The sequence below is a fragment of the Scyliorhinus torazame genome, chromosome 16, assembly GCF_047496885.1.
Source record: "Scyliorhinus torazame isolate Kashiwa2021f chromosome 16, sScyTor2.1, whole genome shotgun sequence".
In the NCBI taxonomy this organism is placed as follows: Eukaryota; Metazoa; Chordata; class Chondrichthyes; order Carcharhiniformes; family Scyliorhinidae; genus Scyliorhinus; species Scyliorhinus torazame.
In genome coordinates this window covers 15,286,640-15,791,395 of record NC_092722.1, presented here as the reverse complement: position 1 = coordinate 15,791,395, position 504,756 = coordinate 15,286,640, and the positions used below count along the sequence as shown (strand labels likewise).

Sequence of the window (504,756 nt, the reverse complement as noted above, 5' to 3'; positions counted from 1 at the left end):
TCTCTAAGGAACTGAAAGGTATAATTGATATGAATTCTGATCTACGTCGCTTGGAAACACATCACAGAGTAAAACAGTCCATCTGCGCATAGATCAACAACTGCAGCCAAGAAACAAAGTATTGATCCAGAGTAGGCATTAATAGCAGAATTAAGCTCACTGGTGACTCAAACAAAAACATGAAAACAAGATACAGACTGGCTGGTGGGAGAGAAAATAAGTTCAAAATGGAGGATAGAGTTCAATGTTGAGTCCAGAAGCTGTAAAATGCTTAATTAAAAGATGTGGTGCTGTTCCCCCGCCATGTGTTGGGCTTCACTGGAACATTGTAGCGGACCAGGAACAGAAATGTGAGCATGAGAGTAAGATGGTGAACTGAAATGGCAAACAACTGGAAATCAGCAACCATGACCCCGACCTTCCTATCCCTGATCTTTTCCTCCACCAGACTCTCTCTTTTTTCAACAGCGTAAAGCCCATTTCAATCACTCTCCTGTTCCAAAGAAGACTTATATTGGACTCAAACTGTCCGCTCTGTTTCTCTCTCCATAGATGATGCCAGATCTGTTGAGTTTTTCCAACACTTTCTGATCTTATTATCCTCCCAATCATGCCACCTTACTTTCTCCTGAATGAATCTAAATCCCTTGCCTCTCAGTCCCTATCCTGCCCAGACTATTGAAATGCAGATTCATCTTTGCCTCATGATATCAGCTGTGCCTCAGAGGGTAGCAATCCTGCCTCGCAGTCAGAAAGTCATCGATCGAAGTCCCATTCCAACGACGATCACAAAACCTGGCTGTCACACCAGTGCTGCATTGAGAAAGTGCTGTGCACTCAGAGGTGTTGGTGCGATTTAACGGGGGAAAAAAAATCAGAGTCCACTTTTGGACACGTCTAGTTTCACGGTGGCTGCAGTGCCAAGAACACTCCGCCATTAAACGGCTCTTTGCCGTTTCTTTTGGCCTCGGTGGTGAATGCCCCGTCGTGGCTGCACTTACATCCTTTCCTGCACTGATGAGTCTAGTGAGGGCGAGATCCGGATCGCGAGAGGTCTCTCGCGAGATTCAATGACCTCGCTGTGACACCAAGTGTGGCGCGGCGAGGCCGATAAATCCGCCCTTTGACTTTCAGATAAAATGTCAAACCAAAGGTTTATTTATTCCCTTAAATGGATTTGAACAAATCCCTGCACAATTTTGAAGAAGAGTGAGGCAGTTGTCTCTGCTGTCTTGACCAAAATGTGCTTTCAATCGACATTACTAAAGCAGTAAATCTGGTCCCTGTTACATTGCTGCTCATGGAATCTTTCCATGTGTCAATTGACCATCGTATTTCCTACATTCCAACAGTGACCACACTTTAAAAATACTTCATTGGCTGTAAGACGCTTTGGAACATCCACAAAATCTATGTCAAATGGAAAGTTGAGTACAATAACAGAAGAAGTATTTTGTCACTGGTATTTAGTTTCTTCTTTTAGCAGAAATTGTCCTTTTGAGTTTAGTTAAACAATTTCTTTTTTAGCTCAAGGTTCTAGTCACATTCCATTGCTGACTCATTTCAGATGAGTTACTGCATCTTGTTGGCTGACAGGTAATTGCTAAATGGACCATGTATCATATTATGGTCGGTAATAGACATTGGATGTTCAAAGGCATTATGTGACTTCCCAGCAGTGGGTGAAAAGGGTCGGATTATCTGTAATTTACGCACTTGAGAATTTACCCTTTCGAGCCATTATACAGGGTCAGCACAAATAGACAATGAAGCTGCTCCTAACCCTGATAACCGACATTATAGTAATTAGCTAGAATCATACCTCCTCAGGGAGACACCACTGCACCATCCCCATTGTTTAAAAGGGCAGTCTGTGTCTGATATTGTGCACACTCCTGTATTCCAAGGGGCCATGTTGCCTGAAAACTGTTGGAAAACATGTAATTTTTACAAAAAACGTACTTCTGAGGGGAGAAAAGATGTCATTGCTGGAAAGTAGAACATATTGTGATATCAGACATCCAGTGCCAAGAGCAAACACCCCCATGCCGAGGGATGGCACAGTCAGCTGCAGAGTGAAGATGGAAAAGCTGGAGTCATACAGACAGTCAGTCAGCATCTGCAAAGAGAAAAGATAGAGCATAGCGTTTCAGGTTTGCTTCATCAGAACATTTACACTCCTTCATTCCAGAGTTCCACCTTTTATTTTGCAGATTAATGTTCCAATTTACCAAAATAACATGGCCGATTAATTTGGCTGCAACGCACTGCTTTCTAGGGTGCTTACCAGCCTGCCCACTCACGTGCTGGGAAAGACCCTCTCCCCTTCACCCCACCTCCACAAATGTCTACCCCGTGTCTCAGCTCCTTATTATAAACGAGGGTCTGAGCAAGATTGTCAACTAAGGAGCTGAATTAAGAAAACGCAAACTCATTACACAGAGAAATCTCACAGTCAGGAAACAGCAGACAATATCACATTATTTTGCATGGATTTAAATACATGTTTCTGCGGTGAAAAGTCAGCATCTAATCTGCCACCCAGTCTTTCTATAAAATTCATTTTACCATATGGAACCTTTTGTAAAACAAAGGCTTGCAAATCTATTTTTGAATAGAACTGATGTTGTTAGTTCAAAGGACATGTATATTTGGAGAAAAACATGGACAATGAATAGACTCTTTGCTGTCTCCTAGAAAATGCAGAGGGAGTTAGCCAGCGAACACATATTATGTAAAACAGAGGGATTTCAAAATGTCTTATGTGGGGAACAATCCCCAGATCTCTTGCAAAGTCCCAGGGACTCTCTGTGAACAATAAAATACTCCCAGGAACTGCATGTACTATCATGATCCTGTGCAGCTTCTGTACACATTAACACATTCCTGGGGAGCTCTTGGATATACCAACAGATTCCCAGGACCTCTTTTGTACACAGGTACACTGCTAGGGACGTCTTACACATGCCAATACACCTCTGAGGATTTCCTTCTGGGAAACAATTCTCTTCAAAAATAAATCATTTTTGACAAAGCACCTTGAGATATTTTGACATTGTGATAAGGTGTTAGGTAGAAACACCAGCCTCGTTTTCCTGTATTTCAGTGAGAATATAGCAGAAAGAAAAGTTTCCAAAATAGAAACAAAATCTGCCAAATGCTTATTTGCCATCCTCACGTGTTGTAGCTTCAGTATTTATGTACCTATTTTAGATTTCCAGAATTAATTTTCTTTAAACTTTAAAATGTGTTGATACTAGAAATTCCGTCTTCTGTTCTTTCAGCAGTACAAAGAACAAAGAAAATTACAGCACAGGAACAGGCCCTTCGTCCCTCCCAGCCTGCGCCGATCCACATCCTTTATCTAAACCTGTCGCCTATTTTCCAAGGATCTACCTCCCTCTGTTCCCCGCCCGTCATATATCTGTCTAGATGCATCTTAAATGATGCTACCGTGCCCGCCTCTACCACCTCCACTGGCAAAGCGTTCCAGGCACCCACCACCCTCTGCGTAAAATACTTTCCACGCACATCTCCCTTAAACTTTCCCCCTCTCACCTTGAAATCGTGACCCCTTGTAATTGACACCCCCACTCTTGGAAAAAGCTTGTTGCTATCCACCCTGTCCATACCTCTCATAATTTTGTAGACCTCAATCAGGTCCCCCCTCAACCTCCTTCGTTCCAATGAAAACAATCCTAATCTACTCAACCTTTCTTCATAGCTAGCACCCTCCATACCAGGCAACATCCTGGTGAATCTCCTCTGCACCATCTTTAAAGTGTCCACATCCTTCTGGTAATGTGGCGACCAGAACTGCACGCAGTATTCCAAATGTGGCCTAACCAAAGTCCTATACAACTATAACATGACCTGCCGACTCTTTTACTCAATACCCCATCCGATGAAGGCAAGCATGCTGTATGCCTTCTTGACCACTCAATCGACCTGCGTTGCCACCTTCAGGGTACAATGGACCTGAACTCATAACAATCCTGAGATTATTACCTTTGAGGTCCTACTTTGTAATTTATCTCCTAACTCCCTAAATTCTGATTGTAGGACCTCATGCCGTTTTTACCTATATCGTTGGTGCCTATATGCACCACGCCAATTGGCTGTTCACCCTCCCCCTTCAGTATGTCCTGCAGCCGATCTAAGACATCCCTGACCCGTGCACCCGGGAGGCAACATACCATCCGGGAGTCTCGTTTTCAACCACAGAAACGCCTGTCTACTCCCCTTACGATTGAATCCCCTATGACTATAGCCCTGCCAGTCTTTTTCCAGCCCTTCTGTGCAGCAGAGCCAGCCACGGTGCCATGAGCCTGGCTACTACTGCCTTCCCCTGGTGAGTCATCTCCCCCAACAGTATCCAAAACGGTATACCTGTTTTGGAGGGAGATGACCACAGGGGACACTGCTCTTTCTCTGCCTTTTGGTCACCCATTCCCTGCCTCTCTCACCAATCATAATCTGCGGTGTGACCAATTCACTGAACGTGCTATCCACGACCTCCTCAGCATCGCGGATGCTCCAAAGTGATTCCATCCAGAGCCGTCATGCGGTCTAACAGGAACTGCAGCTGGACACACTTCCCGCACATGAAGGAGTCAGGGGCATCGGCCGCGTCCCTGAACTCCCACATTGAGCACGAGGAGCATAGCATGGGTCTGGGATCTCCTGCCATCTTTACACTTTACCTGAACTGATTACAAATATAATATCAAATAATGAATAAGTGAAAGGAATAAAAATTTTACTTACCAATCACAATACTTACCAACACAGGAAGAGTTAAATTTCTCCCAGCTACTGCTAATCGGAGCACTTTCCTGACCAGCCAATCAGGTCACTGCTTTGCTGTGATGTCACTCTTCAAATGTATCCCCAAAGACCGTGTGGCCGCTGTTTAAGCAGCTAGTTTAAATACTCACTGCTCGACTCTGTAGCTCCGCCCACTCCAACAGTAGTTTCACAAAAATTCAGGGTGCTTGTGAGCGAGTGGGAATGGACAACTTTGAAGTGAGCTCGACAATGATGTAGCTCTGGGCTACTTGCCAGAACAGTTCCTTATGGTAGCGAGTTCCATGCACACTCTTCGGGTAAAGAGATTTCTCCTGACTTATTGATTACTGTCTCAATATTTATGATCTCCAGTTTTGAGCACCAATCCTTCCTTTCAGTGTAGCACATCATCAGTCACCATAGTCACCTCGACTGGCTCAGTGTAAAATGGTAGCATATCAAAATTGATGTGGCGGAGAACAAAAGTAAGGAAAGTGGCTGAAAGTGGACCTTGGGCATTGCGTCCAATTTCCAATTAGTAGTAAACAGCATATCTTTTCTGAACATTGCTACTACAGATCACACATTGCTATCACACATACATATGGTCACTGAGTGTCTTCGAGACAGAGTTGGATAGGTTCTTGATTCTTAAGGGGATCAGGGGTTATGGGGAGAAGGCAGGAGAATGGGGATGAGGAACATATCAGCCATGATTGAATGGCGGAGCAGACTCGATGGGCCGAATGGCCTAATTCTGCTCCTCTGTCTTATGGTCTTACATACGTGTGCGCATGAGTGTACAGATACTTGTAAATACATCATGGTAAAGTTATCATTCAATCATGAAGCACAGAATGAGGTCATGCAGCCCGTCATGTTTGTGCTAGCTTTCTGATAGACCTACCAATTAGTTCCACTCCCCAGCCCTATCCCCATCACCCTGTATGAACATTTTTCCTTTTTAGGTATATATCCAATCCTTTTTTGAATGCTACTACTGAATCTGTTACCACCACTCATTGCATTCGTTCCACATTATCATAACTTGCTGCATCAAAAAGTAATTTTCACCTTCCTCTAAATGTTATACCAATTATTTTAAATCTTTGTCCAGCATTTTTCCAATGACAGATTCTAGGCTAACTGGCGTACCGTTTCCTGTCTTCTGTCTCCCTCCTTTCTTGAATAAGGGTCCAGTTTTGGTTTTCCAATCCGCTGGAAACATTCCAGAATCTAGGGAATTTTGGAAGACGAAAACAAATGCATCCACGATCTCTGCAACCATTTCTTTTGAGACCTTAGGGTGCAGGCCGTCAGGTGGAGGGGGATTGCCCTGATACTTTGTCCCTAGTGATAGATCGATACATTTCTGCATACGGAAGGAACTAAGAGGTCTGGACATAGTGGTGGATGGTGGAATTGAGTTGGAAGATTAGCCATAGTCATACAGAATGGCAGAGCAAACCCAATGGGCTGATGGGCTGACTCCTGCTCCTATTATGTTATTATGTTCCCAGAGTGTCGGGAGCACATGGTGCTTGGTTAGGTATGACCTCTGTGGTAAATTTATCATTCACGAAAATCAATAGAATGCTAACTTATTAATGTAATTAAATTTAGCCAATGATTAATACTGCTATTGTTCATATTATAATTATATGAAAGCCCCATTGGGATTGCATTGACTTGATTCTTTAAAGCTGTCTGGTCTGATCAAACCTGAAACCTCATACTAGCTTTATTTATATGCCTGATGTTACGCAGATTGTCTTCCAACCCCTGGGTGTTTAGTAATTGGCAGGTTCTGTCCTATAGCCTGGAGAGATTATGCGACCACAAGATGAAATGTAAATGAAATGAAAATCGCTTATTGTCACAAGTAGGCTTCAATGAAGTTACTGTGAAAAGCCCCTAGTCGGCACATTCCAGCGCCTGTTCGGGGAGGCTGGTACGGGAATCGAACCGTGCTGCTGGCCTGCCTTGGTCTGCTTTCAAAGCCAGCAATTTAGCCCAGTGTGCTAAACCAGCCCCTCCAGATATGCATGGATGGGGGAGTTATTACTTAGTCCCTCTCAGCTCATTTTTTCTTCTTCATAAAGCACTTCCCAATCCCACGCCATCCACAACCTTGAAGGGTAAGGACATCAAATGAACACCCCCACCTGCTTGTTTCCCTCCAAGTCATGGACCATCCTGATTTGGAATCATTGCCATTTTGTCATCATCGCTGGGTCAAAATCCTGGAAATCCTTACCCAACAGCACTGTGGAAGCCCATTCACCAAATGCGCTACAGTATGTCAAGAATAAGGCCCATCAGCCCTTCAAAAGGACAACTATGGATGGGCAATAAATGCCAATCTTGCTAGAGATGCCATACCCCAAGAATGACGTTTTGAAAATCACATGTGAATACATAAAAACATTCACGTCTGTCTCCTGACCAATCCAGTCTAAGATGTTTGCCTCCAAAACCTTTCCAAAAAAATTCAAATAATTCACTCTGATTGCTGTCCTAAATTACCCTTTAAACAGTTTTGATGCCCCCTTTTTCACATCTGGAAGATTGTGGGTGTAATCTTATGCTCCCACTGTAACTTTGGCAGATTTTCCAGGGGCTGTTTAGCATAGGGCTAAATCGCTGGCTTTGAAAGCAGACCAAGGCAGGCCAGCAGCACGGTTCGATTCCCGTAACAGCCTCCCCGAACAGGCGCTGGAATGTGGCGACTAGGGGCTTTTCACAGTAACTTAATTTGAAGCCTACTTGTGACAATAAGCGATTTTCATTTCATTTTCATTTCATTTCATTCATTTCATTTCATTCATTTTATCTGCAGCTGGACTAATATGGAACTTTTACCCTCTGGTGTCTTTACTTATCTTGAAGTAGTACTCCAGATCTTAAATAAAAAATGCCGTTGAGTATATTTTATAGTTCTAAAAGGTCCTCTCTCAGTCAACTCCTTTCAAGACCCATAAGTTCAGGTTCTTCAGTTGCCTTATAATTTTTCATGGCAAGAACCAACCTTTTGACCCCTCTCTGCATCATCTCCATTGTTCCAATGTTTCCCGAATGCTTCAGTGAACAGAACTGAATGCAGTTCTCAGGATATGATTTGGAGTCAATGAAACTTCTGGGAATGGACAATGAGGAGGGAGGGAATACTTAAATATGCAGGAGATGAGATGACAGCTTCCCAGCAATGGGAATGGAAGTTGGGAAGTAAGTTGGAGGAGGATTAAAGGTGGATTGTGATTCATGACAGCAAGAGACGAGAGCCTATATTTCTTTTACAATTAAGGGGCAATTTAGCGTGGCCAATCCACCTACTCTGCACATCTTTCGGCTGTGGTAGTGAGACCCACACATTCACGGGGAGAATGTGCAAACTCCACATGGACACGGACAGTGACCCGGGGCCGGGATCGAACCCGGGTCCTCGGCGATGTGAGGCAGCAGCGCTAACCACTGTGCCACCCGGGAATCTTTTTTTTTTAATAAACAATTTTAATGAGGTATTTTTGGCATTACAAACAGCAACAGTATAAAAACAATGTACAGAGAATAATAAACACAGCGCAACCACCAACTTCCATCCCACCAAAGCCCACCTAATTGACCCCCTATTCTACATTATCCTAAACCCCCCCCGCTGATGGTTAATTCTCCGCAAAGAAGTCGATGAATGGTTGCCACCTCCGTGCGAACCCTAACAGTGACCCTCTCAAGGTGAACTTAATCTTCTCTAGGCCGAGAAAGCTCGCCATATCAGTTAGCCAGGTCTCCAACTTCTGAGGCTTTGAGTCCCTCCAAGCCAGCAGTATCCGTCTCCGGACTATCAGGGAAGCAAAGGCCAACACATCTGCCTCTTTCTCTTCCTGGATTCCGGGTCTTCCGACACCCCGAAAATCGCCACCTCTGGACTCATCGCCACCCTTGTTTTCAATACTCTGGACATGACGTCCGCAAACCCCTGCCAATATCCCCTCAGTTTTGGACACGCCCAGAACATGTGGACATGGCTCGCTGGTCCTCCCGCACATTGTACACAACTGTCCTCCACCCCAAAGAATCTACTCATCCGGGCCACTGTCATGTGGGCCCGGTGGACCACCTTGAATAGGATCAAGCTGAGCATGGCGCATGTTGCGGTCGCGTTGACTCGACTCTGCTCAACACGTCCGCCCATAAGCCATCCTCCATCTCACCATCACTCCTTCCACTTACGCCTCAACTCCTCGGTCTGCGTCTCCTCCGCCCCCATGAGTTCTTTGTAGATGTCCGAAACGCTCCCCTCTCCCACCCATCCCCTAGATACTACCCTATCCTGGATCCCCCTTAGTGGCAGGAGTGGGAAGGATGATACCTGCCTGTGCAGAAAGTCCTGCACCTGTAAATATCTAAATTTGTTCTCCTTTGCCAACCCAAACTTCTCCTCCAGTGCCCTCAAGCTAGGGAAGCTCCCCTCCAAAAACAGGTCCCCATCCTCTCAATTCCCGCCCTTCGCCATACTTGGAACCCCCCCATCCAAGCTCCCCGGGGCAAACCGGTGATTGTCACATATTGGGGACCAGACCAATGCTCCCACTGCGCCCACATACCTCCTCCACTGACCCCAGGTTCTCAAGGCCACCACCACCACGGGGCTGGTGGAGTACCTCGCCGGCGGGAACGGCAGAGGTGCCGTTATCAACGCCCCCAAACTGGTGCCCCTACATGCAGCTGCCTCCATCCGCTCCCAAACCGCCCCCGCCCCCACCACCCACTTCCTTATCATGGCTATGTTAGCCGCCCAGTAGTAATGACTGAAATTTGACAGCGCAAGCCGCCCCTTCCCCCCCGATTCCGCTCAACCATCACCTTCTTCACTCGCAGGGACTTACCCGCCCACACAAAGCACAGGATGATTTTATTAACCTTCTTAAAAAAGGACCGCACAGGGCAGCACGGTAGCCGAGCGATTAGCACAGCTGCCTCACGACGCTGGGGTCCCAGGTTCGATCCCGGCTCTGGGTCACTATCCGTGTGGAGTTTGCACATTCTCCCCGTATCTGCGTGGGATTCGCCCCCACAACCCAAAAATGTGCAGAGTTGGTAGATTGGCCGCGCTAAATTGCTCCTTAATTGGAAAAAATAATTCGGTCATCTAAATTTTTTTTAAAAAGGACCGCAGGGTGAAAATTTGGAGACACTGGAATACGAATAAAAATCTCAGTAGGACTGTCATTTTGACCGTCTGCACTCCCCCAGCCAACGATAGCGGGAGCGCATCCCACCTCCGAAACTCACCCCTCATCTGTTCAACCAACCGGGACAAGTTCAACTTGGGTAACCGGCCCGAATCGCGTGCCACTTGTATCCCTAAGTACCTGAAACTGCCCCCGACTAACCTAAACGGCAGCTCCCTCAGCCAACCCTCGCCTGGACTACAAACATCTCACTCTTTGTCATATTCAATTTATACCCCGAAAACCGGCCAAATTCCCCCGAAATCACCATACTTTCGCCCATCCCTGCCCCTGGATCTGATACAGAAAAGAGCAGGTCGTCCGCGTACAGCGAGACCCTATGTTCCAACCCCCCCCCTCCCCCCAGCCCCCCCCCCCCCCCCCCCACACCCCCCCCCCCCCCCCACCCGAACCAGCCCCTTCCCACCCCTTGAAGCTCTCAGAGCAATTGCCAGCAGCTCTATAGCTAACGCAAACAGCAGTGGGAGAGGGGGCACCCCTGTCTTGTCCCCCGGTACAGTCTAAAATAGTCCGAGGTTGTCCTATCCATCCTTACACTAGCCTCCGGGGCCTGGTACAACAGCCTGACCCAGTTGATAAAGCCCCTACTGAACCCAAATCGTCCCAGCACCTCCCATAGATCGTCCCACTCCACCCGGTCGAACGCCTTTTCCACATCCATTGCCACAACTACCTCAACCTCCCTACTTTCCGGGGGCATCATAATCACGTTGAGCAGCCTTCTCATATTGGCCACCAACTGCCTGCCCTTGACAAACCCGGTTTGATCTTCCATAATCATGTCCGGCACACAATCTTCAATCCTGGAGGCCAAAATCTTGGCCAGCAACTTAGCGTCCACATTAAGCAGTGAGATCGGCCTATATGACCTGCATAGCTCCGGGTTCTTGTCCCACTTCAGTATCAACGAAATAGTGGCCTGTGACATCGTCGGGGGCAGCACCCCTCTGTCCCTTGCCTCATTGAAAACCTTGACCAGCAATGGCCCTAAAATCCCCGAGAACTTCTTATAGAACTCCACCGGGTACCCGTCCGGCCCCGGGGCGTTACCCGACTGCATTGCCTTCAAGCCCTCACCTATTTCTTCGGCCCAAATCGGGGCCCCCAGCCCATCTACCAGCTCCCTACCCACCCTTGGGAAGGCCAGTCTGTCCAAAAAGCATCGCATCTCCTCCGGCCCCGTGGGGGGTTCCGAGCAATAGAGCCTCCTGTAAAAGTCCCTGAATGCCCTGTTAGCCCTGCCGAGTCCCTTACCAAGTTCCCATTCCCAACAATCACCCTCTCTATTTCCCTGGCAGCCTCCCTCTTCCTAAGCTGCAGTGCCAGCATTCTGCTGGCCTTCTCCCCTGTTCGTAAAACGCACCCCTCGCCTTCCTAAGCTGCTCCACTGCCTTACCTGTGGACAGCACCCCGAATTCAGCGTGCAGCCTCCGACGTTCCCTTAAGAGTTCCACCCCCAGGGTCACCGCATGTCTCCTGCCTATCTGTAGGGTCTCCTTAACCAGTCGGTCCGTTTCTGCCCTTTCTGTCCTGTCCCTATAAGCCCGGATCAAAATCAGCTCCCCTCTCACCACTGCCTTCAGCGCCTCCCAGACCACCGCTGCTGAGACTTCCCCCGTGTCATTAACCTGCAGGTAATTCTGCATGCACTTCCTCAGCCTCTCGCACACTGCCTCGTCCGCCAACAACCCCACATCCAACCTCCAATGCGGACGCTGGAAGCTCGGGAATCTATTTTTAATGTATTAGCATCTCAAACACACTCATGGTCGCCAAATTAAATTGTACCTTTGTGATTAAATCGCTTGTAGACGAGGAACACATGCTTTAGGATTCATGATTTGTTAAAGGTGGAGTACAGTTGCTAAGATAGCCCTCCTGGTGGATTTGGAGTGAGGAGGGGCTGCTTTTCCTTTGTGGGAGTGTTGCTGGACCAGGGGAGCGAGGAGGATGAGCTATTGTATTGAGCTCAGGTGGCAGTTGTTCAGGGAGGTTGGAGAGGGCTAACAGTCAAAGGGTGGATCGCTGCTGTCCAAAGGAGGAAGGTCAGGATGTGACGTCTAAAGAAGGATCATGAGGGACAGAGGGAAGGAGCTGGACAAGCTCTGCCAAAGAGCATGATAGAGGGATGATCAAGGGTGACTGAAGGTAAGTCGATGGTGAGACTGGAAGAGCTCAGGGTAACCAAGGGCAAGTTCAAGGTGATAGAGGGAGGGGCAAAGATGATGGTTGGTTGGACCATGGTGCAGAGTTGGAGGGGGGGGGGCGGAGTTCAGCGGTGATGGAGAGCCAGTCCTATGTTGACATATGGTCAAGTGCGATGGTGGGTGGTTTGAGGGTGGTTTGAGGGTCACGGAAGGCAGGGCTGGGCGATGGAGGGAGGGTTGAGGATGATGGAGGGAAGGGCAAATGTGACTGAGGGAGGGTGCAGGGTGATGGCTTGCAGCTCCAGAGTTCCAGACGTGTCAGATGGGGAGGGGATGGAAGCACAATCATCCTCTCAGACAGGCAGAATGATGCTGCTGACTTGCAGGGTGTGAATCAATGGGTGGAAAATCAAAGGCGATGGGACCGTGATTACTCATGTGTTGTGTGCAAATTATTTCACCACACGCAGGAACTTTGGAAATCTACTCTTAAATAAATGAAAGGTGAAGATTGAGTCAAAAGAATTTGTGATTGGCTGAATTCACTCTACCCCTTCTTTTCCCTCAGTTTATTTAGCACTATCTCAAGGGTTTCTCCTTCATTTGTGAGGTTCGACAGTAAGCTCTTCATTGTGGGAGGGCAATCCGAGGTCAATGGCCACAAGTAGACCTTCCTGCAGAGATCACTGGATAGCAATCGGTAATATAAACCCCTCGAGCAAAAATACAATCATGCAGATGCCGAGAATCCAAAACAAGTACAGAGAATACTGGAAATCCTGAGCAAGTCAGGCAGCATCTGAGGAGAAAAGATCAAGGTCATTTCAGGTCAATGACCTGTTGTCAGAAGCAGGAATTCTGTCTGACTCATTTTCTCACCTTAACCCAGAGATAGCAAAACCCGGAAGAGCGCAGTCTATTTCTGGAGTGACTTTTGAAAGGTCAGGGCAATGTCAAATGAACATTTTATGGTAAGAGTAACTTCTAGGTTTGATTCTTGCCACTTGACAACAACAGGAGACATGTATTTCAGTTCTAAATATGTTTTACGGATGAACAGATAATGCTCAGATAGGATAATGACGCAAAAAAGCACTTCACTAAACTCACCGTGATATCATTTCACAAATCTAATTTCCACTTCTGCCTGGGATGGGAATATTTCCAAGACGACCATTTGTCAGAAATTTGTGGGTTTAAATCCCGCTCCAGGATTCGAGCATTAAAAAAAAATCAAGGCTGACACTCCGATGAAATACTGAGGGAATGCTGCACTGTCAGAGGTACGAATGTTTGGATGAGACTTAAATGGTCTGCCCTCTTACATGTAGTTAATACGTCCGGTGGCACTATTTTGAAGAGGGATTGTTATCCCTGGTATCCTACTCAACTTGTCCCTCAATCGATGTCACAAAAACAAATGATTTGAACACAATTGTACAAACCCATCTGATTCGCTAATGTGCCCCCGAAGGAAGGGAAATCTGCCATCTTTGCCTGGCCTGGCCTGCACGTGACTCCAGACCCACAGCCTGTTGGTTGACTCTTAACTGCCCTCTGCAGTGGCTGAGTAAGCCAGTCTGTTCCTGGGCAATTAGGGATGGGCAATAAATGCTGTCCCTGCCAATGATGCCCACATTCCATGAAATATTAAATTAGAAGAATGGGGTACAAATTGAGAAGTAGCTCGGTAGATGGAAAAGGAGATTCAGAGACAAATAAGTAGAACATTGGTCAATAAATTAATACATACATTGATATGGAGAAATTAAGAGATAAATGATGATGTATGAAAGGGATTTTAAAAATTGCTCATATTGGCAATAATCTGAATAATCTAATTGTTACAGTTAAACACTCCTCAGGAAATTCTTTCAATTGTCTGATGTCATTCCAGCCACGGATCAACAGCTTGGGGACATCCTGGGATCCGGAGACTCCACGGGGAATAAATGGCAGAATCCAGCATTTCATTTTGAGGAAATCCAATATCAGCGATTTATTCAAGAGACTTCCTGAACCATCCTTTTCAAGCAATGACCTTTACTCAAGGATGGCATCAATATTGGTTAGTTTGAAATGTTTTGTTCGTGTCGAAAATGAAACGAGCTCTCTCCTCAGTGTTCCCCCGGCATCTGCAAATAGCTGTGTAAGGAGCAACGAAGACAGCTGGATCAGAAATAATGGTCCACCTATGTTTGCTGTGTTATATCGATATTATATTTGATATTTTTAAAATTCTATAGGATTGAAATCTATAATGCAGTTTTTATTTACTATCAGTTCAACAAGACTGAAGCACCTGAAAGATTCCCCCCTCTCTGCAAACAGACAGAAATACCACTCTTGTCACTTTGCCTTCATAGAATCATAGAATTTACAGTGCAGAAGGAGGCCATTCAGCCCATCGAGTCTGCACCGGCCCTTGGAAAGAGCACCCCACTTAAGCCCACTGCGCCACCCTATCCCCGTAACCCAGTAACCCCACCAAATCTTTTTTGGACACCAAGGGCAATTTATCATGGCCAATCCGACGAACCTGCACATCTTTGGACTGTGGGAGGAAGACGGAGCACCCGGAGGAAACCCGCGCAGACACGGGGAGAACGTGCAGACTCCGCACAGACAGTGACCCAAGCTGGGAAACGAACCTGGGACCCTGGAGCTGTGGAGCAACTGTGCTAACCACTGTGCTACCATGCTGCGCACTAAAGCTTTTTCCATCACCAAGTGAAAATGAAATCTATGGGGCGGGATTCTCTGATCCTGGGGCTAAGTATTGATGCCGTCGTAAACGCCGGAGCGTTTTACGACGGTATCAACAGGCCCCAACGATCAGCAACCCTGCGCCGCACAGGCGGCCAGCATGGCACTGGAGAGCCTCACGCTGCTCCAGCTACCGATACGGGCGTCAGAATGGGCGCCGTGGGTCCGCGCATGCGCGCTACGGCCAGCGCGGGTTTGCGCATACGCGTGGGTTGCCTTCTCTCCGCCGGCCCCGACACAACATGGCAGAGAGCTAGAGGGGCCCGGCGCGGAGGAACATAGGCCCCCACCAGGATAAGCCCGCCCACTGGTCGGTATGCCCCGATCGCAGGCCAGGCCACCGTGGAGGCCCCCCACCCGGGGGTTGGATCTCCCCCCACCCCCCCACCAGGCTGCCCCCCGCAACATGAACGCCGAGGTCCCGCCGGGTAGGACCATGCGAGAATGGCGCCGGCGGGACTTGGCCTAACTCGACGGGCACTCGGCCCATCGCACGGGGAGAATCGCCGGGGGGCAACTTTCAACGGCCCCTGACTGGCGCCGCGCAGACCGATTCTCTGATGACCGGAGAATTGGCGGAGTGGCATCGGAGCGGCGTTGCGTGAATCGCACCCCCCTCCCCCCCCTCCTCCGCCATCTCCCGGCTATTCTCCGACCCGGCGCGGGGTCGGACAATCCGGCCCTTGGAATTCCACTGCATCGGTAGAACAAATGGACCATTAACGTGTCAAATTTGGCATGAATTCTTCCAGTTAAATTCATGACAACTCAAAATAGCCCATCATTCCCTCACATTAACAATTTGAGACGTGGAACGTTGTTGCAGACTGTTGGGCGAATTTGATTTATTCAAACAATATTTAAAATTGTTTTGATCTGATTGATGCTCAGGGAATGGTTCCCTAGGCAACAGCTGCTCCACAGAAAACTCATCCAACTGGCCTGTTTTCATCATAGTTGGAGACTTGGATTAAACATCGCCAGAGCAGCACCATAGAATGCAGGCGCAGGCTGGCCTGTCTTCGATGAGCGGGCCTGTCAGCCTTAGCCTGAATTTAGTTACACTTTGAAAAAGCCTTGCTTAACTTGATAACGTTTAATTCTTAAATAATAACAGATACATGGAATTTACATCACAGTAACAGCCAATCAGACCAGTGTCTATCCTCCACTCTGCTTATTTACTCATTCCACATATTCTTCTAGTCCATTCTCCTTGATGCACTTACCTAGCTTCCTCTGAAATACAACATCCAAAGGAACTTTACAGGAGATTAATAAATGGGCAGAAAGTGAGGGTGAAGGTGTGTGTATTGGTTCAACATATGGTCCAGGAGTGACTTCCGATGCTGGTTATGCGGTGAGCGGCCACACACACGGAGGCTCCCGCCAGGGTACTTGGTTTTTGGACCTTTCTGTACAGTTTGTAGGCAATTTCCTGGACAAAATTGGCATTGTTTGATGGAATAAGACCCCCTCATTTGGGTAATGTCTGGTAAAAAATTTCACAAAACAGAAGTCAGGCAAGGGGTCGTCGTCAGACTCCAAAGTTTCCCGAGCCTCAGCAGAGGGAGCATGGCGGTGGCTTCTGCTGAGTCGGTGGCCCCTCTGTGGACAACTGAGAAGTTGGTTAGCTTCTTCTTTGGCCCCAATTCTGGTGGCCATGGACAAGACGGATCAGCGGATAGAGGTACAAGAAGCGTTGATACAGAAGATAGAGGTGGCGTTCTCTGACCATAATGACCGATTGCCTCCCTGGGGGCAGAGATAGCGTTGCTGGCTGAGGAGCGGAGAGTGCCAAAGGCTAAGGTTGACGATCTGGAGAACCATTCCAGACGTCAGAATTTAAGGAAGGCCTGGAGGGCTCCAACTCCATGGACTACAAGTCCAAGATGTTTGGAAAATTGGTGAGGGAGTGGGTCTTTCCAACCCCTCCTAAGTTGGAAAGGCCCATAGGTCGCTGAGACCGAAGCCCAGATTGGGGGAGCCAACTTGGGCGATCATAGTCAGGTTTCGTCGATACCTGTATAAAGACCGGTTCCTGAGGTGGGTGAAGGATGCTCGAGACTGCAGTTTGGAGGGCCACGCCATCAGAATATATCAAGATTTTGGGGCAGAGTTGGCAAGAAGATGTGCAACATTTAATAAGTCCAAGGCTACATTGTACAAGATTTGGTGTGATGTACCCCATTGTCTTCAGGTAACTTTCAAGGGCAGAGACTATTATTTTGATGCGCTGGAGGATGCAAATGAGTTTGTGAAGAAGCACATACTGGGGGTGAACTAAAGTGCTTGAGGACCATGGAGTTTGTTAAGTTCATCTGTTTGTGTATATTTTGGAGGATTTTAGTAATATTGTGGAGGGCTTGGAATTGTGCCTGGGCGTGTTGGAGGGTGTTCGTTTTGGGAATTGTTGAGTTCGTATTGCACGGTTAGGTTTTATTTTTGCGGGAGGGGGTTGGGAGTTGATTTTCCTCTGGTGTTCTGTTTTAAAGTTTGGTCGGGGTGGGGGATTGATCGTTGATATACTGTTTTGTCGACTTTGTGAAGGCGTCATCCTGCTGGAAGCATTGCTAGTTATTGGCAGCGGAGAAGGAGAATGTCTGCAGCTGGTTACCATGGGGGGTGTTTCTGTAAGGTAATGAGCTTTTTGGTTCTGTTTTGTTTGAACTTGGGGACAGGGAGGGGGGAGGGAAGCGTGTGTTCTCCTGTCAGTTGTTTGTTTGTCAGGATGGGGGTGGAGTTGGGAGGGGGAGGGGGTGGACTGATGACGGTGATGATTCCTATGTTTTTGGACTGGCTTTGTGGGGGATGTGGAACAGTTTTATGAAACTGATAGCGTGTGGACAGTGGAACTCTGCATGAGTTAAGCTGATGTAAGGTGAAATTAGGGATACTGACAAGGAGAGCTTTGTAAAATGTTGAGAAGATTTCGGTACGGTAGGGAAAGACATCAGCTAGGATTTTACAGAGCTTGACCGTGCACCTACCTGACCCAAACCCATGTGAAAAGGTGTAAGCCGCATGTCCCAACATCATGGCCTCTGATTTGAAAGGGAAATTAACCCCATTAAGCCTGCAATTTTTCCTAATTTTATGTGGCACGTGCACTTTTATGCTTGGCATACGGGCTAAGTGACCAGGTGGTGCTCCCGTTTTCTCACCGTTCCCGATTCAGGGTGGGATAAAATATCTGGGATGAAACAAAAACAAACTAATGCGTATGAGGGTTGAGATCTTATGTATTACGGCAGCATAGTGGTTAGCACTATGGCTTCACAGCTCCAGGTTCGATTCCTGGCTTGGGTCACTGTCTGTGCGGAGTCTGCACATTCTCCCCGTGTTTGCGTGGGTTTCCTCCGGGCGCTCCGGTTTCCTACCACAAGTCCCGAGAGACGTGCTGTTAGGTGAATTAGACATTCTGAATTCACCCTCCGTGTACCCGAACAGGTGCCGGAATGTGGCGACTAGGGGATTTTCACAGTAACTTCATTGGGGCTGGTTTAGCACGGGGCTAAATCGCTGGCTTTGAAGGCAGCACGGTTCAATACCCGTACCAGCCTCCCCGAACAGGCACCGGAATCTGGGGGCTTTTCACAGTAACTTCATTTGAAGCCTACTTGTGACAATAAGCAATTTTCATTTCATTTCATTTTTCATTGCAGTGTTAATGTAAGTCTACTTGTGACAATAAAAGATTATTATTATTATGCTGCCAGTTGCTTGATTGTGTATGATCGAGAGTTCGCAGCATTGTTTTGGTCATTGGACCAATTCTGCAGCTCCCTGAGGCAGCTGTCAACATTCAGGGTGCTTGTTGGAAAAGCCCACCTGCACCGTCACTTCTCTCAGCTCCCGGCCTCTTCCTGCCTTCCCGGCAGCGCTCAGCCTTTCAGAGCGCGCGCTTCTCGCTGGACGGCTGACTAATTGGCCAGCTTGAAATCGCGCTCTGGGACCAATGCAGCTGGAAACGTGTTTCACTCCCCTTCTGCCCCGCTGAGTGTGCGCGCGCCTGCAGGTGAAAAAAAGCAGGCCCTCTAAACGTACGGGCAAAAGAGAAAAGAGCATCAGAACCAGCAATTTTCACTGTATAAAAGTAAAGCAAGAAAAGTGTGATAGAGAGGAGGTTAGAAGTGAGAAACATTAATCCTTGGGATAAAGAGGGATCATTTTTATTTCCAAAGGAAGCATGTGAGGTCAGTCCTTATTTAAGTGCGGCATAAACACGAGAGAAAGCTGTTTTAATTTTCGCTTTGTTTCACTCAGAATTTGACTGATTGGAATGCTTTTTATTGTGGTGACATCTGTGTTGTGTCACTGAAGCAGGAGACAATCAAAGGACTAAGAGTGGATGAAAGGGGAAGAATCTCCCATATTCCCCTGGCAATTCCAGCTGCCAGTCACTTCGAACTTGAAGAGGCTGCAGAATCAGGAGGACATTCTGGAATATGCAAGCTGGAAGTAACGTTTTACAAAACAGCTTAAACCCTCCACATCATCAACAGGGTCACATGGGGATCAATTGGTTTTGGAACTGGAAAGTAAGAAGAGAGTTTCAGAATTATAAATCATTTCGAGCATACCGCCCCATTCACAGCGCACAGAGTCCTCCCTCTCAGTGAGGAGTTCTGGGCCCGCGCATTCTTTTAATTTCCCTGAGTGACTCCACTCCATCGTTCAGAATGAAAGCAGACAGATCCCATCGCCACGGTAACAGCAACAGGAGTGAGGCATTTTAGAGCTCTTCCCCTTGCACAGTGCTTTCATTAAGAGGTGAAGTTATACACAAGCTAGTAGATATCACAGTCTTGAACTTAATAAGCGGAATCTTTGGAAGGCAAAATAATTCAGTGGCGGGCCTTCCTCTGGGGTCAAGGACCACCGGGTTCAGAAGTGCAGCTCTGTCCAGAAATGCAAAGAGCTGCTCGACAGTCAGAATTGGTCGCTCTTCAGCAGCGCCTCCAGGGAGGCAGTGGCTGCTGCGATACTACACCCACCTGAGGCCTTGGATCAAGCAGGTACCAGGTAGGGTGGCAAGGGGCCCATAGGTTTGGTGTTGCTTGGGAGGGGATGGGAGATCAGCAGCAAGCACAGGGATGGGCTCCCCCCTTTCCAATGTCAGGTCCTTGGATCAGGCACTGAGTGTCTTTGAATGACGGATCTCCCTCAGTTGCCTGCAAGCAAACACGGCAAGATTTGATTTTTACGATTCCCACATGGTGAACCCCACCCCCTCTCCGCCCCTCCCCACCTTGCCCCCACTGATGGATTAATACCAGTGGCAGTGGGATGAGGCCCTTCAGAGGGCATTAACGGCCTCAAGTGGCAGCTGGATGGGCAAGGCATCTGACAGGCCTTCTCGGCAGGGACTTAATGGGCATGGAGGTGGGAGGTGGTGAGGTCCCCATCGATTCTGCCCAATGTGTGAGGGATGCAAGATTTTGTTGTTGATCCCAGATAGGTTCATGTTTGGGAGGATCCAAATTGAGTTCACACAGCCATCTAATCACTACTGTGTGGTCTTACGGTATGATCATTGTTCCTGGAGTTTAGGCTCTATTTCATGTCCTGTATGTAAGATTTAGATCAGGAACAATCTTGTCACTGGGGTAATGCAAGGCTTAACCATATTACATTCCCTTGTTGCATCTTCCTGATCACCCTTTTCATTGGACAATCAGCATCTGTTCTTTTGGGGAATTGGTTTTGATTCCAATTTTCTCTCTCCTCCCCGTCCAGCCAACATGACGAGTCTGAGATTGCCGTGGCAACATGCCCTTTGCAATACATGTTGTAGTCTGGAGCTGTGGACAGTGATGGTAGAGGCCTCAATTTTCATACCATCACAGAGCTGACCAGGAATCACGTCTGCTGTTTCCGCCTGTCACTGGTATTTGTTGGAAGTATTTACATATTATGAACGCACCTTCCTTGGTCACCAAGTCCTGGAGTGACTTGAACAGAGGCAGGAATGCTACACACCGCTCCACAAGATCTCCTCTGTTCCCATCATATTAATCATAGAATCCCTACAGTGCAGAAAGAGGCCAATCAGCCCATCGTGTCTGCACTGACCCTTCGAATGAGCACTCTACCCATGCCCAATCCCCCCGATCCCCATAACCTGATCTGCTCATCCCTAGAAACCAGGATGCAATTTATCATGGTCAATCCACCTAACCTGCACATCTTTGGACTGTGGGAAGAAACCTGAGCACCCGGAGGAAACCCACGCACACACGGGGAGAACATGCAAACTGCACACAGTCACCCGAAACCAGAATTGAAGCTGGGTCCCTGGTGCTGAGAGGCAGCAGTGCTAACCAGATGAGTGGAATTGAAATTCCATCCAGCTTAACTCCTTTGTACTCACAGAGCTGCCTGAGTGTGGGGTTCTATAATAATAATCTTTATTAGTGTCACAAGTAGGCTTCCATTAACACTGCAATGAAGTTACTGTGAAAACCCCCTAGTCACACTGCTCATACGGCAGTCATGCTTCCCCAAGTGAGAGGCAGGGATGTAACCCCTTGCAGTATTTGTCTCTCATGGAACCCCACCAAAGAACCTCACTATCCCCCTAGTGCTGACCCACAGTCTTCACCTCTGGCCACCCATTTTCCAGCTTCCACCAAGGACGGGCACTCCCTCAACGGCGATTTGAGCTCAAGCCCAGCAAGGAGGACACAGGATGTGATGCCTGCATGCCAGACTCCAGACCCCCTTAAAGCAAGGGTGGCCCGAAATGAAAGGAAGGTAAGGTCTGTGAGCCATCCCTCCCCCAGAGCGTGAGAGACTGAATCCCAGCCCCGCCCTGACTTGAACTTCCCTGTGTCCCCCACGCCTTCTCTGGTGCACCGTGAGCGTTGAAGACCCTGGAGATTCATAGCTGCCTGGCCGCTCACCCCCAATATCCCCCTCGGTGGTGAGGCTGCCAGGTTCACGTTTAAGCAAACCTGCTGTAAATGGCGCCGGCGTAACATCCCGCTGGCACCCGGCGAATATTTTGTGAGGGGGAAGGCCCAGAGTGGTATTCTAATGTATTAAAATGGGGTTCCCAGGTTCCTGTGACATGATTTGTAATCCTCCACCGGAGAGGAGGTGAGGGGGATGAAAATCGCAAATCCCAATCACACCAGAGAATCGTGTTTTGATTCCCTCTTGATTGAATTTTGAGACCCCGCCACTTTTTCACTGGCGGCTAGTACGGGCTCAAAATCATCCCGTTTAAAGGCAAAAATGAACCTCTGACAGGTTTCAATTAGCAAGCAAAATTGTTAATTAGATGAAGTAAATACCAGCAATAGCACAAGGTGCACTTTACTCATTGTTAAACCTGGCCAGCTCTTCAAGTAGGTGAAAATATTTTGCGACTGCTGCATTAAGCCTTGATATAATTAATATTCTGATAACGAACATCTTTTCTATTTCTCACCATCTATGGAAGCTATCAAGCTTGACTTTCTATCGCTCTGCACAAAAGCTTCAGGCAGATTTTTTAATTTAGCCAGGCAGGTTGATAAATACCTTTAGCAACATAATTGGGACAACGAAAATTTAAATAATGGTTGAATGCAAGAAATGATGCTGATCAAACACATGAGAATAAATCACGTAAGATGTTTCTGTTTTCAGACAGGGGTCACTGATAGTGATCAAATGCAAGTCTTTTCCACTCCCTAACCCCCGCGTGCTGAGGCCAGTTCTAATACCCCAACTGCTGAAACATTTTGACTTCAGACAAGATTGGGAAACTAACCAGGGACATTCTATCTGTCCGACTTGGTGCAACATTGGGCACTCAAGGAAACTACGTCAGAGTTATTTAGCAAGCGTTAATGTTTCTGGGCAGAATCTATCATCAACTATTCTTTTTAATGGTTGGTTAGAGCACAACTGAAGTATTCAGATACTTTAGGTCACAACTATCAACATCATGTGGGTTACCATTGACCAGAAACTGAACTGGCCTAATCATATAAATACTGTGGCTACAAAAGCAGGTTAGGGGCTAGGAATCCTGTTGAAAGTAAATCAACTCCTGACTCCCCAAAGCCTGTCCTATAAGGCACAAGTCAGGAGTGTGATGGAATACTCTCCACTTGCCTGGATGAGTGCAGCACCGACAACACTCAAAAAGCTTGTTACCATCAAATAATAATAATAATTGCTTATTGTCACAAGTAGGCTTCAATGAAGTTACTGTGAAAAGACAAAGCTGCCTGTTTGATTGGTAACCCTTCCACAAACTTTCACTCTCGATGAACAGTGGCAGCTGTGTGTACCGTCTGCAAGATACACTGCAGCACCTTCAAAACTCACGACCACTACCATCTAGAGGTACAAGAGCAGCAGATACATGGAGACACCACCACCTAGAAATTCCCCTCCAAGCCGTTCACTACCTGACTTGGAAATATATCACCATTCCTTCACTGTCACTGTGTCAAAGTCCTGGATACTCCCTCCCTAACAGCACTGTGGGTGTACCTACACCACATGACCGCGGTGGTTCAAGAAGGCTGTGCATCACCACCTTCTCAAGGGCAATATGGGATAGACAATAAATGCTGGCCTGGCCAGCGACACCCACATCTGCAAATGAATTTTTGAAACACAAAATAAGAAATCTTTCGAGGCAGAAGAGACTGAAGTTGGAGGTTGAATTCTGAAGAACAATTTGAGGAGCTAAAGCGCTTCAGTTTTGAAAATTGTATCTTAAGGGGACCCTGCAGAGGTATGTAAGATATTTAATTGGATAGAGAAAGTAAACCTAGAACAATAAATATAATTTCCATTGGGAGGAGGGTCAATAGCCAAAGGGTACAGATTTAGTAACATAATTAACAAAATAATTTAGGGGAGATGAGGATTTTATTTTTTCACAGCGAGATGTTATGAACTGGAATGTGCCACCTGAACAGGTGATACAAGGAGATTTAATGGTAACTTCCAAATGGGAGCTGGATAAATAGAAGTGGAAGGTATTGCGTGCATATGGGAAAGAACACAGGATGAGGACTAATTGGACAGCTTTTTCAAAGAGCTGTAATGGACATGATCGGCTGAATAACCTCATTTTGTGCTGTACAAACCTATGATTCGAATACAAAAGAACATAAGAACTAGGAGCAGGAGTAGGCCATCTGGCCCCTCGAGCCTGCTCCGCCATTCAATGAGATCATGGCTGATCTTTTGTGGACTCAGCTCCACTTTCTGACCCGAACACCATAACCCTTAATCCCTTTATTCTTCAAAAAACTATCTATCTTTATCTTAAAAACATTTAATGAAGGAGCCTCTGTTGCTTCACTGGGCAAGGAATTCCATAGATTCACAACCCTTTGGCTGAAGAAGTTCCTCCTAAACTCAGTCCTAAATCTATTTACCCTTATTTTGAAGCTATGCCCCCTAGTTCTGCTTTCGCCCTCCAGTGGAAATAACCTGCCCGCATCTATCCTATCTATTCTCTTCATAATTTTATATGTTTCTACAAGATCCCCCCTCATCCTTCTAAATTCCAACAAGTACAGCCCCAGTCTACTCAACCTCTCCATGTAATCCAACCCCTTCAGCTCTGGGATTAACCTAGTGAATCTCCTCTGCACACCCTCCAGTGCCAGTACGTCCTTTCTCAAGTAAGGAGACCAAAACTGAACACAATACTCCAGGTGTGGCCTCACTAACACCTTATACAATTGCAGCATAACCTCCCTAGTCTTAAACTCCATCCCTCTAGCAATGAAGGACAAAATTCCATTTGCCTTCTTAATCACCTGTTGCAACTGTAAGCCAACTTTTTGTGACTCATGCACTAGCACACCCAGGTCTCTCTGCACAGCAGCCTGTTTTAATATTTTATCATTTAAATAATAATCCCTTTTGCTGTTTTCCTACAAAAATGGATAACCTCACATTTGTCAACATTGTATTCCATCTGCCAGACCCTAGTCCAAATCCCTCTGCAGACTTCTAGTATCCTCTGCACATTTTGCTTTACCACTCATCTTAGTGTCGTCTGCAAACTTGGACACATTGCCCTTGGTCCCCAACTCCAAACCATCCATGTAAATTGTGAACAATTGTGGGCCCAACACTGATCCCTGAGGGACACCACTAGCTACTGATTGTCAACCAGAGAAACACCCATTAATCCCCACTCTTTGCTTTCTATTAACTAACCAATCCTCTATCCATGCTACTACTTTCCCCTTAATGCCATGCATCTTTATCTTATGCAGCAACCTTTTGTGTGGCACCTTGTCAAAGGCTTTCTGGATACGCCATTATACATCTTCGGACAGGAAAGGGAAGAATTGTGAAATACATTTTTTTAGGCCAGATGTCAGGAATTATTTTTTCACAGAGATGTTGCTAAGAAGGATGGCTGACATCTGGGTACTGAACTCAAGTGCGGAAAATAGACAGATGCTGCACTGGCCAGATGGTAGGGTTGGTATTCTTGAGAAATGAGATCAAATAGGCTGTGGGGCCTTGTTCATCTGAGCCTATCTTGTGATCATGAGAAAGTGTCACTGGGAACTTTAGTGCTTATTAAAAGTCAAATTTATCACACTGTTTAAAGTTTAATGAGCTGTAATTAAATGTTATTTATACTATCATACAACACAGATCAGCGAATTAGATATTTGAACAGATTTTTTTAAAAAAATGAATAAACAGAATATATAATATGGGGCATCAATCACACTTCATCTCTGTAATTATGTTCAAATTAGATTGCTCCTCTAGAATATTCCATCAAACATGTTAATCCATTTAAAGCCATATTTCACATCAAAGAAACAAGTGTTTGTTATGAATTTTACATCAAATACATCATGTTGAACATTAACCCATTTGCAACCATATGCAGACAAGGGGAGAAAGCTTGAGATTTTTAAACCTGTACTTTCAAAGCATGACTTTTTTTTGGCATCGTGCTCTGAAATACCAGGATGTTCCAAGATCTTGAAAGTACTCAACTGTGATGCTGGGCCGAATGATGGAAGGGGTTCACACCTTAGCTAAAATGGCACCGTAGCCCGATTCTGGAATCTGGCGCCCACTATTTTCATCAGTACAGGTTGTAATTTGTACATGTGTGGTTCATGGAGGCAACTGCGCAGGTCCAATTTTCATTAAGAGGCTTTCCAAAACACAGCTAGTCGGCATCACAAATTTGAGGAAGAGATCTAAAGATGTTGGATTTATTTAGAGAGGTCAGGAGCCCCTTTTGGAGAAGTCATTGCTTGTTAAGAGCAGACGTGAATATGTGTAAAAAGTGGATATGCTCTGTGAAAACGACAGTCCCTTAAAAGTTTTGAAAACAAAACAAGCTGCAGTTGTAAAACACTTCAGTGCTTGTAATTTCACTATTTGTTGACATAGGATTTGTGCTTCTGTTGCTTGGCTGCTTTCATAACCTATCATTATCACAATGTGGGGTCTGTAAATTCATCTTTGATTGATTGCTCCATCTGGTTTTAAAATGATTTCCTCTCTTTGATGTGGAGCTATGCCTACAAGTGAATGTTGTCCTAAGGGATTAAGAAAATAAAGGAAATATTTGTTTTGTATAAGAGATTAAGTACTTGAAAGGAGTGCTTGTTTTATAGGGGATTAAGTACTTGAAGGGATTATATTGTTGACAATTAGAATGTCTTTTTTAAATATAATGAAGCCTGTAATAGACACATTATTTTATTTCATTTCACCATGGCTCTACCTTTGGTAGATACTGGGTGAGTTGGCATGGAGGGTTTAAGGGCAAAAGATGATTATATGGGCTATATGGGTTAGCATGGGTTGGCACTAAGTTGGCATAGAAGTTATAAAGGGTCAGAGGGAAACATGGGATGTCATGTGTTGGTATGAGTTGGCATTATATCAGCATAAGGGCTAATGGATAGTGGGATGTAGGTTGGCATGGAGGGTTTGAGACGCCAAGGCGAGAGGGTAGAGGGGAACAGGTTGGCATGGAGGCTTTGAGGGGCCATGGGGGATGGATGGGGGGATGGCGTGTCATGGGTTGGCATGGGTGGATGTGCGTGAGGGGTGAGGCTAGAGGTCCATTTTGTGTTTTGTTGTTTTATTGTAACTGGGATGAAGCCGCAGAGCACCGAGGCAGGCCTTATATACAGGCCACCTTGGCACCCAGCAGCCCTTGTGGTTGCCTCCAAACTATTTCTGGAGTCGACATACCCGACTCGGTTTAGCATTCACCCCTACTCGAAAGACAAATTCAAAGATTCAAGGCACTTTGTCCTGAGCCAGGTTTGCGGAGTCAGACATTTTCCCGATTTTGCCCTCCTGACTTCTCCTTCCTACATTTCTCCTGGTGCCATCTCCAAACCAGGATATCAAACCTGAAATTGCCTCTTCCTTCTACAATCGCTAGGCATTCAAAGCCCACGATTAATCGAGTGAAAAGGCAAAGGCTTGCATTTCTAGCTGCCTTTTACAACCTCAGGATGATTAGTGGAATTTTAGAGCCAGTACTGTGAAAGTGTGGTCACTGTTGTAATGTAGGGAATGTGGTGCTGAATTTGTTGACGAACTGCGATCCCACAAATAGCAATGAGGTAAATGTTTGGGTGATCTGTTTTTAATTTAGTCATGTTGACTTGGAGGGCGATCATTGGCCAATACACTGGGGAGAGCGCAGCCACACTTCTTCAAATAGGGCCACGGGATCTTTTATGTTCACCTGAGAGGGCAATAAGGGATTGACTAAGCTTTGCATTTAGTTCAGCAATTTTCCTGCTTTGCCATCTCTCCAACTCTTTTCAAACTTACTTCTGTCCCCTGCCATGTGTTTTAACCCTTCCCTGCATGCTCCCCAGCGATATAAAAATGTGAAGCCTACCAGACTGATGATAAGCTACACAAAAATGGGAGCAGAATACATTTGAATCGAAAAGATGTTCTTTGTACTGTGCTTTTAATAAATCAGCACTCTTCAATAAAGTGTTATGGGCTGAATTTATCTTGAAGGAGTTTGCTGTTCGATCAATTAAAGCAATTCTAAAGCCACTTAAATCCTCTCAGCAACTGACAATAGAGGAGACCATTGCCAAGCTTAGTTCAGGAACAGCTTTCTGCGTATCAGCAACCACATGACAGCACTACACACTTATTCAATCAGTGTTAGATTGGACTTTCCACCATCTCAACACTCTTCATTTTGTATCAAACACCTCTTTCCTGGAGTATTAACAACCCATTGCAGAGGATTGGACGACATACAATGATACAATGACTACACTCTGCTCACAAGTACAGCATTGCATAAATACTGATGGAATCTCACTTGAGTTGAATGCAGTCTTTCAGCAAACTACGAGCAGTAATTACGAGTTGGTACCTTATCAACATTTAAGAGCTGTAGTTATATGTACAACCTACAGGAGGTGACACAGCAACTCAAGAGTACTTCAGCTGCATCTCCTTCTGCGGCGACGTGCACCACTGAGATTGAAAGCAGCAACTTACCTGTGTGAAAGCCATCAACTCCAAGTTTGTCTCTAGGTTATAGACCGTATTGTGCTGGTTCTATATTGCTGTTCATTGTGACTGGATCAGCGACCTGGAATTCATTCAAAGGAGAAGGCCCAGCACCAATCATTCATGGTGGATAATAAATACGGCCGCATCCGTTTTATTCTTACCGTGATAACGAGTAACAATCCCTGGAACAGTGTTCCCTAGAATCATACTGACCTATGATACTGCTGGACAAGATGGTCAGAGATGGGTGTCTGAAATGAAGGGAATTACAATAACCAAATCCTTTTATACTTGAAGTGAGACACAAGTTCCTTTGCATGTCAGTTTGTTGACTTTGAAGAGTGCGTTTGATTCAAAGGTTAGGGACAAGAGAACCCCATTGGATGTCTGGGGCTGCATTCTCCGTTTCAGGGACTATATCCCCACGCCATTGTGAAAACTGTGGCCTTTTACGCAGGAACACTGGTGTCAAAAGGCCACAGATTCACAGCCCTGCAGGGGGCTAGCAGGGAGCCGTCATGAAGCTCGCAGCTCCAGCTGCCAATGTGGTCGCCCGCACGTCCGGGTCAGCGGCTGCACCGTGCTGCATGGCAGACTCCGACCGTGGAGTTGGACCGCGGAAATAGAGCCCCCGATCGGCCGCACGCCTGACCTGGACCGTCCGCTCAAAAATACTCCGGTCCCATATGAGGCCACCCCCTGCCCTCCGATCGGCCTGTCCCTGACCATCCCGAACGACAGGACCATGAGTAGTCCACGCTGTCGGGAGTTCGGCCAATCGGAGGCGGAGAATAGTGGGACGGGCCTCTGGAAATGGCCGCAGGTGGGGGATACGTGGTGCGGTGTACTCCCCGAGTATGCTGCTTTTCGAGGGCTGGAGGATCGAGGAACTGGTGCCGGTCTCAATTCCATGCATGAAACTGGATTCTCTGCCCCGGCGCCGATCGTGATTACAGCGTCGGGATGCGGAGAATCCAGCCCCTGATCTTTTTTGAAAAAAAATTAAGAATACCAAATTCATTTTTTCCAATTAAGGGGCAATTTAGCGATTCCCATACAGCACAGAAGCCAGGTGAAACAAATTCTAACTATTCACCTAAGTGCAAATTAAAATGGACGACTATATTGTTTTGAATATTTAATGCGCTGCTAAATGTACTGCACAAAAATAATGCACTTCAGTTTAGCATGCAGAAGAACATATATTTATATTGTGGTTTCCAACTCATTTGGACACCTCAAACCACTTCAACAATGGTAGAATTCTTTTGCGTTTTTTTTTGTTATTGAAGTATGCACATTGCTGACATAGATTTGCAAAGTCAGCAATTATAATGATGAGTTCCCAGTAATATGACAGTATTTTGAAATTCATTAACTATGTATTGCTTTTCCAACTGCATACAATCTGTGCAAATCACACAGACCACACATGAAGTACAACCCACAACGTAAGGTTTAATAGCTGTGACTATGTCACTAGCATCATGAAACCTCTCTTATTTGCAGTATTATTCAAATTCATCTTTGATAATGTTACTGAACTTAAGCATGGATTAATCTACAGACATGTAGGTTTATATATCACTGTTGCTAAGTTTGCAGATGAATCAAAGATCTGTAGAGGGACAGGTAGTATTGAGGAAGCAAGGGGCTGCAGAAGGATTTGGACAAGCTGGGAGAGTGGGTAATGAAGTGGCAAATGAAATACAATGTGGAAAAGTGTGAGGTTATGCAGTTTGGAAGGAGGAATCTAGGCATAGACTATTTTCTAAATGGGGAAATGCTTCGGAAAGCAGAAGCACAAAGGGACTTGGGAGTTGTTGTTCACGATTCTCTGAAGGTTAATGTGCAGGTTCAGTCAGTAGTTAAGAAGGCAAATGCAATGTTAGCATTAAAGACAAGAAGGCTAGAATACAAGACCCGGAATGTACTTCTGAGGCTGTATAAGGCTCTGGTCAGACCCCATTTGGAATATTGTGAGCAGTTTTGGGCCCCATATCTAAGGAAGGATGTGCTGGCCTTGGAAAGGGTCCAGAGGAGGTTCACAAGAATGATCCCTGGAATGAAGAATTTGTTGTATGAGGAACGTTTGAGGACTCTGGGTCTGTACTCGTTGGAACTTAGAAGGATGAGGGGGGATCTTATTGAAACGTACAGGATACTGCAAGGCCTGGATAGAGCGGACGTGGAGAGGATGTTTCCACTTGTAGGAAAAACTAGAACCAGAGGACACAATCTCAGACTAAAGGGATGATCCTTTAAAACAGAGATGAGGAGGAATTTCTTCAGTCAGAGGGTGATGAATCTGTGGAACTCTTTGCCGCAGAAGGCTGTGGAGGCCAATTCACTGAGTGTCTTTAAGAGAGATAGATAGATAGGTTCTTGATCAATAAGGGGATCAGGGGTTTTGGGGAGAAGGCAGGGGAATGGGGATGAGAAAATATCAACCATGACTGAATGGCGGAGCAGACTCGATGGGCCGAGTGGCCTAATTCTGCTCCTGTGTCTTATGGTCTTATATACAGAATGTAGGTTCACCTACGGAAGTGCAGTTCATCCTCAGAAGTTGATTTGTGAGGGGCAGCACGGTGGCGCAGTGGGTTAGCCCTGCTGCCTCACGGCCCCGAGGTCCCAGGTTCGATCCCGGCTCTGGGTCACTGTCCGCGTGGAGTTTCCACATTCTCCCCGTGCCTGCGTGGGTTTCGCCCCCACAACCCAAAGATGTGCAGGCTAGGTGGATTGGCCACGCTAAATTGCCCCTTGATTGGAAAAATGAATTGGGTACTCTAAATTTTAAAAAAAAGTTGATTTGTGCTTGGGGCATGAGTAAAGATTATTGAAAGAGGACATGAATATTAACAACAACCTTGATATTTTTCCCCATCTGTTCTTCCTGCTTCGTCTTACTGAGGTGCGTTCTTCAGCATTTCAACCTATCATCCATTCCTCTTGTGTGTCTTAGAGAGTGTATGTGGACGGGCTACATGTGTGTGCAAATTGCTGTGCCCACCCTCATGCCATACCCACATTCAGTCACAACAATGGTAGAAATAGAGATCAGAAGTGATTGGAAGCTGCCCTCTCTCTAGGCCCAGGACACCAATAGCAATGCCAGTGGTCCATCTTGGGTCCCACAAAATGTATAGACAAGAGTTTCACCTTTATTTATTCCTGGTATGTAGGTGTCGCTGGCAAGGTCATCATTTCTTATCCATCCCTAATTGCCCCAGTCCAATTTACAGGGCAGCTAGGAGCCAGCCACTTTAGTGTGGGACTATAATTACATATAAGTTGGATGACATGAGGACAGCAAATTTCCTTCCCTAAAGGACATTAGTGAAGCTGTTGAATTCCATGTTCACTGTCATTGATACCAGCTTTTTATTTCCAGATTATCTTAATGGAATTCGTCAAATTCTCAAACTGGGATTTGAACTCATATCCTGATGCATTATTAGTGTAAGTATCTGAATTGCCTTTCCAGTGATATAACCATTACATTGCAGTCTCGGAGCCTTCGTAGCCAGTATGATTCAATACCACATCAGGTGATTTATTTACCAAACCGTCAGAGGAGCTTACCTCATCCTTTCATGAAACATTCCATTTAAAAGGTCCTTCAATTAAGACAGCATCCTCTCTGTTTTCTTTTCTCTCAGCAAGGTCCACCCCCTCCTTCACTTCACTTCTTCATCCTCAGACAATATGATGACACCTACTTCAAAAGGATTCAGACATGGTGTGGGATGCAGATGAATCATCAAAGAAGATTGGAAAGTATAATTTATGAAAATATTACTTTGAAGTTAGCATCATCTGAGGAAATTCTTCCCTGAAGATTGCTGCAAAGAAATTAAAGGATATATTTTTTCTCAACAAACTTTGTAGAGTTCAGCTGGAAACAGATAACATGTAATGTCATATTGACATCCATAACATTCTAGCCTACAACACAAAATTGGCACATTTATACATCATATGATTTATATATCTCACGTTTATAGAATTAAGTAATGTAGAAATTACTGTTCACAATTTTAACTTTCAGATACTTAACACATTTATATTTTATTCCGTTTCCTCTATTTAAAGTTGATATTAACCCAGCAATTTGGTTCATTGGGTAACGCTTATTTGCATTAGAAGGTGGTAGGTTCCGAGTAGAATGTGGGCCGTATAGGCCAATTTCATTATTCAAAGTGGATGCCAACATTTTAGCAAAGATGTTGGCGGTTAGGTTGGAGGGGTGACTCTCCAAGGTGATTGGAGGAGGAGCAGGCGGGGTTTGTGAAGGGAGGACGGTTGGCACCTATTGAATGTGGTACTCTCTGGCGGAAGGGAAGGAGGTGGTGGTGGCGCTGGATTCGAAGAAGGCATTTGACCCGTGTTTATGGTATTGGAGAGGTTTGGGATTGGGCCTACGTTTGTGGTGTGGATGAGGTTGTTGTACAAGGGCCTGAGGGCGAGTGTGTGTACAAACAAGATGAACTCAGGGTACTTTCCTTTGCATAGGGAAGGAGGCAGGAGTGCCCAATGTCTCCCCTTCTGATGGTGCTGCCAATAGAAAAATGAAATGAAATGAAAAATGAAATGAAATGAAAATCGCTTATTGTCACAAGTCGGCTTCAAATGAAGTTACTGTGAAAAGCCCCTAGTCGCCACATTCCGGCACCTGTTCGGGGAGGCTGGTACGGGAATTGGCCTGCCTTGGTCTGCTTTCAAAGCCAGCGATTTCGCCCTGAGCCCTTGGCTATAGTGCCGGGGTGCCCGTAAAAATGGAAGAGGATAAAGAAGGGGGTGATGGAACATAGGGTGACCCTGTATCAGATGATTGTCTGCTTTTATTTCCAATTGGGTGCTTCAGTAGGGGATATAATGGGGTTGTTTAAGGGATTTGGGGCTTTTTCAGGTCACAAGCTAAATTTGGGGAAAAGTGAGTGTTTTGTAGTGTCTCCTCCGGCGGGGGTGCGGAGGGGGGGGGGGGTGGCGGCGGGTGGAGCAGGTGGGGGTGCCATTTTGTGTGTCGCCAATCCACTTTAGTATTTGGGAGTGCAGGTAGCACGGGGTTTGTGACCTTGGAGGAGCTGGAGATTAAGTATGGGGTCCCCCAGGGGGAGGGTTTCAGGTATATGCAGTTGGCCAACCTTCTCGGTGGCACTCTCTCCCGGTTGTCGGAGGTGGTGTTGTCGGTGGGGGTGGGGGTGCTTTGGCGATCTATGGGAGGATATTAGAGCAGCATAGTGTGTCTCTGGAGGGGGTTAAAGCCAAGTAGGAGGAAGAGTTGGGGATGGAGCTGGAGGAGGGATTGTGGTATGAGGTGCTGCGGAGGGTGAATGCCTTAACTTCGTGTGCACAGCTGGGGCTGGTTCAGTTAAAAGTGATACATAGGTTGCTCATGACCAACTCAAGAATGAGCCGGTTGTTTGAAGGGGTGGAGAATGTGTGTGAGGGGTGTGTGAGGGGCCCAGCCAATCAAGTGCATATGTTCTGATCCTGCCCGAAGTTGGAGAGGTTTTGGCGGTCGTTCTTCAGCACTATGTCGACAGTCTTACACATGAGCTGGGGAGCCCAATCCCCTGGGGCCATATTCAGGATGTCCGACTTGCCGGATGTGGAGACGGGTACGGGGGGCAGATGTCTTAGTCGTCGCTTCGCTGATCGCTCGCGAACAGATCCTATTGGGGTGGAGGTCAGCTTCTCCATCCTCTGCCTCGATGTGGATGAAGGATTTAATGGAGTTCCTGTGTTTGGAAAAGATGAAATTCGCCTTGAGGGGGTTAAGTGAGGGGTTCCACAAGAGATGGGTCTGTTTATCTTTCATTTTGGAGAGCTAGTTGTCACTAATAGGTCGGGAGATGGGTGGGGGTTGCTTCAGGATTATTTCAGTTGTAAATGTTGTGTTGTGTGATTGTTAAAGTGGTAAAATTTGAATAAAAATAAGTGAGCACTGTAGAAGGTAGGAATATACATTCGTTCTTTGAAAGAAATGTTTTTATTCAAAGGCTGCTAAAAATTTTGAACAATCTAATTGGTTAAAGAAAAGTTGTCAATGGGGAGTCCCTGATGCCATTGGATGAGTTGGAGTATCAGAGGAACCTGGTTAATGTTTTCATCCTTTACGTTTGCCTCTCTCCTTACACCTCATGCCTCTATTCCCCTTTGTTATTGCATTGTATAGAATTCGAGGTGCAAAACCTTTGTTGGGATACAATATAGCCATCCTTAAAGAGTTAAATATTTGTTTCCATGCTGTAGGGATGCAATGTGACGATTATGATTATTATATTGTAGAATTCAGCCCCAAACAAGACATTGGAAGACCATCTCGAGAATGACAGAAATGGAGAACAGAAACTGGCCCTTCAGCCCTCCTGACTAATCATCACCTGAGCTGCGTGGGGTCAAAATCCTGGAACATCCTAACTAACAGAACCTTGTGTCTACCTACACGCGCAACTGGTATAGTTCAAGATGTTGGCTCATCATCTTCTTCAGAGCAATTAGGGATGGGCAATACATGTGGGGTGGCAGGGAGGCACAGTGGTTAGCATTGCTGCCTCACAGCAGCAGGGACCTTGGATTACTGTCCATGTGGACTCAGTGCATTCTCCCCGTGTCTGCGTGGGTTTCCTCCGGGTGCTCCGGTTTCCTCCCACAGTCCAAAGATGTACGGGTAGATGGGTTGGCCATGCTAAATTGCCCCTTAGTGTCCAGGGATGTGCAGGTTAGGTTATGGGGTTAGGGAAGGAGTGAGGGGTGGGTGAGTGGTTATGGGCAGAGTGCTTGTTCGAAGGGTTGGTGCAGACTCGATGGGCCGAATGGCCTCCTCCTACACTGCACGTATTCCATATTTCAGGCCCTTGGCAGCATTTTAAAAAATAAATTTAGAGTATCCGATTCATTTTTTCCAATTAAGGGGGCAATTTAGCGTGGTCAATCCACCGACCCTGCACATCTTTGGGTTGTGGGGGCGAAACCCCCGCAGACACGGGGAGAATGTGCAAACTCCACACGGACAGTGACCCAGAGCCAGGATCGAACCTGGGACCTCGGCGCCATGAGGCAGCAGTGCTAACCACTGTGCCACCCGGGGCTGTTGGTAGCATTGCCCACATCCCATGAAGGAATAAATAATAGAAATTAAATTCATTCTCAGGACGTGGGCACTGCTGGCAAGATCACGATGTTCACTTCCGCACATTTTGATCCCAGTTCCTTTGAGACAAAGGTCAACATTCCACCCAACCCCATACCATTTATTTTGTTTCGTTTCTAGTTTGATGGAGCTCCCTGTCAGTTTAGTTCAGAAGGCTATCTGGTAGAGGCAGCCACGGGAATTGGTGTCTGCAGTATCATCTGGCTAGAAAGCATACAGCAAAACAATAGTGTCAGAGGAAAATTATCCAAGCCTTGTTAAGATGACAATGAATTAATCCTCCAGCAAACAGCCAGGCAAGCTGTCCCTTCTCCCAGAGTAATAGGGAAATGAGGATTAAAATTGCAATTAACGGATCATGACAGGATTCTTGAAAACTAGCAGCTGTGTGGGTGAGAACGCTGGGCGCATTGCATATCAACAGCACACCAGCAAACCACCACCCACTTTCCAATTGTGGACAAGGGTTACATTCTGGAAATACACAAAGCTGTGATCTAACCCGCTCATGATCCCCATAAGTCAGCAACGGTATAAAACTGCATCTGTGCCTTCTGTTGCTATAACCCTGTGTCAGAAATGAGACACTACTGCCAATCACCCCAAAGCAAAGCAGCTGTTAACTGACTGCAACCATTAGCCCCACGCTTGTTAGAAGATCCACTTCTGTCTTCATAAAAGTGTATGAATGTTTTTAGGAACAGGTCCATCATGTTCCTCCCCATCTACCTTGCTCCAAAACCCCCATTTCTTCCTTTGCTCCCCCTTTCCCACCCATGAGACACTCACCAATTCATGTTCCTTCTTCCTATTGGATAGCCAATGTGGTGACTTTATTCAAGAAGGGAGGAAGGGATAAGCCAGTCAGTCTAACCTCAGCAGTGGGGAAACGATTGGATGCGATTCTGAGGGACAGAATTCATCTGTGTTTGGAGAGGCAGGGATTAATCAGGAACAGTCAGCATAGTTTTGTTAAGGGGAGGTCATGTCTGACCAACTTGATTGAATTTTTCGAAGAGGTGACCAGGCGTGTAGATGAGGGACATGCATTTGATGTCGTCTACTTGGACTTCAGCAAGGCTTTTGATAAGGTCCCACATGGGCGAAGGCAAAAGCCATCGGATCCAAGGAAATTTGGCAAATTGGATGCAGAATTGGCTGAGTGTTAGGAAGCAGACGGTGATGGTCGAGGGGTGTTTTTCAGACTGGAAACCTGCGTCCAGTGAGGTCCCACAGGGATCGGTGTTGGGGCCCTTTCTGTTGGTGGTTTATATAAATGATTTAGATATGAATGTAGGAGGGTTGACCAGTAAGTTCGTGGGTGATACGAAAATTGGTGGGGTGGTAGATAACGAGGGCAATAGCCTACAGAGTGATATGGACAGGCTGGTCAGATGGGCTGATCAGTGGCAAATGGAATTCAATCCGGATAAGTGTGAGGTGATGCACTTGGGCAGGATAAACAAGGCAAGGGAATACATGATAAACAGCAGGACCCTGGGAAACACCGAGGATCAGAGGGGTCTTGGTGTGCACGTACACTGGTCCCTTGAGGTAACAAGGCAGGGGGATGCAGTGATTAAGAAGGCATATGGTATACTTGCCTTTATTAGCCAAGGGATAGAGTTTAAGAGCAGGAAGGTTATGCTGGAACTGTATAAAACGTTGGTTAGGCCACAGCTTCAGTATTGTGTACAGTTCTGGAATTCACATTATAGGAGCGATGTGATAGCACTGGAAAAGGTGCAGAGGAGATTTACCAGGATGTTGCCCGGGCTGGAGAGCTTTAGTTGTGAAGAGAGATTGGATCGACTGGGGTTGTTTTCCTTGGAGCAGAGGAGACTGAGGGGGGGACATGATTGAGATGTAGGAAATTAAATGGGGCAAAGATAGAGTAGACAGAAAGAAATTTTCCTCTTGGTGGAGGGATCAGTGACCAGGGGACTTATGATGTGGAGATGCCGGCGTTGGACTGGGGTGAGCACAGTACGAAGTCTTACAACACCAGGTTAAAGTCCAACAGGTTTGTTTCGATGTCACTAGCTTTCGGAGCGCTGCTCCTTCCTCAGGTGAATGAAGAGGTCTGTTCCAGAAACACATATATAGACAAATTCAAAGATGCCAAACAATGCTAGGAATGCGAGCATTAGCAGGTGATTAAATCTTTACAGATCCAGAGATGGGGTAACCCCAGGTTAAAGAGGTGTGAATTGTCATAAGCCAGGACAGTTGGTAGGATTTCGCAGGCCAGATGGTGGGGGATGAATGTAATGTGACATGAATCCCAGGTCCCGGTTGAGGCCGCACTCATGTGTGCGGAACTTGGCTATAAGTTTCTGCTCGGCGATTCTGCGTTGTCGCGGGTCCTGGAGGCCGCCTTGGAGAACGCCTACCCGGAGATCAGAGGCTGAATGCCCTTGACTGCTGAAGTGTTCCCCGACTGGAAGGGAACATTCCTGCCTGGTGATTGTTGCGTGATGTCCGTTCATTCGTTGTCGCAGCGTCTGCATGGTCTCGCCAATGTACCACGCTTCGGGACATCCTTTCCTGCAGCGTATGAGGTAGACAACAGGGGACTTAGAGTTAAGATAAGGGGAAGAGGTTGCGAGGGGATGTGAGGAAACAAATTTCACCAAGAGGGTGGTGGGAGCCTGGAACTCGCTGCCTGAGAGGTTGGTGGAGGCAGAGACCCTCAACATTTAAGAAGTAATCAGAAGTGCATTTGCGATGCCAAGGCATACAAGGCTTTGGGCCAAGTGCTGAAAATGGGGGTAGAATAGTTAGGTGGTTGTTTTTGACCGGCGCAGACACAAGGGCTGAAGGGCCTTTTCTGTTCTGTAGAATCTATGACTGTCTTTCAGCTCCCCTCACTAACCTGGTTGTAAGGGTCAACCACCCACTGCCTCTCTGCCCACCCATCTTACAGTCCTCTCCTTGTAAAAACTCTCATTGCTTCCCTGGCAATCCCAGTCATTGAAATCCTCCTCCACTTATTTATACTGTTCCATTCCATCTCTTTCAAACACCCAGCGATGTCTTCCCACACCCTAATCTAAATGACAAACCCTATCCCACATGAAAGCTTAGATACTTTCTTCACCAGTATTATGTGCTGGAACATAGATTTGGCATGGAACTAAAACAAGATCTTAAAACACATCACCTCGTGACGACATGTTCCAGAGACAGATCAGCACAGAATGATCCATTTGAGACATCAGATGATATGGTCTTCTGGCCAGAAACTGTTACGTGTCTGAAGGAAAGCCATAAGATTTCTTTAAGAAGCCTTACAACACCAGGTTAAAGTCCAACAGGTTCGTTTCAAACACTAGCTTTCGGAGCACTGCTCCTTCCTCAGGTGAAGGAGGGTTGACCAGTAAGTTTGTGGATGATACACATCGGAGCAGTGCTCCGAAAGCTAGTGTTTGAAACAAACCTGTTGGACTTTAACCTGATGTTGTAAGACTTCTTACTGTGCTCACCTCAGTCCAACGCCGGCATCTCCACATCATAAGATTTCTTCGCAACAGATGAACAAGTTTATAAAATTCGAACATCTCAAGTACAAAATCCAGGACAAAAACAGAAAATACTGGATAATCTCAGCAGGTCTGACAGCATCTGTGGAGAGAGAAGGGAGCTAACATTTCGAGTCTGGATGACTCTTTGTCAAAGCTGGAGAGAACTGGAAATGGGGTCAGATTTTACACCGTAGTGGGGGGGGGGGGGGGGGGGGGGGCGGTGGAATGCGTGGAGTGGTGGGGCTGGATAAGGGGCCAGCGATAGTTGAAGATTGACAAAGATGTCGAGGACAGAAGACAAAAGGAATGTAAACGAGGGTGATTAAGGCTAAGAAGGGTGCTGATATGGCACATAAAATGATTAGAATGTGTAAATGGCAGATCAAAGGTGAACAAAGGGCAATTAGGAATACTTGGCCCAAGTGGAGTGGGGAGGGGGAACAATGGTGAGGGAAAAACAGATCAATGGAAGAGTAAAAGCTACACGCACAACCAATTTACTATAATCAGTCAAGCTCATAACATGGCTCATTTACCCCTTCTAAAAATGATACACATACCTACTCAGGTAAACAAAAGGCACCTTTTTTACCCATGAGCTTAAGTTTTCGTTCCCTTTGCTTTCAACATGGACACATCTCAACCAACCAGAGTTGACCTGCCAACCAATCAGCAACCTTTTTCCTGTAGTATAAATTGTTGCGATCGTTTGAGATTTTGGCATTGTTGCATTTGTCCTGATGAATGCAAGACAGAAAACTTCAACAGGTCTCTCTTTTCAGCAACATTAAAATTGGTTTATGAAGACAAAGAACAATACAGCACAGGAACAGGCCTGTATCGACCATGGTATCTGCCTAAACTAAAACCGTAGCACTTACGGTGTCCAAATCCTTCCATTACCACCCTATTCATATACTTGTCTAGATTGCCCTTAAATGCTGCTATCGTACCTGCTTCCACCACTTCCCCAGGAAGCACGTTCCATATATTTACCACCCTCTGTGTAAAAAACTTGCCTCGCACATCTGTTCTAAACTTTTCCCATGTTGCCCAGTGCACTTTTGAGGCTGCTGCACTTAAACCTCAAGCATTGCGTGAAAGAGTAGTTTATTAACCTTTCTGATGTCTTGTTTTGTTTGTGAATTACAAAAGAGACTTGGCTGGATTGCTCATCTGGTAATTGGCCAGCCAAGTGTGGAACTGGGGTGCCGAGGAGCTAATCACAACCGGCCAGAATTCGGGATGCTAACATTGGCCTCAGTACCATTGAACTGGGATTGGGAGAAATCAGCTCCAACTCTTCATCATAATTCAGTTCAGGCAAGGCGGAGTTTGGTCTCCGCTTTAATACCATCCCATGGTCAAATAACCTACTGTCTGCTCCACACTTTATAAGGACAGGCAATTGAGTGAGGTGGCAGTAGGAAACTGCTGCTGTTTGCTGGCATGAGGTAAAACCCTCAGGAGAGGAGGAGGGTGCGAGGAGGAAGAAAGAGTTAAAAATTCGTGAAAGAAATCCATACAGACTTTTATTGATTTTGTTTTGATGTACCCGGGTCAAGCCAGCCCAGTTGGTCTTGCGGAACAATCAACACATATCCGACCATTACTGGCATGCTGCCTGCGATCTTCTGATACTTGCTAATCTTTAGGCTCGGCCCTGTCAGGAGGGAAGGGCCTTCAGGCAGCATTCCTCAAAGAGGGCTCTGCAAAGGAGCGTTAAAGGTGGTGAAGCCTTGATAATAACTGAGACATCGGCAGCATAATGCCATTCCTTTTTCAAATACTGGGGGAAAAGAAACAGCACGGTGCTGGTGCCATGAGAATGATGTCATTCATCTGTTTCCATAGAAACAGACATTTTTTTTTAAACCCAGAAGAATGCAGGCCTTTCTCGCTAATGAGGAAAACAGGCATCTTCTCTCAGGCACCCTTAGGCGTGTGCAACCATAGGAAAGCCATAGTTTCACACACAGGGAGTCCTCCAATTGGACAATGTTTCAGGGTAGAGAGAAGCAAAAAAACACGATTTTAAATCAGCAATGCATCCTATTTGCGCTATTCAAATGGGATGTTAACCTATTAAAAATACAAATTATTTTCAAATATCAGACACTCAAGCAATTATTTTCAGTGTTTCACTGCAGCGTGCATCAAACACTAATTAAGACAGTAATATGCACTAGCTTATAGCGTTGTTTTAGTGTCACTGACTAACTGCGACAGATGCCTGCAGTATGAGTTGCATGGATTTTAACGATAAATTACGCAGGAGAGACAATCAATTTAGATACATTTGGAGGCCGATTTCCTCCGGTCAGTGATGAGTTAATGACTTTATAAACATAACAGGAGGCTTTTAGATTCATTATTTGTCAGCATGGCTGAATTGGTAGCATTCCAATAGCGTGAGCCTGATCTACAGCTGGCAGCACAGGAGCAGTGCTAGATGATGGCTGTTTAGTAAAGGTGTTCAACTGAGGGCCCCGTCTGTCTGTTCAGGCTGTGATCCTACATGAAGCTGCCTCCTGATGTCCTGGCAAATGCTTCTTTCTGAGCTCATTCCGGTTCTTACTTTGTTCGCTAGGAAAATTGGCTGACTGGAGAAAAATCTTCCCGCCGTTGAGAGTCGGTTCCCGCCAGCAACCAGAGGAAATGTTCGCAATGTTCCAGTGTGAAAGGCTATGATTGGCCCAGCAATGTTAATTTAATTTGGGATGACTCCTGGTGTATTCACATTTCAAGATTAATGATGCGAAGTTATCTGGACTTCATGTCCCAGTGAATTTGTGCTATGTAATTTAGATACTAATGCTTGGACTGAACCTGAAGCAGAGTGAGGCTGCCTTCACTGGGAATTCATACACCTTCTTTGGTATGGTGCCAGCTCAGATACTGGCTTGGGACCAAGGCTCCATTTGTACCAAGGCAGTATTGGTCTGAAGTCAGAGCACAACAGTTATCGTGTAAATGCACATTTTAGATCAGAAACTCACATTAGATTTCAAACTCACAGGAGAGGTGATTATGCCAATGTGCCTTGTACAGCAACTTCTGCGTCCTGAACTACTGACCATTGAGCAATGCTGTAAATGGTTCTTCTTTACAGCAATGCCTTGCAGCATAGCTGCGGAGACTGAGAACAATCTGATTCTGGGTGGAAGCAGTGTGAGATCCCTTGGAAGAAACAAACGCCAAAATTCCTTGGCTTGAGAATTCCTGGCGTAAGTGTGGTCGCCAGAGCTTCATATTGGGTGTAGTTTCCACACTCGCCTGCCTGTCGGGGTAGGGGATGGACGTTAGAATTGTACAGAACATCTCCCCATCAGCACCCCCAACCAAAGTCCAGTCATGGTCTCATGACCTTTGGTCTTTGGGTACCTTTGGCCTCGATCTTACCAGTGGCACCTATGCCTACCCTTGTGGAGGCCGTTCCACCTCCAATCACTCAGCATACCAGCTTTGCTAAGAGATGACAAGTGCCAAAGGAATCTGAGGAGCAGGCATGTAAGAAATTCCCGTTGCTTGCTTCTGCCCTAGAGAGATTAAAGAGACAAGTTAAGTTTTCACTTGCAACACACAATACCCCAAGATGTAGTTCCAGTGGATGGGAATGTACCATAGTCACCCAAGTGGAAAATGTCCCCTTTAACTTTTAATCTCTTTGAGAGGAGCTCTGTGCTTCTGTGTAAAGGAATAACTTTCATTTACAAAGCACATCTTCAGGATGTTCCAAAATATTTCACAATCAATGAATTACTTATGAAATGCAATTATCTTGTGTTCTTGACAAATGCATCAACAAAAATGTGCCGAGGTCCCTCTGGGCAGGGAAATTGCAGTTTGAGCAACACCATATAAATAAGCTATTGTCTGGCTAGATCTGCTGCTGCGGATACTGGTCTCAGGGAGGTGGGGATCCTAGTGTCCATTTGTTAGGGTGTCAGCCGTGCCTCAATGATTCAGAGTCAAAAGCTGTTGATTCAAGTCCCCTCCAGATACTCAAGCATGTGGGCAGCACGGTAGCACTGTGGATAGCACAATTGCTTCACAACTACAGGGTCCCAAGTTCGATTCCCGGCTTGGGTCACTGTCTGTGCAGAGTCTGCACATTCTCCCCGTGTGTGCGTGGGTTTCCTCCGGGTGCTCCGGTTTCCTCCCACAGTCCAAAGATGTGCAGTTTAGGTGGATTGGCCATGCTAAATTGCGCTTTGTGTCCAAAATTGCCCTTAGTGTTGGGTGGGGTTACTGGGTTGCGGGGATAGGGTGGAGATGAGGACCTTGGGTGGGGTGCTCTTTCCAGGAGCCGGTGCAGACTTGATGGGTCGAATGGTCTCCTTCTGCACTGTAAATTTTATGAATTTAATCCAGGCTAATGATCCAGTGCCAGAATGAAGGAAATGTAGCAATGTTCAAAGTATCATCTTTTGGGTGAGTTGTTAAGCGGTGACTCAATTAGAGGTTGCCGGCCTCCACAGAAGTGCTTTTAAAACACATAAATCAGTAGCCCAATCCCGAATGGGACACCTCGTGTCCATGGACCTGGGACCAAGTTGCTTCTGCCCCCGGCCCGGGCAGTTCCCCCCCCCCCCCCCCCCAGCAAGCCTGACAATTTGTGAGGCTTTTTCAGACTTGTTTTGCCCCCTCCCCCCCCCCCCCCCACCCCCCTCCCCCCACCCCACCTCTGCAGCATGGTGCCCAGTCCCTGTTATATTACTTGTTTGTAATATGTCGTTACTCTTTGATTTACTTCCAGAATGATCTGATGGTTAGATTACACAGAAACTACTAATCTTCAATTCAAAGCAAAATGGGTTTAATGAATAACAAATTAAATATTAATGAGTTTGTCCGCTCTCACAGAACTATCACTGGTGATGAAGTAAATCAGAATAAGTATTAATTGTATTTAACTATAAGAATTAACTGAGCTATATCTCTCTCTAACTGCTGTCTAGTCACTCCTGGTTCGAAGATACCAAGATCCTCTGAGTTCACATATTTAGACATCAATCTAGTGCTGCCATCTAGTGGTTGTATTCCACTATGATGTAGTTGTTAACTCTTTATATACCAGCATGTATACATATCACTGCAGTCCCCGCTTGCAAATCCTGTCTGTCTGTGAGGGGCAGAGCAGTAGGGGGAGGTGAGCCATCTATCTGTGAGGGGGTGGAGCAGCAGAGGGGGAGGTGGAGCATGAAGTGTTCAAGCCTCTAATGGTATTAAAATCCATGCCCATTGCAGTTTAGCATGGATCTGCCGGAGGGGGGCACAAACTTCGATACCACCGCTGGCGAGGGACTGGAGCATGGCATCCGAATCAGTGCCGGGCACAAAATGGATTTTTCCCATGATGTGAAAATGCTGGAAACGCTCAGCAAGTCTGGCAGCACCTCTGGAGAGAGGAACAAAAAAACCTCCGATAGGAATTTACATTCAGCACATTTTATCCATGGGTCTCAAACTTACATCTTTTCACACTTGCTTTCAATCCAATTTGGGAGCTAATTAGCTCTTAATAATGTAATGATTCATCCCATTCACAGTACACCTCTCTTCCCCATCTTCCCACACACACATACGCACATATGTAATTAACTCTCACCTCTGCCATTTCTAAATATGTATAATCTAGAAATATTCAGGGGAAGTGCTTTTGGGGGAACTTTCTAAACATTAAAGATTTGCAATTGTAATTTAATTCTCTTTTGTTTTAAAGAATTTGGGCATGTCCAAATGTAGGATTTCAGAGTATTAACATTCTGGGCTCTGAGATGAAACATTGTGTGTTCTAGAAGCTTGAGCATGCTATCCAGGCTGAAACCCCAGTGCAGTACTGAGGGAGTGCTGCACTGTCAGAGGTGTCCTCCAGGTGAGATGTTAAGCCAAAGATCTGTCGCCCTCAGATGGGTGTGAAAGATCCTGTGCACTATTTTAAGAGCAGGGAAACTCTCCCCAGCGCCAATGTTTATCGAGTACTGCTGAAAAAAAGACATGCTGTCAAAGCTTTTCATCTTGCACTCATCAGGACAAACACCTGAATGCCAAATTTCAAAGGAAGCAGCAATGTGTACAGCATGAGAAAAGGCTGCTCATTGGTTGGTCAGTCAGCTCTGATTTGTTGAGGAATTGCCATGGAGAATGCACCAGACAACTATTGTTCTCCATTTTTAAATTTAATTTTAAAAAGGCACAATGCCTGGACATACACTTTCTGCCCTCTGTATGTTTATATAATAATCTTTATTGTCACCAGGCTTACATAGGCTTACATTAACACTGCAATGACGTTTCTGTGAAAAGCCCCTAGTCGCCACATTCCGGCGCCTGTTCGGGTACACAGAGGGAGAATTCAGAATGTCCAAATTACCTAACAGCACATCTTTCGGGACGTGTGGGAGGAAACCGGAGCACCCGGAGGAAACCCACACAGCCACGGGGAGAACGTGCAGACTCCGCACAGACAGTGATCCATGCCGGGAATCAAACCTGGGACCCTGGAGCTGTGAAGCAACAGTGCTAACCACTGTGTCTAGCAAGTGTAAGTGAGCTACATCACAAGACTGACAGATCATCTGAAATTGCTTGTCGGTGCAATTCAGAGCACGCTCAGGATTGATTATATTTATCCCTCAACCAACATCATTAAAACGGGTTAACTAGTCATTGCTGTTTGTAGGATCTTGCTGTTTGAAAATTGGCAGCTGCATTTCTTATATTACAACATTGACTCCACTTCACAAAGTACATTGACTGTAAATCATTTTGAGATGTCTGGCGATTTATGCCCCTACTGAAATGAAAATGAAATGAAATGAAAATCGCTTATTGTCACAAGTCGGCTTCAAATGAAGTTACTGTGAAAAGCCCCTAGTCGCCACATTCCGGCGCCTGTTCGGGGAGGCTGTTACGGGAATCGAACCGTGCTGCTGGCCTGCCTTGGTCTGCTTTCAAAGCCAGCGCTTTAGCCCTGTGCTAAACAGCCCCTTACTGGGGTCCAACCCTTTCCTGTGAATGGCCTTGAGACATTGATGTAACATTAAATATATGTGAGCAGTTGTTTGATTTCTGCCCACTCCCATCATCAATGCTCTCTAGAGTTAACCTTCCTTTATATCTGGTTTAGTCCCTTGGGTCACAAAGGGACAAGAGGTCAGAACTCGCTTTGTTACCATGGTGAATACCACTGAACGCGTGTTTCACCAGAGCCTTTCCAATTCCAAGATCCCTTTCTGATGCTTTTGTGCCTTCTTCCAAATAACCCTTTATTATCCAGAAATTATTTAAAATAGTGATTAAATAAAGAAAAGCATTCAGAAATAACTACGCCAACATTTCAAAGCTAAGCGATTCCACAACCAACGGACCAGATCTAAGATCTGCAGTCCTGTCACATCCAGCCGTGAATAGTGGTGGCCAATTAACCAACTCACTGGAGGAGGAGGCTCCACAAATATCTCTATCCTCAATGATGGAGGAGCCCAGCACATCAATGGAACCACCTTCTGCCAGAAGTGCTGAGTGGATGTCCACCTCGGCCTCCTCCAGAGGTCCCCAGCTTCACAGATGTTGGTTTTTAATCAATTTGATTCACTCCATGTGATATCAAGAAACGGCTGAAGGCTTTGAATATTGCAAAGACTGTGGCCCCTGACAATATTCCGGCAATGGTATTGAAGAATTGTGCTCCAGAATTGCCAAGCCCCTAGCCAATCTATTCAAGTACAGCTACCAAACTGGCATCTACCTGGCAATCTGGAAAATTGCCCAGTATGCCTGTACACAAAACAAAGCAGGACAAATCCAACTTGGCTAATTACCGCTCCATCAGTTTACTATGGATCATCGGTAAAGTGGTACAAAGGGTCATCAACAGTGCTATCAACTGGCATTTGCTTCGTAATAACCTGGTCACTGACGTTCAGTTTGGGTTCTGCCAGGGTCACTCATTACAGCCTTGGTTCAAACAAGAAAAAAGCGCTGAACTCCAGAGGTGAGGTGAGAGTGACTGCCATTGACATCAAGGCAGCATTTGACCGAGTATGGCATCAAGGAGCCCCAGCTGAACTGGAGTCAGTGGGAATCAGGGGAGAACTCTCCACTGATTTGAGTCGTAACTGATGATCGAGAGTGAACAGATAAGGCGTTAATTGGTAGGGTTGGATTTGCCCTGCTTTTTTTTTTGTGTACAGGACATACCTGAGCTGCTTTGTCCTGGATGGTGACAAGCCTGTTGAATGGTGTTGAAACTGAACTCATCCAGGCAAGTGGAGAGTATTCCATCATACTTCTGTCCTATGAGTCAGGAGGTGAGTTACTTACTGCAGGACTCTTAACCTCTGAACTGCTCTTGTAGTAACAGTATTTATATGTCCAGTCCAGTTCAGTTTCTGGGCAACCCTAGGATGTTGAAGGATTCAATTATGGTAATGCTGTTGAATGTGAAGAGGCTTTGGTCAGATTTTCTCTTGTTGGAGATGGTCATTGCCTGACACTTGTGGAGTGTGAATGTTACTTGCCATTTGTCAGCCCAAGCCTGGGTATTGTCCAGATCTTGCTGCATTTGGACATGGACTGCTTCAGTGTCTGCGGAACTGCACCCGTACCAGCCTCCCCGAACAGGCGCCGGAATGTGGCGACTAGGGGCTTTTCAAAGTAACTTCATTTGAAGCCTACTTGTGACAATAAGCGATTTTCATTTCATTTTTTTCACCTCTAAAATACCTGTACAGTCTGGTTGGTAAAATGGCTAAGTGTGGAATTTAGCAATCTTTGCATCCTGAAAAGTTTTGAACTACAGGTGGTATTAAATGCTGTCTTAAAAAATTAGTGGCGGACATAATATATCAATATTGTATTAAAAGTATAGCATATAGTTTCGACCTCCTGGATTCCACTGTTCCATCACAGTATGACAGGACTGAATTTGATGATCGGCCTGATCCCGAGGGTCTCGTGGAGGTTACAACAATGCATCTCAGCTGGTTAGCAGTGACAGCAGGAGGTGATGTTCCTTACTTCAAAGTAGCATGTACTTCTCATGTAAATAGTGGAAATAATCACATTTACACTCTGAGCTTGGTCAGAATAAATAAATCCTGCACAGGGTCGATAAGAACATAATCACAATAACTATCACTCAAAAGTAAAATGAGAAAGATTTCCATTTATCTGACATCTTATCACATTTTTTAGAATCCTCCAAAGTGCTTCACACGAATTACCCAGAAGTCACGGTTGTTCTGCCAGTGAGGATGATAGCACACAGCATCTTGCCGAAAATTCGCAATGAACAAATCAGCTTATCTGCTTTTGACAATATTGGTTGAGCTGGAGATCCTAATAACCACAAATGCTAAATATCGCTGGATGCTGTAAATCTGAAATACAAACAGAAAATGTCAGAGACATTCAGCAGATCTATGGAGAGAGAAACAGAAGACAGTATTTAATGGCGGTGAGGTTTCACAAGCCGGCAAGAAAGTTGTCCTCTTTCAGGAAGACCCGCTGAATTAAGTGCAAACCAGGCACTTAACTGGGCAGCTGCCAGGGTCAAGGTCCCCAGGGGCGGAGATCCCAGCCCCAGGAGCTGCTGGCCAATCAGAGGCTGGCAGCTATGCATTTCCTGGCAGCATCAGCAGGGACGATGGCCGCAGGCGCTTATGCAGCCACCTGAAGCCCAGATTCACTGGGAGACCCTGGCCACAGGTTGGTAATAGGATCATGAGGGGGGGAATCAGCAGCAGGGGCAGGGGAGTGACTCCCACCAGGCCCCCCCATTCCTAAAGCCGCATCTTTCAATAAGGCACTGTGTTCCTTTGAACAAAGGGCAATCTCCCTCCACCCTCCCCTTCCCACCCCCACCCATCCCTTCACTAGGGAGCCCACAAAAAATCCTAACAGGGTTTGCTTTTCAGGGTTCCCACAAGGCCGTCCACAGGATTTGCCAGCCCGGATCTAATCAAGGGAGAGAAGGGGAGGCAATGGGTATAGTATAAAGGGAATAATCAGAGACTTGGTGGGAGATGTAGTATAAGGGGTTAATTCAAACTGTATGACATATTAATGAGACACAGTGTATAGTATCACAAGAAATGATGCAACATCTCATGATTTTGCTCCCTCTTGTTCAACTTCATGGCCAAGATGAAGCCACAGTAAGTTGTTTCTTAATAATGTTAGTGCTTTGCTTGCTTCAGCAGATTCTGTAAATATTCTGCGTGAGCACAAGGCCAATATTACATGGTGGCTGCGAGTGAAGAAACAAGCATGGAAATGTTTCTGCCATTACCAGAATGCTTCAAGCAGGTCTCAATCGTGCATAAACTGAATTAGAGCCAAAGATTTGCCAGATATTACAGCACATTAGGCCTTGCTGCGAAGGAGAGCAGTAAGCAGGTCATCACGTGATTATATGTGATCGTTGGCAGTGCAGATGATATCCTAGTCAGGCAAGGGGTCAATTAAGTAAATATTATGTTTTATGAAGTAATAAAAGCACTTGCTGCCTACTTCAACATGCGAAAGAGTATCATTATTGATCGGGCAAAATTTAACAAGCGTATATCATATATCAATGATCCGGATAGACATGCAGAGGACTAGGAAGATGGCAGTTAAAAGATGAACTAATCAGGGACAGAATCATTGTTGGAGTCTTGGATGAAGCATTGTCTGCCCACTTGCAGTCAAGAGCTGATTTAACCTTAACAAAGGCAACTCAACTGAGCAGACAAGCTGAGGTCAGGAAGCGAGATTGATCAGTACTTCGGACAGTTACCATATCCCATAAATGTCTGGCTCAGTCGGGAATGTTAAACTTAGAGGTGGCTACAAAAGCAAAGGGGAGGCAGGAAGAGCATCCAGCAACTGCCGAGCTAACTGTAATCAGTATGGTGGGAAAAAACACAGGCGTGACCCTAACCCTAACCCTCTCATCAAACAGGCTGTCTGCCATTTTTGCAGAAAGAAGCGTCACTTTCAAGTTACGTGCCACAGCACGAAGCCTGAACAGAATAGGAAAAATGTAAAGCCTTTGGAATGTGGCTAGGCCCATGAAGCCAAAGATATCAATGATATTGAGGTGCCTTTCCTTGGAGAGATTCAGGAATCAAGTAGAACCTACTGCAGTGCTGATATCCCAGCAGAGGAAAACAGCACGTCCTTCAAGTTAGACACTGGTGCAGCAGTTTCAGTTCTTTCTGATACTGTACCGTGGTTGGAGAAAGGTTATCTTCAGCCATCATTCAAAAAAACTACATGGGCCAGGAGGTAAAGAATTCATGTCATGGGGCAACTGAATGTAACTCTTCAATATGGAGAGAGAAAAATCACTGAAACCTTCTGTGTGATCCTGAACAAGAGCTGCTCATTCTTAATGATGCACAAGTGAGTCCCCCTCTGACTCTCCTGGCCGGGCGGTCGCTGATTTGTCCAGCCACCCTCAGCCACCGGGTTTGAAGGTCCTGGCGCCATGTTTAAATACCAGTCCAGCTCATTCACATCACTCTCTCTCCAACCCACTTGTCTTCACCACACTGTGCAGGATGTCAGCAACCCTGAAGGAAAAGGCTAGCAACCTCAAGGTTCATTTTTCCCTTTTTTAGCCCAGATGTGCTGAAACCAAATGTAGCGCGACTAGACTTTTTCCCCTTTAGCTGAAATCAGAATTCAAACAACATTCGGATCTTCCTACCCTGTGTACCTTAGAACAATATTGCGAACCATATAAAACTCTGAGGCATCAAAGACATCTACAATGCAGCATCTAAATGCAGAATTAAGAAACAATTAAATTTACACATGCCAAAGAGCAAGCACTGATTAAAGAATTCATTATACAATGTCAACATATCAAATGTTCGGCCTTGAGAATGTCTGGAAGTTTTTGGTTCAATAATAGCCGAATTCTCCGGCCGTTTGATTCACTTTCCTGCCAGCAGGGCACTCCTGCCATGGTTTTCATGGCAGTGTGGGGCAGTTACAATAGAAATCCCTGAAAGTTGCCACCCAGGTTGATAGGGTGGTGAAGAAGGCCTATGGAGTGTTGGCCTTTATTGGTAGAGGGATTGAGTTCCGGAGTCAGGAGGTCATGTTGCAGCTGTACAGAACTCTGGTACGGCCGCATTTGGAGTATTGCGTACAGTTCTGGTCACCGCATTATAGGAAGGACGTGGAGGCTTTGGAACGGGTGCAGAGGAGATTTACCAGGATGTTGCCTGGTATGGAGGGAAAATCTTATGAGGAAAGGCTGATGGACTTGAGGTTGTTTTCGTTAGAGAGAAGAAGGTTAAGAGGAGACTTAATAGAGGCATACAAAATGATCAGAGGGATAGATAGGGTGGACAGTGAGAGCCTTCTCCCGTGGATGGAAATGGCTAGCACGAGGGGACATAGCCTTAAACTGAGGGGTAATAGATATAGGACAGAGGTCAGGGGTAGGTTCTTTACGCAAAGAGTAGTGAGGCCGTGGAATGCCCTACCTGCTACAGTAGTGAACTCGCCAACATTGAGGGCATTTAAAAGTTTATTGGATAAACATATGGATGATAATGGTACAGTGTAGGTTAGATGGCTTTTGTTTCGGTGCAACATCATGGGCCGAAGGGCCTGTACTGCGCTGTATTGTTCTATGTTCTATGTTCTATAAATCCCATTGACAAGTAGCAGGAGTAGAGAATACCGCCACCAGCGAATGGCGCCCCACTGAGAAACAGGCGCTGGGGGACCGGAGAATGCAGCCCCATATCTATAGTTAACGGTGAAGATATCAATAACTTATATAAATTAGATATCAATCACTACGGTGATCAATTTCCGAAGACAGCTACACACTTTAAAAGTTGAGGAAACTACTTTAGTCTTCAGTAACTCAAGGTTGGTATGATTGGAGCACACATCACCACTCAGTACGGACTGCACTTAGACCATCATTTTTCTTAGTTTTGAAGGAATTATGTGAAATGGCCCCCAAACCATTGGCAAAAATTCTGCAGTTAGATTTAATATAAAAATTATATTAACCCAAGAATGGCAGATGCCACAGTGCCAACAAATTTCATTAGCTGGTATTCCTTGTGAATAAAAAAACAGGATCTTGTTCATTCAAGCACAAACTTTCATTAATTTTGATCTTTAGACTTGTTTTCCAAACCTAGTAAATGATGTCATCACATATTAAACGGCTTGCCACTTCATCTGAAGTATTTCGAGGCAAATCGGTAAATGGGTTTACATAGGCCAGTTAAACACGATGTATAGGATTCTTGTCTCATACCTTATTTAGTACAGTTAGACAAATCAAGTACTTTAAAAAAAATTATTCCAATTAAGGGGCAATGTAGCGTGGCCAATCCATCTAACCTGCCCGCCTTTGTGTTGTGGGGCGAGTGGCAAACACGGGAAGAGTGTGCAAACCCCGCACGGACACTGACCCAGGGTCGCGATCGAACCCGGGTCCTCACAGCAGTGCTAACCACTGCACCACCATGCCACCTTCAAATCAACCACTTAAAGAAAATTTGAGCCTTACCAGGGAAATGATTCAGCTATTTATGTCACTTTTTTACATTAATTACTGATGCTAAAATTTACCTCATTTTTTCTTGCCCTTTTCATTCTTACTGGTGCCCTGTGCTATTGGATTTGGTCTGTCATAGAGTCTTCTCTGTATAATAAAAATAAAGTTCCCTGCTACTTTCAAATCTGTTATACTCTTTGCATTTCTTGGTCACCTGGGTTAGCGTGACATGTTAAGCAATGTCATTCTGCATTCACTGCTCACGATGCTCTCTACTCTACCTTGGCGAGACCAAATGCAGATTGGGCGATTGTTTTTGGGAACACCTCTGTTCAGGCCACAAGCCTGACTCTCAGCTTCTGGTTGCCTGTCATTTTAATTGCCCACCAAACTTTCATCCTGACCTCAGCGTCCTATGCTGTTCAAATGAAGCTCAACATAAGCTGGAGCAACAGCACCTCATCTTTTAATTAGGCAATTTGCAGTAGTGAAACTTAGTTCATTTTCAGTCATTTTAATTATTTAAGAGTGGCTTCTGGACCCATCACTGAACTCAACAAACTCGTATCGTAAACCTTTGTAAAAAATAAATTTAGAGTACCCAATTCATTTTTTTCCAATTAAGGGGCAATTTAGCATGGCCAATCCACCTAGCCTGCACATTTTTGGGTTGTGGGGGCGAAACCCATGCAAACACGGGGAGAATGTGCAAACTCTACATGGACAGTGACCCAGAGCCAGGATCAAACCTGGGACCTCGGCGCCGTGAGGCAGCAGGGCTAACCCACTCCGCCACCGTGCTGCCCTCGTATCGTAAACCTGACCCCAATCTCTTTGTAACACCCTGCATCATAATTTACCTTATATTATAGTTTTCCACATGTGACTGATTCACAACCCAAATCTCATTAAACCTTCATGTGGGCCTTTATGCTTTTGACATTCCCAAGTAAAGAGCGGACAATCAGCCAGAGTTATTGCTCCTGATTGTATTCCACTTGGAAAGTCTATGTTTGGACATAGCATCCAACTTGCCGCTGATATCTAACTGTCCAATAGCCTGCTAATCTCGGTCCATGACTGAAGAATGTCAACTTGGGAGAGCTGAGTAGAAAGCAGTCATGACCTGTCAACCTATATCCCAGAAAGGTTTGACACCTTCAGCAGACAAAGGGAGAAAGATGCAGGGGAAAATAAAACTGAGAAAAAGGCAGTATTTGTCATTTGAAATTTTGCTGGAGTGTTTTGTTTTAAGTTTAAGTCAAATCAGAAATTCACTTCAAAATTAAACACGAATGTTCCCAAAGCGATGTGCTGTTGTAAACTCGTTTTTAATTATTTAGCCGCTTGGAGGCTCAACAATTTGTAGTAGTGAAACTTTGTTCATTTTCAGCCATTTTAATTACTTAAGAGTGGCTCAATATATTTTCAAATAAATTAAGATGAATCATTTTGTACTTAGATTCTAAACACTTTTTGTGAATAAAGTTATGTTTAATAAGGACACGGGGAGTCCACACCGAATAAACAAATAAAGTTTTATTCACACCTGGTAGATCCCTACCAGGGTCCAGCTGTCTGTGCTTTACTGGCTGACCTTAAAGACATGGATTAATTGAGATACCCCACCCCTAATCGGGGAGCTCGTACTCCGCCAGGAGCAGGGGGAAGACGAGCAATCCCACCCCGTAGGTCCTGTGCGGGATATTATATTATGGATATTTATCGATCTTTTGCAGTCAAGAATTGGCACATTGGGAGTCAAGAATCTTGTCACACATGACTCAAGATTCTATGTTTTATTTCAGTAAATGCCTGATCAGCTAATGCCCTATTAATACCTGCTGGACCCCCTTTGCAATAGGCCTCGCTGTTGCTGTGGAGATAGACCCCTGTTGCAACAGTGCTCTCTGTTGCCATGGACACCAAGAATTCTTGCTGTGCAAGAAGCAGGTTTCCCACAATGCACCGAAGATTTAAGCCTAGCGAAGGGATTCATTAAATGGATCAATTGTGCAATAAGAGTCCCTGGAATAAACCTGACAATTTGCAAAATAGCACAATTATTATTTGACAGGCTTGCACAATCATACGTCGATTGTTTATTTTTTTCCCCAGCAGTTTCACATTATTGTTGAATCTCTGTCACCTCATATAATTGAACTTTTCTGTCACTGAATACAGACTTTGAGAAGGCATCTTTTCAGTATAAATCATTCAAACCTCATTTAACATCACCACACTGAGCAAGCACCTCTTCACTAATTCCACATACTAAAGGGTACGTTATTCAAACTTCATTTAACAGCACCACAAAGAGGAGAAATTATCTTTTCTATAATCCAATAGGCTGCATGTTATGTTTTATTCATAATACACCAGTATGGTCTGATCATGACAAGCTCACTTGAGCTCCTGTAGGCAGTGTGTTTATAACAAAACTCATGCCATTGATCAAAACCTATTCGAACCTGAACTTCAAAGTCATTTCAAATTCAAATAAGAACATCTTTTGAATTCAAAATCTTTACCGCGGGCTCCTATGCTAACTCAATGTTTTTAGAGTCTCAAATACTTATTTTTTATAAATAAATTTAGTATACCCAATTCATTTTTTCCAAGTAAGGGGCAATTTAGCGTGGCCAATCCACCTAGCCTGCACATCTTTGGGTTGTGGGGGCGAAACCCACGCAAACACGGGGAGAATGTGCAAACTCCACACGGACAGTGACCCAGAGTCAGGATTGAACCTGGGACCTCGGGGCCGTGAGGCAGCAGTGCTACCCACTGCGCCACCGTGCTGCCCCTTTAGGGTCCAAATATATTTAGAAATCTGTCTCCTTCCATCATCTTCCCTTCCTCCGACAAGAAATTGGATTAGATTATTTAGTACAGAACTCGGTTCATAGAATTATAGAATGGTTGCGGAACAGAAGGAGGCCATTCAGCCCGTAGTGTCTGTGCTCGCTCTCTGCAAGAACAATTCAGCTAGTCCCACTCCCATGCTCTTTTCCTGCAAGTGCTTTCTCTTCAGGTGCTAATCCTGAAAACCCCATCTGAATCTGCCTCCACCACACTCTCAGACAGTGGATTCTGGATCTTAACCACCCACTACAGTAGCACAGTGGTTAGCAATGTTGCTTCACAGTGCCAGGGTTCCAGGTTCGATTCTGGCTTGGGTCACTGTCTGTGAGGAGTCTGCGCGTTCTCCCCGTGTCTGCGTGGGTTTCCTACGGGTGCTCCGGTTTCCTCCCACAAGTCCCGAAAGACGTGCTTGTTAGGTGAATTGGACAGACTGAATTCTCCCTCCGTGTACCCGAACAGACGCCGGGGTGTGGCGACTAGGGGATTTTCACAGTAACTTCATTTGCAGTGTTAATGTAAGCCTACTTGTGACACTAATAAAGATTATTATTACACAAATTTATTTTTCCTCATGTTACCATTGGGTGTTTTGCCACTCATCTTTAACCTGCGATCTCTGGTTGTTGAGGCTTCCGTCAATGGGAAAAGTTTCTCCATGCCTCCTCATGTCTAGATCCCTCATTAGGCCCCAGAACCGGATGGGTTCCCGGTAGAGTTCTATAACGTTGGGGCAGACCTGGAGCCACTGCTGGTGAGGACGTATAATGAAGCAAGGGAGAGGGGGGAACTCCACCCTACATTGTGGCAGGTTTCCACCTCCCTGATTTTAAAGAACGATAAGGATCCAGAGCAGTGCTGGTCGTACTGCCCGATATCATTATTTAACGTGGACGTTAAGATTGTCATGTGAGAGTACCTTTAAGAAATGGATGTTTAAGCAATGTACCTTTAAGAAATGGAGCTGATCATATTACTGAAGTGATGTCAGACGGTGGGGGGGAGCTGAACTCACTTCTGCTTTTTTGAGTTTCAGTTTGAGAACGCAGCTGGGAGTGTCTGTGTGTTTTGCTGTGAGCTGCAGGAAGAAACACAGACCTGGTCTGTTGATTTCTGCAATCCAAAGACTATAAATATATTGAATGTAACCTAATGTGCTCCTATTTTTGAAGGTTTGAAGTCTTTTGGATGTTTCAAGGAACAGTTTGAAGGATTATTTAGTGTTGTAGTCTTTTGGGGTTATCTTTGAAGTAATGGGTGTTCAGATATTCAATGTTTGTTTTAAAAAGGTTAACTTGAGTTGATAGAATAAACATTGTTTTGTTTTAAAAACCCACACCACAATCTATTAAAAGTTGTGAGTCGGTTGAACTCCATGAAACACTTTGGGGTCTGTAAACCCGGACCCATAACAATTGGGGGCTCGAGGGGGATAAAAGATTGGATTGGCTTAACGAACTGAAAGACAGTGAGGGGTGAGCACATTGTGGTTGCTTTTCAGGTGTGGTATTTTAGTTTAAGTGGGGAGTGTGTTGTGGACAATGGCTGTTTCAGAGGCTCGGGAGTTTTTGGGGGTGGACACGCTAACACGCAATACCTTACGGACAGAGACTAAAAGCAGACTGTTAGATTTGGCAAAAGCATTGCAGTTAACATTGCCTGGCAAAATGCGAAAAGATGAGGTTACTTACCACGGTAGCTGAGCATTTAAATTTGCCTGAGATACATTCTGACTCATTAGAAATGGAAAGCTCCAGTTGCAGATTAAGCAATTTGAACATGAAAAAGAATTAAAGCAGCTTGAATATGCAATGAGCGAAAAAGAAAAGGAGAGAGAAGAAAGAAACAAAGAAAGAGATAGAGATAGAGAGGAAAAATAAAAGGAGAGAGAAGAAAGAAACAAAGAAAGAGATAGAGAGGAAAGGGAAAAAGTGAGAGAGTTTGAACTTCGTAAAATGGCTATGAAACATGAAAATCAGTTAAAATTGGCAGACGCAAAGGGAAACATACAGTTGGATGAGATTGATGAGGACAGTGAGACAGAGCGTCATAGTCGAAGATGTGGTGGGGATCTATTTAAATATGTCCAAACATTGCCAAGGTTTGACGAGAAGGAGGTAGAAGCCTTTTTCATTTCATTTGAGAAGGTAGCTGAACAAATGAAATGGCCACAGGCCATGTGGGTATTACTGATTCAAACAAAGCTGGTAGGTAGAGCTAGTGACATGTTTGCATCACTACCGGAGGAGGTATCTGGAACGTATGAGGAGGTGAAAAACCCATCTTAGGTGCATATGAGCTAGTGCCTGAAGCTTACAGACAAAGGTTTAGAAATTTAAGGAAAGAATTTGGTCAAACATACATGGAGTTTGAAAGGTTCAAGCAGAGTAATTTTGATAGGTGGATAATAGCTTTGAAAATAGACCAAACGTATGAAGCTCTCAGAGAAATTATACTTTTGGAGGAGTTTAAAAATTCAATTCCTGATGTAGCGAGAACTCATGTGGAAGAGCAGAGGGTTAAAACTGTGAGATTAGCAGCAGAAATGGCAGATGATTATGAATTAGTTCATAAACCAATTTCAATTTCAGCCGGTGAGGGATAGAAACTGGGGTCATGAGAAATACTCAAGTGGAAAATGTAAAGGTGATCTGATGGGAGATAAAAAAGAGAGTGTACCTCAGATTAAAAAATAAATCCAGGATGGTGGAAGAGAAATGAAAAGTTTCAAATGTTTTCACTGTAATAAACTCGGCCATGTAAAGTCACAGTGTTGGTAGTTGAAGAAAAGCACTGGGAAGGCTGATCTGGTAAAACAGGATAAGACAGTGGGGTTTGTTAGAATGGTAAAGGAAAGCCCAAGTGAAGCGAAGGAGGTGCAAAAGATTGTACAGCCTGTTCAAGAGGTGATTGATCAGAAGGTGCCAGATGTCTTTAAATAATTTACTTGTGTGGGTAAAGTTTACTCATGTGTATCAGGAGGAGCAGGTAAAGAAGTCACAATTTTAAGAGATACGGGAGCTAGTCAATCTTTAATGGTAAGAGATGAGGTGTTATGTAGTTTGGGAAGAATGTTGCCAGAAAAGGTGGTAAAATGTGGAATTCAGGGTGAGAGGAGCAGCGTTCCATTATATAAGGTAAGGTTGGAAAGTCAAGTGAAGAGTGGTGAAGTGGTAGTAGGAGTAATAGAGAAACTATCTTGTCCAGGAATACAGTTTCTCTTGGGTAATGATATAGCTGGATCGCAGATGGGAGTGATGCCTACTGTGGTTGATAAGCCAGTGGAAAATCAGACAACTGAAGTGTTGAAGGACGAATATCCTGCGATTTTTCCGGATTCTGTAATAACAAGGTCACAAAGTCACAGGTTAAGACAAGAGGAGAAATCAAAGAGTGAAGATGAAGTTGAAGTGCATTTATCAGAAATGATTTTTGATCAGATGGTTGAAAAAGAACAAGAACAGGTGGAGGATGAGGTGGACATTTTTAGTTCAGGAAAATTGGCGGAGTTACAACAGAAAGTTGCAGAAAAAAAAGGATATACCAGAAAGCATATACAGAAGAGGAATCTGACAGTATACCAGAGTGTTATTGCCGTAAAAGTGATGTTTTGATGAGAAAATGGAGACCTGTACATATGCAGGCGGATGAAAAGTGGGCAGAAGTTCATCAAGTAGTATTGCCGGTAAGGTATAGAAAGGAGGTTTTGTGAGTTGCGCATGAGGTACCAGTGGGAGGTCATTTGGGAATAAGGAAAACTCAAGCTAAAATCCAGAAACATTTTTATTGGCCTGGACTACATAAAGATGTAGTTAAATTTTGTCAATCATGTCACACATGTCAAGTGATAGGGAAACCTCAAGCAGTGATAAAACCAGCGCCCTTAATACCCATTACAGCATCTGAGGAACCTTTCACAAGGGTCCTAATTGTACCTTTTACCGCTTCCTACAACAAAAAGTGGGAATCAATATCTTTTGACTATAATGGATGTGTCTACTAGGTTTCCAGAGGCCATTCCAGTATGTAATATTACAGCTAAAAAGATTGTGGAGGAGTTACTTAAATTCTTTACTACATATGGACTACCCACAGAAATTCAATCGGATCAAGGATCAAATTCTACCTCAAAGTTATTCGGAGAAGTTATGGATAGCTTGGGAATAAAATAATTTAAATCAACTTCGCACCATCCAGAATCACAGGGAGCGTTAGAAAGTGGCATCAAACATTAAAGACAATGTTGAGGGCTTATTGTCAAGATTATACAGAGGATTGGGATAAAGGAATTCCATTCGTACTGTTTGCAATTAGGGATGCACCTAATGAGTCAACCAAATTTAGTCCTTTTGAATTAATTTTTGGTCATGCGGTAAGAGGACCACTTAAATTGATTAAAGAAAAGTTGATGGGTGAGAAATCGGAAATTACACTATTGGATTACGTGTCAGATTTTAGGGAACGATTAAATAGAGCCGGTGAATTGGCTAGACAACATTTGAAAGTTGCACAAAATGTGATGAAACAGGTAGCGGACAAGAAATCCAAAGTTCGTAGTTTTGCCAGTGGAGATAACGTTTTAGTGTTGTTACCAGTGGTAGGGGAGCCTTTAAAAGCTAGGTTTTGTGGACCGTATCAGATTGGAAGGAAATTAAGTGAGGTGAATTATGTGGTAAAAACACCAGATAGAAGGAAGACTCACCGAGTGTGTCATGTGAATATGCTTAAAAGGTACTTTAAAAGGGAAGGAGAGAAAAAGGAGGTTTTAATGATTCTAACTCAAAGTTACGAACCAAATCCAGATGACTGTGAATTTGAAATACCTCAAATTAAATTGGAAAATGAGGATGTTCTTAAAAATTGGGATGAATTAAGTTACCTTCAAGAGGAAAAACGAACTGACCTGAAAGAGTTATTGATATCACATGGGCAAGTTTGGAGAGATAAATTGGGAAGGACTAAAATGGCTATACATGATGTAGATGTGGGAAATGCTGTTCCTATCAAACAACATCCATATAGACTTAATCCATTAAAATTGACACAGGTTAACAAAGAGATTGAAAGTATGCTTAAAAATGGCATAATTGAAGTGGGTTGCAGCCAATGGAGCTCACCCATAGTGATGGTACCTAAACCAGGCGGTACCCAACGGTTGTGTGTGGACTATAGAAAGGTGAATGCAGTTACAAGAACGGACTCTTACCTTGTCCCACGTTTGGAGGATTGCATTGAGAAAGTGGGACAATCCGCTTTTATTTCCAAATTGGATTTACTTAAAGGTTACTGGCAGGTACCTTTACCCGAAAGGGCGAAGAAGATTTCAGCTTTTGTGACTCCAGATGGTATATACCAATTCAAAGTTATGCCATTTGGCATGAAAAACGCCCCAGCCATATTTCAACTGTTAACTAATACAGTCGTTTCAGGATTACCCAATTGTGCGGTATACATCGACGATCTGATAGTTTTCAGCCAGACATGGAAAGAACATTTAAAATATCTTATGGAGTTATTCGATCAACTTCAGGATGCGGGTTTGGTGATAAACCGAGCCAAAAGTGAATTTGGAAATGCCCAAGTCACTTTCCTTGGCCATACAATCGGACAGGTTCGATTGGTCCCACGGGATGTGAAAACGAAAGTTATTGGGGAGTTTCCGATACCCTCGACACGACGGGAAATAATGCGATTTCTTGGTATGACTGGATTTTACCGGAAATTTGTATCAAATTTTAGCAGTGTGGTCGCTCCACTAACGGACTTGCTCAAGAAGCGTAACAAATTCCAGTGGACAGCGTAGTGTCAACAGGCATTTGATGGCCTGAAGGCTGTGTTAACCACTGCTCCTGTGTTAGTCATCCCAAATCATACCAAACCATTCAAAGTGGCTGTTGGTGCGAGTGATGTGGGTGCAGGTGCAGTGCTTCTGCAAGATAACGACGAAGGGCTAGAATGGCCTGTTGGTTATTTTTCAAAGAAATTGAATTCTCACCAGAAAACGTATTCAACGATTGAGAAGGAGACTTTGAGTTTGGTGCTGACTTTGCAACATTTTCACATTTATGTGACCAGCAATCCGTCTCACACCGTCTCATAATCCGTTGATATTTTTGGAGCGATTCCGGAATAACAATGCGAGGCTGTTTCGCTGGAGTTTATTGTTACAGCCATTTCATTTAAAAATAGTACATGTGGCAGGATGGGAAAATGTGATAGCCGATGCTTTGTCACGAATGTGGTGAACGGAAGGATTTCGGTTGGAGGAAGAAGAACGAAAAAAAAAAATGGACTATATTATTATACCTGTTTGCGTGTGTTGTTTTTTTTTAACCGGTAAAGTATATTTACTGTGTGCATTTCTTAATTGATGGTGCAAAGGTGAAAAATGAAACCATCTTGAAGTTGATGGTTTATTTTTTTTTCTTGGGGGGAGGTGTTATGTGAGAGTACCTTTAAGAAATGGAGCTGATCATATTACTGAAGTGATGTCAGAGGGTGGGGGAGAGCTGAGCTCGTTTCTGCTTCTTTGAGTTTCAGTTTGAGAACGCAGCTGGGAGTGTCTGGGTGTTTTGCTGAGAGCTGCATGAAGAAACACAGAGCTGGTCTGTTGATTTCTGCAATCCAAAGACTCTAAATATATTGAATGTAACCTAATGTGCTCCTATTTTTGAAGGTTTGAAGTCTTTTGGATGTTTAAAGGAACAATTTGAAGGATTATTTAGTGTTGTAGTCTTTTGGGGTTATCTTTGAAGTAATGGGTGTTAAGATATTCAATGTTTGTTTTAAAATGGTTAACTTGAGTTCATAGAATAAACATTGTTTTGTTTTAAAAACCACTTGTCCATTTCTGCTGCATCACACTTGGAGAGCACGCCGTGTGCTTCCCACAACACAATATATTAAAAGTTGTGGGTCGGTTGAACTCCATGAAACACTTTGGGGTTCTGTAAACCCGGATCCACAACAAGATGTTGGGACAGGTTTTAGCTTTGTGAATCGAGGACTGTGCCTCGATGGTGGTAGGCGAAGATCAAACGGGTTTTGTAAAGAGGAGGTAGTGTTGATGAACCAAGTGAGTTTGGGGTATTTCGGGCTGCATCGTGTGATGGGGCAGGGGTGCCCTCTCTCCCCATTGCTCTTCGTCTTGAAGATAGAGCCCCTGGCAATGGCGCATAGGGCGTCAAGGGGCTGGAGAGGGATTGAGCCGGAGGGGGGGGGGATGTCGAGCGCAGGGTCTCATTGGATGCGGATGACCTGCTGGTGCATATTTCGGACCCGGTGGGTAGTAACGGAGGCATTATGGGGATCCTGGGGAGTTTTGCCGGTTCTCGGCATATAAGTTGAATATATGGGGAAAAGTGAGGTGTTCCCGATTGAGTCTAGAGGGCAGGAAAGGAGGCAAGGGAAGTTGTCATTTAGGGTGGTGGGGGCGAGTTTTGGGTATCCAGGTGGTGCGGAGTTGGGTGCAGTTTGCACAGGCCGAACCTGGCTCGGTTGGTGAAGCAGATGAAGAGGAAGAGGGACTTGACGAGGTGGGATGTGCTGCCGCTGTCGCTGGCGGAACGGGTACAGATAGTGAAAATGACGATGCTGCCAAAGTTTCTCTTTGTGTTTCAGAACCTCCCAATCTTCGTCCCCAAGTACTTTTTTAAGAAGGTCAATGCGCTGGTCTCTGTATTTGTGTGGGCGGGGAAGACCCCGTGGGTTAGGAGGGGTGTGGGAGTTGACTCTGCTGAATATGAGGAAGCACTACTAGGCGGCGAATATCGCTATGCTTAGGAGGTGGGCTGTGCGGGAGGGGTCAGTATGGGGATGGATGGAGGCGGCATCATGTAGGGGTACATGTTTAAGGACTTTGTTGTTGGCGCCTCTATGGTTGTCGCCAGGTACTCCGTCGGCCCTAAGGGTCTGGGGCAGTGGAGACAGCATTTGGGGCTGGAGGGTGCCTCGGTGTGGGCACCGATCTGTGATAACCATAGGTTTGCGCCGGTGTGGCTGGATGTGAGGCTTTGGAGGTGGTGGCAGGCAAGGATTGAGCGATTTGGTGATCTGTTTATAGGTGGCAAATTTGCAAAATCAGAGGGCCTGGAGGAATTGTATGAGATGCCCAGGGGGAATGGCTTTCTGTACCTGCAAGTTTGAGGCTTTGTAAGGAGGGAGATGCGTCCTTTCCTGGGCTTCCGCCGCTGGGGATGCAGGACAAGGTGCTGTAGAGGGACAAAATATGGGAGGGGAAGGTGTCGGATGTCTATAAGGAGTTGATGGAGTGGGAGGGAGCCATGGTGGGTGACATCAAGCGCAAGTAGGAGGAGGATAATTGCGCCCAATGTTTCCAATCTTCGTATCATTTGCAAAATTTGAAATCATGTCCTGGCCACCAGTCTAAGTCATTAACATATATCAGGAAGAGCAAGGGTCCCAATGCTGACCCCTGGTGAATTCCACGACAAACCTTCCTCCAATCTGAAAAACAACTATTTGTCACTACTCTCTGCTTCCTGTCACTCAGCCAATTCCTTATCCAAGTGCCTACTTCCCCTTTTATTCCATGAACTAGAATTTTGCTCGCAAATCTGTTGTGTGGCATTGTATCAAATATCTTTTGAAACTCCATATACACCACATCAACCGTGTTGCCCTTGTCAACCTTCTCTGTTACCTCCTCAAAAAACTCCAAGTTGGTTAACCATGATTTTCCTTAATGATTCCATTCTGGATTTCCTTAATTATCCTGCACTTGTCTAAGTGACCTGATTTTGTCTCGAAGTATAGTTTCCAGAAGTTTCCCTACCACTGAAATCGAACTGACTGGTCTGATGTTGTCAGTATTTTCCTTGCATCCTTTTTTGAGCAAGGGTGTAACATTCGCAATTCTCCAGTCCTCCGGGTTACATGGCTGGAGAAGGTTACAGAGGTAGAGAAGGATGAGACCAGAGAAGGATTTGAGAAGAAGGTTGAGAATTTTAAAACTGAGACATTGCTTAACTGGGAGGCAAAGTAGTTCAACCAGCACGCGGGCGATGAGTGAATGGGACTCAGTGTGAGAGAAGTCATGAAAACAAAAGTTTTAGATGGCCTCAAGCTTGTGAAGGGCAGAAGATGGGAGGCGTCCCAAGGAATGAGCTGAGGCAGGATAGAGTTGGATGATATTATGAGGTGGAAATAGCCAGTTTTAGTGACGGTGTCAATTTGTGGTCGGAAGCTCATCTCAGGTCAAATATGACACCATTGTTATACAGCATGGTGCTGTTTTTTTGCCTTGGGCCCTGGAACTTCATCTGTTTTTACCAAAGAAAGTAAGGAAGATTACAGGATACATTTCCCAGTCAGCAATATATTGGCACAACTGCTTTATGTGAATACACCAAATTCCAGTCTCTATGATTTTATTGGTTGGCTTGTTCATTTTAGTTAACTCCAAGGTCTCACGCTCTCTGCCTGTAATCTTCTCTAACTTTACAATCCTCGGACATACCTGTTTACACATTACATAAAAATACATTAAAACACGTGGTGGAGATCAGTTGTGATAACTTTTTTGGAAAGGATATTTCCTGAGGTTCAACTTCTGTGACATGTTGTTTACATGTAGTGGCATCAATTCAATTGAAGCAAAGAAACGTGGCCTACCTTACACTCCTCCATTCCTCAAACAGTACACAGGCTGCTGCCATAGGCTTATCCATGGCATATTCATTCCTTTTTAAAAAATAAATTTGAAGAGTACCCAATTATTTTTTTTTCAATTAAGGGGCAATTTAGCATGGCCAATCCACCTAGCCAGCACTTCTTTGGGTTGTGGGGGTGAAACCCACACAGACACGAGGAGAATGTGCAAACTCCACACGGACAGTGACACAGGCCGGGATTGAACCTGGGACCTCAGCGTCGTGGGGCAGTAGTGCTAACCATTGCGCCACCGTGCCACCCTTTTGTGCACCTTACTGAGATGAAATAAAGTTCGCTTTAGATTTGCTGCCTATCTGCTCAACGGAACCTACTAGATTTCCAGGAACCAGTGACCCAGAGACCAACTTGTGTTGCATTCACACCATTTCCACTGGAATGGATTCAAAAGTCAACTACATATATTTTGCCGTGCTTTTGTATATTTTAATTTTTCAACTACACGTTGTCTGTGCTTGTTGGGCTTACAATGAGACTCAATTGGTCGCAATGCCTGGACTTCTGAAACTAACTGATGGTGAATCATGAACAAGGAGACCGGTCACCACAGGCCTAATAAAACTGGTTTCACAGCAGAACCTATAGTTGCCATCAACTCTTTGGCAACTTTCCCAACTCAAGTGATTCCTCCAGGAAACCCTAGGGGGCAGGAGACGAAATCCGGTTCAATTTTGCATTGAAGACGACAGGTTTTATTCTTCCTGTTGCTGACGACCCCACACCAGACCACGAAGATTGTTCATCTAAATTTCTTTGCCAAAGTGGGGGCCATTCCAGAGAAATCAATGGGTTTGATTCCTCGTGCTGTTATTTCAAACCGTTATCCCCGCCCCAGTTCCCCATGCACTGTCAGTTAAAATAGTTCATCTCTTCTCAAAGAAAATTAACTTTATAAACATTTGGAACAAATCGCCCCTGTGGTGATCGACCTTCTTGTTGTTCCTGATCCACAGCCATCGGTTATTTTTGTACCGACGGAGACTGAAGCTGAACAATGTTTTGATCAAGATAGCAATATCTGAATGTACTAGAACTCCTTTAGCAAGATTTAGAGAACACCTCACCACAGGACATCTGGAAATATTTGATGGTAGCTGGTTGGAACAGAACGAATTTTAGAATGCAATGTGACTGCTGGTGTTTTGCACATAGCCAGGTCTCACTAACAGCAATGTAATAATGGTCAAATCTTCCGGTTTCCTCCCGCTGGGAAACAGATATTGGTAAGGATGCGGGCGTTGGGAAGAGCTCCCTTACTTTTCAAATCGTGCCAGAAGATATTTTAAATCCCCCCGATAAGTCATAAGAGGCCTCGGTTTAATGTCTCACCTGAAAGGCAGAGGGCCTTTGGCAGTGTGGCACCTCCTCAGTAGGAGTGTCAGCCGAGGTTTGGAGCTCAAGCCTCTGGGGCAGGATTTGAATCCGCAACCTGCTGACTTTGCGACACACTTGGCTGCCATAAAGTGGATTGGAATATAAAGTGCCCAGCCTGATACTGCTCAAATAAGTGTACAATTCTCCAGGCCTGTCCTCTCACTGTGTGCTGGCTTATCTTCCTGTTCACGATAAAGCCAGACAAATAAACAAACCAAAATTCCTCCTGTTCCAGCCGGTGTCATGTGAGAGTACCTTTGAGAAATGGGTGTTTATAAATGGGCGTGTATATAAATATCTGTAGTGAGAGTGTCTTAGAAAAGGGTGTTTACTGCTGCAGTGATGTCAGAGAGTGGGTGGAGCTGGGCTGTCTCAGCTTTTTACTTTCATTTTTTAGCAGGCTGCAGGGTGTGTTTTAGTTTTGTTTTCAGTGTTGGAGCTGAAGCCAGACCAAGCAGGTGTACTGCTGTTCTCTCTGCCATCAAAAGACTATCTCTTGATCATTTGGTGAATTAAAAGAATTATAAGTGTTCTCAGGAGTGAAGTTAAGCCTGATGTCTTTCTGTTTTGATGTTAAAAGGACGGCTTCATCATTACTTAGTGATGTATTCTTTGGGGGTTGTATTTGAATTGATGGTTGCTAAGATGTTCACTGTATGTTTCAAAAAAGGTTAACTTGAGTTCACAGAATAAACATTGTTTTGCTTTTAAAAAATACTTTTTCATTTCTGTTGTACCTCACCTGTAGAGTGGGTCGTGTGCTCCCCACACCACAATCTATTAAAAGTTGTGGGTCAGGTGAACTCCATGATACACTTTGGGGTTCTCTAAACCCTGGCCCATAACAGACTGAGGGGCAACACACTGATTAACAGGATTAATAATTTAGATCTTAGTGTGCTGACAGGTACTAATGGAAGCTGTTGGCATCAAAATGCAGCTGATGGTGGGTAGTGTAACAGCACTGACCATTTAATACAACTACTGCCATCAGCACGGTAGCACAAGTGGTTAGCACTGTGGCTTCCCCCGGGAGGTAATCCGATTTCCTGCCACAGTCCAAAGACGTGCAGGTTAAGTGGATTGGCCATGATAAAATTGCCCTTAGTGTCCAAAAAGGTAAGGAGGGGTTATTGGGTTACGGGGATAGGGTGGAAATAAGGGCTTAAGTGGGTTGGTGCAGACTCAATGGGCCGAATGGCCTCCTTCTGCATGTATGTTCTATGTTCTAAAGCAGGCATATAAGGAAGGCTGTCGGTTATGTCGAACAGTTCATTTCTAGTCAGTGGCTTTTGAGCAAACTCTCTGTGATGTTTAACTAAGCAAAATACTGGAATTTGAAACGAGAGCAGAGGATGCTGGAAAAAACTCAGCAGGTCTGGCGGCATCTGTGGAGAAAGAAACCGAGTTAACATTTCGAGTCCTTTTGGCTCTTCATCAGAACTGAACGGATGGCGAATGTGTTCGATATTAAAGTGTAGCTGTGAGAGATTGCAACAAAAAGCAGCAACTTTAAGAGCAAAACATGGCCTTGTGTAGGGGAGGAGATTTGCATTGAGGCAATACATGAGTGGGACATTTTTAAAAAAGGGAGTTTAAGATGGAGGAGAAAGGTCACAATCTAAAGCTGCCACGCTCAATGTTGAGACAAAGAACAGAGAAAAGTACAGCACAGGAACCAAGCCCTTCGGACCTCCAAGCCTGCGCCGACCATTCTGCCCGTCTAAACTAAAATCTTCTACGCTTCCGGGGTCCGTATCCCTCTATTCCCATCCCATTAATATATTTGTCAAGATGCCCCTTTAATGTCACTATCGTCCCTGCTTCCACCACTCCTCCGGCAGTGAGTTCCAGGCACCCACTACCCTCTGTGTAAAAAAACTTGCCTCGTACATCTCCTCTAAACCTTGCCCCTCACACCTTAAACCTATGCCCCCTAGTAATTGACCCCTCTACCCCGGGGAAAAGCCTCTGACTATCCACTCTGACGCTGCTCCTCATAATTTTGTAGACCTCTATCAGTTCGCCCATCAAGCTCCTTCGTTCCAGGGAGAACAAACCAAGTTTATTCAACCTCTCCTCATAGCTAATGCCCTCCACACCAGGCAACATCCTGGTAAATGCCGAGGACTGCAATGTGCCCAAGCGGAAGATCAGGTGCAGCTCCTCCAGCTCGCGCTGGGCATCACTGGAGCAATGCACCAGGCCAAGGACGGACACGTGTATGAGAGCAAGGCACTGAGTTAAAATAGCATGCAACAGGAGCGTTCTGCCCAGCCTGTGTTTAGCCACTGCTCCCCCCCCCCTCCCCCCCCCCCTCGCCCCCCCCCCCCCCCCCCCCCCCCCCCCGCCGAGATGTGTGCTCACTGCACGCTGCCCACTGAACATTACCTTATATACGGCTCCCTGGGGGGGCGGAGTCCCCCAGGGTTCCAAGCCCGGTCTTAAAGGGATCATTACGTTAAGGGTACAGTTATCATTCATCACAAAGGATGAATGTCGTAGGAAGGTAATGGGGAGTCAAGCATGTCGGAGGAGTGGCCCAGGGTTTCATGGAGGGTGCGATCTCTGCGGAATGCTGACTGGGGGGGGGGGATGTGATTCTTGATAGCATTGTGCTGGAGCTGCCAGAAATGGCAGAGGATGAACCTTTGAATGTAGATGCTAGTGGTGTGAAAATTGAAGACAAGGGGGATGCTATCATGGATCTGGGAGGTAGGTGAAGGGGTGAGGTGAGGGCAGAGGTGTGGGAAGTTAGTCAAACGCGGTAGAATGCCCAGCTCGCCATAGGTGGGGGTGGGGGTGGGGGCTCTGTTAAGCGAAAAGCACCATTTTCGCAGTGACTTCATCAGATGTGATGGAGGCAGAGAAACTGGGGGAATGGGACAAGTTCAGCCAGGCGGAGGAGAGTGGTGGTGGTTGCGGATTGTTCGGATCTCTGCTCAAGAAAGAAGCAGACAGCCCTTAGTGCATCCTGGAGGGGGCATGAAGGTGTCGAGGGATTGGACATCCACAGTGAACAGGGGGCGGTTGAGGCCAGGGAACTAGAAATTGTTGGTGTAACCTAAGGGCATCAGATAAATCGGGAATGTAGGTGGGAAGAGACTGGCCCAGGGGAGAGAGGATGGAGTCAAGATAGGAAGAAATGGGTTCCGTGAGGTCTGTTCGAGAGTGTCCCAGTAGACAAACATTGCCTTGCAGCTGTTTTGCTTTTGCTTCTGGTTCATCCTTGATCACCCCTCATATTAACCATTTTGTTTTGAATTTGGTTGCTGTTTTTTTCAGCCTTTTCCACTGCTAACCCCCCCCCCATGAATCCAAGCTGAGGGCCAGTGCCAATAATCAAATTTCTCCATTACGTTAGAAAAACGTTTCAGCCTGAATTCTCTGTTTCCCGACGCTGGCAGTGAGAATTGCGATTAGGCGTGGAATAGCGTGCAAAGGAAAAATCGCAACTCACGCCCGGTACCGACTCTGTCGCTATGCTCTGCTCCATCGCTGACGGCGTTATTGAAGTTTACGCCCTGTCCCGGGGGGGGGGGGGGGGGGGGGGGTCAAAGCAAAACCATCATTTGCATTGATTTAAATCTCAGTCGCGGGTTGAACACTTCATGCTCCACCCCTTCACAATGCTCCGCCCCTCTTAGGAGGAGGTCACATGGGTGCAAATTGATCCAAGCAGTTACAAGCTGGACCTGGGCGCCTTGACTGTTCAGGGGGAGTGGGAGGCTAAAAAAACATTTTCAACTCTTAAATATTGTTGGGCTTGCTGGGGGTGGCTTCCTGGGCTGGGGGGAATAGCGGGGAATGACTTGGTGCCAAGTCCGTGAACCTGAGGTGTCCCCTCGGGATTAGGATGGCCTGTCTCAGACTGCCATTGCTGTAGTATGTTATTGAAACACATCCCTTTGGTGCTACTTACATTGGCCCTTGGCTGCCCACACTGTTGACTGCTCACTGTGTCCTGTATATATTCAGAGAGCCTCTGGTGATGTGCGAGCCCACCTAGGCCGCCCATCTGAAAGCCCTCATACCCCAGCAGTATTGTCAACAGGATGGGCGTGGCCATGCTTAATTAATGGCCCACCAGGGGTTGGCACTCCTCAGAAGCACTGCCCCACTGCAGAGCTCAACCCAATCAGGGGGCACCTGCATCGCGGCCTTTGGAACCTCTCTGCTAACCTGCCCCTCTCAGGGAGAGGCCTCACCAGTGACCCCCACTCCTCAGGATCACGAGCAGTCTTCTCCTGGTGAGACTGGCAGCACTGGCTGCATCTGCCACCAGCTACCAGGCACTATGCAGGAGGGCGGGCTTGAGTCTGCGGCCTACCCTGGGGAATAGGGTGTCCTTCCTCCCCTCACTGGCATCGAGCAGTGGGTCCACCTCGGACCCCCGCTATCAGGGGGTGGGTCTTCTCTGAGCCGTCTTAGTTGCTGCAATGTGTGTGGTGAGTGGAGTACTTAAAAACCGCTTCAGCCGTCAGGCTCTTTGGCGCTAATTTTGGCCCCGGCAGTTACACCACCCGCTGGGTTAAAAATTGCTTCCAATTCTTGCCAGCAGTGTGCTGAATCGGGGAATCAATAGGAACCTCAACGGAAACGCAAATTGCGCATTATTCAGTCACTGGCCTCCCAAATGGAGAATCCAGCCCTTCATGTTTCTTTTAAATTCAATTTTTATTTTAAAGCTCACTTGTGATATTTTCAGCTTTTACCTAACCCCATATCTATGTTCCAATAATTTATTTTGTTTACTCTAATTAAACTAAAAGTGAAGGATATACAGTACACTTTACTTCCTGGTTTGCAATCTGTGAGAATACCACAATGTGATTGGCTGCTTATCTAGCTTGATGCCATATCTGTTTCTGGACACCTGAAGGTCCTTCATGACTTGGCCACAGGTTAAAAATAATGTCTGGAAAGAGGATATCCACACCACTAGGATCACTTTGTGACAACTTTCTTCAAGGTCCATGGCAAGTACCGTCACTTTAATGCTGATCATGAGATCCGAACCATATTATTCACTTAGGTTGAGATTTTAGTCATACAGAATAGAAAGAGGCCGTTTCTATTGTTGGCCCGTTGAGAGAGTTCTCCCATCAGTCTTACTCCCTCCTAACCGTACAGAGTTTTTACATTTTAAGTAAATACTCAATTCCTTTTTGAAAGCTACTTTTGAATCTCCTTCCAACTGTGTGATCTATTCTAGATTATAACAGCTCGCTACATAAAAACATGAATCTTCCCCTCCAACCCCGCTTCCCCAACAACTCCCCCCTGCTCCCCCCCTCCAGTTCCTTTGGCAATTATCTTAAATCTATGTTCTCTGGTTGCAAACGCTCCTGCCAGTGTTATAGGTGCTGAAAGAAAGCAAAGGCTATTAAGTCAAATGAATCCATTCAACAATTTTAGTTGACTCATCAAAGTTCACCTCTCTCGTACTTTAATTATTCTACCTTAGCATTCAACTGCATTAATCAGCTCAGTTGGCTGAACAGCTGGTTCAGACCAGCAGGACGGGTTCAATTCCCGCACGGGCTGAGGTTATTCATGAAGGCCTCGCCTTCTCAACCCTATCCCTCGCCTGAGGTGTGGTGATCCTCAGGCTAAATCACCACCAGTCAGCTCCCCCTCAAAGGGGGAAGCAGCCTGTGGTCATCTGGGACTATGGGGACTTTACATTATTAATTCAGAGCTGACACCCACCATTATTTTACAATCTGCAGTCAATCCATCTACCTTGCTACAATTCGTCCCATCTTCAGGTCTCCTAAAAATCTATCTCGTTAACCATCCCTTCAATCCCCTCTATTAATTATTTTCCTAACTCCTGTTCATCTATTTCTCGCACCATGGCCTGTTATGTCATAGTAAATATATCATCTAATACTTCATGTACCCTGACAATTAACTTCTTCCTATAGATTCTGTCGTGTTAGGTACACTGGTCTAACTGCAACTGTATGCAGCTTAGATCAGAAAGATACTCCAGCCCGCCTGTTTCGTCGTACAACAGAACCATCAGCAAGACGCACAACATACGAGTGTAGGGAAGCCTGTCGAACAATAACAGCTGGAGCTGACCAGCCTCATTCAAGGATCTTGACCCGAACAGCGTCTGACAGGGATAACACGGGAAAATCGGTGGCATGAGCATCATAGCCCTGTTTTGCCGGTCTTGCAGTTGCTGCACCGTCTGCAGCACCGGGAGGTGATCCAGGTTGGGCAGGTGTATGGCTGGAAGTGTCGTTCGCAGGTCCCTGTTCATCAGGAGTTGAGCCGGCGACATGCCAGTGGACAGTGGGAACGCCCTGTACGCAAGCAGCGCAAGGTGAATGTCAGACGCTGAATCCGCGGCCGTGCAGGTGAGCTGCTTCACTATGTGCACCCCTTTCTCAACTTTTCTGTTTGACTGCGGATCGTGTGGGCTGGAAGTGACGTGTTTGAACTGATACGACTGGGCAAACAGAGACCATTCATGTCTGCTGAAGCACGGGCCATTGTCATTCATGACAGTGAGTGGGATACCATGCCTGGAGAACGTCTTCTTACAGGCCTTGATGACAGCCCGAGATATGAGGTCTGAGAGCTTCACGACTACAGGGTAATTGGAAAAGTAATCAATGATTAACACATAATCACGACCATTTGCATGAAAGAGGTCGATGCCAATCTTGGACCGCGGAGAGGTTTCGATTTCATGCTGCTGGAGCGTCTCCTTGCTCTGCGCTGGCTGGAAGCGTTGACAGGTCACACAGTTAAGGATCATGTTCGCGATGTCCTGGCTGATCCCGGGCCAGTAGACAGCCTGCCTGGCTCTGCGTCTGCACTTCTCCACACCCAGGTGGCCCTCATGGATTTGACGGAACACCAAGCTCTGGAGACTGTGTGGAATTACAATCCGATCGAGTTTGAGGAGGATACCATCAACCACCGTCAGGTCGTCCTTTACATTGAAAAATTGAGGGCACTGCCCTTTTTGCCAGCCATTGGCTAGGTGTTGCATAACACGCTGCAAGAGGGGGTCTTTGGCTGTCTTCTCACGGATACAAACCACCTTCTCATCAGATGCCGGGAGGGTGCTAGCACACAGCTGCACCCGTGACTCAACCTGTGACTCAATTTGCCAGATGACGTTCAGTGGTTCACTAGGCACGGTGATGGAGCAGGACAGTGTATCGGCAATGATGAGCTCCTTGCCAGGCATGTAGACCAGGTCAAAGTTGTACCTTCTGAGTTTGAGGAGGATGCGCTGCAACCGAGGCGTCATGTCATTAAGGTCCTTGTGGATAATGTGGACCGGGGCCTGTGATCCGTCTCAACTGTGAATGTCGGAAGGCCGTAGACATAGTCGTGAAACTTGAGAATGCCAGTGAGAAGGCCCAGGCATTCCTTCTCGATTTGTGCATACCTTTGTTCAGTTGGCATCATTGCCCTTGATGCTTGGCAACCGATGAAGTTTCATCGCATTGCAGCAGGACCGCACCGATGCCATCCTGGCTCGCATCTGTCGAGATTTGCGTTTCCCTGTCTGGGTCTAAAAATGCCAATACGGGTGCAGTGGTGAGCTTGGCTTTCAGCTCCAACCTCTCTGCCTGATTGGCCGCCTTCCACTCGAAGGCAGTGGACATCTTCACTAGGTTTCACCGGGCCGTGATGTGTGAGGCCATGGTTGGGATGAAGTTGCCCAGAAAATTGACCATGCCCACGAAGCGCAATACCGCCTTCTTGTCTTCCGGGACCTTCATGGCTGCGATGGCCTTGACCTTGTCTGTGTCTGGGCGCACGCCCTGCTGAGAGATCTGGTCTCCTAGGAACTTGAGTGTCGACATGCCAAAGCAACATTTGGCCCTGTTCAGCTTCAGGCCATTGGCTTGGACATGGCGGAATACCTGCTGGAGACAGGAAACATGCTCCTCAGGGGTCGTGGACCATATGATGACATCGTCCACGTACACACGGATCCCTTCGATGCCCTCCATCGTCTGCTCCATGATGCGATGAAATATCTCCGATGCCGAGACGATGCCGAACGGCATAGTGTTATAGCAGTCCCTGCCAAACGGTGTGTTGAAGGTACAGAGCCTTCTGCTGGACTCATCCAGCTGGATTTGCCAGAATCCATGTGACGCATCTAACGTCATGAAAAACCTTGCATGTACCATCTCACTGGTGAGTTCCTCCCGCTTCGGGATGGGGTAGTGTTCACACTTTATATTCTGGTTGAGATCCTTGGGATCAATGCAGATGTGCAGGTCTCCAGAGGGGTTTTTTAACCACCACCATTGAGCTGACCCAGCCAGTCGGTTCGGTTACTCTGGAAATGATCCCCTGCTGCTGCAGCTCCTTGAGCTGTTCCTTCAGGCGCCCCTTCAGCAGAGCCGGGACCCGGCGTGGTGTATGGACCACTGGCTTGGCATCAGGTCGCAGTAGGATCTTGTACTGATATGGCAAAGTGCCCATCCCGTCAAACACATCTGGATACTGAGCGAGGATGTCGTCAATGACAGCTTGAAGATCCACGTTGGATGATGTCGTTGAATAAACCCGCTGCACCAGGTTTAGCTTTTTGCAGGCATGCGCGGCCAGTTGGGATGCCCTGTCCGGCTTGACAATTTCAAACCTTAGCCGTGCATGGGTACTCCGGTTGGAGATGAGTAGATGGCAGGACCCCAGTGCCGTGATGTCGTTATAGTCCAGGAGCTGGAAGGCTGCTGGAAGGACCTTAGGAGGCTTCTTGATGCGTTTGAAGTCTGCCTGTGAGAGGAGGTTGGCAGAAGCACCTGTGTCCAGCTATAACTGGATGGAGCAGCGGTTGACCTGCATCACCGCACGCCATTCGTCCTCCGAATCCACAGCGAGAATGGACTGAATGCGAGATGAGTTAGGTGTGGCATGTTCACGTGTGGCAATGATGTCCCCTCGGTAGGTGGACTCCAGGCACTCGTCCTCTGGATCCGTTGTACTGCCAGGATCAGAATCCTGTAATCGTCGTTGCACATTCTGGATGCGCCGCCGTCGGAATTGGGAGCGCTGGCCCCTGACTGGTGGTGCAGACCTGCACAAGGCTGCATAGTGTCCAGGCTTCCCGCAGTTTAAACACTGCAGGGCAGTGTCCCTTTCAGTTGCCACAGTTCAGGCACGTCATGACGTCAGAATCGTGACACAGTGTACGTTGTCGCACATGCGCAGTGCGGTCGGCAGACGTCTGCAACTGCGCAGTGTGGGTGTTGGCCGCTTCGTTATCCCGTTCGCATCGCGCTTGCGTGGAACTCCGGGAAAAGCGCGCAAGGTGGCCGCTGTCTTCAATGCTGAGGCGCTGCATCTGTGAGATAGCCTGCATACTCGCTGCCTCGTGGGAGACAAGTTTCTCATTTTCAGCCGATTTGTATTGGGAATACCGATTTATTGCGTGCTCATGCACTGTACATGTTTCAATCGCGACTGGCAGGGTCATATGCTTGATTTTTAAGAGCTGCTCTCTCAGAGGATCAGAGGGAACTCCAAACACGATTTGGTCTCTGATCATGGAGTCAGCAATATCACCAAAGTTGCAGAACAGCGCTAGCAGGCGGAGGCTGGTTAAGAAGGCATTGAAAGATTCATCTTTACCTTGAAGACATTGTTTGAATATGTAGTGCTCGAAGATTTCATTGGTGTCCACTTCACAGTGACTATCGAACTTGTCCAGGATGGTCTGAAACTTTGTCTTGTCCTGGCCTTCGGTGAAGTTACTCGAGTTGAAGAGTTTGATGGCTTGATCACCCGCTGTTGAGAGGAGAAGCGCGATCTTTCTTGCATCAGATGCACCCTCGAGGTCTGAAGCTTCGATGTACAGCAGAAACTTTTGCTTGAATATCCGCCAGTTGCCACTGAGATTGCCGGAGGTCCTGAGCTGGTGAGGAGCCTGAATCTTCTCCATAGTGCCGGGATACGTTTGCTGGTCGTCACGGAACGGACTGAGGTAAACCACCTTAAATTAGTAGTCTCCTGGTATCATCTCGTATTAGGTACACTGGGCTAACACTGGCTGCAACTGGATGCAGCTTAGATCAGAAAGATACTCCAGACCTTGAAGTTAGTTCAATCAGGTTTATTGAACTAATAGCACAGTTAGCACAGTTCTCTGTGAGTTCGACTCTCTGCTAACTTAAGTCTGGTTACTCTGTCTGACTGAACCAGACTAGCTCATGGCCACGTGGTGGAGGTGTGAGATTGTAACACCACCCTTGACTGACTCTCTGGATGTTCATCAGTGGAACGAGGCGGAGTGTGAGTGCCTCATGTCTTTTATAGTCAGATCCCACCCCTGAGTGTCCTGCCTGCTTATTGGTCATGTCCTGTTCTCTGTGTCCATTAGCTGCTTGTCTGTATATCATTATGTGTGTGTCTGCATATCATGACAGATTCCTTCCTTACAGTTGCTTAACAACCCCCTCCAGCCATCCACCTCCTGAGGATAAAACATTGGGGGAAATAGTGTTTCCAGGAATCTCTACCTGATGGACAACCCATTGGACAAGAACTCGCGATGCACTTTGTTCGTCCTCGCTGACGTTTGGGCTGAACAAACCTGAACCATTCTGTTCCATAATAATCTTCCCAAAAGGTAACAAAGTTCCCTAGTGAGCCCGTTTAGCCGTGCCTTTCCCAGCACTCGCAATGCCGATAAACACGTGGCTATTCAACGCTACTCGTTTTGAATAAGGGGCCTAAACGGTAACATGCGTCCGAAGCCGCACATCGTCCCATTTTTTACAACGGGAGCTTTGCCCGTTATCGCGAGAGATTGGGGCACCATTTTTAAATGGCATCAAAATCTCCGATTCCCACAACCTCCCCCCTCAACCTCTCCCCAGCTGAAACGCAACATAGGAGGAGCAACCCCCTCACATCCCCAACACCCACGGTGGGCAACCCCAGCCTGATCGCGCGCACGCAGAAAATGCCTGCCAAACCGGCATCGCATTATTGAAAATTAAATTTAAAAGAAACATGAAGGGCTGGATTCTCCGTTTGGGAGACCAGTGACTGGTAATTCTGGCACTGCCAGAGTGCCCAGGTGGCACCAGCAGTACCAGGACACCACCCTGCCCATGCAGCTGGATTCCCCTTGCAACTTAATCTCGGGCGGCATTGCGAGCCGGGTGGATCCCGGGAGCGGGGTCTCCTGGCTTGCGCCGGCCATGTTGCACCGCAGCGAGACGCGTTTCCAGCGCAGCATGGCCGGAGGCTCGTGCCCTTTAACTGATCATTGGTGCTCCTATTGATACATCGGAGCAGTGCTGAGGGAGCGTTGCATTGTTGGAGGTGCCGTCTTTTAGATGAGATGATAAACTGAGGCCCCATCTAGTAGACATAAAAGATCCTACGGCACTATTTGAAATGAAATGAAATGAAAATCGCTTATTGTCACAAGTAGGCTTCAATGAAGTTACTGTGAAAAGCCCCTCGTCGCCACATTCCGGCGCCTGTTCGGGGAGGCTGTTACGGGAATTGAACCGTGCTGCTGGCCTGCTTGGTCTGCTTTAAAAGCCAGCGATTTAGCCCAGTGTGCTAAACCAGCCCCTGCAACTGGCAACTGCAACTGGTCACCCCTTTGAAGGTGAGTAGGAATGTTCTCCCCAGTGTCCTGTTTGGAATGTATCAACTGACATCAACAGACAGAAATAATCTGGTCATTATTACATTGCTGTTTGTGGGGACATTTCCACAGGTAGTATTGAGGAAGCAGGCGGGCTGCAGAAGGACCTGGACAGGCTAGGAGAGTGGGCAAAGAACTGGCAGATGGAATACAATATGGAAAAGTGTGAGGTTATGCATAGGCTATTTTCTAAATGGGAAAAGGCTTCGGAAATCAGAAGCAGAAAGGGACTTAGGAGTCCGTGTTCAGGATTCTCTTAAGGTTAGCCTGCAGGTTCAGTTGGCAGTTAGGAAGGCAAATGCAATGTTCGCATTCATGTCAAGAGGGCCAGAATACAAGAGTAGCGATGTACTGCTGAGGCTGCATAAGGCTCCGGTCAGATCCCTTTGAAATATTGTGAGCAGCTTTGGACCCCGTATCTAAGGAAGGATGTGCTGGCCTCAGACTTTTGTATCTCCTGCCTGATGGAAGAAGTTGGAAGAGTGAGTAAGCCGGGTGGGAGGGGTCTTTGATTATACTGCCCGCTTTCCCCAGACAGCGGGAGGTGTAGATGGAGTCAATGGATGGGAGGCAGGTTCGTGTGATGGACTGGGCTGTGGTCACGACTCTCTGAAGTTTCCTGCGGTCTTGTGCCGAGCGGTTGCCGTACCAGGCTGTGATGCAGCCCGATAGGATGCTTTCTATGGTGCATCTGTAAAAGTTGGTAACAGTTAATGTGGACATTCCGTGGAAAAATGTAAGTCTTTGTTTATTTTCTTTATCTATCCTTTCCATTATATCTTTGCAATCATCAAATGAATAACCATCAAACGTGGTTGAAAAAACCTTAATGGTCATTGATGTGTTGGGTGTTCTGGATCACATACAGGTCACCAACACTTGAAATAGTGCAACACGATTTTATTGAATCATTAACTGTTTAACATACTCAGACTGTGGGTTTACACAATACTAGCTTTAACTAAAGACCTTTGCCTTGTCCTAACCAGTCAATGCACTCAGCACATGATGAATGTCTGTGTTACAGGCTGTGAGCTCTGTCCTCCTAGCAAGCTGCTACTCGAATGAGCGGGAACTCTGATGCCCCCTGTCTTTATAGTGCGTGTGCTCTAACTGGTGATTGGCTGCGGTGTTGTGTATGGTGATTGGTCCCACTGTGTGTCCATCAGTGTGTGTCTGCACCATGATATACTGGTGTATAATATACAGTCATTGAATTTGCTGCTTTTGATAGGTGCCCAGGGCAATGCCTGTCACTCTGTAACTGAGTGATACATTTTCTTGCTAGGCTTATATATGTGTTCTATCTATTTTTGTAAAGGTTGGATTAAAATAGGGGCTGGTTTAGCACACTGGGCTAAATAGATGGCTTTTAAAGCAGACCAAGGCAGGCCAGCAGCACGGTTCAATTCCCGTAACAGCCTCCCCGAACAGGTGCCGGAATGTGGCGACTAGGGGCTTTTCACAGTAACTTCATTTGAAGCCTACTTGTGACAATAAGCGATTTTCATTCATTTCATTCAAAATGGAGATGTTCCTTTCTAAAATGGATGATCACATTTGATAATAAAGGAAGATTCTGTTCATCGAGGACTGATCAAGATAAAAGCCTTCTATGATCATGCACTGTCTGGGGACTGTGTCCTTAACATTCAAATGAAAATTGCACTTCAAAAATGTTCTGATCATCCAAATGCTGCACCTCAGCAGTGCCCCACAGATATTAAGCTACACTGTGTATTTTTAAAGTCCATTTCAGCTTTCTATTACGGTTCCTGTAATATTTTAATGCTAGAAAAATTATAAATGTGTGTTTTATATGTGTCAAAACAGTGCAGGCATTTTGATATTTGATTTAATGAAGATTGATTGCCAAGACTAACTTTGAAGCAGGAGCATTCTTAAAACATAGCAGTGCCTGAAGTTCATTTATCAATTTTAGCACTTTAAACATAAGCCAGTATTACAAATTCCCATGAGGGGAGATCTCAAAAGACCTAAAGACATTGCGGCACTAGATTTTATTGAGCTGCTCCTGCTGTGATGAGCAGAAGGCTTGTTATGCAGGAGAAGCTGAGAGATCGAGTGAACATTACAAGGGCTGTCCAAAAGGGCATCTCCATGTCTTGTCCAGAAGACAATAATTGTGCTTTTAATGGGAGATTTTCCTGGGTCTGTGCACTGCACATTCTGAGTGCAGCAGGCAGCAGAGAATCGGACACGCTGGTGCACAAACTGGTAAAGGTGCCACCTGATTCTCCTCCATCAACACAGAGCACAATTGGGTGGCTACCTTTACAGGTGTGCTATCCTGCGGCTCATTTTCTACTCTTCACTGCATACGGAAGATAAAATATTTCCAGCTATACACCCAAGAAAATCCCCCCAATATAATCGCTCAGTTCCTGACATCTCTAAATACCATTTATTGGAAAATAAATAATAGTGTTAGCCTTTCCCCTCACGACAGTGTTACCACCAACAAAAGCAAACTGTCGATAATTCATTCATCTTTTGTTCGTGGGAGCTTGCTGTGCACAAATTGGTTGCTCCATTTAATTATAATTATATGACTTCCAGTGGCAGAGTGCGTGGGGAGGTCACACACGAGGTAGCCCCCTCCAGGATCTGCGTTTTTAATGCCTTTTTGCCTGTTTTTTCAGGAGATTTTTGCATGAAAGCATTCTGGGTCGCTAACACAGGGTTCTCGCACAGAGCACATGGCAAGACGTGTCATGATATGCAGACATGCAGATAATGAGATACAGACAGGCACAGACAGGCAGCTAATGAACACAGAGAACAGGACATGACCAATGAACAGGCAGGATACTCAGGGGTGGTATCTCACTATAAAAGGCACGAGGCACTCACACTCCGCCTCTTTCCACTGATGAACATCTACTGAGTCAGGGTGTATGTACAGTATCACACCTCCAGCACGTGGCTAAGAGCCAGTTTGGTTCAGTCAGACAGAGTAACCACACTTTTTTTTCATAGAATTTACAGTGCAGAAGGAGGCCATTCGGCCCATCGAGTCTGCACAGGCTGTTAGAAAGAGCACCCTACCCAAGCCCACACCTCCACCCCATCCCCATAACCCAGCAACCCCACCCAATACTAAGGGCAATTTTGGACACTAAGGGCAATTTAGCATGGCCAATCCACCTAAACTGCACATCTTTGGACTGTGGGAGGAAACCGGAGCACCCGGAGGAAACCCACGCACACACGGGGAGAACGTGCAGACTCCGCACAGACAGTGTCCCAAGCCGGGAATCGAACCTGGGACCCTGGAGCTGTGAAGCAATTGTGCTAACCACAATGCTACCGTGCTGCCCGTTTAGGTTAGCAGAGAGTTGAACTCATAGAGAACTGTGCTAACTGTGCTATTGGTTCAATAAATCAAAGTCTGGAGTATCTTTTGGTTAAAGCTGCATCCAGTTGCAGCCTGTGTTATCCCAGAGTACATAACATGACAACATTGTGAAACAGCTCATCTGCAAGGCTGCGGATTCTGCTTCGGACATCTCCTTTTTGCCCGTTTTTCAGAAGATTTTTGCATGAAAGCATTCTGGGTTGATAACACAGGGTTCCCGCACAGGACACATGGCAAGAAGAAAAGGGAGCAAAAAATCCACAGAAGATAATTTTTCGGCAGACTCAGAGGCTTCGTGCAGAGAAAATGGCGGCGGCAGTGTTGTCGACGACCGATAACAGCGGACATGCTGTCGGAGGTGCTCGCGAGGGAGCTTGAAAAACACTTTGACAAGCAAGGGAGGTTGGTGTCAGAGACCCTGCGAAAATCAATTGAGGCGGCGTTGGGCCCTGTCCGGGTGAAACCTGATGAGACCGCTGAGGCAGTAAAGAAGGATAGTGAGGTGCTCGAGGGTATGGAGAGGGCATTGACGAGGCAAGGTGAGCAGCTTGTGTTGTCGGATGCCAAGATGCCGGTGGATGAGAATAAGACATTAAAATCCACGGTCGATGATCTCTCAAATCGGTCAAGGAGGCAGAACCTCAGAATGTTGGGATAGCCGGAAAGGGGGGGGGGGGGGAATGCCTGAATATTAACCATGGATGTTTGGGATGATGATGGGCGAGGATGGTCTTGTGTCCCCTCGGAGCTGGACAGGGCTCATCGGACACTTTGACAGAAGCCCTGGCCGAACGAGCCACCTCGAGCGAGCATTATTCACTTCCGCAGCTTCAGGGAAAAGGAGAGGTTCCTGAAGCGAACCAAAGAACACCGTGGCTCAAAGTGGGAAGAAAACCTTGTGAGGATTTACCAGGACGTGGGGGCTGAGCTGGCGAGTTAGCGGGCGACCTTTAATAAGGTTAACGGTGTGCTGTATAAGGAGTTTAGTTTGGGGTGGTGTACCTTGCAAGGTTGTGGGTCACATATGAGTCAAAGCACTATTACTCTGAGGAACTGGAGGAAGCGGACACCTTCATTAAAATGCATGGACTTGGGTCGAATTGAATGTGTTGTATAATATCTTTGATGTATGTGGGTTGGGAAGGGTGTTGGGGTATCCTGCTTATAGTTGTTGATATTTGTTGATAAACTTTGTTTTTCTGTTTAAGGGGTCAATTTTTATGATGGGGTCTTTATTATGAGGATTATTTTATTCCTGAGGCTGGAAATGTCATTGTCTTTTTCTTTGTCGTGGTTGTGGGGCGGGGGGGGGGGGGGGGGGCGGCAGGAGGCTTTCTGTTTAGTTTATTAAAGCCTCAGTTACGTTCACCACTCGTCGTGTGTTCATTGATGGCATATCAGTGACCCCCAATTCAGTTGGTCACTCGGAAAGTAAGGGGGTTGGGCGGCCCAGTGAAGAGTTTGAGAGTTTTTGCTCAGCTAAGGAATTTAAATGCTGATCTGATGTCCACGGGGAAGTCAGTGGGCCAGCCGCGAAACTCGAGGGGGTTGGTTTATGCGTGAGGGAGAAGGCAGGCCGTCCTTTGGCTCACCAGTTGAAGCAGGAGAGTGTACAGATAAGGAACTCGAGTGGCAGTATGGTCTCCGCTCTGAGGGAGGTCAATGCGATGTTTGAGGTTTTTAACAGGGATCTCTACAGTTCAGAGTCACTGGGGAGTGGAGTGGACATGTCGGAGTTCCTCGATGGGTTGTCCTTCCTGGTGGTGAAGAGAGAGAGAAAAGGGAGGAGTTGGAGGCCCCGGTAAGCCCCGAGGATGTACTGAAGGGCTCTGGGCTGGTGCAGGCAGTGAAGGCCCCTGGCCCTGAAGAGTTTCCAGTCAAATGTTATATGCCATTGATAGTAGATATGTTCAATGATTCTTTAGCTCGTGGTTTATTGCCCGACACACTTTTGCTATTGTCGCTGCTCTTATTTGTGCTAGTGATAGAACATTTGAAATGAAAATCGCTTAATGTCACAAGTAGGCTCCAAATGAAGTTACTGTGAAAAGCCCCTAGTCGCCACATTCCGGCGCCTGTCCGGGGAGGCTGGTACGGGAATTGAACCGTGTTGCTGGCCTGCCTTAAAAGCCAGCTATTTAGCCCAGTGTGCTAAACCAGCCCCTTATTTGGCCAAAGCGCTGATGTTTTTCAGTGAATGGAGGTGGATAAGGCGAGGGGACGGGAGCATTCTCTAAGCTGATGACCTGCTCTTGTATGTTATGGATCCAGTCTCCACTATGGACGAAATAATAAAGCTACTGAGGAGCTTTGGGGTATAAATTGAATCTGGAGACGAGTGTATATTTTCCCATTAATTCCCCCAGGAAGGGGAGCCAATTTGGGGTATTGCTTCACTGCCTTGCCAGAGGTAGTTTCCATAATCTGGGTATCCGGCAGGCTCATGATTGGCCTATGCTTCATAGGTTAAACTATACAAGACTGGTGAGTAGGGTGAGGGCCGATTCACAGAAGTGGGATAACCCTCAGCTGTCCTTGGCGGGAAGACTCCAGACTGTTAGGATGAGCATTCTCCCAAGGCTTTTACTTTTGTTTCAATGTCTTCCTGTTTTCCTTGCTAAGTCTTTTTTTGCCAAGGTTAACAAGTTAATCACCTGTATTTTTGGACGGGGTAAGTCACCGAGAAGTCGTAGGGATATTCCTTCAGAGGAACTGGCAGTCGGGGGCGGGGGGGGGGGGGGGGGTGGGGCTGGCGTTACCCAATTTGCTTCATTATTACTGGTCGGTCAATTTTGACAAGGTGCTGGGGTTGTTTGGCGGGGGGGGGGGGGAGTCAGATTCTGTACGGGGAGATGGAGGCGAGTTTGTGTAGGGGTCCAAGATCATGGGCTTTGGTAACGGCTTTGCTCCCATTCTCTCCAGCAAGGTATTCATTGAACCTGGTGGTGATATCTATTTTAAGGATATGGAAGCAGTTTAGGCAGAATTACTCGCTGAACATCATGTTGTTGTTGGCCCCTGTCCGTGGCAATTGTTTGTTTGTGCTGTCGGGTTTGGGTGCGACGTTTAAGTCAGCAACAGGATCACAATCCATTTTTCCAAAGTAAATGGACAGACAGTAAATGCACACGCTTCTTTGGATTGTAACCTCTTTGGATCAATGTAAATGTGTGATGTGGCAGTTCCAAGCAGAGTTGTAGATTTATTGTAACTGAATTTTATTACACTGCTTTCAGCACTGTTCAGTCAGCTGTCTCCATAAATAGGCGCCTGGCATCTTTTATGTCCACCTGGGAAAGTAGGCAGGTCTTCGGTTTAACCTCCGATCCAAAATTTGGCACCTCTGATATTGTAGCATTCCCTCAGTGCTGCAGTGAAGTGTCAGCCTGGATCACGGGCATGGGGCTTGGGCCCACCACCTCTGACGCACAGGCAACAGTGTTTTGCACTTCGCCATGGCTGTAAAATGGACACAACGAGATTCAATTGCTACCCCCGGATCTGTGAGTACTGCACTGAGTTCAACCCTGGGCCATCAGACTGATGAATGGAAGCAATTCTCTCAGCCTTAGTTGAATCTCCTGATATTCAATACTCCGCTAAATGCCAGATAGATGGCCGGCCATGTGCAGTGCATCATAAACTGGAGGCCTTTTCTCCAAGCTATCAGTATGTTGAAGGGGCGGAGGCACATTTCCTGGGATTAATTTGCTATCTTTTCAGTGCATCAGAGCATCTTTATACAAAACAGAAAATGTTGTCATCTCAAAGTCGCCAATACACTGTGTGAATATGTGCAACACACTGTGTACATTCAGCAATAGTCAATCTCACATCAAAGTTGACTTTTGGCCCCAAAAATTTTTCAAATACCTTGTGTAGAATTTGCTGCCTGACTTCGCAAGGGCACACCAGTATGGCTCAGCTCACAGCTCCAGCCTGCGTTCAGAGCAACACACCAGAGACCAGGGTTTGAAGCTGGGATTTTCTGAACTTTTTGCATTGGTGCGAGATAACAAAGAAAAATTTGTCCACTGAGATATCAGAGAACTATAGCAAAAGTTTAATTTCTCATTGAAATGACAGAAATAAGTTTGCAACGAACTGCAGAGTCAGTGTACACCAGCCCGTGGTATCTGTGTGGAGTAACCAATCCGCGCGGTATCTGTGTGTACACCAGCCCACGGTATCTGTGTGTACACCAGCTCGTGGTATCTGTGTGGAGTAACCAGCCCGCAGTATCTGTGTGTACACCAGCCCGCGGTATCTGTGTGGAGTAACCAGCCCGCAGTATCTGTGTGTACACCAGCCCGTGGTATCTGTGTGTACACCAGCTCGTGGTATCTCTGTGTACACCAGCCCGTGGTATCTGTGTGGAGTAACCAGCCCGCGGTATCTGTGTGTACACCAGCCCGCGGTATCTGTGTGGAGTAACCAGCCCGCGGTATCTGTGTGGAGTAAGCAGCCCGCGGTATCTGTGTGGAGTAACCAGCTCGCGGTATCTGTGTGTACACCAGCCCGTGGTATCTGTGTGTACACCAGCCCGCAGTATCTGTGTGTACACCAGCCCACGGTATCTGTGTGTACACCAGCCCGTGGTATCTGTGTGGAGTAACCAGCCCGTGGTATCTGTGTGTACACCAGCCCGCAGTATCTGTGTGTACACCAGCCCACGGTATCTGTGTGTACACCAGCCCGTGGTATCTGTGTGGAGTAACCAGCCCGTGGTATCTGTGTGTACACCAGCCCGCAGTATCTGTGTGGAGTAACCAGCTCGCGGTATCTGTGTGTACAACAGCCCGCAGTATCTGTGTGTACACCAGCCCGTGGTATCTGTGTGGAGTAACCAGCCCGCAGTATCTGTGTGTACAACAGCCCGTGGTATCTGTGTGTACACCAGCCCGCAGTATCTGTGTGGAGTAACCAGCTCGCGGTATCTGTGTGTACAACAGCCCGCAGTATCTGTGTGTACACCAGCCCGTGGTATCTGTGTGGAGTAACCAGCCCGCGGTATCTGTGTGTACACCAGCCCGCAGTATCTGTGTGTACACCAGCCCGCAGTATCTGTGTGTACATCAGCCCGTGGTATCTGTGTGTACACCAGCCCGTGGTATCTGTGTGTACACCAGCCCGCAGTATCTGTGTGGAGTAACCAGCTCGCGGTATCTGTGTGTACAACAGCCCGCAGTATCTGTGTGTACACCAGCCCGTGGTATCTGTGTGGAGTAACCAGCCCGCGGTATCTGTGTGTACACCAGCCCGCAGTATCTGTGTGTACACCAGCCCGCAGTATCTGTGTGTACATCAGCCCGTGGTATCTGTGTGTACACCAGCCCGTGGTATCTGTGTGTACACCAGCCCGTGGTATCTGTGTGTACACCAGCCCGCGGTATCTGTGTGGAGTAACCAGCCCGCAGTATCTGTGTGGAGTAACCAGCCCGCGGTATCTGTGTGGAGTAACCAGCTCGCAGTATCTGTGTGTACACCAGCCCGTGGTATCTGTGTGTACATCAGCCCGTGGTATCTGTGTGTACACCAGCCCGCAGTATCTGTGTGTATACCAGCCCGTGGTATCTGTGTGGAGCAACCAGCCCGCGGTATCTGTGTGTACACCAGCCCACAGTATCTGTGTGGAGTAACCAGCCTGCAGTATCTGTCTGGAGTAACCAGCCCGCAGTATCTGTGTGTACACCAGCCCGTGGTATCTGTGTGTACACCAGCCCGCGGTATCTGTGTGGAGTAACCAGCCCGCAGTATCGGTGTGTACACAAGCCCGTGGTATCTGTGTGTACACCAGCCCGCAGTATCCGTGTGTACACCAGCCCGCGGTATCTGTGTGTACACCAGCCCGTGGTATCTGTGCGTACACCAGCCCGCGGTATCTGTGTGTACACGAGCCCGTGGTATCTGTGTGTACACCAGCCCGCGGTATCTGTGTGTACACCAGTCCGTGGTATCTGTGTGTACACAAGCCCGTGGTATCTGTGTGGAGTAACCAGCCCGCGGTATCTGTGCGTACACCAGTCCGTGGTATCTGTGTGTACACCAGCCCGCAGTATCTGTGTGTCCACCAGCCCGCGGTATCTGTGTGTACACCAGCCCGTGGTATCTGTGTGTACACCAGCCCATGGTATCTGTGTGGAGTAACCAGCCCACGGTATCTGTGTGTACACCAGCCCGTGGTATCTGTGTGGAGTAACCAGCCCGCAGTATCTGTGTGTACACCAGCCTGTGGTATCTGTGTGGAGTAACCAGCCCATGGTATCTGTGTGGAGTAACCAGCCCACGGTATGTGTGTACACCAGCCCGTGGTATCTGTGTGTATACCAGCCCGTGGTATCTGTGTGTACACCAGCCCGCGGTATCGGTGTGGAGTAACCAGCCCGCAGTATCTGTGTGTACACCAGCCCGCAGTACCTGTGTGTACACCAGCCCGTGGTATCTGTGTGTACACCAGCCCGTGGTATCTGTGTGTACACCAGCCCGCGGTATCTGTGTGCACACCAGCCCGCAGTATCTGTGTGTACACAAGCCCGCAGTATCTGTGTGTACACCAGCCCGTGGTATCTGTGTGTACACCAGCCCGTGGTATCTGTGTGTACACCAGCCCGAGGTATCTGTGTGTACACCAGCCCGCGGTATCTGTGTGGAGTAACCAGCCCGCGGTATCTGTGTGGAGCAACCAGTCCGTGGTATCTGTGTGTACACCAGCCCGCAGTATCTGTGTGTACACCAGCCCGCGGTATCTGTGTGGAGTAACCAGCCCGTGGTATCTATGTGTACACCAGCCCGTGGTGTCTGTGTGTACACCAGCCCGTGGTATCTGTGTGTACACCAGCCCGCAGTATCTGTGTGCACACCAGCCCGCGGTATCTGTGTGTACACCAGCCCGCGGTATCTGTATGGAGTAACCAGCCCGCGGTATCTGTGTGGAGTAACCAGCCCGCAGTATCTGTGTGTACACCAGCCCGCAGTATCTGTGTGTACACCAGCCCGCGGTATCTGTGTGGAGTAACCAGCCCGCAGTATCTGTGTGGAGTAACCAGCCCGCAGTATCTGTGTGTACACCAGCCCGTGGTATCTGTGTGGAGTAACCAGCCCGCAGTATCTGTGTGTACACCAGCCCGCAGTATCTGTGTGTACACCAGCCCGTGGTATCTGTGTGTACACCAGTCCGCAGTATCTGTGTGGAGTAACCAGCCCGCAGTATCTGTGTGTACACCAGCCCGTGGTATCTGTGTGTACACCAGTCCGCAGTATCTGTGTGGAGTAACCAGCCCGCAGTATCTGTGTGTACACCGGCCCGCAGTATCTGTGTGTACACCAGCCCGTGGTATCTGTGTGGAGTAACCAGCCCGTGGTATCTGTGTGTACACCAGCCCGCAGTATCTGTGTGTACACCAGCCCATGGTATCTGTGTAGAGTAACCAGCCCTCGGTATCTGTGTGGAGTAACCAGCCCGCAGTATCTGTGTGTACACCAGCTCGCGGTATCTGTGTGGAGTAACCAGCCCTGGTATCTGTGTGTACACCAGCCCGTGGTATCTGTGTGGAGTAACCAGCCCGCAGTATCTGTGTGTACACCAGCCCGTGGTATCTGTGTGTACACCAGCCCATGGTATCTGTGTGGAGTAACCAGCCCACGGTATCTGTGTGTACACCAGCCCGCGGTATCTGTGTGGAGTAACCAGCCCGTGGTATCTGTGTGTACAACAGCCCGTGGTATCTGTGTGGAGTAACCAGCCCGCAGTATCTGTGTGTACACCAGCCCGCGGTATCTGTGTGGAGTAACCAGCCCGCAGTATCTGTGTGTACACCAGCCCGCAGTATCTGTGTGTACACCAGCCCGCGGTATCTGTGTGTACACCAGCCCGTGGTATCTGTGTGGAGTAACCAGCCCGCGGTATCTGTGTGTACACCAGCCCGTGGTATCTGTGTGTATACCAGCCCGTGGTATCTGTGTGTACACCAGCCCGCAGTATCTGTGTGTACACCAGCCCGCAGTATCTGTGTGTACACCAGCCCGTGGTATCTGTGTGTACACCAGCCCGTGGTATCTGTGTGTACACCAGCCCGCGGTATCTGTGTGCACACCAGCCCGCAGTATCTGTGTGTACACCAGCCCGCAGTATCTGTGTGTACACCAGCCCGTGGTATCTGTGTGTACACCAGCCCGTGGTATCTGTGTGTACACCAGCCCGCTACCAGAAGGATGTGGAAGCTTTAGAGAGGGTGCAAAAGAGATTTACCAGGATTTTGCCTGGTATGTAGGGCATTAGCTATGAAGCGAGGTTGAATAAACTTGGTTTGTTCTCACTGGAACAACGGAAGTTGAGGGGCAACCTGATCGAGATCTACAAAATTATGAGGGGCATAGACAGAGTGGATAGTCAGAGACTTTTTCCAGGGTCAATTACTAGGGGGCATAGGCTTAAGGTGCAAGGGGCAAGGTTTAGAGGAGAAGTACGAGGTAAATGTTTTACACAGAGGGTAGTGGGCGCCTGGAACTCACTGCCGGAGGAGGTGGTGGAAGCAGCGACGATAGTGACTTTTAAGGGGCATCTTGACAAATACATGAATAGGATGGGAATTGAGGGATACGGACCCCGGAAGTGTAGAAGATTTTAGTTTAGACGGGCAGCATGGTCGGCACAGGCTTGTAGGGCCGAAGGGCCTGTTCCTGTGCTGTACTTTTCTTTGTTCTTTGTTTGTTCTTAACCTTGTGCCTAAAAATGTGTCTCAGGAATTTGACTTTTACATGTGTATACATGAAAATAAATATCAGCACTTAGTAACTGGGATGGTTTAGTAAATATGTCCGTTTTTTAAACATGTCTTAATCCATGCCCACGATGGAGGCTTCCTCTGTCTCCGCAGCAACAGGATGGACCACTACCAGCCGTCACACCCTCCCCTGAGTGCCTCCTCAGGACCTACGTGAGGGTTGCTTCTCGTTTCATAGGGAAGATTCCTCACTTCTCCAGTGTGCCGCCTGGGAAAGTGCAGCAGGCATCTGACACTCACCAGTCTAATTGAAACAAGGCCCAAGATCCAAGGCTGTTTGGGCCTCGGGTTTACTTGTTCTGGCCCAGGGATCACTCCCTTTACCCAGTCCATGCTGACCCCTATTTCCCAGCCAGAAGTCACCGTTGTCAGCAGGTGTGGGAAGTGGAAATAGTGTCAGAGTGAAAAGAGGAAATAAACACAATAAATACCACGTCTTCTCATAAGCCAAAGCCTGGCAGCATTTATTTTGATAATGATATATTTTAATATAATACCTGCAAACACAAATGTTTCAATGGAATGCATAGTTTTGCTTCAGTAGAATACTATTTAGGTTTTAAATAGTACACAATAGTGCTTTGGTTAACATTTAAGACTTAAACATTTTTCAAGTAATACAATGCTGAATGCTAATTACTTCCCATTAGCTGCCTTGGGCCACTCCTGGGATGGGTGTCATTGACCCTTCTGTACTTGAGCCGTCCTTTTTGCTTTAGTATTTAAGTATCTATTTTTTCCTTCTTCAAACCGTCTCTTTTCATCTTCTGTTTCAGTCTGTAAATAAAAAAGAACAACTGGTGATGTTGGTTGATTGAGTCAGGCATGAGGGAGGAGTCAGGCTTGACCTGTGGCAAATGCTAAAACGTGTTTCTTTTTTAAAAAATAAACATTTTATTGAGGTATTTTTGGTATTGTAACAACAAAATAAACAATGCATATGAAACTATAAACATAGTGCAAAAGCTGTCTCCCTTCCTGACAGGTCCCACCTTTATTAACCCCCTACTCTAAGCTAAACTAACCCCCCCCCCCCCTTTTGCTGATGATTAATTTTCCGCGAAGAAGTCGACGAACGGTTGCCACCTCCGGGCGAACCCTAACAGTGACCCTCTCATGGCGAACTTGATTTTCTCCAAACAGAGAAAGCTAGCCATGTCCGATAGCCAGGTCTCCGACTTCGGGGGCTTTGAGTCCCTCCAAGCTAATAGTATCCTTCTCCGGGCTACCAGGGAAGCAAAGGCCAGAACGTCTGCCTCTTTCTCCTCCTGGATTCCCGGGTCTTCCGACACCCTGAAAATGGCCACCTCTGGACTCAGTGCCACCCTTGTTTTTAACACCGTGGACATGACATCTGCAAACCCCTGCCAAAATCCCCTAAGCTTTGGACATGCCCAGAACATGTGGACATGGTTCGCTGGTCCTCCCGCACATTTTGCACAACTGTCTTCCACCCCAAAGAATCTGCTCATCCGGGCCACTGTCATGTGAGCCCGGTGAACGACCTTGAATTGTATCAGGCTGAGCCTGGCACATGTTGCGGACGCGTTGACTCTACTCAATGCGTCCGCCCACAGACCATCCTCTATGTCTCCTCCCAGCTCCTCCTCCCACTTGCGCTTCAGCTCCAGGGTCTGCGTCTCCTCTGACCCCATAAGTTCCTTGTAAATGTCAGAGACGCTCCCTTTTCCTACCAACCCTCTGGAAACTACCCTGTCCTGAATCCCCCTTAGCGGTAGGAGCGGGAAGGTTGACACCTGTTTACGTAGGAAGACCCGCACCTGCAGATACCTGAATTTGTTTCCCCTCGCCAACCCAAACTTCGCCTCCAGCGCCCTCATACTCGGAAAGCTCCCCTCTATAAACATGTCCCCCATCCTCTCAATCCCTGCTCTCCGACATATCCGGAACCCCCCATCCATACTTCCCGGGGCAAACCGGTGATTATTACAGATTGGGGCCCAGACCGATTCTCCCTCTGCTCCCACATGTCTCCTCCATTGCCCCCAGACTTTCAGGGCCGCCACCACCACGGGACTGGTGGAGTACCGTGCCGGCGGGAATGGCAGAGGCATAGTTACCAACGCCCCCAGACTGGTGCCCTTGCATGAAGCTGCATCCATACGCTCCCATGCTGCCCCCTCCCCCACCACCCACTTCCTGATCATAGCCGCCCAGTAATAGTTACTAAAATTTGGCAGCGCCAGCCCGCCCTCTCCCCGACTCCGCTCAAGCATTACCTTCCTTACTCGCAGGGACTTGCCCGTCCAAACAAAGCCAGTGATCACTTTGTTGACCCGTTTAAAAAAGGACCGCGGATAAAGATGGGGAGACACTGAAATTCAAACATGAATCTCGGGAGGACCGTCATCTTCACCGTCTGCACCCTCCCAGCCAGTGACAACGGAAGCGCGTCCCATCTCCGAAAATCGTCCTTCATTTGGTCTACTAGCCGGGCCAGATTTAATTTATTCAGCCGGTCCCAATCCCGTGCCACTTGAATGCCTAGGTACCTAAAGCTTCCCCCTACTAATCTAAACGGCAGCTCCCCCGATCGCCTCTCCTGTCCCCTCGCCTGGACCGCAAACATCTCACTTTTCCCCATATTTAGCTTATACCCCGAAAACCGGCCAAATTCCCGAGAATCCTCATGATTTTTCCATCCCCTCTATTGGGTCCGATACATACAGAAGCAGGTCGTCTGCATAGAGCGAGACTCTGTGCTCCACCTCCCCCCCGCGCACCCCGCACCCCCCACCGCCAGCCCCTTCCAGCCCCCTGAGGCTCTCAGAGCAATTGCCTCTATAGCTAGCGCGAACAACATTGGGGGAGAGGGGGCATCCCTGTCTCGTCCCCCGGTGCAGTCTAAAATAGCCTGATGTTGTCCTATTCGTCCGTACGCTTGACACAGGAGCCTGACACAGCAACCTGACCCAGTCAATAAAGCCCCGCCCAAATCCGAACCATCCCAGTACCTCCTACAAATAATCCCATTTTACTCGATCAAAAGCCTTTTCTGCATCCATTGCGATCATTACCTCCACCTCCCTACCTTCCGGGGTGATCACCATCATGATCACGTTTAACAACCTTCTTACATTGGCTACCAACTGCCTACCCTTAACAAACCCCGTCTGGTCCTCACGAATAACGTCCGGAACACAATCCTCAATCCTGGAGGACAAAATTTTGGTCAGCAATTTGGCGTCCACATTCAACAGGGTTATCGGCCTGTAGGCACCACACAGGGTTCTTGTCCCGCTTCAGAAACAGCGAAATCGTAGCCTGTGACATCGTTGGGGGCAGCTCCCCTCTTTCCCTTGTCTCATTGAACATCCTCATTAACACCAGGACCAATATCCCAGAAAACCTTTTCTCAAACTCCACTGGGTATCCGTCCGGCCCCGGGGCTTTACCCGACTGCATGGCCTTCAGACCCTCCACTATCTCTTCCAACCCGATCGGGACCCCCAGCCCTTCTACCAGCTCCCCGTCCACCTTTGGGAAATTCAGCCCCTCCAAGAAGTGCCTCATCCTCTCCGGCCACGTAGGGGGTTCCGACCTGTCCAGCCCACTGTATAAATCTCCACCCTGCTGAATCTCCATCCAGGTTCCCATCTCCGTCATTTACTTTCCCTATCTCCCTGGCTGCCTCCCTCTTTCTAAGCTGCTGTACAAGCATTCTGCTGGCCTTCTCTCCATACTCATAGATCGCCCCCTTGCTTTTCTCAGCTGCTCCACCACCCGCCCTGTGGCTAACAAGCCGAACTCCGCCTGTAGCCTCCGCCGTTCCCTTAAAAGCCCTGCCTAGGGGTCTCCGCATACCTCCTATCGATCTGTAGTATCTCCTTAACCAGTCGGTCCATCTCTGCCCTGTTCACCTTCTACCTGTGGGCCCATATCGAAAGCAGCTCCCCTCTGACCACCGCCTTCAGTGCCTCCCAGTCCACCGTTGCTGAAATTTCCCCACATGTCGTTGACCTGCAGGTAGTTCTGAATACATTTCCTCAGCCGCTCGCACACCCCTTCGTCGGCCAAAAGTCCCACATCCAACCTCCAGTGCGGGCGCTGTTACTGTCTTTACTAACCTGCAGGTCAACCCAGTGTGGAGCATGGTCTGAGATTGTGATAGCCGAGTACCCTGTGCCCACCACCCCAGCCAGTAAGGCCCTGCACAAAATAAAGAAATCAATCCGGGAGTATACTTTATGCACGTGTGAGTAGAAGGAGAACTCCTTCACCCTCAGCTTCCCAAATCTCCATGGATCCACCCCCCCAATCTGCTCCATTAACCCTTTTAGTTCCATTGCCATTGCTGCCACCCTGCCTGTTTTCGAGCTTGACCGGTCCAAGCCAGGGTCAATAACTGTGTTGAAGTCCCCTCCCATGACCAACCTCTGCGAGTCCAGGTCCGGTATCTTCCCCAGCATCCTCTTTATAAACTCCACATCATCCCAATTTGGCGCAGACACATTTACCACCTGCACCCCATCCAGTTTCCCACTAACCATAATGTACCGACCTCCCACATCCGAGACTATTGTACCCGCCTCAAACACCACCCACTTATTGATCAGGATCACGACCCCGCTAGTCTTTGAATCTAGTCCCGAGTGAAAGACCTGACTGACCAGGGGAATAGATAGAGTAGACAGTCAGAGACTTTTTCCCCAGGTGGAACACACCATTACAAGGGGACATAAATTTAAGGTGAAAGGTGGAAGATATAGGAGGGATATCAGAGGTAGGTTCTTTACCCAGAGAGTAGTGGGGGCATGGAATGCACTGCCTGTGGAAGTAGTTGAGTCGGAAACATTAGTGACCTTCAAGCAGCTGTTGGATAGGTACATGGATTACGGGAAAATGATATAGTGTAGATTTATTTGTTCTTAAGGGCAGCACGGTAGCATTGTGAATAGCACAATTGCTTCACAGATCCATGGTCCCAGGTTCGATTCCGGCTTGGGTCATTGTCTGTGCGGAGTCTGCACGTCCTCCCCGTGTCTGCGTGGGTTTCCTCCGGGTGCTCCGGTTTCCTCCCACAGTCCAAAGATGTGCGGGTTAGGTGAATTGGCCAATGATAAATTGCCCTTAATGTCCAAATTGCCCTTGGTGTTGGGTGGAGGTGTTGAGTTTGGGTAGGGTGCTCTTTCCAAGAGCTGGTGCAGACTCAGGGGGCCGAATGGCCTCCTTCTGCACTGTAGATTCAATGATAATCTATGATTAATCTAGGACAAAGGTTCGGCACAACATCGTGGGCCGAAGGGCCTGTTCTGTGCTGTATTTTCTATGTTCTATGTTCTATGACCCTGCCTTTCCTCAATCTAATCTGGTCAGTTACTCTAAGTTGCGGCTCCTGCAACATTACGTCTGCCTTCAGCCCCCTAAGACGCGCGAACACACACACCTCTTGACCAGCCCATTTAACCTTTGAACAATCCAGGTGATCAACCTAGTTGGGGGGCTCAGTGCCCCCCCCCCCCTTCGCCGATCAGCCATCCGCTTTTTTGGGCCCGCCTCATGGCCATGCTCCGTGCCACCACCAGTCCACCCCCAGGCAGCCTCCACCCCCAACCTCCTCTCTGTCCCTTAGCCCAAGTCCCGCCCTCGTCAGCAGAACATTTACCCCCCTCCCCCTCACCAGGAGCAACCCTCTGTAACTCAACCCCTTTAATAAACCGAACATATGCACCCCCCCCACTGTGCTTCCGTGAGCTAGCCCGCCCAGCTAGCTTGGTGGCCCCCATCCCTGGCGCCGGATAGTCTCCCACCTACTGACCCCCCCGCGCCCCCCCCCCCCCCCCCCCCCCCGCTCATACAAACATACTCCAATATCAAACAATTCACACACAATTGCCCGACAGAAAAACAACAAGATCTAAACACGCACACCTCCATCCCCAACAGTGCAAATGAAAACCTTAACTCATTCAGCTCTACCGCTGGTCCCAAATCAATGCAAAAGGCATTACAAATAGCTTTCACAAAACGAAAAGCGAGAAACCTTTTTTTAAAAAAAAAGAACAGAAAAACAAAAAAGAAAAACAGAACAAGAACATTGCAGCAAAGTTCAAAAGTTCTCAGTCCACCACCAGTCCTTTCCTTTTCGCGGAGTCCAGCGTGTCCTCAGGCGACTCAAAATAAAAGCGCTGTTCCTTGTGTGTGACCCAGAGACAGGCCGGATATAACCGTCCGAACTTCACCTTTTTCTTAAAAAGGATCGAGCTAATCTGGTTGAAGCCTGCTCTTCTCCTGGCCACCTCCACACTCAGGTCTTGGTAAATCCGCAGGATACTTTTGTCCCACTTAAGCTCCGTGTCTGCTTGGCCCACAGTAGAATGTGCTCCTTATCCAAGTACCTGTGGAATCTCACCACCATTGCCCTCGGGGGGTCTGCGGTTCGCGGCTTACTCGCGAGCGCTCTGTGAGCCCTGTCCACCTCCAAGGGTCGGGAGAATGTCCCCTCCCCAGCAGCTTCTCAAACATACTCGCTATGTATGCCCCAGCGTCCACTCCTTCGGACCCCTCCGGGAGCCCAACGATTCTCAAGTTCTGCTGGCAGGACCTATTCTCTAGGTCCTCCACCTTCTCCAGGAGCCTTGTCTGCTGGTCTCTCAGCATCCCCACCTCCAACTCCACCGCAGTTTGATGTTCCTTCTTCTCAGCCAGCGCCTTCTCTACTTTCTGGATCGCCCGATCTTTGCGTCCAATCTATGCTCCTGCCGCTCAATTGACTCTTTTATCGGGTCCAAGCAGTCAAGTTTCTGCTTAGCAAAGCATTCCTGAATAACTTGCATCAGCTGCTCCGTTGACCGCTGGGTCGACAAACCAGAAGTCCGGTCCTCCGCCATGCTGTCTCCCGCTGCAGCAGCCTTCTCTGTCGTTCTGTTTCTGCCTTTACGAGCGCTTCTATTCCGTCTCTCCATGCACCAATGTGGGAATTCAGTACACAATTGCCTCTGTCATCAGTTTTACAATTCAAGTCCGGTAGAAAATCGGGGGAAAAGGTCCAAAAATCCGACCAGAGCGGGAGCCACCAAATGTGCGACTTACTCCTTCATAGCCGCCACCGGAAGTCTAAAACTTGTTTCAATAGGGGCTGAGGAGGCAGCGATAATCAGATAGGATCAAAGTGCAGATTTGTTCCTCTCGAATTGTGAAACATTCTGTGCATGGTTAGCATCCTTTTGCATAGGTAATGAGCCTAGTAACACAACATGTTGCTGAAAGTGCCTTGGGATAGAAAACAATGTCAATTAGCACCATCGTACCTGATGTGTTAGGCAGGTAGGTTCGATGTGGACTGCACTTGATGCAGGGAAGCTAGAAACAGACGTCTAACACTGGAGAAGATCCAACACTGTTTTATTCAACGATAGAACTGATATACATATTCAGCTATAAGTCGACACTATACTGAACTGACTGGAGACCTTGTAGTAGCCTGACCAGACTTACTAGCTACCGCATGGTGTTTGCACTTGCTGGCTCGTGGACTCTGACTGTCTCAGTGGCTGGGTCCCGAGAGAGCGGGAAACCTAGTGCCCTCTGGCTTGATAGTGGTAGTGTCCTGTCTGGTGATTGGCTGCACTGTGTTGTGTGCTTACTGGACATCCTGTGTGTCAATCACTGCCTGTCTGCATCTCATTATATACATGAGTGGATATTATGACAGTACCATACAACTGATTGTTCATATAAAGTAGCTGGTCACTCAATTTACCACTAGCAATGCCACAGGAGGTCTGCATGGGTGCGCACTGTCGGGTTGGTCACAGCCCAATGTTCAGCTAATACTGTTAGTCTGGCAAAATGTCAACTTGGCTTTCTTGAAGGATACTCTGATTGCTGAGCCAGAACGTTATGCTTTCAAACCCAAGTTTAAGATTGTACAATTCAAGTTCAAATTTCAGTGCAGCGCCAGGGGAGCGCTGCATTGTTGGAGCTGCTGTCTTTGGAATGAGCTGTTAAACTACAGTAATCACTGTTTGTTAGGGTAGATATTAGAGATCTTACAAGCCCTTTGAATTGAATCCGAGAATTTGTTCCACTGTTTTGTGCAGTGTTCTTTCTTCAACCAATGTTATAAAAGCCACATTGTGGATTATGCAATGCGAGAGCCACTGGGTTGTTAACAACTTTGATCTGACAGCAGACATGATTAATTGAGGTACTATTGCATGCTGCTGCTCCTGGCATCATTGCAATTTAGAGCTATCAAAAAGTTCCTTCAAAGAAAAAAATGTGCTGTATTGAACATTTATCTTTAATTCTAATCCAATTGTAATAATTAGTTTGTAATTGAACCGTGGGTTGTAAGTAAGGGCACTGATTAAAAGACTCAAGATGTGTTCTGTTTCTGTCTGTAATTCCCAGACCTTTCCTGTGTCTATTTGTTCTTTAATTCTAATTATGATTTGTTATTCTCGAGTATGACTTGACCCACAATTTTGCCCTTCAATTGAGCCGACTGGCCCTCAATCTAAATCCCGCGTGGACCTACACATCTATTATTGGTCAATTCTCTTGTGAAGTTGAGAGCAGGAGTCTCTCTGATGGTTACGTGAGTGAGTGTGAGTTTTGAACAATTAATTGACAGGCCGGCTCCATGAGGCCCCATGAAGAACACTGCAGACCTAGAGAAGTGGCTACTGCATCTCTCCCAGGTACACAGTGCCATTAATAAACTTTGCAGCCTGCCATTTGCACGATTCATGTTCGTCAAGCCAAAGAAATCCAGGTTTGAATCCAGCATGCCCCACGGGATGACATCGATAATACAGCTTAGCAGAGGTGAGAAACAGGACCTCTTTCCCTCATTGTGCGCCAAAGATGCTTTCCAAAGAGACGATATCTCGCAATCGTGATCAAAGGCTGTAACCATGGTTGATTTTGGTAGGAAGAATAAGGAGGCCACATACTGCTTGACAAATAAAGTTTCATTGGGGTGGAGCTGCAAAAGGATCTCGGGGTGCAGGTACAAAAATTGTTAAAAGTAGGGAGGCAGGCTGATAAAGCCAGAGAGAAAACAAAGAAAGCACTGAGGTTCATTTCAATGGATCAGAAGTGAAAAGCAGCTGGAGAGGTAATGTTAAGCTTATACAGAACCTTTTAGTTAGACAACATCAAAAGCACAATGCACAGTTTGGTATCCATTTTATAAAAAGACAACAGAGGCACCAGAGAAAGTGGAAAATAGATGGACAGCAATGATACCAGAACTAAGAGGTTATGTCAGGAAAGATTCAACTATCCTTAGTGAGAAGGTGGCTGAAGACTGAGCTGGTAGAGGTCTTTGATGATTATGTAATTATTTGATTGGACCCACCACCTCTGACTCAGAGGCAACTGTGTTATCCACTGAGGATCTGTGTTCAGTATTGCACTGCTAGTGAGTTCAACGCTGGGCCATCAAATTGATGAATGGAAGCAATTTTCTCAGCCTTAGTTGAATCTCCTGATCTTCAACACTCTGGTAAATTCCAGATAGATTTGTGGCAGTATACAATGCATTAATAAACTAGAGGCTTTTCTCCAAGCTAGCAGGATGTTGAAGATGTGCAGGCGCATTTCCTGGGATTAATTTGCTACCTTTTCAATGCATCAGAGCATCTTCATACGAAGCAGAAAATGTTTTTTTTTGAGTCAAACAGAAAGTAACAAGGCAGTAAATGTTGTCATCTTAAGGCAGAACAAGTCATTAGCACTGCGGCTTCACAGCACCAGGGTCCCAGGTTCGATTCCCTGCTGGGACACTGTCTGTGGAGTCTGCACGTTCTCCCCGTGTGTGCGTGGGTTTCCTCCGGGTGCTCCGGTTTCCTCCCACTGTCCAAAGACGTGTAGGTTAGGTGGATTGGCCATGATAAATTGCCCTCAGTGACGAAAAAAGGTTAGGAGGGGTTATTGGGTTACGGGGATAGGGCTTAAGTGGGTCGGTGCAGACTCGATGGGCCGAATGACCTCCTTCTGCACTGTATGTTCTATGTTCTAATACACTGCATCAATATGAGCGACTGGGCGCGATTCTCCAGAAAATTCTTGGAGTGGGAATTGTCGCGAGCTTCCCGGTGCTCGGTCCAGTGAGGCTGGTAATGCAATTCAACTATAATTGGTCCACATAACGAGGCCTCACGGGCTTCTTACCGCAAATGAAGGCTCGCCAGTTCATTCACCGGCACCGCGCTCGCCAGCCCCCCCGCTAACAAGATCGAGCAGCACTTGAGCTGCACTTGCTCAGCCAACACCAGCCAGCTCGCAACAATGGCACCGAGGGGACCGGCCCCAAGATTCGGGGACGCTGAACTGGGGAGGTTGCTAGATGCCGTGGTGGCCAGGAGGGATGTCCTGTTCCCCAGAGGGTCCCCGAGAGTCAGCCACAAGGCAGCCAGTGCCGCCTGGGGTGAGGTGGCGGCAGCTGTGAGCTCGGTGATTGTGACCAGGAGGACTGGCCTGGGGTGAGGTGGCAGCAGCTGTCAGCTCGGGGAGTGAGATCAGGAGGACTGGCCTGGGGTGAGGTGGCAGCAGCTGTCAGCTCAGTGATTGTGAGCAGAAAGACTGGCTGGGGTGAGGTGGCAGCAGCTGTCAGCTCGGGGAGTGAGATCAGGAGGACTGGCCTGGGGTGAGGTGGCAGCAGCTGTCAGCTCAGTGATTGTGAGCAGAAAGACTGGCTGGGGTGAGGTGGCAGCAGCTGTCAGCTCGGGGAGTGTGATCAGGAGGATTGGCTTGGGGTGAGGTGGTAGCAGTTGTTAGCTCGGGGAGTGTGACCAGGAGGACTGGCCTGGGGTGAGGTGGCAGCAGCTGTTAGTTCGGTGATTGTGACCAGGAGGACTGGCCTGGGGTGAGGTGGCAGCAGCTGTCAGCTCGGTGATTGTGACCAGGAGGATTGGCCTCCAGTGCGGGAAGAAGGTCAATGACCTACACAGGGCAGCACGAGTGAGTAGATACCAACGGCTCCCCACCCACCCCTCCAGGGGGCACCCCCAGCAACTCCCCATGTGACCCACAGCCCTCCCTCCACCCCCCCCCCCCCCGCCTCTTCAACCCCTCCCAACCCTACCTTCACATGCCCTCTCTCCCACAACTGTGAACCACGCGTTTGGCTAATGATGCCCTCTCTGTGTCTCCTCACGAAAAGCTCTCCCGTAATTGTCAGGAGAGGGCCCAGACTGCTGGAGGGGTGCAGGACTTAAGAATCCTCATCTCTTTTGGGGAGCATGGCCTGGAGGTGACTGGGGGGACTGAGGACAGACCACGCAGAGCATGGCGGATGCCTCAGAGATGAGGAACCACCGGGCTCCTCCAAGGGGACCTGTCAAACTCGAGTAGTTATTGCCTCAGTGACTGACCCATCCCTCCCATTGACCACATGTCCATTCTCCCGCAGGTCCTCCAGCCGACGGCGCTAGCCCATCCCAGGCGGCCCCCTCTCCTGACTCCCAGGAGATCACCTCGGACGAGAGCTTTGAGGATGCAACTGTTATCACCGTGTCACAGCTGTCATCCTCACTCTCCAGCAGCACAGAGACACACACCTCGATCGGACATGTTAGTGGACAGGCTTCGGGGGCACAATCTGGTGAGCACCACACTGCTGCTGCTATACATCAGGTGGAGGCAGGAGCCCCCAGGTGAGACAGCAGTCGGAGAGCTGATGGATTCCATGACCCAGCTGGATCCCAGCCTGATGCTGACTGAGCCTGTGGTACAGAGGTACCCGGAGCTGTTGGGAGACGATAGGGAGCAGCTAGGACATCCAGGGGGAGATGTCAGCATCACTCCAGCAGCAGCAGATCCATAGTCATTGGAGGAGTCCCAGAGTCTAGGGGCGCAGGAAATGGCACCGGCAAAGCGTGGCACCGAGGCCAACAATGCTCGGGTGATGACACCGCAGTGGGGAGCCTCGAGCACGACATCGGCACCATTAGTGAAGGTGTCCAAGGCGTTGTGCAGTCAGTGACGGCCATGGCTGAGGGTCTCGGCAGATTGTCCGACTCGCTGGGGGATGTCACCCATTACCAGGCCGATCTTGATGAGGTTCTGCGGGACACGTCCCCTCTCAGAAATGGAATGGCCATGGGCAGCACGTGGCACAGTGGGTAGCACTGTAGCCTACGGCGCTGAGGACCTGGGTTCGAATCCCGGTCGTGGGGAGTGTGGAGTTTGCACATTCTCCCCGTGTCTGCGTGGGTTTCACCCCCACAACCCAAAGATGTGCAGGTTAGGTGGATTGGACACGCTAAATTGACCCTTAATTGGAAAAAAATAATTGGGTAATCTAAAATTTTAATTTAAAAAAAAAGAAATGGAATGGCCGGGGCACCTGGGAGCTTGCCCCAGTCTCAGGTGGGCATTGCTGAGGCGGCACAAAGCATGTCGCAGTCATGGAAGAGCATCGCCGAGGGCGTTGACACAATGGTGCGGACCATGGGGAACCACCAGATGATGCAGGCGCAGCCGGGGCTCGAACCAGCTGCCTCTCCATCCCAAAGTGAACCCCAGGGCCCTATGGGTTTCGGCTGGGGAGGAGGGGGCGCTGGGTGCCAACCCGGACCACTCGCATGGAGTGGCGACGGTGGCCACCAGCTCCACCGAGTTCCACCCCTCTGATGAGGCCGCGTCTTGAAGTCAGCACACAGGGCAGCACGGCTGTGCATGTGCCGGCGACAAGTGCGCCGGGGCCTTTTGGCTCAGGGCACCCAGAGGACACCCGCCAGGGGCATCGAAGGCCACGGGACGAGGTAGGCAACTGGCTGCCTCCACCTCAGATGTGCATCCTGGGGACAGGACACACCTAGACGTAGTGGTAGAGTTTGGAGGGCAAAGCATGTTGAGGATCACGGAGGGCACCCAGGAGGGGTTGGGGGGGGGGTGGATTGCACCATCGGGCGAGTGGGGAATTGTAAAACACATTCAACACCTTTATGCACAACCATCATGATGCCTCTGTCACTTTCTGCCGCAATGTGCATCGGTCCATGCACCCCCCTCCCTGTGGACTTATCCCCGGAGCTGTGTCCCATGCACTGGCTGTTCGGATGTTGGCTGCTGCGTGTGTGGTATTGCCTCCCACAGTGTTCAGGCACAGTGTCCAGGCATCAAGGAGTTATTGGGATTCTAGGCAGTGAGTCCTGCATGGCCCACCCACCCACAGGAATCCACTCGGGTTGTGTGAAATGCTCAATTAACCACGGTTGTCAATTCCCTATTAGCGATAGCCTTCAGCCACATGGCCAGAGGCCTCGGCATTCAGTGGGGGTTATGGATGGTCAGTGGGGCAGACGGGCAGGGACAGGGGTTGCCGCCGGAATGGGTAAACAATCCAGGATTTGGCATGGTTGTGCTACGTGTAGTTGCCTGCCTGTTGCTCCCCAACCCTCCTATGACGGCTCACCCGTGCAGAGGATCCCCCCCACCCCATGCTGAGCACTGGGATGGCAATCCCAGCACTCCTGGGCTCTTTGCCTCTGAGCAAAGATGGCTACTCACTTCCTTGGTTCCCCACAGAAGCCCTTCCGCCAGGTTCATGTTTTTCTTTCAGCGAGAGCACTTGCTGGGCAGGCCATTGAATGATGGGAGGCCATTGGATATGGGGTGGTTACCGTTAATTGTAAAGAAATGGGGCTTAAGTGGTGATAAATGGTTTCTCGCCTCGCTATGACAAGATCCCGGTTTCGCCTAAGGGAGTGGGCCGGTTGCATTGCAAATTGATTGGCGCCCGGCGGGGATCTCGTTTTAGCCTCTTCCGCTATTCACCGGCCTCGTTACGCTTGAGCAGGAGCGAAACAAGGCCAGAGTATACCCACTGGGTATACTTGAACTGTATATACATGAGCTGGTTAAGCACATGAAGGAGAAAGGAATAGAAAGGCTATCCTCATCGGGCCAGATGAAGAATGGTAGGAAGAGGCTTGTGTGGAGCATAAACCCTGGTGTGGACCCGTTGGTTCACATGGCCTACTTTTACGCTGTACATTCTCTGTAATATTTCCCTCTCTAGCCTAAGGACATTGATTTCAACTGTAGTAACCCTACTGCCATCCCAGAAGAGCTGAGCTAGTAATTGGGGGTGGGGAGGGGGAGGAGGATAGTCAGAGGGAGAGGGAAGTCTGGGGGTCGAGAAGTAGTTAGCATGTAAGGAAGGTAGTCAGAGGGATGCGGGATTAGTTGAGGTAGTCAGTGGGTTGGGTGGGTAGTTGGGAGGGGAGGGGGGGGTGATCAAGGGGGTGACGTCCAGTTGGTGATTTGGAAGGGTGTTGATGTTTAGTCAGGGGTCCAGTGGGAGGTTGAAGGAGTGGCAGTCAGTATCATGACTACTAGAAGTGGTTTTAACCATTCTAACTCTGCCTGGGTAACTATTCTAAGAGAGTTGGCACCATTCCAATTGTCTGATTTAAATCAGAGTATTGGATAGATCCAGATGCAGAGTAAACCTTCTCTGGGGTATAAACCCTGCTGGAGAACAGAACGGGCCTCAGTCTATATGACTCAGTGCTACACCGGGCAGCACATGTACCTATTAATTGGGGGAAGCTAAACTATAGCGAATAGCATAATGAAAGGATTACCTATAACCATAAGAATGGCACTAGCAGTACAAGGAATTGTAAAAGGCACTTTAACAATGTATTGGATGTGTTAATGACACTCCAATTTATTGCTTTAAAAACTGACTGTAAAATAGATACACATCCTCGTTCTCTGCAATTCTCCCTTAATGTCAGTCAACGTGTCCTACACTTGACAATTTTTTGCTTGCATAATGGAATGAATTTCGAGTGTCATTCCACCAGCATTACTCACCCATGTATTTGTCACTGAACATAATGGAGGTATAGTTGGTGTCAAGGTCAAGAGACTCTTAACCACACAATCACAGAATCAATTGGTGCAGTGACAGAAAGAACTATTAAACACTATTAGTAATTTCCACTGAGCCATGAGTTAAACAACTAAGGCTAGCACCTGCCTAATACTTAAATAACTAGCACAGCAAAGGGGCCACTTGAGCAGTTACTGGTTTAGAATTACCATAGCAATGTTGGAAACTCTGACATTTACCCAGTCAAGCCACCTGTTATTTCTCCCCTCACTGCGTGCTCCAACCCATCGCTGCTTCCCCGCCTTCCGACTTGAATCCCTTTTGGAAATATCCACTCTTCTAGCCTATTAAAAGGCCTATTAAAGCATCTGTCACTCCCTCTGTATGAGCAGCAGTCCAAACCCACCCCACTGTCCTCTCTCTACATAACGCCCCCTCCTGCACACCCACTGGGTCTACTACTGCCAACTCTTAACAAAGCCCCACCATTGCCCCAAGATTATTTTCTTCACTGCAAACTGTCTCCTTAACCCTGTTGCCTTTGCCATCAACAAGTGCAAGGAGTTCATGAATCTCTTTTGTCACTAAAATTGACTCTACCCATTCAGCTTGCTTGTCTCTTCCCCTCAATTCCTAACACTCCCAAAGCAAAATCTCCTTTAGGTGTTATCTTAGCTGTTTTTTTCTCAACTTTATTTCCTAACATTTGTCTCATGCCCTCTCCAAGAAAGTTTCGTTCACAAGACCATCTCCTATTGCGTTCACCGGTTAAACTGCTGACCACCCAACTTCTCTAGCCGCCCCACTATACCTGACATTATTCCCTTCATTAAGTATAACACTGCTCCTTTCATGTCTACTGTCAATATCACCCTCCTCGAAAGCCAACTCTCGACTCTTCTGTCCTTGCAACTGCAACCCCATCTGCAACCTCTATTTCCTGTCCAAAGTATGTTGGGGCCTCCCAAACCCATGCCCTTTTTCCCCAGAACTCGCGATTTGAATCTCTCCAATAAGAAATTGCACCTCTTGCCACAGTAATGAAGCAGCCTGAATCAAAGTCACTAACAACATCCTGTGTGTGCGTGACCATAATATACCATCTCTTCTCAGGTCGTTCTACAGCGTTTGACATGGTTGATTTACATTGTCCTCCTCAAACCTGTATTCACCCCTATTCTTGGGGGCCATACCATCAATCACCCATGGCCTTGCTCAGGAATTTCCTCCCTACTTAAAAGCTACTTCTTTGACTAAGTTTTTAAACCAGCTCTCTTAATATGCTTTGGCTTGGAGTCCATTTATATTGATCACAGTACTGTGATCCACCTTTTATCTCTGCTAATAGCAGAATATTTTTCTCATCAGTTTCTATTGAATGTTTGTCTCTGTCTATTTCTTTTAAAAGTCCTACGCAGCATGCTTTACACCATTTGAGGCCAGTGTGCCACACAGTAAGGTTCCAAGAGAATTGCAAAATGACTTTGAATCATTCTGTGAAATGAAAAATGAAATGAAAATCGCTTATTGTCACAAGTAGGCTTCAATGAAGTTACTGTGAAAAGCCCCTAGTCGCCACATTCCGGCGCCTGTTCGGGGAGGCTGGTACGGGAATTGAACCCACGCTGCTGGCCTGTCTTGGTCTGCTTAAAAAGCCAGCTATTTAGCCCTGTGCTAAACCAGCCCCTACAACTGGTGCAAGATCTTTCCGTGCATTTGCATTTTGTTGGAGCACTTTGAATTTTTTTTTCTTTTTAAAAATAATTTTTGATTACCCAATTATTTTTTCCAATTAAGGGACGATTTAGTGTGGCCAATCCACCTACTCTGCACATTTTTGGGTTGTGGGGGCGAAACCCACGCAGACACGGGGAGAATGTGCAAACTCCACACGGACAGTAACCCAGAGCCGGGATCGAACTTGGGACCTCAGCGCCGTGAGGCAGCTGTGCTAACCACTAGGCCACCGTGCTGCCCACTTTGAAATTTAATCAGTTTGCTGTGTTGAACCTCAGGAATGAAAAGCTAATTATTCAGAGGTGCTATGGATAAAATAAAAACAGATGCCTAATCAACAAGGAGCAAGTTACCAGAAACTAATTATGTGTAGCTGTCACGTTTTTCAAACACCTTCAGGTAGAATCGTGACAGTGCATCTGCCCAGGTATTTGTACTTGACATATCTTATATATTTATGCAACAATCACTATGTCACAGAACTGTATGAAAATGCAAATTGTATCACACAATTGCTGCATGAGAATTTGCAGAATAGTAGAAACTACAGTATAGGCAGAGGACAATCAGATTTTTGTGCTATGCTAAGGCTGGTTCACCATTGGACTGTTTGCTGTCATCCCATTTCCCTGTATCCTTTTCTATTCTTTTCAAATATGTATCAAAGTCCTCTTTAAATAATGTTATAGTCTGTATCTCCAAAACCACTTGCCCTGAAGCACTCCGTGTACTAATAACCCTGCATGAAAGAAAAATGCTTCTAATTTACACCTTCTTCTGATATTAATGATGATGAATTTAACTACTGCCTGCCAACTCCAAACCCTTAAGTTATTTGGAAGTCTCTATATGACCCACCTCCCCCCAACAATCTTTCAAGTCCCGAAAGAGGTGCTTGTCAGGCGAAGTGGACATTCTGAATTCTCCCTTTGCCTACCCAAACAGGCACCGGAATGTGGCGACTAGGGGATTTTAACAGTAACTTCATTGCTAATGTAAGCCTACTTGTGACACTAATAAAGTTTATTATTATTTTTTCACAGAATATTGGCTCAAGTTTCGGAAGCTTTTCTTCACAATTGCGCGATACCATTCTAGTGAATTTAGATCCGTGTTAATAGCTAATACCAAGAGGCAGCCTGAATACAGGACATGGAATCAGCATGATTCATATCAGATGAGTCAATGTCCTGCCAACTTGTAAGTAATAAAGTCAAAAGTGACATATGGCTTTGTGTCATGTTTTCAGTTTCCACAGCATCAGAGAAATCCTCAACGGAAAAAGGACACTGTTTATGACAAAATGTTTGGCAAACTGTTTTGTGTTGGGAGGAGGAAGAATTAATTGCTGTTATCACCATGGTGATGTCATGTGCATATATGTGTTTGGACTGTCTTTGTGGCAGCATGGGGGAAGAAGAATCACTTTCCAATCAGTGGCACAATGACACTACACATCACTCAGAAAGATTCCTTCTGGTTTGTTTACAAATATCAACAGGGAAAATCTTGCTGTAGTTCATTTACATTCCCGCCACACGTATAGATAACACAGCAGTTTGACACAAGCTTTGTGTTTGCAACAAACATGGAAAAAGGCTCTCCAAGACATGAAAACCGTGACACTTGATTAATGGGAGACAGAATGACAAAGTATCTTATCTGAGAAAGGGGACTGTTCTGCTTTGGTCTAAAACTGAAATCCGTACCAAATGCTCAAATGTAAGTCCAGAATAAAAAATTAAGTCAAAAACTGAGACTCCACCATGCATAGCATCCCCTGTCCTTTGTTTCACAGATGGCTTCTTCCGTCTCTTCTTTTTCCGTGAAATGCGAGGGAAATTCTGTTGCTTAACCGACAATGATTAATTACATTAATCTTCTTAATTGCGGTGTACAAGATTACAAGGGGCCAAGAGAGCATAGACAGGAAAGACCTGTTTCAATTAGCAGGGAGCTCAGATTTAAGGTGACTGATGGAAGGATTAGAGGGGACAGGAAGAAAAACATCTTCACTCGGAGAGTATGGGTGATAAAATTTAATTGCCTGGTTTTTGGTGGTGGAGGCACAAAACTCATTTAAAGGGTAAATGGATCAGCATCTGAACCGCTGTAACCTGCAAGGTTACGGACCAGGTGTCAGAAGGTGGGATCTGAATGGGCAGCTAGTTTATTTTTCGGGACAGAAGAATCTGGGGAGATGCTAAAAAGCAGAGCTGAGGAATCAGGGGCGAGATTCTCCGACCCCCCGCCGGGATGGAGAATCGCCGGGGGCTGGTGTGAATCCCGCCCCCGCCGGTTGCTGAATTCTCCGGCACCGGATATTCGGCGGGGGCGGGAATCGCACCGCGCCGGTTGGCTGGCCCCCCCCCCCCCGCGATTCTCCGGCCCGGATGGGCCGAAGTCCCGCTGCTAAAATGCCTGTCCCGCCGGCGTAGATTAAACCACCTACCTTACCGGCGGGAGACGGCGGCGCGGGCGGGCTCCGGGGTCCTGGCCGGGGGGGGGGGGGGGGGGCGCGGGGCGATCTTGCCCTGGGGGGTGTCCCCACGGTGGTCTGGCCCGCGATCGGGGCCCACCGATCCGGGGGCGGGCCTGTGCCGTGGGGGCACTCTTTTCCTTCCGCCTTCGCCACGGGATCCATCATGGCGGAGGCGGAAGAGACTCCCTCCACTGCGCATGCGCGGGAATGCCGTGAGCGGCCGCTAACGCTCCCGCGCATGCGCCGCACGGAGATGTCATTTCCGCGCCAGCTGGCGGGGCACCAAAGGCCTTTTCCGCCAGCTGGCGGGGCGGAAATTCGTCCGGCGTGGGCCTAGCCCCTTAAGGTTGGGGCTCGGCCCCCCCGGGATGCGGAGCATTCCGCACCTTTGGGGCGGCGCAATGCCCGACTAATTTGCGCCGTTTTGGGAGCCAGTCGGCGGACATCGCGCCGATACCAGAGAATTTCGTCCCTGGTGTCAGAAGGTGGGATCTGAATAGGCAGCTAGTTTATTTTTCGGGACAGAAGAATCTGGGGAGATGCTAAAAAGCAGAGCTGAGGAATCAGATCTGAGGAGGCTATTGAAAGTGGAAAGAGATGGAGTGGCAGTCCAGGGAGGTTCTGAAGAAAAAGTTAGGAAGAACTCAGAAGGTCTCCAGAGTTGATGGTGAAACAGGTGGGAGTTACACCCAGAGGGCCAAGGTCAGAAGGACTGAGGTACTGTGCTATGATGAAGGGTGAGGAGTCAAAGAACAAAGAACAAAGAAAAGTACAGCACAGGAACAGGCCCTTCAGCCCTCCAAGCCTGCGCCGACCATGCTGCCCGTCTAAACTAAAATCTTCTACACTTCCGGGGTCCGTATCCCTCTATTCCCATCCTACTCATGTATTTGTCAAGGTGCCCCTTAAACGTCACTATCGTCCCTGCTTCCACCACCTCCTCCGGTAGCGAGTTCCAGGCACCCACTACCATTTGTGTAAAAAACTTGCCTCGTACATCTCCTCAAAACCTTGCCCTCTCGCACCTTAAACCTATGCCCCCTAGTAATAGACCCCGCTACCCTGGGAAAAAGCCTTTGACCATCCACTCTGTCTATGCCCCTCATAATTTTGTAGATCTCTATCCAGTCGCCCCTCAACCTCTGACGTTCCAGTGAGAACAAGCCAAGTTTATTCAACCTCTCATAGCTAATGCCCCCCATACCAGGCGACAACTTGGTAAATCTCTTCTGCACCCCCTCCAAAGCCTCCACATCCTTCTGGTAGTGTGGCGACCAGAATTGAACACTACACTCCAAATGTGGCCTAACTAAGGTTCTATACAGCTGCAACATGATTTGCCAATTTTTTTACTCAATGCCCCGGCCAATGAAGGTAAGCATGCCGTATGCCTTCTTGACGACCTTCTCCAACTGTGTTGCCCCTTTTAGTGACCTGTGGACATTTACACCTAGATCGCTCTGACTTTCAATACTCTTGAGGGTTCTGCCATTCACTGTATATTCCCTACCTGTATTAGACCTTCCAAAATATATTACCTCACATTTGTCCGGATTAAACTCCACCTGCCATCTCTCTGCCCAAGTCAACAAACGATTTAAATCCTGCTGTATCCTCTGACAGTCCTCATCGCTATCCGCAATTCCACCAACCTTTGTGTCGTCCGCAAACTTACTAATCAGACCAGTCACATTTTCCTCCAAATCATTTATATATATGATGAATAGATGGAGAATCCTGCCCATGGAATTTGAATTCAGTGCTTTAGGTGCAGAGAGCCAGTGCAGATTGGGAAGGACAGGTTGAAATGTGAGTGAGACATAGTGCAGGAGATATTAATAAATGTGCAGTTTTTTTTCAATGAGCTACGAGTGTACACAGTGTGAAGCTGGTGTTGAAGCAATTGAAGGAAGGTAAAGCATGGATAATGAAGATGGCATCATGGAATACAATGATAGTAGCAGGAGTAGGCCATTCGGCCCTTCATACTTGCTCGTCCCCTTGATAAAGTCTTGGCTGATCTGTTTATGGCCTCAATTCTACTTTTCTACACACTTGATAACTTCCCTTGTAAATCAATAATTCATCAACTCAGCCTTAAATATATTCAATGACCCAGTCTCCTCTGCTCTCTGGGGAAGAGAATTCCACAGACTAACAATAAATAAATAATCTTTATTGTCACAAGTAGGCTTACATTAACACTGCAATGAAGTTACTGTGAAAATCCCATAGTTGTCACACCCCGGCGCCTGTTCGGGTACACGGAGGGAGGATTCAGAATGGCCAAATTACCCAAGAGCACATCTTTCAGGACTTGTGGGAGGAAACCGTAGCGCTCGGAGGAAAGCCACGCAGACACGCGGAGAACGTGCAGACCCCGCACAGACAGTGACCCAAGCCGGGAATCGAACCTGGGACCCTGGCGCTGTGAAGCAACAGTGGTACCATGCCACCCAATCCTCTGGGAGAAAGAAATTATCCTCAACTCAGTCTCAAATGGGAGACCCCTTATTCTTAAACTGCGCCCCCTAGATCTATGTATTATTAGAGTCTCCAGAAGGGGAAAATCTATTTTGGTATCAGGAGTGAACATTCTCGAAACTGCTTCTTATGCAGTTATATCCTTTCTAAAGTTAGGAGACCAAAACTGTACAGAATACTCCAGATGTCGTCTCATCAGAAGTGGAATAAGCAGTCTTGCAGCGGGTATTATAGGATAGGATTTGGAACTCAGGGTGGAATAGAACACCAAGGTCATGCATGTTGGGCCAGGCTGAAGACGGGTAGAGTCAGAGGGTAAAGTTATGGACGATGGTATCAACTCCAGGGCAGGACGGTAGCACAGTGGTTAGCACGGTTGTTTCACAGCTCCCGGGTCCCAAGTTCAATTCCCGGCTTGGGTCACTGTCTATGTGGAGTCTGCACGTTCTCCCCGTGCGTGGATTTGCTCCGGGTGCTCCGGTTTCCTCCCACAGTCCAAAGATGTGCAGATTAGGTGGTTTGGCCATTATAAATTGCCCTTAGTGTCCAAAAAGGTTAGGTGGGGTTACTGGGTTACACAGGTAAAGGGGATAGGGTGGAGGTGTGGGCCTGGGTAGGGTGCTCTTTGCAAGGGCCGGTGCCCACTCAGTGGGCTGAATGGCCTCCTTCTGCACTGTAGATTCTATGTCAACTAAAGGAGCAGTATATGCCTGGCGCAGGCATTGCAGCAGAAAGACTGCAGCTTTTTTGAGAGGATGAAAATGAGAAGCGCTTGCTTTGTGCTGAAATCTCTTTTACATATTTTCATGGTTTTCAACTACAAAGGCAAGTGAAAAGGAGCAATGGACTATTTTAAAGCCACGGCAGATGGGGCACACACTTCAGAGGAATCAAGCTGCACTCCAGAATAAAAATAAAACATTTGATCTATTTTTCTCATGGCACCGGTGTTTAAAATGAAAGGGAAAAATGCAGCAAATGACTTCTCCTAATTGTGTAACTAGATTCTATTAATATGTATGCCAAATTGTTTCTGTCACCTGTGTTATCTTCAATGACTGCACCGAGATAATAAATTCAGTTCCATTTCTCCATCGTCTATTGGAAAGGTGTCGGTTTGTGTCGGACAACAGTTCCATGGCTGTTAGGTGCTGCCTGTAGCTTGGCCATTCTTGCTGAATGAGCCACCACAGCAATATGATGCCGCAGTGTTAGCGCAATCCAGATAGTCTGTTGTGTGTTCATGGGCATTGTTCATTAGAAGCCATCAGATCCTGAACAGGAGCAGGAACATTGACGATTTTTCCCTTCTTTGTTTTAGGAATGCAGAGACCAATATTGAAGTCTACAGAGCTACAACAGATGAGATCAAATAAATCTGCACACAGTCAGTGAACGAAGCTGGGTCCTTCTGGTATGTACACCATAGTAAATCACCAGGTATTCACATCTTTTTTGTTTCCAATGCTAGTCCAAAGAACCTCATTTATGTAGCCTCGCTGGTTAGAGGACAGCAGTACAAGACCAAGCTCCCTATATCATGCTTCCTGTTACATTTCCACTTTGGAGACAGGTATACGTCAGTGAAAACTGACAGAAGATGAAGTAGGAGTGACAACAAATCTATTACCCCTGTCCTCACCATGGTGATATTTACTGCACCACCCTCCACTTAATCTTACAGAGATTTGACATGTGCAGAAATGGCATCAACTGCTATTACACTGGCAAGGTCTCCATGTGACATCAACAGATTAAAATAATCATAGCCACAACTCACTTCAGGACTTCAGGCAAGTAAGCTTGTGCAATATATAATTTCTTACATCCTGTTAAACTTGTAATATGAAACACTCAGCTATCTTATATCACTTTTTGTTAGCAGTTTCTGTAACATATTAAAAATCTAACCCTGCTAGAATTCAATTATTGTCATATCCATATTTTTAAGCAGATGAGTCTTAATACCTGCACTCAAGGCTACAAGTGACATTCACATGCTCTGTGCTCCACATGAACCATCCTTCTTCATCTAACCCTATTAGTGTAATACTCTATTCCTTTCTCTCTCGTGTTTATTTATCTTCCCCTTAAATGCATCTACGCTATTCACCTCAACTACTCCTTGTGATAATAAGTAGCTTTCAACCAGCGTACTACAGTAATCTTACATAAACTTCAATATTCTGTACTTTGTTCCAGACAATATCTCTTTACAATGGCCCATAACATCCTGGTTTCCTAGCTTTGCATTTAGGGGGTCCCCCAACGACGCGCCGGGGAATCTCTCAAGGAAGTTCCCGCGTTTGGGTTTACCTTGCAATTGCCCAGAAGTGTTCATTTCCTCTGGACAGATGCGCTGGGCTGGGAACCATCCGACAGAAGCTAACTTTGGATGGTTCTGCCAGTTTACCCTGATAGTTAATAATAATAATCTTCTATTGTCACAAGTATGAAGTTACTGTGAAAAGCCCCTAGTCGCCACATTGCGGTGCCTGTTCGGGGAGGCCGGTACAGGAATTTAACCCGTGCTGCTGGCCTTGTTCTGCATTACAAACCAGCTGTCCAGCACACTGAGCTAAACCTAGTTACGCGTTAGAGGAAAACAAAAATCACTTCTAACTCCAGAGTAACTATTTATAAAACCCAGACCCAGCCTTGCATGGGAAACCCCCTACGCACACGATGCCCGCAGGGGACCCACCACACCACCCCATCCTGACCTGACCACCAGCTCCCCTCTCCCCACCCCGACCTCTCCAAACCGCCTCCCAGTGCGACCTGGTCTGACACCTCCACTGCTGCTCCCCGCCTCGACTCCCCTGCCCCAGGTCTGACGATGAACCTCCTTCCCTCTGCCCTGTCAGACCCCCCACCGCACCCCCACCCCCGGTTGTCTGAACCACTTACCTTTGAAACTTACCCTCTCCCTTCAAATTCTTCCTTTAAATACTACCTTTACGGTGGCGAGTGCCATAAAAAGGGGGTAAATCTAAGCATCGCACAGCCCCTTGACAGCAAATGAATGGATGAATGATCTGATAATCTGTTTTTAGCTGTGATTGAGTGAGAAGTATTGACTGGAACATAAGAAGAAATCACCACTAGTCTTTAAATAATGCCATTACACAACCAGATGGTATAATGTCAGATCTGAAAGTCTGATCCCATCATCTAGCACAGTGCCAAACTGGATTATGTGCTTAAATCCATACTGGTTTGTGAATTTACAATGTCCTGTTTAACAAGGAAGAAGGTTATCAACGAAGTCAAGTTGAATTTGAGCCAACAGACTAGCATGCTTGCCCCCTCTTCTAGCGATGGTCCTTGTTTCCAGCAACCTTTCTTTCGTTCTCCCCTAGGTTCATTTAGACTAGTCAGAGGCGGATAGATAAAAAGAAACTAGTTTTGTTACAAAGTGATAATATGTACAATACTCTTGCGATCCCAGCCGGGTCTGAGGTGTCAGTTCTAAGTCTGGACGACTTTTATATCAAAGTCGATTACCCTGTCCATGGGATCCCGGCCCTCAGGGGAACTCCTACTCAACGAGGGCGATGGGGAGACAAATTGCTCAAACCCTGTAGGTCTCGTACGGGTTATAACAGTTCAGTTAAATTGTCCTTCACTCTTTTCCTGCACCCTGTATCCTAAATTGATTAAAATCAAAACTCTGCTTTGCAATTCTACTCATCGATTCGAAGGTCTTCAAAGGTACAGAATATATGAATTTCCTTCGTCTCTCCTGCCTTCTGCAATCTTCTAGATTTAAAAATTCAAGATTAGTGTGTTCGAATCACTGTTCCAGTTAACCAAAATGCTCTTCACTGCCTTGGTGCTAGAGAGTCAGAGAGTGTTTTCTGGAAGGAAAGAGGACGTTCGGCCCATTGTGTCTGTGCTGGCCATCAAGCATCCATCTACTCTAATCCCATTTTCCAGCACTTGGCCCATGGCATTGTATGCGATGGCATTTCAAGTGTTCATCGAAATACTAAAATGTTGTGAGGGTTCCCGCCTCTACCACCCTTTCAGGCAGTGAGTTCCAGATTCCAACCACCCTCTGTTACATCCTCTCTAAATCTCCTGCCCCTTACCTTAAATCTATGCCCCCGGCAACTGACCTCTCTATTAAGGGGAAAAGTTCCTTCCGATCAATCCATGCTGCTCATAATTTTATACAGCAAAAATTAAAGTTTAATACTCCTCAATGAGGTCATCCCACACCCTTCTCTACTCCAAGGGAAACAATCCCTGCACTCGGCAGTTATCCATGTTATCTTGCACTCTTCATCTAGTGTGGCCATCTAAAATGGCTTCCCACAAAGAACGCTGGGAAATTTGGCCAAGCCTGAAGACAGACAGGCTGCAGCCTGCAAATATACAAAGTGCGTAGCTCAGACTTATGCAGAAACTAACACAGGAACTAGGCATGGCCACTGAGTGCCCACCCCAAAATCAATGTGGCAGCTCCCTGATTGGACTAGATCGATCAGGGTGATGGAGCCCTGATCAATTGATTGACAATGACCCAGAGACTGGCCACAAAAGTTAGGCCACACTTGGAGTATAGTGTTCAATTCTGGTCGCCACACTACCAGAAGGATGTGGAGGCTTTAGAGAGGGTGCAGAACAGATTTACCAGGATGTTGCCTGGTATGGAGAGCATTAGCTATGAGGAGCGGTTGAATAAACTTGGTTTGTTCTCACTGGAACGACGGAGGTTGAGGAGCGACCTGATAGAGGTCTACAGAATTATGAGGGGCATAGACAGAGTGGATACTCAGAGGCTTTTCCCCAGGGTAGTGGGGTCAATTACTAGGGGGCATAGATTTAAGGTGCGAAGGGCAAGGTTTAGAGGAGATGTACGAGGCAAGTTTTTTTACAGAGGGTAGTGGGTGCCTGGAACTCGTTGCCGGAGGAGGTGGTGGAAGCAGGGACGATAGTGACATTTAAGGGGCATCTGGACAAGTACATGAATAGGATGGGAATAGAGGGTTACGGACCCAGAAAGTGTAGAAGGTTTTAGTTTGGACGGGCAGCATGGTCGGCATGGGCTTGGAGGGCCGAAGGGCCTGTTCCTATGCTGTACTTTTCTTTGTTCTTTGTTCAAAAGGGGCAGGGAAATCCAAGCCGGTTAAAAGGTACTACGAGGGCCACCACTCTCTCTCTCTCGACCACAGCATCGACAGCCACCAACAACGGTGAATCCAGCACCAGCCAAGAAGAGCCCATGCCATCCACAGAGCAACCAGAACAGAGGGCACTGACTGCCTACAGGAACTTCAGCACTGTCAGACTACTGGAAATCAGATAAGGCCTTATCTGTATTTGCCGGTCACCTGGAAGTTAAGTTAAGGTCATTTAAGTGTATTAGTTTATAGTCCAATGTGCGTGAACGTGTGATTGATGAAGTAAATAACCTTGTGTATGTTAATAAACTATTATTGTACGAAACAACTTGTGTGATCATTTGTCCACCGTATACGGGTGAAACACACATTGGTTAGATAAGGAATGGAGCAACACTGGGTTTCACAGTTAAAATGAAAATTACTCAAGGAGGAGAGAATGTAGAATGCAGGGCCAAGCTTGCACATTGAGCGCAAAGTCTGAAGCCAAGACTCACTGATCCCCTCAACTTTGTGATAGAGTCTGAAGCCAAATTGCCTGACCTTAAAGCAGGAGCACATTTCACTGATGTCGGGAGTATTTCTGAAGAAGGGAGGGCAATATAACTTTGAAGAATCAATACGATGAACGAGTGTTGAATAAAATTCAGGAAGAACAGAGAGCAAGTGTAATTTTACATGTTAATACCTAATGTTGAGTCTGAATCTGTGCTACAAGCACTTTCAACTGCAATGATTCATGAGGAGCCTCCAGAATTCTTCTTATTCTCTATGCCTGAGAGGCACATCATGAATTTTTCATGAGTAACAACACTCAAGTGCTATTCCACATGCCTCAAAATAGCTTCAGAGATGTTATTTATATCGTGTTATTATTTGTACAGGGAAAAAAAGCACCCACAGATTTATGCCAGGATATCCATATTGCTCAGACAACAGAAAATCAATACAGTGATTGCTCCTCAGAGTGAGTTGCATGGCAACAGTTTGCCATCTAACCAGCTGGATATTAAGAAATTACTTTCTGCTCCTTGCATTTATTTTTCCCCCAGTTTATAGCCAATACTTCAAATCTGTTGACATATTCACAAAATTGAGCAGATACACAGGGACAGCCAACAGGAAAAACAGTACAGATTAAAATGGTCTTTTGAGGGGCAATCATTGCAGTACAAAGATGTACTCTACAAAATGTTCACCATGAGGGGACAGACCGACTCACCCAAACAGCACACACCCACTCACCCAAACAGGACACACCCACTCACCCAAACAGCACTCACCCACTCACACAAACAGCACACACCCACTCACCCAAACAGCACTCACCCACTCACCCAAACAGCACACACCCACTCACCCAAACAGGACACACCCACTCACCCAAACAGCACACACCCACTCACCCAAACAGGACTCACTCACTCACACAAACAGCACTCACCCACTCACCCAAACAGGACACACCCACTCACCCAAACAGGACACACCCACTCACCCAAACAGGACACCCACTCACCCAAACAGGACACACCCACTCACCCAAACAGGACACACCCACTCACACAAACAGGACACCCACTCACCCAAACAGGACACACCCACTCACCCAAACAGCAGATACCCACTCACCCAAACAGGACTCACCCACTCACACAAACAGCACTCACCCACTCACCCAAACAGCACTCACCCACTCACCCAAACAGCACACACCCACTCACCCAAACAGCACTCACCCACTCACCCAAACAGCACACACCCACTCACCCAAACAGGACTCACCCACTCACCCAAACAGCACATACCCACTCACCCAAACAGGACACCCACTCACCCAAACAGCACATACCCACTCACCCAAACAGCACATACCCACTCACCCAAACAGCACACACCCACTCACGCAAACAGCACATACCCACTCACCCAAACAGGACTCACCCACTCACACAAACAGCACTCACCCACTCAGGACACACCCACTCACCCAAACAGGACACACCCACTCACCCAAACAGCACATACCCACTCACCCAAACAGGACTCACCCACTCACACAAACAGCACTCACCCAAACAGCACTCACCCACTCACCCAATCAGGACACACCCACTCACCAAAACAGCACTCACCCACTCACCCAAACAGGACACACCCACTCACCCAAACAGCACATACCCACTCACCCAAACAGGACTCACCCACTCACACAAACAGCACTCACCCAAACAGCACTCACCCACTCACCCAAACAGCACACACCCACTCACCCAAACAGCACTCACCCACTCACCCAAACAGCACACACCCACTCACCCAAACAGCACACACCCACTCACCCAAACAGCACACACCCACTCACCCAAACAGCACACACCCACTCACCCAAACAAGACACACCCACTCACCCAAACAGCACACACCCACTCATCCAAACAGCACTCACCCACTCACCCAAACAGCACACACCCACTCACCCAAACAGCACACACCCACTCACCCAAACAGGACACACCCACTCACCCAAACAGCACTCACCCACTCACCCAAACAGCACTCACCCACTCACCCAAACAGGACACACCCAGTCACCCAAACAGCACACACCCACTCACCCAAAAAGAACACCCACTCACCCAAACAGCACCCACCCACTCACCCAAACAGGACACACCCACTCACCCAAACAGCACACACCCACTCACCCAAACAGGACACACCCACTCACCCAAACAGCACACACTCACTCACCCAAACAGCACACACCCACTCACCCAAACAGGACACACCCACTCACCCAAACAGCACACACTCACTCACCCAAACAGCACACACCCACTCACCCAAACAGGACACACCCACTCACCCAAACAGGACACACCCACTCACCCAAACAGGACACCCACTCACCCAAACAGGACACACCCACTCACCCAAACAGGTCACCCACTCACCCAAACAGGACACACCCACTCACCCAAACAGCACCCACCCACTCACCCAAACAGGACACACCCACTCACCCAAACAGGACACACCCACTCACACAAACAGGACTCACCCACTCACCCAAACAGGACACACCCACTCACCCAAACAGGACACACCCACTCACCCAAACAGCACCCACCCACTCACCCAAACAGCACACACCCACTCACCCAAACAGCACACACCCACTCACCCAAACAGGACACACCCACTCACCCAAACAGCACAAACCCACTCACCCAAACAGGACACCCACTCACCCAAACAGGACACACCCTCTCACCCAAACACGACACCCACTCACCCAAACAGGACACACCCACTCACCCAAAGAGGACATACCCACTTACCCAACCAGGACACCCACTCACCCAAACAGGACGCACCCACTCCCCCAAACAGGACACACCCACTCACCCAAACAGGACACTGACTCACCCAAACAGGACACACCCACTCACCCAAATAGGACACCCACTCACCCAAACAGGACACATCCACTCACCCAAACAGGACACTGACTCACCCAAACAGGACACACCCACTCACCCAAATAGGACACCCACTCACCCAAACAGGACACACCCACACACCCAAACAGGACACACCCACTCACCCAAACAGAACACACCCACTCACCCAAACAGCACACACCCACTCACCCAAACAGCACACACCCACTCACCCAAACAGCACACACCCACTCACCCAAACAGGACACACCCACTCACCCAAACAGCACACACCCACACACCCAAACAGGACACACACACTCACCCAAACAGGACACCCACTCACCCAAACAGCACACACCCACTCACCCAAACAGGACACACCCACTCACCCAAACAGCACACACCCACACACCCAAACAGGACACACACACTCACCCAAACAGCACAACCCACTCACCCTAACAGCACACACCCACTCACCCAAACAGCACACACCCACTCACCCAAACAGCACACACCCACTCACCCAAACAGCACACACCCACTCACCCAAACAGCACACTCCCACTCACCCAAACAGGACGCACCCTCTCACCCAAACAGGACACCCACTCACCCAAACAGGACACACCCTCTCACCCAAACACGACACCCACTCATCCAAACAGGAGACACCCACTCACCCAAAGAGGACACCCACTCACCCAAACTGAACACACCTACTCACACAAACAGCACACACCCACTCACCCAAACAGCACACACCCACTCACCCAAACAGCACTCACCCACTCACCTGAACAGCACACACCCACTCACCCAAAAAGCACACACCCACTCACCCAAACAGGACACACCCACTCACCCAAACAGCACTCACCCAAACAGGACAGACCCAGTCACCCAAACAGCACACACCCACTCACCCAAACAGCACACACCCACTCACCCAAACAGGACACACCCACTCACCCAAACAGCACACACCCACTCACCCAAACAGGACACACCCACTCACCCAAACAGCACCCACACTCTCACCCAAACAGGACACACACACTCACCCAAACAGGACACACCCACTCACACAAACAGCACACACACACTCACCCAAACAGCACTCACCCACTCACGCAAACAGCACACACCCACTCACCCAAACAGGACACACCCACTCACCCAAACAGGACACACCCACTCGCCCAAACAGCACACACCCACTCACCCAAACAGGACACACCCACACACCCAAACAGCACACACCCAAACAGGACACACCCACTCACCCAAACAGCACAACCCACTCACCCAAACAACACACACCCACTCACCCAAACAGCACACACCCACTCACCCAAACAGCACCCACCCACTCACCCAAACAGCACACACCCACTCACCCAAACAGCACACACCCACTCACCCAAACAGGACGCACCCTCTCACCCAAACACGACACCCACTCACCCAAACAGGACACACCCACTCACCCAAAGAGGACACCCACTCACCCAAACAGGACACACCCGCTCGCCCAAACAGGACACACCCACTCACCCAAACAGGACACACCCACACACCCAAACAGGACACATCCACTCACCCAAACAGAACACACCCACTCACCCAAACAGCACACACCCACTCACCCAAACAGCACACACCCACTCACCCAAACAGGACACACCCACTCACCCAAACAGCACACACCCACTCACCCAAACAGCACAAATCCACTCACCCAAACAGGACACCCACTCACCCAAACAGGACACCCACTCACTGAAACAGGACACACCCACTCACCCAAACAGGGCACCCACTCACCCAAACAGGACACCCACTCACTGAAACAGGACCGACCGACTCACAAAAACAGGACACACCCACTCACTCAAACAGGACACACCCACTCACCAAAACAGGATACACCCACTCACCCAAACAGGACACCCACTCACCCAAACAGGACACACCCACTCACCCAAACAGGACACCCACTCACCCAAACAGCACACACCCACTCACCCAAACAGGACACACCCACTCACCCAAACAGGATACACCCACTCACCCAAACAGGACACCCACTCACCCAAACAGGACACCCACTCACCCAAACAGGACACACCCACTCACCCAAACAGGACACCCACTCACCCAAACAGGACACCCACTCACCCAAACAGGACAGACCGACTCACCCAAACAGGACACCCACTCACCAAAACAGGATACACCCACTCACCCAAACAGGACACACCCACTCACCCAAACAGGACACCCACTCACCCAAACAGGACACACCTTCTCACCCAAACAGGACGCACCCACTCCCCCAAACAGGACACATCCACTCACCCAAACAGGACACTGACTCACCCAGACGGGACACACCCACTCACCCAAACAGAACACCCACTCACCCAGACAGGACACCCACTCCCCCAAACAGGACAGACCGACTCACCCAAACAGGACACACCCTCTCACCCAAACAGCACACACCCACTCACCCAAACAGCACACATCCACTCACCCAAACAGCACACACCCACTCACCCAAACAGGACACCCACTCACCCAAACAGGACACCCACTCACCCAAACAGCACACACCCACTCACCCAAACAGGACACACCCACTCACCCAAACAGCACTCACCACTCACCCAAACAGCACACACCCACTCACCCAAACAGGACACACCCACTCACCCAAACAGCACACACCCACACACCCAAACAGGACACACCCAAACAGCACACACCCACTCACCCAAACAGCACACACCCACTCACCCAAACAGCACACACCCACTCACCCGAACAGCACTCACCCAAACAGCACTCACCCAAACAGGCCAGACCGACTCACCCAAACAGAACACCCACTCACCCAAACAGGACACCCACTCACCCAAACAGGACACACCCACTCACCCAAACAGCACACACCCACTCACCCAAACAGCACACACCCACTCACCCAAACAGCACACACCCACTCACCCAAACAGGACACACCCACTCACCCAAACAGCACACACCCACTCAACCAAACAGCACAAACCCACTCACCCAAACAGGACACCCACTCACCCAAACAGGACACACCCTCTCACCCAAACACGACACCCACTCACCCAAACAGGACACACCCACTCACCCAAAGAGGACATACCCACTTACCCAACCAGGACACCCACTCACCCAAACAGGACGCACCCACTCCCCCAAACAGGACACACCCACTCACCCAAACAGGACACTGACTCACCCAAACAGGACACACCCACTCACCCAAATAGGACACCCACTCACTCAAACAGGACACATCCACTCACCCAAACAGGACACTGACTCACCCAAACAGGACACACCCACTCACCCAAATAGGACACCCACTCACCCAAACAGGACACACCCACACACCCAAACAGGACACACCCACTCACCCAAACAGAACACACCCACTCACCCAAACAGCACACACCCACTCACCCAAACAGCACACACCCACTCACCCAAACAGGACACACCCACTCACCCAAACAGCACACACCCACACACCCAAACAGGACACACACACTCACCCAAACAGGACACCCACTCACCCAAACAGCACACACCCACTCACTCAAACAGGACACACCCACTCACCCAAACAGCACACACCCACACACCCAAACAGGACACACACACTCACCCAAACAGCACAACCCACTCACCCAAACAGCACACACCCACTCACCCAAACAGCACACACCCACTCACCCAAACAGCACACACCCACTCACCCAAACAGCACACACCCACTCACCCAAACAGCACACACCCACTCACCCAAACAGGACGCACCCTCTCACCCAAACAGGACACCCACTCACCCAAACAGGACACACCCTCTCACCCAAACAGGACACCCACTCATCCAAACAGGAGACACCCACTCACCCAAAGAGGACACCCACTCACCCAAACAGGACACACCTACTCACACAAACAGAACACACACCCACTCACCCAAACAGCACACACCCACTCACCCAAACAGCACTCACCCACTCACCTGAACAGCACACACCCACTCACCCAAACAGGACACACCCACTCACCCAAACAGGACACACCCACTCACCCAAACAGGACACACCCACTCACCCAAACAGCACCCACACACTCACCCAAACAGGACACACACTCACCCAAACAGGACACACCCACTCACACAAACAGCACACACCCACTCACCCAAACAGCACTCACCCAAACAGCACACACCCACTCACCCAAACAGGACACACCCACTCACCCAAACAGGACACACCCACTCACCCAAACAGCACACACCCACTCACCCAAACAGGACACACCCACACAACCAAACAGCACACACCCACTCACCCAAACAGGACACACCCACTCACCCAAACAGGACACCCACTCACCCAAACAGCACACACCCACTCACCCAAACAGGACACACCCACACACCCAAACAGCACATACCCACTCACCCAAACAGCACAACCCACTCACCCAAACAACACACACCCACTCACCCAAACAGCACACACCCACTCACCCAAACAGCACACACCCACTCACCCAAACAGGACGCACCCTCTCACCCAAACACGACACCCACTCACCCAAACAGGACACACCCACTCACCCAAACAGGACACCCACTCACCCAAACAGGACACACCCGCTCACCCAAACAGGACACACCCACTCACCCAAACAGGACACACCCACACACCCAAACAGGACGCACCCTCTCACCCAAACACGACACCCACTCACCCAAACAGGACACACCCACTCACCCAAACAGGACACCCACTCACCCAAACAGGACACACCCGCTCACCCAAACAGCACAACCCACTCACCCAAACAACACACACCCACTCACCCAAACAGCACACACCCACTCACCCAAACAGCACACACCCACTCACCCAAACAGGACGCACCCTCTCACCCAAACACGACACCCACTCACCCAAACAGGACACACCCACTCACCCAAACACGACACCCACTCACCCAAACAGGACACACCCGCTCACCCAAACAGGACACACCCACTCACCCAAACAGGACACACCCACACACCCAAACAGGACACACCCACTCACCCAAACAGAACACACCCACTCACCCAAACAGGACACACCCACTCACCCAAACAGGGCACCCACTCAGCCAAACAGGACACCCACTCACCCAAACAGCACACACCCACTCACCCAAACAGCACCCACACACTCACCCAAACAGGACACACCCACTCACCCAAACAGGACACACCCACTCACCCAAACAGGACATACCCACTCACCCTAACAGGACACATCCACTCACCCAAACAGGACACCCACTCACCCAAACAGGACAGACCGACTCACCCAAACAGGACACCCACTCACCAAAACAGGATACACCCACTCACCCAAACAGGACACACCCACTCACCCAAACAGGACACACCCACTCACCCAAACAGGACAGACCGACTCACCCAAACAGGACACCCACTCACCAAAACAGGATACACCCACTCACCCAAACAGGACACACCCACTCACCCTAACAGGACACACCCACTCACCCAAACAGGACATCCTCTCACCCAAACAGGACACCCACTCACCCAAACAGGACACCCACTCACCCAAACAGGACACACCCTCTCACCCAAACAGGACGTACCCACTCCCCCAAACAGGACACACCCACTCACCCAAACAGGACACTGACTCACCCAAACGGGACACACCCACTCACCCAAACAGAACACCCACTCACCCAGACAGGACACCCACTCCCTCAAACAGGACAGACCGACTCACCCAAACAGGACACACCCTCTCACCCAAACAGCACTCGCCCACTAACCCAAACAGCACACACCCACTCACCCAAACAGGACACACCCACTCACCCAAACAGGACACACCCACTCACCCAAACAGCACTCACCCACTCACCCAAACAGGACACACCCACTCACCCAAACAGGCCTGACCGACTCACCCAAACAGAACACCCACTCACCCAAACAGGACACACCCACTCACCCAAACAGGACACACCCACTCACCCAAACAGGACACCCACTCACCCAAACAGGCCAGACCGACTCACCCAAACAGCACACACCCACTCACCCAAACAGGACACCCACTCACCCAAACAGGACACACCCACTCACCCAAACAGGACACCCACTCACCCAAACAGCACACACCCACTCACCCAAACAGCACACACCCACTCACCCAAACAGGACACACCCTCTCACCCAACAGGACACACCCACTCACCCAAAGAGCACACACCCACTCACCCAAACAGGACACCCACTCACCCAAACAGGACACACCCACTCACCCAAACAGGACACACCTATTCACCCAAACAGGACACACGCACTCACTCAAACAGGACACACGCACTCACCCAAACAGGACACACCCACTCACCCAAACAGCACACACCCACTCACCCAAACAGCACACACCCACTCACCCAAACAGCACACACCCACTCACCCAAACAGCACACACCCACTCACCCAAACAGCACACACCCACTCACCCAAACAGCACACACCCACTCACCCAAACAGCACACACCCACTCACCCAAACAGCACACACCCACTCACCCAAACAGGACACACCCACTCACCCAAACAGGACACACCCACTCACCCAAACAGGACACACCCACTCACCCAAACAGGACACCCACTCACCCAAACAGGTCACCCACTCACCCAAACAGGTCACCCACTCTCCCAAACAGGACACCCACTCACCCAAACAGGACACACCCACTCACCCAAACAGGACGCACCCACTCACCCAAACAGGACACCCACTCACCCAAACAGGACACCCACTCACCCAAACAGGTCACCCACTCTCCCAAACAGGACACCCACTCTCCCAAACAGGACACCCCCACTCACCCAAACAGGACACCCACTCACCCAAACAGGACACACCCACTCACCTAAACAGGACACACCCACTCACCCAATCAGGACACACCCACTCAGCCATACAGGACACACCCACTCACCCAAACAGGACACACCCACTCACCCAAACAGGACACACCCACTCACCCAAACAGGACACACCCACTCACCCAAACAGGACACACCCACTCACCCAAACAGGACACCCACTCACCCAAACAGGACACACCCACTCACCCAAACAGGACACACCCACTCACCCAAACAGGACACACCCACTCACCCAAACAGGACACCCACTCACCCAAACAGGACACACCTACTCACACAAACAGGACACCCACTCACCCAAACAGGGCATACCCACTCACCCAAACAGGACACACCCACTCATAAGCCCAATCTCTTGCCCTCGACCCCTAACCTGACCTGCACATCCTTGGACACTAAAGGGTAATTTAGCATGGCCAATCTACCTAATCTGCACATCTTTGGATTGTGGGGGTAAACCGGAGCACCCGGTGGAAACCGGCACAGTCACGGGGAGAACGTGCAAATCCACTCAGACAGTGACCCGAGGCCGGACCTGAACCCGAGACTGAGCCGCTGTGAGGCAGCAGTGCTAACCAGTAATGATTGGTAGAGGCTGTAGTCCACTTCCCTTTGCCTTGACATTCGGCAAAGGGAATCCAATTACTGCTTTAATTCAGATCAACTAAGTCTTCACAGCCTGTGGACAGACTTGAGGTGTGGCTGAATTATCCACCAAGTCATCAAGAGCGTTACCATGAACGTTTCTGCTATTAACTAATAACAGATTAATCAATTATTGCGCAGTTAATTGACTCTAGTTGATGACTCTTCTCATGGATCGAACTCCCATATTTTTATAGATCACAGGGACCAATTGTCTGATCACAATGATTTAAAAATTTCAATTAACCTGATGTTTCAGATACAATTAAATTGACAAAGACACAATGGCAGGCCGGCAGCTGAGTTCCGCTCTTTCAGGCAATAATAACATTCTGATAAACATTCTATGCACAATGCTCAGCCACTAAATGCCTTGGATTACCTATTAGAGTAACTTTAGTTTGGACTGTCATACTCTGGTGTGCATTCTGGCAGGTACTATCTGCTCGTACAACAATATTTGATATATTAGGATTTTATCAGCACAATTGGATTACAAGGATGTGTTAGGATTTCAGCTATGCAGCTGCTTTGACATAAAACAAGATTGTGTCAGATTGACGTTTCTTGTTGGGAGTTTCTTGCAGGTCCATGAGGGTATAGCCCGTTGAAAAATACAACACATGCACAACAGGTTGAATGGCCTCTGACTGTGCTGCCTGAGTCTCTGAACGTCAGGTTTCTGTATTAACAAAACCAGGAGAGGTATATCATTGAAGGCCCAGCTTGGAGGTGTACTCCATCATCTCAAAGAGCCGTTCAATTTAAGGTGATACAACTGGTCCCAGTAATCCCAGAATTAAAACAGTCAGACAAGATTTCTGTTCAAATCACATCCCATGCATTCTACCAGGTAGTGGATATATATGGACATTGGATGAAGAGTTACTTGAGCTCAGGTGTGATGCCGCTAGTGTCTACCACTGGAGGAGGCGCTGGAGCAATATCTCAATGATTTAGTACCTTTGGAATAAATTATGGGAATTAGAGAGAAAACTTGGAAACTGTCTCCCGCAGGGAAAACAAATATTTTAGCATAGCACTTATCCCATTGTACAGGGTGGAGGTAGGGCAGGGGATTCCAGAATTCTATACTGGGGATTCTGATGTCTGACCTGAAGGAAACAGTGCCCCTGCTCCTCCTAGCCCACAAGTGGTGCTGTAAAAACAGTTCCCCTTCTTCCCAAATCTGTCCTCACCTCTCTTGAGCTTCCGGACTTCTTAGGCATGGGAAACAAGGCTGCTCGCTGTCAAACCTGCAAAAAGCCGGTTAAATCAGAGGCTGCCAACTTCATTGACATATTCAAAATGCCAACCAAACCGCTGGGTGCTATTTGACTGCCTGGCGGCTTTTGCGTCTTCCCTGTCAAATGCGGAAGTCAGCAGGTTGGATCCGGCTTCCTGGTTGCCTTGGAAGTTTTCATGATTTTAGGTGTGTCCAACCCCAGGCCCTCACTCATTTTAAAACACCCCTCGTAGTGTTGGCGACTCTCCAAGATTGGCCTGGAGGCTACAGGAATTGAATGTCGCTATTTCAAGCAACGCCGGTGAAAGATCCTTGTGACATTTTCAAAAAATGCTGTGTTTTACTTTTATCTTCGTTGAGCACCTTTCCTTTTCCGATTAAACTATTGGAGATACCAGGATAAAGGCTGTTTGACTGACAGGCAAGAATTAACCAATTGTATAAGGACAAGTCTGTTGCTTTCCAATCAGAGTGAGAAGGTGGGGCATCATGAGGGTGGATGTGTTGGGCAACTAATAGCATGAGCAGGGCAGTGCAACTCGACTGAGATCACATGGTGGGCAGAATTTACTGGCTGTTCACGCCGGAAGAATATTCCGGTCCCACCGACGGTGCACAGGTTTCCCGGTGACGAGGGGTGCGGTAAAGGGAAATTCCGTTGATACGGGACCAGAAAATCCCGCTGGCGGGCTGCCTCTGCTGCTGAAAAACATGCGGCGGGTTGGTTGCTCAGTACAACCCGATAACTCTCAAAGGTCTGACCAGTTTCTGATTGTGATAGACTGAGATCGCAGGATCAAAATACACACAGTGAAAAGCAGAGATATTCAGATTTATATGAATGATATGATGGAGTGCTCACCTCTTCAGGATGTATAACCAAAACTATGGGCGCGACTCTCCGGCCTTGTTACGCTCTCGCTCGGGCGTAATGAAGCTGGTGAATAGTGGAGAGGCCAAAAACAAGATCCGCGCTGGGCGCCAAACAGTTTGCGATGCAACCAGCCTGCTCCCCTAGGCGAAATCGGGATCTCGCCGTAGCGAGGCGAGAAACTAATTATCACCAGTTAAGCCCAATTTCCATACAATCAACGAGAGCCCCCCCATATCCAATGGCCTCCCGTCATTTAGCGGCCTCCCCAGCAAGCGGCCATGCTGACGCCTATTAGTACTCCTTTTCAAAAAGGTGAACCTGGCAGAATGGCTTCTGTGGGGAGCCGAGGAAGTGAGTCGCCATTTTTGCCCACAGGCAAAGAGCCCGGGGTCGCTGGGCGTGTTAGACGTTTAGCTGCTGTTGTATAAAGAGTCAATGGTACTGTTCCTTTTTACTAACACCTATATTTCACTTTCACAGACTCTGTACAAAACCCTATCTTCACATCACCTGACACAAAGGCCACCTGAAGCCGCTTTACATATCAGTGTCAATTATTGGATACTTAACATAAATGAGACAGCTAATTGGAATGTCTCTTAACCCATTACTTAACAGTCTCCCCTTCCTTGGAGAAAAAAAATAATTAGGTGAAAACAAAATTACAAGAAACTCAAAAACACGCACGCAATTTCCCCCCTTCTCTTTTTTTTCATTTTTTCACAGAAACAGGTGCCCTTCATTAACAATATCCAAATGTTTCTGTGAACTAGCGCCTCTTTTTGTAAAACAGTCCGAGAATTGATAGCTACTGTCGACCCATTTCATTTTTGATATCTCCCCTCTGCCCAACATCTGCTTCAAACTTGCGATGTCTATCCTTAACCTTTTTTCATTGACACTTTTTGTAGGGTGCACATTTTCCCACAGGGATTTATTGTCAATGTGACAGTCAATAGGTATATTACCCAAATCCCCTGATCCCAAAATTTCTGTCAATATCTGAGATATATAAAAGGCCATATCCACCGCCTCGACAAGGCTTAACGTCTCAGCAGCCAAAGTGCTTTTGACCACTCTCCTTATTTTCTTTGTTTCCCACATAAGAGGGCAACATTTACCATTGTTCCCCAAAAGGAAAATTATAAACCTCCAGCGCTTGAAACCCCATCACATAAATTTGTGTAGGACGCATCACTATAAACTCTGAGTTTCAAGTGCTGAGGTCACCTAAAACCAGGAACCTCAAAACACACTCCTGCATTTTTAGTTTGACCAACGTTTTATTTGCTCTTATTATGTCTTCCACTTTGGGATCATTCACTTTTGTACTCAACTCTAAGACATCAAAACTCAAGTCCGGTCTAGTCTGTCTACCTAACCAATTCAGTTGCCCAATTAAACTTCGCAGTTGCTCTTTTTCTATCTTTGAAACCATTGCGTCTTTTTGTGAAACCCGGCCACGACTAATTGCTATAGGGCTAATGCTTTCTAAATAAGATTGCTGACGAAAAGTTGCCCCTAACTTAGTCTGCCCGATTTCCAGTCCAATATATTTAAATGCACTGGAAGCCTGACTTCCAACCCTTAATTCATTCCTCAAACCAAAGATTACAATGGCTTCGAAATCACTCATCCCACCCCACAAAGAATCATCGACATGCATCATAAAGATGCCAGAAAGATTTCCTTCATAGTGCCAGTAAAACATTGCCAGATCTGCTTTCAACTGGCAATAGCCTAACTTTAACAAAACTGACTTTACCGAAAAATACCAGACTCTAGACATATCATTTAATCCATATACACATTTGTTCAACTTCCAGAGTACCCCTTCTGTGTTAGCTGCCTCTTTAGGAGGATGGAGAAAAATGTCTCGCTGGAGCTGATGCCCCTGCAAGAAGGCAGCTTTTATATCTATAGATTTGCATTCCCGTGCCTTTGTGGCTAATAGAGCCAAGAGGATCTTTAAAATCACCTTTCCTGCCGTAGGTGAATCTACCCTTAAATCCTGATCTTCTAAGTTTTCTTCAAATCCCCTTGCCACAAGCCTGACCTTTGCCTTTTTAGTTCCATCCAGAAGAACCTTTCCCGTGCAAACCCATCTATGGGATAGAGCTCTTTGTCCCCTATCCGGTACTTCCGTGTATACCCCAAATTCACTCCAACTATGCAGTTCTTGCTGTTCGGCATCTTTGATAACTTTTTCATCTAATTTATTGGAAGCCACCAAAATCTCACATGCATGTGGGCTTCTACTCCTATTAGTATTTGTAGTCTTACTCATGTTCCGAGATCTTGATAAACTATGCCCCCTCTCCCGCCTGGTATCTCGTTCTGTACTGCTACTGCTTGATCTTTCCCTTCTGCAGTGGGATGTCCTTTCAATAGTTCTCGACCTTTTCCTGCAGACCTGTTCACTATCCGATGTACTATCTGAACTGGCACTATGTTTCTGTGCCCTCCAATTTTGAACTTCCTATTCCCAATCCATTGTCTTAACTCCTTCCCCTGAATGCTGTACATTCAACCAATGTTTATACTTTACAGTGGCCTTCCCTGCTCTACTAATAACAGTTGCATCCTTCCATTGACTAGACCCTTCAGGCATGTATGTCACTTTTGTACCAACTTTTGGCAGTTGTCCTTTCGGAAAAATTGCCTGTTCTAATTCATCAGAAGTGTTGTGTTCCTCTACAGAAACCCTGTCTATATCAGTTAACTGGTCCTCATGGTTCTGTAACACTTGCATACCAGATGACTCTGGTTCTTCGTCATGTCTGTCTGCTCTGTCTAAATTTGAAAATTTGTACCCATTATTCTTTATGAATGTACCCGAACAGTTTGATTGCCATGTTGCAAAATAATTGTTTTGCCTCTATGCCTATGATCTTCCCTGGGCCTTTCCATTCATTAAAATTGTCTCTCTCATAGTACACTATGTCTCCTGCTGAAAAACGGCTTTTGATAGCCGTACATTATGTCTTATAGCTCTGCAAATTCTTTCAGAGACTTCTGCTTTCAAAAAAGCTTTTCTACTGCTATGTAATGCATTTAAATGCTCAGCAAAGGCAGAGCTAATTCCCAAGCTGGAGGCTGTCATCTAAAATGGACAGAATTTTAGGATTTCTACCAAACACTAATTGATAGGGACTATAGCCCCCAACCATCTGCAATGAATTCTTTGCATGTACTTTGTAAGTCCACCACCTTTCCAAAAACTGTTGCCTTATCCTGTTCCATATCCAGTTTCATGTGTGCTTTCTTCAGCGACGGTCTGCTCAGAAGCAAAGGTATCTCACTTGATACAACATCCGTGCTAATGAAATGATTCATTCAGGCGATATTGCAAGGGATCACCACTCTTTTCAGCGACTTCAGAGTATTATCATCCCCAAACCTGAAACTTGTGCAACTTTCAAATTCTTTAACCTTGTTACGATTTTCAGCATTTAAGGAGTCCAGGTAACATTTTAATCAGTCAATTCCACACACAGTAGATGTGCAGCCACTGTCCAATACAGCACAACTGAAGGATTCTGCAACCAACACCCTCATTACCGGCGTAAAACTACTTGTTGATAGGACAATACCTTCTTTCTGGTCACTATCTTTTTCCTCTTCTAACTCTTCCGTGTCATGTGTCGCTTCAAACACTCTATTATAACGTGTTGGACAATTGAAAGCATAATGGTATTGAGAGTCACATCGAAAACATTGATTTATCATACCCCGGGCATTTCTGGGGATCATCTTCCTATTGTAGGTTCTAGCTGGGTTTCTGTCTTCATAATTTTCGGGTCCTGATCTCCTTCTATGGTCTTGGAACCTGTTTGTAGCCGTGCGATTTCGCCACCCTGTTAGTAGTGTATTTTCCACATTCTGCTTTATTGCAGACTGACCTATTTGGGTCATCAGAGCCATCGGAATCGAATGTTTCCCCAGAAACCTTTCTAAAGCTTCTGTCATCTGATCGAATAAGGTATCCTTATCCGCAAACTGAACTCCTGTCAAAACCAGGAGCCTATCCGTGTTGCTCACTCTAGCACAGTCAAGTAATTTAAAGGCCGACTGTGCTAGACTGTGGAAATTCCAGGTTGTGTTTCTGCAGCCTTTTATATAGTCTGCCAAATTCCATTATATAGTCTTCCATGGAGAAATCCTCTATTTTCTGGAACCTATCAAAATCTGACTGTGCTTCACAAGTCATCCTTTTTATAAATCTTATCCATATAACGTAGTAGAGTCTCCAAGTCTCCTTCTGAGTCTAACTCTTCCAATTCCAGCTCAGAAAACACTTTGCTTCGGATTTTACTGTCATAAGGTAGAGAAAGAGCCAATGCCATACCTTGTTTTCTCTTTCCCAACGCAGTTACCTTAGTCCACATAACTACTGCACTTCTCCATTGGTCGTACGATCCCCTTTCAGAAAATAAGGGGGGGGGGGGGTAGTCATATCCGGCAATCTTCATCCTAGGTTCAGCCATATATCTTCTTTTTTTTTCTTCTCACTCACTCCTTGATTTGGTCTGGAAAAGTTGTATCTTTCAACCCTTCACATTTGCACAGCAACCATCCTCTGCTACAATTTGTTAGACGCTTAGCTGCTGTTGTATAAAGAGTCATAGGTACTGCTCCTTTTTACAAACACCTTTATTTCACTTTCACAGTCTGCACAAAACCCTATCTTCACATCACCTGACACAAAGGCCACCTGAAGCCTCTTTACATATCAGTGTCAATTGTTGGATGCTTAACATAAATGAGACAACTAATTGGAATGTCTCTTAACCAGTTACTTAACAGGCTTGCCACCCCAGTGCTCGGTGGGTGGGGGGGGGGAGGACCCTCTGCAAGGGGGGTTGCCATGGGAGGATGGGGGGGGGGCGCTGGGGGGCCAGCCGGGGGCCAATGGCACATGGCACCACCATGCCAATCCCTGGATCGCGTGTACCTGTTCCTGGGGCAAGCCTTGTCCCTGACTATCTGCCCCACTGACCACCTATAACCCCCACTGACAGTTGAGGCCTCTGGCTGTGTGGCTGAAGTCTAATAAAATTTGGACCAACAACCCTCCGAGTAACACCAGCACCCTTCGGGTAAAGTCCCAGGAGAGCGGTGGATCTAGCGTTTAGGGTTTGGGAGGGGGTGGAGTTAGGGGAACGATCACGTTGACTGTGGAGTCAGGTATAGGGGAACCCTCTTATTCTCCTGGTTCCTCAATATGGTTTCGATTTGAAAGAACCTTCCTTCAGCTGGCGGTCTCTGAGACCGCTGTAGAAATTTGAGTTGGTCTTGACACTTATTCAATTCATTTTACACTTATTTCAGCAAACAGTCCTTGAGGCCACTCATTTATACGACCAAGGCTTGTTAAACACAGCTGCCCACTACACAGACTTGTACAGATATTTAGGAGCAGTACACATCCTGTACAGGTGTTTGGTCGCGTCCAGGATGCATTAGCAGAAGTACAGATGATCACTAATGTCCATTTCACATTATACGATATCACCATACAATCCTTCAACAGATCTTTAAACAACAATAAACAATGTCAAAAGGAGAACTGGAGTATTGGGTTGTACTGTTAAAGATTGAGGCCAGTGGCATTAAATCAGTTAGTTGAAGAATGTCTCATTTCCTGGCAATCCTTCTCTTTGTGATGTTCCAGTCAGGAATTAATTACACTGCTTGATTGTGCTGATTCAAGGGAGATTTTACATTTGGAGTTATGCTAATGAGTTTATATGAGAACTTGATTATTACTTCATCTTCATAAAACCGGCAGAGAAAACTGCATGTTCTGGGTGCATTTTGGCAACTGTGGCCAAAACACCAGCATGCTTATGATACGATCAGGAAGCTTTTCAATTTATGTGATTTATACTGATGGCACAGGCGATCAAAGAGACGGAAAATGCAGTGCGAGGTCCCAATGAGAATAAATGTAATTTTCCCTCAAACGATATTCAGATTGCAGAGTACAAATGGCCATGAAAATTACACTGAAACATAATAACATCAGAACGTTTAATATGTTTGTATGAAACTCCTTTGTCAACTCTTTTATGGGAGACATTAAGCTGTTTAAAATAAATGGATTAACCTCTGTAAAATGTCAAATATGCACTATTGTCCCACATTGTAATTTCCCGGGGCAAGGAGGAGCTGCTGGTAACTTTTAACTGCAACTCACAATGTTTTGCTAACTATGTAAAAAGGACTAACTGTAGCCCTTCATTCATTATCAGTGAACGCCACATTGATGCGCATGCTGTATTGATTTTACAACAGACAGGAAATATTACAAGGCAAGAGCAAAGCTCAGCTGATTTCCTGAAGGAATGATTTGCAAAATATTTTAATGCAAATTTAGGCAAAAGCAGCAGACTCAAATACCAACATTTTTTCTAAAACTTGGTTTTGAAATTAAAGGGTGACAGTATTTATTCTGTGTTTTATTTGTGAAGGTGACCGACAACAAGGCTGTGGAATGAAATGGTTGCTTAGTTTGCCATTTGCGATAGTTTCAAGCAGGGCATCACGCAGAAAGCAAACTCAATATGGCCTCGCCCTCAGAGCACTGCCCACCAATGCAATAGTTTGGCACCTCTATTTCTCACAGCTGCTTCCTTTGTGTTGCTGGACTGTTCAATTCGTGTCAACAAGAAATCCTCAATTTTAAATCTGGAAAAACTATGATGAGACTACCTAACTCTATTTAGCTCTTTTGCTGCCATCACAAGAAGTCTCGCTGGTGCACCTTCAATGCTGCTGCCATATCTCAGAGGGCACAGTGTCATTGGACCGGACCCCACTTCCCCAAATCGTAATCTACCTCCCGACTGGCAAATGAAAGAGGTGTTTTCAGACAATCTGAGAAAAAAGTTAATGATGTAGAACTCGCTCCATGGCGGATCGGAAGGAATATAGGAAAACAAAATGTTTCTCCAAACCAAGAAGATATAAGGAAAGGTGCAAAAGATTACAATATAAATCAGAAAAGTGATATTGTAACAGTTAAAAAGTGAAAGAGGAAGGAGATGATAAACAGGAATAAAGTAGTAATCATTTCAGAACTACTTTAATTAAAATATTTTAACACAATAATGCTACCATAAATGTAGGCATTATTGACATATAGCAGTATCAATTCTGTAGGATACTTGCCATGATTAAGGGCAGCACGGTAGCATTGTGGATAGCACAATTGCTTCACAGCTCCAGGGTCCCAGGTTCGATTCCGGCTTGGGTCACTGTCTGTGCGGAGTCTGCACATCCTTCCCGTGTGTGCGTGGGTTTCCTCCGGGTGCTCCGGTTTCCTCCCACAGTCCAAAGATGTGCAAGTTAGGTGGATTGGCCATGATAAATTGCCCTTAGTGTCCAAAATTGTCCTTAGTGTTGGGTGGGGTTACTGGGTTATGGGGATAGGGTGTAGGTGTTGACCTTGGGTAGGGTGCTCTTTCCAAGAGCCGGTGCAGACTCGATGGGCCGAATGGCCTCCTTTGCACTGTAAATTCTATGATAATTCTATGATGTGAGCAGATAATATTCAAGTGGCCATCTCACTGGATACAACACGTCATGGGGCTCCTAACAATCTCAGGGTTAAAGGGCCAAAAACACAATACATTTTATCCAGTCTCAATGTATTGGATTTGAATTCTGTTCTTGCTGCTGACTTTGGTTGTTGATTTCTTCAGCTTCAGATGGATCTTGCCTAACATAGGGTGATGATCAGATCCTACATCAGCCCCTCAACACCTCCAGGGATATCCTCCATTTGCTGCTGCTGCATATCATAGAACATAGAACATAGAAAAATACAGCACAGAACAGGCCCTTCGGCCCACGATGTTGTGCCGAACCTTTGTCCTAGATTAATCATAGATTATCATAGAATTTACAGTGCAGAAGGAGGGCATTCGGTCCATTGAGTCTGCACCAGCTCTTGGAAAGAGCACCCTACCCAAGGTCAACACCTCCACCCTATCCCCATAACCCAGTAACCCCACCTAACACTAAGGGCAATTTTGGACACTAAGGGCAATTTATCATGGCCAATCCACCTAACCTGCACATCTTTGGACTGTGGGACAATCTTGTTCAGGGTGTTACCACCTGGGGACCTGCATGTCTTTTTGTAGATGTCCTTGTGTTTGAAGGAGGTTTTCCCAATGTTGAGCCCATTGCTGTCGCAGAAGGCCAGTAGACACTCACCATCTCCATTCAACATGCTTGCTGACCCATGGGGCCCAATCCTAATGTTCAGACTTCTTGTCATTGATCTTAACATTGAGGTCACTGATCAGGAACCTAATCATAGCTGGGTTCCTCATCCAGCATGCCGTTCAATGATGGTAGGATTAATCTTGCCCCCCCCTGTACCCTTCTCCGTTGGTGTATAAACTTAGAGAGTCACCAAAACTTTGCAGTCAGAAGGAGGCCATTCAGCCCATCAAGTCTGAACTGGGTATTCTACCTAATCCCACTTCCCTGCAACAACCCCGTAACTTTGCACATTCCTTCTTTTCAGATATATATAATTTTTATCTAAGCCCATTCACCTGACCTTTATCCCTATTTAGTCTCTTTATGTGCTCTTCACAATTTACCTTCCTACCTAACTGTATCATCAGAAAATTTAGCAACTATACCTTAACAAAGGCACGAGGAGTCCAAGGCGAGTTGTAGACACAACGTTATATACATGAGGCCCGACTATAGCGTACTGGGTCCTCTCTCCTTTCTAGTCAGCCTCACACTGGCTGACCTTTTATCCTCGTGCTAGTAAGCTACTCTGATGAACACATGTAAACAATCATCCTCAACTAGACGTGGCATGTGCAGTTTATTACACCCCTCGCCCCCAAAGTCTGAAAACCCATGAACGACAATGACGAGGAGTCGACAAAATCAAAAAGTTGAAGGAAAGAAACGGAGGACGAAATCGGCATAGCATCTGCAGCGGTTGGAGGACATGGAAGAAGAAAAAAAAAACAAAAGCGTCCCAGTTCCAGCAGGACAGACAGGATGGGGTATATCCAGCCAGACATTATGTCTGGCTGTTTAGCCACTTTTGTCTACCCTGGCTCCTCTTCTCTGCAACACAGGGGGAAGGCTCCATCATGGCTGAAGTCTTCCTTTGCCACTCATGCTCTGCAGGCAGCTCCCACCTCTTGGTAAGGCTCGGCGCCATTAACGCCAAGTTTTCCTCCTGCCCAATTAGGGCATTTATATTTGAAGGTTGTTCTGTGTGAGCAAGGCAGATGCAGCTGATGTTCCTGATCCCAAATTGAAAATCAAGCCCTGCCTGTGCCTGACCCTAGAGAGCAGGCATGGCTCCAATTTCTGATACTCAATGAGTCCCATTAGAAAGTGTCATGTTGCATGAGAATGCAATTCTGTTCATTTCTCACAATCTCTGGAACAAACATCGTTGCATTTTAGAATTTCGGCATTTAGCAGCACTTGGGGAATACGTCAGAGATTCTGTCTGCCAGCTGCTAATCCTGATTTTCAATAAATAATTTATTCTTTTTAAATTATTAAAAAATCTTCTGCTCTCTGGTTTTCATTGTGGATGTTGTTCAAATGAAATGTAAACTTTGGTTTAAATTTCAGTCCTTCCAAGGCATCCACTGGGCAGTTGTGAAATAACGGCTGGGCTTCCCATTTTTCCCGAAACTATGATTGCTTATATTTTTGGAGTGCGCAAAAGGAATGTAATTACTTCCATCTCATTCTCACTAGGTTATGCAAGTAGTTTATTAAAAGCAGTGGTAAGACAGCTCAATCTACTCTAGATCATTCAGGAAACCTGTGGCCTGAATGAGGTAATGGATGATCTTCAAGAAGGAATTGTTTTATTAAATGCAACATCAAAAAAATGGAATTAGGTAACAGCAGAAGAATATGGCTAACAGCATATTAACTGATGGTAAAAGATCAATACAAAATGTAGTTAGCTGTAGATGTCTGTCAGCTTAGCTCAACTGGTAGCAGTCCTACTTCTACACACAAAGTCCTGGATTCAAGCCCACCCCAAATCATAATCTAATCTGACATGCCGTTGATTTGAGAGAGTGCTGCATTGTCAGAAGCGATGTCTTCTAGATGGCACATTGAATCAAAGTCCTGTCTGCCTGTTCTGGTGGACACAAAAAATCTGCAAACGTAAAGGAGTTCTTCCAGTGTCTCTATTAATATTTACTCCTCAGCCAACACCACCAAAACAGATTGGTTGGTCTTTCATCCCATTTGGTGTTTCAAGACCTTGTTGTAAGTGAATAAATAAACTACCTGTGTCGACCGACTGGGGAAGCATTGGTGCAGTGATAATGTAACCCAGAGATACTGAGATCAGAGTACTTCTCTGGAAACCCCGCTTTGCAACCCGCCACAGCAGATGGTGGAATTTGAATTCAATTTTAAAAATCTGGAATTATAAACCTAATGATGACCATGAAGCCATTGTTATTGTCGTAAAAACTCATCTGGTTCACTAATGTCCTTTAGGGAAGGAAATCTGCCATCCTTACGTGGTCTGACATACATGTGATTCCAGACCCACAGTGATGTGGCTGATTCTTAACTGCCCTCTGGAATGTCCCAGTGAGTCACTCAGTTCAAGGACAATAGGGATGGGCAAATAATGCTGGCCTTGCCACAACGCCCACATCCCATGAAAGAATAAAGAAAAATAAATAACACTTCAAGAGGGTGCAAAGGGAGATTTCTCCCCTGGGGCTCAGAACTGGAGGGAGAATTTCCATGTACAGATTTTCTGTCGCACTATTGCGACAACTGTAAAATTTCTGAGAACTGCTGCATGAGGCACTGATATCTAAAACAGAGCCCAGAACATCCAGCAATAAAGATAGCATCATGTACTTTTCAAATGCCCCCAAACATTCTCGTGTGTGTGTGTGTGTCAATGTTCCCATTGAAGTGAATGGGTAGTGTCCCACTATCACTGTTGATGTACCCCTGCAAACAAAATGCACTCCAAAGCTGAGTACGGGAGTGGTGTTTGCGCCATTAGCTGCCGGCTGACCGTCGGTGGTGGTCAGCTCAGCTGAACTGGTGGAGAGGCGCCAATGCCCTGAAACTTTGGGGTTTACACTCTTTAAATAAAAGCTTAAAAGAACATAGGGTTTTTCTCTAAAAGGAAAGTCCATTTGGGCTGCTGGTTGCAGTTAGGATGAAAGGTCTCCCAAGAGATATTCATCTTTTCACTTCAGGTGCTGCTGGCCTTTTGTACAACACCAGCATTTTACTTCAAAAAACAGAACACAGATACCAGTCCTGTGAAAAACCGATACAGTAAAGTTTCTGATGTTGACCAAGTACATTTTGTAAGTAGATAAGCTTCAAATGTTCAGCTCTGAAGCTGGCAATGGATGTTCTGATAAACGGTAATGGATGTAAAGAAAACAAAAACATGCCCAATGTATAGCAACAAGACAACTTACCCAGGGGATGAGCAGTAAGAGTGCTATTTCTGTTTAGCTTCTACCCACCCATCTCAGTCATTCGTAGTGGAAATGGATTTAAAAATAGCCTCAAAGATATTCTCAATGTCACCTGAAGACAGTTTTTAAAAAGTGGCTGGGTAAAGTGCTATTTATATAATATAGAGGCAGCAGTGCTACTTATATACGTTGTAAAGATCACAGTGCTATTTATAGGCATTGGACAAGGTTATGTTCCTATTTTAGCACATCAATAAGGATACCATTTCTCTCCTGACCACCATCAAATATGTTTTTTTTTCTATTTAAGCTACAAATACCACTTGTTCCCTGAAGGCCAAGGTTACTGCTGGGAAAATAATGAGCTCAGATTTGGCACAAAACAGTGTGGACAGTATTTTAAGATGAAGGGACAAATAAAATGTGACAGTGGTTTACATATTGAATAAAATCAGGCTGCGTCACTCGTCCTCCGCGGATTTGAAACCACGGGCAATACTGGTGATCTATTAGGCGTGAGTTGCGGGAAGAAACAAGGGGATAAAGTGAGTGACGTCAGAGGCAGATTGCGACAAATGCGATGCAACAAATAGACAGTGAGAAAAGTGTTTCTTTGTGATTTCAGTTCAATATTTCTCTACACTATCGAAAATTCAGCACTGTTAACCTCATCATATTTCCTTGTCAACAGACAGTCTTTTGTGTTGTCTTGTCTCGTACTGCCAAACCATATTTGCCACCTGACATCAATGTCAGAAATACATTAGCTTTTCAGGCTTGGATCAGTATTTGGTGGACCAGTTAAAGACAGCACTGAAAGCAGTCTTCACTTCTTGTCGATACAAATGAATTGATTGTGTGGATAAGTTGAACTGCATGCCAGCCAGCTATCTGAAGAATACTCTTCCATCTTGATCAAAATCACTCGATGATTTCTTGATTTCGAATTGTATTAAAAACTACGCTTGGTGCTCATCATTAAATATGGTTGAGCTGGTCTGTTCCTGTGCAAAGCCTCACTAATAGCAGCAATGTTGAAGATATAGAACAATATATCTTTAATTGGGTGGCAGCACGGTGGCGCAGTGGTTAGCACTGCCGCCTCACGGCACCGAGGTCCCAGGTTCGATTCCGGTCCGGGGTCACTGTCCGTGTCGAGTTTGCACATTCTCCCCGTGTTTGCGTGGGTTTTGCCCCCACAACCCAAAGATGTGCAGGGTAGGTGGATTGGCCACACTAAATTGCCCCTTAATTGGAAAAATGAATTGGGTACTCTCAATTTTTAAAAAACTTCACAGAGCGTGGGAATGGAAATACTCGGGTGTCAGCCCTGCTCAGTAAAATGAGGGAGCAGCTGTTGTGTTTTACTTACTTACTCAAAAGCAGTCATAGAACAATTGTACAAACAACAGATTTTCTTTTTTCCTCATCTCTTCTGAAAGTCATCCATGCCACTCACTTCAAGTTGGGTATCATGCCCAGAGCTCTCAAGTGGGTTTTAAATGGCTCACCTCTAGCTGTAGAGCCTTACACACCCAAAGCCAGTTGATCTTCTTAAATTATTCCAGATCAGTGGGGTGTATCCCTACATGGAGACAGTATGCGCTTCATATCAAGCAATTAGAAGTCTACCTGTTGGGGTCTCGATGTTGTGCTTTCATAGTGTTTCCTCACAAGTAGGCTTGTAGCTGAACAGGGGCACTTTAAGAGAACGATTGTGTGATGACATCGGAAAGGATGTCAACGGCTGTTTGTGCGGGCAAACGGAGAGTCTAACATTGTAGCCTATAGTGTTAACATGTTCCAAATAAAGCTCTACGTTTTGGTTGAGTCTCCAAAACCTACAGGCTCAATCTTGAATCTACCACGCAAAAACTGGCGACGAGGCAGGCAAACAGCGATTGTAGGCTCCCGAAGAGATAATAAATAATTGAAACGATCGTTACATGGAAGCTGGTGATGGGGGAGCCCAACAACGGTTGCAGCCACCGGAGGAACCGAAAAACCTTCGAAAAATCCGAAGGAAATAACCTTGGAGAAAAGCCTGCCACGTGCTCCACCGGAACGAACGTGGTGAGCGTGGGTTGCAAGTATCCTTCAACAACAAATTTAGAGCTGGACCTGTTACAAATACAAAGGGAATCCTGAGGATTCTGGTACAGCTGGAAAAGCCTGGCACAAAAACATAAAAAGAACTAGTGGAAATTTTGCAGGGCCACTATTCACCGAAGTCTTCAGCCATCGCAGAAAGGATTACATAGGAAACATAGAACATACAGTGCAGAAGGAGGCCATTCGGCCCATCGAGTCTGCACCGACCTACTTAAGCCCTCACTTCCACCCTATCCCCATAACCCAATAACCCCTCCTAACCTTTTTTGGGTCACCAAGGGCAATTTAGCATGGCCAATCCACCTAACCTGCACGTCTTTGGACTGTGGGAGGAAACCAGAGCACCCGGAGGAAACCCACGCATGGGGAGAACGTGCAGAATCCGCACAGACAGTGACCCAGAGGGGAATCAAACCTGGGACCCTGGCGCTGTGAAGCCACAGTGCTATCCACTGTGCTACCGTGCTGCCCTTAAATTAGGTTTCACAAGCCCAACCAAGAAGACAGTGAATGAATTACACAGTTTGTAGCTACCCTGATACCATCAGAGAGAGATTAATCTGTGGTTTAAGGAGGGAAGCTTTTCAAAAACGGTTGTTAACCAAATGTACCCTGATCTTAAAGAAAGCTTTGGAAGTTGCTGTGTCCATGGATTGGCAGACAAAGAAGCTCATCAGTTGAATTCAAGCACAAGAATTGAGAAGATGTCGGCTGAAACTCAAACGCAAGCACCGACTCACACTTGCCATAGGTGTGTAAATACCGGGCACTCAGCAGGAGATTGTTGAAGTAAAGACAATTTGCAGAAATTGTGGCAGAAAGGGCCACATTGCACATGCTTGTTGGAGAAAAAAATAAGATTCAGGTGAATGTTGCAGGAAGCAAGAGAAGAATCAAGACAAGCTGCATCAAGGAAAAAGTGTCCACTTGGTACAAAAAGGATGTGGGAAGGAACTCGATTCACAGTCTGAAGATGCACCGTCCAATCCAGCTGTGCCAAGGGACAACCTGGACCTTCCCGAGAACCTGACCAAACCAATTGGGGCCCTCAATTGTGAATCAAACACCGAGTCAACCTCCGATCTCTTAAGCATGGTGATAGGGTTCCGCGCATATCAAACATCCAGTTGACTAAAATAAAATGCATCCTCAACTAACGCACTCTTACATTTTATACATTCTCCATTCTCTATAATTCTAAAGTCATGAAAAAAAAAATCACTGGCCATACTGTGCAAGTCAGTGATTGTAAGAGAAAGATGAGTTAAAGTTACAGTTGTGATTATCTGCTGAGTGATTGAAGTCTTTTTAAAAAAAATGTTTTATTGAAATTTTTTTCCCAAACAACAATTTTTCCCCTCTTACAAAGCAAACGCAACAATAACAATACAGAAATTTTTCACAATACACAAATAACAAAACCCCTTTATCTTTGACCTAAACTAAACTAAACCCCCGCCCTCCCTCCCCCCTCCCCCCCCTTCCCCCTGGGTTGCTGCTGCTGGTCATCTGTCTTCCCTGTAATGTTCCCCTAGGTAGTCGAGAAATGGGTGCCACCGCCTGGTGAACCCTTGAGCCGATCCTCTCAGGGCAAACTTTATCTGCTCCAGTTTAATGAACCCCGCCATATCATTTACCCAGGCCTCCAGTCCGGGGGGTTTCGCCTCCTTCCACATGAGTAGGATCCTGCGCCGGGTTACTAGGGACGCAAAGGCCACAACGTCGGCCTCTTTCGCCTCCTGCACTCCCGGCTCTTCCGCAACTCCAAATAGAGCTAACCCCCAGCCTGGTTTGACCCGGGCCTTCACCACCCGCGAAATCACTCCCGTCACTCCCTTCCAATACCCTTCCAGTGCCGGGCACGCCCAAAACATATGTGCGTGGTTTGCCGGGCTCCCGCCACACCGCCCACATTTGTCCTCCACTCCAAAGAACCTGCTCAATCTTGCTCCCGGTATGTGTGCTCTATGTAGCACCTTAAATTGAATCAGGCTAAGCCTGGCGCATGAGGAAGAGGAATTTACCCTGCTTAGGGCATCAGCCCACATATCCTCCTCTATCTCCTCCCCTCGTTCTTCTTCCCACTTTCCTTTTAGTTCGCCCACCGACTCCTCCCCCTCTTCCCTCATCTCTCGGTAAATCTCTGACACCTTGCCTTCTCCGACCCACACCCCTGAAAGCACCCTGTCCTGTATCCCCTGTGTCGGGAGCAACGGAAATTCCCTCACCTGTTGTCTAGTAAACGCCCTCACCTGCATATATCTCAAGAAATTTCCCCGGGGCAACTTATACTTTTCCTCCAATGCTCCCAAGATTGCAAAAGTCCCATCTATAAATAAATCTCCCACCCTCCTAATTCCCAACTGGTACCAGCTTTGAAATCCTCCATCCATTCTTCCTGGGGCGAACCTATGGTTGTTCCTGATTGGGGACCCCACCAGGGCTCCCCGCACCCCTCTCTGTCGCCTCCACTGTCCCCAGATATTCAATGTTGCCGCCACCACCGGGTTCGTGGTAAACTTTTTAGGTGAGATCGGTAGCGGCGCCGTCACTAGCGCCTCTAAACTCGTCCCTTTACAGGACTTTCTCTCCAGTCTTTTCCACGCCGCTCCCTCACCCTCCATCATCCATTTACGTATCATTGCCACATTGGCTGCCCAATAGTAATCGCCCAAGTTCGGTAGTGCCAACCCTCCTCTGTCCCTACTACGCTGAAGGAACCCCCTCCTTACTCTCGGAACTTTCCCTGCCCACACCAAGCTCGTGATGCTCCTGTCTATTTTATTTAAAAAGGTCTTGGTGATTAGTATAGGGAGACATTGAAATACAAATAAGAACCTCAGGAGGACCATCATCTTAATTGCTTGCACCCTGCCCGCCAGCGATAGAGGCTGCATGTCCCACCTCTTGAAGTCCTCCTCCATTTGTTCTACCAACCGTGTCAGATTAAGTCTGTGCAAGGTTCCCCAGCTCCTAGCGATCTGAATCCCCAGGTATCGGAAGTTTCTTTCCACTTTCCTTAGAGGCAAGCCTTCTATCTCTCTACTCTGGTCCCCTGGATGTATCACAAATAATTCACTCTTCCCCATGTTTAGCCTATACCCCGAGAAATCCCCAAACCCCCTCAAAATTCGCGTAACCTCTATCATCCCCCCCGCTGGGTCCGACACGTATAACAATAGGTCATCCACGTATAACGAGACTCGGTGTTCTTCTCCCCCTCTAATCACCCCTCTCCATTTCCTGGAGTCTCTCAACGCCATGGCCAGAGGTTCAATTGCCAACGCGAACAACAATGGAGACAGCGGGCATCCCTGTCTTGTTCCCCTATATAATCGGAAATACTCCGATCTATGTCGACCTGTAACTACGCTTGCCGTTGGGGCCCCATAAAGAAGTCTAACCCAGCTAATAAACCCGTTCCCAAACCCAAACCTCCTTAACACTTCCCATAAATACTCCCACTCCACCCTATCAAATGGCTTCTCTGCGTCCATTGCCGCCACTATCTCTGCCTCCCCCTCCACTGGGGGCATCATTATCACCCCTAATAGTCGTCGCATGTTAACATTCAGTTGTCTCCCTTTTACGAACCCTGTCTGGTCTTCGTGCACCACCCCCGGGACACAGTCCTCTATCCTCGATGCCAGTACCTTTGCCAACAATTTGGCGTCCACGTTCAATAATGAAATGGGTCTATAGGACCCGCACTGCAATGGATCTTTATCCCTCTTCAAAATTAACGATATCGTCGCCTCCGACATCGTCGGGGGTAGAGTCCCCCCTTTCCTGGCCTCATTGAACGTCCTCACCATCAACGGGGCCAACAAGTCCACATATTTTCTGTAATACTCCACCGGGAACCCGTCTGGTCCTGGGGCCTTCCCTGCTTGCATGCTTCCCAGTCCCTTAATAACCTCGTCCACCCCAATCGGTGCCCCCAGGCCTACCACCCCCCGCTCCTCCACTTTCGGGAACCTCAATTGGTCCAGGAACTGCCGCATCCCCTCCTCTCCCTCTGGGGGTTGAGACCTATACAGTTCCTCATAGAAGGTCTTGAACACCTCATTTATCTTTCCTGCACTTCGCACCGTGTCTCCCCTTTCGTCTCTAATTCCTCCTATCTCCCTCGCTGCTGCCCTCTTTCGCAATTGATGAGCCAACAGGCGACTAACCTTTTCCCCATATTCATACCTCCTCCCCTGTGCCTTCCTCCACAGTATCTCCGCCTTTCTGGTGGTCAGAAGGTCAAATTCCGTCTGGAGTCGTCTCCTCTCCCTGTACAATTCCTCCTCCGGGGTCTCTGCAAATTCCCTATCCACCCTTAAAATCTCCCCCAGTAATCTTTCCCTTTCCTTGGCCTCTGTTTTCCTTTTGTGGGCCCCAATGGAGATCAGCTCTCCTCTGACCACCGCTTTTAGTGCTTCCCATACCACTCCCACAGGGACCTCGCCGTCGTCATTGACCTCCAGGTATCTCTCAATACACCCCCGCACTCTTGCACACACTCCCTCATCTGCCATCAGTCCCACATCTAATCCCTTTGCTCTCCTAATTCCAGGTCCACCCAATGTGGGGCATGATCCGAAACCGCCATGGCTGAGTACTCAGCTTCTTCCACCCTAGAGATCAACGACCTTCCCAAAACAAAAAAATCTATCCGGGAGTACACTTTATGGACATGGGAGAAGAAGGAAAACTCCCTAGCCCTAGGTCTAAGAAATCGCCATGGATCCACTCCCCCCATTTGGTCCATAAACCCCTTAAGTACCTTGGTCGCTGCTGGCCTTCTTCCGGTCCTTGAGCTGGATCTATCTAGCCCCGGGTCCAGCACCGTATTAATGTCCCCTCCTAAAATCAAGTTTCCTACCTCCAGGTCCGGTATACGCCCCAGCATCCGTCTCATAAATCCCGCATCGTCCCAGTTTGGGGCATACACATTAACCAACACGACCTCCATTCCTCCAGCCTGCCACTTACCATTACATATCTACCTCCGCTATCTGCTACGATGTTCTTTGCTTCAAATGCTACCCATTTCCCCACCAAAATGGCCACCCCTCTATTCTTTGCGTCCAGTTCTGAGTGGAACACCTGTCCCACCCATCCTTTCCTTAGCCTAACTTGGTCCGCCACCTTTAGGTGCATCTCTTGGAGCATAACCACGTCTGTCCTTAGTCCTTTCAAATGCGTGAGCACTCGGGCCCTTTTTATCGGTCCGTTCAGGCCTCTCACGTTCCACGTGATCAGCCTCACTAGGGGGCTACCTGCCCCCCTCCCGTGTCGACTAGCCATTACCTTCTCTAGGCCAGTCCCATATCCCGCCTCCGCGCTCCCGCTCGCTCCCCCAGCGTCGCACACCATCCCCGCCCACCCACTATTTAGCCATTTCCTTTTGGATTTCCGCAGCAGCAACCCAGTTGTCCCCCCCCTCCCCCTCCCTCCCCGCTAGATCTCTTTCTAGCATGATTGCTCCCCCCATATTACATCCGTAAGTCAGCTGACTTCAACTGACCCCGGCTACTCCTGCTCACTCCTCGACCCCCCCGTGTGGGGAACTCCCATCCGCCTTGCGCCTGTCTTCCCGCCTTGTTCTTTCTGGCGCGGGAACATCCCTTTACCTGACCCTCCTCTTCTGGCGCAGCTCCCTTTCCCCTCCCCCTCCCCTTCCCCATTCTCCAACTATGTCCCGTCTTTCCCCCCTCACCGGCGCCCACATTTCCCCAATGTCTCCCCCCTTCCCAATTTACTTCTCAATTAACTTCAACCATAACATTAACAATAACATTTCCTGCAGCATCAGTCCCTCAGTTCCGATCCAATTTCTCTTCTTTGATGAAGGTCCATGCTTCCTCCGCCGTCTCGAAATAATGGTGTCTCTCCTGATACGTGACCCATAGTCTTGCCGGCTGCAGCATCCCGAACTTCACCTTCCTTTTATGCAACACCTCTTTGGCTCGGTTGAAGCTCGCCCTCCTTCTCGCCACCTCCGCACTCCAATCCTGGTATACCCGTACTACTGCATTCTCCCATCTGCTACTCCGCACCTTTTTAGCCCATCTCAGGACCTCTTCTCTATCCTTAAGGCGGTAAAATCGCACGATTATCGCCCTGGGTGGTTCTCCCGCTTTTGGTCTTCTCGCCGGAATCCGATTTGCCCACTCCACCTCCAAGAGGCCCGTAGGGGCCTCAGCACCCATCAGTGAGCTCAGCATCGTACTTGCGTACGCTCCACAGTCCACTCCTTCCACACCCTCAGGGAGACCCAGTATCCGAAGGTTCTTCCTTCGCGCTCCATTTTCTAGGGCTTCGATCCTTTCAGTACACTTTTTATGAAGTGCCTCGTGCGTCTGTGTCTTAACCGCCAGGCCCAGGATCCCGTCCTCAATATCTGTCACCTTCTGCTCCACCACGCGGAGCTCTGTCTCCTGGGTCTTTAATGTCTACTTGAGCCCCTCAATTGCCTGTAGCAACGGGGTCAGCGCCTCCCTCTTCAGCAGCTCCACGCACCGTCTCACAATTTCATCCTGCTCAGGCCCCCATGTCGCCTGCGCTTTCTCCGCCGCCATCTTGTACTTCTCTCTTTCTGACCCTTTGGTTGACGATTCCTCGCACTGCAGCCGCCGCCGCCGGTTTTTTCCTCCTTCGTTTGGGGGGGACTCCCTTCTCACACACCCCACACCGGGTTGCGTCGTCGAAAAATTCCCCGTTGGGGCTCTTAAAAGAGCCCGAAGGTCCGTCGTAGCTGGAGCCGCCGAAGCGTGTGGCTAGCTAGGCATCACCGCAACCGGAAGTCCCTTCAGTGGCCTTGATGAGGTCTTTTCACAGTTGTTCCCTCTGCTGCTAGAATTCACCTTTGATACAGGCCCTCAGGTCAGCTTGCAGCTTTAAGCTTGCCCTTCCCCCGCCTGCATGCTGGAAGAGGCCCTGTTTATCCTGCAGTTGCAGCCAAATCCTTTACTGTTTCTGCCGTGTCTGGCAACCCAGAGACATACCCTTCCTGGGGGACACTGTCGGGGGAATATTGCAGCCTTCTTCCCACACCGGGAAATGTCAAACAAATGCCGTGGGGGCCCTGTAAAAGAGCCCAAAAGTCCGTTCCAAGCAGGAGCTGTCGAATATGCGACCTAGCTCTGCATAGCCGCACCCGGAAGTCTGAGTAATTGAAGTCTTATCTGAAATGTTGGCCTATCTTTCCCTTTCGGATGCTGTGTATTGCCATTACTCGTGTGATTGGAATTTGTATTTCCAGAATTTATAGTTTTCCCTTTTGTCTCTACCTATCGTTCTGTAAGTACTACGGCGAAGAAATTTGTTTTGTGCAACACCGCTCGCAGTTTTATGTTGATACCCCTGTAACAAGTCTGCCTCGCGTGACTACCAGCACACGTTGCTCACTTTGTTTGTCCACAGCACCTCCTGTCTTGGAAAATGAGGGTAAATTTGCAGTGTGATGTGGGCCAATTTCTCCCCCCAACTCATCCCAAACTATTCACTATTCTATCTGCAATGCATCATCGCTCATTCTATAAATCTAATGCACTGTGCTGGCTTATCAATATCATTAACCCTTACTTAAAATATTCCTTTTGCAGGAAAATGTGGTGATTTTTATTGATCATTCCTAGGACATAAACAACTCAAAACCTTCTCTTCCTATCCTTCCCCAATACACAAAGATTGATTGTACATATTACAGTGTGCCCTGTCAGGAAAAGGCTTTTCCTCAAAATTTTAGTCCAAAGTCATTGATGCGATTTTAAGCAAAGGCAGAGGAATCAATAAAGGCTTTGATCTCCAAATAAAAAAAAACGGATTTCTTTTTGCCTTCCCAGCACTTTCCCCTGTACTGCTGAGATTGCCCTGGAGTTAAATTACAACCATGCATCAGCCAGTCTGACAATGACACGATGCAAGAAGGATAAGGGGAAGCTTTGATCCATGCAGATATTGCCTTCCCTCAGGATGCTGGGTATTTCATAGATTTCATAGAATTTACAGTGCAGAAGGAGGCCATTCGGACCATCGAGTCTGCACCGGCTCTTGGAAAGAGCAACCCACCCAAGGTCCACACCTCCACTCTATCCCCATAACAAAGCAACACCACCCAACACTATGGGCAATTTTGGACACTAAGGGCAATTTAGTATGGCCAATCCAACTAACCTGCACATCTTTGGACTGTGGGAGGAAACCGGAGCACCCGGAGGAAACCCACGCAGACACGGGGAGGATGTGCAGACTCCGCACAGATAGTGACCCAAGCCGGAATCGAACCTGGGACCCTGGAGCTGTGAAGCAATTGTGCTATCCACTTTGCTACCGATACTGCCACAGGAGCCCTTCAGTACTTTACCTGAGTGAGATTATGCTCTTCTGAGTGAACACTCTTCATCCGCAAGCCCCAATGGAGACCATGGGTAGGAATAGTTCTCACTGAGAGGGCATGATTCAGCGGACTAAAGTCAGCTGGACTGCCCGTATAGTGGGTGTTTCCAAGACCCCGTTATTCAACTTTGCCGGGTTTTTTTGGCTTTGTAGATATTCTCTTCACCGAAGCTGCAATTAGAGGGATTTCCTGCTGACACATCGGGGCGCCATCTTGACTGGCATCCGATCTTTCCCTCCCCTCATCCCCTTTTAGCCCTCCCATTTTTGTGACTGCCCCCCTCACCCCTCCAACCTTGGGGAGGCTCCGAAAACCCGCTGACTGACCCTCCCTCTACCTGGAAAGGCCGCCCTCCACAGTTCCAACCTGGCACCCGGGCACTGGCAATGCCAGGGCAGCACTGCAAGTGTACCCAGATGGCATTACCAGGGTGCCAGTGCCCAGGTGCCCATGGACGTACTAGGGTACCATCCTGCCCTGTCCTTGACCACCCGAGGTCTCCAATGGCCTAGGAGGCCACCCCCCCTCCCCGGATGTCATTACGCCTGGTCCACGTTTATGTGAACCAGTACGAAACTGCACCCTGGCGAAGTCCACCAGGCATGGTCTATTGGCCCTCGCGAGATTCAATGGTCTTGTCCCGACACCAAGTTGGGTGTGATGGTGCCGCTGAATCACGCCCAGAGGGTATTTCTGCTTCCTCAACAGGCTCATAATTTCACCGCAACTGGTGCATAAAGCAAACCTTTCTCTTGGTATCTACTTTCCTGCTGCTGTCACTCGGAGAGAACATCCTTGCTATTTTAATCTCCTTCCCTGGCCCAGATTCCAGGACCAATTTTAGCACTTTTCCTGCTGCTTTGGCTGAGGTCAGATGGCAGCAAGTTACCGAACCCCAGTCATCCTGGGCCAAACTGAATAAAGCCCGACTTCCTTTTGTCAAATATACAAATGTACTTTCGCACTGCCTTCTGTCAGCTGTGCTTAGAATATTAATCCTCAGCTTTCTGTGGATTAATTTATAATGCGTAGAAACAGAATCCCAACAGAAAGGTTATAACTGGTAACACAAATGCAGATATATTCTCACCTTCAACATAGGGATGGGAAGCGCCTTTCCTTCCTTGTCCAAGGAAACATAAGTAAAGAATGCAGTCACGGCAGAAGCCTTTCCTTTCGGACTTTCCATCACATGGTCAACATCCACAAAAACTTCAATTTCCATGGATTTGTTACTGGTAAACGTCATTCGACCAGACACGGTAATTACAGACCCTGTAAAAAGGAAAATATCTCTGGTTAGCAATAAGACATGATCTCCTGTCATCAGAGAAATGACTGTAAAAATAAGTCCTTGCATTCACAGTGCATTTCATATCCTCATGATATTCCAAAGCAATTGACAGCCAACCAAGTTTTATTGAAGTGCACTCCCTATTCATGCTGGTTATTTTGCACAATGCAAGTTGATGGATGAGTGTTGGTCAGGACATTGGGAGAACTCGCTGCTCTTCTTGCGTCAACTTGAACTGGTGAAGGGGACCTCAGATTAACCATGTGCCCAAACAATGGCACCTCTTGACAATTAGCAACCTTTGTACTCCGTCGGAATAGCATCCTAAAATTATGTGCTTAATCCCTGGATTGGGGCTTGAACACAACCTTCCGATTCAGAGTTGGCAGTGTCACTACTGAAAATTATTCTGCCTTGTCAGACTCAAATCCAATAGTAATATGCCAAACTACAGACAGACCTGGCTCCTCTCATTTGTGACATCATCTTTATCCCACTAAGATGTCCCATTAGCTTGGACTAAACACCGCTCCTTCATAAATTATCTACACCCCAGGGAATCTCCTTTCTATAAACAATATTCCATTAGCTACTTATATGTAGGCAAGAAAATGGTTAGAATCAATTATCTCCTCACGTTTAAGACACCTTAATTACAATTTTAGTAGACATACTGCCTGTACGTATTTTAAACCAGGGTTTTTAATACCATTACTGCCACAAATATAAAATATAATATATAACAATTTCTTACATTCATCACAAAAGACAATAGATTATGACTCTCTACAGATGGGTGGGGGGAAATTAGCCAGGGCGTAGGAATATAGCAATAGGAGCATAGGAACTGGAGTATGCCATTCAGCCTGTCGCGCCTACTCCGCCATCTCATACGATCATGGCTGATAAGTTCATGAAATATAGGAGCAGAATTAGGCCATTCAACCTATCGAATCTGCTCCGCCATTCTATCATGGCTGATATGTTCCTCATCTGCTACCTACAATGGCACAGATTAAGAGCTGTATTGTGAAATCAGGCAGAGTATCTCATCCCTAGAACACATGACCTAGGAGCGGGAGTAGGAAATTTAGCTTCCCGAGCCTAAAAACCTTCAATGTGATCATGGCTGATCCCATCCTGGCCTCAACTGCACTGTCCTGCCCATTCTCCATTACCCTTCAACCCATTACCAATTAAAAATCTGTCTAATTCCTCCTTAAATTTACTCACTGTCCCAGCATCCACCACACTCTGGGGTAGCGAATTCCACAGATTCACAAGCCTCTGTATAATGAAATTTCTCTTCAACTCAGTGCATGTGGCACTGGCCTTATTTTGAAATTGTGCCCCCTGGTTCTAGTTTCCCCAACTAGGGGAAACATCCACCCTGTCTATTCCTTAAGTATTTTGTAGGTTCCAATGATATCACATTTCATTCTTTGAGACTCGAGAGAATGCAGGCCCAGTTTGCCCAAACTGTCTTCAGACAACAGTACCATCCTCCCCAGGACAAGTCTGGTGAACGTTTTGTTACATTCCCTCTCTGGAAATAATATCCTTTCTGAGGTAACGGGATCAAAACAGCACACAGTACTCCAGCTGTGGTCTAACCAAGTTCCTATATGATTGAAGCAATACCTCGCTACTCCTGTACTCAAATCCTCGTGATGAAGGCTAATATTCCATTAGCCTTCCGAATAGCTTGCTATACCTGCAGGCCAATCTTCAGTGACTTAAACAGTGTCCCTTTGTACATCAACACTTTCTAATTTCTTTCCATTTAGGAAATATTCTGCATGCCTGTTCCTTCTACCAAAATGGGTTACTTCACATTTTTCATATTATATTTCATCTACATGTTCTTGCCCACTAATTAAGTCTGTCAAGTCCTCCTATAGTTGCTTTACACCTTCCTCACACCACACATTCCTGCCTAGCTTTGTATCATCTGTGAGCGTAGAAATATTACCTTTGGTCCCCACATCCTGGGGTTACCATTGACCAGAAACTGAGCTAGACTACCCATATAAATGGCACAAGGCACAAGTCTGGAGTGTGATGGAATACTCACCACTTGCCTGGATGAGTGTAGCTCTAACAACACTTAAGAAGCTCAATACTGGGCAGCACGGTGGCACAGTGGTTAGCATTGCTGCCTACGGCGCTGAGGACCCAGGTTCGAATCCCGGCCCTGGGTCACTGACCGTGTGGAGTTTGCACGTTCTCCCCGTGTTTGCGTGGGTTTCACCCCCACAACCCAAAGATGTGCAGGGTAGGTGGATTGGCCATGGTAAATTGTCCCTTAATTGGAAAAAATAATTGGGTACTCTAAATTTTTTTTTTTAAAGCGCGATACTATCCAGGACAAAGCAAACTTCTTGATCTGTACCCTTTGCACCAACAACAAACAGTGGCAGCAGTGTGTACCATCTACAAGATGCACTACAGGAACTCACCAAGGTTGCTTAGACAGCACCTGCCAAACCCACCACTGCTATTTTCCAGAAGGACAAAAGGAGCAGATACCTGGAACATCACACCTGCAGTGTCCCTGCAAGTCATCCGGAATGCCAAGAGAGAATATCAAACCAAGCTAGAGTCACAGACAGACTGTCGGCAATTGTAGCAAGGACTAAACAACATAACGGGCTACAAAGCGAAGCCGAACAGTATCTCTGGCAGCAGCGCACCACTCCCCGATGAACTCAATGCATTCTATGCTCGGTTCGAGCAGGTAACCAACAATCTGCTGGTGAGTGCCCCAGCAGCCCATAATTCACCCATACCCACCATCACAGCTTCCGAAGTCAGATTGACCTTCCTGAAAGTGAACCCTCGGAAGGCGACGGGCCCAGACGGGATCCCTGGTCGTGCACACAGAGCCTGCGCGGACCAGCTGGCAGAGGTATTCACGGACATCTTTAACCTGTCCTACTCCACTCCGAGGTCCCCACCTGCTTCAAGAAGACCACCATCATACCGGTACCAAAGAAGAACCAGGCAACGTGCCTCAATGACTACCGACCAGTGGCCCTGACTTCAGTCGTAATGAAGTGCTTCGAGAGGTTGATCATGAAGCGCATCACCTCCATACTCCCAGAACGCCTTGATCCACTGCAATTCGCATACCGCTGCAACTGGTCCACATCAGACACCATTTCCCTGGCCCTACACTCATCCCTAGAGCATCTCAAAAACAAGGACTCCTACATTAGACTCCTATTTATTGACTACAGCTCCGCCTTCAACACCATAATCCCAGCCAAGCTCATATCAAAGCTCCAAAACCTAGGACTTGGCTCCCCACTCTGCAACTGTATCCTCAATTTTCTGACCAACAGACCACAATCAGTAAGAATGAACAACATCTCCTCCACAATAGTCCTCAACACCGGCGCCCCGCAAGGCTGCGTACTTAGCCCCCTACTCTACTCCCTGTACACACACGACTGCGTGGCAAAACTTGGTTTTAACTCCATCTACAAGATTGCTGACGATACGACCATAGTGGGCCGGATCTCGAATAACGATGAGTCCGAATACAGGAGGGAGATAGAGAACCTAGTGCAGTGGTGTAGCGACAACAATCTCTCCCTTAATGCCAGCAAAACTAAAGAGCTGGTAATTGACTTCAGGAAGCAAAGTACTGTACACACCCCTGTCAGCATCAACGGGGCCGAGGTGGAGATGGTTAGCAGTTTCAAATTCCATGGGGTGCACATCTCCAAAAATCTGTCCTGGTCCACCCACGTCGACGCTACCACCAAGAAAGCACAACAGCGCCAATACTTCCTCAGGAAACTAAGGAAATTCGGCATGTCCACATTGACTCTTACCAACTTTTACAGATGCACCATAGAAAGCATCCTATCAGGCTGCATCACAGCCTGGTATGGCAACTGCTCGGCCCAGGACCGCAAGAAACTTCAGAGAGTCGTGAACACCGCCCAGTCCATCACACGAACCTGCCTCCCATCCATTGACTCCATCTACACCTCCCGCTGCCTGGGGAAAGCGGGCAGTATAATCAAAGATCCCTCCCACCCGGCTTACTCACTCTTCCAACTTCTTCCATCGGGCAGGAGATACAGAAGTCTGAGAACACACACGAACAGACTCAAAAACAGCTTCTTCCCCACTGTCACCAGACTCCTAAATGACCCTCTTATGGACTGACTTCATTAACACTACACCATGTATGCTTCATCCGATGCCAGTGCTTTTGTAGTTGCATTGTATATGTTGTGTTGCCCTATTATGTATTTTCTTTTATTCCCTTTTCTTCTCATGTACTTAATGATCTGTTGAGCTGCTCGCAGAAAACTACTTTTCACTGTACCTCGGTACACGTGACAATAAACAAATCCATTCCAATCACTCACCAACCTGACTCGGCCCAAATCCTGGAATTCACTCTCTAACAGCACTGTGGATGTACCTACACACCAGGGACTGCAGCAGCTCAAGAAGGCAGCTCAGCACCATCTTCTCAAGGGCAACTACGGATCATCAATAAATGCTGGCCCAGCCAGCAATGCCCCCATTCCGTGAACAAATTTTTAAAAATCCAAATCATTGACATGTGTTGAGAACAGCTGGGGCTCAAGTACTGGTTCTTGTGGTAACCCACTAGGCACCGCGTGCCAATGTGAGAATGGCCCATTTATTCCTAATCTCTGATTTTTGCCTGTTAACCAATCCTCAATCCAGGATAGTATGTTGCCTCTTATCCCATGTGCTTTTATTTTGTTAATTTGCTGTTCTTTGATGACTCCCGATGTCACCATGAGGTGAGCAAAGGAATGGGTTTGGCTGTTGGAACTAACCTTGTACTCCAAGATACTTATCCAATTTTGCCTTGAATCTACCTCTTTTCTGCTTAAACTCTTGTTCTCTTGTTATGTTGGTTGACAGAATTTGCAAACTACTCGGACAATTCAACAACAATAGAGAGTTGCATGCACCCACATGATGTTGCTGAATCACAAAAATAATTCTCTGAACTAGTGGGCCATAAAATCGTTGCCAGGTTTCGCGACATTTCCGTAGGTCATCAAGCTATGAACTGGCAAACTCCCAGTAACAGCATTTTCCGAATTTGACAATGTCTTGAGGCAACAATCAATAAGACTCCTAACGTTGCAAGCCAATAAATGAAGCAGCAGCCTCTGGGAACAGGCCGAAAGGATAATTTCATACAAAACAGGAAGAACAGATCAGGAATTTTAATTCAGAATTCATGCTTATGCAGCCTCTGAAGGAATAGTGATGGAAACAGAGCGACGGAATGGTGAGGAATGCTGCAAGTTGCAGCATAGTTCATACCATTAAAGTGCTGTTTCCAAGCTTTTTGTGTCCGGTGACCAAAACATCTATTACACGTCTGCAAAGGTTGCAGGTCATCAAGCTATGAACTATCCATTATAATTTACAGCAAAGGCATCGATGTCACGGACAGGAGGCTGTTACGATTCTAGTTGATGTTATAATTGGACAGGATGATTCCAGAATGGAACCCTGGCTCAAACGATCGTGGGCAGGATTCTCCATCGGCGGGATCCTCCGCTTCGCTGGCAGCGCTCTCACGTCCGTGGATTTCCTGACGGCGTGGGGGTGGCCCACAACGGGAAATCCCATTTGCTGGCTGCCGGGACGGAGGATCCTGCTGCTGGCGGGGGCGCACCATGCCAGAGAACGGGTCTGGCGGGACGGGTAATCTAGCCCTGTAACGTTTACTTTTTTTTAGATAATATGCAGGAACAGAGCACAGGGCTGCCAATTAGCCTTCAACAACAAGAAAAAAACATTTATTAAACATGAAAGGTTAGACGGTAATACAATATTCTTTTGCTTCCCTCCCCCCTCCACTTATCTTCATAAATATACTCAGATTTGAAGGATAACATAGGTTACACAATACATCTTGTGCTATAATGTTCTCAATAAACACACAATCCCTGCAACCTAACAAGCTGGCTGCGGTCAGACAACACCCCACTCTGAAACCCAGCCACTCAATCGATCTTCTGTGGGCTTCTCCTCAAATTCCCCCAGGATGATTGTCACACGAGTGTTTCCAAACTCTGCTCTCAAAAGGACACATTTTGAAATCTTCCTTCAGCCACTGCTTTCCATCGGCGGCCACGGCAGTACAGTGGTTAGCACTGCTACCTCACAGCGCCAGGGACCCGGGTTCAAATCCCACCTTGGGTGACTGTCTGTGTGGTGTCTGCACGTTCTCCCCGTGACCTCCGGGTGCTCCGGTTACCTCCCACGGTCCAAAGATGTGCAGGTTAGGTGGATTGGCCATGATAAAATTGCCCCTTAGTGTCCAGGAATTTGCAAGTTGGGTGGGGTTACGGGGATGGGGTGGAGGAGTGGCCTTGGTAGGTTGATCTTTCGGGGAGTCGGTGCAGACCCGATGGGCCGAATGGTCTTCTTCAGCACTGTAGGGATCCTATGGTTACTCAGCAACATCTCATTCTTTCCCCAAGCATGTGTTTATTTTCCCATTGTAAACCCTCTCTCAGCACAATAGAAACATAGTATGAACTGAAAATAAACCTTACATACATGCAAACACTTTTGTTTCACATGAACCTCACTATAGTTGTCCCTTTCTTACACAAAAACATTAAATTAAACCCACTTAAATCTATACCTTATTTCTAATATTTAACAATACAAATATGGATAATTAAAAATACCACTGTTTCCTAACTGGGAGGATAAATTTAAACTGCCCTGATTTCTTCACTCATCAATTGTCTGTAAACGGAAAGGTATTTTATGAGTGTATTTTCCCTTCCACTCAATTTTAGGTGTGATCCAATTTCTATTAACAGCTCCACAGAAAACTCGCTTAGACCTGAGAGGAGGATACATAATGTAGCCTCCCTTTTCATGCATACAATAAAAGGGGAAAATAGAAAAAGGGAAATAAATGGCATGATAAAGAATTCTTGTTTCACATGGGTTCAGAATCCAGAATCAAAATCCAACCGTGTATTCTTTCACACAGTTGGCAGATTGAAGACTGATGCTGAATAATTCACTTTTCCTATAGTGAAGACTTCCATGATGGGATAGATACATAGCAATGAATTAGACTTGTAGGCACTGGTACAGAAGTTCCAGTGGACACATTGTAGATGGGACCAGGTCGTTAAACCTGGACAGAGCTCTGGGTCTGAGCTGCTGATTGCTAGAGGGAAGATGGCAATCTGAGCTTTGTAGCTCCACAAGACATTATTAGAGATTCCACCAGCTTGGCAGAGTCCACTTTGGGACAAAGGATGTACATTCCTGAGTCTGGATTCAAAATTGCTAATATTTCAATGAATAACGATTTAAAAGACGTTTCAGGGTCCTTCGTCCTAGCAGACAGGCCATCTCCAATGGCCAAGACTGGCCTAAGAAACGTAACTGGCCTTTGTACAATTCTCTTGGATATTGCTCTCTGCAGTCACCAGGTCATTAGAATCTCTTCAGAGGTAATGAGGGGTGCCTCCCTGACACCTACTTTCCTGATTAAGCCTGCATTGAAAAGGTTGTACTGACAGCGTGGAACCTTGTGAAGGGTGAAAGGTAAACACGAATCAACATACCACCTTTGATAAACTCAGTATATTCCAAGGTCTTCACAATCAATAAAGCACTTTTGACCTGTAGCCCACTCTATAATGTAGGAATGCTGACAGTGAATTTACCAGAATCTCACAAACAGCAATGAGATCATGACCAATTAATCTGTTTTAGCAATGTTGGTTGAATGATCAATATTTGCCACCAGGGAAAATTTCCCAGTTCTTCTTTGCAACAGTGGCATGATGAGGTCCATTTCAGATGGCAGAAAGGGCCTCGCTGTAATATCTCATCTGGCGGATCACATCAGTGCTGTACTCCATCGGTATTGAACAGAGATGTTAGCCTGGATTTTGTTGTAAAGTGGAGTGGGATTTGAACCTTCAACCTTCTGACTCAGAGGCACGAGTGGGACATGGTGTGCGTAGCTCAGAGACAGAGCTACAGCACCACTGCCCTGATTCTGCGACTGGCAATGAGCTTTTAATTTTCCATCTGCTCATGCCTCCACAGCAGTGTATCTATCAAGATTGGTACTGAAATGGAGTTAACACCAATAAAACAAGATGAAAAGCAAAGGAAGCCTTTTATCCACAGTGAGAGATTTTCTAATTAACACTCTTCAGTCAGCATGACAAATGAGAACAGCATGTGATGCTGTAGGAATCACCAGCATCACCATTTTAAATTGGTTGGGTTATGGAGGACTCGAGAGTTAGGTCTTGCAATTTTTCAGTTAATTTTCTTGACCAGAGTTGTGGCTTCTCTGTGGTACAGTTGATGAAAGGAGCCCTCCTCAATTTTGCTCATGAGTATTGGCATTGAAAATTAAATGGAAAAATTGGGAAGTATGTATAATGGAAACTGAGCTGATATCACCTGCTTCACACTATCATCCAAAACCAAAATAATCTCCCATGGGCAAGTGATGAGCTGTGCTTTTAGCAAGAGTCATGAGGTTGGGTTTTACTGTCCTCAGTAAAGCAACGGTGTTCACTGCTGACCTCAAAGAAAATTGACCACAAAGATCTCGCAAGCTCTGTGGCATAGCTTTCCCCTTTCCTGAAGGCAATTTAAATCTGGTGCCAAGTCAAGGAATCTCCAGGCATACAGTACCAATGATGTCAGCAAGCAAGATCAGCATCCAATCACATCAAAGTATTCGTACAGACAGCAAACCAATAAGCTACTATGAAAGAATGAAAATCGCTTATTGTCACGAGTAGGCTTCAATGAAGTTACTGAGAAAAGCCCCTAGTCACCACATTCCGGCGCCTGTTCGGGGAGGCTGGTACGGGAATTGAACCATGCTGCTGGCCTGCCTTGGTCTGCTTTAAAAGCCAGAGATTTAGCCCAGTGAGCTAAACCAGCCCCTGGTATAAACACTGATTATCTTCGATTTTTACTTTTACGGGGGGGGGCACTTTCAATGGCCCCCGACGGGTGCCGCGGGGACCGCACCGGCGCGATTGCCGGCGATTCTCTGGCGTCCTGGCATTGGAGCGGCGTGGCAGGATTCGCGTGCCCCACCCCCCTGCGATTCCCCGACCCGGCGCGAGATCGGAGAATCCCCGCCATGACCTTTACCACCCACAGTACCACCATAATCTGCAGGTTCCCTTGAAGCCACACACTATCCTGATTTGGAATTATATCGCTATTCCTTCACTGTTGCTGGGTCAAAATCCTGGAACTCCCTTTCTAACAGCACTGTGGTTATTCTACATCATATTGTTACAACCTCAGCAGATGTTATTTGTTGAGCAAGCAAAATCCAAGAGGAAACCTTGAAGATCATTGAAGTTGGCAGGTCAGGTGGAGAGAGCAGTTAATAAAGCATACAGTATTTTGGGCTTTATTAGTAGGGGCATAGAGTTCAAGAGCAAGGAAGTCAGGCTGAACTTATACAAGACACTAGTTAGACCTCGGCTGGAATATTATGTACAGTTTTGGGCACTTCACTATAGGAAGGATGTGAATACATTGGAGAGAGTGTCGGGTAGCCTCCTTTCCTCTATGCCGGCCCCTGTAGCCCTGTGCCATTTGGCGTCGGGGCCAGCGCGGGGAAGAAGGCCACTGCGCATGCGCTAGTTGACGCCGGCCCAACTGCGCATGCGCGGACCATGCGGCGCCGGGTTCACGCTGGGATCGGCAGCTGGAGCAGCGTGGGCCGCTCTAGCGCCGTGCTACCCCACTGTGGCCCGGAGAATCGGATCTCAGAATGGGTGCCGACGCTGGAGTAAAACACTCCCGTTTTTGCGCCGGCGTCGGCACTTAGCCGCCCGATGGGAGAATCGAGCCCCTGGTCTCAGGACATCTCCCCCACACAGCAAACACAACTCAGCTCAACCTCTTTCCTTAAATATCCTTCTTCCCTTTCATCTCTGATTACACTGTCCTCAGCATCGCTTTGAACTCAACTTTCCCAAAATATTAAAATCTTTCATGCTTTCCTATTGCCTCCCCTTTCCAATCAAATAAAATTGAATACTATTCCTTTGTTAGCTTATGAAACCTTTTGAGTTGTAAAAGTCCCTTACTCTCCTTTGAAGTTTGCAGCTGAAAAGTCAAGTCCCTATCTACCCCCTAATGCAAATTTCTGAACCCAATCTATTTACTTATAAATACACATCATCATGGTCTCTTATTATGAATGCATGCATTTAGCACTTTTACCCATTATCTCTCATCTCGCCCAAACAAGTTCTCTCTCTTAACCTTTCCCCAGCTTAATTAAATCATTTATACACACACACAACTTTCTTCATAGAATAACACAATTTATCCCAAAAATATTTTTAAAAAACATACATTCTCGCAGCATGGATTGCACCGGTTCAAGAAGTCAGTTCATCACCAACTTCTCAAGAGCAACTAGGGGTGGGCAATAAATTCTGGCCCAGCCAGTGATGCCCCCATCGCGTGATAGAATAAAAACAGTCTGTATTTCTATGTGATGCTGCACATGTGCGTACTCCTGATGATTCTGCAGTTAAAGTCAGTGGAGAATAATAGTTTAGTCGTTATTATCATCACAAAGACCAGGCTAACAGTTTCAGAAGAGGAGGGAGGAATTGCATAAATCTGGGAGGAGGAAGTGCCAATATGAGCCAATTCCTCAACCTGGTGCTGAGGTTATGGGACTGTGCAATTAGGGTGCACACTGTAGCAAATTGCAGGGATTCAGCCCCCCCCAAATGTTAATTTGGGTTTTGAAATCTGCACATTTCCAAACAATTCTCTCAATAGGCTTTGACCAGTGTCACGAACACCCAATTAGGGAAATCAGCCTTTATTTTGCAAGCGTTGAACTTCACATTTACATGTTGCTTCAACACGCAGCCTGTACTTAAAAAGTGCTGAAAGTAAAACCTTGGCCATAACTACTGCTCAGGAAATGACATTACATGCAGTACGTGACAGGTTAGAGGAAATAATATGGTTAATTGAGAATAATTTTGTACTCCCTGCAAATCTGGTACTTGGATCTTATCACCTATAATTTTCCATGACAGAAGTTCTTAGTTTTTCCATGAATCACTTGACTAATGATTTTTTTTGTTACATTGAGAGTAAAGGAATCATAACAAACAGCTTCCATATTGAGTGTGTTAGTGAAAGTGCAGATGTCTTTATGTTTGTTTGTGTCTCTTTATTGTTGTATTTTTAGTTCTGATTTATTTGTGAATGTCTCTTCAGAATCATCATACGTAGTTACTGAAAGAGTTGACTTAACCTAAAGTATGCGGAAGGTCTCAGAGCAGAAATGTGTGAAGTGGGTTAACATGCAGGAAATGCTACAGGGTCCTGGAACAAATATGGAGAGTTTGGTGTGCAATTATTTCAGCAAAAGACGCTGTGGCACCATGGAAAAGCGAGGGAAGCAGAACTTTCTCTTAATTTGGAACAAAATGTAAAAAGGAATGTGAAACTTCAGTTATGTGAAAATAATAAAGAAATTGGATTTGTTCTCTTTCGAGCAGAGAAGATTTGATTGAAGAGAGGTGCTGAAGATTCTGAAGGGGTCTGATTAAATAACTAAGGAGAAACATTTTCTACTGGCAGGGGGGGGCCAGCAATCAGAGTACAAAGATCTATGGCAACTGGCAATTTAAACAGAAAGGAGATAAAGGACATGATCACCCAAATGGGGACAGAGACCCATATCGCACAAGATTAGCTGGGTGTTTCCCAGCGTTCGGAGCGCCGAGAAACACCCTGCTATCTAACGCCTATCTGGGTAGATCGGAGGCTTCAGCGGGGAGATCCCCGACGAGACTGCACTAAGCCCCGCTTTCTGCACTGAGGAGGAGCCCCTACTGTGACCCCAGAACCCCCCAAAGTCCCACTCATTATAACGGCCACCCCCCCAACCCACACGCCTGCGGCGGGCACATCCGGACTAATCACCGCCGCGCATAAAATGCCAGCTTGGCACCTTGGCAGTGCCAGACTGGCACCTTGGCAGTGCCCCGCCAACTGGTAGTTCCACCGGGGCACCTTAGCAGTGCCAGGCTGGCACCCATTTGTGGAGACCAGCACTGAATGTTGCTCGCTCAAGGTATCCAAGGCGAGGGAGTTAGATCCCACTCCTTGAGTAGATCTCGGGAGCACATATTAGAGTGAGACTAGCTGTCTCACTCTAGAACAAAGAACAATACAGCACAGGAACAGGCCCTTCGGCCAGTACCGGTCATGATACCAACCTTTGCCAAAACTCTCAGCACTTCCTTGTGCCGCATCCCTCTATACCCATCCTATCCATGTGTATCCATCGTATCCATGTGTTTGTCAAGATGCCTTTTAAACAATATTAATGTATCTGCTTCCACAACCTCCCCTGGCAATGCGTTCCAGGCACTCACCACTCTCTGCGTAAAAAACCTGCCTCGCACATATCCTCTAAACTTTGCCCCACGGACCTTAAACCTATGCCCCCTGGTGAAGTACCCTTCCACCCTGGGAAATAGTGCCTGCCCATCCACTCTATCCATGCCCCTCATAATCTTGTAGACCTCAATCGGTCACCCCGCAACCTCCGTCTTTATAGTGAAAACAGTCCGAGTCTATTCAGCCTCTCCACATAGGTAACACCCTCCAGACCAGGCAACATCCTGGTAAACATCCTCCTCTGCACCCTCTCCAAGCCTCAACATCTTTCTGGTAGTGTGCGTCTATAATTGTGCGCAATATACCAAATGCAGCCTTACCAAGGTTATATACAACTGTAGCACGATTTGCCAGTTTTTATACTCAATGCCCAGTCCAATGAAAGCAAGAATTCCGTATGCTTTCTTGACTACCTTGTCCACTTGTGTTGCCATCTTCAAAGAACTGTGGACCTGCACGCCCAGATCTGTCTGACTTTCTATATTCCTAAGAGTTTTACTATTCACGGTGTATTTCCCCTCTATGTTAGACCTACCAAAATGCATTACCTCACATTTGCCCGGATTAAACTCCATTTGCCATTTCTCTGCCCAAGTCTCCAACCTATCTATGTCCTGCTGTATCTTCTGACAATCCTCAACACTATCTGCCACTCCACCAACCTTGGTGTCATCTGCGACCTGCAACCTTGGTGTCATCCTTGGTGTCATCCTACATTTTCCTCCAAATCGTTTATGTATACCACAAACAAGAGGCCCAAGCACCAATCCCTGTGAACACGACTAGGCATATCCTTCCATTCAGAAAAACACCCTTCTACTGCTACTCTTTGCCTTCTGTGACCGAGCTAGTTCTGTATCCATTTTACCACCTCACCTCTGATCCCGTGTGACTTCACCTTTTGTAACAGTTTGCCATGAGGCACCTTGTCAAAGGCTTTACTGAAGCCCATGTAATCAACATCCACCGCCCTCCCCTCATCAATCATCTTTGTCACCTCCGCAAAAAACTCGATCAAGTTAGTGAGGCACGACCTCCCCTTCACAAAACCATGCTGTCTCTCGCTTATCCGTCCATTTGTTTCCAAATGGGTATAAATCCTGTCCCTGAGAATTCGTTCCAATAATTTACCTACGACCGACGAGAGGCTCCCCGGCTTATAGTTTCCAGGATTATCTAATAAGCAGACTTTCCATAAAGTGATCCCGCCCACATTGGGTGGGATTCACATCACAACTTCTCCGAGATTGCGTTAGATCTCGTGAGGCGTGGCGATCTGGATCGATCCCAGAAGTGGGATCTCTCGGCATTTACTAGACGTGTTGCGCCGCGCTGCCTTTTGGGCGCAAACGACCGGTAGATCCCATCCAGAGTTGCTGTGTTCTGGTGAGTTTAAATGGTGAGTTGCTGTGATCTGGAATGCATTGGCTGAATGGGTGGTGGAAGGAGATTCAATCGCAATTTTCAAAAGGAAATTGGATAAACATGAAAACGGGAAGAAAGCAGAAGGATGGACTAACTGGATAGCTCTTCCAAAGAGTCAGGAAAGGCAGGATGGATGAATGGCATCTTTCAGTGCTGTCTGATTCTGTGAAGAGATTTCACAGAGTTGCTGAAAACGCCTTCTGTGTGCAGCTGGGTCAAAGGTCGATCGGGAAGAGGTGCACACACAGATAAACTTAGTGTGGCGAGGTTTGTGTTGCACCGCCTCATCTGATGGGAACATCAGAAAATCAGGTTCTCCCAGTTTACAAGTGGTGGAAAATGGATCGCAGGAAATTCTGGAGTGGATTACAATTAGCACCAGCAGTTGAATCCTGCAAAATCAACCCGCTGAGCTAATATTGTCCTTGAGGATGGTGTTAAATTTGGCAGGTGCATCATTTGCAAACCAGCAATCACGAAGTCACTGCATTCAACAATGTGGTACAAGTCTGGAACAAAGCACAGCAGCATTTCACTGCAATTTTCCCAAATAGTTCTGATTTTCGTGAATGTTGATTGCAATCTTAACTGCAGGGTGTACATCCTAATTTGCAGAAAAATCAATGGTGAGCAATTAATTAGTCATTAAGAGTAGTCATGCTACTTATAGGAGTTTGATGTGGAGCCAGCAGGCCCAAGTTATACTGCCAGCTCCGCTTTGCTTTCTAGATAGTGGAAATGGAAAGCTGTTCATGATAGGAAAGTTGGCTCCTTGCTGAAAAATCTTTGAAATTTAATGGTGGGATTTTCTGGTCCTGCCTGCCATGGGACAGGAACATCCTGCCCAAAATCATGAATATTGTGCTCGTCATTCAAATTTTCCATCTCGCCCACCGCAAGTCCCATGAGATCAGGACTGGAGAATTTAGAATAGAATCCCTATAGTGCAGAAGGAGGCCATTTGGTCCATCAAGTCTGCACGCACCCTCTGAATGGCCCTATCTAGGCACACCCTCCCGCTGTATCCCTGCAATCCCATCTAGAGGAAATTTAACATGGCCAATCCACTTAACTTACACATCTTGGACTGGGCGAGGAAACCCACGCAGACACAGGGAGAACGAGCAAACTCCCTTGAGGTGATCCCACCCCACCTGCTAAAACACAAACCACCCCCAGTTCAGTGATTTCACACTCATATTTCTATATCAGTGTAAAGGAAATGGTCTTTGCAAAATGTATAATGGAACTGCCCTGTAAGAAACACAAGACTTTGATGTTTCATCAAATTCCAGTGGACAGAAAATACCTGTGAATACCAAAACAAATGAAATAACGGATGCATGTCGAAATGGTACAGCAGTTATCATGGTGGATTTTAATCTACATGGCGATTGGTTTAACCAGGTCGGTCAAGGCAGCCTTGAGGAGGAGTTTATAGAATGTATCCGCGATAGTTTCCTAGAATAGTATGTAATGGAACCTACGAGGGAACAAGCGGTCCTAGATCTGGTCCTGTGTAATGAGACAGGATTGATTCATGATCTCATAATTAGGGATCCTCTCGGAAGGAGCGATCACAATATGGTGGAATTTAAAATACAGATAGAGGGTGAGAAGGTAAAATCAAACACTAGTGTTTTGTGCTTAAACAAAGGTGATTACAATGGGATGAGAGAAGAACAAGCTAAGGTAGACTGGGAGCAATGACTTTATGGTGAAACAGTTGAGGAACAGTGGAGAACCTTCCAAGCAAATTTTCACAGTGCTCAGCAAAGGTTTATACCACAAAAAGGAACAACAAAGAACAAAGAAATGTACAGCACAGGAACAGGCCCTTCGGCCCTCCAAGCCCGTGCCGACCATGCTGCCCGACTAAACTACAATCTTCTACACTTCCTGGGTCCGTATCCCTCTATTCCCATCCTATTCATGTATTTGTCAAGATGCCCCTTAAATGTCACTATCGTCCCTGCTTCCACCACCTCCTCCGGTAGCGAGTTCCAGGCACCCACTACCCTCTGCGTAAAAAACTTGCCTCGTACATCTACTCTAAACCTTGCCCCTCTCACCTTAAACCTATGCCCCCTAGTAATTGACCCCTCTACCCTGGGGAAAAGCCTCTGACTAGCCACTCTGTCTATGCCCCTCCTAATTTTGTATACCTCTATCAGGTCTCCCCTCAACCTCCTTCGTTCCAGTGAGAACAAACCGAGTTTATTCAACCGCTCCTCATAGCTAATGCCCTCCATACCAGGCAACATTCTGGTAAATCTCTTCTGCACCTTCTCTAAAGCCTCCACATCCTTCTGGTAGTGTGGCGACCAGAATTGAACACTATACTCCAAGTGTGGCCTAACTAAGGTTCTATACAGCTGCAACATGACTTGCCAATTCTTATACTCAATGCCCCGGCCAATGAAGGCAAGCATGCCGTATGCCTTCTTGGCTACCTTCTCCACTTGTGTTGCCCCTTTCAATGACCTGTGGACCTGTACTCCTAGATCTCTTTGACTTTCAATACTCTTGAGGGTTCTACCATTCACTGTATAATCCCTACTTGCATTAGACCTTCAAAAATGCATTGCTAGAAAGAGGGAAAATCGACCACGGATATCTGAGGAAATAAGGCAAATTTATGGCAAAGATTAGTGGGAGACTAGAGGACTGGGAAATCTTTAGGGGGCAACAGAAAGCTACTAAAAAAGCTATAAAGACGAGTAAGATAGATTATGAGAGAAAACTTGCTCAGAATATAAAAACAGACAGCAAAAGTTTCTACAAATATATAAAACAAAAAAGAGTGGCTAAGGTAAATATTGGTCCTTTAGAGGATGAGAAGGGAGATTTAATAATGGGAGGTGAGAAAATGGCTGAGGAACTGAACAGGTTTTTTGGGTCGGTCTTCACAGTGGAAGACACAAATAACATGCCAGTGACTAATAGAAATGAGGCTATGACAGGTGAGGACCTTGAGAGGATTGTTATCACTAAGGAGGTAGTGATGGGCAAGCTAATGGGGCCAAAGGTAGACAAGTCTCCTGGCCCTGATGGAATGCATCACAGAGTGCTAAAAGAGATGGCTAGGGAAATTGCAAATGCACTAGTGATAATTTACCAAAATTCACTAGACTCTGGGGTGGTCCCGGCGGATTGGAAATTAGCAAGCGTGACACCACTGTTTAAAAAAGGAGGTAGGCAGAAAGCGGGTAATTATAGGCCAGTGAGCTTAACTTCAGTAGTAGGGAAGATGCTGGAATCTATTATCAAGGAAGAAATAGTGAGGCATCTGGATGGAAATTGTCCCATTGGGCAGACGCAGCATGGGTTCATAAAGGGCAGATCGTGCCTAACTACTTTAGTGGAATGTTTTGAGGATATTACCAGTGCGGTAGTTAACGGGGAGCCAATGGATGTAGTACATCTGGATTTCCAGAAAGCCTTTGACAAGGTGCCACACAAAAGGTTACTGCATAAGATGAAGATGCATGGCATTAAGGGGAAAGTAGTTGGTTAATTAATAGAAAGCAAAGAGTGGGGATTAATGGGTGTTTCTCTGGTTGGCAATCAGTAGCTAGTGGTGTCCCTCAGGGATCAGTGTTGGGCCCACAATTGTTCACAATTTACATAGATGATTTGGAGTTGGGGACCAAGGGCAATGTGTCCAAGTTTGCAGACGACACTAAGATGAGTGGTAAAGCAAAAGGTGCAGAGGATACTGGAAGTCTGCAGAGGGATTTGGATAGGATAAGTGAATGGGCTAGGGTCTGGCAGATGGAATACAATGTTGACAAATGTGAGGTTATCCATTTTGGTAGGAATAACAGCAAAAGGGATTATTATTTAAATGATAAAATATTAAAACATGCTGCTGTGCAGAGAGACCTGGGTGTGCTAGTGCATGAGTCGCAAAAAGTTGGTTTACAAGTGCAACAGGCGATTAAGAAGGCAAATGGAATTTTGTCCTTCATTGCTGGGATGGAGTTTAAGACTAGGGAGGTTCTGCTGCAATGGTATAAGGTGTTAGTGAGGTCACACCTGGAGTATTGTGTTCAGTTTTGGTCTCCTTACTTGAGAAAGGACGTACTGGCACTGGAGGGTGTGCAGAGGAGATTCACTAGGTTAATCCCAGAGCTGAAGGGGTTGGATTACGAGGAGAGGTTGAGTAGACTGGGACTGTAGTCGTTGGAATTTAGAAGGATGAGTGGGGATCTTATAGAAACATATAAAATTATGAAGGGAATAGATAGGATAGATGCAGGCAGGTTGTTTCCACTGGTGGGTGAAAGCAGAACTAGGGGGCATAGCCTCAAAATAAGGGGAAGTAGATTTCCCGTCTTCACCCAAAGGGTTGTGAATCTATGGAATTCCTTGCCCAGTGAAGCAGTAGAGTTCATTAAATGTTTTTAAGATAAAGATAGATAGTTTTTTGAAGAATAAAGGGATTAAGGGTTATGGTGTTCGGGCCGGAAAGTGGAGCTGAGTCCACAAACGATCAGCCATGATCTCATTGAATGGCGGTGCAGGCTCGAGGGGCCAGATGGCCTACTCCTGCTCCTAGTTCTTATGTTCTTAATAAGGGTAGGGTAGAAGCATGGAATGGGGTTAATGAAACATTACGAAGGTCGTTAGATAAAGGCTGATATCAGAGGGTATGACGAAAGATAATTTTGTCCCCAGTTTTCGAAAATAATCAATTTGCATTGACATGGTCTCTTAACATGACCTCTGGACGTTTCAAAATGTTTCACAGAATTATACAATCATTACAGCATAAGAGGCAGCCATTCAGTCCCTCGAGTCCCTGCCATCTCAAAAACAATGAATTATTTTACAAGTGCAGAAGAAGTTATGTTGCCAAAAGCTGCAGCAGGGCAGCATGGTGGCACAGTGGTTGGCATTGCTGCCTCACAGTGCCAAGGACCGGGGTTCAATTCCAGCCTTGGGTGACTGTCAGTGCGGAGTCTGCACATTCTCCCTGTGTCTGCGTAGGTTTCCTCCGGGTGCTCTGGTTTCCTCTCACAGTCGAAAGATGTGCAGGTTAGGTGGGTTGGCCATGATAAATTGCCCCTTGGTGTCCAAAGGTATGCAGGTTAGGTTGGGTTACGGGTATTGAGCAGGGGAGTGAGCCTAGGTAGGATACTCTGTCAGAGGGTCGATGCAGACTCGATGGATTGAATGGCCTTTTTTCGACACTCTAGCAATTCTAATGTGTGTGCAGCAACGTCTCCCAAACTGCAAGCTGATGAATAACTAGATCATTATTTTTTGATCCTGTTATTGAGGGCAGGAATGTTGGCACAGGGAGGACTCCCACTTATTTGTTTTAATAATATCATGGGAACCTTCATATCCAACCCAGCAAATGAAGATGGATATGGTTTTCGTGCCTGATCAAAAAGATGATGCAGCACTTCAGTACCGAACTGAACCGTGAATCAAGACTATGTCCTCAAGTCTATTGCCAGCCTTGGAATTATGACCCTCCGACACAGAGACTAAAAGAAGCAGAATCACAGACCTTTCAGCTTGATATCTGTAATAATGAGTACAAAGTACCAGAGCCTATTATAAAGGAAGCAATTTCAAAGCACTCAACAAGAATTAAGACAATAATGGGTTGAAAGCCTTTATGTAGGGGTTTCAAAGGAATGTGATAAAATGCTCAACATTATGAGCATCTCATCACTTCCCTTTGCTAGTTTAACAAGTGTACTATCCTGTTGAATTTCCAGGATATTCAGAGCATCTTCAAACAAGCGCATTGGTGCATTCAATGCTAATTTTACTCAGTTAGGATTTCAGCAGAATAGAAGCCACCAATAATTAAGGAAAGGTTAAATTGTGCCCAGTAATGGAGGAGGTGAGGGACACATATATTGATTTGGAGAAAACATTTAGCGTGGTCCATTCTAGGGTATATATGGTTAGTGTGAAAAATTACTGACTCAAGATGAGGCATCAAATTGGACTATGAATTGACGGGGCAATCAATAACAGATGGCAGTTATCAGTGAACATAGCTTGAATGGTCAATTGCAATCAGTGGTACCTTCCCCGGACTCTCTGCTGAGAACCCTGCTGTTCTGAACAACCTTCACAAAAGCAGTATCTGTACATTGATTAAGCTGGTGGATGGCACCAAATTGAGTGGCTCAACAGGGTATTCCTAGGGGAGGGATAAGAATTCAAAAATTCATAGCCATTTTGCAAACTGGGCACTTAACTGGCAAATGGCATCTTACATTAAAAAATGTAATGGATTACAGTTTGGTGCTAAAAGCAGTATAAGCAATTACATAAGTGGCACGTTGTTATACATGATGAGGCAGAAAAATATTTGGAAGTGCTAATTGAAATAAAGATTGCATCATCTCACAGCATGCCAGCAATTGCCAAGCTAAATGGAGCATTCAGCTTCACTGGTAGGTTCATAGCATGTATGTTCAAAGAAAAGGCAATAGCACTCTAAAAACACTCCGCCATTTTTGGAGTATTTCTGAATGTTGATATGAAAACAATGGGTGGGATTTAGAGAAGAGCAACAAGGAGAGTGTTGAGTCTTATAAGTGAGTTTGTTAGGAGAAACTGAGGGAGCTATATCCCTCCGCAATGGAAAGAGAAGGCAAGATGATATGAACCAAGTTATTATCGGGGAATCAGCCATGTGGATATGACAAAATCTTAATTTGAACCTGGAAAAATTCATTACTAGTTTAAGAAAAGTACCAACAAAATGTAAACAACAGCACCTTGCATTTAGCATATGTTAGGACTGCATCAAGTTATAAGATGTTTATGCTTTGAACTCTCTTTTAATTCAAAGTAAAATGGAATAGTAGAGACTTCCAACTAGTTATGTCGAAAAATAAGCCCATGTGACCTGGTTGTCAGGGGGAGTGCAACCCCAGATCAAGCCTTATTGAAAGCAAGTTGCCAATCTTTAACACCTGGGCCAAAGTAAATGGCAGATAGCCTTACTGTTGTCAGGCTCGCTGACTCAGAGACCCGGGACAGAGAGAGGGTTCAGGTAGAGTGAAAGAAAAACAGCAGCTGCTGTGAACAGCCAAGAAAAAGGCTGTTTGCTGTTAGTCACCAGGCAGAATGCTAGTGGGTCAAAGAAATGTAGCCTGTAGAGATTCAAGGACATTGGAAGATTCTCCCGGACGTGGCTGAGTGAAGGAGACACCAGAGTACACCTTATTGCTGGAAGTCAGTTTGGGGATTCTCATAAGACTGAGGGAAACAACTTTTGATGGATACCAGTCAATATGACTCAGCAAAATAGGGAGAAGTGAGCCTGTTGGAATCTGGCAGAAACTTTGTAGACGCTACAGATCTGGAGAGAGTGCAGTGTTTTCACCATATCCTTTTATTTCAGGTTTTCAGCACCTGCAGCATTTTTCCTTTGCGTAATTAACTGTTTGATCATTTGAACATTCTGCCACTTTTAAGGTATTTGATTTGAAACATTCAACAAAGAAATACAATGATTCTTAATTCAGTAGGAAGTGGAGGAAATCAGTTTGGCAGATTTGTAATGAAACTAGTCTGAATGAGTCCTGGATGAAGCCCTATATGGTTGGATAGACATTCTTTTGTTTTTATGAGGATACTAAATTTTGCATTTATCGTTGGCATGAGAACGCAGTGACCTGTACAGGACACTGTACTCATGTACCGACTGGTAAATTCTGACTGTACAAACCAGGTAAGGTACCTCCAGGACCTCTTTGCTTCAGAAACTGTGCTCTTGCAGAAGATGGAGAAATTCAGAAAATCCAGTATCTCTCTTGAAATGGCAGAATATAGGGAAGAATCCCTCTTGTTCAATTACTTACCATCCTTCCTGCGTGTAATTTAATTGACGATGGCTGCGCAGACCCATTATTGTGGTTTCACATCAGGGTGCAATCGTTCCCATCTCATACATGATAGGACTGACCTTTAATACCATAATCTGGCACATTCGCCCATTGTAAATAGAATTTGACTGTTCACATGTATATTCAGTACAGCTTACAAACATAAACATCTGCAGCTGAGCAAGTGCCTGGAACTAAGAAAATCCTACAGCCGCAAGACAAGAAACTGAAAAATCATAGAATCATAGAATAGAATGATAGAATTTACAGTGCAGAAGGAGGCCATTCAGCCCATCGAGTCTGCACTGGCTCTTGGAAAGAGCACCCTACTCAAGCCCACACCTCAACCCTATCCCATTAACCCCACCTAACCTTTTTGGACACTAAGGGCAATTTATCATAGCCAATCCACCTAACCTGCACATCTTTGGACTGTGGGAGGAAAACAGAGCACCCGGAGGAAACCCACGCAGACACAGGGAGAACGTGCAGACACCGCCCAGACCGTGACCCGAGCCGGGAATCGAACCTGGGACCCTGGAGCTGTGAAGCAACTGTGCTAACCATTGTGCTACCGAAATCACAAAACTGGGTAAGAGTACATTTTTATTTTCAGGACTAACTTTATTTGCCATCACACTGGTGAAAAATGTCTTAGAATAGTTAGTGTAATTGTTACTTATTTTAAAACAGTATGCAAATGAAAGTATCATAAGCATATTCTTGGTATGTGCACCAGAGGAAGTCTGTGTCACAGAGTATCTGCTTACTACACATGTACATTATATTGAGTGTAGTACAGGGAGGGTTTTGAATGTTGCAATAAAGTGAGTAGAATACACAGTAGATTTTGTACCATTCAGGGGTGAATTCTGCGATCCAGGGTTCGTAAAGAAAGCGATGACTGTCGGGAGCACCTTTAACGAAATCACAAGTATGTCGTCCTTAGTTTTGTGTCTGTTACAATCAGTTATAGTCAGCACAACTAGACTTTATTATGATGCCTCCTTAGTGTGTGCCAATTCTCTCAGAGTTGGATCCCAAAATCACCCCTTCTTCAAAAAGAGCAATGTGGTCCTTTATGCTAACCCTAAAAAAGAAAATAGGGCCTTGGTTTAATGTCTCATTCAAAAGATGATTCCTCCACCAATGCAGCACTCCCTTGGTACTGTCCTGGAGTGTTGGCCTTGATTTTGTGCTCAAATCTATGGAATGGGGCTTGAACTCAGCCTTGGGATTCAAGAGCAGAGAGTGCTGATACTGAGCCATGGTCGACACCTCAGTGCTTTAAAGTACCTTTAAGTATAGTCACAATTTCAATGGAAGAGCCATAAACAATGCATTGTTATGTCCATAAGTGTCTCCTCTTATGCATTACATAGAGCCTAATTCTCAATGCTGTTAATTACTGGACATAGTAAAGTGGGAATACAGCAGTTAGGTTAGAAAGTGCATAAATACAGTTGACAAAGCCAGTCCTTTCCAAGTCCAGCCAGATTGCGTGCACTCACATCGACCTAATGTCACCGTCACTCAGTTCGTCTGACTAATTGCTTGCAGGTAAAAGCTTTTTTCCCTCCCCTCTACAAAGCCTTTTCATCTTTTCTCGGCTCAGTCCCACGCAGTTCCTCTATCCAAATGCAGAAAAGTTAAAAAGAGCACCTTTCCATCCACCTCATTAAATATGTCTCTCTATCACTATATTAACATCCTACCTGTATTATGTGACCATTAAACGCCACCTCATCAAAACTATCAACAAGGTGAGACACAAAGTCAGTCATTTCCTGCTGTTTTCCTGTGGTTGATAACTTGGAGCTGGGGCTTTACAAGGATCCACCAGATGATGTAAACTTTCCTCAGCTACAAGTTGTCCTCAGAATGTGCCTATTTAAACTCTTCCATACATACAGTGCCTGAGCAGTAAGCACAAGGGGTCAAACAAGTTAAACACAGATCCAACTCAGTGGCTAAACTTAGTGCTCCACATTATCGATGAGCAATGTCACATGAGATCAGTTTGTTGGGAATAAATACACTTCGATACATCTTGCGGCACTTTATAAAAACCTATCAAAAATGAACAGTACTTCCCCCGAGGCAGTGGCATACTGTTCCAACACCCTGGGGTGATGTGCAGTCAATCCCAGCCCCACTTGACCTGGAGTCACAACAAAAGTGAATTAATCAATAATTCTTAGAGAATTACCTAAAGTCTTTGGCCCTTGGCTACCCACAAATTAGTCACCAGGTTTGTAAATATAAATACAATTACTGTTTATTTATAACAAAAAGCATGATGAAATATGCAGCAAATACAACAAATCAACTATTCTCTAATTCCTAATTCCCCACTCTAACTTGCAACTCCCCACCCTCTACACACACACACAAACAGACAAAACACAGAGGGGAAGAAAGGGGGGGGGGAAATCATAAGTAAAAGGGGGGGAAAAAGTGTTTCTTTCAGATGGTGGTTTCCAGCACCTTACTCTTCTTCAAACTTTGCTTTCAGTTTGTGGTTTTTATTGTAGAGTCATTTAGGTTCTCTGTGGTTTCAGAAATAGAACACTCGCAGCCTTTCTGGAGAGAGAGGTGGAGAGAGAGAGAGAGAGAGATAGTGGGTTCTTATCTTTGTCTGAAGTCTGCAATAGTTTTCCTGTTCATTCATTCATTCAGGTTCACTGCAGCCCCAGGAATACAGCCTTTCTGGGGAGAACATGGAGGAGAGAGAGAGGCCTTCACCTCTGCTTTCAGGGGACAAACTAAAGCTCCTTGGGACTTTGAAAATCATTCCACAGGTACAGGATCCAATCACCACTTGTTACCAGGTAGAGTATAGCCTTTTGGACCAATTCATTGGCCACCAGCCAATCAATCAATCAAACTGAATTCCACCCTAACTCTCTCTCTCTCTGGTGCCGACAAGTCTGGAGTCACTGTTCAAACTAGCACAGTGTTCTCTCTTGTGGCTTCTGAATTCTGCTGCCTGACTTAAAGATACATGTCCATTAATCATCCATGGATCAAAAATAATAATGACAAAATAAAAGAAAGGGGAAATAAGGAAATAAACAGGAAGGACCCTTACAATATTGAGATGGACTGGCTAAGCTTCGTAGCGCAAGTGCTCCTCTTCAGTTACAAGGGAAATATGGGGCGAAATTCTCCACCAACGGCGCGATGTCCGCCGACTGGCGCCAAAAAAGGCGCCAATCAGACAGGCATCGCGCCGGCCCAAAGGTGCGGAATGCTCCGCATCTTTGGCAGCCTAGACCCTCAATGTTGGGGCTAGGCCGACGCCGGAGGGATTTCCGCCCCGCCAGCTGGCGGAAATGGTGTTTGTTGCCCCGCCAGCTGGCGCGGAAATGAGGCGCATGCGCGGGAGCGTCAGCGGCCGCTGAGTTTCCCGCGCATGCGCAGTGGGGAGAGTCTCTTCCGCCTCCGCCATGGTGGAGGCCGTGGCGGAGGCGGAAGGGAAAGAGTGCCCCCACGGCACAGGCCCGCCCGCGGATCGGTGGGCCCCGATCGCGGGCCAGGCCACCGTGGGGGCACCCCCCGAGGTCAGATCGCCCCGCGCCCCCCCCAGGACCCCGGAGCCCGCCCACGCCGCCTGGTCCCGCCGGTAAATACCAGGTTTGATTTACGCCGGCGGGACAGGCAATTTCTGGGCGGGACTTCGGCCCATCCGGGCCGGAGAATTGAGCGGGGGGTCCCGCCAACCGGCGCGGCCCGATTCCCGCCCCCGCCCAATCTCCGGTACCGGAGACTTCGGCGGGGGCGGGATTCACGGCGGCCAACGGCCATTCTCCGACCCGGCGGGGGGTCGGAGAATGACGCCCATGGTAACAGCCAGTGAATTTTCAGATGGCAATAACATCCAGGTCATCTAAGTTGTTTAAAGGAGCCATAACTCATTTATGGAGCAGCACTGTAGCACAGGGTCAGCACGGTAGCACAATGATTAGCACAATTGCTTCACAGCTCCAGGGTCCCAGGTTCGATTCCCAGCTTGGGTGACTGTCTGTGCGGAGTCTGCACGTGGTGACTGTCTGTGCGGAGTCTGCACGTTCTCCCCGTTTCTGCGTGGGTTTCCTCCGGGTGCTCCGGTTTCCTCCTAGTCCAAAGATGGCAGGTTAGGTGGATTGGCCATGCTAAATTGCCCTTAGTGTCCAAAATTGCCCTTATTGTTGGGTGGGGTTACTGGGTTATGGGGATAGGGTGGAGGTGTACGGTTGGGTAGGGGCTGGTGCAGACTTGATGGGCCGAATGGCCTCCTTCTGCGCTGTAAATTCTATGAATAACTTGAATGATCATTAAAGCTGCAGTGGAGTGATCAGCTCGAAGCCCTGTTTATGACAGAAATCTTTGACTTTGCCTGATGATATGAGTATAATATGGTACAGGTCTGTATTGTTATCTATTCCAGAGCCTACAAAAGCCATTTCAAATGGGAGAAAGGGGTTGACTTAGTTCTGCATTGCAAAATAAATATATTGCAACTCTTAACATCTAAGTTTTGTGTAAAAACCAAAATCTTCTCTGGACAAGTTGGCAATTGGCATATCAGTTCTTACTTTGCAGAGTGAATAAAAAGCACGGTGTGTGGTTAGCACATAGCTAGCTAATATATGGGGAGTAGGTGTGTGCAAATACCTCTTGACTACAGCAGTAAGAAGTATGACATTATTCAGCCATGGTTATCATGAAGTGTGGCATGGAATCGGAGCTCCCGACCCGATCAATAAAAGTGACATCTTCATTTGTGTTAGAATTCGTGATAGAATGGTGTTCTGAAGTATGATAACATTGTCAGGTCTGACAAGTTAGCAGTGATAGATTCAAGTGATAGTTCAAGAACAGATTGGTGGAGTGGTGGATGAGGTGGAGGGCTGTTGTAGGCTGCAAAGAGACATTGATAGGATGCAGAGCTGGGTCGAAAAATGGCAGATGGAGTTTAACCCTGATAAGTGCGAGGTGATTCATTTTGGTTGAAAAAATTTGAATGCGGATTACAGAGTAAACGGCAGGGTTCTGAGGAATGTGGAAGAACAGAGAGATCTTGGGGTTCATGTCCACAGATCTCTGAAGGTTGCCACTCAAGTGGATAGAGCTGTGAAGAAGGCCTATATTGTGTTAGCGTTTATTAACAGGGGGCTTGAGTTTAAGAGCCGCGGGGTTATGCTGCAACTGTACATGACTCTGGTGAGACCACATTTGGAGTATTGTGTGCAGTTCTGGTCACCTCACTATTGGAAAGATGTGGAAGCATTGGAAAGGGTGCAAGGGAGATTTACCAGGATGCTGCCTGATTTGCAGGATAGGTCTTCTGAGGAAAGGTTGAGGGAGCTAGGGCTTTTCTCTTTGGAGCGGAGAAGGATGAGGGGTGACTTAATAGAGGTTTATAAGATGATGAAGGGGATAGATAGAGTGGACGTTCAGAGGCTATTTCCTCGGGTGGATGTAGCTGTTACAAGGGGGCATAACTATAAGGATCAGGGTGGGAGATATGGGAGGGATGTCCGAGGTAGGTTCTTTACTCAGAAAGTGGTTAGGGTGTGGAATGGACTACCTGCTGTGATAGTGGAGTCGGACACTTTAGGAACTTTCAAGCAGTTATTGGATAGGCACATGGAGCACACCAGAATGACAGGGAGTGGGATAGCTTGATCTTAGTTTCGGACAATGCTCGGCACAACATTGAGTACCGAAGGGCCTGTTCTGTGCTGTACTGTCCTATGTTCTAGAAGGAAAACCAGGTTGAGGTAAGTCCATTTGGGCCATCAAAGGTGAGTCTTTCAGTATTTAAATTCTCCTGGACAGGAATTCATTTCACATTCCTCCAAAATATTATTTATTTATTTAATGGACTATTCCAGACATTCAGGCACATGTGTGTGTGTAAGTTAGAATCCCTGGAGAAGGAGGCCTTGCGGCCCATCGAGTCCGCACCGACCATTCGAAAGGCCACCCTACACAGACCCAATTCCTGCCCCATCCCTGTAATCCCTCCTAACCTTTGGACACTTGGAGGCAATTTAACATGGCCAATCCACCCAATCTGCACGTCTTTGGATGTGGGAGGAAACCAGAGCACCCGGAGGAAACCCACGCAGACGCAGGTAGAACGTGCAAACTCCACACAGTCACCCGAGGTCGGAATCAAACCCGGGTCCTTGGCCAAGTGAGACAGCAGTGCTAACCACTGTGCCACCGTGCCACCCTATCTGACCTAATTGCCATTGGTTTAAATTATTCTGGCTTATTCTTTTTTTAGATTTATTTTATGAGATGTGGGTGTCGCTGGTGTCAGGAACCATTCTGATGTTATGTGTAAGGGTATCCCAACTTGGAACACCGGTTTGTAGGGGTGTTTCGTTTTGGAAAAGCGTGAGGAGTCAAGTGAAATCCCAGTGAGAATAAGCAGCTCAGTCATCGTGTGACAATTATTAAAGACTATTTATTAAATTAAAGACAAATGCACACAAACAGGACTACTCTACTCTAAGACACTTAGGTACATGAATTATTAAACTTACACAGTTTATGTGGATCGTACCCCTTGGTGCAAAATATATTTACAATCCCTAACCTCCTTTCGGCTCCCCCTTTACCTAACCAACATCCAAATTAAATAAATCTATAAATTAAAAACAGCTTATAGTTACCACACAATACAGGGATGATAATCAAGTCTGGGAAATGTCTTGTCCTAGTCCTGTTTTTATGAAGGTTTCCAGCACTTCTTTGGCTCTAAGACTTAAAGGAGGTTAGAATGCAAAACCTGGCCTCCAGGCTGCTCTCTGGAAACTGGCTTGTCTGCTTCTGAGGCTTCTAGGTGTCAACAAGTCTGCCTTGTGTCTAAGTGTCCTGGCAATTATACCTTTGTTCCACATTGATGCTGCCTTCTGTGTATTTGACTGTCTGCCCCTCTCAAATTCCTTGACTCTAGATATTAGCGTGCGTACACCTCATGCTCTCCCAATTGTCTAATTTACCTATTTCTACTAATAGGGGATTCACACATGATCCTATTTGCTTATGCCGTTACTGGGAAACACACAGCCTTTTGCAGGCTGGCTGCTGCTGTTGCCGGGCAGATTTCTACCTGTTGCTGGGCATACTGCATCCTATTATGTTTTATTAAATTTGTGTTACCGCTGGTACTAGACAAATCCATGACACTGGTTAGGCCAGCGTTTATTGCCCATTCCTAGTTGCCCATCTAAAGGTGGTGGTGAGCTGCTTTCTTGAACCACTGCAGTCCCCAAGGTGTCAGTACACCTACAGAGCTGTTCGGAGGGAATTACAGGATGTTGACCCAACTGTAGTGAAGGAACAGCGGTATATTTCCTCGTCAGGATAGTGAGTGACTGGGAGGGGAATTTCCAGTTGGTGGTATTCCCAGGAATCTACGGCCCTTGTCCTTCTAGGTGGTAGTGGTCAAGAGTTTAGAAGGTGCTACCTAAGGAAATTTAGTGAGTTCATGCAGTGCATCTTGTAGATAATACACACGGCTGCCACTGTTCGTCGGTGGTGGAGTAATTGAATGTCTGTGAAAGGGGTCGTAATCATGTGGCTGCTTTGTCCTGAATGGTGTCGAGCTTCTTTGTCTTGACCACTGTGCAAACTGCTCACAATTGTTTTCACTTTCCCAAATGGTATTAAATGACATGAAATATTTAATCAACCTCTGAAGTTTACTGTCCCACTTTAAATCTAGATACTGTGATTGTCTCCTTAACTCAGAACAATTTATTTACTTTTCCTTGAATTCTTCTGAACAATACCTTGACCTCTGTTCATGTAACTCCAGACCTTTAGACACTCTTTCTGTCCCAATTTCCTGGTTACCTGGACCCTGTACCTTAGGAAGCCTGTCTCTTTGCAGCACCTGTCCTGTCAATCTTTCTTCTGGCAGAATTGAGAGATGTTCATTCCCTGAGATCCTGTCTCCAACTGCTCTGGCTTCCACTAAAAACTGCAAATTAAAGGAAAGCACCTCCCTCTGGAAAGTGGCCTCCTATGCAACACCCCGCTACCACAATTTATTCTTCATACCGCATCCCCTTATAAGCACAAAAGAAACACAGATGAAACTTAATCAACTCCCACACGTAAAAAACTTTGTTCAGCATGAATCTAACTCAAGGTTTTACCCTTCCAGGGACATAAACATTAAGTAACCCCCCTTAAAACCATACCTGATTTCTAATGTTTATCAATACAAATATAAATCCCTTAAAACGACCCTTGTTTTCCTGACACAGAACCCAAACTGAGCATCCATGAGCAGTTTATTGCTGAGTGTGTGCCGCTTGATAGCACTGTTGATGACTTCTTCCATCACTTTGCTGATGATTGAGAGTAGACTGATGGGTCAGTAATTGGTTGGCCTGGATTTGTCCTGTTTCTTGTGGGCAAATTTCCGTATTGCAGTGTAGATGCCAGTGTTGTACTGGAACAACTTGGCTCAGGGCATGTTCTGGAGCACGACTTTAAGACTGGAGTTGGAATATGTCAGAGCCCTTAGCCTTTGTAGTATCCAGTGTCTTCAGCCATTTCTTGATATCATGTGGCGTGAAATCAATTAGCCGAAGACTGACATCTATGATGCTGTGGACCTCCAGGGGAGGCCAAGATGCATTATCCACTCGGTGAAGATTGTTGCGAATGGTTCAATCTTATCTTTTACACAGATGTGCTGGACTCCTCCAGCATTGAGGATGGGGATATTTGTGGAGCCCCCCCCCCCCCCCCCTTTCCAGTGAGTTGGTTAATTGTCTACCACGATTTACTGCTGAATGTGACAGAACTGCTTGGATCTGATCCGTCAGTTGTAAGAATTTAAGTATTTATATAACTGCAAAATATTTTATGCACTTTAACAGACTCCCAGTTTTCCTCCGGGCTATTTAGCCTTTCGTAATAAACAAGGCTACTGGTCTGAACTTGTCATGGAAACTATCAATAAAAAATGCATTCATTTCCTGGACCTGGACACGTAACTATGGTTGATACTCAAGTGCAGTTGTTAAACCGAGGACCCAATGGCTTGTGCTGGTACATACGTGGATACCGAAAACGTAGAACATTATTTGAAGTCGTGTGGGAGTACCGGCCAACATTTCCTCCTCAACCGATACAACCAAATACAGATTGAACTAATGACTCATCACACCGCTGTTTGTGGGATCTTGCTCTGCGCAAATGTCCTTGTTTAGTAATCACTGCCCTGCAAAGCATTTCACTGTAGGCAATGCACTTTTGTAGTGTTTGTAAGACACATGGCAAGATGTCATGGGCAGCACGGTAGCATTGTGGATAGCACAATTGCTTAACAGCTCCAGGGTCCCAGGTTCGATTCCGACTTGGGTCACTGTCTGTGCGGAGTCTGCACATCCTCCCTGTGTGTGCGTGGGTTTCCTCCGGGTGCTCCGGTTTCCTCCCACAGTCCAAAGATGTGCAGGTTAGGTGGATTGGCCATGATAAATTGTCCTTAGTGTCCAAAATTGCCCTTAGTGTTTGGGTGGGGTTACTGGGTTATGGGGATAGGGTGGAGGTGTTAACCTTGGGTAGGGTGCTCTTTCCAAGAGCCGGTGCAGACTCGATGGGCCGAATGGCCTCCTTCTGCACTGTAAATTCTATGATCTATGATCTATGTCACTTCAATCAAAATCTTTTTAAAATCTGAACCTGAGCATATAAACCTGTGAGTATTGTTAAAAATAAACTTTGAAGAAATGGAATGTCAAAACAGCCCATTTTTTGCTTATAATTGACAATTTGTGAGTGGGAACACTGTCATCATAATTTCCCATTTTTCCTTGGATATGGATTTTGATACATTCACATTGGACCTGTCAATCAACTCACCCACTTTTGCTGCATGAATATGGGAATCACAGTCATGCTGAGGACAGTCACTGCAGCAGACTATACGCAGACAATGTGACATAAGCTGCCTCTTCTCAAAACCACTTTAACAATGATGGAATACAGCACTTTAATGACCCCACATTAATAAGCCCTGAATTGACATTCAGAACGAGTGTTACTTATATGAAGGGAAAGACTAGGTTGTCCCAACAGGTGAGTTCTTGAGCTCTGTAATAACACACCTTCCATACTGTTTCATATATTTTAAGAACTGTGTGGTTCATATTTAAATCAAATGGAACATTTTGGAGGAACTTAAACATTGTATAAACTTGCTTCATGGATGCATCCTTCCCAGGCTGCAGTCATTCAAGGTGGTTAAAGGTATAGAAAAGGGAAATGTGGAAAATCACATTAAAAGAGTGGGTCAGGGGGACATTTAGAACTGGCATTAGGAATCTTATCACAAACTACCAGATGGGATCAATGAGTCAAAATCCCTGGAATTGTTTTAAGAAAAATATGCTGCAGGTGGGAAAATTGTGGATTTTTTCAACAACTAAAAGCCAAATGTCCTTTATCCATAATGATTCTAAGATCTTGTGATTAACACAAATATAACTTGCATTTCTCACACACATCACAGCCTCAGGGTGTCCCAAATCATTTCACAGTCAATGAATTATTTTATTAATGACCATGCTGTGTTAGGAGACATGGGTGGCAGATAATTAATAAATACCTAGCAGGCAGGCAGGCAGAACTAGAGGGCACAGCCTCAAAATAAGGGGAAGTAGATTTAGGACTGAGCTTCACCCAAAGGGTTGTGAATCTATGGAATTCATTGCCCAGTGAAGCAGTTGAGGCTCCTTCATTAAATGTTTTTAAGATAAAGATAGATAGTTTTTCGAAGAATAAAGGGATTAAGGGTTATGGTGTTCGCGCTGGAAAGTGGAGCTGAGTCCAAAAAAGATCAGCCATGATCTCATTGAATGGCGGAGCAGGCTCGAGGGGCCAGATGGCCTACTCCTGCTCCTAGTTATGTAGATTGTTTCAGAGGCAACACCAGCTTCAATGTCCTGCAACACCCGGTCAGCCTCCATTCGGCTGAAGGCTGAAATGGCTTTTCCGAAAGAAGCCAGTGTCACATGTCAGATGATCGGTTTCCATATCCTCCCTGGGTGGAAGCTCCCCAGAACCATCACTTCAACAGGTCCACTAAAGTCCGAGAACTTTGTCATTTTGCGATGCGATGAACATTGTCATTTGAAGTTTAGATATTCCCCGTTCTGTAGAGTCAGCAGCTGGTGCTATTTCGTACTTTTCCTTCCGATCAATATCAACATTATCTGGAACCGGATGACTGGATCTGTATACACAATCATAACTTTGTACAAAAACTGAATTTGGATACCATTCAATATTGGATTTTAATTTATCCTTGGTGTATCAGGCAGATATTTGATTTGAGTTCATTGTAACACCCATTTTCATATTTAGCATCTTTCTGCAAGTCTTAATTGGTAGACTATCTTTGAGGTGTATCGTTTCAGTTCTCAGGGAAAGAACAGCAGTATAATTGGATTCACTGTGTGGTTATTTAATCACACTTTAAAGTACATAATTGGTACATAGTGTAGACTGATCAAACAGGAATCATTTTGGAGGCAAGGTGCATAAAACCTTGTTCCTTGACATTTTGTTATTTAATCTTTCCCACCCTCTAACCTAACCCAGACCTTCTCCGTTGTTCGACCTCTCCGCCACATCCCCACCTTTCAACAGTATAAAACCCATCACATTTTTATCTCTCTTCAGTTCTTACAGAATGGCCAATTAAGGCCATTAAAAGTCCAGTTGTTCCCGATTTTTAGACTTGTGCACCTTTACGGCTAGCCCATGATGCGGGAGAGCCGGGTGGCTTTGTGAATAGAAAGGGGTTCATTCCAGGTATCCTGAAAGATGCCGTGATCCATAAATCTTGTGTCATTTCCAGGTGCCAAGGTTCTTCAGTGGCCCAGCACAACTGAATGGCTGGCTGCTGGAGGACAAAGGCTATCCGCTCAAACGGTGGTTGGTTACACCACTCGGACATCCAAGGATGCCTGCTGAGCAGATCTACAACCAGAGTCATGCCTCCACAAGGGTAATCATTGAGAGGACAATAGACCTACTCAAAATGAGGTTTCTCTGCAAGATCCTCCGGAATACTTTTCCCTTATGGTGGTACTCTGCTGTGCTTACACAATCTGGCTCTCTTAAGGGGGGAGCGTATCTTTTATTATTATTGTCACAAGTAGGCTTACATTAACACTGCAATGAAGTTATTGTGAAAATCCCCTGGTCGCCACATTCCGGCGCCTGTTCGGGTACAATGTGGGAGAATTCAAATGTCCAGTTCACCTCACAGCACGGCTTTCGGGACTTGTGGGAGGAAACCGGAGCACCCGGATGAAACCTACACAGACACAGGGAGAACGTGCAGACTCCGTACAGACAGTGGCCCAAGCGGGAATCGAACCTGGGACCCTGGCGCTGTGAAGCCACAGTGCTAACCACTGTGTTACCATGCCGCTTATGGAGGGCGAAGACAGCGATGTTGTTCCAGAAGCTGCAGTGGATTAATCCAGCACGGAATCTGAGGAGGAGCCTGAACAGCCCCAGGGGGACACCCAAAGTCCCGCAATGAGGATGCTTATGGAAGCCAGGGTGACCCTGATTTCGAGGGCTTTCCAGTAGAACTCCAAAGCCAGGAATACAAATGATCGCAAACAGACCTTTACTGTATTGCATGGGGCTGATGAGGCACTCCTGGCACCATCCTCTTTCTCTGTTGATATGTTACACCTGAGTTCCGGGCCTCCTCCCAAACTATACATGAAACATGGTAAGGCCATTTGGCATGAATCACAATTTACTAGTGATTTGTGACATAGAAATACACCAATACACAAGTGCCAATGAGCAATTATTCCCCGGTGAAACCCTTTCTATGATCATAGTGATTAAAGTGCTGCTTTAGCGTGCCACGTCTTGGTGCTTTCCTTTTGCCCCCCTGCTGGATTGGAGGCAGGCTGCTGACTCTGATGCCCTGATGACTTTGGCGGCCAGGGCCTGTGAGAGCCCTGCCTGGGTGGGAGAGTCCAGCCCCACGGCTGGACACTCTTCAGTCGTCGCGGTTTCCTCAGATGTGATAGTCATTGGCAGAGGGGTGGCAGAGCTGCTGCCATCATCAGGAGCACCTTGAGACGGGCCCCCCCCGATGCACGGAGCTGCAGGTCGCCCGCCAACACGAGGTCCCTGCCCACCTGAGATGGCCAGCACAGTAACTAGGTATCTCATCCAGTTCTGACATTGGCAGTGACCTGACAGTGTGTGGGCTTGCAGGTCTGAACACAACAGGGTTCCTGGAGCTGTTACTCTCTGCCTCCACCAGTTCCTCAAGTGTGTGTGATGTGCCTTCCCCTGTGTGCATGGCCATCTCCTCTGTCTATGCCTTCTTTGTTAAATGGGGAGGCTGCTCTTTCTGTCTTACGGAAGCAATGTCTCCTGACATTCACTCACTGCCTGCAGCAGAACGCACAGGTACTGATCCAAAAGGTGGGAGGGCAATTGGCTCCAACCATTCCCAACGCGCCTGGCATTGGTTTTGGGGCCAGAAGACAATACACACACTTTCCTGCAGCATGCACCGCCACAGTTGTCTGCCCCTTTAAAGATTACAGCATCCCTCAGAAGCTTATCTGTCTTCAGGGAGCCTGACCCGCAGCTACATTCGTTGCAGCCCTCTCCTCCCACCCCAAACATCGCTGAGCCTCTCTCAGCATGCATTTCATGTTGGCCAACCAGCGTGTACTTCGCTATCGGGAGACTATCGTGAGTGGAAGCGGATTTCACACTCGCTTCCAGTCCCACCGATCGGTCGTCCAGTAACCCTAATTTTAATTCAGGCCTCTGTTTCTCCCACCACAGATGCTGTCAGACCTGCTGAGTTTTTCCAGCACTTTCTGTTTTCATATTAGTGCAGAAAAGCTATATTTACTGACAGTGCCTTGGGGATTTCAGTCGGCTTGCCAAAGGAACTTAATGGATCTGAACAACACCGTCAGAAAAAATAGCAAGACCTGAAGATCTGGCAGTCAAACATCACCAAGGTCAATAAGATGATGCAAGCTGTATTTAGAAAGATACATGCAAGAAGGTGTCTGAGTTAAGCCAATGTGATTACCTAAGAAAGAAGGTGATTGCAATCATCCTGCACAAGTATAAATGGGACTTAGTTACAAATGACCGTAGCAATATCTGGATCTGATTTTCAATTACTTTACATTGCAATATGTATTTATTTTACACTGATATCAGTGGTAATCCAGGGAGGTAGTATGCGACAACCATGGCTCAAACACTAACTTAGTGAATGTGGCTATCCATTCACATGATGCAAATTCACCACAAATGTTATATAGTAAAGATATTAGGGTAGCAATTGGTATATGTTGCATTTGTTTCTTGTGTGTAAAGTGGGTGCAAAGGATTGGATTGGATTTGTTTATTGTCACGTGTAGCGCAAGTTTCTTGCGGTCCTGGGCCGAGCAATTGCCATACCAGGCTGTGATGCAGCCCGATAGGATGCTTTCTATGGTGCAACTGTAAAAGTTGGTAAGGGTTAATGTGGACATGCCGAATTTCCTTAGTTTCCTGAGGAAGTATTGGCGCTGTTGTGCTTTCTTGGTGGTAACATCGATGTGGGTGGGCCAGGACAGAGTTTTGGAGATGTGCACCCCGAGAAACTTGAAACTGCAAACCATCTCCACCTCGGCCCCGTTGATGCTGACAGGGGTGTGTACAGTACTTTGCTTCCTGAAGTCAATGACCAGCTCTTTAGTTTTGCTGGCATTGAAGGAGAGATTGTTGTCGCTGCACCACTCCACTAGGTTCTCTATCTCCCTCCTGTATTCTGACTCGTTATTCGAGATCCAGCCCACTATGGTCGTATCGTCAGCAAACCTGTAGGTGGAGTTGGAACCAAATTTTGCCACGCAGTCTTGTGTGTACAGGAAGTAGAGTAGGGGGCTAAGTACGAAGCCTTGTGGGGCCCCGGTATTGAGAACTATTGTGGAGGAGTGTTGTTGTTCATTCTTACTGATTGTGGTCTGTTGGTCAGAAAATCGAGGATACAGTTGCAGAGTGGGGAGCCAAGTCCTAGGTTTTGGAGCTTTGATATGAGCTTGGCTGTGATTATGGTGTTGAAGGCGGAGCTGTAGTCAATAAATAGGAGTCTGATGTCGGAGTCCTTGTTGGCGAGATGCTCTTGGGATGAGTGTAGGGCCAGGGAAATGGCGTCTGCTGTGGACCGGTTGCGACGGTATGCGAATTGCAGTGGATCAAGGTGTTCTGAGAGTATGGAGGTGATGCGCTTCATGTTCAACCTCTCGAAGCACTTCATTACGACTGAAGTCAGGGCCACCGGACGGTAGTCATTGAGGGACGTTGCCTGGTTCTTCTTTGGCACCGCTATAATGGTGGTCTTCTTGAAGCAGGTGGGGACCTCGGAGTGGAGTAGGGACAGGTTAAAGATGTCCGCGAATACCTCTGCCAGCTGGTCCGCGCAGGCTCTGAGTGCATGACCAGGGATCCCGTCCGGGCCCGTAGCCTTCCGAGAGTTCACTTTCAGAAAGGTCGATCTGACTTTGGAAGCCGTGATGGTGGGTATGGGTGAGTTATGGGCTGCTGGGGCACTCAACAGCGGATTGTTGGTTACCTGCTCGAACCGAGCATAGAATGCATTGAGTTCATCGGGGAGGGGTGCACTGCTGCTGGAGATACTGCTCGGCTTGGCTTTGTAGCCCGTTATGTTGTTTAGTCCTTGCTACAATCGCCGACAGTCTGTCTGTGACTCTAGCTTGGTTTGATATTCTCTCTTGGCATCTCGGATGGCTTTGCGGGGGTCGTACCTGGATTTCTTGTATAGGTCAGGGTCGTCTGACTTGAATGCCTCAGATCTGACCTTCAGTAGGGAGTCAATCTCGTGATTGAGCCATGGTTCCCGGTTGGGGAAGGTACGTCCTGCTTTCTTTGGCACGCAGTTGTCCACACTTTTGCTGATGAAGTCTGTTACAGTGGTGGCATACTCATTTAAGTTGGTCGCTGAGTTCTTAAATATGGACCAGTCCACTGTCTCTAGGCAGTCACGTAAGAGCTCTTCTGTTTCCTTGGACCAGCACTGCACAACCTTCTTAGCTGGATTCTCCCGCTTGAGTTTCTGCTTGTATGCCAGGAGAAGGAGCACCGTCTTATGATCTGATTTCCCAAAGTGCGGTTGGGGGATGGAACAGTAGGCGCCCTTGATTTTTGAGTGGCAGTGGTCAAGAGTGCTGTCGCCCCTGGTGGGACGGGAGATGTGCTGGTGGAATTTGGGCAGTGCACTCTTAAGGTTGGCCTTGTTGAAGTCTCCGGCCACGATGAACAAGGCCTCTGGATGTTCTGTTTCGTAGTTGTTTATAACTATGTACAGTTTGTCCAGGGCCTTTGTTACTTCTGCCTGAGGTGGGATTTAGACCGCTGTGATAATGGCTGAAGTGAACTCACGTGGAAGATAGTATGGGTGGCACTTTACGGTCAGGTATTCCAGGTCAGGGGAGCAGTAGGTCGCCAGGGCCGCCACATCCAAGCACCAGGAGGAGTTGATGAGGAGGTATATCCCTCCACCCTTCGGTTTGCCTGATGACGCAGTGCAGTCCGCTGGTGAATTGAGAAGCCTTCAGGTTGTATGGCACAGTCCGGTGAGGCGGGGGTGAGCCATGTCTCTGTGAAACAGAGCACACAGCAGTCTCTTACTTCCCTCTGAGAGGTAAGTCAAAGTATACCAATTTTGCAGTGGGATGGATATGATTAGGTGTAGATGTTGGCCCCACTGCAAGATTTATAGAGAACATTTTTAGGAATACATTTAAAACATGAACTAAGCTTTTTAAATAAGTTTATGTGCAACTTAACCTATAATAACCTACTGAAGGGCCCTCCATAAAATATAATTCTCAGGGTGGACTGATGTTGGGACTCCTGTGTCGGGCAAGAAAGAAATGTTTTTATTTTGTTAAATATTTTGTAGAGTCAGGGGGAACAAGAGTGCTCTCTCTGACTCCACAGTGTTGGCCATTGCCCGATCTCTCCATTGATCCAACCCCCAAGGCCAGGGGGCCATACCCAGCAGCCCAAAATTTGTTTCTCAGGTGAGCTGCCTGTTGAAGCATGATAGGTACCAAGAGCTCACATTGAATATGCAGAGGAGGTCTATCTTGTGGACAGCATCGGGCCTGTCTGTTCAGGCCATAGCTGGGTCCAGACTAATTCCTACTCCGTTAAATAAACATGATCGAACGGCGGCGTCATGCCCGACTTGATGAGGCGACGAGGCCGTTAAATCTTGTGAGAGGCTTTTCGTGAGATTTGCCATGCCTGGAGCGCTCGCGAGATTGAACGAGAACTTGCGATCTGGATCTCGCCCTTGCTGGCCCCCTCTCCCCGAGTGGTCGAGCCCTGGGCAGAGTGGTAGCCTGGTACTCCCGTTGCTACCCGGGCACCATGGCACTGTCCCCAGTCACCCTGGCAGGGACACTGCTGGGGTGCCAGGCTGACAGTGCCAAGGTGCCAGGTTGCCCATGCCAGAGATTGGTGCCCTGCCCTTAAGAGGTGGGGATAGGGTGACTTGAGGACCCTCTAAGAGGTAAGTTGGGCCAGTGAGGGGAGTCTAGAGGCCAGGTGTCGTGTCTGATGGGGGTCGTGAGATCAGGGCAACATTTGAAAATGTTTGTCAATGCAGGAAGTAAGGTATGGGCGGCCTCGGCAGGGCGTGCCCAACCAAGGCGAGTAAAAAGAGTCCCATTTGATAGCAGGGTTGTTCCCAGCGCTGCAAGCGATGAGAAACACCACGCTATACCTGCCCATTACAGGATTCTGTTTTTTGCGTGTTAAATGGTGCCCAAAGTCTCTCGAAACATCTGTGCCATGTTGGAATAACTTGTTCGCTAACACTCTGAAAGGAGTCTGTCAAGTTCTGTACATACTGCTAGCGAGTATATCACCGCATCATTCATTGTACCAGCTGCATGTTAAACACCTTCATTTCTCTCCAAAATTGAATCTTATGCAATGTATCCTACTTTTCTCTTTAAAGGAAAAGACAACATTTAACAGGTAACAACTTACATCAACTGTTGAAACATCAAGCCCTTTACAAGGATGTCAGAATGGGCTAATTAGTTAGGAGGCCATGGAACCATTGTAGTTTACACTGGAATTGGCCAATCAAATCTATTCTAGTTCTGAGCTCCAGCATTCCAAAAATAATTCATTTCTCTTTTCTCTCCACAAATTCTCTGCTTCAAATGTTTAACACCAATTTTCGCTTTAAAGATTAAATGGTCTCTTTCCCTCCCCATAGCGAAGTATTCCATGTCCCAAACCCCTGTATAAAGAAACCTCTCTCTCTCAATCTTTAATAACATTGATACATTAATGCCTCGATTCCCCGCTGGGACACTGTCTGTGATGAGTCTGCACGCGTCTGCTCTCCCCATGTCTGCGTGGGTTTCCTCCGGGTGCTCCGGTTTCCTCCCACAGTCCAAAGACGTGGAGGTATGGTGGATTGGCCATGATAAATTGCCATTAGTGACCAAAAAAAAGGTTAGGAGGGGTTATTGGGTTACGGGAATAAGGTGGAAGTGAGGGTTTAAGTGGGTCAGTGCAGACTCAATGGGCCGAATGGCCTCCTTCTGCACTGTATGCTCTATGTCAATGTTCTATGTCCTCATCATTGACTCTCCAGAAATTAAACAGTATTTTCCTATTCACTCTCAAAACACTTCATTATTTTAGAAAGGTCTCAATTAAGAACTCCCCACAGCTAGCTCTGTTCCCATAGAAAGTTCAACTACTCAAGTCTCTCCTCAAACTATAGCTTCAAATCGCTGGTTTCAGGCTGCTGATTTTACCCGTTGTGTGGTTTTAATGTGAGGCAGACAAATTATCACAGAATTTACAGTGCAGAAGGAGGCCATTCGGCCCATCGAGTCTGCACCGGCTCTTGGAAAGAGCACTCTACCCAAGGTCAACACCTCCACATCTATCCCCATAACCCAGCAACCCCACCCAACACTAAGGGCAATTTTGGACACGAAGGGCAATCTATCATGGCCAATCCACCTAACCTGCACATCTTTGGACTGTGGGAGGAAACCGGAGCACCCGGAGGAAACCCACGCACACACGGGGAGGATGTGCAGACTCCGCACAGACAGTGACCCAAGCCGGAATCGAACCTGGGACCCTGGAGCTGTGAAGCAATTGTGCTATCCACAATGCTACCGTGTTGCCCTAATAGTCCAGATGATGCAGAACTTTAGTTTCAGCATTTGTCATATGTTACTTGCATCCATTCACTGAATAAGGATTGCTACTTCTGTAGGAATCAAATTCTGTATGAGTACAATGAATCTCTAACATTGCATTTTAGACCATGGTGTCAAGTGGTTATCATGGGCCACTTAGATTCCCTGTACTTGTCCATGCTCCCCCTCTGATACCGGACTGTTGGGAGTAAAACATGAATATCTTTCAGTTCTAACAGTGAATCTTGCCCTCTCCATAATACCCCATCATAAGTGTTTGATCTACATCTGTTCCCTCTCAGTTACCTCTCCCGCTGTCCCCCACTGTCCGCCCTCATGCTCCAGCCTTTGATTGCTGCCTTCCTACTTCAAATGAAGAAATCCAACCCTGGCTGCTTCCTTCTCTCCACAGAGGATGACCCAATTTCTGCGTCCTTTGTTCTCTGCGCCCAACACCGACCTTCCTGAAATTGGCGTATGGTTTCCAACCCGAATGTCTTGCTGTCCTGTCTTGTTTCTTTGTCACCAATAACCTTCAGTGCCAATTCTTTCCCTCCTATTCCCCCTCACTGATCCAAATAACGGAAAGCAGATTCTCTATTGTACAAAAGTATTTCCCCCCTCTATTTTGATGATCTCATAAAATAAAATTGAGAATGCGTATTGAAACAGAATTAGATTACATAGCTACATCATTGTCGGCTTGCAAATCTGTGGAGTACATTAGTTATTTAACTTTGCAATGTCAACTTGCAAAACGAATCTTCCGGTATAAAATGTGCTGCTTGACGGCGTTCCACACAATAGATCTACTTGCCAAACATATTGGACTGGACAGTGAACACAGGAGAATTGTATATTATGGCAACAACTCACCATATGCTTTGTAGTTAAACTAAACTACTCTATGTTGTGGTTTACTTGAAAGATAGACTGCCTAAATCACACACATGTGCAAGGCACTAATGTATAAGTGATTAATGTGTGCAATTAAATTCCTTCTTCTGCTATTTTAACACAAGTGTTAACTAATTTCCCATTTAAAATAGATGATGCAATGCTTCTGCTACAATGGCAAAGAGGAAGAGTACAGTTGAACATTTTAAATATTCCCAGAATATTTGAGGCAGATTCAACAGTGTTCCTTTTGCGCCACTGGGGGAGACTCTCCGATCTTGTCCACGGCAGAATCTGTTGCGAGCGAGACCGGATAATTTGGCATTTCAGCCAAAACTCCGGGAACAATTTTCCCACCGTGCTGTGCCCGGCGCTGGGTGCATTGCAAGCGAGGCCCAAAATAGATTCCGTCCCTGGCGCCGGGCCAATCATGAGTTCTCCTGTCTCGCTACTCCCTGCGCGATCTGGATTTCCCATTGATCCTCCAGTCCCCCACACCCGGAACGCCTTGCCCATGTACTCCTGGTTGCAGCGGGCCCCCCCTCAACGGACCCTAGACCCTGTACCCCAGACACCGCACATAATTTCACCTGGAAATGGAGGGTCCCGGGGTGGGAGCCACCACTGTTAAAATGTTTCTAAGAGTCTTGGTAAGATTCTTGGGCATCACCCCCCTCCCTCCAAAGTGAGCAGGAAGCATACCCAGCTTGACTCCACATTGCTAGGAAAACAAAGGTAGTTTTAAGGGATTTATATGTGTATCAGTAAATATTAGAAATAAGGTATAGTTTTAAGTGGGTTTAATTTAATGTTCCTGTGGCTGGAAGGGTAAAACCTATAGTTAGACTCATGCTGGACAAAAGTGTTAAGTGTGGGGGTTAAGTTCCAACTGTGCTTCTATTGTGCTTAGAGAGGGCACGACATGAAGAATAAATAAAATACATAAGTATATGGGAGTTGCTTCACAACTAGAAGCCATTGTAAGGATTAAAAAAAGCTTTTAAGTGTTAGTTTTGGCTGAATTTGTGGAAGGTTGGAGACAGGATCTCAGGGAGTGAACATCTATGCCAAAAGAAATACTGGGCACAGCCGGAGGGTGGGGTGAGTGCAGCGGGGAGGGGAACAGCGCCTGTTCCAGGTGAAATTATGTGCGGTGTCTGGGGTACAGGGTCTGGGGTCCGTTGAGGAGGGACCCGCTGCAACCGGGAGTACATGGGCAAGGCGTTCCGGGCGTGGGGGACGGGAGGATCAATGGGAAATGGAGGGTCCCAGGGTGGGAGCCACCACTGTTTGTCAGTCTAACACCCTCTCCCAATTCCTTACAGATCCTTAACGGTCTGGACGGGATCCTGTCAAGGCTCGAGCGGGGACCTGTGTGGCATCTCGCAGGCTACAACCCACAGGTGCATCGACAGGTCACAGATGCCATTTGAAAATGAAATGAAATGAAAATCGCTTATTGTCACGAGTAGGCTTCAATGAAGTTACTGTAAAAAAACCCTAGTCGCCACACTCCGGCGCCTGTTCGGGGAGGCTGGTACCTCCAGGCAGAAAACCAAATCAACATTGTCATGTGAGAGTACCTTTAAGAAATGGGTGTTCAAGAAATGTACCTTTAAGAAATGGGTATTATCAATCATGGCAGAGTGTGGGTGGAGTTGGGCTGTCTGTCAGCTGTTTACTTTCGTTTTAGGCTGTTTGCTGTAGGGTGTGTTTTAGTTTCGTTTACAGAGCTGGATAGCTGCAGTTGTATTTGAATTGATGGTTGCTAAGATGTTCACTGTATGTTTTAAAAAGGTTAACTTGAGTTCATAGAATAAACATTGTTTTGCTTTAAAAATTACTTTTCCATGTCTGCTGTACCACACCTGTAGAGTGGGCCGTGTGCTCCTCATAACACAATCTATTAAACGTTGTGGGTCAGGTGAACTCCATGATACACTTTGGGGTTCTCTAAACCTTGGCCCATAACAACATGGACCAAGTCCAGCTAGATGCCCGGGCAACAGGATTCTCCGCAAAACCAGAATGTCCAAGGTAGGGGTGGCACTTGGCGCAGTGGTTAGCACTGGGACTACGGCGCTGAGGACCCGGGTTCGAATCCCGGTCCTGCGTCACTGTCCGTGTGGAGTTTGCACATTCTCCCCATGTCTACGTGGGTTTCACCCCCACAACCCAAAGATGTGCTGGTTAGGTGGATTGGCCACGCTAAATTGCCCGTTAATTTGAAAAGAAAAACCATTGAGTATTCTAAATTTATTTTAAAAAGAAAACAAAAGAATGCCCCAGGTCCAGGGGCTGATAGACTGTACGCATGTCACCTTGCATTCACCGGGTCATCTGGGAGTGCCCTACGTTAACAGGAAGGGGTTCCACTCCCTGAACATTCAGCTTGTGTGTGACCACCACATGCAGATCATGCACGTGCGTGCATGCTTCCGTGGGAGTGTGCACAAAAACTACATCCTGGGCAGTCGGTCATCCCCGGCTTCTTCGAGGTGCACCCCAGGATGGGCGGCTGGCTCTTGGGAGATAAGGAGTACACACTGAGGACCTGGCTAATGACGCAAGTACAGAGACCGGAGACTGAAGCAGAGATCGATACGAGGCTCTTGTGGCCATTCGGCCTACAGGACAGGTGGCAGCAGAGAGGGTCCGTCAAGCCTGGAGGTACAGGGAGGCCCTCATACTCACCCACCACATAAGGCATAGCCTGGTCTGTCATCGCTACCTTCCCATCCCCGAACCAATTTCTCACACTCCCAGGGTATGTGTCACATCACTCCAGGGTTCTGAGACTCTGTCAGCGGGTCACTATCAAGGGCAGGGCGGTGATAACCCTCAGAGAGCTGAGCGTCAGTGCTTCTCAATCTATGCCAGTCTGTCCCCTGCCTGTCTGCTGAGTGCTCGCTGACACCCATCACCTGCGCATAGTATGCCCGGGGAGGGGGTGTTGCCTGGAGAGATGGGCCAAGTGTTCGGAGGTTGGCCCAAATTGCTGAAAAAAGTGACAAGAGGTGTCATACTGCTTGTGGTCAAGGGTTTTAAATGTATTACAGGTGTCCAACAATGCCCCACTCTCCCGATGGTGCTGCCCCAATCTCCCCCCCCCCTCACCCCCCTTGCCCGCTCTCCCCCCCTCCCCCTCAGTGATTTTAAACGTGCTTAGCCTTCCTTGCTCTAGTTGTGTCTCCAGGATGCACATTGGAAGTTGAGGCAACTTACCACGTCCCAGAGGGCCCCAGCTCACTTGACGACGGCACATGCACAGCCGTGCCGCCCTGTCCCGTGTGCTGACTTTGGCACATGGCCTCATCAGAGGGGTGGAACTCAGGGGAGCTGGTGATCACCATCCGTACTCCATGGGACAGTCCAGGTTGACACCCAGCGCCCTCTCCCCCCCGTTCGGTCCCCATAGTGGCTCACCTCGGGGCTGCTGCTTCGAACCCCGGCTGCCCCTACATCATCTGGCTCTGCCAGCCCTGGCGGCTCCCTGATGTCTGCACCATGGTGTCGATGCCCTTGCCGATGCTTCTCAGTGACTTGGCCATGCGCTGCGATGTCTCGGAAATGCCCACCTGTGACTGGTACTAGCTCCGCAGCGCCTCGACCATTCCCATTTGAGAACGGGACATGTCCCGCAGAACGTCATCAAGCTCAGTCTGGTACTAGGTCACGTCCCCCAGCGAGTCGGACATTCTGCCAAGGCCTTCAGCCATGGCCGTCACCGACTGCGCAACGCCTTGGACACCTTCACTAATGGTGCTGACGTTGTGCACCAGGCTCTCCACTGCAGTCGCTGCCCAGCAGCGTTGGCCTCGGTGCCACGCATTGCTGGCACCATCTCTTGCGCCCAAAGCCTTTCGGACTCCTCCAATCAGCTATGGACTTGTTGAAGTGTCACTGACATCTTCCTCTGAATGCCCTAGCCGCTCCCCAACATCTCCACCAACTCCAGGTATACCTGTTCTATAGGCTCAGCATATGGCTGGGTCCCGGGATCCAGCAGACCTCAGGGGCGAGATTCTCCGACCCCCCCGCCGGGTCGGGGAATCGCCGGGGGCTGGCGTGAATCCCTCCCCCGCCGGTTGCCGAATTCTCCGGCACCGGAGATTCGGCGGGGGCGGGAATCGCGCCGCGCCGGTTGGCGGCCCCCCCTGATTCTCCAGCCCGGATGGGCCGAAGTCCCGCTGCTAGGATGCCTGTCCCGCCGGCGTGGATTAAACCACCTCTCTTATCGGTGGGACAAGGCGGCGCGGGCAGGCTCCGGGGGGTGCCCCCACGGTGGCCTGGCCCGTGATCGGGGCCCACCGATCTGCGGGCGGGCCTGTGCCGTGGGGGCACTCATTTCCTTCCGCCTTCGCCACGGTCTCCGCCATGGCGGAGGCGGAAGAGACCCCCTCCACTGCGTATGCGCGGGGATGCCGTGAGCGGCCGCTAACGCTCCCACGCATGCGCCGCCCGGCAATGTCATTTCCGCGCCAGCTGGCGGGGCACCAAAGGCCTTTTCCGCCAGCTGGCGGGGCGGAAATCAGTCCGACGCGGGCCTAGCCCCTCAAGGTTAGGCTGGGCCCCCCAAGATGCAGAGGATTCCGCACCTTTGGGGCTGCGCGATGCCTGACTGATTTGCACCATTTTTGGCGCCGGTCGGCGGACATCGCGCCAATACTGGAGAATTTCGCCCCAGATTGCTGTCTCACCAGGGCGTTCCTGGCTCCACCTGAGGTACATCACCAACTGTAAGGTGCCACAGGGGCCTGCCAATAAGATTCCCACCAAGGTGAGTGGTGTGCGCTGGTGGAGGGTGGGGATGACAGCTGTGATATGTCGATTGTGGCATCCTCAGAGCTTCCCTCCGAGGTGGCTTCATGGGAGGCAGGGGAGGGGGCCACCCCGGATGGACCGCCAGCTAGAGGATCTGCAGGACAATGGACATGTGGTCAGTGGGAGGGATGGGTCAGTCAGTATGGAAATAACAGCTCACGTTTGACAGATCCTCCGGGTGAGGCCCAGTGGTTCCTCATCTCTGCGACTTGTGCCAACCTTCGTATTGGTGACCGCTCTGTCCTCAGCCCCAGGTCACCTCCAGGGCGCGTTCCCCAATGGTGGTGAGGTTTCTTATGTCCGGCATCCCTCCGCCAGTCTGGGCCCTCTCCCGGCGATTCTGGGAGAGCTTCTCTGTCTAAGACACAGAGAGGGCATCATTAGCCGGATGCGTAGTTCACAGTTAAGGGGGGGAGTTGAAGGGAGAGGAGGGGTGAAGGGAGAGCTGGGGGCCGCATGGAGGGTTCGGGGGATGCTCGGGTGGGGGTGGAAAGGTCTTGGGGGCAGGTGAGGGGGTATCCCCTCACCCATGCTGCATGTTGCCCGGTGTAGGTCGTTGACCTTCTTGCGTCACTGGAGGTCAGTCCTTCTGGTCACACTTCCCGAACGGACTGCCGCCGCAACTTTGTCCCAGGCGGCACTGGTGCCCTGTGGCTCAACCTCTGGGACCCTCGGGGGAACAGGACATCCCTCCTGGCCTCAACTGCATCTAGGAGCCTCCCCAGGTCCGTGTCTCCAAATCTTGGGGCTGGCCTTCTCGTCGCCCTATGGCTACGAGCTGAGTGGCTGTGCAAGTGCTGTTTAAGTGCTGCTCGACTTTGTTAGCAGGGTGCTGGGGAGCCTTCATTTGCAGCGAGAAGCTTGTGAGGCCTTGTTAAGCGGACCAATTAATGTTGAATAGCGTTCCCCGCCTTGCCGGGCTGAGAAGTTCGAGGCAGCTCCCACTCGCTACCACACTTAAAAACCTTTCTGGTGAATCGTGCCCTCTGTTTATAGTTTGAAATTCTAAATTCTAGAATTGTCCCTGGACTGTTTCCAATATAATTCTGACAGGCGGATGCTCAAGTTAGTACATTCCAATGTGTCCTTGCTGATGCTTTATACAAGGCTAAAATATTCATTGAATTTATAATCAAACAGCCTTAATGTGCTCCCTGGTACTTGATGAGCCTTATTAATAATACCTTCATACTGCCTGCGTACGTTTAGTGAATGGTTGATTATCACATTCAAATTATTTCCCGTTCTCACTTCTGTTAGTATAGACCAATTGACTATGCAAGCATGCTTTGTTCATCCTTTTCTGATATCCTGATCTATATTAAAATTCATCTGCAAATCCTTACAAACTCACTTACTTTGTGTTCCAGGGCTTGAACACATCAACTACGATGGCACTCAGTTGAGATTGTGTTGCACTGTCGGAGTTGCTGTTCTGCAGAACAGACATTAAATCCAGGCCTGTTTAGGTGGATATTAAAAGACTCAACAACGTTATATGAAAAAGAGCATTTCATTCTCCCAGAATGCCACATCTGCCAACATAACAGCAGTAGCCGGATTTCAAAGTAATTAACTACGTGAAGCAATTTGGTGGATTTCACAGATACAAACATACAAAACGAGGGTCAGGAAAATACTGTCTGGTCAATGAAGCATGCTGGTTCTCATGATGCCTGTGGCAGTGTGACTAGGCACTTCTGGTATCACAAGAACCTTGTGAAGTAACATACTCTGAGGTACTTTATCAGAGCCATTTTAAAATGCAGGCAGTCAATGTTAACCAGATTACCTTCAACCAGTAATTTAGGAAGTTTTAAATAAACTCAATCAAGTTCATAACATAACCTTCCTTTCAGGAAGCTCGGTATCACCATAGCCCCATGCCCCATAATGATAAAGGGCATCACCAGGGTCCCTGCAAGCATCACGATGATAGCTGTCAGGTTGATAACCCTAGAGTTTCCTGGCAAGATTTGACTCCTTTTTTGAATATTAGCTCTATTGAGCTCCAGATGATACGGGCAAAGATCTCACAGAACACCAGCTACTTCCCCCCCGGGTGGGTGTCATCTGAAACTGGAGCCCATTTCTATTTTGAGATTTCCTATTTGATCTAAAATTGTATTTCGTATTAATATTGATAACGTTATTTAATACAGGGAATCCTACAGATGGAATATGATGCTGTGCAAAACACTATATGCATGCAGATTTTCCAGTATAATAAAGTGTTACAGATGGACTGCACGAGCATTTTCTTTTTGCAATTCCTCAGTCCCGAAAGCATGTAAAAAAAGATCATCAGTCTCCGTGGCTGGCAGAACCCTCCAAGGAATCAATGCATCACAGAATGCTGCGAAGGCTGTCAAAAAAATGGATATGTTCTCAGCTGGTGACATAGATGTGTCAGAATTATTATCATGATAATCCCCCTCATCTATCATCCTGTCTTTACAGCACTGAAACTTCACAGAGTGAGTCACTGTGATTCCATAAGCAGCCCGATCTCAGCATCTCTACTTGCTGGTATGCCAAAGCAGCTTCAGGTAACTGGTAGCAGTAGGGCTGAAGCAAGGCTCTAGAGGTGTGAAATAAACAAAAATATTCAATTCGGCATCACTATCTCTCTGCACAATCTCAAGAGTTGAGCCAAAAATATCCAAGTTAACCAAGTGTTTCATTAACAAGTTATTTGCCACCAAGCATCTTATTAAGTCATCCACACCAGCAAGGATCCAAAATTTGATGTCCAGTTCACACTGAGTTAGCTGATATCAACTTGTGCAATGAATAAAGATGCTGCAATTGGCCTCAGTACGTTTGGGCTTGCAAGTGGAAATGAAACAACCAGGGGTCCTGATTCAGATTGATGTCAAGTTACCACCCAACATCAAAGTGTGAGGACCAGGTGAGGACTAAGTCCGGAGCTCAGATTGGCTGTGAGGCTGTTCAAAATTGAATATTAACCAGGCAAAATAATAGTTCTCAGCACAAACAGTATATTTAAAGATATTATGAAACTTGACTGGGGTGGCACGGTGGTGAGGTGGTTAGCACTGCTGCCTATGGCGCTGTCCGTGTGGTGTTTGCACGTTCTTCCCCTGTCTGCGTGGGTCTCACCCCCACAACCCAAAGATGTGCAGGTTAGGTGGATTGGCCACGCTAAATTGCCCCTTAATTGGAAAAAAAAAATTGGGTACTCTAAATTGATTCCAAAAAACTTATGAACTTGGCTGTTCTGTCTCAAAAGCACTATTCTGTTCTCATTAAAGTTGTCATGCGTACCATTTTGTATGTGATGCCGCATCTGTCCCATCAAATGAACACATTGGCCAGAATCTTGTGTTGCAGGTGCGCGCTCGACCCAGAAGCCCGTAAAGTTGCACAAGCAGACGTCGGGCACATTCCAATGTCATTGCGCCCTCACGAGGTATTTTGATCGACAGATTCGGGCACGAGTTGGAAACGCACTTGCCGACAATCAAGTAGCCAATTTTAAATTAATTAAACAGCAATTGACTGAGATTTTACACTGCTCGCCTACCATTATGGTTGGAAGGGGGGGCCAATTGGCCTTTATGTTTTAACTGCAACCTCGATTGGATGAAAGTCAGGGCTCAAATAAAATGTGTCTGGGGACTAAGGTCTGTCTACGATTGTGCTGCCTACACACTCGTGGCATGGACATTACACTGATATTTAATCTTTACAAGTCAGACAGCTCCGCAGTGGTTGTCCGCCTGAGGGAGAACTACTGGCAGCACCAGTCTACACGCTTCCTTTTCTCGGCATCCGCTCTCCTCCCACCTTCCCTGGCAGAGCTCAGCCTTTCAGAGCGCATTTCATGCTGGATGGTAGTTACTTGACCAGCCAGCGTAATATCACGTAAACAACATGATCTGGGATGGAAGCAGGTTTCACATCCGCTCCCGCCCCAAACATAAAATTCAGGCCATTCTAGTCGGAAACAGATCTCTTCAAATCCACGATCAATCGTATACTTCATTCTCTGTCACTGGCTGGTATTCTCACCAGGTTTTCCGACCAGCAATGCTTTTGTAGCACTTATTTCACTGAACCACTGGGGCGGCACGGTGGCGCAGTGGTTAGCACTGCTGCCTCATGGCACCGAGTGCCCGGGTTTGATCCCGGCCCGGTTCACTGTCCGTGTGGAGTTTGCACATTCTCCCTGTATCTGCGCGGGTCTCACCCCCACAACCCAAAGATGTGCATGCTAGGTGGGTTGGCCACGCTAAATTGCCCCTTAATTGGAAAAAATGAATTGGGTATTCTAAATTTAAAAAAGAAAATTCACTGAATCACTAGCATTGGTACAAAACATTACAAACACTGCCTCAGCTGGAACCATTAAGAATGTTGCAAAGGAGTATCGCAGGTGAACACCCCAGGTTAATCATCTTGTGCTGCCTGAATTTAAAAGAAAAATCACCATAAAACTAAACAAGAACATTTCCTGTGCTCACAGTTAGGTATTTCTGGAACCAATTAAGTTGAAATATTAGCGCCATTATTCCACAACTCATTGCAGCCAAACCTCAACTGGGATACTAACGTTCCTGGTTCCCGTCTGGGTAGAAATAACATTGTTTTTGCTTTAGTAATCTTCAATCCAGGGATTTTGTTATGTGTTATTAAAGAGCAGGAATGTCTGCAAGAAGCAGTTATATTCTGGCACAGCCTGGGAGTCAAATTGCCTCCTGTGAAGATCTTGGCAGGAAAGGTGCAGCAAGTTCATGTGACTGAACATTTCCAAATCTGAAGGAGAAATAATTTGTAACTAATCTTTGGACATCAAAACACTTGTGAATCCTACCATACCGCAGAGTAAAACTTCACCACTCTGGAATGGGGTATGGAACCCTCTGATGACAGAATGGTGGAAACAGATCCAGGACTAATTTTCAAGAGGGGGAGCGGTTACATACTTGAAAAGTTAAAGGTTGCAGGGCTATGTGGTCTGAGCGGGGGATTGGAGCTAATTGGATAGTTCCACCAAAGGGCCGTCGCAGGCATGGCCTCCTCCTGTGCTTTACTTTTCTTTTGACTGTTCTATGATGCCATGCTGTGATAAAAAGTAAAACTGCAAATGCGGGAAATCCAAAAATGCGGGAAATGCACAACAGGCTTGTCAACACCTCAAAAGGAAAGAGGGGCTAGTGTTTTAGGTTGAGATCCCTCACTCAAATTAATGAGAGCCTACACTTTAAACAGCCACCTGAGCTAACTATTTTGTCTTTCAGCTACTTACAGACCTGTTGTATTGTTCTAAAACATTTGTTTCTACGTTACACTGTACTTATGTAGCCTCGGGTTTTTTTTATCCCTCTCGAGGTTACACCTGCAATCACTTAGTGGTGGCACTCTCTCCCCCATGTTAGAATTTCATGGCTTCAAGCCTCACTCCAGAGACTTGAACATAATTCAAGCTGATGCTCCCTATGAGAGGCAATGTTGTGCTGTTGGAGGTGCCGTTTTTCCAGATGTGAAGGTGGACAAAGGGGTTCATCCTCTGAGGTGGGTCTAAAGTATCTCGCACCACTTTTACAAAGAAGCATGGGGGAGTTCCTCTCTGCCTCCTGGTCTGTCAACCAACATGACAAACATATGGTCATGTCTAAGGACACTCAGCATTGGCACTTTTGCTTCCCATAGCTATGTCACTTTCTGCAGCAAGCAGGTGAAGACAGGATCAACATCCTGGCAACAAAGCAAATAATTGCCACTGGAGTGAGGTGCAAACGCTTGCTTGAGCCCTTTCTGAAGCAGATTGAACCATTAGGAGTGACAGATCGGATTCAATCCACTGTGATGGTTTTCCTGGAGAGATATTAAAAATGAACCATCCATTTTCTTGTCTGTGCAACACTGGTGGAACAGATCAATTAATGCATTTTCTGAAATAATGTTCAAAACAAAAATGGTTCAAGACTAGGTCAAAAAAAAAGGAAAACAACAGCTGTATTAACAAGATGCAGAATTGTATTTCCAGTCAGCAAGGGAAGTGGAAATTATTTCAGATAAGATCATTTCTGGAATCATTCAACATTTCCAACAACATGTATTGTGCCTTTAACAGAACAAAACGTCTTGAGGCACTTCACAGGAGTGTTATCAAACAAAATTTGACTTTATGAGTCACATAAGGGCATATTAGGCCAGATGACCAAAAGCTTGGTCAAAGAGATGGGTTTTAGAGTATCTTAAAGGAGGACAACAAGGTAGAGAGGCAAAGAGGAAAGGAATTCCAGAACTGGTGAATGAACCATCTGGTAGAGCAAATATATTTATGAGGCAATTTTTTTTGTTGAAAATACTGACTATAAAGTAAATCTGCTAAATCGTGCTTGCATTCTTCACATTATTGTGTGGCTTGGTCCCAGTGCTGTTGAGGTGGGCGAGATTGTTGGAATGTGTTTGAAGGTTTTGAATTTGAAGCAGCTTTCAAAGGTCAAGGTATGCCACATATATTGGTAGTGGATTAATATGTGGAAACCATTTCAGTACAAAATGCTCACTTAGCAATGTGACAGTGTCAACTGAAGTAGCCTTGTTATGATCCCAGTTGATGGTAAAACTGGGCATGAAGATCTCAGAATGGAACGCTGGCTCAAAAGACCATAACATTTACATTTTTTTAAAAACGTGGAGGAACAGAGTCACAGGGCCACCAATTAGTTTTAACAAGCAAAACATTTAGTAAACATGGAAAAATTGGATTATAACACAATCCTCCTTTACTACCCCCTTAGCTTAACAAATACACACAGGTGTTAAATTAACAGAGATGGCAAAGTACATTTGAAGCTACAAAGGTCACAGTGACGCACACAAAATACCTGTGGTCAAATACACACTGCACTATGAACGCCAAGTGAAAGTCTGTGCATACCTCCTCAGAATTCCCTCCAAATGATTGTCACGTAAGAGTCTCCAAACTTTAATCCCCAAAACATGCTTCAAAATCTTTTCTCATAATCATGTTTTCCATTAGCGGTTTGCACTTCGAAATCCAGTCCAGGATTTTCAAAAGGCTCTTGTAAATAAAGCTTCCGCTCCATCTTTACCATTCTAAACTTTAGGATTACTTTAGAAACCTTTGGGAGTACTTTAGAAGCCTTTATAAATCTAGCTACTCACCAGTCGAATCCTTCTCAGCTTTGTCTGTGATGCCTATGAAGAGTATCCTGTTCTAGTTCCCGGTTTCTAGAACCAACTGCCCTTTAGTTTCTCTGGAGCTTGCTTTCTTGTAAATTACTCCATTATACAACTTTTCCTGCTTCGAGCAAAGCTGAGAGATGTTCCCTCTCTGGTTTTCTAACTGCAACTGCCCTGACCTCCAGTTGAAAAAAACTAAGAACAAAGGAAAGCTCTCTCTGGAAATTGGCCTTCTGTTGCTAACCAATATGTTTTGGTTTATTTAGTTTTCACATCGTAGCCCTCTCTAAGCATAATAGAATCCCAGTTGGAATTGAAACCAACCCCATCACATAGAAACACCTTTGTCCAGAATGAATCTAGCTCCAGGTCCCTTCCAGGCACAGAAACATTCAATTAAATCCACCTAAAACATCACCTTATTTCTAATGTTTACCCATCTAATATAAATCCCTTAGAAGCACCTTTGTTTTCCAAACACAAGGGGCGGGATTCTCCGACCCCCGCCGGGTCGGAGAATCCCCGGGGGGGGCGTGAATCCCTCCCCGCCGCCGGCTGCCGTATTCTCCGATGCCAGTTTTCGGGTAGCGGCCCCCCCTGGAAATTCTCCGGGCCCCGATGGGCCGAGCGGCCGTCGGTTTCTGGCGAGTCCCGCCGGCGTGGGTTACGCATGGTCTCACACGCGGGACCTGGCTGGTAGCCGTCTAGTGGAGTCCTCAGGGGGCGTGAGGGGATCCGGTCCCGGGGGGGGGCCCCCAAGGTGGCCTGGCCCGCGATTGGGGCCCACCGATCTGCGGTTGGGCCTGTACCGTGGAGGCACTCCTTCCTTCCGCGCCGGCCTCTGTAGGGCTCCGACATGGCTGGCACGGAGAAGAACCTCCCTGCGCATGCGCAGGAACACGCCGGCTGGTCTGCGCATGCGTGGAACCACCCGCCGGTTGGCGTGGCGCCAACCCCTCCAGCGCCGGCCTAGCCCCCAGAAGTGCGGAGGATTCCGCAATTTCCGATTGGCCCGACGCCAGAGTGGTTCGCGCAGTTCTTGGCGCCGGCCCATCCCGCCAACTGTGGGAGAATCCCGCCCAAGGAGTGTGAAAGTGGCAGGTGTGGTACCTTTCTGAATCTTCTGGTGAAAGTTGATTGCGTCCACAGATGCAGTCACAATGTTGGTCTTGCAATGACGAGCTGCCACAATGCCAGCCACCTCATCCATCAGCTTCATAGTGACACCTGAAAGGAAAGATCCATTTAAATAACTGGCACAGTATAAACAAAGGGAAAAGGAAACCAAACCTCTTCCAAACACATTGCCAATGTCTGAATAAACCGTCACTATAATGTTTATTTCTCATTATTGACAGAAATTCAGGAGATAATGGCTTAGACAAGTAAATCCTGCCTACTACCTCAATGTCAACCTTGATTGTCGGATAATTTTTTTATTTTAATTTTAAAGTACCCAATTAATTTTTTCCAATTAAGGGGCAATTTAGCGTGTTCAATCCACCTACGTTGCACATCTTTGGGTTGTGGGGGCGAAACCCACGCAAACACGGGGAGAATGTGCAAACTCCACACGGACAGTGACCCAGAGCCGCGATCGAACCTGGGACCTCGGATCCGTGAGACTGCAGTGCTACCAGTGCGCACCGTGCTGCCCTGATTGTCAGATAAATTAACTTTTTTAAACTAACAAAAGGCAAATTTGGAATACAACATGAAGTCTTTGTTCACACAGAGAATGATCAACATTTGAAATGGACATTCCTGTTAGGTAATGGATACAAAAACCTTGGAGTAATTTACGGAAAGTTGACGCATAGCTCTATGGAATTCACTGAAATTAAACAGAATCATAGAATTCCTACATTCGGTCTGTCGCGTCTGCACTAAACCTCTGAAAGCGCACCCTACCCAGGCCCACTTTCCCTGTAACCCCATAACCCCACCTAACGTGCACATCTTTGGCCGCTAGGGGACAATTCTAGCGTGGCCAATCCACCTAACCTGCATTGGATTGTGGAAGAAACCAGAGCACCCTGAGCAAACCCTTACAGACACGAGGAGAACGTGCAAACTCCACAGAGGCAGTCACCCACATCCGGAATTCAACCCGGGTCCCTGGAACTGTAAAACAGCAGCGCTAACCACTGTGCCACCATGCTACCCATCTTTCTCTCACCTCACTTCTTTTGCATGCTGGGTTGGAGATGCCCTACTAAGGGGCGTTGATGCGTAAGTGCACTGTGCCTTCCGGAACATCCTTTCATCAGGAGGAAAGGTGTTAATTGAGAAAGGAAACAAGTTTCCAACTACTAGTAGGCAGTACGAGTCATGACCAGCCTTTTCATTACCGAGCTTTGTGGGGTCAAAGAAAGATGGGCGCACACAGTAAAACCACAGCAGCCAGTTTTATAGATGAATCCCTTTAAACTGCGATTTTCAGAATGTATTACTAAATAAAGATTCATCGTTAATTTGCATGAATGTATATTTTCCATTAAGTTTACTCTCCCCGTCCCCAATTTATTTCTGCACTAAAAAGCTGCCAGCAGACGCCTCTTGCCGGGAGGCCATATGTCACGGACTCCTCTTGCTAAGAGAGCAATCAAATTGCAGACTCCTCCATGCCATCCAGTACAGCCGGGACAAAAGGTCACTTCCACACAACTGAATTTGATTGAGAGCTGTGCAGCCTTGATCAGTTGGAAGATTTTGCGTCAGTTTTGCTTTATGTTAATCATCAATAGTCGTTGCTCCAGTATGTCAATGCACAACAGGTGCAGCGCTACAGATGCCATGTTGCAGACGCCACACTCCAGATGTCACACTTCATTACAGGTGAAAAACAATGTCAAAATGGGGTCTGGTCTGACCCGTGCTTCTAAATTCCACCTTCAAACTAAGAAGTACAGTCCAATATTCAAGCCTCTGCAGATGATGCCATACCTGGTGAGTTTATCCAGCATTTTCTGTTTTCATTATTAAGTTAAACGCTGACTGACCCCAGAGACTAACAGCTTAACAATTAGGCCATCCCGTCATAAAGCAACAGCTTAGTAAAATAGCACAATATATATTACATAGTATAATACTGCTGCTTTTACAAGTCAATTATCCTTCATGTCAGTTGTGGCTATAAAAATCTGCTTGTAAATATACATATACACTGAGATCCGTCAATGTTCAATGCAGTGAAATCCGGGCATGAATTTTTTGCCCGTCAGGTGTGCACACTCGGTGGGCATGGAAGCGGATGAGAAATGTGTAGCTGGCTGCAGTCAGCCTGGAGCACAATTTCACGCTGGTTGCCCAATTAATGGATATCCAGCATGGAAGGCGCTCTGTGAAAGGCTGAGTGCTGCCGGGGAGGGCACACAGCAAGGTAAGGAATGGTTTGGGCTCAAAACTTCTAATGTGCTCCCTCAGGGGGCCAACCGCTGTAGAACTGTCTCAGGCAACTGCAGAGCTGTGAAAAATAAATATCGACGGAAAAACCATGTGCAGAGTGTCTAGGCAGCACATTCAAACTCAAGCCTCAGTCCCCAGACCGGTAAATTTGATTTCAGCCCTGACATTACAAAGATGCAAAGAACAATACTGCACAGGAACAGGCCCTTCGGCCCGCCAAGCCTGTACCTGTCATACCAACCAACATCCCACCCTAGATCGAGGTTACAGCTAAAATGTAAAGGATGCTTGGCCAATTGGCCCACCTACCAACCATAAAAGCAGACAGGCCATGCAAAATTGTGTTCCATTGCCTGCTTGACTGTCGCCGGATACACTGCCCACTCCCTTGCGCACCCGCCGATTGAAATATTGCTCGAGTGTGTGATGACATTGGGATTCATACCCAACATTTTCCCGCACAATCTCACATGCTTCCGGGTCAGGCATGCACCCGCCTGAGCAATATAAAATTCTGGGCCTGGACCTAAGGCTGTCTTGCGCGTTTGGACCTTGCGGAGGTCCTTGCATCGCAAATGTCTCCGACGCTTACGCTCAGTGTCAGAAACGTGGCCCACATACTTGGGACATACCTGGATACTTACCCTGGAAATGTTTATACTGGTTAATACATGGTCTAACTCAGAGAAAGGCCAACATAACTGAACTAAGCACCACAACCTACCTCCCCAAGCATCCCCCAACCCAAAATGACTCTCCCATCACCATCCCTCCGACCCAACTACCAGCTGGTCGATCAATCTGCCCATCTGACACAACTACCCATCTGATCTAACCCAACTACCCCTCTGGCATGAACAAGCCGGCCTGATTAACCACTTGCTCTCGCATCCATTCACTCACGCATCCACTCACCCACCCACACTCACTCATGAAGAGACTTGAGACCTTTAAAAACTTACCTGAACCCAGCAGCTAGTGCAGAATAAAGGGCATGACCTCTCCTTCCTTCGACTATCCTGCTCTCGCTGGACTTACCTTGGAGTGGCGGCTGAGTCGGTCCATTTCTGCTTCAGCCATGTTTGGAGATCCCTTGAAAATGATCAGTTCTGTCAGGGCATAGAAAACTCCGTAGGCAGTGGCACAGTATGGCTGTTGACTGGCTGAAGATCTGGGCCATAAAAATCCTACATCCAGCTTAGATTTATCACACTCCAGGTTTGGCATTTGCACTTCTGTACAGAGCAACCTGGGCCCAGAAATCTACCAGTTGCTTCAAACGTTCTCTCACCAAGGTCAGGAGTTTACATGAAGTAACCATTAACCAAATTAACTACCTTTGCTATAGGAACTACTTCAGCAATGGTCTTCATGGACTAGATTAAACATAGCCTCGACTTCACAGATAAAAATCACAGCTGTGCTCCAGAATATCAATGAGCTATACCCCAGGAATTAAAATTCAATTTTACGAACAAAATTTAGTCTCGAAAAAGCTTTTCCTCATTTCTGAACAAGCTAAAGTAACCTCTCGGATATATTGCCATTTCCAACTGTAATATTTTACATTAGATTGTGAGAAAACTGTTCTGTTTCAATTAATTTTGTTGTAACAAGCACAGCACACATTAGTAATATTTTATTGTCTACCTCTTGATTGTTTGAAAATACAACTTGCTAGGGTCAAGTAAAAAGTAGAATATTTCTTGTTAATTTCCTAAAAGGTGCCTGGATTGTTGAAACACAGCAGTGTTTATTTTAGTTGCCTTTCCAACAATCTGTACTGGGCTTGAAGTCATATCCCAGATGTGAAAGCACTGTGTGCTAATCCAATCATCAGGACGGTTCTCTGATTGGCACAAGAACCAGAGGCGACATGAGGAAAAGCAAATTTATGCAGTGAATTGTCATGATTTGGAAATACGCTGCCAGAAAATGCGGCGAAAGAAGATTCAATAATGACTTTGAGAAGCCAATTGCATAAATTCTTAAAGAGGGAATATTACAGGCGTATGGCGAAAGAGCAGAGGAGTGGAACTAATTGGATACCTCTTTCAAAGAGCTGGCAGCGACACATAGGCTAAATAGTCACCCTTTGTGCTGCATCGTTCTGTGATTGTCTGCAACACCACTCTCATCATGGTGTCATCAATTACAGAAATGTCCTCTTAAAATCTGAAAATGATCAGCCAATTGTGTGTTAATTGAGAAGGTTGGGCAAAGAGCCCAGGTAAAGTGCCAGCCACTACAGAAGTGGAAAAGAGTAGGAGCAGAGACAAGGAAACCAAGAATAAAATCAGAAAATGCTGGATAAACTCAGCAGGTCTGGCGACATCTGTGTGGAAGGATCGTTGAGATCCGAAACGTCAGCTCTGTGTCTTTGCACAGATGCTGGCAGGCCTGCCAGGCGGGATTTGCCGCGCAGCCCACTGCTTGTTGCGTGGTGATGGGCGGCAGCCTGCCATGGCCGACGACAGAATCATCTGGAAGATCCCGCCGGAGAGCTCGGCCAGAAAGCTCCGGCCGCTGAGTAGGTCCAACATTTACAGTTTTTATTTCAGATTGCCAACACCCGCCTTATTATGCTTTTAAAGAAATCAAGAAGATGTGGCATCAGTAAAAAGGAAACACCTGCAAAGGTGGGCGATCCGAAGCTGAAAAACAGAAAATGCTGTTTCAGTTTCAGTAAACCTCCAGTCAGTATTATGGATTCGGAGTGGGTTTAATTTAAAACAGCTCTGATTTCTTCCCTCGCATCCCGTTCATGAACAGAAAGGTGTTTTTGACTTTTGATCTCCTCCCTTTATACGTGGTGGTGTATTGGTGGTGTATTTTGCCCAACCCTTCCGATTTTGAGTGATCCAATCCTCCATTAACAACCCCACAGCAAACCCGAGATGGGGTAAAATCCGAGGTTAATTTATTTTACATACATACAAAATGCAGGAAGATGGTTCGCAAATCCTACCCACCCCCCCCCCTTTTTTTTTTTCAATCATACAATAAAGGGAGGATAAGCGAAAGAAAGAGATCCAGGATAAAGACCACAGACAAAATAAAAATTATTGTTGCACGTGAGTCTAGAATCAGAGGTCCAATGGTGTATTCCTCCAGAGAGGCTAGCAGGCTGAAAGCTGATGCAGGGTGACCGACTTTTCCATTAGTGCTGACATCCACAATGGGAGTCGCGGGTAGAGATGAATCGGTTTTAGTAGGCACTGGTGCAAAAGTTCGGACGGTCCAGTAGAAATGGTGTAGATGAGGGCCAGACAATTTAAACCTGGGCAGCGCTCTGATTCTGCTACTGTTTTGTAGATGGAAGATGGCAGATCCCTTCTCTTAGCTCCACAAGGCAATACTACAGGTTCTAGCAGCTTCCACTTCTTCCCCCTGGTTTAGACAAAGGATGTATACTCCTGGTCTGGATTCTTGACAGGGTTAATGTTTCATCCATCAATACATTTACCAAAGGTTTCAGGCTCCTTTGTCCCTGCACAGGGATCGTCTTCATTGGCCAGAGTTTAGCCTCAGAAATGTAAAGGGGCCTTTTTGCATTTTCTTGGAACTTGATTTCTGCAGTTACACGGTACATTAGCATTACTTTTGGAGATAATGAGGTTGCTATGGTTTTCTGAAGGCTAGAAATTGCTTTTGTCTGAGTCGTAGCCAGTCATGATTTCAGCTAGTGTAAAGTCTTTGTCCATTACATTTGAAAACAAAATTAATTTTATCAAGTAGCCTGGATGGTATTTTCCTTCATGTCTTTTGCACATGACAGTATTCATAAAGATAAAAACAAGTCAATTTGCTGGATTTTATGGGGAGGCGGATGGTGGGGCATACTGTTTGCCCCCTATAATAATATATGTTGTCACAAGTATGCTTACATTAACACTGCAATGAAGCTAGACCAAAGAGGAAAGTCTGGCCTGCAGCAATAACATGCTGTGGGCAACAACAATAAGGAAAGAGTGGGACGTCTGCCCCTCATTGGGAGAAAGTCCCACTATCGGAAGCTGCTGGCCAGCTCTTGCAGCCATGGCAACGCTTGCAGTCCCGGCAGTGCCAGAGCTCAACATGGGGTCTTCCAGGACTGCCAGCAGGCCCAGCCTCAAAGCCCCAATGGATCGAGATCCAGACAAGTCAGGGATATTGGGTAAGGGGGTTTGGGCACCTTAGTGAGGCGGTGCAAAGAGTGGTGCAGGTGTCGGTTTTGCAATGCAGAGTACTATCTTTAGGTGGGGGCCCTGAAACACAAAGGGCACCCCCACTCCGCTTGGCCAAAGATAGTACCCCCTTTCCTTCCTCCACTTCAAAATACTTTTTTGAAAGAGCTCCCACCTCGTTGCCCACTCAGGCCTGCCTGACCATGCAAATGTGTTATGTGCAGGTTAATACTGGGGTCAATTGGGTTGTAAACAAGCTCAATTGACTCTTAATTATATACTACTTATGGAAAGCCAATGGTGAATTAGACGCTCGCTCATCGCCCTCGCTCCGTATTTTGGGGGTGAGCTTGGGGTGGGCAAACAAGTGGTGAGCTAGTCACCCCTGATATTATGCATGCCCCCTGCCAGAAACACCCCACTAGAGGGCTGTAAAACCCAGCCCCTTCAACAGAACAAACTAAAATAGTACAAAGCATTTTAACAAGGTTGGAGTAGAAAGGGATGAATGGAAGCAGGAGAGATAACAGACACGTTAATTACAGGGAGGAAAATAATAGAGATTGTAAACTACATAATAACAACTATTATATTCTAATAAAAGGTCAGTAAGGCAATGGAGAGAGATATAAAATGTTTTAAAAATGTACGAGTCATTGAGAAGGCGAAAGAGGGTCACACAAATGAAAATGGGAGAAATTGGAGCAAGGGAAAATTAAACTAAGGGCGCGATTTAACGAAATGAAACAAGAGTCCCATGTTCGGCACATTTAGTCGGGTGTTTCCCAGCATTTACAGCGGTGAGAACGACCCCGCTATTAAACGGAACGTCCCACCGAGGCTGCACATAGTCCCATTTCCTGCACTAACGAGCTCTGCTCGCCTTTGCAGGAAGAGAACGGGGTGCCATTTCTAAATGATGCCATCACCTCTGAACCCCCCTTATGCCCCAACTTACCAATGAGGGGATCCTCGAATCTCCCGCACCCCACCTCGGTGCCCTGCCCTAATGCCCATCTCATAAGGGCGGGGCACCGCCGGGCACCTTGGCACTGCCAGCCTGGCACCCTGACAGTGCCACCTGGGCACCTGGGGGTCATAACATTCAAGGATTTGGGCCAAGTGCTGGAAAATGGGATTAGGTAGGCGGGTCAGGTGTTTGTCATGCTTCGGTGCAGGCTCGATGGGCCGAAGGGCCTCTTCTGCATTGTATTATTCTGTGATCCAGATCCTGAATCCTAGCGAGACCTCGTTAGATCTCGCGGAGCATAACGAGGCCGTTAAATCTTGCGAGAGGCCTCTCGCGTCACGAGATTTAATAGCCTCGTCGCAACCTGAGTCGGGCGTGACGAGGCCAGTAGATCGCGTCCTAAATCTAGGTGGTCTGATATGTAAGTAGAAATTTCTGGGAGAACAGCAGTCAGCCAGTCTAAACTAGATAATAAAATAAACCTAGGTGCAGGCAGTTCCCCCACACATTTGTTCCAAACAAGGATCTACAATTGAGATGTCTACCTGAATTCCAACAGCCCCATTCCACACCATCAGCAAGCTTACTGTGGAGAAAACAGAGGTTGTACCTATATCTGAGGTTACCAAGGGCAACATTCAGACCAAGGATCTGCATATATTGGGTGGGATTCTTTCAGCCCAGGCCTCCGCTGTGGCCTGACCCGCGATCGGGGCCTACCGATCGGTGGGCCGGCCCCTCGGGCTGCGGGCCTCTTTTGCTCCGCACCGGCCCCTGTAGCCATGTTGCGTTGGCGTCGGCGCGGAGAAGGGAGCCACCGCGCATGCACGTAATCACGCCGGTCGCACTGAGGTGTGCACATTGCCGCCAGTCGCACTGCGCATGCGCAGATCCGCGGCGCCCATTTGACGCCGGTATCGGCAGCTGGAGTGGTGTGGGTCGCTCCAGTACCATGCTGGCCCCCTGTGGATGTCAGAATCGCTGCTCCTGAGGGCACGTTGATGCTGTCGGGAAACGCGACGGCGTTTACGACAGCGTCAACACTTAGCCTCAGGATCAGAGAATCCCGCCCACTGTTTCTGAATCTTGTGTTGAGTTTAGTTGGAATAATGCAGCTGGGCACTTCTAATGCAAATGGTGGTAAAAATATAGGACTCTCTCCCACAGAAAGGATCTATTTATCATTTTAAATTTGCGATTGAGAGCCAATGGTACAAAGGCGTATGGAGACAAGATGGATGGAGGTACAGATCAGCCATGATCTATTGCACTCCTGTTTCTCTGGAGGGGTCAGAGTACAACAGGATTAAAAAGTGCTGAGCTACTAGAAGATCAGACATACCTACAGGCTGAATAGGGGCCTCCTGCAAATTGGACATTATGGGGCTCCATTTTCAAATTCTTGCTTCTGCACGCAGCACATTTTGAAGGCCTCCTTTGATGTGTTGACAGGTGATGAAAAATTATTATACAGCACCAAAGGTGCTAAGGGTTGAAGCTGCTGAAACCTTGCGTGTTAGCAATGGTGTCTCTATGTTGCCCACAAGCATAATGGTCTAGACATTCCTAGAAATTATAGCAGAAGTGACTTGTGCCATTATGTAAGCAATGCCATCGATGCATTCAAGGAGGAACTAGATAAATACATGAGGGAGAAAGGAAAAGAAAGTTGTGTTGACAGGGTGAGATGAAGAAGGATGGGAGGAGGCCCCTGTAAAACATTAAAATACCAGCACTGACCAGTTAGGCCAAATGGCTTATTTCTGCGCTGTATATTCTATGTCAATTGCCATACTTTTGCTTGCTGCGCAGAAACCATGCTTCAAGTTGGACATTTAAATATCACAGCTCTGTGACCCACCCCACATTGATTAAAATCAATGTCGAGCTCTAGTTTGCTGAATTTGTGCCATTGTGTTCATCTCAGCCACTAGACCATTATAGAGTGCTGAAGGGTTCTGAATCAGTAAGGTATTTAATCGCTCAGCGTGTTTTGACAGAGTTTGCATGACGTTTCCATTAAATAAAATTCCCTGGGTCTAATACATTGAAGGAGAGTTATACTCAAATGCAGCTATTTTGGAACAACCAGATTACCTGTCGAGGGACTGTACTGATTTATTTTAAAAACCCGAGTCTAGTAATGGGAAATGCATGGATTTCCTGGAGCTATTCAGTAGAATCTCCTTTCATATTAGTCCCTTTTATCAGAAAATGAAATATAGTTATACTAAATATGTTTGATCATTGTTAGAAGTGAAACTTGCAAATAACTGAAACCACAGCAGTCAGTCAAAAAAACACAGGGCACAGTATTATCCCACAGTAAGTCAATGCCACAACCCTCTTTGGGATATGTTGGGAGTGAAATAAACCAGTACTACATGGAGGTGTGGGCTGCGTGTGCAACATGTTACCAGCTTCAGTCTTTCACCATCAAACTGAGATGGTGGCACTGTGGTAATAATGTCACTTGGCTGGGAATCCCGAGATCCAGGTGAATTACTCTTTGGGCAGGGGTTCAAATCCAACCAAAACAGCTGGTGGAACTGAAATCCAATTAACAAAATAAAATCTGGAGTTGAAAACTAGTCTCAGTCATTGTGACCATGAAACTATCACTGATTGTCATAAAAAACATCTTGTTCACTAATGCTCTTTAGACCGTCTTTACATGGTCTGGTCCACATGTGACTCCAGGCCCACAGGAACTGTCCTCTGAAATGGCCGAGCAAGCCACTCAGTTCAAAGGCAATTAGGAATGGGCAACAAATATGCCCACATACCATGAAAGAATATGAGCATGATATAACTAAATGGGAACAAAGTCCCATAGCGAGCGCGTTTAGCTGCATGTTTCTCGGTGTTTGTAGCGACCCTCGATAGATAGGGGGCCTCAGCAGGGAACATGCGGCCGAGGTTGCACATGGCCCCATTTTATGCATTGAGGAGCTCCGCTCGCCGGAATTTTTAAATGGCGTCCCGATCTCTGGAGCCCTCTAAAGAATCCCAACTTCCCTCCCAAGCCCCAATGCACTATGGGAGGAGCCCTGAACACCCCCCTCCCCCCCAAAAACAACTACACAGGGCACGACCAGCCTGATCGCCACCGCGCAAAATATACCTGCTTGGTACTGGGCAGTACCAACCTGGCACTGTGGCAGTGCCAAGTTGAGATGGCACTGCCAGGCTGGTAGTGCCAAGGTGCCCTGGTGGAACCAGCAGTGCCAGGGTGCTACCCTACCCAAAGGGCATGCACCTGGAGGCCTCTCGACCGCCAGCCTTTGACAGAGTCTTCCACAGTACTTCCTGATTGACTGAGTCGAAAGCCTTGGTCAGATCGAGAAAGACAATGTGGAGTGGTTGATGTTGCTTCTGGCATTTCTCTTGAAGTTGCCGAGCAGTGAAAATCATGCCCGCCGTTCCATGGTTTGGTCAGAGGCCACACTGGATTTTCAGAAGGATTTCTTCAGAGACTGGGAGAGGGCGGCTAGAGAGGATTGGACAATGATCTTCCTGGCGACAGAGAATAGGGAGATTGTATCATGGTTTAGGGGTTCTTTGAAGTGTTCCATCCAAGGCCAATATCTCTGTCTCGCGAGAGGGTCCGTCCTTACTCTGTACCAATTTGAGGCTGAGGGTCTGGGGCCATATATTACCTTGGTGGCACTGAAGAAGCCCAGGTTGTCATGCTCGTCAGCGAGGAATTGATGATCCTTAGCTCTCTCAGTCCGCCGCTGGTTCTTGATTTCCCTAGTTCTTCTTTGTACCTCCGTTCTGGCTGGTTAATGAGCTCTCCTCTTTGCCTTGCTGGTTATGTCAATTTGCCAGGCTTGGAGAGCTTTCCTCTTGTTGATGAGGTCTTGGATGGTGTGGTTGTTCTCCTCAAACACGGTTTGGCGTTTCCTGGTCTTGTAGCTGGTTTAGCACAGTGGGCTAAACAGCTGGCTTGTAATGCTGAGCAAGGCCAGCAGCGCGGGTTCAATTCCCGTACCAGCCTCCCCAAACAGGCGCTGGAATGTGGTGACTAGAAGCTTTTCACAGTAACTTCATTGAAGCCTAGTTGTAACAATAAGCGATTATTATTAGTATTATTAGTTATGGAGGAAAGCTGGAAAGAGCTGAAGAGCTGAAATGATGGGTGTCTTCAGCTCTTTCCAGTTTTCTTCCACACCCATTAGAATGAACATTTTGTAGACTTTGGAGAAGATATTGTTGGAAGTTCACTAGCGTGCTTGGCTCTTGAAGCTGCTCAATGTTGATCTTTTTTCTGAGCTGTTTCTTCGTCTTCCACTACTTCTGGTGGAGTTTGATGGACATGGAGGAGCGGATGAGTCAGTGTCTGTCCAGCATTCATTTGCCATGGTCATCGCTTTGGTGATAAGGGTACCCTTTTGGTCTCGGGATTGGACGATGACAACGTCATGTGCCAGTGCTTTGACTGTGGATGTCTCCAGGAAATCTTGAACTTGTCTTTTTGGTGCAACAGTGTGTTAGTAATGAGAAGCTGGTGTTACGTGCATTTGGTGAGCAGGAGAATCCCGTTGGAGTTGCAATTCCCAACCCCTTTCTTTCCGATGGTTCCTTTCCAGAGTTGGGCGTCCTTTCCAATCCTGTCGTTGAAGTCTCCAAAAAGGATGATCTTATCCCTCTTAGAAATGTTGGAGAGTATGGTGTCCAGGGTGGAGTAGAAGTTTTCTTTGGACTCATCATTGCCATGAACGGTTGAGGCGTAAGCACTCACGGCCATTGTATGCTGGTTCTTGGCAAGTTGCAGATCAACAGTCATGAGGCATTTGTTGATGCCAACAGGGAGCTCTGAGTCAGTTGCCCAGTTTGTTTTATCACTCTTAAAAAATATTTTTATTGAGGTATTTGAAAGTTTTTATAATAATAACAATGACATAAACATGGTATAATCAACATTTCCACCCCCATCCCAATCTTCATACACCCCAACCATAAAACAACAATCCGGCCCTCTCCTCGTCCTCCCCGGCTGCCACCTCCGGGTGAACCCAACCATTGACCCTCTTAAGGCGAACTTTATCTTCTCGAGACTGAGAACCCCAGCCATGTCACTAACCCAGGTCTCCCATGTCTTTACACTCGGGGGCTTCGAGTCCCTCCACATTAACAAGATCCGTCTCCGGGCTACCAGGGAGGCAAAGACCAAGACGTCGGCCTCTTTCGCCCCCTGAACTCCCGGATCTTCCGACACTCCAAAGATCGCCACCTCTGGACTCGGCACTACCCATGTTTTTAGTACCGTGGACAAAGCCTCAGCAAAACCCTGCCAAAACCCTCTCAGCTTTGGGCATGCCCAAAACATGTGGACCTGATTTGCTGGGCTTCCCGCGCAACTGTCCTCTACCCCAAAAAACTTGCTCATCCTAGCCACTGTCATGTGTGCCCGGTGGACTACCTTAAATTGTATCAGGCTAAGCCTGGCACATGATGAGGATGTATTAACCCTGCTTAGGGCATCTGCCCACAGACCCGCCTCTATCTCTCCTCCTAGCTCGTCCTCCCACTTGCCCTTAAGCTCCTCCACTGGAGTTTACTCCGCCTCCGAGAACTCCTGGCAAATATACGATACCTTCCCCTCTCCCACCCAGGTACTGGAGACTACTCTGTCCTGTATCCCCCCCAAGGCAGATGCAGCGGAAAGGCAGGAACCTGCCTTCTCAAAAAGTCTCATACTTGCAGATACTTAAACCCATTCCCTGCTGGCAATTCAAATTTATCCTCCAAGGCTTTCAAGCTGGGGAAGATTCCCCATCCTTCTAATTCCTGCCCTTTGCCATCTCTGGAACCCACCATCCATCCGGTACAAACCGATGATTATTATAAATCGGGGTCCAAACTGATGCTCCCTCCACTCTCTTATATCTCCTCCATTGCCCTCAGATTCTCAGAACTGCCACCACCACTGGACTTGTGGAGTATCGGGCCGGCGAGAACGGAAGAGGTGCCATTATCAGTGCTCTCAAACTTGTGTCTTTGCATGACGCCGCGTCCATTCGCTCCCAAACCGACCCCTCCCCCCCCCCCCCCCCACTTCCTAATCATGGCTATATTAGCCGCCCAGTAGTAATTGCAGAAGTTTGGCAGCGCCAACCCACCCTCACCCCGACTGCGCTCCAGCAACACTTTCTTCACTCGCGGGGTTTTACCCGCCCACACAAAGGCCAAAATAATCTTATTCACCCGCTTGTAAAAGGCCTTTGGGATGAAGATGGGGAGGCACTGAAAGACAAACAGAAATCTGGGGAGGACCGTCATTTTCACGGTCTGTACCCTCCCCGCCAGTGATAGCGGGAGTACATCCCATCTCTTAAAGTCCCCTTTCATTTGTTCTACCAACCGGTATAGGTTTAACTTGTGCAGTACATCCCATTCCAGGGCCACCTGGATTCCCAGATACCGAAAGCTCTTTCCTGCCATTCTAAATGGCAGCTCTCCCAGTCTCTTCTCCTGTCCTCTCGCCTGGATCGTGAACATCTTGCTTTTCCTCACGTTCAATTTATACCCTGTAAAATTGCCAAATTCCCCCAGGATTTGCATTATTTCCCCCATCCCCTCCTACTAGAGCAGGTCATCAAGAGCGAGGCCTGGAGCTCCCCCCCCCCCCCCCCCCCCACCATCCCCCCAGAACCAGCCCTTTCCACTTCCTAGAGGCTCTCTAGGAGCCAATGGCTCTATGGCCAGAGCAAACAGTAACGGGGAGAGGGGGCACCCTTGCCTCGTCCCTCGGTGTAGGTCAAAATACCCCGACCACAGTCGGTTCGTGCACACACTCGCTACTGGTGCCTGATAGAGCAACTGCACCCAGTCAATAAAGCCCTCACCAAACCCAAACCTTCCCAGCGCCTTCCACAGGTAATTCCACTCCACCCAATCAAAAGCCTTCTCCGCATCCATCGCTACCACCACCTACTCTCCTTCTGAGGGCATCATAATAACATTTAAAAGCCTTCGAACTTTGGCCTTGAGTTGCCTGCCCTTTACAAATCCCGTCTGGTCTTCCCCTATCACCCCCGGGACACAATCCTCTATCCTTGTGGCCAGTATCTTAGCCAGTAGTTTGGCGTCCACATTCAGTCGAGAAATTGGCTGGTATGACCCGCATTGCTCCGGATCCTCCTCCCGTTTCAGGATCAATGAAATCGAGGCCTGCGACATTGTTGGGGTGAGGACTCCCTTCTCTCTTGCTTCATTAAATGTCCTCACCAGCTCAATATCTCTGAAAACTTCTTACAGAATTCCACTGAATAACTGTCAGGCCCCGGGGGCCTTGTCCGACTGCATGCCTTCCAGCCCCTCGATTATTTCTTCAATCTCAATTGGGGCTCTCACCCCTTCCACCAGATCCTCATCTACCCTTGGAAACCTCAACTGATCCAAAAACTGCCTCATCCCCTCCACCCCAGCCAGGGGTTCCAACTCATATAATTTACTATAAAAGCCCTTAAAACCTCATTCACCCCCACTGGTCCAGGACAGTATTCCCGCCTCTACTCTTTACTTTCCCTATATACCTGGCCGCCTCCCTTTTCCTGAGCTGGTGCGCTAACATTCTGCTTGCCTTTTCCTCGTACTCATAAATCGCGCCCCCCCTTGCCTTCTTCAACTGTTCCACCGCTTTCTCTGTAGTCAACAGCCCAAACTCCGTCTGAAACCTCCGCCGTAACCTCAGTAGCCCCGCGTCCGGGCCTCCGAGTATCTCCTGTCCACCTGGAGTATCTCCTCCAGTAACCTATCCCTCTCAGCCCGTTCCACCTTTTCTCAGTGGGTCCGTATCGAGATTAATTCCCCTCTGACCACTGCCGTCAAAGCTTCCCAAACCATCGCTGCAGAGCCTTCCCCCGTATCATTTGTTTCCAGGTAATTCTGGATGTACTTATTAACCCGCCCACAGATCGCTTCGTCCGCTAGCAACCCCACATCCAGTCTCCACAGCGGGCGTTGCCCTCTCTCCACACTAACCCGTAGATCCACCCAATGTGGGGCATGATCCGACACTGCCATTGCCGAGTACTCAGTATCCACCACCCCGGGTATTAGCGCCCTGCTCAGAACAAAGAAGTCGATGCGGGAGTATACCTTGTGGACATGTGATAAAAAAGAAAACTCCTCCGAGCAAACCTCCATGGGTCTACTCCCCTGTAGCCACGTCCAACTAGGTACAGAGAAACACGCAAAGCCTGCGTGTAAAATGGACAAGCCATGACTCAGGCAGGCTCAGAGCCTGAAATGCATATTCGTAAGCAAGAAGTCCAGACGGTATCGAAACTCCGTACAATTAGCATTTTAATGGGGCCGATTAGCATTTGACGGCCCATCTTCACCAAAACAAAGGGCTGGTACTCAAGCAACCAGCACAGTCCCAGACATTGCGGCGCCTCTCCCTGCTCAAGGGAAACGCGAACAACGGGGCCAGTGACCGCTTGGGACATGCCCAGCCATCCAGATCTCCGCCCACTTATTGGCTATGGAATCGAACAGTGATCAGGGATCACCCAATTAGTAAGGCCCAAATCGAAGGACCGCCCAAAAGAGCGCAAAAACCCCCTGAGTATAAGAGGAAGAGTTCGCCATATGTTCGCTCTCTTTTGGCCTTGGTACACTGGTCACGGTCATCGGCAATTGCAGCAACACCAGAAGCGAGTCCAAGTTCAACGCCCGCTACCAGGCGGATGAGCCCAGCTGAGCAGTAGTTACTCCTTCAAACCCGAGAGATCCAGAATTGAACAGCGGCCACTATTTTCTGACCTAAGCCGAGTGCCCGAAGTTAAGTACAGGTTGTCTTGTTGATAGGTGTAGTTAACTAGTAGTGTTTATGTTGCATGACTAATTGTGTGTACATAAAGTACCCTTGACCTTGAACTAACTGGTGTTTGGCTCTTTGATCGATAGCCGGTTGAAACTTGTGGTGGTATCATTCGATACCTGGCGACTCTAAGCATTCAGACATAGATAACATAGAAAGAAGGGCAAATTCACTGATTGCCATAATTGGAACAGAGCCACAGAAAAGACAAAGTAGAAAAGAAAGCACAACACCCCCCCCATCTGTTCCATAAACCCGTTCAATTCTTTTGCCGCAGCCGGCCCTGTCCTGGATTTTGACTGGTCCAATTCCGGAACAATGACTGTGTTAAAATTTCCTCCCATTGTAGCCACCAAAAATGGCTGATTCCCTATTAATTTGGCCAAAACCCGATTTAAAATGGCTAACCGAAAAGGCTGATGGGAAAAGCAGCCAACAGGACACAAACGGACAGCTGCAGACAGAATAGCGTATTCGGCTCTGGGGAAGTCGGCCCAGATCGATATCTAAGACTATTAGCAGCACATCAACCCAGACATCTGCAGTTTAATCGGCTATCCCCGGGAACAATTGCAACATATTAGCAATTGAATGCCGGGCCAGACCTCTCGGCGCCTGCAGTGGCCGAAACAAAGACAGGTGAACCACCACCCCCCGATCGAGGAATCGCCCCATTATTGGAGCATATCGAACCCAGCGATTGGGGACATGTCCAATCACTTGGGACTCAGGGTCAAGGGCCGCCCCGAAAGGTGGGAAGCCCCTGGGCCCTATAAATTGAGGGGCCAAGTTCAGCTCTCGCTCTCTCTCCCTTCTTCTCCTGCTTGCAACCTTCGCAAGAACATCGACCAGAAACTGTAAGTTTGACTCCAGCGACCACTACCCGATAGAGATTCCTATCCATCGACCCGCATCAGCCTTTTGAATCCTGCAGGCCAGATCCAATTCAATTAACCATTCGTTTCCCTGACCTGGTGGGCCATCCCCAAAAGTTAAGTATTGGCCAGTAGAGGTAGGTTTTGATATAGATAGTAGGATTATTGTGTAAGTATTGATTGCTGTACATAATAAATGACCGTTGATTTCAATCTTACTAAGCGGTGTGCTGACTTATTAACCATAACTTGAGCTTGAACCACGTGGCGGTATCAGAAAGATACCTGGCGACTCGTGAGCAAAGGTGACATAATCAGAGCTAATAAAACTAAGGCTAAAAAGAGCAACACCATAATCAGGTTATGTGACTCTAAGTCTGGGATCTTACCTAACACCCACTTCATAAATTCCACGTCGTCCCAATTCGGCGCTTATATGTTCATGAGTACCAGCCGCACCCCCTCCAGCTTCCCACTCACCATTATGTACCTACCCCCGTTGTCTGACATGCCTAGTTTGTTCTTGACGGTGAATCTGATTCCATGCATCCTGGGCTGATCCTCGGGTTTTCCTACCCAGAATAAGGTGCAACCACTGCCATCTTACCTCAGCTGCCCTTTGGGTCTCTTGTAGGCCAGCGATGTCAATGTTGAAGTGCCTGAGTTCACAGACAACAAGGGCAGTTAACCGTTCCGGTCGATTGTCCATTCCGGATTCAAAAATTGAGTTTAACTTTGATTTCCTGACAACAGGTAATGAGCTTGCTGGATGTGGTTTGCCAGCCAGGCTGGAGATGGAACTATCTATTTTTAGAGTTCCTTTTCTAGCCCTTTCCCCATGTGAGGTGATGGGAGTGGATCTTGAAGAGGGCTCTTAGTCATGAAGAAAGCTGCCAAAGCGTTCTCCTGTTCCCATTCCAAGAGCGAGACGACTAAATTAAACTGCACTGGCTAAATGCCAATCTGAAGCGATAAACCTCCAGATCGTATAGTCCTGTCCCAGTTGCCTCTTGCTGATCGCCGCAGAGCTTGTCTGTGCAGGGGCTCTGTTGGTTCCCTCTATGTAGACACCTGGTGTGGGACATTTTTTAACGTCAGCAGGCGTTGCACATGACCAGACACATGGTTCTTGGTGGTACCTTTCCTTGGATTGTCACCTTGCCATGGTGCAGAGGCATGAACATTCTGTTGATCCAGAGAGCAATGCCACCAGGAGTGTTAAACTCCTGGCAGGGTAATCCATGATGATACGTTTGGAGGGGAGTAACCAGACAAAGCACAATACAAAACGAGTCTTCAATGCTGGGCAGGTGGATGATACTTGTATGGTATCAACAGCTGAGATGGTGGATGAAGGCTGCAGCAGTAGGGAGATCACCAGTTCCTTGCCACTGGTAGCGGACTCTAATTTATCTTCCTTCTCATTAATTCCTCAGATTATTTCCCAATCCTTAAATATTAATTGATAAAGAAATACCATGTTGACCTGTGGTTCACTAGCATCTGAGATGCGGTATTGTCCTCACTGCACCATTATCATCTCACACTTCCAACAACTTTGTTTTTAAATCTTATTGTCCTGTTCAACAATCACAAAATCTGGCCCAGTGTCAAATTGTCAATGCAGGGAATTCTGGGTCTCTAAGTCTTGTGCATGGTGGCAGTGGAGGGGTACCGTAATAACTCATAAGGAAACGGTCATAAATGTAGGTGAATTTATTTACATATATACAAGTTACATAGCATCTCACTCTCAGGCAGGATAGGCCTCACCAGACCCTAACTTGACCTGCATTTATCTTATGCCTTACCCAGACCCAGGTGGTGGGTCTCCACCGCCTACCTGGGTAGCTCGTATTCAATGAGCCCCATTCAGAGATCAATGATTGCTTTATTGTACCTGTTATAACCCCCATGAGAAACATGACAAGAGTGTTTTTCAAACTTTTTTTCCAGGACTCACTTTTACCAACCAGCCGGCCTTCGTGACCCTCGCAGGCTGACCTTCGCAACCCACACTGGCTGACCCATGACGGCTGAGCTTCGCGACCCATGTCGACTGACCTTCGTGATCCAGGCCGGCTGACCTTCGCAACACACCATGTTTGCTTATCTTTAACGCAACTTGGTCCTCCCAATCTCACTTGCTTTGTCGTTCAATGTTACATTTCTGCTAAAGACTTCAGCTGATGATTTAAGTTCTCACTTCACCCTTCGAAAAAAGGAAAGAGGTTTGTCCTCGAACTCGCCATGATTAGTCTTCAAATGTCTTTGAAGCTTTGCGGGTTTTAAACTCTCATTTCTTAAACTCTCAGTTCTTCCCTACATATAACACACATGGCTTTGCATCCTGATTTGCATTGGCACCATTAACAAAGCCATACGTCAAGAAATCATCTTTATACTGCTTTGTTCCCGATTTCAGTTTTTTCATTGTTTAAAATCATCCATCTCCAGATCTCCTGTTGTCTTGCTTGCTTGCAGCTAGAAAATGGAGGAATCTCTCCTCTGTGATTTTGCACCCGAAGCAGTATAGGGTGTCTGATGTCAGTGTACGTACCGGGCAAGTGATATGCTCTCTGCCGCCACATCTGGCTGGAAGACTGCATTGTTCCATTTAAAAGCTGGTCGCGGCCGGCATTCTCAATTTACAAGCTGGTCACGGCCAGAATTCTCAATTTAAAAGTCGTTTGAGGCTACTGGGCACTTCTCCCGCGATCAGGAACACTGCGACCGATCGCTCTGCGATCGTCCCGAGACCCGCCCATGACCCATCTGTGGACCGTGGCCTGCAGTTTAAAAAACTGCAATAAAGCATTGAGATCATGGAAACTGGACAAAGACTTACAGACATGTTTTGGTATTTGGGATAAGAAACTTGATCTCAAATGTTTTACTTTCCTCTACGAAATCGTGATTAGTTGCTCTTGAGATTTTTTTAATCCCTGCTTTACAAAGTACTGAGCCGTAGGTTTGATTTCTCACTTTTAAATCCCGCCCACCACCGCCTCCATCTGCCCCCGACAGCAATCAAATAGCAAAAATGTTGAGATTTTCTTACAATTGGATAGCTATAGGAGTAGGAGGCTGTCGAACTTTGCACTGGGAGGACAATATCAGCCAAAGACAAAAGGCAAGTCCACAGCAAGAAAACTGCAGGTAACTCAAACACTGAATTTATCTGTTTTTGACCTTTCCTTCCACGACAACAGGCAAAGTGAAAAGAGGCAGACACAAAAGTTCTGTATTGATTCTGGAATGTATTTCTTCTTAACTCCCCAAAACATGAGCCTTTTGCCTGTGCATTCAAAGAATAACTTGCCACTTCTGTCCACCTGGTAGAACTTTCAAACGTTATACGGTTTAGACACTGGCAAATGGGAGTTTGTACAAAACATAATAGTTTGAATGCTGCACATTAGATTACTATGTGACATAATATTGAAATAAATACTTGCCTTTCTATAGCCCCTTTCACAATCTCAATATTGCAAAGTGTTTTACAGTCAATGAAGTATTTTGAAAACGTAGTCCTTTTTGAAATGTAACAGTAATGTGATAATCAGCAGATGATCTCTTTCAATGATGTTGATTGAGGGATAAATAAAATAAATATTGGCCAGGACACCAGGGACAACTTCCCTGCTCTTATTCCAGATAATGCTGTGGAATCACTTACTGCGATATGAGAGAGTAAACAGGACCTCGGTTTAATATCTCAGCTGAGAGGCAGTAATTCTGGCAGTGCAGTGCTCTCTCAGCACTGCAGTGAAATGTCAGCCTAGATTCATATGCTCCTACCTCTGGAGTGGGACTTATGCCCACAACATGGTGACTCAGGGACAAGAGCTGAGACACAGCTGGCAGCTAGGCTGTCAAACCACATCAAAACTTTCCGAATCTCTTCTTGGCTGCGGTGCTAATAGGGTTGAGGAATCAGGCAATGGGGAACTGCAGCGAAAAATGAGAATTTGCTGGAAACACTCAGTACCTCAGTTGGCATCTGTAGTAAAAATGAAACAAAAGGAGATTCAAGAGGCAATGCTATGGCGCGATGCAAAGAGCAAAACAAGGAAGATTAGAAGGAAACTATTCCAGTGTAAACATTTTTTAAAATTGAGCAAGCTAGGTGAAATGCCAAGAGCAGAACATTAAGGTGGACAACAGCAGGTGTTTAACCAACTAATTTCAGAGTCATTTCGGAGACATGGATAGAGCAGGGTCAGGAATGGTTGTTGCAGGTGCCGGGGTTTAGATATTTCAGTAAGCTCAGGGAAGGTGGTAAAAGAGGGGGAGGGGTGGCATTGTTAGTCAAGGACCGTATTACGGTGGCAGAAAGAACGTTTGATGAGGACTCGTCTACTGAGGTAGTATTGGCTGAGGTTAGAAACAGGAAAGGAGAGGTCACCCTGTTCGGGGTTTTCTATAGGCCTCCGAAAAGTTCCAGAGATGTAGAGGAAAGGATTGCAAAGATGATTCTGGATAGGAGCGAAAGCAACAGGGTAGTTGTTATGGGGGACTTTAACTTTCCAAATATTGACTGGAAACGCTATAGTTTGAGTACTTTAGATGGGTCCGTTTTTGTCCAATGTGTGCAGGAGGGTTTCCTGACACAGTATGTAGATAGGCCAACGAGAGGTGAGGCCATATTGGATTTGGTACTGGGCAATGAACCAGGACAGGTGTTAGATTTGGAGGTAGGTGAGCACTTTGGTGATAGTGACCACAATTCGATTACGTTTACTTTAGTGATGGAAAGGTACAGGTATATTCCGCAGGGCAAGAGTTATATCGGGGGGAAAGGCAATTATGATGCGATGAGGCAAGACTTAGGATGCATCGGATGGAGAGGAAAACTGCAGGGGATGGGCACAATGGAAATGTGGAGCTTGTTCAAGGAACAGCCACTGCACGTCACTGATAAGTATGTACCAGTCAGGCAGGGAGGAAGTGGTCGAGCAAGGGAACCATGATTTACTAAAGCAGTCGAAACACTTGTCAAGAGGAAGAAGGAGGCTTATGTAAAGATGAGACATGAAGGTTCAGTTAGGGCGCTCGAGAGTTACAAGTTAGCTAGGAAGGACCTAAAGAGAGAGTTAAGAAGAGCCAGGAGGGGACATGAGAAATCTTTGGCAGGTAGGATCAAGGATAACCCTAAAGCTTTCTATAGATATGTCAGGAATAAACGAATGACTAGGGTAAGAGTAGGGCCAGTCAAGGACAGTAGTGGGAAGTTGTGCTTGGAGTCCAAGGAGATAGGAGAGGTGCTAAATGAATATTTTTCGTCAGTATTCACACAGGAAAAAGACAATGTTGTCGAGGAGAATACTGAGATTCAGGCTACAAGACTAGAAGGGCTTGAGGTTCATAAGGAGGCGGTGTTAGCAATTCTGGAAAGTGTGAAAATAGATAAGTCCCCTGGGCCGGATGGGATTTATCCTAGGATTCTCTGGGAAACTAGGGAGGAGATTGCTGAGCCTTTGGCTTTGATCTTTAATTCAACTTTGTCTACAGGAATAGTGCCAGAAGACTGGAGGATAGCAAATGTTGTCCCCTTGTACAAGAAGGGGAGTAGAGGCAACCCGGGTAACTATAAACCAGTGAGCCTTACTTCTGTTGTGGGCAAAATCTTGGAAAGGTTTGTAAGAGATAGGATGTATAATCATCTGGAAAGGAATAATTTGATTAGAGATAGTCAACACGGTGTTGTGAAGGGTAGGTCGTGCCTCACAAACCTTATTGAGTTCTTTGAGAAGGTGACCAAGCAGGTGGATGAGGGTAAAGCAGTTGATGTGGTGTATATGGATTTCAGTAAAGCGTTTGATAAGGTTCCCCATGGTAGGCTACTGCAGAAAATACGGAGGCATGGGATTCAGGGTGATTTAGCAGTTTGGATCAGAAGTTGGCTAGCTGGAAGAAGAGAAAGGGTGGTGGTTGATGGGAAATGTTCAGACTGGAGTCCAGTTACTAGTGGTGTACCACAAGGATCTGTTTTGGGGCCACTGCTGTTTGTCATTTTTATAAATGACCTGGAGAAGGGCGTAGAAGGGTGGGTGAGTACATTTGCAGATGATACTAAAGTCGGTGGAGTTGTGGACAGTACGGACGGATGTTACAAGTTACAGGGGGACATAGATAAGCTGCAGCGCTGGGCTGAGAGGTGGCAAACGGAGTTTAATGCAGAAAAGTGTGAGGTGATTCATTTTGGAAGGAATAACAGGAAGACAGAGTACTGGGCTAATGGTAAGATTCTTGGCAGTGTGGATGAGCAGAGAGATCTCGGTGTCCATGTACATAGATCCCACAAAGGTTGAGAGGGTTGTTAAGAAGGCGTACGGTGTGTTACCTTTTATTGGTAGAGGGATTGAGTTTCGGAGCCATGAGGTCATGTTGCAGCTGTACAAAACTCTGGTGCGGCCTCTTTTGGAGTATTGTGTGCAATTCTGGTCGCCGCATTATAGGAAGGATGTGGAAGCATTGGAAAGGGTGCAGAGGAGATTTAGCAGAATGTTGCCTGGTATGGAGGGAAGATCTTATGAGGAAAGGCTGAGGGACTGGAGGCTGTTTTCGTTAGAGAGAAGAAGGTTAAGAAGTGACTGAATTGAGGCATACAAGATGATCAGAGGATTGGATAGGGTGGACAGTGAGAGCCTTATTCCTCGGATGGTGATGTCTAGTACGAGGGGACATAGCTTTAAATTGAGGGGAGATAGATATGAGACAGATGTCAGAGGTAGGTTCTTTACTCAGAGAGAAGTAAGGGCGTGGAATGCCCTGCCTGCAACAGTAGTGGACTCGCCAGCACTAAGGGCATTCAAATGGTCAATGGATAGACATATGGACGATAAGGAAATAGTGTAGATGAGCTTTAGAGTGGTTTCATAGGTCGGCGCAACCTCGAGGGCCGAAGAGCCTGTACTGCGCTGTAATGTTCTGTGTTCTATGTTCTAATTTCTACTCACACCCATACCATGGAACATGCATAGTTGCTGTGCAATGTCTTCCACTGTTGGCATGTCTGACATTGGAGACTATCAGCATGTTTCAGTTGGTAGAATTCTTACATCTGAGTCAAAAGATTGTAGTTTCATGTCCCACTACAGCCATAATGCAGGCTGACATTTCAGTGCAGCTTGACATTTCAGTGCAGCATTAAAGCAATGATTCAATGTCCGAGGTACCATCTTTCAGATGGGATATTAAGTTGAAGTGAAAGATCTCCCTCTGCTATTCAATTAAATAGAAGGAGGTCTCTGGAGTCCTGGCCAGCAGTCCTCTCTTATCTTTTCCAATTTCACCTTGTGTGGATTCACAATCACAAGTTTATATCCTATCATCCTCTGGACCACATGTTGACATGCCAATGAGGTAGGCTACGTGGAACCCATAGGTAATAGGTATAAAATCTGCCCACCCCTATGGAGGAGGGGACCCCAGACCATCAAGGGGAGACGATTAGACCAGGCAGCACTTAAAAAATCTATTTCCAAAGCCCTACAAAAGGGAAAGAAAACAATCTTGCAATATCACCACTTCACTTTACTTTCCCTGTGATCCGGCTGAACTCCAGATATTGTGATCAAATTGTCTGAGCTGGGCAAACGGTGCACTACTTTGTGTGTGTGTGTGTGTGGGTGTGTCTGTCTATGCAGCATGGTCAACAATCTCATGGTGCCAATGTATTGTCCCTTCTGTGAGATGTGGCAAAACTATACAGCAACCTCACAGAATCACAGAATTGTTATGGCGCAGAAGGAGACCATTTGGTCCATTGTGGCTGCACCAGCTCTCCAATTCAGCATTATAACTTAGTGTCCCGCACCCCTGTACATTGTTTTTATTCAATTAATCATCTAATGCTCTCTTGAATGCCTTGATTTATGTTGAAGAATGATACATATTCAAAAATGTTTTAGTCACGCTCTTTGCACCAGCATTTAACATTGTAACCAGTTATCAAGATAATTTCCTATGTAAACAGGTGTCAGTTGCAGGTTTCTGCCAATAGGTGATATAGTAGCACCCTTACATCCTTTAATCAGTGTATCCTCTACTAAAATGAACAATACCTTGGTTGATGTACTATTATAGTTTGTTTATCTTGCTTTTGGATAAAAAGTAATAAAATATAAAAATGTAAACTAAAGAAAAAGAACTAAAGAAAAATTACAATTAGGATAGTCAATTGTGGTTGATCTTTACCCTTCAAATTCAGTGCTTTTCATCAATTGAGCCAATGAAAGATTTAAAAAAATAGAGGTTGCCATGCTATAACTGCCAATGGCCATGTCCAGAATTACAGGACCATTGTTAGGAATGGGAATATGGTTGCACAGTGGTAATGTCACTGGACTACTAATCCAGAGGGCCAGGCTAATACTCATGGGTTCAAATCCCACCAGAGCAGCTTGCGGAGTTTAAATTCAGTTAATAAACATGAAATAAAAAGTTAATCTCAGTTAAGGTGACCATGAAACTATCATTGATTGTTGTAAAAACCCATCTGGTTCACTACTGCCCTTTAGGGATGGAAATCTGCTTTCTTTACCGGACAGCGGCACAGTGGTTAGCACTGCTGCCTCACAGCACCAGGGACCTGGGCTCAATTCTGGTATTGGGTGACGGTGTGGAATTTTCACGTTCTCCCCATGTCTGCCTATGTTTCCTCCGGGAACTGGTTTCCTCCCACAGTCCAAAATTGCGCAGGTTAGGTGGGGTTACAGGGGATTGGGCCTAGGTAGGTTGCTCTTTCAGAGGATTGGTGCAGATTCAATTGATCGAATGGCCAAATCCCTTCTGCACAGTCGGGATTCTATGTGACTCCAGAGCCACAGAAATGTGCTCGCATCTTAGCTGCCCTCTGAAATGGCAAGCCACTCAGTTCAAGGGCAATTAGGATGGGCAACATATATTGGCCTTGCCAGCGATGCCACATCTCATGAAAGAATTTTTAAAAAGGTAAACACATAGTTAATTATTCCAATGCTGCAAAGTATTTTAATTCTTGAAATTACTGTCTAAGAGTTGCTTGATCATTTTAATTGGTCCCATTGGGATTTACAACCACATACCGTGCAGACAGAATTCGAAAGCTGGTTTTCAGGATCAGTAAGTATTGAATATACCAAAGTATTTTCAGAATGTAAACTAGCATTTACTTGGGGTTACATAACCATGTTGCATGTGATCCTTTGATCTGTCCCCAATTCTTTTTTAAAATAAATTTAGAGTACCCAATTCTTTTTTATTCAATTAAGGGGCAATTTAGCGTGGCCAATCCAACTAACCTGCACATCTTTGGGTTGTGGGGTTGAGACCCGCGCAGACACGGGGCGAATGTGCAAACTCCACACGGACAGTGACCTGGAGCCGGGATCGAATCCGTGAGCCACCTGTCCCTAATTCTGAACATGGCCCCCTTTCCAATTTTCCACTTCCACATTGTTTTATACCTACCTTAATGGCATGCATACCACCACAACCTAAAATCATTAAATCATAAAAAATCAAAGGTGATACTTTCAAAACCACCATTTAATAATAGTTCTTCAACTTTAACACAATCTAGGTTAGCACACATTACTGGCTTTCCACTGAATTGGCTCTGGTGTTTACAATGCAAATCATTACCCAAAGTTAAAATGAACACAGAAGACTATTTCATCAACTTTCTTGTGTTAACTGGAGTGAGTGTACTTGGTAGCCTGAACCTGAAACCAAATAGTCTCACCCTAGCTGAGGCAATCATCCCTTCACCTCACCTCTACTGAATAAGGTGACTGTTGGGTGCAGGTTAAGGCATACTGACAGCCTTCTAATAGCTTACCTAAATGCTCTTCATTATCCAAAGTCCAGGTAATAAGTGGATACCCTGGGCGGCACAGTGATTAGCACTGCTGCCTCACAGTGCCAGAGACCCAGGTTCAATTCCTGGGGTTACTGTCTGTGTGGAGTTTGTACATTCGCCCCGTGTGTGCGTGGGTTTCCTCTGGATGCTCAGGTTTCCTTCCACAGTCCAAAGATATGCAGGTTAGGTGGATTGGCCATGATAAATTGCTGCTTAGTGTCCAGGGATGGGCAGGTTAGGTTATGGGATTACGGGGATAGGTAGGCGTGGACACTTGTGGATGGGCAGAGTGCTCATGCGAGGGACCGGTGCGGACCCGATGGGCTGAATGGCCTACTTCTGCACTGTAGGGATCCTTTACTTGTTCATAGAGATCAGAGCCAAAACCACATCTCCACACACGCAGGAACCCTGGTGGTATTTTCCCTCCATAGTTCCGGGAAGCTGAGGCCAACTGTAGCACATTAACTAAAGAAGTGTCTGAGACAACCAAATTACCAAAGGCCAGGAATCAAACATTATCAATGCTACATGGTGTGTTTCCTCCATAAGCAATGAAAGGGGTTTTGTACTGATCTTTATCAATGAATTGGAACCTGCTCTTCTGCTCCAAAATTGGTACACAATTTGACATTCAGTTGAAGAAAAAATGTATATCATTGTAAATATCGGCAACACAGCAAACATTTGGCAGCGATCCTACTAAAACCATTACTGACAGAATCTCCAACTTTGCCTTCAACTCTATGAAGAGTGCTCACTGGTTCTTGACATTTTAATTGAGGTGTTTTAGCTATGGCTCCATTAATCATATCGCCCATTTATAATCTTTGCAGGACTTGTATCTTTTCCTAAATTTGATTTTTTATATTCCCAGCAAGTACTAAAATTCTTCATTATTATACCAGAAACTGACAGGAACTTGGGACAAAGAAGAGGAAGGAAATTAATATCAACAGGGAAAAAGTATTGGAGGACTAAAGGAACTAAATTCTGACAACTCCCTGGGATCTGTAGCTTACACCCTAAGGTTCTAAGAGAGATAGCTGGAGAGATAGTGGTCCAGTGCTGGGGCCTCAGCTATTTACAATCTGTATTACTGTCTAAGATGAAGAGATGGAGAGTAATGTATCCACATTTGTTGATGATACAAAGCTGGGTGGGACGGTAAGCTGTGGAGAGGACACAGAAAGGCTGCAAAGAAGTATAGACAGGTTAAGTGAGTGGGCAACAAGTTGGCAGGTGGAGTATAATGTAGAGAAGTGTGAAGTTATTCACTGGTCCCTTTAGAGTAGAGAAGCAGAACATCTTTTAAAAAGGTGAGAAACTTTGAAGCTTTGATGTTCAAAGAGACTTGGGTGTGCTCGTACAAGCAATGCAGTAAGTTAGCATGAAAGTACAGCAACGAAATAGGAAGGCAAATGGCATATTGGCCTTTATTCCAAGGGAATTAGAGTACAATAATAAAGAAGCCCTGTGCAATTATACAGGGTTTTGGCAAGGCCACATCTGGAATACTGTGTGCAGTTTTGATCTCCACATTTAAAAGATATCGGGCGGGAATCTCCAATAATGGTGCTATGTCCCCTCGGCAGCGCCAGAACACGGGCGTTTCACTCTGGACTTTCCTTAAGAAAGTCCAAAGTGATTCTCCAACCTGCAGGGGGCTAGCAGGGCTTCTCGCAGCTCTGGCTGCGGATACAGGGCCCTGCAATTCCGGTCGGGAGTCCGCGCATGGGCACAGCGGCCTGCGGACTCCGTGGCGGACTCAGACTGCGGAGCAGCACCAAAATTGTTGGCCACCCCGAGATCGCACGTGCCCGCGGATCGGTGATGCCCGATCGCCCCCTTGGCTGTCTGTAAGGCCCCCACCCGGTGAAGGATCCCCCCCCCCCCACCAGGTTGGGCGCGGACTGAGCCCGCAGCCGCCACCGGCCGTTCCCGACAGGTAAAACGAGGTTAGAAACACGCCGTCGTGAACTCAGCCAGTTGTCCCCGGAGAATCGCTGCGGGGGCTTCTGTCACTGGCCCCCTACCCGCGCCGCGTAGTCAACGCCCATTCTCCGCCCCGCGGCGATCGCGATTTCAGCGTGGAGGCCCGGAGAATCCCACCCATACTTGCATTGGAGGCGGTACAGCAAAGGTTCACTAAATTGGTCTCTAGGACGAGGGTGTTTCCCTAATGTGAGGTTGAGTCATTGGGCCCATGTTCCCTAAAGGTTAGAAAGAGAGTTGATCTAATTGAAAATACAAGATTCTGAAGAGGCTTTTTTTTATATCCATTACTTTATTAGAGTTACAAAGCCAGAGCTCAAGAGTGTGGACAGGGACAAATCCCTAATCCAGCTCCTTGCGTGTTCCAAAAACCAATTCAAATTGAATTCAATTCATGGTCTCCACATGAGAGACATACCAGATCCAGGCATTACACCTGATCCCACGCTCATCTTAGCCAAAATGCCAAGAAGCGATGATTCTGACGAGGCTTGACAGGATTGGTGCTGAGAGACCTTTTTGCTGGTTGGGGAATCCAAATTATAGAGGGTACAGTCTCCGATTAACAGCAAATCATTCATGTCTGAGATGAGGAGAAATTACTTCACTCAAAGGGTTGTGGATGCTCCACTGTTGAATATATTTAAGGCTGGGATAGACAGATATTCAGACTCTCAGAGAATCATGGGATATGGGAAGCCGGTGGGAAAGTGTTGAAAGAGTTGCAATCCAAGATCAGCCATGATTGTACTGAATGGCAGAGCAGGCTTGACGAGCTATGTGGTTTGCTCCTATTTCTTGTGTTCTTCTGCTGGGTCAGGCTTATCTTATATTTAATTAAAATATGTTTCACTGAGCTTTACAAAAAACAAGTGCAAATCATTTTAAGTAACAATATTCAAGACAGCATACCATCTCCTTCGGAGTAATCCAAATTGCTTCTGGCATAATGAAATTTCAACAAGCCCTACACAAGCGCCTCTTCACATATAATCAAATCACCACAGTGCAGAAGAAGGTCATTTGGTCCATCGAGTCTGCACCGACCCTCTGAAAGAGTCCCACACCCCATCCTATTCCCATAATCCAGTAACCACCTACTCTTTGGACACCAGGGGCAATTTAGCATGGTCAATCCACCTAACCTAATTCTCCTATCTGAGCTAACAGATCTGTGAGCTGGAAGTCTGTGCCTCACATCCTCTTCCTGGCTACAAACTGGGCCACATCACCTCCTCTACCATTATCAGGTATTGACAGTCATCACTCCTACTCTTACATGGATGATGGGTCAAACACACACACCACACCGCTTTCACGTGTTCCATGCAACACTGGCTGACGACAACTCTGGAATACAAACTCTCAACCTTCAAGTCAGGAATCAACTGGCAAACTACTGACCTGTGCCATATTAGTTTCCAAAATTATTTCATAACCTAACTGGCTATTATAATTTGAATGTTTACAACAAAATGGAGGCTTATTGGCACACTTTAGATGGAGTGGGCAGAATGAAAGACACATATTACCTACATGTATACCTTCTAGCTCCCATGTACTGTGAAATTTCCACTGAAATATAGCAGTAAATATAGTCTTAGGTCACGATCTAACCAAATTGCAACAGAGTCCCATGATGAGCGAGCTTATCCGGGTGTTTTCCGGTGCTCCCAGTGCTGAGAAACACCACGCTATCTATTGGGACTTTGTTGCAAATCGGGGCCTCAGCGGGGAACGCCCTGCTGAGGCCATACTTAGACCCGTTTCCTGCATTGAGGAGCTCCGCTCGTCAGAACCACACAGTGCAGATGGCATCCCGATCTCTCGACACCCCCCCCCCGACACCCTTGAAACCCACCCCCCAGCTTACCTATAAAGGTCCTTGGGACCCTCCCCGCACCCCAGCTCATCGAGAATGGTCTTCAGGCCCCTCCCTACATCCCATCTCAGGGCACCAGCTGGCAGTGTCACCTGAGCAGTGCCACCTGGGTGCCAACCTGTCACTGCGAAGGTGCCCAGGTGGCACTGCCAGCTGGATGGGACACAGCAAGCGTGCCAGGCTGGCAGTGCCAAGGTGTCCCGGTACAACCAGCAAGGCCAGGGTGTCACCCAGCCAAGAGGGCAACCACCTGGGGACCTCCGATCCCCTGGGAGACCCCTACTCGCAAGACGTGGCAATCCGGGTAGATCCCAGAAGAGGGTTCTCCCGGCATCTACTGGCCGTGCCGCCGTCCGAGCGCAACACGACCAGTAGATCGCGCTCTTAGTATCTTGATCTATTTATAATTACAATACTGTGCAACACTTTAATCCCAGCCAGGATTAAGTAAGGAGAACGGTCAAAATAACAATATTACAGCTAGTAAGATTTCTAAGTCAAACAAAAAAGAACATAACGCAATTATCAGTAGATTTATATATTTGCATATATTAGCACAGATGAGAATGAGCTATGGTTTGATCTGTATTTAACTCAGGCTTTGACCTCCCTCCATGATTATTGTTGGTTCATACTCTTCCCAGAGCACCTTACTGGAGGTTTAGAGATCTGTGCAGTTGGCTGTGATGTAGGATTTGACCTTTTTCTTCAGCTGACGACCTTTGCTGAATGTCCCCTCTGCTGTCATATGGCACCTTGTGCTGACACTTTGTATTCCTCTATACAACTAAAGCCTTGCCTGTTTACTCTGACCTGATTTTATCTTTGCCCTGAGGCCGCCACTGACTCCTTAGTGCCTGGTGTCACCAAACATCGGCACCTTCAAATCTTTACAAGTCTCGAAATTCAGCGTCAACATTTAATAATAATACATTTATGATCCATAGAAATAGTTTTGATATTCCCCGATTGCAATTGTTCACACAGCAGTTGCAGGAGTTATGTACATATGGGCATTCGAATTAGGAGGAGGAGGAGGCCATTCGGCCCCTCGAACCTGCTCCATAATTCAATTAGATCATGGCTGATCTGATTCTGGCCTCAATTCCACATTCTGCCTACATCTGATAACCTTTGGCTCCCTTCTTCATCAAGAATTTATCTAATTCTGTCTTCAAAATATTCAATCAGCCTGATTCCACCGCTCTCTGGAGAAGAGAGTTCCAAAGATTCATGATCCTCAGAGAAAAGAATTCTCCACATCTCAGTCTTAAATGGGAGCCCCCCGGCTTGATTCTGCGGCCTCCCAGCCGCGTGTTTCTCGGTGGTGGGAAATGGCGCACGCCATTCACTGGCGATGGGATTCTCTGTTTCTGCTGGCTTCAATGCCGCCGGGAAACCGGACGGGGATGCGCTGACGGAGGGTCCAGAAAATTCCGCCGCCAGCGAATGGTCAGAGAATTCCAGCCCCCTTATTTTTAAACTGTGTCCTCTGGTTCTAATCTCTCCCACAGGGGAAAATATTCTTTCAACAGCCAAGTCCCCTCTGGATCTTACATGTTTCAATAAGATCACCTTTCATTCTTCTAAACTACAATGGATACAGGCCCAGCCTGTCCAACCTTTCCTTCTAAGATAACCCCTGCCCCGCCATCCCAGGTATCAGCTGAATAAACCTTCTCTGAACTGCTTCTAACACATTTATATCCTTTCTTAGTTAAGAACACCAAGTCTTTGAGATGTTCAGTGGCCCAGAAAGATAGTCAATGTTTCACAAAGCAGCAGGTTTATATATCAGCATTGTGATGTCTCCTGAAATATATGTACTGTCTGATATGCGTCAATTACATTTCAGTAATACAGCCAGAAATAAATCAGAATCAAAATGGTAGTCTGGGATTGATAATGGCCAGGAGTAAATGACACACCAGGTTTTGACTGGGAGGAACCATTAAATTTGTCACGTCGCCATAAATTAAGCAATTAAATATTTCAGCACAATGGCCTGAAGACAGAAGCAAAGTTATTAGATGCAATGAAAGGCCCTTGCTGAAGATTACAGGCAACAATTACGTTTGCTTGCAGTGCAGAGGTTGACAGAGTGTCGAGAACCTGGAGGTTTGGGCAGGTTTTCCTATGGCTTTTTAACTCAGCCACAGCATTAGCATCCTGCTTCCAGGTTGCCAGCCAATTGCACAGCAGTCAGCTCATGCTTGACTGTTTAGAGGGGCTCTGGCAGGGCTCAGAATGGATCCATTTTTCAATTTTCAGGACAGAGAAAGCTACTGTACTAACTGGGCGACTCAATGTGTAAAGTCTGCCACCCCCAACGCCAGGTTCTTGGAGGCCACATTGCAGCCTGAGAGAGCTCAAAATAGTCTTGCCTGCAGATAGGAGAAAGAGAACATCAACTGAGATGAAGCAAGCTGAACATCACTGAGGTGGTGAGGAGCAGGAGTGCATATCAGTAATGTGTATCTTTTATTTCCCAATCCCTCACTCCTGCCAAAGTGTGACAGCAAACCTCCAAAGTTGTAAGCATTCAAGCCAATTAGATATGCTTTGAAAAGTTTCCTCATTTCTGGATTTGGTGTCAAAGTTTGTTCAGTAACATCATCAGGGCAGGAAAGTTGAGTAATATGCCACATTCAATTGCAAGCTGCCACCCACCTGACACCCCCTTGCAGGTTAAAACACCCCCCCTATGTTAGAGGGTAAGATCCATGCAGCACAAATGTGTAAGAAACTGAAGTAAAGACCTGTGACAAGTCTCTGTGTAAGCATGGAATTCTAACCTCAGACCTACAGTTAGGGCAGCATGATGGCACAGTGGTTACCACTGCTGCCTCACAGTGCCAGGGAACCGGGTTCAATTCTGACCTCGGGCGACTGTCTGTGTGGAGTTTGCACTTTCTCCCCTTGTCTGCGCGGGTTTCCTCTGGGTGCTCCAGTTTCCTCTCACAGTCCAGAGATATGCAGGTTATGTGGAGTGGCCATGCTAAATTGTCCCTTAGTGTCCAGGGTGTACAGGTTAGTTTACGGGGATAAGGTGGGGTGGGTGGGGGAGTGGACCTGGACCTGGGTAGAGTGCTCTTTCAGAAGGTTGGTACAGACTTGATGGGCCGAATGGCCGACTTCTGCACTGGAGGGATTCTAAGAGGTTCAAGTCCCACAGCAATACTTCAGCATATAAACCAACCCGAACGTCCATTGCAGTGCTGGTGATGTGTGTAAGACTTTAAACTGGCTTCCATTTGCCTGCATAAGTAAATATCTCAAGGCACGCCTGAGAAAAAGAAAGCTTTGTGTGTGACCTGGCCAATATTCCGCCCAACAGTAAATGGCACCAAAAACAGATTAACTGGCTATTCATATTATTGCTGTCAAAACTAGTGAAATACTTCAATTTGTTTTCATATCACGTTGAGGTACTTTGGAAATGCAAGCATTTCTGTAAACAGCTCCAATTCCAGTAATGTGGCAATTTTGACTGAAGTCAGGATTCAGAGCCATTGCTTTAATTAACGGGAAAGTAAAGTGCAATCCCCAAATTGTTGTTTTTGTATCAGGTCTAAGATTGATGGGCCTTTCGGATGTGAGAAGATTTGCAAATGGCTCAGAGTTGTGGTTTAAGTTAGCTAATATTTCACACTGTACCAAAAGGTTACCGATACGTGAATAAAAATATTGGTAGAAATGCCAGCAGGGCAGTGTGCATTTGAAAAAGACAGGTTAATAGTTTAGGTTGAACCCCCTATATTCTCAGGAACGTTATCCTCCCTTTCTCTTTCAGTAACTGCTCGACCTAACCTGCATTTCCAATATCTCCTGTTCAAACCTAAGTCTATCATTTTGTTCAGAATAGTTGAAATTTAACATCAGTAAAGCATTATTCAGAAAACAAAATAGATGATTCCTGCTGCTGTGAATTCCGTGATATGCTTTGACAGACGAAGTTAGAACATTTTTTACAGCCCTCTTCTTTGTGTCACTGACTACCGACTGCAAATACGTTCAGGACAAATTTAGAATGCCAGGCAGAGCGTCAATGAGAGATTTATGTTCAGTGTCAGGACATGCTCCATTTGCAGACTGACTGTCACTGTCCTGCATTTATCTTCTTTCATCTCACTTTGCAAATTCAGTGACAAATCTGCTGACTGCAGTCTGCAAACAAATGAAACTGTGATGGTTGGAGGCATCCTGATTCTCATTAAAATAACAGTGACAGTGTAGCAAACACTCATTTTATTAATGAGTATGTCTGTGTGGCGCGGGGCGGGCAAGGTTTGAAGGTTGGTTGATGGATATGTAGTGGTATAGTGCTGATGGATTTGTGATGGTTCATTGTTTGCTCAAGAGAGTTTTTTTAAAGTTCAAAAGGAAAAATTAATTACAATTTTTTTCACTGGTGAAAACAAGCCATGGTGCAGAATTCTGCATGAATATAGTGGGACAAAATGACAGGCTGCTTTTCGTGATGGCTCCCGTGGTTAAGTCAGTGAACACTGAAGCAAAGAGCGACAGTATCAGGAGACATATCCTGGCTGTGATCTGTGCAGAGGTGATAGCAAAAGTTACAACACAATCTGCATAATTTCACCAGTCGGCAAGAAGCAGGGTTGCGGAAGTCTCTGTGAGAAGGCCTGGCTAGGTGGGGTGGGGGGGTTGAGAGCAAGAAAAAGCAGATGTTCGGCAACCATCCAGGATAATCTTGGAGTCTTCAGAGATTAAAGGCTAATCTCCAGGACACCCCACAAGAAAAACCGGAGAGGCATTTAAAACGTTGCTCTAATTTTATTTGCACACTTGTTTAGTTGTAAAAATATCGGACCTGGAAAAAAGGTTGTTGACTAACAGTGAAGAATCATCCAATCGAATAATGAGGAACCTATTCATTTTTCCTTTGGTGTAGGAAGATGGAACATGGTGAAGATTGACATGCCAGGTGGCCACTGGCGGGTTTGTGGAAGTGAGGCAATAAGTAAAGGGCAATAATTTGATGAAACATCCAGGAATATAACTAAACAATATTGGCAACCTTGGGGAGGTGGTAGGTCGGGAAATGGTGGAGAAACTGCAGCTGTCTTTTTAAAATTATTTTATAAATTTAGAGTACCCAATTCATTTTTTCCAATTAAGGGGCAATTTAGCATGGCCAATCCACCTACCCTGCACATCTTTGGGTGGGAGCGAAACTCACGCAAACATGGGGAGAATGTGCAAACTTCACACGGACAGTGACCCAGAGCCGGGATCGAACCTGGGACCTTGGCGCCATGAGGCAGCAGTGCTAACCCACTGCGCCAGCGTACTGCCCCAAACTGCAGCTGTCTAACCATGCCTAATGGATGAAGAGAGGCAGATAGAATGCTCGCCCCCACACCATGCTCGCCGACTGAAAAGGCACCATATACTGGGACAGGGCATTCAGTCACATCAGGGCCGCAGTACCTCAACTCCTGTCGCCTGAGGTAACGTTATGTGACTTATCTCATCAAGCATTAAGAAATGGGAAGCCACTAGGTACACTGCCTGTTTGGGGGCAAAGTGAGTCACTAGTTGTGTGCAGCAGCTGTGACCAGGTAGCCCACAGACAAGAGGAATCTATACAGTGTATGTAGAGATCCCCTTCTGTATATCATAGTGGGCCAGTCTGCAGAATTGGATGCAGCATTTGCTATTTATGAAAGATTGGCATTTTAGAACGAACGCAATTCAATTTATTATTTATGGCTGAATGCTATGTCTGAATGTTTTTTGTATCGGATTGAATCAGCCCCAAGCATCAAGCAATGAGCTATTTTTGCTTGTTTTTATAAATGGATATTTAAAAAATCGTTAAAAAAGAAAATGATAAAACAACTCAAGTATAAATAGCTCAATGATTGATCTCTGGGATTTGATCTTGTCTGTTTTTATACAGTTTCTACCCCTCAGAATCTAAGCATGACAGGGGAGCTGGTGTTAAGATATACACACCAGCATATTAATACAAAACTTATTTTGTAATTTCTCAAACAAATCACATAACCTACAACATATTGTTTTTCATTTGTACGCTATAGTAATTGATTTGTCCACCATATTGCCCCTGATTACCATGCTATCCAACTGTTGATATCACTTTAGCATTGCCAGGTATCAGAATTACTCACTCTTCAGGAAGGGAATACTATTAAGGAGCAGGGTTACCTTATCATCTAAGCTTGAGTGAAAAGACTCAAATGACTATGCAAAAGCATACTGCCAATAAGAACCTTTTCACCTTATGTTACAGCTGATGGGACAGTCTAACAGTGTCCCTTACTTCCTCTCACGGGAGAGGGAATTTAACCAAATCTTGACACTGATATTGACAATCTGTTGTAAGTAGAAATACGCAGAACATGATGGGGAATGGAGCAGTACTTGTAGGCAATTACTGCCTGACAAAAGTGTACTCGTGTACAAGAAATTGCAGAAGCTATTCAAATTGCAAGATACATGAGGGGAAGCAGTGGCATAAGTTGTATTGTCACTGGACTAGTAATCCAGAGCCCCTGGGTAATGCTCTGGGGACCCAGGTTCGAATCCCACCATGGCAGATTGTGAAATTTGTTCTTTGTTTTGGTTTTCGTCCTTGGTGTACAGCTGGTGTCTTCGCTGCCTTCCTGCCTGTTTGTGTCTTTCTTCGGTGGGGGGCTGGTGCTGTCGGTCCTGCAGATGATGCCCTCGCAGTGGTGGTGGCAGCCAGGGAGGCCAGGCGTTAATTACGCGCCACGATCTCGCTAACGCGGCCGTCGATACAAATCGTGCCCAAAATGACACTTAGAAATGTTTCCATTAAATTGTGCCCTATGTTTTCAATTGTTTATCAAAGCATATTTTCTTTTAACAAAACTTAAATCTCTGAAGATTGGACATGCTCCTTCAGTTTTCTGATGCGGTTTGCAAAATATAGAATTGCAAAGTTCAACAGAGGTTTAACCCAGCGCAAAGGCTGTTGGTCAGTAGCAATGTGAGAATTGTAATGGGACAATACCATTCAAATGAAGTAATGCTAATCAAGTCTTAGAATTATAGTGGTTATGATACTGGACTAATAATCCTGTGAATCTGTTCAAATTCCACTGTGGTGGCTTGAGAATTTGAAGTCAGTTGAAAACAATATGAAATATAAAGCAGCTATCAGTGGTTAGGCTCCAGCTGGGGTACTGTGTGCAGTTCTGTGAAGCCTAAGCCCACTCTACTGTAACAAACACAGTTATGCATAAACTGTGCAATTTAGTTTAACATCAGAATGTGTATGTTTTTCTGCAATATTATCCCTTGCTATCAGCATTTATTGTAACTCTGTTATATATCTCTGCTTCTTCCGCAGACCTGCACAGTTATTTCACCCCAACGTGATGCTGTTATTTTATCACCTCCCAAAGTAAGAAAAAACAGAAATCAGAAGCAACAAAAGTAAACATTTCAGACACAATAGCCTGGTGCTCAAATACTAATTAAGTTGTATGAGAATACCACAGAGTTGAAACTGGATAGCCCTAACCTGCCACTGCGAACCAGGCAGTGAATGATCCCTGCACCAGAGCAATTAAGCCTGAGGCCGACTTAATATTGGGCCTTGGATCGCAACTAAATTAGGCTCGTAAGCTGAAGACATTTGCTGCCCATCCCCAGGAAGCTCAGCAATGACGTGGGCCATTGTGTTGCCAGCAGTGGCCCTTGGGTAGGTCCTTGCAGGATGGTTTGGGTGGAAGAAACAATTGAGAGGATGTAATTTAGGGCTAGGAACCATCTTCAAGGCTGCTGCGAAGCTGGAGGAGCACTCTTGCTTCTTCCGGCTCCATGCTGAAAAGCCATTGGCTGGATTCTCTGTTCCTGAGTTGCCGAGGCAGGATTTATGGAATTCTATGACTGGTGCCAGACCTGGACCGATTCAATGACCGTTGAGGGGCTGGCACCGGCGCCACGTGGAACACAATCGATTCCAATGGAAAAAGGTGTCGGATTTGCTGGGGTCGGGATTGACACTCGAGGCTGACAAGCTGCTGCCGCATATTAGCACTCCACTTGCCACACACATTCAACCCAGCGCACAAGATGGCACTGGTTGCGCTGGAGTTTACGCAGTCAACCTGTTAGAGCTGGTACGGTTGGCTCTCCAGGGATCGGGGCGCCACCAGCACAGAAAGTAAACGTCCCAGCTCCACGGAATGTCCCCCGCCCAACCACAACGGCGACATCGCCCCCCATCACAAAGCCAACATAGGCCCCTGATCTTTACCACAATGCCAGCATTACCTCCCCCCTCACCACAATGCCAACATTGCCCCCTCCCACAGCATCACTCCCCCCCAGCACAACGCCAGCATCGCTCCCCGGCCCCCAGCACAACGCCAGCATCGCCGTGCCTCCTCATCATAATGCCAGCATCACTGTTCCCGCCCCCTCAACAATGCTAGCATCTCCGGACCCCCTCCCCCAATGTCTCGGGAGGGGGGGAGGCACTATCCTTGATGATGGAAAACAGGGGTGCAAAATCACCCCCCCCCCCCGAGTCTTTCCTTGCTGAGAGAGTGCAATGACTTAGACCAGGCCTTTGAGATTGGCCAATTGGAATATGAGTTCCCTGATTAGTCGGTCAATAAGGGAATATCTTCTTTCTATATAACAGGGGGTGTCAGATCCTCTGCACTCCGCTGTACTGCTGTTGGTTTTGTTAATAAAAGGGATTCTGGTGAAGGGACTTCTGCCTTCGTGGACTTATTACAGAGAATTTACTGGCTTTGTCCAGTGTCAACGTTCCTCATCCAAACCCAGTGTTCCAATTATCCCCTATTTATGTGTTCTAATACCAATCACCTGTTTCCCTTAACAATTTCACTGACATTGACAAACCTTAATGTAATTGACACTGACAAACTTAACAATATAACTGGTAAGACATTGACAACAGCTTCATTGAACTCATGCTTTTTCATTAAAACAAAGACAATTAAGAGAAGATCTAAGTGGTGAAGTGACAGAATTTGATAAAGCAAACCGAGAAAAACTACTTCTGTTGATCAGTGAGTTGGTAGCTAGACACTCAAAACGGTACAAAGGAAGAGGCTTAAAACAAGGCGCATTGTTGGGGCATTGAATGCCCGTCTGAAAATAGTGTACCGCAGAATCCATAATCAGTTTTAAAAGCGGATTGGTTAAATATTTGGAACTGGATACACCGGTTCGCCAGCCGCGTGTTCCTCGGCGGCGAGCCCTCGCCAGCAGTGGGATTCTCCGTTCCCGTCACGTGCCAATGGGATTTCCCATTGTGGTCACCCCACACTGCCAGGAAACCTGTGGGCGTGCTGCAGGCAGAACAGAGAATCCCGCCGGCAGACAATTCCATCCTTGATCTTTTAGCACGATTGGTCAGATCACCTTCTTCAGTTTAAAATGTTCACTTCCACAAGGTAACAGTGTGACCGGAAAGAGGAAACCAGGCAACTTCAAGGTAGGAGGAAGAAGCGGGAAAGCAGGGAAAACATATTTTCCAAATTCTGAAATCTTAACTATAATTTACATGAGCAACTGCATGAGTTTCTCCTCCTAGAGAAGGGGATTAACAGGTAAACTACATTGCCAACCTCGGTATACATTTCTTGTAAAAGAGACGATAGTTCAGTCAATCTGTGGTGGAACTAAAACACACAATCGCCATGGGAGATTCTGCAACTTTCATGAAACTTGAGGCCTGAACTTCCAGGGTTGCAATTATTGGCAACAAAAACATTCTAATTTTAGAACTGTAAATTAATTCACTCCTTCAGAGAATATTTTCTAATCACTGCCTGAAGCTGTATAATTAACAAAAAAGGGACTGCCCGATAATGAACTGTTGCCATGGTAACCAGCTTCTTGAATCACAAAACTGCACTTCCTCGTCTTCAACAGTGTCGATGGTTTCAACTGATCATAATGCCATGGCACGAGTTAAAGGGAATTCTGTGATTATCATTTTTCTTTCCTTCTTTGAAGTCTTTAGAGCCTTTCACTGAACCTAAAGCTTCAACATTACTGTGAATTTTAAATACTCAAAAATTAAAAGCAAGTTTTACCACATTGATAAACAAAACAGCAATTAATAAAATGAAGAGCAATGAAGGATTGTCTTTGATTTGTTGCTGTAATTTCTGATGGAACAATGCTTAATAGCAACATGGAATATTCAATAATTTGTTGGATGTTGGTGCTAAGGAATGGTACAATTGCCATTTCAGGCAACCAGTGTCAACACCAAGCACTCTCAAGTCAGATAAAGCACGGCTCAATGTGGAGTAAAACACCCTCTGCTCTTCCCCATCAATGTGCCTTGTCCTCAAAAAGAGTTATTGAGGGACTATCATTCCAGTTGTCAGTACGGGCAGAGACTGCCCAAGCTCATTTCACTCAGGTTCCTTACAGCCGACAGACAAGATGGGTCTGCCATTCTATCATCTGGGCTGCATTTGAATTCAGGCCCAAGAGATGAAAGGCAGCAACGGGCAGCTCCCCAAGCCATGGTGGTCGAAAGTTAAGTCAGTCCTAATCTCATGGCTGGTCACATCATATGGTGCAGTATCACTTAGCAAATGTTAGGATCTGATTACAGATATTACCTAGCCATAATTACCCATGAGGATATCCAACCTGATTCAAAATGAAAACAGCAAACAATTTTGCGTATATTTGAAAGGATAACATGCATTATAGTGTTACTCCCTGATTCATAAAACCATTTCAATTGCTGAATGTACGACTGACATAGCAACAGAAAATGTTTGACCAGCTGTGCATTTCCATCAGATTTTTGTTATAACCCCCTTGAGGCCCATGGGGAAGCCATTATTGATCTCCTCGTGCGGCAGGTAGAGTATGAGCCAGGTAGGGAGAGAAGGCCCACCCAGCTGAGGCTCCTTGGAATTGAGCATAAAAGCCGGCCTGAGCAGGGACCAGCATGTTGGTTGTCCCAACGGAGACTGTAATTGTAGATACTTACTGCCATGGGCAGATTATTGTTAATAGTAAATAAATCTTTTGCTTCCTACCACTGGATTTCTTGATTAAAATTATGAAAGAAAATAAGCAGGTTAACATTTTGGGCAGGATCTTCATCACAACCTGGTCTAACTAATTAATAATCCTTATTGTCACAAGTAGGCTTACATTAACACTGCAATGACGTTACTGTGAAAAGCCCCTAGTCGCCACATTCCGAAGCCTGTTCGGGTACACTGAGGGAGAATTCAGAATGTCCAAATTACCAAACAGCATGTCTTTGGGACTTATGGGAGGAAACCGGAGTACCCGGAGGAAACCCACGCAGACATGGGGAGAACGAGCAGAATCCGCAGAGACAGTGACCCAAGCCTTGAATTGAAACTGGGACCCTGGAGCTATGAAGTAACAGTGCTAACCACTGTGCTACCGTGCTGTCCCATGCTGTGCATTCCCAATCTTCTCTATCTTTACTTCAAAATCATGGCATCATAGAATCCCTACTGTGCAGAATGAGGACATTCGGCCCATCAAGTCTTCACCGACTCTCCGAAAGAGCAATCCACCCAGGTCCACCCCCATCCTTTCCCCGCAACGTAACCTGGACACTAAGGGGCAATTTAGCGTAGCCAATCCACCTAACCTGCACAACCTTTGGACTGTGGGGGGAAACCAAAGCACCCGGAAGAAACCCACGCAGACACAGGGAGAATGTGCAAACTGCACACAGACAGCCACCCAAGGTTGGAATCAAACCGGGTCCTTGGCGCTGAGGCAACAGTGCTAACCACTGGGCCGTCCCCAACTCTTCTAGCGACCCACTTTAAATCCAGCATTTGTGGTTTTAACTTGTTGTACTATTGTCTTGCAATACTTCAGACTGCGTCTAAATTTATACTACTAACTGTACCAGCAAAGGCTTTTTACTGGTACCAGTTAGTTCCTTTAGAAACAGTCATCACCAAAGTACCTGAAGCTGTTCAGGGAAGCAGAAAGAGCAAATCAAATGTAGAAATTACAATCTATAGGAATTGCTCCTCTGGCCCTTCCAGGAAGAACAGCCACACACTGAGCAATTGAAGACATTTTCTTTCAACCTTCAGTTTGTAGCCTCCGACTCCATATATTTCCTCCAAGAGGCTCTCATTGCCTCAGTGCTGAATTACATTCAGGCAAATTCATTTATCTTCATTGGTTAAATTCAGGAAACCATTGTTGTCATTGTCTGTCCCTCAATTCGAGGATGACATCTACTCAGGGTCGTGGGTTTCTGATATGGGTTATCATGTGACTAAACATGATACTCAATCCACAGGGGGAGGGAGGGACATCCCACAGACAGTGGGGTCCGGAGTGCTGGGTTTGCTTCATTTTCTTTCCTTCTTTCCCGCCGCTCTGCCTCCTCATGAGGTGAAGGCGCGCAAAGTGCGATGAGGTTTGATGGACAAGTTGTCGATGTTCTGAACGATTGGGAACAAGCTCCTCCCAGTCATTAAGGTCAATGCCGTTACACTTGATTAAATGCTTCAGAGTCTTTCAAGTGTTTTCTTTGTTCTTCCCTGAAATGTTGGCCATTTAAGGATTGAGAGAACCTGGTGGGAGGATGGCTTTCGGCTATCCGGACTGTCCAGACCATCAAAATTGATTTTTCAGGGGTTTCGGACTTTGCTTCAAGAAGCATTAAGTTGACCGTCCTCCCATGAGGAAGCATAACAGTCTGATTGAGTTTAACTCATCAGCTTTCGGGCGGCCCATCTAACTGGTTCAACAATTGGGTTTGACTGGATGCTACTAATTTGTGCCAGAGATTAATTTGCTTATGGTTATAAGACACCTGCGTTCCTGCTCAGACATCTAAGCCTTCATTGGCTCAACAATCAACTTTGGAGGCCACAAAGGGGCAAATATATATATCCCAACTTCAAAACAGACTGCAAGACCTCTGTGGCAATGGAAAACAGCAAAGTTTTTTTGTTTAATTTTCAGAAAATGAAAGTATACGATCAATAGAATGGGGAAGAAAAATTAAGATGGGGTGAGCAAGTTATTTAAATTTCTTTACTTATCACTTCTGCACTGCAGGGATAATATTAAATGAATAAAATCTCTATCACAATTTGCTGTAAATGAGTAAACTAAAAGGATATCTGCTTCAGAACAGAATGCAATTCCCGACGTTGCTTTCAATCTCGGAGTTATTGACTATCCAATCCATTCGAAACAGATTGATGGCTACTTTCATATTTAATTTGTTACTTTCATGGCATTTTTGATTTTGCTCAAGTTTGTTGTGCAACATCAGGCTGAACAGCATTTCGCCTGTGTACAACCCACAAAAACTTGGGTAAAACAAATGACGAGGCAGAAGCATGTTGCAGCAACCCATGCACAGCCAAGGCAAGCTTTGGGATTATTTTAAAAATGTGACACCATCAGCACTGTTAGTACCAGATAAAGACTAGGTGGGGAAATGTTTAAAAAGCTAATGCTTAAAACAGGCAAGTCTTTGCACAAAAGGGTGAAAAACATCTGGAATAATCTACCAGGCAGGACAGCGGAAACAAAAAATACCAGAGTTGTTCGAACTGCAGCTGAATACTAAGCTGGGAGAATTACAGTACCAATGGGATGAGTTTCAGTGGGCGAAAGGCCTAATCTCAATGTCAACTTTTTACCCAATTCTAAAATGTATTTAAGAGATGTGATTCCTATGACAATTCCTTTCTGATCGTGTCCCAGATTCTTTTGTAAAATTCCATGGGACCAGCATATGGAAAAAGTGATCCTAAATCTATGCAGTGTTGCCATAAGAGCACGGAAAGGCGAAGAATCTAAAGAACCGATCCAAAAGTAATGCACTGGGAAAGTATATAAACAGTTTAGATTTTTAAGCCTCATTCAACATATTCTTCAGGCAGAGAGCTCAGCTGTAAGACTTTGGAGCACAATGAAACCACACACTAATGTCACAAATTTATATGAAATATGATGGTGAATGCATTTGATCTCCAGTGGTGTTTTCGCCTGTTTGTCAAAAATGAATGGCACACAGATAGGGTATGGCCCAGTTAAGAACTGATTAGTTTTGGAAAAGGTGTGCATCTGCATACTAGAATTTTTTAAAGGGTCGCACAGGGAGATTGGGCAAATTAACTTTTTTTTAAAAAAAGTGCCGTAGGCTGTTTAATTTTGAGTGTTACTGATTGTCTCAACTGCTGTGGTGGAGTTTGTTACAGCTGTCAATTGTGAGCAGAGGTTTCAGAGCAGGTTGTTGCGTGTGGATTGGTCTGAAGTCTCCTCAGTGAGATGGGAGCTCTTTTTTTCAGCGTTGGGGTTACAGAGCATCAGCCAGGCAGGGAAACACTTCAAGGAAGAGCTGCATCATTGTCATAATGTTGAGTTAACACAGCAAAGTAGAGGTTTGTTCACCACTGAGAGCCTTCTTCATTTGCTTCAGGATGTATCTATTCTGACAAATAAGTAGTACTTGTGTTGTTGATTGGAGGGGAGTGAGGCCTGGGCAGAGTCCTCCACACTGGCTATCTCAAGCTGCTCAGTGAACGGGAGTGCGGTGGGGGGAGGGGTTGATGCCATCAGAGCCTGGTAGAACAGGTTTCGATGGGCTTAGGAGATGTGAAAGGTTGGGGGAGAGGATTGATACTGGGTGAGGTGTTTACTAGAGGAAGTGGATGGGAGGATTCTGGGATGGGCTTGATGGTAACAATGGGCCGAGGTGGGCCACGCCCAGTGGGCAGGGCCTGGAGTTATGAGGATGGTGGATACGAGGGAGGGGGGGTGGGTGGTGAGAGGTTAGGGTAGTCACATGGAATGTGAGGGGTTTGTTGGAGGGAGATTTTCAGGGTCACCTTGGAGGTAGTGCTCGTGAACTTGGAACCAGGGCCCCTAGAAGCCTTTTTCGGGGGGTCGGGCCAGCTCGGGCGGCAGGCGGGTGCGGGGGCAGATGTTTGTAGCCTTCGCTTTACTGATTGCCCGGAGGCGGGTCCTGTTGGGGTGGAGGTCAGTTTCTCCATCCTGTGACATGGCATGGCGGGGGAGTGGGAGGGGGGCGACTTGAATTTTGTTGACTCTCAGGAAGGTGAAGGGGTTGAAGGAAGGGTTTCACAATTCATGGAGGCTGTGTATTCTGCACTTCCAAGAATTGGTTGCCATTGAACATTGAGGGGGTGGGTGGGGAGGTATTGTTGTCTTTGGTTACACTGTTTACGGATTGATTGTTAATGTGTTTTTTTTAACCTGGAATGTACGCGTGGATGTTTTGGGCTGTAGATTGAGCAGGGGGGGGGGGGTCTATGTGTGGGGGATTGTTATTGTATTTGTTTTGGTTTGTTTTTTCGTTGGTTGTTTATTATTGATGAAAATGTTGAAAATGGGAATAAAAAGTTTTTTTTTAAAAGTACTTGTGCTGTTATCAGCGAGGTATATAATAATAATCTTTATTGTCACAAGTAGGCTTACATTAACACTGCAATTAAGTTACTGTGAAAAGCCCCTAGTCGCCACATTCCGGCACCGGTTCAGGTACACGGAGGGAGAATTCAGAATGTCCAATTCACCTAACAGCATGTATTTCGGGACTTGTGGGAGGAAACCGGAGCACCCGGAGGAAACCCACGCAGACACAGGGAGAACGTGCAGACTCCACACAGACAGTGACCCAAGCCGGGAATCGAACATGGGACCCTGGCGCTGTGAAGCGACAGTGCTACCCACTGTGATACTGTGCTGCCCATATATACTTTAAAGTGCACTCACTTTAAGAAGCGACTCTACACCTATCATTTTTTGGATAGATGAAAATATCACCAGAGATAGATCAGATTTTCAAACATTCACCATTTACTGAACAAAGTAAATCAGATGATATATATTAGAAATATTAGACATTTCCCAATGTAAATCAGGTCGCTTTTTAACGTAGGAAAAAGGAAACGTTGCAAATTTGGAATCAATACTGAAAATGCTGCAAATATTATCACAAGTTCATCATCGTGTTACAATTGTAAATATATGCTGATTTTATTTATGTAAATCATCTATAAGAACCGAAACTGGAAGGAAAATGCATTGGATAGATAGTGATCTACTTCCTCTGGAATGTGGATTCAAATCCAATCCAAATTAATGGACTAAAAGCTGGATTTTGGCGGAGGTGGTAGATTGAGCCGAGAAATTTCTCAACTCGCTTTAACCAGCCTTGGTAAAAAGTACCCTGAAAACACACGAATGGTGCTCGGGGAAGCATGAGGGCAGGTGCAGGATAGAGTTGTGGCTATTAACCACAGAAGCAGAGCACAGATGGTCACAGGCTTGGATGTGTGCTGAAGCTGGCTGGTTAGAAGGCCCACCTCGGTTCTTTGGGATTTCACCCAGAGTTGTTTTAGAAGTTCTAAGGACCTCTAGTCTTTCGCCTCATGCCCCATCCCACTATGACCTCTCAGCTACTTGGTAACCCGTGCCCCCACCTACCCCACACACCCCTGCCATCATGGCCCCTCAAACACTTCATGCCAACTCAACCCCACATAGCTTCTCATACGCTCCATGACATGCCACTCACTAAGTATCCAGCATGGGCAATTCGATGGCAAGTCCATCCTCTTGCCATTGATTAGTCGCACCAGGGAAAATCCACAATGAGTGACATTTCTCTCCAGTGTTGGCGTCTGACCCATATTTGGCAGAATGACAGGACTCTGCCCAATAAAATGTCACATTCCTAGCTTGATAAACATTTTCTCTTTGTATTTCTATTTTCCAGCATGCAGCGTTATATTATCATAGTCTAGATGTAGGGATGGTGGGGGGGGGGGGGATCTTTCCGTGTACGTTGTGATGAATGTAGAAATTGCTATATATTACATTTTATATTTGCGGTATTAAAATCCCTGGTTTAAAATGCATACAGGAAATGTGTCTACTAAAACTGTAATTAAGAAGTTGTAAAAGGGGGAGTAACCATTCATTCCAACCACTTACTTGGTTTCAGATCAAGAGCTGATGGAACATTCTTTATATTTAGATGATTGTTTGGAGTATGGATAATATATTAGGGATTGTATTTAGTCCTAGCTTCGCAGGTCACAGAAATTACAGATAATGTCATTAATGGGAGGAGGCAGGTTTGTCTGTTGATTTGCAGTCTATATAGGATTTTAAGTTGAACAGCAGTTTCGCCAAATGCTGTCAAGTTGAGCAGAAATGTACTGGATCTGCTCTCGAGAGGAACTCTTTTCATAGATCTGCACAGCTAAGCAAGTAACCTGTCATGTTAACTTTATTTATAAGTGAAATTTGAACTGTATTGGGTTGCTTAATTGGAATTAGTGGCAGGTGTAAATAGTAAGTTCAAGTTTTTTTTCCTTTTCTTTACGAACTGTTTCACAGATAATTGTAAAGTTATTTTTCTGATGCTAATGTGGTTAATTCAGTGTTTAAAATAAAGTTTATTTTAACATAAAATATACTATTGATCAGAACCATCACTCCCGGGATGAAGTGTCCTTCCTTCACTGTTTTACACGTCGAGAAACTGTTTGGGGGTCACATCAGGTATCCTAATTAAAGTTAGGAGTCTGGTTCGGTATCCTAACAAGCTGAATATTGTAAAATTCCAATCACAATATTGAATAATCAGATCTGCATCCTGAAACAGAGTTAAACAATGAGGTTACTGCACAGCTCCAGGATAATCTCAGTTTATACAGCACTCTACATTGTGCCAGCTAAAGACCACCCCCAACTGCAACAATATGCTGTTTCCATCGCCTCAAGTAACCATCTTTATGGTCTTTCTGAGCAAGGCTGGCAATTTTAGTACTCAACCGGTGTATAGTTTAGTGCTGTGGAGAAAGTGAATTTAGACTGCCCAAAAGAATTACACTTCGCACCATGTTAACTAGGGCTGAATGAAACTATACTGTTCTCAGCTACTGTGTCAACCAAGTATCCTGATGTATTTGTTAAGTGAATGAAGTGACATGTCTGTGTCCACTGTCAGTTATGATCACAAATCCATTGTTGGAGCAGATTCAGAAAATGTAACAGAGTCCATTTCGACAGCACCGGAGGAACTCACCCCATGGATTAGTGGCTAGATACACTGCCCAAAACTATAGGACAGCCGTAGGTTTAATAATTGGTCAAATTTCAGATGGAGCAGAGGGTTGGGCACTACAATTGGCTTCTGTGCCCCAGGGTTAAGGGGAGGGAACAAAAGAAAACAGCAAGAGCTCCTCCTTCTTGGCGCTAAACAGCAATTTTGACTGAAATCAATATGCCTGGGACAAAATTAGCACAGCAAAATATTTTGCAAGATTGGCTGGAAAATTTATAACTTTTTCTTCTTCTTCGCTTGGTTTTGTTCACGGTTTTTCCAAACGTCATATACCATTGTTCCCAAGATAGAAACCTACACTAACAAGCATTTGATAATGCTGACTCTCAGCCAAGAGCTATAATACTGCCCCCTGATGGCTGCATTGCTTACAGCAGTGGTTATTTGTGTTTTCACAGACCAGGAAAGCATCCAGTCCTATCCCCAGTCAGCAATGAGTTAACACTAATTTCAGGCAGCGGTAGCAGCAAGGCTGGTACTAACGTGATCGCCAATAGAAGAGAAAGCTAGACAGGCTTTCTTGCTGAATCTCACACATGAAGAATGTTGAAGTGACAGAGGTAGGTAGTACTCCCCAAGAGTGAGTAAATACCTTCAGGAGGAGAAGGGTGAAAATTGATGGGAAATGGGCAAACAAAAAAAAGGAAAATTTATGCCTAAGGAACTTATGGGCAATTATTTGTGTGGGCAGGATGCTCCGTTTGGGGGACTATGTTCTGCCGCTGGAAGTGAATCGCTTCTGATTTGTGCTGGTGCGAGGAACGGTGCCCTGAAGTGATTCCCTCTCCCTTGCCATGTAAACCTATGCATGGACGGGCACTTAAGGGATTCCATTCCGAATCCCACTATCGGACTGTCATTTTGAGCGAATACCGAAGTCCGGCATCTGGTCACCCCTCCCGGCACAACACATATCCTGCCCCCACCCCCCTCTGCTGACAAGTAGGGGGCATACTCTGCCCACCTTATGGGAATTGCTAGGTCACCCCCCCCACAGCACACATGCATGAGGGTGACTTGACACTCCCCGCCAAACCTCCATCAGACCCCACCAGAGACCTCCATCAGAGGCTCCAAATCAGAACCCTCCTATCAGAGTCCCCCCGCGCGACCCCCCATCAGTCATCCCTGTCAGGAAGCTAAAGAGCTGTGATATGGTACGAATTAAGTAATGGCATGATGGGAAAACTGGTCAATGGGAAGACTGGTCAAAAGGTTTGAGACAATACCAGAAAGACCGAAACTACTCATTCCAGCTCCCCAGGCCCAGGTAAAGAATGCTGCCCTAACCATCTTCAGACTAGTATGGCCGTAGGCCAACTCTGCATAACTTGAAGTCTGAAAAGATCAGCGAAGGTCGAGCCATTCCAAAACACCGGACCTCGGCAACTCCTGATAAAACCAACTCGTCATAACCCAGGGCCGTAGGAATTTAAAACAAAGATAGGTTCAGGAAGAAACAAATCTATTCTGACCTTTCAATGTTCCCTCCGAGGACTAAATAATGGTATGAGTGATATGACCAAACATGGTCTGGTCTTTGCTTCCGTTTGTATTTCAGGTCAAACTCCTGACCATACTGTTGTCACATAATCTTGATAAAGTTAATGTATAAATATTAACTTAATTCTCCGCAAAGCGCGGAACTTGTGAAAGACTGAGCAGTTTTGTTGACTGCCCTCTTGCTTCAAGTTTCAGCCATTACTGCAAGCAGTTGTTTTCGAAAATAAAGCTTGTTGTTCTGTCTTAACGAGTGTGTTGAATTTTTCTCTCACAGAAGGGAAAATATTGACTTTCACAGAGCAGTCCAAGCAGAAACAGTGAAAAATGACTGCATTTTCACTTACCTGTCCCTTACACCTACTGCCTCAGACAAAGGCGTAGAAATCAGCAGCTGTTACTTCACAGAGAGCCAAACCCACATCAGAAGACTTTAAATGCCTTCAGATCCTTTGATCTGCAAGGCTTCTATTCACTTCCTTTATGTTTTGAAAATATTTTTATTGGTGTTTCAAGTAACAGTTACAGAAAAGAAAGAGTTCGGTTTCACACGTAGAGTAACATAAAACGACAAAGAAGAAAACTGTACATAGATCAGAAGATCCAGCCCCTTGTTGTCACCATACATTCTGAATTCTCCCTCTGTGTACCCGAACAGGCGCCGGAGTGTGGCGACGAGGGGATTTTCACAGTAACTACATTGCAATGTTAATGTAATCCTGCTTGTGACACTAATAATAATTGTTATTATTAGCTGTAACTAGGGCTCTAATGTTGGATAATACTTACATTTTTACATCTGTGTTTGATTTTCAAAATGGTTTGTCGGGTTCCGTTGGGGCCCCAGCTTTTTGGCGGTAGGGTTGTCCCCAGATTCCCCCTTCTGTGTCTTGGTGTGGCTTGGTTTCCTCACCTCGCTCGTCTGTAGACTTCATTCCGCTGGTTGAGGCGGGGGGGGGGGGGGAGATAAGAGTTCTACTCCCTCTCCGCATGTAGCCTGTTACAACCGGCGTTCTACCCCACCCCCTGCCTGATTCTCCCCCTTACCTTTGTGCTTCTCCCTCCTAGTGCCCTCCCCCTGCAGCCCTGACCCCACCCCCTGATCTTTTGTCCTGTTTTCCTTGGATTTCCACCTTTCCCCTTCCTCCTGCCAGATGCACCCTCCCTCCCGGTGATGCGCCAAGGCCTCCGCATTCATTGTATTCCCGTACACCAGCTTACTCGCTAGTGTCATGGTTCCTCTCTTAATCCGGTTCCTATGTTTAACCCCAGTCTGCCTTCTCCCCCCCCCCCCCCCGCCCCCCCCCACCCCCAGATCCGGTCCCGCACTCTCCATATCCCTGCCCGTGTTCGTTCCAGTCTTTCTTTCTCTTGTCTTTTGTGCCCCGCCTTCTCATCTATGTGCACTCTTACTCTCTGCCCAGACCATTATCTTGAACAAATGTTTAGTCCATCTCAGGGGTGTCAAAATAGTACTCCTTTGCCTGGTATGTGACCTATAACCTGGCGGGGTAGAGCATGCCAAACCGCACGTTGCTCTTGTAGAGGGAGGATTTGGCGCTGTTAAACCTGCCGCAACGCTTGGCCAGATCTGCCCAGATGGCTTGGTACAAACGGATGAAATGTCCTTCCCAGTTGCACCCTTTTGCACTTTTTCGCCATCTCAAGATCCTTATCCTGATATTTGTGGAACTTTGCGATTATCGCCCGTGGTAGCTCCCTGGTTCTGGGCCGCTGTCGAAGCAACCTGTGGGCGCGGTCCACTTCCGGGGGCTTGGCGAAGCCCTTTTTGTCGAACTGTTTCCCAAACATCGTCTGAGGCGTATTCTGTGGGGTTCCTCCCCTCCATCCCTTCCGGCAGCCCCACAATTCTAATGTTCTAGCAGCGAGACCTATTCTCCTGGTCATCAATTTTCTTTCTTAGGTCCTTCTTGGTCTTGATCAGGCTCGCCACCTGGGTCTCCAAAGTTGCAATCTGATCCCCTTGGTCTGTGACGGCTTCTTCCAGGTCTCTCGACTTTGTTTCTTGGGCCTCCAGCAGCCGCTCTATTTTGGCCATCGCCTCCCTCATGGGGGCCGTCGTTGATTCCAATGCTGTCTCGACGGCTGCCAGGAGGTCTCTTTTCTGCTGCACTCTGTGTCTCTGGAGCTCAGTGGTAATAAAGCCCATGAGCTTGTCCATCGGCACCTGGGTCTCCGCTGAGAACTCAGTGAAGTCGGCCCTTCCCGTTTCCGTGCCACCTTGGCTGCCGGCTCCGAGGTCAAATTTTCCTCCCCTCATCCTTGCTGGCTATCCTGGTGCACAGCTGGGGGGATAATTTTGGTGCCCGTTTGATAGGTTAGGAGATTCTTTTTACTGTGATCATATGGAAGTCACCTTGCATGTGCCTGCTCAACTCATGGTCGCCACCGGAAGTCTTCTATTCACTTTCAAAGAGAAATAACTTTTAGAAGGTTAATAGCTTCCAGACAGCTAGGTGAATGGATTGTTTATTTTCACTTTTCTTCACGCTTGAATGCATCCAAGGTACCTTGCTGTGAGCCTAGCTACATTGCTTATAAACATCTACCTATGATTAGCAGGACCTGACCACATCAAAAGCAGTTAAGAGCTTTCTGCTGAGAAAAGAGAGGAAGTGAAATTCTAGATGTTTCAACACATTGTGGTTAGGTTCAAAGCAGGGTACTTTGCTTTGTGGTAGGGGAGGGGGGCCCTCCGATGGACTTTTGAGGACACTTTTGTTGAATGATTAACCCCCTCCCCGGTCCATCACAAGGTCCACTGCGCCAGAGGCACGCTAGCAAATACACGCAAGTGTGAATCCTGACCGAGAGGGCCGGAGCATCACGGAAGAGTGAAGAATCTGGTGTCCAGCCCGTCATGCCTTGGTATCTGCTTCTTCTTTTTCTGTCATGACATGTGGCTAAAAATTAAAACTAAAGAGGCAATTACACTTGTGTTCGGTTGCTAGCCAAGTGCAACACATTCATGCTCCTGTGCATTGCACCACCTTAACAGGCGGGAATGTACAGAATTTGCTTTTTGCTCTCCCAATTGTGGAAAACAACAATGAATTCAATGTATTATCCTGTACAGATTGGGCCATTTTGTTTGGGAGGCGTTCTTTCATGAAATCAGTGGACAGTGTACAGCCAATCTTAAGGTGCACAGCATCGACAATGCTGATCCAACAGATGCTTATTTCTTAACCCGCTTCCTGGCAAGAGGGAATCTGTGCCTCCACTCTATGAATACAGAACAAGTGACAAGAGCCATTGTACAAAGAAAAAACACCGCAGCCAAATTATTTCGAATATTGCACAAAGGCAAACTTTGAACAAATTCTGTTATCAGCAAGAACTCAGCGCCACATTGGTTCAGCAAACACACTGTGAGGCGTTGAACTGAAGGCTGAAACAAGATAATTACATTTTAAATAAAGAATCAGAATGAGAAAGCAATGCAAAGTGCAATACTGAGTAAACACACTGCAGGCAGAAAATGGCGGGTAAGCATTGATTTATTATTGCATTTCCTACTCTCTATAGAGTAAATACATTATACTATTCTGTGACTTTTTTCCATGCTCCATCGCCTGCCAACAGAAAGCAGACTTGTCGCAAAATGCCGAATTGGGTCATTGCCCCCTTCATTCCAGCTCTTCTCATAATGGAGCACTCAAACAAACCCAAATGATCAGAAATGAACATTCTCGAAACCATGGATCAGTGACACAAACAGTGAGCGATGGGATCACGCTATATCCTTTGGAACAAGTATAATCAATCCGTCACTCATGCATGTTCATACCACAGAATCAGAGTTCATTGTGCAACTTTATCCAACCTTATACTGCTGTCTGCACATTAAGCTGCACACTGCCTCGCTTTGCTGAATTGCCTGCACACGGCCAGGCCCCATAGTGCTACCTTCGTACTATGAGCCCCAAAAGTACCATTTACGCTCTACTGGGCTTTACAATAGGGACTGTTCCCTCCCAGACCCTATAAAAGCTATTGCATGCACACGATAAGGCTGTCTGGTAGCAGAGTCAGATTAACGGATGATAAGCTACTTTCATATTTTTCATGAAAGGTAGAAGAATCTTAAATCTCCAAACAGTTTCGAGGGCTCCGCTGACATAAGGAAGCCAGATTTAAAAGTGTGAATTCCAATCTCTTGGAATCATATTGGAATAGGCTTCAGGGAGGAAAATGGCTTTATAGTACTGCCTGCACACAAGGCATGGTAATGTGCAGGCTAATCTATAAGGTTTTATGGCACCACTCAAGTACTGTATTACAAGAATGACTAGTGCCACTCCAGTACTAACAGATATTAACTGCATACTGTCAAGACTTACTGCATTACCAAGCCATTGATGGCACCTGGCAATTTCAACATTTATACAACTAGGCCACATTGTACATATTTTTTGCAATACATCTAATATTGTCAAAAAGTATAACAGCTCATTTCAATCATATGTGCAAAGAAATTGGGAAAGTTGATTCTCAATTACATCAAGCCAGTTGCCAGAAAAAAACCTTAAAATGTTAATTGAAAGTGGGCAAACATCCATTTCGCAGCTTTTTATGAAAAATGTCTTCATGTGGATTTGATCAGTTAATTTGGAAATGTAGATTTTTCTTTGCTAATTTGTCCACCCTGAAGGATTTGAGTCCTCCCATGGCATTGTTCCTCTCAGTGTGTCCTGCTGTACCTCATCAACTGGTCATTCTTCATGTGCGAGACTCAAAAGTGAATGTTAGCAGGCTACTCCACCACAAAGATCCCAATCTTGCCCTTATCCATCTCACTTTCCAGCAGGGGGGTTATGGAGAGCATGTAGACTCTCTCCTGGCCAATACTTGGATCCAGTGGCCAAATGGAGGACCTGACTGCCACCCTGGCTGAGTACAGACCACAGACTGAACTTGGCATCGAAAACTCTGCATATCACAGCTAATTTTGCAGATTGTACCACAGGGGTTTACTGGAGCGGCAACATATGAACTGCCCCTTTGTACCACAATATTTTTGCCGTCAAAGAATTTGGAAAAATAAATTACAACATAGGAACAATCCATCTGGTCCATTAAAATGAGAAATAAAATTACACCATCAATGATTCCAACCGGGCAGCACGGTAGCACAAGTGGTTAGCACTGTGGCTTCACAGCGCCAGGGTCCCAGGTTCAATTCCCCGCTGGGTCACTGTCTGTGCGGAGTCTGCACTTTCTCCCCGTGTCTGCTTGGGTTTCCTCCGGATGCTCCGGTTTCCTCCCACAGTCCAAAGACGTGGATTGGCCAATATAAATTGGCCTTCGTGTCCAAAAAAGGTTAGGAGGAGTTATTGGGTTACGGGGTTAGGGTGGAAGTGAGGGCTTAAGTGGGTCGGTGCAGACTCAATGGGCCAAATGGCCTCCTTCTGCCCTGTATGTTCTATGTTCTATTTCTTTTAATGTTCTAAACTATTAACCAACTACTAGGCTATAGTCTAAGACAGCAGACATATAGGGGTATTGTACTGTGTGAGGATATTCTAAAATACAGAGCTGATTGTGCTGTAACTTCAAGATTCAATGAAATCCTGGAAGGCATTGTACTGTCATCTAAATTTAGTTGGAGCGATACTCCTGCAGGGTTCCTTAGTGTTTTCAGCAATCAAAATTAGTTTCCATGGCAACACGCAAGAAAAAGCTCTCCTTGGTAACAGATAAAATGTATATCAGAGAGCCCCAAAAATTGCAAAAATATGTAGATCTGATCTGTATGAGGTCTGAATGTACAGTGATAGGGGGTAGTTAAGTACAAAAAGGAAATTAAAAAGACAAACACTGAAAATCTGATATAGTTTGAGGGTGAAGGCTATAGGTCCATAACCGGTGTCCTCAACTTAAATAAGGGCAATTATAATGATATGAGGGAGGAGTTGGCTAAGGTGAACTTGGTCAACCAGCTAAGATACAGGTTAGCAGATTAGCAATGGCTGATATTCAAACAGCTGGTCCAGAATGCTTAGCAGAAGTTTACCCCAATCAAAAAGAGAGATTCCATGAGAAAGAGGCAAAATCCATAATTAACAAAGTGGGTCAAGGATAATGTTAAATTGAAAAGCAAGATATGGACTTCCGGGTGCGGCGATGACCAGCTGAGTCGCACGTTTCGGCAGCTCCCGGTGGAACGGACTTTTGGGCTCTTAATAGGAGCCCCATCGGCAATTTTAACGGCAAATAACACTGTGCGGTAATCCAGAAGGGAATCCCCCCCTGGACACGGATGGAAAAAAGAGAGGAAAGTAGCCGGATTGCGGTGGATCCTCTAGAGCAGCGGCCAGGAAGGCAGGCACAAAGCAAGATGGCGTCGGAAGGAGGCAGTTTAATATGGGGCCCTGACCAACAAGAGTTCCTGCGGCGTTGCGTAGATGAACTCAAAAAGGAGATGAAGAAGGAGCTGTTGGCCCCGATATTACAAGCGATTGAGGGGCTAAAGGAGGAGCAAAAGACCCAGGAACAGGAGCTTCGGGTCGTGAAGGCAAAGGCTGCTGAGAATGAGGACGACATACAGGGCCTGGTGGTGAAAACGGAGATCCACGAGGCACAACACAAAAGATGTGTGGAAAGGCTGGAGGTGCTGGAGAATAATGCGAGGAGGAAGAACCTAAGGATTCTTGGTCTTCCCGAAGGTGCAGAAGGGGCGGACGTCGGGGCATATGTGAGCACGATGCTGCACTCGTTAATGGGATCGGAGGCCCCGACAGGTCCGCTGGAGGTGGAGGGAGCCTATCGGGTTATGGCGCGAAGACCGAGGGCTGGAGAAATTCCTCGAGCAATAGTGGTGAGATTTCTCCGATATAAGGACAGAGAGATGGTCCTCAGATGGGCAAAGAAAACTCGGAGCAGTAGGTGGGAGAATGCGGTGATCCGCATATATCAAGATTGGAGTGCGGAGGTGGCGAGAAGGAGGGCAAGCTTTAATCGGGCCAAGGCGGTGTTGCATAAAAGGAAGGTCAAATTCGGAATGCTGCAACCGGCAAGACTGTGGGTCACACATCTAGGGAAACACCACTACTTCGAAACGGCAGATGAGGCGTGGACATTTATTGTCGAGGAGAAGCTGGAGTGAGCGGGCCAGAAAAAGAACGTTTGGGACAAAAGTGGGGGGGTGAATTTGTGGGATGAAGGGGGGAAAAGGGGGAAGAGAGGACTTCCCAAGTTGTTAAACCTGCGACCCTGTAACTTCTCTCTCTTCCCCATGTCGAGGGGGAGGGTGTGAGGGAGGATGAGGAGCTGAGGGTGCTGGCCATTGGGGGCGGGGCCAAAAGGGAAGCGCGGGCTTTGTTCCCGCGCTATGGTAATCATGGCGGGAACAGGGAAGCAGGAAGGAGGGGGCCTCACACAATGTGAGCCGAGGTCACGGGGGGAAGCCGAGGTCGGCCAGAGTTTGCTGACTTCTGGGAGCAACATGGGGGGTGCAATTACGCTAGCTTGGGATCTAGCGGGGCGGGGTTAACTGGGTTGCTGCTGCTGGGGAGGAGGGGGAGCTGGTATGGAAGGGGGGGGTCGGGGCGGGGGGGCGCCGCCTGGGGGGGATACAGCTACGTGGGAACCGGGTGAGGAGCTGGATTGAAAAAGGAAATGGCTAGTCGTCAAGGGGGGGGGGTAAAGAGCCCCCCAACCCGGTTGATCACGTGGAATGTGAGAGGGCTGAACGGGCCGATTAAGAGGGCACGGGTACTCGCACACCTAAAGAAACTTAAGGCAGATGTGGTTATGCTTCAGGAGACGCATCTGAAGCTGATAGACCAGGTTAGACTTCGCAAAGGATGGGTGGGGCAGGTGTTTCATTCGGGGCTAGATGCAAAAAACAGGGGGGTGGCCATACGAGTGGGGAAGCGGGTAATGTTTGAGGCAAAGACTATAGTGGCGGATAGTGGGGGCAGATACGTGATGGTGAGTGGCAAACTGCAAGGGGAGGCGGTGGTATTAGTGAACGTGTATGCCCCGAACTGGGATGATGCCAATTTTATGAGGCGTATGTTAGGACGAATCCCGGACCTAGAAGTGGGGAAGTTGGTAATGGGTGGAGACTTTAATACGGTGCTGGACCCAGGGCTGGACAGATCGAGGTCCAGGACCGGAAGGAGGCCGGCTGCAGCTAGGGTGCTTAAGGATTTTATGGAGCAGATGGGAGGAGTAGATCCCTGGAGATTTAGTAGACCTAGGAGTAAGGAGTTTTCGTTTTTCTCCTATGTACACAACGTATTTTCACGAATAGATTTTTTTGTTTTGGGAAGGGCACTGATCCCAAAGGTGACGGGGACGGAGTACACGGCTATAGCCATCTCGGATCATGCTCCACACTGGGTGGACCTGGAGATAGGAGAAGAAAAACAACAACTTCCACCCTGGAGAATGGACATGGGATTATTGGCAGATGAGGGGGTGTGTTTAAGGGTGAGGGGGTGTATTGAAAGGTACTTGGAACTTAATGATAATGGGGAGGTACAGGTGGGAGTGGTCTGGGAGGCACTGAAGGCAGTGGTTAGAGGGGAGCTGATATCTATTAGGGCACATAAAGGAAAGCAGGAGGGTAGGGAAAGGGAGCGGTTGTTGAAAGAACTTCTGAGGGTGGACAGACAATACGCGGAGGCACCGGAGGAGGGACTGTACAGGTAAAGGCAAAGGCGACATGTAGAATTTGACTTGTTGACTACGGGTAATGCAGCGGCACAATGGAGGAAGGCACAGGGTGTACAGTACGAATATGGGGAGAAGGCGAGTAGGTTGTTGGCCCACCAACTGAGGAAAAGGGGAGTAGCGAGGGAGATACGGGGGGTGAGAGATGAGGAGGGAGAGATGGAGCGGGGAGCGGAGAGAGTGAATGGATTGTTCAAGGCATTTTATGAAAGATTATATGAAGCGCAGCCCCCGGACGGGAAGGAGAGAATGATGTGCTTTCTGGATCAGCTGGAATTTCCTAAGGTGGAGGAGCAGGAGAGAGTGGGGATGGGAGCACAGATTGAGACGGAGGAAGTAGTGAAAGGGATTGGGAGCATGCAGGCGGGGAAGGCCCCGGGACCAGACGGATTCCCAGTTGAATTCTATAAGAAATATTTGGACTTGCTGGCCCCGCTACTGATGAGAACCTTTAATGAGGCGAGGGAAAGGGGGCAGCTGCCCCCGACTATGTCAGAGGCAACGATATCGCTCCTCCTAAAGAAGGGAAAAGACCCGCTGCACTGCGGGTCATACAGGCCCATTTCCCTCCTGAATGTGGATGCTAAGATTCTGGCCAAGGTAATGGCAATGAGGATAGAGGATTGTGTCCCGGGGGTGGTCCATGAGGACCAAACTGGGTTTGTGAAGGGGACACAGCTAAATACAAATATACGGATGCTGCTAGGGGTAATTATGATGCCCCCACCAGAGGGGGAAGCGGAGATAGTGGTGGCGATGGATGCCGAGAAAGCATTTGATAGAGTGGAGTGGGATTATTTGTGGGAGGTGTTGAGGAGATTTGGCTTTGGGGACGGGTATATCAGGTGGGTACAGTTGCTGTATAGGGCCCCGATGGCGAGCGTGGTCACGAATGGACGGGGGTCTGACTATTTTCGGCTCCATAGAGGGACGAGGCAGGGATGTCCTCTGTCCCCGTTATTGTTTGCATTGGCGATTGAACCCCTGGACATAGCACTGAGGGGTTCCAGGAAGTGGAGGGGAGTACTTAGGGGGGGAGAAGAACACCGGGTATCTCTGTATGCGGATGATTTGTTGCTATATGTGGCGGACCCGGCGGAGGGGATGCCAGAGATAATGCGGATACTTGGGGAGTTTGGGGATTTTTCAGGGTATGAACTGAACATATGGAAAAGTGAGTTATTTGTGGTGCATCCGGGGGAGCAGAGCAGAGAGATAGAGGATTTACCGTTGAGGAAGGTAACAAGGGACTTCCGGTACCTGGGGATCCAGGTGGCCAAGAATTGGGGTACATTACATAGGCTCAATTTAACACGGTTGGTGGAACAGATGGAGGAGGATTTCAAGAGATGGGACACGGTGTCCCTGTCATTGGCAGGTAGGGTGCTCTCCCACAGATACTGCCAGGCCTGCTGAGAATTTCTAGCCTTTTCTGTTTTGATTTCAGATTTCCAGCATCTGCAATACCTTTTGTTTATGACCCACTGGCTTCAGTCATAAATACGCAGCAATAAATGTACATATTTAGATGAGGTAGATATGTGGCAGGCCCACCTGTTTCTGCAACTAGAACAGACAGGTTAAGGTTTTGAGGATAAAGGGTCTCCACACTCATTCCGAGTCTGTCAGATGCTGTCAGTTCGGCTGTTCATTGCCAGCGTCTTCTGCTTTTAGACAAGGAATAGAGTTTCACGCAGTCTCTGTTCCTGTCAGAACTCCACAGTATCCATTCTTCCAGCCCTTTGCTTATATGCTTGAGCAGGTCAATGTGTGGCCTGTTTAGACGGAGAACAATCAGTGACTCAAGTCCAACTACGTCTCCTCTTGCTCTGGACTGCTCAGCACCATTGTTGGTAATGAAACACAATTTCACTTGAGCAGTAGAGGGCCATAGATAGGCAATATTAAAAAGTACTAAAATTTCTGCAGCCTCCTGCAAAAATACTTGCTGTCAATTCCACATCATGGAGAATCAGATTTTCTTTATTCGATCACTTGTTTGTGCCAACAAACGTTCCTGTCACAGCTCCCCAATCCTATCCGCTGTCCATTCCCCATTAACTTGTAACATTTTTCTTCTCGTATTAATCCTCCCATAAACGTTGCAATCGACTCTATTTATGGTTATACATTTCTTGTCCTAATAAATCATTGTGCAAAAACAATGCCTTCTAATTTGCCTTCTAGTCCTAATCCTAAATTTATGCTCCTGACTTAATTCAACAACCTATGGAAATCGTGTTTGTTAAACCCTTTCAAAATAGTGAACACCTAGGTGCCTCTCCCAACCTTCTCTCAACATATATTGTCATCTATTGATAATAAAAGAAGTTTAGAAGATGAGAAAAGTCGATGAACACAACTCATTTAAAATAAATGTTTTCCAAAAACTGGCCTTTTAAAAAGAGTCAAGAAAAGTGGATTTTCCTGTTCCTACAGCTGGGGTTATTATATTTTTGAAACCCAGTAAACACAAGAATAATTGGATAAGAAAGGGAATACAACAACAAGGGAGTCGGCCCAATTCTCTATTTAGTCACACTTAGGGGCGGGTGGAAAATCAGCTGGTTGACTAATATTGGTGTGCTCGTCTCTCCCTGGTTTATTTGCATACACTGGCCTCAGATGACCCACTAGGCTTAGGCATGGGGCCAGGAAATTCTACCTCCACATCTGTAAAATGCTCTATTCACCATCATTGTCTTCATAGTTATTTTTGCCTTGTACCTGCAATGGTTTCATGATTTTCCAGTTTGAGAAATCTCAGTGAAGACCAAGGCCCTCAGTGAGCGACAACACCCAGTTTGAGAATAATGGGATAAAAGCCAAGATAAATCACAGCAGTGATTAGACACTGCCAAGCTTTTAAAGATTGTAGATCACAAAGGGAAAGGGAGGATGAGAAAGATGTGGAGTTCCAGGGTTTTGAAGTCCTGGGAGAGTTGGAGATTCCCAAGCGTCAGTGACACGGTGGCTTAAAGTTCAGCCTCGAATGGAGAGAGTAGGCAGCAAGTGGTGGTGACAGAGAAGCAAAGGTTGCAAGCTTGGACAAAATGCTGGAGAATATTTCCATGGAACACGGCCATGATGGATTCACTAGGGAACAGGGCCAAGGCAGCTTTACTGAAAAATCATTTAACTTTGTTGAAACAAGTGTGCATTTCCTTCATCATGTGGGTTACATAAACAGTTGGACCGAGTTCATTTCCTCTTTATTAATTTGCAATAAAATATTTATTGTTACAGGCTCCACTAGAGACGCAGAATGTTCTAAAAACAGAATTAGTCACAGAGATGTCAATGATCCATAGGAGGTTTATTATACAGGGAATGAATCTAGGATAAGAACTTATTAAAACACCAGTGCACAATTTTACTTTTAGTGTTGACAGTTACAAATCCTCATCCTGTAAATTACTATTACACCAAGTGACACAAAAGCCTAGATTTTCTGAGCAATGCTTTTTTCAAAATAGGCGGCCTCTATTCATTTTAAATGGGCTGGAGCCAGCATTTAAATAATGACATAAGAAAATCTGAGTTTGAGTATTGCTGCAAATATACATTATGTCAAAGCTTTATGTCTTGGAGTCATCAGGACAATCACAAGAATACCAATGTCAAGGTAAACAACAACTTTAGACTGTATGAGAAGAGGGTGTTGATTGGTTGGCAAGTGGATCCTCTTCTCATACAGTATAAAGTTGTTGTTTTCCCTGATATTAGTTAACTTGTGATTGTCCTGATGCGTGTAAGCCATAAAGCTTCGGCAAAATGTATTTTTTCAGCCCTACTCAAGTTGTGTCTACCAAATGACTATTTGTAAATACGAGCTGTTGCACTCATCAGACAATACCTTAGTGGGGATATGAGGAACTGTAAATTTGCCATGATGGCACACTTGCAACACGATAAAAATGTTTGTAAAGCAAACAAAAAAAAAAGGATTGCCAAATATTTCAGCCCAACTCTGTCCTCAGCTGGATAACACACACCCAGGCATTTCTGAGCAGCAGAAGCAGGGCAGCAATCAGTCCTGTATTCCTGCCTGCTTTTCACTCCCCTCACCCTTCCCCACCTGTTGCGCTGGCTGAGATCAGCTGCCAGGCCATGAATCAAACCTCGGGCCTTTTTGTTCTGTAAGGCTCAGTCGTACACTCGCCTGGATTCTCCGTTTAGCTTTTACATTGGCAGAACTCTACCTGCCATTGGATACTCACCCGTCACCTAACAATTTTCTCCTCTGATTTTGGTTTGTTCCCAAGAATCATTTACATACTTTTGGTGGGGGGACCATCTGGAAATGGGAGAAGAGAACCTCAAAGGTCTCGATGCTGACAGTTTAAAGTGGTCAAGGATTGTGTTAAAAAATATTGAAATGATGCTTATGCTGTTTCCGGGCACTGGGTACTGTAGAGAATCAGACATCCCTTGCACCCAAAGTTGCTGCAGCACACATGTTAGAAGATACATCGCCCGTATATTGACAGATGTAGTATAAAGCCCAGGCACAACTCCAGAAAGAAATCTAGGCTACTGGGTACACCAGCTGAGCAACCAAGTTGAGCACCAACATTTTATTCAAATGAAAAATCCACTTCTTTAAAAATAGTTTTAATGCTCCTTGTGACAAAAGCATTTCCAGATAATTATAATTATTCTCTATTATTCCTTTCAGTTTACTTCGCAAAATAAATCTGCGTTCAAACGACTAGCAGCAGTGGGAGAAAATAAAATTAAGGTCCCAGCTCAGGATTCTTACTCACCAAGGATTGTTTTTAAAACACAATTAAGAGTTTGTAGGGAAAAGGGTTAAATCTTTCACTGTGGTAAAAATTGCAGATGATGGATGTAGTACATCGAAATATAAACGGGTGTGCTGTTTTGTTGGTAATCCTGTTTTAATTGCCTATTAATTACAGATTACGCAGTTTAAGGGTTCAGACCATCAAGGGACAGCCTGACACCTTAGGGGCAGTAATGAACCAGCATCCACCACAGTGTGAGCTGGAATAGTTTCAATAAAGGTCCCTGGCTTTGTCTGTGACAGAAAGGTGTTTGATTGCTGCGTTTTCCCAGGGTAGGAAATTACAGAAAACCGCACGGCGCTTCCACTGCAAACACTGCACACAATTACAGCAGAACTATAATTTGTTCATCAGTTCCAAAGCAGAGTCATCAATATTGTTCTGGATGTGGCCAGTTCCTCCCAGCCTACTTACGCTTCTAGAATGGAGTACCCTATAGCCCTAGTGATCACCTGCAGCTTAATTCTGAATAAGGGAGGTTAAATGTTACAATCAAGTAAGAAAAGATGAAAGAATGATCAATAGTTGAATAATGAGGGATTCACATTTATTTTAGGACTACGCCTATTATTCCTGCTCCCCGGTCAGATAAGACACTGAGAGGTGGAGATGTCTGTCTGAACCCAATATTTTCTATACATTGATTCTATTGAGAGTTGTGTTAAGGAAAAGGCAATACAGCAAGACACAGAAAGAGTAGGGGAGAGAATGAGATAAATCAAATAGTGGTTAAATGACATCCGATTATTTTAAAAGTCTGATGATTTGGGGAGCAAGGTAGACTGAAATAGGTTCAGGGGTTTTCAGGTTTGACATATTGGCAGAAGAACGGGAAACAGTTCAAGGAGGCTTGATTTTCATTCAATGAGAATTCAGGAGATCATATAGGACAACACATTTGCAACATACAAGGAACAAGGGAAGAAGGTTGAGAGGAGCAAAAATCATAGTAGCATCAACAAAATAAAGAGGTGGAAAATATTGCTAATTTAAAGGGAAGGGAAGACTCGGAAAGTACCTAAAACAAAAGTGCTGGAGATACTCAGCATGCATAACAACATATGTGAATAAAAGGTGTGAAAAAACATCTTGAATTGAATATGACTTCTTCAGAAGAACCCAGTTCTAAGGAAGTCATTTTCAGCTCGAAATATTAACTCTGTTTCTCTCTCCACAGTTGCTGCCAGACCTGCTGAGTGTCTCCGGCACTCTGGTTTTATTTCAGGGGCGGGATGCTCCGAAATGGAGGCAGAGAGTCCGCGCCGTTGTGAAAGCCGTCACGTTTCACGACGGCGTGAAACGGGCGCGGGCACTACCGATTCTGGACCCCATAGGGGACCAGTATTTGGCACCGCGCCAACACGCGCATGCGCGGGGACTTCCTCAACACGCGGGGGACTTCCTCAACCCGCTGGCCCCGACGTAACATGGCGCAGGGGTTCAGGGTCCGGTCGCGTAACAAAATAGGGCCGGGCTGGAGAGGCCGGCCTGCCGATTGGTGGGCCCCGATCACAGACCAGACCCCATTGGAGGCCCCCCCCTACCCACAGGCCGCCCCCCCCCGACCCTGCGCGCAGAGTTCCCGTCGGCTGGGAGCAGGTGTGGACGGCGCCAGCGGGACTCTGCCGTTTCCGCGCGGCCTCGCGGCCCATCAAGGCCGGAGAATCGGCGGCCCAGCCGCGGACAGCGGCCCGTGACGCACCGAACACGCCAGTGCCGATTCTCCGCTCCTTGGAGAATAGCGTGCCGGCGTCGGGGCGGCGTGGCGCGGTTGCGGCGATTCTCCGGCCCAGCGCGAGGCTCGGAGGATCCCGCCCCAGATTTCTATAATCTGCAGTATTTTGCTTTTATTCTTTGATTTGATTTTTTTTTTTTAATTGGTGGTTTTCTTACACTCAAGTCCTAACTCTATATTAGACCACTGCAGTGTGAAAGGTGTCGGGGGCATCGCTTTGTGTTTCAGAGTTGCTGTATTGCAACAGCAGAGGCCACAACTTCAGGACTGCCAAGAGCCTCGGGGGCCTCAGTAACTTTGCTACTGGGTGACAAAGCAGTGTTCCCAATGAACAGCTCGTCCCCGGCATCACAGCTCAATATTAAGAATTGCTATACCATTAATCAACCTGATGGATTTTTTTAAAAAAGTCATTGATTAATCTTTTCCTAAGGCTATTATTTTCTCTTTCGAAAGTGGGAGAGTACTTTCAACAAAAAGTATTTCCCTGGCCCTTGAGATTATCCATCCCCTTTAAGGTCTTTTCCTCATTAAATTTTATTGTATGGGAGTTTTGCAGCCAAGCACTGAAATAACTGAGATTCATGTTCCTTTGTTAGATATTGTCGGGGGAAAAGTTGGCACTTGTATGAAATTGAATTCCTCTGATTTATTCTTTGCTTATATTCGCAAATGGGAGAAAATATCCTCCTACTGATTTTAACCGACAGACATCAGCTGTTCAATTCTGGCATCAGTAACAACAGGTAACCATAGCAATCCATTGGTTTGATCAGCAACATGAAATACCATCCAACAATCCCATGGAAACGAGTCCAGGTGATTTTCCATGAAGAAAAAAATAGTGGTGCCAGAGGTGTCAGTTTCTTGCAAGCACAGGGAACAAATTTGTTGAAGACAGAAGAGCCCAGATATGTATCATCAGTACATTGCAGAACCCACAACAGGTTTCCTGGACTTCAAGGTACGTCTATTGGCGCTGTTTAAAATATACTGAGGCAGCTGATGTTAACTTGCATCTAAATTATGATGTTAAAGTTGCAACCTAACCTGCAGATCCACCAGCTTGATAAGCTGTCACCAAAGCTTATATATCTTCCAATCTGATACAGCAGTATAGTCCTCTCATTGTCCATATACACACGGTATATTCCTTCCCATTGTCCATATACACAATTGTATTTCAATCATCTTGGTTTAGCTCCAAGACAAATTTATTCCATATTGGGGAGGGATCACTCAGCGCTCTGCTCACTAACGGATACATTTTAAGACTCTGCTTCCTACTTCAACATGGAAACACACAGATCAGATGACTGAGCACAGAGGTGAGCGCCCCTGACTTGCAGCCAGCCTTCATGCTTGATTCTCTGATCTTCGTTCTCAACGGGCGATACCCTGCCCCACACCAGAAACAGGGGCCAGGATTCTCCGACCCAGCGCCGCCCCTTTCGTCATTCTCCGGCCCCGATTCTCGGGCGCCCGAGGGATTCCCACCGTGCCGGTCGGGGGCCGCTGACAGCGGCCCCCCCCCCCCCCTGCCCCCGGCGATTCTCCGGGCCCCGATTGGCCGACGTGGGTTACTCAGGTCCCACACGCTGGGACCTGGAAGTTGAGTCTGCGGGGGCCGTCCTGGAGGGGGAGCGGGGGGATCCGACCCTGGGGGGGGTCCCCATGGTGGCCTGGCCCGCGATCGGGGCCCACTGATCGGCGGGCGGGCTGGTTCTGTAGGGGTCTATTTTACTCCGCGCCGGGCCCCTGTAGGGCTCTGCCATATTGCCCGGGGGCCGGCGCGGAGAAGGGAACCCAGGCGTATGCGCGGAAATACGTCGGCCGTTCCGCACATGTGCGAACTCGCGCGGGTCGTTCCGCGTCGGCTGGAGCTGCGGGGAAAGCTCCGGCACCAACCTAGCCCCCTAGGAAGGGGACCATTCCCCATTATCAGGACCGTTGACGCCGGTGTGGTTGGTGCCGCTTTTCATGCCGGCGTGGGGACATAGCCCCATTATTAGAGAATCCCACCCAGAATCCTCAAACATTACTGTTAATTTGTGGCAATATTTTCAAAAATGCCTGGTCACAATTTTGCTGCACAATTAAGCGAGATAAATCCTTGTCCCTCTTGTTACAAGTTACATTGCTAGGCAAAGTGCTGTGCAATGGAATTTAACACATTTAAACCTCTTTGCATGCTGATATAATCACATCACTGGTAGTGGCCCTTCATTAATTCACACATGTACAGAGAAAGTGCTGTACATCTATAATCTCCCCTTAGTGTACTGTGCTAAATGGGTATTTATCAAACATCATTGCCACTGTATTCAGATTATCGGGTGGAGAAATACAATACCTCCTTGGACAAATTTGTGGAGGGCACAGTCAGATGGTCCCACAAGGTGAATCAGACTAGATTGGCTGTATCCTACAGTATACGGCTCTGCAACAGAAGAAAGCATGAGAAAAAACTGTCATTGGAGCAGAAACACACTCTTCAAGTCGTTTGAACAAAAATGGACTATCTGGTAAATTGTAGAGGTAACCTCCAAATCATCTTACATGGATACTGCTTTCATATTCCTGTCTGTTTTTCAAATACAGGTACTCTGCAGTGGACCTCTATCCTAATGCTTTGAAAAATTGAATCTAGAACAACAACTTGCATTTAGGTAGCACTGTTAAGATAGTAAAGTGGGCGGGATTCTCCACTCCCGCGCCGAAGTGCCCACGCCGTTGTGAACGCTGATGAGGTTCACGACGGCGCGAAACGGCCCTGATCCCGATCGATTCAGGCCCCGACAATGGGCTAGGATCGGGGCCGCGTCATCTACACGCGCCAGGCCTTGTCGCCGCGTAAAGGCGGCGCCGCATAACTGGCGTCACCCACGCATGCGCGGGTTGGCGGGTGCCAACCCGCGCATGCGTGGTTGCCGTCCTCTCTGAGTTCGCCCCGCAAGAAGATGGCGGACGGATCTTGCGGGGCCGCGGAAGGAGGTCCTCCTTCAGAGAGGACGGCCCGACGATTGGTGGGCACCGATCGCGGGCCATGCCACATTTGAGGTACCCCCCGGTGCAGGATCCCTCTTCCCTCCCCCCGCAGGCCGCCCCCCCCAGCGTTCCCGCGCTGTTCCCGACGGCAGCGACCAGGTGTGGACGGCGCCGGGGGGAACCCGCCGTTTTGGCCTGGCTGCTCGGCCCATCCGGGCCTGAGAATAGCGGGGGTGCCGGAGAATCGCCATTTTGGGTGTCTCCGGTGATTCTCCGGCCTGCCGCCCGTGGAACGCGACGGGCCCGTTCCCGCCGCTTGGGAGAATCGCGGGAGGGCGTCGGACCGGTGTCCCGGGATATTTTGGCGGCCCAGGCGATTCTCCCAACCGGCGCGGGAGTGGAGAATCTCGCCCCTAGTGTTTCACAGGTGGATAATCAGATAAAAGTTGTCAAAATCAATCATAGCCATTTCATCATGGAAATTAATGAATTGACCTATTGTATCTGTGCTGGTGTCGACTCTATATTGACACTCTCCCATCTCATTTTTCTACTCTATCCCCATGATCTTAAATAACTAAATGAATATTTCAAAATAGGTATCACTTAAATATGTGATAGAATCAGCTTCAATAGTCACTGGTGGTTGAAACATTCCATTTTCCTTTAGAATAAACATATTAGGCATATGGCATACTTGGCTTTATTAGCCGAGGCACAGAGTTTTTAAGAGCAGGGAGGTTATGTTGGAACTGCATGAAATGTTGGTTAGACCACAGCTAGAGTATTGTGTGCAGTTCTGGAAATCACATTACAGGAGGGATGTGATAGCACTTCATAAATGTTCATAAATAGAATACTTCATAAATCCAAGACAACCCCTAAAGTTATGCCCTTGTCATGAAATCACTTACCAGTGACATTAAGTTTCCATATTTTTATCCTTCTCTGTGACTCTGTATCTCTTTATATTGAAATCCCTGAAATACCAGTATAAATACAGATTTTGTTCCTCCAATTTCAATTTTCTGACATTATGGGGTAGTTTTCAATTTTGTCACCCAAAGGGAAACCTGGCAAAACTGATCGGAATACCCGCCCATTGTGCAACTTTTCTGACTTTTATCCAATTAAAATTAATTGGATGGAAATCAATCAAACTCCTTGTCCACAACAATGAACAATCTATTCCATTCCAGGTTACTGGCCAGGCAGCAAGGTTGACAATTACGCCTTGTTTTGTTGACAGCCCCAATTTAAATTCATATCAAAACAAATGGCCGAGTGAATAAATGCATTGAATAATGAGATATTGAGTCAAGAGACCAGAGAGGCCCAGGTTCAATTCTCATCAGTGCTGTGCTAGTTGATGTCAATTTATCAAGGATCAGTGAAGATTGGCAGGGTGGTTAATAGTGAGGAAATGGTCTTAGGCTGCAGGAAGATATGGATGGGTTGGTCAGATGGGCAGATCAGTGACATTTGGCGGCACAGTAGTTAGTACTGTTGCCATGGTCATGGTCATGGTGCCAGGCACCCGGATTCGATTCCAGCCTTGAGTGACTGTGTGGAGCTGCATGTTCTCCCCGTGTCTGCGTGGGGTGCTCCGGTTTCCTCCCACAGTCCAAAGAAGTGCAGGTTAGGTGGATTGGCCATGCTAAATTATATCTCAATGTCAAAGATGTGCAGATTAGGTGGATTGGCCATGCAAAATTGTATCTGTGTCCAAAGATGTGCAGGTTAGGTGAATTACGGGGTAGGACGGGATAATAGGTTTAGGTGAGCGCTCTTTTGGAGGCTCGTTACAAACCCGATGGGCCAAATGGCCTCCTTCTGTGCTATAGGGTTCTATTTTTATAGAATCCCTAGAATCCCCTTAGTGCAGAAGGAAGCCATTCAGTCCATCAAGTCTATGTTCTAATGATGGAATTTAACCCTGAAATGTGCAAGGGGATGCACTTTGTAAGTAGTAACAAGACAAGAAGGCACTCAATGAATGGCAGGACACTATGAAGCTCAGAGGAACAGAGGGATCTTGGGGTACTTGTCCACAGATTCCTGAAGGCAGCAGGTAAGTTTAACAGGGTAGTTAAGAAGACATACAGGACACTTGCCTTTATCAGTCGGGGCACAGATTATAAGAGCAGAGTCGTTCTGCGGGATTCTCCCGAATCCCCGCGATGACCCGACACCGGCATAAAAAGCGGCGCGAACCACCCCGTCTTCCGGGGGCTAGGCTGGCGGCGGAGGGGTTGGCGCCATGCCAACCGGCGCCGAAGGGCCGGCGCGAGTTAGCGCAAGCGCAGAACCGCCGGCGTATTCTAGCGCATGCGCGGGGGGGGGTGTCTTCTCCACGCTGGCCATGGCGGAGCCCTACAGGGGCCGGCCCGGAAGGTAGGAGTGCCCCCACGGCACAGGCCCGCCCGCAGATCGGTGGGCCCCCCCCTCCCCCGGGGCCTGATGCTCCCATGGCCCCCCCTAGGACTGCACCAGCCGGCCTACCAGCCAGGTCCCGCCGTGTGGGACCATGTCCAATCCATGCCAGCGGGACTGGCCATAAACCGACGGCCGCTCAGCCCATCGGGGCCTGAAGAATTGCCGGGGGGGGGGGCGCTGCCAACAGCCCCCGACCAGCGCGGCGTGATCCCCGCCCGAAAACCGGCGCCGGAGAATACGACAGCCGGCGTCAGAGCGGCGGGGGAAGGAAATTCACGCCCTTCCCTGGGGACTCTCCGACACAGAGGGGGGTCAGAGAATCCCGCCCGTTATGTTGGCGCTGTACAGGACTTTGGTTAGGCCACAGCTGGAGTAGTGTGTGCAGTTCTGGTCGCCTCACTATAGAAAGGATGCACAGGAGAGGGAGCAGAGGAGATTCACCAAGACGTTGCCTGGGCTGGAGCATTTGAGCTTTGACAAGAGGCTGGAAAGGTTCGGGTTGTTTTCTTTAGGACAGAGAAGACTGAGGAGGGACCCTGATTGAGGTGTAAAAGATTATGAGGGGTGTGACAGGGTGGATAGGAAGCAGCTGTTCTCCTCAGTTGAAGGGTCACGAACAAGGGGGGATAATTTTATAGTGAGGAGCAGGGGATTTAGAGGGGATTTGAAGAAAAATGATTTCGCCTAGAGGGTGGCGAGTGTCTGGAATGCACTGCCTGGGAGGGTAGTAGAAGCAGAAAACTGCACAACATTTAAAAAGTGTGTGTATGAGCATGTCAAAACATTCAAGGCTATGGGCCAAGTGCTGGAAAGTGGGATTAGTGTAATTTTGCCAGTAAGGACTCGATGGGCCAAGGGGCCTCTTCTATATTCTATGACTCTATAACTCTATAAGTAATTAGGCTCAGCTGATCTCTGTTGGAAATGGTTTAAAGTCAATCTTGACTCTTGCTCCTGAAAAAGAAAATTACTCTGCTGAGCAAAACTGCAAGGTGTACTTATGTAGAAATCAGATGAGGACATCAGTTATAATATTCACAATTGAAAAGCCTGGTAATACCTACTATTCGGGTTCAGGATATGAAATATGACCTATTGGGCAAGGTGCCAAATTGGCTATCAGCATCTGTGCAATGATGCTTCATGAAGAATCAGCGTCTTCAAAAGAGAATGAAATATACAACAACAAAAATAAATCACATGGAGCTCTTCGTGTCCTGTGGAGCTGCAAATTTAAATGTATAGATGTCCAGGATAGCGCAGTTGAGCAAATTCGAAAATTAATTAATTGGCTATTCCATTCGCTCAAATGCAATTTGTCTTTGGAACACAGGAAACAGCAAGAAAACCCTTTCACTTCAATCAGCTGGGATAAAGATCTTTATTTCATCTGCTTTGTCCATGCATCGCTGAGCTATCAGAGTACAAAAAGGATGCAAGTACGCTAGCTGCACAGATTTTAATGATCTGGTAGATTAAAACCCTGTATTTTGCAAAACGCAATATAGCGAAGTACCCCAAAGTGCTTCACAGCGGAATAATCAATAAAATGGGTGCCAAGCAAAGGAGAGTTGAAGAGGAGTGACCATAAGCTTGGTCAAAGTCACTGCACTAAGCAAGGGCAAACCCATAGATCTGGACAATGCAAGTGGGATGATTTGGTTAACGATCTCAGTTGCTGCAGATAGATCATGGAAGATGGGACAGGGGCAGCACGGTAGCATTGTAGATAGCACAATTGCTTCACAGCTCCAGGGTCTCTAGTTCGATTCCGGCTTGGGTCACTGTCTGTGCGGAGTCTGCACATCCTCCCTGCGTGTGCATGGGTTTCCTCCGGGTGCTCCAGTTTCCTCCCACAGTCCAAAGATGAGCAGGTTAGGTGGATTGGCCATGATAAATTGCCCTTAGTGTCCAAAATTGCCCTTAGTGTTGGGTGGGGTTACTGGGTTATGGGGATAGGGTGGAGGTATTGACCTTGGGTAGGGTGCTCTTTCCAAGAGCTGGTGCAGACTCGATGGGCTGAATGGCCTCCTTCTGCACTGTAAATTCTATGTGAATCTATGATAAGACAAGGATGAGGAACATAGCCGCAGTCACAGAAGACCCAATTCGTCACTTTAGTAAAAGGTGTTTTGGTGTAATTACAGGAGTGGAAAGCTATTTGGAGAATTCAAACAGGGAGCTGACAACAAGATGGACGTGGATTTGGGAGGTGACAACACATGCAGGACTTTGGAGTGGTCAAGGATGTTTTATTTGGGGACCGTGTGGCATAACGGTGGTTTTGACAGAAAATCACTCACAATGTCAACTAGCATGGGAGTTAGGAAAGACAGCTGGGTGGTCAGCAGTTTAGTGGGAAGAGGGTGGATTTCATGGAGAACATGAGTTGAGAGAGGGCATCAAGGGAAATGAGAGGAAACTAGAAAGAGATGTTAATTTGGAGGGATAGGGGAGGCAGTGGAGGGAGTCAAGACAACAATCAGTCCACTCTTCATTCAACTGTTATTCCTGGAAGTCCATAATTTACTTAGACTGCTGGCGAGGGAAAGACCATGTGAATATGGTTAGTTGTGACATATTACTTAACTTGCATCCTTTTTTTGCTTTGTTTATTACCCACTTTTCATTTGTCCATTGACCAATTTCCTGCCAGCTTAAGCTATTTTAAGAAACAACTGTCTCACATTTTCAGAGGGAAAATGGATCGTGGCTCATGTACACAGTTTGAAAATATAAATGGGCTGCAAATAAATATAATTCCTTCAGTTTTGTTTTGATTAATTTCATTGCCCTTCCTTAACATTTGCTGTCAATCAGTACTCTTCCTACCCATTCCTGCCACGATACAAGTAGAGAGGATATTGAGATTTAAAATGCTAATGCTGTTAACCATCAATCTCCTTCATGAGAAAATCAAATTTAAATTTATGTCTAAACCTAATGTTTCTTTTAATAGGCTTTAAGTGAAATTAAATTATCTCCTACATTATCTGCAATAGCTCTAAACTCCTCGGCCTGGTCCCAAATTAGGTTAGATTCCAGATGGTTAAAAGCCAAGACAGAAAGAGACAAATAAATTTCGGACATCACAACAAAGTGTGTTTTGTTCCTTCTAATCAAGAGCACCCCCACAGTGAGATCACCTACAAATAAATGATCAGGGTCCCAATGGTTACAATATTATCTCAAAGGATTGTCATATGAAGAGCAGGCTGTTGGTTACTTTCAGAATAATGTTGGAATATTTGCTTGAGTGGCTGGGGAGGGTTTAAACTAAAATGGTAATGGGATGGGAACCTATGCAAGGAATCAGAGGAGGAGGAATCAAAGACATCAACAAAAGAGAGAAAGAGGAATATGAAAAGTGATAGGTAGAGAAACCAAGGGCGAGATTCAAATAGTGCCAGATTCAAACAGGGCCACAGTGAAAAATGGTGGGAATAGTACATGTCACAAGACTTTGTGCGTTAACGTGTGGAACATTCACAATAAAGTTTCATTAATCGCGCAAATAGATGTAAACGAGTATGATATAGTCAGAATTACGGAGACATGGTTGCAGGGTGACCAGGGATGGGAAGAAACATCCAGGGGTATTCAGTATTTTGGAAGGACAGGCAAAAAGGAAAAGGCAGTGGTGTTGCACTGCAGGTTATAGAGTAAATGAATGCAATAATGAGGAAGGATATTAGCTCTGACAATGTGGAATTTGTATGGGTACAGCTGAGAAACATCAAGGGATAAAACACAATAGTAGGTATTGTATATAGACCCCCAAGCTGCAGTGGTGGTGTTGGGAATGGCATTAAATAGGAAATTAGAGACGCATATGATAAAGGAACACCTGTAATTATGGGTGATTTAATCTGCATATAGACTGGGCAAATCAAATTAGTCACAATGCCGAAGAGAAGGAATTCCTGGAGTGTATACGGGATGGTTTTCTGGACCATACATTGAGGAGCCTATTAGAGAACAAGCCATCCTAGACATTAGTATTGTGCAATGAGAAATAAATCATTGGTAATCTAGTCAGACGGGAGCCCTTAGGGATGAGCGACCATAATATATTTTTAAAATATTTTTCCAATTAAGGGGCAATTTAGCCTGGCCAATCCACCTACCCTGCACATCTTTTGGATTGTGGGAGTGAGACCCATAGACACGGGAAGAATGTTTAAACTCCACACGGACAGTGACCCGGGACCGGGATTGAATGAGCAACCATAATATGATAGAAATTTTCATCAAGGTGGAGAGGGACACAGTTGATTCTGAGACTAGGCTCCTGGATCTTAATAAAGGAAACTGCGACAATATGAGGCGCAAGTTGGCTACGATAGGTTGGGAAATGTTACTGAAAGGGATGACGGTGGATAGGCAATGGCAAACATTCACAGAGATCATGGGTGAACAGCAACAGCTGTTTATTCCTGTCTGGCACAAACGTAGAATGGGAAAGGTGACCAAACAAAGGCTTACATGGAAAATTAGAGATAGTATTAAATCCAAGAACAAAGCATACAAGTTGGCCAAGGAAAACAACAGACCTGAGGATTGGGAGCAGTTTAAGATTCATGGAACATAGAACAGCGAATTTAGAGTGCAGAAGGAGGCCATTCGGCCCATCGAGTCTGTACCAACCCTTAAGCCCACACTTCCACCCTATCCCCGTAACCCCTCCTAACCTTTGTGGGCACTAAGGGCAATATAGCATGGCCAATCCACCTAACCTGCACACCTTTGGACTGTGGGAGGAAACCGGAGCACCCAGAGGAAACCCACTGATGCGACCATTAATTCACTCAAGGACTCGTGTCGGAGTAAAACAGTGGTTTTAATTAACTATCAACTTTGCCTGCCTGCGACTGGTACATACTGAGGACAGTCCCACAGGCCAGCTACTCTCATACTCCTTCAAAGGGGCGGAGCCATGGGCTGAGCCCGTACATGCTCCAACATCCTCCAACATCTATCCCTGCGGGTGAAGCCATACAATGGCCCACAGGTTTATAACATAGAACATAACTGGTGAATTAACTGTATTTACATTCACCACACCCACACAGATATCTCAGCAAAGGAGGACCAAGGGATTGATTAAGAAGGGGAAAATAGAGTATGAGAGTAAACATGTGGGGAACATAAAAACTGACTGTAAAGGTTTCTACCGGTATGTGAAGAGAAAAAGATTGGTGAAGGCAAATGTAGATCCCATAAAGTCAGAAACAGAGGAATTTATAATGGGGGAACAAAGAATTGGCTGAGCACAGAAACGGCAGGTGGAGTTTAATCTGGACAAATGTGAGGTGATGCATTTTGGAGGATGAAATCGAGGTATGAATTATACTGTAAATGGCAGAACCCTTAGGAACATTAACATACAGAGGGATCTGGGCGTGCAAGTCCACAGTTCCCTAAAAGTGGCAACACAGGAAGCCAAGGTGATTGAGAAGGCGTCTGGCATGCTTGCCTTCAGTATGATTTGGACAAGTTGAGGTGAGTGGGCAAATGAATGGCAGTATAATTTGGATAAATGTGAGGTTATCCACTTTGGTAGCAAAAACGGGAAGGCAGACTATTATTTGAATAAATTAGGAGAGGGAAAGTGCAACGAGACCTGGGTGTCCTCGTACACCAGTCGCTGAAGGTAAGCATGCAGGTGCAGCAGGCAGTAAAGAAGGAAAATGGTATACTGGCCTTCATAGCGAGAGGATTAGAGTGCAGGAGCAGAGATGCCTTGCTGAAACTATACAGGACCTTGGTGAGGCCACACCTGGAATACTGTGTGCAGTTTTGGTTTCCTTATCTGAGGAAGGATGCTCCAGCTATAGAGAGAGTGCAACGGAGGTTTACCAGACTGATTCCTGGGACGGCAAGACTGACGTAGGAGGAGAGATTGAGTTGGTTAGGATTGTATTCACGGACTTCCGGGTGTGGCGATGACCAGCTAAGTCGCACGTTTCGGCAGCTCCCGGTGGAACGGACTTTTGGGCTCTTAATAAGAGCCTCAACGGCAATTTTAACGGCTAGAAGCACTGTGCGGTAAACCAGAAGGGAATCCCCCCTGGAAACGGATGGAAAAAGGAGAGGGAAGTGGCCAGATTGCAGTGGATCCTTTGGAGCAGCGGCAAGGAAGGCAAGCAAGAACCAAGATGGCGACGGAAGGTGGCAGTTTAACATGAGGCCCCGAACAACAAGAGTTTTTGAAATGTTGCGTGGAAGAACTTAAAAAGGAAATGAAGAGGGAGCTGTTGGCCCCGATATTACAGGCGATCGAAGGGCTAAAGGATGAGCAAAAGACCCAGGAGCGGGAGCTTCGGGTCGTGAAGGCAAAGGCTGCCGAGAACGAGGACGAAATACAGGGCCTGGTGGTGAAGACGGAGATGCACGAGGCACACCATAAACGATGTGTGGAAAGACTGGAGGTGCTGGAGAATAACGCGAGGAGGAATAATTTAAGGATTCTTGGTCTTCCTGAAGGTGCAGACGTCGGGGCATATGTGAGCACAATGCTGCACTCGTTAATGGGAGCGGAGGCCCCGGCGGGTCCGCTGGAGGTGGAGGGAGCATACCGAGTGATGACGCGAGGACCGAGAGCAGGAGAAATTCCTAGAGCCCTAGTGGTGAGATTCCTCCGTTTTAAGGACAAAGAGATGGTCCTTAGATGGGCAAAGAAAACTCGGAGCAGTAGGTGGGAGAACGCGGTGATCCGCGTATATCAAGACTGGAGTGCGGAGGTGGCAAGAAGGAGGGCGAGCTTTAATCGGGCCAAGGCGGTGCTTCACAAAAAGAAGATAACATTTGGAATGCTGCAACCGGCAAGACTGTGGGTCACATATCAAGGGAGGCACCACTACTTTGAGACGGCGGATGAGGCGTGGACTTTTATTGTGGAAGAAAAACTGGAATAAGCGGGTTATTAAAAAAGAACGTTTGAAACAAAGTGGTGGGGCGAGTATGGGGGGCGAAGAGGGGGGGAAAAAGGGGGGGAAAGATGAGTTTTATGTTATTAATCCTGCGATGCGGTAACTTTTCTCTCTTCCACAGGTGGTGGTGGAGGGAGGAAGGGAGGTGGAGGAGATGGGGCGTTGGCCATGGGGGCCAAAAGGGAAGCGCGGGCTTTGTTCCCGCGCTATGATAATCATGGCGGGAATAGGGAAGCAGGAAGGAGGGGGCGTCGCACGGTGCGAGCCGAGGTCACGGGGGGAAGCCGAGGTCGGCTAGAGTTTGCTGACTTCTGGGAGCAACATGGGGGGTGTAACTACGCTAGTGGGGGATCTAGCGGGGTGTGGGAGGGGGAAGTTACTGGGTTGCTGCTGCTGGGGAGAGGGGGGAGCCGGAATGGGGTGGGGTGGGCGGGGGGGCACCGCCTGGGGGGGACACAGCTGCGTGGGAACCGGGTGAGGAGCTGGAAAAAGGGGATGGCTAATCGACAAGGGGGGGCGGGTAAAAAGCCCCCCAACCCGGTTGATCACGTGGAATGTGAGAGGGCTGAACGGGCCGATAAAGAGGGCACGAGTACTCGCACACCTTAAGAAACTTAAGGCAGACCTGGTTATGTTACAAGAGACGCACTTAAAACTTATAGACCAGGTTAGACTACGCAAAGGATGGGTGGGGCAGGTGTTTCATTCGGGGCTAGATGCGAAAAACAGTGGGGTGGCTATACTAGTGGGGAAGCGGGTTATGTTTGAGGCAAAGACCATAGTGGCGGATAGCGGGGGCAGATACGTGATGGTGAGTGGCAAATTACAGGGGGAGGCGGTGGTCTTGGTAAATGTATATGCCCTGAACTGGGATGATGCCAATTTTATGAGGCGCATGCTAGGACGCATCCCAGACCTAGAGGTGGGAAAGTTGGTAATGGGGGGAGATTTTAATACGGTGCTGGAGCCAGGGCTGGACAGGTCGAGATCCAGGACTGGAAGGAGGCCGGCTGCAGCCAAGGTGCTTAAAGATTTTATGGAGCAGATGGGAGGAGTAGACCCGTGGAGATTTAGTAGACCTAGGAGTAAGGAGTTTTCGTTTTTCTCCTATGTCCACAAAGTTTATTCGCGAATAGACTTTTTTGTTTTGGGAAGGGCGTTGATCCCGAAGGTGAGGGGGACGGAGTATACGGCTATAGCCATTTCGGATCACGCTCCACATTGGGTAGACTTGGAGATAGGGGAGGAAACAGAAGGGCGTCCACCCTGGAGAATGGACATGGGACTAATGGCAGATGAAGGGGTGTGTCTAAGGGTGAGGGGGTGCATTGAAAAATACTTGGAACTCAATGATAACGGGGAGGTCCAGGTGGGAGTGGTCTGGGAGGCGCTGAAGGCAGTGGTTAGAGGGGAGCTGATATCAATAAGGGCACATAAAGGAAAGCAGGAGAGTAGGGAACGGGAGCGGTTGCTGCAAGAACTTCTGAGGGTGGACAGGCAATATGCGGAGGCACCGGAGGAGGGACTGTACAGGGAAAGGCAAAGGTTACACTTAGAATTTGACTTGCTGACAACGGGTACTGCAGAAGCACAGTGGAGGAAGGCACAGGGTGTACAGTATGAGTATGGGGAGAAGGCGAGCAGGTTGCTGGCCCATCAATTGAGGAAAAGGGGAGCAGCGAGGGAAATAGGGGGAGTGAGGGATGAGGAAGGAGAGATAGAGCGGGGAGCGGAGAGAGTGAATGGAGTGTTCAAGGCATTCTATAAAAGATTATACGAAGCTCGGCCCCCGGATGGGAAGGAGAGAATGATGTGCTTCCTGGACCGGCTGGAATTTCCTAAGGTGGAGGAGCAGGAGAGGGTGGGACTGGGAGCACAGATCGAGATAGAGGAAGTAGTGAAAGGAATTAGGAGTATGCAGGCGGGGAAGGCTCCGGGACTGGATGGATTTCCAGTCGAATTTTATAGGAAATATGTGGACTTGCTTGCCCCGATACTGATGAGAACCTTTAATGAGGCGAAGGAAAGGGGACAGCTGCCCCCGACTATGTCGGAGGCAACGATATCGCTTCTCCTAAAGAAGGAAAAAGACCCGCTGCAATGCGGGTCCTGTAGACCTATTTCCCTCCTAAATGTAGACGCTAAGATTCTGGCCAAGGTAATGGCAATGAGGATAGAGGATTGTGTCCCGGGGGTAGTCCATGAGGACCAAACTGGGTTTGTTAAGGGGAGACAGCTGAATACGAATATACGGAGGCTGCTAGGGGTAATGATGATGCCCCCACCAGAGGGGGAAGCGGAGATAGTGGTGGCGATGGATGCCGAGAAAGCATTTGAAAGAGTGGAGTGGGATTATTTGTGGGAGGTGTTGAGGAGATTTGACTTTGGAGATGAATATATTAGATGGGTACAGTTGCTGTATAGGGCCCCGATGGCGAGCGTGGTCACGAATGGACGGGGGTCTGCGTATTTTCGGCTCCATAGAGGGACGAGGCAGGGATGTCCTCTGTCTCCATTATTGTTTGCACTGGCGATTGAGCCCCTGGCAATAGCATTGAGGGGTTCCAGGAAGTGGAGGGGAGTACTCAGGGGAGGAGAGGAACACCGGGTATCTCTTTACGCGGACGATTTGTTGGTGTATGTGGCAGACCCGGCGGAGGGGATGCCAGAGATAATGCGGATACTTGGGGAGTTTGGAGAATTTTCAGGATACAAGCTGAACATGGGGAAAAGTGAGCTGTTTGTGGTGCATCCAGGGGAGCAGAGCAGAGAAATAGAGGACTTACCGTTGAGGAAGGTAACAAGGGACTTTCGCTACTTGGGGATCCAGATAGCCAAGAATTGGGGTACATTGCATAGGTTAAACTTAACGCAGTTGGTGGAACAGATGGAGGAGGACTTCAAGAGATGGGACATGGTATCCCTGTCATTGGCAGGGAGGGTACAAGCGGTTAAAATGGTGGTCCTCCCGAGATTCCTCTTTGTGTTTCAGTGCCTCCCGGTGGTGATCACAAAGGCTTTTTTCAAAAGGATTGAGAAGAGTATCATGAGTTTTGTGTGGGCCGTGAAGACCCCGAGAGTGAGGAAGGGATTTTTGCAGCGTAGTAGGGATAGGGGGGGGCTGGCGCTACTGAGCCTGAGTGAGTACTACTGGGCCGCCAACATCTCAATGGTATGTAAGTGGATGGGAGAAGAGGAGGGAGCGGCGTGGAAGAGATTGGAGAAGGCATCCTGTAGGGGGACTTGCCTACAAGCCATGGTGACGGCGCCGTTGCCGTTCTCACCGAAGAAATACACCACAAGCCCGGTGGTGGTGGCTACTCTGAAAATTTGGGGGCAATGGAGACGGCATAGGGGAAAGACGGGAGCCTCGGTGTGGTCCCCGATAAGAAATAATCATAGGTTTGCCCCGGGGAGAATGGATGGGGGATTTGGAACATGGCAAAGAGCAGGAGTAACACAATTGAGAGATCTGTTTGTAGATGGGACGTTTGCAAGTCTGGGAGCGCAGATCGAAAAATATGGGTTGCCCCAAGGGAATGCATTCCGGTATATGCAACTGAGGGCTTTTACGAGGCAACAGGTGAGGGAATTCCCGCAGCTCCCGACGCAGGAGGTGCAGGACAGAGTGATCTCAAAGACATGGGTGGGAGACGGTAAGGTGTCAGACATATATAGGGAGATGAGAGACGAGGGGGAGATTATGGTAGACGAGCTGAAAGGGAAATGGGAAGAAGAGCTGGGGGAGGAGATTGAGGAGGGGCTGTGGGCTGATGCCCTAAGTAGGGTAAACTCATCGTCCTCGTGTGCCAGGCTAAGCCTGATACAATTTAAGGTATTACACAGGGCGCATATGACTGGAACACGGCTTAGCAAATTTTTTGGAGTAGAGGATAGGTGTGCGAGATGCTCGAAAAGCCCAGCGAATCACACCCACATGTTCTGGTCATGTCCGGCACTACAGGGGTTTTGGGTGGGGGTGACAAAGGTGCTTTTGAAGGTAGTGGGGGTCCGGGTCGAACCAAGCTGGGGGTTGGCTATATTTGGGGTTGCAGAAGAGCCGGGAGTGCAGGAGATGAGAGAGGCTGATGTTTTGGCCTTTGCGTCCCTCGTAGCCCGGCGCAGGATACTGTTGATGTGGAAGGAAGCCAAGCCCCCGGGTGTGGAGACCTGGATAAATGACATGGCAGGGTTTATAAAGCTGGAACGGATTAAGTTCGTCCTAAGGGGATCGGCTCAAGGGTTCACCAGGCGGTGGCAACCGTTTGTCGAATACCTCACAGAAAGATAGAGGGAATGGAAAAGAAGAAGACAGCAGCAGCAGCCCGGGGTGGAGGGGGGGGGGGGGGGGGGAGGGAGGAACCAGAGGGATTCTCAGGGATGTTAATATATAAGTATAATATGTATAGGTTATTGTTATAGATAATTGTATATTGGGCTGTTAAAACATATTTTTGGAGAATATTTATCTGGGACAAGGCAGTTGCCATTTAGTTTTGTTTTTGTTTATATATTATTTATTTCTTGTTTATAAAACTGGCCATTGTTATTTATATTGTTACATTACTGTGTAAAGGATACACAATGTACTGTGATGGTTGGCCAAATATTTTCAATAAAATATTTTTTAAAAAAGGATTGTATTCACTGAGTTCAGAAGAATGAGGAGGGACCTCATTGAAACCTAGAAAATTCTAACAGGAATAAACAGGGTAGATGCAAGAAGGATGTGCCCGACGGTGGGTGTATACAGAACCAGGAGTCACAGTCTGAAGATATTGGGTAGAACATTTAAGACAAAGATGAGGAGAAATTTCTTCACCTAAAGAGTGGTCAGCCTGCTGAATAGCACTTGGGGTGAAGGGAATTAAAGGATATGGGGGAAATGCAGGACCAGGCTAGTGCGTTGGATAATTAGCCAAGATCATAATGAATGGAGGAGTGGGCTTGAAGGGCTGAATGTCCTCCTCCTGCTCCTATTTTCTATGATTCTATGTTTACTGTATGATTGCAGTGAACTCTTTCAGACTTCAGTCATCCTCACTAGAATCAGAGATAAATCTAGCAATATTTGTTGCTGGACATTGTAAAAGGGATAGCCAAACTTACTGGCTGCATGGGTCAACTATGTCCACTCACTGGGTCTGCATGGTGGCGCAGTGGTTAGCACTGCTGCCTCACAGTGCTGAGGTCCCAGGTTCGATCCCGGCTCTAGGTCCGTGTGGAGTTTGCACATTCTCCCCGTGTTTGCGTGAGTTTTGCCCCCAGAATCCAAAGATGTGCAGGGTAGGTGGATTGGCCACGCTAAATTGCCCCTTAATTGGAAAAAATGAATTGGGTACACTAAATTAATTTTTTAAAATTTAAAAGAGTTCTGTGGGTCAAATATAAATAAACAAACAAATACATGTGTGTATGGAGGGGGGGCATGGCAAATTGAAGACTGCAATACTCTCATTTGCAGATTTAGATCTTAAATCTGTCAACGAGAAAGTCGTCGTTACTAAACTCCCTATCCTACAGATTCAAAACAATTGAAATTAATACAGAATAAGTAGAGCTTAAGACAGCAATCATACAAATGGGAAATGAGCCATCAGGTACTGGAACTTTGCAGGGTGAATAATCAGAATTCCAGTCTTGTGTTCCGCAATTTGGAATCTCAAATGCAAAATGACTTGGTGCTTTCCCTCATCTGAAGTATGCTTTGGTCGAAATGGGGTTGGGGCAGGGAGCTTTACTGTGACTGCAGTCAGGTAAGGCCAAAAAGAAACGAAAATGAGCATGCTCAGAGGGCGTAAGGGTAGCTGACACAGGTAATAAGCTGTCTAATAGAAATAATATTGTGAGAGTAAAACTTAAATACAACAAATGTTTGTCAGTCATATAGCACAGGATCTCTTATATTATGACAATGTTCTGTAATTCACAAAGAAATGAAACAAACAATCTGTTTTCCAACTGTGTAAGCTGTACAAAAAAGTGATTGGACACAGGTATGTTGCACAAAGGATTTGTACCCGCACTGTTCACTTGGGAATTGCAAATATGCACCACCCCACTCTGCACAATATCTGGAGGCCTAACGTTCTCTGCCTGAAGTATTCCAATGCCTTTCCCTCCCAAGTATTAATTTCTCTGCACTCTTGTTCTCCGAGACTGTTGGCAAGAGGGTGCATTCTGAATTGGCCATGAAGGAGCGCAGAAGAGCCACATGAGGAGGAATGTCCAAGTTTGTATGATGTAGTCACCACCTCTCCATCTTAATTCTTTCAATCATGGTAGTATCCTTTACATAGTCTTGGCCCTTCACCTAGGTTTATCAAGAAGAATTGCCCCTGACCCTTCAGGGCAGCGAACACTCTCCATTCACTGCAGTACCTGACGTCAGCCAGATGGGGAAAATGAAGTTTGTGTCCCGTCACACTTTGCTGACTTCTGGGGTTAATAACACCAGTATGTTTCCTTTGTTAACACAAAATTTTGCACAACAACATCAAAAGATCACATTTCTTTCTGAGGTCCCTCATGTTTTATGGTGAAAAATAACAGGTACTTTTATGTAATTTCTTAGACTGAATATGCAGCAGTATTCACCTACACCTTTGCTTCAGGATCTTGAACCTTGTGATGTAAATTGTAGATTACTTATACAAGGAAGGTTCAAACAACTGGTAAAAGTAGAATGATGCAGAGCTTACCTTTAGATTGTCGGTCTGCCAGGGAAAGTAATAAAAAGGAAAAAAAGCAAACTAAGGTTAATGTAGTTCAAGGGGAATGAATCCTTGATGTGGTACTATCTTTAACTGGTTTGAAATTAAACATACTTCAGTTCCATGAATTAAACATTCATTCTATTTTGATCTAATTCAAGTTATCTGCAAACTGTGGCAGTCAATTCTGTGTAGCTTATGTGTCTTACAGGATACTGAGAGGCCTAGATAAGGTGGATGCGGAGAGGATGTTTCCACTAATAGGAAAAACTAGAACCCGAGGCCACAGCCTCAGACTAAAGGGACGATCCTTTAAAACTGAGATAAGGAGGAATTTCTTCAGCCAGAGGGTGGTGAATCTGTGGGACTCATTGTCTTGGAAGGCGATGGAGGCCAAATCACTGAGTGCCTCTAAGACAGAGATAGATAGATTCTTGATTAATACAGTAATCAGGGGTTATGGGGAGTAGGCAGGAAAATGGGGATGTGAATCATATCAGCCATGATTGAATAGCGGAGCAGACTCGGTGGGGTGAATGGCCTAATTCTGCTCCTATGTCTTTTGGTCTTATGGTGTCGTATTGTATTCGAGTGGACTCCGGATACAAAGAAATAAGAAATAAGAGGTTAGAAAGTACCCGTAATAAGGAATAAATGTTTAACATGCTCACATGTCATTCTTCTGCCATTTTTATCATGAGTTAATGATTTTGCTAAAAAAGCTGATTACAAAAATACATAGAAGTTACAACACAAAACTGTTTTTTTATCCCAACCAGTTTACACTGGCATTTATAGTTCTACTCGCATTTACCCACCCTACATTCATAAAACTTTTCTTGATGGGAACTAGACATTGCCCTGATGTAGGCACTAATTTTCTGGCTATCTCGTCTGTCCAAATCTCCCTATCTTTCATCATATTAATCAACTCAGTTACTTAAATAAATAACAGTAATTGGCCAAAGTAATTCACATTATCGAGCCCACAACATTTCTGAGACACATGATAAGGCAGGGATAAATTCAAGTTTATTTTGTTCTCCAGGAAAAGGAGGGAAGTCTTTTAGACTCTCATTATGTTTCCTAGGCCTCTGATTTTCAAACAAGGGTCAATTTAAGTTCACATTTCTCCCAAGGAGCCTTCCCCGCCAGCCACACCGAATGAACAATCACTGACAGCATATCCATATCCAATGGCCAAGGCTCTCAACTGCAGCACAATCACAAAAAACTGGCTCCATAATCTCCCTCTTTTATCTATGGCCTGGATTTTTGTCCGCAAGTCAGGAGCGTAGAGTCGGGGAAATTCCAGGCTTGGCAAACCCGACTTTTGTAAATGGCTGCCCACATGTCCGATTTTTAGTCTAGTGTGGTGGTGATTGGGGGGAGGGGTGCAGAGGGTTGGGGGGGGGCGGCTATATTAAAAGTCAGGGCAGGTAACCGGATGTGGAGGAAGATGCGGGTGTGGAGGCCTTCACCTTTCACACCCTACCACGCTCCCCATGTCCAATCCATGCCATCTCATGCCCTCTTACACTCCATACCAATCTATGTCTCTGCGCCAAACCCCCATGGCCCCTCATTCCCTATGCCTACCTATGCCCCGCCATATCCCTTTATAGTCCTATGCCACTCATTCCAAACCATGCCCCACCAGCCACCATTCTTCGCCCTGACACCAACTATGCAAATTCACCCAGTATCCACCATGCGCAGACCTCATGCAGATATGAGATAAAATAATGTTCCATCAATAGTTTGAAGTGTCTATTTATAAAAATCCATTCACTACATTTACATTCCTTCAGCTGGCTAAAGCCTGAAACATTTCATTCAAGTGCACAATCCCTTCAAGCAACAAGCGCTGGAATTCATAGTCCCACTTGAAAGTGTCTATAATTGCGAAATGGCATGCACCGATGATTGTGAAAACAGTTGTGCAACAGTAATCCTGGAATGGAAGCCCTCAGGCTTATATCAACAGACAAAGTGAAATTGGAAACAATGATTATAACGCTCCAGGCATGTTTTTCAAAAATGTTAAAATCAGGGGCTGGATTCTCCGCTCCCCGACAGCGAAATGGCGTTCGGCGAAGGGGCGCCAAAATTGGGAGCTGTGCCAGTTTTTGAATTCTCCGCCCCCTGAGGAGTATGCCGTGTTGAGTATCCATCGCCTCAGGCTATTGCCTGAGGCCTGCCTCGCGATGCTCCATTGCCAACCAGCTGAATTCCCGACGGCGTGGGTTATGTGTGCTCACACCTTTCAAGATCCTCACGTGCCGGCTGCGGACTCAGTCCAGCGCTGCCACAGTCGGGGGAGGGCCGATCGGCGGGCAGGAGGGGCTTCATTCGTGGCTGGAGGCAATGTGGGCGGGCGGTCCGGGGCGTGCGGGCGGTCGGAGTGGTGTACTACTTTGGCGGTCCAGGTTTGCGGGCTGAGTGCGCCATGGAGCATGCGCGGTCGCTGCAGGCTGCCGCCATGCACATGCGCGGCCTCTGAACCGGAAGTGCTGGGGGCCGTACTGGTGCGAGCTCTACGCCGGCTCCCTGCTAGCCCCCAGCAAAACGGGGAATCGGTGTCCTTTCCTGGCATAAAAGACCACCGTTTTCACGCCGGCATGGGGACTTAGTCACGGAGAATCCAGCCCAGGACTTTTAAATTCCTCTCCACGCCCCCTCCCCCCCTTCCCCGGTCGGTCACTTGGTGGAAGAGGGCTTCACATCCTAGTTCTGGTTGCTCCCAAACCAAGAGGCTATGAGCGCTCTGGCCATCTCCTCCAGAATTGGCCCCTTGTCGTCCTCCTCCTCATCCAAGGAGATGTGGCGCTCCTGCATATCCTCCTAGACCAGCTGATCACGCCACTGCAATGCCAGATTTGCAGAGCGCAGCACACCACAATGAGGCGGGATACCCTCTGGGGGCTGTACTAGGGGGCTCCATCTGGCCTGTCCAGGCACCACACACGCATCTTGAGCAGTCCGATCGCCTGCCTGACCATCACACATGTTGATGGATGAGCCTTGTTGTAGAGAGTCTGAGCGGGAGTTTGTGGCCTTCGCGATAGCATCATCAGCCACCTTCTAGATGTCCCCGAGGATCAGTCCATCCAGCCGCTGCTCTCCCATCAAAACTGCAGGGATCTATGAGCGTTCCACAATGTAACTGTCATGGATGCTCTCTGGGAAACGGGCACACACCTGCATGATGCACATCGCATGGTCACAGGCAAGGTGGACATTGAGGGTGTAGTATCCTTTGCGGTTAATAAATGGCACCAATGCCATCATGGGGAATGCAGAGCTACATAGGTGCAGTCGATGACACCACGCACCTGGGGTATGCCTGCTATGCGGGCAAAACTCATGGCCCTGGCGTGCTGGCTCACCTGGTCCCGGTCCAAGTTGATGTACATGTAGGCCCTCACAAATAACGCACCTGTGACTTCCCTTATGTACTCTTGTGTGGCAGACTTGGAGATGCCACACAGGTCACCCATGCAGCTCTGAAACGAACTGCTGGCAAGTTCAGAGTCACAGGCCAAGGGTGACCTCCCAGTCCATGTGGTACCAACCTGGCACAGGTGGTCCACCATCTCCTGGGACAGACACAGTCTTCTCCTGCACTGGATCTCAGACATCTGGAGGTAGAAAGTTCTATAGTAGTTTACCCGAGGCCGGTAATGTCTCCTCTGAGGCTCCTCCATCTGTGGCCCTGCTCCTGGAGGACCGGGGGGCCCTGCCTCCCCTCCTATGCAGGGTGATAGTTCTGGCCACATGCAGATGTCGCAGCTGCTGCTCGATAGCAATCAAAGGAATTGCCAAGTCGACTGGTTCCTCGTTACAGTCCAATTTTTCCACATGTGCACACACCTGGAGCGAAATTTTCCGTTATCGGCGCAAAGTCCTCCGATCGGAGCAAAAAACGGCGCAAATCCGACTTGCGTCACGTCGGAAAAATGGGTCGAAAGTCTCCGGCCCGAAATGGGCTAGCAGCGACGTAACGGGATCCACACTTGCGCATGTGGTTGACGCCATGCAGCGTCATACGCGCCGCACGGCGTGACGGCTCATAAGGACGCGCTGCTCCCCCCCACCCGACCGGAACATCCGACCGGAACACCCGACTGGATGGCTGGCCGACGCTCAGCCCCGAGGTTCGAGTCACGGGATGCGGAGGCGCTCCTGGACGCAGTGGAGCAGAGGAGGGACGCCCTGTATCCCGGGCGCGGCCGCAGAGTTACCCCACGCCACAGCCGGCGTCTGTGGAGGGAAGTGGCAGAGGCCGTCACCGCTGTGGCCCTGACACCACGGACAGGCACCCAGTGCCACAAGAAGGTGAACGACCTCGCCAGAGCAGGCAGGGTGAGCCTCCCCCATATCCCCCCTCCCCCATATCCCCCCCTGCCCCAATATCCCCCCCTGCCCCATATCCCCCCTCCCCCATATACTCCCTCCCCCATATCCCCCATCCCCCATATCCCCCCCTCCCCCAAATCCCCCCTCCCCCATATCCCCCATATCCCCCCTCCCCATATCCCCCCTCCCCCATATCCCCCCTCCCCCAAATCCCCCCTCCCCCATATCCCCCCTTCCCCATATCACCTGATTACTGCCTGCGTGTCTAACCATGCATGCTTCATTGTGTATCGCAGGACCAAACGTCCAGGCACCCATCCCCGCAGATGCAGACCGCCTGCAGGATGCCCCTCGGATGCCACGGGAGACAGAGAGACGCGGACCCTCCAGCGTGCGACGCCCGCAGGATGCCCCTCGGAGGCCACGGGAGACAGAGAGACCCGGACCCTCTAGCATGCGACGCCCGCAGGATGCCCCTCGGAGGCCACGGGAGACAGAGAGACCCGGACCCTCCAGCATGCAACGCCCGCAGGATGCCCCTCGGAGGCCACGGGAGACAGAGAGACCCGGACCCTCCATCATGCGACGCCCGCAGGATGCCCCTCGCACACCACGGGAGACGGAGAGACCTGGAGCAACAGGGAGACGACACCCCCGTCACGTGCGGGAGCGACCACCCAGCGACGAAGGGGACAGCCACAGGCCCCCGTCACATCCGAGCCAGGACACCACTACCCAGGACACCACTACCCAGGACACCACTACCCAGGACACCACTACCCAGGACACCACTACCCTGGACACCACTACCCGGGACACCACTACCCAGGACACCACTACCCGGGACAGCACTGCCCAGGACACCACTACCCAGGACACCACTACCCAGGACACCACTACCCGGGACAGCATTGCCCAGGACACCCCTACCCAGGACAGCAGTACCCAGGAAGACGAAATACCGGACAGTGACTCAGAGTGGATGGGTGGAGACGAACCCCCACCCCAAAGTGCCATGGACTCAGAGTGGGACGAAGAGCACGACACAATGCCACTGCTGTCACCAACACCCTCCACCATCGCAGAAACACTCACCACGGTTGGGCACTTTAGTGATGAGGCGTCTGGTACACTCGCTGGTGCGCACAACACAGCCGTCCCGGTACAGCAGGTGGAGGTAGGAGCAGCAGAGGGGCCGGGCGGTCGGAGGGCAGCCCAGCCCAAGCGTACATCTGCCGCCCAGATGGATCCCGGGTTCCTGGAGTTTCACCCACACATAGATCCGATGCAACCACCGACCCGGAGACGAGCGAAGAGGGTGACGGCCAGCTTGCGGCGGCTGCAGTCGCAGGTGGAGGAGTCCACCCGCGTCCAGGAGCTGGAAGTGGTGCCGGTCATGCGTGCCACCCAGGCCGACACCGCACGGGTGGCGTCCGCGGTGGAGGCAATGGGTGCGACGGTGTCAGACATGGGGAACGGTTTGCGAGGCCTGGGGCTTTCCGTGCAGGCGGCGTCTGTGGCCCAGGACATGGCTGCCCTCTCACAGGAGGTCATGAGCCAGTGCCAGCGCCAGATGGCAGAGGCGCTCAACACCATAGCCCAGTCTCAGCAGGCCATGGCCCAGTCTCTGCAGGCCATGGCCCAGTCTCTGCAGGCCATCGCTGAGGGCATCGGCGCCAGTGGCCATGTGCGAGCCGGCATTGCACTGTCACAGACAGGGTTTTGCCAAACCCCTGGGCTCCATGGCTGCAAACCTGCAGACCCCTGTCGATACCAGCATGGGCCTCCAGGACTGGCAGCGCCAGATGTCGGGGGGGCGTCGGATGGCCAGTCCGTTCGCATCCCCCACCCATGTAGAGGCCTGGGGGCCATCGGGCACCCCGAGGGAGGTGGAGGTGGTGTGGTCCGTCCCGGCTCCCCCTGTGGGGGAGGTCCCGGAACACCGCGACACCTCGGACTCCCCCCCTTCCGTCCCAGGTGCATCGGGTGGGCAACAGGCAGGACAGGCTGGCAGCTTGCCATCCCAGTCGCCCGGGCCGCAGCCTGGCCCATCTAGGCCAGGACGCCCCAGGAAACGGCCGCCAAAGGGATCCAGTGTCAGAGGGCAGGACTCACAGGAGTCCACCTCCAGTTCTGCTGTACCATCTGGGGAACCACATAGACGTAGTCAAAGGGCCCGTAAGGCCAAACAATTAGACACTGAGTAAGTTGGCACGGGTGCAGGGCACAGATGAGTTTTAGGGGCTAGGGCACGTGCATGAACTCCTTTGGTTATTAAAGTCAATGTTACACCTACAGAAGCTGCCTTTGTGCTCTGTCCAAAGCGTGCGGGGGTGTCATGTACGTTGAGCGCAAGTGTGTGTGTGAGGGGTGGTCTTACCTCAGCCCCAGGTGAGTCTGTCCCCTTCCCCCTGGGCCGCCATCAACGTCCCCCCGGGCAGAGGACGGGGCCGTGCGCTGCAGTGTCACAGCCGCATACAGGGATGGTGCGGGTGGATGGTGGTACTGTGGCCATGGGTCAGACATAGTCCAACGATGTGGAGCCAGGAGCTCACCGCAGGGCGGGTTGTCATCATCCTCCAAGGACTGCAATAGACACGCGTCCACCCGCTACTGTGTGAGCCCGGCCGTTGTGCCGCAGGTGGATCGGCAATGGGGGGGGGGGGTTGCATGCGGGTGGGGTTGGGGAGGGGGGGTGAGGGTGCTGGGTGGGTGGATGGGTGGGGGGTGTGGGTGGTAGGCTGTTGCCATGGTGTGCGGTCTGTGGCCATACTACCCGATTCCCACGCCCATCTAGTCAGTGAAGCGGGCGGCTATCAGTCTGTCCCGTGACCGCTGGGCCAGCCGGTAACGGTGGACAGCCACCCGCCTGTGTCTACCCCGTCTGCCCTGACCATTACCCCCATCCCCCTCATCTGGGAGGACTGCGCCACTCCGCCCTCCTCTGCCTGCGGCACATCGCCCCTCTGTTGGGCTATGTTGTGCAGGACGCAGCACACTACAATGATGCGGCCGACCCTATCTGACCGATACTGGAGGGCGCCCCCAGAGAGGTCCAGGCACCTGAAACGCATCTTCAGCACGCCAATGCACCTCTCTATCACTCCCCTTGTCGCTACATGGGCATCATTGTAGCGGTTCTCCGTCTCATTGCGTGGCCTCCGTATAGGCGTCATCAGCCACGATCGCAATGGGTAGCCCCTGTCGCCCAGCAACCAGCCCCTCAGCCGGGGATGGCGTCCCTCGTACATGCTGGGGATGGATGACCGCGACAACACGTATGAGTCGTGTACACTGCCTGGGTAATGGGCGCAGACTTGCAGGATCATCATGCGGTGGTCGCAGGCCACTTGTACGTTCATCGAATAGGTCCCCTTCCTATTGGTGAACACGGCCCTGTTATCTGCAGGTGGCCGCACGGCGACGTGCATCCCATCAATCGCGCCCTGGACCATGGGGAACCCGGCCACGGCAGAGAAGCCCACGGCCCGGGCATCTTGGCTGGCCCGGTCCACAGGGAAGCGGATGTAGCGGTGCGCCATGGCATATAGGGCATCTGTCACTGCCCGGATGCACCGATGTCTGCGATATGCCGAACAGGTCCCCACTCGGTGCCTGGAATGACCCCGTTGCATAAAAGTTCAGGGCCACCGTAACCTTGACGGACACGGGGAGAGGGTGTCCCCCGCCAGTGCCACGCGGTGCCAGGTGTGCCAGCAGGTGGCAGATGTGTGCACGATTTCCCGCCTCATCCGGAGTCTCCTCCTGCATTCCCGGTCCGTGAGGTCCTGGTATGACTGCCGGGGCCGGTACACACGGGGCGCCCTCGGATGCCTCCGTTGCCGTGGGGCCGCGACGTCCTCCTCCCCCTCCTCGTCCTGTCGGTCAGGTGTCCCTCCAGCCTGGGCGGCTGCCGCCTGCCCCTCTGCGGCAGCCTGCGCCGCCTCTCTGGCACGCTCCTCCTCCTCCTCATCCAGGGCAACATGGACATTAGCGGCTGCCGCCACGGCGGCCAACATCGCTGGATGATCGGAAAACATGACGGCCTGGTGGGGGGGGGGGGGGGGGGGGGAAACGACGACAGATCATCATTGCCCATATCCCTCCTTCCCCCCAGCCAGGTGGCATGGACCGCATGGGTCCAACTGTTGGAGGCTGGCACCTGGCCAGGTGGACCATCTCACATGCCCTCGCACCCCCCCTCCCCGGCACGGACCCCCCCCCCCCAACCTCCTCCCCGGCACGGACCCCCCATCCCCCTCCCCGGCACGGACCCCCCCAACCTCCTCCCCGGCACGGACCCCCCATCCCCCTCCCCGGCACGGACCCCCCATCCCCCTCCCCGGCACGGACCCCCATCCCCCTCCCCGGCACGGACCCGCTGGTGGGTCGGAGAATGACGCCCCTGGTCTCTCAAACCTCCACATAAAGGAGATTTAATGTTTTTTACATTTCATTCAGGAATATAAGATGATGCCTAGAGTTACACCTCAGATAGCCTGGAAATTTTGTGGTGTGATTTTATCGAGTTAACATTTGCTTGAAATCCTATTGTTTCCTATTTTATTTGAGGCATTATCACATTTATAATAAATGAGTAGTGCTTTTGCTAAAATCATGGACAGAGGAATTTGATGTAAACATATTAAGTGTTCGTAAAGCAAAATTACACATGGAAATTTCAAGCTGTTTATGTAACAAGGTCACTCTCTAGCCAACTTGCAGGGATGGATTTTATTTTACCTGCAAATGGCAGACAATCACAAGTAAATCCGAGCCACTTATTTTCCAGGATGAGGTACAACAGCCTCATAATTTGTGACTTAGTATGTTAGTGGCTCTGACTATTCCTGAACACTTAAATGTCCATAACAGCCCAGAATTGTTGGCCATGATATACTCAGCACAGAAAGGTCACGCTGACTTGCCCTATGATGACGTGTCACAGATACAGTCTGCAAGGAATAAATGGACATAGTATGCTCTGAGAAACTGGCCTCGACAGCTTTAGGCTGACTGCATTCAATTGCAGTGGATGAAAATGCAAGCCTTTTTATGTGGTAACCCGAGTACTGCTGCAGTGAAGCCTATAATATAATAATAATCTTTATCGTCAGAAGTAGGCTTACATTAACACTGCAATGAAGTTACTGTGAAAATCCCCTAGTTGCCACATTCCGGCGCCTGTTCGGGTACACAGAGGGAGAATTCAGAATGTCCAATTCACCTAACAGCACGTCTATCAGGACTTGTGGGAGGAAACTAGAGTACCCGGAGGAAACCCACGCAGACACGGGGAGAACGTGCAGACTCTGCACAGACAGTGACCCAAACGGGAATCGAACCTGGGACCCTGGCGCTGTGAAGCAACAGTGCTAACCACTGTGCTACCGTGCCGCCCATTGCCGCCTATGACTGAACAATGTGATCATGAGCAATGACACTGCAATGCACCTCAGAGATAGGTACCACGGCGTAAGGATAACTGTAATTAAAGCTACTGTAGCTAATTGATTTAGCTCAGTTGGCTGGACAGCTGGTTTATGATGCAGTGCGAGGCAACAGCACGGGATCAAATCCCGTGCCGGCTGAGATTATTCGTGCAGGCCCCGTATACTCGACCTGACCCCTCGCATGAGGTGTGGTGATCCTCATTTAATTCACCACCAGACAGCTCTCCCCCTCAAAGAGGAAAGCAGCCAATGGTCATCTGGGACTATGGCGACTTTTTACAATTTTTACAGCTAATTGAAAAAACAGCAGAGAATCGAGAACAACTGAAACCAAACGGCAGGCACTGATTTTCCCTGGACCATCTGGAGACGCAGTTGGTGAAAGAAATAATACATTCATCATTGATGAAAGATGTACGATCCCTCGCCATTTTCAACCACGTTTCGGCAGCAAATTCAATGGGCCACGGACATAGGACTAATGAAAAGGGGATATCATCACTGCACGAACTGGAGACGTTCAAGAAAGCAATTCCACCATGCACATTCACGTAACAAGCAGGAATGAGCACTAAATGTTGCCATGCCAAGTCTACCCTGCTAACGATTCTGTGACCAAATCTTTAAAACCCCGATGTTCTTCTCTTGGGGTCTGACACTTGCCATTGAAGGGCCTTGCCGAACCAAAAGGAGGTAGAAGAAGCATTACGTTGACAATACAGAGCAGCAAAGAGCCCCTTAGTTGCCACAGACTGTAGGTCGCAGTGTAGCCAAAAGCAGAATTAACTGAAAAAAGTGGCAGCAGAGCGCTGAGAAATCCCACGGGGATACACAAGAAGATTAAGGAGCGATCTAATTGAGGTGTTTAAGATGATTACATTAATTGATAGCGTTGATAGAGGAAAACTATTTCCTGTGGTGGGAGACCAGAACAGAAGAACATAACCTTCAAATTAGAGCGAAGTTATTCAGGGTCAATTTCAGGAAGCACGTCATCACACAAAGGATAGTGGAAATCTTGGACACTATCTGCCAAAAACAACTGTTGAGGTTAGAACAACTGAAAAATTCAAAACTGAGATTAATAGATTTGTTTCCGGGAAGATACAAAGGGTCATGGAACAAAGATGGAATTAAAACTCAGATTAGCCATGATTTAATTGATTGGCAGAACAGGCTTGAGGAGTTAAATGGCCTTCTCCTGTTCCTGTACCACAGGCTCATGCTAAAACCAGGGGCACTATTTAAAAAGTATATCCCTGAAACACATGAATAGAGGAGGGGAAAAAACAAGTTGGGTTCTTATTCTTGATCATTATCCACTAATTCCTGCTGGAAAGTACAGACATCCATGTCATCAGAAGAGGAGAAAATTGGGAATATATGCGTGCGAACCCAGTCTAACATTAAAATCCACCAATGCTGATATTGTGCATTTAATCATCAAGTCACTTTGCACTTCATTGCATCACCTAATTATCAAATTCGCCCCCAACGTATACATTGCATTTCACAAAACCATTTATTTCGCAACAACTCTCCCCACGTGTCCACCCAAAATAGACCGACAAACTTTAAACAAAACCCAGCAAATTAGCCTTCTCATCAACTTGTTAAAATTCTTGGTAATTATGTATTTAATTGGCTGTCTTCAGAATTCATTCTATTTTGCTATTTTTGCTCTGTTTTTCACTAGTACACCACAGGTGCAAGTGGTTTTCCTTTTATAGGAGAGCATTAGTTCAGAGGGACTGAGTATTGGGAATGTTGTAGAATTGCCTCAATGTCAGGCCATACCTCAGCGGTGTCTTTTTTTCAAAAATAAATGACTAAATAGAAGATTCCACAACAGATTCCTTTGACTAAAACTATTGAACCATCTTGAGAAGCAAATTAAATGCTGAGGTCCATTCTCCGGCAAACCAAAATCAAGTATTTTACCACTGGTCTTATTTTACATTTCACAGTACTTGGGAAGATTTAAAGGTCATTTATTTAACTTGAATGTCACATATTTAGGTTCCTGGCTGTTTAAAGCGTCATTTTCACAGCAAGGGGAGCATGATCCTTTACCAAGAAACAATCCAGTAAATGCCAACTGGGATTAAGAATTGGAGTAGATAAAAGAGTTTATATCTGAAGGCCAATTCTTGGCACCTTGCTATCCATATATACATACACACACACACACCATTTAATATCAAACAGACATGATTTCCAATATATTTAAAAAGCACTTTTGATTAATGTATGAAAAATAATTATAATTGCTTCATAAGAGAATATTTTTAAAGTTGGTGGCGGTGACAAAATCCAGCTAAACTGACACATCTGGAGCTAGATATTCACTTCCCGATGGAGCTGCGAATAAGATTGTGAAATGCTGGACCCTACCTTCCTGACACTGTGCCATGTTTGTGTGACCTCCAGGCAGGTCGAGAAGGCCTTGGGTGAAAAACACACACACACACACACACACACACACACACATCTCTTCTGAGGTCGGGATCCCTTGTGACAATCCACAGGAAAATTGTATTTCCTCCCGCAAGCTACTTTTATGTGGTGGTGTGGGTTTTGTAAGTCCGGAAAAAAACCCTCACACACACCTTCTTGGAAAGTTCGTGACCACTAGGGGAAGCCTGTTGAGGAATGAGGAACATTCTAAAAGTTAGTGTAAAATGTTTTGAACTGTTAAATGTCATTATTAGATGCTGGATTGAAATGAAGAGGTGTTTTTAATGGAGTGATTCATCATTGGGCTCTGTCCTGCAATGGCAAGTGAACCATTATATTGACCACCGCTGTGTAAGCTTTGAAATGGATTACAGTACTTATTCCATTGAATAGAGTGCCATAATGCATTTAAAAATGTAGAAAGAGATCCTGACAGCTTCTGATGCTGTAATTTAAAATAAATGTCAGCTCTGTTTAAACAAAAGTTGCATTTGAAAGTTATAAAATCTATGCCCCTGCTTCCCTCCTTTGACTGACAGGTACGCTGATTTGAAATAGAAATGGAAAACCATTCTGTTCTGTCAGTTGCAGGAAATGGAGCTGGAAGCTTTTGTTACGACAGTTGTAGCCATTATGAATGCTTGGTTTCCAAAAATGGCCATGGCTTCAGCTCAGCAGGCGGTCTATTGATCCAGGTAGAACTGAAATTAAGAGACTGCAATGACAGAATATGCATTTGATATGGTTCCTTGCTTGGTGACACACAAAGCAAATGCAGTTAAGTGCTTTCTGCTGTGAATAAGAGAAAGTGAAACCACTTAGCTCCTTCTGATGTGGTGAGGTGCTGTCAATTATAGCAAGTGTTTATAAACATTGTGGTTAGCATCAAAGCAGGGTACTTGAGATGCATTTAAGAATTAAAGGAAAGATAGATAAACCATCCACCAAGCACCTGGCTCTTACGTAATAAAGATGTCAATCACTGGCCAGTGCAATGTATTGTATTGTTGTATGAAATTGAATGGTAGTTTTGCATTTCAAAGGCATTTCAAGGGATTTGAAGTCCTTCCAAGTGTACTTGGCTTTGGAGGAACCCTTTGACACTTGTAACAGCTGCTCTTCAAACACTTTTGTCTGAGGCAGCAGTTATTATTGGATTTGGATTGGATTTTGTTTATTGTCACATGTACCGAGGTACAGTGAAAACTATTTTCTGCGAGCAGCTCAACAGATCATTAAGTACATGAAAATAAAATAAAAGAGAATACATAACAGGGCAACACAAGGTACACAATGTAACTACATAACATTGGAATCCGGTGAAGCGTACAGGGTGTAGTGGTAATCAGGTCAGTCCATAAGAGGGTCGTTTAGGAGTCTGGTAACAACGGGGAAGAAGCTGTTTTTGAGTCTGTTTGTGCGTGTTCTCAGACTTTTGTATCTCCTGCCCGATGGAAGAAGTTGGAAGAGTGAGTAAGCTGGGTGGGTGGGGTCTTTGACTATGATGCCCGCTTTCCCAGGCAGCGGGAGGAGTAGATGGAGTCAATGGATGGGAGGCACGTTCGTGTGATGGACTAGGCTGTGTTCACGACTCTCTGATGTTTCTTGCGGTCTTGGGCCGAGCAGTTGCCATACCAAGTTGTGATGCAGCCAGATAGGATGCTTTCCACAGTGCATCTGTAAACATTGGTAAGAGTTAATGTGGACATGCTAAGTTTCCTTAGTTTCCTGAGGAAGTATAGGCGCTGTTGTGCTTTCTTGCTGGTAGTGTCGATGTGGGTGGACCAGGACAGATTTTTGGAGATGTGTACCCCTAGGAATGTGATGCTGTCAACCATCTCCACCTCGGCCCCGTTGATGCTGACAGGGGTGTGTACAGTACTTTGTTTCCTGAAGTCAATCACCAGCTCTTTAGTTTTGCAGGCAGAGGGATAGATTGTTGTCGCTGCACCACTCCACTAGGTTCTCTATCTCCCTCCTGTATTCTGTCTCATCGTTAATCGAGATGCGGCCCACAATGGTCGTATCATCAGCAAACGTGCAGGTGGAGTTGGAACCAAGTTGGAAGTTGGAGTTGGAACACTTAGTGAAGTGTAAGTGAAAATGCAGTGATCTTTCAAAACTACCTGGACTGCTCTTCAGCTTTCAGACATGGGTTTCTGATGAGGGGGGTATCTCTAATGGGCTGATGTTGTGGGGGGGGGGGGGGGCAGTCTCCGATGGGGGAGTCTCCGATTAAGGTGGCTGCTCTGGGGGTTGGGTCATACTGATGCACGTGTGCTGTGGGGGCTGACCCAATTTTCCTGTAGTGGAGGGGATGCCCCGCTTTGTTGGGGTGGGGGGGCTGACAAGATTAGCATTGTAGGGCAGCAGACCAGGCTGTTCGCTCAATCGGAATCCGGCAAGCTCTCCCCCATGCATGAATTAGCATGGTAAGGGGGAGAGACTCGCATACTGGGTCCCACTCCCAGCCCCAGCGAAGACCAGTCCTGATTCGGCACTGGTGGGAGCACTAAATCTCCAGAAGGGAGAATCTCGGACATGAGGTTTGAAAAGTGACAGATTTCTTACATGCGATTTCACTTTCGACGGACTTACAGCCATAACAAAAGCTTTACATATGTTTGAATTGTGAAGTGAGCAGCTTAACCTCCATTCTCCTGCAATTATATCTTCAGGTTTTCATCTTTTACTTCTGACCTGAATTTTGTATCTGATCCAGGTACTGGTAGTAAATGGAATGATTCCCTACAGTAAATGGCTGCATGTGGCACATCAGAACTATAGTTAGCTGATGCCGTCTTTCCGTGAGCGTAATGTTATGGTCCCACCAAAGTTAATGGAGTTTTGAACGGCTCGTCTACCCCCCTAAAATTGAGAGAACTTTTCTGCAGGATAATTAATGTGTTTTATCAAGTTGAAATTAAGATTAAAAAGCTGAATTCAAAGTGCTACTGTGTTCTGAACAACTTACATGAGCAGCGTAACATGGTAAGTAATATGATAGGATGATTCTGACAGAAACAATTAACTCAACTCTCTCTTAGATCAACAAAATTGGAAATGTACAACTTACCCACATTGATGGCAGGCAAGATAATATCTTCACTTCGCAGCTTGGTTTCTATTCGGTCCAGTTTCTGAGCTTCATACCTCTTTCTACCTTCCTCTTGCAGTTCTGAGCTTTCATACTTTTCAAGTTTATAGGAAAAAAGCAGAAAATTCTATGTTTATTCTGCAACTTTACAGCAGCATTTTTGATCATTCTAGTCAAACCTTTGATTGCTTTTCAACAATTTCTCAAAGAGCTACTTCCAAAATCAATAGCAACAGTGGCTTGCAATTGTACCTGAAATAACAAGGGACTGCACAGCAGTGAAACAGATACCAACTAGAAGTGCGAGATTTGATCGAGGGACTGTTTTTTAAAAAAGAACTGGTTTTGAGTCGGCTTTTAAAGTTGCAGAGAGAAATAACAAGATGGGGGATTCAGGAAAGATGTTCCAAACAGCAGATGCAAGAAAGAAATGTCTCGACCGCCAATATTGAGGGGGCGGATGGGGGGGGGCGGGGGGCACAGTGACCAGATTAGGGGAATGAAGAACAGAGGCTGGAATAGAGGGCTGGAGATTGCAGAGATAAGGTGCAGCAAGGTCACAGAGGAAAAGATTTGTGCATTTTCCTTGTAACCATAGCAGAGCCCAAGCCTAAAACAAAAGCAAAAGACTGGATGCTGGAAATCTGAAATAAAAACGAAAAATGATGAAACACTGAACAGATCTGGCAGCATCTGTGGAGAGAGAAACATTTACATTTCAGGTCGGTGATCCTTCATCAGAAAATCAGACTTCAATCCTAATTGAGACGAGATAATGACAGTTTTACATTGATATGGTGTAATCTGCAGGAGGCAAGTGATACTCTCATAGCCAATGAGTTGTGTCAATATCATAGAGAATTTTACAGTGCAGAAGGAGGCCATTCAGCCCATCGAGTCTGCACCGGCTCTTGGAGAAGAGCACCCTACCCAAGGTCAACACCTCCACACCCTATCCCCATAACCCAGTAACTCCACCCAACACTAAGGGCAATTTTGGACACTAAGGGCAATTTATCATGGCCAATCCACCTAACCTGCACATCTTTGGACTGTGGGAGGAAACCGGAGCACCCGGAGGAAACCCACGCACACACAGGGAGGATGTGCAGACTCCGCACAGACAGTGACCCAAGCCGGAATCGAACCTGGGACCCTGGAGCTGTGAAGCAATTGTGCTATCGACAATGCTACCGTGCTGCCCATCGGTGCAATATAAAAATCCTAACATTGTGGCGGCAGAACAAAGGGAACTTCATTCTAATGGAAGTGCAAAAACATTCAACACTTAGGATCTGGTTAAAAACCTGGAAAAATCTATGCTCCCAAAATCAGTCCATTCCATGAAATGCCTTGAAACATTTTGGTGATAAGACAAAAAATAAAACAGATAATTCTAGTTTGTTACATCCTTCATCTTGATTGCCTTAAAGTGCGCTCAACAAATTAAATGACCAAAAAAAATACATTGATAATTTATTGACACATATTGTTTATAAGCTTTTAACTTTCCAAGATTAGCGGATCAATTTTAATTTGGTACAGTGCAGGCGGTTGACAGAGTGTGTGCGCCTACCAACCCATTTCCTGCTGCTCCTGCCATGTGACCTGAGTCACTTTGAGGGTTGGGTCTCATGGTGTAGTTTGATCCAGCAAGCTAGACGGGGCAGGTCAGCGATTGGGGATGATGGGAAATTGGCTGATTGGGGAAGGCAGGGGGAGGCATAGAAAGCAACCAAGAATTTCTGCGGGAACCAGTAGAAGCATTAGCCTCCCTGAACCTATGAAAATAGAAGATGACAAACGTCACAGGCCAATTTTTGAGTGGCCTCCAAATGTTCTTTCAGAACCAACGGTCAGGCTGCTCAACACAAGTACATCTCTCAACCACAGAATACTATATGTTCTCGTTCGTTTGATCGTACAAGAGCAAGGGGCTGAGATCTGGGTATACCATATCCTTTAGTTTGTCTCTCAGAAATATTCTCAAAGTAAAATGCAAGCTTCCTCCAGACACAAGGTCGTGGGAAACAATCTGACTGTAAGAAGTAATGGAAACATGGTGCAGTTAATGGGAGGACTGGACAGAACGTCAAAAGTTCAATGAAGGCAAGTGCAGGCTAGTACTGATGATATAAAGCCATACGTTTTTAAACCAAAGTAGCTCATATTTATGAAGTGTTGTTTTGAAGTAGAAATGGTTACACTGAGTATTTCCTGGACGTATTTTGCAATTCCTTTTAGATGTCTATTTTTTGTGACAATTTCCTAATGTCCTTCAATCTATAAGTTTTATAGTAAGATTATGATGATAATGGTTAATGAATTGTTATTAAATATGTTAACTGTTCTTCGGACATCAAGTCTTTATTTCAAATCTAATCTAATTGAATGGATGGAATTTTCCCAGTTCAATGGAGCACGTTCGGGGGCGGAGACTTTTTGCACTTGCATTGGAATGAAGTTGACTAGAATGGGGTGGAGACTATGTGGCTGGGAAAATTGCAGAAATCAAGCTGGATTGGGATTCCAAAGTGACCTTGTCTCCTTCCAGCTTTCGAGGATTGTCACAGAATCACAGAATCCCTACAATGCAGAGGAAGGCCATTCGGCCCATCAGGGCTGCGTTGACCCTCCAAGAGTACTCTACCCAGGTCCACTCCCCCCGTCCACCCCACCTTTTCCCCGTAATCTAACGTGCAAATCCCTGGACACTAAGAGAGTGGTTGTGTTGGGAGGATGTGGGCACCGTCCAGGCTGAGCTAGGAAGCTCGATGATTTATATAAGGTGGCAACTAGGAGTGATTTTGAACATAGATTCCTTCTTTCCCAATAGAGCCAGAGTCCTGTGCCATGTCTACAACCTGGCAGGTTGGAGAAGCCAAGTGCACAGAGGGAAAAATATCCTCAGTGAAACTGACATTTGAAGAGGTTCTGATCGGTCACAGTGAAGATCTCCAGCCATGGCCAGGTGAGAGGCCAGTGTGTAAAACAGTTCTTCTGACAGACAGTGCTATCACTGCTTGACAGGTTGTTACCAACCACTTGGAAGGAACTTCAGGTGTCTAGTTCTTCATTCATTTTCAGATGCATTTCACTGCTGCCAGTCTTCGGACCTCTGCTCGGGGTCTAGGGCAAGAGGCTCAATACTGCCACCTGTAGCAGCTGCCTTCTCTTCAGCCAAATGTTCCTCAACAAGGCAGAATATATGGCCACAAGATTAAACGGAGGCATTCCCACTGCCAGCCCCCCAAACCATAACTTCCAATTCCCAGAGGGGATACCCCAAAGGAGCGCTGAGGGAACTAACTCTCCAGAGGTCCCGACATAAGGACTGCACAACAATTTTCAAACTTCCATTGGGCAATTATCCTGCACCGGGAATGATCCGATGCTCCGATTTAGATAGCAGTCTTTGGATGGTTCCAACTGTCTTAGAAAACTAGTTACGCAGAAAAGGTTAGAAGAATTAAAATTACTTCTAACTCCTGGGTAACTACACATGTGACCACCCCGCCCTACGGTATTTCTGGCGAAAGCCCAACCTCTTCAGGTGACCCTCTCTGACACCCGACTATCCCCAACCCCCCAGGCTTCCCTCCTGACCCCCCCTGACTTCCCATCCTCCAAACTACCCCCAATCATCACCCCACTGACCAATCAACCCTTTCCCATTGACCACCTGACCCTGCCGCATTGAGCACATGAGCCCCAAACCACCTGACTCCCCTCCACTGACCACTCGCCCCATTCTACACCCCTACCTCTCATCCAATGCACTCCCTCAACCTGCCACTTACCTTACACAATTACCTTCTCCCTGGATTCTCAAAGGGGCTGGACCTTTAAACTTACCTAGTCCTGTACTAAGAGGGCTTGTGGGATGGGCAACAAATGTTGGCCCTGACAGCGATGCCCACATCCCGTAAAAAGAATTCTTTAAAAATTCCCTCCTCTGACAAACTGGCCAGATCAGCTTGCTCACCCTCCGTAATTGATTGGGCAGCCCGAAGACAGGCTGTTAAATGGTTCCCTTTGGTAAAGAGCAACTGCAAGACCCACTAATTGGAGTCTTGGGTTTGCTACCATAAAATAGTTCCACTATTGCACCAGAGACAAAGGCAGTAAGATTCTGCCCAATCAGTCTACTTTGCAAATTAATCTCAATTAAAATATGTTCCTTCATTCGAACATAAAGATATCATGCTAAAGAGACGCTAAAACGTATCCATGAAAGAGTTCACCATATCCAGACCATGGCTGGAATTTTATGGTGCCTCCCACTGGCCGGATGGCCCAGGACACAAATCCGACCAAAACCATTATTCTACGCAGTTCCGTTCCCCCGAATGAAACCCTTAATTTTCCAAGAGATACCGGTGTGTTGTTTATTTACATTATTTACAGACTTTATCTCAGATTTTCAACATTTGTGCCTGTCTTTTAACACTGTTGTGTAGGGGCAGCACAGTGGCTCAGTGGTTAGCCCTGCTGCCTGACGCGCCGAGGTCCCAGGTTTGACCCCGGCTCTGGGTCACTGTCCGTGTGGAGTTTGCACATTCTCCCCGTGTTTGCATGGGTTTCGCCCCCACAACCCAAAGATATGCAGGGTAGGTGGATTGGCCACGCTAAATTGCCCCTTAATTGGAAAAAATTAATTGGGTACCCTAAATTTTTTTATTTAAAAACACTTGTGTACGACAGCGGCCTAACAGGATTGGCTTCTTCTCCCCTCCCAACCCCAGAGATTAGACGGTATAGATGTTTTTCAAGCCGGCATTAGCACAATGGGCCGAATGGTCTCCTTCTCTAGCCTAAATCTCTATGGTCCTATGAGCAGAAAAGGGCTTGTCAAAACAGTTTCCAATACAGACAGTGTTTCGCTCTAACCTCCAAAACATCACACGTAATCACACTTCAGCTGCTGGATGATTTCCTCCAACAGGTAGAGGAGTTCTTCTGTAGTGAATAAAATAAAGACAGTCTTGCATTTACACAGTGCTTTTCATGACCACGGGACGTTTCAAAGTGTTTTTTAGCCAATGAGCAGTCCTCCCCATTGGAAACTAATGACAGAAAAAGAAAAGCCACAATGACCTGGCAGCTATTTACTTCTCAACCAACATCAATTAAATGAGTTATCTAGTCATTATCACACTGCTGTTTGCGGGACCTTACTGATGTGTTGGGTGCTCTGGATTCATGGAACACATACAGGCCACCAACACTTAAAATAGTGCAACACTATTTTATTAAGTTAGAAACTGTAGAACATACTTTCACTGTGGGTTAACACGATGTTAGATTAAACTAAAGACCTATGCCTGTCCTAACCAGTCTATGCACTCAGCACATGGTGAAGATCTGTGCTGTAAGCTGTAAGCTCTGTCCTTCTGAGAGGCTGCATCCCGAATGAGCGGGAACTCTGATGCCCTCTGTCTATATAGTGAGTGTGCTCTAACTGGTGATTGGCTGCGGTGTTGTGTGTGTTGATTGGTCTTGCTGTGTGTCCATCAGTGTGTGTGTCTGCACCATGATATACTGGTGTATATTGTGACACTTACTATGCACAAATTGGCTGCCCAGTTTCGAATATTACAACAGTGCTCACATTTCATTGTCTGTGAATAGCGGTGGGACATCCCGGGGCCATGAAAGCCGGCGTTTAAATCCAAGTCTTTCTTCCTTTTGCTGTAAGTGAGAAAACGAACCAAACCTTTAATTTCCCCAGACTAATGCAAATTAGGTTTGAGTGAGCTGTAACTCTGAAATGGCAGCTCCCACTGCTCCTTAGTTCCTATGTAATCAGAACTCAGGCCTCAATGGAAATTAACAGTGCTCCTTAGATGTACTGATGGAATTCTATTGTTTAATCATTCTAACTCTCTTTTCAGAGATTATATATTTAAAGTCTATACTTAATTACCAAGCATGTACCACTGAGCTTCAAGTTGCACCTGATACTTTGAAGATGTACCTGCACTGCCACCCACCCCCATCGCCTGATCCCCTCTTCACCCACATAAGCCATTAGATGAGTAAATATAGTTGTGGAAAAGGGATTATTTTCATTTTCCCCGAGTTACAACAGAAAGCACCATGAGGAGGGCTGTGGCAGAGAGATGGATGCAAACTTGGTTTAATTTATAATGGCGTGAGGGTGTGCCTCAGCTCCAACATGACAACAGCACCAGTTATGTTACCTTTGCTTCTCAGACAAGGGAAAAACAGCTGTTCAACCTCAAGTCTCAGGTGTTGCAGCAAGAATCTTACACCAGGGAAGAACGATGCCTTCTTCCACAATTGGAATTAAGCTACATCATTGAAAAAGAGCAGGGGGGGTTATTTGTCTATATCTGGCTGTGCTGCATCTGGCTGCTCAATGTCCAATTTTGACTTAATAAAAATACAGTCCCTAGTATCCACTAGCTTTGCAGCTGCCTGTTGTAAAAATGGGCACTGCAGCATGTACCATTAGACATTTTATATTTGATTATCTTTATTCACCTATTCTATTTCCTGACGGTTTCAGTGCAGCCAGTTGTGTGTGGATTTGCACTAAACAGTGAAGGTAACAAACATGCTCCTTTGCGCAATCTTAATAGAAAGGCCACCTTCCAGAAATAGATATTTGCTTGTCTAACTCATCAACCACTCATTTATTTTTTAATATACAAGTACCCAATTATTTTTCTTTTTCCAGTTAAGGGGCAATTTAGCCTGGCCAATCCACCTACCCTGTGCATCTTTGGGTTGTGGGGGTGAGACCCATGCAGACACGGGGAGAATCTGCAAACTCCACTCGGACAGCGACCCAGAGCCGGGATTCGAATCTGGATCCTTGGTGCCATGAGGCAGCAGTGCCAACCACTGCGCCGCCCCTTCACCAACCACTCATAACCGTTTTGATGCATTCTTATCTGGGGGAAAGACCTATTTTAGCTTAGTCGGGTGAGATGCTCGTCCATCAATTGTGGTAGCTGATTCAATGGTAACTTTTAAAAGAAAACTAGATAAATAGTTAAAGAGAATAAATTTGCAAAGCAATAGGGAAAGAGCGGTGAGGTAACCGAAGGGCTCTTTCAAACAGGTGGCTCGTGGGCTGAAAGTATCCTTCTGTGCTGTCAGCCTCTCTGAAATGCACTGCTTCCGATGGGAGAGCAGCGCTGGATAGTGACAAATTGCACACAAGGTAATCAATCCAGTGCTAGAACATCACCAGCCCAATTGAGAAAAGCTAAATAAATCAGAGATGAACAAAGGAAACGATGAGGAATGAAACATTGGTGAAATGTGAAATTAGAACATCAAACACAAAAGAAACCTAGTTGAGTCAACTTCATTGAAAAATCATGCACTTTTACAATTTTGATGCTCTTTTGCTATATTTTTAATTTTTTATCAACTTATGGGTCAGATTTTGGTGGAACATTCTGTATATCATCTTGTATTATGAGGAACAATGGGACCTCTTTCCATATCGGGTGCCCCCACCCTCTCAAGGTCTGATCCCAGAAATGCTCCCTTCCCCCTTAGCCTCTCCATTAAGACATTTACCCACATTCCCCCACACCCTCCTCCCCGGTCCTCATCTTCCTTCTCTAGTGTGAGGCCAAGTCCCGCTATCCCACAACCATTCCCCCCCTGCAAAAAAAGAACAGAAAAAAGAAAAAAAAAGAAAAGACAGCGGCGAACGCACACACACACACACACACACACACACGAAGAGACACACACACACCCCTGGTTCTGGCAGCTCTCTGAGACAGGGCTGCTCTTTGGAGCGTCAAACGGCAGTGGAGCTGCTGTGATCGAGGGGTATTTGTTCACTGCTGACTGTTCGGGTGGCGGGGCAGACAACTCTGCCATCCAAAAAATTTTCTACTTTTAATTCAGATTTCTATCGTGTATCTATTTTCCTACTTCCTCTCACCTTTTAAAAAATTCCCATCTTTACAAAATTAAAAGAAATGTACATAGTTACCTCGATGGAAGGAACTTCAACCACTTTATCTACATTCTCCAGGGACAGCGCCACATACCAAAGTGTTGCCCTGTTGGTCAATCGCTTAGCACCTGTGACAAGGAAACATCTTTTTTAAATACAAATCATTTAGAACAATAATATCCATTTGTATTGCAGCTTCAGTATAATAAAGTGCCCCAAGGCGTATTGTTGGAACACAATCAGGTTGTGCTGGACACTGAGCCATACAAAGAGATATTTTAAAAAGGTAACCAAAAGCATGGTCAATTCCAGTCTTTACTATCTAGGCAGTTGAAGACATGCATGTCAACGGTGGAACGAAGGAAAAAGGGGACAACAGAAATCTAGAACAAAGATTGGGTAACGCTAGAGATTCTGAGCAGGAAATAGCCCCAATCCCAAATGCACAAAGCTACACAATGACACTTTCACATCACAATTGGAGTTGGCATGTGGCTGCATTAACAACAGAAGGTAAAAGTGTTGCCAATTAATTTTACAGAAATAAGACCTGCATCTATATAGTGGTTCATCGTGTTTCTTAGAAATTACATAGAATACACCACACAGAACTGTAGGGGCATATATCACACATTATCATGGTACATAGGTAACAAGCAAGTATTCCAACACATTAACACAATGAAACTGCTGGAACCACTCAGCAGGTCAGGCAGCATCGGTGCAGGGAAATAGAGTTAATAGATGTGATCTAACCAAATTGGAACATAGTCCTGTGACAAGCACAGGAAAACAGCCGTAAAACACCATGCTATCTATCAGGACACTGTTTTAATTCGGGGCCTCATTGGGGAACAACCTGCTGAGGCCGCACCAAGTCCCGTTACCTGGACTGAGGAGCTCTGCTTGCCGAAGTTGTTCAGTGCAGGAAGAGATCGGAATGCCCCCGCCCCCCCCCCCCCCCCCCCACCCACCCCCGGACGCGGCCCCGACCCCCCACAAAGCCTCAACTTGCCTTTAACAGGGTCCTCAGAACCCTGCCCCCGCATCCCACCTCACACATGTAAGGCACCCCCGAGTCCGATCCCTGCCGTGGGAAAAATGTCAGCCTGGCACCTTGGCAGTTCTTCTTCCAGCCTGGCAGAGCCAGCCAGGCACCTTGGCAGAGCCAGGGTAGCAGTTCCAGGGTGCCAGGCTGGCAGTTCTAGGGTGCCTGGGTGGCACTAGCAGTGCCAGGGTGGCACTAGCAGTGCCAGGGTGTCACCTTGCCCACAGGGCAACCAGCTGGAGGCCGCTGATCCCCTGGTAGACCCCCCCCCCCCACAAGTGGGGGGTCTCCGGGGTGAAGGGGTTAGATCCCAAAAACTCAGGTAGATGAGGGGAGCGCATACTAGAATTAGCTATCTCACTCTAATATGCAGATTTGTAAAATAGTGATCCCGCCCACAATGGGCGGGATTCAGATCGTGAGCTCTCCCGCGATCAGGTTAGATCTCACGAGACGTAACGAGGCAGGTAGACCCCGAAAGAGGGATCGCCCGGTATCTACCGGCCACACCACCTTTCAGGTGCAACGCGGCCGGTAGATCTCGCCCACTGTTTCAGGCTGATGACCCTTCATCAGAACCGAAGAAAAAAATGTTAAGTCTCCAATTAGCAAGGGCAGGAACGATACCACAAGCATGGATGTATCAAGGAGCCAATGAGGGGTGTGTGTGGGGGGGGTGGGGGGGTGAATGGTGCTAGACAGGGTGTTATGTAATGAAACCTCCAGGAAAATGCATACCACTGGCAAGCCAGGGGCTGGAACTGTGATTATACAAATCTGCTATTTGTAATTTTAGTTACAGTTTAAAAAAAATCTGACTCTGTGGCGTCTTTTACCCACACATTAGTCAAACCTGTGCATCTGAAAAAGTAACAAAAAATGCCGGAAATATTCAATAGGGCAGGCAGCATCTGTGGAAAGGGAAATTGAGTAAATGTTCCAGGTCGATGATTTTTTGTTATTTCTTCTGCTTTTTAAAATTTAGAGTACACAATTATTTATTTTTTCCAATTAAGGGGCAATTTAGCATGGCCAATCCATCTAACTAGCATATTTTTTTAGGTTGTGGGGGTGAAACCCACGCAGACACGGGGAGAATGTGCAAACTCCACATGGACAGTGACCCAAGGCCCGGATTATTTCTGACCGGCTGTACATCTCCAGCATTTTCTATTTTTATTTCCGATTTCCGGCAGCTTTTGCGCTGCATAACTGGGGCTTGCCAACTGAAAATCATGACTCTAACATTCTGAATCTGTGAATGTTAATGAGATTTCTGTCTCCGTTGCTGAACTGGATGTTGTGTTTGGTGTTAAAAGCTTCGAGCCTCATTGTTGTCCATTGATTCCCAGCACAATGTGCTCCTGATTTGAGCAAGGCTGTAAGCAATAAACTAAGATAAGGGAGGGATGCTGGGATGTAACACAGCTGTCCTGGCCCATCCAAGTCTGTTTGTGACTATTTAATGTCAGGCAATAAATTAGCACATGGGGTTCGAGTGTTACAACACCATCAATGTTACAGGTTTATTCAGGTCAGCTAAAGCTTGCTCATATTAAATCTGTCGGGAAACACAAGTAACACTTATAAACTGTTATTTTCAACCAAATCTATCAATTCCCCTGTTGTATATTGTAGCAACAGACAAGTTAAAACACATACTAGAAGGGCTTGCATTTGAATTTTTCGACTGAAAAATATTCAAAACACAATAGGCACGATTTTCCCACCATGTTACGCCCAGTACCGATCTCGATGCACCAGGAGCATAGTGGGAGAGGCACAAACTGGGCATCGCGTTGAGTGCAAAACTGGGCAAGTCACCCGACCCTTGGTGCCCGGCACGATCTGGATCACGCCCTTTCTGGGATAATAGGATCTGGATCACACCCTTGCTGGGATAATAGAATCTGGATCACGCCCTCGCTAGGATAATAGGATCTGGATCACGCCCTCGTTGGTATAATAGAATCTGGATCACAGCCTCGCTGGGATAATAGGATCTGGACCATGACCTCGCTGGGATAATAGAATCTGGATCACGCCCTCACTGGGATAATAGGATCTGGATCACGCCCTCGCTGGGATAATAGGATCTGGATCACACCTCGCTGGGATAATAGGATCTGGATCACACCCTCACTGGGATAATAGGATCTGGATCACGCCCTCGCTGGGATAATAGGATCTGGATCACGCCCTCACTGGGATAATAGGATCTGGATCACGCCCTCGCTGGGATAATAGAATCTGGATCACGCCCTCACTGGGATAATAGAACATAGAACATAGAACATAGAAAATACAGCACAGAACAGGCCCTTCGGCCCACGATGTTGTGCCGAACCTTTGTCCTAGATTAATCATAGATTATCATTGAATCTACAGTGCAGAAGGAGGCCATTCGGCCCCCTGAGTCTGCACCAGCTCTTGGAAAGAGCACCCTACCCAAACTCAACACCTCCACCCAACACCAAGGGCAATTTGGACATTAAGGGCAATTTATCATTGGCCAATTCACCTAACCCGCACATCTTTGGACTGTGGGAGGAAACCGGAGCACCCGGAGGAAACCCACGCAGACACGGGGAGGACGTGCAGACTCCACACAGACAATGACCCAAGCCGAAATCGAACCTGGGACCATGGATCTGTGAAGCAATTGTGCTATCCACAATGCTACCGTGCTGCCCTTAAGAACAAATAAATCTACACTATATAATTTTCCCGTAATCCATGTACCTATCCAACAGCTGCTTGAAGGTCACTAATGTTTCTGACTCAACTACTTCCACAGGCAGTGCATTCCATGCCCCCACTACTCTCTGGGTAAAGAACCTACCTCTGATATCCCTCCTATATCTTCCACCTTTCACCTTAAATTTATGTCCCCTTGTAATGGTGTGTTCCACCTGGGGAAAAAGTCTCTGACTGTCTACTCTATCTATTCCCCTGATCATCTTATAAACCTCTATCAAGTCGCCCCTCATCCTTCTCCGCTCTAATGAGAAAAGGCCTAGCACCCTCAACCTTTCCTCGTAAGACCTACTCTCCATTCCAGGCAACATCCTGGTAAATCTTCTTTGCACCTTTTCCAGAGCTTCCACATCCTTCCTAAAATGAGGCGACCAGAACTGTACACAGTACTCCAAATGTGGCCTTACCAAAGTTTTGTACAGCTGCATCATCACCTCACGGCTCTTAAATTCAATCCCTCTGTTAATGAACGCGAGCACACCATAGGCCTTCTTCACAGCTCTATCCACTTGAGTGGCAACTTTCAAAGATGTATGAACATAGACCCCAAGGTCTCTCTGCTCCTCCACAATGCCAAGAACTCTACCGTTAACCCTGTATTCCGCATTCATATTTGTCCTTCCAAAATGGACAACCTCACACTTTTCAGGGTTAAACTCCATCTGCCACTTCTCAGCCCAGCTCTGCATCCTATCTATGTCTCTTTGCAGCCGACAACAGCCCTCCTTACTATCCACAACTCCACCAATCTTCGTATCGTCTGCAAATTTACTGACCCACCCTTCAACTCCCTCATCCAAGTCATTAATGAAAATCACAAACAGCAGAGGACCCAGAACTGATCCCTGCGGTACGCCACTGGTAACTGGGATCCAGGCTGAATATTTGCCATCCACCACCACTCTCTGACTTCTATCGGTTAGCCAGTTCGTTATCCAACTGGCCAAATTTCCCACTATCCCATGCCTCCTTACTTTCTTCATAAGCCTACCATGGGGAACTTTATCAAATGCCTTACTAAAATCCATGTACACTACATCCACTGCTTTACCTTCATCCACATGCTTGGTCACCTCCTCAAAGAATTCAATAAGATTTGTAAGGCAAGACCTACCCCTCACAAATCCGTGCTGACTATCCCTAATCAAGCAGTGTCTTTCCAAATGCTCAGAAATCCTATCCTTCAGTACCCTTTCCATTACTTTGCCTACCACCGAAGTAAGACTAACTGGCCTGTAATTCCCAGGGTTATCCCTAGTTCCTTTTTTGAACAGGGGCACGACATTCGCCACTCTCCAATCCCCTGGTACCACCCCTGTTGACAGTGAGGACGAAAAGATAATTGCCAACGGCTCTGCAATTTCATCTCTTTCTTCCCATAGAATCCTTGGATATAACCCGTCAGGCCCGGGGGACTTGTCTATCCTCAAGTTTTTCAAAATGCCCAACACATCTTCCTTCCTAACAAGTATTTCCTCGAGCTTACCAATCTGTTTCACACTGTCCTCTCCAACAATATCGCCCCTCTCATTTGTAAATACAGAAGAAAAGTACTCGTTCAAGACCTCTCCTATCTCTTCAGACTCAATACACAATCTCCCGCTACTGTCCTTGATCGGACCTACCCTCGCTCTAGTCATTCTCATATTTCTCACATATGTGTAAAAGGCCTTGGGGTTTTCTTTGATCCTACCCGCCAAAGATTGTTCATGCCCTCTCTTAGCTCTCCTAATCCCTTTCTTCAGTTCCCTCCTGGCTATCTTGTATCCCTCCAATGCCCTGTCTGAACCTTGTTTCCTCAGCCTCACATAAGTCACCTTTTTCCTCTTAACAAGACATTCAACCTCTCTTGTCAACCATGGTTCCCTCACTCGACCATCTCTTCCCTGCCTGACAGGGACATACATATCAAGGACACGTAGCACCTGTTCCTTGAACAAGTTCCACATTTCACTTGTGTCCTTCCCTGCCAGCCTATGTTCCCAACTTATGCACTTCAATTCTTGTCTGACAACATCGTATTTACCCTTCCCCCAATTGTAAACCTTGCCCTGTTGCACGTACCTATCCCTCTCCATTACTAAAGTGAAAGTCACAGAATTGTGGTCACTATCTCCAAAATGCTCCCCCACTAACAAATCTATCACTTGCCCTGGTTCATTACCCAGTACTAAATCCAATATTGCCCCTCCTCTGGTTGGACAATCTACATACTGTGTTAGAAAAGCTTCCTGGACACACTGCACAAACACCACCCCATCCAAACTATTTGATCTAAAGAGTTTCCACTCAATATTTGGGAAGTTAAAGTCGCCCATGACTCCCACCCTATGACTTCTGCACCTTTCCAAAATCTGTTTCCCAATCTGTTCCTCCACATCTCTGCTACTACTGGGGGGCCTATAGAAAACTCCTAACAAGGTGACTGCTCCTTTCCTATTTCTGACTTCAACCCATACTACCTCAATAGGGTGATACTCCTCGAACTGCCTTTCTGCAGCTGTTATACTATCTCTAATTAATAATGCCACCCCCCCCACCTCTTTTACCACCCTCCCTAATCTTATTGAAACATCTATAACCAGGGACCTCCAACAACCATTTCTGCCCCTCTTCTATCCAAGTTTCCGTGATGGCCACCACATCGTAGTCCCAAGTACCGATCCATGCCTTAAGTTCACCCACCTTATTCCTGATGCTTCTTGCGTTGAAGTATACACACTTCAACCCATCTCCGTGCCTGCAAATACTCTCCTTTGTCAGTGTTCCCTTCCCCACTGCCTCATTACATGCTTTGGCGTCCTGAATATCGGCTACCTTAGTTGCTGGACTACAAATCCGGTTCCCATTCCCCTGCCAAATTAGTTTAAACCCTCCCGAAGAGTACTAGCAAACCTCCCTCCCAGGATATTGGTGCCCCTCTGGTTCAGATGCAACCCGTCCTGCTTGTACAGGTCCCACCTTCCCCAGAATGCGCTCCAATTATCCAAATACCTGAAGCCCTCCCTCCTACACCATTCCTGCAGCCACGTGTTCAACTGCACTCTCTCCCTATTCCTAGCCTCGCTATCACGTGGCACCGGCAACAAACCAGAGATGACAACTCTGTCTGTCCTGACTTTCAACTTCCAGCCTAACTCCCTAAACTTGTTTATTACCTCCACACCCCTTTTCCTACCTATGTCGTTGGTACCAATGTGCACCACGACTTCTGGCTGCTCCCCCTCCCCCTTAAGGATCCTGAAGACACGATCCGAGACATCCCTGGCCCTGGCACCCGGGAGGCAACATACCTTCCGGGAGTCTCGCTCGCGACCACAGAATCTCCTATCTATTCCCCTAACCATTGAATCTCCTACAACTATTGCTTTTCTATTCTCCCCCCTTCCCTTCTGAGCCCCAGAGCCAGACTCAGTGCCAGAGACCTGGCCGCTAGGGCCTTCCCCTGGTAGGTCATCCCCCCCAACAGCATCCAAAACGGTATACTTGTTTTGAAGGGGAACGGCCACGAGGGATCCCTGCACTGTCTGCCTGTTTGTTTTTTTCCCCCTGACTGTAACCCAGCTATTCTTGTCCTGTACCTTGGGTGTGGTTACCTCCCTGTAACTCTTCTCAATCACCCCCTCTGCCTCCCGGATGATCCGAAGTTCATCCAGCTTCAGCTCCAGTTCCCTAACACGGTCTTTGAGGAGCTGAAGTTGGGTGCACTTCCCGCAGGTATAGTCAGTGGGGACACCGGTGGTATCCCTCACCACCCACATCCTACAGGAGGAGCATGTAACTGGCCTAGCCTCCATCCCCTCTTACCTTAAAGAATATAGCTGCTGTGTGGACTAACTAGATCTCCGCCCTCCGACTCTGCTCCCAGTCAGCTACACTTCCTGTAAACACCTGGCTCTCTTTGCACTCTTTGCGGAAATGTCGGAAACAAAATGAAAGGAGCACCTTACTCCCTCCTCACCTAACTCCCTCGGTCACCAAACTCTCACTATCGCACTCAAAAAGCACCAAATTCAGCACTCAGTGCAAACAAAGTCTGCACTGTAGGGGATCACTTTTATACTGTGAATCTAGCCTCTGAAAAACTGGCCTAATCCAATTAACTAATTAACAAGCTCCAGCTGCAAGTGCCTAGAAGTAGAAGCCTGTTTAAAGCTGATTGAAAATTCACCTTCTTCTAAACCAAACAGCAACTTTAAAGTTAATTAACTAAATAAAAGAAAGACTAAACTTTAGATAAAAATGAAGCCTTATACTCCCTCGGTCACCAAACTCTCACTATCGCACTCAAAAAGCACCAAATTCAGCACTCAGTGCTGGGATAATAGGATCTGGACCATGTCCTCGCTGGGATAATAGGATCTGGATCACGCCCTCACTGGGATAATAGGATCTGGATCACGCCCTCGCTGGGATAATAGGATCTGGATCACGCCCTCACTGGGGTAATAGGATCTGGATCACGCCCTCACTGGGATAATAGGATCTGGATCACGCCCTCGCTGGGATAATAGGATCTGGATCACGCCCTCACTGGGATAATAGGATCTGGATCACGCCCTCGCTGGGATAATAGGATCTGGATCACGCCCTGGCTGGGTAATAGGATTGGATCACGCCCTCGCTGGGATAATAGGATCTGGACCATGTCCTCGCTGGGATAATAGGATCTGGATCATGCCCTCACTGGGATAATAGGATCTGGATCACACCCTGGCTGGGATAATAGGATCTGGATCATGCCCTCACTGGGATAATAGGATCTGGATCACGCCCTCACTGGGATAATAGGATCTGGATCACGCCCTCGCTGGGATAATAGGATCTGGATCACGCCCTCACTGGGATAATAGGATCTGGATCACACCCTCACTGGGATAATGGGATCTAGATCACGCCCTCGCTGGGATAATAGGATCTGGACGATGTCCTCGCTGGGATAATAGGATCTGGACCATGTCCTCACTGGGATAATAGGATCTGGATCACACCCTGGCTGGGATAATAAGCCATGGGGTACGGGCCTCTGGCACGGAGTCTGTCCCTGTTGCTCAGAAGGGAAGGGGGGAGAGGAGCAGAGCATTAGTAATTGGGGACTCTATAGTCAGGGGCACAGATAGGAGATTTTGTGGGAGCGTGAGAGACTCACGTTTGGTATGTTGCCTCCCAGGTGCAAGGGTACGTGATGTCTCGGATCGTGTTTTCCGGGTCCTTAGGGGGGAGGGGGAGCAGCCCCAAGTCGTGGTCCACATTGGCACCAACGACATAGGTAGGAAAGGGGACAAGGATGTCAGGCAGGCTTTCAGGGAGCTAGGATGGAAGCTCAGAACTAGAACAAACAGAGTTGTTATCTCTGGGTTGTTGCCCGTGCCACGTGATAGTGAGATGAGGAATAGGGAGAGAGAGCATTTAAACACGTGGCTACAGGGATGGTGCAGGCGGGAGGGATTCAGATTTTTGGATAACTGGGGCTCTTTCTGGGGAAGGTGGGACCTCTACAGACAGGATGGTCTACACCTGAACCTGAGGGGCACAAATATCCTGGGGGGGAGATTTGTTAGTGCTCTTTGGGGGGGTTTAAACTAATGCAGCAGGGGCATGGGAACCTGGATTGTAGTTTTAGGGTAAGGGAGAATGAGAGTATAGAGGTCAGGAGCACAGATTTGACGTCGCAGGAGGGGACCAGCGTTCAGGTAGGTGGTTTGAAGTGTGTCTACTTCAATGCCAGGAGTATACGAAACAAGGTAGGGGAACTGGCAGCGTGGGTTGGTACCTGGGACTTCGATGTTGTGGCCATTTCGGAGACATGGATAGAGCAGGGACAGGAATGGATGTTGCAGGTTCCGGGGTTTAGGTGTTTTAGTAAGCTCAGAGAAGGAGGCAAAAGAGGGGGAGGTGTGGCGCTGCTAGTCAAGAGCAGTATTACGGTGGCGGAGAGGATGCTAGATGGGGACTCTTCTTCCGAGGTAGTATTGGCTGAAGTTAGAAACAGGAAAGGAGAGGTCACCCTGTTGGGAGTTTTTTATAGGCCTCCTAATAGTTCTAGGGATGTAGAGGAAAGGATGGCGAAGATGATTCTGGATATGAGCGAAAGTAACAGGGTAGTTATTATGGGAGACTTTAACTTTCCAAATATTCGGTGACGTTTACGTTAATGATGGAAAGGGATAAGTATACACCGCAGGGCAAGAGTTATAGCTGGGGGAAGGGCAATTATGATGCCATTAGACGTGACTTGGGGGGGATAAGGTGGAGAAGTAGGCTGCAAGTGTTGGGCACACTGGATAAGTGGGGCTTGTTCAAGGATCAGCTACTGCGTGTTCTTGATAAGTATGTACCGGTCAGACAGGGAGGAAGGCGTCGAGCGAGGGAACCGTGGTTTACCAAGGAAGTGGAATCTCTTGTTAAGAGGAAGAAGGAGGCCTATGTGAAGATGAAGTGTGAAGTTTCGGTTGGGGCGATGGATAGTTACAAGGTAGCGAGGAAGGATCTAAAGAGAGAGCTAAGACGAGCAAGGAGGGGACATGAGAAGTATTTGGCAGGAAGGATCAAGGAAAACCCAAAAGCTTTCTATAGGTTTGTCAGGAATAAGCGAATTACTAGGGAAAGAGTAGGACCAGTCAAGGACAGGGATGGGAAATTGTGTGTGGAGTCTGAAGAGATAGGCGAGATACTAAATGAATATTTTTCGTCAGTATTCACTCAGGAAAAAGATAATGTTGTGGAGGAGAATGCTGAGCCCCAGGCTAATAGAATAGATGGCATTGAGGTACGTAGGGAAGAGGTGTTGGCAATTCTGGACAGGCTGAAAATAGATAAGTCCCCGGGACCTGTTGGGATTTATCCTAGGATTCTATGGGAGGCCAGGGAAGAGATTGCTGGACCTTTGGCTTTGATTTTTATGTCATCATTGGCTACAGGAATAGTGCCAGAGGACTGGAGGACAGCAAATGTGGTCTCTTTGTTCAAAAAGGGGAGCAGAGACAACCCCGGCAACTATAGACCGGTGAGCCTCACGTCTGTAGTGGGTAAAGTCTTGGAGGGGATTATAAGAGACAAGATTTATAATCATCTAGATAGGAATAATATGATCAGGGATAGTCAGCATGGCTTTGTGAAGGGTAGGTCATGCCTCACAAACCTTATTGAGTTCTTTGAGAAGGTGACTGAACAGGTAGACGAGGGTAGAGCAGTTGATGTGGTGTATATGGATTTCAGCAAAGCGTTTGATAAGGTTCCCCACGGTAGGCTATTGCAAAAAATACGGAGGCTGGGGATTGAGGGTGATTTAGAGATGTGGATCAGAAATTGGCTAGCTGAAAGAAGACAGAGGGTGGTGGTTGATGGGAAATGTTCAGAATGGAGTACAGTCACAAGTGGAGTACCACAAGGATCTGTTCTGGGGCCGTTGCTGTTTGTCATTTTTATCAATGACCTAGAGGAAGGCGCAGAAGGGTGGGTGAGTAAATTTTCAGACGATACTAAAGTCGGTGGTGTTGTCGATAGTGTGGAAGGATGTAGCAGGTTACAGAGGGATATAGATAAGCTGCAGAGCTGGGCTGAGAGGTGGCAAATGGAGTTTAATGTAGAGAAGTGTGAGGTGATTCACTTTGGAAGGAATAACAGGAATGCGGAATATTTGGCTAATGGTAAAGTTCTTGAAAGTGTGGATGAGCAGAGGGATCTAGGTGTCCATGTACATAGATCCCTGAAAGTTGCCACCCAGGTTGATAGGGTTGTGAAGAAGGCCTATGGAGTGTTGGCCTTTATTGGTAGAGGGATTGAGTTCCGGAGTCGGGAGGTCATGTAGCAGCTGTACAGAACTCTGGTACGGCCGCATTTGGAGTATTGCGTACAGTTCTGGTCACCGCATTATAGGAAGGACGTGGAGGCTTTGGAGCGGGTGCAGAGGAGATTTACCAGGATGTTGCCTGGTATGGAGGGAAAATCTTATGAGGAAAGGCTGATGGACTTGAGGTTGTTTTCGTTGGAGAGAAGAAGGTTAAGAGGAGACTTAATAGAGGCATACAAAATGATCAGGGGGTTGGATAGGGTGGACAGTGAGAGCCTTCTCCCGCGGATGGATATGGCTGGCATGAGGGGACATAACTTTAAACTGAGGGGTAATAGATATAGGACAGAGGTCAGAGGTAGGTTCTTTACGCAAAGAGTAGTGAGGCCGTGGAATGTCCTACCTGCTACAGTAGTGAACTCGCCAACATTGAGGGCATTTAAAAGTTTATTGGATAAACATATGGATGATAATGGCATAGTGTAGGTTAGATGGCTTTTGTTTCGGTGCAACATCGTGGGCTGAAGGGCCTGTACTGCGCTGTATTGTTCTATGTTCTATGTTCTATGATCTGGATCATGCCCTCGCTGGGATTATAGGATCTGGATCACGCCCTGGCTGGGATAATAGGATCTGGATCACGCCCTGGCTGGGATAATAGGATCTGGATCACGCCCTCGCTGGGATAATAGGATCTGGATCACGCCCTGGCTGGGATAATAGGATCTGGATCACGCCCTGGCTGGGATAATAGGATCTGGATCACGCCCTGGCTGGGATAATAGGATCTGGATCACGCCCTCCAGATAATCATGTTTAAATGAGCCATTCGGCTTTATGTTTGAGAAAACCGAAAGGGTCAGGGAAAATCAAACTATGAATGGAGCACTGAAAAACACAAATTAACTTGTGATTATTAAACAAAGGTACTTGGCATAATCGCAACACGATAGAATTATCAAATTCTGTGAGGCAAAAGCTTTTTGATTATTCCAGTAAAAATGGTTATAATAGACAAATTAATACAGATTCCCTACAGTGGATAACAATCCAGGAGACATTATTGGGAATTCCTTGATGGTCACTTTCACAGGTGGAGCATTTCTTTCAATTCCAAAGCTCCAAGTTTGGTCAGAAGTACTCATCTGGAGTACTGCATTCAGTTTGGGGCTGTAACTAGCAGCAATCCTCAGTAAGGATAAATTGGCCATGCAAGGATTGACACAGTTTTGCCAGAATGATGCCTGCACTTAGTGAGGACATGTTACGTAAGCTTTGTTTGTATTCCCTGAAGCTCAGAAGCTTGAGTAATCTAATTGAGGGGGTTAAATTATCAAATGATTTGATATAGTTACACAAAGGTGGGTGAGTCAAGAGCAAGGGTATGTAATCTTAAAATTAGAATTAGGTCACTCAGGAATGCAATCAAGTAGCACTTTTCCACAGAGACAGTAGTGGAAACCTGTAGCTCTCACAAAGACTATGTCAATGCTGAATCAAATGGAATCAAAATTTGGTTGTCACATTTTTATTAGATAGGCAAATGAAGGGATATGGATCATAGACGAGTAAATTGAGCTAAGGTACAGATCAGCCATGATCTGATTGAACGGCAGATCAGGATCAAGGGGCTGAATGGTCTACTCTTGCTCCTATGCGTGTTGGGCAAAGGACATGAAGCATCATCATCCACTTTCTGTCACCCATAATGGCAGATACAGGATTTTTATTTCAGCCACAAGTCCATATCCCATTAGTCCAGTGTTTCGCCAATTAATTGCTACCTTCTTCTCGGTTTTTGACGTTCTACACTATTCCAATGATGCTCAATGCAAGTTTGAGGAGCCATCACCTCATCTTTCTATCGCTTTAGTTATTCTCGCGCACTATCTATTAAGTGCCTTTTATTTCTTTAATTTAATTCATTAATGTCCTTTTTATCTCCTGCACATATCATTTTTGCCTTTTAACCATCTCATATTCACCACCTAAGCGTTTTGCAGAGAATGCCACTTTTTTTTGTATGCAGAGTCATTCTATGTACTTCCTTCTTCTCGCTTTCCTTGGTCCCGTCTAAATGTTACTTGTTCCTTTTTAAATAATAATAATATTATTTATTTGTGTCACAAGTAAGCTTACATTAACACTGCAATGAAGTCAGAAACGTGCTGAGGGTGTGCTTTTTATCTGAAACATTGACTGACTCCAGATTTCTCTCCATCGATGGTGCTCAGAGCCTGCAGTGGTTTCTGTTTTCATTTCAGCCTTGCAGTGTTCTACATTTTAGTCAACTTTGACGCTTGTTATGGGATGGCTCCAAAAATTATTAACTCGATTTTAGAATAAAGGTGAAATTTCCTCTCTGAATTCTTATGACTATTTTTTTGTTGCTATTCACGTAACTTTGAGGGTTATGTCTATCACCTCACCCCAAAGCTGGATACTGTAATTGTATGAAGTGGATAATGTGTCACTTGATGTTACATGACTGCCAAAACTTCTTTTGATATTGCAGGTGACTTTATGTTTAAGGAACAACACAATACATTGAGGTGCAACTCCAATAATTACTGTATTGCCCGCCCAAATATGAACCTGGCCTAAACACTAACAGTTCATTTTGCACTAACCCTTGCACAGACACCCAAAAATTCATTTTTATTTTCTAAGCATTCAAACCTGCATCTGTTCCACCGTGGCTGATTCCAGCTGAACCAGTGACGGAGTACTACAGTTCACCTCAGCATTTCTGGTCGAGGGAGGATGTGGTAAGGAAATCATGATGTGGAGATGCCGGCGTTGGACTGGGGTGAGCACAGTACGAAGTCTTACAACACCAGGTTAAAGTCCAACAGGTTTGTTTCGATGTCAGTAGCTTTCGGAGCGCTGCTCCTTCCTCAGGTGAATGCAGAGGTCTGTTCCAGAAACACATATATAGACAAATTCAAAGATGCCAAACAATGCTAGGAATGCGAGCATTAGCAGGTGATTAAATCTTTACAGATCCAGAGATGGGGTAACCCCAGGTTAAAGAGGTGTGAATTGTATCAAGGCGGATTGATACAATTCACACCTCTTTAGCCTGGGGTTATTCCATCTCTGGATCTGTAAAGATTTAATCACCTGCTAATGCTCGCATTCCTAGCATTGTTTGGCATCTTTGAATTTGTCTATATATGTGTTTCTGGAACAGACCTCTGCATTCACCTGAGGAAGGAGCAGCGCTCCGAAAGCTAGTGACATCGAAACAAACCTGTTGGACTTTAACCTGGTGTTGTAAGACTTCGTAAGGAAATCAGACAGGGTTACTAATCCTGGCCACTGTCCAGTGACTTTCAGTAAGAAAATTTCCAAGTGTACATTTTGTGCAGGGAAAGGGTCAGGCATAGCTGTGATGGCTTGCATGGTTAATATCTGATTGGCTTCCATTGCCTTGAAGGAAGGTGCTCATGTGGTAACACAGGACAGCCAGCACCTACTAACAAAATGTCCAGCATTAGTTAGCATTTTCAGGATAGGATGGAAGAATATTTTCTATTAAAAATGCCACCAAGATTCAAATGGAGAAAAATGAGACCCCTGTTGTGCCTGTGTTTTGATGCAGAATTAGTGCAACAATCACCAATTAGTGGGGCTACGGCCAAAGTCTAAACAGCACTTGAATTATGTCTGACATCATATTGGCTTGGATAATAGGTAGGAATCCCTGGAAGGTGTTTGTCACAAGCCTTCAGCATTCCCGTAAATATCCTAATGATAGGCCTAATGTTTGTTTTGCAAGTCATGATCCAATATTTGGCAGGACTGAGTAGAGTAAGCAACTTACCAGAATTATGTTAATATGCGCCCAAGGCCCGATTTCGGATGAGCCTCAAGCCTTGGGTTTCTGACATTCTGAACATAGCAACCATTTTATGTCTGCAATCAAACCTGGCTCGAAACAAAGAATTTAGTCGGCTCTTCAATACGATAATTTCATGGGGTCTCTTTTCATACGCAAAATACAAATTCAACATAAAACAACAACAGGAGTACACTCACTAAGCTACCTGAGAAGCTGGTGCCTTTGTTCAAATATTAATCATCATCAATAAATTACCATCGCCTTAGTACCGGCAAATTTAATTTGATGTAATAAGTTCAAGTTTCTCTTTTTTGAAATAATGAATGTTTTCTGTCAGGCATACTTTTCAAGGAGCTTATTATCAAACCGCCCAGGATGAGAAACAACAGCCATTGTCAATGTATTTGCTTAATTTTGTGCCACACTGTAAACTCAATGTGTTATCATGCTGTTGTGTGCAATTACTACTGAATGATAATTATGAAATTCCTGACTGCACTCATGGCTAATTTCTTGTGCAATGCTTTATCAGGTAATGTGTTTTACAAGACTACAGATGGCAGCTGAGAAATGGGAACAAAACAGCATATGTTTATTTTATTCCCTCTATTTTTGTCTATTGTTCTCTCTCTCAGGTCACAGTTGAAAAATATGAATAATTTTAGGCAAGTCTGTTGATATCCTCATTTGTAACTGTTTTCCTACTTTAAACGGACAGAGAAGAGTCGCATTAGGTTCCACCGGTGTCACCAGATCGAAGCGATGATAAGTGTCTATTAACAATATGCTGATTTATCTAATCATCGTCCCTTCTCTATTCAACCTTGATGATGTCCTATGTTATGCGCCACGGCTTTTCATCTGCATTCCCAAGTCTAAAATTACTCACTCTTTCTAATATTTAATGAATGCGAATGCTAATGATACCTGAAGGACCAAAAGTGCTCACTAATTTAAATCCCCTGAGATTGTTATTGAAAATTATTTTTCCTGTAATTTTCTCCTCAAATTTCCTGAAAGCTGGGGTAAAAATAGGGCACTGCACCAATGACACACCCAAAAGGGAGAGGCATTGAGATTGAGCATCCTAAACAGAGCACAAGCCCAATGCATGTGTACAGTTTGGGAAATAAAGAATTTGAACTCATAGACCAGGATCTTCCTCAAGCCAATAGCCATTGGTGTTGCTCGCTGGCCTTGCTGCCGGGGAACTCGCCACAGGGTATGTGTGTGGGGGGGGGGGGGGGGCAGAAAATCCCAGCCATAAAGTGCCTTTCAAAGGTCAATAATACATTATCTGTGATATGGAGCTACATTTATTTCACGTATGCCAGGCTCGCGAACAATTAAAACATACTGATAATTACACTTTGCGAACAGCAGCACGGTGGCGCAGTGGTTAGCACTGCTGTCTCACGGCACCGAGGACCCGGGTTCAATCCCGACCCCGGGTCACTGTCCGTGTGGAGTTTGCATTCTCCCCATGTCTGCGTGGGTCTCTCACACCCACAACCCAAAAAGATTTGCAGGGTAGGTGTCTTGGCCTCACTAATTTGCCCCTTAATTGGACAAAGAAATTGGGTACTGTAATTTTTTTTCAAATTACATTTGGGAAGGATATGAAGATATTAGAGTGGGTGCAGAAAAGATTTAGCCGTACATTTCCAGGGATGAGGGACGACAGCTACTTGGGTAGATTGGACAAGTTGGGGCTATTCTCCTTGGCAGGCGATTTGATAGAGGTGTTCAAAATCATGAAGGGTCGGCACAGAGGAGATAGGAGGAAACTGTTCCCATTGGCGGAAGAGTCAGGAACCTCTGGGCACTGATTTAAAGTGAATGACAAAAGAACCAATAGCTACACGAGAAAAAACTTTTCTTACGCAATTCAATTGTGGTTTTCAGAATGGAATTTAATCATTCGAAGGGAATATATTTCCAGGGCTATAGGGGCAATGTGGAGGAGCTGGACTGGCTGAGTTGCTGCTGCTCAGAGCCAATACAGACACAATTCACCAAATGGCCTCCTCTTAGCTGTAACCATTCTCTAATTCTATAGACTGAAACATCTGGTGATGCTTCAGTACAAGGTACCATACCAGATTGTGTATGGTTGTGGGGATCTTGAGTTGGTCCATTTAGTCGTGCATTTTGTCACATTGTGGGATTTCTCCATTCCTGCCTTTGAGTCAGAAGGTTGTGAGGTTATTCCCCATTCTAGAGACATTATTTTGATCAGCACATCGGTGTAGGACTGAGGGAGTGCTGTACTGTTGGTGGTGTCAGATTTTGGATGAGACACTAAACCAAGTTCAATGTGAAAAATATTATGGCGTTATTCAAGCAACAGCAAGGGAGTTCTTCCGTTCATCTGTCTAATATTCATGTGTCAACCTACACCAAAACACAGACTATCCGGACACTCATATTTCTGCTGCTTGTGCGACCATGCTGTGCGCAAACCTTCCCTATGTTACAACAATGACAACATTTCAAAGGCACGTCATTGGTTGTAAAGTGCTTTGAGATACTCTGAGGCCATGAAAGGCTCCAAATAAATGTATGTTCTTTCTTATTTATTTCATGTGGGGCATTGCTGAGTGCATCAACTGCTGCATTTCCCTGCGCTACAGCAATGGTGGCATGTCAAAAATAATTCAATTGTTGTAAACTGCTTTGTGACACCCCAAAAGGTGGTGCAAAGTTATTCTTTCTTTCTACCCAATATATCAAACATCAATACAACATCTAATTGTTAAGTGAACCTAAGAACTGAGGAACACGTGTGCTCACTGATTTCCCAAGGATTGATGATATCCTTAAATAAGAGTGGAGTGGTGGAAAGTTGTACAACTCTTGGGTTTCCCATGGTGAGTCAGAGGTTATGCTATTTCAAGACAATTCTGGGGGTGGGAGTGGAGTGGGGAGGATAAAATGCGCACATGCCAACTGAAACGATTTGTTCTGAAGTCTCTTAAAAATGCAATTATTTTTATGGAAGGCAGGCATTTCACAGATATGGTGATTCATTGTACCTTCTTAGTTTCTCAGCTTCCTAGTTTTTAACGCTGTCAGTACTCAGGACTTATCCATTGCTGGAAAGGGGGCTGGCAAGCAATTTTGTAATCAATCCTAAAAGTAACGTTGCCTTGTTATGCATTCCATTCGAACTCCAAAATGTGGCATTTTCAATTGGCTCAAAAGTGAGATGGACTTAACTGCATTCTGGCAATTGCAATGCTCAAACTGCTTGCATTGTGATCCCAATGCTTATTTAAAGCTTTGTCCAGTGCCCTTACACAAAGACAAACTCTAAATTTCATTCTGCTGCTTGGTTAAGCTTCTTCATTCAACCAGTGGTGATGGCTCTTGGAAGTCCCTCCCATACACTCACATGCTGACTTCTCAGAGGGACTGGCATCCAATGGAAAATACTGAAGATACAAAATTGTGGATGAAATGATTTCCAAATCCCATTTCGAGCTATGCTGATTCTTGAAGAATATTAGAGTGAAGGAGTTTGTAATTGCAGAGCAGTGATTCAGGGAGAAGTTCCACTTAATAAGTTCAATATTTATACAACAAAAAAGACAACACAATCTTATTGAGGAAATGAACTGTGATTCCAGCCATGCAAGGATTCGAGTCCTTTGAACATTCTGGGGGAATGATTCCTTTTGTGCATTATGTGTAGTGGGATCAGAAGGACATTCGAGGTGTGATAATCTCACTGATATTTAGCCCGCAGAGAAAATCTGCCTTACTACAATGCAAACTTTTTAAAAAATATAAAACATTTCTTAATTATTCCTGACACATCATTGTAAACTATGATGTATCTGTTATTATCCCTAAAGGACAAAATTTGAATTTAGATAAATCTGCCTGCACCATTTTCCCACAAACTGATCTCGGCTCCCAGATGTATGGAAAGAGTAATCATTTTGAAGAAAGATGTTGCAATTATTTATTCATATATATTTTTCATAATCTTTTAATGATGTGTTTGTGCAATACAGACTTACATCTCGATACTCAGAATAGGAGCCCAAATTGAAATCGGGTCACTTTCCATTTCTAACCCCTCCTTCGCATTTCATTTTTAAATATGCAAATTTCAGCCACTGACTGATCCATGGCAACCTGTTCTAATTATTCACTGAACTTTGCTGGAACTCAACCCTTTCTCCCTCTTAAAAAGCATTTAGCATGCAAAAAAAAAAACAAGAAACAGAATGGCAAGAGGTTTTGTAAACAGCTTCTTATTTCTGGACGACCACAAAGTAGTAATTACATGCAGCTAAAAACGTACAGGGGTCTTGACTCAAACTGAATCTGACAGTATGCTTTTGGGAACAAGATTTGCATCACACCCAACCAAAACAAACCTGACAGGACGGTCTCTATAGCAACGATATGGAAATGTCACGTGTCCCTTTCTGAGAACAGCATCGAGCTAACCAAAAGCCGCTCTCACCCTTAATTTTCTTTTGACTGATGGTAAATTTACAAGAACTTGAGGTGCAGCCACCATCCACGCAGGTATCTCCTTACACTTACATAAAAGAAAATTCACAAATACAACGCAAACTGACGAGGAAATACGATGGAGGTGGGGGTGGGTTGCAGGTTTATGTGATATGCCCATTCAGTATATCTCAGTCTCCTTCACAGAATACCACACGCTTCCCAGAAACCTGAGGATAATTGGAAATGACAGACAGCTAATAAATGCTGCTCCGATTATTTTCTGTTGTCAGATGCTGTAAAACATTGCTGTAAGGGAAGTGGTCAGGAAAATTTATCTTTGTTCTAGAATTTCCCTCTCTTTCCCTAACATTCATTGTTAATTGCTGTTTTTCCATTTTCTTTACTATCAAACACTGAGGGTGCGATCTACCGGCTGTCCCGCCCAAATGACGTGGCCGGTAGATGCTGGGACAGGCCTCCCCCGGGCTTCCCGACAGCCATTGCGTCTCCCGAGATCTAACCAGTGTCGCATGGCTAAGTGGGTTTGAGAACCCACTTAATCGTGCCGATGCCTGGATCTAACCGGCTCCCGGCATCTCCTGGCCTCACCAAGGAGACCCCAGCCGGACGCTGATTAGTACTGGGCCACGCAAACGTGGGCCAGGCGGAACGGCAGCTGGGGTCTCCCAGGCCATTGGAGGCTGCTGGGTAGTCAGGGACAGGGCAAGGTGGCCGCTTGGCTCTCCCCCTGGCCTTCCCCTTGGCATTGTTAGGCTGGCACTGCCAGGGTGTCAGGAGCACTTCCAGGGTGACAGTGCCTGGGTGCCACTGCCAAGTCTCAGAGCCTGAGGGACCATGCCCATGAAAGGAGGGATGAGGGGGGTAGGAATGGTGGGGAGGGAGGGGGGATGAAGGTCTGGTATGAAGGGACCTCTGGAAGGTTGGGGGGTGCGAAATGTCGGGGTTCTGAAAGAGGGGTTGGGAAAGGGGGTGTGGGAAGGCCTGATAAAGGGGGGTTCTCAGCAACCCCTTAGCACGGTTACCTGACCTGGGGGGGGGGGGGGGGCGCCTCCTGCTCACTTAGAGATCACGGCACCCTTTCAGAATGTTACTCCGATCTCCGAGGAGCCAGTCTGGCCAGTGAATTCAGCTCCCAGTGATGAAAAAAATTGTGTGTGGCTAGCTCCCCAGGGCCCAGGAAAGTGACCAAATGTCATTAAATAGCGGTGTGGAACTCTCCAGCAGAGCCAGGGAAAAATCTCCCAGCCAAACCCGCCTGAAATGACACTTTTACGATAGATCGCGCTCATAGTGATTCTTTCCTCATGGAGATATAATAGTTTTCCACATTTGGCAGTGGTAGATGATGAACTCTGAACTCCATTTACTATGATTACTTTCACACTGATCTCTGCGAAAACAAAAGTGGTCATTTACTAATGGAAATTCAAGAATCAGTAATTATGTGGTTTATTCAGCATTATTGTGGGTGATGACAGCTAATAATTAGCTAGATATGTGGATTGGCCATGCTAAAATTGTCCCTTAGCATCCAAAGGTTTGGGTTACAGGGGAAGGGCAGGGGAGTGGGCCTAGGTGGTGGGGTCTTTAGAGGGTTGGTGTCGACTCAATGGGCCGAATGGCCTTCTTCTACACTGTCGGGATTCTATAATTCTGTGAATTGTGATATTCCTCTGGCTGCTATTTTAGTGGAAACACCTTACTTAAAATGGTGGACAAAGTCATTTGGGGATGTTACACAATCAACCAGATACTGGCAACAATAAAAAGTGGATTACATATCTTCAGATACTGTGAACAAAACTGTTGTCATGCCGTCTGCTAGGGATAACCTTAGGTCAGAAAATTAGTAGAATGTTTGGCTCTTGAAGAACCTTTCCTAACACTAGTCACTTGGTGTCCAAATGGCATCAATAAGACCCCGAGTTGTTTTATATAAATGGTAATGTAGGTACAATATTTGACTCACTGATGACCTACCTTAGAGACTGAAACAGCATGTCAAGGAGAGAAAGGAAGCGATGGAAATGAACATGGTTGATTCATGGATTGAGCCAAAGTGCACAAGCAAACCTGACATAAAGTATATGATTAACTGCAGCAGCCAAGTCGACTCAATATTCCAATGTGTTGTACTGGGGCCAGCACTAGAGATTTTACGATCTCACTGTGCCCGTGGAAAGGACGTGTGTTGCTTGGCCTCATTCCTGCAACATATACTAAAAGGTTCCTGCTTCTGTTTGTCACCATATCATCACCTCAAAAACAGAATGCTGCAGTTTCCAAGCATACACCTTGAAGGTAGGCAAATTAGTGGTTTATCATTGATAAATGGTCTTTCTTTAACTCTAGCATTTCTACCAGAACCTTTCTTGTTTCTCTATCAATCAGTTCTACAATGGTCACTGCTCTTCTCTCGCGATCTTCGAGTTCTAAATATGCTGTCCAATAGGTTCTCCCACCTCAATGTACCCTCATCACATCATCTCCTTTCCTCGGACCTCCAAACTGCAGCGCTCCTCTTCCTCATTTCCTCAAATTCTACAGGCTTGGAAAAACAAAGTTTATTGTCATCTAAATATTGAGTTTTGTTTTAATCTCTCTTAAAACTCATGGAATTTTAATCTGTAAATATTGATTACATTATTTTCCGATTCAATATGCAATGAACAAGAATAAGAGTCATTAAGAGGGTTCCTGCCACTCATTCTTCTCCTGCCACACCAACAAGTTCTTGCCTAAGTCCTTCAGCTTACTCCCTACACAATCCCTACATTCACACGGAATCCACAGGCAGTTGTGTATAGAAAGGGGAGGCTAAAAGAGCAGCACAGAGGCACAGTGGTTAGCACTGCTGCTTCACAGCGCCAGGGACCTGGATTAGATTCCAGCCTTAGGAGAGTGTGGAGTTTGCACTTTCTCCCTGTGTCTGCGTGGGCTTCCTCTGGGTGTTCCGGTTTCCTCCCATTGGCCTCAAGTTTAGGTGCATGGGCAGGTTAGGTGGATTGGCCATGCTAAATTGCCCCTTGGTGTCAAAAGATATGCAGGTTATGCAAGGTTACAGGGATAAGGCAAGGAATTGGGTCTCGATAGGGTGCTCTTTCAGAGGAACAGTGCAGACTCGAGGGGCCGAATGGCCTCCTTCGCCACTGTAAGTATTCCATGGACTATATGGAAATGCACTCCTATAGTGACCAATGCTTATAGGGACATTTTCAAGAGGATGAGGAATTACAAGCTATTTTCCTTTGGATTGTACAGAACAGTATTGGTGCCTAAGAGATCATCAATCCCCCTTATTCCATCTTTCATAAGCTGGAAGTAAACCAGGAATGCTGTATTTTACTCAAATTAAAGCTAATAAAGCCTGTACTTCCCCAAGCTCCACTGGCTCCTGAGACTCAGAGAATAAACTATTTTTAGTCTGCATTTTCAAATTCCTTCCTGGCATCAGCCTTCTCTACATTTGTTGTCTTCTGCAGCCATATGTTACCGCATGCATCCTCTGCCTCTGACACCAATTTACTTGAGTTGCATTGCTACTTCTAATAGTTCCACCATCAGCTGCCATTCCTCAAACCACAGTTCTCTAAATTTACATCTTTCAACATCCCAATTTCGCATCTTGTTCCATTTTCAAAAGCTTCATTAAACCATCATCTTTCACCATGCTTTCACCATCCCAAATCTCAGTCCCTCGTGCTTGTTCTTCACTCATCCCTCTGCCAGCAGAGGGCTCCGAGATGGCCCTCTGTATCGGAAAAGTTTTGTAGAGAGCACCTCCCAAGGGGGAAGATTTTCTCTGTGTTCTTGATAAATAGATTTGTAATTTAGTTACATATACTACAGAAAGGAGACTTCCCCCTCAAATTCCTAACGCTTCATTGTCAGCTTACACCAAAGAAAGGAATTTGGTTGCCTCTGCTACACTTTTTCACTTACTGTGCATGGCCAATTCCAGACAAATGCTCCCAACCAACTACACCCTGCCCATTGAGAAGTCACAGGGTGATTGTCCATTGCCACGGAGACACATTTTTCTGCTCCAGCAGCCATGTTGAGGATAAAGTTTGACAAATTGCAGATCACAAACTCTTTGTAACTCTCATTCAGTGCACTTCCTTTTAAACACAATTGCTTTCTTTTTGCATGGAATGCTAAATTATATGCAGAGCATTCATACTGTCAGGGTTATACTAGCTATAATAAATAGTGTACTAACTTTTGTCATATAGGTATCCCTATGGGTCAGATCCTCACAGACACTGACATAGGTGTACAGTCCCAAAGTAATGATGGACTGCACCAAATAAATACATGTGAAAATGTCCCCAAAGAGAGAGACAAAATTGACCTTGAATTGTATAACAACACATGTTGTAGGAAAACTATTTACAAAAGGTAAAAGACCTGCTTTTCCCAATGGGACCAGATAAGCACTATCTTTAGAGAATGGATGCAAAAGGATCTTGTGTCTGCCCTACATATTTCTGTCATTGCAGGCAAGTAGGGTATTCCTCTGGTAGCTAACTCTCATGGACAAACGAGAGAGTGCGCTGAGGAAATACACTCTACAACACGTTTGTTCTGCTATTAGTGAGCGGGTGGCCTATAAATTGTCTCCTTTATCAAAGTCAAAGAACAAATGTGAAGGCCATTAGGCCTTTTGGTAAATTCAACACAAAAGCAAGCTGCCACGTAAACAAACATTGAAGAAATACATTTTGATCTCAAGTTTAGGTGCATGTGGATGAGAATACAAATGCTGCAGTAGTATGAATATATTGAAATGAAAGTTGGAGACAATTTGAGATGAGACATTAAATATGTGTATTAATAGAACACCAATAATAAGAGCTCAAAATTTGCTGATGCATTCAACACCTATGTCCAGTACAGGAAGCGTTACTACTAAGTGTTACTACTAACTTAAGTTGACAGATATGTACTCGGAATTGTTTTATGTTTAGTCCTGTACTGGAATGTTGACAATGTATCTTCCAGAAGGCATACTAATCAGATTTAGATAAAGGGTGTACACCAAAATGCTCTTTTCTCGTCACAGGTTAATTAATGAATCATTAATCTTTCATTATTATTGTCACAAGTAGGCTTACATTAACACTGCAATGAGGTTACTGTGAAAATCTCCTCGTCGCCACACTCGGTGCCTGTTTGGGTACACGGAGGGAGAATTCAGAATGTCCAATTCGCCTAACAAGCAGATCTTTCGGGACTTGTGGGAGGAAACCGCAGCGCCCGGAGGGAACCCACGCAGACACGGGGAGAACGTGCAGACTCTGCACAGACAGTGACTTAAGCAGGAATCGAACCCTGGTGTTGTGAAGCAATAGTGCTAACCACTGTGCTACTGTGCTGCCTAACATGTGCTGAGTAAATTGCCATGTATTCCCAATATTTATTTTTTATTTAAGGTTTTCAGTATTTTCCAATTTATTGGCTTGACTTGGCCTAGGCTACTGAACCCTCATGCAACCAGGTTTTAGAAAAAGACTAAGGGCACCAACCCGAATGGGAACAGATAAGCTGGGTGTTGCTCCGTGCTATTGAACTCTCATTCGAACAGATCGGGGCCACAGTGGGGAACGCTCGACCGAGCCCACAGATAGTCCACTCGCCGGAACTCCTCAGTCAGAGATTGGGACGCTATTTAAAAATGGCGTCCCGATCGTTCGACCCCTGACATGACCCCCAAACGTCCCCACACCCGTACTTACCTATAAGAGGTTTCTCGGCCCCCCCATCCAACGTGCCCGCTCAGGGCACCCCCGGGCCCGGTCTTAGTCAGGTGAAGAATGCCAGCTTGCACCTTGGCAGTGCCAGGATACCAGGCAGGGTACCAAGCTGGCAGTGCCAGGGTGCCATGTTAGCAGTGCCAGAGTGCCTGGGTGGTACCAGCAGTGCCAAGGTGTCACCATGCCCAGAGGGTAACCACCTGGGAGCCTCAGATCCCCGGGAGACCCCCATGAGTGCCATTCCGCCTGGTCCCTGTTTGTGGAGTCCAGCACTGGGTGACACTCGCCCGAGGTCTCCAAGGCCCATCATCTTGGTAAGATCTCAGGTACGCAGAATAGAGTAAGACTAGTTATCTCACTCTAAAATGCAAATTTGCCAGAAAGTGATCCCGCCCACAATGGGCTTTTTGAGTGCAGTACGACCAATAGATCTGGCCCTAATGCTATGTACTGAATATCAGAGTCTTGCTTGAACACATGAAATTCAGCATGAAATCTTGCTCAAATACATTAATAACTTATGTGTTTCTTCTCTACCTTCTTCCTTGTAGATTTTTTTGCATTGAAACTAGTCCTTTTCCATTATGTTCATTACACATTCTCTTCCCTCATTATATCAATTATAACCTCATTTGTCTACTTTATATGTTTAAGTCATTTATTATTTCACATATTGGGACTTAGCATTCCCTGTGTTCCAGCTTAATCATCATTAAAATAGTGCTGGCCAAAATTTAACTTCAAGTCATTAACCAGTTTGCCAAAAATAGCACAGAGTAATTTAAGCCTTATTCTTTGATTACATCCTTATCTTTTCACTCTGCTCCACATAGAACATAGAACATACAGTGCATTCGACCCATCGAGTCTGCACCGACCCACTTAAGCCCTCACTTCTACCCTATCCCCATAACCCAATAACCCCTCCTAACCTTTTTTGGTCACTAAGGGCAATTTATCATGGCCAATCCACCTAAACCTGCACGTCTTTGGACTGTGGGAGGAAACCGGAGCACCCGGAGGAAACCCACGGAGTTTTGTCATCTTTCTTGCCTGCAGTTTGCCCATGAAGAAGACCCAATAGTCAAAATGTGCTTAACCCTTTTCTTTGTTCGCTGCATTACCCCAGAAGCACCTATCTTGCGAACTTGCTGCCAACACAGTGAAACAGCTACAATTCCAATGCAACTCTCTCCTTAAACTGGCCAACATTGCACTCTGAATCAGTGTAACATGACACAATTCAGGGGAAACGTTCAGATGAACATTCTACCTCATGTATGAAAATTGGAGCTTGAATTGGTCCTGCCATTGAAGCCAGCTCAATTCCATAATTGTGTTTTGGGACACGAGGTGCAAATTCAGTAGTCCAAGTAGAAACGACAGTTCGGTCAGCACTGAACTGAATGAAGGAACATCTGAAGTGTCAACCACATCAATTTCTTAGGAAAAGCATGGGGATAATATAAACTGAATCAGAAAATAGCTTTCAAAGGTTTCTCGGTGGGCATTTTTGGTCAAGAGAGAGTGAGAAACAGAAAAAGCACAAAGCCAAACATGAACAAAAAACTTACCCGGGATATAATTTTAAAAATAAATTTTCCCTACCTGTAAGAATATTTTCAGCCATCACGTTAACTTGGATCTCAACGGAATGCTTTGAGGTATAGGTTATCTCAGCGCTGACATGAGCTACATCCCCAATGGACATTGGTGAGAGGAAGTCTGTGCGCTCCACACGAGCCAGTGCAGCTACACAGCGTTCCTGAAATAAAAATAGAGAAGATAAACCTACTGATCGGCAACAACATATCCAGCAATAGATCTTCGTCCATTTTTTTGCTCTTTTATCTATTGGGACAAGCATCAGTCTGAATCCCTTTATAATTTCTTGGTCCCACCTGACTAATTGATCCAATAAACCTGGCAACAGCTTATGGTAAATCAATCCCTCCTCAGTACTCTAGCATTGCTAACCACAATACCAGTAACCCCATGGTATCATACCAACACTTGACATCTCTACCAGGCCCGGAGCAATGTGAGCATCAGAGGGGCTGGCTCCCTCAGTGCTGGCACTTTCATCCAAGTTATTAATGAATTTCCACTCCAAAATATAAGTACATAATTTAGTTGATATTGCAGTAAACACTGAAGCGAGTGCTGCATTGTTGGAGGTACTATGGACATTCCAGATATGTTGCTGAAGCCAGAGTACTGTTTTATTATTGAGTTGAATAAACTCAAAAGGTCCTATGGCTTATTTGAAGAAGAATATTGCAGTCAGGTACCATTGGCAATGGCTTCATCTTGTGCTGTATTATTCTAAATCCCAGCAAAACAGAGAATGTTAAATAAAGCTGATTGTGCAACAGGGCAGCAGCATCATTGGTGATGCTAATTGGAAATACAGAACAGCAGTACAAAAAGGATTTAGGGGAAACGTGAATGAGTGCAGTAGTAATTGGTGGGATGGCTACATGCAGAGTACCATCACGGTCCAGCTTACTTATTTGGACTTTGTTCCTCAGTTTGCATGCAAGACAACGAACACCACCCCTGGTTTATCACAATTCATTTCCCTCCAGCACTGGTGGTGTATTGTTCTTGAGGATCCTCCTTAAATGTACTTCACCAGATCTTCTTGTGCCAGCTTCATCTTCTTCTTCCATTTGTTGGTGCCTCTACTATCAGTCTGGTATGTGAAATAAGTGTCTGGCCAATCTTAGTCATCTCTCTATCACAATGCCCTGCACACACTTCTGACCAGCTCTAGGTGCAATTCCTCATTGGTGATGTCATATCTCCAAGTGGTGCAGAGAATCCGATGTCAGCGATGCTGGTGAAAGACCTCCAACTTGCGTGTCATCTTCTCTGTTCTCTTCCATATCTCACTGGCATAGATTGAACTGTGGACGTGTGGAGTCACAGCTTCATAACAGTGTTGATAGTTTTGGAAGCCCAGACCCTGTGGAGGAAGACCGATGCCAATTTTTCAATTATTTTGTGGACATTGATCTCTACATTGCTCTCCCTGGAGATGTTACTACTTAGGTAGAGAAAATGGTCGATGTCCTCGAAGTTCTGTTGCTCTATTATGATGGGTGGACCTTGTTGTTATGCAGCTGTCACTGTCTAGGTCTTTTTGCAGTTGTAATGGGTGAATTAAAAGGTTCAGTAAAAGGGAGGATAGATCTAACACCCCTGCATTAGAGTAAAATAACATGCTATTCAAAGGCTCCTACCATCAGCAAAATTCTCAAGATCCTAACATCAGCAAAATTCACCAGCAAGGTTGTTTGCTTTTTTTAAGCAGGACAGTTTTCTAGCTAGATTATAGAAAAGCTTTTGGGTGAAGGTTTAATAATAAAACCAGGTAGGCAATGTTGGGATTTTAAAACAATGTTCTGTGTACTGAATAAATGTGTAAGCAGTCTGTGTATCTGTGACTTAGAGCCGAATGCTGATTCAGTAGAGGGTGCTCCTCCAGAGGTTTCTCTGCGGTAGTTCCCTCCATGTTTGAATCATGAATGAACTATTGTAACCTGTGCCTGGGTTTTAATTGAAAAAAGTCCACCATAACTTTGCTGAATTGTAGACCAACCCTGGCGCCTCGAATCTCAGGACTGGAGGTCATGTCTTGAAGTGCACAAGATTCTTCGGTCAGCAAGGCAACGTTGTCTGCAAAATCCAATTCCGTCAACCAATGGTGTTGCCACAAGATGCCAACATTTCCACCCACTATTGCCTTCCTCATGATGAACTTGATAACCATGGGGAATAGGAATTGAGAGCCTATGCGGCCTTGTCGTCCTCCCATGATCATGTTGAATGGTCCAACAATGCCTTCAATTTAAAATTCTCATCTTTGTACTCAAATCCGACATGGTCTCTCCTGTCCCTACCCTCTGTACCTGCCACCAGCCCCAAACCCCTCCATGATTTCTGCACTCCTTCAATTCTGGTCCCTTACATCTGATTACCTTTGATGTGGAGATGCCGGCACAGTAAGACGTTTTTCAACACCAGATTATAGTCCAACAGGTTTATTTCGAATCACTAGCTTTCGGAGCGCAGCTCCTTTGATTCCACCACTGGCAGCCATGCCTTCAACTGATTCTCAGCGCACTGAAAATATCGGCAACTTTATCTCCTGCTTCAGCAGCACAAGTAATCCAACCAAAAATTTTAATGATTAAAAAAAAATGTTTTTTTTTCTATATTGATTGGTAAGCTTATGGGTTTGATATTCCGGCCGCGTTGCGCTCGAGTGCCGATCCCGCTATTCCCGGTGAATAGCGGGAGAGCCCAAAAACAGGTTTCACGCTGGGCACCGAACCGATTGCAATGCTCCTGACCTGTGGCACCCGGCGTCATCTGGATCACGCCCAGCACCCAGTACATTTAAATGAGTCTTAAAACTCAGTTAAGAATGCACAGCCTGTTTGAGGCCGGAGTGTCCCATCTCACGGAAATCAATGGCCCCAGCGACTTAGGGTGATGCCAGCGCCAATGAGTACTACTTTCCAGACGCGGAAACCACGACGATGGCCACGACAGGGGACTCGGAGGCCATTCAAGCCCCCAGGCAGTCAGGGACAGGGTGGCACCTGAGCGGTGTCAACCTAGCACTGTCCGATTGACGCTGCATGGGTGCCATATTGGCACTGCCTGGGTTGCAGGGCAGTGCCAGGGTGCCAAGGGGCACTGTCAAGTGGTGGAACCTGAAGATTAAAAGGGGAGAAAGGGGGAATGAAGGGGGTGCATAAAGGGGAGGTTCTGAAGGGGGGGTTTGATTCAGGGGGAGGGTGTGGGGGGGCCTGAAGGGGTATGAAGTCAGTATGGAGGGGTTACGAAGGGTGGGGGTGTGAAGGCGGGCCCTCAGTGACCAAATAGCAGGGTATGCTCACTTGGGGGGAGGGGGAGGAAGCAATGCCCCAATACCTATGGGAGGATTGGGGTGAGGCCAAGTCACCCTCATGCCTACATGGTGAGGGTGGGTGAGGCAGACATTTGAGATGGGGGAGTAGGTGCCCCTCCGGGGTCAAAGGTTGGGGGTGTTGCCTACATCTGCCGGTGGGTTGCGATGTTCGTGGCTGGGGTGTGTGGGGGACCTTCAACTTAACTTAGCAATCTGAGCACCCTTTAAAAATGGCCCCCGTCAATGTCTGAAGAGCCGGTCTTTAGTACCCCAATCTAGAAAAAGCGATGGGTGCGATTTAACCAAATGGGAACAAAGTCCCATAGCGAGCGCATTTATCTGCATGTTTTCCGGCGCTCGCTATTAAACGTCACTCAGGTTAGATAGGGGGCTTCAGCAGGGAACGCACGGCCCAGTGCACACATAGCCTGGTTTTCTGCACAGAGGAGCTCCCTAGAACTCCTCAGTGTAGCGAGAGATCGCGACGCCATTTTAAATGGCATCCCGATCTCTGGAGCCCCCGATGAGACCCTCTCCTCCCCAAGCCCCAACTCACTGTGAGGGGGTCCCTTGGCACCCCCCCTGCAGTCCCTCCAACACCCACGCAGGGCACCCCTAGCCCAATCGTCGCTGCTCATAAAATGCCAGCTTGACACCTTGGCAGTGCAAACCTGGTACCCTGGCAGTGCAAGGCTAGCATCCAGGCGGCATGCACCTGGGGGCCACTGATCCCCTGGGAGACCCCCAAAAGTGCTGTTCCATCTGGTCCCCGTTTGTGGAGACCAGTACTGATCGGTGCTTGCCCGAGGTCTCCGAGGCGAAGGGGTTAGATCCCAATGCCACGGTTGCCTCGGGAAACTGCATATTACAGTGAGACTAGCTGTCTCGCTCCATTGATGCAGATTTTCCAATGAATGATCCCGCCCACAATGGGTGGGAGTCACATCTCAACACCTCGCAAGATCGCATTAGATCTCATGAGATGTTGTAATCCGGGTAAATCCTGGGAGCGGGGTTTCCCAGATGCCTTCGGCCCCATTGCGGCGCAGCACGCTGCTTTTCGGGCGTAGCATGGCCATTAGATCGCGCCCTAAGTGTGGGATTTTTCAATGAGAATCTCCCCAAGACGGAGAAAAATGACTTAAGTGTGGATGAAACGCAATCCGGACCGCGTCCATGCACCCGGTGGAAACCACCACTCGATTCCCGCCGATATCGACGCACCAGGTCTCCAGAGAACTGAATGTCTCCAGATAGTGAGGCTGCAATCACTCCTTAACTCAAGAGTCTTTATTTGTTTAGTACTGATATCATCAGGTTTGACATATACTATGCTAACACGATTTAATAATTTGTCAATGTATTGTTTGAAACTTTGAATTCCTGGCCTCAAGTCTATCCCATCTCCATGTTTATTCTTTGCCACATGTTACTTTCTTGAATCTATTTTTCTTGAACCTACCACAAAGCTATCAAAGTAGCCCAAGTTAACTGTTTATGCCAGGAGATGCAACACCTGTCTAATGGGCCTCAGCAGCTCCAGTTACTTTATTCCAAAGTTGCATTGTGCAAAGATCTAAGTGAAATGATAACGTGGAGCAATCAATTTAGCTTTCTCATGTAGAAAAGGTCAGCCACCTGCCACCTGCTCAAAGAGGCCAGTTACATATACAGCAAGATGATTATTAGCAGCAACATCGACTCCCGTTACTAGGGAGTGACATTCCCCAGCTCTAGCAGCAACAACCTACATTTAAGTTTCAGCTTTAATGCAGCAGAATTTCCGAAGACAGGAGCATTATCAGACAAAATGAACTCAGAGCCACACAAAGAGCTGTTCGGGCAGGTGACCAAAGATTTGGTCAAAGGTGTTAAAGAATGGCTTAAAGGAAGAGAGAGAAGTCAAGAAGCAGATTGGTATCCAATTCCAGAGTTTAGGCCGAGGCAACTGAAAGGGCAACCACCTATGGTGGATCAAAGGAAATTGGGAGTGTGCAAGAGACCAAAATTGGATGAATGCAGATATTTTGGAAGGTTGTACGGTTGAAGGAGATTATGGAGATAAAGAGGGGTGAGGCCAGGGAGGAATTCGAACACAAGGGTGGGAATTTTCAAGTCTTAAATTTTAAAATTTGAACTGATACTAATTAGCTTTACATGGACCTGTTGGTCATGTAGCAGTGCCTAAGTGCATCCTGTTATAATAAGGCAGCATGGACTCAACATAAACCTGCTTACAAAATGAAGCACGGTGCCACATTGTGTACAAAAGGCTGGGGTTGAAAGACTGGCAGGTATAGGAGGGAATAGAAGACTGGATAAAACGGCAGAAGTAGGATGAAGTCATAAAATGGTTTGAAGGTGGGCGGCAAAGTAGTACAGTGGTTAGCACAGTGGTTAGCACTGTTGCTTCACAGTGGCAGGGTCCTGTTTTCGATTCCCGGCTTGGGTCACTGTCTGTGCGGAGTCTGCACGTTCTCTGTGTGTTTGCGTGGGTTTCCTCCAGTTTCCTCCCACAAGTCCCAGAGGACGTGCTGTTAGGCGAATTGGACATTCTGAATTCTCCCTCAGTGTACCCGAACAGGTGCTGGAATGTGGCGACTCGGGGCTTTTCACAGTAACTTCATTGCTGTGTTAATGTAAGCCTACTTGTGACAATAAAGATTATTAAAAATTAATTAACAAGAATTTTGAATTGATTCTTCTTGGGACACTGGCAGACCAGAGAGAGACAGGGCGAAGACTGAATGGATCATAGTACAATTTTTTACTGTGAAAATAATTCTCACCCAAATATTTGCCCCAGCAATAATCTCATCAGCAGTCACAGGTGTAAATTAAGAGTGTGGTACTTCTCCAAAGTTTACAGCCACAAAACGTTTTACTTGTACCTATTTCCCAATTCACAGCAAACAGCAGGTATTATAGAATTAACAAACATTCCATGGTGATCCACTTATACAATTTACAGGTAATCTGGAGTTATTCTCTCCCCATGTCGTGGCTTCCGAGAGAACAGCTACTGAAATCAAATTTTCACTGCATTTATTTAAAAAATATTTTTATTAGGATATTTGCAAGTTTTTATAATAATAACAATAACACGACATAAACATGGTACAATAAACATTTCCACCCCCATCACAATCTTCACACACCCCAACCATAAAACAACAATCCGGCCCTCTTCCCCCCTCACTCCCCCTTTGGAATTCTGCATCTGCTGACATTTTAATTTTCCCCGAGAAAGTCGACAAACGGCTGCCACCTCCGGGTGAACCCAACCGTTGACCCTCTTAAGGCGAACTTTATTTTCACGAGACTGAGAACCCCAGCCATGTCACTAACCCAGGTCTCCCACGTCTTTACACTCGGGGGCTTCGAGTCCCTCCACATTAATAAGATCCGTCTCCGGGCTACAAGGGAGGCAAAGGCCAAGACGTCGGCCTCTTTTGCCCCCCTGAACTCCCGGCTCTTCATATATATATTCAAAGCATCACATCCCACAGTAAACAAACATCAGAAAAAACAGGCAGTTTTGGGTGGACTTGTTCACCCGCCCACAGATCGCTTTGTCCGCTAACAACCCCCCATCCAGCCTCCATAAGCGGGTGTTGTCCTCTCTCCAACCACCCAACCAGCTCCCAGTAAGACAAAGTTAACTTTAGCCATCGAAACAGCCCCTTATTGCACGTAACACTACTTATTCAAACCAGCACAAAAGTGATTTTCAACAAATCGCCACTACAAGGATTCAGTGCCTTTAGTTCAAATCCAGTCTTTTTTCCTTAAAGTCAATGCATCGTCTGGTGTTTCGAAGTAAAAATCCCGTTCCTCATATGTGACCCACAGACGGGCTGGGTACAACATCCCGAACTTCACCCCCTTCTTAAAGAGGGCGTTTTTTGCCCGATTAAACCCAGCTCGTCTCTTGGCCAAATCCGCGCCTAGGTCTTGATAAATACACAGCTCACAATTCTCCCACCTACTGCTCCGTCCTTTCTTGGCCCACCGCAGAACGCGTTCCTAGTCCAGGAATCGGTGCAAACGCACCACCATTGCCCTCGGCGGCTCGTTCGCTCGGGACTTCTTCGTGAAGGCTCTGTGCGCTCTATCCACTTCCAGGGGCCGAGGGAACGCCTCATCCCCCATCAACTTCTCCAGCATGTTCGTCACGTAGGCCCTCGCATCCGATCCCTCACTGCCTGCAGGGAGGGCGACGATTCTCAAGTTCTGCTTCCTGGACCTGTTCTCCATGCCCTCCAGCTTCTCCTGCATTCTTTTCTGGCGGTCATTCATCATCTCCACCTTGGTTTCCAGCACGGTTAGGTATTCCTCGTGGTCGGACACCTTTTTCTCCAACTCCTGGATCGCACGCCCGTGGGTTTCTTGATTCTGCACCACCTGATCAATCGAAGCCTTGATCGGGTCCAGCATATCCTTCTTAAGCTTGGCGAAACAATCTTCAAAAAACTTCACCAGCTGCTCCGTCGGCCACTGTGCTGTCTCCTCGCGGCCCTGCTTCTCCACCGTGCTTTCCTGCGTTACTGGCTCTGCTTACGTCTTCCTTGTAGAATTTTGTCTTCTCACACGGCCACTTCTGGTCCAATTCTCCATACACTGGAGGGGGGTTTCTCCTCACTGTCTCACTCTTCACTGATTTATCCAATAAAATCTGGGGGAAAATGGGGGAAAAAGGTCCAAAAGTCCATCACAGGCGGGAGCTATCAAATGTGCGACCTACTCCTCCATGGCCGCCACCGGAAGTCCTTCACTGCATTTTTTAAAAGGGACATTCGCCAGTGTAAAGTAATAAGTCTTTTTGCTGTTGCTTGTATTTGCCGGAGTACTGTCATCTGCACATTCAACATACAACTACCCCGTCAATATTGCATCACAACACTGTCAGCAGTAGTACAAGGTTCTCCGAAAAGCAGAGTACACCAGCTCCGAAACAGTCCCAAGCTGATTTAGCATCCATACCTACCCAATAGCTCCATGGTTGAAGGTAGAGGCTTGGTCCTTAGGACTGGAATAAACCGTGCAGCCTCAATAGCACATTATGGGGCGATAAGCACTGTACTTCACAAAATAAATTGATTTATCAGGTTTATTATCAAAAACAGTAGGCATGGTCCACTTAGCCATAGCGCCCCTGGGATAAAGGGAAGAAAACCAATCACATCCTCATTCTAAAGGGAACTCTGTAAATGCATTTCTGTGGATATCTCATTTGCTCATCTGTGTGATCAAGTTATGCGGATGAGTTAACTGAGAAAAACTGGCCGCTGTGGATCTAAACCTCAAACTTAATTAAACACCTTCAGCAGAGACCGGGGGAAGAGAGCCGGCAAGGCAAGAAAGTTCGATGGAAAGCAATGTGTTTTTTTTCCCCATTAAAATCAAATTCATTTCATTTATTCCAGCACTCCTAACATCGTGGAAAATACCAGAGCACTCGACAGTGTAGAAAAAAAGGAAAGTCAAATCAAGAAAAAAAAATTGAAAGAATACTCTTGGGAGTGTGGAGACAGAGAAGGCATCAATGAGAAAGTCGTCAGGGAATTCTGGAGGCAGGGAGGATGTAAAACAGTGCAGAGGATAAGGATATAGTGCACGAGAAGATGAACAGTAAGTACAGTAGAGGGATTAGGGAATAGGAAACATCGTAAGTGGTGTAAGAGGAGAGGTCACAAACTTTAAAGTTAAATTAGTAAATCTGCCCGTCATTAAATGTATTATCTGAGGGATAGCTATCAATATTGTGTATTAAATAACTTCATTCATCACCACTTATACTTGCAATGTATGCATTTTATTCCGTTGGGATCACAGACATGACAATTCTGTGGTGAAAGATCAATGTACTGACAGCCAGTATATTTATCAGAAATTCTTACGCCTAACACATTTTGAAAGCCCGAACCTGAAATAGATTAAAAGAATTCCACACAAACACATCAAGTGTTCATACATCAACACTGCACGCTGGAATTCCAAGGTGCAAATTAAAGAACTGTAATTAGGTAGCGCAATAAGTAAATAAAGGTGCAATTTAATTTGGGTGCTTTTTTTTTGCATAAACCCAAAAATAATGGATGCAAGATATATAAAAGAGACAACTGGTTGTGTTCTGAGAACACGAAGCCAGCGAATGAGCATTCTGACTGGAGACTATTGAACTCTCCCAGGACTGAGAACCTATACCACCACCTAGTGGAAACTGGTGGTGATTGCTATCAAAAAATGGTGCATTTTATGGTCATTTATCAACATAGAAAGAGGAATAGATTATTAAGCTCCCTTTTGCCTATTCCACCATTCAGTGGGATCATGGCTGTTCTGTGACATAATTCTAAATAATCCAACCACTATCCATAAGATACCCATAAACTGCCTTCAAGCCTCACACAATGCAGATATCAGAAATAGTGACAGCAACATCCAGGTAAATAAGCAATACTCAGTGTAATGCTGAATTTGAAAGACTGTAGGGGAAGGTGCACTTAGGGGGCTACGAAATCCCACAGTTATAAGGGCTTGAGAAATAAAATTGATGGATCGAATGGCCTCCTTCTGCACTGGAGGAATTCTATGATTCTAATAAGAGGTCCAATCATAGATTTCATAGAATTTACAGTGCAGAAGGAGGCCATTCGGCCCATCGAGTCTGCACCGGCTCTTGGAAAGAGCACCCTACCCAAGGTCAACACCACCACCCTATCCCCATAACCCAGTAACCCCACGGGCAATTTTGGACACTAAGGGCAATTTATCAGGGCCAATCCACCTAACCCGCACATCTTTGGACTGTGGGAGGAAACCGGAGCACCCGGAGGAAACCCACGCACACACGGGGAGGATGTGCAGACTCCGCACAGACAGTGACCCAAGCCAGAATCGAACCTGGGACCCTGGAGCTGTGAAGCAATTGTGCTATCCACAAGGCTACCGTGCTGCCCATTATTGATTTGAACACAGTGAGGAGGAAGAGTGTGTATGACACTCGTATCCATTCTGTTTCTGCTCAGTTTTTCATGGTCATGAGATATTCCAGAATGAAAATTTATCCCCTGCTGTTGAACACAACATAGGAATAAACGATGACAACGATGCTGAAGCCAGCCACTGAATTCTGTCTTTGCGTCCGAGATTAACCAGAAACAAGGGAGGAGGAAACAGAAGCACAGAATTGGAGATCGTACAAAGTTTGCAGCAATAGGGCGCTGGATCTCCGCCGTCGGGATGCTCTGTTTTGCTGGCAGCCCGGGGGTTTCCTGACGGCGTGGGGCTGCCCCACAATGGGAAACCAAATTGACCGGCCGGCGTAACGGAGCATCCCGCCGGCAGGGTGAAACAGAAATGTGGCACGGTGGGACGGAGAATCCAGCCCAGGGTTCCAGTGGTGCTGACAACTAATTTTCAACAAGAAACAGAGCAGAGACATCCATTCAAGGTCTCACACAGTCAACTAATAGATCTGTGACTCTGTGAGCTTGTTAAAAATCAAACTGCAGCAAATCTACAGATCACCATATAGATTTACATTGAGTCTGCAGTGCAGAAATAGGCCATTATGCCCAACTGGTCTTTACTGGCATTTATGTTACACACAAGTCTAGATCGAGCCCCAGGTCGATGGATAGGGTACGAATGGCAAGGGAGCTGGGGGGGGGGGGGTTATGGAGAGGATGGGTATGGTGGATCCATGGCGCTTTCAGAACACAGGGGGAAGGGAGTATTCCTTCTTTTCACACGTTTATAAGGTGTATTCGAGGATTGATTACTTTGTAGTGAGCTGGGAGATTTTGGTTGGGGTGGAGGGGGCAGAGTATGCGGGGATCATTATCTCGGACCATGCACCCCACTGGCTGGATATCTGGTTCAGTATGGGACGAGAGCAGAGGCCGGGTTGGAGATTTGACTCAGGGTTGTTGGTGGATGGAGGTTTTTGTGATAAGGTGCAGTTGGCGATTAGGGATTATGAGGAGTTCAATCACAATGGGGAGGTGTCGGCGGGCATTTTTTGGGAAGCACTGAAGGCAGTGGTACTGTAGAAGCCAGCTATTTTTTATAGATAAAAGATAGCCATTTAGCATTAAGCCCCTAGTCTATTAAATATCATTTTAAAACTCACTCATAACCTCAGGTCATTTCAAAACACACATTCAGCATTTCAGAACATAGCTGCAAACAGAACACAGAACAGCAGAATTCCTAAGCAGCTAACAAATACAATTCCAAGATAAAGTAACCCAAGGACAAGGCAAGCTCCATGGCATAGAGACCATTGTCTTGACAAGCAGGTTTATGCGATAAGGAAGCCGAATCGCATTCCATAGCTCATACAAGAATACATTTTAGGTTAATGTTGCCTATTAATGACAGACGGCTGAGCGTCAAATCAAACTTATTTGATTCTAACCCAAGCCAATTAGGATTACATTGGGGTATAGCTAGATGGCTAAAGTCTGATATGATTTAGTATAACCGTGATAGATCGTACGGCCATTTTTTACTTCATGAATCATCTATACTTTGACTTAACTTACTCGCTGTCTCTCTATCTTTCATACTTTCACTTTCCAACTTTGACTTTTTGAAGTTATTGCAAGCTGTTTGCCGTAAGCAAGAAAATCATTTCTGTATTACTTGAAAGTTGAATTGTCTACAAGATTGCTTCTATTGAATCCTTTGCTAGCTGGACTTATTGGAGAATATGACTTTAAATGATTCTCAATTGTAGAGATAAATAAAACAGATTCTTATTTGCCCCTGAGAAGTTTTAACTCAAATTTCTACTGGGTTTTAGTGATCACAAAGTGCCGCTAAATCATCATGGTAGATCTCTACAACTGGCGTAGTTCGGCAAAAAGGGGATGAGCCAGCCAGGAAGAAATCAGAAGACCAAAGAAAGACCAGAAGGAAGGAAGACCCAAAGGAAAACGGCTAGACTGGGTAAGAAATATCCTTTTCACCCATTACACGTCTTAAAGCCGCATCAAGCCGTGCTTCGACCCCTTAGAAAGGACCTTTTTATAGACTGTGTTAATTCAATCGGGTGCCGGTCGTTGAAACTAAAATAAACGGGACTGAAAAAATAGTCACGGTAGTGTACACAGATTACACACAGTTGACGACCAAAAAATTGGGTGTAAGGCTGAGTTTATGGCGGACATGACTCCTAAAATAGATTCAGGACCTTCAAATGGTAGAGAACTACTTCCCACAACGTGCAAGGGAGGTCGCGCTGTACCAGATGTCTCTATTGACGATATATTGGATGATCTTAGATCTTTGATTTGTAGAAAATTTGGACTATCTGAAGTTGCCACAAAAATTGAATCAAAATATGATATCCGCAAAGGACAGTGGTCCCTTGATAATATCAAGAAGGCATGGGGAAAAACCACACGCTTAGACGGTGGAAAACGTATGAAATGGTCTTTTGCAGTAATGGCACAGCTCCAAAAACATCAAGAGACAATTGCAAAAACTAAATTTGATCATGACCTTAAGTCCACTGAAGACCAACTAGCAGCAGTTGTTGAAGAATTACGAGATGCAAAACCTAAACTTGAACAATGTGATCAGATTAAAACTTTATTGGAAAACAAAATCTTTAAAGTTCAGCAACAATCTTTTCAAATTGGAGAATTGCAACGTAAAATTGTTGAATCAGAGTCAAAATACCAATACTTACAAACAGAAACTGAGCAAATCAAAAGTCAAATTGCCAGTTACTTGAGGAAAAATGTATTTTGGAAAGTGACATGGACACCATGAAATGTCATAACAAATTACTGACAGACAAATTAACAGCACATAAGGCTTCAAATCTGTCTTTAAAAAATCAGCTGACTTCTCCAAAGTAAACAGCGCCACCAACGGGACGAGTTGAAATGATTTTAACTAAGACCCAAGGTGTACCAGTGATAGCTAAACCAAATCCTACATTATTGCAAGCTGCTACTGACATGAAAACAATGAATACACTGATCGAGGTTCCACAGGGGGAGTCTGGCCAAATGAATTGTCTGTCTGTCCTGGGTTCAAGGATCCTTTTACCCCAGACCAAACCGTTATCTTACTCTGAGACCGACCACAAAATGCTGCTGGTCCTGATCCAAAAGCCTCTCATGGCAGCTTTAATAGACTGAGATTTTTAAACAAGCTAATTCGGTTAAGCAACAAGCCTAGTGGCAAACAAAGTGTAATACAACTTAACCCATTAAGCACCAAACAGCTTGGAGTTGAAGTGATAAAGACAATAGCCTGGTTTTTAAACCATTTAAAAGATCTATCAAAAACCCATTTTGTCACTGGTTTAAAACCAGAACGGTCTGCAGCTTTAAACTTGATCCCACTCAGACCTCAGCCTCAGTCCGAAACAGCAACTGCTAAAAATAGCACATCAATCGTTGCTTTTCCTCCTCCGTTAACGACAAATCCAACCCCCATACTCATTTCAAAAAAGAATTCCAGAAGATTCCTTTCTCATGTTGAGGACGGCCATTTTGTGAGTTTCAGATTTCATGGTTGCAGACTAGTCTACGATGAAGGCCAGCCTCCTGGCAACAGGGAGAAGCCCTAAGTCACGTATCGCTAAAAAGTTGCCAAGAACTGTTAACTTGAGAAAACTATTATTTTGAATGTTGCTTTATGAATTTTAAGAAATTAACATATCTTGTTAGCTGTGCTTCCTTTAACAGCCGGTGAATTTATCTAGAGAAAACCAAGCTTCAGCGCAAGATTGGTTCAGTCATATATTCAATAAGTTATTGTGTTTGAAATAAATGTTTAAAATTAGCCTGGAAATTAAAACTTCAGACAATGTGGAAGCTGGTTTTTTAAAAAAACACACACAACTCTGATTAAAAGCAAATCTATATTCCAAGAGAACACATCGTTCTAAGACACTTGATAACGGGAATTTGGCAGCAATCCAACTTTTACTCCCAGTCCATTTGAGTGACACATATGAAAAATATTTAGAGATGCAAATGGAGAATATTGGAGAATATGACTTTAAATAATTCTCAATTGTAATCAATAGAGATAAATAAAACAGATTCTTATTTGCACATGAGAAGTTGTAACTCAAATTTCTACTGAGTTTTAGTGATCTCAAAGTGCCACTAAATCCGCATGGTAGATCTCATTTACGGTTTGTGCGAATAAGGAAAGGAAGGCGGAACGTGACCGTCTAGTGAGCGAGATAGTGGAGGCGAACAGGGTGCCCACCGTGGAGGGATTGGCGAGGAGGAAAATGTTGCAGAGGCAATTTGACAAGCTGACAACGGGGAGGGCGGTAGGGCAACTGCGTAGGGCAAGAGGGGTGCAGTGCGAGTATGGGGAGTATGGCACACCAGCAGCGGAGACAGTCTGCGTACAGGGAAATAGTGAAGATCCGGACTGGGGCAGGGGATGTGGTGTCAGAGCCAGAGAAGATAAATGAGACATTTAGAGAGTATTATCAGGGACTTTATGAGGCAGACCCAGGAGGAGAGGAGGGGGACATGGGGTGGTTTCTGGACGAGCTGGAATTTCCCCAGGTGGAGGAAGCAAAGAGGCAGGCGTTGGAGGAGCCCCTGGGGCTGAGGGAGGTGCTGCTGGATAGTATCAGGGGTATGGAGTCGGGGAAGGCCCCTGGGCCGGATGGGTTCCCGGCAGAATTTTATAAGGAATTTGCAGCGGACCTGGCACCACATCTGTTGGGGGTGTTTAATGAAGCACTGGAGAAGGGGGAGTTGCCGGAGACGATGAAGCAGGCAGTAATCACACTAATCCCCAAAAAAGGGACGGATCCGGTGGAATGTGGGTCATATAGACCTGTATCACTATTGAACACGGATGTGAAAGTATTGGCTAAGTTGTTGGCGGGGAGGATTGCGTCCCGGGGGTGGATGCAGAAGATCAAACAGGCTTCGTGAAGGGCAGGCAGCTCGCGAGTAATATAAGACGGCTGTTGAATGTGGTAATGAATCCGTCGAGAGCTCTGGTACCGGAGGTGGTGGTGTCCATGGACGCGGAGGAAGCATTTGCTCGGGTGGAGTGGTGGTACTTGTTCGAGATTTTGGGAAGGTTTGGGTTTGGGCCGAGGTTTGTGGCATGGGTTTGGGCCGAGGTTGCTGTATGTGGCGCCAAGAGCGCGGGTGAGGACGAATAGTATGAGCTCACGAAGCTTTGACTTACACAGGGGTATGAGGCAGGGGTGCCCGCTGTCGCCGCTGCTGTTTGCGCTGGCCATAGAGACATTGGCGATGGCTCTCAGGAGGTCGGCAGAGTGGCAGGGGATAATGAGGGGATAGAGGGAGCATCGGGTGTCGCTCTATGCCGATGACCTCTTGCTGTATGTTTCGGATCCGTTGGAGAGTATGGGAAGGATTATGGGCCTGTTGGGGAGATTTGGAGGGTTCTCGGGATACAAGCTTAATGTAGGGAAAAGCGAGGTATTCCCGGTGAATGAACTGGCACAGCGGGCTAATTTAGGGGGGATGCCATTTACAGTAGCGAGGGATAGGTTTAGGTATTTGGGGATTCAGGTCGCGAGGGAATGGACGGGGCTCCATAAGTGGAACTTAACGAAGCTGCTGGAGGAGGCCAGGGAGGATCTTAAGAGGTGGGATACACTGCACTTAACGTTGGCGGGGAGGGTCCAAGTGGTGAAAATGAATATTCTGCCGAGGATTTTGTTTATTTTTCAGGCTCTCCCGATCTTTATACCAAAGGCCTTTTTTCGGAAAGTGGACACAATCATCGCTGACTTTGTATGGGCGGGGAAGGTGCCGAGGGTGGGGAGGACCCTGCTACAGAGGCAGCAGGGGGGGGTTGGCGTTGCCAAACATGGTTCATTATTACTGGGCGGCGAACGTGGACAAGGTGTGGTGGTGGTGGGAAGGAGAAGGGGTAGAGTGGGTTAGGATGGAGGAGGAATCTTGAAAGGGGTCTAGTTTGAGGGCTATGGTGACGGCAGCATTGCCAATGGCTCCGAGTAGGTATTCAGGGAGCCCAGTGGTACAGTCCACGGTGAATATATGGAATCAGCTGAGGAGGCTTTTTAGGGTGGAAGGGACGTCGGTGCTAACGCGCTGTGCGAGAATCATAGGTTTGAGCCAGGGGGGGGATGGATAGTGTATACAGGAGGTGGAGGGAAGTGGGGCTGGTCAAGGTGAGGGATTTGTTTTTGGAGGAAGGGTTCGCCAGTCTGGAGGAGCTAAGGGAGAGGGTAGAGCTGCCGAGGGGTAGTGAGTTCAGGTATCTACAGGTTAGGGACTTTGCATGAAAGGTCTGGAAGGGGTTCCCTAGATTGCTGGGATACACCCTTCTGGAGCGACTGCTGCTTCCGGATGTGGAAGGGGAGGGAAGAATTGGGGATATATATAAATAGCTGGGCGAGCAGGGAGGCAAGCGGGTGGTGAAGATCAAGGAGAAATGGGAAGCGGAGTTGGGAATGGAGATCAATTGGGGAGTATGGAGTGAGGCACTGCGAAGGGTAAACGGGACCTCCTCTTGTGCAAGGATGAGCCTGATATAGTTTAAGGTGGTGCACAGGGTGCATATGACTCGGGCGAGAATGAGTGGGTTCTTTCAGGGGGTAGCAGATGAGTGTTAGAGGTGTGGGCGGGAGCCAGCGAATCATGCGCACATGTTTTGGGGTTGTGAAAAATTGGGAAGATTCTGGGCTGGAGTGTTCGCGGGCTTAGCCAGGATAGTGGAGGAGGAAGTGGACCCGGACCCTTTGGAGGCGATATTTGGGGTTTCAGAGAAGCTGGAGCTCATGGAGAGGAGGAAGGCCGATGTCTTGACCTTTGTCTCTCTGATTGCACGGCGATTAATTTTGCTGGAGTGGCAGTTGGCATCGCCACCGGGGGTAGCAGCACGGTTGGGTGACCTGTACGACTTCCTGCGGTTAGAGAATAAAAAGTATGAGTTAAGGGGCTCAGCAGGGGAGTTTGAGAAAAGATGGGGGATGTTTGTGACCATGTTTGAGGAACTGTTCGTCGCAGGGGTTGGAGAGGGTGGGTGAAAAAGGAGAAAAATCTGTACAAACTGTATAGTTGATTGGTGGGAAGAATGTTTCTCGGGGCGTTTATTTGCTGTAACCTACTTTGATACAAGTTTGAATAAAATGCGTTTTAAAAAAAAGTTACACACAAGTCTCCTCCCACCCCTCTTAATTTGACTCTCACATTATGTCCATCTATTTCTTTCTCCCTCATGTTCTTACTCTAGCTTTCCCTTAAATGCAACTATGTTATTGACATCAACTACTCCTTGTGGTAGCGAATTGCACATTTTTACCATTCTTTGGGTAAATAGCTTTCCCCTCATATTTCTACTGGATTTTGTGATGACTATCTTAGCTTCATGACCTCTAGTTTGGGATCCACCCACAAAGGGGAATTTTTTTAATGTCCACCTGATGAAACCCTTACATAGTCTTAAAGACCACTATCAGGTCACCCTTCAGCCTTCCCCCTTCTAAAGACAAGACCTTTCCTAAAAGGTAGAAGTCTCGAGCTAAGCTCAACACTGCAGGTTCTTGGGCTGGAAGCAAGGAGCGACACTTGAGATGCTTGTGGAAAATACAAAATATTATACTTTTAAGATTTAGCACGAGAAGAAGATTGACTTTGTTACGTCACTTATGCTGATAGCTATTTGCACACAAGCTCTTCTCGATTTCAGAGCTCAGGTTTACATGTGGTCTCAGGGAAACACCAACTTGCCCCTTCCAAAATGCACACCCAACCCATGTGTTACTTTACTCAGAATTTTCTCTATTCACACAGGGGTCGGGTTTGCGAGCTGCGATGGAGTACATGAGGAGTGTGGGTTCAGAGGCGGGTCAGTTAGAAGGCCCGCTATGGCGCTGAAACACAGCAACCCAGCTTCCAACATCATTTCTAGTCCTTTAAATCTCACCTCCCACCCATCCCCATTCCACCCACTAACCACACCATGCGCCCTCCGATTTCCAATGCCACACCACCTGCCCTCAAATTGCCTATGCCACTTCATACCCCCGCACCATAACCATCCGCTTACCTCTCCATGCCCCCTCAGATCGCCCATGCCACCTCCATGTTCCTATGTATCCTCTGTAGCCACTCACCCAGTATGCATAATTTACAGTCCTTAGGAGCCATGCAACAGCAATGGGAATTATTTTTAAATAATTGGAAAAAATTAAATACTTAACAATCTCATAAAATTCTGAATTCAAAAACACTCATCAGTGACACCGGAAAGAAAAAACACTACTCCGATGCAAAAAATTGTAAACCTTAAAACAAACAAGAAACTCACATCCACACATATTCTGCTATTACAGCCCCTTAAAAGTTTCAATTGTTCTGAGCAGAACCCACTCGTAGTTTTGGAAAGCAGCCTTGCATTCATAATCACTACAGTTGTCATAATAAAAGCATCCAGCTACATTGCCTGAAACTGACAGGACAGAATAGTGTCCGACTTCTATTCCAAAGCAGTGCGTCTGCCAGTCAATGGAGGGGAGCAGCAGCAGAGTTCTTTTTCAACAATCAAAAGCAGGGAGTTTTCAAACGCCAGAGCTGTAATTTGATTTAAATCGCAACACAAGACACAACAACAGAGGCTCACAGGGGGTTCATTTACATTTTTGAGTGCATTACGGCTTTTGGAAATGTACTGTAATGCATAACAACAATTGCACAGTGCTAGACAGACCCCTATGGTTAATTACTGAATTATAAACACATCTATGTTAAAATATAGCATCTAATAATGATACGTGAAAGTGTAAAATCATTTTATACTTACCTTTCAGAATATTCCCGATTGCTCAGCAACCTTCTCCAAAGAGTACAAACTCTCCAAGGAAGCATATTTTTGGAGGGGCTTATAAAACTCGATCCAGCACTCAAAAATAGTGCGTGGGAGGAAATGCAATTTTCCTTACGATGAAGACCCCGACCTCAGAAAAGACGCGTTTGCATTTTGCATGAAAGGGTTCCCGAGCTGCCAAATGGCTACATGAAGATGGTGGTGGTTTAGGAAGGCAGAGGATAATTGTTTTTACAGCAAAAAACCCCACTAAATTTGGTCTTATGTAACCCAATTCACCGTTCCATTGGAAGACGAGAATGCGGTCCAGGCCATCCATTGGTATGGAGAGGCAGTGTGACGTAGTGGAATTGTCACTGGACCAGTATTCTGGAGACCCAGGGTAATGCTCCGGAGATTTGGGTTTGCATCCCACCACAACAGATGGAGAAATTTGAATTAAAGTCTGATGAAGACCGTGAAACCACCTTCTCAAGGGCAATTAGGGGTGGACAATGAATGCTGGCCTAGCCAGTGAAGCTCACGTCCCTCGAATAAATGAAAATAATTCGTCCTTCATAATTTTAACTTCCTGAAAATCAACTTTATTGTAAGGCTTTCCGAGTGTTTTGGGGGCCTGTGGTTCAATTTGGAGTATGTGTCCCGGAGCCGGTGAATTATTGAAAATTTAGAAGGGTATAACAACATGGTAAAGCAGCAGCAAAGAAAATAATTTAATTTTGAATCAAACGTTTGTGCCATTTGCTTGGGTATATTTTCACAGATCTGGTAGATGGTGGCTCTGACCAAGTTTACAAAATTAATTTACTAATTTGACTGGCTGGCTCATGTAACATTCTGGCAAGGATTAACATTTTTGATAAAATGTCCATTATTAATTACCAAGGGTTTCTGATTTGTTCACATTTAGTCAACTTGGGTCTTTGATTTGTAACTTAACAAATACTCATTTCAGCCAATCACAAATGTATGTTCCAAAATTTTGCACTGACAGCTACTGGTACAACAACTTTGAAGTTCAATGCGCTTCTATCACATCAGTGCCAATTCCAAGGAATAAATTTACACCAGCGCCAATCAGAGGGGCAACAGTATCCCCATGCCAATTCAGAGGCATCATTTTTATATGCAATCCAAATTTAGAAGCTTGAAACCTCCAACAAATCTCCTCTCAATCTTCTCCATGGAGAACAGTCCCAATTTCACTGACCTATCAACATAATTGAGGTCCCTGCTCTCTGAAATCATTCCCATAAATCTTTTCTGTACCATCACGAATGCCGTCACATTCTTCCTAAGCTGAGATGCCCAGACTGGATGCAGCATTTCAGTTGAGGTTGAACCAGTGTCTTATACAGTTGGTCATAACTTACTTACTTTTGCACTGTTGCTGGTGGACTGAACTGGAGCAAGAATAGAGGAAGAAAAACTGAATGATCATCTTTCCCAATCTATTTGCAGGTACTGTGTACTAGGTAAAAGGAGATTGTGAACAACTATTGATTGTGAAACTAACAGGAATCATGTAAAACAGCGAATACCTATAGCTTCTTTTTTTTCTGCAGCATATCAAATGAATATTATGCTAATAAATTAATGGCAATCAATATAATAATTCAGTAAATTAACTGCTGTGTTACTAAGTTAACTGGCCTGGCAATGAGCAATTAATATGCAAATATGGGGTGTGATCTACTGGCCGTGTTGCGCCTGAAAGGCAGCTTGGCACCACATGGGTGGTAGATGCCGGGAGATCCCTACTCCGGGATCCAACCGGTTCACCATGCCTCGCGAGATGAAACGCGATCTCATGAGACCTCATGATGTGAACCCCACCCATTGTGGGCGGATCACTTTTTAGCAAATCTGCATATTCGAGCGAGACAGCTCGTCTCACTATAATCTGCACTCCAACGATCTAACCAAGGCATTGGGATCTTTGCCTCAGAGATCACTGGTGAACACCATTCAGTGCTCGTCCCCGCAAACAGGGACCAGACGGAACGGCACTCTTGGGGGTCTCCCAGGGGATTAGAGGCCCCCAGATGTTTGCCCTCTGGGCAGGGTGATCCCCTGGCACTGCTGGTGCCATCTGGGCACCTTGGCAATCCTGGCCTGGCACCCTGGCAAGGCCACCTGAGTGCCAGCCTGGCACTGTCAAAGTGCCCAGGGAGCAGTGCCAGGATGCCAGGCTGGCAGTGTCATGGTGGCATTTTTCCTCCGACGGGGATAGGCCCTGGGGGTGCCATTTAAAAATGGTGTTCCTGTGAGCGGAGCTCCTCAGTGCAGAAAGCGGGACTAAGTGTGGCCTCACCAGGGAGTTCCCAAATCTACCTGAAAGGTGCTCCGAACGAGGGGAACACCCGGCTAAATGCACTCAGTATGTACTCTATTCCCATTCGAGTAGATCGTGCCCATGCATTCTGATGGTTCATATCCTGGTTCTGTAAGTAACAGAGATTGAGACTGATGTCAGCTTGTTTTTCTACACTGAAACCTAATCAGCAGGTGAAACTACTTTTCGACAGGCAAGGGAGGCAAAATTCCTGGAATCATTTCAGGAACAGTTAAACAATGTGGGAATTACAGATTTGTTCTGGCTCAATGAGCCAAAGAGCCTCCCTCCTCCCTAGATACCGCATGAGCAAATGCAAATTATGTGGAAACAACATAATTAATTCAAATTTAGTTTATTAAAGAACTCTTTCAGTGAACAGCTCCTTTAAGACTGCTGGGTTATTTTACACTATTCACACTGATTTCCAGGTGGTAGAGCACTTGCTTCATTAATTTTGTATGTCAGGTGCCTTATCAGCTGAATCACATTTCATAGAATTTACAGTGCAGAAGGAGGCCATTTGGCCCATCGAGTCTGCACCGGCTCTTGGAAAGAGCACCCCACCCAAGGTCAACACCTCCACCCTATCCCCGTAACCCAGTAACCCCACCCAACACTAAGGGCAATTTTGGACACTAAGGGCAATTTAGCATGGCCAATCCACCTAACCTGCACATCTTTGGACTGTGGGAGGAAACCGGAGCACCCGAAGAAACCGACGCACACACGGGGAGGATGTGCAGACTCCGCACAGACAGTGACCCAAGCCGGAATCGAACCTGGGTCCCTGGAGCTGTGAAGCAATTGTGCTATACACAATGCTACTGTGCTGCCCACATGTTCTCTAGTCTGCCCTTTTACTCCTTCTCCAAGTCAATGAGGAATGATGTATGGTCAGCTCCAAAATAAATAGGGTCATCTTTGGAATCCCTAACAATCTCATTCCTACCAACTAGCAATCAACACTCCAGTACAAGCATGTCATAATATGAACTTTCAGTTCATATTATGTGGACACAGACAAGTTATTATGATGGCTGCCGCAAATCATGTGACTTTTGGCATTTGGACTACAGACAGTATCAAGTCTCTATCAAAAACCTAATTAAATATGGACATAGGTGAGGATACCTCACAGCCATCTGTTGAATTCACACATCTCACTGTTTCAGGATGGACCAACACCTAAAAATGAAGGAGTTTCCAGACTGTGTCTCCATGTTTCATACTCGACAAAAGGAGAAGATCAAAACTCAATGGCCACTATCAACCCCCCTTTTGTATCACAATGGCCTATCCCATCCAAACTTGACTGGGAGAGCCTCAGAGGTGTTAACCTAGTGGTAATGTGATCAAAATTGGTTTCAGGCACAGCACCCTTATTAACCAGGATCAGCAGATCCATCAGAACCATCAACTGTCAGTCAGTCTGAAACTAGATGCAAATCATAAAGAGCCGAAGTACTTAATCTGTTCCAGTTTCAAAGTTCACTTTGAACATTCGCTACAAGAAACCTCACAACTTGCTGTGAACTCTGTACATTACAAGACTCTTCACTTCAACTTTAAATCATCGGAACCATTCAACAAACCACAGGCCTGTCACATTAGAGACCAAAAATCAAAAACTGAATTAACTATAGTCTATCGAAGTTCATTTTGTTTATCTGTATCTAATCGTTGTTTGTGTTACATGTGTGAGACCGAGTGTGGGGTCAGTGTATGAGAATAAATAACATGTTTTATTTTAAACTCATGAAAGTTTGCTATTGAATTATTTAACTCGATGAGTAAGTAAAAACACACCTCTTTCCATACAAAACATAGCAATTATGCAGAAAGAGGGAAAATACATTCTGCCTGTCTCCGAGAGAATGATAAACATGTGCAGCAAGCACTGTGCGTTCAGATTTGGTGAATGAACTGCCTTTCTAATTTTTCATAGTACTGTCAAAGACTCTAAGTGAAATGGAGAAGACAATTATGATAAAAATAATAATCTTTATTAATGTCACGAGTAGGCTTACATTAACACTGCAATGAAGTTACTGTGAAAACCCCCTAGTCACCACACTCCGGCACCTGTTCAGGTACACTGAGGGAGAATTCAAAATGCCCAAATCACCTAACAAGCATGTCTTTCGGGACTTGTGGGAGGACACGGAGCACACGGTGGAAACCCACGCAGACACGGGGAGAATCTGCAGACTCCAAGTGGTCCAAGCCGGGAATCGAACCTAGGTCCCTGGTGCTGTGAAGCAACGGTGCTAACCACTGTGCTATTTGTATGATGCTGGCCAGGAAGCCACATGAATGTATGGAACGAATATCTATCAGAGTATTAGTAGTCAGAAACAAGGTAATGGGCTTGTAAGAGTAGAGCTTGTACAACATAAGGAACTCTTAACACCTATTGGTCCAGCAATAGTTGACCTTGAACTGATATACCACAGTAAATTAAATCATTCAAGGTACCCAAGAACCAATGGGCAACAAAATGTAGCTGATTGAAAAGAAGTATTGCTCAGGAACATAATAGGACCAGACATGGGCATCATGTGGATGAATCTATCACCACATGCATGACCACTTTCTATTTTTCCAAGTGTTTGACCAAAAGCCATCTCATGTTTCAGCCAATCTAAAAAGCATTACACAGGCATGAAACTACCAGTTCTAAAAAGGTGAAATGCTTACAAAGTTAGATTTTCAATGGCAGAGGAGAAAATGATTCTTTCATATATTCCCAACCTCGAACAAATAAGCTTGCTGCCTTTATTTGTAATTAATATGTTTCAACATACATTTAGAACAATTTGCATTTACATAGTAAAACATCCTGAGGTGCTTCACAAGGATGTGACCAAACAAATTTTGACACCAAGCCAGATAAGGAGATTTTAAACAGATGGTAAGAGGTGGGTGTCAAGAGGTGGGTTTTATGGACTGTCTTAATGGAACAGAGAAAGAAAGAAATGTGTAGAGGTTTATGGAGGAGGTTCCAGAGCTTTGGATCAAGTTAATGAAGGTACGGCTGCCTTTGGTCGAGTTATTAAAGCAAGAGACCGTAATTGAGAAGTTACAGGGCTGGAAAAGGTCACAAAGCTAGGGAGAGGGGTGATTATGTAGGAATTTTAAATTAAAGATCAGCTTGTTAAAATGGAAGCATCGCCAGACCAGGAACCCAATGAACACAGGAATGATAGGTGAAGGATACTTGGTGAGAGGTAGGATACAGGATGAAGAGCTTTATATGAGCTCAGGCTCAGGCCAGAAAGAATTGGAATATTCAAGTCTAAAGTTAACAAAAGCATGCTTAAGGGTTTCAGCAGAACATGAGCTGAGGCAGGAGCGTGGATGGATGACTTCCGCAGTAGAAAGTAGACGCGTTTGCTGACGGTGTGAACATGCCGTCAGTAGCTCAGCTCTGTCACCAGGAAACTAAGGTTCGAGACTTTTTCAGTCTCAGAAATGGTCACAGAGAGAGAGTTCATTGAAAATAATTGAGTTACTCAGGAATAGAATAGGAGCAGACAAGAGAATTTTTTGGGTGAACCCATGACCCACCATTATTGTACAGTATCTTTGAACTGAATGTATGGTGTAGAGGTTTATATCTTTGCAACAGACACGTGAATGATCAGCACCCAAAGAGCTAACCGTTTTAATGTACTATGTTATAAAATCCATGCAAACATACAGTTAATATACAACCAATTCTGAACCTTCTTGATTCAATCCACAGTGAATGTAGGCCTAAAGCATAAAATCTGCTTGTAATTCAGCATTATTCAACACATAATTGTCAATTTCGCTTAAAACTCACAGGGTGATTACTATGGGAAATTAAAAGTTTCTCCCTTGTTGAGAAGTGAAATGAAATGAAAATCGCTTATTGTCACAAGTAGGTTTCAAATAAAGTTACTGTGAAAAGCCCCTAGTCGCCACATTCCAGCACCTGTTCGGGGAGGCTGTTATAGGAATCGAACCGTGCTGCTGGCCTGCCTTGGTCTGCTTTCAAAGCCAGCAATTTAGCCCTGTGCTAAACAGCCCCATAGTGGCAGTGAGGTTGGAGGTGAGGGATATTGTGAAGGCAAGAGTGAAGAAAGGATGATTCATGGTCAATCAGTCGACATCTGATAAGACTATAAGACATAGGAGAGGAAGTAAGGCCATTCGGCCCATCCAGTCCACTCCACCATTCAATCATACAGTATTGATAAAATTGATAATACAGTATTTTCCTGTCTGAAACACTTTTTTCTTTGCTTGCAATGGATGCCGAGGAGCTAAATATACTGACTTGATCCCGAGGCTGGAGGCTGCATTTTTCGACAGGACTGGGAAACAGAGGTTGGGGCTGTTTTGGGGAAACTGTCACGCACTGGGATTTTCACAGGGGGTCCCCTTAACTGGCCTGGAGACAGGTTCCTTGTCTAATTAAGGTGGGCAGGTGGGCTCTTAAAACTGGAGGGCCATTCAGAGGATTTGAAGCTTCGGAGCAGCAGCAGCTGCAGTATATAACTGAGAGGGCCTCTCAACTGGCCTCTCCTGATGCAGGAGACTGAAAGTCCTGTGGAAAATTCTCAGTTGGTTTTTAAGGGGCAATGAAAGGGGGCCACACCAAGTTGTAGAGAAAAACAAAACTTATTTATTTAACACGTTAACTATTATTTCCAGCTCCATAATTCCCTACTTGGTCATCTCTAGTCAGTGCCTGACTGGCTGACTCTATTTATACAAGGCACATGAACTTAGTTCAGGGTTCCCCGCCCTCTTATCGGGGGAACTCGTATTCTGCAAGCTCCACGGGTAATGGATCATTTCTACCCCGTTAAGACCAATGCGGGTTATACAAGTGACCTGATTTGATTGATCTTGACAATTAGCATAGAATTTACGGTGCAGAAGGAGGCCATTCAGCCCATCGAGTCTGCATCGGCTCTTGGAAAGAGCACCCTACCCAAGGTCAACACCTCCACCCTATCCCCATAACCCAGTAACCCCACCCAACACTAAGGGCAATTTTGGACACTAAGGGCAATTTATTATAGCCAATCCACCTAACCTGCACATCTTTGGACTGTGGGAGGAAACCGGAGCACCCGGAAGAAACCCACGCACACACGGGGAGGATGTGCAGACTCCACACAGACAGTGACCCAAGCCGGAATCGAACCTGGGACCCTGGAGCTGTGAAGCAACTGTGCTAACAAGCCCAGGCAACTACCCGGCACTGTGAACAGAGTCTAGGAACGTTCACACTGGTCTGGACCAGCATTCTCGGGCCCCATCATCCACCATTCCAGGCCCTTGTGGAGTCCGATAATCCAGCTATGGGTGTCTGAAATAGAGAGTGTTAAACTGCATAGCATCATTCTCTCCTTGAGGATTACTAAAAACCTGTTGAAATTAATTTCCAGTAGAGTGAGCACTTAAAAGGGTTAAAAAATCAGACTTGTCACTATCAAAGTATAACCTACTATCGACATTGTTCCCTTCACCTTGAACCACAAAATGCTTCACAGCAACATTTCACATCATCATTACCCGTCCTTCATCTCATTTCCAGGAATCAGTGTGTCCAGCATCACAGCAGGGCAGTGTAAGTCTGCTTCCTCATTGGGATAAATTTGGACTTTAAAGAAGGACAGGGCTGAATGTTGCAAATTCAGACTTCAACTAAAACTAAAAATAACCGCTGGGCTTACAACATTTTCTGGCCTGTAATGAAACACCTCCTCCACATTCAATAAATTGATTTTCAGTTGGTAGAGAACAATTCCTGGTGATTTTGCCAACGTGAATTAACAGCAGGTGGGTTGCACAATTTCCAGTTAAAATCTGCATTCAAGCATCGCCATGTTAATTACTGACATCGCCATCAGTGGAGTAATCCTTTTACACACCTTTGCAATTGTGAGTGAGAATAGGCTGCAAAAGGATACAGAGAGGTTAAATGAGCGGGCAAGAGCATGCAGATGGAATATAATGTGAGAAAGTGTGAAGTTATCCACTTCAGGGGGAAATGTTGGTATTCAGAGACATCTGGGTTTAGATGTGCATGAATCACAGACAGTTAACTTACAGAAAAGCAAACAATTAGGAAGGCAAATAATATGTTAACCTTGATTAAAAGGGGATTGGAGTACAAGTATAAATAAGTTTTACAACAATTATAATAGGTTCATGTGTAGCGTTTAGTTTCCTTACCCAAGGAAACATATACTTACCTCAGAGGAAGTGCAGCAAAGGTTCACTAGACTGGGTCCAGAGATATGGGGATTGTCCGATGGGAAAAGACCGAGTTTACAAGATCAACATTTTCTAGAATTTGGAACAATGAGAAGTGACCTCATTAAAACATACAACATTTTTAAGGAGCTTGTTAAGGTGGAGGTCCTTGCTATGAGGATGTTCCCCTTCACTGGAGGGTCCAGAACCAGGCGTCACAACTCAAAATAAGAAGTTGGCTATGTCAGAGTGAGATGAAAAAACATTTCTTCATTCAAAGCGTTGCGAATCTTTGGGATTCTGAACCCCTAAGAGCTGTGCATATTCAGACCTTGAGTATATTCAAGAGATCAATATTTTTTGGGATAATAAGAGAATTAAGCGATCTGGAGATAATGCAGGAAGGTGGAGTTGAGGTAGATGATCAGCATGATCTTACTGAATGATGTTTACCGTTATGCTCTGATGTCACAGAAGCAGAACGATTAAAACGGACGATTCAAGATGAAGGAATGGTGATATCTGGATGTCCTAAAATGCTTTGCAACCAATGAACTATTTTTGAATTATTGTAATGCAGGAAACGCAACAGCCAATTTGAGCACAGCAAACTCCCACAAACAGAAAAGTGATAACGGACAAATAATTTGCTTGTGGTGATGTTGGTTGAGGAATAAATATTAGCGCTGACACAGGGGGGAATTATTGTCAATGTGATCTTCTGCAGCCACCTGACAGGGTAGATGGGGGCTCAATTTAACGTCTCATCTGGTACCTCTGACAGTGTTACACTCCCTCAGTCCAACACCGGATTGTCAGCTTCGATTTTATGCTCGAGACTTGAACCCACAACCTTGTGAGTCAGAGGCCGGAATGCTATCACGTGGGCCACAGCAGTGCTAAATGAAGAAGATTTTGTCATCCATAATGTGGGGTGGTCCCAACTAATCTAGTACCAAGATTTTTTATATCCAAAGATTTCAACTCTGCATTTGTCATCCCCAGGAACTGTACATTATCCATGATCACATCACCCAATCGCAATGGTGCAGTCGTCGTTTGTTGTCAAAAATTAAACAAGAACAAATGAAGCACTTAAATGAAGGAAGCATCAATAAACAGGCATTGTAATTTTACACAGCTCCAATAATATTTGAATATTAACAATATTGTACCTGGAATTTCACCTCTATTTCTTTTGAATTCTAACTTTCCTTGACTGATCATAAAATATCAAGTGAATAAGGTTTGCAGAACACATGCCATCAGTGGCACTTTAACAAACAAAAGAAGTCCACGAAATTCACACAATATTGTCTGTAACCAGTACTTTAACCATTGAATAAAGAAGTAATTCCATGCAATTAAAGCAACAAATGCTACAGCTTTTACTTATCTGCTGCACAAATCATTAAAACGCAACTCTATAAAGACAAACAATGAGTCTATTAGATACTCAGCTATATAATTGTTAAAGAACTTGCTGAAACAGTTGTTTAGCCGCACCTACAAAATTCATTTTTTTCAGCAGTGAAATGGTTCAAAGTATTCAGCAAGGTCAGCTCGGCTCAGTTAATATGACTCTCATTGCCAAGTTGAATAGTTGAGGGTTTAAACCCAACTCCAGGGCTTGATCTAGTACGGCACTGAAGGAATTCGGCATGGTTGGAGGTACCACTTTTCAGACGTTGAGCTAAACCAAATGCCATAGCTGTGTCTTTCAGTGTTTCATGTGGCTGTTAAATCTCCCAAGATGAGAAGACAAATCTTCTGACCAATCTTCCACTTTCGAGTTATAACAAATTAACAGGTCATACATCTTATTGCACAAAAATGGCTGTATGTGTGTATATGGAGCAACAGTCACAGCACATGACAGTCTTTCAAAGTATGTGAAGTGTATTAAAATGTTCTTAGACAAGTACAGTATTATAAAAATGCCTCTTCGGACTTTTGTGCTCAATAAACAAAATATAACTAATAAGACCTCCAAACAGTTAGGAGAACAAACGCTGCAATTCATTGTGATTAGTTAAACATTCGGTGCTTCTATACTTGCTCATAAACTGCTATGTCTCTCATTTCTTCCAGTTCTGATGAAGGATCATTAATTTAAAATGTTGGGTGCGATCTAACGGCCGCGTCACGTCTCGAGTTCCCCGGCTCATTACACCTCGTGAGATCTAACAGAATCTCGCAAGTTGTCGCAATCTGCGTCCCCGCTCACAATGGGTGGGAACCAGATTTGCATATTCAAGTGAGTAGTTAAGCCTCACTTGAATGTATCTCTGCCTCTTGGATCTACCCAGTGTCCGGGATCGAACCCCCTCGCATCTGAGACCCCGAGCTGGCACCGTTTAGCAAAATCATTGTCTATTTACAGATCTATGTACACTTCAGTACTCCACACAAGTTGTACTGCTGCTTCCCTCCAGAACTCGGTCACTTAATCATGTGACCTTTCATCACAGTTACATGAGTATCAGAAGTTTCTGATGCTAGCTCTATACTTGACATCTTCCTCCACTCTCACACCACTCCCCCCCCCCCCCCCCCCCCCCATAAAATATTGATCACAACTACATACATACTCCTCTATCTTCCCCCAAAGTCTCAGGCTTCAGAGTTAGTCTGTGATGCCTTGATCAATCTTCCTGAACTGGTCCTGATTTAATTTCAAGGTTGAGGATGATCTGCACCCTTCTATCATTCCACCTGTTTCTATTTGTTTCTCATGCCTTGTCTCCTTATGGATCTAAATGATATGTCCAAGGTTCTATTGGTTTCATTCCCAGTGATCTCATAGCTCCTGGGTTCCTTCTGATATTTCCCTGATCTGTCTCACATTTGTACGATCTTGGCTGTGGAGCTCTTTCTGTTGGTCTCGTATCCACACTCTTTCTGTGACCATCCCAGACCACCACTTAGTTGACATGGTTACTGGAGAGATGACCCCCCTTGTTGCAACATATGCTCATTCTCGCTCTTGACTTTGTCTAAGAGTTGGTGAGGGATCTTCCTCACTTTGTACTCACTGCTGTCTGGTCTCCAGATCAGTCTGTCTGCTTGCAAGTGCAGTACTCACAATGCTTCGTTCTCAGATAAGTCTTCAATTTGTTTTTTTCTTGTCCTTTTTTCAAGGATATACAGGTCTTTCAGGTCTGCAGTCTTTGCTTGGGAGTTTTTCTGGGTCTTTATGCTCTTCCCGCTGCCACCATATTTAGTTTTTGAGCTCAGGGTGGAGATGGGGTTTCTTTAGAGTTTGCTTGTAACCCTAAGAATGCTACCATAGGCTGTTATTCATAAAAACAATTGTTTATTTACAGATCTATGTACATCTCAGTAATTCTACACAAGGTTGTACCAATGTTTTCCTAGTACCTCCCTCCAGACTTGGGTCACTTAATCATTTGACATTGCATTGTAGTTACATCAGTATCAGGTGCTCATGATGTTAATGCTTTACTCTACAGGTGCCTGACTTTACTTCTCAGTTTAATACACATCAGAGCCTTCATTCTTCCTAATTGGTGAGTTTTTTTATTTAACCTAACTTTCAATGTAAAAGTATAAGAGTACATTTTGAGCTGTTATGTCATCACTTCCATAAAAATATTTGAAATAAAATTAAAATATTCTCTGTTGAAATTTTGATTGTTAGTTTATAAATGGTTTCTTGCCTGTAGCTGTTAAATATCTTCTGAGAGTTCATAACCACTTAAATAATTTTTTAACAAAATTTTACATTTGGTGAGTAATGTGTTTTACAGTTTAATGACATAATATCAATAGCGAAGACCAGTTTTGAGTAAACCTGTATCTTATTCATTAGCATGTTAATAAGTGTTATTTATATTAAGTGCAGCAATGACCCAAAGGGTTCTTTGTGCAATACTTGTCATAACAAAATTTAATGGTAGCTATTAACACAATTCATTTCTGTGTGTGGTCTTCAACAGCTCAGCAAAACCTGTTGAAGGGCTCCCTTGCCCAAATAATTGCCTAATGGTGCTGTAACCCCAAAAGTGAACATCTACTGTTACTGCCACTTTGATATATCTTTTTTGTCACATCAACCATTCCTGCAACTGCTCTAAGTGAGAGATCCAATTTCAATATCAATTAGTAAACAATTGCAGGGAGTGTTATGCTACAGGCCTCCATTAGCACTCAGGATGAGATTGAAACGGCCCAAAACCCATTTCTGTAAGGCCACTATATTCAACCGGCAGAAGATTTACATTGTTCAATCTGACTGAGACCCAAACCAAGAAGTAATAGGATCCAATGCACCATCCAGAATCCCCAAAGTGAATCGATCACTGTGCTCTTCGCCTGAGTAAAAATCTGCTTTTGTGCAAACCATAAATTAAAATTTAACTCCTTTTACCTTCCTCTCTGCTCTTGCAAGTGGTTTCAATGATAACAATGAAAACCACAAAACCTCTACTTTTCCCATATTCATTCTGATCATTGTTCCTTACAGACTGTTTTAAAGTTAAAATATTATGGATAATGATTATGTAAATATAGAATATGCTGCAGTATAGGTGTTTTTTAATTAATTCATAGGATGCGGGAATCGCTGGCGAGGCCACCATTTATTGACCATCTCCAATTGCCCTTGAAAAGATGGTGGTAAGCCGTCTTTTTGAACCCCACGTATGTACCCACTGCACTGTTTGGAAGGGAGTTCCAGGATTTTGATCCTGCGACAGTGAAGGAATAGCAATAAAGCTCCAGGTCAGGGTGGTGTGTGGTTTGAAGGGGAACCTGCAGGCGCTCTGTTCCCATGCATCAGCAGACCTTGTTGTTCTAGGTGATAGAGATCATGCATTTGGAAAATGCTGTTGAAAGACCCTTCGTGAGTTGCTGTGGTGCACCTTGCTGATCATACACCCGACTGCGACTATCCGTCAGAAAGCGAGTTATTCTTTGCAGAATTCCCAGCCTCTGACCTGTTCTTGTAGCCACAGTATTTATATGGCTGGTCCATTTCAGTTTCTGGTCAGTGGTAACTCCCAGGATGTTGCAAGACTGGAATAATATGTTTAATGGATAATATGTTGATATATATATTACTATGCTCCCATGGAATAATATGTTTATCTAATAACACCAGAGACTTTAGCAAAAGATCCTCAAGTATTAGCACTATTTTATTATACAAAACAGTTGTACTATTGTATTTATTGTCCCAATTTCAGGTCTCAATCTAAGTATTTATAGGGTGATAAAAATTCAATTCTGAAAAGGAGGATTTTTATTGTTTAAGATATTATTACTACACCACAGCACCATAATCGGTGAGTGTAATTTTACTTGGTAAGTAAACTGTACATGTATCAGTCTGCCCCCCTGGTCCTGCAACAGCATTACAGGATTGGGGCTGAATCAATGCAATGTTCTTCCTGCACACTCACAATGTCAACAGAAGCAGTGCAGTGCTGTCCTACACTGTCACTAACATTAGCTTGGCTTTATAAATAGAAATAAATACATTTAGGAAGAACAAGAGAATTTGAATCAGCAAATGAGAGAATTTCACAACTGCAGTGAGCCAACAACTCCCAATGACATTTAGTACAATTTAGTCTTCTTTTGGTTTGTCTAAAATTTTATCTTTAAACCACCTGCGATATTAGAGTTCACTTCCTTCCCCATTTCATAGCCAAACACCAGTGTCCTGCCATGTCCAAAAACTGAAAATTAGCTAAAAGCAAATTACTGCGGATGCTGGAATCTGAAACAAAAACAGAGCTAGGGTCTGGTTTAGCACAGTGGGCTAAACAGCAGGCTTGTAAGTCAGAACAAGGCCAGCAGCGCGGGTTCAATTCCCGTACCGGCCTCCACAAACAAGCGCCGGAATGTGGGGACTCGGGGCTTTTCGCAGTAACTTCATTGAAGTCTACTTGTGACAATAAGCGATTATTATTATTATTATTAAAACACTGGGCAATCTCAGCAAATCTGACAGCATCTGTGGAGAGAGAAGGGAGCTGACGTTTTGAGTCTGGATGACTCTTCGTCAAAGAAGTGAAGGGAATAGTTTTGAGGATCAACCAAAGATGTGGTCAAAGATATCGGGCGGGCTTCTCCATTCCGCCTCACTCGTTTTCCGATGCATGCATCCCTGCCGGCAGCGGGATTCTCCGTCCCGGCAGCAAGCCAATGGGGTTTCCCATTGTGGGCACCCCCACGCCATCGGGAAATACGCGGGCTTGAGTGTGCTGCCAGTGAAGCAGAAGATCCCGCCGAAAGAGAATGCAGCCGCTGGTTTTCCGGAGTTATTTTGCCCCCACAACCCAAAGATGTACAGGGTAGGTGAACTGGTCACGCTAAACATTGCCCCTAAATTGAAAAAATATATATCAATTGGTTGCTCTAGATTTTTTTTAAAAGGAGAAAAGTGATGTAAACAATGCAGAATTGAGATGGCTGAAGCCCTCGCATATTCATTCAGCATCATCAATAGAATTTCATGATTGCGACCAGCGGACTGAAATATGATGAGCACTGGATTGAAGGCACAAAAACCAAAATCCATTAAAGCAACTTGAATTTAATAGTTTAGAAAGCTCAGGGCATAGTACCCCATAATTTACACACAGAAGTATAACATGTGACCAGGAAAATAGCTAGAACCCAACTGTGCTTTGTAAACAAGATGAGCCACTGATTCTGGATTAATAGAACAAAGTCCTGAAGAGTTGACAGGATCATGCTAGCTGAGCAAACTGTGGTTTCCAATGATACTTATTTGCTCATTGAAGTTATTCTTTTTTTCGCCTTTTCCTTTTTGTAGAATTCCTCCTCAGCAACAAACCAGACGAGAACTGTTTCCCACCCACCTTCTGGGCCTCTGCCACACAACCGGATTATCAGTGACACAGACTTTGGTCACACTTGCTTCCTGCCAAGCCATTTTAAAACTCTGAAAACCAGGAAAAGTGTTGAGTGGTCCATCACAGCAGCTTGTTTCAGTGAGTGGTAGTCATGTCTCTGATACAGAAGGTTGCATGTTCAAGACCCACATTGAGGACCAGAACACAGTATCTATGGTGACAAATCATCCATGCAGTACTCAAGGACTGATGCTGACCTTACACAGGACATTAAACCTAGAACTTGAGTGCATGTTCTGACAGTCAAGTGAATGTTAAAGTTCCCAGTGTTTAAAGAAGGGCAAAGAGTTCTCCAACGACCATGACAACATTTTTCACTTGGCCAGTCATTCATCTCATTTCAGTTTCTGACACAACGCTAAACAAAAATGATGTGTTTGTTTACGAATCAACACTTCCTATACAAATAAAATGCCCTGATACCTTTCTGAGGTGCGCTACGGGTGTAATGCAAATACAAGCTTGTTCTCACAATACCCTTCATTACCTCAATATATCCATTTGTTAGGAACACTAACAAGAGAGAGGAGAGCAAACCACTTTACCAGGCTGCAGCTGCTGCTCCTAACAAATAAACCTCACTTTAAAATTATCTGGCTGCCTTACCACCTGGTGCAAGGTCAAAGCTCAGAACTGGTTAAACCGATGGATCTCAGCACAGAAATAAAAGTTCAATGCAATTTGCATGTTCATTACACATACTACAACACCCATCATTTTGCACCCTCTTCTATAAACCCAAGTTCTTGTACTTGACAGATATCTGGCAGTACCACATTTAGCGGAAAGGCAGTTATTTCAACCCTGGCACTCTCAACCAAATTATGAGATCCCTTATTGCTCCTTTTCCCCCACATACATGTCAACGGTGAACATTGCATACTGATCGTCAGTGTTCAAGGGGTCACCACCAGCTTCTCTCCGCTTGACAAGACAAATCAATGTCAACAAAGCTCTGGATGCTCTGGTAATTTACATACTATGACTGATCAAAACTCACGTCATTCTGCTTGTTGCAGTGCCTGGTACTAATGATGACTCCGGCCTCTTCTATCATTTTCAATATTGTACCTCCATGGACATTGCCTGCGATGTTGGCATCATCGGGACGCATGATCCTGCAATTGTTAAAAATAAATTGAGAGGGTCACATCTCTTGAGACATGAACGGCCAAAAAATAAAGTCAGAACTTATAAAAAATTTAAATATTTTCAGATTATGCTGAAAATACAAAGTAGGCCAGGGCCCCAAACACACATCAAATATGAGGCCACAATTAACATGTATTACTTCTAATCTCATATACTGCATTCACTGCTCAAGGGCAGCACGGTAGCACAGAAGGGCAGCACGGTTGCACAGAAGGGCAGCACGGTAGCACAGTGGTTAGCACCGTTGCTTCACAGCTCCAGGGTCCCAGGTTCGATTCCCGGCTTGGGTCATAGTCTGTGCGGAGTCTGCACGTTCTCCCATGTCTGCGTGGGTTTCCTCCAGGTACTCCGGTCTCCTCCCACTGTCGAAAGATGAGCAGATTAGGGTGATTGGCCATGATAAATTGCCCTTCGTATTCAAAAAAAGGTTAGGTGGGGTTACTTGGATAGGGTGGAGGCATGGGCTTGGGTGCTCTTTCCAAGAGCCGGTGCAGACTCGATCAGCCGAATAGCCTCCTTCTGCACTGTACATTCTATGATTACAGTGCAATCTTTGCTACACTATGGAGGCCAACTGAGGAAAGGTTGGATGGGCCAGGCCTGTATCCATTGGAGTTTAGAAGATTGAGAGGAGCCTGAGGGGGCTTGATATTTTGGATGCTGAAACAATGTGTCCCTCAAGGAGCTGAATGGCCTACTTCTGCTTTTAATTCATATGCTCGTACAAATGTTAAAAATTCCAGCCAACATTTTACTCCAGGATCACGCTCAGGAATGCTGCTACATTCCACACCACAGACATGAGAATGCCACTTGGCCCAACGAGCCTGCACCAGCTCTGTGAAAGATCTATTCAATTAATTCCATTCCCTTGCTCTTTTGCCACAGCCTTGTTCCTTCATTACAAGAGAAAACAAAACGGGAGCAATGATTCTATTAAGTAGTCATATCTTAATGGGCTATTTCATTGTTACATGGAGGTTGGAAAGACTGAAAAGCAGAAGGAACAGCATTGTATCTAGGTTTGACCATATCCCACAGCTGCTCAGGCCATAGATGGACCCATAGAGAGAAACAGTAAGGCGGCTGAGAGCTGTAAGCAGGGGGAAGGGGCTACACATATCCCATTGGCTGTATTGTGTGCAATCATTTTGGTAGACGTGATTTGAGGAGTCATAGATTCATAGAGGTTTACAGCATGAAAACAGGCCCTTCGGCCCAACCTGTCCATGCCGCCCAGCTTTTACCACTAAGTTAGTCCCAATTGCCCGCATTTGGCCCATAACCCTCTACACACAGCTTTCCTATATAACTGTCTAAATGCTTTTTAAAAGACAAAATTGTACCCACCTCGACTACTGCCTCTGGCAGCTCGTTTCAGACACTCCCCACCATCTGTATGAAAAGAATTGCCCCTCTGGACCCTTTTGTATCTCTCCGCTCTTACCTTAAACCTATGCCCTCTGGTTTTAGACTCAACTAGCTTTGGGAAAAGATGTTGACTATCTGCTTTATCTATGCCCCATATTATTTATAGACCTCTATAAAATCACCTCTGAGCCTCCTCCGCTCCAGGGAAAAAAGACTCAGTCTATCCAGTCTCTCCTTATAACTCAAACCATCAACTCCCGGTGGCATCCTCGTAAATCTTTTCTGCACTCTTTCCGGTTTAACAATATCCTTTTTATAATAGGGTAACCATAACTGTTTGGCTGCAATTGTTTAACTTGATGTGGAGCTTGACTTTGTGTCTTGTAGCACAGTGAGCAGCATCTCTGCTTTTGAGCCAACAGGTCCAGGTTCAAGCCCCACTCCTGGACTTGATGGTCACAGAGATGTGTTGATAATGTGACCGAACAGGTTGCATATCAACTTATAAATTCTTCCAATCTGAGTCTCCCTGAGGGAGTGGAGGGGGCTGATGCCGGGGCATACGCGAGCACGATGCTCGAGGCGATGATGGGCACGAAGGCCCCTTCGAGGCCGCTGGAGTTGGACGGGGCACATCAGGTGCTGGCGAAGAAGCCCCAGGCAAATGAGCCGCCAAGGGCGATGGTGGTGAGGTTCCACCAGTTCACGGACAGAGAGTGGGTCCTGAGATGGGCCAAGAAGGAGCGGAGCAGTAAGTGGGACAATGCAGAGATCAGAATATACCCGGACTGGAGCACGGAGGTTGCAAAGCGGAGAGCGGGTTTCAACCGGGCCAAAGCGGTGTTGTACCGGAAAGAAGTGAAATTCGGAATGCTGCAGCCAGCGCGACTGTGGGTCACATACAAGGGCCAACACTATTACTTCGAAACGCCTGAAGAGGCGTGGACTTTTGTACAAGCCGAAAAGTTGGACTCTAACTGAGGGTTTGTGAGGGTGGGGGGGGATGTTTGGGGTTTGATGTGTGATGGGGGTCAATCACGCGCAGGAAATGTTACATGGGCTGGGGGAGAGAGACAAGGCCGCGACAGGAGCTGCGCCAGAGGGGGCGGAGCGGGCTTTGCAAAGCGCGGGGTGTTTTCCCGCGTGCGGGAAGAAAGGCAGGAAGGGGAACGAAGGAATGCATATGGATTGGGAGACTCCCACACGGGGAGGTCAATGGGACGGCGGGGGAAGCCGGGGTCAGCAGGCGTCAGCTGACTTACGGGAGTGACATGGGGGGAGCAAAAAAGCTGGACAGGGGTCTAGCGGGGGGAGGGGAGGGGGGGAAGGGGGGGGGGGGGAAAGGGTTGCTGCTGCACTGGCCGAAAGGGAATGGGACACAGAAGAGGTGGTCGGGACGGGGGTCCCCCCTCTGGGGGACTGGAGGGTGAGGGAGGCGTGGACACGGGACTGGCTCAGAAAAGGAGATGGCTAGTCGGGGGGTGGGGGGGGGGGGGCAGCACGTATACGCCCCGAATTGGGATGATGCAGGATTCATGAAGCGCATGTTGGGCGCATTCCGGACCTGGAGATAGGAGGCCTGATAATGGGAGGGGACTTCAATACAGTGTTGGATCCAGCACTGGACCGCTCCAAATCAAGGACTGGAAAGAGGCCGGCGGCGGCCAAGGTATTTAGGGGGTTTATGATCAGATGGGGGGAGGGACCCATGGCGGTTTGCAAGGCCGCAGGCCAGGGAATTTTCTTTCTTCTCCCATGTACACAAAGCCTACTCCCGGATAGATTTCTTTGTTCTAGTAGGGCGCTCATCCCGAGGGTGGAAGGGACGGAGTATTCGGCCATAGTCGTTTCGGACCATGCCCCGCACTGGGTGGAACTGGAGCTGGGAGAGGAGAGGGACCAACGCCCGTTGTGACGGCTGGATGTGGGACTGCTGGCGGACGAGGTGGTGTGTGGGAAGGTGAGGGGGTGTATCGAAAGGTACTTGGAGGCCAACGACAATGGGGAGGTGCGGGTGGGGGTGGTATGGGAGGCGTTGAAGGCGGTGATCAGGGGAGAGCTAATCTCCATTAGGGCTCATAGGGAGAAGACAGAGGGTATGGAAAGGGTGAGGTTAGTGGGGGAGATTTTGAGAGTGGACAGGAGATACGCAGAGGCCCCGGAGGAAAGATTACTTGGGGAAAGACGACAGCTCCAGACGGAGTTTGACCTGTTGACCACAGGGAAGGCGGAGGCACAGTGGAGGAAAGCGCAGGGGGCGACCTACAAGTATGGGAAAAAGACTAGTCGGATGCTGGCACACCAGCTCCGTAAGAGGATGGCACCGAGGGAAATAGGGGGAGTCAAAGCTGGAAGGGGAGCCACGGTTCGGAGTGCGACGAAAATAAACGAGGTATTTAAGGCCTTTTATGAAGAGCTGTACAGATCCCAGCCCCCAGCGGGGGAAGAGGGGATGAGACGATTCCTAGATCAGCTGAGATTCCCGAGGGTGGAGGAGCAAGAGGTGGCTGGTTTGGGGGCACCAATTGGGTTGGAGGAGCTGAGCAAGGGTTTGGGGAGCATGCAGGCGTGGAAGGCCCCGGGACCGGACGGATTCCCGGTGGAGTTCTACCGGAAGTACGCAGACCTGTTGGCCCCGCTACTGGTGAGGACCTTTAATGAGGCAAGAGAGGAGGGGACCCTGCCCCCGACAATGTCGGAAGTGACAATTTCTTTGATCCTAAAGCAGGACAAGGACCCACTGCAATGTGGATCGTACAGGCCGCTCTCTCTCCTCAATGTGGATGCAAAGTTGCTGGCAAAAGTGCTGGCCACGAGGATCGGGGACTGTGTCCCGGGGGTAATCCACGAGGACCAGACGGGATTTGTAAAGGGCAGGCAACTAAACACCAATGTGCGGCGGCTCTTAAACGTGATAATGATGCCATCGTAGAGAGAGAGGCGGAGATAGTGGCAGCTATGGACGCGGAGAAGGCCTTTGACCGAGTAGAGTGGGAGTACCTCTGGGAGGTGCTGCGTAGGTTTGGGTTCGGGGTAGGGTTTATCAATTGGGTTAAGCTCCTTTACAGAGTCCCGATGGCGAATGTAGTGACGAACCGGCGGAGGTCGGAGTACTTTCGACTGTACCGAGGGACGAGGCAGGGTGCCCCCTGTCCCCCCTGTTGTTCGCATTGGCGATCAAACCATTGGCCATGTCATTGAGGGAGTCTAATAAATGGAGGGGGATGGTCCGAGGGGGAGAAGAGCATCGGGTGACGCTATATGCGGATGACCTGTTGCTGTACGTGGCGGATCCAATGGAGGGGGTGGTGGAGGTCATGCAGACTCTAAGGGAGTTTGGGGAGTTTTCGGGCTATAAGCTCAATGTAGGGAAGAGTGAGCTCTTTGTATTACAGGCGGGGGACCAAGAAAGAGGGATAGGGGACCTACAGCTGAGGAGGGCGGAGGAGAGCTTTCGGTATCTGGGGATCCAGATAGCCAGGAGTTGGGGGACCCTACATAAACTGAATCTGACGAGGTTGGTGGAGCAAATGGAGGAGGATTTCAAAAGATGGGACATGTTACCGCTCTCGCTGGCGAGTAGAGTGCAGTCGGTCAAAATTGTGGTCCTTCCGAGGTTTCTGTTTGTGTTTCAGTGCCTTCCCATCGTGATCACTAAGGCCTTTTTTAAGAGAGTAGGCAGCAGTATTATGGGGTTTGTGTGGGCGAATAAGACCCCGAGAGCAAGGAGAGGGTTCCTGGGACGCAGTAGGGACCGAGGAGGGTTGGCGCTGCCAAACCTGGGGAGCTACTACTGGGCAGCAAATGTGGCGATGATCCGCAAGTGGGTTATGGAGGGAGAGGGGGCGGCATGGAAGAGGATGGAGATGGCGTCCTATAAAGGAACGAGCCTGGGGGCGTTGGTGACGGCACAGCTGCCGCTCTCGCCGACAAAGTATACCACGAGCCCGGTGGTGGCGGCAACGCTAAGGATCTGGGGCCAGTGGAGACGGCACCAGAGTGCAATGGGAGCATCGGTGTGGTCCCCGATCAGGGGTAACCACCAGTTTGTCCTGGGGAAGATGGACGGGGGGTTCCAGAGCTGGCATCGGGCGGGGGTTGGAAGAATGGGGGACCTGTTCATCGCCGGGACGTTTCCGAGCCTAGGGTCACTGGAGGAGAAGTTAGAGTTACCCCCGGGAAATGCCTTTAGATATATGCAGGTGAGGGCTTTTGTGAGGCGACAGGTGAGGGAATTCCCGTTGCTCCCGGCACAGGAAGTTCAAGATAGGGTGATCTCGGGTGTATGGGTCGGGGAGGGCAAGGTGTCGGAAATACACCAGGAGTTGAAAGAAGAGGGGGAAGCGCTGGTGGAAGAGTTGAAGGGTAAATGGGAGGAGGAGCTGGGGGAGGAGATCGAGGAAGGTCTGTGGGCTGATGCCCTAGGTAGGGTTAATTCCTCCTCCTCGTGTGCCAGGCTCAGCCTGATACAATTTAAGGTGGTCCACAGAGCGCACTGGGCAGGGGCGAGGTTGAGTAGGTTCTTTGGGGTGGAGGACATATGTGGAAGGTGCTCAGGGAGCCCGGCGAACCATGTCCATATGTTTTGGTCATGCCCGGCACTGGAGGGGTTCTGGAGAGGAGTGGCGGGAGCAATATCTCAGGTGGTGAAAGTCCGGGTCAAGCCAAGCTGGGGGCTAGCAATATTTGGAGTAGTGGACGAATCGGGAGTGCAGGAGGCGAAAGAGGCCGGAATTCTGGCCTTTGCATCCCTAGTAGCCCAGCGAAGGATCTTACTAATGTGGAAGGAGGCGAAGCCCCCCCCCAGCCTGGAGGCCTGGATAAATGATATGGCTGGGTTCATAAAGTTGGAGAGGATTAAGTTCGCCTTGAGAGGGTCTGCGCAGGGGTTCTACAGGCGGTGGCAACCGTTCCTAGACTATCTCGCGGAGCGTTAGAGGAAGGTCGGTCAGCAGCAGCAGCAACCTTTGGGGGGGTGGACGTCCTGGGGTGGGGGGGGGGGGGGGGAGGGAGACTGCCTGGGAGGGTGGATGAGCAAGAGATAACATGAAGGGTTGGGGAAACTGGCATGTATGGGTGAGGGCCAATGTACAAAGCTGTGTAAATATATCATTTTGCCATGTACATATCTTGCTCTGCGCGATTTCTCGTTTTTTTTTGTTACGAGGGGGGGGGTTATTCTTTGTAAGGGAGAAAAATTGTGTTAAAAAACTTTAATAAATATATATATTTTTTAAATTCTTCCAATGCACAGCAGTGGCAGGCAATGAGAGCGAGAGAGTTTCTTCGACAGCCATGTGATGCGTTGGGAAAGTAAAGGTAGGTTTAAGGGATTTATATTTGTCTTGGTAAACATTAAAAATGTATAGTTTTAAGTGGGATTTTGTTTTGAGTTTCTGTGCCTGAAAGGGTATAACCTATATTTCGATTCATGCTGGACAAAGCTGTTTTTTGTATGGGGGCTTGTTTCAATTCCAGCTGTGATTCTATTGTGCTTCGAAGAGGTTATGGCATGAAGAATAAATGAAAGGCATAAGCATGTGGGTGTTGCTTAGCAACTGGGACCGTGTAGAGAAGCCTTTGAGTTTTAGTTAGCTAATTTGTGGACAGTTGAAGAAAGGTAGTGAGAGAAGGCAGCTCTCACAGCTCTGCGAGAAGCTAAAGAGTGAACATCTCTCTCATCCATGCTGGAAGAAAAGCCATACTGTGGAGTAATGGTTAAGAGACCAGATGCCAGAAATCTAAAGTCCAGCTAGTTAAGGAAACTAGAGAATTGAAGAGAAGTTTCCAAGAAGTCTGGAGGTAACGGAACAGAGGAAATTGGGAAACAGAACAGGTTAATGTTCAGTAAAGTCACAGAGAGTTGAAGGGGCATATTGGACTGTGAAAGGCCAGAAAGATATCTGCAGTACTGCCACGGTTTGTGAGAAATTACTACAGTTTGGGAGACATTGTTCAAAATAATTGTGGAAATCGGTGGCTAGACCACGGAGTCTGTGTAAAAACCTTAAGACACAGGAAACCTGAAGGGGGAGGTGTAAAACCTGAAAGTGAAACCTTGGTGGAAGAGCATAATTTAAAAGAAAATTTGAAAGTGCGACTTTTGAAAGTGGAATTTTAAATCTCTCATGTAGAAGCCGTAGTTCAGAGAGACAAGGATACTCCCTGTACACACATGGCTGCGTGGCAAAATTTGGTTCCAACTCCGTCTACAAGTTTGCTGATGATACGACCATAGTGGGCCGGATCTCGAATAACGACGAGTCAGAATACAGAAGGGAGATAGAGAACCTAGTGGAGTGGTGTAGCGACAACAATCTCTCCCTCAATGCCAGCAAAACTAAAGAGCTGGCCATTGACTTCAGGAAGCAAAGTACTGTACACACCCCAGTCAGCATCAACGGGGCCGAGGTGGAGATGGTTAGCAGTTTCAAATTCCCAGGTGTGCACATCAACAAAAATCTGTCCTGGTCCACCCACGTCGAGGCGACCACCAAGAAAGCACAACAGCGCCTATACTTCCTCAGGAAACTAAGGAAATTCGGAATGTCCACATTAACTCTTACCAACTTTTACAGATGCACCATAGAAAGCATCCTATCGGGCTGCATCACAGCCTGGTATGGCAACTGCTGGGCCCAAGTCCGCAAGAAACTTCAGAGAGTTGTGAACACAGCCCAGTTCATCACACGCACCCGCCTCCAATCCATTTTCTCTATTTACACCTCCCGCTGCCTTGGGAAAGCGGGCAGCATAATCAAAGGCCACTCCCACCCGGCTTATTCGCTCTTCCCACTTCTTCCATCAGGCAGGAGATACAAAAGTCTAGTAACATGCATGAACAGACTCAAAAACAGCTTCTTCCCCACTATTACCAGACTCCTAAATGACCCTCTTATGGACTGACCTGATTAACACTACACCCCTGTATGCTTCATCCAATGCCGGTGTTATGTAGTCAAATTGTGTACCTTGTGTTCCCCTATTAAGTACCTTTTTTCTTTTCATGTACTTAATGATCTGTTGAGCTGCTCGCAGAAAAATACTTTTCACTGTACCTCGGTACACATGACAATAAACAAAATCCATACAAAAGATCCATAAGAATCATCTGGGGGGATTTTGGGGAGAAGTTTGCAAACATTCACTTGGGTTCAGAGAGGAGTGCAACTTACCACAGTCATTTTCTGTGTTTAAAAGGGATTTATTGTGTTAATGAGACCATTGTGGCTTAAGATGTACTTTGTAATCAATGTTCATCTTTAAATCTGTTCAGAAGATTGAGAGGTGCATGTATTTGTTAAGATAATGGGGCGTAAAGGTGTATTGTATCATAATCCATTTGTTTCATGTTCAATATTTTTTTTTCTTGTCATTAATTAGCGGTCCTGTGACTCTGTCCCTCCACATTTTGTTTTCTTTAAAGCTTACGGTCTTTTGAGCCAGGTTTCCATTCTGGAATCTTACTGTCCAGTTATAGCATCAATTGGTATTGTAACAAATGGAAAGAAATTGGAGCCTCTACCATCACTATCCATAGCTCCAAGCTACAACATGTATGGAAAAGCATATGATACCACAGCAACTTGGATTCCTTGGGGAGCCGTTTGGCTCAGTTTACTGTGCAGCTGACATGAATCAGTCTGATGCCAACAGCACATGGTTCGATCCAGGTTCCAACTGGGATGGATTTGGGGTCTTCCTCCTTGCCCAACCCATGGTGGAGAACTTGGCACTGTGGGTTTGACCTGCCTTTGGGCAAAGAACTGAAGAGGAAGAAGACTTGATTTCTCACCCTCTTGTCCTATGACCTATCTATAGCAATGACTTGGAACTTTCAGTGGTTTACAGCATTGCTGAAAGTGGGACTCAAGTAAAAGGTCACTGGGATGTAAATCCAAGAAAAACTTGAACCAGTAACTGTACCAGAAAATGAGGGACTTGCAACGCAGCATTTCAACTGAAATCATTGTTCCTTTCTGTATTTTTACTACGATCTGTGATTAAAGACACCGGAAGTACAAAGCCACTTCCTGTGGCAAATTTATACTAGACACTCCAAAAAGGTCTGTCTCTTCAAAATCCTTGTGAACGAAAAAAAATTACATTTCTATGGCATATTTCATGTCCTCAGATAATCAATTTTTCCTTCATGTCCTACAAGTTTCCCTGAGCCTTTCCACTCCCTTTGCACCCCTTTCACATAATGCACCAAATAACCTGAACTAAACTCTACCTCGGTTCACAATGCTCGTCTAATTCTTTCTGAAACCTCAGGTTTGATGACAGCTTTCCTGCCTGCATGGCAGGCACTTAAGTGAGCAGAAAAATGAAACTAATGGTCATTACTACAAGCGCAAGAAGAGCATCCAATCGCACTGAAGGGAACTTTGGATTCCTACCATATACCAATTGGTAGAGACTGCGTGTACTGCCCATGCAAGTGCCGTTAGCAACTTGCAATCAGGTTAGTCAGCCCAGCCAGGCTTTTGCAACATTTTAATCAATTACTGCATGGTTCTGCTTACTAAAACCATTGCTGAATGGGTTCTCAGCTGCAGTATTCATGTCTATGAAAATCAGATTTTCACAATATTCCAAAATTAATCATTTGCGAATTCTGCTCCATTATCCATCAGTAATTTCATCAGTGTTCTAATCCAGTATCCACCCATTTCTCCATTACCTTGTCCACAATGATCCAGTTGTCCTTGCAATTTATCATCGTAAATGGGTGAAATCTAGTCATAATATATACAAAATGTAACAAAAAATACTCTGATCCTTGTCCCATACTTTTAAGTCCATTTCCACTGCATTATTAAATGGCCAGTGGCAGACTCACAATACGACATAGTGGGTCCTTCAATACTTAACACAATGTCACAGAGCTGTAGCTCAATCAATAAGGATGTCGTATTCCAGCTTCTCGTAACAGAGCTTTCAATTTATTTTATACTGGATGTGCGAATGACGTGTATAACTTCCAGATAGTCCTTTTCTTGTCCACCAAGCTTTCATCCCCAGGTGTTAACAATACTGTTTGGACACCTCAATGGGAAATATTTGCCTCTCTCAATGGCAGGCAGTAATGATCTGATTGCGTAAAATGCTGATCTGCGGTTTTCCCGGATGCAGATGCTTTGTCATTTGTCTAATTTCATCTGTGCTTTTGTCATTAAAGATTTGATCAACAATAGAGACTACACCGATACTGAGGAAGGCACTGATCCCAGCTATCTTGCATGGGAGGACTACTTTTCTGGAAGATGTCAGCCCAGTGTCATCCCCAAACCTGAAGCTGATAGAGTTCCCATACAACTTAACCTTCTGCCAGAGACTCCAAGTAGCAGTTCAGCCAAACCACTCCACACATTATGGAAATGCAACCGAATGAATCAGCAACCAAAATACTCATCACTGGATTTAAGCTTCAAGTGACCAATCCAGTTCCTTCATGGCAGTCACCATCATCAATTTCAGCCTAAATTATCTGTTCGATTAATTGCTTCAATAAACACGATTCTTTTGCTGAGGAACGTTCATTGCATAATGATAGCAGAATCACATCAATAGCATTGATCAACCATCTTCAGACCACCTGTCTCTGTACTGAAATCTGCATCTGATATTTTGGCTTCTCGAACTTTGGTAACCGTGGAATCTTCCATCCTTGACTTTACAGCAGAGTTGTTTGTATTTTATAGGTAAGTAGTTGAAATAATTGTTCCCCCCACCGCCCACATTGTTTTGGCAGCAGCCATTTAGTCTATGAGTGAGACTTTGCCATGAAATTGAAATCATGTCAAAACCGAAAGTCTATCGACATGAGAAACTGTCACAAACAATGCTGATGGTATCCAAGAGGGTGTCCCACATTAAACCACCAGTTTGTGGATGGGGTGGGGGGTGTAGTTTGTTTTTTGGAATGGTGCGAAGGGTCACATGAAACCCCTGGAAACCCTTGTTCCAAAATATATCTAAGATCCAAAACAACATCCAAATTAAATATATCTAGAAATCAAATCCAGTTCATAGTTACCGCACAATACTGGGCTGATAATCAAGTCTTGGAAACATCATTTCCTGGTCCCGCACGTGGCTGCAGGGATGGTGCAGGAGAGAGGGTTTCAGTTACGTGGATAATTGGAGCTCATTCTGGGGAAGGTGGGACCTGTACAGACAGGACGGTTTGCACCTGAACCAGAGGGGCACCAATATCCTGGGAGGGAAATTTGCTACGGCTCTTCGGGGGGGGGTTTAAACTAATTTGTCAGGGGGATGGGAAAACGAGCTGTAGTCCAGAAGCCAGTGTTGCGAGTAGTGAGGTACTGAGGAGGGTATCAAGGTCGCAGGAGTGTACCGGCAGACAGGAAGGTGGGTTGAAGTGTGTCTCCTTCAATGCAAGAAGCATCCGGAATAAGGTAGGTGAGCCTGGAGCATGGATTGGTACCTAGGACTACGATGTTGTGGGCTTTACGGAGACATGGTTAGAACAGGGACAGGAATGGTTGTTGGAAATTCCGGGGTATAGATGTTTCAGTAAGAGTAGGGAAGCTGGTAAAAGAGGTGGAGGAGTAGCATTGTTAATCAAGGATAGTTTAACGGCTGCAGAAAGGCAGTTCGAGGGGGATCTGCCTACTGAGGTAATATGGGCTGAAGTTAGAAATAGGAAAGGAGCGGTCACGTTGTTAGGAGTTTTCTATAGGCCCCAAAATAGTAATAGAGATGTGGAGGAAGAAATTGCAAAACAGATTATGGATAGGTGTGGAGGTCTCAGGGTAGTTGTCATGGGTGACTTTAACTTTCTAAATATTGATTGGAACCTCTATAGGTCGAACAGTTCGGATGGGGCAGTTTTTGTACAGTGTGTTCAGGAGGGTTTCCTGACACAATATGTGGATAGGCTGACAAGAGGTGGGGCCACATTGGACTTGGTACTGGGTAATGAACTGGGCCAAGTGTTAGATTTGTCTATGGGAGAGCACTTTGGAGATAGTGACCACAATTCGGTGTCTTTCACTATTGCAATGGAGAGGGATAGGGCCATACTGCAGGACGAGGTTTATAATTGGGGGAAGGGTAATTATGATGCGATGAGGCAAGAATTAGGGAGCATAAGAATAAGATGGGAACAGAAACTGTCAGGGAAAGGCACAAATGAAAAGTGGAGCTTGTACAAGGAAAAATACTGCGTGTCCTTGATAGGTATGTCCCTGTCAGGCAGGGAGGAAATGGCCGTGTGGGGGAATCATGATTCACAAAAGAGGTTGAATGTCTTGTCAAGAGGAAAAAGGAAGCGTATGTAAGGATGAGAAAACAAGGTTCAGTTGGGTCGCTTGAGGGTTACAAGGTAGCAAGGAATGAGCAAAAAAAGGGCTTAGGAGAGCTAGGAGGGGGCATGAGGAGTCCTTAGTGGGTCGGATCAAGGAAAACCCCAAGGCTTTTTACTCTTATGTGAGAAATAAAAGAATGACCAGGGCCGGTCAAGGACAGTAGTGGGAATTGTGCATGGAGTCAGAAGAGATAGGAGAGGCGTTGAATTAATACTTTTCTTCAGTGTTCACCAAGGAGAGGGGCCATATTTTTGAGGATGAAAGTGTGATACAGGCGGGTAGGCTGGAGGAGGTAGATGTTCTGAGGAAGGATGTATTAGCAATTTGAAAAACCTTAGGGTCGACAAGTCCCCTGGGCCAGATGGGATATATCCTAGGATTCTTTGGGAGGCAAGGGGTGAGATTGCAGAGCCTTTGGCTTTGATCTTTGAGTCCTCACTGTCCACAGGGATAGTGCCAGAGGACTGGAGAGTGGCGAATGTTGTTCCTCTGTTCAAGAAAGGGAATAGGAATGACCCTGGTAATTATAGGCCGGTTAGTCTTACTTCAGTGGTCAGTAAGTTAATGGAAAAGCTCCTGAAGGATAGGATTTATTTATTTATTTTCAAATTTTTGTCGAAAAACATAATTGTTTGCATAACCGTACGCAACAATTAACAGAACAAAATAAATGTTACCCTTATATACAAAGAAAAGAACAATACAACATAACGACCCCCGCCCCGGGGATGCTTCTGCTGCTGACCTTTACTGCTCTCCGAGAAAGTCGAGGAACAGCTGCCACCTCCGAGGGAACCCCGCCATGGATCCTCTCATGGCAAACTTTATTTTCTCGAGACTGAGAAACCCAGCCATGTCACTAACCCAGGTCTCGACACTCGGGGGCTTCGAGTCCCTCCACATTAGAAGGATCTGTCTCTAGGCTACCAGGGAGGCAAAGGCCAATATGTCGGCCTCTTTCGCTTCCTGAACTCCCGGATCGTCTGACACACCAAAGATCGCTATCTCTGGACTCGGCACCACCCGCGTGTCTAAGATCTTGGACATTGCCTTAGCAAATCCCTGCCAGAATCCCTTTAGAGCCGGGCATGCACAAAACATATGGACATGATCTGCAGGGCTTCTCGCACACCTCACACATTTATCCTCAACCTCAAAGAGCTTGCTCACCCTGGTTGCCGTCATGTGCCCGGTGGACCACCTTAAACTGGATTAAGCTAAGCCTGGCACATGATGAGGAAGAATTGACCCTATTTAGGGCATCCGCCCACAGGCCCGCATCCAGTTCCCAACCTAGCTCCTCCTCCCATTTGCCCTTAAGCTCCTCCACTGGGGCTTCCACCGCCTCCTGAAGTTCCCGGTAGATGTCAGAAACCTTCCCCTCCCCTACCCAGGTGCCGGAGACCACCCTGTCCTGTATCCTGCGTGGGGGTAGCAGCAGAAATGATACCACCTGTTTTTCAGAAAGGCGCGTACCTGAAGGTATCTGAAATTGTTTCCAGGGGCAAACTGAATTTCTCCTCCAGCATTTTCAGGCTGGGGAAGGTCCCATCTATGAACAGGTCCCCCATCCGTTTAATGCCTGCCCTAAACCAGCTTTGAAACCCTCCATCTATCTTGCCGGGACAAATCTGTGATTGTTGCGTATCGGGGTCCAGACTGAGGCTCCCTCCACCCCCATGTGCCTTCTCCACTGACCCCAGATCTTTAATGCCGCCACCACCACCGGACTAGAGGAGTAGCAGGCCAGCGAGAACGGCAGAGGTGCCGTTACAAGTGCCCCTAGGCTGGTACCTTTACATGAGGCCGCCTCTAACCGCTCCCACATCGACCCCTCCCCCAATACCCATTTCCTAATCATGGCTATGTTAGCCGCCCAATAGTAGCTGCAAACGTTCGGCAATTGGATAAGTAACTGGCTATCACATAGAAGACAGAGGGTGGTGGTGGATGGAAAATTTTCAGACTGGAGACCAGTTACCAGCGGTGTACCACAGGGATCAGTGCTGGGTCCTCTGCTGTTTGTGATTTTTATAAATGACTTGAAGATGGAGTTTAACCCTGATAAGTGCGAGGTGATTAATTTTGGTGGAAAACATTTGAATGCGGATTACAGGGTCAACGGCAGGGTTCTGAGGAATGTGGAGGAACAGAGAGATCTTGGGGTTCATGTCCACAGATCTCTGAAGGTTGCCACTCAAGTGGATAGAGCCGTGAAGAAGGCCTATAGTGTGTTGGCGTTTATTAACAGGGGGCTTGAGTTTAAGAGCCGTGAGGTTATGCTGCAACTGTACATGACCCTGGTGAGACCACATTTGGAGTATTGTGTGCAGTTCTGGTCACCTCATTATAGGAAGGATGTGGAAGCATTGGAAAAGGTGCAAAGGAGATTTACCAGGATGCTGTCTGGTTTGGAGGATAGATCTTCTGAGGAAAGGTTGAGGGAGCTAGGGCTTTTCTCTTTGGCGCAAGGAGGATGAAAGGCGACTTAATAGAGGTTTATAAGATGATGAGGGGGATAGATAGAGTGGACGTTCAGAGTCTATTTCCTCGGGTGGATGTAGCTGTTACAAGGGGGCATAACTATAAGGTTCAGGGTGGGAGATATAGGAGGGATGTCCGAGGTAGGTTCTTTACTCAGAGAGTGGTTCGGGTGTGGAATGGACTGCCTGCTGTGATAGTGGAGTCAGTCACTTCAGGAACTTTCAAACGGTTATTAGATAGGTATATGGAGCACACCAGAATGACAGGGAGTGGGATAGCTTGATCTTGGTTTCGGACAAAGCTCGGCACAACATCGAGGGCCTAAGGGCCTGTTCTGTGCTGTACGTTCTATGTTCTATGTTTTTTGCAGATGATGATAAAACCAAGGCCGTGCTTTGCTTCCTTCAGGGTAACAAGGTAAACCAAGCCCATATTTCAACTTTATTTTTCAATTGCTGATATGTTTCTGTCTCCAGGAAAAAAAAGGTAGATAATCATTTGTGCATCGGCCTTCTGTAACTGAGGTTGTCAGGAGTATTACGCTTCTTTTTCTCTCAAAGGATAAAGACAAAAAACTTCTTATTCAACAACCAGTCATTAGAGCTTAATGCAGTAGCATGTTAATTCCATTAATTGTATGCTCTGGAAAGAATGAGTCTGGAGCCAGCCAGAGAGCCATTTACCTTCTCTAAGTGTGGCAAGGGATACAATCAGTCATCCAGCCTTAAGACGCACCAACGTCTTCACACCAGCGAAAAGCCATTCACATGCTCCACGTGTGGGGAGAGATTCACTGATTCATCCAATCTGCTGACCCATTCACACTGGGGAGAGGCCATTCACCTGATCTGACTGCAGGAAAACAATTCACTACTTCATCCAACCTGCAGAGAAACCGGCACATTCACACTGGGGAGAGGCCATTCACCTGCTCTCAGTGTGGGAAAGGATTCACTTAGTTATCCAGCCTCCCAAAGCACCAGCGAGTTCACATTGGGGAGAGGCCATTCACCTGCTCCAAGTGTGAGAAAAGATTCATTGATCCATTCCACCTGCTGAGACACCAACGAGTTCACAAGTGATAACAGGGGTTGACTTCTGTTGTTATTGCTGCTGTTAATCACATCCAGGACTGAACCATGTTCATTCTGACAGTTGGTGAAGTGGGAGGGTAGGAGGGTTTATTTCTGCTAGACTGGCCGGTCTCACGTCTTTGCTTCCAGTCGACAGATGCTCTTTGAGCCCAAGGGGTCACATTTAGTACAGTACAGCTCAGACAGATCATTCCGTACATGAAAAGAAAACACATAATAGGGCAAATTGTAAATACATACACACAGGCATCGGGTGAAGCATACAGGAGTGTAGTAGTACTCAGTAGAGATCAGTTCAGTCCGACATCCAAAAATGGCCACCAAAGGACAAGGCTCCAGGTCAACGTTAAGAATTGCTGACATGGTGCTAAAGAAGGAGACCGAAAAGCTTACCAACTTGGGGCACCACCGGAACATATGGGTGTGGTTGGCCGGCCCCGGGAACACCGCTCACACTTGTCTTCTACCCCCAGAAAGAAATCACTCATCCGAGCCTTAGTTAGGTGGGGCTTGAACGTTTTTTTGACCCTGAGAACAATGCCGTCGGGAAGCTCCTGGCAGTGTCACCCATGACGGGAAGGTAGGAGGGCAGGAACCAGACAAAACGCAATCCAAAAGAAGTCCTCAACGGCGGATCAGGCAGAAATTACTCATCTGGTAACAACAGCTGCGATGGCGGATGAAAGCTGCAGCAGTAGGGAGATCTTTGAGGTTCCCTTACCACTGGAATTGGACCTACCCTCTGTCAAGGACCGTGTGTGTCGGCTGATGTGCACCAGCATACCCACGTTAGAAGATGTCCCGCAGCAGAGTCTACAGAGAGGAAACCGTCACACCCCCACACACACAGACAAGCCCTGCGGTGATCGGCGAGAGGTGATGGGGGCAGGATTGAGAGATCTGGAAGCCCCGACCTTCAAACCGGCACGTGGGCAGTGGAATTTGATTCAGTTGTCTCACTCCTGGAATAGGAACGGGAGAGTGTTTTAGCAGCTTTCTTCATGACTGAGCAGCCCTCTTTAGGAGCCACTGTGCTCACCCTGCATGGGGAAAAGGCCTAGTAAAGATGCCCCATTCCATCGCCAACCTGGCTGGAAAACTGCATCCAGCTCATCTACCTGCAGTCAGAAAATCAAAGTCAAACTGAATTTCGGAACTTGGAATGAAAGAACCCTCCTGGATAATGAGCAAAACAATCGACTGGGATAGGAAACTGCCCTTATTGCCCATGAACTCTGTCACTTGCTGCCCTGCAAAAAGACCAGAACAGCAGGTGAAGAGCGGTTGAGGGAAGATGATGGTGGTTACGCCTTCTTCTGGAGAGGAAAACCCGCGGATCAGCCAGGACGTATGGAATTGGTTGCGCCATCAAGAACGATCCCATGAACCAACGTTTGGAGCTCGCTGTTGCCATCAACGAGTGCTTAGTGACCCTCCAGCTACAACTTGCCAAGGACCAGCAAGCAAGGTCGTGAGTGCCTAACCGCCCCCCCCTCCCCCCAACCATTGATGCCAATGATGAGTCCAAAGAAGGCTTCTACTCCACCCTGGACACCATACTCTCCAACATTCCTAAGGAAGATGAGATCATCTTCCTTGGCGGCTTCAAGGCCAGGGTTGGAAAGGACCCCCAAATCTGGAAAGGAACCATCGGAAAGGAAGGAGTTGGGAACTGCAACACCCACTGCTCATGAAGTGCGTGGAACACCAGTACATCACCAACACACTGTTACGAAGTTCAAGGCTTCCTGGAGACATCCACGAACAAAGCACTGGCACATGATCAACATAGGCGTCATCCGATCCCGAGGCCAAAAGGTGACGCTCATCACCAAAGCGTGGACCAGCGCAGGTGACTGCTGGACAGACCACTGACTCATCCGCTCCTCCATGTCCATCAAACCCCACCAGAAGTAGCGGAAGATGAACAGCTCAGAAAAAGGATCAACGTTGAGCAGCTTCAAGAGCGAAGCATGTTAGTGAACTTTCAACAATGTCTTCTCCAAAATCTTCATTCTAATGGAGTGGAGGAAAACTGAAAGGAGCTGAAGACACCCATCATCTCAAGCTATGAAGAAACCACTGGCTACAAGACCAGGAAACACCAAGACTGGTTCGACGAGAATGACCACACCATCCAAGAGGAAGAGAAAAGCTCTCTGCGTCTGGCAGAGTTCAGAGAGCTAATCAATCAGCTAAGAAGGAGGTACAAGGGAAGAACTATGGAAATCAAGAACCAATGGTGGACTGAAAAAGCGAAGGAGCTTCAACTCCTCGCTGACAAGTATGAGACTTGGGACTTCTTCAGTGCCACCAAGGCAACATATGGACCCAATACCTGAGGCCCCAAACTGGTTCAGAGTAAATACAGAACGCTCGAGAGAAAATAAAACATCAGTCTTTGATGAAGAGAACTCTTCAAAGAATTCCGAAACTGTGATACAACCATCGCTGAGGACGTGTTTGAGGAAATCCCTCAGCTCCCCATCAAAGATGTTCTTGAGCGCAGGCAAAGTCAAAGTCGCAATTAAAAATATGTAAAATGGAAAAGTGGACAGGATCCCAGCAGAGATTTTCAAACTTGGAGAAGAGATCACACGTCATCTTCACCAGCTGTTTCTGAAAATCAGGAACAGAGAAGAAATTCCTGCCGACTTTGGGGATCCCGCACCACCGCCATCTTTAATAAAAGAGACAAAGCAGAATGTGGAAACCACCAAGGAATCTCCCAACTCTCCATCCCCAGGAAGATCACCACCTTAATCCTCACTAGCCGCCTCCTCCCAGTCTCTGAAGAAATCATTCCGGAAAACCAGTGTGGCTTCTGACCAAACCATGGAACAGCGGACATGATTTTCACTGCTCGGCAACTTCCAAGAGGAATGCCAGGGGCAACATCAACCAATCCACATGGTCTTCAACGGTCTGACCAAGGCTTTTGACTCAATCAATCGGGAAGTGATAAGGGAGACCCTGTCAAAGGCCGGCGGTCCAGAGAAATTCATCAACGTCCTCTGACTCCTCCATGACAAGATGTCGGCAATAGTCCTTATCAACTGAAATAAGACAGAAACACTCAAGGTCAAGACTGGAGTCAAGCAGGGATGTGACATCACCCCTACTCTTTTCTCCATCTTTATCACCACCATTCTTCACCTTGTCAAGAGCAAGATTCCCAGTGGAGTTGGCAGTGGCTACAGATTGGATGGAAAACTTTTCAACCTCAACCGGTTGAATTCTAAGAAGAAAACGAGACTGACATCTCTCGTAGAACTTTAGTATGCGGATGACATCTCCATCTCCACTTTCTCAGAAGAGAATCTCCAAGTCATGCTTGAAACCTATGAGGAAGCATACCAAAGAATTGGTCTCAGCTTCAACTCAAGCAGACACAAGTCCTTTACCAACCCACCCCAGGGCAAGATCCGGTCTCTCCTTCCATCAAGGTCAACAGAGGAACTCTCCCAAACGTGGAACATTTCCATTACCTGGGGAGCCACCTCTCCTCTAAGGCTGGCATTGTTGCAGAGAAACAACATTGTATCCAATCCACAAACGCCTCCTTCAGATGCCTATGGATGAGAGTCTTTAACAACCGCAACATCCATGCTGACACCAAGATCCTATGTACAAGGCTGTCGTCCTCCCATCTCTTCTGTACAGCTCAGAAACTTGGGAATACATGCAGACGCCACCTCAAGGCACCATCAACACTTTCTGAGATGGACTCTCCACATCAGCTGGGAGGACAGGAGTACTAACATCAGTGTCCTTGAAGGAGCCAAGAGCATTGAGGCCGGGATCGTCAAAAACCAACTCCACTGGACCGGCCACGTGCTTAGGATGTCAGAGTCCCGACTGCCAAAAAAAATCTTGTACACCCAGCGAAAGAAACGCTTCCGAACAGGAGTACAAAGGAAGCCCTTCGAAGATACCCTGAAGGCTTACCTCAAGAAACGCAACATAGATGTCAACACCTGGGAGACCCTCAGCGGGATTCTCCCATTCGGCGGCACGAACGGGCCGCTGGGAGTACCGATTCTGGCCCTTACAGGGGGCCAGCACAGCGCTGGAGCGGTTTACCCCGCTCCAGCCTCCCATCCCGGCATGAACTGTGCGCCACGCCAACCCGCGCATGCGTGGTGGCCTCCCTCGACGTGCCGGCCCCAACACAACATGGCGCGAGAGTTCAGGAGCCGGCGCGTAAGAAAATGGGCCCGGGGAGCGCGAGGCCGGCCCGCTGATTGGTGGGCCCCGACCACGGGCCAGGCCCCATCGGAGGCCCCCCCCCCCCCACCCCGGGGCCGGAGCCTCCCTCCCCTCCGCCACAGGCAGTCCCCTGACTCTGCGCGCAGAGTTCCCGCCGGCTGCGACCAGGTGTGGACGGCACCGGCGGGATTCTGCCTTTTTAGAGCGGCCACTCGGCCCATTCGGGCCGGAGAATCGGCGGCCTGGCCGCGTAGAGCGGCCTGCGACCGGCGCCGCGCCAAATCCGCAGAGAATCGCGTGCCGGCATCGGAGCGGCGTGGCGCAGTTGCGGGGATTCTCCGGCCTGGCGCGGGGCTGGGAGAATGCCACCCCCTTGCTCAGAAAAGACGCACTTGGAGAAACCTGCTCATTGAAGGGACAAAATTCATCAAGGACACACGATGGCAAGAGAAGTTTGGGAAAAGGAGCCTGAGGAAGTAATACCAGCAATTTGGAGCTCCCCCTGGACACATCTGCCAAGTGTGCAGTCGAAGAGGCTGCTCTAGCATCAGACTCATCAGCCATGCAACAACCCACAGAATCCATGATCTGTAACACGTAGTTTCTTAGGTGAACGATCATACCTATTAGTGAGTGATCGCCGAAGAGAGAAGAGAATTTGAATAAGAAATTAGGCAAAACTCCTGGGCAAAATTAATTGGGGGTGATTGTGCAACTGTGTTTCAGTAGCCAAAGTCCAACACTTTGTGAGGGAATAATACCTCATATGGAAGGTAAATACCTATTTAAAAACAAGTTCAGACTGAACAAATGGGGCGCTGAATTGATTCATATCAATAAAGTAACAATTAATTATGAGTATTACAGGTATTATGTAATTATGTAACAATTTAATGAACTTATAAACTAATCAAAAGAGAAAGAAAAAGGAAAAAATTATCTCCACAAGTACAGACAGAAAATAAAGTATTCACTCACATCACAGGGATGTGTCTACAACTGAGCATATTTGTGCTCAAGATCACAAAATTTGGAGTTGGAAACCACCCAACAGATGGGGAGCAAGGTTTCTGAAGTAAGGGTCTCAAAGAACAACAAAGAACAAAGAAATGTACAGCACAGGAACAGGCCCTTCGGCCCTCCAAGCCCGTGCCGACCATACTGCCCGACTAAACTACAATCTCCTACACTTCCTGGGTCCGTATCCTTCTATTCCCATCCTATTCATATATTTGTCAAGATGCCCCTTAAATGTCCCTATCGTCCCTGCCTCCACTACCTCCTCCGGTAGTGAGTTCCAGGCACCCACTACCCTCTGCGTAAAAAACTTGCCTCGTACATCTACTCTAAACTTTGCCCCTCTCACCTTAAACCTATGCCCCCTAGTAATTGACCCCTCTACCCTGGGGAAAAGCCTCTGACTATCCACTCTGTCTATGCCCCTCATAATTTTGTATACCTCTATCAGGTCGCCCCTCAACCTCCTTCGTTCCAGTGAGAACAAACCGAGTTTATTCAATCGCTCCTCATAGCTTATGCCCTCCATACCAGGCAACATTCTGGTAAATCTCTTCTGCACCCTCTCTAAAGCCTCCACATCCTTCTGGTAGTGTGGCGACCAGAATTGAACACTATACTCCAAGTGTGGCCTAACTAAGGTTCTATACAGCTGCAACATGACTTGCCAATTCTTATACTCAATGCCCCGGCCAATGAAGGCAAGCATGCCGTATGCCTTCTTGACTACCTTCTCCACCTGTGTAGCCCCTTTCAGTGATCTGTGGACCTGTACTCCTAGATCTCTTTGACTTTCAATACTCTTGAGGGTTCTACCATTCACTGTATATTCCCTACCTGCATTAGCCCTTCCAAAATGCATTACCTCACATTTGTCCAGGTTAAACTCCATCTGCCATCTCTCCGCCCAAGTCTCCAGACAATCTAAATCCTGCTGTATCCTCAGACAGTCCTCATCGCTATCCGCAATTCCACCAACCTTTGTGTCGTCTGCAAACTTACTAATCAGACCAGTTACATTTTCCTCCAAATCATTTATATATACTACAAAGAGCAAAGGTCCCAGCACTGATCCCTGTGGAACACCACTGGTCACAGCCCTCCAATTAGAAAAGCATCCCTCCATTGCTACCCTCTGCCTTCTATGGCCTAGCCAGTTCTGTATCCACCTTGCCAGTTCACCCCTGATCCCGTGTGACTTCACCTTTTGTACTAGTCTACCATGAGGGACCTTGTCAAAGGCCTTACTGAAGTCCATATAGACAACATCTACTGCCCTACCTGCATCAATCATCTTAGTGACCTCCTCGAAAAACTCTATCAAGTTAGTGAGACACGACCTCCCCTTCACAAAACCGTGCTGCCTCTCACTAATACGTCCATTTGCTTCCAAATGGGAGTAGATCCTGTCTCGAAGAATTCTCTCCAGTAATTTCCCTACCACTGAAGTAAGGCTCACCGGCCTGTAGTTCCCGGGATTATCCCTGCCACCCTTCTTAAACAGAGGAACAACATTGGCTATTCTCCAGTCCTCCGGGACATCCCCTGAAGACAGCGAGGATCCAAAGATTTCTGTCAAGGCCTCAGCAATTTCCTCTCCAGCCTCCTTCAATATTCTGGGGTAGATCCCATCCGGCCCTGGGGACTTATCTACCTTAATATTTTTTAAGACACCCAACACCTCGTCTTTTTGGATCACAATGTGACCCAGGCTATCTACACCCCCTTCTCCAGACTCAACATCTACCAATTCCTTCTCTTTGGTGAATACTGATGCAAAGTATTCATTTAGTACCTCGCCCATTTCCTCTGGCTCCACACATAGATTCCCTTGCCTATCCTTCAGTGGGCCAACCCTTTCCCTGGCTACCCTCTTGCTTTTTATGTAAGTGTAAAAAGCCTTGGGATTTTCCTTAACCCTATTTGCCAATGACTTTTCATGACCCCTTCTAGCCCTCCTGACTCCTTGCTTAAGTTCCTTCCTACTTTCCTTATATGCCACACAGGCTTCGTCTGTTCCCAGCCTTTTAGCCCTGACAAATGCCTCCTTTTTCTTTTTGACGAGGCCTACAATATCACTCGTCATCCAAGGTTCCCGAAAATTGCCGTATTTATCTTTCTTCCTCACAGGAACATGCCTGTCCTGTATTCCTTTCAACTGACACTTGAAAGCCTCCCACATGTCAGATGTTGATTTGCCCTCAAACATCCGCCCCCAATCTATGTTCTTCAGTTCCCGCCTAATATTGTTATAATTAGCCTTCCCCCAATTTAGCACATTCATCCTCGGACCACTCTTATCCTTGTCCACCAGTACTTTAAAACTTACTGAATTGTGGTCACTGTTACCGAAATGCTCCCCTACTGAAACATCTACCACCTGACCATCTACCAAGAGTGGTCACTTGCTGAGACATAGGCAGTTGGAGGTGGTCGAGGAAGGAGTGTTCACCATCCACTGGTGAGGAAAGTGTGGAGAGACAGGATAGAGCAGGAACATCCAAAGCAAATTGGTCACTCCAACCAACTTTGAAGCACCAATTTCCTTTGCAGAGAATGAGGTTTCTAGTGATGACTATTAAGTGGATTCCAAGTGCACCAAAACTGAGACGGGAAGAAATTATCAGTTCATTTGGGAACATAGCAGTGGTAAGAAAATAGATGACTAAAGGCGGGGACACTAATTTTGCAGGGAAGAATAGAACCAAAAAAGACCACCGGATTGGCCAAGGCACCAGACACCACAAAGCCTCGCCCAGCCATGGCAACCCTGCAAAGTACTCCTCACTAACATCTGGAAGTTTGTACCAAAAATGTGACCTGTCGCACAGATTGGTCAAGCAACAGGCTTAGTCATACTCACAAAATCATTGTTTTCAGCCAACCTCTCAGACTTCTCCATCGCCATCCTGTACGTCCTGGCCCACAAGCAGGACAGACACACCACAGGTGATGCAGCACCAAAGCATAAACTCAGGAGGGAACACAAGTACATAAGATATATGAGCAGGAGTGGGCCATTTTGTCCCATGAGCCGTTTCCACCATTCATTAAAATCATGGCTGATCTCATTGTGGCCGTAACTCCACTTTCCTGCTAGCCCCCACATCCCTTGTAGATCAACAATCTGTCTAACTCAGCCTTGCATATATTCAATGACCTTGGCTCCGCTGCTCTCAGAGGTAAAGAATTCCTAAGATAACCTGAAAGAAGAAATTCCTCCTCATCCCCTTCTTAAATGGGAGACCCCGGTCGCGATTCTCCGCTCCCGCGACTAAGTGCCCACGCCGTCGTGAACGCCGTCGAGTTTCACGACGGCGTGAAACGGCCCCGATCGCGATCGATTCAGGGCCCGAAAATGGGCTTGGATCGGGGCCGCGAGGAACTCAGGGGGCGTGGCGCGAAAGCAGCGTCGTAAGCGCGCGATGCCCGAATGATCCGCTGCGCCATAAATGCCACGATCCGTGCACGGAAGGACCCAGGAGGAGGAGTAGGAGGAGAGATGGCTGAGCCCCGAAGAGCCGCACCGAGGTTCCGGGACACGGACCTGGACACCCTCCTCGATGAGGTTGAAAGACGAAGGGCCACCCTCTGCCCAAGACGTGGGCATCGCCAGCTGTCCAGCACGGTGAGGCACGGTTGGCGTGAAGTTTGCACCGCTGTGAGTGCTGTGGGGCACACCCCCCGGGGGGATCCGCCACCCGGGAGGTCGTGACATGCCAGGTCGGAGGCGCAGAAGCAAGTGAGACAACCCTGCATGTCCTCACCCCCCCCCCAACCCGTCATCACCCCCCTCACACTCTGCCCACTGCCCCCTCGATCCCCTCCCCCCTCACACTGGCCACTGCACCCTCGATCCCCTCCCCTCACACTCATGCCACTGCACCCTCGATCCCCTCCCCCCTCACACTCATGCCACTGCACCCTCGATCCCCTCCCCCCCTCACACACTGCCCCCACCACCACCATACACCCGGCCCAGCATGTCTAACGAACCCCATATCGCTGTGTTCCCCAGGGCCAGCCGCTGAACGTCCAGGGTTGTCTCGGCCAAGACAAAGCCGACCATCTCCAAAATCAAGCGCACCCAGGGACGCACGACAGAGGGTGGCAGTCGGTCGGACAGGAGGGCCATCCTCTCAGTCTGGGATGCTGGGCAGGGCCGCACATACGACGGACAGAGGCAATACTGAGGGGCACAGGACGGACAGTGACGATGACGTACAGAGAACGGCCACACAGTCCACGGATTCACCTGGAGGGCAACATGACATGGGCCGCATGCACCTTGCCGGGCCATGAGGGGGATCAGTACACACCAGACGTCCTAATGGACGATGACCTCGAGCTAGCGGCACTGCTGTCTCCCACACCATCCACCATCGCAGAGACACTCATCTCGGTTGGGCGGATAAGTGATGAGGTTCCCGGGTCACGGTCTGGTGCGCACCTCACAGCCGAGCCGGTACAGCAGGTGGAGTTTGGAGCAGCCGAGGGGCTGGACGATCGGAGGGCAGACCAGGCCCAGCAAACAGCTGCCGCCCAGACGGTTCCCGGGTTCCTGGATGTACTTGACCCACCCGGACAACCGATGCATGTGGACACCGACGGACTGAATAACGGGTCGAGGGCCATCTTCCAGGACCTGCACACGCAGTTGGAGGAGTCCATTCGCGTCCAGGAGCAGGGAGTGGTGCCGCTCATCGCAGCCACCCAGACCGACACCGCACGGGTAGCGGTGGACGCAATGGGTGAAACAGTTTCGGCCATTGGTCAGGTTCTGCAAGGCATTGGGCTTCACGTGCACACGTCATCCATGGCCCAGGAGAGGGCACTCTCACAGGCAGCCATCTCACAGAGCCAACAGGACATTGCCGCCGCTCTCCGGGCCCTGGCTGAGTCTCACCATGGCCCGGTCCCAGCAGGCAATGGCACAGTCCCAGCAGCCAGTCGCCGAGAGCATAGACCGCCTGGCGCACGTGATGGATGGCGTAGCGCACTCACAGGTTGAGATAGCACAGTCCATGGCAGGAATGTCGCACTCCCTGGACTCCGTCTCTGCGAGCATTCGGACCGTGGTCGATACCGCTGCAGGCCTCCAGGACTGGCAGCGCCAGGTCTCGGTGGTGCGACGTGGCATGTCTCCGATCGCATCTCCGTCCCACGGTGAGGCCCGGGGGTCACCGGGCTCCCCGAGGGAGGAGGAGGTTCTGGGGCCCGTCCCAGTACCTCCAGCAAGGGACGTCCCGGGACACTCGGCCTCCCCCCGTTCCGTCCCTGGCACATCTGGTGGGCAGCGGGCAGGACAGCGTGGCACCACGGCCATCCAGCATGCCCGCCGAGCAGCCTGGCCCATCGAAGTCGGGCCGCCACAGGAAACGCGTGCCGATGGGGAGCCATGTCGCAGGGCGTGATTCTCAGCAGTCCGCCTCCACTCCTGCTGTACCATCTGGGGAGACACCTAGACGTAGTGGTAGGGCCAGTAAGGCAAAGAAGTTAGGCACATAATAAGTTGTCACGTGTGCAGGGCACAGTTTAGTTGTAGGGGGTAGGGCATCTGTATGTGAATGTCACAAATAAACTCACTGTTGCACTTATCTTGTCAGACTCTGTGCTATATCCGGTGCCAGGGGGCTCGTGAGGGTGACCGAGTGGCGCTGGGGTTTACGAGCGGTTCAACGTCGGTGCCGGATGTGCTGTCCCTTTCCCCCCTGCCTCCCAAAATTGGACACCATAGTCCTCGGCACTCCGACGCCAGCTACCCCACATGGGCACGTGATGAAATGCCCGTTACGAAGGCTGTGACCACCGGAGTGCATGGTTCAGCTATAGCCGTAAGTCAGACCTTGGCTGGCGAATCTCAGCTCTCAGCTCATCGCAGAGCGGGCTGTCATCATTCAACATGGCACTGATCACAACCGCTTACCCAATCATCAATGTAGTGCAATCCCGTAGTGCCGCAGTGGTAAGGTGATGTGGAATTGGTGCCGTATACACGGTGCGGAGGTGCCGGGGGGGGGTGCAGTGTGGTGCCGGTGTGCAGGACTGGCGGTGCAAGTGGCAGTGTTCAGCGAATCCCTCCGCCACGGTGCGTGAACCGTGCAGCCACCAAAGCGTTGCATGCCCGCTGTCCTCGACGGTGCCGTCGTGCAGCCTCCTGGGCGTAACCAGCACCCACGCCGGGTCTGTGTTCTGAGCCCCTCCCCCCACACTGATGCACACTATCCTCTTCCTCCTCCTCCTCTTCCTCCTCCCCTTCGTTTGTGTTAGCTCCGGTGCCGTCGGGTCCTCCCTCCGCCTCCTCCACCAGGGCATCTCCCCTCTGCATGGCAATGTTCTGCAGCGCACAGCAGACCACAACTATGTGACCGACCCTGTAGGGCCGATACTGCGGGGCCCCTCCGGAGACGTCCAGGCATCTGAAGCGCACCTTCAGCAGGCCGAAGCACCGCTCCACCACACCCCTAGTTGCTGCATGGGCCTCGTTGTATAGGCTCTCCGCGTTGGTCTGAGGCCTCCGTATTGGCGTCATCAGCCATGACCTCAACGGATAGCCCCTGTCGCCCAGCAACCAGCCCCTCAGCCGGGGGGGCATCCATCGAACATTGCGGGGATTAACGACTGTGCCAGAATGTAGGCGTCATGCACACTCCCGGGGTACTTTGCACACACGTGCATGATCTTCATGTGGGGGTCGCACACCACCTGAATGTTCATGGAGTATGCGCCCTTCCTGTTCATGACCACTTCCCTGTTGTCTGCAGGTGGGCGCATGGGGACGTGCACACCATCGATGACACCCTGGACCATTGGTATCCCGGCCACCTTGGCGAATCCACGTGCCTGTACTTCCTGCCGTGCTCGGTCCTCGGGGAATTGAATGTACCTGTCCGTGATGGCGTACAAGGCGTCGGTGACGGCCCTGATGCACCTGTGGACCGATGCCTGTGAGATCCTGGATAGGTCTCCGCTCGGCGCCTGGAAGGAACTGGTAGCGTAAAGGTTTAGGGCCACCGTCATCTTGACGGAGACAGGTATAGCGTGTCACCCACCCATTCCAAGTGGTGCGAGGTGCGCCACGAGGTGGCATATATGTGCGACCGTCTCCCTGCTGAACCGTAGTCTCCTCCTGCATGTGATGTCCGGTAGGGCCTCGAACGACATTCTGTCACGGTACACCCTAGGCCTTGCTGGATGCCTGTGGCACCCTGGCACCACCATCAGTGGCTCCTCCTCCTCCCCCCCCCCTCCCCCCAAGCACTTCGATATCAGTGCCCGCTTCCTGTGGACTCCTCGCCGTTGGGGGGTCAATGTTCCCCTCGGCATCCCCCTGGACATCCCGGGCCTGAGCGCCTGCGGCTTGCGCGGCGATGACGGGCCACTCCGCGGCCATCCCCTCTGCTGCAGCAGCAACCGCTGCATCTGCAGCCACTGTGGGCCGTCGCAGTCTACGCTGCCGGATGGCCACCTGCTGCGGCTCCAACCACGGCAGTGAACATCGCTGTCTGGTTGGCATACATGGTGACCTGCAGGAGGGTGGTGGGGGGCAGAGAAACGACATGTTACACGGAGGTTCTTCCACACCTCGCCAGCCAGGTTGCATGGGATACCTGTGTGCCCCGGTGGCCTGGTCGCGCTGCAGATACGCAGCCAGCCTAACACCTGGTCACTGTCTGCGTCCAACGGTCAGTTCTCACCGTCCTTCTCACCAGTGTGCCAGTCGCCTGTGTGCATCAGCCACACGACAACCTGCGGCTCTGTCCTCGTCACTGTCCTGCCATATCAGGGCGGCTGACATGTGGCATCTGCGGATGGACAACACCCTCCACACTCTCCCTCACCCCCCTCCCACCTCCACTCCCTCCCTCACCCCCCTCCCACCTCCACTCCCTCCCTCACCCCCTCCCACCTCCACTCCCTCCCTCACCCCCCCTCCCACCTCCACTCCCTCCCTCACCCCCCTCCCACCCCCTCCCACCCCCGTTGGCCGCAGCATTCTCGGGGAAGCCAACCCGGTCTGCAGGAGCTCCGGAACAGTCCGCTCACCTCCTCAGTGCTCAGCGTCAGCCAGCACGACTGGCTGACGACTTTATTTACCAGGTGTGAACGGCGACGGCGTGAACTGGGGCCACGCCGTTGGGACTTCGGCCCATTCGGGCCGGAGAATAGCGGGGGGAGCGGAGAATCGCCATTTTGGGTGTCTCGGGTGATTCTCCGGCCTGCGCCGCGCAGAACTCGACGGGGCCGATCTCGTCGCTTGGGTGAATCACAGGAGTAGTCGGACCAGCGTCGCGAGGAAAAATGGCGCGCCAGGCGATTCTCCCAACCGGCGCGGCATCGGAGAATCGCGCCCCCCTTATTTTGAAACAGTGCCTCTTGGTTCTTGGGAGTCCTCAACATTGACCCTGGAACCTCTGAATTATCATGGCCTCAAGTCAAACATGGGCAAAGGAGGTCCTGCTGTTTGCCACCTACTGCCTGCCCTCAGCTGATGAATCAGTGCTCCTCCATATTGAAAACCATTTGTAAAAAGCACTGGGGTTAGCTAGGACATAGCATGTACTCTGGCAAAAGTGGCTCAGTAGGTTATTAGATCAGAAGCTCAGCTCAGCATCAATCTAATTCATGTCTGAGACAGTGGCCAGGAAGGGGCTCGAGCCATTGGCAGGGAACAGAGTTTGTACTGCCACCAAAGACAATGGCAATGTCATTTTGAATAGATTTGATTAATTTATTTTCATTCCTCCCCAGTTTAATCAGAGAGAATTCATCCAGGAACGGATGTCAGACAAGCAGTTTGACAGTGCAGAGCCAATGGATGACTCGAGAGAGGTGGTTCAGATGAGAGGGGAAGGAGGGGTTGTGCAGAACGTAGATGAGAACTAAGAGAGGTTCAAGGAAAGACTCCAGTGCAGGGTGTGATAAGAGAAGCCATTACAGGAAGTTGGCATGTCAAAGACAGCCAATAAGGGTCCCTGGAGGACTCACAAATACATATATATATATATCAGTCATCCACTAGTGAACATAGGGAACAGAGCTGACCCCAAACTGTGACTATGATCATAATCAAATCACAATCATCACTGATACAACACCCTTAAAATGTTTCATCCAAATGGAGTACTATCACCGCTTGAAAATATCTAATTGCAAATACTGGGCAAGTCAGTGATTTTAGTAAATTTGAATGTAATAATACATCAACTTACTTTCATTTTACTCCATCACAGAGGAACGACTTATTCAACAATAACAAGAAATGAAATGAAATGAAAATTGCTTATTGTCACAAGTCGGCTTCAAATGAAGTTACTGTGAAAATCCCCGAGTCGCCACATTCCGGCCCCTGTTCGAGAAAGAGGACGTGACAAAAGTATGTTTCATTTAAATGCAAAACGGAAACTTTTAAGCCATGTGCCAAATCTGCCCCAACAACTTGCCTTTCAGAAATTTCTACTGAATATACAAGCTTTAGTGACCTTATTTACTGTACCTGATTATCGTCGTCATTAGAAGGCTGCGTTGTCACACTTAAGAGTACAGAACATGAAAGATTTGTCACAATAACGTAGGGAGTATCTGCTATTAGATGCTTCAATCAGCAGCAGGCTGCTGAATATAGTACACCTTAGTGCTCCAGTCAGAAGCTTAGGCTTTCCGTTTGTGCTGCTTCTGATGTCATTGTTGACGTCGCAAATTCCACAGAAACCACCCACAAGCCACTTGTAAACTTTTACATGGCTGGTGGCTGCTCTTTTAACACAGATGCTATGAATCAGCCTGTGACAGAGCAAGCACCAATTGAATCAGGCTGTTACGATCTCGTTGTCAAGACAACTGAGTTGCACGCAAATTAAAGATCAGTAATGATAAGGACATTTCTTCATCCATTCACCAAAAATATTTAAAATATCAGTCTACTTCCCCGTTTCCTGAAAGGAAAGGAATAGAATCGACCTCAGTTAATCTGACCTGTTATTGTGCAAAGTTTCCCATCTCAGAGGCTTCCGTTGGTCTGATGTTCATTCCAAGTCAGAATATTGTGATGAAAGCCACAAAAGTGTTGAAATATTTTGATTCTAAACTCAAAAATAAGTTTGCCTTCCAGCCCAGCAAAAATAGATTGCCAACAGACAAAAGCCACAAAGTGGTTTTCTCCCCTTCACGTGGCCAAGATCGGTTCCACTGATGGCAACAGTCATTTGACCTCAGCCAATCCTTCAGGTCAATGAGGATCATTTGGATATATGATTGAAGCACAGGAAGAACAAGCTTAGGAGACAAATATGTTCAAATGATGAGGCGGCATGCAACAGTGAGTATATTTCAAACGTATTTCAAAGGCTGTAAAGCAAAGTTTTCTTTATGAGGGGCCCATTACCCTTCTCCTCAGGAAGGAAGGTAGGTAGAATGATGTTGCGGTCGTGTTTACTCTGCTCAGGGCTTCTGCCCAGATACCGTCCTCCATCTCCACCCCCCCCACCCCCGAGCTCCTCTTCCCACTTAGGCTTCAGGTCCTCGGTCTGCGTATCCTCAGCTCCCATTAGTTCCTTGTAGACGTCTGAAATTCTACCCTCTCCCACCTCTCCTTTGGAAACTACCCTGTCCTGCCTCCCCTTCGGCGGGAGACATGGGAAGGATGGCACCAGTCTGCGTACGGAATCCCGCACCTGTAAGTATCTAAAGTCGTTCCCTCTCGCCAGCCCAAATTTCTCCTCCAGCGCCCTCATGCTCGGAAAGTTCCCTTCCAGGAACAGATCCCCCATCCTCACAATCCCCGCCCTCCTCCACAGTCGATACCCCCCATCCATGTTCCTCGGGGCAAATCGGTGGTTGCCGCAGATTGGGGTCCACACCGATGCTCTTACCTCCCCGACATGCCTCCTCCACTGGCCTCAGATCCGAAAAGCCGCCACCACTATCGGGCTGGTGAAGTACCATGCCGGCGGAAGCGGCAGAGGCGGCGTGACCACGGCTGCGAAACTAGTGCCCCTGCACGAAGCAGCCTCCATCCGCTCCCAAACCGACCCCGCACCCACCATCCATTTCCTTATCATCACTATGTTGGCCGCCCAGTAATAGTTGCTGAAGTTCGGCAACACCAGCCCCCTTTCTCCTCATTTCCTTTCAAGCATCACCTTCCTCACCCGCAGGGACTTCCCTTCCCATACAAATCCCAGAATAATTTTATTCAGCCTCTCAAAGAAGAACCGCGGGATAAAGGTGGGGAGACACTGAAAAACAAACAAGAACCGCGGGAGAATCGTCATCTTAACAGTCTGCACCCTCCCCGCCAATGACAGTGGGAGCGCATCCCACCTCCGGACCTCCTCCCTCATTTGTTCCACCAGTCGGGACAGGTTGAGCTTATGCAACTTGCCCCAGTCCCGTGCCACCTGAATCCCCAAATATCGGAAACTCTCCCACACTAGCCTGAACGGCAACCCCTTCAGCCTACTCTCCTGCCCCCTCGCCTGAATTACAAACAACTCGCTCTTAGCCATGTTCAGTTTGTATCTGGAGAACCGGCCAAATTCTCTCAGGGTTGCCATAATACCATCCATCCCCACCATTGGGTCCAATACATATAACAGCAGATCGTCTGCATATAACGAGACTCTATGTTCCACTCCCCCCCGGACCAGCCCCTAGAAGCTCTGAGTGCAATTGCCAGCGGCTCTATGGCCAGCGCAAACAGCAGTGGGGAGAGAGGGCAGCCCTGTCTTGTCCCACGGTGCAGTCTAATGGAGTCCGATGTCGTCCTGTTCGTCCTTACACTTGCCTCCGGAGCCTGGTATAATAGCCTAACCCAGTCAATGAACTCCACGTCCTAGTACCTCCCACAGATAATCCCACTCGACCCGGTCAAAAGCCTTTTCAGCATCCATGGCTACCACTATCTCTACCTCCCTACTCTCCAGGGGCATCATAACACATTGAACAGCCTTCTTAGGTTGGCCATCAGTGCCTCCTCTTTACAAACCCGGTTTGGTCCTCCCCAATTACATCTGGTACACAGTCCTCAATTCTAGTCGCCAAGATCTTGGCCAGTAACTTGGCGTCTACGTTGATCAAAGAGATCGGCCTGTATGACCCACAAGCTTCCGGTTCCTTATCCCGTTTCAGAATAAGCGAGATGGTGGCCTGCGACATCATTGGGGCAAACTCCCTCTGTCTCTTGCCTTGTTAAAGACCCTGACCAGCACCGGCCCCACTATCCCGGCAAATTTTTTGTATAACTCCACCGGATACCCATCTGGCCCCAGGGCTTTACCCAACTGCATGACCCTCAGGCCCCTCAATACCTCTTCGATCCTAACCATGGCCCCCAGTCCGTCCACCAACCCCCTCCCCACTCTTGGGAAGGTCAGTCCGTCCAGGAATCGCCTCATCCCCCCCCTGTCCCCCGGGAGGTTCCGAAGTGTACAGCTTCCTATAAAAGTCTCTAAAGACCTTGTTCAGCCCTGCCGGGTCACCCACTAACTTACCCTCCCCATCCACTACCCTCCCGATTTCCCTAGCCGCTTCCCTCTTCCTTAGTTGTTGCGCAAGCATTCTACTGGCCTTCTCCCCATGCTCATAAATCGCGCCTATTACCTTTCTAAGCTGCTCTACAGCCTTGCCTGTAGTCAGCACCCCAAATTCGGCCTGCAGCCTCTGTCGTTTCCTGAGTAACTCTGGCCTCGGGGATTCCGCGTAACTCCTGTCCGACCGTAGAATTTCCTTAATCAGTCGGTCCGTCTCTGCCCTGTCTGTCCTGTCCCTGTACGCCCGGATTGAAATCACCTCCCCTCTCACCACTGCCTTCAGCACCTCCCAGAGCACCACTGCCGAGACTTCTCCAGTATCGTTCACCTGCAGGTAATTCTGCATGCATTTCCTCAGCCTCTCACACACCGCCTCGTCCGCGAATAATCCAACTTCCAGCCTCCATGGTGGGCGCTGAAAGCTGTCCTTGCAAAACTGCAGGTCTATCCAGTGCGGGGCATGGTCCGATATGGCAATTGCCGAATATTCTGCCCCCACCATTCCGGCCAGCAGGTCCTTACTCACAACAAAGTAGTCAATTCGGGAATACAACTTGTGCACATGGGAGTAGTACGAGAACTCCCTCGCCGTCGGCCGGCTAAATCTCCACGGATCTGCTCCCCCGTTTGCTCCATGAACCCTCTCAGTTCCTTAGCCATCGCTGGCAACCTGCCCGTTCTTGAACATGACCGGTCCAGGCTGGGGTCCAGGACTGTATTAAAGTCCCCGCCCATGATCAGCTTATGCAAATCCAGGTCGGGGATCTTCCCTCGCATCCTCCTAATAAAATCCGCATCGTCCCAATTAGGGGCATACACACTGACCAGGACTACTCTCACCCCTTCGAGCTTACCCCTCACCATAACGAACCTGCCACCCCCATCCACGACTGTGCCCTCCGCCTCAAATTCTACCCTTTTATTAATCAGGATCGCAACCCCCCTCGTCTTAGAATCAAGCCCTGAATGAAAGACCTGACTGACCCAGCCATTGCTTAACCTAACCTGGTCTGCCACTTTCAGGTGCATCTCCTGTAGCATGACTATGTCCGCCTTCAGAACCCGCAGATGCGCAAACACCCGTGCCCTCTTCACTGGACCGTTTAACCCTCTAACATTCCAGGTAATCAGCCTGGTTGGAGGGCACTTCGCCCCCCCCCCCCCCTTTGTCAATCAGCCATCCCCGTTCCTTGGCCAGCCCCTCAGCCATGTGTCGCGCTTCATCTGGCCTGCCTCCCGGCTCCACGCATGACCTCCTCACTGTTGCCATGCCCAGTTTCCATCCCCGTCAGCAGAACGACTCCCCCCCTCCCCCTCTAGCAACACCATCCTATCACCTAACCCATGCTCTAATCTAACTATATGCACACTCCCCACCTGGCTCCCATTGACTAGCCCCACTCAGCTAGCCTGGGGCTCCCAGCCTCGGCGCCAGCGCGTCTCCCACCCATTGTTCCCAGTCACCCCTCCCCCAACCCAACAATACCACTTCCCCAGATCAGCCCTGCTTAAGCAAACACTCTATACAAGTCATAAACAACCCCCACAATAGCACAATTCAAGTTAAACAGGAAAAAAAAAGAGATAAGAAATAAAAGGCACTCTCAGCCCATTCTCCTACAGACACAGAAAAAGATTGCATAAAGTTCCCCTGAAGCATCCATCTTAACCCAACCCTTTTGACTGTTTTCTTTATTATTTTCCCCCCAGCCAAATTCCAACTAATCAAAGAGCCCAAAAAGGAAACATTCAGGTAAACCACGCAAAAAAAACACATCACTGCCACCTTCCAAAACCCGAAAAAGGTGGAAAAAAGAAAGGACAAAAACCGACCCAAACATAGAGGCAATTTTTAAAACAGGAGAGAAACCACATATACTTAAAAGTTCTAACATGAGTCCAAACGTTCTCAGCTCAGGGCCAGCCCTTGCTTCTTAATGAAGTCCACCGCCTCCTCCGGTTCCTCGAAATAGTGGTGCTGACCCTCATACGTAACCCACAGCCGAGCCGGAAAAAGCAGCCCGAATTTCACCTTGTTTTCATACAGTATCTCCTTCACCTGCCTGTAGCCTCCCCTCCTCCTGGCCACCTCAGCGCACAAATCCTGGTACACACGGAGGGTGGTATTGTCCCAAGTACAGCTTTGTGTGTTCTTTGCCCATTGCAGCACCCGTTCCTTGTCCAGGTACCTGTGAAAGCGTACCACCATCGCTCGTGGGGGACCCCCTTGTTGCGGCTGCCTCACCTGCACTCTGCGTGCCCTGTCCACCACTGGCGGGCGCGGGAACACCTCGGGCGGGATTCTCCACTCCCGTGCCGGTACGGAGAATTGCCTGGGGCGCCGAATTTTCCCACGACGCCGGTCCGACGCCCTCCCGTGATTCTCCCAAGCGGCAAGAATGGCCCCGTCGAGCTCCGCGCGGCGTAGGCCGGAGAATCGCCTGAGACACCCAAAATGGCGATTCTCCGGCACCCCTGCTATTCTCAGGCCTGGATAGGCCGAGTGGCCAGCCCAAAACGGCGGGTTCCCCCTGGCGCGGTCCACACCTGGTCGCTACCGGCGGGAACAGCGCGGGAACGCTGGGGGGGCGCGGCCTGCGGGTGGGGGGGGGGGGGGAGGGGGGATCCCGCACTGGGGGGGGGCCTCAAATGGGGTCTGGCCCACGGTCGGTGCCCACCGATCGTCGGGCCGTCCTCTCTGAAGGAGGACCTCCTTTCTTCCGCAGCCCCGCAAGATCCATCTGACATCTTCTTGCGGGCCAGACTCGGAGAGGACAGCAACCACGCATGCGCGGGTGACGCCAGTTATGCGGCACCGGCCGCGTCATGTATGTGGCACCGCCTTTACGTGGCGACAAGGCCTGGCGCTTGTAAATGACACGGCCCCGCTCCTAGCCCATTATCGGGCCCTGAATCGGTCGGGATAGGGTCCGTTTCGTGCCGTTGTGAACCTCGACGGCGTTCACGATGGCGTGGGCACTTCGGCGCGGGAGTGGAGAATCCCGGCCCTCGTTCCCCAGCAACTTCTGAAATATATCCTCCACATACGCGGCAGCGTCCTGCCCCTCTGCCCCCTCCGGGAGGCCCACGATTCTCACGTTCTGCCGGCGAGATCTGTTGCCCAGGTCCTCCAGCCTTTCCAGAAGCACTTTTGCTGGTCCCTCAACCTCCGAATCTCCACATCTGCCACCATTTGAAACTCAGCCTGCTCCTCCACTGACTCCTCCAACTGCAAGAGCTTCTCAGCCTGATCATCCAGCCTTTTTTCCATCCGGTCAATCGACTTCTGTAGCAGCTCCAAGTTGTCACACTTCAGGGCCGAAAAGCCCTCCTGCATAGTCTGCAGCAGCTGCTCCATTGTGGGCTGGGCTGTCGGCTCCTTGCTCTGCACACCAGCCATGCTGGTCCCTCTCACAGCCTCCACTGTGCCCTTACTCGATCAATTCTTCTGCTGTTTACAGTCCCTCCTACTTCTTAGCTCCATACAATTCTGTATGGGTCCTGTGCCTGAGTACTATTGCTTTCCAGTTCCGCGCTCAAAAGCGCAAAAAAGTCGGGAGAAAATGTCCAAAGGTCCGACCGAAACGGGAGCCACCAAATGTGCGACCTATTCCCTCATAGTCGCCACCGGAAGTCCATTTTGTTAACTGTTGACCGTGCAGAGTTGCCACATTCTACTACTTAACACCCGTGTAGTTTTTTTTTCCGACCGTGATCACCGAAGTGATACGCACATAAAGCAAGGGCACATGAAGTGTGGTGTATGCTGACTGCTCACAACATTGACTGTGAGAGCTGTGCACTCCCTGTGACTGTGAGAGCTGTGCATTCCCTGTGACTGTGAGAGCTGTGCATTCCCTGTGACTGTGAGAGCTGTGCATTCCCTGTGACTGTGAGAGCTGTGTGCTCCCTGTGACTGTGAGAGCTGTGCACTCCCTGTGACTGTGAGAGCGGTGCATTCCCTGTGACTGTGAGAGCTGTGCATTCCCTGTGACTGTGAGAGCTGTGCATTCCCTGTGACTGTGAGAGCTGTGTGCTCCCTGTGACTGTGAGAGCTGTGCACTCCCTGTGACTGTGAGAGCTGTGCATTCCCTGTGACTGTGAGAACTGTGTGCTCCCTGTGACTGTGAGAGCTGTGCACTCCCTGTGACTGTGAGAGCTGTGTGCTCGCTGTGACTGTGAGAGCTGTGCACTCCCTGTGACTGTGAGAGCTGTGCACTCCCTGTGACTGTGAGAGCTGTGCACTCCCTGTGACTGTGAGAGCTGTGCACTCCCTGTGACTGTGAGAGCTGTGCCCCCCCCCCCCCCCCGTGTGACTGTGAGAGCTGTGCATTCCCTGTGACTGTGAGAGCTGTGTGCTCCCTGTGACTGTGAGAGCTGTGCACTCCCTGTGACTGTGAGAGCTGTGTGCTCGCTGTGACTGTGAGAGCTGTGCACTCCCTGTGACTGTGAGAGCTGTGCACTCCCTGTGACTGTGAGAGCTGTGCATTCCCTGTGACTGTGAGAGCTGTGCACTCCCTGTGACTGTGAGAGCCGTGCATTCCCTGTGACTGTGAGAGCTGTGTATTCCCTGTGACTGTGAGAGCTGTGCACTCCCTGTGACTGTGAGAGCTGTGCACTCGCTGTGACTGTGAGAGCTGTGCATTCCCTGTGACTGTGAGAGCTGTGCACTCCCTGTGACTGTGAGAGCTGTGCATTCCCTGTGACTGTGAGAGCTGTGTGCTCCCTGTGACTGTGAGAGCTGTGCACTCCCTGTGACTGTGAGAGCGGTGCATTCCCTGTGACTGTGAGAGCTGTGCATTCCCTGTGACTCTGAGAGCTGTGCACTCCCTGTGACTGTGAGAGCTGTGCATTCCCTTTGACTGTGAGAGCTGTGCATTCCCTGTGACTGTGAGAGCTGTGCATTCCCTGTGACTGTGAGAGCCGTGCACTCCCTGTGACTGTGAGAGCTGTGCACTCCCTGTGACTGTGAGAGCTGTGCATTCCCTGTGACTGTGAGAGCCGTGCACTCCCTGTGACTGTGAGAGCTGTACACTCGCTGTGACTGTGAGAGCTGTGCATTCCCTGTGACTGTGAGAGCTGTGCACTCCCTGTGACTGTGAGAGCTGTGTGCTCGCTGTGACTGTGAGAGCTGTGCATTCCCTGTGACTGTGAGAGTTGTGCACTCCCTGTGACTGTGAGAGCTGTGCCCCCCCCCCGTGTGACTGTGAGAGCTGTGCATTCCCTGTGACTGTGAGAGCTGTGTGCTCCCTGTGACTGTGAGAGCTGTGCACTCCCTGTGACTGTGAGAGCTGTGTGCTCGCTGTGACTGTGAGAGCTGTGCACTCCCTGTGACTGTGAGAGCTGTGCACTCCCTGTGACTGTGAGAGCTGTGCATTCCCTGTGACTGTGAGAGCTGTGCACTCCCTGTGACTGTGAGAGCCGTGCATTCCCTGTGACTGTGAGAGCTGTGTATTCCCTGTGACTGTGAGAGCTGTGCACTCCCTGTGACTGTGAGAGCTGTGCACTCGCTGTGACTGTGAGAGCTGTGCATTCCCTGTGACTGTGAGAGCTGTGCACTCCCTGTGACTGTGAGAGCTGTGCATTCCCTGTGACTGTGAGAGCTGTGCACTCCCTGTGACTGTGAGAGCTGTGCACTCCCTGTGACTGTGAGAGCTGTGATCTCCCTGTGACTCTGAGAGCTGTGCATTCCCTGTGACTCTGAGAGCTGTGCACTCCCTGCGACTGTGAGAGCTGTGCATTCCCTTTGACTGTGAGAGCTGTGCATTCCCTGTGACTGTGAGAGCTGTGCATTCCCTGTGACTGTGAGAGCTGTGCACTCCCTGTGACTGTGAGAGCTGTACACTCGCTGTGACTGTGAGAGCTGTGCATTCCCTGTGACTGTGAGAGCCGTGCACTCCCTGTGACTGTGAGAGCTGTGCACTCCCTGTGACTGTGAGAGCTGTGCATTCCCTGTGACTGTGAGAGCCGTGCACTCCCTGTGACTGTGAGAGCTGTACACTCGCTGTGACTGTGAGAGCTGTGCATTCCCTGTGACTGTGAGAGCTGTGCACTCCCTGTGACTGTGAGAGCTGTGTGCTCGCTGTGACTGTGAGAGCTGTGCATTCCCTGTGACTGTGAGAGCTGTGCACTCCCTGTGACTGTGAGAGCTGTGCACTCCCTGTGACTGTGAGAGCTGTGCACTCCCTGTGACTGTGAGAGCTGTGCACTCGCTGTGACTGTGAGAGCTGTGCACTCCCTGTGACTGTGGGAGCTGTGATCTCCCTGTGACTCTGAGAGCTGTGCATTCCCTGTGACTCTGAGAGCTGTGCACTCCCTGTGACTGTGAGAGCTGTGCATTCCCTTTGACTGTGAGAGCTGTGCATTCCCTGTGACTGTGAGAGCTGTGCATTGCCTGTGACTCTGAGAGCTGTGCATTCCCTGTGGCTGTGAGAGCTGTGCATTCCCTGTGACTGTGGGAGCTGTGCACTCCCTGTGGCTGTGAGAGCTGTGCATTCCCTGTGACTGTGAGAGCTGTGCACTACCTGTGTCCATAAGCGGAAATATGTTTTTTACCACTTGAAGCTGATGACAGTTTGATTACTATATAAATGATTAACCAATTTTTATAACTTATTATTAAATATTTGGCGTGTATTAAGTGCATTCAATCTGTTCAAGGGTCATTGCGGCCCACTGCGGTAAAGAACAGCCCCTCGTGTGGCCCACTCACAAGCCTCTATGTTGCACATCACAAGTCCATACCCTACGGATCTTGCTGTGCTGGCGGGACACGGAGCCCCCGAAGGCAGGAGTATGGCTGAGCAATTTGGCAGGAGATCCTGCATTTGGAAAAGATCAAGTTCGCTATTTGAGGTTCGGAGGATGGGCTCACCTCGAGGTGGAAGCTGTTCACCGACTTCTTTCAGGATTATTGTGCCGTCAGCGGGCGGGGTGGCAGTGAGGTGAGAGGGGGGTGTTTGTTGGAGGATGTGCAGGGAGGGAGAGGTTTGTTTCCTGTTGCCGCGGTGAGCTTTTGTACTTCTTGGTTATGTATATATTGAAAATGCCTTCAATAAAATGTTCCTCAAAAAACAAATTGTAGTAGGCGCTGGAGTCGATGTACCACACAGTTTTTCATTACATCTGCTGTTCTCCCGCTGAATTGACCAAGGACCAATGATACCCTAAGTTCCTATTCTGACAGTGGGGCTCAAGGCCCCAAAGCGCAGGAGAAAGTTATTTCCGCCCCAGTGAAGGATTCATTCATTCTCAAATTTGATGATGCCATCCATCCTCCCTCATTATGTAATATCAGTATCTCTTAAGTTCACCTTCTTTAGGGTCACATACACCCAACAGGAATGCAGCGGGTTACTCATATATGCACCTTCACAATTACTCCCTGAGGAAAGGAGAGGAAAGTCATGACAATGTCATGGTGTGGCGAGGAAGGTTGCATTTTTGTACCAAAACATTCCTAACCATGTTGCTCACAGAATAAAACAATACCATTTGCTTTTGCTGTCAGCTGTTCAGGAATAATAGGCACAAAGCAACTTCCACAGTCCTTATTACAACTGACAAAATGAGCATCCCTGAATTTGAAAGGCAATACTTTTGACAACCTCCACTTTTCCCATAACTGTTCAATGGGATATTAGTCCCTGGCATTTGTAGAATATTTACTGCCACATAAGTTTAGTAATCAAGGAGAGATTGTGATTTTGCTGTGGGAGGGCATCAGGCTCAGCATTTTGTTTTTAAATAACAAATATATTTGGATTTTGGTTTAAGGAAACAAAACAATAAAGAAACTTTCTTGAATTTCTAATTTCTACAAGTTGACTTTCAGTGGGCAACATTCCATGGTGATGGTTCTGCAAGTCTTTGTACTTGTAATGCTAGGCATTTCTTTGACAGTAGGCACGTAGGTGCAGCAATGATAGTTGAGATATAATTGATTGTTTAATATGTTAAGACTGTTTCTACCGCGCTGTACGTTGGGTTTTTCCTGGTAATATTTTCCCTCGGCCTCCTCCCCTCAGACCATTCTCACAGTCCAGCTTCCACTATTTCACAACCCAACATGTGCTTTACCCGACCAATAGCCAAGACACCATAGTGTGTGCTCCGGGATTTATCAACAAACCCAGCTTCCTGGTTACATCATACAATCTTGCTTGCTTTCTAAAAGCAGTAGAATAAACACTTCCACTAGGCCACGACCAAGGTTATAAATGCCCAATTAAACTTATTTGTGGATAAAGTGGGGAAGTGAACAGAAGCAATTTAGATGTACAGTGGATAGAACAAACTCCCTCAATATTAATCTTGTTGTTTGAGAGTGTATCGCTCTGATTCCTTCAGATAAACTCCTCAATTTGCACAAGCTAGTTTGAAATATACTTTTGAAAAAAACTGACTGGCACAAATGAAATTTAAATATTTGCTGTTAAACCCAAAAAGGGCCTTGGGCAGCAGTGGGTATCATCCCCGCCTCTGCAGCCAGAAGCTCCAGGTTCACTTCCCACCCAGGGCTTGATGGCCGAGCGAGGTGTGTTCATAACGCAGCCAAACAGGTTGAATATCAACCTGCAAAACCCTTCCACTATCCGCTATTGGTGGCGTTAAGAGCAGGAGGCACTCCTGGTCAGCCATGCTCGATGTGGCCTGGCGCTCCTCCAGCTCGATGCCTCTGGCAATAGGCTAGCGATCTGTTACAGGGACTCGTAAATCCGCCTTATAAAAGCAGGCCCAGGCTGGGAGCGGCTTGATCGCACCAGTGCGATTGATAGTCCTGGTTGGGACCTTTGAGCTGTGAGCCGGACTACAGCCTTTACTTCGTGTTGGTTTATTAAATACTGTTTAACTTACCTTCTCGGGCCTCAAACAGGGGGCGGTGAGCATCTGGAACGGGCTGCCAGAGGCAGTGGTAGAGGTGGGTATGATTTTGTCTTTCAAAAATGAGTTGGACAGTTACATGGGCAGGGTGGGTATTGAAGAATATGGGCCAAAAGCGGGCAAGTGGGACTAGCTTAGTGATAGAAACTGGGCGGCATGGGCAAGTTGGGCTGAAGGGCCTATTTCCATGCTGTAAAGAAAATCTATGACTCCTGAGTTTTTATACAATCAAGCCTACTTTTCAAGTAACACCCACAAGACTTCTGATTTGACTTTGTTGAGAGAGGGGTTCAATCAAATAACTGGGAGAACTTACCACTCTTTTCCGTGGGATTCTTAGCCAGAACACGCATGGTTCAACACTAGACAACAAGCCTTCTCAGTGTGTAATTATGCTTTCACCTACACAAAGCAATTGATGTAATGGGTCAAGCTGTGACATTATAAGCTCTGTTTTCTTATAAATGATGCACCATTTGGCTGCTGATGAAATACACAGTGAAATTCATCCATACGCACTCACACTGATTGAGCATCCTGCTCCAGTAGAGATAGGTATGTTTATGAACAATGCCCATCATCATTTTCTTATTTCATCCACGCTGGTATGAACAATAATTAATGTCATTATTATGGGGTGGCACAGTGGTTAGCTCTGCTGCCTCACAGTGCCAGGGACCAGGGTTCGATTCCAACCTTGGGTGACTGTCTGTGGGTTTGCATGTTCTCCCCGTATCTGCTTGGGTTTTCTCCTCCGGTTTCTTCCTAACCTCCAAAGATGTGCAGGTTAGGTGGATTGGTCATGCTAAATTTGCCCCTTGGTGGGGCAGCACGGTGGCACAGTGGTTAGCACTGCTGTCTCATGGCACCGAGGTCCCGGGTTTGATCCCGGCTCTGGGACACTGTCCGTGTGGTGTTCGCATATTCTCCCTGTGTTTACATGGGTTTCGTCCCCTCAACCCAAAAGATGTGCAGGGTAGGTGGATTGGCCACGCTAAATTGCCCCTTAATTGGAAAAAAAATGAATTGGGTACTCTAAATTTATTTATTTTTAATTTTAAAAATTTGCCCCTTGGTGTGCAAAGATGTGAAGATTAGGTTGGGTTAGGGTGGGGTGTGGCCGAGGTAGGGTGCTCTTTCAGCAGGTTGGTGGACTCGATGGGCCGAATGGCCTTCTTCTACACTGTAAGGATTCTATGGTTCTTTTCTTCTGAAAATAAACTTAACATTCTTCTCAGATTAGAAGAACTTTGTCTCAGAGGGTCATTTAGCTGCATATCATACAGCATCAGATGAAGTTTAAATCCTTGCTTCCATTAATTTCCATCTGTCTCAAGTTGTGTTGTGCTGAATTAGGATTCATGTATCAAACACAACCTCCACAAAATTCAAACAGGACTAACAGGCAAGAAAGAAAGATAGTCATCGGGACTCTCCTATTAAAGGTTCCATTCATCTTCACTGTCAAATATCAACTACAACAAAAAGATAAAATCAAATGATAGTTCCTGCCAACTCCTAGGCCCTATCCGATATCCTGAAGATTTGCAGGATTGCGTTAACATGCAGGCAAGCCATTCATCACTGTCACCAGCAGATGTCAATAGATTTCAATTTGCCAAAAGTGTTGATTCCACACTGCAGCTCACCCAGGATATTCTTCCCAATCTGGCATCAAATTATATAATATTCTAGATATCCGTTATATTTTTCAAGTATCAAGATATGTTTACAGTTGCTGAATTTGAGGCTACTCCCTTTTGTTGGTGTTTGGTACAATTTTCTGCAGATAAATTTATAATAAGCAGAAAACAATTTTATATATCAAATAAAATAACACACAGGTTGTAGAAATGTAAAAACAAAAAGGGAATAACTGCAAATGTTTTAAATTTGAAAACAAAAACGACAGAGGTGCAAGAAATAAAGCAGCACATCAGTCAACATCTGGAAAGAGAACAGACTGTTCATTGTGTTTGCATCAGTGCTATTGCTGGGTGATGCTGATGATGATCGCTCTCCGGAAACAATGGACCATTCCCACTTCTAGATTCAACATCGTCTGTTGTGGTTGTAGAGACCAATTTGTGAGGAACAGTCGCTTCCGCAGCTGGCACAGATCAAGGACGTTGGCCCGAGGTTGACTATTCTTTCTCTTCTGGCAGGCTTTCTTTTCTACCAACTAGTAATCCATTTGTCCTCCACATTTTCCACACCCTTCCTTTTTTTTTTCTTTTTATAAATTTAGAACACCCAATTCTTTTTTTCCAATTAAGGGGGAATTTAGTGTGGTCAATCTACTTACCCTGCACATCTTTGGGTTGTGGGGGTGAAACCCACGCAGACACGGGGAGAATGTGCAAACTCCGCACGGACAGTGACCCAGGGACGGGATTCGAACCCGGGTCCCCAGCGCCGTAGACAGCAGTGCTAATTCCGCACACTTCCTGACTACTTTCCTGCAGGCACTCGGTCAGCAGCAAGCACTTCCCATACATCGACACCAGTCCCAGTCAGTCTGACTTGCACACATCCCAGTATCACAGATGTGGACGACCTGTGGGTCTCGTGTGGACAGCAAGTTGGCTTTTTGGGAATGCAGCCATCGTTCGGCTGACATGCTGGGTACCCAGCTGAAAAACTAGCCTGTCCTTTCTCTTTCTCAGTGCTGACAGATCTTCAGTGTATTTTTAGCAGTGTTTTTACTGTACAAACATGCCTTTGTTTTTAAAAAAAAAACCTCACTGGCCATCAACGTTTCAAACCGAACTTGGAATCTAAGCAGACAGAATGCAGCCAGTTCACCCCATTACAAACCTTTAGAAAGCGAGACTCTGCTCCAAGCTCAGACTTACTTCCCTACTCGACACTTTTATGCTCCATAGTGGACAATGCCTTCCTGAACTGGACTAGATGCCAAAGCACCGGAAATGGACTTTCTTGGGCTGCAATTGTCTAACTTGATGTAATAATAATAATAATCTTTATTGTCACAAGTGGCTTACATTAACACTGCAATGAAGTTACTGTGAAAAGCCCCTAGTCGCCACATTCCGGCGCCTATTCGGTACACAGAGGGAGAATTCAGAATGCCCAATTCACCTAACAGCACGTCTTTCAGGACTTGTGGGAGGAAACTGGAGAACCCGGCGGAAACCCACGCAGACATAGAGAGAACATGCAGACTCTGCACAGACAGTGACCCAAGCCGGGAATCGAACCTGGGACCCTGGTGCTGTGAAGCAACAGTGCTACCCAAGATCTTCACTTTGAGCTACAATGTAAAACGGGCAATAATGAAAGCAAGTCAACAGCCTCTTTTACATCTTTCACAATTGTCATTTCCATTTGAAAAAGAATATTGCATTTATATCGTGCTGTTCACAAGAACAGCCCAAACTACAATGGCAGCTTTTACATCTAAAGAGGGCAGACGGGGTTTTGGATTAACATCTCACCCAAAAGGCGGCATATCCAGCAGTGTAGCACATCATGGGTACAGCACTGGATCATCAGTAAACGTCAATAGAAATAAATATCAGAGGGCAGCACAGTGGCACAGTGGGTTAGCACTGCGGCTTAACGGCGCCGAGGTCCCAGGTTCGATCCCGGCTCTGGGTCACTCTCCGTGTGGAGTTTGCACATTCTCCCCGTGTTTGCGTGGGTTTCGCCCCCACAACCCAAAGAAAATGTGCACGCTAGGTGGATTGACCACGCTAAATTGCCCCTTAATTGGAAAAAAAATGAATTGGGTACTCTGAAAAAATTTTAAAAGAGAAAAAAAAAGAAAAAAATATCAGATATAAAACTGATTGCTGACTCAGTATTACTCGCTTGACATTAGTTCACACAAAGTCAAAAACCTACCTCTTTGAGTCTCTGTGGCAAGTGAGAGGTCAAGTGTGGGGGCATGGCCTAAACAAAACTGGGAATGTGGACAAGACAACAACAGAGATCCATTGGCTGAAAGAAAGAGTCTTGCCAGTCACCATCCGATGGCTCCCACAAGCCAATCACTTCACTCCAGCAATAAGAGAGACTTAAGACATGATTCCCACAGATAAAGAACTGGAAGGGTAATGGAGGTAGAAGTCATCTGACTCTCAATGGCAACTCAGATCAGAGGTAACTGTTTTATATTTCAGGTCTAACTTGATATTCTCTTGGGTTCAGTGTCAGATATCTCTCCTTTACGAAAACCCACTATTTGAACTTGGATAGCCAGGCAAAGGATAGATCATTGGTGTCTAGTCTTCATATGCTTACAAGATTTTATTGACTGCAAACACATTGTATAATGCATAGGGCAGAACAGTGGCAAGCACTGCTGCCTCACAGTGCCAGGGACCAGGGTTCGATTCCAACCTCGGGCAGCAAAGTGGCACAGTGGTTAGCACTGCTGCCTCATGGCTCAAGGGACCGGGTTCAATCCCAGCCTCCGGTGACTGTGTGGAGTTTGCGCTTACTCCCCGTGTCTGCTTGGGTTTCCTCCGGGTGCTCTGGTTTCCTTCCACAGTCCAAAATTGTGCACGTTAGGTCGACTGGAAATGCTAAATTGCCCTTTAATGTCCAAAGATGTGTATTACGGGGATAGGGTGGGGTTTGGTAAAGTGCTCTTTTGGAGGGTTGGTGCAGACGCAATGGGCGGAATGGCCTTTATCTGCACTATAGGGATTCTATGATCTCCAACAACATCTCCTCATTCAGTCTACTCCTTTACAGGTGAGTCTCCAATGAATTCTCATCATCTGAATACAATTAACACTCAATTGACAACAATTATATCCCACTCCTTCCTAAAGAGACCAATGATCAGGAATTTCTTCTTACTGCCCCACATTTATAATAGTGTGGCCCAGAGATTATAACATCAGAGATTATAACATCCCGTACCAGCCTCCCCGAACAGGTGCCAGAATGTGGCGACTAGGGGCTTTTCACGCTAACTTCGTTTGAAGCCTACTTGTGACAATAAGCAATTTTCATTTCATTTCATTTCATTGTGTAGAGGGCAGCATGGTGGCACAGTGGCACCAAGGATCTGGGTTCAACCCCAGCCCCGGGTCACTGTCTGTTTACGTCTCACCCCCACAACCCAAAAAGATGTGTAGGGTAGGTGAATTGAGAACTGTAAATCTATTTTATAAAAAATTTTTAAAACATCAACTTGTGTACATTGGACAGGATAAACACATACATTCCCTTATGTGCATTTCTATCCTCCAGAAGACAGACTGAGTTAGACAAGGTCAATAATAATCCAACAAATGTTTATAACACACAAAACATCAACAAACAATGAGGTTTACAACCAGTTTCAACCTATTTTGTATCAATCTTCATAACACCAAATAATAAAAGCAGTCACACTATGTCAGCAGGCTAAATTAATAGAATTTACAGTGCAAAGGAGGCCATACGGCCCATCGAGTCTGTCCCGGCCATTGGAAAGAGCACCCTACTTAACCCCATGCCATTACCTATACCCGTAACTCAGTAACCCCATCTAACGTTTTGGGCACTAAGGGGCAATTGATCATGGCCAACCACCTAACCTGCACATCTTTGGACTGTGGGAGGAAACCAAAGCACCTGGAGGAAACCCACACAGACACGGGGAGAACGTGCAAACTCCACACAGACACCCAAGGCTGGAATTGAATCTGGGATCCTGGAGCTGAGAGGCAGCAGTGCTAACCACTGTGCCACCATGCCGCCCACAAATTCACTTAGTGAAACAGATTTTGAAAATGATTTTAAAGATGCACAGAGTTAGCCAGAGTTCCTGATAAACAGGACCAAACGCCTGAAGTCTCTGCCATCCATTGATGAAGAGGAGTAGGAACTGAAGGTCACAGCCAAAGGATTGGGATGTGCGGGAAATATATAACACTGGAGGGGATTGCAGAAATAGCAGGTGGATAAGGCCGCAGAGTGATTTAGTCATGAGGAACAAGTTATTAAATGCAATGCACTGGTGGGCAGCGCCAACAAGAACTGAGCCTGGGTGGAAGGATGGGGAGCAGGGCTTTTGGAGTTATTTGGGGACAGGGTGAAAAGAGCGAACGGTTAAGACTGGAAGTCACAGCTATGTGAGAGATTGGGGCAGGCAATCAAAGAGCTGGGTTTTAAGGAGTGTCTCACAGGTGGTGGGAAGGCAGAAAGATGAATTCCAGTGAGTGGAGTCTGAAATGTAGAGTGAGAAAGGATTGGTTGTGGTTTACCCAGTGCTGAGTTGGAGAAAGTGTGGCTCTGGTTCTGACTATAATTCCAGTGCACTTTCCCTGTCACCTGAGATGGGAATCACTTGGAGACAAGGTGAGGAAATAACTGCCTGCGGGCACAATAACGCTCTGATTTCTCTGACATTTCCCCCAGCACAGAGTCGTTTTTAGGAGCTGCTGCAATGGATTTAAATGTGGGTTAATGGAAAGGTGCAGAATTGGGTGATGGACGCTTCCTGCAGAGGAGTGGGACTGGGTGGAGGACGGTGACCTCCATGTCCTTGTGTACCTGAGGCTGCAGCTCTCCTATCTCACCCCCGCCCCGCCGGCCATTCCTGCCCCGCCGTTGGTGCTGCAAGGCCGGGCAGCGCGCCCAGGCGAGCTCGGGGATGCAGGGCCCGGGCGGCGGTTGCTAGGGGCGACGCGGCGGGCGAGCCGGGATGGCGCTGATCCTCCCTGCCTGCCCGCCTGCCTGCCCAGCCGAACCCCGCCCGCTCCCTTCTCCCTTTACCTGCTGACTTGGATGCAGCAGCCGGGGCTCTGATAGAACGACTTGGCGCTGCCCTCCATTCCTCCCGCTGCCCTTGATCCAGATCCTGGTCCTTCTGCTGCAGCTCCTGCTGCTGGTCCGGATCCTGGTCCTGAACGTCTTGCTGCTGATCCTGGTCCCGTAGCTTCTGCTGCTGCTGCTCCTTCTGCCTACCCTCGTGCTGGTCCTGGTGCTGACCCTGGTCCTGCTGCTGACCCTGCAGCTTCTGGTGCTGACCCTGGACCTGGTGCTGACCCTGCAGCTTCTGGTGCTGACCCTGGTGCTGATCCTGTTCCTGGTGCTGACCCTGCAGCTCCTGGTGCTGACCCTGGTCCTGGTGCTGACCCTGGTCCTGGTGCTGATCCTGATCCTGGTGCTGCAGCTCTTGGTTATATCCCAACAATTCCGGAGAGTCAGGGGACAGAGTTGAATATGGTAGCCATCACAAAGGAGAAAGTGCTAGAGAAACTAAGAGGTCTAAAAATTGATTAATCTCCCGGCCCAGATGGGCTACATCCTAGAGTTCTAAAGGAGATAGCTGAAGAAATAGTGGAGGCGTTGGTGATGATGTTTCAAAAGTCACTGGAGTCAGGGAAAGTACCAGAGGATTGGAAAATCGCTGTTGTAACCCCCCTGTTCAAGAAGGGAACAAGGAAAAAGATGGAAAATTATAGGCCAATTAGCCTAACCTCGGTTGTTGGCAAGATTCTAGAATCCATTGTTAAGGATGAGATTTCTAAATTCTTGGAAGTGCAGGGTCGGATTAGGACAAGTCAGCATGGATTTAGTCAGGGGAGGTCGTGCCTGACAAACCTTTTAGAGTTCTTTGAAGAGATAGCAAATAGGTTAGACCAAGGAGAGCCAATGGATGTTATCTATCTTGACTTCCAAAAGGCCTTTGATAAGGTGCCTCGCGGGAGACTGCTGAGTAAAATAAGGGCCCATGGTATTCGAGGCAAGGTACTAACATGGATTGACGATTGGCTGTCAGGCAGAAGGCAGAGAGTTGGGATAAAAGGTTCTTTTTCGGAATGGCAACCGGTGACGAGTGGTGTCCCGCAGGGTTCAGTGTTGGGGCCACAGCTGTTCTCTTTATATATTAACGATCTAGATGACGGGACTGAGGGCATTCTGGCTAAGTTTGCCGTTGATACAAAGATAGGTGGAGGGGCAGGTAGTATGGAGGAGGTGGGGAGGCTTCAGAAAGATTTAGACAGTTTAGGAGAGTGGTCCAAGAAATGGCTGATGAAATTCAACGTGGGCAAGTGCGAGGTCTTGCGCTTTGGAAAAAAGAATAGAGGCGTGGACTATTTTCTAAACGGTGACAAAATTCATAATGCTGAAGTGCAAAGGGACTTGGGAGTCCTAGTCCAGGATTCTCTAAAGGTAAACTTGCAGGTTGAGTCCGTAATTAAGAAAGCAAATGCAATGTTGTCATTCATCTCAAGAGGCTTGGAATATAAAAGCAGGGATGTACTTCTGAAGCTTTATAAAGCATTAGTTAGGCCCCATTTAGAATACTGTGAGCAATTTTGGGCCCCACACCTCAGGAAGGACATACTGGCACTGGAGGGGTCCAGCGGAGATTCACACGGATGATCCCAGGAATGGTAGGCCTAACATACGATGAACGTCTGAGGATCCTGGGATTATATTCATTGGAGTTTAGGAGGTTGAGGGGAGATCTAATAGAAACTTACAAGATAATGAATGGCTTAGATAGGGTGGATGTAGGGAAGTTGTTTCCATTAACAGGGGAGACTAGGACCCGGGGGCACAGCCTTAGAATAAAAGGGAGTCACTTTAGAACAGAGATGAGGAGAAATTTCTTCAGCCAGAGAGTGGTGGGTCTGTGGAATTCATTGCCACAGAGGGCGGGGGAGGCCGGGACGTTGAGTGTCTTTAAGACAGAAGTTGATAAATTCTTGATTTCTCGAGGAATTAAGGGCTATGGAGAGAGAGCGGCTAAATGGAGTTGAAATCAGCCATGATTGAATGGTGGAGTGGACTCGATGGGCCGAATGGCCTTACTTCCACTCCTATGTCTTATGGTCTTATGCTGCTGATCCTGATCCTGCAGTTTCTGGTGCTGATCCTGGTCCTGCAGCTCCTGGTGCTGATCCTGGTCCTGCAGCTCCTGGTGCTGGTCCTGGTCCTGGTGCCGATCCTGGTCCTGCAGCTCCTGGTGCTGGTCCTGATCCTGGTGCTGATCCTGGTCCTGCAGCTCCTGGTGCTGATCCTGATCCTGGTCCTGCAGCTCCTGGTGCCGATCCTGGTCCTGCAGCTCCTGGTGCTGATCCTGATCCTGGTCCTGCAGCTCCTGGTGCTGATCCTGATCCTGCAGTTTCTGGTGCTGATCCTGATCCTGGTGCTGATCCTGGTCCTGCAGCTCCTAGTGCTGATCCTGCTCCTGGTGCTGATCCTGGTCCCACAGCTCCTGGTGCTGATCCTGGTCCTGGTGCTGATCCTGCAGCTCCTGGTGCTGATCCTGGTCCTGGTGCTGATCCTGCAGCTCCTGCTGCAGATCCTGGTCCTGCAGCTCCTGATGCTGATCCTGGTCCTGCAGCTCCTGGTGCTGATCCTGGTCCTGCAGCTCCTGGTACTGATCCTGGTCCTGCAGCTCCTGATGCTGATCCTGGTCCTGGTGCTGATCCTGGCCCTGCAGCTCCTGGTGCTGATCCTGGTCCTGCAGCTCCTGGTGCTGACCCTGCTCATGGTTCTGATCCTGGTCCTGGTGCTGATCCTGGTCCCACAGCTCCTGGTGCTGATTCTGGTCCTGCAGCTGATCCTGGTCTTGGTGCTGTTCTTGGTCCTGGTGCTGATCCTAGTCCCGGTGCTGATCCTGATGTTGATCCTGGTCCTGCAGCCCCTAGTACTGATCCTGGTCCTGCAGCTCCTGGTGCTGATCCTGGTCCTGCAGCTCCTGGTGCTGATCCTGGTTCCGCAGCTCCTGGTACTGAACCTGGTCCCACAGCTCCTGGTTGCTGATCCTTGTCCTGCAGCTCCTGGTGCTGATCCTGGTTCTGCAGCTCCTGGTACTGAACCTGGTCCTGGTGCTGATCCTGGTTCTGCAGCTCCTGGTACTGAACCTGGTCCTGGTGCCTGATCCTGGTCGTGCAGCACCTGCTGCTGTGTGGAGAGCGGAAGAGTAGATGGAAGCTTCAGACACACATGGGGCAGGGGACATTGACAACACTCATCACATCTCCTCTCCTCTAACACAACATAACACAGACTTACAACATCAATAATTAAAATTTAATCCGTCTCCCCATTTTTGTATTATTTAAATGTTTGGGGCACGCCACAGAATTCCTGTGCCAGATAGTTCAATTTCTTGTCACCGTTCCATTTTGAGCAGCTACCACACTTTCATTGAATCTTTTTGCATCTACCCAGCACTCTCAAGGTTCATCACAACTAATTTGGAGGTTTTAGTGGCCACAGAGGAGTCCAAAACAAAGTAAACTATATACACAGCACACTCCAGATTCCAGCCGGGACGACACATGCCCGGCTCCGACCTGGGACGGCTTTTACGCTGGAGACCATTACTCTGATTCAACAAGGTTCACGGGGAGGCTAATTGTTCCGTCCCCATAGGTCTCAAGAAGGTTATAACATCCCTTCCCCCACCCCTCCCCAAGTCCAAAGCCCCGACGGAGGAAGGTGGAGCTGGAGGGCACCTGCTCTTTCTCTCTTTGTGGTTTCGGCTCTTGCGCCTGTGGGACTGGACCAGGAGGGGTATATCTGGATGGCCAATGCCGATTCCTTGCTGATCACTGGGGGGCACCACTACTGATAGCTGCTCATCTGAAACTTCCGATGCCTGGGTCTCCATATCGGAGTCTGAGTCCTCGGCCTCCCGCACATCTGCGTTGGGTCCCCCAGGGGACAATACCCTTGGATTCACTGGTGCCGTGGGTCTCAGACTTGGGACTGGTACCTTCGGAGGAGTTTCGCGTAAAGCCGGTCGCCTGTGTCTGAGGCGGTCGACGTGCTTCTTCATCGCTTGGTCCTGTGCCCAAACCTGGCATGAAACTGGTCCAGTCTGTCGAACTATCGTTCGTGACACCCACTTGGCACCATCACCGAAATTTCAAATGTAAACTGCGCCACCTGGTCCGAACTGTCTGGTCAGCGTCTGCCTGGCTGGGCAATGCCTCTGCTGCTCCTGACTGCGGTGTACTTTCCCACCAATATCTGGGAATACAACACTGAGGCAGGCCCAGAGTCTTCGGTCCATCAAAAGCTCTGCTGGTGCTTCGCCAGGCGCGGCATGTGGGGTGGTACAGTAACAAAATAAAAATCTGACCCGTCGAGAGATCCCAAGGTCTGCTTCTACAAGCCTTGTTTAAACCTTTGCACCACCCTTTCGGCCAGTCCATTCGAAGCTGGTGGTACTGGGCCGAGTGTTTTCCTTCACACCACGTTTTCCTTTCCGAAACTCCCAAACTCTTTGTTAGTAAGCGTGCGGTGTCGCTCTGGGGTACCATGTGAACGAGAGTCGCAGGTTTTCAATCATCGCCTTCAAAGTAGTGGAGGACACCCTGTGGACCTCTAGCCACTTTGAATGGGCATTAACAATAACCAAAAACACGGAGCCCTGGAAAGGATCGGCAAAGTCAGCAACACCCAAGGCTAACCTGGCCATTCCCATGGGAAAATGCCACAGTGCTGAGCCAGCCGCTCTATTTCCGCATCCAGGCCTGGCCACTAGACGTAACATCAGGTGAGAATTTTCATTTTTGATACGCCCGGGTCCTTGTCGTGCAGATCTCGCAGTATGACCCATGACCCGATTTCCCCATAAAAGGATGCCGTCTTTGACGCTGAACTCTGCTATCTTAATCGAAAAAAACGTTAACTCATTGCGCAGTTTCCTGTGTTGCCCACCGTACAGAACGATATGGCAGACCATGGGCAATAAAGGATCTGCTTGCATCCACTCACATATTTGGGCTGCCATGACTGTCAATGTATCCATGAAGTTCAACATGGCTACAACCTTGTCGGCTCTGGGTCAAGTCAGCGGTTTTGTCGGCAGCAGAAGTCTACTCAATGCATTTGCGTCCGCAATCTCAGTGCCCGGTCGTTGCCCGAACGCATATCCATACACTGCCAACAAGAATGCCACCTCTGGATACGGGCTGACGTGATTGGCAGAATAGCCTTGTCCTCCTCGAAGAGTCCTTACAATGGTTTGTGATCCGTCACTATGGTAAAACGATTCCCACACATGCATTGAGGGAGCTTTTTGACTGAAAACTACGCTCAATCCTTTTTTTTCGATGTGTGAGTAGTTTCTCTCTGCCATGGCCAATGTTTTGGAGACAAATGTAATTGGCCGCTCTCTACTGTCGTCCATGCGGTGTGACAAGACGGTTCCAATGCCGTATGGCGAGGCATCGCACATGACTACCAGTGGTTTGGCAGGATCATAGTGCGTCAGCAGGCCAGATGAAATTGCTTCTTTACCTAAGTAAATGCCTCCCCCTGTGGGCCGCTCCATGCCCATGGCTGTTTTTCTTTCAGCAGTATGTCGGGGGGTGGGGGGGGGAGCAAGGTTGTGAGTCCAGGGATGAATTTTCCGTAATAATTCACGAGCCCCAGAAACAAATGTAGCTCAGCAGTGTTCTCCGATGTGGGGGTCTGTTGGATTGCTCGCACCTTCTCTTCTACTGGGCGTAGTCCATCCCGGCCTACACTGCACCCTAAGTAAATGACCTCCCTGGTGAGGAAAACCCACTGCTCTCTTTTGAGGCAGACGTCTGATTCTGAAAAACGGAGGAGAACCGTGCCCACGTTGCTCGGCCTCACCCGTGACCAATACATCATCTGAATAAACCCCCACACGTGGCAGGCCCCTCAGAATGTTTTCCATGATGCGTTGGAAAATGGTGAAGGTCGACAACACCCCAAAGGGCAATCTAATATACTCATAAAGGTTCCTGTGGGTATTTATGGCCCAGTATTGTCTGAACTCAAGGTCTAAATCCAGCTGAAAGTAGGCATGACTCATGTCAAGCTTTGTAAATTAATGAGCTCCAGCCAATTTCATATACAAATCTTCGATGCGCGGCATCAGATAGCTATCCAATCGGGAGACCCATTTACTGTCAATTAATCGTCACCTCAAAGCCAAACAGTTTTGTCTGGTTTAAGGACAGGGACTACTGGTGCTGCCCAATCGGCAAATTTTACTGGCCAAATGATCATGTGGCCCTCTGGTCGGCTGAGTTCTACTTCAACCTTCACCTGTGGCGCATAGAGGATTGGGCTGATCTGAAAATATTTAGACTGCTCCTCAGGGTCAACATGAATTTTGCCACAGCTCCCTTGATTTTCCCCAGCCCAGTTTGGAAAACTTTGGAGTATTTCCCCAACACCACGTAGAGGCCCCCAGCGCCCACTGCCAATCTAGGCAAAGACGTTGCAGCCAATCACCGCCTAGCACACTAGGGCTGTTTCCTTTTACTACAATCAATATTACAGATTGTAGATCATTGTGGTCCCAGCTATGGCAAGCGGTTCGCCCTTGTAAGTTGCCAGTCTTGCTTATGGATCATGTGAGCTCAACCGTTATACTCTAGACTGAATTTTTTCAAATGTCTGTTTACCTATGACCGAGATTGCGGCTCCCGTGTCCAATTCCATTACGAGAGGGTGACCGTTTACCTGAATGGTGATCTGAATGGGAGCAACTTGGGTTCTGCAATGCAGTTCAGCTGCATGCATTCGTCATCGGGCTGTTACAGGTGAAAAGGCGGGCTCTGGGTTGATGGGTACCTTGGGTGAGACGGCGAGTTTGTTCGCCGCCCTGTGGCTTTCGCTCCCTGCAGCATCTCCAGTCGCACATCCCACATCATCTGGAGTCTCCCTCTACGGATTCGGGGGACATATCTTGCCTCGTTAACCGAGTCCTAGATCCGCAGTCCTGACCTCAGCGGTGTTCGCCCCAAGACAGAGGTGCCGAACATCGGGAGGGGTCACATCCCACACTGTTCACTTCCATCCCATACTGTTCCTGTACTCTGCACTTGCTCTGGAAAGAGAAATTTCCGCGGCCTTCTTAAGGTTTAACAGTGGCTCAGCCAGTAACTTTTGTTGGGTCACCATATTATTTATGCCACAAACCAACCAGTCCCGCAGCATCTCAGGAAAGGAGAGGCCATAATCACAAAATTCAGCTAGTTTGCTCAAGCACATTAAGAACTCGGTAGCAGACTCCCCTGGGATCCTCGCAGCAGTGTTAAATTGGTAGCTTGAACGATGGCCGACGGCTTGGGGTCATAATGGTTTGCATCTCCTGCTGCCAGCTCTTTAAAGGTCTTGGGGTCCGGGGCAGCGGGGTACGTGAAGCTTTTTCTTACGTTGAAGGTGGGTGCGCCACAGGCAGTCAAGAATATTACTGTCTGTCACTCATCGGCAGTTATGGCATTATCCTTGAAAAAAGTAGCACTCTGAAAAAAGAAAAAAGAACGCTCTGCGTATTGGGTCCAATCTTCCAAGCTAGCATTGAACTCAAAATGTCTCCCAAAGAGCGGCATTTTGAAATTAGTGCAAACCTTATTATGGCAATGCGATAGGAGATGACCGTGCTTCCAACAGTTAGCAGCTCCGACAATAGCTCTATTTTTACCCTCGTCGCCAATTTAGTGGACACAGAGGAATCCAAAATGAGAGGCGTAAAGAACCTATTTCATTACAAAGTAAACTATATACACAATCCGGGTCCCAGCCGGGACTACACATGCTCGGCTCCCATCTGGGTCAGCCTTTGTGCTAGAGTCCACTGCTCCGCTGATGGGACTGCTCCCCTCAGCGGGAAAGCTCGTATTCTACGAGGCTAATTGGTCCATCCCCGTAGGTCTCATGTGGGTTATAACAGAAGTGTGTTCACTATTGTAACATAGGAGAGAGCTGAGCAACCAGTTTGCGCATAACTAGGCCACACAAACAGCAATGCAGTAAAAGACCGCTGGATAATCTATCTTAATTGATGCTGTTTAAAGGAAAAATGTCAGCCAACATCCCTCCCCTGCTCTGCTTTGATATTGTGTGCAGATTCCTGAGAAGCCAAATAGAATCTCAGTTTAACATCCCATCTGACAGCTGAGTACTCCCTCAGTACGTTTCAGCCTAGATGATGAGACATGTTCTTGAGGTGCTGCAGTCTATGTGGTGAAGGTACTTCCACTGCGCTTTTAGGCAAGGAATTCTAGGGTTTTAACCCAGTGACAATAAAGGAATGGTAATCGATGTCCAGGGCAAATGATTTGTGATTTAGAGGGGGCCAAATGGTGTTGTTCCCATCCACTTGCTGCCTCAAAGGGGGGTGCTGGGCATAATGCTGTGGGACTCCCAATGGGTAATATATTCTTCAGCCTTAATTCGAGAGGCAGATGTTTACGGTCGTGAAGGAACTGCTGATCAACTGAACTACGTTATCTTGAATATGTTGAGTTTTTGGAATATCGTTGGCGTGCACCCATCCAGGCAAGAGAGTATTCCATCATACTGCTGACTTGCATCTTGTAGGATGTTTGGAGATGGTACACATTGCAGACTGTGTTCGCCCTCTGACCGGCTCTAGTAGCCACAGGATTTATATGAGTGGTCCACTTAGAGTTTCTGGTTAATGGCGAGCTCCCATCACCACACCCCTCCCAGAATGCTGAGGGGGCTTAAACATTGAATATTAAAGGTTGGTGGTTACACTTTCACGTTCCATGTCATTGAATGTTTATGTATAACAATATAAAAAAGCACAATTCTGTTTGTCTAAATGACTGTGTGATCTGACTGGTCGTTCAGATCACTCAACAAATTGCATTTATCTGAGCCTTTAACATAGTGAGATCCTGACATTTCCCAATTTGATTGACGTTGGGTGTATTTTCCAGTTTGTAGCATCAGTGCACAATGCATACCAAACCATCAGTTACTTTCTGTGACTAACGAACACTGATGACCTTAGCTGTAAAATCTAAGTCAAGGGCTGGAGCAGATATTGTCGGACATAATGAATGCTGGAAAATCCTCACCGACCACTTGAGTAATACAATTTGAGCTGTGATGTTTTACTTTTCTCTCAGTTAGGTCTGAAACTACTATAGATTAACATTTCAAACACTTTTCTGATTTGCATAATTAGCTGTTCTGACAGCATTGTCACCATGTACCTTAGGCTATTGTGATAGAATTCAGGAACAGTTCAATCTCATACATAAAGTCCCACAACGTGCCAGAGCTCGCATCCAGACACATTGTCTGCTCCTGTGCAAATTGTTTTACTCCGTGGATTATACAATTCTATATTTATTACACTTTCCCAATGTCAGATCTCTCGACACTGCCCCCAGGGCCACACACATCCTGCAGCTGTGAAATCAGCCAACCAACCTGTTCCTGGATCTCGAGTAATTCAGCCACAAACTGGATTCTAAAAGGCGTATGACAGCAATCACACATGGTTTACCTTTCAACAATTGCTGGCCCCTGCATTGATGTGCCCTACAGCAAAGTAGCCAAGATTGGCAACACACGAGCAGGCAAAAATAGGACCTTGCTTATTCATTCAAGGGTTGTGGGCCTTTGTGGCTAGGCCAGCATTCATGTCCCATCCCTAATTGCCCGTAAAAAGTTGGCGATGAGCTGCATTCTTGAACCGCTGCAGTTGCTGTGGTGTAGCTACGCCTACAGTGCTGTTGGGGAGTGGGTTCCAGGATTTTGATCCAGCGACAGTGAAGGAACACCAATATATTTGCAAGTCAGGATAGTGAATGGCATGGAGGGTTACCTCCAGGTGATGGGGTTTCCCCGAACTGCTGACCTTGTACTTCTAGATCATAGTGATGGTGAGTTTGGAAGGTGCTGTCCAAGGAACTTGGTGATTTACTGCCGTGCATCTTATAGATGGCACACACTGATTCCACTGTGCATCAGTGGTGGAGGGATTGAATATTTGTGGAAGGGGGAGCAATCAGTGGGCTGCTTTGTCCTGGATGGTTTTAAGCTCCTTGAGTGTTGTTGGAGCTACACTCATCCAGACAAGTGGGGAGCATTCCATCACACTCCTCACTTCTGCCTTGTAGATTGTGGACAGGCTTTGGGGAGTCGGTGGGTCAGTTCCTCATCGCTGGATTCTTAGCCTGTGACCTGCTCTTGTGGCCAGAGTATTTATATGGCTAGTCCAGTTCAGTTTGTTGTCAATGGTAACCCTAGAATGTTGAGGATTCGGTGATGGTAATGCTGTTGAATGTCAAGGGAAGATGGTTAGATTCTCTTATGTTGGAGATGGTCATTGCTTGGCATTTGTGGGGTGCAAATGTTACTTGCTGCTTGTCAGACCAAGCCTGCATACTGTCCAGGTCTTGCTGCATTTAGACATGAACTGCTTCTGTATCTGAGGAGTTACGAATGTCACTGAACATTCCCACTTCTGACTTTATGATGGAAGGAAGGTCATGATGAAGTAGCTGAAGGTGGTTGGGCCTAGAATACTACCCTGAGGAACTCCTGCAGTGATATTCTGGAGCTGAGGTGACTGACCTCCAACAGACACAACCTTCGTTTGTGCATGGCATGAATCCAACCAGTGGAGAATGTTCTCCCTGATTCCCATTGACTCCACTTTTGCCAGGGCTCCATGATGCAACACACCACGTAATGCAACCTCAATCTCAAGAGCAGTCATTCTCCCCTCATCCCTGGAGCTCAGCTCTTTGGTCCATGTTTAGACTAAGGTTGTGTTGTGGCAAGACGAATGATTAGAATTTACTAACAATAATCTATTAGGACAAAAAAGCACTTATTCTCAGGGATTTTGAATCTACATAGTGTAGTATAGAACACTAAAGCAATTTTCATGAAGATGTCAGCTAAAAACTGACGTGGCACCTTCTATAGCAGTCAGCACAAGCGAAAAGCAATGTGTTCCAGTTAAACCAATTTCAGTAACCATTAAAAAAAAAAAAAAATTTAGAGTACCAAATTCATTTTTTCCAATTAAGGGGCAATTTAGCATGGCTAATTCACCTAAAGTGCACATCTTTGGGTTGTGGGGGCGAAACACACGCAAACACGAGGAGAATGTGCAAAGTGATCCACAGCCGGGAACGAACTTGGGACCTCGGCACCATGCGGCAGCAGTGCTAACCATTGTGCCACCGTGCTGCCCTAATTTCAGTCACCTTAAAAGGTTTATTTTTATGACACAATCTACAATAGTCAGCATAAAGGTTAACAAACATGCATTTCTAACTTGACGTAAGCAGCAGACAAAGCTATCGGGTCGGGTAGCAAGTAGGGAGGTTAGGGAGGGATCTGTAGAAGGATGAAGGGTGGGTCAGGGTATATAACACTCACTCTGCCTGGGTGCACATATGTAACTTGTTTAATGTAAAATTTGAAACAGACATGATCCAATGTAAACAACATTCGTAGCTACATAATCACACTCTGTAACCTACATAACCACACTCTGTATAAATGTTACCTGATTCGTTACATTGGCAGAGTCAGCTCCGGAGATCTATCTCTGATCCTCGTCTCTCCCAACGTGTTGGTCAATAAACGTTCATTCTGTGCCTGAGACTCCTCCGATTATTTAGATGAAAAGAGAAAAACCACAACAGCTATTATGAAGTTCAGAGCGGAGTGCTCCTTGCAGAACCCAAACTGAGCGTGAGTGGATAGATTATTGCTCAGCAAGTGCCACTGTTGATGACACCTTCCATCACTTTACTGATGATCAAGAGTAAACTGATGGGGTGGTAGTCGGCCAGGTTTTTGTGCCCAGATCATACCTTCACAGAGGAGGTCATGTGGCGCAGTGGGTAACATCCCTACCTCTGAGTTAGGTGCTGCAGGTTTGAGTCCCTACCCAGGACTTGATGGCCAAGGAAGGTGCATTCATAGCACAGTCAAACAGGTTGAGTAGGAATTGGAAGCATCAATAGATCTGGGAGAAATCATGGAGAGCATCAGCTCCATGCAGGTGGGGAAGGTGCCAGGACCCAACGGATTCCTGGCGGACTTCTATAAAAGATTCACGCTGGCCCTCGTCACACACCAAAGGAATGTGTTCGCACATTCGCTATCGAGGGACACCCTACCACCTACGCTAACACAGGCCTACGCTAACATGCCACGATATCGCTGATACCCAAAAAGACAAAGACCTGACGGAATGTGGATCATACCCATTTCGCTGCTTAATGTGGACGCGAAGATACTCGCGAAAGTCCTGGCCAAGGGACTGGAGAACTGTGTACCAGAGGTGGTCGCAAAGGACCAGGCGGGCTTTGTCAAGGTTAGGCAGCTAACTGTGAACATCAGGCGACTGATGAATGCAATAATCACCCTCCCCAAGGAGAGAACACCAGAGGTGATCATCTCCCTGGACGCAGAAAAGGCCTTACAGTCGAGTGGAAGCACTTCTTTGAAGTACAGGAGTCGTTTGGGCTTGGAGCAGTGTTCACCTCCTGGGTGAAACTCCTGTACACCGCCCCCAATGGGAGGACCTGCGGTTAATTAAAAAATGTTTTAAATAATATCAAACTTAAAGAAAAAGTATAGAATTGTACAAACATGGGTGGCAGGTCAGAAGATTGGACAATATTTTTAAAAAGCAAAGCATGACCAGAAGATTAATAAGGAGGGGACAATTTAAGAGTACAAGAGAAATCTAGCTAGAAATATAAAGACCGAAAGTAAGAGTTTCTACAGATATATAAAAAAGAAAAGTTAACAAAGTGAACACTGATCCCACAAAACTGAGTCTGGAAAAATAATAATGGAAAATAAGGATATGCCAGATTAATATAACAGTTTTACATCAACCATCACTATAGAGGATACAACTAACATCCCAGATAGAGCCATAATTCAGGAAGTGGAAAGGAGGGAAGTGGTATTGAGAAAAGTGTTGGAAATGTGGCCTGATTTCATCCAAGGGACTTAAAAGAAGTGACAGGTGAGATAGTTGATGTGTTGGTTTTAATTGTCCAAAATTCTCGTCATCCAGGGAATATTCCAGAAGAATGAAAAATAGCGAACGTAACTCCTTTATTCAAAAGGGAGACAGAAAACAGGATACTACAGGCCAGTTAGTTTAACATCTGTTGTATTGAAAATGTTCGAAGATATTATTAAAGATGTTATAACAGGGCACTTAGATAAATTGTGATCAGGCAACTTCAACATAGTTTTGTGAAAGGGAAATCATGTTTGACCAATTTATTGGAGTTCTTTGAAGAAATAATGCATGCTGTGGATAAAGGGGTCTCAGTGGATGTGCTGTACTTAGATTTCCAGGAGGCATTTGATAAGGCGCAACATCAAAGGTTATTGCAGATAATCAACTTTCATGGTGTAGAGGGTAGCATATTGACATGGATAGAATATTGCTAACTCGCAGGAAGCAGAGAGTACACATAAATGGGTCACTTTCTGGTTGGTTAGAAGTAACGGGTGCTGTGCCATCACGATCATGGCATGGGCCTCAGCCTTTTACAATTGATATTAATGACTTGGATGAAGGGACCAAAGACATGGGGCGTCATTCTCCGACCCCCCGCCGGGTCGGAGAATGGCCGTTGGCCGCCGTGAATCCCGCCCCCGCCGAAGTCTCCGAAGGGAGAAAAGTCGGCGGGGCGTTAATGGCGCCGCTGCCGCGGAGAATGTCACGGGTCTGCGCAAGGCAGCCGATTTTCGGCCTGCCGATATTCTCCCTTCCGGATGGGCCGAAGTCCCGTCGACGTGATGACCGTTCACGTCGACGTGAATCAAACCTCCTTTTCATCCGCGTGACCCGGTGCTCCAGGCTCACGCCGCCCACGAGGAGGTGAGTGACGGCCTGGGGGGTTGGCTCTGGGCAGGAAATGGCGTGGCCGCAGACTGATTGCGTGAGGAGAGGTGTGTCTCGGCTTGTGTGTGTGTGCGGCGGGGGGTTGGGGGGGGGGTGGTTAGAGTAGGCTGGGCTCCGGGGGAGTGCCGGGAGGGGGTCCGTGCTGGGGTGGAGGTTGGGGGGGGGTCCGTGCCGGGGTGGAGGTTGGGGGTTGGGGAGGGGGTCCGTGCCGGGGTGGAGGTTGGGGGGGGGTCCGTGCTGGGGTGGAGGTTGGGGGTTGGGGAGGGGGTCCGTGCTGGGGTGGAGGTTGGGGAGGGGGTCCGTGCTGGGGTGGAGGTTGGGGGGGGGGTCCGTGCTGGGGTGGAGGTTGGGGATTGGGGAGGGGGTCCGTGCCGGGGTGGAGGTTGGGGGGGGGGTCCGTGCTGGGGTGGAGGTTGGGGAGGGGGTCCGTGCTGGGGTGGAGGTTGGGGGTTGGGGAGGGGGTCCGTGCCGGGGTGGAGGTTGGGGGGGGGGTCCGTGCTGGGGTGGAGGTTGGGGGTTGGGGGGGGTCCGTGCTGGGGTGGAGGTTGGGGAGGGGGTCCGTGCCGGGGTGGAGGTTGGGGGGTGGGTCGGTGCTGGGGTGGAGGTTTGGGGTTGGGGGGGGTCCGTGCTGGGATGGAGGTTGGGGGGGGTCCGTGCTGGGGTGGAGGTTGGGGGTTGGGGAGGGGGTGCGTGCCGGGGTGGAGGTTGGGGGGGGGTCCGTGCTGGGGTGGAGGTTGGGGGTTGGGGAGGGGGTCCGTGCCGGGGTGGAGGTTGGGGGGGGGTCCGTGCTGGGGTGGAGGTTGGGGGTTGGGGGGGGTCCGTGCTGGGGTGGAGGTTGGGGAGGGGGTCCGTGCTGGGGTGGAGGTTGGGGGTTGGGGGGGGTCCGTGCTGGGGTGGAGGTTGGGGAGGGGGTCCGTGCTGGGGTGGAGGTTTGGGGTTGGGGGGCGTCCGTGGGGGGGTGGAGGTTGGGGGTTGGGGGGGGTCCGTGCTGGGATGGAGGTTGGGGGGGGTCCGTGCTGGGGTGGAGGTTGGGGGTTGGGGAGGGGGTGCGTGCCGGGGTGGAGGTTGGGGGGGGGGTCCGTGCTGGGGTGGAGGTTGGGGGTTGGGGAGGGGGTCCGTGCCGGGGTGGAGGTTGGGGGGGGTCCGTGCTGGGGTGGAGGTTGGGGGTTGGGGGGGGTCCGTGCTGGGGTGGAGGTTGGGGAGGGGGTCCGTGCTGGGGTGGAGGTTGGGGGTTGGGGGGGGTCCGTGCTGGGGTGGAGGTTGGGGAGGGGGTCCGTGCTGGGGTGGAGGTTTGGGGTTGGGGGGGGTCCGTGGGGGGGTCCGTGCTGGGGTGGAGATTGGGGGTTGGGAAGGGGGTCTGTGCTGGGGTGGAGGTTGGGGAGGGGGTCCGTGCTGGGGTGGAGGTTGGGGGGGGTCCGTGCTGGGGTGGAGGTTGGGGGTTGGGGGGGTCCGTGCTGTGGTGGAGGTTGGGGAGGGGGTCCGTGCTGGGGTGGAGGTTGGGGGTTGGGGAGGGGGTCCGTGTCGGGGTGGAGGTTGGGGGGGGTCCGTGCTGGGGTGGAGGTTGGGGGTTGGGGGGGGTCCGTGCTGGGGTGGAGGTTGGGGAGGGGGTCCGTGCCGGGGTGGAGGTTGGGGGTTGGGGGGGGTCCGTGCTGGGGTGGAGGTTGGGGGGGGTCCGTGCTGGGGTGGAGGTTGGGGGTTGGGGAGGGGGTCCGTGCCGGGGTGGAGGTTGGGTGGGGGTCCATGCTGGGGTGGAGGTTGGGGGTTGGGGAGGGGGTCCGTGCCGGGGTGGAGGTTGGGGGGGGGGTCCGTGCTGGGGTGGAGGTTGGGGGTTGGGGGGGGTCCGTGCTGGGGTGGAGGTTGGGGAGGAGGTCCGTGCTGGGGTGGAGGTTGGGGGTTGGGGGGGGTCCGTGCTGGGGTGGAGGTTGGGGAGGGGGTCCGTGCTGGGGTGGAGGTTGGGGGTTGGGGGGGGTCCGTGCTGGGGTGGAGGTTGGGGAGGGGGTCCGTGCCGGGGTGCAGGTTGGGGGGGGGTCCGTGCCGGGGTGGAGGTTGGGGGTTGGGGGGGGGGTCCGTGCTGGGGTGGAGGTTGGGGAGGGGGTCCATGCCGGGGTGGGTGATGGGAGGGCAAAGGTGCCAGCCTCCAACAGTTGGACCCATGCGGTCCATGCCACCTGGCTGGGGGGAGGAGGGGATATGGGCAATGATGACATGTCGTCGTTCCCCTCCCCCCCACCAGGCCGTCATGTTTTCAGACCATCCAGCGATGTTGGCCGCCGTGGTGGCAGCCGCTCATGTCTATGTTGCCCTGGATGAGGAGGAGGAGGAGGAGGAGGAGGAGGAGCATGCCAGAGAGGCGGCGCAGGCTGCCGCAGAGGGGCAGGCGGCAGCCGCCCAGGCTGGAGGGACACCTGACCGACAGGACGAGGAGGGGGAGGAGGACGTCGCGGCCCCACGGCAACGGAGGCACCCGAGGGCGCCCCGTGTGTACCGGCCCCGGCAGTCATACCAGGACCTCACGGACCGGGAATGCAGGAGGAGACTCCAGATGAGCCGGGAAAACGTGGCACACATCTGCCACCTGCTGGCACACCTGTCACCGCGTGGCACTGGCGGGGCACACCCTCTCCCCGTGTCCGTCAAGGTTACGGTGGCCCTGAACTTTTACTCAACGGGGTCATTCCAGGCACCGAGTGGGGACCTGTCCGGCATATCGCAGACATCGGTGCATCGGTGCATCCGGGCAGTGACAGATGCCCTTTATGCCATGGCGCACCGCTACATCCGCTTCCCCGTGGACCGGGCCAGCCAAGATGCCCGGGCCGTGGGCTTCTCTGCCGTTGCCGGGTTCCCCATGGTCCAGGGCGCGATCGATGGGATGCACGTCGCCGTGCGGCCACCTGCAGAGAACAGGGCCGTGTTCACTAATAGGAAGGGGACCTATTCAATGAACGTACAGGTGGTCTGCGACCACCGCATGATGATCCTGCACGTCTGCGCCCGTCACCCAGGCAGTGTACACGACTCATTCGTGTTGTCGCGGTCATCCATCCCCGGCATGTACGAGGGACGCCATCCCCGGCTGAGGGGCTGGTTGCTGGGCGACAGGGGCTACCCATTGCGATCGTGGCTGATGACACCTATACGGAGGCCACGCAATGAGGCGGAGAACCGCTACAATGATGCCCATGTAGCGACAAGGGGAGTGATCGAGAGGTGCTTTGGCGTGCTGAAGATGCGTTTCAGGTGCCTGGACCTCTCTGGGGGCGCCCTCCAGTATCGGTCAGATAGGGTCGGCCGCATCATTGTGGTGTGCTGCGTCCTGCACAACATAGCCCAGCAGAGGGGCGATGTGCCGCAGGCAGAGGAGGGCGGAGTGGAGGAGCAGCAGGAAGAGGCCCAGTCCTCCCCAGATGAGGGGGATGGGGGCAATGGTCAGGGCAGACGGGGTAGACACAGGCGGGTGGCTGTCCACCGTTACCGGCTGGCCCAGCGGGCACGGGACAGACTGATAGACGCCCGCTTCACTGACTAGATGGGCGTGGGAATCGGGTAGTATGGCCACAGACCGCACACCATGACAACAGCCGACCACCAACGGGCCGGGCTCACCCAGTTGCGGGTGGACGCGTGTCTATCGCAGGCCATGGAGAATGATGACAACCCGCCTCCGATGAGCTCCTGGCTCTACATCGTTGGACTATGTCTGACCCATGGCCACAGTACCACCATCCACCCGGACCATCCCTGCATGCGGCTGTGACACTGCAGCGCACAGTCCCGTCCTCTGCCCGGGGGATGTTGATGGCGGCCCAGGGGGAAGGGGGCAGACTCACCTGGGGCTGAGGTAAGACCACCCGTCACACACACACTTGCGCTCAACGTACATGACACGCCCGCACACTTTAGACAGAGCACAAAGGCAGCTTCGGTAGGTGTAACATTGACTTTAATAACCAAAGGAGTTCATGCACGTGCCCTAGCCCCTAAAACTCAACTGTGCCCTGCACCCGTGCCAACTTACTCAGTGTCTAATTGTTTGGCCTTACGGGCCCTTTGACTACGTCTACGTGGTTCCCCAGGCGGTACAGCAGAACTGGAGGTGGACTCCTGTGATTCCTGCCCTCTGACACTGGATCCCTTTGGCGGCCGTTTCCTGGGGCGTCCTGGCCTAGATGGGCCAGGCTGCGGCCCGGGCGACTGGGATGGCGAGCTGCCAGCCTGTCCTGCCCGTTGCCCACCCGATGCACCTGGGACGGAAGGGGGGGAGTCCGAGGTGTCGCGGTGTACCGGGACCTCCCCTACAGAGGGAGCCGGGACGGACCACACCACCTCCTCCTCCCTCGGGGTGCCCGATGGCCCCCAGGCCTCTACATGGGTAGGGGATGCGAACGGACTGGCCATCCGACGCGCCCCCGACATCTGGCGCTGCCAGTCCTGGAGGCCCGTGCTGGTATCGACAGGGGTCTGCAGGTTTGCAGCCATGGAGCCCAGGGGGTTGTCGAACCCTGTCTGTGACAGTGCGACGCCGGCTCGCACATGGCCACTGGCGCCGATGCCCTCAGCGATGGCCTGCTGAGACTGGGCCATGGCCTGCAGAGACTGGGCCATGGCCTGCAGAGACTGGGCCATGGCCTGCAGAGACTGGGCTATGGCCTGCTGAGACTGGGCTATGGCCTGCTGAGACTGGGCCATGGCCTGCTGAGACTGGGCCATGGCCTGCTGAGACTGGGCTATGGCGTTGAGCGCCTCTGCCATCTGGCGCTGGCACTGGCTCATGGCCTCCTGTGAGAGGGCAGCCATTTCCTGGGCCACAGACGCCGCCTGCACGGAAGGCCCCAGGCCTCGCAAACCGTTCCCCATGTCTGACACCGTCGCACCCATTGCCTCCACCGCGGACGCACCCGTGCGGTGTCAGCCTGGGTGGCACGCATGACCGGGACCACTCCCAGCTCCTGGACGCGGGTGGACTCCTCCACCTGCGACCGCAGCCGCCGCAAGCCACCCGTCACCCTATTCGCTCGTCTCCGTGTCGGTGGTTGCATCGGATCTATGTGTGGGTGTGGTCACTGCAGGAACCCGGGATCCATCTGGGCGGCAGATGTTCGCTTGGCCTGGGCTGCACTCCGACCGCCCGGTCCCTCTGCTGCTCCTACCTCCACCTGCTGTACCGGGACGGCTGTGTTGTGCGCACCAGTGAGTGTACCAGACGCCTCATCACTAAAGTGCCCAACCGTGGTGAGTGTTTCTGCGATGGTGGAGGGTGTTGGTGACAGAAGTGACGTTGTGTCGTGCTCTTCGTCCCACTCTGAGTCCATGGCACTTTGGGGTGGGGGTTCGTCTCCACCCATCCACTCTGAGTCACTGTCCGGTATTTCGTCTTCCCGGGTAGGGGTGTCCTGGGTAGTGCTGTCCCGGGTAGTGCTGTCCCGGGTAGTGCTGTCCCGGGTAGGGGTGTCCTGGGTAGTGGTGTCCCGGGTAGGGGTGTCCTGGGTAGTGGTGTCCCGGGTAGGGGTGTCCTGGATAGTGGTGTCCTGGGTAGTGGTGTCCTGGCTCGGATGTGACGGGAGCCTGTGGCTGCCCCCCTCATCGCTGGGTGGTCGCTCCCGCACGTGACGGGTGTGTCGTCTCCCTGTTGCTCCAGGTCTCTCCGTCTCCCGTGGTGTGCGAGGGGCATCCTGCGGGCGTCGCATGCTGGAGGGTCCGGGTCTCTCCGTCTCCCGTGGTCTCCGAGGGGCATCCTGCGGGCGTCGCATGCTGGAGGGTCCGGGTCTCTCCGTCTCCGAGGGGCATCCTGCGGGCGTCGCATGCTGGAGGGTCCGGGTCTCTCCGTCTCCCGTGGTCTCCGAGGGGCATCCTGCGGGCGTCGCATGCTGGAGGGTCCGGGTCTCTCCGTCTCCCGTGGTGTGCGAGGGGCATCCTGCGGGCGGTGTGCATCTGCGGGGATGGGTGCCTGGACGTTTGGTCCTGCGATACACAATGAAGCATGCATGGTTAGACATCAGGCAGTGATCAGGTGATACGGGGGAGGGGGATATAGGGGAGGGGGGATATGGGGACGGGCTGTTGGTGGCTCACTTGCTCGTGGGGCCCCGACCTCTGCATCAGCAACCTCCCGGTCCTCAGGTCCGCCAGCCAGTTCCAGGGCCCTTTCCTCGTGTACGGTCAGTGGCCTCTCATCAGCGGGCCCTCCTCCAGTCCTCACATGCTCCCTATTGTTGTGTGCGCGCTTCTCCTGTGGGGGGGGGGGTGGTGGCAGGGGTAAAAGGCAACAGTGTTAGGCAGGTATATGAATGCACGCCATCGGTTGCGCGTGCATTGCAGAGGTTAAGGTTAGGGCTGGATTCACTTGGGGATATGGGGGATATGGGGGAGGGGGGAATATGGGGGAGGGGGGTATGGGGGAGGGGGTGATATGGGGGATATGGGGGAGGGGGGATATGGGGAGGGGGATATGGGGGAGGGGGGGATATGGGGGAGGGGGGATATGGGGGATATGGGGGAGGGGGATATGGGGGAGGGGGGATATGGGGGAGGGGGATATGGGGGAGGGGGAGATATGTGGGATAGGGGGGAGGGGGGATATGGGGGAGGGGGGATATGGGGGAGGGGGGATATGGGGGATAGGGGGGAGGGGGATATGGGGGAGGGGGGTATGGGGGAGGGGGGATATGGGGGAGGGGGGATATGGGGGAGGGGGGATATGGGGGAGGGGGGATATGGGGAGGGGGGATATGGGGGAGGGGGGGATATGGGGGAGGGGGGATATGGGGGAGGGGGGATATGGGGGATATGGGGGAGGGGGATATGGGGGAGGGGGGATATGGGGGAGGGCGGATATGGGGGAGGGGGGATATGGGGGAGGGGGGATATGGGGGAGGGGGGTATGGGGGATATGGGGGAGAGGGGGATATGGGGGAGGGGGAGATATGGGGGATATGGGGGAGGGGGATATGGGGGAGGGGGATATGGGGGATATGGGGGTGGGGGGATATGGGGAGGGGGGATATGGGGGATATGGGGAGGCTCACCCTGCCTGCTCTGACGAGGTCGTTCACCTTCTTGTGGCACTGGGTGCCTGTCCGTGGTGTTAGGGCCGCAGCTGTGATGGCCTCTGCCACTTCCCTCCACAGACGCCGGCTGTGGCGTGGGGCAACTCTGCGGCCGTGCCCGGGATACAGGGCGTCCCTCCTCTGCTCCACCGCGTCCAGGAGCGCCTCCACATCGCGTGACTCGAACCTCGGGGCTGAGCGACGGCTAGCCATCCAGTCGGGTGTTGCGGTCGGGTGTTCCGGTCGGGTGGGGGGGAGCAGCGCGGCCTTATGAGCCGTCACGCCGTGCAGCGCGTATGACGCTGCACGGCGTGAACCACTGCGCAAGCGCGGATCCCGTCACGTCGCTGCTTGCCCATTTCGGGCCGGAGACTATCGGCCCATTTTTATGACGTGACGCAAGTGGGATTTGCGCCGTTTTTTGCGCCGATCGGCGGACTTTCCGCCGATAACGGAGAATTTCGCCCATGGTTGCTAAATTTTCCGATGACACAAAGATAGATCAGAAAGCAAATTGTGAAAAAAATGTAAGGAAGCTACAAAGCAATGTGGATAGGTTAAGTAAGTGGGCAGAGATCTAGCAAATGTCACAATTCCTGGGGTATCTTTTCCTCACCACAAATTGCTGGGGTGGGTGGGTTGGGGGGGGGGGAGGGAGGTGGAGGGGATTTACAAACTAAAAAGCCACAAGCATTAAACCTGTCATTATTTTCCCAGCTAATTCTGGGCCACTGAAATGTTCAGTCTTCTTTAATCTCTTTAATCTCAGAACTGACGAGAATACAAGAACATTGGCAAGCTCCGTGCTGCTCTTTGTGTTTTGGCCACAGGATGTCACTGTTCTTTCCAAAGTAGTTGCATTTTTCAACTGCTCTCAGCACCTCAGAATTGGCAAAGTGGTTCACAGCGTGTGACGTGCTTTTGAAGTACAGTCGCTCTTGCAATGTAGGGAAACACCGCAGACAATTTTCACCAGAGCAGCAACCTGCTAGCAGCAATGAGATCATTATCAGAAACTGACTTGAGTGATATTGGTTGGGAGAAATTACCCTGCTTTTAATTGAATTAAGGATGCGAATAGAGGGATACGGACCCAGGAAGTGTAGAAGATTGTAGTTTAGTCGGGCAGCAAGGTCAGCACGGGCTTGGAGGGCCGAAGGGCCTGTGCCTGTGCTGTACTTTTCTTTGTTCTTTTTGTTCTTGAATAGTTTCGGGGGGTCCCTTATGTTTAACTGAGAAAGCTGGTTGGCAGAACCTTGGTTTATCATTTCATCCAAAGGCTAAACCCTCCAAGAATGCAAACGCCAGTACTGGACTGGAGTGTCAGTGCAGACTTGTCTTTAGAATGTGGATTAATGTTCTGATTTTGGATACGGGTGTGCTACCACCGAGCAAATGTCAACACATTATGTTCTGTCTTTTTCTCGGAAGTAGACAGAAAAACTATTTAAAAAATGAACTTCTTGGTTCATTAAATTTACATACATCAAGGTGGACATTTACATTTGTGAGTTTCTGCTTTGTTGCCTGCATCTAAGCACATTTTTTCAAAGATGTACAATGTTTAATGTCATGACCTACATCGAGCATAGTTTTGTACACATGGCAACTCAGTAATTCTGCTGCTTTCAAAAAATGTTTCATTTCAAGGGATGTGGGTGTCCCTGGCAAGGCCCCACTGAGTGGCTTGCTTGGTCATTAGTTCAGAGTCAACCACATTGCTGTGGGTCTGAAGTCACATGAAGGCCAAATCGGGTTAGGATGGCAGATTACCTTCCCTCAAGTGAACCAGAGTTTGTTTTTAGCATGACAATTGATGATAGTTTCATGGTCACTATTACTGAGATGAGTTTTCAATTCCAGATTTATTCATTGAATTTAAATTCCACCAGGTGCCATGGTGGGATCTGAACTCATGTCTCCAGCGCATTAGCCTGGGCACCTGGATAGTTAGTCCATTGACGCTATCGCTATGCTGCCGCGTCCTCTAAATGTGGTACTTGTTGCGTGAATGACTTCAGAATTTCAAATATGCTGCTCCTCCTCTCCTGATAGGAAATATCTCTCTCAGCTTTGCTGGAGGAAAAGCCATACCATGGAGTAATGGCGAAGAACATAAGTGCAGAGATCTGAAGAGCAGACGGTTAAGGAAACTAGAGAAATGAAGAGAAGTTTCCAAGAGGTCTATGACTGGATTTTGGTTCTACGTGTGCCAGCAGTTCTCTAATCGCTTTCCACATGTGAGGCCAGACAATGGGGGGGGGGCATCAAGTCCAAGTTTCGCCAGACACTTAAACCTTTGTGTTTTTCAGCGCAAACTTTCTTTTGCACCACACCGTTTCTCGTCAAGAAGTACTGGGGCCAGGTGCTGCCTGGCTGAGATCAACAATTCAAAACATCATGGGCGCGATTCTCCACTCCCGCGCCGGTTGGGAGAATCGCTTGGGCCGCCAAAATTTCCCGGGACGCCGGTCCGACGCCCTCCCGCGATTCTCCCAACCGGCGGGAACGGCCCCGTCGAGTTCCGCGGGCCGCAGGCCGGAGAATCGCCAGAGACACCCAAAATGGTGATTCTCCGGCACCCCCGCTATTCTCAGGCCCGGATGGGCCGAAGTCCCGACGGCGTGACCCCAGTTCACGCCGTCGCCGTTCACACCTGCTTTTTAAAGTCGTCAGCCAGTCGTGCTGGCTGATGCTGAGCAGGGAGGAGGTGAGCGGACTGTTGCGCAGCGCCAGGAGACCGGGTCGGCTTACCCGAGAAGGCTGCGGCCAAAGGGGGGGTGTTAGAGAGTGTGCAGGTGGGAGGGAGGGGGGGGGGGGTTACGGGAGAGTGTGCAGATGGGGGGGGGAGGGGGGGAGAGTGTGCAGGTGGGGGGGGGGGGGAGAGTGTGAAGGTGGGAGGGGGGTTGCGGGAGAGTGTGCAGGTGGGAGGGGGGTGAGGGAGAGTGTGCAGGTGGGGGGGGGAGAGTGTGCAGGTGGGAGGGGGGTTGCGGGAGAATGTGCAGGTGGGGGGGGTGGGAAAGTGTGCATGTGGGGGGGGTGGGAAAGTGTGCAGGTGGGAGGGGGGTTGCGGGAGAATGTGCAGGTGGGAGGGGGGATGAGGGAGAGTGTGCATGTGGGGGGGTGGGAGAGTGTGCAGGTGGGAGGGGGGATGAGTGAGAGTGTGCAGGTGGGAGGGGGGTGAGGGAGAGTGTGGATGGTAGTCTAGTTGTAGTGGGTAGGGCACTTATGTTAACCTCACAAATAAACTCACTGTTGAATTTGACTTGTAAGACTGTGCTATGTCCTAAGTGTGCTAAGACTGTGTGGCATCCGCAGATGCCATATGTCAGCCGCCCTGATATGGCAGGACGGTGACGAGGACACGGCCGCAGGTTGCGTGTGGCTGATGGGCACAGGCGAGTGGCGCACTGGTGAGCAGTACGGTGTGAACTGACCGTTGGGCGCAGACAGTGACCAGGTGTTAGGCTGGCTACGTGTCTGCAGCGCGACCGGGCCACCGGGGCACACAGGTATCCCATGTAACCCGGCTGGTGAGGTGTGGAAGAACCTTGGTGTAACATGTCGTTTCTCTGCCCCCCACCACCCTCCTGCAGGTCACCATGTATGCCAACCAGACAGTGATGTTCACTGCCGTGGTTGGAGCCGCAACTATGGTGTTTGCCATCCGGCAGCGTAGAGTCGGACGGCCCACAGTGGCTGCAGATGCAGCGGTTGCTGCTGCAGCAGAGGGGATGGCCGCGGAGCTGCCCGTCGTCGCCGCGCAGGCCGCAGGCGCTCAGGACCCGAATGTACAGGGGGATGCCGAGGGGAACATTGACCGCCAGACGGCAAGGAATGCGGAGGAAGTGCTTGGGGGGAGGGGGAGGAGGAGGAGGAGGAGGATGAGGAGGAGCAGGAGGATCCACTGATGATGGTGCCAGGGTGCCACAGGTGTCCAGCAAGGCCAAGGGTGTACCGTGACAGAATGTCGTTCGAGGCCCTACCGGACATCACATGCAGGAGGAGACTACGGTTCAGCAGGGAGACGGTCGCACATATATGCCAGCTCGTGGCGCACCTCGCACCACGTGGAATGGGTGGGTGACACGCGATACCAGTCTCCGTCAAGGTGACGGTGGCCCTAAACCTTTATGCAACCGGTTCCTTCCAGGCACCGAGCGGTGACCTATCCGGGGTATCACAGGCATCGGTCCACAGGTGCATCAGGGCCGTCACCGACGTCCTGTAAACCATCGCGGACAGGTACATTCAATTCCCCGAGGACCGAGCACAGCAGGAAGCATGGGCACGTGGATTCGCCAAGGTGGCCGGGATACTGATGGTCCAGGGTGTCATCGATGGTGTGCACGTCCCCATGCGCCCACCTGCAGACAACAGGAAAGTGTTCATGAACAGAAAGGGTGCATATTCCATGAACATTCAGGTGGTGTGCGACCCCCACATGAAGATCATGCACGTGTGTGCAAAGTACCCCGGGAGTGTGCATGACGCCTACATTCTGGCACAGTCGTTAATCCCCGCAATGTTCGATGGATGCCCCCCCGGCTGAGGGGCTGGTTGCTGGGCGACAAGGGCTATCCATTGAGGTCATGGCTGATGACGCCAATACGGAGGCCTCACACCAACGCGGAGAGCCTATACAACGAGGCAGATGCAGCAACTAGGAGTGTGGTGGAGCGGTGCTTCGGGCTGCTGAAGATGCGCTTCAGATGCCTGGATCGATCAGGAGGGGCCCCGCAGTATCGGCCCGACAGGGTCGGCCGCATAGTTGTGGTCTGCTGTGCGCTGCACAACATTGCCATGCAGAGGGGAGATGAGCTGGTGGAGGAGGCGGAGGGAGGACCCGACGGCACCGGAGCCAACGCAAACGAGGGGGATGGGGAAGAGGAGGAGGCGGAGGATGAGGATGAGGCCGCGCATCAGGGTGGGGGAGGGGCGCAGGACGCAGACACTGCCCGGCAGCTCTTTACGTCCAGGTGGCTGCTCGACGGCACCGCTGGGGACAGCGGGCACACGACGCGTTGGTGGCCGCACGATTCACGCACTGTGGGGGTGGGATTCGCTGAACACTGCTCGTATACCACTACGCCAATCGGACCCTCACGAGCCCCCTGGCACCGGACATAGCACACAGTCTTACAAGTCAAATTCAACAGTGAGTTTATTTGTGAGGTTAACATAGGTGCCCTACCCACTACAACTAGACTGTGCCCTGCACCCGTGCCAACTTCTTACGTGCCTACCGTCTTTGCCTTACGGGCCCTACCACTACGTCTAGGTGTCTCCCCAGATGGTACAGCAGGAGTGGAGGCGGACTGCTGAGAATCACGCCCTTCGACATGGCTCCCCATCGGCACAGGTTTCCTGGGGCGGCCCGTCTTCGATGGGCCAGGCTACTCGGCGGGCGTGCTGGTTGGCGTGGTGCCACCCTGACCTGCCCGCTCCCCACCAGATGCGCCCAGTACGGAACGGGGGGAGGCCGAGTGTACCGGGACGTCCCTTGATGGAGCTACCGGGACGGGCCCCAGAACCTCCTCCTCCCTCGGGGAGCCCGGTGGCCCCCGGGCCTCACTATGGGACGGAGATGCGCTCGGAGACATGCCCCGTCGCACCACCGACACCTGGCGCTGCCAGTCCTGGAGGCCTGCAGCGGTATCGACCACGGTCCGAATGTTCGCCGAGACGGGGCCCAGGGAGTGCCACATTCCTGCCAAGGTCTGTGCGATCTCGACTTGTGAGTGCGCGACGCCATCCATCACGTGCGCCAGGCGGTCAATGCTCTCCGCGACCGACTGCTGGGACTGTGCCATCGCTTGCTGGGACCGGGCCATGGCATGGTGAGTCTCAGCCAGGGCCCCGAGAGCGGCGGCAATGTCCTGTTGGCTCTGTGAGTGTGAGAGGGCAGCCCTCTCCTGGGCCATGGATGACGCGCGCACGGTAAGCCCAATGCCTTACAGAACTTGACCCATGGCCGAAACCCTTTCACCCATTGCCTCCACCGCGGACGCCACCCGTGCGGTCTCGGCCTGGGTGGCTGCGATGAGCGGCACCACTCCCTGCTCCTGGACGTGAATGGACTCCTCCAACTGCGTGTGCAGGTCCTGGAAGATGGCCCTCATCCCTTAATTCAGTCCCTGGGTGTCCACACGCATCGGTTGTCCGGGTGGGTGAATTACGTCCAGGAACCCGGGAACCGTCTGGGTGGCAGCTGGTTGCTGGGCCTGGGCTGCCCTCCGATCGTCCAGCCCCTCGGCTGCTCCAAACTCCACCTGCTGTACCGGCTCGGCTGTGGGGTGCGCACCAGACAGTGACCCGGGAGCCTCATCACTTATCCGCCCAACCGAGGTGGGTGTCTCTGTGATGGTGAACGGTGTGGGAGACAGCAGTGCCGCAAGCTCGAGGTCATCGTCCGTCAGGAAGTCTGTTGTGTACTGGTCCCCCTCATGGCCCGGCTCAAGCTCCATGCGGCCATGTCGTCTTGACCTCCAGTTCTCCAGTTCGATCCAACGGGTGTGTGGCCGTGACGTGGGCTTCGGCATGACTGTCCACCCTGTGCCCCTCACTAATGTCTGTCCAGGTGGTCTGAGCGTCCCGGTCCTACGTCCCAGACTGAGAGGTCAGCTATCCTGTCCGACCGACTGCCAACCTCTGGCTTGCGTCCCTGGGTGCAGTTGCGGTTGGCGATGTTCCGCTGTTTCCTGGGCGAGACGTCCCTGAAGGTTCGGCGGGTGGCCCTGGGGAACATAAATGATTCGGGGTTCGTTCGACACGGTGGCCCAGGTGTATGATGGTGGTGGGGGCACAGTGTGAGGGGGTAGGGGATCGGGGGTGCAATGGCCAGAGTGTGAGGGGGGATGGGATCGAGGGTGCAGTGGCCAGAGTGTGAGGGGGGATGGGATCGAGGGGGCAGTGGCCTGAGTGTGAGGGGGGCGATGACGGGTTGGGGGTGGGGAGGACATGCAGGGTTCTCTCACTTGCTTCTGCGCCTCCGACCTGGCATGGCGCGACCTCCCGGGTGGCGGATCCCCCAGCTTGCACACCTGTCACCGCGTGGCACTGGCGGGGGACACCCTCTCCCCGTGTCCGTCAAGGTTACGGTGGCCCTGAACTTTTATGCAACGGGGTCATTCCAGGCACCGAGTGGGGACATGTCCGGCATATCGCAGACATCGGTGCACCGGTGCATCCGGGCAGTGACAGATGCCCTATATGCCATGGCGCACCGCTACATCCGCTTCCCCGTGGACCGGGCCAGCCAAGATCCAGGGTCCAGGGCCCTCTGCTCGTGAACGGTTAGGGGGTGAAGGACAGGAGAACCCCCTCCGGTTCTCATGCGCTCACGCTGGTTGTGCGCTATCTTGTCCTGGGGGGGGGGAGTTGGATAAAGCATCACCATTAGGCGGGTATCATCAGGGCATGCAGATATAGACAGCATTGTTGCTGGTTCAGGAGACAGCACGCCATGGCTTCGCTCCAGGGGGGTCCCGGGGCTCATGTGGGTCGAGTAGATAGTTGGGCACCGTGACCCCCCCCCCAAACCCCCCTGACTCCCCCAGCACCGCCCCTGATGCCCTAATCCCCCCCAACACTCCCTGCCCCCCTCACCCCACTTCCCCCCCGTGCCGGGGGGGGGGGGGGGGGGGGGCCTGGGGACACCCTCCTGGCACTTACCCTGGCAGCCCGGGTGATGTCGTGCAACTTCTTGCAGCACTGCTCCCCCGTCCGGGGGGTCTGCCCCACAGCACTAACTGCGGTGCCCACCTCCCGCCAGCCACGCCTCACCGCGCTGGATGGCTGGCGATGCCCACGTCTTGAGCAGAGGGTGTTTCACCTCATCCACCAGGGTGTCCAGGTCCGTGTCCCGGAACCTCGGTGCGGCTCTTCGGGGCTCAGCCATCTCCTCTCTTCTCCTCCGGGTCCTCTGTGCACGGATCGCGCCATTTATGACGCAGCGCCGCGTCATTCGGACATCGAGCGGTGACGACGCGGTCTTCGCGACACGCCCCCCCCCCCCCCCCCCCCCCCCCCCCCCCCCGAGGTTCTCATGGCCCCGATCCTAACCCATTGTCGGGCCCTGAATCGGTCGGGATCGGGGCCGTTTCGCGCCGTCGTGAACCTCGACGGTGTTCACGACGGCGTGGGCACTTCGGCGCGGGAGTGGAGAATCTCGCCCAAGGTAATCAGCCCATTGCATATTAAGGTGAGAAGCACTTAATTCAAATTCACCCAGAAAAGCTGTGTGCTGATGTTACAGCAGAGACAATAACCTGTGCTGTGGGGTTAGTCATAAACCATTCAATAACTTAAGGTGGAATGAAAAAAAAATTGTTCCATAATGATAGATCTCTATGCCACCCACTCATCAAACCTTTCAATCCCAATGGGAGATTCTGGTGATCCAATGCATTCTCATGTTAACTTATCAAACTCTTTGAAAATTAGGAGTAAAGATGGAAAGTAGCTGGAAGCTTGAATCGATAATCAGGGAGATCTTTGGCGTATTGAATATAAATTGTTCCAGGGTTATGGGTTTCCAAAGAGAGAAGTGACTGAGGGATATGTCAAGAAGATAGATACGTAGTTGATCAGTGAAAAGAGTACCATAGTTGTTGAGCCTAATGAACTTTCTTAACACCTCTGACAAGTATTAGCAGTAAAACTGGTCCTCTGACTCCCAATCCTTGTATTCAATCCTAAGGCAGAACAGTTCACTGAGATGATAGGGTCACATAAGCTAACTTAAATCTTTTTTTAAATTCGCTCATAGGATGTGGATGCCGCTGGCTGGATCAGCATTTATTGCCCATCCCTGAGGGCTTTTAAGAGTCCACCACATTACTGTGGGTCTGGAGTCACATGTAGGCCAGACCAGGTAAGGATGACAGATTTCCTTCCCTAAAGGTCAATAGTGAACCAGTATGCCATGGTGGGATTCGAATCCCGGTCCCCAAAGCATTATCCTGGGCTTCTGGATTATTGATCCAGTGACAATACCACTACCTCTCCATCAGGTGGACAGACCAATATTTGTGTCTCAATTAACATCACTTTTCTGATCATCATATCTCGCTGAGCAGCGATTTGCTGCTTTGTTTCCTAAGTTGCAACAGTGACCACATTTCCGACATATTTCATTGGTTTTAAAGCTGTTTGGGGGTATTTTAATGATAATAATAATCTTTATTGTCACAAGTAGGCTTACATTAACACTGCAATTAAGTTACTGTGAAAAGCCCCTATTCGCCGCAATCCGGCGCCTGTTCGGGTACACAGAGGGAGAATTCAGAATGTCCAAATTACCTAACAACACGTCTTTCGGGACTTGTGGGAGGAAACCGGAGCACCCGGAGGAAACCCACACAGACAAGGGGAGAACGTGCAGAGTCTGCACAGGCAGTGACCCAAACCGGGAATCGAACCTGGGATCCTGGTGCTGTGAAGCAACAATGCTAACCACTGTGCTACCGTGCCTCCCTTTTGAGGTCACAAAAGGCACCTCATAAATGCAAGTTCTTTCTGAGCTATTTTACTTGCAGCCCAACACACATACATCAAGCTTTTTGGGAAAATTGCTGTGTTCAATTACGTTTTTTGAAAATATATTAATGTTTATGAAGGATTTTTTGATAGTTGTTTGTGACATGTCATGAGTTTGCCTTTCACATTTATTAAAATCTTGCTTAAAGGCATTTTGCATATTTTAACAAGACTGAATTTATGCTAGTTAAGAACATGTAAAAATACATGCCTAGATCTGCCCTAAGTGCAAAGCAAAACAGTGACCCATCTCATCCATTGTTCAATGAATAATAGATACTCTGCATGTCTTGATGTGCTTTGCTGGGACAAGCCCAAACATACTTTTGCTCTGTCATTACAACAAATCTAACAGGGGTAGAACTCAAAGTAAACCACATTTTTTTCCACTATTGTTTTTTTTAAATGATCCTCCCCTCCTGCCAGTTACCCAACTCCTTTGTAGTTTGCTTTCATCTGGGAGTCCACCTGTTCCAATCTCTTCAGAATTGTTTTTTCCTGTCAACGGAATATGATTGACTGTTGGTGTCATCCTTGTTTCAGAGTCGGACAGTTGTGGCTTCAAGACCCAGTCCAGAGACTTGAGCCCGTAATCTAGACTAACACTCCCTGTGCTTTAATGAGGAAATGTTGCGCTGCTGGAAGTGCTATCCTTGAGATGTCTCATCGAACGTCTTATTAAACCCAGTCTCTTTCTGCCCTCCTAAGATGGACCTATGTTGTTAGGTTCAGATGAAGAGTCATAGGAGAAGGCGTGTGTGGAGCATTAACACCTGCATGTACCTATTGGTCTGAATCACATGTTTCAGCACTGTAGACTCAATATCATTTATTGGTATCAATTAAGTTTTTTGAAATGGGGCTGTTTGAGCACAGTGGGCTAAATAGCTGGCTTGTAAAGCAGACCAAGGCCAGCAGCGCGGGTTCAATTCCCGTACCAGCCTCCCCGAACAGGCGCTGGAATGTGGTGACTAGGGGCTTTTCACAGTAACTTCATTTGAAGCCTACTTGTGACAATAAGTGATTTTCATTTCATTCATTTCATTTCGGTAATGTAATCCCTTTGCACTATTCGACGGTGACCTGGGGGAATTCTAATTGGTGTAACGGGCACCATTATCCCCAAACCAACTTGACTAAAATAGATTATCTGGTCATGTATCATAATGTGATTATGAGGGACCTTGCCATATGCAAATTGGCTGCCACATGTCCCTACATTACAGCATTGATTGTGTATCAAAGTAATTAATTGGCAGCAAAGCACTGAGCTTTTGAAAGGTAGATTAAACTGGAGGTCCTTTCCATAACTAATCAGTTCAGTTCTTTGATTTTATCCCCTTCTCAGCCACTTATTGGGCTGCAATTCCAAGGATGTGGGAAGCCCTTCCACTGTGAGCCAAGACAGTGAATAGCCTATTTGATTGTGGAAACCATCACATCTGCCATCCACACCCAGGTTTGCAACACAAATCACCATGTGGTAATCACAGTGCTGATTTATGTTCCCACACTGCCTTAGAGTGGGTCAGATGTCAATTTTTGCACCTAAGGCCTGTTTGAGGACTGTGCCTTGGTTGCCTAAGGAGGAATCCTAGCCAAAATGGCAGGGTGGTGCTTATCCATGCAGGATGATTACAGACCATCTCGTAGACCTTTAGCCAACCTGATTTCTGGGCCTACAACATGTGATACGTCTCTCTTCCAGCGAAGTGTGTCAAAGTGTAGCATCACTGATCGATCACATGGCCACTTTTCAGTCACAATCTCCATTCATGTAGTGGACTTTCAGGCAGGACAGTGGTGATTAAAACAAAAACATCGCCATCATTTAGTAAACAACTTGATTCTGTCATGGAGGATTACGATTATGGACTGGCTCTGGATGAGAAAACTAGAATGGGCCAAATTACCTTCTTTCACCAAATCAATCCTGTGTCCAAAAACCAGAAGGAGGGAAGATGAGAGTAAATTTCCTGGTTGCACACTCCCGGATTGGAATATCGCTTGACGTGCACAACCTGTTGTATTCCATGCAATTTCCCCAAAATTCATTCCCACAGGATAAGGATTCCCATTAAAAGAACCCAACAGGAGAATTGTCCTTAATTTTTAAGAAACCTTCTGATGACATAAGAATCAGAACATTGGAGATGGTCCATCAGGAGGAGTGAACTCTGCCTCATTCAGGTGTTCAGCACAGTAGGTGTAGTTGTGTCTCACATTCAGAGTGGCTGATGATGGTTCTACATCGTATTACATGGTATTTAAGCACAGAATCAGGCCATTCAGCTCAACCTGCTCCACACAAGGTTCCTCCCACGCTGCTTCATTAGACCCATCAATATATCTTTCTATTCCTATCTCCATTATACTTCTTTATCTTTCCCATAAATGCATTAGGTCTCCAATACTCTCAGTATTGTTCAGGTGTTTTCTACATGAGGCATGGATCTCCTGGGCACTGCTGCTAGCTGTTCACTAGATACGGTTTAAATTTTCCACCTCATTCCACCCTTCCACCTCACCTTCACCCATATCTCTGAGATGTCACTGGCTAATGCTGCAGAGAGTCAGGACGGCTGATATTTGGAATGTCTAGGAGGGGGACAAAACTCAATGTTAAAAGGGGATTGGGTGGAGAGATGGTGACTGGGGAATGAAGGTAAGAGGGGGAATGAAGGTCAGAGGGGGAATGAAAGTCAGAGGGGGAATGAAGGTCAGAGGGGGAATGAAGGTCAGAGGGGGAATGAAGGTCAGAGGGGGAATGATGGTCAGAGGGAGAGTGTAACTGGGAAATTAGAGAGAGGGTAACTGGGGAATTAGGGAGAGGCAGACTTGGGAATGGGGTTTAGGGGAAGAGGGAGACCAGGGAATAGAGGTCAGGGAGAAGAGGGTGACTTAGGAATTAGGGAGAGGGCAACAGGGAAATGAGGGTCAGAGAGAGCAGGGGGAATAGGATGGGGGGTCAGGGGAAGTGGGTGATCTGCGGAATGGGGGTCGGGAGAAGCAGGTGACGGGGGATTGGGAGTCGGGGGAAGAGGGTGACTGGGGAATGCAGGTCAGGAGAAGCGGGTGACTGGGGAATGGGGGCCCGTTGGAAATGGATGACCTGTGGAATGGGGGTCAAGGTGAAGAGGATGACTTTGGAATGGGGGTGACTGGGGAATAGGGGTCAGGGAAGAGAGTGACTGGGAAATGGGGATCAGGGGGAGAGGGGGATGGGGAATAGGGGTCAGGGGTAAGAGGGTGACTGTGGAATGGGGGTCAGGGGGAGAGGGGGTTGGGGAATAGGGGTCAAGGGTAAGAGGGCAATTGGGGAATGGGGGTCAGGGGGAAGAGGGGGATGGGGAATAGGGGTCGGTATGGTGACTGTGGAATGGAGAAATATGGAACCAACATTTCCCCACAGGCCAGAGAGCCAGCAGTGGCGATGGGAGCAACAAGCTGCGAGAAGAAGGCGACTTCAACTTCCTTAATATTGACTGGAACCTCTTTAGTGCAAATGGTTTGGATGGAGCAGATGTTGTCAGGTGTGTACAGGAAGGATTCTTGACTCAATATGTAGATAGGCCGACTAGGGGGGGAGGCCATGTTGGACTTGGTGCTCGTCAACGAACCAGGCCAGGTATCAGATGTCTCGGTGGGAGAGCATTTCGGTGACAGTGACCGCAACTCCTTGACCTTTACCATAGCCATGGAGAGGGATAGGAACACACAGTATGGGAAGGTATTTAATTGGGGGAGAGGAAATTATACTGCTATTGGACAGGAGTTGAGCATAAAGTGGGAACAATTGTTCTTGGGGAAATGCACAACAGAAATGTGGGGATTGTTTAAGGATCACTTGCTGGGAGTGCTGAATAGTTTTGTCCCACTGAGACGAGGAAGGAATGGGAAGGTGAAGGAGCCTTGGATGACAAGAGAATTGGAGCTTCTAGTCAAGAGGAAGAAGGAAGCTTACGTAAGGTTGAGGAAGCAAGGATCTGACTCGGCTCTAGAGGGTCACAAGGTAGCCAGGAAGGAACTCAAAAATGGACTGAGGAGCACTAGAAGGGGGCATGAAAAGCCCTGGCAGGAAGGATTATAGAAAACCCCAAGGCGTTCTACACTTATGTGAGAAATAAGAGGATGACCAGAGTGAGAGTAGGGCCAATCAGGGATAGTGGAGGGAACTTGTGCCTAGAGCCTGAGGAGATGGGGGAGGCCCTAAATTAATACTTTGCTTCAGTATTCACTAGAGAGAGGGACCTTGTTGCTCATGAGAACAGTGTGAACCAGGTTAATAGACTCGAACAGGTTGATATTAAGAAGTAATATTAAGAAGTGCTGGAAATTTTGAAAAGCATCAGGATAGATAAGTCCCCTGGGCCTGATGGGATATACCCAAGGTTACTCGGTACGTGAGGGAGGAGATTGCTGCACCGTTGCCGATGATCTTTGCGTCCTCACTCTCCACTGGAGTAGTACCAGATGATTGGAGGGAGGCGAATGTTGTTCCCCTGTTGAAGAAAGGGAATAGGGAAATCCCTGGGAATTACAGACCTATCAGTCTTACGTCTGTGGTGAACAAAATATTGGAAAGGATTCTGAGAGATAGAATTTATGATTATTTAGAAAAACATAGTTTGATTAAAGATAGTCAGCACGGCTTTGTGCGGGGCAGGTCATGCCTCACAAGCCTCATTGAATTCTTTGAGGAGACACATTGATGATGGTTGGGCAGTGGATGTGGTGTATGTGGATTTCAGTAAGGCATTTGATAAGGTTCCCCATGGAAGGCTCATTCAGAAAGTTAGGGGGCATGGGATAGAGGGAAATCTGGCTGTCTGGATACAGAATTGGCTGGCCAAAAGAAGACAGCGAGTGGTAGTGGATGGAAAGTATTCCGCCTGGAGGTCGGTGACCAGTGGTGTCCCGCAAGGATCTGTTCTGGGACCTCTGCTCTTTGTGTTTTTTATAAATGACTTGGATGAGGAAGTGGAAGGGTGGGTTAGTAAGTTTGCCGATGACATGATGGTTGGTGGAGTTGTAGATAGTGTTGAGGGTTGTTGCAGGTTACAACAGGACATTGACAGGATGCAGAGCTGGGTTGAGAAGTGGCAGATGTGAGTTCAACCTTGATAAATGTGAAGTGATTCATTTTGGAAGGTCGAATTTGAATGATGACTACAGGGTTAAAGGCAGGATTCTTGGAAGTGTGGAGGAACAGAGGGATCTTGGGGTCCACATACATAGATCCCTCAAAGTTGCCACCCAGGTTGATAGGGTTGTTAAGAAGGCGTATGGTGTGTTGGCTTTCATTAACAGGGGGATTGAGTTTAAGAGCTGCGAGGTTTTGCTGTGCTTTATAAAACTCTAGTTAGACCACACTTGGAATACTGTGTCCAGTTCTGGTCGCCTCATTATAGGAAGGATGTGGATGCTTTGGAGAGGGTGCAGAGGAAATTTACCAGGATGCTGCCTGGACTGGAGGACATGTCTTACAAAGAAAGGTTGAGGGAGCTTGGGCTTTTCTCACTGGAGCGAAGAAGACAGAGAGGTGACTTGATAGAGGTGTACAAGGTGATGAGAGGCATGGATAGAGTGGATAGCCAGAGACTTTCTCCCAGGGTGGAAATGGCTGTCACGAGGGGACATAATTTTAAGGTGATTGGAGGAAGGTATAGGGGAGATGTCAGAGGTAGGTTCTTTACACAGAGAGTGGTGGGTGTGTGGAATGCACTGCCAGCAGAGGTGGTGGAGTCAGAGTCATTAGGGACATTTAAGCGACTCTTAGACAGGCACATGGACAGCAGTAAATTGAAGGGGTGTAGATTAGGTTGATCTTAGATTAGGATAAATGGTTGGCACAACATCGTGGGCTGAAGGGCCTGTACTGTGCTTACTGTTCTATGTTCTATTAAGCCGCGGGTAAAAGAGTGGGTGAAACCTGAGACATCTTCCCCTCGATAAAAGTGTGATTTATTTCCCACTGAGTGAATGAGGAATATTGGCATGGAGGTGAGAGTTCACACTGTAAGAGTCAAAGGGGAGAGGAGCTCTTGTTCTGGGGGCTCTTATAGCAGTGGATACTACCTCTCAAGTGGCTACTGAAACAGATCGGAACATTTATTTCAAAAGCCAATGAGATAATTATTTGAAAAGGGGGACTAGGAAAGTATTGAGGGGGAGTGGGGTTACAGGAGAGAGCCCAGCATCGACACAGGCTTTTGACTGACTTCCTCCTGTCCATTGAAATGTGATGTAGCTGCAAATCTCACTCCACATCCAGTGTCCACAAGGAGGCCCATGAAACACAACAAGAAGTTTCAAATGTTCCGGGGGGGGGGGGGGGGGGGGGGGATGAGAGATTGTACTTTGCCTTAAGCACATGAACAGATCATTGTCGGGCAACAGGACTTGCTTCATGGCCGAGAGTAGCTTCAAGTGAAATAATAATGCCACTTCAGATGCGTTAGCGGACGAAGAAAGCCCCCCTTTAACATTTTATTTTGCATAATTACACTTTGTTAACCCCTCAGTACTGCAATGATCACCGATTAAATGCTGTGACCCCCAGCAGACACATTACCACCAGAAAACGGGACGAATGATCAGATGGGGAGGTCAGCAAAGACCTTTCATAGGGGCTGGAGGATGAGCAGAACAAACCAAACTCAAACTAATTCATTTGAAATGAAATGAATGAAAATCGCTTATTGTCACGAGTAGGCTTCAATGAAGTTACTGTGAAAAGCCCCTAGTCGCCACATTCCGGCGCCTGTTCGGGGAGGCTGTTACGGGAATTGAACCGTGCTGCTGGCCTGCCTTGGTCTGCTTTCAAAGCCAGCAATTTAGCCCTGTGCTTATGCTGGGGACACAAGCAGTTCCATCGTCAGTTGGCCTTCCATAATAACAGGTCTAAGCCATTCAGCCCTTCTAACCTCTTCCGCCATATGTTGGTCCCCTTCACTTGCTCTCACTGACTGCCTCGCGCTTCCAGTTCTGAGCAAGAATCTGCATTGAGGTATGAATGTGTCTTTATTCCAGACACTGGTCAGTTCGCTATTAACCCCGCTGGTCGGTGCGCTGTTGAATTCAGATTTGCGGTTTCGTTTGAATCCGAGAGCCGAATTGCCTGGACCAGTCGAGGAGCATTTCGTTTTTCAAGTTTCTATTGTGCTGGTTCATTCAAATGGTCGGGGAGAGGAACGGTTTGGACTTGTGCAAAGTTGGAATGAGTGAAAAGACAATCGCAACCTTGTTGAACAGATTCAACACGAAGCAGAACGTGTCACACTAAAACATACAATAATAGCGATGATTATATTTCACCCTGCAGAATGCCTGACCACTGCACCTAGCGAGGCTTCGGTGTCTAGACCGCAGCGTCAGAAGTGGTGGAAAAATTTGGGAACAGAAAGCATCAATAATTAAATGTACCAAGTGGTTTTAATTCCGCCTTTACGAGGGGAGTGGGGGTGGCCATGTGCTGGCTTCTGGAAAATACTTGGCCGCGCTCCTCCTGAAGATGGGATCACGGGGCTGATGCTGGATTCAATTGCGTTTCCTTAAGCTATTTAAAACAAAAAAGTGCTTGCGGTCTCGAAACTGTTAGCACCATTTCGTGTGGTTTGCTGGGAGCAGCTCAATGGATCTTTGTCCGGCCGTGGGAAAAGGTGCTTGAAGCGAGGAGTTGGATATGTTGCAACTTGCCAGAGTGCCTGAACCCACTATACCTCCCAGGCTCAGCCCCCTTTGCAGACTTTTCAAATCCAACATCGTGACAGCTGATTGGGAAATCTGTAAAATAGAGGCACGTCTGTCTTGTCTGAAACATCTTGAAATGGCACGGGTGCACCGTCACCCTGACAACACTTTGCACATCTCCAATCCATGCAGAAAGGTATTGAACACCGCACAAGGAAGTTTGGTTTCGGTAACACGCCCTGCTGCTTTGAACAATCTAAACTTGCTCACCTCGAAAGATGCGCAGTTACACTGCGCTCTCTCTTTTTTAAAGTTTTTATGAGAATTTATGCAAAATGTTCAGTATGGGGAAATATATGTATGTTAGAGATACTCACTCGCCCAATGCTTACTTGTTAAATTGCAGTAAGAAGTCTGACAACACCAGGTTAAAGTCCAACACGTTTGTTTCGAGTCACTAGCTTTCGGAGCACTGCTCCATTCACCTGAGGAAGGGGCAGCGCTCCGAAAGCTAGTGATTCGAAACACACCTGTTGGACTTTAACCTGGTGTTGTCAGACTTCTTACTGCAATTTAACAAGATGTTGTAAGACTTCTTACTGTGCCCACCCCAGTCCAACACCAGCATCTCCACATCATTGTTAAATAGCATTCTGTTTTTAAACGTTGTGGACAATTAATTAAAGGTAAAGTCTCCATAGTCCCAGATGACCAGAGGCTGCTTTCCCCTTTGAGGGGGAGAGCTGACTGGTGGTGATTTAACCTGAGTATCACCACACCTCAGGCAAGGGGCAAGTTTGAGAAGGTTCATGAATAGCAAGTTCATGAATGACCTCAATGAATAAAACCCAGCTGGACCTCCATTGATAAAACAAAACATACCCTAGCCCCCCCCCCCCCCCCCCCCGCTACTACCCTGGCTCCTTAGACCATGAGCCTGACTGTAACTTTGTGCAATTGGAAGGATTTTGAATGACATTAAGAGGTGAGAGTCCTTCGGGAGTATGAGTCATGCGGCAATTGTGAGCATCCCTTTCTCTCAGACTTGTCAGTTCTGCCTCAGTTGTTGCCACTGGTCACTGAGTCAGTCAGGAATGGCTTCAAACTACAGAGGCCTGAGGACAGAATCCAGGCTAGCACTGCATTGCTGGTACTGAGAGCTTGCTGCACTGAACTACAGTCTTTCATAGAACATAGAACTGTACAGCACAGTACAGACCCTTCGGCCCACGATGTTGTGCCGTACTAGCCTGAAACTAAGATCAAATCAACCTACTCCCAGTCATTCTGGTGCACTCCATATGCCTATCCAATAACCGCTTGATAGTTCCTAAAGTGTCCGACTCCACTACCATAGCTGGCAGTGCATTCCATGCCCCAACCACTCTCTGAGTAAAGAACCTATCTCTGACATCCCTCCTATACTTTCCACCATGAACTTTATAGTTATGCCCCCTTGTAACAGCTACATCTACCCGAAGAAAAAGTCGCTGAACGTCCATTCTATCTATCCCTCTCATCATCTTATACACCACAATTAAGTCACCTCTCATCCTCCTTCACTCCAATAAGAAAAGCCCTAGCTCCCTCAACCTTTCCTCATAAGACCTACCCTCCAATCCAGACAGCATCATGGTAAATCTCCTTTGCACCCTTTCCAATGCTTCCACATCCTTCCAAAAATGAGGTGACCAGAACTGCACACAATACTCCAAATGTGGTCTCACCAAGGTTTTGTACACTTGCAGCATAACCTCACGGCTCTTAAACTGAATCCCTCCTGTTTTTTTAAATAAATTTAGATTACCAATTATGTTTTCCAATTCAGGGGCAATTTAGTGTGGCCAATGCACCTAACTTGCAAATCTTTGGGTTGTGCGGGTGAAACCCATGCAGACACGGGGAGAACGTGCAAACTCCACACAGACAGTGACCCAAGGCCGGGATTCTAACCCAAGTCCTCAGTGCCGTAGGCAGCAATGCTAACCACTGTGCCACAGTGCTGCCCTCAATCCCCATGGTAATAAATGCTAACACAGTATAGGCTTTCTTCATGGCTCTATCCACTTGGGTGGCAACTTTCAGAGATCTATGGACATGAACTCCAAGATCTCTCTGCTCCTCCACATTCTTCAGAACCCTGCCGTTAACCCTGTAATCCGCATTCAAATTTGTCCTACCAGAATGAATCACCTCACACTTATCAGGGTTAAACTCCATCTGCCACTTTTCAGCCCAGCTCTGCATCCTATCAATGTCTCTTTGCAGCCTACAACAGCCCTCCACTTTATCCACTACTCCACCAATCTTGGTGTCATCAGCAAATTTACTAACCCAACATTCAACTCCATCATCCAAGTCATTGATAAAAATCACAAATAGCAGTGGACCCAGCACTGATCCCTGTTGTACACCACTGGTGACTGGGCTCCAGGATGAAAATTTACCATCCACCCCCACCCTCTGTCTTCTATGTGATAGCCAATTACTGATCCAATTGGCCAGCTGGACCTCCATTGATAAAACAAAACATACCCTAGTATTTATGAGAATTTATGCAAAATGTTCAGTATGGGGAAATATATGTATGTTAGAGATACTCACTCGCCCAATGCTTACTTGTTAAATTGCAGTAAGAAGTCTGACAACACCAGGTTAAAGTCCAACACGTTTGTTTCGAGTCACTAGCTTTCGGAGCACTGCTCCATTCACCTGAGGAAGGAGCAGCGCTCCGAAAGCTAGTGATTCGAAACAAACCTGTTGGACTTTAACCTGGTGTTGTCAGGCTTCTTACTGCAATTTAACAAGATGTTGTAAGACTTCTTACTGTGCCCACCCCAGTCCAACACCAGGATCTCCACATCATTGTTAAATTGCATTCTGTTTTTAACCGTTGTGGACAATTAATTAAAGGTAAAGTCTCAATCGTCCCAGATGACCAGGGGCTGCTTTCCCCTTTGAGGGGGAGGGAGAGCTGACTGGTGGTGATTTAACCTGAGTATCACCACACCTCAGGCAAGGGGCAAGTTTGAGAAGGTTCCTGAATAGCAAGTTCATGAATAACCTCAATGAATAAAACCCAGCTGGACCTCCATTGATAAAACAAAACATACCCTAGCCGCCCCCCCCCCCCCCTACTACCCTGGCTCCTTAGACCATGAGCCTGACTGTAACTTTGTGCAATTGGAAGGATTTTGAATGACATTAAGAGGTGAGAGTCCTTCGGGAGTATGAGTCATGCGGCAATTGTGAGCATCCCTTTCTCTCAGACTTGTCAGTTCTGCCTCAGTTGTTGCCACTGGTCTCTGAGTCAGTCAGGAATGGCTTCAACAAAGGCCTGAGGACAGAATCCAGGCTAGCACTGCATTGCTGGTACTGAGAGCTTGCTACACCGTTGTGGTACACCGCTGGTGACTGGGCTCCAGGATGAAAATTTACCATCCACCCCCACCCTCTGTCTTCTATGTGATAGCCAGTTACTGATCCAATCGGCCAAATTTCCCTCTTTGCCATGCCTTCTTAATTTCTGCATGAGCCGACCATGGGGCATCTTATCAAATGCCTTACTAAAATTCATGAGACATCAACTGCTCTACCTTCATCTATGTACTTAGTTACCTCCTCAAAGAATACAATCAAACTTGTGAGGCAAGACCTACCCCTCACAAATCCATGCTGACTATCCTGGATTAAGCTGTATCTTTCCAAATGATCATAAATCCAACCCCTCAGGACCCTTTCCAATAATTTACCTACTTCAGGGATGTAGTTACTCCAAAGAATGAAGACAGATGGGTGACGGTAAGAGGAGCTGGGAGGAAGCAGTCAGTACAGGGATCCCCTGTGGTCGTTCCCCTTAGTAACAAGTATACCTCTTTGGATACTGTTGGGGGGGGGGACTTACCAGGGGTAAGCCATGGGGTACAGGTCTCTGGCACAGAGTCTGTTCCTGTTGCTCAGAAGGGAAGGGGAAGAGGAGTAGAGCATTAGTTATTGGAGACTCCATAGTTAGGGGGATAGATAGGAGATTCTGTGGGAACGAGAGAGACTCACGGTTGGTGTGTTGCCTCCCAAATGCCAGGTTGCGTGATGTCTCGGATCGTGTTTTCGGGATCCTTAAGGGGGAGGGGGAACAGCCCCAAGTCGTGGTCCACATAGGTACCAACAACATAGGTAGGGATAGGGATGTAAGGCAGGAATTCAGGGAGCTAGGGTGGAAACTGAGATCTAGGACAAGCAGAGTTATTATCTCTGGGTTGTTACCCGTGCCACGTGCTAGCGAGACAAGGAATAGGGAGAGAGAGGAGTTGAACACGTGGCTTCAGGGATGGTGCAGGAGGGAGGGTTTCAGATTCCTGGATAATTGGGGCTCATTCTGGGGTAGGTGGGACCTCTACAAATGGAATGGTCTACACCTGGACCAGAGGGGTACCAATATCCTGGGGGGAAATTTGCTAATGCTCTTCGGGAGGGTTTAAACTAGTTCAACAGGGGATTGGGAACCTGAATTGTAGCTCCAGTATACAGGAGGTTGAGAGTAGTGAGGTCATGAGTAAGGTTTCAAAGTTGCAGGAGTGTACCGGCAGGCAGGAAGGTGGTTTAAAGTGTGTCTTCTTCAATGCCAGGAGCATCCGGAATAAGGTGGGTGAACTTGCAGCATGGGTTGGTACCTGGGACTTCGATGTTGTGGCCATTTCGGAGACATGGATAGAGCAGGGACAGGAATGGTTGTTGCAGGTGCCGGGGTTTAGATATTTCAGCAAGCTCAGGGAAGGTGGTAAAAGAGGAGGAGGGGTGGCATTGTTAGTCAAGGACACTATTACAGTGGCAGAAAGGATGTTTGATGAGGACTCGTCTACTGAGGGAGTATGGGCTGAGGTTAGAAACAGGAAAGGAGAGGTCACCCTGTTGGGGGTTTTCTATAGGCCTCCGAAAAGTTCCAGAGATGTAGAGGAAAGGATTGCAAAGAAGATTCTGGATAGGAGTGAAAGCAACAGGGTAGTTGTTATGGGGGACTTTAACTTTACAAATATTGACTGGAAACGCTATAGTTCGAGTACTTTAGATGGGTCCATTTTTGCCCAATGTGTGCAGGAGGGTTTCCTGACACAGTATGTAGATAGGCCAACGAGAGGTGAGGCCATATTGGATTTGGTACTGGGCAATGAACCAGGACAGGTGTTAGATTTGGAGGTAGGTGAGCACTTTGGTGATAGTGACCACAATTCGATTACGTTTACTTTAGTGATGGAAAGGGATAGGTATATACCGCAGGGCAAGAGTTATATCTGGGGGAAAGGCAATTATGATGCGATGAGGCAAGACTTAGGATGCATCGGATGGAGAGGAAAACTGCAGGGGATGGGCACAATGTAAATGTGGATCTTGTTCAAGGAACAGCTACTGCATGTCCCTGATAAGTATGTACCTGTCAGGCAGGGAGGAAGTGGTCGAGCGAGGGAACCGTAGTTTACTAAAGCAGTCGAAACACTTGTCAAGAGGAAGAAGGAGGCTTATGTAAAGATGAGACATGAAGGTTCAGTTAGGGCGCTCGAGAGTTACAAGTTAGCCAGGAAGGACCTAAAGAGAGAGCTAAGAAGAGCCAGGAGGGGACATGAGAAGTCTTTGGCAGGTAGGATCAAGGATAACCCTCAAACTTTCTAACGATATGTCAGGAATAAAAGAATGACTAGGGTAAGAGTAGGGCCAGTCATGACAGTAGTGGGAAGTTGTGCGTGGAGTCCGAGGAGATAGGAGAGGTGCTAAGTGAATATTTTTCATCAGTATTCACACAGGAAAAAGACAATGTTGTCGAGGAGAATACTGAGATTCAGGCTACTAGACTAGAAGGGCTTGAGGTTCATAAGGAGGAGGTGTTAGCAATTCTGGAAAGTGTGAAAATAGATAAGTCCCCTGGGCCAGTTGGGATTTATCCAAGGATTCTCTGGGAAGCTAGGGTGGCGATTGCTGTGCCTTTGGCTTTGATCTTTAATTCAACTTTGTCTACAGGGATAGTGCCAGAAGACTGGAGGATAGCAAATGCTGTCCCCTTGTTCAAGAAGGGGAGTAGAGACAACCCCGCTAACTATAGACCATGAGCCTTACTTCTGTTGTGGGCAAGGTCTTGGAAAGGTTTATAAGAGATAGGATGTATAATCATCTGGAAAGGAATAATTTGATTAGAGATAGTCAACACGGTTTTGTGAAGGGTAGTTCGTGCCTCACAAACCTTATTGAGTTCTTTGAGAAGGTGACCAAACAGGTGGATGAGGGTAAAGCAGTTGATGTGGTGTACATGGATTTCAGTAAAGCGTTTGATAAGGTTCCCCACGGTAGGCTATTGCAGAAAATACAGAGGCATGGGATTCAGGGTGATTTAGTTTGGATCAGAAATTGGCTAGCTGGAAGAAGACAATGGTGGTGGTTGATGGGAAATGTTCAGACTGGAGTCCAGTTACTAGTGGTATACCACAATGATCTGTTTTGGGGCCACTGCTGTTTGTCATTTTTATAAATGACCTGGAGGAGGGCGTAGAAGGACTGGTGGGTAAATTTGCAGATGACACTAAAGTCGGTGGAGTTGTGGACAGTGCGGAAGGATGTTACAAGTTACAGAGGGACATAGATAAGCTGCAGCGCTGGGCTGAGAGGTGGCAAACGGAGTTTAATGCAGAAAAGTGTGAGGTGATTCATTTTGGAAGGAATAACAGGAAGACAGAGTACTGGGCTAATGGTAAGATTCTTGGTAGTGTGGATGAGCAGAGAGATCTCGGTGTCCATGTACATAGATCCCTGAAAGTTGCCACCCAGGTTGAGAGGGTTGTGAATAAGGCGCACGGTGTGTTAGCTTTTATTGGTAGAGGGTCTGAGTTTTGGAGCCATGAGGTCATGTTGCAGCTGTACAAAACTCTAGTGCGGCCGCATTTGGAGTATTGCGTGCAATTCTGGTCGCCGCATTATAGGAAGGATGTGGAAGCATTGGAAAGGGTGCAGAGGAGATTTACCAGAATGTTGCCTGGTATGGAGGGAAGATCTTATGAGGGAAGGCTGAGGGACTTGAGGCTGTTTTCGTGAGAGAGAAGAAGGTTAAGAGGTGACTTAATTGAGGCATACAAGATGATCAGAGGATTAGATAGGGTGGCAGTGAGAGCCTTTTTCCTCAGATGGTGATGTCTAGCATGAGGGGACATAGCTTTAAATTGAGGGGAGATAAATATAGGACAGATGTCAGAGGTAGGTTCTTTACTCAGAGAGTAGTAAGGACGTGGAATGCCCTGCCTGCAACAGTAGTGGGCTCGCCAACACTAAGGGCATTCAAATGGTCATTGGATAGACATATGGATGATAAGGGAATAGTGTAGATGGGCTTTAGAGTGGTTTCACAGGTCGGCGCAACATCGAGGGCCGAAGGGCCTGTACTGCGCTGTAATGTTCTATGACCGAAGTGAGACTAACTGCCTATAATTCCCGGGTTATACCTATTCTCTTTCTTGAACAAGGGGACAACATTCACCTCTCTCCAGTATTCTGGCACTATTCCTGTAGACAGTGAGGACATAAAGATCAAAGCCAAAGACTCTGCAATCTCATCCCTCGCCTCCCAAAGAATCCTAGGATATATCCCATCAGGCCCAGGGGACTTATCTATCCTCAGGCTTCTCAAAATTTCTAACACATCTTCCTTCCGAATATCTACCTCCTCCAGCCTACCAGCCGGTATCGCTCTATCCTCCACACCAACATGGCCCCTCTCGTTTGTGAACACTGAAGAAAAGTATTCATTTAGGGCCTCTCCTATATCTTCAGACTCCATGCACACCTTCCCACTACTGTCCTTGACCGGCCCTAAGTTCACCTTGGTCATTCTTTTATTCCTCACAAAAGTGTAAAATGCCTTGGGGTTTTCCTTGATCATACCCGCCAAGGACTTCTCAATGCCCCCTCCTGGCTCTCCTAATTCCTTTCTCAAGCTCCTTCCTAGCTATCTTGTATCCCTCAAGTGCCCTAACTAAACCTTGTTTTCTCATCCTTACATAAGCCCCCTTCTTCGTCTTGACAAGACATTCAACCTCTTTTGTAAACCATGGTTCCCTCACATGGCCATTTCCTCCCTGCCTGTCAGGGACATACATATCAAGGACACGAGTATTTGCTCCTTGAACAAGCTACACATCTCAATTGTGCCTATCCCTGACAGTTCCTGTTTCCATCTTATGCTCCCGAATTCTTGCCTAATCGCATCGTAATTACCCTTCCCCCAGTTATAAACCTTGCCCTGCCGTATGTTCCTATCCCTCTCCATTGCTGTCGTGAAAGTCACCGAATTGTGGTCACTATCTCCAAAGTGCTCTCCCACAACCAAATCTAACACTTGGCCCGGTTCATTACCCAGTACCAAATCCAATGTGGCCCTGCCTCTTGTTGGTCTATCCACATATTGTGTGAGGAAACCCTCCTGCACACACTGGATAAAAACAGCCCCATCCAAACTATTCGAATTATAGTGGTTCCAATCAATATTTGGAAAGTTAAAGTCACCCATGACAACTACCCTGTGACTACCGCACCTATCCAAAATCTGCATTGCAATCTTTTCCTCCACATCCCTGTTACTGTTTGGGGGCCTATAGAAAACTCCTAACAAAGTGGTCGCTCCTTTCCTATTTTTAACTTCAGCTCACACTCCCTCAGTGGACAGATCCTCCTCAAGCTGCCTTTCTGCAACCATTATACTATCCTTGATTTACAATGCTACTCCTCCACCTCTTTTACCACCTTCCCTAATCTTACTGAAACATCTAAACCCCGGAACCTCCAACAACCATTACTGCCCCTGTTCTATGTACGTCTCTGTAATGGCCACAACATCATAGTCCCAGGTACCAATCCATGCTTCAAGCTCACCAACCTTATTCCTGATGCTCCTCGCATTGAAGAAGACACACTTCAAAACACCTTCATGCCTGCAGGTCCACTCTTGTGACCTTGGTACCTTCCCCAGTACTGCACTACCCTCAACTTCCTCAACTCCAGCAATGCTATCTCCTGGACTACAAATCAGTTTTCCATCCTGCTGCCAAATTAGTTTAAACCCCCCCCCCCCCGAAGAGCTGGAGCAAATTTCCCTCCCAGGATATTGGTGCCCCTCTGGTTCAGGTGTAACCCGTCCTGTTTGTACAGGTACCACCTTCCACAGAATGTGCTCCAATTATCCAAGTAACTGAAGCCCTCCCTCCTACACCATCCCTGTAGCCACGTGTTTAACTGCAATCGCTCCCTGTTCCTCACCTCGCTAGCGCGTGGCACTGGCAGCAAACCAAAGATGACAACATGGTCTGTCCTGGCTCTCAGCTTCCACCCTAGCTCCCTGAATTCCTGTTTTACATCCCTGTCCCTTTTCCTACCTATGTCGTTGGTACCGATGTGCACCACGACATGTGGCTGCTCCCCCTCCCCCTTAAGGATGCTGAAAACACGAAAAACAATCTGCCACCTGAGCTGGATGGAGACATTATCCCATGGCACGATTTCAAAGAAGATCAGTGGAACTCTCCCTGATGCCCTGTTATTCTTCAACCCGTTTCACAAAAGCCGCCTTTTAAATAAACCATTAAGTGATGGAAAACTTTAAGCCGGCAAGGTGCCTGTGGAGTCAAAAACAAAAGTTAATTTTCAGGTCACTGACCTTTCCACAGAATTGGGAAAGGTAAGGCCTGCACGGTGGCTCAGTGGTTAGCCCTGCTGCCTCACGGCGCCGAGGTCCCAGGTTCGATCCCGGCTCTGGGTCACTGTCCGTGTGGAGTTTGCACATTCTCCCCATGTTTGCGTGGGTTTCACCCCCCCAGCCCAAAGATGTGCAGGGTAGGTGGATTGGCCGCGCTAAATTGCCCCTTCATTGGAAAAAATTAATTGGGTACTCTAAATTAAAAAGAACAGAATTGGGAAGGTTAGACATCTAATCGGCTTTAAAACAAGTGAAATGAAGGGAGGGTGAGAAAAGAACAAAAGGGAAAGTCTACGATAGGGTGGAGAACACAAAGGGGTTGGTTGTGTTGGGTCAAAGGGAGTGGTAATTGGGACAAGTAAAGAAACACGAGATGCTCAGATTAGCTGCCACATTCTCTACATTACAACCGTGACTACACTTCGAAAGTATTGGCTGTAAAACATTTTGGCCAACCCCTGAGGTTCTGAAAGGCAGGAGGAGTCAGTCTGGCAAATGGGCTGCTGATCAAATCTAGGCACTGGCAACAAAACAGCACACCCAGCCCTGTCAACCCTGCAACATCCTCCTTACTGAGCTGTGAACCAGCCATATAAATACTGCAGCTCCCAAGAGCAGCTCAAAGGTTGGGAATTCTGTGGCAAGTAACTCACCTCCTGACTCCCCGAACCTACCCACATCATCTCCACGGCACAAGTCAGGAGTGTGATGGAATACCCTCCGCTTGCCTGGAGGAATGTAGCTCCAACAACACTCAAGAAGCTCAACAACTTCCAGAACAAAGCAACCCACTTGATAGGGACCCTTTCCACCACGTTCAACAGTCACTCCCGCCTTCCCGATGTGCAGTGGCAGCAGTATGTATGATCTACAAGTCATTCTGCAGGAACTCACCAATGCTCCTTCCACAGCACCTTCCAAACCCACCTCTATCACCTAGAAGGGCAAGGGCAGCAGATGCATGGGAGCACCACCACATGCAAATTCCCCTCCAAGCCACATGCCTTCTTGGCTTGGAACTATATTGTCATTCCCTCACTGTCGCTGGGTCAAAATCCTAGCACTCCCTTCCTAGCAGCACCGTGGGAGTACCCTACACAACATGGACCACAATGGATCAGGAAAGCAGCTCACTGCACCTTTTCAAGGGCAATTAGGGATGGACAATAAACATTGGCCCAGTAAGCGATGCCGACACCCTGTGAACAAATAAAAAAGAATGGTTTGGACCTCAGTGGAGTGGCTTTTCGTAAAGTAACCTGTCGAATTTCACAATGGCAGCTCTTCTAGCAGCAATGGTTACACCTTACATACTGGGCAACGCACTCTCAGTAAAGGTAAACTTGGAGAGAAAATTAGTGAGTGAAGGAAAAGGAAAACATATTTCCATTATCTTCCAACATTACAAGGCTTTCAAAATTAGCCTTAAAATCTCAGTGATTTTTCACACTCAGACTTTGTGTCTCATGTTTATTGCTTGCCTATGCTGAGGGATTGGGCCGTGATTTTCCATCCATTATTTTTTTTAAAGGTGTATTTATTGAGGTTTTGCATTTTAACAAGAAATGTAACAAAACCACAAAAATGATACAGCACAGCAGTAAGCCACAAAAAATATCACCTTTAAAATTAACTTTAATGGTGCGGTGGGTGCTCAATTTCACAATCTTAGTGTAATGACATGCTGAAAGGTCTCCCTTTCAGTGTACCAATATTAGGTGCATACTATCCTGGAGCTCTGTTAATACCATGTATAGAGGAGTGTGAAATAATAATAATCTTTATCAGTGTCACAAGTAGGCTTACATTAACACTGCAATGAATATATAAAACAGCGCTGATATGATGTAATATATGGAAAGGTATTTATATTTTAGGTAAAAATTTCTGTGAACTCCAAAGTAGATACCATTTTCTTCATCCCCCTGATCTCTACCCGACACAAACTCCAACTTATCTGCGCCTCTGCCATATCCTGGACCTTACTAAATCTCACGCCTATTACCCCAATGCTGTTGCTCTACACTGGTTCCCCATTCTCCAAAGTATTGATATCAATTTTGTTTTTCTCATTTATAAACCCCACTTGTGGCTTCGTTCGACCTAACCTGTAACTTTCTCATGCCTAATATCTGTTATTGTCAGTCTGAACCAGGGCCTGCCTCCGTGCCCCCTCGGCCCAAATATCAGAGCTTACAACCATCTCTGCCTGCACTCTGAGACACTGTGGGCCACGTATAATTTTTTTAAAGGACTTATATAGCAATTGTATAGCAAACCATCCCAGAATGTCCCAAAATGCTTTTACAGACAATGAAGTACAGTGTGGTCACTGTTGTTGTAATGTCGGACGCATGGCAGCCAATTTGCGCACAGCAAGCTCCCACAAAGAGCAAGGTGGCTGATTTAGTTGGTGGCGGTGGGATAAATAGTGGTCAGAACACCAGGGAGAACTCCACTGCTCCGTTTCAAAATACTGCCATTCTCCAGCCGCCTCAGAGAGTCGGCACAACCTGGGTTTGAATGTCCTTTCCCAGAGACAGCACTGCATTCCTGCAGTACTGCCCTAAAATGCCAGGTCAGCATGTGCACTCAAATCCCACAGCCCTTCCACTCAGGAAACCAGAGTGTTACCAACTCCGCTGCAGTGGAAGCGGAAACGAGTCCCCCCGCGGCCCCCACCCCCACCTTTAATTTGTAGGCACTGTAAGAAGTCTTACAACACCAGGTTAAAGTCCAACAGGTTGATTTGGAATCATTGGCTTTCGGAGAGTAGCTCCAGTGGTAGTCTGTGTAGAGGTATTACGGTACCTAGTAAGGCTGGAACACCATTGGTAGATAATGTATGCTTCCCATTGGTCAAGCTGTATGGTAGCTCCGCCCTGCAAGGCGGGGTATAAGAGCCCGTGCCGCCCCAGCAGCTTTCTTTCAACACCTGAGCTGCTGGGGGAAACATCTAGCTTATTAAAGCCTTCAGTTGGACTACAACCTCGCTTTAGTAGTCATTGATCGTGCATCAATTTAATAAGTTGATTTAAAGAATGGAGCTCCGAATCAAGCCGGAGTGTCTGCAACTCAGCCCCCACGCAGTAAACTCGGCGGCGACTTTCAAGCACTGGCTGGCTTGCTTCAACGATACCTCGGAACGGCAGAAAACAGGAGAAGAGAAACTGCAAATCCTGCACTCGAGAGTGAGCCCAGAAGTCTACACCCTCATCGAGGACATGGACGACTTTGATGCCGCGATGGAGTTGCTGAAAGGACACTACATTTGCACTGTAAATCAGGTCTACGCCCAGCATCTATTAGCAACAAGGCGACAAATTCCTGGTGAGTCACTGGAAGAATTCTACCATGCGCTCCTGGTGTTGGGAAGAATCTGCAGCTGCCCGCAAGTTTCAGCAAACGACCACACTGAACTGTTGACTCAGGACGCTTTTGTTGCGGGTATGCTGTCCTCTCAAATCCGCCAGCATTTGCTGGAAAAAGAGACTCTCGGCCTCAAGGAGGCACGGGCCCTTGCTGGCTCCCTGGATGTGGCCTCCCGAAATGCCCGCGCCTACGCCCCCGATCGCGCGGCAGCCCCCTGGGCAACGTGGAACCCCCCTGCAGCCGACTCCGAGGCATCCCACGTCCCCCCACAAGCTTGCACTGCAAGACGGCCCGGCAACCCCAGGGGGCCCCGCTGCTATTTTTGCGGGCAAGCCAAACACCCCCGACAGCGTTGCCCAGCCCGTTCGTCCACATGTAAAGGGTGCGGCAAAAAGGGCCATTAGGTGGCGGTATGCCAGGCCCGGGCAGTCGCTGTGGTCTCGGGAAGTGAATGCGGGCTGCCACCACAACCCTCTCCATGGACCCCGTGCGGCCAGCGAGCGCTGCCATCTTGTCCCGCTGATGCCACGTGTGATAGATGGATGCTGCCATTTTGTGCACTCACAGCCATGTGCGACCAGTGGGCGCCGCCATCTTGGATGGACTCCCAGGACCTCGGTGCCGATGACCACACACCGCACGGCGAGAACACCCAGCTGCTGCCGCGATTCGCCTCGGTGACCCTGGATTAGTCCCGACCTCAAACACTCTCAACTGCTACAACAACGGTACTAATCAACGTGCACAAGACGCCCTGCTTAATCGACTCTGGGAGCACGGAGAGCTTCATACACCCCGACACGGTAAGGCGCTGTTCTCTCCCCGTCCACCCCGTTAATCAAAAAATCTCCCTGGCCTCCGGTTCCCACTCAGTAGAGATAAGGGCGTTTTGTGTAGCAAACCTCACGGTCCAGGGAAGGGAGTTTAAAAATTACCGGCTCTACATCCTTCCCCACCTCTGCGCAGCTACACTCCTAGGGTTTGACTTCCAGTGCAACCTCCACAGACTAACTTTCAAATTTGGCGGCCCTATATCCCCTCTCACTGTCTGCAGCCTCGCAACCCTCAAGGTCGATCCGCCTTCCCTGTTTGCGAACCTCACCCCGGATTGCAAACCCGTCGCTACCAGGAGCAGGCGGTACAGTGCCCAGGATCGGATATTTATTAGGTCAGAGGTCCAACGACTACTGAGGGAAGGAGTCATTGAAGCTAGCAACAGTCCCCGGAGAGCTCAAGTAGTGGTGGTAAAGACCGGGGAGAAGCATAGGATGATCATCGACTACAGTCAGACCATCAACAGGTTTACGCAGCTGGACGCGTATCCTCTCCCCCACATATCCGACCTGTTAAACAGGATCGCGCATTACAAGGTCTTCTCCACGGTGGATCTTAAATCTGCCTACCACCAACTCCCCACCCGCACTCGTGACCACAAGTACACTGCCTTCGAGGCAGATGGGCGGCTCTACCACATTTTAAGGGTTCCCTTCGGTGTCACCAACGGGATCTCGGTCTTCCAGTGCGAGATGGACCGAATGGTTGACCGGTACGGTTTATGGGCAACATTCCCGTATCTCGATAATGTCACCACCGGCGGCCACGACCAGCAGGACCATGACACCAACCTCCGAAAATTCCTCCGGACCGCAAAGATACTTAACCTTACGTATAACAAGGATAAATACGTGTTTAGCACCGACCGCCTAGACATCCTCGGCTACGTAGTGCAAAATGGAGTTATAGGCACCCGACCCTGAACACATGCACCCCCTTATGGAGTTCCCCCTCCCTCACTGCTCCAAGGCCCTGAAGCGCTGCCTAGGCTTTTTTTCTTACTATGCCCAGTGGGTCCCCAACTATGCAGACAAGGCCCGTCTACTGCTCCAATCCACAGTTTTCCCCCTGTCGATAGAGGCCCGCCAGGCCTTCAGCCGCATCAAAGCAGACATTGCAAAGGCCACGATGCACGCCATCGACGAGACCCTCCCCTTCCAGGTCGAGAGCGACGCGTCTGACGTAGCTCTGGCGCCCACCCTCAACCAAGCGGGCAGACCCGTGGCCTTCTTCTCACGCACCCTCCATGCTTCCGAAATCCGCCATTCCTCAGACGAAAAGGAGGCCCAGGCCATAGTAGAAGCTGTGCGACATTGGAGGCAATACCTGGCCGGCAGGAGATTCACTCTCCTCACTGACCAATGGTCGGTCGCCTTCATGTTCGATAATGCACAGCGGGGCAAGATAAAGAACAATACGATCTTGCGGTGGAGGATCGAACTCTCCACCGATATCTACGAGATCTTGTATCGTCCCGGGAAGCTAAACGAGCCTCCTGATGCCGTGTCTCATGGCACATGTGCCAGCGCCTCCGAGCCCTCCACGAGGACCTCTGCCACCCGGGGGTCACTCGCTTCTTCCATTTTATCAAGACCCGCAACCTGCCCTACTCCATCGAGGAGGTCAGGACAGCCACCAGGAATTGCCAAATCTGCACGGAGTGCAAACCGCACTTCTACAGACCAGGGAAAGCGCACCTGATAAAGGCTTCCCGTCCCTTTGAACGCCTCAGTATAGACTTCAAAGGCCCCATCCCCTCCACCGACCGCAACATGTACTTCCTGAACGTGATTGACGAGTACTCCCGATTCCCATTCGCCATCCCCTGCCCCGACATGACCGCAACCACCGTCATCAAGGCCCTCGATAGCATCTTTACGCTGTTCGGGTTCCCCGCTTACATACATAGTGACAAGGGGTCCTCCTTTATGAGCAACGAACTGCGTCAATTCCTGCTCAGCGAGGGCATTGCCTCGAGCAGGATGACCAGTTACAACCCCCGGGGTAACGGACAGGTAGAGAGGGAGAACGGTCCAGGAATCTCCCAGGAAGTCCTCCCGGATGTCCTCCACTCCATCCGGTCACTGCTCTGTACCACGACCAACCAAACACCTCACGAACGTCTCATCTTCCCCAGGAAGTCCTCCTCTGGGACCTCGCTCCCGACCTGGCTGGCAGCTCCCGGACCCATCCTGCTCCGAAAACACGTGCGGGCGCACAAGTCGGACCCGTTGGTCGAGAGGGTCCATCTTCTCCATATTAACCCCCAGTACGCCTACGTGGCGTACCCCGACGGCCGACAAGATACGGTCTCCCTACGAGACCTGGCGCCCGCCGGATCCCCACGCACATCCCAGCCACCAGTCCCACTCTCCCTCCCACTGGTGCACCTTACAGCCGCCTCCTTCCCAGGAGATCGGTTCTTCCTCCAGCCCCGTCTAGGCCCCTCGCCCACCGACGCACCCCGCAGACACTCCCTTCCCAGGTCAATCGGCTTCCCCACCAGCGCCGTCTAGGGGTGTTGAAGCTGTCACAGAGATCGAAACCATGCTCCCGGAGTCACAGACGCCCGAACCTCCACCGGCGTCACCACCAAAGCTTTGACGATCAGAGGATGACCAAGGCCCCCGATCGACTGATTGCTTCATTTTAAAGTGTATATAGTTAATTGTGAAATTTTAAATAGTTACGACAATAAGACAAAACGCTGTACGGAGGTATTACGGTACCTCCATAACTATAACTTCTACCACGTTACCATGTTGTAATACCAAGCCACCCCCGCCAGACTCTTTTTTAACAGGGGGTGAATGTGGTAGTCTGTGTAGAGGTATTACAGTACCTAGTAATGCTGGAACACCATTGGTAGATGATGTATATTTCCCATTGGTCAAGCTGTATGGTAGCTCCGCCCTGCAAGGCGGGGTAAAAGAGCACGTGCCGCCCCAGCAGCTTTCTTTCTGTATCCGAGCTACTGGGGGAAACATCTAGCTTATTAAAGCCTTCAGTTGGACTACAACCTCGCTTTAGTAGTCATTGATCGTGCATCAGGTGAGACCACAAATAGCATTCTGATTTGTCATTTAGTCACCAAACAGGTCACAATGCGGCTGGTTTAGCACAGTGGGCTAAACAGCTGGCTTGCCATGCAGAACAAGGCCCGCAGTGCGGGTTCAATTCCCGTATCGGCCTCCCCGAACAGGTGCTGGGGTGTGGCGACTATGGGCTTTTCACAGTAACTTCATTGAAGCCTACTTGTGACAATAAGCGATTATTACTATTACAATGCTGAGGGAAACCATAAGATTGGAGTAGCAGTAAAAGCGACAGGAGGGGGTGGGGGCGCAAACAGGTGCTGGATTGCCTGGGAGACATATTAAAGTAGACAGCGCGCGCAAAATTGATCGGTGCGAAATCGGGGGGAGGGGGGGGCGCAAGTTAAGTGAGGAAAGTTCAAATCTGGCTGCGAGCTAAGGCAGTCAATCTGTGGGTGGAGGTGCATGGCCTCTGGTCTTTCTGTTTTTTTTGGTGAGGTTTGGTTCCCTAACGTGTGGAGCCATGATCTGGGCTGCCTAGGCGTGCGTTTGCGAGGCAGGTGTTGCAACATCTGGCAGCTCCCGTGTCTCCGGCGCGTGGGAAACTGCACCGAAACTGCTTACCCAATGCAAATGAGAGTGGGCGGTGAGCTGGCCAGGCTGCAGGTCCGGGCTCGCCCATACCACTCAGGGTGCACAGGCTGCAGTGTGTGTGTGTGTGTGTTTAGTTGTTGTAACGCACCTTTGTTCATTGTTCCAGTGCCCTCCCCCGCAGCGCTTCAAAAACAAACTTTTTTGGGGGGTGAAAAAAATCGAATTCTTAGTCCTATCCGGCACACGTGAGGTTAGCGAAGGCGCCTCCCCGTCTTAAAGGGATTATGCGCCCGCACTGCAAAGTCAGCAGGTGGAAACACCACGCGTTCCTTTAGCCCTGACATCCTCCGTCCCAAAGCAGCTTTGACAATGGAGCACTTTCTTGTTTAAAAAGTGGTTCAAATGACAATGGTCGCCCCCCCCGGACAGGCATCCCGTGGTGGAAAGGATGTAAAACTCATGCAGGGATCTCCCCAAGAGTGACGGGAATTGTACCAATGGGAAATCAGGAAGAAAGAATCTGGAGAGACTGTTTCCAGTGTTAGAAAGGTCAGTAACCCGAGGGCACCCATTTAGACTCGTGTCTCTGAGCAGAAATCTCTGACTGAGCGAGTTAAATGATCTAGAATCATAGAATTTACAGTGCAGAAGGCGGCTATTCGGCTCATGGAGTCTGCACTGGCCCTTTGAAAGAGCACTCCACCCTAACCCAGTAACCCCACCTAACATTTTGGACACTAAGGGAAATTTATCATGGCCAATCCACCGAACTGCACATGTTTGGACTGTGGGAGGAAACCGGAGCACCCGGGAGAAACCCATGCAAACATGGGAAGGACGTGTAGATTCCGCACAGGCAGTGACCCAAGCCGACAGGACTACGATGGGACCATTGCAAGTTGTTAATATCTAGAACAGAACCAACAAGCTATGTGACAGAAGTTGTGCCAATCTCAGTCAACTCCAAACCAGATTTCTTCAATCCGCTCCTCACCAACCACCCAACTGATACAAACTGCACCTTATCCGCATCATTGCTACATACACCCGATTCCTTAACAAGTCTGACTTACTATTATCTGACCTGCTTGTACTTGCCTCAAGTGACTCTTAATTTCTCCAATATATTGTTTTGAAAACTCCTGTTCCCATCTACAAACTTCTCCTTGGAAGAATTATTTGCCATACTTTATTCACAAAATATTTAAGGAACATTGCAAAGATTTCAAAATCGCCATCACACAAAGTGCAATAATATTCAAGTGTTCAAATGCGGAATATTTGGCTAATGGTAAAGTTCTTGGAAGTGTGGATGAGCAGAGGGATCTAGGTGTCCATGTACATAGATCCCTGAAAGTTGCCACCCAGGCTGATAGGGTTGTGAAGAAGGCCTATGGAGTGTTGGCCTTTATTGGTAGAGGGATTGAGTTCCGGAGTCATGAGGTCATGTTGCAGCTGTACAAAACTCTGGTACGGCCGCATTTGGAGTATTGCGTACAGTTCTGGTCACCGCATTATAGGAAGGACGTGGAGGCTTTGGAGCGGGTGCAGAGGAGATTTACCAGGATGTTGCCTGGTATGGAGGGAAAATCTTATGAGGAAAGGCTGATGGACTTGAGGTTGTTTTCGTTAGAGAGAAGAAGGTTAAGAGGAGACTTAATAGAGGCATACAAAATGATCAGGGGGTTAGATAGGGTGGACAGTGAGAGCCTTCTCCCGCGGATGGAAATGGCTAGCACGAGGGGACATAGCTTTAAACTGAGGGGTAATAGATATAGGACAGAGGTCAGAGGTAGGTTCTTTACACAAAGAGTGGTGAGGCCGTGGAATGCCCTACCTGCAACAGTAGTGAACTCGCCAACATTGAGGGCATTTAAAAGTTTATTGGATAAGCATATGGATGATAATGGCATAGTGTAGGTTAGATGGCTTTTGTTTCGGTGCAACATCGTGGGCCGAAGGGCCTGTACTGCGCTGTATCGTTCTATGTTCTATGTTCTGTGGAGATCATGTTGCATTCTGAGATGTTTCAATACAATTATGCTACATGCAATATTCACCCGATGCATTCAATGGGGATCATACATAGTGCACCGAGGGGGTCCATATAATTCCCCCCCCCCCCGGGTGCACCTAGGCTGAACAGTCTTAGACGGTGACCTTTCCTCTTGTGCCCCTGTGGTGGCTTCCCTACGTTTTAGTGCGTCCCTCAGCAGATAGTCCTGGGCTTTAGAATGTGCCAGTCTGCAACACTCGGTCAGGGAAACCTCTTTACACTGGAAGATCAACAGGTTTCAGGGAGACCAAAGAGAGTCTTTCACTGAGTTCATGATCCTCCAGCAGCAGTTGATGTTTGTCTTGGTGGGTGTCCCTGAGAACAGTCCTGTATCTGTTATGGGCGAGGGTTTAAAAACTCTAAAGTGTAATATGGAGTTCACCTGACCTATAACATTTATTTGAATTTGGCTAGGATGAGCACAAGAGCCTTCACTTGAGGTGTGATTCATTTGTCTTCCTAGACATTTTAATCAAAACAAGCTTTATTCTAAGAACTTAGTTAACATTTATATATAAACAAACAGCAAGAATTTTTATCAATTACAAACATAAAGATACCCCACAGCTACAGTAATCTATGTATTACACTTAATGAGTTCCCCTTAACAGTTCCAATTCAAAAACAAAATCCCATAAACCAAAATCCCTTTTCAAGGGTGTGGCCCAGCACTCTGTATTCTCACTTGAATAAGACTGGCTTTTCCTGAGATTCTGACCCCGTCTCACCAGCAGGTTTAAGCCCTTCTGAAAAGCAAACTATATTTTTTAAGTTCCTAAAGCAGGTAGTTATAATCAATGTTTTTTTTCCTGGAACAACTCTTTAAAATGAAAATAGAAAGACAGCAGCAAAACACTTCTTTCTCCCTGAGTCCACAGCAGTCAAATCTGAAAGTGAAACTAAGAAAACTCACAGCCACAGCTCAATTCCACCCACAAAATGACATCACTGAAGCCATGTGATGAGACAAAACCCCTTCTTAAAGGGACACTCCCATGACACATCACAGAACTTCTTGGGATGAACCTCAACAGAAACCACCTCACCTCTCTTCAGATCTTCTTTGCAAAGGCACATTCCACAAGGAAGTGGCCCCTTCCCCACCACCGTCATCCCTAGTCATCTAGAGAGTGGCATGCGGTTGGGGTGAAACTCCAGGTGGGTATGAGGGATATGATGGGGAGGGACTTTCTCACCACCAGCCAAGCTAGGCCTCGGTGATTGTTTCAAAGTTATGTTGATGAGGCATTCTGTCAAATGACTTTGAAAGTCTGCTCAGGGAATCACCTGGATCCACCAGCTTTGACAAAGAGTCGCCCAGATTCAAAAGGTTAGCTCCCTTTTCTCTCCACAGATGCTGTCAGACCTGCTGAGATTGTCCAGTATTTTCTGTTTATGTTTCAGATTCCAGCATCTGCAGTAATTTGCTTTTATATTTGGATCCACCATCTCCTTTCCTGCAGGGACTCTAGTATGTTATGTGCCACAGCCTGATGGACTTGTGGTCAAAGATGTTTCTCTGCATAAATGTTTCTACTTGGACAGCACGGTGGCGCTGTGGTTAGCACTGCTGCCTAATGGCACCGAGGACCCAGGTTCATTCCAGGCCCCAGTTCACTGTCCATATGGAGTTTGCACATTCTCCCTGTGTTTGCGTGGGTCTCACCCCCACAGCCCAAAAGATGTGCCGGGTTGGTGAATTAGCCACATTAAATTGCCCTCAAATTGGAAAAAAACATAGGGTATTCTAAATCTATTTTTAAAAATTACCAACAAATGAATAAATGTTTCCATGAGGCACAGGTGGCATGGCACAGTCTGACTACTTGTAGAATTCCACAGCATCGTGGCCAGACCCATCCTTCGCAACACCAGGGATAGGTAGAACCATGTAGTGACACTTGGTGTTTACATACCGTGGAATTATGCAAGGCCTGATGCAAACACACAGAAAGCTGGCCATCAGGATTAGGGCAATACTGGGCATGTTTTTCCCTCCCTTTATCCAGAGGTTTGTCGTTCTGCCCGATACATGCAATTGTCTCTAACTCTGCATTCCAGCTTTGCTGTTGGATGCCTGATAGCAGTCTGCCTCCATCCCTTCTCTGTCCATCGATCAGAGACTTCAACCATTCCTGGCTTGCATGCTGGATATCTCTCTCTGCACATTGGTATATCTTTCTACACCTTAGAAAGCTTAATAGTCAGGTGGTACAGTTGGGTCACCTCTTCAATGCTCCTTCTTATTTCCACCCAGCTGATATACTATAGAATTTTAAGTATGCGTCGATGTTCTTTGGCTTCTGAGGGATTTTTTTTCTTGTAAAGAAGAAAGAACATGTAATTATATGGTGCCTGTCAGAACCCAAGGATTTCACAAAGTACTTTATAGTCAATTAAGTATTTTTGTGATGTGGGAAATGGGCAGCCTATTTGCGCACAACAAGGACCCACAAACAAATGATAATAACCAGATAATCTTTTGTTTAATAAGAAAAACTTGCATTTCTGTAGCGCCTTGAGTGGCCCCAGGACATGCCAAGTATTGACAGCAATAAGATACTTCTGAAGGGTAATCACTGTAATAATGTAGGAAACGCAGCAACTAATTTGTTCACAACAAGCTCCCACAAACAACAATAAGATGATAGCCAAATAATCTGCTTTGTGATTTTGGTTGAGGGATGATTACAGGCCAGGTTACCTGGGATTGCTGTACTGCTCTTTATTGAAAAAAGTGACATGTGATATTCTCCAATTACCTGAGAGGGCCTTGGGCCTTCTCATCCAAAATACAGCACCTCCTAAATGACAGCTATCCATCGGGACTGTGTTGGAATGGTAACCTACATTTTCATGCTCAGGAACTGCAGCAGATCTTGAACCCACAATTCACTAATTCAGGGTGAAATTGTTTCCAATTTCCAAATGAGCAATATCTGATGGGCTATTTCTAATTGCTCTTCGAGAATATGGTGGTGAGCTGCCTTCTGTAACTGCAGCAGTCCATGTGATGTGAGTGCTGTTCGGAAGTGAGTCCCAGTATATTGACCCAGTGACAGTGAAACAATGGATATGTCATTCCAAGTCAGAATAACACCAAGGGGAACACCCTTATTCTTCTTTGAATTAGTGCAAGGAGATTTGTTTTGTCCCATGGGAGGGCAGTGGGTTTACCACCTCATCTAAAAGACACCACTCCAACAAATGCAGTTCTCCATCCATGCTGCAGTGAAGTTTCAGCCTAGAATGTGTTCCCAAGCATCTGGAATGGGAGTTGGACTCTTAATCTTCCAACTCCGAATGGATAACATGGCACTTTGCTCTTGCAATGTGGATTACACTAGCAAGGCATTAATTCCAGCCACTCTGATTGTATGCAATGTGATACTGGAGTCACAATCCTGGAAATCCCTGCCTAATGCTATTATAATAGCACCTTCACATCATCGAGTGCATTGTACAAGAAGGAGAACATCACTACCTTTTCATGGACATTAGATGACAGCCTTACCAGCAATAACACAACCCCTATAGAAAGGTAAGAAAGGCTCGCACTGTTCATGACCAGCTGATAGCGCAACATTCTTAACAGTCAATCAAGTATTTTTGAAATATAGTCGCCGTTGTCCTGTAGAGTGACACGCTAGCGCAGTGGTTGGCATTGCTTCCTCACAGTGTCAGGGACCTGGGTTCAATTCAGGGCTTGGGTGACTTTGTGGAGTTTACAAATTCTCCTCGTGTCTGCGTGGGTTTCCTTCGGGTGCTCTGGTTTCCTCTCACAGTCCAAAAAAGTGCAGGTTAGGTGGGGTTACGGGGATAGGGTGGGGAAATGGGCCTAGCTAGGGTGCTCTTTCAGAGGGTTGTGTGGGCTGAATGGCCTCCTTCTACACCATAGGGATTCTATGGACTAGAAAATGTGTCAGCCAATATGTGCTCAGTTAACTCTGGTCTCGGTTTAGCATTTCATCCAGAAGATGCCACTGCCAGTAATGCAGTGCTCCTTCAGTCCTGTACGGGCTCAGTTTTGCCCTCAAATCCTGGCGGGGTCTTTAACCTGGAACCTTGTGATTTCAGAGCCAGTGTCAGGGTTAGGGCTGAAGCACAGCTGGGGGAGAGGCGATGGGATATGGGTGGCAGGGACCATTCCCTGAAAGAGACAACAAGCCACATTTAGTATTGTCATTGTCTTTTTTTTCTGACGCTGGACCACAAACTATCAATTTATTCAATTCGACTGAATTGTTGGCATCGCGCCAAACCCGCGTGGCCAATCTCCCAGCTCTTTGAACTCGCTCCTTTCTTTTATAATCTTCCGCCTCTCAAAGCTCAAGCTCGGTGCTGTGAAGCGAATGGAACCTCCCTCTTTTTACCCCCCTTGCTGCCAAGCTGGATCAGCGATACTTTTCGAAGGCTGGTAACACACATTGTGGATGATGTCAGCTTTGGACAGGTGACGCCCGCTGAGCTGGGAGTCGCGTTGCTTCAAAGTAAATCTTCCCAAACTCTCGCTCCCAGAATGACGGGTGCACCTGGAGTTAAGGAACACACCGCAGCAGCTCCACGGGCCACCAGGGCGGCCGTGACTCCTGTAAAGCTTCACCCTCCCAACAACTCGCTTCACCCCGGGATAGACTTACTGAACTGATGATATACAACTGGTCCTAAATCATGGAGCAGATTTGCAATCATGGCCACAGATAATAAGGTCCCAGGGAACAATTTTGACATGATTCTCAAATGGAGAAGAATGGAGAGATTTTAATCGCCTGGTTTCACATGTTACTTATTGTCTTTCTCTGGCGACCTGCATCTCTATTATTATCTGATTGCCTGTGGGGGTTTGGAAAAACTCATTGGAAAAACTCATTAGGATAGTGACTTCTGAATGTGTCAGTGATATCAGTCATCAGGCGCCACTCTGCTGTCGGTGCCCACTGTAAGAAGTCTTACAACGCCAAGTTAAAGTCCAACAGCTAGTGATTCCAAACAAACTTGTTGGACTTTAACCTGGTGTTGTAAGACTTCTTACTGTGCCCACCCCAGTCCAACACCGGCATCTCCACATCATGGGTACCCACAGCATTGGTCCTCATTATAGACCGACATGTTATGCAAAACTAATTCATGTGACTCAGGAATCCAATACATTGCCGCTCTATTCGACATCAGCAAATACATATCATTCCAAGTGTTTCAGTATGAATTTTAATGAAGTGTGCTGCTGGGGGTATCTGCTGACTGAAACATATAAACCATAAAGATATTTGAAACAAAACCAGAAAATGCTGGACAATCTCAGCAGGCCTGACAGCATCTGTGGAGAGAGAAGGGAGCGAACGTTTACAGTCTGGATGACTCTTTGTCAAAGCTGGAGAGAACTGGAAATAGGGTGAGATTTATGGGCGGCACGGTAGCACAGTGGTTAGCACAGTTGCTTCACAACGCCAGCGTCCGAGGTTCGATTCCTGGGGGGGGCGAACTGAGTTCACCTTTTATTTATTCAGAGTGCCTCTAACCTGTGCAGAAACATTTGTGGATTTGTTTCATGCATATAAATATTTAAATGATAGAGTAAAGATAATTTATAGCCGGTTGACTCATGTGCAGTGTCGGCATCCCAGAGTGTTGTTGAAAGCTTCACCCACGGAATGAAGTGTGAGATGGGCTTGTAGTTGATGCTTCCTTGCTTAGCAAGATACAAAGGGAATTTTGATATCACAATTTGGACGAAACTTTTTTTTTAAGCTGAAGTGTCTCAGGTAGACCAGGCGATAGGGAGGGATTTGAATTCTTACACCGGACTGTAACTCACACTCTGCACCGGGCATTGTACACATCCATCTGCAGCCACACCCAGCTACTCAGAGAGATTCACAATCCGATCACATCACACTTTCTTCTGGATCGAGTCAAACCCAAACAGCAGGAAGATTTTAATGATGCAGATTGCTCTAATCACCTTCAGACATGTTCGATGATTTGGTGAATAACATTCCAGGTATAAGCACATGTTTTTGAGGAGGTGGGATCTCTTTATTCTGCACAGATTAAATAGTCTTGGGACATGTGTCCACTTTACCGGCGCCATATAAATGAAAGGTATTTGAATAAATTGTGGAATGGTGCCAGAATTAAAGCTCTATTTCTTTACGTCAGTTGAACTTTCATAATAAACGAAAACACGTGCTCCTGTGATGGCTATTTATAGGGTACGTCCGTGCCATACCACCTCATGGGAAAGTTTGTACAAAAAAAACCCACACACCTATCCGGCAGGAGTCCACACAGGACATCCTGCTGGGGAAGATGACAAATCTGCCAAAGTCATGGTCAGAACTTAGAAGCAAGCGCCAGACGTAGTTCGTTTCACTGTGAAAGCTCAATAGGGAAAGTCCACAGCCCCCCTCCCCCAACAGCCAGACTCGATGTAAAACCCACTCAACCTGCCTGCTCCAGAGAATATTTCACATCAAACGCATGTTGTAAATATAATCTGTAAATGTGAGGGGAGTGAGGCAGCTCAGAGTGACACACACTCTATTGAAAGAAATGTAACTATTACATGATATGCAATGTCAAACTTGAACTATTATCGAACTTACTTTAACAAATTTCATGAACAATTTTTTTTTCTGACAAATATACTTCGGGACAAGAACCTCGTCGTTCAAGAGTTAAAGGTTCTGTTTCCCATTTTAGTTCAAAACGGGTGTTATATTTGGATAATTTAGAGAAATGTATTAACCAGAAAATTTAGCAGTTGTTATTAGAGAGATTGATGAAAATCAGTCAAAGAAACGTTAAGGACGAGATTGAGTGAGCACATTCATGCGACAGCCTTTTAGCATTGATTGTCCCTCACTCTTCCAGTACTGTTGGCCCAGGGCGCAAGTTCACTGAACTTGCATGTGGTTCCGTTCTCTCGCGTCTGCAAAGACTGGCAATCAGCACCAGGGAGACCAAAGTTATTGGTCAGGAGGAAGAGACTCCACCTTCCAGCAATATTGACAACCTCACTCCGGGTCAACAATTACCCCAACAAGTGCCATCAGCTGCAGCAGCAACAAACAGTGACTGTGGGGAGGTGGGGGAGCAATAATTTGAGCAAGTCATATAGGAACGAAAGGCAGATTCCCAAAGGAGTTTGGTCTTTGCTGAGTATTAACTGCGATCACGTGGCTGATCACAAAAACTGGTTTATAACGGATGAGAAGATAACTGCAGAGATCAGTAGAATAAACTTTTATTCGTGAATGAAATATTGAAATAATCTAGGCTAATTCAATGTGGCAATCCATTCTCCATTTCAACAAGGATATTAAAATAAGTTTCACATATAAATATGGGCAGCACAGTAGCATTGTGGATAGCACAATTGCTTCACAGCTCCAGGGTCCCAGGTTCGATTCCGGCTTGGGTCACTGTATGTGCGGAGTCTGCACATCCTCTCCGTGTGTGCGTGGGTTTCCTCCGGGTGCTCCAGTTTCCTCCCACAGTCCAAAGATGTGCCGGTTTGGTGGATTGGCCATGCTAAATTGCCCTTAGTGTCCAAAATTGCCCATAGTGTTGGGTGGGGTTGCTGGGAAATGGGGATAGGGTGAAGGTGTGGACCTTGGATAGGTTGCTCTTTCCAAGAGCTGGTGCAGACTCGATGGCCTAATGGCCTCCTTCTGCACTGTAAATTCTATGAAATCTATTTTTTTTAAACTGTGCATTTGTTTTCCATTTAATTCCAGCGTTCCAGAAGAGAACAGTTTACTGTTATGACAGGAGAGGGTTTAATTTAGACAGCCCCGATTTCTCATCTCACCACCCATCCGTAAAATAAAAGGTGTTTTGATTTTGATTTCTCCCCTTTTTAAGTGGTAATTTCCTGACCCCCTCGGTATTGATGTGGTCCAATTTCTATTAATAACCCATGTTAGTACCAACTCAGAAGGTAAGTTTATTTACACACACTCAAACCTGGGAAGAGGGTAGCAACATGGCTTTCTTTTTGCTCATACAATTAAAGCGGGATTGAGAAAGAAAGGTTTGCAGAGCAAAGACACAGCATAGCGAATTGTTGTTTCACATGCATGCAGAGTCCAGAATTAAAGCCCATTGGGGTGTTACTTCACATAGGTCAGCAAACTGAACTGATGCTGAATTCACTTATCCAGTAGAATTGACTTCTACGATGAGATAGGCATGTAGAGATGAATTAGTCTCGAGGCGATGATACAGAAATTTAGAAGATTCAGTCAAAACATTGTAAATGGGCATAGGTATTCAAACCTCGACAGAGACATTGCCTGTGCTTCTTCTTGGTACAGGAATGAGATAGAGAATCTGGTGAACTGGTGCGAAGGCAATAATCTCTCCCTCAATGCCAACAAAATGAAGGAGATTGTCATCGACTTCAGGAAGCGTATTGGAAAACATGCCCCTGTCTACATCAATGGGAACAAATTAGAAAGGGTCGGGGGCTTCAAGTGTCCAGATCACCAACAACCTGTCCTGGTCCCCCCATGCCGACACTATAGTTGAGAAAGCCCACCAACGACTATACTTTCTCAGAAGACTAAGGAAATTTGGCATGTTAGCCACGACTCTCACCAACTTTTACAGATGCACCATTGAAAGCATTCTTTCTGGTTGTATCACAGCTTGGTATGCTTCTTGCTCTTCCCAAGACTGCAAGAAGCTTCAAAAGGTCGAGAATGTAGCCCAATCCATCAAGCACACCAGCCTCCCATCCATTGACCCTGTCTAAAATTCCCGCTGTCTCGGAAAGGCAGCCAGCGTAATTAAGGACCCCACGCACCCCGGATATATTCTCTTCCACCTTCTTCCATCAGGAAAAAGATACAAACATTTGAGGTCACGTATCGACCGACTCAAGAACAGCTTCTTCCCTGCTGTCATCAGAGTTTTGAATGGGCCTACCTCGTATTAAGTCGATCTTTTCTCTACACCCTAGCTATGACTGTCACATTACATTCTGCAGTCTCTCCTTCCATCACTATGTACTATATGCGTTGTTTGTATAGCATGCAAGAAACAATACTTTTCACTGTATACTAATACATGTGACAATAATAAATCAAATCAAATCAAAAATGGAAGGGCTCTTTGTCCTAGCAGACTGAGCTTTGTGGTGTGGCGCTTTGCCCCTCTATAAGGCATTATTACAGGTTCCATCTGCTAGGGGGATCATGCCACATGACTCCCACTTTGGCTTGGACAAAAGGTATAAATCCCTTTGTCTGGGTTCCTCAAATTCTTAATGTTCCAACCGTTATGAATTTGAAAGGAAGATTGCAGGATTCTTTGTCCTAGTGGACTAATAGACTCCAGTTAACCAGCCTGGGTTCTGAAATGCAGATGGCCTTGGCCTATTTCCTGTTGAATTTGGTCTCTGCAACATACAATGTTCATTAGCATGTCTTCAGTGATAGGCCCAGGTTTCTCTGATACTGCCAGATAGTTCTTATTGTTCGAAGGTCACAACCCGACATAGCTTGAGTCATTTTAAAAAGTAATTGTGTAGTTATTACAGTTCAGAAATTAGCCATGAGGATATACATACATATTGAGGTGATAGCCCTGTTATATTACTGTAAAGGACATCTGTTTTAGTGAGAAGTGAAATTTGTCCAATTGGTGTTGAAGGGCAAAACAATTGATATCGCCTTGGGCCATATGGCCTTGCTTTTATCTCATAGCTCATGACACCTTTGGCATTCTCATCTTAACTCCAACTTATCACTGACTTTCCATATGTAGTATCTCCTTTATGCATTCTTGCACCATCTCCACCTACTATGGGCAGGGTAAATCCACCTCAAATCCACTCCAGGCTCAATGGGGATCACATTCCACGCTGTTGGCACTAATCTGATCCAGACCAACTGTCCAGCCAACCAACCAGCCCCTTGAGTAGTCCGAGTTTGCTGTGGCAACATACACTTTTACATGTAGTCCGGAGCTATGAATGGTGATGGTCGAGGCTCCAATTTTTTTCCATCACACGATTGACCAGGAATTTCTCCCGCTCTTACCGCCTGTCATTGACAGACATTGGAAGGATTTACAGGCTAGTAATCACCCTTTTTGGCTAGATTATGAATACACTTCACACGGCCATCAAGCTCTAGGGTGAGACATGAGCCTGGAATGAGGCTCCAGGGACCCGGATTCAATTCCGGCCTCAGGTGACTGCGTGGAGTCTGCACATCCTCCCCGTGTCTGCGTGGGTTTCCTCCGGGTGCTCCGGTTTCCTCCCACAGTCTAAAGATGTGCAGGTTTGATGGATTAGCCATGATAAATTGTCCCTTTAGTGTCCAAGGGTTAGGTGCCGTTACTGGGTTACAGTGATAGGGTGGGGACATGGGATTAAGTAGGGTGCTCTTTCCAAGGGCCTGTGCAGACTCAATGGACTGAATGGCTTCCTGTTGCACTGGAGCATTTGGGTCTGAGGCCAGTATGCTATCCACTCTGCCACAAGACCTCCTGGGACGCTCCTACAATAAAGCTTGTAAGATATGTGGGGGAGTTTTGCATTGTTCTGTGCTGAAAGATGCAGGATATACGGTTGTGGCCTGTGCTGAAGATTATGGGGTATTTGGGGATGACCTGTATTGAAGGGCATAGGATATTCAGGTATGCGCTTGGTATACTCATGCTGTAGTGTGCGTGTGTTTCCTCCGGGTGCTCCGGTTTCCTCCCATAGTCCAAAGATGTGCAGGTTAGGTGGATTGGCCATGCTAAATTGCCCTTAGTGTCCAAAATTGCCCTTAGTATTGGGTGGGGTTACTGGGTTATGGGGATAGGGTGGAGTTGTGGACCTTGGGTCGGGTGCTCTTTCCAAGAGCCGGTGCAGACTCGATGGGCCGAATGGCCTCCTTCTGCACTGTAAATTCTATGTTCTATTACATGCAAATTTGCCATGTGTTAAAGGGTATGGGATAATGGACTTTCTCGCCCGTTTTGAATAGAACATAGAACATAACAGCGCAGTACAGGCCTTTCAGCCCTCAATGTTGCGCCGACCTGTGAAACCACTCTAAAGCCCATTTACACTATTCCCTTATCGTCCATATGTCTACCTAATGACCATTTGAATACCCTTAGTGTGGTTGTAGCAAAGGCGGGAATGTTCTCAATTGGACAATCGTGTAGGATAATCGAGTATTGATGTTAACGCCTGTGACTCAGTTGGTAGCACTGTCTTGAATCAGAGGTCGTGGGTTCAAGACCCAATGTGGAAAGTTGAGCATACAAATCTTGGCCGGATAACAACTTGGAAGAGAATATACTGTTGGGAGTCTCCATTTATAATTCCAGTTCTTACTCTGACCCTGGCCTCACATTTGAGTGTTCAGGTAGAACTTTTCAGAAACGGGCAGCTTTGAGTGAAAAAAAAAACCCTCAGCTCCCCTCTCGATTATATGCTAATGATTTTCAATGATTGATGACAATGGCCTTTTCTGGTGGACCTGAAGGGGAACAGCAGGCTGTCCCGGGGATTGGGCGACACAGGGAGAGTGCAAACTCCTCCAGCTCTAGCTCTAACATTGCGTTATCGAGTTTCACAGCGCAAAGTGAGGACCATCGTGTCTGTGCCGACCAATCGATTCTAATCCCACGTTCCAGTACTTGATGTGATTAATTAACTCCCGCGGCTCTGCCCTGAATCTTGAAGCATTTCAATGCAGGAAACATTCGCTTCACGGAGAGACAGGAATCAAATGGCTGAGAAATTAGAATACCCAAACCACCGAGTTCATTTTCTATTTTGATTTATTTTCAAAAAATCTTTTATACAACCATGAAACACTTTTATATTATCTTTGAATTTTCTTATTTAAAATATATTTCCTTATATACAAAAGGCCGGCATGCCACCATTAAAAAGTGCCCAATTGTCAATGGATATTTAATCGGATCGAGGTCAATAAGTTTCTGCTTTGCATAGAAATTACAATTCACAAAACTATAAATGCCTCAGATATAATATCATGCAAAACGATTCCATATGTACACATTTTATTTACAGTTTAATTCTGCACAAAGTATTTATACGTGTTAAGAGTCTCTTTTGTGTCCACGCCCGCTACCAGGGCCTCCAGATACAGTTCTGCTGGGGGACTGGGAGGACTTGCTGGTTGAGGCGAGGGCTGACACTGGGTACTGACGGTCGCTGAAACGCTGGGCACCCAGTTGCGTTGGATCGAACCAAGCTCCGGGGTCCCTCCCGCGGCGATACCTCTGCGCCGGGCGGGCTCCTGGCAGAGTAAGGGTAATGGGACACTAAAGGCATGCACCTCCTCAGGTAGTCTGTCAGACGATCGCACCCTTCCGTTCCCATGAGCTTTGAAGACGGGAGGAGGTTGCTCAGCTGAAGGAGGCAGGCGCGGTAACCGTCCCGATAGCTATCCAGGCGATCTGTAAGGAGGGCAGACAAAACGGTGGTCATTCCCCAGCTCGTGTACCTCTTCATGGTGTTCGCAATTAAACTGTCACCTGTCTATAAACTCAATGAGGTGGAGATGCCGGCGTTGGACTGGGGTGAGCACAGTAAGAAGTCTTACAACACCAGGTTAAAGTCCAACAGGTTTATTGGGAATCACGAGCTTTCGGAGCGTAGCTCCTGCATCAGGTGAGGGATTCCAAATAAACTTGTAGGACTTTAACCTGGTGTTGTGAGACTTCTTTCTATAAACTCAATAGCTGGTCAGTCCCCCGTTGCACATTTGGATTCGGATGGAGAAGGCAGAATCAGCAATAGGGATTAACCAATCCGTTTTCCTGTACACTTTATGGGACATAATGTGTAAATTAGCCCTACTCTGGCCCAGAAAGACAATACTTCAAAAGAAAGGCATTGATTAGAAAGCGTCCTGGGTGTTCCCAAGAGGATGAAAGACGCGGTAAATAATAGTAACTCCCCCCCCCCCCCCCCCCCCGCCGTTTTTATCATGTTGATGAGCAGTGGTAGCTGTTTAAGGAGATATTCAATTCCTTTCAACTAAAATGGGCCGAATGGCCTCCTTGTACTATGATTCTGAAGCAGATCCGATCTGAAGGCACTTACCATACAATGGAGTTTGGGGCAAATCCTGCAGAAACCGAACAGTCATTTCCAGAATATCAGCTTTTTCCAGTTTGGAATAACGTGGACTCTGGCAGAGGGAAGGGGGGGAAAAACAGAACGTTTTAATCATGAACTCTTTCTCTTGTAAATCGAATTAAAACCAGGTTTACCAGGACAAGTGAGACAAATAAAACCTTCACTTACATCTTTTCCAATGAGGGGCAAGATCAGAGTCTTTAACTGGTTCAGACTGTCATTGATCCGCGCGCGTCTCCGCTTCTCCATCAGAGGTTTCTGAGTCTGCAAGGAAATCAAATCAGGCTTTACACGCGGGAACACAGCTAAACCATGAGACAGAAACCCCGACGTGGCGGCTCCTCGGGACGAGCTGGATTCAGTCTGTGGGGCGGTGGGGTGGGGAATTACCTTTCTTAATTCGCTGGCTTCTCTCTTTTTACGTTTGTTCAGGTGTGCAGAGTACTGTCCGTGCTCTGTAGTGCTCGATTCGTAGAGATGGGGAGACATTCTCTCTTGCCTGGTGTGTGTGTGTGTCTGTTTGAGAGAGCGAGAGAGCTTTCAGACAGAAGATGCTGGGAGCTGCCAGGTACAGAGTGTGGGAATGACTCTGTGGCTGGGTGAATTTATAGAGTTGGGGAGTGTCCACGCACTGCCCACTCGCCTTTGTGAAGTGACGGCAGACGCCTCTGAACGCCTCACCAACCCACCCAACTCATTCAAACCAAAGATACCATCTGTCCCGGGGACCTCGACTTTAAAAATACGCAAATAAAATTCGACCAGGAATTACAAACTTATAGTCAGTAAAAAGCAGACCCGAACAAGATTGCCGTTTCAACATGTGTTGGGTGGTGGGTCTATTTTAGTTGAAAAATGCTGCAGATTTGATGAATCCGACCCAATTCTCGCTGTATTAAGAAATTGCAACCATTTCCTGTAACTGCTCACACTTTGTAATAATTTTTGAAAGTAATCTCTTCAATATGCACACCCCAAACTCCTGGCGTTTGCGAGCACAGACAGGCTGAGTGGAAATTAATCAAACTTTTCCAGAGAGTCTTTTTTTAAAAACGAATACTGTTCGTTTTCCAAATCTTGCCTGATGTAACATCTGTAAAGTTTGTTGTGTTTTGTCTTTAAGTAAAACCGATTGGATGCACTTTTTGTTTCAATATTCCACGATCTCAGGTTGAAAACAAAACTGTTTGTCAACAATTGGGGGGGGGGGGTGGAAATCAGCTTCCCAAGCCGAAAACTACGCCGTCTCACTGTTGCCCCCACCCCCTCCCCCCACCCCCTCCCCTCACCAACACTCCCCCCCCCCCCCCCCAAATAAAACCCCACCTGTCTCTGCAAACTGCAGACAATGATTGGGGCATTTAACACGAAATATGTGATTAATACTAATGCGGATTGGGGGGCGGGTGAGGGAAACTGGGTCAACACGATCAATTTGGCGTTGCCAATGTTTCCACAAGCCCATGTTTGGTGGCTTCCGCGGCCACGGTGTCCCTTTTTTATTTTGTTCGTTGCAAATTCTGATTTTCTGTTTCCTCCCCATTGCCCCAAGGAACAGGAATTTGCCTCGCCGGAGTTAGAACGGAGTGAACGGGGGAAGAGAAATTTGCTCAATACCGGCGACTGGATTCACTTTGCAAATAAAATCAAACTTGAAACGGTGCCGTTTAACCAGGGTAAAGAGAATGTGAAATATATAAACTAGATTCGAGAGTGGGATCCCTCGAGGATGAATAGACTTGATTTCAAGCCACGCGCCAGACACATGCCACCCACAGCATCCCCCCGCCCAGGTCAGATATGAGCCGAATAGAACCACTTCCAATATCCTCAATGCCAAATACACATCAGAATTTTCTTTTAAATCTAAAAAGAGTTTATCACCGTGCGGTGCCCGCAATCCTTATACTGGCAGAATAGTTTCATTCGACTTTAGAACTTTCTATAAGTTTGATTTGCAGCGTTAACACGTTTAACTTGGGAGATTGAGGGAGCCAATCTATTAAATTGTGTTTTAAAATATACACCAGGAAAATGCTTTATTTTAATTCCACTTGCGATGGACAATTTCGCTTTATTTTGATGCAATGGGACACAATTGGTCTGGATGTATTCCCTACATCACTCAGAATCGTTTTAATATAACGGGAGATATTTTATATAATCTTTTATATTGTGTAAGGGGGGGGGGGGGGGTGCTCTCTCGATCACAATGCTCGATCAGTCATAAGTTTCATTTTCAAATGTTTGGCGTGATTTTGGATAATTAAAGTGGCATCCAATCTGTCCCGGAATGAAAAGGGCGCGTTTGTTTTGGCTTGGGGTAGCTGCCTAAAATTAAACATCTGTGTTCCCCCACCCACCCACAATCCCCCTCCCCCTCCGACCCCACTTCAGACAAAGAGATTTGCAATTTATTGGAGAGTTAGCTTCAAACAATCACGTGATGTGAAAGTTTTTATATAGAAGTTAGCAGCGAGTAGCAGTGAATTCTGGACTCAAGGCGGTCGCCAACACTGAGGGAAAGAGCCTCAGTGTCTCCCGCCGGCCTTGTACAAACTGCAAAGGTCTTTTTTCTATCCTTTACCACTAAATTCGAAATGCTACTTCTCTATTTCCATTAAATCGGACAGGTTCAACTTTCCTAACGTTGGCCCAGTACGGAGGCGACTGCTGAATAATGTGGCCATTTGATTTGAACAGAAAAGGTGTCCTGAGCCGCTGTGAATGCAGTAAATTCTTGCACATTGCCCTCTCTCTGTCTCTCTCGACTGGGTCTCAGTGGGATTAATTGAGTTGAATTGATGACATGCATTGGGCACGCGTCGCCATCAGCTCAAACAGGCTTGTGACTGTGGACCGCGGGCGCTCAGCCAGAGAGGGTGGACCATTGAAAAGCAGTTTGCTCGATAAGTCTATAGAAGTGAAAAAATAAGATACATGTTTCACATTTGCGATCAGTCTGGCAGATGCATTGAAAAGTATTGACTATATTTCATATCAAACGGAAAATTGACCACAGAAAACCCACATTGATCACCTGTGAAAACAGGTTTGAGAAAATACATTTTAATTTACAGCACAGAGACAGGGCGCTTATTCCAACTGATCAATGTCGGTGTTTCTAACCACACCAGCCTCTTCCCACCGTCCCTGTCTAATTCCATTCCGTTTCTTCTGGGTGAGTTATCCAGCTTTCCTTCAACCGTTTAGTTTCTAATAGTTATTACAGAGTATTGTGTTAAAAGTGCGTTTGAGAGTTTTTAAACACGTATGGCAGAAGCATAAACAGCTGACAGGTTGTTGGAATATATTTTATTTGCTTTGGACATGGCAAAATGCCCTTTAGATATTTGCCCCGTTGCGCCCCGTTCTCAGGGCGCTTGTTAAAGCTTTTCTACCCCACACTGTGACTATATCAAACAGGCACCGGCTCCCCACACTTTTACCAGCGGAGATAATTTGGGGAATGGAGAACTTTGCTGTCCAACCCCCCCCCCCCCCCCCCCAACCCCCGCCCCACACGTCTTTCGATCGCAACTTTTCCCATTCCATTCAATGTAACCATCACAAAGAAGCGTCCCAAAGCTCAAACGTACGCTGTCCCCCAAATCTACACTCCCTCATGCACAAACCACACAAGGGACCCTCCAACTGCGGAATAAACGAATCAGAGCTCACCATTAAAGTCTCCAAGCAACGGGGACATTTAAATAATCGAGAAATTAAGAATCACTTGTAAAATTATAGATTTTGAACGTGAGCAAATCTATTACTGATGTAATGCCAAACTGAAGTGTGATCATAGAATCATCGAATTTACAGTGCAGAAGGAGGCCAAAGCTAATCAACACCTTTCAATGCATCTGTTTTAAATCGAGGCCACATTGCTGATTTTGTACATTTAGTTTAACTACTGGTGTCGATTTTGCCCCTCATGATCGCTGGAGTATAATTGTGACCAGCAGTTTGGTGTTGAGGCTGGACACATTCTTTCATCTAGTCTTTCCGATGAGGGTCATTGTGGGACTGATTGAGATGATTCAAGCCACGCGTCCTACACGAGCCAGCCAGCAGCAGGCGGGCCAGACGGAGGGTCCGGGGACAAAGCTGGAGTAGACATCGCAATGAGCAATGCCCTCCACCCCCATACCCAACACCCCCCCTGCAAGTTACTGCCCCTCCCACCCCTCTTTCTGAAAAGTTTCTTATTCCCCCTCCGTTTAGGGAGCTTGTTGGGTCTCAAACAATTTTGGCGTCAGGGTCCCATATGCTCAGTTCTCCTGTTTTATTTTCTGGAGGGACAAATCAGACCGACGGGGACACAGATTCGAAAGGAGCTCAGCGCAGA

At 47.5% G+C, this 504,756-nt stretch overlaps 2 protein-coding genes and 1 long non-coding RNA gene across 6 annotated transcripts; 1 reads left to right on the top strand and 2 right to left on the bottom strand.

Annotated features, from left to right (window-relative positions):
• Window positions 1-90,845: 90,845 nt before the first annotated feature.
• acot7 (acyl-CoA thioesterase 7) lies at window positions 90,846-429,696 on the bottom strand. Of its 4 annotated transcripts, none has more exons than XM_072477999.1 (10): window positions 429,505-429,695; window positions 379,694-379,811; window positions 344,076-344,232; window positions 316,816-316,907; window positions 308,811-308,925; window positions 293,454-293,468; window positions 276,750-276,836; window positions 208,640-208,756; window positions 153,391-153,575; window positions 90,846-91,185 (listed from the first exon to the last, which is right to left on the bottom strand). In XM_072477999.1, the coding sequence occupies exons 1-10, from the start codon at window positions 429,561-429,563 to the stop codon at window positions 91,087-91,089; spliced, it is 1,044 nt and encodes a 347-aa protein (XP_072334100.1). In that variant the 5' UTR covers window positions 429,564-429,695; the 3' UTR covers window positions 90,846-91,086. The 4 variants fall into 4 exon arrangements, with proteins under 4 accessions (XP_072334100.1, XP_072334102.1, XP_072334101.1 ...); XM_072478001.1 differs by lacking the exon at window positions 429,505-429,695 and adding an exon at window positions 410,853-410,987; XM_072478000.1 differs by lacking the exon at window positions 293,454-293,468.
• Window positions 429,697-485,481: 55,785 nt separating this feature from the next.
• On the top strand, window positions 485,482-496,305 carry LOC140392599 (uncharacterized). Its single transcript, XR_011935396.1, has 3 exons — window positions 485,482-485,781; window positions 494,162-494,361; window positions 495,607-496,305. It is a non-coding gene; the product is annotated as an uncharacterized lncRNA (long non-coding RNA).
• A 2,772-nt stretch (window positions 496,306-499,077) lies between these two features.
• hes2.1 (hes family bHLH transcription factor 2, tandem duplicate 1) lies at window positions 499,078-500,977 on the bottom strand. Its single transcript, XM_072477644.1, has 4 exons — window positions 500,796-500,977; window positions 500,574-500,669; window positions 500,370-500,457; window positions 499,078-499,720 (listed from the first exon to the last, which is right to left on the bottom strand). The coding sequence occupies exons 1-4, from the start codon at window positions 500,892-500,894 to the stop codon at window positions 499,389-499,391; spliced, it is 615 nt and encodes a 204-aa protein (XP_072333745.1). The 5' UTR covers window positions 500,895-500,977; the 3' UTR covers window positions 499,078-499,388.
• Between the last annotated feature and the right edge of the window lie 3,779 nt (window positions 500,978-504,756).

What these genes read in the sequence shown, in the direction of transcription:
- acot7 (XM_072477999.1), bottom strand. Translation starts at nt 429,563, where the DNA reads ATGGAGGGCAGCGCCAAGTCGTTCTATCAGAGCCCCGGCTGCTGCATC. An exon ending in ACTGCAACAAGCAGAATGAC is followed by an intron (nt 344,233 to 379,693) that starts GTGAGTTTTGAT and finishes TTTTTATTTCAG; the next exon opens with GAACGCTGTGTAGCTGCACT. An exon ending in TTCCCATCCCTATGTTGAAG is followed by an intron (nt 91,186 to 153,390) that starts GTGAGAATATAT and finishes TTTTATTTACAG; the next exon opens with ACTGAAACAGAAGATGAAAA.
- hes2.1 (XM_072477644.1), bottom strand. Translation starts at nt 500,894, where the DNA reads ATGTCTCCCCATCTCTACGAATCGAGCACTACAGAGCACGGACAGTAC. An exon ending in TGCCCCTCATTGGAAAAGAT is followed by an intron (nt 500,458 to 500,573) that starts GTAAGTGAAGGT and finishes TCCCTCTGCCAG; the next exon opens with AGTCCACGTTATTCCAAACT. An exon ending in GCCCCAAACTCCATTGTATG is followed by an intron (nt 499,721 to 500,369) that starts GTAAGTGCCTTC and finishes CCCTCCTTACAG; the next exon opens with ATCGCCTGGATAGCTATCGG.